At 37.0% G+C, this 500025-nt stretch overlaps 205 protein-coding genes across 205 annotated transcripts, besides 1 other annotated feature; 110 read left to right on the forward strand and 95 right to left on the reverse strand.

Moving 5' to 3' along the window:
* Nucleotides 1-289: 289 nt before the first annotated feature.
* RNJ42_00652 (uncharacterized protein) lies at nt 290-781 on the reverse strand (the record flags this gene model as incomplete). Its single annotated transcript, XM_071050822.1, has 1 exon — nt 290-781. One exon carries the CDS (start codon nt 779-781, stop codon nt 290-292), a length of 492 nt encoding a protein of 163 aa, XP_070908034.1.
* A 1046-nt stretch (nt 782-1827) lies between these two features.
* RNJ42_00653 (uncharacterized protein) lies at nt 1828-3954 on the forward strand (the record flags this gene model as incomplete). Its single annotated transcript, XM_071050823.1, has 1 exon — nt 1828-3954. One exon carries the CDS (start codon nt 1828-1830, stop codon nt 3952-3954), a length of 2127 nt encoding a protein of 708 aa, XP_070908035.1.
* Nucleotides 3955-7978: 4024 nt separating this feature from the next.
* GPP1 (glycerol-1-phosphatase GPP1) lies at nt 7979-8728 on the forward strand (the record flags this gene model as incomplete). Its single annotated transcript, XM_071050824.1, has 1 exon — nt 7979-8728. The coding sequence occupies one exon, from the start codon at nt 7979-7981 to the stop codon at nt 8726-8728; it is 750 nt and encodes a 249-aa protein (XP_070908036.1).
* A 2393-nt stretch (nt 8729-11121) lies between these two features.
* Nucleotides 11122-11553, reverse strand: MMF1 (isoleucine biosynthesis protein MMF1; the record flags this gene model as incomplete). Its single annotated transcript, XM_071050825.1, has 1 exon — nt 11122-11553. One exon carries the CDS (start codon nt 11551-11553, stop codon nt 11122-11124), a length of 432 nt encoding a protein of 143 aa, XP_070908037.1.
* Nucleotides 11554-12335: 782 nt separating this feature from the next.
* On the forward strand, nt 12336-13721 carry PCL7 (Pcl7p; the record flags this gene model as incomplete). The annotated part of the gene is made up of 1 exon (XM_071050826.1): nt 12336-13721. The coding sequence occupies one exon, from the start codon at nt 12336-12338 to the stop codon at nt 13719-13721; it is 1386 nt and encodes a 461-aa protein (XP_070908038.1).
* A 631-nt stretch (nt 13722-14352) lies between these two features.
* RNJ42_00657 (cytosine permease) lies at nt 14353-15957 on the forward strand (the record flags this gene model as incomplete). Its single annotated transcript, XM_071050827.1, has 1 exon — nt 14353-15957. The coding sequence occupies one exon, from the start codon at nt 14353-14355 to the stop codon at nt 15955-15957; it is 1605 nt and encodes a 534-aa protein (XP_070908039.1).
* A 651-nt stretch (nt 15958-16608) lies between these two features.
* On the forward strand, nt 16609-17355 carry DFG10 (putative polyprenol reductase; the record flags this gene model as incomplete). The annotated part of the gene is made up of 1 exon (XM_071050828.1): nt 16609-17355. One exon carries the CDS (start codon nt 16609-16611, stop codon nt 17353-17355), a length of 747 nt encoding a protein of 248 aa, XP_070908040.1.
* A 519-nt stretch (nt 17356-17874) lies between these two features.
* Nucleotides 17875-21294, forward strand: NEO1 (aminophospholipid-translocating P4-type ATPase NEO1; the record flags this gene model as incomplete). Its single annotated transcript, XM_071050829.1, has 1 exon — nt 17875-21294. One exon carries the CDS (start codon nt 17875-17877, stop codon nt 21292-21294), a length of 3420 nt encoding a protein of 1139 aa, XP_070908041.1.
* A 1035-nt stretch (nt 21295-22329) lies between these two features.
* On the forward strand, nt 22330-23700 carry ZRC1 (Zn(2+) transporter ZRC1; the record flags this gene model as incomplete). Its single annotated transcript, XM_071050830.1, has 1 exon — nt 22330-23700. One exon carries the CDS (start codon nt 22330-22332, stop codon nt 23698-23700), a length of 1371 nt encoding a protein of 456 aa, XP_070908042.1.
* Nucleotides 23701-25659: 1959 nt separating this feature from the next.
* Nucleotides 25660-26214, forward strand: RPL20A (60S ribosomal protein eL20; the record flags this gene model as incomplete). The annotated part of the gene is made up of 1 exon (XM_071050831.1): nt 25660-26214. One exon carries the CDS (start codon nt 25660-25662, stop codon nt 26212-26214), a length of 555 nt encoding a protein of 184 aa, XP_070908043.1.
* A 420-nt stretch (nt 26215-26634) lies between these two features.
* Nucleotides 26635-27564, reverse strand: YHM2 (Yhm2p; the record flags this gene model as incomplete). Its single annotated transcript, XM_071050832.1, has 1 exon — nt 26635-27564. The coding sequence occupies one exon, from the start codon at nt 27562-27564 to the stop codon at nt 26635-26637; it is 930 nt and encodes a 309-aa protein (XP_070908044.1).
* Nucleotides 27565-28426: 862 nt separating this feature from the next.
* CUS1 (U2 snRNP complex subunit CUS1) lies at nt 28427-29824 on the forward strand (the record flags this gene model as incomplete). Its single annotated transcript, XM_071050833.1, has 1 exon — nt 28427-29824. One exon carries the CDS (start codon nt 28427-28429, stop codon nt 29822-29824), a length of 1398 nt encoding a protein of 465 aa, XP_070908045.1.
* Nucleotides 29825-30223: 399 nt separating this feature from the next.
* On the forward strand, nt 30224-31561 carry RNT1 (ribonuclease III; the record flags this gene model as incomplete). The annotated part of the gene is made up of 1 exon (XM_071050834.1): nt 30224-31561. One exon carries the CDS (start codon nt 30224-30226, stop codon nt 31559-31561), a length of 1338 nt encoding a protein of 445 aa, XP_070908046.1.
* Nucleotides 31562-31665: 104 nt separating this feature from the next.
* On the reverse strand, nt 31666-35694 carry RNJ42_00665 (uncharacterized protein; the record flags this gene model as incomplete). The annotated part of the gene is made up of 1 exon (XM_071050835.1): nt 31666-35694. One exon carries the CDS (start codon nt 35692-35694, stop codon nt 31666-31668), a length of 4029 nt encoding a protein of 1342 aa, XP_070908047.1.
* An 809-nt stretch (nt 35695-36503) lies between these two features.
* DFG5 (putative mannan endo-1,6-alpha-mannosidase) lies at nt 36504-37850 on the reverse strand (the record flags this gene model as incomplete). Its single annotated transcript, XM_071050836.1, has 1 exon — nt 36504-37850. One exon carries the CDS (start codon nt 37848-37850, stop codon nt 36504-36506), a length of 1347 nt encoding a protein of 448 aa, XP_070908048.1.
* A 973-nt stretch (nt 37851-38823) lies between these two features.
* Nucleotides 38824-41019, reverse strand: BCH1 (exomer complex subunit; the record flags this gene model as incomplete). Its single annotated transcript, XM_071050837.1, has 1 exon — nt 38824-41019. One exon carries the CDS (start codon nt 41017-41019, stop codon nt 38824-38826), a length of 2196 nt encoding a protein of 731 aa, XP_070908049.1.
* Nucleotides 41020-41479: 460 nt separating this feature from the next.
* TAF9 (chromatin modification protein) lies at nt 41480-42025 on the reverse strand (the record flags this gene model as incomplete). The annotated part of the gene is made up of 1 exon (XM_071050838.1): nt 41480-42025. One exon carries the CDS (start codon nt 42023-42025, stop codon nt 41480-41482), a length of 546 nt encoding a protein of 181 aa, XP_070908050.1.
* Nucleotides 42026-42570: 545 nt separating this feature from the next.
* Nucleotides 42571-43026, forward strand: MBF1 (multiprotein-bridging factor 1; the record flags this gene model as incomplete). Its single annotated transcript, XM_071050839.1, has 1 exon — nt 42571-43026. One exon carries the CDS (start codon nt 42571-42573, stop codon nt 43024-43026), a length of 456 nt encoding a protein of 151 aa, XP_070908051.1.
* Nucleotides 43027-43443: 417 nt separating this feature from the next.
* Nucleotides 43444-44652, forward strand: RNA1 (GTPase-activating protein RNA1; the record flags this gene model as incomplete). The annotated part of the gene is made up of 1 exon (XM_071050840.1): nt 43444-44652. The coding sequence occupies one exon, from the start codon at nt 43444-43446 to the stop codon at nt 44650-44652; it is 1209 nt and encodes a 402-aa protein (XP_070908052.1).
* A 348-nt stretch (nt 44653-45000) lies between these two features.
* On the reverse strand, nt 45001-45723 carry TRI1 (Tri1p; the record flags this gene model as incomplete). The annotated part of the gene is made up of 1 exon (XM_071050841.1): nt 45001-45723. The coding sequence occupies one exon, from the start codon at nt 45721-45723 to the stop codon at nt 45001-45003; it is 723 nt and encodes a 240-aa protein (XP_070908053.1).
* A 945-nt stretch (nt 45724-46668) lies between these two features.
* On the reverse strand, nt 46669-48291 carry FUS2 (Fus2p; the record flags this gene model as incomplete). The annotated part of the gene is made up of 1 exon (XM_071050842.1): nt 46669-48291. The coding sequence occupies one exon, from the start codon at nt 48289-48291 to the stop codon at nt 46669-46671; it is 1623 nt and encodes a 540-aa protein (XP_070908054.1).
* A 340-nt stretch (nt 48292-48631) lies between these two features.
* On the reverse strand, nt 48632-51730 carry PEP5 (tethering complex subunit PEP5; the record flags this gene model as incomplete). Its single annotated transcript, XM_071050843.1, has 1 exon — nt 48632-51730. One exon carries the CDS (start codon nt 51728-51730, stop codon nt 48632-48634), a length of 3099 nt encoding a protein of 1032 aa, XP_070908055.1.
* Nucleotides 51731-52759: 1029 nt separating this feature from the next.
* On the reverse strand, nt 52760-53077 carry RNJ42_00674 (40S ribosomal protein eS10; the record flags this gene model as incomplete). The annotated part of the gene is made up of 1 exon (XM_071050844.1): nt 52760-53077. One exon carries the CDS (start codon nt 53075-53077, stop codon nt 52760-52762), a length of 318 nt encoding a protein of 105 aa, XP_070908056.1.
* A 2016-nt stretch (nt 53078-55093) lies between these two features.
* On the forward strand, nt 55094-60208 carry RRP5 (Rrp5p; the record flags this gene model as incomplete). The annotated part of the gene is made up of 1 exon (XM_071050845.1): nt 55094-60208. One exon carries the CDS (start codon nt 55094-55096, stop codon nt 60206-60208), a length of 5115 nt encoding a protein of 1704 aa, XP_070908057.1.
* Nucleotides 60209-62230: 2022 nt separating this feature from the next.
* Nucleotides 62231-67567, forward strand: SNF2 (SWI/SNF catalytic subunit SNF2; the record flags this gene model as incomplete). Its single annotated transcript, XM_071050846.1, has 1 exon — nt 62231-67567. The coding sequence occupies one exon, from the start codon at nt 62231-62233 to the stop codon at nt 67565-67567; it is 5337 nt and encodes a 1778-aa protein (XP_070908058.1).
* A 563-nt stretch (nt 67568-68130) lies between these two features.
* Nucleotides 68131-68832, reverse strand: RNJ42_00677 (uncharacterized protein; the record flags this gene model as incomplete). The annotated part of the gene is made up of 1 exon (XM_071050847.1): nt 68131-68832. The coding sequence occupies one exon, from the start codon at nt 68830-68832 to the stop codon at nt 68131-68133; it is 702 nt and encodes a 233-aa protein (XP_070908059.1).
* A 360-nt stretch (nt 68833-69192) lies between these two features.
* On the forward strand, nt 69193-70071 carry MPD1 (protein disulfide isomerase MPD1; the record flags this gene model as incomplete). Its single annotated transcript, XM_071050848.1, has 1 exon — nt 69193-70071. The coding sequence occupies one exon, from the start codon at nt 69193-69195 to the stop codon at nt 70069-70071; it is 879 nt and encodes a 292-aa protein (XP_070908060.1).
* Nucleotides 70072-70442: 371 nt separating this feature from the next.
* RRP36 (rRNA-processing protein RRP36) lies at nt 70443-71390 on the forward strand (the record flags this gene model as incomplete). Its single annotated transcript, XM_071050849.1, has 1 exon — nt 70443-71390. One exon carries the CDS (start codon nt 70443-70445, stop codon nt 71388-71390), a length of 948 nt encoding a protein of 315 aa, XP_070908061.1.
* A 254-nt stretch (nt 71391-71644) lies between these two features.
* RDL2 (thiosulfate sulfurtransferase RDL2) lies at nt 71645-72097 on the reverse strand (the record flags this gene model as incomplete). Its single annotated transcript, XM_071050850.1, has 1 exon — nt 71645-72097. One exon carries the CDS (start codon nt 72095-72097, stop codon nt 71645-71647), a length of 453 nt encoding a protein of 150 aa, XP_070908062.1.
* A 383-nt stretch (nt 72098-72480) lies between these two features.
* RDL1 (thiosulfate sulfurtransferase RDL1) lies at nt 72481-72897 on the reverse strand (the record flags this gene model as incomplete). The annotated part of the gene is made up of 1 exon (XM_071050851.1): nt 72481-72897. The coding sequence occupies one exon, from the start codon at nt 72895-72897 to the stop codon at nt 72481-72483; it is 417 nt and encodes a 138-aa protein (XP_070908063.1).
* Nucleotides 72898-73370: 473 nt separating this feature from the next.
* PEP3 (tethering complex subunit PEP3) lies at nt 73371-76223 on the reverse strand (the record flags this gene model as incomplete). The annotated part of the gene is made up of 1 exon (XM_071050852.1): nt 73371-76223. The coding sequence occupies one exon, from the start codon at nt 76221-76223 to the stop codon at nt 73371-73373; it is 2853 nt and encodes a 950-aa protein (XP_070908064.1).
* Nucleotides 76224-76496: 273 nt separating this feature from the next.
* SMD3 (mRNA splicing protein SMD3) lies at nt 76497-76796 on the forward strand (the record flags this gene model as incomplete). The annotated part of the gene is made up of 1 exon (XM_071050853.1): nt 76497-76796. The coding sequence occupies one exon, from the start codon at nt 76497-76499 to the stop codon at nt 76794-76796; it is 300 nt and encodes a 99-aa protein (XP_070908065.1).
* A 113-nt stretch (nt 76797-76909) lies between these two features.
* RNJ42_00684 (uncharacterized protein) lies at nt 76910-77170 on the reverse strand (the record flags this gene model as incomplete). Its single annotated transcript, XM_071050854.1, has 1 exon — nt 76910-77170. The coding sequence occupies one exon, from the start codon at nt 77168-77170 to the stop codon at nt 76910-76912; it is 261 nt and encodes an 86-aa protein (XP_070908066.1).
* Nucleotides 77171-77407: 237 nt separating this feature from the next.
* SPE4 (spermine synthase) lies at nt 77408-78304 on the forward strand (the record flags this gene model as incomplete). The annotated part of the gene is made up of 1 exon (XM_071050855.1): nt 77408-78304. The coding sequence occupies one exon, from the start codon at nt 77408-77410 to the stop codon at nt 78302-78304; it is 897 nt and encodes a 298-aa protein (XP_070908067.1).
* Nucleotides 78305-78889: 585 nt separating this feature from the next.
* RMP1 (Rmp1p) lies at nt 78890-79501 on the reverse strand (the record flags this gene model as incomplete). Its single annotated transcript, XM_071050856.1, has 1 exon — nt 78890-79501. The coding sequence occupies one exon, from the start codon at nt 79499-79501 to the stop codon at nt 78890-78892; it is 612 nt and encodes a 203-aa protein (XP_070908068.1).
* Nucleotides 79502-80008: 507 nt separating this feature from the next.
* ACF2 (endo-1,3(4)-beta-glucanase) lies at nt 80009-82321 on the forward strand (the record flags this gene model as incomplete). The annotated part of the gene is made up of 1 exon (XM_071050857.1): nt 80009-82321. The coding sequence occupies one exon, from the start codon at nt 80009-80011 to the stop codon at nt 82319-82321; it is 2313 nt and encodes a 770-aa protein (XP_070908069.1).
* Nucleotides 82322-82438: 117 nt separating this feature from the next.
* On the reverse strand, nt 82439-83818 carry RNJ42_00688 (uncharacterized protein; the record flags this gene model as incomplete). The annotated part of the gene is made up of 1 exon (XM_071050858.1): nt 82439-83818. The coding sequence occupies one exon, from the start codon at nt 83816-83818 to the stop codon at nt 82439-82441; it is 1380 nt and encodes a 459-aa protein (XP_070908070.1).
* Nucleotides 83819-84129: 311 nt separating this feature from the next.
* Nucleotides 84130-86226, reverse strand: DPH6 (diphthine--ammonia ligase; the record flags this gene model as incomplete). The annotated part of the gene is made up of 1 exon (XM_071050859.1): nt 84130-86226. The coding sequence occupies one exon, from the start codon at nt 86224-86226 to the stop codon at nt 84130-84132; it is 2097 nt and encodes a 698-aa protein (XP_070908071.1).
* A 586-nt stretch (nt 86227-86812) lies between these two features.
* PUT1 (proline dehydrogenase) lies at nt 86813-88243 on the reverse strand (the record flags this gene model as incomplete). The annotated part of the gene is made up of 1 exon (XM_071050860.1): nt 86813-88243. The coding sequence occupies one exon, from the start codon at nt 88241-88243 to the stop codon at nt 86813-86815; it is 1431 nt and encodes a 476-aa protein (XP_070908072.1).
* Nucleotides 88244-88954: 711 nt separating this feature from the next.
* On the reverse strand, nt 88955-90676 carry RRN5 (Rrn5p; the record flags this gene model as incomplete). Its single annotated transcript, XM_071050861.1, has 1 exon — nt 88955-90676. The coding sequence occupies one exon, from the start codon at nt 90674-90676 to the stop codon at nt 88955-88957; it is 1722 nt and encodes a 573-aa protein (XP_070908073.1).
* Nucleotides 90677-90987: 311 nt separating this feature from the next.
* SLS1 (Sls1p) lies at nt 90988-93054 on the forward strand (the record flags this gene model as incomplete). Its single annotated transcript, XM_071050862.1, has 1 exon — nt 90988-93054. The coding sequence occupies one exon, from the start codon at nt 90988-90990 to the stop codon at nt 93052-93054; it is 2067 nt and encodes a 688-aa protein (XP_070908074.1).
* Nucleotides 93055-93481: 427 nt separating this feature from the next.
* On the reverse strand, nt 93482-96295 carry NHA1 (Nha1p; the record flags this gene model as incomplete). The annotated part of the gene is made up of 1 exon (XM_071050863.1): nt 93482-96295. One exon carries the CDS (start codon nt 96293-96295, stop codon nt 93482-93484), a length of 2814 nt encoding a protein of 937 aa, XP_070908075.1.
* Nucleotides 96296-97098: 803 nt separating this feature from the next.
* RKM5 (S-adenosylmethionine-dependent methyltransferase) lies at nt 97099-98142 on the reverse strand (the record flags this gene model as incomplete). Its single annotated transcript, XM_071050864.1, has 1 exon — nt 97099-98142. One exon carries the CDS (start codon nt 98140-98142, stop codon nt 97099-97101), a length of 1044 nt encoding a protein of 347 aa, XP_070908076.1.
* A 332-nt stretch (nt 98143-98474) lies between these two features.
* On the reverse strand, nt 98475-100619 carry SLX4 (Slx4p; the record flags this gene model as incomplete). The annotated part of the gene is made up of 1 exon (XM_071050865.1): nt 98475-100619. The coding sequence occupies one exon, from the start codon at nt 100617-100619 to the stop codon at nt 98475-98477; it is 2145 nt and encodes a 714-aa protein (XP_070908077.1).
* A 359-nt stretch (nt 100620-100978) lies between these two features.
* Nucleotides 100979-102787, reverse strand: CKI1 (bifunctional choline kinase/ethanolamine kinase CKI1; the record flags this gene model as incomplete). Its single annotated transcript, XM_071050866.1, has 1 exon — nt 100979-102787. The coding sequence occupies one exon, from the start codon at nt 102785-102787 to the stop codon at nt 100979-100981; it is 1809 nt and encodes a 602-aa protein (XP_070908078.1).
* Nucleotides 102788-103181: 394 nt separating this feature from the next.
* USB1 (phosphoric diester hydrolase) lies at nt 103182-104021 on the forward strand (the record flags this gene model as incomplete). The annotated part of the gene is made up of 1 exon (XM_071050867.1): nt 103182-104021. One exon carries the CDS (start codon nt 103182-103184, stop codon nt 104019-104021), a length of 840 nt encoding a protein of 279 aa, XP_070908079.1.
* Nucleotides 104022-104864: 843 nt separating this feature from the next.
* ACE2 (DNA-binding transcription factor ACE2) lies at nt 104865-106958 on the forward strand (the record flags this gene model as incomplete). Its single annotated transcript, XM_071050868.1, has 1 exon — nt 104865-106958. The coding sequence occupies one exon, from the start codon at nt 104865-104867 to the stop codon at nt 106956-106958; it is 2094 nt and encodes a 697-aa protein (XP_070908080.1).
* Nucleotides 106959-107716: 758 nt separating this feature from the next.
* On the forward strand, nt 107717-108859 carry ZRT2 (low-affinity Zn(2+) transporter ZRT2; the record flags this gene model as incomplete). Its single annotated transcript, XM_071050869.1, has 1 exon — nt 107717-108859. One exon carries the CDS (start codon nt 107717-107719, stop codon nt 108857-108859), a length of 1143 nt encoding a protein of 380 aa, XP_070908081.1.
* A 414-nt stretch (nt 108860-109273) lies between these two features.
* DIP2 (snoRNA-binding rRNA-processing protein DIP2) lies at nt 109274-112102 on the reverse strand (the record flags this gene model as incomplete). The annotated part of the gene is made up of 1 exon (XM_071050870.1): nt 109274-112102. One exon carries the CDS (start codon nt 112100-112102, stop codon nt 109274-109276), a length of 2829 nt encoding a protein of 942 aa, XP_070908082.1.
* A 478-nt stretch (nt 112103-112580) lies between these two features.
* DCN1 (NEDD8 ligase DCN1) lies at nt 112581-113417 on the reverse strand (the record flags this gene model as incomplete). Its single annotated transcript, XM_071050871.1, has 1 exon — nt 112581-113417. The coding sequence occupies one exon, from the start codon at nt 113415-113417 to the stop codon at nt 112581-112583; it is 837 nt and encodes a 278-aa protein (XP_070908083.1).
* A 431-nt stretch (nt 113418-113848) lies between these two features.
* On the forward strand, nt 113849-116218 carry APC2 (anaphase promoting complex subunit 2; the record flags this gene model as incomplete). The annotated part of the gene is made up of 1 exon (XM_071050872.1): nt 113849-116218. The coding sequence occupies one exon, from the start codon at nt 113849-113851 to the stop codon at nt 116216-116218; it is 2370 nt and encodes a 789-aa protein (XP_070908084.1).
* Nucleotides 116219-116758: 540 nt separating this feature from the next.
* On the forward strand, nt 116759-117529 carry RNJ42_00703 (putative amidotransferase; the record flags this gene model as incomplete). Its single annotated transcript, XM_071050873.1, has 1 exon — nt 116759-117529. One exon carries the CDS (start codon nt 116759-116761, stop codon nt 117527-117529), a length of 771 nt encoding a protein of 256 aa, XP_070908085.1.
* Nucleotides 117530-118295: 766 nt separating this feature from the next.
* Nucleotides 118296-120053, forward strand: RNJ42_00704 (pepsin-like aspartic protease; the record flags this gene model as incomplete). Its single annotated transcript, XM_071050874.1, has 1 exon — nt 118296-120053. The coding sequence occupies one exon, from the start codon at nt 118296-118298 to the stop codon at nt 120051-120053; it is 1758 nt and encodes a 585-aa protein (XP_070908086.1).
* An 878-nt stretch (nt 120054-120931) lies between these two features.
* DNF3 (aminophospholipid-translocating P4-type ATPase DNF3) lies at nt 120932-125842 on the forward strand (the record flags this gene model as incomplete). Its single annotated transcript, XM_071050875.1, has 1 exon — nt 120932-125842. One exon carries the CDS (start codon nt 120932-120934, stop codon nt 125840-125842), a length of 4911 nt encoding a protein of 1636 aa, XP_070908087.1.
* An 860-nt stretch (nt 125843-126702) lies between these two features.
* HLJ1 (type I HSP40 co-chaperone HLJ1) lies at nt 126703-127428 on the reverse strand (the record flags this gene model as incomplete). Its single annotated transcript, XM_071050876.1, has 1 exon — nt 126703-127428. One exon carries the CDS (start codon nt 127426-127428, stop codon nt 126703-126705), a length of 726 nt encoding a protein of 241 aa, XP_070908088.1.
* A 1946-nt stretch (nt 127429-129374) lies between these two features.
* Nucleotides 129375-129770, forward strand: RPL32 (60S ribosomal protein eL32; the record flags this gene model as incomplete). Its single annotated transcript, XM_071050877.1, has 1 exon — nt 129375-129770. One exon carries the CDS (start codon nt 129375-129377, stop codon nt 129768-129770), a length of 396 nt encoding a protein of 131 aa, XP_070908089.1.
* A 324-nt stretch (nt 129771-130094) lies between these two features.
* On the reverse strand, nt 130095-130583 carry RNJ42_00708 (FFAT motif binding; the record flags this gene model as incomplete). The annotated part of the gene is made up of 1 exon (XM_071050878.1): nt 130095-130583. One exon carries the CDS (start codon nt 130581-130583, stop codon nt 130095-130097), a length of 489 nt encoding a protein of 162 aa, XP_070908090.1.
* Nucleotides 130584-130997: 414 nt separating this feature from the next.
* Nucleotides 130998-131453, forward strand: MRP21 (mitochondrial 37S ribosomal protein bS21m; the record flags this gene model as incomplete). Its single annotated transcript, XM_071050879.1, has 1 exon — nt 130998-131453. The coding sequence occupies one exon, from the start codon at nt 130998-131000 to the stop codon at nt 131451-131453; it is 456 nt and encodes a 151-aa protein (XP_070908091.1).
* A 242-nt stretch (nt 131454-131695) lies between these two features.
* On the forward strand, nt 131696-133033 carry AVT5 (amino acid transporter; the record flags this gene model as incomplete). The annotated part of the gene is made up of 1 exon (XM_071050880.1): nt 131696-133033. The coding sequence occupies one exon, from the start codon at nt 131696-131698 to the stop codon at nt 133031-133033; it is 1338 nt and encodes a 445-aa protein (XP_070908092.1).
* A 350-nt stretch (nt 133034-133383) lies between these two features.
* On the reverse strand, nt 133384-141711 carry TEL1 (DNA-binding protein kinase TEL1; the record flags this gene model as incomplete). Its single annotated transcript, XM_071050881.1, has 1 exon — nt 133384-141711. The coding sequence occupies one exon, from the start codon at nt 141709-141711 to the stop codon at nt 133384-133386; it is 8328 nt and encodes a 2775-aa protein (XP_070908093.1).
* Nucleotides 141712-142143: 432 nt separating this feature from the next.
* Nucleotides 142144-143628, reverse strand: RNJ42_00712 (uncharacterized protein; the record flags this gene model as incomplete). Its single annotated transcript, XM_071050882.1, has 1 exon — nt 142144-143628. The coding sequence occupies one exon, from the start codon at nt 143626-143628 to the stop codon at nt 142144-142146; it is 1485 nt and encodes a 494-aa protein (XP_070908094.1).
* Nucleotides 143629-144296: 668 nt separating this feature from the next.
* BOI1 (Boi1p) lies at nt 144297-147092 on the forward strand (the record flags this gene model as incomplete). The annotated part of the gene is made up of 1 exon (XM_071050883.1): nt 144297-147092. One exon carries the CDS (start codon nt 144297-144299, stop codon nt 147090-147092), a length of 2796 nt encoding a protein of 931 aa, XP_070908095.1.
* Nucleotides 147093-147257: 165 nt separating this feature from the next.
* CDC27 (anaphase promoting complex subunit CDC27) lies at nt 147258-149564 on the reverse strand (the record flags this gene model as incomplete). Its single annotated transcript, XM_071050884.1, has 1 exon — nt 147258-149564. One exon carries the CDS (start codon nt 149562-149564, stop codon nt 147258-147260), a length of 2307 nt encoding a protein of 768 aa, XP_070908096.1.
* An 899-nt stretch (nt 149565-150463) lies between these two features.
* On the reverse strand, nt 150464-151639 carry RAI1 (decapping nuclease; the record flags this gene model as incomplete). Its single annotated transcript, XM_071050885.1, has 1 exon — nt 150464-151639. One exon carries the CDS (start codon nt 151637-151639, stop codon nt 150464-150466), a length of 1176 nt encoding a protein of 391 aa, XP_070908097.1.
* A 233-nt stretch (nt 151640-151872) lies between these two features.
* On the forward strand, nt 151873-153993 carry GUS1 (glutamate--tRNA ligase GUS1; the record flags this gene model as incomplete). Its single annotated transcript, XM_071050886.1, has 1 exon — nt 151873-153993. One exon carries the CDS (start codon nt 151873-151875, stop codon nt 153991-153993), a length of 2121 nt encoding a protein of 706 aa, XP_070908098.1.
* Nucleotides 153994-154124: 131 nt separating this feature from the next.
* Nucleotides 154125-155933, reverse strand: RMD8 (Rmd8p; the record flags this gene model as incomplete). The annotated part of the gene is made up of 1 exon (XM_071050887.1): nt 154125-155933. One exon carries the CDS (start codon nt 155931-155933, stop codon nt 154125-154127), a length of 1809 nt encoding a protein of 602 aa, XP_070908099.1.
* Nucleotides 155934-156153: 220 nt separating this feature from the next.
* CNN1 (centromere-binding protein CNN1) lies at nt 156154-157131 on the forward strand (the record flags this gene model as incomplete). Its single annotated transcript, XM_071050888.1, has 1 exon — nt 156154-157131. The coding sequence occupies one exon, from the start codon at nt 156154-156156 to the stop codon at nt 157129-157131; it is 978 nt and encodes a 325-aa protein (XP_070908100.1).
* Nucleotides 157132-157281: 150 nt separating this feature from the next.
* MRX20 (Mrx20p) lies at nt 157282-158289 on the reverse strand (the record flags this gene model as incomplete). Its single annotated transcript, XM_071050889.1, has 1 exon — nt 157282-158289. The coding sequence occupies one exon, from the start codon at nt 158287-158289 to the stop codon at nt 157282-157284; it is 1008 nt and encodes a 335-aa protein (XP_070908101.1).
* Nucleotides 158290-158722: 433 nt separating this feature from the next.
* Nucleotides 158723-159079, reverse strand: VMA7 (H(+)-transporting V1 sector ATPase subunit F; the record flags this gene model as incomplete). Its single annotated transcript, XM_071050890.1, has 1 exon — nt 158723-159079. The coding sequence occupies one exon, from the start codon at nt 159077-159079 to the stop codon at nt 158723-158725; it is 357 nt and encodes a 118-aa protein (XP_070908102.1).
* Nucleotides 159080-159349: 270 nt separating this feature from the next.
* DPC29 (post-initiation translation factor DPC29) lies at nt 159350-160198 on the forward strand (the record flags this gene model as incomplete). Its single annotated transcript, XM_071050891.1, has 1 exon — nt 159350-160198. The coding sequence occupies one exon, from the start codon at nt 159350-159352 to the stop codon at nt 160196-160198; it is 849 nt and encodes a 282-aa protein (XP_070908103.1).
* A 543-nt stretch (nt 160199-160741) lies between these two features.
* Nucleotides 160742-161494, forward strand: RNJ42_00722 (HAD family hydrolase; the record flags this gene model as incomplete). Its single annotated transcript, XM_071050892.1, has 1 exon — nt 160742-161494. One exon carries the CDS (start codon nt 160742-160744, stop codon nt 161492-161494), a length of 753 nt encoding a protein of 250 aa, XP_070908104.1.
* A 484-nt stretch (nt 161495-161978) lies between these two features.
* NCP1 (NADPH--hemoprotein reductase) lies at nt 161979-164042 on the reverse strand (the record flags this gene model as incomplete). The annotated part of the gene is made up of 1 exon (XM_071050893.1): nt 161979-164042. One exon carries the CDS (start codon nt 164040-164042, stop codon nt 161979-161981), a length of 2064 nt encoding a protein of 687 aa, XP_070908105.1.
* A 726-nt stretch (nt 164043-164768) lies between these two features.
* On the forward strand, nt 164769-165482 carry SRB2 (Srb2p; the record flags this gene model as incomplete). Its single annotated transcript, XM_071050894.1, has 2 exons — nt 164769-164776; nt 164852-165482. 2 exons carry the CDS (start codon nt 164769-164771, stop codon nt 165480-165482), a joined length of 639 nt encoding a protein of 212 aa, XP_070908106.1.
* Nucleotides 165483-165539: 57 nt separating this feature from the next.
* Nucleotides 165540-166652, reverse strand: BCD1 (Bcd1p; the record flags this gene model as incomplete). Its single annotated transcript, XM_071050895.1, has 1 exon — nt 165540-166652. One exon carries the CDS (start codon nt 166650-166652, stop codon nt 165540-165542), a length of 1113 nt encoding a protein of 370 aa, XP_070908107.1.
* Nucleotides 166653-166854: 202 nt separating this feature from the next.
* VMA10 (H(+)-transporting V1 sector ATPase subunit G) lies at nt 166855-167404 on the forward strand (the record flags this gene model as incomplete). The annotated part of the gene is made up of 2 exons (XM_071050896.1): nt 166855-166857; nt 167063-167404. 2 exons carry the CDS (start codon nt 166855-166857, stop codon nt 167402-167404), a joined length of 345 nt encoding a protein of 114 aa, XP_070908108.1.
* Nucleotides 167405-167725: 321 nt separating this feature from the next.
* MSC7 (meiotic recombination directing protein) lies at nt 167726-169633 on the forward strand (the record flags this gene model as incomplete). The annotated part of the gene is made up of 1 exon (XM_071050897.1): nt 167726-169633. One exon carries the CDS (start codon nt 167726-167728, stop codon nt 169631-169633), a length of 1908 nt encoding a protein of 635 aa, XP_070908109.1.
* A 175-nt stretch (nt 169634-169808) lies between these two features.
* Nucleotides 169809-170501, reverse strand: RRF1 (Rrf1p; the record flags this gene model as incomplete). Its single annotated transcript, XM_071050898.1, has 1 exon — nt 169809-170501. The coding sequence occupies one exon, from the start codon at nt 170499-170501 to the stop codon at nt 169809-169811; it is 693 nt and encodes a 230-aa protein (XP_070908110.1).
* Nucleotides 170502-171142: 641 nt separating this feature from the next.
* On the reverse strand, nt 171143-172840 carry RNJ42_00729 (alpha-keto acid decarboxylase family protein; the record flags this gene model as incomplete). Its single annotated transcript, XM_071050899.1, has 1 exon — nt 171143-172840. The coding sequence occupies one exon, from the start codon at nt 172838-172840 to the stop codon at nt 171143-171145; it is 1698 nt and encodes a 565-aa protein (XP_070908111.1).
* Nucleotides 172841-173705: 865 nt separating this feature from the next.
* RNJ42_00730 (uncharacterized protein) lies at nt 173706-174287 on the reverse strand (the record flags this gene model as incomplete). Its single annotated transcript, XM_071050900.1, has 1 exon — nt 173706-174287. The coding sequence occupies one exon, from the start codon at nt 174285-174287 to the stop codon at nt 173706-173708; it is 582 nt and encodes a 193-aa protein (XP_070908112.1).
* Nucleotides 174288-174515: 228 nt separating this feature from the next.
* Nucleotides 174516-175556, forward strand: EAT1 (putative hydrolase; the record flags this gene model as incomplete). The annotated part of the gene is made up of 1 exon (XM_071050901.1): nt 174516-175556. The coding sequence occupies one exon, from the start codon at nt 174516-174518 to the stop codon at nt 175554-175556; it is 1041 nt and encodes a 346-aa protein (XP_070908113.1).
* Nucleotides 175557-175867: 311 nt separating this feature from the next.
* MSB2 (Msb2p) lies at nt 175868-178720 on the reverse strand (the record flags this gene model as incomplete). The annotated part of the gene is made up of 1 exon (XM_071050902.1): nt 175868-178720. One exon carries the CDS (start codon nt 178718-178720, stop codon nt 175868-175870), a length of 2853 nt encoding a protein of 950 aa, XP_070908114.1.
* A 410-nt stretch (nt 178721-179130) lies between these two features.
* Nucleotides 179131-180714, reverse strand: SNU71 (Snu71p; the record flags this gene model as incomplete). The annotated part of the gene is made up of 1 exon (XM_071050903.1): nt 179131-180714. One exon carries the CDS (start codon nt 180712-180714, stop codon nt 179131-179133), a length of 1584 nt encoding a protein of 527 aa, XP_070908115.1.
* Nucleotides 180715-180937: 223 nt separating this feature from the next.
* Nucleotides 180938-182095, reverse strand: MCY1 (putative cysteine synthase; the record flags this gene model as incomplete). Its single annotated transcript, XM_071050904.1, has 1 exon — nt 180938-182095. The coding sequence occupies one exon, from the start codon at nt 182093-182095 to the stop codon at nt 180938-180940; it is 1158 nt and encodes a 385-aa protein (XP_070908116.1).
* An 823-nt stretch (nt 182096-182918) lies between these two features.
* On the forward strand, nt 182919-183179 carry STF2 (ATPase-stabilizing factor family protein; the record flags this gene model as incomplete). The annotated part of the gene is made up of 1 exon (XM_071050905.1): nt 182919-183179. The coding sequence occupies one exon, from the start codon at nt 182919-182921 to the stop codon at nt 183177-183179; it is 261 nt and encodes an 86-aa protein (XP_070908117.1).
* A 142-nt stretch (nt 183180-183321) lies between these two features.
* On the reverse strand, nt 183322-184281 carry ECT1 (ethanolamine-phosphate cytidylyltransferase; the record flags this gene model as incomplete). Its single annotated transcript, XM_071050906.1, has 1 exon — nt 183322-184281. The coding sequence occupies one exon, from the start codon at nt 184279-184281 to the stop codon at nt 183322-183324; it is 960 nt and encodes a 319-aa protein (XP_070908118.1).
* Nucleotides 184282-184965: 684 nt separating this feature from the next.
* PRP18 (mRNA splicing protein PRP18) lies at nt 184966-185523 on the reverse strand (the record flags this gene model as incomplete). Its single annotated transcript, XM_071050907.1, has 1 exon — nt 184966-185523. The coding sequence occupies one exon, from the start codon at nt 185521-185523 to the stop codon at nt 184966-184968; it is 558 nt and encodes a 185-aa protein (XP_070908119.1).
* A 310-nt stretch (nt 185524-185833) lies between these two features.
* Nucleotides 185834-187015, forward strand: TFG2 (transcription factor IIF subunit TFG2; the record flags this gene model as incomplete). Its single annotated transcript, XM_071050908.1, has 1 exon — nt 185834-187015. The coding sequence occupies one exon, from the start codon at nt 185834-185836 to the stop codon at nt 187013-187015; it is 1182 nt and encodes a 393-aa protein (XP_070908120.1).
* Nucleotides 187016-187223: 208 nt separating this feature from the next.
* Nucleotides 187224-188723, reverse strand: PEX31 (peroxisome biogenesis protein; the record flags this gene model as incomplete). Its single annotated transcript, XM_071050909.1, has 1 exon — nt 187224-188723. One exon carries the CDS (start codon nt 188721-188723, stop codon nt 187224-187226), a length of 1500 nt encoding a protein of 499 aa, XP_070908121.1.
* Nucleotides 188724-189180: 457 nt separating this feature from the next.
* Nucleotides 189181-191442, reverse strand: CUL3 (cullin CUL3; the record flags this gene model as incomplete). The annotated part of the gene is made up of 1 exon (XM_071050910.1): nt 189181-191442. The coding sequence occupies one exon, from the start codon at nt 191440-191442 to the stop codon at nt 189181-189183; it is 2262 nt and encodes a 753-aa protein (XP_070908122.1).
* A 386-nt stretch (nt 191443-191828) lies between these two features.
* Nucleotides 191829-193358, forward strand: SWC4 (Swc4p; the record flags this gene model as incomplete). Its single annotated transcript, XM_071050911.1, has 1 exon — nt 191829-193358. The coding sequence occupies one exon, from the start codon at nt 191829-191831 to the stop codon at nt 193356-193358; it is 1530 nt and encodes a 509-aa protein (XP_070908123.1).
* Nucleotides 193359-193480: 122 nt separating this feature from the next.
* NKP2 (Nkp2p) lies at nt 193481-193996 on the reverse strand (the record flags this gene model as incomplete). The annotated part of the gene is made up of 1 exon (XM_071050912.1): nt 193481-193996. One exon carries the CDS (start codon nt 193994-193996, stop codon nt 193481-193483), a length of 516 nt encoding a protein of 171 aa, XP_070908124.1.
* A 460-nt stretch (nt 193997-194456) lies between these two features.
* On the reverse strand, nt 194457-195758 carry SFH1 (Sfh1p; the record flags this gene model as incomplete). The annotated part of the gene is made up of 1 exon (XM_071050913.1): nt 194457-195758. One exon carries the CDS (start codon nt 195756-195758, stop codon nt 194457-194459), a length of 1302 nt encoding a protein of 433 aa, XP_070908125.1.
* Nucleotides 195759-196225: 467 nt separating this feature from the next.
* EFB1 (translation elongation factor 1 subunit beta) lies at nt 196226-197270 on the forward strand (the record flags this gene model as incomplete). Its single annotated transcript, XM_071050914.1, has 2 exons — nt 196226-196305; nt 196724-197270. The coding sequence occupies 2 exons, from the start codon at nt 196226-196228 to the stop codon at nt 197268-197270; spliced, it is 627 nt and encodes a 208-aa protein (XP_070908126.1).
* Nucleotides 197271-197999: 729 nt separating this feature from the next.
* On the forward strand, nt 198000-198758 carry EFM5 (protein-lysine N-methyltransferase; the record flags this gene model as incomplete). The annotated part of the gene is made up of 1 exon (XM_071050915.1): nt 198000-198758. The coding sequence occupies one exon, from the start codon at nt 198000-198002 to the stop codon at nt 198756-198758; it is 759 nt and encodes a 252-aa protein (XP_070908127.1).
* A 1529-nt stretch (nt 198759-200287) lies between these two features.
* ERG26 (sterol-4-alpha-carboxylate 3-dehydrogenase (decarboxylating)) lies at nt 200288-201337 on the forward strand (the record flags this gene model as incomplete). The annotated part of the gene is made up of 1 exon (XM_071050916.1): nt 200288-201337. The coding sequence occupies one exon, from the start codon at nt 200288-200290 to the stop codon at nt 201335-201337; it is 1050 nt and encodes a 349-aa protein (XP_070908128.1).
* Nucleotides 201338-202104: 767 nt separating this feature from the next.
* On the forward strand, nt 202105-203727 carry NUP60 (FG-nucleoporin NUP60; the record flags this gene model as incomplete). Its single annotated transcript, XM_071050917.1, has 1 exon — nt 202105-203727. The coding sequence occupies one exon, from the start codon at nt 202105-202107 to the stop codon at nt 203725-203727; it is 1623 nt and encodes a 540-aa protein (XP_070908129.1).
* A 316-nt stretch (nt 203728-204043) lies between these two features.
* ERP1 (Erp1p) lies at nt 204044-204694 on the reverse strand (the record flags this gene model as incomplete). Its single annotated transcript, XM_071050918.1, has 1 exon — nt 204044-204694. One exon carries the CDS (start codon nt 204692-204694, stop codon nt 204044-204046), a length of 651 nt encoding a protein of 216 aa, XP_070908130.1.
* A 379-nt stretch (nt 204695-205073) lies between these two features.
* Nucleotides 205074-206402, forward strand: SWD1 (COMPASS subunit protein SWD1; the record flags this gene model as incomplete). Its single annotated transcript, XM_071050919.1, has 1 exon — nt 205074-206402. One exon carries the CDS (start codon nt 205074-205076, stop codon nt 206400-206402), a length of 1329 nt encoding a protein of 442 aa, XP_070908131.1.
* A 289-nt stretch (nt 206403-206691) lies between these two features.
* RFA1 (replication factor A subunit protein RFA1) lies at nt 206692-208572 on the reverse strand (the record flags this gene model as incomplete). The annotated part of the gene is made up of 1 exon (XM_071050920.1): nt 206692-208572. The coding sequence occupies one exon, from the start codon at nt 208570-208572 to the stop codon at nt 206692-206694; it is 1881 nt and encodes a 626-aa protein (XP_070908132.1).
* A 784-nt stretch (nt 208573-209356) lies between these two features.
* Nucleotides 209357-210229, forward strand: SEN34 (tRNA splicing endonuclease subunit SEN34; the record flags this gene model as incomplete). Its single annotated transcript, XM_071050921.1, has 1 exon — nt 209357-210229. The coding sequence occupies one exon, from the start codon at nt 209357-209359 to the stop codon at nt 210227-210229; it is 873 nt and encodes a 290-aa protein (XP_070908133.1).
* Nucleotides 210230-212328: 2099 nt separating this feature from the next.
* Nucleotides 212329-212502, forward strand: RNJ42_00752 (uncharacterized protein; the record flags this gene model as incomplete). The annotated part of the gene is made up of 1 exon (XM_071050922.1): nt 212329-212502. The coding sequence occupies one exon, from the start codon at nt 212329-212331 to the stop codon at nt 212500-212502; it is 174 nt and encodes a 57-aa protein (XP_070908134.1).
* A 41-nt stretch (nt 212503-212543) lies between these two features.
* RNJ42_00753 (Plasma membrane) lies at nt 212544-212801 on the forward strand (the record flags this gene model as incomplete). Its single annotated transcript, XM_071050923.1, has 1 exon — nt 212544-212801. The coding sequence occupies one exon, from the start codon at nt 212544-212546 to the stop codon at nt 212799-212801; it is 258 nt and encodes an 85-aa protein (XP_070908135.1).
* Nucleotides 212802-213697: 896 nt separating this feature from the next.
* On the forward strand, nt 213698-214562 carry REC102 (Rec102p; the record flags this gene model as incomplete). Its single annotated transcript, XM_071050924.1, has 2 exons — nt 213698-213735; nt 214043-214562. 2 exons carry the CDS (start codon nt 213698-213700, stop codon nt 214560-214562), a joined length of 558 nt encoding a protein of 185 aa, XP_070908136.1.
* A 413-nt stretch (nt 214563-214975) lies between these two features.
* CHS5 (Chs5p) lies at nt 214976-216769 on the forward strand (the record flags this gene model as incomplete). The annotated part of the gene is made up of 1 exon (XM_071050925.1): nt 214976-216769. One exon carries the CDS (start codon nt 214976-214978, stop codon nt 216767-216769), a length of 1794 nt encoding a protein of 597 aa, XP_070908137.1.
* Nucleotides 216770-217465: 696 nt separating this feature from the next.
* Nucleotides 217466-218521, forward strand: MID2 (Mid2p; the record flags this gene model as incomplete). The annotated part of the gene is made up of 1 exon (XM_071050926.1): nt 217466-218521. One exon carries the CDS (start codon nt 217466-217468, stop codon nt 218519-218521), a length of 1056 nt encoding a protein of 351 aa, XP_070908138.1.
* Nucleotides 218522-220730: 2209 nt separating this feature from the next.
* On the forward strand, nt 220731-222902 carry NUP2 (nucleoporin NUP2; the record flags this gene model as incomplete). Its single annotated transcript, XM_071050927.1, has 1 exon — nt 220731-222902. One exon carries the CDS (start codon nt 220731-220733, stop codon nt 222900-222902), a length of 2172 nt encoding a protein of 723 aa, XP_070908139.1.
* A 135-nt stretch (nt 222903-223037) lies between these two features.
* On the reverse strand, nt 223038-226907 carry SGD1 (Sgd1p; the record flags this gene model as incomplete). The annotated part of the gene is made up of 1 exon (XM_071050928.1): nt 223038-226907. The coding sequence occupies one exon, from the start codon at nt 226905-226907 to the stop codon at nt 223038-223040; it is 3870 nt and encodes a 1289-aa protein (XP_070908140.1).
* A 616-nt stretch (nt 226908-227523) lies between these two features.
* RNJ42_00759 (uncharacterized protein) lies at nt 227524-227697 on the forward strand (the record flags this gene model as incomplete). The annotated part of the gene is made up of 1 exon (XM_071050929.1): nt 227524-227697. The coding sequence occupies one exon, from the start codon at nt 227524-227526 to the stop codon at nt 227695-227697; it is 174 nt and encodes a 57-aa protein (XP_070908141.1).
* A 196-nt stretch (nt 227698-227893) lies between these two features.
* On the forward strand, nt 227894-228298 carry RNJ42_00760 (Mitochondrial FAD-linked sulfhydryl oxidase ERV1; the record flags this gene model as incomplete). The annotated part of the gene is made up of 1 exon (XM_071050930.1): nt 227894-228298. One exon carries the CDS (start codon nt 227894-227896, stop codon nt 228296-228298), a length of 405 nt encoding a protein of 134 aa, XP_070908142.1.
* Nucleotides 228299-228585: 287 nt separating this feature from the next.
* Nucleotides 228586-230970, reverse strand: VRP1 (Vrp1p; the record flags this gene model as incomplete). The annotated part of the gene is made up of 1 exon (XM_071050931.1): nt 228586-230970. The coding sequence occupies one exon, from the start codon at nt 230968-230970 to the stop codon at nt 228586-228588; it is 2385 nt and encodes a 794-aa protein (XP_070908143.1).
* Nucleotides 230971-231804: 834 nt separating this feature from the next.
* RPP0 (60S ribosomal protein uL10) lies at nt 231805-232746 on the forward strand (the record flags this gene model as incomplete). Its single annotated transcript, XM_071050932.1, has 1 exon — nt 231805-232746. The coding sequence occupies one exon, from the start codon at nt 231805-231807 to the stop codon at nt 232744-232746; it is 942 nt and encodes a 313-aa protein (XP_070908144.1).
* A 496-nt stretch (nt 232747-233242) lies between these two features.
* On the forward strand, nt 233243-234616 carry SPO77 (Spo77p; the record flags this gene model as incomplete). The annotated part of the gene is made up of 1 exon (XM_071050933.1): nt 233243-234616. The coding sequence occupies one exon, from the start codon at nt 233243-233245 to the stop codon at nt 234614-234616; it is 1374 nt and encodes a 457-aa protein (XP_070908145.1).
* A 1853-nt stretch (nt 234617-236469) lies between these two features.
* FKS1 (1,3-beta-D-glucan synthase) lies at nt 236470-242046 on the forward strand (the record flags this gene model as incomplete). The annotated part of the gene is made up of 1 exon (XM_071050934.1): nt 236470-242046. The coding sequence occupies one exon, from the start codon at nt 236470-236472 to the stop codon at nt 242044-242046; it is 5577 nt and encodes a 1858-aa protein (XP_070908146.1).
* Nucleotides 242047-242553: 507 nt separating this feature from the next.
* On the forward strand, nt 242554-244215 carry GAS2 (1,3-beta-glucanosyltransferase; the record flags this gene model as incomplete). Its single annotated transcript, XM_071050935.1, has 1 exon — nt 242554-244215. One exon carries the CDS (start codon nt 242554-242556, stop codon nt 244213-244215), a length of 1662 nt encoding a protein of 553 aa, XP_070908147.1.
* Nucleotides 244216-244946: 731 nt separating this feature from the next.
* On the forward strand, nt 244947-246064 carry RPL26A (60S ribosomal protein uL24; the record flags this gene model as incomplete). The annotated part of the gene is made up of 2 exons (XM_071050936.1): nt 244947-244965; nt 245700-246064. The coding sequence occupies 2 exons, from the start codon at nt 244947-244949 to the stop codon at nt 246062-246064; spliced, it is 384 nt and encodes a 127-aa protein (XP_070908148.1).
* Nucleotides 246065-246601: 537 nt separating this feature from the next.
* Nucleotides 246602-248209, forward strand: RNJ42_00767 (bifunctional fructose-2,6-bisphosphate 2-phosphatase/6-phosphofructo-2-kinase; the record flags this gene model as incomplete). The annotated part of the gene is made up of 1 exon (XM_071050937.1): nt 246602-248209. One exon carries the CDS (start codon nt 246602-246604, stop codon nt 248207-248209), a length of 1608 nt encoding a protein of 535 aa, XP_070908149.1.
* A 496-nt stretch (nt 248210-248705) lies between these two features.
* On the reverse strand, nt 248706-249065 carry RNJ42_00768 (uncharacterized protein; the record flags this gene model as incomplete). The annotated part of the gene is made up of 1 exon (XM_071050938.1): nt 248706-249065. One exon carries the CDS (start codon nt 249063-249065, stop codon nt 248706-248708), a length of 360 nt encoding a protein of 119 aa, XP_070908150.1.
* A 1460-nt stretch (nt 249066-250525) lies between these two features.
* On the reverse strand, nt 250526-253111 carry KAP95 (karyopherin beta; the record flags this gene model as incomplete). Its single annotated transcript, XM_071050939.1, has 1 exon — nt 250526-253111. The coding sequence occupies one exon, from the start codon at nt 253109-253111 to the stop codon at nt 250526-250528; it is 2586 nt and encodes an 861-aa protein (XP_070908151.1).
* A 946-nt stretch (nt 253112-254057) lies between these two features.
* On the reverse strand, nt 254058-254948 carry DIC1 (Dic1p; the record flags this gene model as incomplete). Its single annotated transcript, XM_071050940.1, has 1 exon — nt 254058-254948. One exon carries the CDS (start codon nt 254946-254948, stop codon nt 254058-254060), a length of 891 nt encoding a protein of 296 aa, XP_070908152.1.
* A 565-nt stretch (nt 254949-255513) lies between these two features.
* Nucleotides 255514-256209, forward strand: ORM2 (sphingolipid homeostasis protein ORM2; the record flags this gene model as incomplete). Its single annotated transcript, XM_071050941.1, has 1 exon — nt 255514-256209. One exon carries the CDS (start codon nt 255514-255516, stop codon nt 256207-256209), a length of 696 nt encoding a protein of 231 aa, XP_070908153.1.
* Nucleotides 256210-256827: 618 nt separating this feature from the next.
* Nucleotides 256828-257691, reverse strand: NIT3 (putative hydrolase; the record flags this gene model as incomplete). Its single annotated transcript, XM_071050942.1, has 1 exon — nt 256828-257691. The coding sequence occupies one exon, from the start codon at nt 257689-257691 to the stop codon at nt 256828-256830; it is 864 nt and encodes a 287-aa protein (XP_070908154.1).
* Nucleotides 257692-258801: 1110 nt separating this feature from the next.
* LUG1 (Lug1p) lies at nt 258802-261402 on the forward strand (the record flags this gene model as incomplete). The annotated part of the gene is made up of 1 exon (XM_071050943.1): nt 258802-261402. The coding sequence occupies one exon, from the start codon at nt 258802-258804 to the stop codon at nt 261400-261402; it is 2601 nt and encodes an 866-aa protein (XP_070908155.1).
* Nucleotides 261403-262408: 1006 nt separating this feature from the next.
* On the forward strand, nt 262409-264946 carry BUD8 (Bud8p; the record flags this gene model as incomplete). The annotated part of the gene is made up of 1 exon (XM_071050944.1): nt 262409-264946. The coding sequence occupies one exon, from the start codon at nt 262409-262411 to the stop codon at nt 264944-264946; it is 2538 nt and encodes an 845-aa protein (XP_070908156.1).
* Nucleotides 264947-265540: 594 nt separating this feature from the next.
* On the reverse strand, nt 265541-266545 carry TAL1 (sedoheptulose-7-phosphate:D-glyceraldehyde-3-phosphate transaldolase TAL1; the record flags this gene model as incomplete). The annotated part of the gene is made up of 1 exon (XM_071050945.1): nt 265541-266545. One exon carries the CDS (start codon nt 266543-266545, stop codon nt 265541-265543), a length of 1005 nt encoding a protein of 334 aa, XP_070908157.1.
* Nucleotides 266546-267846: 1301 nt separating this feature from the next.
* Nucleotides 267847-269031, reverse strand: ILV5 (ketol-acid reductoisomerase; the record flags this gene model as incomplete). Its single annotated transcript, XM_071050946.1, has 1 exon — nt 267847-269031. The coding sequence occupies one exon, from the start codon at nt 269029-269031 to the stop codon at nt 267847-267849; it is 1185 nt and encodes a 394-aa protein (XP_070908158.1).
* Nucleotides 269032-269992: 961 nt separating this feature from the next.
* Nucleotides 269993-271921, forward strand: KEL3 (Kel3p; the record flags this gene model as incomplete). Its single annotated transcript, XM_071050947.1, has 1 exon — nt 269993-271921. One exon carries the CDS (start codon nt 269993-269995, stop codon nt 271919-271921), a length of 1929 nt encoding a protein of 642 aa, XP_070908159.1.
* A 321-nt stretch (nt 271922-272242) lies between these two features.
* PBI1 (Pbi1p) lies at nt 272243-273838 on the reverse strand (the record flags this gene model as incomplete). Its single annotated transcript, XM_071050948.1, has 1 exon — nt 272243-273838. One exon carries the CDS (start codon nt 273836-273838, stop codon nt 272243-272245), a length of 1596 nt encoding a protein of 531 aa, XP_070908160.1.
* A 976-nt stretch (nt 273839-274814) lies between these two features.
* Nucleotides 274815-275024, forward strand: ATP15 (F1F0 ATP synthase subunit epsilon; the record flags this gene model as incomplete). Its single annotated transcript, XM_071050949.1, has 1 exon — nt 274815-275024. The coding sequence occupies one exon, from the start codon at nt 274815-274817 to the stop codon at nt 275022-275024; it is 210 nt and encodes a 69-aa protein (XP_070908161.1).
* A 426-nt stretch (nt 275025-275450) lies between these two features.
* Nucleotides 275451-277910, forward strand: MDL2 (ATP-binding cassette permease MDL2; the record flags this gene model as incomplete). The annotated part of the gene is made up of 1 exon (XM_071050950.1): nt 275451-277910. The coding sequence occupies one exon, from the start codon at nt 275451-275453 to the stop codon at nt 277908-277910; it is 2460 nt and encodes an 819-aa protein (XP_070908162.1).
* Nucleotides 277911-278312: 402 nt separating this feature from the next.
* On the forward strand, nt 278313-280142 carry KAR9 (Kar9p; the record flags this gene model as incomplete). The annotated part of the gene is made up of 1 exon (XM_071050951.1): nt 278313-280142. One exon carries the CDS (start codon nt 278313-278315, stop codon nt 280140-280142), a length of 1830 nt encoding a protein of 609 aa, XP_070908163.1.
* Nucleotides 280143-280789: 647 nt separating this feature from the next.
* PLC1 (phosphatidylinositol phospholipase C) lies at nt 280790-283387 on the forward strand (the record flags this gene model as incomplete). Its single annotated transcript, XM_071050952.1, has 1 exon — nt 280790-283387. The coding sequence occupies one exon, from the start codon at nt 280790-280792 to the stop codon at nt 283385-283387; it is 2598 nt and encodes an 865-aa protein (XP_070908164.1).
* A 234-nt stretch (nt 283388-283621) lies between these two features.
* On the forward strand, nt 283622-283894 carry ACM1 (Acm1p; the record flags this gene model as incomplete). The annotated part of the gene is made up of 1 exon (XM_071050953.1): nt 283622-283894. The coding sequence occupies one exon, from the start codon at nt 283622-283624 to the stop codon at nt 283892-283894; it is 273 nt and encodes a 90-aa protein (XP_070908165.1).
* A 1082-nt stretch (nt 283895-284976) lies between these two features.
* On the forward strand, nt 284977-286695 carry DIP5 (dicarboxylic amino acid permease; the record flags this gene model as incomplete). Its single annotated transcript, XM_071050954.1, has 1 exon — nt 284977-286695. The coding sequence occupies one exon, from the start codon at nt 284977-284979 to the stop codon at nt 286693-286695; it is 1719 nt and encodes a 572-aa protein (XP_070908166.1).
* Nucleotides 286696-289562: 2867 nt separating this feature from the next.
* On the forward strand, nt 289563-290456 carry RNJ42_00785 (aquaporin family protein; the record flags this gene model as incomplete). Its single annotated transcript, XM_071050955.1, has 1 exon — nt 289563-290456. The coding sequence occupies one exon, from the start codon at nt 289563-289565 to the stop codon at nt 290454-290456; it is 894 nt and encodes a 297-aa protein (XP_070908167.1).
* Nucleotides 290457-291018: 562 nt separating this feature from the next.
* On the reverse strand, nt 291019-292647 carry GIT1 (Git1p; the record flags this gene model as incomplete). Its single annotated transcript, XM_071050956.1, has 1 exon — nt 291019-292647. The coding sequence occupies one exon, from the start codon at nt 292645-292647 to the stop codon at nt 291019-291021; it is 1629 nt and encodes a 542-aa protein (XP_070908168.1).
* A 5404-nt stretch (nt 292648-298051) lies between these two features.
* On the forward strand, nt 298052-305485 carry RNJ42_00787 (uncharacterized protein; the record flags this gene model as incomplete). The annotated part of the gene is made up of 1 exon (XM_071050957.1): nt 298052-305485. One exon carries the CDS (start codon nt 298052-298054, stop codon nt 305483-305485), a length of 7434 nt encoding a protein of 2477 aa, XP_070908169.1.
* An 810-nt stretch (nt 305486-306295) lies between these two features.
* PGD1 (Pgd1p) lies at nt 306296-307678 on the forward strand (the record flags this gene model as incomplete). The annotated part of the gene is made up of 1 exon (XM_071050958.1): nt 306296-307678. One exon carries the CDS (start codon nt 306296-306298, stop codon nt 307676-307678), a length of 1383 nt encoding a protein of 460 aa, XP_070908170.1.
* A 621-nt stretch (nt 307679-308299) lies between these two features.
* On the forward strand, nt 308300-310432 carry TRP5 (tryptophan synthase TRP5; the record flags this gene model as incomplete). The annotated part of the gene is made up of 1 exon (XM_071050959.1): nt 308300-310432. The coding sequence occupies one exon, from the start codon at nt 308300-308302 to the stop codon at nt 310430-310432; it is 2133 nt and encodes a 710-aa protein (XP_070908171.1).
* A 708-nt stretch (nt 310433-311140) lies between these two features.
* On the forward strand, nt 311141-313606 carry CWH41 (mannosyl-oligosaccharide glucosidase; the record flags this gene model as incomplete). The annotated part of the gene is made up of 1 exon (XM_071050960.1): nt 311141-313606. The coding sequence occupies one exon, from the start codon at nt 311141-311143 to the stop codon at nt 313604-313606; it is 2466 nt and encodes an 821-aa protein (XP_070908172.1).
* An 863-nt stretch (nt 313607-314469) lies between these two features.
* On the forward strand, nt 314470-316119 carry SCW11 (putative glucan endo-1,3-beta-D-glucosidase; the record flags this gene model as incomplete). The annotated part of the gene is made up of 1 exon (XM_071050961.1): nt 314470-316119. The coding sequence occupies one exon, from the start codon at nt 314470-314472 to the stop codon at nt 316117-316119; it is 1650 nt and encodes a 549-aa protein (XP_070908173.1).
* Nucleotides 316120-317158: 1039 nt separating this feature from the next.
* RNJ42_00792 (alpha-mannosyltransferase) lies at nt 317159-319090 on the forward strand (the record flags this gene model as incomplete). The annotated part of the gene is made up of 1 exon (XM_071050962.1): nt 317159-319090. The coding sequence occupies one exon, from the start codon at nt 317159-317161 to the stop codon at nt 319088-319090; it is 1932 nt and encodes a 643-aa protein (XP_070908174.1).
* A 2796-nt stretch (nt 319091-321886) lies between these two features.
* RPL24A (60S ribosomal protein eL24) lies at nt 321887-322354 on the forward strand (the record flags this gene model as incomplete). The annotated part of the gene is made up of 1 exon (XM_071050963.1): nt 321887-322354. The coding sequence occupies one exon, from the start codon at nt 321887-321889 to the stop codon at nt 322352-322354; it is 468 nt and encodes a 155-aa protein (XP_070908175.1).
* Nucleotides 322355-323016: 662 nt separating this feature from the next.
* On the forward strand, nt 323017-323274 carry AGA2 (Aga2p; the record flags this gene model as incomplete). The annotated part of the gene is made up of 1 exon (XM_071050964.1): nt 323017-323274. One exon carries the CDS (start codon nt 323017-323019, stop codon nt 323272-323274), a length of 258 nt encoding a protein of 85 aa, XP_070908176.1.
* A 210-nt stretch (nt 323275-323484) lies between these two features.
* On the reverse strand, nt 323485-324147 carry HOP2 (Hop2p; the record flags this gene model as incomplete). Its single annotated transcript, XM_071050965.1, has 1 exon — nt 323485-324147. The coding sequence occupies one exon, from the start codon at nt 324145-324147 to the stop codon at nt 323485-323487; it is 663 nt and encodes a 220-aa protein (XP_070908177.1).
* A 1565-nt stretch (nt 324148-325712) lies between these two features.
* Nucleotides 325713-326987, forward strand: MIG1 (transcription factor MIG1; the record flags this gene model as incomplete). The annotated part of the gene is made up of 1 exon (XM_071050966.1): nt 325713-326987. The coding sequence occupies one exon, from the start codon at nt 325713-325715 to the stop codon at nt 326985-326987; it is 1275 nt and encodes a 424-aa protein (XP_070908178.1).
* Nucleotides 326988-328442: 1455 nt separating this feature from the next.
* Nucleotides 328443-328760, forward strand: RNJ42_00797 (uncharacterized protein; the record flags this gene model as incomplete). Its single annotated transcript, XM_071050967.1, has 1 exon — nt 328443-328760. The coding sequence occupies one exon, from the start codon at nt 328443-328445 to the stop codon at nt 328758-328760; it is 318 nt and encodes a 105-aa protein (XP_070908179.1).
* A 705-nt stretch (nt 328761-329465) lies between these two features.
* RNJ42_00798 (uncharacterized protein) lies at nt 329466-331595 on the reverse strand (the record flags this gene model as incomplete). Its single annotated transcript, XM_071050968.1, has 1 exon — nt 329466-331595. One exon carries the CDS (start codon nt 331593-331595, stop codon nt 329466-329468), a length of 2130 nt encoding a protein of 709 aa, XP_070908180.1.
* Nucleotides 331596-332721: 1126 nt separating this feature from the next.
* Nucleotides 332722-334803, reverse strand: SEC9 (Sec9p; the record flags this gene model as incomplete). The annotated part of the gene is made up of 1 exon (XM_071050969.1): nt 332722-334803. The coding sequence occupies one exon, from the start codon at nt 334801-334803 to the stop codon at nt 332722-332724; it is 2082 nt and encodes a 693-aa protein (XP_070908181.1).
* A 437-nt stretch (nt 334804-335240) lies between these two features.
* Nucleotides 335241-336944, reverse strand: VIR1 (Vir1p; the record flags this gene model as incomplete). Its single annotated transcript, XM_071050970.1, has 1 exon — nt 335241-336944. The coding sequence occupies one exon, from the start codon at nt 336942-336944 to the stop codon at nt 335241-335243; it is 1704 nt and encodes a 567-aa protein (XP_070908182.1).
* Nucleotides 336945-337650: 706 nt separating this feature from the next.
* Nucleotides 337651-338286, forward strand: PNC1 (nicotinamidase; the record flags this gene model as incomplete). The annotated part of the gene is made up of 1 exon (XM_071050971.1): nt 337651-338286. The coding sequence occupies one exon, from the start codon at nt 337651-337653 to the stop codon at nt 338284-338286; it is 636 nt and encodes a 211-aa protein (XP_070908183.1).
* A 198-nt stretch (nt 338287-338484) lies between these two features.
* On the reverse strand, nt 338485-340287 carry MSR1 (arginine--tRNA ligase MSR1; the record flags this gene model as incomplete). Its single annotated transcript, XM_071050972.1, has 1 exon — nt 338485-340287. The coding sequence occupies one exon, from the start codon at nt 340285-340287 to the stop codon at nt 338485-338487; it is 1803 nt and encodes a 600-aa protein (XP_070908184.1).
* A 591-nt stretch (nt 340288-340878) lies between these two features.
* RNJ42_00803 (sugar porter family MFS transporter) lies at nt 340879-342573 on the reverse strand (the record flags this gene model as incomplete). The annotated part of the gene is made up of 1 exon (XM_071050973.1): nt 340879-342573. The coding sequence occupies one exon, from the start codon at nt 342571-342573 to the stop codon at nt 340879-340881; it is 1695 nt and encodes a 564-aa protein (XP_070908185.1).
* Nucleotides 342574-346555: 3982 nt separating this feature from the next.
* Nucleotides 346556-348244, reverse strand: RNJ42_00804 (sugar porter family MFS transporter; the record flags this gene model as incomplete). The annotated part of the gene is made up of 1 exon (XM_071050974.1): nt 346556-348244. One exon carries the CDS (start codon nt 348242-348244, stop codon nt 346556-346558), a length of 1689 nt encoding a protein of 562 aa, XP_070908186.1.
* A 1548-nt stretch (nt 348245-349792) lies between these two features.
* On the reverse strand, nt 349793-351553 carry RNJ42_00805 (sugar porter family MFS transporter; the record flags this gene model as incomplete). Its single annotated transcript, XM_071050975.1, has 1 exon — nt 349793-351553. One exon carries the CDS (start codon nt 351551-351553, stop codon nt 349793-349795), a length of 1761 nt encoding a protein of 586 aa, XP_070908187.1.
* A 1843-nt stretch (nt 351554-353396) lies between these two features.
* SFB3 (Sfb3p) lies at nt 353397-356210 on the reverse strand (the record flags this gene model as incomplete). The annotated part of the gene is made up of 1 exon (XM_071050976.1): nt 353397-356210. One exon carries the CDS (start codon nt 356208-356210, stop codon nt 353397-353399), a length of 2814 nt encoding a protein of 937 aa, XP_070908188.1.
* A 557-nt stretch (nt 356211-356767) lies between these two features.
* Nucleotides 356768-359029, reverse strand: RNJ42_00807 (uncharacterized protein; the record flags this gene model as incomplete). The annotated part of the gene is made up of 1 exon (XM_071050977.1): nt 356768-359029. One exon carries the CDS (start codon nt 359027-359029, stop codon nt 356768-356770), a length of 2262 nt encoding a protein of 753 aa, XP_070908189.1.
* Nucleotides 359030-360335: 1306 nt separating this feature from the next.
* Nucleotides 360336-371597, forward strand: TRA1 (histone acetyltransferase TRA1; the record flags this gene model as incomplete). The annotated part of the gene is made up of 1 exon (XM_071050978.1): nt 360336-371597. One exon carries the CDS (start codon nt 360336-360338, stop codon nt 371595-371597), a length of 11262 nt encoding a protein of 3753 aa, XP_070908190.1.
* Nucleotides 371598-372895: 1298 nt separating this feature from the next.
* Nucleotides 372896-374302, forward strand: GZF3 (Gzf3p; the record flags this gene model as incomplete). The annotated part of the gene is made up of 1 exon (XM_071050979.1): nt 372896-374302. One exon carries the CDS (start codon nt 372896-372898, stop codon nt 374300-374302), a length of 1407 nt encoding a protein of 468 aa, XP_070908191.1.
* An 8099-nt stretch (nt 374303-382401) lies between these two features.
* Nucleotides 382402-387933, reverse strand: RNJ42_00810 (beta strand repeat-containing protein; the record flags this gene model as incomplete). The annotated part of the gene is made up of 1 exon (XM_071050980.1): nt 382402-387933. One exon carries the CDS (start codon nt 387931-387933, stop codon nt 382402-382404), a length of 5532 nt encoding a protein of 1843 aa, XP_070908192.1.
* A 2613-nt stretch (nt 387934-390546) lies between these two features.
* On the reverse strand, nt 390547-392199 carry CCT7 (chaperonin-containing T-complex subunit CCT7; the record flags this gene model as incomplete). Its single annotated transcript, XM_071050981.1, has 1 exon — nt 390547-392199. One exon carries the CDS (start codon nt 392197-392199, stop codon nt 390547-390549), a length of 1653 nt encoding a protein of 550 aa, XP_070908193.1.
* A 330-nt stretch (nt 392200-392529) lies between these two features.
* MDV1 (Mdv1p) lies at nt 392530-394674 on the reverse strand (the record flags this gene model as incomplete). Its single annotated transcript, XM_071050982.1, has 1 exon — nt 392530-394674. One exon carries the CDS (start codon nt 394672-394674, stop codon nt 392530-392532), a length of 2145 nt encoding a protein of 714 aa, XP_070908194.1.
* A 262-nt stretch (nt 394675-394936) lies between these two features.
* Nucleotides 394937-395122, reverse strand: RNJ42_00813 (uncharacterized protein; the record flags this gene model as incomplete). The annotated part of the gene is made up of 1 exon (XM_071050983.1): nt 394937-395122. The coding sequence occupies one exon, from the start codon at nt 395120-395122 to the stop codon at nt 394937-394939; it is 186 nt and encodes a 61-aa protein (XP_070908195.1).
* A 595-nt stretch (nt 395123-395717) lies between these two features.
* Nucleotides 395718-397787, reverse strand: RNJ42_00814 (alpha-mannosyltransferase; the record flags this gene model as incomplete). The annotated part of the gene is made up of 1 exon (XM_071050984.1): nt 395718-397787. One exon carries the CDS (start codon nt 397785-397787, stop codon nt 395718-395720), a length of 2070 nt encoding a protein of 689 aa, XP_070908196.1.
* Nucleotides 397788-398300: 513 nt separating this feature from the next.
* Nucleotides 398301-402410, reverse strand: CFT1 (cleavage/polyadenylation factor CFT1; the record flags this gene model as incomplete). Its single annotated transcript, XM_071050985.1, has 1 exon — nt 398301-402410. One exon carries the CDS (start codon nt 402408-402410, stop codon nt 398301-398303), a length of 4110 nt encoding a protein of 1369 aa, XP_070908197.1.
* Nucleotides 402411-402795: 385 nt separating this feature from the next.
* On the forward strand, nt 402796-404076 carry PRO1 (glutamate 5-kinase; the record flags this gene model as incomplete). The annotated part of the gene is made up of 1 exon (XM_071050986.1): nt 402796-404076. The coding sequence occupies one exon, from the start codon at nt 402796-402798 to the stop codon at nt 404074-404076; it is 1281 nt and encodes a 426-aa protein (XP_070908198.1).
* A 291-nt stretch (nt 404077-404367) lies between these two features.
* Nucleotides 404368-405975, reverse strand: BFR2 (rRNA-processing protein BFR2; the record flags this gene model as incomplete). The annotated part of the gene is made up of 1 exon (XM_071050987.1): nt 404368-405975. One exon carries the CDS (start codon nt 405973-405975, stop codon nt 404368-404370), a length of 1608 nt encoding a protein of 535 aa, XP_070908199.1.
* Nucleotides 405976-406681: 706 nt separating this feature from the next.
* On the forward strand, nt 406682-407299 carry ATP5 (F1F0 ATP synthase subunit 5; the record flags this gene model as incomplete). The annotated part of the gene is made up of 1 exon (XM_071050988.1): nt 406682-407299. One exon carries the CDS (start codon nt 406682-406684, stop codon nt 407297-407299), a length of 618 nt encoding a protein of 205 aa, XP_070908200.1.
* Nucleotides 407300-408048: 749 nt separating this feature from the next.
* SUR2 (sphingosine hydroxylase) lies at nt 408049-409056 on the reverse strand (the record flags this gene model as incomplete). Its single annotated transcript, XM_071050989.1, has 1 exon — nt 408049-409056. One exon carries the CDS (start codon nt 409054-409056, stop codon nt 408049-408051), a length of 1008 nt encoding a protein of 335 aa, XP_070908201.1.
* Nucleotides 409057-410207: 1151 nt separating this feature from the next.
* Nucleotides 410208-410819, reverse strand: MHR1 (mitochondrial 54S ribosomal protein mL67; the record flags this gene model as incomplete). Its single annotated transcript, XM_071050990.1, has 1 exon — nt 410208-410819. One exon carries the CDS (start codon nt 410817-410819, stop codon nt 410208-410210), a length of 612 nt encoding a protein of 203 aa, XP_070908202.1.
* Nucleotides 410820-412015: 1196 nt separating this feature from the next.
* HDA2 (Hda2p) lies at nt 412016-414322 on the forward strand (the record flags this gene model as incomplete). The annotated part of the gene is made up of 1 exon (XM_071050991.1): nt 412016-414322. One exon carries the CDS (start codon nt 412016-412018, stop codon nt 414320-414322), a length of 2307 nt encoding a protein of 768 aa, XP_070908203.1.
* Nucleotides 414323-414835: 513 nt separating this feature from the next.
* On the forward strand, nt 414836-416524 carry DPL1 (sphinganine-1-phosphate aldolase DPL1; the record flags this gene model as incomplete). The annotated part of the gene is made up of 1 exon (XM_071050992.1): nt 414836-416524. One exon carries the CDS (start codon nt 414836-414838, stop codon nt 416522-416524), a length of 1689 nt encoding a protein of 562 aa, XP_070908204.1.
* Nucleotides 416525-417569: 1045 nt separating this feature from the next.
* On the forward strand, nt 417570-421439 carry SSD1 (mRNA-binding translational repressor SSD1; the record flags this gene model as incomplete). Its single annotated transcript, XM_071050993.1, has 1 exon — nt 417570-421439. One exon carries the CDS (start codon nt 417570-417572, stop codon nt 421437-421439), a length of 3870 nt encoding a protein of 1289 aa, XP_070908205.1.
* Nucleotides 421440-422254: 815 nt separating this feature from the next.
* On the forward strand, nt 422255-424054 carry SRP101 (signal recognition particle receptor subunit alpha; the record flags this gene model as incomplete). Its single annotated transcript, XM_071050994.1, has 1 exon — nt 422255-424054. One exon carries the CDS (start codon nt 422255-422257, stop codon nt 424052-424054), a length of 1800 nt encoding a protein of 599 aa, XP_070908206.1.
* Nucleotides 424055-424185: 131 nt separating this feature from the next.
* HRQ1 (ATP-dependent 3'-5' DNA helicase) lies at nt 424186-427479 on the reverse strand (the record flags this gene model as incomplete). The annotated part of the gene is made up of 1 exon (XM_071050995.1): nt 424186-427479. The coding sequence occupies one exon, from the start codon at nt 427477-427479 to the stop codon at nt 424186-424188; it is 3294 nt and encodes a 1097-aa protein (XP_070908207.1).
* Nucleotides 427480-427851: 372 nt separating this feature from the next.
* On the forward strand, nt 427852-429066 carry RTT103 (Rtt103p; the record flags this gene model as incomplete). The annotated part of the gene is made up of 1 exon (XM_071050996.1): nt 427852-429066. The coding sequence occupies one exon, from the start codon at nt 427852-427854 to the stop codon at nt 429064-429066; it is 1215 nt and encodes a 404-aa protein (XP_070908208.1).
* Nucleotides 429067-429430: 364 nt separating this feature from the next.
* Nucleotides 429431-434425, reverse strand: GCN2 (serine/threonine-protein kinase GCN2; the record flags this gene model as incomplete). The annotated part of the gene is made up of 1 exon (XM_071050997.1): nt 429431-434425. The coding sequence occupies one exon, from the start codon at nt 434423-434425 to the stop codon at nt 429431-429433; it is 4995 nt and encodes a 1664-aa protein (XP_070908209.1).
* Nucleotides 434426-435311: 886 nt separating this feature from the next.
* Nucleotides 435312-436202, reverse strand: DPP1 (bifunctional diacylglycerol diphosphate phosphatase/phosphatidate phosphatase; the record flags this gene model as incomplete). Its single annotated transcript, XM_071050998.1, has 1 exon — nt 435312-436202. The coding sequence occupies one exon, from the start codon at nt 436200-436202 to the stop codon at nt 435312-435314; it is 891 nt and encodes a 296-aa protein (XP_070908210.1).
* Nucleotides 436203-438575: 2373 nt separating this feature from the next.
* Nucleotides 438576-439835, forward strand: ZIP1 (Zip1p; the record flags this gene model as incomplete). Its single annotated transcript, XM_071050999.1, has 1 exon — nt 438576-439835. One exon carries the CDS (start codon nt 438576-438578, stop codon nt 439833-439835), a length of 1260 nt encoding a protein of 419 aa, XP_070908211.1.
* Nucleotides 439836-440017: 182 nt separating this feature from the next.
* Nucleotides 440018-440374, reverse strand: MGP12 (Mgp12p; the record flags this gene model as incomplete). Its single annotated transcript, XM_071051000.1, has 1 exon — nt 440018-440374. One exon carries the CDS (start codon nt 440372-440374, stop codon nt 440018-440020), a length of 357 nt encoding a protein of 118 aa, XP_070908212.1.
* Nucleotides 440375-440817: 443 nt separating this feature from the next.
* On the forward strand, nt 440818-441696 carry INM2 (inositol monophosphate 1-phosphatase INM2; the record flags this gene model as incomplete). The annotated part of the gene is made up of 1 exon (XM_071051001.1): nt 440818-441696. The coding sequence occupies one exon, from the start codon at nt 440818-440820 to the stop codon at nt 441694-441696; it is 879 nt and encodes a 292-aa protein (XP_070908213.1).
* Nucleotides 441697-442126: 430 nt separating this feature from the next.
* On the forward strand, nt 442127-443026 carry NSE3 (Smc5-Smc6 complex subunit NSE3; the record flags this gene model as incomplete). Its single annotated transcript, XM_071051002.1, has 1 exon — nt 442127-443026. The coding sequence occupies one exon, from the start codon at nt 442127-442129 to the stop codon at nt 443024-443026; it is 900 nt and encodes a 299-aa protein (XP_070908214.1).
* Nucleotides 443027-443308: 282 nt separating this feature from the next.
* MRX10 (Mrx10p) lies at nt 443309-444559 on the forward strand (the record flags this gene model as incomplete). Its single annotated transcript, XM_071051003.1, has 1 exon — nt 443309-444559. One exon carries the CDS (start codon nt 443309-443311, stop codon nt 444557-444559), a length of 1251 nt encoding a protein of 416 aa, XP_070908215.1.
* A 136-nt stretch (nt 444560-444695) lies between these two features.
* On the reverse strand, nt 444696-445724 carry RNH202 (Rnh202p; the record flags this gene model as incomplete). Its single annotated transcript, XM_071051004.1, has 1 exon — nt 444696-445724. One exon carries the CDS (start codon nt 445722-445724, stop codon nt 444696-444698), a length of 1029 nt encoding a protein of 342 aa, XP_070908216.1.
* A 379-nt stretch (nt 445725-446103) lies between these two features.
* Nucleotides 446104-448677, reverse strand: APE2 (metallo-aminopeptidase; the record flags this gene model as incomplete). Its single annotated transcript, XM_071051005.1, has 1 exon — nt 446104-448677. One exon carries the CDS (start codon nt 448675-448677, stop codon nt 446104-446106), a length of 2574 nt encoding a protein of 857 aa, XP_070908217.1.
* Nucleotides 448678-450032: 1355 nt separating this feature from the next.
* On the forward strand, nt 450033-450623 carry RCN1 (Rcn1p; the record flags this gene model as incomplete). Its single annotated transcript, XM_071051006.1, has 1 exon — nt 450033-450623. One exon carries the CDS (start codon nt 450033-450035, stop codon nt 450621-450623), a length of 591 nt encoding a protein of 196 aa, XP_070908218.1.
* A 451-nt stretch (nt 450624-451074) lies between these two features.
* ELF1 (Elf1p) lies at nt 451075-451506 on the reverse strand (the record flags this gene model as incomplete). The annotated part of the gene is made up of 1 exon (XM_071051007.1): nt 451075-451506. One exon carries the CDS (start codon nt 451504-451506, stop codon nt 451075-451077), a length of 432 nt encoding a protein of 143 aa, XP_070908219.1.
* A 5656-nt stretch (nt 451507-457162) lies between these two features.
* RNJ42_00838 (uncharacterized protein) lies at nt 457163-458401 on the forward strand (the record flags this gene model as incomplete). The annotated part of the gene is made up of 1 exon (XM_071051008.1): nt 457163-458401. One exon carries the CDS (start codon nt 457163-457165, stop codon nt 458399-458401), a length of 1239 nt encoding a protein of 412 aa, XP_070908220.1.
* A 314-nt stretch (nt 458402-458715) lies between these two features.
* Nucleotides 458716-460632, reverse strand: RSM22 (tRNA methyltransferase RSM22; the record flags this gene model as incomplete). Its single annotated transcript, XM_071051009.1, has 1 exon — nt 458716-460632. One exon carries the CDS (start codon nt 460630-460632, stop codon nt 458716-458718), a length of 1917 nt encoding a protein of 638 aa, XP_070908221.1.
* A 499-nt stretch (nt 460633-461131) lies between these two features.
* On the forward strand, nt 461132-461893 carry SRP102 (Signal recognition particle receptor subunit beta; the record flags this gene model as incomplete). The annotated part of the gene is made up of 1 exon (XM_071051010.1): nt 461132-461893. One exon carries the CDS (start codon nt 461132-461134, stop codon nt 461891-461893), a length of 762 nt encoding a protein of 253 aa, XP_070908222.1.
* A 282-nt stretch (nt 461894-462175) lies between these two features.
* Nucleotides 462176-462379, reverse strand: RNJ42_00841 (uncharacterized protein; the record flags this gene model as incomplete). The annotated part of the gene is made up of 1 exon (XM_071051011.1): nt 462176-462379. The coding sequence occupies one exon, from the start codon at nt 462377-462379 to the stop codon at nt 462176-462178; it is 204 nt and encodes a 67-aa protein (XP_070908223.1).
* Nucleotides 462380-462763: 384 nt separating this feature from the next.
* On the reverse strand, nt 462764-463507 carry GPM1 (phosphoglycerate mutase GPM1; the record flags this gene model as incomplete). Its single annotated transcript, XM_071051012.1, has 1 exon — nt 462764-463507. One exon carries the CDS (start codon nt 463505-463507, stop codon nt 462764-462766), a length of 744 nt encoding a protein of 247 aa, XP_070908224.1.
* Nucleotides 463508-464634: 1127 nt separating this feature from the next.
* NNR2 (NADHX dehydratase) lies at nt 464635-465624 on the reverse strand (the record flags this gene model as incomplete). Its single annotated transcript, XM_071051013.1, has 1 exon — nt 464635-465624. One exon carries the CDS (start codon nt 465622-465624, stop codon nt 464635-464637), a length of 990 nt encoding a protein of 329 aa, XP_070908225.1.
* A 1154-nt stretch (nt 465625-466778) lies between these two features.
* On the forward strand, nt 466779-467684 carry MCR1 (cytochrome-b5 reductase; the record flags this gene model as incomplete). The annotated part of the gene is made up of 1 exon (XM_071051014.1): nt 466779-467684. The coding sequence occupies one exon, from the start codon at nt 466779-466781 to the stop codon at nt 467682-467684; it is 906 nt and encodes a 301-aa protein (XP_070908226.1).
* Nucleotides 467685-467847: 163 nt separating this feature from the next.
* On the reverse strand, nt 467848-469041 carry DBR1 (RNA lariat debranching enzyme; the record flags this gene model as incomplete). The annotated part of the gene is made up of 1 exon (XM_071051015.1): nt 467848-469041. One exon carries the CDS (start codon nt 469039-469041, stop codon nt 467848-467850), a length of 1194 nt encoding a protein of 397 aa, XP_070908227.1.
* A 349-nt stretch (nt 469042-469390) lies between these two features.
* Nucleotides 469391-471451, forward strand: AVT3 (Avt3p; the record flags this gene model as incomplete). Its single annotated transcript, XM_071051016.1, has 1 exon — nt 469391-471451. The coding sequence occupies one exon, from the start codon at nt 469391-469393 to the stop codon at nt 471449-471451; it is 2061 nt and encodes a 686-aa protein (XP_070908228.1).
* Nucleotides 471452-472156: 705 nt separating this feature from the next.
* RPT1 (proteasome regulatory particle base subunit RPT1) lies at nt 472157-473566 on the forward strand (the record flags this gene model as incomplete). Its single annotated transcript, XM_071051017.1, has 1 exon — nt 472157-473566. One exon carries the CDS (start codon nt 472157-472159, stop codon nt 473564-473566), a length of 1410 nt encoding a protein of 469 aa, XP_070908229.1.
* A 662-nt stretch (nt 473567-474228) lies between these two features.
* MRP8 (Mrp8p) lies at nt 474229-474864 on the forward strand (the record flags this gene model as incomplete). The annotated part of the gene is made up of 1 exon (XM_071051018.1): nt 474229-474864. One exon carries the CDS (start codon nt 474229-474231, stop codon nt 474862-474864), a length of 636 nt encoding a protein of 211 aa, XP_070908230.1.
* Nucleotides 474865-475164: 300 nt separating this feature from the next.
* On the reverse strand, nt 475165-477129 carry NOP9 (RNA-binding RNA processing protein NOP9; the record flags this gene model as incomplete). The annotated part of the gene is made up of 1 exon (XM_071051019.1): nt 475165-477129. One exon carries the CDS (start codon nt 477127-477129, stop codon nt 475165-475167), a length of 1965 nt encoding a protein of 654 aa, XP_070908231.1.
* A 491-nt stretch (nt 477130-477620) lies between these two features.
* ISC1 (inositol phosphosphingolipid phospholipase) lies at nt 477621-478925 on the forward strand (the record flags this gene model as incomplete). Its single annotated transcript, XM_071051020.1, has 1 exon — nt 477621-478925. The coding sequence occupies one exon, from the start codon at nt 477621-477623 to the stop codon at nt 478923-478925; it is 1305 nt and encodes a 434-aa protein (XP_070908232.1).
* Nucleotides 478926-480229: 1304 nt separating this feature from the next.
* On the forward strand, nt 480230-482908 carry RNJ42_00851 (uncharacterized protein; the record flags this gene model as incomplete). Its single annotated transcript, XM_071051021.1, has 1 exon — nt 480230-482908. The coding sequence occupies one exon, from the start codon at nt 480230-480232 to the stop codon at nt 482906-482908; it is 2679 nt and encodes an 892-aa protein (XP_070908233.1).
* A 2172-nt stretch (nt 482909-485080) lies between these two features.
* Nucleotides 485081-487771, forward strand: RNJ42_00852 (uncharacterized protein; the record flags this gene model as incomplete). The annotated part of the gene is made up of 1 exon (XM_071051022.1): nt 485081-487771. The coding sequence occupies one exon, from the start codon at nt 485081-485083 to the stop codon at nt 487769-487771; it is 2691 nt and encodes an 896-aa protein (XP_070908234.1).
* A 2783-nt stretch (nt 487772-490554) lies between these two features.
* On the forward strand, nt 490555-490746 carry RNJ42_00853 (uncharacterized protein; the record flags this gene model as incomplete). The annotated part of the gene is made up of 1 exon (XM_071051023.1): nt 490555-490746. One exon carries the CDS (start codon nt 490555-490557, stop codon nt 490744-490746), a length of 192 nt encoding a protein of 63 aa, XP_070908235.1.
* An 11-nt stretch (nt 490747-490757) lies between these two features.
* On the forward strand, nt 490758-490910 carry RNJ42_00854 (uncharacterized protein; the record flags this gene model as incomplete). The annotated part of the gene is made up of 1 exon (XM_071051024.1): nt 490758-490910. The coding sequence occupies one exon, from the start codon at nt 490758-490760 to the stop codon at nt 490908-490910; it is 153 nt and encodes a 50-aa protein (XP_070908236.1).
* A 290-nt stretch (nt 490911-491200) lies between these two features.
* Nucleotides 491201-491437: a sequence feature (Protein overlapping with rRNA (RNJ42_00855, KAL3237868.1) was converted to a misc_feature.).
* A 1910-nt stretch (nt 491438-493347) lies between these two features.
* On the reverse strand, nt 493348-493692 carry RNJ42_00856 (uncharacterized protein; the record flags this gene model as incomplete). Its single annotated transcript, XM_071051025.1, has 1 exon — nt 493348-493692. The coding sequence occupies one exon, from the start codon at nt 493690-493692 to the stop codon at nt 493348-493350; it is 345 nt and encodes a 114-aa protein (XP_070908237.1).
* A 1744-nt stretch (nt 493693-495436) lies between these two features.
* RNJ42_00857 (uncharacterized protein) lies at nt 495437-498052 on the forward strand (the record flags this gene model as incomplete). Its single annotated transcript, XM_071051026.1, has 1 exon — nt 495437-498052. The coding sequence occupies one exon, from the start codon at nt 495437-495439 to the stop codon at nt 498050-498052; it is 2616 nt and encodes an 871-aa protein (XP_070908238.1).
* Nucleotides 498053-500025: the final 1973 nt, after the last annotated feature.

The raw sequence follows: 500025 nt of genomic DNA on the forward strand, positions 1-500025 counted from the left end.
GATGGTCTAGACGGCACCCTGTCCCGCAACACCGGAAGATTAGGACGTGCTTTCAACTCAGACATATTCTTTTGTATTGGTGTCTTGTTGTTATTAGTGGTCTCGTTAGAAGTAGTTGTTCTTACAAAATGTTATTTCTCTGCTTTCAAAAAAAAGTTGAACGATATAAAAAGAATCATCATTTTCATACAAAACATAAAAAAAGAGAGTAAAAACATATACATACGTATAATATATTGTAAAAGAATAAAAGCATAAAAAGGAAAAAAACAACAATTCATCAATTTAATCATAAGGCAGGTTCGGTGGACAGAGGTTGTGTTCTGTAGTCGACGTCTACGAGGGCCCCGTCGTGGGTACAGGTGACGTCGACGTCGATCTTGAACCGCTTGTCGTTGAGCTCAGACTCATCAGAGTAGTGCCACGTGATCTTCTCAAAGGACTCATCCTTTGATTTGGACTTGAACTTCAAGTTGGGGTCACCGAACAACTCGCGGATGTCCTTCAAGAGGTGTTTTTCTACGTGTTGGTGCAAGTGTCTCACGAACTTCTTGTTGTGAGAGTTCTCGGTGTCCTTGATCTTCTCTGGGTCATCGTGGCTCTGGTGCAGGACGAAAGGCGGGTAGTACCGTGCTTTACAATGGACGTGGTCGAACTCGTTGTCCTCGACTTCACCACGTAAGAAAGTCTCAAAGTCTCCCAACTCCTCGAACACCTTCAACGTTTCACCACTCTTTGTGGTCATCGTAGCAACCTTTGGTTTCTTCTCCTTCTTAGCCATACCGTGTTATATTAGTATATTGTTATACAATGTTGTGTATACAATGTGTATACAATGTGTATACAATTGCAGTGTTGCAATAACAAGAGAGAAAGATCGAACTAATCAACCTTTATTTATATAAGCAATGTTGGGGTATAAAACCCAAAAACCCCTAAATAGTACTAGACCCTACCCCGCCCTTCTTATGTGTATATATAGATTATATAAGAGAATGCGTCCAGAGGAGGGTATACCCTCCTCTGGAAAGCAACAAGTAAAAAACGTTGGCACTATGGCCGAGTGGTTAAGGCGACAGACTTGAAATCTGTTGGGCTCTGCCCGCGCTGGTTCAAATCCTGCTGGTGTCGTTTATTATTTTTTTTCCCTTTCCCTTCCCACCCCACTCTCTCTTTCATCACCACGTGAACAAAACAACACACCACGACATACTACCGGTACATTACTACGACACACCACGGCACACCACCGTACAACACAACAACACAGCATCCAACACGAAGAAAAAAGAAAGAAACGAAAGAAAGAAAAAAAAAATTGACTCAGCCTTGGTGGGTAGATGAGTAATAAAGAAAAGGGGCTAGAAGAGCGCGTAGAGGCAAAAAGGAATCCCAAAAAAAATAAAGAGAATCCCAAAATCCGGTTTTATCTTCCACCCCCCTTCGTTGTACAGCTGTTTTACAGTCACCGTACTGTACACCACTGCTCTAATAATATAACACACTACTACATTGCAATATTGCAATATAGTACTATACTATGCTATGCTACTATTACACTATTACAGTATTACAGTATTACACTGCTATGGCACTGCTATGGCAGTTAGCACATCACTGGCGATGCCATTCGATGAGGAAAAATTTTCTAATCATCTCTTTCTTTCTTTTTTCTTGATATTCCTATAACACTATGTTATATTATATTATATTATATTATATTATAATTTTATGGTTTAACTTGCTATACTAGTACTATACACTAAGATAGGGTAGATTAAGAGAGAGAGAGAGCTAAACTTTAACAAAGGAAAAAATAAGCTAGAAATGGCTCCTAATAAGCATTCTAAGAATGGGACAACTCATAAGATTCGGGAGCAACTGAACTTTATCGATGAGAAGAAGTGGAAACGGTTCAGCAGTAGGAGGCTTGAGCTGATTGACAAGTTTCAGCTCTCGCAGTTCAAGGCTAGTGAGCAGGACCTGAATATCAAGCAGATAGCCAATATCCTGAGGACAGAGTTCGGGTACCCTGTGACGTACTCTAGTGAGTTCGAGAAACTGGTGACGGCGGCGATCCAGTCCGTGAGGAGGAACAGGAAACGGTCTAAGAAGAAGAGTTTCATGGTGAACGGTACGGCTACAGGTACAGGGCCAGGTGGTAAGAGTTCGAACTATTCAACTAGTGACGAGGACTCCATCTCGAGAATGGCCTCTCCAGTAGGTGTACTCGTGCAGCCGTCCTCATCGTCGATGTCGATGTCGATGTCCGTATCACCTACATCTACTATGTCCCAACCTCATGGACAAATAGCGGTACCACCACACCTTCAAGCACAGGGACAAGGACAAGTACAAGCACAGGGACAACCACAGGCTCACCCAATGATGATACAGTCGAGTAATACGGGCGTGATACAGGTGCCTGTGCCAGTGTCACTACAACAACACTCTCAGCAACCCCCTCAACACCAACAACAGCTTCAGGACCCGATCATGTACCAACCGTCTCTCTCTTTGCCACAGCCGCACGAAATGAGGTTTGCGAGAGCAACTACACCGCTGCATGAAAACAAATTCCAAAGGATGATGAGCCCACTCTCAGCGACATCGCCTCCTTCGAGACCCTTGTCTAACCAAGTGCGTGTGCTCCCACTGCCAAACGTTAGCGCCGTGGCAGCAAACAATATGCCACCTCAGAAATATGATGACATTATAAAAGGTATAATAGGTGACCTTGTGCACAATACCATCCCTCTATCAGAGCAAGCATCGAAGGATAATAACGGGTTAGCAATGAGACTCTCGGAGTTCGGTCGTGTAGAGAACGACAACAAGTCTCAGGAATCCGGTCTGTCAGGTATTCCTTTCTTCCTAAGAGAAAAAATCATCTTGCAAATACAGAAGTCCAAGACCTGTGCAGAGCTGGCTAACACCCAGGGCTCTATTGAGCTTTATTCTAACCTGCTCACGCTCGGTGAAATGTCTATCAGAACTTCAATCGCCTTCCTAGTTGAAAGGTTCTTCTCCAACATGCTCTCTATCTCCATGGAATATATCTCCAAGAAATCTATGTCAGATGAGAATATGGCTAACCTCTGTCTAAAGTTATTTTCACCAGCTGTACGGACGAATCTGTCCAACCTCCCAATACACGAGGTACAGATTAAGACCCTGTGGCTCTTGGCAGGTGCGATAGTAAAGGATTTTGGTTTTGATCCATGTCTATACCCTCTAAGCGAAGCAATTCATCACTTAATAATGACTCAATACCCACTCACTAACCAAAATAACAACGGGGCATCTGAAATGTCAGAAGAATCAAAACCGATAATCAATCCAATACCTACAACTTCCTCTCAACGTACTACGCTCTTATCAGCCCTCCCATTGAAACCGGAACATGCTAATAGAGACATAAATAAGAAAGTCATAATCAAGTACAGAGACAATGAGCAAGTTTTCACTTTTCACCAGCTAAGTAACGGAACTCCTACTGTCATGGAAATTATGGAAAATAGCAAGAGCCTTTTTAACATAGTCAACTCCGACTTAGGTCTAGGACTATTTTATGAAGGGAATTTAGTTACTGATGACCTGTTGAATAAACTATTCAATGATTTCAGCACTAATGAAATCCGGTTGGAAATAATGCAAACTACACAACCGGTTCCAAAATTAACTGAGCCTCTTCAGTCTATCGGTAGTATTGTTCCTTCTATCCCTATTCCAAAGCGCCCACATAGCGTAAAAGCCCTGGATGATATCATTGGAAGAATTTCTCAATCTAGTTCCACCAGAAATGATGTTGTTTCGCCCCCACCACAAAGTGCCAGTGCTCCTATCACTAGTACTAACAACCAACCTCAACAAAATGAGTCCTCTAATACTAATGGTGTTACTTCATTCGTCAACAAGACACTTCCACAACCAGTATACCAACCAATACTTTAAATTGAAAGTAGTGGTTATATGAAAATCCCTGCTCTCGTTTATTTTCCCAATTATTGATATTTAATTTGATGAATAATTCAACGAAACGAATACACCATTTGCATTTTATCTTGAAAGTTATCCTGTTACTAAAGTTAACTAAAATTTCTAAAAAACAGTAAAAAAAAACAAACAAAAAAAAAAACAACTATAAATATAAATACAAGCATCTTTATTTTTCCAATCAGTTAAGCCAATGTCATTGCATAATCATCATATTTAAGTTATTCATTTTTAGCTCTCTTCCAATACCTGAGGAAAGCCTTTAAAAAGGATAGTTTAATTATATAAAATATATATAAAAAAAAATCATCAAGAAAACACTCACGTTGCATTTTTTATCAAAAATACTGACCTTATTTGTATTTCTATGTATAAACTTAATTATATTGAAATAAAACACTACCACATTCTCTATTAGCCGTTTTTTTGGGTAAAATGCCAAGACATTAAAAAAAATTACATCGGAGGTTAGAAAAAACCTATTGATGTTTTTAGCTGGTCTATACTTGTTTTTTTTGTATTGATTAGCAAGTTATCAATACATTATTAACTATGATGAAATTGGATTCAATATGCAATATAAAATGAATATAGTTAAAAAAAAAAAAAGATGTAAGAGAATGGAATATTATTAAATATTAAGGCGAAGAGGGGAAGTAAGAAAAATAGAAAATATAAATACAATCAATGCCTTTTCTCATCCTCTTCATATGGAGGAAGCTCACTTGCTTTTAGCTTATAGCCTAAAACGTACTCCTGAGATTGCAATGCCTTCAAACAGAGATCACATATTTCTTTATCGTGAAATCCGACAACAGCACAATATCTGATAGCTCTCACTTTATATTTACCGTGTTCAATATGGACATTTACCAATATATTGAACGTTCGATCGTGATTCTACTACATTGATAGTCATCTTCTCTTCATGGTCTTCATACACACCGACATAAAATTCTCTGGTGTTATTAACATTAGATACCAACACCCCATTACCTGTATCTACCACATTAGATTCACAAAGGGACAACAGCTTTGGACATTTAAGCTTTATGAAGTCCTTTAGGATGCTCCAACGCAGACGTCCATATTTCTCAACCCTGTTTTCTTCAATTGTTAAATCAACTTCTGCATCTTTGTCAATCTTTTCCAGCGTGTTAAGTTGAATAAATGGTGGAAAATTCTCCAACTTAAGCTGCCACATGCCTCTATTAGTCATTTGTCTTCTGAAACTAATTTCATTGAATATTTGTTTCAATTGCGAATTGTTGGAGGAAGAGTCTCCGTTTTCATCATGCAATAATTCCTTTGGCACCATGTTCAAATCTGTTGCCCTGTCCCTATTAAGGAGCGGTAATTTGTCTCTTTTTCCCTCACCTCTCAAATTCGTTCCATTATTGCTATGCTTATTATATTTATAATAATGATTATATTCTGAGTTGTAACCTCCCTGATTAATACCGTTCCCAGCGGTTCCACCATTAACAAGCAACCTTCCGTTGTTGGCGCCCATATGATGTCGTCTCTCATGGTATACAACTCTGTTTGGAGCCATGTATTCGAATTGAATCGCGGGAGGAATACCTGGAGGCACACCTGCAACAGTCCCTGGAGGTGGGGACATTATTCCGGACATGGGCGTTCCTGCTGGTGCCAAATGTGGTGACATAGGTGACGGCCCATAAAACCCACTTTGGAAATAATGGTTGGCTTGTTGCAACTGATTCTGTTGTTGCTGTTGCTGTTGCTGCTGTTGCTGTTGCTGTAGTTGGAAAATCGTAAAATCATTTTCATTGCTAAATTCCAATCCTGGAGTCGCTGGAGACATTGAGGTTCTGGAAGAAGTGTCGTTAACGTTATAATCCATTTTAGGTCTGTCAACTATAGGGACATCCATTGGATAAGGTATAATATAGGCATACAAGTCATAGTAATCCCATTGGTAGCTGTTCAAGCCAACCATCAACTTGTTCAATGTCACTTGATCTATGGTACCCTTGAGCACCACAATGCACCCTTTGATTAGTTGAAAAGGTGGTAACATTGATGACATAGGTGGTAACATTTTGACTTGTAAAATCCATGAATGATGTATTATAGACCCCACAAGGTGTTTGACCTGTCCCCACGACTTATCCGGCGGCAAGTTATCTATCCTAATTTGAACAGTCATGTATGTAATTTAATTTTTTTTTTCACTGTATTTATCTTCTTCTTTTTATTGTATTGAAGTAAAAAATTTTGTATTAGCTTTTTGTTTATTTTTTTGTATTTCCTTTTTATCTTTCCATATATTTGTTATACAGGTATTTATTATTGTTCTTTCTCTCTTAATTCTTATTCTTATAGTTATTATATTTTGATATTAGTTTTTGATTGAATGACCTATATATCTTTAATCCAAGATTAAAAAAGAAGAAGTAATATAAAAGTCTTTTTTTTGCAAATAAAAAACCCTTAAATAAAGAGCCCAGTTTTTTTTTTTTAATAATACTTTTTTTCTTTAATTTTGGTATAGTTCTAGGTTGCCATTTTACTTTCACTTTTACTTTTATTTGTTATTTTTAGAACATTGTATAGTTTATCAATATTAGTCTTTATTTCTTCTTCTTCTTCTTCTATTTTTTTTTTTCCTGTCAATTTTAGTCCTTTTTAAGGGTTCAGTTTAATCAACACTAAAATATTCTTAATATTCTAATTTATTATTGCATTGTATGTCGTACAAGACCCTGTATTAAATTAATTATAATAATAATAACAATTATAATAATAATAACAATTATAATAATTAAAATAATAATTAAATTAATATTATTACAAGAGAGAATGAGAGTTTAATGTATCCACAGAAACAGCCGTACCCGCATTCCCTTTTTCCATGTTAATTTATCCCTTCCACAATAAAAGAAGCTTTAGAAGGCCCTTGCCTACAAAACGTTGTATGGTACTACGGGCAATACTCTGTCAACGACACTAGCAAAAAAAGAAGGGCTCTCTTAAACACAGAACTGCCCGTACAAGAAATTTAAAAACAGACAAAACCAGCAAAGCGAGAAAAAAAAATATCTTTTAGAGACCACATATCACACTTTACACTCCGTTATCTGATGTCTCTAACAACTACCCGCACAAACTATCAACACCTTTAATAAAGCAAAATACAAAAAAAAAAAATTTTTTTCACGATAAGGAATTTTGTTCGTATGCGGAAACATTCCCGAAAAAAAAAAACCTCTGTAGTTGTATACGTTAATGTGTATGATCTATATCGTGGAGTGTGAGTAAACCCTTGCACCACATGCATGACTCGGACACCACAAAAAAAAATTATTTCATTTCTTTTTCTTGAGGGAAGACTCGGAAAAATACAGCAGAGTTTTTCCGTTGTATCTCTCTCTCACTCTCCGATATTTCTACAAATTGTTACCCTGTTAATACACATGTGACTATGATGGGTTAAAAGGTGTGTGTGTGTGTGTTGTTCATCCGCACTATGAAAAAAAACAAACTAACGTCACATGAAGATTTTTATTAGAAAAAAAAAGAAAGAAAGAAGAAACAAACGTGTCACACTATAAAAAAAAGAAGAAGAAGAAGAAATGACGTATATTTCTAACAATGGGCTGAAGAACGGAAAAATTACAATAATCAAAAAAAGATCTTGCGTTTCTTTCTTTTTTTTTATAACAAGGCAAAAGTGATGAAGAACCTTTGAAGTTTAAAGATGATCTTATTATATCTAATGATTGACAATATCTCTTAGAACAACAACAAGACTTTGAAAGTAGAAAAGAAATTTTTTTTGTAACAATTATAACTAAGACAAGAAAGAAAAAAAATTTTTTTTATTTACTTTAATACTTATATAAGGGTATTATTATTTCTTCTTTGTAGATAATTATACCTTATTATTTTCTTTCTTAATATAATTTCATAAAAAAAGAAGAAGAACAACAACAAACTATTACAATATATATAAATAATGTCTGTTTCTAAGCCAGTTTCTTTGAAGGTTAACGCCGCTTTGTTCGATGTCGATGGTACAATCATCATCTCTCAACCAGCTATTGCTGCTTTCTGGAGAGATTTCGGTAAGGACAAGCCATACTTCGACGCTGAACACGTTATCCACATCTCTCACGGTTGGAGAACTTACGATGCCATCGCTAAGTTCGCTCCAGACTTCGCTGACGAGGAATACGTTAACAAGCTAGAAGGTGAAATCCCAGAGAAGTACGGTGAACACTCCATCGAAGTCCCAGGTGCCGTCAAGCTATGTACTGACTTGAACAAGTTGCCAAAGGAGAAATGGGCTGTCGCTACCTCCGGTACCAGAGACATGGCCCAAAAGTGGTTCAAGATCTTGAACATCGAAAGACCAGAATACTTTATCACTGCTAACGATGTTAAGCAAGGTAAGCCATTCCCAGAGCCATACATCAAGGGTAGAGATGGTCTAGGTTTCCCAATCAACAAGGAAGAACCATCCAAGTCCAAGGTCGTCGTTTTCGAAGATGCCCCAGCTGGTATCGCTGCTGGTCAAGCTGCTGGCTGTAAGATCATCGGTATTGCTACCACTTTCGACGTCGACTTCCTAAAGGAGAAGGGTTGTGACATCATCGTCAAGAACCACGAATCCATCAGAGTCGGTGGTTACGATGCTGAAACCGATGAAGTTGAATTCATCTTCGATGACTACTTGTACGCCAAGGATGACTTGTTGAAGTGGTAATCAATTCGATTTCAATTCAAAAACAACAACAACAACAAAAACAACTAACAAATAAACATAGATAGAGAACTCAATACTCTAATTGTATTTTTTACTGATAGACAAGGAATATAATACAAAAACGAAGAAATATCAAACTTCTTTTTTTATTATTTTCTTTTATTATACAATTGGTATTTCTTATAAACTGAAAATAAACAATCTAATTAATGTTCTATATATACATATGATATAATATTATAATAATGACAAACTTTTAAATATCAACTTTTGAAAATTAAACCAACCTTTTTTTCTTCTTTTATTAACACCTTACTACGCAAGATGTATTTGCCCATATAGCGTATTTCATAGGATATATCTACTTCTATTATGATATATGACAATTATACTATTATAATATCATACATATCATAGACTAAACAGATGTAGTATAATACTACAATCAGTTATATATAACAGAAGTTTTTTAGATGCCGTATGTTACAGGAATTTAAAATTTCCACGTATTTTTTTTAAGTTCTTTATATGAAATACAAAAAAAAAGAGATGAGGTTATATATGATGTCTTTTTATTATTATATTAAGCTAGCATAGGAGAGGTGACTTATTTCTTGGCCTTCTTCTTTTGGTCCTTCTTTTCAGCCTTCTTAGCAGCTTCGGTTTGCTCCTTGACGACCTTCTTGACGATCTTTTGTTCTTCGATCAAGAAAGCTCTGACAATTCTTTCCTTGACACAGTTAGCACATCTGGAACCACCGTAGATTCTGGAGACGGTCTTGTGAGTCTTGGAGACAGTAGCGTACTCTCTTGGTCTCAAAGCGGCAATACCTGGCAAACAGATACCACAGTCACCACACTTTGGTCTGGTAGCCAACTTCTTGACGTGTTGGGCACGCAAGACACCACCTGGGGTCTTAACAACCTTGATCTTGTTGGAACGAGTGTTGTCTAATCAAATTTATTACATTTTCTTCTTTAATTATTATTCTTCTAACCAATTTCAGTTATAATTACTTTATTTTTTCTCTCATAGTACATTTTGGGGATTCTTTACACTTATCATGGCGAGGAGTTTATTATTCCCATTAAAAAGTTAACCACTACTCTTACAATATTCTATTATCTCCATTATTATCATTCCTTTAACCCACCCCCTTCTACATGATCAAAAAAATAAAACATAACTTCAAACTTCAATTAATTTGGTAGAAAAAAAACATCAATTCAGAAAAAACATTAATTGTTAGTAACTAGATTCGGTTTCGTCATTGTCTTTAATTGGATATTAGAGAAGAACTTTTACTAGATTACTGGGATAAGGTATAGTCTAATTCGGTAATATCAATATTTTACCCATTTCATTAATCTCAATGATTTTAATTTAGTTCATAATAAAATTCTCTAGCTCCTCCTATACAAGTCTCTTTCATTTTGAGCATAAGGACGAGCGTCTCTCTTTTTTTCAATAATAAATCCAATTTTTATTCTATATTTTTGTTCTCTATTTTTTCATAAGTTAACATACATGGATTTCTTCTTCTGAAGGTAACACGTTGAGCCATCTTTGGTTGTCTTTTAATGTCTTGAAATGCTGGGTTTAGGGCCTGCAAACACTACTTTTTTAAATAATTACTTTATAAACGATAATAAATTTTTGTATAATTTTTCAGTTTCACCAAGTTTGCGAAGAGCTGAGAGATTACAACAATCTCCGCAGAAAGGGTTACTTCCCTCACACTATGGGCTCAAACCTGTTGTGATGATTTGGAAAGTTTGGCCAAGAGAGCTTGTCGCCTCTCTCTCTCTCTCTCTCTCTCTCTGTCTGCATTAGCTACTGCCTATCCAGTACTAGTGAAACCGGCACTAGCGCGAGAGGGAGTGAGTTGACAGAAAGTGCTTAGAGCAAGACAGCCTAAGTTCCAGTCCCATTAGGCTCAGCTCTATCCAGCTATGATGTATTAGGCAGAAATGTTTGGAGGTGATCTCAGCAGAGACATTGGAGAGAAAACAGCTCACCAAAACCATTGGCACTCCTACGGTGAGGTAATAGTAAAAAATATTTAGTTTTTTTTTTACATGATTTCCATATTTAGTAGTAATGCATCAACTGTTAATGTTTAAAGAATTACAAAATTTTCTAAAACCTGTGGAGTTAAGGATGTTTTAAAAGTAGTCACAAAATCTTATTTTTTTTTCTGGGTTGAGCAGAAATGTTTTGCTGCATGCGGGTAACAGAGATGACTAAAGAAATTTACAGTTTTATACATTAATTTTTTTAAAGGGTATAGTTTTTAGTGTACGAATGTAATGATGTACTTTATATATTTCTATTCTTGTATATCTTTTATGTATCTTAAGCTAGTTTTATTTTTTTTGTATACTAGAGTTGATTAGTCCTTTTCGACAGCGATAACTTCCATCTCTAGATCGACACCCAATGGCAAGCCGTTGACAGCAACACAGGATCTAGCAGGCTTGTGGACACTGAAGTACTTAGCGTAGACCTTGTTGAACTCAGCAAAGTAGTCCATGTTGGCCAAGAAGACGTTGACCTTAACGATCTTGTCGATGTCGGAGTTACTCTCAACTAGGATGCTCTTGACATTTTGAATAACTTGCTCAGCCTTGTCTGCGATAGAGCCCTCGACTGGCTTGTTGTCTGGAGTGTATGGGGTTTGACCAGAGACGTAGATGAAGTTGTTAGCCTTCATAGCATGGGAGTACGAGGCAGCAGCTGGTGGTGCGTTCTTGGTGATAACTGGAGTAAGTTGGGTCATTGTTCTGGAAAATACTAAACTTCTTGCTGTTCTCAAACCAAACATCTAAAATTATATATATTATAAGATGTTATGTTTGTTACATACAAAAGAGTTAAAAGAAACAAAAGAAAAAACAAAACAATTGGGAATTCCCCCTCCCCTTCTCCTCCTTCGGCTCTCACCCTTTTATATGCTTAACCTTAGGAAATACATCTCCACCACCTCCTTCCGAAAGCTGGTCTTGCCCCAATGTTGTATTACGTAAACCACGTGATATATTTTTATAAATAAAGAAGAGTTGTGTTTTACAAGAATACAAATCAGAGAGACGAAAGTAGTGAATCTTGACCTGTACTCCCACCCATAAAGAAAAAAAACTTACTCACCCGGCACACAACATGCAGGACCCGTATACGCCGAATAACCGCCGTCGTGATACCCGAGTCCTCAGCTTCAGGTAATAAAAAAAAGAGAAGGTGAAAGAAGTAAAAAAACTAAACATCGCGGAGAAACCACCGTAGAAGCAATAAAATGTATTTATAAAAATTGCTTAATGCACAGAAAGAGAGGCAAGCACTATACTGAAGGGAAATGGCACTGGCAAAAAATGGCGATGGTAACTGGCAGTGGGACGAGGGAAAAGGGAAATGACAAATAAACAAATAAACAAGAAAGGTCATTTGGAAGGGGTGGGTGATAAGGTTGCTGAAGGTCTATATAGTAGTCTCTATAGATTATATATAAGAAATATCCTAACACAAAGAATAAAGATAGAAAGAGAGAGAGAGAGAAGCAAATAACAAACAACATACAAGCCAAAAAAAAAGAACAAGAAAAAACAACTTATGTCTTCTTATTCTGTACGTGGGGATGAGTCTTCTGCGCCGATTGGGATACCTATACCGAACACTAGGATAGGAGGAGAAGAGAGTAGGAGGGAGTCAGTAGATTCTATTTATCCTAGGCCGACACCTACTGGGAGTGGGTATCTGCCGATGGGGACGTCTGTTACCACTGAGGAGACGCTGGCGAGTTCTCAATCTTCTCATTCACCGTTTCGAGATAACACACTGCTACAGACCAACTCTATTGCATCTACGTCACATCTGGCCAATGGTGTTGAGGTGATACAGAGTCCGATTGACCATGCCGAGGAGAGCGCGATGCTGATGCGGGAGAGCCTTAGCGGGCCATCTATCAGACCGAAGTTTTGTGGTATTGATCGTGATAGCACGGTGATAGGTGGGCTTCCTGTGGCCTCGGATGCCGCTATTCACAATGATACCAGCAAGAACAGCACTGATAACAATAATGATAGTACTGGTCTTTGTAATAATACAACTAATGATAATGAGCATATTAATGAACACAATGTAAGGACTATAGAGACCAATGATGATGAGGAGGATATGGTTGAGCAAGACAATGACGATGATTATGATGATACAAAACGTTCTGCTGTACCAGTAGTTAAAGACGAGGAGCAATTGATGAGGAACCACGACGAACAGATAAGATACATAAGGGCTCATTATAACGTCAAACGGAACCAAGAGATAGATGATACCGATAGTAACGGCGATGCTGATGGTGAAGCCGCGGATACGACTTCTGATACTGTGGAAGAAGACCTTAACATCGCCGAGTTCCCGACGGATAAGCTTCTCGAGATGCTGACAGCCTTGCTGACGAAGATTATCAAGTCCAACGACGACATTGACCCGAAGGATGAGGTCGACATGATGACGCTACTGAACAGCGAACACTCACCAGAAAAGGAGAAGTATCTCAAGAGTATTATGAGCTTCAAGGGGAAACACGTCCCCCAGATAACACTGTACCAGTACTTCCAGAGAATACAGAAATACTGCCCCACCACAAATGATGTGTTCCTTTCCTTATTAGTCTACTTCGACCGTATATCCAAGAAATGCAACGCCGCGGATGACTCAACTCCGAGCGCCTCTCAACAGCAACTCTTCGTCATGGACTCCTACAACATACACAGACTAGTCATAGCAGGCGTAACCGTCTGCACGAAGTTCTTCAGCGACTTCTTCTACAGTAACAGCAGGTACGCCCGTGTCGGTGGCATCTCCCTACAAGAACTCAATCACCTAGAAATCCAGTTCCTGATCCTATGTGATTTCGAACTCCTTATCCCAGTAGATAAACTACAACGCTACGCTAATCTCCTACTACGGTTTTGGAACAATCAAGAAGATATATAAGTTCTCACCCTTTCCCTTTCCCTTTTCCACCCCCTCCCCACCCCATTATTTAGCATATAATATATAAAGCATTCCCTTTTACGTAATCAGCGATATCTTATCTTATCTCTCTCTCTCTCTACTCTCTCTCTCATTTTTCTACCATTGTGATTGACTCCACCCGCCTTTTTTTTTTTATATTACTTATAATTAATTAATTTTAGAGTTCTTTAAGATCCCAGTAAATCAAGAGAGAACCTCTAATTTATTACTTCTCTGCTTTCTACGCCGCTCTTACTAAGGAATTTCTTTTTTTTCAGTAGCAAGGGTGTCTATCTTTCCACAGAACCACCCGCACAGCGTTTTATTACCATCATCACTTTTTTTTTCAGTTAACTTTTATCTTTCGTAATCGCTAATCGCTTAGACACCGCGGTACACGATAAGAGAAAAAAGAAAGAAACTCTGAAAAAATTTTTTTTCCAAGTTATAAGCTCTTGATGACTGGTCCGATGAGTTCCTATATTAATTAATTTACAAAATATATAATAAGATCATTTATTTCTGGAATTGAGTTTCAAAAACATTTCTTTAAAGAATATAGAATAATAGCAAAAAGAATAATATCAATAACAAAATACAAAACTACTAAATGGAGTTGAACTATAGACTTCACGATGACCGTGACTCTGAAGGGAACTCTCACGACTATGAGTTGAACGATGTAGAGAAACCAATGACTGATGTCAAGACGACAAATGTGGACTCTGCTGAGTTCGACTACTACGAGGACGAGAGTGCTGAGGCCTCTCTAGAAGAGACAAAGCTAAGTTTTATCAGTCGTTTGGCACTGTCGTTGAACGCCGAGACTAAAGGTATAGAACCCGTCACCGAGGAGGAGAAAACGGATGATTCCGTGCTGAACGCCTCGTCGATGTGGTTCTCCGCTAACATGGTCATTGCCTCTTACGCGCTGGGTGCTCTGGGCCCCATCGTGTTCGGTCTAAACTTCGCCCAGAGTGTGCTGGTCATCTTCTTCTTTAACATCATGGGTCTGGTCTCCGTGGCTTTCTTCTCCGTGTTCGGTGCTGAGTTCGGTCTAAGACAGATGATCCTGTCCCGTTTCCTGCTCGGTAACGTCACCGCTAGAATTTTCGCCGTCATTAATATCGTTGCTTGTGTGGGTTGGGGTGTCGTGAACACAGTGGTCTCCGCTCAATTGTTGCATATGGTCAATAGAGGCCCACACGAACTGCCTTTGTGGGGTGGTTGTCTCGTTATCGTCGGTGCCACTGTCCTGGTCACTTTCTTCGGTTACAACATCATCCACGCCTACGAGAGATGGTCCTGGGTTCCTAACTTCGCTGTCTTCTTAGTCATTATCGCAAGACTACACAAGTCCGGTCAATTCAGTAACGGTCCTTGGACTAGTGGTGCAACTACCGCTGGTAGTGTCTTGTCCTTCGGTTCTGCCATCTACGGTTTTGCCGCTGGTTACACCACTTACGCAGCTGACTACACTGTATACATGCCAAAATCTGTTAACAAATACAAGATTTTCTTCAGTATATGTGCCGGTTTGGCCTTCCCATTGCTCTTCACTATGATCTTGGGTGCTGCCTCCGCTATGGGTGCCGTAAACAACCCAGAATGGATGGCTCTATACGAGTCTGACAACATGGGTGGTCTAACCTACGCCATCTTGGTTCCAAACTCTCTACATGGATTCGGTGAATTCTGTTGTGTTCTACTAGCCATGTCTACCGTGGCTAACAACATTCCAAATATGTATACCATCGCTTTATCCGTGCAAGCCCTATGGGCTCCATTGGCTAAGGTTCCAAGAGTTATCTGGACCCTATGTGGTAACGCCGCAGTTGTTGGTATCTCTATCCCCGCCAGTTACTACTTTGAAGGTTTCATGCAGAACTTTATGGATTCCATCGGTTACTACTTGGCTATCTACGTTGGTATCTCTGTTTCAGAACATTTCTTCTACAGAAGGGGTTTCAAGGGTTACAATATCGAGGACTGGGATAACCTGAAGAAGCTTCCAATTGGTATTGCTGGTTGTGCCGCTTTGTTTGTCGGTGCTGTTGGTGTTGCTCTAGGTATGTCTCAAACCTACTGGACTGGTGAAATTGGTAGAAAGATTGGTAAGTTTGGTGGTGATATTGGTTTTGAGCTAGGTTTAAGTTGGGCTTTCGTTGTATACAACATTGTTAGACCTTTTGAAATCAAGTACTTTGGTCGTTAAGAAGTGTTTTTGAAAATGTCTGCTCTTTTTAGCTAATCCCCTTATACTTTTGCCTTTTTTATTCCTATTCTTCTGCATATATTTATCATAGTTCTCCATTATTACTAAATGACAGTTGTATCTTTTTAATCAGATAAAATAACGATAATAATTAATAAAAAAAAAATTAAAAAAATATTTCTATTCCAAAATACATTCAAATTATTTTATATAAATGAGAGAACGCTTCTTTTTTAATCCTGCTTCATCATACTATAAATGATGTAAGCAAATGAACTAAAACATTACAATAATATCTCTACTTGATTCCCATTTAAACCTCTATGTTATTGATCAAAATTATGTGATAATAAACCGGATATTATTACTACTTAATCCAGTCGCAAGTATGGTCAACGATATTAATTAAACAGAAATAAGAGAAGGAATGTATCAACTACGTATAATATTTAACTATTTATGAAAATCAATAGAATTTTGTGAGATTATTTAATGTTGCCTGTAAATCAATATGTAGTAACGTTAAAAGTTGAGAGTGAAAAAAAAAAAAATCGCATATGAAAAACATTGGTGAAATAAAATAAAACGATGAGCTTGATCTATTGAGTAAGGAAGGTAGAAGAATGCTTGATTATTACATCTTTCTGTGATATGGTATTTAAAGTATTAGACATCCTTCTGGTTGGTATTCAGGTTACGCACATTGTTGGGCTATTGTCCTTATTTATTGCCAAATATTACTTACCTGAATTTTTGAAGTATGGAAAGACATTCACGGGGTATACCAAAGGGAAGAAGAGCTTGTGGAATAGAGTAAAGGAGTTTTCAGTGCCTAAGTCATATTTTGGACATTTCTACATATTATCATCAGTATTAGCCACGTCCACTGTACTTTCATACCCCAAAGCAACATTAGCATGGCAAGTATTGCTACATTCATTGCGTAGGCTGTATGAAACTTACTGCATTAATGTATACACTAAGGATTCTCGGATGAACTGGTCACACTATGCCGTTGGTATTTGGTTTTACACTCAACTCAATATTCTGGTATTATTAAGATTGAAAAAGGGTGATCCTGGTAATAATCATTTGTTTATGATGCTGATTATGATTTTGGCCTCCTGGGACCAGTTTAAGAGCCACAAAATCTTAGCAAAACTAGTCAAATATAGTTTACCTGAGGGACGTTTATTCAACACAGTCTGTTGCCCTCATTATTTCGATGAAATTGTGATATATGCATCTTACATTACGTATGGTTATGAATTCTTCTGGCCCTTGTTATGGGTAATCGCCAGTTTGAGTATTTCCGCCATAGAGACCAGACGCTATTACAGGCAAAAATTTAACGACCAAAGCGTACCAAAATACGCCATAATCCCATACTGTCTATAGACATTCCAATTACAATAACAGTGGGGAACTATATATATTTTATTAAATAATATACTATTTAACGAACACATCACATGATCTATATCTATCGATTAAGTGCTTTTTCAAGATTCTATACTAACGCAGTAGGCGTAGAACGTATGTTAAACAAGACAGATCTAAATTATAAAATAATAGTTTTAATAATTATGTTATGTAGAGCCGTTTGTATCGTATGTTTTGTACTACACAACGCACAAATAAACCACTTTTGAGGATTGGCAACGTTTGAACTTACAAAATACGACCGAACAATTCGAAAAACCTACTTAAAATAAGGCTGGTTTTGCTTTCCCCATATCCTCTAAAATTCAGATAATAAGCTAAACACTTTCAAGAGAAGCTTGCTAAATTACTTTCCTAAGTGGGAATTAATCAAAACACTAAATACATTAATACTACTGAAAGGTAAAGTGAATCTGATCAAACGAGTAAGAAAATCAAGCTACCTAAAGTACAAAAACCTATATATCGATACAGATGTCGACCCCCCAAAACTCAAGTTCGCGAAATAGCATAAGTTTGGATTCGTTTGATACAAGTTTTGACGCAGCATTAGATAATTTACAGATCAATCCCGTGCGAGAAAATAATAGAAGAAGTAGAGGAGGTAGTAGCCCTTCAGAGTTTGATATTGACGAAAGCTTCGAAATGAGAAGCGGGATTAATGAGATTAGAAGTAATAATGGGGACTCGCACCCTTTAATCCGTGATAGTACTGCTTCAGATGGATCTGGAAGCAACCATAGATATAACAAATATAATACAGGTAGAGCAACTAGCCCCTTTAACAATAGCTCCAGGCTAAGAGGAAACAGATTCTATTATTGGTTATTTACTGTGAAAACAGCAATTCTTGGCGGTTGGAAAGACTACAACTCCTCATTGTCGGATAATGAACTAACGGAGAGAGAAATTCATCCAGGTACAACCCAGGTCTTTGATAGAAATAGGTATCCAACAAATGAGGTGTCTAATGCAAAATATAATGCGGTGACATTTTTACCAACATTACTATATGAGCAATTTAAATTCTTCTTCAACTTATATTTTTTACTGGTTGCACTTTCGCAAGCTATTCCTGCTTTAAGGATCGGTTATTTATCATCTTATGTGGTACCGCTTGCATTTGTCCTTACCGTTACTATGGCAAAAGAAGCCGCTGATGATATACAAAGAAGAAGACGTGACAGGGAATCAAACATGGAATTATATGAAGTCTTGGCTCAACCGAGACCAGTAGAAAGTAAAAATCTAAAGGTAGGAGATCTGATAAGGATTCATAAAGGTGATAGAATACCTGCCGACTTGGTGTTGCTTCAATCTAGTGAACCATCGGGAGAAGCTTTTATTAAGACTGATCAGTTGGATGGTGAAACAGACTGGAAACTAAGAATCGCCTGTCCATTAACACAAAATGTGAGTGAAGACGATTTACTTGAGAAAATTTCAGTAACAGCTTCTGCACCAGAAAAATCAATCCATAGCTTTCTGGGAAAAGTCACTTACAAAGATTCTACTACTGCTGGGTTAACTGTGGATAATACACTCTGGGCAAATACAGTCTTAGCTTCAAGTGGATTTTGTGTAGGTTGCGTTGTTTATACTGGTAGAGACACTAGGCAAGCCATGAATACAACCACAGCCAAAGTTAAGACTGGGTTATTAGAGCTGGAAATAAATGATATCTCAAAAATTCTTTGCGCTTGTGTATTTATATTATCTATATTATTGGTGGTTTTCGCTGGATTTCATAATGATGATTGGTATGTTGATATCATGAGATATCTAATTCTATTTTCTACTATTATTCCGGTGTCCTTAAGAGTTAACCTTGATCTTGCAAAATCTGTTTATGCACACCAGATTGAACACGATCAAACTATACCCGAAACTGTGGTTAGAACAAGTACAATTCCCGAAGATCTAGGTAGAATTGAATATCTACTAAGTGATAAAACTGGTACGTTGACCCAAAATGATATGCAATTAAGAAAAATTCATCTCGGCACAGTTTCATATACATCTGAAACCGCTGATATAGTTTCCGATTATATCCAAAATATGGTTGAATCCAAATCTGATTCAGTTACCAATTTACAACCAAGAACAACTGCTAGAAGAGATGCGTCCGTTCATGTCATTGACCTAGTAACAACTTTGGCTATTTGTCATAATGTTACTCCAACTTTTGAGGAAGACGAATTAACTTATCAAGCTGCTTCACCGGATGAAATCGCCATTGTTAAATTTACAGAGTCAGTTGGTCTCTCTCTATTTAAAAGAGATCGTCACTCAATGTCTCTACTACACGAACATACCGGATCTTTGCTAAACTACGACATATTAAACATGTTTCCTTTCAACTCTGACTCAAAACGTATGGGTATCATTATCCATGATAGACAGAAGGATGAGTACTGGTTCTTACAGAAAGGTGCTGACACAGTAATGAATAGAATTGTCGAAGGAAATGATTGGTTGGAAGAAGAAACTGGAAATATGGCCCGTGAAGGTCTACGTACTTTAGTTATCGGTAGAAAAAAGTTAACCAAAAAAATCTACGAGCAATTTCAAAAGGACTTTGAGGAAGCCTCGTCTTCGATGAAAAACAGAGATCAAGAAATGGCGAACACTATCACTAAATATCTTGAACATGACTTAGAACTTCTAGGCTTGACCGGTGTAGAAGATAAATTGCAGAAGGACGTAAAGTCATCAATTGAGTTATTAAGAAATGCAGGCATTAAAATTTGGATGTTAACAGGTGATAAAGTAGAAACAGCTAGATGTGTCTCCATTAGTGCTAAATTGATATCTAGGGGTCAATATGTTCATGTTATTACTAAGTTATCCAAACCTGAAGGTGCATTTAACCAATTAGAGTATTTAAAAGTGAACAAAAACGCATGTTTATTAATTGACGGAGAATCACTTGGAATGTTTTTAAAGTACTATAAACAAGAATTTTTTGATGTTGTTGTTCATCTGCCAACTGTTATTGCTTGTCGTTGTACTCCACAACAAAAAGCTGACGTTGCACTCGTGATTAGGGAATTAACTGGTAAGAGGGTATGTTGTATTGGTGATGGTGGTAATGACGTTAGTATGATACAGTGTGCTGACGTAGGAGTAGGTATCGTAGGTAAGGAAGGTAAACAAGCATCTCTAGCTGCTGATTTTTCTGTTACTCAATTCTGTCATCTAACAGAACTTCTATTGTGGCACGGTAGAAACTCGTACAAAAGATCGGCTAAATTAGCACAATTTGTGATGCATAGAGGGCTTATTATTGCGGTGTGTCAAGCTGTATTTTCAGTCTGTTCTAAATTCGAACCCATTGCGCTTTATCAAGGTTGGCTAATGGTTGGTTACGCCACATGTTATACAATGGCCCCAGTGTTCTCTTTGACTTTAGACCACGATATTGACGAATCCCTGACAAAGATGTACCCTGAGCTCTACAAGGACCTAACAGAGGGTAAATCTCTGTCATACAAAACTTTCTTCGTTTGGGTAGCCTTGTCCTTCTATCAAGGTGGTGTCATCCAAGGGTTCTCACAAGGATTTACCAGTTTGGCAGAGATAGATTTCACCAAAATGGTCGCCATCGGGTTCACAGCTCTGATTTTCAACGAACTGATCATGGTCGGTTTAGAGATTTACACCTGGAACAAAGTGATGGCCTTAACGGAGATAGCTACTTTGGCAATATATGTGTTCTCTATCCCCTTCCTAGGCGAATACTTCGATCTAGACTACATGTCAAGCCTGAAGTTCCTAATAGAGCTGGTCTTCATACTCGTTGTGTCTATTTTCCCAGTATGGCTAACTAAGACCATCTACAGAAGATTGAACCTACCGAGCTACGCTAAGGTACAGGAATTCTCCTCCGTATAAATTACATAAGACACTATTTGAGTTAACAATAAATATCTTGCATTAGTTCTACAGTCTTATTATTTTCTTTGTCTCACTCTTTTGTTTAGTACATTTGTACTGGTGTATATAGCATACCACACATTCAACCATGTATGAATGAACCCTAGGGTAATCACGTAGTCACTCAACCCTAGGAAAATAGGGATAGACAATCCTATTAAAAAAAAGGAAGGACAATGTCGCTAGCCGGAGAAGAAACAAAAGCCCCAGAGACCACAGACCACAGACCAGAGAAGGACGAGTACGACGTTGAGCACATTAAGAATTGCCAGGCATAATGCTCAAGTTGTTGTACGTGTGTCCCCACCTCGTTGGGTAGAGTCCAGTATACGACAAAGGGAAGTGAAAAAGAAATAAGCAAGTGCACCCATAGACAGGTCGGACTGCGATTTGTAATAGTAATGGTAAGACCTAGTGAAAGCTGGGAAAGTGCAGGAGCAAGGGCAAGATCGAGACTATGTAGAAAGAGACATGGCGGGCCGCACTGTTCTAGGCATTTGCCGGTTTAATTATATAAAAGTACTCAAAACCCGGAAGGTGAATTCCGGTCTACATCTTAAATACAATATCCGGCGATAAAGCTTTCCTTGATATTAAATACATATTGAAACTTCTACATATACTATCTTTTTTTCTTTTCTTACTTCGTTGAGTAATAACGATTTCAAAAAGATAGACATTGAGCTGAAGGGATACAAAGTGACAAAAGTACATTCACGACTTTAACGGAAAACATCAAAGTCAACTGATTTCCCCTTCTTTTAAGATATTTGTTGTTGTAGTTTTTTTCTGCCTTTTTTACAGGATTTACATTACTGCATTTTCCAAAATCATTTGAGAAGAAGTTCTATAAAGGTCTCTGGTATTGATATAAATTAAACTGGAATTATTACTTCCCAGAAGTTGAAAATACCTTTTAGGATAGAGAGATTGACTCAGATAAGAAATACAGAATAAGCAATCAAATACCAAAAAAGAAATAAAATAATAAAGATGCTGTCTAGTAAAGAGATCAAGATTGGTGCTCTTTTGACACTAGATACTGTGTTTTTCTTTATAGAGATTATCATTGGGTATATGTCTCACTCTCTAGCTCTTATTGCTGACTCGTTTCACATGTTGAATGATATATTCTCATTGCTTGTTGCGCTATGGGCAGTTAGTGTTGCCAAAAATAGAGGTCCTGACGCCAGGTATACATACGGTTGGAAGAGGGCTGAAATATTGGGTGCCCTGGTCAATGCGGTTTTCCTAATTGCATTGTGTTTCTCTATCTTCATCGAGGCCCTACAGAGGTTAATTGAAGTGCAAGAAATTCAAAATCCACGTCTTGTCCTTTGGGTTGGTTTAGCAGGGTTGACATCCAACATTGTTGGTCTTTTCCTATTCCATGGTGATGATCATGGCCACGGTCACTCGCATGGTGGTTTGGGTGCTGATATTGAAGCCGCTGAACACTCTCATGAAGTGTCTCATCAACATGGCCACGGTCATGAACATAGTCATGCTCACCATGAGCCAGCCAATGCTGCTCTTGACACCAACTGTGCAGCACACAGATCAGACGAAGAAGCCGAAGAAGATGACGACGATGATGGATCCAATGGATTTTATAACAATAACATCGGCGATGTGTTGACTCAGAGTGTAGTAAATAGACTAGCTTCCGAAGACAGTGCTCTGCTGCAAGGACAAAGACCAGATGAGTCTGCTCAGCTAAGAAACAAGAAACAAGAAAAGGCTAAACACAGATCTCTAAACATGCATGGTGTCTTCTTACACGTACTTGGAGATGCATTGGGTAATGTTGGTGTCATCGCCGCTGCTCTTTTCATTTGGAAGACTGACTACTGGTGGAGACACTATTCTGATCCAGCTGTGTCTCTGCTAATTACAGCTATTATCTTCTCTTCTGCAGTGCCACTGTCTCGTAGATGCTCTAGAATCTTACTACAGGCGACTCCATCCACTATTTCTGCAGAAGAAGTTCAAAGACAAATTTTAGCAGTTTCTGGTGTTAAAGCTATTCATGACTTCCATATTTGGAACTTGACAGAATCCATATACATTGCATCTATCCACGTAGAAATCGACTGCTCGCCTGACAAGTTCGAGAGTTCTGCAAGAAAGATTAGAAAGATTTTCCGTCAACACGGCATTAACTCTGCTACTGTTCAACCAGAATTTATCAGAGAAGACGTCAGCGCTGACCAACGGAGAAGATTCTCTATGCTTGCCGGCGGCTCCGAGGAACTACCTCCTCTAGAACCAAAGGACAATCTAAAGTCTACAAATTACGGTACTTTATCGACGTCTAATATTTCAGAAGATGCCGTTGCCGATGGTTCATCAACCAACGCCTAAAACTTAAAAAAAAAAATTTCCACTATGTAATTACATTTTTTGCTTTTCCATCATCATAGGAGAAAGGTACGAAGTATTGTAAATTCTCACCAACTTCATCCGCTTCTACTGTGATTTGTTTTTATACCTCCAGTATTTCAGTTGTTATCGTTAGTTTTTCACCAATGTTCCATTATACCATTAAGTAAATAGACATTTATATAAGAAACCCAAAGTATATAAGAAACCCAAAGTATATAAGGATATACCTTTTTTTTTTTGCCCACAGATTGAATCATAAGTCATCTTTGTGCATCATAATATAAACCTCTAATTACCTAAATCAATTTAATGCGATGCCCAACTGTAGCGATGCCCAAACCATTACAGGCAATAATTTGCTTAGAGGCCCACGAAATTATATTTTACCACAGATACTCTCGCAGGGAATATCCAGAGAAAAATCCCGTAGACTTGTGGGATTACTCAAGGGTTACCCTGTTGTGATATTTGGTTTTTCAACCTCTTTTTTTAATTTTTGTTGTGACTACTCTTACATCAGTACACCCAAGTATTCTTGTACCTTCCTGTTACCTTTTTCCCCAATGAAAAATTCAGTAACTCAAATTTGTTTTCCTGATATGGTCAACTTGTAACTTTTTTTTCTTTATCAGATGAGTAGTACTTTGTCTTAGGGTGTAATCACTGCTAGTACTGCTCGTTCCCCGAGGCCTACCCTCGGCCTCTTTGTTCGCACGTTCTGGTAAAGTATCTTTAACTGTACGCACTCAGTGTACACACGTAGTGGGCCCGGGGAGTAACAAATGGCATTCACATCTTGTCTCAGTGCAATGATTGTAATTTCCATCTCTGCCTAGTCTAATGAGTCCTGCTCTCTCTTTGGGAACTGACAGAGTGCTTGTTGTCAGTGTAGGCAGAGAGAGAGATAGAGAGAGAGAGAGAGAGAGAGAGACAGGCAGAGGGGCTGGTTTCGAGGTTAGGGCCTGGGAGGCCCGGTTGGTGGACTCTCCGCTGGTAAGACCCTTTGGCCTTTGGCCTTTGCGAGGCCTTTGGAAGGCAGGGAAGGTTGGTAATGGGCTCAAACTCTCGCACAGGCCTGTCTCAGAGGTGAATCGTTTTGCTTCTTGCTTCAATATTGACAAAAGTGGTTGAAATTTAACAAAATTGCATAATATAGGAATATTAACGTAGGTATTTTAAAATAAGGTATACTTTGAGTTCTTGAACCTACCGCATCACAAAGGAAGCAGAACAGAGAAAAAAGTGAGTACTAGAATGAACTAGAAATTAGCAGAGCAGAGAAATTGTGTTTATTTTAATAGATTTCACCTCCCCAGATACTACTCCATAAAATAGAATATCTGAGATAGATTAACAACTATAGTATTCCGGACAAAATTACAAAAGAGAGCTTGTGGGTTTAAGAAAGCGTTTCTAAAGATTGAATTTGAAGCAGATTTTTTTGTTAACTATTCAGAAACAAAACATAGGGAATATAAACCAATATCAGACATTTTCATAAGAAATCAGGATTGATATATCTATTAAGAGTATGATATCGTATAAAATATGGGGGGAAACTACTTTGCTATATGAATTTTTTTAATGACATTGAATATTGTAATACTAACAATCAATTTTTTCAATCCTTTTATTATTTTTATTTTATTTTATTTTATTGATATATTATTCCTTGTTGGAGGGACAGGTTTTTGATGCTTTATAAACTACAATGTGTGCAATTAGGTTTTCCCATTCTATATGAAGCTTGAAAGAAATTGAAAATGAATATGATAATTCCATATTGAGGTTTAATTGTCGTAATTGAAGAACTGATGGTGATTTATTGAATCATATTGCTCTGCATTGAATTGTATTCTAGGTGGATAAATTGATATGGAGGATATCCACGACCTACCCCCCAAAAAGAATAATACTAGTTAATAGAATCAAAATTTTATGAGTATAAGAGGTTTAAAAATACCTATTGAATTAGTGGCTCACTTGAGAGAATACCAAGTTATTGGCCGTCGTTTGCCAACTGAATCCGTTCCTGAACCAAAGTTGTTCAGAATGAGAATTTTTGCTCCAAATGAAGTTGTTGCCAAGTCTCGTTACTGGTACTTCTTGCAAAAGTTGCACAAGGTCAAGAAGGCTTCTGGTGAAGTTGTTTCCATCAACCAAATCCACGAAGTTCACCCAAACACAGTCAAGAACTTCGGTGTCTGGGTTAGATACGACTCTAGATCCGGTACTCACAACATGTACAAGGAAATCAGAGATGTTTCCAGAGTTGCTGCTGTCGAAACCTTGTACCAAGACATGGCTGCCAGACACAGAGCTAGATTTAGATCTATCCACATCTTGAAGGTCGCTGAAATCGAAAAGACTGCCGACGTCAAGAGACAATACGTCAAGCAATTCTTGACCAAGGACTTGAAGTTCCCATTGCCACACAGAGTCCAAAAGACTACCAAGACTTTTGCTTACAAGAGACCAACTACCTTCTACTAAGCGGTTTTCAAATTGGGTACGTTTTAAAATTTTTCCACATTATTTTTTTAATCTCTGTATAGTCAAAAGATACGTAGATTTTGTTAAATTATAATCTAATCATATACACTATAAGAAAACTCATTCATTACACTATAAAAAAATCGAAATTTTAAATATCTTTAAAATATATTTACCTTATATACTAGCATAATGCTCTAATTATTATAACGAGTTGTTGTATATGCTCTAGTTGGATCAGTATAAATATGCTCTGGTTTTTCATTATATGTGAATCTTTATAGTGTACATGATGATCGAAGTTATTTATCTTTGACAATAAAAAAAAACATAACTTCGAAGTTAATATATGATTATTACTTAGGTTGTTGTTTGTAGTATAGTCCCGTTTTAACAGTTCTCTTTTACCTTCTATCATGTTTAATGCTTGGCAGTAGGAGCATCGCCGGTTAATTTGGCAACGAATTCCTTGGCCATGTCACCGAAACCGACCATGAACACGGTTTGCCAAATACCTAGACCAACTCTTGGTGTGACACCACGGTATAGACCCTTGATACCATTAGATTGGTAGATGTACTTGAAAGTCTTACCAACGGTCAAGTTCTTAGGTCTGTTTGGATCTTCCTTCTTCGATTGCATCTCAACTCTGATAACCTCGATTGGCTGGTTCCAGGCACTCAAACCACCACCAATGGCACTCGAGAAAATCTTCTCGAATGCACTCAATTTATCGTCCTTGCCGGTCTTACCAGTTAACTTCCTGATACCGTCCTCGACCAATCTGGAGAGACCGAAACGAGAACCCCAGTTAGTCATCTGTCTAATGGCGACAGCGTTGACACCCTTGTTTATACCTCTGATACCTTCTTTTTGGTAGATACCCTTAAACACCTGCCAGGAAGACTGTGGGATCACACCCGGAACATTAGCAGCCTTCTTTCTTGTAATCTCCACGGTCTTCATACAGGTACAGAAACCCATAGTCATGTATGCCTGCGTAACACCACCCATGATACCACCCATGATACCGGCACCGAAATTGTTCAAGCCCAACACTTTGAACCTGTACTCTGCCTCAGCAGAGACGAACAGAAGCACAGCACCTTTAGTAGAGGCCTCAATCCAGGCCCATGGAATCAAACCTTGGTAAAAACCAAAAATACCACCACGGGACCAGACATGCTTGATGGCACCTGGGAAGTTCAACTCTCTGTGAGCAGCCATGGTGGTCTTGACCACTTCCAAAGGTTGCCCCAGCGTGGTGACTTCAGACATATTAAGACCAGCACCTAGAAGGATGTTGGAGAACGATACAGGTTTCTTCTCAATAGTTTGAGGTTGACTCATTATAGTGATGTTTTTTGTTTAGTAAAGAATATTATATGACTATGATTTATATCGTTTCCGTCTACTGAATAGATAATTACTAAGCATTGCAAATAAAAGTAAGGAGTTTTATATAAGACAATGGAGTTTTATATACAAAACCTTATATGTTAAATAATTCGAGAAGACATAATCGATCGAATGAATTTGATAAAAATTACACCACACAGAGATAGACATAGAGGGAGGAATGATAGAGTGAGAGAGAGTAAAAGACAGTGAAAGAATATTTGGTACGTGACCCTAATAATTCACTACTAATTCACTAAGAAAGAGTAGTAACAGGTAAAGTCAAGGTTATCACCGAGATTACGATCAATTTTCCGTTGGAATTTTTGCAATTTAGGAACTTTTAACAGACAGACAGACAGAGAGGTTTTCATGGGAACTGGCAGTTACATCACATCACATCACATTACACATCAAAACAAACGTGACAAGAAAGCAAATACTACGTGATCTCTACTAGCATAAAACAAATTCCTCACGACGTAAAATATATCATATAATGAGAAAAATCAATATACATATGTACAGTACTATTTTTATAAACTGCATTACATTAACAGCCTATATATCAAGAATAGTTAATATTCATATGCACATATCTTATGATCATGTGATTTGTAAATCACGTGATGAATTACATACATTAAAAAAATGTTTAGAAATTGGGATTCTTGGTGAAGCATAACGAATAAAGTGACCTATTATTAATCTGTTAGCTTCTTCTTTCCAGACTAACCAAAATCCGTGAGGACATTTATATACTTTGGGTTTATTAAAGGTAATATTTACAAAAAAAAAATACTAGGGGATTGGTATGGCTAGGAAGAGTAAGAGGAAGAATGGTAGTTCGGTGGTAGATAAGGCTAGTATTATAGCCGCCTTGGAAGATCGAAGCAAGCAGGATTTGAAAAAGAAGCGTAAAGTGAATAAGAAAGAGCCGAAAATCAAGAGTAAGACGTTGAGTGCTGCGTTAGTAGACGTTAATCTAGTCAAACAGTATGAAGGTTTGTTCAAGAAGTTCAATGAATTAGAGGAAGATGAGCGAAAGAGCATGATGGAAAAGAGTAATCATCGAGGAACTAAGCGTACACTTGAGGAAGAAAGTCGTGAAGAGTCGAGGTCGAGGCCGGTTGACAAAGTAGGCGAAGATGATCAGGACAAAGAAGAAAAATTATCGAAGAAGAAGTTACGACTGATGAATAAACCTACCTTGGCAGAATTGAAAGGTTCTGTTGCGCTTCCGCAACTGATTGAAAAATACGATTGTGACGCAAAGGATCCTTATTTTCTTGCAGCCATAAAGACCTCCCTTAATGTGGTACAGGTACCGAGTCATTGGCAGGCCAAGAGAGATTACTTGTCGGGTAGATCGCTACTGAGTAAGAAACCGTTTGAATTACCTGACATTATACGGCAAACTGGGATTGAAAGTATGAGAAGCACTTTACCTGAGGAATCAGCTGACAGTGATGATCCAAAACTGAAGGAGAAAGCTAGAGCCACAGTACGACCAAAATTAGGTAAATTGGATCTGGATTATAAACGATTATACGACACCTTCTTCAAATTGGGTGCTAATTGGAAGCCAACTGTACTTTTACCATTTGGTGATATGTATTACGAGAATAGAAACCTATCAGGAGAAGCCAAGTGGAGGAAAATGATGCAAGAGAGAATACCAGGGAGACTATCAGAAGAATTAAGAAATGCTCTCGGGTTAAAGGATGGCCAACTTCCTCCTTGGTGTTTAAAGATGAAAGACAACGGAATGCCTCCGAGCTACCCAACTATGAAGGTAGCTGGTTTGAATTGGGATATCACTAATTTTAAAAATAACAAATACGGAAAACTCAGCAGAACAGAAAACTACAATTCAAAACAGGATCAACTGTTTGGATCCATTATTGTATTTGATGATAAGCAGGAAGAATCTGAAGAGTTTGAAGAAGAAAATAAAGACACAGTACAAGAAAAAATCGAATACAAAGACGAAAAGATCGATCATATTATATTTGAACCCGAAAAGACAGAGAATGAAGAAAATGTTGAACCAAAAGAGCTATATAAGGTTTTGGAAGAGTCTTCCGATGGAAAATCAAAGTACTACAAGATTAAGGACACCCCTGATGCAGTTAAAGAATCTTCTGCACCTACAGAATCTTCTGCAAATCCGATAAGTGATGAAGACAACATAGACGCCTACAAGTTTTGAAAATTCTAACACTTCGGGAAGCACTTAAGTCCGATAAAATTCATTATTCAGCATCCGCATTACTAAATCTTTTTTTATTTTAGCATCGTCATATATATCGATATGATATCACTACTTATGTTATTTATTTTTGAGTATTTCTATTGTCTCACAGAAATCCCTGTACATCTTGGTACAATGGCCTTTGTTTACCTCGAAGCATCGCATTTTTTTTGAATTTTTTTTTTCACCACGACAAGCTCATCGAATTTTTTTTTCATTTTTGGCTCTGATTGCTAATGGGCAACAAGATGTAGATGGAGAATTGAAGATAAAACTCCGATGATCACTAATATAATTGGTTAGGTTACAATCTCATATCAAGGATCAATAGGTTTACCTTCAAGTTAGATAGTAATAATGGCTGAAAAACCGGGGAAAGTTACCAAAAATCAGAAGAAGAAGTCTTCCTTATCTTCAGAAGGCGTTTTGGAGAAGGTCTTGGGTGATGACGATAGAGTATGTGGGACATACCAGTACTCCAATGCGATACAGATAGAACATGCCGTACATAAGCTGGTTGAGGCGCATCAACGTATACTAGAACTGTCTCCCAACCTTTCTCAATATTACGAAACTTTGGATTCTATCACGGATTTGAAGAAAGTCCCCCCACAACTAATATCATTGTTCACTAGATTTCCATTAAAATTGGCTGCTGAACTTAAAACACTTCATGAACTTAAAAGAAGTACGTTACTGGATGAAATATGCGAGTATGAATCTCATTTTGTTGCAACTGATAAAGAACCTATATTAAATGAAATAAATCAGTCTGATTTGGAACTCTTGAAATGCCATTCGGATGCTGGTGAAAGTTCTCTACTGGATATCGTTAATAAAGGTTCGAAAGAGGACTTTTCCGGTAAAAAGAAAGATGGTAAATGGCCACCGGAGATGCCACAAATTAATGACCCCGTTATCAGAGCTCGAGTATTCATGCATAAATCATTAGTTAATGACAAATTGTACTTGAATGAGAGTGATATGATTAAAGCAAATAATGAAAGGCTAGAGTTTCTAGGAGACTCTATATTAAACACTGTAATGACAATGATAATATATAATAAGTTCCCGTATCTGAATGAAGGTCACTTAACGGAACTCAGGAAGAAGCTTGTAAAAAATGAAACCCTTCGGGAATGGTCAGAACTTTATGATCTTCCAAAACAACTGAAGAGTAACCTCTCTCCAGATATTGATCTAAGCACATCTAAAACATCAGCCGATATATTTGAAGCCTATATCGGAGGCCTTATGGAGGATGACCCTAAGGTTAATCTTGCTAAAATAAGGAAATGGCTTAAAAAGCTAGCGAAACCTAAAATTGAAGAGTCTATGAAGACGAGTATTCAATTAGAACCAACTAATAAACTTGACATGAATGCAAAAAGGAAACTCTATTCGTTAATAGGTTATGCCGCACTAAAGCTGCACTATCATACAGTCAAAAGGCCAACAAATGATGATCCTGTAACTATCGTTCAATGTCGTACTGGTGACGGGACGGTACTTGGTGTTGGAAGGGCTAGAAATATCAAATTGGCTGGTGTTAAGGCAGCTGAAGACGTATTAAGCAAAAAAGATGTTATTGAAAAATATGCTAACCTACGTGCATCTATTCCTAGAGAGCAATCAGTCGCTAAGGGAGAGATATCCCCAACATTGAAAGAGGATCTTGAGATGGAAGATGACTAGATGAGTGAATCGTCCAATTTTAATAACAACGGATATTAAAAATGAATGGAAACAAAAAAATCTATTGGTCTCTATAAAATTATTTACTAAAATATGAGTATATATCATATTATATTTTCGTTTATATTCCCTGCATTAACCTTGATTTTAGCTTTGAATTTACCCTTTATTTTTCTTTTAGAATTCTTTTGGCTGTTGTCTACAAAGTTTGGTATATTTTGTGCACTCTTGTAAAGAATACTCAATTCATCTTGATGTGACTTGCCTTGTTTATTGAGTTCCCTTTGTATACGTTCACTTTCCTCTTGAAACCACTTTTCAAACTCTTGAGCTTCTAATTTCTCCTTAAAATCTGAAGCTGAAGTAGCAGTCCATGATGGTTCGTGATTATTTGGTAACGTTGATTCGATCTTACCAGTAGTTAGGTAGGGAGTGATTCCAGCATGATTCCCGCTACTTACGAACTCTACGGGTTGTTTGCTAGGGTATTTTCTTTGGTTCTTCTTCTTGGGTTTCAGATCCTCTTTACGTAATTGATCGTTTAAAGATGGTAATGAATTCACTTCAGAATTTCTACGTAAATTATTATTTGAATCTTTTTGTTCAGTAGCTTTCAGTTCCCAAGGTCCTTTTTTGTTCTTTTGTGACTGTTTGTTAGCATCTTCGTCTTTGATAGTTGTCTTTAAACGTTCCTTTTGAGTTGTTTTCTTAAATGAAATACTCTTTTTGGTTACGTTTTCATCTTTATTACTAGATTTTGAAGTGGATTTTAATTTACCATTAGATAAGAGAGATGGTAAAGAAGTTTCACTATTTTCAAGACTTTTGTGGATAACAACATCAGATACTGCAGTAGTAGTCTTTGTTGGTGTAGTAGTTGGTGGTGAGATAGAATTCGAAGGAGTTCTTTTCTTAGACCTTTTACCAACTTCTATAAAGTCACTCTCTTCCTTAAGGATGGAAGATGTTGGTTCTTGAGTTTCCCAAACATTTCTAAAAACAGTCGCTGAGTCAGTTTTATTGATAAATGCTGGTGTAGGTTCATCTAGAGCTATTTTCTGGTAAACAGATGACCGCCTTCTATTACTAGTTGAATTTTTACGCCTTGTATCATTAACTGTAGCAGGCTGGATATCGAAAACAGGTATAATAGGGCTGCTGACGTTAATGAATTCATTATTAAAGTTGGATATGTTCTTTACGAACAAAGAACGCCAGTCCTTTTTATTATTGTAATACCACTCAAACCTGAGATCTTGCTTCTTTTTCAAATTCTGTATGTTACTTTCGATCAACTCCCAGATTTGTTTATCAAAATATTTATCTATAATTTCTAGATTTTCACCAGCAAATAATACCCCCACATGAATACCGATAAATATTGAACACAAGGACAATAACATAGCAGAGTTTGTACGAGCAGCAAATACTAATATATGGACGACTGTGCTTCCAGAGATATACTTACTGAGAATTGCTTCAAGAGTAAATTTGAATGATTCCATGCAAAATGTGTCTGCAAGGATTAATGAGTCAATCAAAGTATCTATTAGGCTTATTTCAGTGTTGGTGATTAATTCTCTTATATCTGACTTTATGTCTGAACCATAAATATACCGAATAAGCATACTAATCTGACTTATAGTGTATTCGCTGAAATCGACAAGAAAGTTACCTGTGTGATCAGTTGACAAATATGCACTATGGTTGAAAAGGGAACTAAAATAGGGACAACGAGCGGCTAATACAAATGAATGGACTGGCATGGTACCATCTTGTAATAAAAGTATTGTATCGGTTGTTTCTCTGCCTTTTGTTTTTGATTGTGGAAGAAGCTCTTTAAATATATAAATAGAAGCATAGTAATTTAGGTAGGTATCAAGCCTAATAGAATGCAAACCGTCGTCAATGATTGACAAAAGAGTCATGTTTATTTGTTGGTTGGTAGGTTTACTACCAGTCAGGATTGAGTGTAAAAGATCCTTAGGCAGATTTTGGTATGTTTTAGTTACAGTCTTATCGTGGATTATAATCTTAAAAATACCATTGGTCATTCGATCACCAGTAAAGATTAAATCCTGTGATATAGTGTAGGAACCCTGTTCGATCAACTGATCTATAAATTTTTTACATCTAAGGAAAAGTAAAGCCATAAATGATTTGCATAATAAAGTACCATCCTCATCAAAGAATAAAGTATCATACAATGAGCTCTCGAACTGAGCTTTTGTTGGAGTAGCTAGTACGGTTTTTAGAAGATCAGCCTTAGCTGTAGTGTCATTAGATATTGCTGGGTCGTCATTTGCTAGCTTATAAGGATCATCTAAGCCCAATAAACCATACTCTAAGGTGTTTCCTAGGGGCTCATAATAAGGCGAGTACCTAAAAAAGTCATTGTAGAAAGAATCCTGTGGAAACTTAACAGGTATATCAATAAAGTCTTGTTTTAAGAAGGCGAAAGATCCGAAGGAAGAGTCTGAACATACAGAAACAACTCGACCAGTTATTAATTTACCACTATGAACCTTTTCGAATTTTCCTCCTTGAGTCATAAAGACCTCACCTCCGAAAGTACATAGTATTACATTACCAGTTTGGCATGCTGAAAAGTCCATACATTTATTCATCGGTAAGTTTGGAGTCCAAAGGGCAGAAATTGGTAATTCATTTGGAAGTTTTGACCATGATTCGACACCCTCGTTTTTTAATGCCAGCTTCCCAATTTTACCATCAGCATATTTAAAACAAATATGATTACCGAACGAATTGGAGCACTTCATATCGACAACTTGTGTAGGGATAGTTTTTGGTACATAATGCGAGAAAATATCTACTTTTTTCCTATGTTTGTTCTTCGGATGGGGGATTTTGAAAGCTCTGTTCGAAAAGTTACTCAATACTGTTAAATTATTTCCTGATGACCTTATAAAAGTAACAAACTCGGTACAGATTATTTGCTCAATATCCAAGTGTGATAGGTCCATTATTATCGGTGACATTACAACATAGCCATTTACATTGTTATATTGGGTATCAAATTCGATATGGGTAGATTTTGAGCTTCCTAGTTGACCGACATTTAGACCCCATAAGTATAGTTTATTGCTTTCAGTTAGAGCACATGAATGTATTTTTGAGCAAGCCACAAGCTTTATATTTTCATCTTCCAAAAAAGGAATTCTTTTAGGTGTACTTTTGTGTAGATTTCCAATACTTTCCTTATTTCTGTTGCCTGTACTATATCCAAGCTGGTGGTAAATATTCCATCCCCAGGAATAAACATTTCCATTGCCGTCTACTACAAGGTTATGATGATTACTGATGGAGATATCTTTCATGCCATCTTCGAGTTCAAATACTTTAGTATAGCTTGAGACTGTGGTATTAGTTTCGCCATTACCTAATCTTCCTCTATTACTATTCCCACAAGTATAAATCTCATTTTTAGAGTTTACCACAACAGAATGATATCTTGACATCAGAACCCTCTTTATATAGAGTGGTTTACTAAAAGGAGATATACCAGTGTCGTGAAACTTCTTAGCCTCTAACTGAAAGAAATTACTCCTATCATCCTTATTTCCGGTCCCTAATTGAGCATTAACATTAGATCCCAGCGACAATAAGTGCGATCCACCAATGTTCCGGATCTTTCTTGCATTATCATTATTTGTCGGTATCTCCATAAACGACGTCCTTCTACGCCAATCATCCTCACTACCGCCCGCCTTCTCCTCATTAATGTCATCATCCTCGTAAATAATTTCTGGATATATCATAGAATCCGTAACACTGTACTGAGTATACTTCGGTATACCTTTCAGAGACCTTTGAAACTCGATATTGTATAGTTCAATAGGTGTTAATCCTTCTCTATCCTTCTGGTTCAGTACATGAACACCCTGTTTATGTAAAGCCTGCTGTTCATCCTTCCAGGACTTGTATAGCAAGAAACTCTTCCGTAAGAAACCCTTTCGTAGCGTAACATGCAACGGCGTATAGCCACTCTCTAACTCGTATGAATATAAATCGATCTTCTGTAAATCCGATAGTGTCGGCAGACAACTAGTAATATATGACAAATCTCTACCTAAGACATCTCTTACCTTCCATACATCATGCTTATTAGACATTATATTTATTAAACCAAAATTTTTACCTCTTTCTGTCTATTCTTTCCCTCTATATTCGACTAGACTCTCTCTCTCTCTATCTCTCACTCACTCACTTCGCTACACCTAGCCACTTAGTGCTTTATATTATTGCTCAAATACTTCAACAGCTTACTTATGGCAGATAGAATAAACTATTTAATAAAATTAAGATTCAAGTTAAGCTATATATGTATATATGCACATGTCATTAAAATGACATATTAGCCACCCTAGATAATCCCGTAGTAAAAACAAAACCCTCTGAAGAAAAATTAATTTAAAAAAAAATTCGGTGGCGATCAATAAAACCACAACTCTTTTTACAGCTTTCAACAAATTAGTAAGCTCGCGTGGCGTAATGGCAACGCGTCTGACTTCTAATCAGAAGATTATGGGTTCGACCCCCATCGTGAGTGCTAATAATTTCCGTGATAGTTTAATGGTCAGAATGGGCGCTTGTCGCGTGCCAGATCGGGGTTCAATTCCCCGTCGCGGAGATATTTTATTTTTTTTCCCCATAGCTCTCTCTCTCTCTGTTGATCGTTCTATTTAAATTTATATTTAGGTGGTAGTACTTCTCTGCTGTTCATATTGATGAAAACCATCGATGGAATAATATTTTATTCGAATCAAAATATTTATTTTTAATAGTACATTCTTTTATATTTGAACTTATATGAAATATATTCTCTAGTATTGATTTATAATAAACGTTAATAATAATAATAATAGTAGGAATTTTTTAGAAAAGAAAAAAAATGCAATTACGTTATTTATTGATTACTGCTTCAGAAAAACATCCATGTAGCACCACCAACTAAAACACCCAATACAATGGTGGTAATGATGGCCGCACCAGCACGGTCACCACCGGTGATTTTCAGGTTGTTCTTTAACACATTGGTAGTCGAAGAATTTAGACCTGCAGAAGAGTCACCAACTGAGGAACCACCGTTGTCAGCTTTATAAGGTGCAGGTCTGTCGTGGATTAGCAAGTTCTGTATAATCTCAAGTGCGTTCATTTGCTCACCTAAACCATAGTATCCGTCATTTGTCTTTTTCTGCCAATCTAAACCACAAGTATGACCATCTCTACCACCATCACACGAATCTGCAGCAGCAAACGCACTAGTTTTGATTAATGGATCAATGGTATCAGCAGTGAAAGGTGCCAACACACTGGTCGCAGCTAACATTCTAGAGAAAATACTCTTGAAACATCTTTGATCGTTATTACAGGTGTTGTAGTCTTGACAAGCACTTTCGTACATGATACCGTCTTCAAAGAAGTAGTTAACAGCACCATTTAGAATTTGAGTCAATCTACTTTCCCATGTAGAAGTACCGTTAGTAGCATTGTACATATAAGCCATACCCCCTAACACAACACCATGATTATATGTCCATTCGATTTTCGTAATATCAGTGCAGTTATCCTCAACCTTGGCTCCATCGTACACATTACCAGAATCAGATAACACAACAAATCCCACACCTACAAGCCAATCAAAGACCTCTTCAGCGACGTCAAGGTAAGTGGTATTACCCGTATATCTACCCAATCTGGCTGCCATCTGGAATAAACATGCATTGGAAATCGTGTTCTTATAGTTATAACCACTGTTCCAGGTGAAAATTTGCCATCTCAGCCCACCACCACAATTAGCAGTGTCCCATCTAGAGTACATAGTGTTAAAAACAGCCTGACTCATCGCCAGCCATCCTGGTACACCTTCTGGAGGAGCAGAGAAATTACGTTCAACCGCATCCATAATAGTCAAACCCCAGACACCTTGATCATCATTACCTTCAACTGTAGTTTGATTTTGAGGAATATAGTCAAAATTTGGCCCAGTCTGAGCTACAAACGCATCCATAAGTAACTCCTTAAACGTATCATTCTCACATAAAAACCAGTTCTCCAACATACCACCAAACGCTACACCGGCCTGCCACCAGTAGTAAGGAGGTTGAAACATACCCACAGTACCACCATATCGCGTACCTTCGTAATAATCTAGCATACCATCTTGGATCAATGAAGTAGCATCACATATAGACGTCTTCGTGTCCTGTAAATCAATACCTTGCACATAACTGAGGCCCCATAACAGGACATATACCAGTTGCAGCATTACTTTATTTCTTTCTTATTAGTATTTTTTAAAAGTCTCTCTTTTCTGAAATAGCTAATTGAAAAACCTATGATATATCCAAGAGGTCTTTTGTATAAATATCCTCTGTTCAGATGTAATTAATTACCAAAAATAGCTAATATCAATTTTTTTTTTCTTTCTTGATATGTCCGAATCCCGTCAAAAGGATAATACCGTTCAAAGCCTCCAAAGCAATTATTCAACTTGACATCTATATTAGCCAATGTTATATTAAATTATATTCTTTTTGCTGATGGTTTGAAATTATCGCTGATTATCTGTTTCAATTGTATATCTTTTGTTTAGTTACAAGGTCTATTGTCAACTTGAAGCACTTGTTATTTATAACACTATTTTTAGAATCTTATCTCTTTGGAGACGTAGTATATAGTTCTACGTGTCTAAAAAAACACAGTTATAATAAACTATAATAGATAACTCTAACAAGAGTGTCTTGTGCTTGTGATGCCAAGTCAATATGTAACTCCACGACTCTTTCTTCGTTTGGTGAATAACGCTGTTTTACAAAATGCAAGTACTAATATAGCCAATTGCTTTCTATGTAAGCTATGTCTTAATACCCACGCTTCAGGGTTATATACGGTTTCATCAATAGGCACTTTATATCATATTGTGAATCAGTATTTATCCTCATAAAACACTTTATAGTGTGTATTCTGTATTGTCTATTGCTTATTATTGTTTTTTCCAGGTTACTGTCTGCAAATAATAGAACAGGGAGTTATTATTATATTGTTATGTACAGAAAAATACGATATAGTAATTGGTAAGAGATAAAAAGTAGTGTGTATATGTATTTTACAAATTAGTACTTTGCAGTAAGATAAATTAAATCGTCATCAAAAAAAAAAACAAAAAAAAACAACTACTAAACTTCAGTATATGCCATTCCGGTGAAATAATATGTAAATGATGGGGACAGACGAGTGAACTATGCATCAAAAAAACCATTTGTGTAGTTCTCTAAGAAATCGAGAAAGTTTTCTTTCATTACATTAACAACTGGATCGGAATAACGAGAGGCGATTTCATTTATTACTTTCATAATACCCATGTCCTGGACAGCAACACTTAGAGCATCGAGGAGTTGGATGGAAAACTCTATATACCAACGATGATTCCAGCAACATAGCTTCACACACAAGTCAATTATACGTGAATCCAAATCGTTGATATGTGCTATTATTTGTGAAGACGTTAAATCAGAGTTGGGCGACAACGATTGAATTCTTATGCGCAGATGTTCCTTTACGTAATAATCTAGCAACATTCTCGCACTCATTGGAGCGAATCTTTGAGTCAAACCCTTTTGGAATGCCTTTGCTGCCTCGGGTAGATGACCCAGTCTTCTTGCACATAGACCAAAAGCCTCCCATTCATATGTTAGCTTTTTGTATTTGCTATTCTGGGCTTCGAAATACAGTTGTTCCGTTTGCCATAAAGTATAGATCTTTAAGTCTTCATAAAGGAGCATGAAAAGATTATCTAACCATCTGTCACAGAGCCTTTTGGTGCGCATCGTATGTTCTCCTGATGGTGCCTCGTCAACTGATTGACTTTGGTTCGCAATAGAAACTTCATCGGTTGATATTTGATATTCATCTTCCATTACAAAAATCTTTGATCTGCATTTTAGTAAGTTTTCCCATCCTGTTATCTGGACAATTTCAGTCAATAATTTATAAGCCAATAAGTAAGTAGATTTAAGGTTTAAAGCTGCTGACTTAGTCAGAGAAGGATCCGAATTCAGTTGTTCTTTGTTGACATCACTAGGATTTAACTGTAGAACCTCATCGATACCAATATTTTCGGGTAGTGGTAGATGTAAGTTTTCTTCCGAACCAATTGGGACAGCTCTCTTCAAAACGTATCTTTCCTGAGTTTGCGCCATTGGACAAGAATTTAATGCTAATAACGCATTCTCAATATCGTTGAGTTTAATATATATCTTTGTCAATAAGAACCAGGGTATGAATTCACTAGGTGAAAATTTCACCGCGGATTGTGCGACATCAAGAGCTAGTTTGTACTCATTTTTCACATTCATCAAAAACTTTGCCTGTAAACATAACAACTCAGATCTGAAAATAGGGTTTAGAGCTTCATCCTCTTCACCATGAGGTAGTAGTTCTCTATTAATGATATCAATGGCATCAATTTCATAATCACAGGCTAGGAGAACTTGAGCTAAAACAATGACAGCATCAGGGAAGCTCTTTATCAATTCTTCCAGCATTTCCCTACACTGATCAACGGACTTAGTGAGCCTAACAACTTCCACAAGAGTCTCAATTAGATAGTTATTTGTTCTGGTTGGCACTAGGACATGACAGGGAGCCTCAGTGAACACACCCCTCTCGTAAACCAATGGGAACAACTTAATAAACGTGCTGGCCACGTCATCCAGCTTACCCGAGGTCAATGGATTCAAAATTAAGGTTTCCACTAAAGGCTGAGCTTCACCATCTTCTGCATTATCTTTCATAAACATTATAGAACGGATCACACCACTAATAAAGGTTTCAGCCCAGATCATATCCATGTCACTAGCCTGATCAATTGGGTTTGCACTCGTGGTAGACGCCACTGTAGGAGTTGTCTGGTTACCGTTCACGGCCATATGTTCACCATTAGAGTCCAAAACATACGTCTGCACAGCACCTGGAATATGGACAATGACGTTGACATCACACCTCCTGAATATGTTATATGTAGACAAGGAAATTCTGGCCACATGGAAATTCTTGAACTTACCAAACCATTTCTGTGGCTTCTCTGCAATTGCATCCGATATCTGTTTCAAAGAGATAGATATTGATGTCGGATCAGAAGTGTCAATACCCAAAGTGTAGAAAAACGTCCCTATGGCTCCTTTCAACTTATCATGTGAGTGAATCTCCGCAAGGACAGCAGCAGGATCAGCTGCAGTTGTAGCACTACTGTTACCATTGCTATTCGAGGTGGATTGAGGGTTAGTGTTGTTGGCAGAAGACGGAACATATTTGACCATCGTGATAAGGTCTGGTGGACCCAAATCTTGGCATTGAGGCAATATCGCCTTCCTCTCATTCAGGGCAAAGCCTATAACCTCTTCCCTCACTTCAGGAATGGAAGATTGTGTAATCATCAGAAAGTTAATATCTTTTCAGTATTATAAAAACCCTATCTTTTTAACAAAACCCTTTAAAAAACAAACAAAACACACAATCAATTATGGGTCTTTCTTCCTTCTTTAATACCTATTTTATATTAGGTTTTATATATAAGTTAATAAAGTAAAAAGGTAATTCTAAGCCACTAATATTGTAATATAATATATCAAAGGTGTTTAAATATATTCAATAAACATAGTATACATTTATAATTTTTTTTTTCATCAGTTTAATCCTGTTCATCTTCCCCTTCGACCAGGAGAGATAGCGGAAATACACATATACGACGATGTCACGTTTTCCATAAATATCAGATATATTTAAATACATACAGAACATTGAAACTACATTTGAACACATTGATTTTACATTGGTGCTTTTATCTTACATTGCTACCGTACATCTACTTATTGTTTTAGTTGATATCATTTCATTTCATTCCGTTGATTTGTCGTTGTCTAGTTCCCAGCTCTTTGCAGAGAGACAGTACTTCTCGGGCGGGAGTCTCACACCCCAGGAACCCATAATCTGTGGCAGTGGTTTCTTATTCCTCTCTGTGGCCAGCTGTAATAGCAATTCCTTTGGTGCAGTGGGCTTAAACATATACTGTGTCCTAGCTGCAATAGCCAACCGTATATCCTCCACAGCCAGGTTCTTCCCACCATTACTCGACATCCCACTACCAAGCGTGTTCGTAGCACCAACCTTGGCGTTCTTCCCCCCAGAACCAGAACCAGCACCACTGCTGGCCGTATTACCAGCCACACCGGCACCTACTGCACCACCGTTGTTCTCCACCGCATAGTCATTATACACCATCGCGTCCATTAACACACCACGCGTGTACCTATGTGCAAAATCCATCAGCTGCAACGGAACCTTATCCTCATACTGTTGTATAGACTGCGAAGCCAACAGAAGATGTAACAACCGCACATCCCTCGGCAGATCAGCCTGCGAGTCAACATCAACCTCACTCATTTTTATCGTATTATATATTGTGTATTATCCCCTCTTATCTCCACTTATCACTACCACTTACAACCCATTATAGACTATAATATCAATATCAATATATATAATGCATTAAGATTAAACAAAAAAAAAAGCAAAAGAGTTGCGAAACTTTTAACAAATAACCTCCCACACACAGAAATACCCGTACAAAACATAACACATCACAAATCACTCCACACAAAATCACATGATAAACACGTGATATGTTATATATAGTCACATGCATTTACGTATAATATAATATACCATGTGACTGTACGTATAGTATAACACATCAGGTGATATTACCGTATACTACGATCAATTTGGTGGCAACAAAAAAAAAATAGAACGGACGAGCGGAAGAAAATAAAGGCGAGGAGGGGGCCACATAACGTATTATAAAAAAATCGTTGAAGTGATAAGTATCTTATGCTTTATGTATTAACTTAACATTGTTATTGTTGGATCTGCATTCTCTAACTAACTAAAAATACAACAACAAACAAATATACAATAATAATACAATAATGTCTGATTGGGAATCTCATACTGTTATTGGTCAAAAGGCTAGAGCTGGTGGTTCTGGTCCAAGAGCCAATGTTGCTAGAACACAAGGGCAGGTCAATGCCGCTAGAAGACAAGGTCTAGTTCTTTCTGTTGATAAGAAGTACGGTTCTACTAATGTCAAGGGTGACTCTGAGGGTCAAAGATTGACCAAGATTGACCGTGAGACTGATATCATCAAGCCTAAGAAGTTGGATGCTTCTGTCGGTAAGACGATCTCCAGAGTGAGAACAGAGAAGAAATTGTCCCAGAAGGACCTGGCCACCAAGATCAACGAGAAGCCAACGGTGGTGAATGACTACGAGTCCGGTAGAGCTATACCTAACCAACAAGTGCTCGCCAAGATGGAAAGAGCTCTAGGTGTTAAGCTAAGAGGTAAGAATATCGGTGAACCATTGGGTGGTCCAAAGAAGAAATAGTTCCACTTTAAAACTTCAATATAAAAAAAAAACAAAAACAAAGAAGAAGAATTAGGTAGACCAGGTTATATACCAATAAAAAAAAAACTGTTATAAACGTTACATAAGTTTCTATCTCTACTCTCTCTCTCTATTTTTTTAATATTAATGATTGAAATGCATTTCTATTTTGTTACTAATGGTTTAAGCTCATTTTAAAAGTATTAGTTCTACTTGTTTATATATTTAATACATTTGATTATGTATTTATATACATTTGATTATATCATTAAAAACAGCTTTATATAAGCTCATCGCTCACATTGAAAAAAAAAATTGAAAAAAAAAAAAAAAGACTAAATAACAAACCTTCACCACTTATCAACGGTTTATTATCATCACGTATAGACTAGTTCTCGTAACTAAAAATACTATATCATGGCAACACTTCATTTCACACCAGTATACAAAGAAGACGAGGTCTTTTCCATTGCTGGGAAGGCCTTGAAATTGACTACAAAGGAAGATATTCAACCACACTTAGATGCTCTTGCTAAGCTCTCTCAATGTACCAAGATAGACCTTTCTGGTAATACCATTGGTACAGAAGCTTCTAAGGCCCTTGCTGAGTTCATTGAGTCCACAGACTCTGTTAGAAACAATGTACAAGAGATCAACTTTGCTGATCTGTACACCTCGAGACTTGTCGATGAGGTTGTTGACAGTTTAAAGGATCTGTTGCCTGCTTTACTTAAATGTGAGAAGCTGGTTATTCTAAACTTGTCTGACAATGCGTTTGGATTGAGAACTATTGACTATTTGGAACACTACATCTCCAACGCAGTTCATTTGAAGCATCTTATCTTGAGTAACAATGGTATGGGTCCTTTTGCCGGTGAAAGAATTGGTAAAGCCTTGTTCTACCTTGCTGGTAACAAGACCAAATGTAAGGAGACTCCTTTAGAGACTTTCATTTGTGGTAGAAACAGATTGGAGAACGGTTCAGCCCTATATTTGGCACTAGGTTTGAAGAGTCACGGAGATGGTTTGAAGGTTGTCAAGCTGTACCAGAACGGTATCAGACCAAAAGGTGTTTCAACATTGATACACTATGGTTTGAGATACAACACCAAGCTTGAAATTATAGACTTACAAGATAACACCTTCACAACCAGTGCATCACTTGTCCTGGCTAAGAACCTGCCAATATGGAAGTCCACATTAACTGAACTAAACCTAAACGATTGTTTGTTGAAAGGACCTGGTTCTGATGCAGTAATGCAAGTATTTGAAAAGGAAAAGTTTGAGAAGTTGATGACTTTGAAATTTGAATACAATGAAATGGAGCAAAAGACGTTAGAGAACGTTTTCCTACCTGCCATTGAGGACGAAAAGTTCCCAAATTTGAAACACTTGGAAATTAATGGTAACAGATTTGAAGAAGATTCTGATCCAGTCAATGCTTTGTTAGACCACTTTGATGATCTTGAACTAGACGACTTGGAAGAACCAGACAGTGATGAAGAAGAAGAAGAGGAGGAAGAGGAAGAAAAAATGGAGGAAATTGAAACTGAAACTTTGGAAAAGGAACTACTTGAACTACAAATTGATGATCTTGCTAATGATCTAGCTAAAACTAGTATTTAATCAGGTAAATAAAAATAGAAAAAAAAGATAATGTATTTTCATTTAGCAAGAAGTTTTGATAAAATTTAATTATTGATAAAACCAAGCCTTTATTATTAAAACACCCTCTTATTATTACAAAATTTTTACCGATAAATAAAATACTATAAAATAGCAATAATATATACATTTAATTATGCACATATATATTAAAATAACACAACTATGATCAAATAGTGATCATAAATATAGGATAAAAAAAGAAATATAGAACAACAGGACAACAAGTAAAGTAGCTAATTATTAAGTATTATAGTTCATTAGAGAGATAGTACTTTTATTACGGGTTTCCTTTTGCTTATCTTATGGTTAGAACAATGGCAACATCCCGTTCTCCTGCTTGAAATCATTCATGATATCAGCTTCTAGAGAGAGGCCTATAGGTGAAACCTCTACAGGATCAATTTTGTGTAAGTGCTGTGAGAGTACTTTATTTAGGCTGAACATGGTCACCTTGTCACCAAATATCGGCCTCATTCTGTCATCACAAATTATTTCTCTACGATCGCTCGGACTTTGTAGATCGTGTTTTTTGATGTAATCCCAAACTAGTTTCACCACTTGTGTTCTTGGCAGCTCAGTTTGTCCTAAGAAGTCGCTTAACTCATCAGATAACCGTAGTTTCAAGGAATTAATAGACTTAGAGCCAGGGTTCTCAGTTCTAGGTTTTGTGACAGCCTTGGTAGTCTTAGCTTTCTTTTTTTTCTTAACATCAACTTTTGTCTTGGCTTTAGCCTTTTCTTTCTGCTTCTTGATATGCGAATCTGAACTTAGCAAGGCATCATAATTATTCTGTATTTTTTTGAGGTTGCTAAACTCCTCACGACTCACAAGGATATGGGGGTCATTTTGTAACATCTGAAATCGACTTACTATGAGCTCATTGATTTCACGTTTCTGGGGTTCTAGAGACACAGAGAACAACTGCTCTAAAGCTCTCCGAATCTTTTTAGGACTAACCTTGTCAGGATCAGACACACTTATTATTGCATCAAGGATTGGCACATACGAATCTAATGGCACGTTACTCATTTCGCTTCTTTCAATCTTAAAAATAATAATTATAGAATAGTTCAATAATTGGGTTTGGCACAGGTGATAATTGTTTTTCTACTGGCTATTTTTAAATTTAAGTTTTCGTATCCCTTCTTTTATAAGATAAAAAATTAAATTACGTTCTATTACTTTATACTATTATAATAATACAGTATTTTTATATCTTTAATAGTTCGGAATTTTGGCGACTTAGGAATCTTTAAGGGAAAATAGTCACAGTATCCCAGACTTTTGGTATAAAAAAAAAAATGCTGCTTTAATTTAATTTAATTTAATTTAATTTTTTTTTTTAATATTTTTTTTTTTTTAATTTTTCAATATTTTTTTTTAATTTTTTAATTCTTCAAGAAGTACCCGTGAACATAGAAACCACTAGAGTCAGAGAACCGACAACATGCAATTAGTACTTTTCTTATTCTTAAGAAGTTCGGTGCAAAATGTTGTAATCTCTGAAGCAGATCCTCTATGCAGCTGGTTTCTTTTTTAACATGAAAAAACTGAAGCTGACAAATTCAAACATTTGCTGGCACAAAACCAAGCAGGGCTCATCCGGGTTCAAAGGGGAATTGCACAAACCAATTTCAACAAGAATCGGATGGACAACTTGAAAAAAAGACAACTACCCAGAAACACAGGACCTGCAGGGCAAAAACTAAAAACACACCAAATAACAACAAAATCAGGAAAAATGTTGACATGTCTTAGAGTGGAGCGCGTAATTCTGTTGCCATTTTCAGTTGTAAGAACTTCTGCTCCGAAGAACCAGCCCTACTGGCATTAGTATGTGTGCCTTCGTGACCCACACTCGTACTTAGTTCCAAGAATACATAATAGAAAAAAGAAAACAGAAGAGAAGTCACTTAATAAAGGCAATACATTAAATATTGCCCTGCTCCTATGAAAAAAAAATGCCACATTGTATTATATTTCAAACAATTCACGAACAACTTTGCTCTGCGAAGGTGGAAAATCATATTGCCAGTCATCCCTGATGAGCATTTTATAGTGTAATCTACCTTTATGGTAATCATCGGGGATGGAGTGATCACCATCTCTAGGAAAGTCAGATTTTACCATAATAGCAAATGAAGCCATAGATATTTCGATGTATTTGTACAATACCCGGTCAGTGAAATTAATAATATAGTAAATGAGTAACGGTACCTCTTGATAGAGTTTCTGATACAATCTTTCGTAGTGTAGACCTAGAATTTCTCTTTTAGAGTCATGAATTTTCATTTCTTTTTCTTTCCGATAAATTAAATAATCTGGTTTCAAAACTCGAAGGCTATCTAGTTTTTTGTTTGTAATACTGATGACATCACCAACCTGTTGCAATTTTAACTCAATGCTAATTGCCCATTTGACTTGTAATTGTTCTAATTCTCTCTTTTGTTCCTTTAATTGCTGAAGCTTGTTTTCAAGTTTCTGAGCTATAATTTCATTCTTTTGCTTTTCTAGAGGCTCAATTGTATACAAGCTAGTCAACTCATGTAATATCATTATAACCTTATTGACCAGATCAACGAAGCTGACTATTGGGGATATTTTTTTTAATATTTTTAGTTTTTTATCTATAGTTCGTAATATTTTAACCAATTGGCCAAGAGGTAAATTGTTTAACCTTGGTATAGCTGATTGGTCTGTGTCTTCTGCTGAGTAACAACTAGAGCTTATGCTATTTCTCATTACTGGTGTTTCTTTGGACTTTCCGTAAGATTTTGCGATTTCTAGGACATGAATGGCAGGCTCCATACCAACACTCCCAATTTTGTGGAATTGCTCATGCAATTCTTGATATTTCAATACCATATTTCCCTTGGCAATAGTTATTAGTTTAACCAGATCGTCACTCCATTTCCTTAACTTAGACAATGGTTGTTCGAGAATTGAACGAAGGGATTCTCCACATTCTAAATGACAATTATTTAGCCATTGAGATATATGTTTATTATTTGAGCTTTCCAGTAATGCAATATTGTCGAGCTGTCTATCAAATGAACATAGATAACTGGAATAAGGGCCTTTAGCCCGATCATGCAATGTCCTAAAATTTAGAAGGATAGCATTATGAATTGACTCAGGTGACTTAGATTCTCTAAGTAGTGCTTGAACTCTTTCTGTATTTTTAACATGTATCTCACTGATAGAGTATATTGTTTCTAGATTTCCAAAGATCAGAACTTCTGTCTTAGAGTTTTTCGGTATGATTCTCTTGAGTATTTTGCTTTCACGCATTGAATGAAGGTATACCTCTATAGCCGCTTTTATGCGTTCCATATAATTTATTTCATCAATAAGAAATTGAGAAATTAAGGACTGAAAATCATCCTGAAATATTGGTACACAACTTCCATTGGAGTTAGCATTGTCACTGATAGCAACTTCAAGGTTCCCTATAGGTTTCGTTATGGATTTAGGTAGCATTCCGTCATTGGCATGGAAATAGTCATTTTCATAATCCCTGATTGGTGTCATTGTGTTATATGATGTATTACTAAAAACTTCTAGTATATTGTCATAGTTCTGAGTTTTTAAGGACATTGCCCAGTTTTTATTTCTTAATATTATGTAAAAATAGATAAGTACTATTAGGTAGGCTAACTAAGAGGCTTGTATTAAATATTGCCTGAGACATCTTAAGATAATTTTGTTTTTAGATGACGGTATTTCCTAAAAATCATTGGTTACACATCCAATAGTATTTATATCTTTAACATGGTGTCAGAACTTATCATCACTGGTTTTATAATTGTTTCATGAATCACGTGAGCTATCCTAGACTTATCACATGACAGGAAAAGGTAGGTTTTGAATGAGAGCAGCACTATTTATATCAAAATAAATAGTGGTATATGACTATGTGGAAATATCACTCAGTTATCTATGGTATCGTGTATGCTGTATCGAGACCCCCTTTTCCTATAAACTCGGAGATCACTTTAAATCTGTCGGCGTTCGGTCCTATACTTTCAAAAGCCACATCTAATACCTCTCTCTTCATTGAGAGTTCTTTCTGTGACTCAAGCTTTCTGTTACTCGTCTCAATATCAATAATGCATTTTGGACATTTGAATAGTATTGTATCGGAAACCTTAGGATCCTGTTCACCATTCAGACATCTTTGATGATAAATATGGCCACATTTAAAGTACACAATAGATAGTTCTAAGGATGTTTGGCAGGAGTGACATTTAGCGTCCTTAATTTGTATATTTTCTTCATGATTAGGGTCTAGGAGTTCTTCTAATCTGTTCTGTTTAGTCTCTAACTCGCTTTGGTAAGATTCGATTAATTTATTGGCATGTTTGATGTCACGTTCCTCTTCTTCTATGTGGTCTAAAAGAAAATCTTTGATTACTCCATAACTTATAAAGTCACTAGAACTCATTAGTTTCAGTATATCTAGCAAATTCATTGTCCTATTTTCTATAATATTTTTCAACACCTTGGTCTTCAAAATCTCCTCACCGCCAATTGAGTTTAGGACCTCTTTACGTGATACAAAGTATTTCAAAGCGATAGGATATAGTTCTTTTTCCTTTTCAGCATTTGCCTCATAAAAACTGAAACAATCCAGCGCATCACCAGTTATTATTAATTCTCTGAATTGATCTATAATTGATGTATCGTACTTCTCAGAGCTACTCCCCTTTCCATTGTTCACACGTTCAGTAATTTTGACATTATTCATATGTGATATTAACATCATTAGAGAATTATCTACGTCACTCCTTAAGTCTTTAGACTCTTTAGAACGTCTTGCAAGCAAAGTATTACTTTCTTCATAAATCTGGTTGGCTTTCCTTTTCCACTCTGCTTTCCTTTCCTGGACATCTTCATTTGCTAAAGATAAGTATAGATCATACAAGGTTGTTAGTATTTCCTGCTTGTCGTTATCAAATCCTTCGAATTTGTTATAGCTATCCAAACATGCTTCTAAGAACACCACAAATTGAAATGGTTTTGAAAGAAAAGCATTGAAGACTAAAGAGGGTTTTGGAGGGTGGTATGTGGGCTGATCATTATTTTCCGTTACCTCATTACTTGTATTTCCAGATAAAATGCTGGCTCTATCTGATAATGGATTCATGTAGTTAAAAAATGTTTTATAACTGTAGAAAACAGGCTGCTTCTCATCTGGACTACTTTCTCTTTCACTGGTTATCGAATCTAAATCGGCATCGTATTTTATCGGTTTGTATTTACCAGTAAAAACATCGATTAATAACAAATTTGTCTCATTAGGAGCTACCGTCAGAAGTTTTTTCGCAAACTTGATTAAGATTCGCAGAATATCATCTATTGATAGACTTTTAATATAACGTAAAGTCATTTCAGTGTCATTTAGTGTAACTAGTAATATTTCAACAACAGGCTCTGCAGTCCTTGAGAATTTATTGGCTAGTAAGTATGCTAAACGATAATACTTCGAGTCAATTAACAAAGTTAAAATCAACTCCAGATCGAATAACTTCTTATCCTCGTAAAAATACTCATCATCTGTTAAATCAGTAAAGCTATCATCTTCAACATATTGACCATTTCTTCGAAAGTTATTAATAAAAGACAACATTTCCTCGGTATCCTGTAGTTTAATAAAAACCGTCAACAATAATGTAACACAATCCTCATTACAATCACCACGTTTAACTAAAGCCTGCAAAAAATCAGCCAGATCTCTTAATCCTTCCGTATTTGATATATCTTCCGATCCTATTTTAGATATCGTCTCACTAATATCTAATATATCAATACAATTTATATATTCTTTAGTGGCCTCTGATTTCATGTTCTTATTGAATAGGTAATCACCATACCTTTTATGAATTTCCTGGATGCTTTTGTCGTCCAAATGATTATCATGAGCTAGTTGTAATGCAAAAGGAAACAGCTCTTTATCTATCACGATCTCAATTTTCTCACTTAAGGATTTATTAGTCAGTCTTATAAGTAAACCATCAGATGTAAGAAGATATATTAAATTAGTTTCCTTATCTGTAATGTAAAAAATATCAATTATGTTACTAGTGGTATAATAAGAATATGACATAACACTATTTTCAAGATCCAAAATGGCAATCTTATTAACTATATTAGTTGAGCCAGAATCAAAATTTAGGGAGGTAGATTTTTCATGCTCTTCTTCATATACAATAAGTAGCTCTGTCCTACTTAATGCAATAACTTTCTTCACATTCTTGATATTGAGCGGCAAATTATGCTTCTCACCATTATCATGGTAGAATTCAATGACATTATCTAAACAACAAATAAATTCGTCACTAGTTCCACTATAGTAACCGCAATTTAAAGCCAGACCAGCTGAATTGTTTAAAATCAGATCAGGGTTCCCTCTATTCCTCTTAGTAATATTGAATAATAATATTTTTGAAGTGGTAGATGCAAAACAATAGGTATTATCAGCATTTAAAAACAAGGTAGTAAGTGGCTCCCTTGTGGGATCTTCATATAGTACTCGTTGTTGAGCGCCACGATCCCTAGATAAATCACCTTTTACTAAAATAATCTTACCATTGATAAATCCAACAACAATGTAATTCAAATCAGTAGAAATACATACAGTAGAAATCGGGAATGTGTTCTCTGAATTTTTAACTTCTACCATTGAATGGAAACTGAATTCATTATCTGGCAACTTCGCTATATCATATATCTTTATTTGAGAAGGACTGCCCACTTTCTCCCCAATAGCTACAAGAAATTTACTAGCAACTACTCGCATATATGATATTTGAAATCCATCTCCAAATGCCTTAAATTCGTGTACAATCTTCGCATTCTTGATTGATATATACCTTATGTATATTGCATTCACGGCAATAAACATCAAATCATCATTAATCACCGCAGCTGCTGATAATGTGGGATCAGAAAACAACAAAGTATCTCCTCCTGTAAGAGGATCCCTGATTGGTACATTATCATAAAACTGAAACTGCCTCCATGATTCTAATGACATTATTTATTTTATGTTCCCTATGTTGAAAATTATCAATAATAGTAACAGAATCAACGATTTAGCCCTCTAAACTAAATTAATATAAAACAAATCAAACTAATTGATTTATACGATACCAGTTTACCCTTGTCTTATGAGATAAAAGTCCAACTCCACCATCAAATGCTAACTATTAGCTCCTTCAAAATCGGCATCTAACTTTTAAAGTACCTTACATATTTCAGGTTAGAACATTACCCGGACTGTTATAATTAAAATCAATATATAAAATAGTAGTTGCTGAGTACTATATTTATATATCATAGTATTAATAATGGCCATAACCCCATATGTACATGACTTTAAGGTACAGATTAATATAATTATAATGAGACGGAATGATTATAGTTTTGTTTTTTTGATAGAACTGTTTCTATATTAGTTTTTTTTATTGATTAAATACAATATACAAAATGATATATCCACTTTTTTCTCTCTCTCCCATTGGATTTATTTCTATTGAAATGGTATTCCGTTTTTTAGATATCTCATCAATTACAATCACTGCATTGTAATTCATTAAGTTTCAAGTACCAAGGTAAAAATGCAAATTGAATTAATATTCAGGTTTTTTTTTTCATCAAAAAAATGAAAGACAACTACTTTCATTTTTTATCCTTTCCCTTAACATAAATGAACTTGAAGATAAAAAAAGAGCAATACCATATGCAACAAAAAACTCTAATATAGTACTAATTGATAGTATATCAAAGTAATATAAAAGAATTCGAAATAAAATTTGAAATAGGAGTGAAATAAAAAAACCATTTTTCTTAGAAACCAGACATATTTTTCATTTGTTTTTTTTTGTTATGATATTGATGGTGAACTGAAATAACTAAAAAAAAAAAATTAGGTTTTCCTTGTTATGTTATTTTATTTGTTTGTGTGTTAAAATTGGAAATGGTAGTAAAAAAGATATTAGAATAGGTAAAAAAATAGTAAAAAAGTTTTTTTTATATATAACTTTTCCTATCAACCTGATCTAACTTAGTATCTTCTTTGTGGTCTTTGAGCTTGTTGGTTGTTTTGAATGTAGGTACCTGGAACAATGTGTTCTGGCAAGTTCAAGTATTCTCTCAAGTACTCAACACCTTCTTCAGTCAAGGTGTAGTAGTAGTATTGCCAAGAGAATTGAGTCTTGACGTAACCCTTGGAGGTCAAGGATTGCAAAGCCTTGATAACGTACAAGTTCTTGGTGTCAATTTCATCGTGCTTTGGTTGGTTGAAGTCCTTCTTAGCGACAACAACACCTTCTTGGAACAAGTGTCTGTGGATCTTGGTTCTTTCTTCCTTTGGCATCAACATCTTGGGCTAGTTATCTATTGGTACTTTGATTCGGTTTCTCTCAATAACAGTGAAATGAAAAAAAGAACTCTTTTTTTTATTAATTGTAAGTATTTGAAAACAATTCTATTAATTGAGTATCAACAAGTGAAAAAAAATCTTTTTCAATAATAAGCAATGGATAAGAAAGTAACGAATGGATAATAACGAGAGACAAGTTAGAATGAAGAAAGTTTTTTTCCAGCAAAAATTGAAAAAAAAAAAATTTAACAAAAAAAATAAAAAAATTTTTAGGATTATTGCGAATATCCCAAAAAACTAAAAAAATGGACTACAAGCTAAGAAACAGACGTAGGAAGACAAGAAGACATTAGTAGAGACATTTGACAGTAACTGAAGTGGGATAGACCTCTTCTACGGTACTTTCTCAGCGAGACTAGTAGAATGTATGGGTATCCTACCCATATTCAGTGCTAAACCCTCCTCTCTCATCGATTATTCGAGAATTGTGGTTTTTTTGGCAATATGTTGGAATATCAATTTTTTGTGCGTCGCTTTTTTTTTTTCGAAAAAGTTATTTTTTTTTTATGATATATATATTTTTTTAATTTTTATAGGATTATTACTATATTAGGAATATCCATTACCCTGACTTGAACTGATTATTGCGATTTATAGTGCGTATTTACCCGCACATTAACAATACCACTGTAGTTGTGAGGTAAGGGTGTTAGTCAGAGTGACAAGTAGCATTAAAAAAGACAACAACATACGAAGATGTGTAAGACTAGTATTGTTGGGGGGGAGCAGTCACAAAATAATTTCATTCGCTGGAACATCAGAGGGTAACTTTATAAAAATTGAGAGATAGTTGTATCATGTGACTTCATAACAAAAAGACATATATTCATATTTTTAACGGTTACCCTTACTAAAAGAAAAGGAGAAAATGGATACCTTCGTATAAAAAAAATATGAAGGGCGGCTATAATATTGTTTAAATAAAATATCACTAATTGATTAATGATTTGCTATATTTTTTAACACTCTTATATCCTTATTTAACTGGTACTTAAAAAATTGAGTTGTATACCAGATTATATTGAAATTAGTTTCAAATGAGGATAGAATACAAAGTATTACTACTGATATCCTTTATAATCTTTTAAGTAGAGTACTATTTAAAGGCCATTTATTACTGTTCTACATAAGGAGATTACGATTCTAACCTCTTTGCCTACATTTCTTTTCTTTTGATTTTTTTAATATTTTAATGTTTTAGTATTCAATTAACGTCCAATCAAGGATGACAATTTCAAATAGGTGAAAAGATACCTATTTTGATTATAGCATTTTTAAATACGCAAATCACACAACTCCTTTCGAAATCTAGAAATATTCAGCATCTTATTCAGATTAATTAACCGGAAACTACTTAACATATTATAAGATGATCATGTGACCAGATAGATGAGTTGCTCTTTCCCAATATCAAAAATAGATCCTGCATATTGTTCTGAGCAGTTAATTATATATGGGAGTTGGAGATTGACTACTGGGATATTCTGAAGGAATTTGAATATTGGTACCTTTTCTTTTTTCTTCACTGAAAAAAAATTTTTTTTTTTTCAATGCTCATCGCAGAAAATTTTAAACCATAATAATTGAAAAAAAAAATGCGATGAGCTAATAATTCATATAGAATTAACTACTATTATTATCGATAGATATAAGGTCATAAACAATCAATCTATCATCATTTTTGTATATCTTGACTTATTTGAGTTTCTCTCTTTTGTTATCAGAATACTATTATAGAGAAAATATTTGGTTTTGTCTTAGAAAAAGGAAGAAGTGAAATTCATCTAAATATTTTGTTTTTTGTTTGAATTGGGGGATTCAATAGAAGCAAAAGTTAAAATAAAGATTACAATAAGTTTATCATTGAAACATTATAAAGAAAAAACTAATTAGAAAAAGTTCAGTAAGAATAAAGATAAAAGGTTAAACTTAGAACGCAATCAAGAATATATAGTGATGAGTTCAGATCAAAAGACAAAAGGTGACTTCCCATTGTCAAGAGAGGATGGTACAAGACAACCTGAGAAGTCTTCCTTAATGAGGAATACTGAGGAAGTTTCATTTCCAAGAGGTGGTAGTTCCGCATTGACTCCTTTGGAGTTAAAGAAAGTTGCTAATGAGGCTGCTGGTGATGTTCTTTTCGGTAACGAAAAAAGGACATTGACAGAAGAAGAAGATGCAAACAAACCAAAAAAGAAGAAGAAGAGGGTGTCTGGTGCTGTCTCTGAAGAGGCAAGTGCTGAAGATGAGGAGAAGAAGCAACTTATCGAACATATTAATTTCAGAAATGTTAGGGAAGGTACTTTATTGTTGGGGCAAATCGAAGAAGTTACAAGGAATGACCTAAAGGTTACCTTTACCGATGGTCTTTCTGGTTTTGTTAACCTAACGCACATTTCTGAACAAATAACAAAGATGCTAGAAGACATCGATGATGACATGGAATCTGACAAAGAGGAAAAGGAAGAAGAAGAATACGAATCCTCTGATGACGAAGAAGAAGATATAGCAAAGGAGCTGCCAAATTTAAACAAATTTTTTAAGAGAGGTCAATGGCTGAGATGTGCTGTAACCAAGAACTCTGCTCTTGAAACCAAAAATAAGAAAAACAATAAGAAGAGAATTGAATTGACTATAGAGCCATCTGTTGTTAATAACTTTGAAGTGGAGGATATTAACAAGAACACAGTTGTTCAATGTTCTGTCAGTAGTATCGAAGACCACGGTGCCATTCTTGACCTGGGTGTTCCAGAGCTAACTGGTTTTATCTCTAAGAAAGATAGCAAGAATTTCGACTCTCTTAAGGTTGGTTCTGTTTTCCTCGGATCTGTTGCTAAGAGAACCGATAGATCTGTCACAGTAAACCAAGAATTCTCTGAAAAGAGGAACAAGATGTCTTCAATCTCATCTATCGATTCTGTTCTTCCAGGTCAAGTTGTTGACTTTTTGTGTGAGCAAATCACTGACTCTGGTATTTCAGGAAAAGTATTCGGTTCAATCGATGCTTTCATTGGTAAACCACATCTGCAAATATTTGACGAAGCTGAAATAAAACACAAAATTTCTTTGGGAAGCACGATTCCTTGTAGAATTCTTGTTTCCATTCTAAATAAGGCCAGTGACAGAGTCTTGATTCTATCTACTCAACCACATATTCAATCACTGACACCTGAAATTAAGGCTATTGAAGGTCTAGAAGCTTTCCCAATTGGTTTCATCATTGAATCTTGTAACGTTAAGGCCCGTGATAACTCTTATCTCTATTTGTCTATTAGTGATAAATATATCGGTAGAGTTCATTCTTCGAATTTGGGTGATATCTTAAAGTCAGAAACTTTAGATGCAAGAGTTATTGGTTTTGATATTGTTGATAATATGTTTGACCTGACGACCAACCCAGAGCAATTGAAATTGAAATACATTCGCTCAAATGATATCCCTGTTGGTGAACTATTCACTAACTGTGAAATTCAAACCGTCAGTAATGCAGGTATCCAATTAAAATTGACTGGTACTGGCTTTACTGCATTTGTTCCACCACTACATATCTCTGATATTCGTCTAGTTTATCCTGAAAGAAAATTTAAAGTTGCATCCAAAACGAAATGTAGAGTTCTAAATGTAGACAAACATGGTCATATCATTGCCACATTAAAAAAATCTCTAGTTAATATGGAAGATGAAGAAGTTACCATGATCAAGAGTTTTGATGACGCTGAACTAATAAAGGAAAAGAATAGCAAAACAGTTGCAACTGTTCAAAATTTTAATCAAAGCGGGTGTGTTGTTACCTTCTTTGGTGGTGTAAATGGTTTCTTACCTAAATCTGAAATGTCAGAGGTTTTCGTTAAGAAACCTGAAGACCATGCTAGACTAGGTCAAACCTTGGTGGTGAAAATTCTGGAAGTAAAGAAGGATAGAAGAAGAATTATTGTGACCTGTAAGGTTTCCAATGAACAAGCTCAAGCTCAAAAGGATCTTATCGAAAATATGGAACTTGGAAGAACCATTATTGACGCTCTTGTTGTTGAAAAGACCAAAGAGTCTGTAATTGTCGAAATTCCAGAAAGTGGTCTACGTGGTGTGGTTTATGTTGGCCATCTACTAGATGGTAAAATTGAACAATGCAGAGCAGAAATCAAGAATATTCGTATCGGTAGTAAATTATCAGGTCTGGTCATCGACAAAGACCCAAGAACCCAGGTCTTCAATCTATCTTTGAAAAAATCTTTGATTAAGGATGCGAAAGCCGGAAAATTACCTCAATCTTTCACTGATATTGAAAAGCTGGACAAAACAACAGCTATACATGGTTATGTTAAATCAATTTCCAGCACTGGTGTATTTGTTGCATTCAATGGTAAATTCGTTGGTTTGGTATTACCAAGTTATGCAGTTGAGAGTAGACAAGTTGATATATCGAAGGCTTTTACTCTAAATCAGTCTGTAACGGCATATTTGCTCAAGACTGACGAAGAGAATGAAAGATTCTTGTTAACACTTAAGGAACCAAAGTCTACAGTCACATCTGAGAAGAAAGAATCGACTTCTTCTCTCGAACCAATTGATCAATCTATAAAAAGTATATCAGACTTTCAAATTGGTACAGTTATCGAAGCAAAGATCAGAGGTGTCAAGAAAAATCAACTAAATATGATTCTTGCCAATAATATTCACGGAAGAGTTGATGTTTCTGAAGTTTTCGACTCTTACGATGATATTGCGGACAAGAAACATCCTCTTTCTTCATTCAAGAGCAACGATATTGTAAAGGTCAAAATTATAGGTCAACATGACTTGAAGAGTCATAAATCTCTAGCTATCACTCACCAAATAACTAAGGGTACAGTTTTTGAATTAACTATGAGACCATCTCAACTAAAATCTGAGTCTACTACTGAAGTTAGTATTGAAGATATGAATGTCGGTGATCAAATTGTTGGATACGTCAACAATTACAAGAGCTCTTCTTTCTGGTTAACGGTTACTCCAACTATTAAAGCTAAGATTTCTGTGTTCGATTTGTCTGATGATACTTTAAAGGATGTCAAGGATATCGAAGAAGATTTCCCACTAGGCTCTGCTCTTCCAGTAAAAGTCACTTCTATCTTGGCATCAAAGAATATTGTCCATGTGTCACAAAGAGACTCAAGAATCAATAGTATTCAAGATGTTAAGGTTGGTGCTAATGTTCTTGGTCGTATCATAAAAGTAACTGCAAAGTACCTATTGATTGAACTTGAAAATAGAATTATTGGTATCGCTACTGCTCTAAATGCTCTCGATGATTTTAAGCAACCTTTAGAGAAGGTATTCGAAGGCAAAGAAAAGGAATTTATCAAAGCCACTGTCATTTCCGTCGATGAAGATGAGAAGAAGGTGCAATTAGAACTATCCTCTACCGATTCCCCAGTTCAAAGTCTTTCTTCCCACAGTCAACTACAACCTGGGCAAATTGTCAATGGTTTAATAAAGTCCGTAAACGATAAGGGTGTTTTCATTTTCCTAAGTAAGAACCTACAAGCTTTTGTCCCAGTTAGTAAACTATCCGACTCTTATCTAAAGGATTGGAAGAAGTTTTATAGGCCAATGCAAGCTGTTGTCGGTAAGATTGTTTCCTGTGCCGATGACAGTCATATTTTGGTTACATTGAGAGAGTCTGAGATTAACGGTGATCTAAAGATTCTGAAAACCTATGATGATATATCATCAGGTGATATCTTTGAAGGTACTGTTAGAAATGTCACTGATTTTGGTGTTTTCGTTAAATTAGATAACACTGTAAATGTTAGCGGTCTAGCTCATATTTCTGAAATTGCTGAGAATACCCCAGAAGATCTTGAGTCATTATTTGGTGTCGGTGATAGGGTGAAAGCTTACGTTCTAAAGACCAATCCACAAAAGAAACAAATTTCACTATCATTGAAGGCTTCTCATTTCAGGGCTTCCGAAGATAACATTGAAGAAAACGAACCAGAAGAAGAGGATGAAGTTATGGAAGATATACAATATGACTCCGATAATGACAATTCTGGCAATGAAAATGACAACGAAGTTGAGAATAACGTCCCAATTACCACAGATGGTTTGAGTCTAAGTACTGGTTTTGATTGGACTGCATCCATCTTAGACCAGGCTAACGAAACAAGCGAATCTGAGGAAGAGGATGAAGACTTCACTGAAGTTAAGAGATCCAGACATAAGAAGAGAAAGCACAATGCTATTGTGGATGATAAGACCATTGACATAAACACTCGCGCTCCAGAGTCCGTCGCAGACTTTGAGAGATTAATCATAGGTAACCAGAATTCATCTGTCATCTGGATGAACTACATGGCATTCCAACTTCAACTAAGTGAAATAGAAAAGGCTCGTGAACTCGCCGAACGTGCTCTAAAGACAATTAACTACAGAGAGGAAGCTGAAAAGCTGAACATTTGGATTGCTATGTTAAACTTGGAAAACACTTTTGGTAGTGAGGAAACTCTAGAGGAAGTATTCTCCAGAGCTTGCCAATACATGGACTCATTTACCATTCATAACAAGTTACTAGGTATTTACCAGATGAGCGAGAAGACACAAAAGGCCCGTGAACTATTCAAGAACACTGCAAAGAAGTTCGGTTCTGAGAAGGTTTCTATCTGGGTTGCTTGGGCTTCATTCCTTCTATCTCAAAACGAGCCCGAAGAAGTTGCACAAGTTTTATCCAATGCCCTGAAAGCCTTGCCAAAGCGTAGTCACATCGAATTGGTAAGGAGATTTGCTCAATTGGAATTCAGTGATGGTGAACCTGAACGTGGTAGATCATTGTTCGAAGGTCTACTGGCAGACGCTCCAAAACGTATAGATATCTGGAACGTCTACCTAGATCAAGAGATCAAGTTAAAGGAAAACAAACAACGTGTAGAAGATCTGTTCGAGCGTGTCATCACAAAGAAAATTACCAAGAAACAAGCCAAATTCTTCTTCAACAAATGGTTACAATTCGAAGAATCACAAAACGATGAAAAGAAGGCTGATTACGTCAAGGCTAAAGCTGCAGAATACGCAACAAAATTCAATAAAGAATAATTAAGTGGAAAAGTAAAAAATAAAATGTTACATCTCCCCCCATAAAATGTAATTTTTTTTATTTTTTTTTTTTTAATCTTCCCTCTTATTTTGTCATTATTATTATTCCTACTTTCCTTCCCTTACAATTTAACAATTTTTTTTTTTATATCATATTTAAAAAATTTTTCTTATATATCAAATGTACATTAGAATCCTCATTGGTACTCCTTTTCAAAGACATTCACTATATAAAAACCGATATTTAAAGAAAGAATGAATATTCTATAATATCTAATCTTTATTTCTTTCTTTTTTTTTCCGCATTTATCTTTTTTCTTTCTTTTTTTATCTTTAATCAGTCTTTTTCCCTTTTCCCTTATTTTTTTTTTAAAGTGGGTATCATCTATTGCAGCATATAAAGAAGATCCGTACGGCAAATCCTTGATTCTCTTCTTGAAAGCTGCAGTACTTTTATAGCAGCAATTAAAAGGGTAAAAAACTACACCGTTTTCTAAGTCTATCTTATAAGTTGCTTATGTGTCTCGCAAGAAAAAAATAGACACAAAAGTTTAGCACAGAAAGACTCGCAGATAATGAAATATTGTTGTGACAGATGGATTTTAGAGAGAGAGAGAGAGAAAGAGGTTTTGTACGTGCGTTTCTGTGGTTTTGTTTAATTAAACGATAATCGAACGGACGAATTTTAACTTCGGGGCCAAATTTATTTTCTTTCTTTAAATGAAAAAAATTCGAAAATTTTAACAAAAACTTTGACCAGAAAAAAAAAAAATCAAAACAAAAACAGAAAAGGAAGTTTTTATTTCAAATGAGGGGGTGGTAAGGGAAGTAATAGTAAGAGTAAGAGTAAGTAAGAGAGAAAGTGTGTGTAGGTGAGTTAAAAAAGGCATTAATATTGGATTCACACGATACACACCCCACAAATACCAAATTTGAAATAGATCTCAAAATTAACTGAAATTAGAAAATTAAATCTGTCTCCGTCGACCCCCCCCACTTCATTAAATAAGATTTAATTTTAATTATTATTAATAAAATAAAAATTAAAAAAAAAGGAAAAGCACTTGGTTCCTTTTTTGTTTCTTTTTTTTTAATACATTGATATTGTTAATTTATTGTGAATTGATTATAATAAATTTGTTTAATCATCCTCATAAGGTTCCTTTCCATATTAGTGATAAAAAATATATTGTTATTATTATATTTAATTTTACTAACAGGACAGAAAAAAATACAACAATAAAAAGAAACTACAATATCTTACCGTTGTTGATAAATAGGTATCAAAACTATCGAAGCTCTCTATACAGTAATACACCAAATTTCAGATAAGTTTTTAGAATACCATATCCTCAAGCTTGCTAGCAAATTTCTAATCACCTGATTAATAACTATTTACGGCAGTAACGTGACCGCCGCCAAATAACTTTTTTTCGAATTTTTCGAATTTTTCGAGTTTTTTTTTCGCGTGCTTGTCAAAGAAGGTAGGGTAACCAACTGCTTTGAAAAAAAAAAAAATTCATTCCAGGAAGGAAAAATATTCGTTCATTGACTTGACGAAAAAAAAACTAAACATAGAGTAAACAACAATATTGGGCTTAAAAATAGCTATTATTAAAAACAATTATTGTTATAACCTAATAAGTAAAGGGTGAAATTAAGATAACGGTTCTCTTTTTTTGGTCTTATTTTTTTTGTTTCAATTCTTGTCTTTTCATTTCTCGCCGGATTATTCTTTTTTAGTTATTGAATTAATAAGGGGAATAATCAAAAAGAAATTTATTAAAATATAATAAGCTTCTTTATTTCACAGTTAAAGACAACGAATTCAGAATAATAAAAGCAAAAAAAAAAAAATAAGATATTGTCCAGTCTTAATATTATTCGTTTTCTTTTTTTTCGTGATTTATTTTTTCCTAGGTATTTTCAAAAAAAAACAACTAATACAACAAAAATATCTACTAAACTCAATCAACAAATTGTATCATTATCATTAATTAACTAAACAACGAACACAACAACATGGAAGTCCCACTACCGCAGAGGCAGCTTACTAAAGAAGAGATAAACCGATGTTATTTGAAATGGCAACAACTCCGAAATCAACACGGTAAAAACGCTACTAATGTGCCAGAGTTTATACATCTTACGAAGATATTACATGTTGCTGCTAAGCAACAGCATGAACAACGCCAAAAGTTGCAACAACAACAACAACAGCACCAACAACAGCAACAACAGCAACAACAACAGCAACAGCAGCAACAGCAGAGTATACCAAATGGAAATAGTCCTCAAGTAGATAACATGGAAAATGTACGAAAACCATCACCATCCGTATCTGGACTCTCAATGTCACATCCTGGAGGTGCTGGAAGCCCTATGAATAATACTGGTAACCAAAGACAACCCTCAATGACTCCTGTAGATAGATCTAATACCAGTGCTAGTAATTCAAAATCTCCAAGTTATCAAATAAATGGTGTCCAGAATAATGCTTCGATGCAAGGAAACCCAGTTCAATTTTACAATAATAGCAATAACAAAAATAATAACAACAATAATAATTATAATAAAAATAATAATAACAATGATAATAATAACAGATTGTCATCATCTAGTGCACAAAGAGTACCGCCTCAACCGGGATCTTCAGAAACGTCTAATTCTCCGGCAACCTCTCCAAAATCACAGGTGGTGACCCAAAATATGCCTGCACATCATAATTTACAAAGGACCAATTCCAACCACTCTGTCCATCAGCTACAGCCACAAAGGCCCCAACACGGTTCGACACCACAGATGCAGGGATCAACCCCAGGATCTATACCAGCTCAACAAAGGCAACCTCATGGTGGAATATTTACACCCCAGCAATCCGAACTATTGCGTGCACAGATAGCGGCTCTTAAATGTCTTGTGAATAGTCAAGCAGTCCCACCTGAGTATCAAAAGGTTATTCAGAACTCCATCAACAACCCTCCTGATTTTAAAAGAATGTTAATCTCCCTAAGTGATTTTGTGAAAAAGAAGCAGATGCAACAAGGACAACAAGCTACACAAGGAACAAACCCATCACTGCAACCACCTAACCAAAATACCTCTACAACATCTCCTCAAGGAAAACCTTCAGTAACAACTAGCGGCCCAATTCAGAGTAATACAGCGAATGTTAACCCTTTTCCACCAGGTGCAAACAGACCTGGCCCAACGCCAGATTCTATACAGGGCAACCCACAGGGTTCGGTAAAGACAACTCCTGCTCCATTGCAAAATGTTACCCAACAGCAGATGCCACACCAAAACAAGTTGAATAATAATGCTAAGAGAGCTGTGAATCAAATAGAAAGAGAAGAGACACCATCTCCAAGAACAGTTCCAGACTACGCCAAAACTCAACAGGGTCAAACACCAGTGGAACAACTAAAAGAGGAGCAACCACCAATTGAAAATAAACCTAAGAGAGAGTCTCCTTACCAGATTCAAGCACCAGTACACAAAATCCCCGATAGACTTATTGATGGTGACACTTCACCAGCATATCAGCAAGCTCCAGTTCCATTACATATTTTCGCTCACCGTTATCCATATGTCAATAATGTAGTACAAGTTGAAGACCCTGATATAATGGTAGATACCGTGACTATTCCAAAGATTCCCGAAGTACCAGTAGATTATTATTCTTTATTTCCAAATACCGCAAATCCAAAATTAGTCATAGAACCTGGTGTGTTGCCCCCAGGTGTTGATATCCATACTGCAACCGATATTTACCAAACATTAATTGCTTTGAACATAGACACATCCGTTAATAGTTGTATTTCAGATATCCTTGAAGAGAGCAAAGATGAAAAAGTTAATTTAGACGCCTTATATGATTATTTCGCACTACAACTCTTACCTTTACAAAAAGCTGTGAGAGGTCACGTCCTACAGTATGAGTGGTACCAAAATACTCTTCTAACGAACGCACATCCAAATTTCTTATCAAAGATTAGGAATATTAACATGAAAGATGTTATGCTCACAATTGAATTATGTAGAAAACATGAAATACTAAGAAAAGAAGAAGAATCCAAAAGACATCAACAGAAACTGACCAAAATCAAAAACTCTATTGTTAACTCATTCAGTCACAAAGTGCATAGAAGAAATAAGCGTCTCAAATTTGGCCATAAACTAGTTGCGACACACGCTACCCTAGAAAAAGATGAACAAAAGAGAGCTGAAAGGAAAGCAAAAGAACGTTTACAGGCTTTGAAAGCTAACGATGAGGAAGCTTATATCAAGTTATTGGATCAAACGAAGGACACCAGAATCACACATTTGCTGAAGCAAACTAATGCTTTCTTGGATTCTTTAACTAAAGCCGTTAAAGATCAACAAAAGCATACCAAAATTATGCTAGATACCCATCTAAAGGAACAAAATGAAGACACTATCGAGGGAGCATATCATGAAGAACCTGCCCTCACTATGGAAATGAATTATGATGACGATGATGATGATACTGTTGATTATTATAATGTTGCGCACCGTGTCAAAGAGGTTATAACGCGTCAGCCATCCATATTAGTCGGTGGTACACTGAAGGAATATCAAATCAAAGGTTTACAATGGATGGTTTCTCTATTTAACAATCATTTGAATGGTATATTGGCAGATGAAATGGGTCTAGGTAAAACCATTCAAACCATCTCTCTGTTGACATATCTATACGAAACCAAAAATATCAAAGGCCCATTCTTAGTAATCGTTCCATTATCTACACTTCCAAATTGGAGTTCGGAGTTTGAAAAATGGGCTCCAAAGATGAGGGCCATATCTTATAAAGGTTCTCCTAATGAAAGAAAAATGAAACAAGCCACAATAAAATCTGGGGAGTTTGACGTTGTTTTAACCACATTTGAATATATCATTAAAGAGCGTGCACTTTTATCAAAAGTTAAATGGGTCCATATGATTATCGATGAAGGTCACAGAATGAAAAATGCACAATCTAAACTGTCTTTAACGCTAAACACTTTTTACCATTCTGATTATCGTTTAATTTTAACCGGTACGCCACTTCAAAATAATCTTCCTGAATTATGGGCATTACTTAACTTCGTCTTACCTAAGATCTTCAATTCTGCAAAATCGTTTGACGAATGGTTTAATACACCTTTTGCCAATACTGGTGGTCAAGATAAGATAGAATTAAGTGAAGAAGAAACTTTATTGATTATTAGAAGACTGCACAAAGTTTTAAGACCATTTTTACTGAGACGTCTAAAGAAAGACGTGGAGAAAGAACTTCCTGATAAGGTAGAGAAGGTTATTAAGTGTAAAATGAGCGCTCTGCAGCATGTTATGTATCAACAAATGCTAAAACACAAGCAGTTGTTCATTGGTGACCAGAATAAAAAGAAACTGGTCGGGTTGAGAGGTTTCAATAACCAGTTAATGCAATTGAAGAAAATCTGTAATCATCCATTTGTTTTTGAGGACGTAGAAGATAATATCAATCCAAGTAGAGAAACTAATATGAATATATGGAGAGTTGCAGGTAAATTTGAACTCCTAGAAAGAATTCTACCAAAACTAAAGGCCTCCGGACATAGAGTCTTGATCTTTTTCCAGATGACACAAATTATGGATATTATGGAGGATTTCTTAAGATATATTGATATTAAATATTTGAGATTAGATGGTCATACTAAATCTGATGAACGTGGTGAACTACTGAAACTGTTTAACGATCCTAATTCTGAATACTTCTGTTTTATTCTATCAACCAGAGCTGGTGGTTTAGGTTTGAACTTGCAAACTGCCGATACAGTCATCATTTTTGACACGGATTGGAACCCTCATCAAGATCTTCAAGCTCAAGATAGAGCGCATAGAATTGGTCAAAAGAATGAAGTTCGTATTATTAGATTAATTACAACCAATTCTGTCGAAGAAGTCATCTTGGAAAAGGCATACAAAAAATTAGATATTGATGGTAAAGTTATTCAAGCCGGTAAATTCGATAACAAGTCTACTGCAGAAGAACAGGAAGCTTTATTGAGATCATTATTGGAAGCAGAGGAAGAAAGAAGGAAAAGAAAGGAGGCTGGTATTGAAGAGGAAGATGAGCTGAAGGATAGTGAAATCAATGAAATTCTAGCTAGAAGTGAAGATGACATGGTTAAATTTGTTCAATTAGACGAAGAAAGAGAAGAAACAGACAAGGCAATGAATATAACCTCGAGATTGATGACATTAGAGGAACTTCCAGAACTATATCATAGAAATATAGAAGAGGAGTTACAGAAGGAGCAATCTGAAAGTGCTGTAACTTATGGCCGTGGTACCAGAGAAAGGAAACAGGCTTCATATTCAGACAATATGTCAGAAGAACAATGGTTGAAACAATTTGAGGTAAGTGATTCTGAAGATAAAGATGCTAACAAAGAGATAATAACATCAGAAAAGGAAGATACCGAGGATATAATTAAAACCGAACCTCCTATCCCCCTAAAGTCTGAATCTGACTCTCATATTGGTAGTCCATCTACCAATAACGAGGATTTATCAGATACGAATGACGAGTATATCGAAATGGATGACTCGAAGAAGAGGAAAGGAAACCCAGGAAGACCTCGTGGGCGTCCAAAAAAGATCAAAACAGATGATCCTGACAGAGAATCAACACAAGCTCCTTCACCTACTGCAGAGGGAACAGAGCACGAGATCGAAACGTCGCGTGCTGGGAAGACATCGATAAAATCTGCTCGAACATCTACAAGAGGTCGCGGTCGTGGGCGTGGTAGAGGGAAACCACGTGGTCGCGGCTCAGGTCGTGGGCGCGGAAGGCCTCCAAAATCGAAGAATGGGCAACCATATATTCGAATGCTGCCTGAAGAACCAGAATCAGAAGAAGAACGTAAAAAAATCGCCGAAAAGGCTAAAGAAATGTATGATTTTGCTCTTAATTACACAAACAGTGTCGAGAGGAAATTATCTGACATCTTTTTAGTTAAGCCCTCAAAGCAATTATACCCCGATTATTACTTGATTATTAAGTACCCCATTGCATTTGACAATATCGAAGAAACAATCGAAAATTTGCGCTATAATTCATTAAAAGAGGCAATGGAGGATTTTCACCTCATGTTCGCAAATGCCAGAGTTTATAACACAGAGGGTTCAGTAGTTTATGACGACGCTTTCGAGCTTGAAAATGCTGTATTCCAAAAGTACGCAGAAATAACTGGTGATAATTCACCAATTGATTATTCTGACTTTGATGAGAAATTTGGTACAAAACCGTTAATTGTTCAAGATGCTGAAAATCGTTTAGCTGGTGATGAACAAAATGAGAGTCCTAAATAGGTCTATAGTTTTTAATGATAAAATGATAGAAATGATCTACTTTAGCTTTATATACATATGCAATGCAATATCTTATTTTCGTAGCTCAGCAAATCATAGTTTCTGAAATTTGTTAAAGCTAATACTATTTTAGAATTTCATATATTACATGGGCACATGGCGCAGTTGGTAGCGCGCTTCCCTTGCAAGGAAGAGGTCATCGGTTCGATTCCGGTTGCGTCCAATATCATTTTTTTTAGACTTACTGAAAATAATTTTTATCAACCGCTGTCAATAATTTAAATTAGCATAAAGATGCAGCTAGTAATATATTTTTATATTTATTTATTGTATTAGTAATCTCTGTTTTATCTACTATATCAATAGGAAGAATTGGAATTTTATACGTCAATTATCTTAAGTTATATTTTAGAGTTTTTCATTTTAGTCAATCTCAAGTTTTAAGACTAAAAAGATATTCGTAGACCAGCTAAAGAACAAATTACTTATGAGATAATTTAAGTTTATCCACAACTAAAAGAATTAGGCAAAGAAAGAGTTTTTTTTTCCCAAATAGAGAACAACTACGCCTTGCTCTCTAGCATATCAAAAGATCTTTTAAATCCTTGATAATCAATGTCACTCTTCTTACCTTCATACTTGATAACTTCTATGAAATATTTGGAGTAGTTTTCCAATATCTCTTCGGCGCCATGATAACATCCAGCCTTTTGAATTAGATTCAAAAAGGTTGTCTTCTTATCCCATTTTTGTTCGACCATTACATCGGGCAGGAAAGTGGCACTACACACCTTACCTGAACGTGGATGCCTGAAAAGCAGTTCAATACCATTCTTACCAATTTCCCAGTTGTTAATATCGCCTCCAGTTTCACCATTTACATAAATTCTCTCAAAATGTCTTAATATATTACAGCTGCACTTCAAACTAGTTAACTCTTCATCCTTAATAGGAGGAAAGCGGCTATCTTCAAGTGCAGCAACCAACGAGTACCTCTGAATACCAGCTTCAATTGGCAATTTTGCAAATGTCCCGATACAACCTCTTAATGTATAACCATCGTCTTCTTCCTTTTCTAATTCAGAATCAGAACCCTTTCTCTTCCAGGTAATAAAAAGAGACGTGTCCTCTTTGATCACTTGTGATGTACCATAGAGGACCTCTGCTACAGTCCTTAAGTTGTAATTCCTATCAACATGTCCCAAATACCTATATAATTGAAGAAATGCATAGAATGCATATAAATCAGCCTTGTTTTCTGCCATTATTAGTTTCCTGTACCCTCGTAGCAATTATCGTTAAATTATTTCATAAGGAATAACAAGAATCGCTATATATAATCCAAACTTTTCTGATTGATTACTAATATATGAAAAGCAGTTAGGCACCTTAGCAACTTGACAGCTTAAAGAGGGATATCCCTTATTTCCTAGCATTCGATTGAAGTCATCGACACGAACTACGAATTCAGGCACAAGACTGATTGCGTCTGTTGTAACCAAGTATTAAACAGTTGATAACAGCAACGACACATTGATCTATAAATAATATACCTTTATAGATAAACAGAACTACTATATCATTGCAAGTTCATCTATTTTCAAGATAGTATAAATATATAAGAAATGCTTTTATATGTGTGGCTCTGTTGTGCGATCAGTTTAGTTTCCGGTCAATTGCAGAGCTTTTATGGCAGTGACCCTAATATAATAGAACTATCCACTGCTAACTTTGACCGTGTTGTTCATAACACAAATTATACCACTTTGGTCGAATTCTATGCTCCTTGGTGTGGCTACTGTAAACAATTAAAGAACACGATACACCAATTAGGTAAAGTAAGTGATGGTGTTTACCAAGTGGCAGCTGTAAACTGTGATCTAGAGAAGAACAAACAACTGTGCAGCCAATATGGCGTTCAGGGATTCCCAACTCTTATGGTATTTAAGCCACCTAAGAAGGGCTCTAATTTAAAGAAACACGCTCAAGAGACTTACCAGGGTGAGAGAAAGTTAGCGCCTCTAGCTGATTTCATTAAGTCTAGGGTGAAAAGATACGTTAAAAAGATTGTTAAACTAGATAATTTAAACAAGATGTTACAGCAATCCCCACAGTATTCAGTAGTCCTGTTCTCCAAGAAGGACGCAATTTCGCCCTTATACAAATCCATTGCGCTGGACTGGCTGGGACAATTGAAGCTGTTCATGTTCCCACTCTCCCAAGTTAACTTCGAAACTGCTACAAGCTTACAAAATGATTATCCTGGCATTCACAAGCAATTAAACGATGCTCTGTCAAAAGAGAAGAGTGTTCTTGTTGTGTTTGACTCAAAGAATGACGTGGCTCATATTCTAAGTGATAAGATCACCAAGGCTACTGCTGCTAAATTCATCATGGATTCGACATCAATAAAACCAAGGGAGGGTCCCTACAGTAAACGTGATGAGTACTTAAACAAACTGAAAAAGAAGAAGAAAACTACTGTACAGGATGACGAATTTTAGTGCTGTTTTCGTGCAACCTTCACAAAACCTAGAATTTATATATATAGAGAAAGAAGATAGATTCATTTAGTAGTAAAAAGTGTCACCTCAATCAAAGAACAGTCAAACCACTATATCAACACTTTAAATCCATAATCGCTGTTTATATATTATTAGATGTAAAACGTCTACAGGACGCACAGAAAGTACCGCAGAAGCTGGTAAAAACTGAAAAAATTTTGAAGAAAAACGAAAATTTGAAGCTCATCGCATCATTTTGGTATTTTAAGTGTTAATAGACATATGGAATTAAATATAATCATTTGGATTAGATTGATCGTATTCGATATATATTCATAAAGTTCGACAACAATTCTATTACAACTGAGCTGATGTCTTTTTACTTCAAGAAAATAAGGCCTACTTATGCGGATGATGACGAAGAAGATTCTGCAAGTGAAGACCTGGAGGCCATTCTCTCTAAGAGAACAAACAGAGACGACAAACAGAGTGGTAGTGATGAGGATGAAGAAATTAAAACCATATCATTTGGCTCGTTAAAGAAAGCTGATAAGCAGCTTGAGGAGGAAGAAAAGAAAGAACGTGTGCGTGATACCAAGAAGAAACCTAGAACTATCAAGCGTCAAGAACCCGAACAGGTCGCCAAATCGTACAAGGAGGAACAGTTTGAGTCTGATAGTGAATCCGAAAATGATTCTAGCAGTGATGAAGATGGTGGTGCCTTTTTCGAAGAAGATGAAGAGGAGGGCTACCGTAAGGGAGGTAATAAGTCTAAGAAGAGGAGGAAGCATGCCCCAACTGAGCAATCCTCTAAGAAACGTGTCTCGAAGATACGAGAGATTCCAGGACTGCAGGTTCAAAAACAGGTTAAATCAGGTATTTATCAGGATGTTAGGTTCACAAAGGCTACAGGTGAAGCCACAGATTTTAGCACTATAAGGAAAAGGTACCAATTTTTAGACGAGTACAGAGAGAAGGAGATTGCTGAGATGGAAAGACTTCTCAAGGACTCTAAATTTGTGAATAAAATTTCAGACTATGAGCGTGAGGAAATGGAGAATAGAGTGCGTAGTATGAAATCAAGACTTCAGTCAGTAAGAAATAGAGAAACCGAACAAAAGATTATTAAGGATTATGAAGCAGAGCTAAATACAGGTAATAAGAGTAGGTTCCACTTAAAGAAATCCGAGAAGCGTAAGGTTATTCAGAAGTGGAAGTTTGACCACATGAAAACCAAGCAACGTGAAAAGGTTATGGAAAGGAAGAGAAAGAAGAAGCTTGGTAAAGAATTCAAGCAATTTGAATTTCATAAACGTTAGAATATTATATACAGGAAATTATTTTCTCTCTTTTTAATTGCATATTAATTAAATATTATTGAATGGAATAGCATACATATTAAGGTAAGGTTTTTCTTCTTTTGACCTCCATTATTTGTTAAAAGCAGCTAAATAATCAAACAAAAATACCGTAGTAGAATATTGAATAGATAATCATTACGTGTCTTCATGTATTCGAGTTAGAAAATTTTCTCTTACAGGCTTTAAAAAATTTGTCCTACTAAAAAGTCGTTTTAAGGTTTAATGTTTGCACCACCCTTCTCTAACCATTCTTTAATCGAACCTTCCCAGACACCTGTGGATTCATAACCATACGACTTGGCAAGTTCTTCTGATGCCTTAGCTCTCATACCTAATTGACAGAAAAAGATCAACTCTTGATCCTTAGAAGGCTTCTGAAATTTAAATAGCTCTTCAAATTCCTCTTCCGGCAAACCGAGTGCACCAGGTGCACTTTTCAATGGAATATTGATAGAGTTTGGCAGTTTATAGTCCTTCAACTCATCAGGTTCTCTAACATCAACTAACAGCTTCTTCTCATCAGGATGCAGAACCAGCTTTTTCACTTGTTCAAAATCATAAAGCTTAGGGCCCTTGGTACTGAGCATTCTCATTAGCGTAGTTGATCTATGTAACCCGACAACCCTAACAGGAGAAATATGGGTACTTATCAAACTTCTGAACATTATAGGTTTAACGTATTTGGTATTTCTCGTTGCCACTGTTCTCCAGTTCCATTAATCTATTAATAATAAAATAACTAAATTTTTTTTTCTACCTGTCAATGCAGAAAAAAGGCTAAAATTCATAAAAAATTTGCCTTTTGCTATAAAAGCTGGTCAATAAGTCGATTAGTGACATCAATATATAAACTATCAAGTGCTATCAACAGTTATATTTGTAGCTTGTTCGTTATTATAGTATAATCATCAAATTGGGCATTTACTACAGCCAATTTTATGGTGTTTTGGTTGTTTTTTTTCATTAACTTCATATGAATTTTTATTTTAATATTTTTTAATTATATTAACTATATATTTTCGTTTTTTTTATAGTTGTTATTTCATTTCTACAACATTAGCTTATCACCACCATGAGCAACCCAGTCATTCACAGAACCTGGGTACTCGGACAAGTCAGTGTAACCAGCCTTAGCAGCAACTTCACGGGCCATAGTACCACGACGGCCAGAGGCACAGTAGAAAACAAGATGCTTGGTAATTGGAGGCTTCTGGACACCGAAGGTCTGGGAGAAAGTGGCTGGATCCAAGGTGAAACCTTCTGGATGACTTCTGTATGGAACATTAATTGAGCCCGGGATGTGCACAAGATCATACTCAGATGGCTCTCTGACATCAACCAGGACAACGTTTGGGTTCTTCTCTTGCGCAAACTTCTTCACATCCTCGAAATCATAGGTCTTCACACCAGGAGTAGCAGAGCTACCATCAGTACCGTTCCAAGCATCAATAATCTTCTTCCACATTTCTATATATACGTTTCTTTGTTGTCTTTTGTTGTTTGTTTGTTATACAATTATATATCTTTAGCACAAAACAAATTAGAACAGTTGTCTATTAAATAGGTCTTCCCCTTATATATATGACATCGAGGAAAAAGGCATTTGTAATGAAATTCAGCAGAGAGGGAAACAACCCTTAAAATTTGTCCAAATATTTAAAATTATACCATGACAAATTACAAATAGACATTTTTTTTCTTTCTGGTGCTGAATTGCTCAGAAATCAACGTACCATCTACCAAGGGTGAGAAATATCATTTGTAATAGACAATTTTGTACTGAAGGATAAAATTTGTGCGGGGACAAAAAGAAGGACAAATAAGGACAAAAATATTTGTATAGTGATGACTAAGTATCGTATATTATGATATACATAACGTAATGACAAAACGATATCATAATATATCATAATATATCGAATATATATATGTATTTTTTTAGAAGATTGACCATTGTTCACGTTCGGTGTCCATGATTGTCACGGGTTCGTCTATCTTGTTGATGGCGATGTCACTGCATAGGCAGCATTTTGTTGCCATCAATTTTTCGAGCTCGCGCGGGTTCACTGACTTGCGGTCCTTGTTGAGTCTTCTTTGGAAGTTTTCTATCTTGCTCTTGAGGTTGTAGTCGTTAGAGCTGAGAATGGCCTTGATGAGACAGTCTGTGTGGAAGTTGTGGCCGCATGGGAATACCAGGAACTTTCTGGTCTGTAGCATACGGTGACACTGGTCACAGGAGGAGCCCGCTTCCAATACTTGGTATCGCTCTTTGAACCTTTCTGTATCTTGAATAATATCTTTCTTCAACTGCAGCGAATTTTGGATGTCCTTGTGTATGTTTACTATCGATTGGTTGTGCGCTTCAAGACTTCTAATGAGCTCATCCTTCAAGTTTGCAACTGTAGTAAAAGCATTGAATAATGGAAGCAAGTCCTTGATCTCCACACAATTTTCTGACTCGGTGATAACAGCCCTAATTGTTTGTTTGATGTCGGGGTTTTCAGGTTCGTTTATGAACAGTTTCCTAGCTATCTTCAACCACAGCTTCTTTTTCTCAGTGATGTTATCGTTCAACGCTTCTGTGTTTGCTATCTCCTTAGCCATTGGAATCATGTCATTGTCTAATGCTAAATTTACTGCATCTTCGTACGATTCTAACAACTTCAAAATATACACGGCAACCTCGACCCTGTTGAACTTGAGACTTAGCCTTAGAATGAAATCGATATTACAGTTCCTTTCGTGATGTTCCATAAATTGCAGTATTTCTTTATTGTATTCATCGATACGTTCAGAATCCTCTTCAATTTGAGGCGTTGTAATCATCATATATAGTACTGTATTGTAGATAATCTTCTCTTCAGAATCAGTTTCTTTAATATACCACTGAAGATAACTCAATGCATAGTTTTCACTGGTCTTTCTTGAGCTCTGTACATCTCTTTTAAATTGTGTAAAGTACGTTAAGATAGCAGGTATTAGGTTTACTGGATTTAAAAATGTAGCCTTCATCCACATATGGGTGGTGGAATTAGGAGAATGAACCAGTAGTACATTCGAATATTTATAAAATATTTCTGGATCATCAATTTTTTGTAAAACTTTTAGAGATTCGTACCAATTTTCAGCTTTTATCCAATAAATGAGCAAATAATTATAGTCTCCAACCTTTTCAGCAAGATACAACAATTCAGACTTTCTATCATACCGCTCTAATAACTGATACACCGTGTCTCTATCGATGTTGTTTACATTTTCGTCAATGAAGTTCCTCAGCTGTAATGAAAAAGAATTCTTGTTTTTGCTCAAGGATTCAATGTTATCTCCTCTATTTTCCATGATAATACTTTCGTCACATTTATTCATTAGCTTCAGATAATTCCAGACAATCCAATCTGATAATAGTATGTACTGAATAGAGTTTTTTTCACCAACTTGCTGTAGTTTCGATTTCAAATAGCATTGTAAGGCTTCTATATCATCTATGTTCCCCTCCTTCTCACCAGCAGTCGGTCTCATCAATTTTAATGCTACTTTACATATACTCGCCGCTGAGGTCTCTCCGAAACTTTTAGATGCTTCCAACTTTCGCCCCTTGTCCAATAGGTCTACCGCTTTATAAAGATTAACAAGATCTCTATCGTATTTATTAAGATCAGGTAGTGCCAGCACTTCATCAAATCGTTTCAAATCACAGAGTAATCTCCATACTGACTGCGATTCGTTCTTAAGAATTACTTCATAAATATTAGAATTGGAATAACACCAATAAGTTGGCGGCGAATTGTTGTAGTCAGCTGTAATTCCAAGCATCTGTTCGTCTCCCGAACTCCATATAGACTCATTAAATGCAATTGTATTATCAATTTGGTTAACAACAGTTATACCAGATCCTCGAAGCAATAGAAGGTGATAGTTGGACAATGCCAGGTCACTTATTGGATACTTTGAGTTTGGCAGCTCCATATTTAAAATAACTTTTGAACCAGCCAGTATCTTCTCTCCAGATTTTTTCTGTTGTTCTACATCTGAAAATACGACACCTGAATCAGTTATCCAGGCATATGCGGTATTATGAGTCGCAAATTTATTGGTGTGATCAGTATGTACATGTTCAAACTCTTCCATTTCACTAGGTTGATTGGACTTATTTAAAGTAATAGTAGGATCAACTGCGCTACCTGTCTTATTTTTCCAGTAGATTATATCATTCTTTGAAGCTACAATACAATCTCCATTCCGATGATTCCAATAAATACCATCGATCGGGTTCTTTGACTGGTAAAGTGTGGTTACTTTGGGATCTACGCCAAACTTCCTAGACTCCACAAGGAATAACTGTCCCTTTATAGTACCACAGAGATATTTAATACCTTCATCCGAATGAGCTAGGGGATCAGCAATCCACGTAACGTTCCTCACGTCACAATTCTTCTTGCTCAATTGCTTCACAACCGTGATAGTATCTCTATTAATCGCCTGTCCATTGTTCTCCATAATAGAATGTATGTCACAAAGATAGTATTTAGCATAGTTCGTCTTCACCAAAATCGTAGTACCCTGAGGATTGAGCCATATCCGCAGCAACTTCTCACTGTTGCCAACATTATCCGTCACCACCAGAGGAATTCGGTACTGGATAACATTCGATGGGGTATCCAGATCAATCAGAAATATTATCCCTGACCTCAACCCAAAACACATTATATTAGACTGCACCTGCAAGGTGCAGATATTGTTACTGAGCTCCTTAATGAAACCAAGCTCCACATGTTCAATTTCAACCTCCATGCCTCCTCTTTTTATTATATATTGTTATCTACTCTCTTTGGTAATACCACAGACGTCGCTAGCTAAACAAGTGTGTATAAATAAACCAGTAACTTGTATTAATTTTAGGGTATCGACCTTTAATAGTGGCCTTTAATTTTTAAAGTACGGCAAATTTTAGAGCGAGCGAAGAGCTATCACAATATTTAAATTTATTGTACAGCTGATGCAAATGTTGAATCCCCTCTGAGGTAGTATTAAGTTTAATCGGGTGAAAGAACAAAGACGAGATAGATGAGTAATATACCTGTCAAACTATTGAGTGAGGCCCAAGGGCATGTGGTCACCGTGGAGTTGACTACTGGAGAGACGTACCATGGGAGACTTGTTGAGAGTGAGGATAATATGAACATACAGCTGCGAGATGTGACAGTGACAGGTACAGATTCGAAACTTACGAGGATGGACCATGTGTTTGTGCGTGGGTCGCATGTACGGTTCTTTGTAGTGCCCGATATGCTGAAGAATGCACCAATGTTCAAGAAACCACAATCAAGGGCACCACCACCTGTCAGAGGCCCTAGACGGAAATAGTTTGTTCCACCTTGTATTATATGTATAGTTTAATAGAGATATCAAAATAAAAAAAGAAATATTTATGAAAAGTTCTTTATGTTTTTCTACAAAGTGAATATTTAAAATAGAGTTTATTTATTTGGAGAGTTTCGTGGTGAGCGGTTCATTATATTTGTCGCCGTAGCATTCGCTATATTTGTCGTTACATTTGTCGTATCATTAGCATTGAGTAAACTGTTCTCATAAATATTGCAGAAATCATCGATGTCAATGCGGACCTGCCTATTGAGGTCACTTAGCTCAGCGAAAACAGAATTGATCTCAGCTTGTAGCTGAACAGACCGATCTATCAACTCCGTCTTTCTATTCTCCATTTGAGGACTCGTTCCCATTATAATGGGGTTCCTCTTGATAAATTAATTATATTGACTATTGACTATTTATATTGAAAATACGTCATTTTTCACTTCTCGAGAGCCTTTTGAAAAATTCTTAAAAAAAAAAATTAAAATTAACTTCAATTTAAATAGGTCTTTAATTACTGCAATTAATCTAATCAAGCATTTGAATCAATTGTTTTTCCAGTTGTAGCTTTGTTGGGATAATTATACAAATACTAAAAGAAAAAAATGACGTCAAAAGTTCATGATTGTATTAAGGACGGTTGGTTCTATGAAGTTAGCGATGAGCATTTCCCTGGGCAGGCATTGGCATTGAGGGTTGAGGAAGTTTTACACCATTCTAAGAGTGAGTTCCAAGACATTCTAGTGTTCCGCAGTACTAATCATGGTGTGGTTTTAGTTTTGGATGGAATCATACAGTGTTCTGAGAGGGACGAGTTTGCTTATCAGGAAATGATTGCTCATATTCCACTCTACTGTCACAAGAATCCAAAAAAAGTATTGGTTATCGGTGGTGGTGACGGTGGGGTTGTTAGAGAGGTTGTCAAACACGAAGGTGTCGAGTCTGTTACCATGGTGGAAATTGATAAAACGGTTATTGAGCTTGCTGAAAAATATTTGCCAGGGATGTCTTCAGCCATGAATCACCCTAAATTGACTCTCAAGCTGTGCGATGGGTTTAAGTTCTTGAAAGATGCTTCCCAATTGGAAGAAAACGAAAAGTTTGATGTCATTATTACTGATAGCTCTGATCCAGATGGTCCTGCCGAAGCATTCTTCCAAACCGAATACTTCCAGCTGTTACAAGATGCTCTGAAACCTGATGGTATAGTTATTGCACAAACTTCTGAAAATGTTTGGTTAGACATAAACTACTTAAAGAATCTGAGCCAAACTGCTAAATCGGTATTCAGAAATGCAAGAATATGTTATACCACCGTTCCAACATACACAAGTGGTCAACTTGGTTTGATAGTTTGCTGCAACTCACCAGAAACCGATTTAACTATTCCTCAGAGAGAGCCTACTAAGGAGGAATTAGAAAACTTAAAGTATTACAACAATCAAATCCACACTGCTTCCTTTGTTCTACCTAACTGGGCTGACAACCTTATCAACGGATAAAAATAACAGCAGCAATAGTGAAAAAAAGAAAAAGAAAGAACGGACAACACATGTTTATTATACCAATTTATGCCAACTGTACAAAAAGATCTCTCATTTTAACGATTTTGCATTTTATTTTATTCCAAATATTAATAGATTTTTTTTTCTTTAACATCCACGATAGTACCGATTTATGTCAGTCTTATCACTATACTGGATTATTGTTTGACTAGTTATATTTAATCCTTAATTTTTATTTGTTGTATTTTGTTTAGTTACAAGTGATAGAAAAGACTAATATGCTTTCTGATACTAACTTATTATATTGATATTAACTACCTTTATGTTTAGTTCATCTAATTTTCTAATGGCAGTCCTGTTTCCAATCGAATTCAATTTATTGCTACTTGGGAGACTTTCCTGGCAATAATAAATTTGTGAAATTAACTCTCGTACATATCTTGTAAATACAATCAAAAATCTGTATCTCAATCTGATAGTTATTATCGAAAAAAAAAAAAATATTATAGAATTTAGACTTTGTTTTTATTCTATTATATTTATGAATATTAATACTGTGCTATACGGAAAAAATAAATATTTCTATCCAAATAGATCGTCAATAGCTGAGGTCTTCTTCTTCTTCTTCTTCTTTTTCTTTTTGTCACCTTTTCCAGCATTATCATGCACAGTGTTAACTTCAGCTGTTTTTTTAATAGGTTTTGGAGTGTGTTCAATAACTTCTGACTCTTCAATCAGTTCTCCCAATTCCTCTGAATCCATTGGTTGGTAATCATCCACTTTTTCACTATATTGCGGTACTTTTATACATCCAATTTCCTGAAAGCGATTAGCGTGATTGTCAAATAACTCACGATATATAGTGTGTACACGAGCTAGTAATCCTACCAGCACTATTCCAACAGTCATAAACTGCCCAAGCTGGATAACCCCATTGAAGCTATAGTACAGCTTGTCCTCCATCTTAAAGAATTTGTGCAGTAACCTATACAGAATTCTCACATCCTGATCAATAGGCCCCTTCTTACTCCTACTAATCCGCTGAACCACCTCCACAACTCCAGCAACATTCCTTTTCATCATATTAAACCATTTCCACCATATCGCTACCCTGTGTTGATTCTTATTCCTATGGTTGAGTAGATATATAACCCGGTATTCCTGATGGAGCCGAAGATAACTATCAACAAGCATTGCTTTACTTCTCACTTTACCGTATTCAACTTCCCTCTATATATACACCAAACTAATTCAATAGAAAAATTTTTTTTTTCATTCCTTCTTAAATTGCGATGAGCTTCGATTTCTTTGATTTACGCTTTTTCTTATTCCATGCATAATTTAAAATGAATAATAGAATGAAAAAATCAAACTGTATCTATAGTTGGTACGAGGGTTTCTGTGCAATTTTAGATCACTTTAAGGGTCCAACACAATTTGACAGGCACAAAAGGAATGCATAGAAGGGGATCACAAAAGTAACCCATTTATTATTAAGAAAAGAACTATTATTAAATTGGATATCACTTCAAACTTTAATATAACCAAGTAATTACACAAATCGTATATCATATATTAAAAAAACAACAATAACTTAATAATAACAACTCAAACCAACAAAAAAACCTGTACAGACATTCGAATCCATAACGAAATAGTCTCTAATACTTGCAGAATAACATCATATAATAAAAAAAACAAATGTCATACAATAGGCCTCCAATGTCCTTACCGGGGTCTGATATGGATGGTGGTTATTTGAGACCCCCATTAGCTCCACCAATCCCACCCAGAATGGAGGACCCTGATTCTCTAATTTCTTCTTTGGTTCTAGAAAGTGGGACACCTGCTGCTGCTCCAGAGATGATTGAACAGTTAGCTGACCAGAATCTACCACAAATTGACCCTACTGAATTTGCCACAATTGAAGACCTGCCTATCAATACCAGTCCACCTTTAGATATGTTTTACAGAACTAGACATGAGGTGAATATCCCTACCGGTGTTGATAATGGGGGTAGACCAATTGCTACGAACAAATTCTATGGTAATTTTCTACTGGGTAGTCAGACGTGTGCAACTTGGACTCATCCATATTCTGTTTGGTTGTCCAAGTCCAACGACTTCCCCGGGCTTGCTGCTACTCAAATTAGGGCTTCTCAGAGAGTTTTCGGTGAAGGTAACCCAGCCAGATTTTTCTTCTCTCCTATTGGCATCAGATCTATTATATTTGGCGCCAATGAGTTCCCTAACTTCGAAAGTATATCATTGAAGTTTACTGATTTGCGGCATATGTCTATACAGGTTTGGTTCAAGAAATCTGATAATGAACATATGAGATTCCCAGTAGTGCAAGGTATGGGTTTCTTGTCAGCTGTATATACAAATATGACTCCAAAGATTAACAGCGCTGTAGGGTTTAGAAGACTTGTTAGCCTTGGAAACATAAGGGCCAATATCCAAAAATATCAAGTGGAGCTGGAAGATGGAGTTAAATGGAGCATTTATGCAACAACCGCCAGACCAGAGAATGATTTCAAGTTACTCCAAGTTAATGGGAATACTATCAGTTCTAATAGATCAGTAAATCAATGCACCATTCAAGTTGTTGCTGATGTCACCCCGGCGATCGATGACGCTGCCGGGTGTTATCCTGTCGATTGTACAGTTGTAAACGCAGTTAGTAATGGAAAGGGTTTATATAGGCTGAATTATCAAACTGAGGGCTCCTCAAACAAAGGAACGACGCTAATATATGGTTTGCGCCATCATATGGTTTCAATGACCATTGATACTGCGCTAAAAAATATCAATTCTGAACTAGACTCTACTGTTATGGGTACTATGAGAGGGTTTTTGACCAACACTTTGGAAATGCAAGTTGCCATACCTAATGAAATAGACTTCTTTCCATCTACGACTATACCTGGAAGATCTATGAAATACGAACATAATGTTTTAGAGAAGATCCGCCAAGCAGCAGCAAAAGAAGTCCACCATGATGTTCTCAACGAATCGAATCTAAACTCCATGTACTTTTCCGGTAAAATACTTGCCAAATTCGCTTGGATCCTATATTGTTGCCAATATATCGTAAAGGATCAGGGTTTGGTTAACATTCTGTTACCAAAATTAAAAGAAGCGTTTTCCAGATTCACTCAAAATAGACAACAACTACCTTTAAGATATGATACTACCTGGGGAGGAATCATCTCTTCCGGACAAAGTGGTGACGATTTTGGTAATTCTTATTATAACGATCATCATTTTCATTATTCTTATCACATAATTGCAGCAGCAATATTAACTAAAGTTGACAGGGATGTTGGAGATGGAAAATGGTATGGTCAGAATAGGACTTGGGTTGAAAATTTGATCAGGGATTATGCGAATCCATCAGAAAATGACCCTTTTTTCCCAATGTATCGTTCATTCGATTGGTTTAATGGACATTCTTGGGCAAAAGGCTTATTCGAAAGCGGTGATGGGAAAGATGAAGAGTCTAGCTCTGAAGATGTAAATTCCTGTTATGCACTCAAACTTTGGGGCATAGTTTCAGGAAACCGGGCATTGGTCAACAGATCTGATGTACAATTAGGTATTCTGAACACATCATTGAATCAATATTTTCTTTATGATGATCGGAATAAAACTGAACCTGCTCAGTTTATAAAGAATAAGGTGAGTGGTATTTTATTTGAAAACAAAATTGATCATACAACATATTTTGGCAACAACTTAGAATATATTCAAATGATACACGCAATACCAATCACACCAGTATCTTCATTTATAAGGCATCCTTCGTTTGTTGAACAAGAATGGCATCAGTTATTACAGCCTATCGTTAATAGTGTTAATGACGGTTGGAAAGGTATTCTTATGCTAAACAAGGCCCTTTTTGACCCACAATCGGCATATGATTTCTTTAGCCATGACAGTTTTAATGAATCACACCTTGATAATGGGCAAAGCTTAACTTGGTCTATAGCTTATGCAGGCGCATTCCTATGATAAATGAAAAATATATTTGCCCTCAGGTTCAAACTCAACATATAAATATATAAAAATTTTATATAGTTAATATATAATACTCATAAATATAAAAAATATAACGTTATAACGATCAGGTCAACTATCTTCGAGACTATATTTCTGGACAACATCATCAATCTTCTTCAAAGATTTTGGAATTTTGGTATTTTTTAACCTTCTATGATTGTTATGAAGTATACCCTCTCTATATCCTTTTTTTCTATTATATCCATTTGACTCATGGCCATATTTCCACTCCTTGTATAAAGTATTGACCTTTAGATTACCGCTTGGCAAAGCGCGATTGTTTTTGGCTCTCTCTTCAGATGAAGGAGCAGAAGCAGATACTGTTCCATCATTCTCTTTTAAATGATCCTGTAGACTCCTATTTTTTTCATAGCTACAATAACCTCCATCTATTTTAGCTGTGTGAGATAATGCCTCGTAATCTTTATCCACCCGATTTAAATTAGATGAAATATGAGTCATTTTCTGTTGTTGGCCTTGTATCACATTTTCTGTATTTAAGTTTCTTTCTCTACTAAGCAAACCCGATTTATGTGCTGTAGAAGATGCTTTGTCGATTAATTTAGTTTTATTGTTTAACTCAATATCGATACTACGGTCAAGATGGCATTCCCCTTTGTTAGGTTCCATGTCCTTGACAGCAACATGAGCTATGTCATTACTCAGAACACCATTCGAGTGTACATTATCAACCGTATCAATTCTTGAATGTTCTGAATATGCTTGGGTAGTTACATCATCACTCTTACAAATTGTGACTATATTTTCTGTTTCACTGTTATCTTCATTTTCCACGAATAATGATAACGGCTTGCTTTGTGATATTTCATGCTTCTTATCGGCCGCATCAACATCTTTTAAAGCCATACACAGACTAGAAGTGGAATTTTGGTTCTGATTTAACACCTTTCTATTATTTATCGACTCATTTTTCCATGTATTCCCTATATTTTGTTGAAAAGAGTCCAAACTTTTTGAGCTATTTTTTTCATCATTCATAGAAATCTCATTTTCAAGCATATCTCTTACTGTCTGTGTATTTTTTTCTATATTCTCAACCATTTCTCTCAACTTAGAAGACTTCTCCTCTAATATTTTACTTCTCTTTTTCGTATTGCTTGAGTCATCGCTAGATCTCCTTTTATTCAGTTTCTTAACTAGGTCATTTCTACTAATTCCAGAATCCTCCATCAACAAGCGCTTCCACCGATACCTTGCATGAAATGCTGCCATGTTTGGATAGTCTACCAAATATTTATAGAGATCTTCTTCATCTACTTCATGTAGATGATTTTTTTTTAGCGCATCTACCACTCTCATATGTCGCCTTGATTGTCGCCTTAATTGTCTTTCTATCTTGGCTCTTTCCGTTATATCGTCATCTGGTGCATTCTCTAAAGCTTTTGTGGCAAACTCAGAAAGTTTCAGAGCTATCGAGTCAAACTCCATTAAGGAAACAGTTTGTATTCAAATACTGCAAATTCTCTACTGCATCCACTGCTCTTCAACAAAAGTTATATTACCAATACGTTATTCAAAGAGAATTATCACCAGTATGTTATATATTACAATAAATTGCTGATATTTGAAATACATTTGTAATGCTCCAGGTTTTGCATAATTATATATAGGATGTTAATGTCATCATCTACTTAAGGTTACCGACATTAAATCAAAGCTCGTATCGTATAACATGATGAACTTGTCTGAGAATGATTTTTAGTTTATTCATTATGCAAATATATTCTATATATATATACCTAGATCTGTTCAGTGACTACTATATGGAGACCATAGTTGTATAATTTCCCTTCATAATCGTATACTGCTTCCACAGGTATACATTCAACACTACCGAAATCCTGGTTGTCAATTGTTTTAGAATGGAAAAGGGTGCTGTGAGCATTGTTACAATTTTTGATGAATTCGGTAATCTCATCTATAGTATTAGCAAATAATGTTCCAAAAGATTTATTTGACCTTTTCTTGTAATCAAGCACATTCCGGAAGTCACCCCTCTTTGTAACTACTAATTGATCATCATCATCATCATTATCAGGATCTTCAATTGTCATCTCGTCAACAGATATGCCTCCCCATTCACATAATGCGTTCCTTGGTAGCTTAGAGACTTTCACTATGATTAGGCAGTTTATTGGATCAGCATCCTTCATATTCCATGCTTCAAGTTCTGATTCATAAATCATGTCCTCGGCAAATTTAACCCATGTTGCAGAAATTATTGGAACCATACTATCATCACTAGTGAAACAAGTTAGAGCCAATTGTCTTTTTGAATTAATAGCATCTTTTACAGAATTCAAATGGCGCAAAGCTAAAACGCTTTGTAAATGGATAAGCTCACTAGAGCACATCTCCATAGAAGCTGGTTGTAATGCAATTTGACCGCTAAGATAAGTTATCCTATTGTGGTCAGAATTTAACCAAGTCGATTGGGAATATGGGCCAATGTTACAAGGTGCCCAATAAGATCTGCCTTGAACATGTAAGCCATTTTTGTCTGTATTGATTATCATTTTAATGTTTTCATTTTGAATATTTTTCGTTATAACTTCTTTAATATCTTTTGTGCTCTTATTAACCACGACAGATAACTGGATTTTTATGTTTCCACTCAGAAGGTTTGATTCAATACATGCCCTAGATGGAGGTAGGGGCCCTTGTTTCCAAATATTGAAAAATTTATTATATTCTTCATTTACTATAGCAAAATCCCCCATATCCTTCAATATCAAAGAGGCATACAGAACATTACATCTTGGTAAGGAATAATGTTGTAGTATGTCATTTAACTTTGCAAAAATATCCCGAGACTGCTCTTTAATTGAAAGAATATCTTGATTTGACTGCAAATTGGAAATATATAACTTATCTGCCAAATCATGTACGCTAACTTTAATCACTGGTTCGTTGACCCTAGCTAACTCAGCAGGTATATTATTAATAGGTTTGATGTCACTAATACTATCATACAGCTCCTTCCACATTGGATCTAAAGTATTAGGCACAGGTAGACGATCTAATTCTTTTAAGAAGGATTCTTCTGGTACTTCCCTTCCTTCAAATTGTACTACCAATTTAGCGTTAAACACTCCATCACTATTATTCGAGTCAGAAACATCTACAACTTCTAGCAACTTGAGAAACCCTTTTCTAAAAAATGGTGCATCAAGTACCATTGATTCGAATTCTCCACCTTCACCGCATATATGGACCTCATACATCTCATTAAGTTTTAACATTGTAGGAAACAACTGCGGTAGTGATTTACCGAGGCATTTAGCATCTAACCCCATTGCAGCAACTTTAATTATTCTTGCATCTAATTTGCAACAAGATGGATCACTTAATTCTTCCTCGGATTTTGACATCTGACACATTTCTGTCATGAGTTCCAGTTGGCTACGCTGCCATAAGTAACTTAGCACTGTCAACCCCAGTCTTCCACACACATCTTCTACTCTAGTCCTCTGATAGGATGACAAAATTGCACCTACACTGACAGCCTCCACATCAGGAATTTTGTGCTTGACTTCCTTTAGTAATTGATACAAATCCTCAATCTCATCATCCAGTGTTGGATAGTAATTCAGTTGTACATTTTTAGAACCTTGGGGACGAATTTCCTTTCTAAACAAGGGCAAGCCCGTGCATTTCTCATACAATGAAATAATATCATGACCCACCGTCTGAAACATAAAGCTATCTAGCTCTTGTTCATTCTTGTCCGCCGGATGTAAGTTCGCTAATGCGACTAATTCATGGTTCTGTTTCTGACAGTGTAAAATGTTATAACACGAGTCCTTGCCACCAGAAATAAGTGCAACAAATTTCATTTTATTTTATGTGTTTACGTAATAAATTCTATAAAAGAATAGTTACTACCATGTATACTCGATCAAGCTCATCGCATCGCATTTTTAAAAGTCAGTTATTTTCGAGGTTTAATTTTTCTTCAATTCATTTAAGACGATATATTGTATTTTTCATTAGTACATAATAATTATTAGATTTTAATATATATAATATTATATTATTTTATGATATATTTTAGAAGTTTTTTTTAAATAGTTTATAATTTTATAAACATTTGATTGAAAATAATTTCGACATTGACATAAGTAAAAGATAAAAAAGTAAAAAAAAAATTGTAAAAATAACAATGCATTAATTGAATATCAATAAGCTTTTTAAATCGAAGCTGATTGAGTTTTATAATAATTAATGCAGATGCAGAGACATTATCGTGTAAAAACAAAAGTGAGAAACAGGTGGTTGTGGTATGCTGTAAAAAGAAATGAAAGTTGGGAAATAAATAGTAATTTAATAAAACAATGTGGAAAAAAAAATATAGTAAAATTGGAAAATGGAAAATTAAAAATTAGGGTAGTTTTTTTGTTCATTTTTATTTTTATTTTAAAATCAAGCTCTTGAGAATAAGGTCTTGAAAACAGCTTTTACCAAAGGCCAACCGTTGTCAGACTTGACAGCGTCACCGTTTTCTTGTAATCTTCTTAACAAGTAGTCCTTGGTTTCCACTGGTGGGCCCCATGGGACGTACTTGATAATGTTCTTAGCACCGTGATTGGTAATCAGGTCGTGTGTAACATTGTCGGACATACCTAGCAATTGACCCAAAACTACATTAGCTTTGCCTGGAGAATATGGAGCATTGTTTAGAAGCTCTGTAGCTAACATCTGCGAACCGTAGTTATGAGAGGCAACGACCAAGTGACCGTAATAGGAGTTGGAACCGTTTTGCATCAAGTCGTTAATGACAGTAGACATAACATTGTCGTAATTTTCATCAGAACCCTCCTTAGTCTTATAGATGATGGAGTCACGCTTAGCCTCGGAGTGGATGTAAGCACCACGTACAAGCTTTAGTCCCAGTTTGTAACCTTCCTTTGCGGCTAGAGCATAATCCATGGCCAAGTGCTTAGCGGAGTCAACCAAGTACAATTGCCACGTTCCTATAACTGAGATCATTGGTGATTCCATCTTGTTAAACTTCTTGAACAGGATTCTCTGCAGATCGTAGACACCGTTGATTTGTAAATCGTATTTTTCAGCATCGATGGTGGTAACAAAGAAAGGAGCAGTTCTTTGAGGGTATTTCTTCAACAATTGTTGGTTCAAATCGTATACATTTTGGGCGATACGAGAGCAGTTGTCCACAAGCTTGTTGCGTTGTTCAACCCAGTATGGGTCAGTTGAGTTGAAGTTCATCAACACTTCATGAGGGTTAGCCACGAGAGCACTAGGTTTCAAAGCGATATAACCTGGAGCAATCTCGTTAATCTTTGTAGCATCGCCATGGCAACGTTCTAATTGAGAGACCATGTTAGGTTTCAAGATTTCGTGCACTGACTTGACGGTTTCTCCTACAATATAGTCGATATCAATGTTCTTAGTACCCTCGGAGTCCTCGATGGTCAAGGACAACATCATGTTAGAGATACCTCTCTTTTGCAATTTTTCACCAAATTGTTTAACCTGAGCGAAGTTGTCACCACCGCAGTACAACTTGGAGATGAAGACCTTGATCAAGGGCATTGGCACGTAAGGAAACAATTTGATGACCATGTTTAGGATAGGCTTGTTCAAAGTAGCCATACCGATCATCCCCAAAGACAGGATCTCCGGCTTAGACAAAGTCTTCAAGTAGCTAACCGTGGAGGGCGGAGTCAACTCCTGGTGGTGCTTGTTATTCTCATAGTTGTCTAAAGTAATAGCGGCGTTGCTAGTCTGCGGAGTAACCGAGACCAGTCTCTGTTGTGTACCAGACACAAATCTTCTAGAAGTAATAATGGCAGCTCTGTTAATACTAGAAATAGGACGAACTCTTAGCATTTAATTTATTGATATTTGTTTATTGATATTGTTTGTTGATACTCTTCAGTATTTTGGTAATAAATATCAAAGGATGGGAAAAGAACATTAGGGAATAGTCCCTCTCTTTATATATGGGTTTATTAGTCTCCTCATCGGGCATTAGATTAATCAAATCTCGGGAGTCCATCCCCGAATACGTTACCCTCCGATAACCGGCCTTCCATCCCCGAAACGCGCCATTTTTTTTTTTCCTTTTGTTTTTGTTCTTGTTGTCGGTATTTTACTTAGAATTAGGCGTAGTGGAATTGTTAGACAATGCCTAAGTGGAAAAGACGGGAATGGTCCTCCGTTCCTGATCGTCATCCCACAGAAAACGACGGACATGGGATTTAAAAAAGCGCTAATTTAAGCACTCGTGTGCGGGGGGGACTAAATTTTCTGTAAAGCAAAAAAAACAAACAAAGAGAGCAAATTTAAAATTAAACTCCGGGGGATACATCCCGATGTGCCGTATGATAGCACCTAGCAAGATAAGATAAGCGTGCATCTAAAAAAGACCCGGGAAGAGATCCCTCGTCTTGCAAATCAATGTCATCGCATACGTTGATAAGTTATCATAACACACAAACAAAAAAATATCTCGGGGCTCGAAACCCGTCGGAAGAAGAAAACGTTGGGGGGGAGGCTGTAATCCGTTACAGATAAAGAAAAAATAAAATCCCGATGGAATTATGTGCTGGTGGTCTGGAACCATTTCAGGAGATTCGATTGTAGACCCGTGGCAGTTGTGAATGTAGGGGTGCCATTGTTTGCTGCATCAGGGGGCGGAGACGTAGACGTAGACGTAAACGTAGACGTAGACGTAGACGTGGATGGGGATGTTGATTTAGACTTAGACTTAGACGATGGCGTGGATGCACTATCGTAACAATCGACAGAGCGGGCGCCCAGTCTAGTGAAGTGTCTCAGCACCATGTTCTCGTGCTGGCGGGACAGGGCCATGTCGTGGGCGTCGCAGAACTCTGCGTACTCCCTGTGCAGCTCGATGTCGACGGGGTTGTCGAGCGCCGAGTTCGCTAGCAGGAGCACGTCCTGTGCGCGGTGTTCTACGAACGTGGTGGTCTCGGTGAGTTCCTCCGGGGCCTTGTTCAGCATGAGCCGGTAGATCTTCCTGTAGTACTTGCGTTCCTTCTCGGAGACGTCGTCCGTGCGCGTGTGGTGTTCGTGTTCGTGGTAGTGATCGCGGTCGTGCTCGACGGTGCGCCTCGTAGTGGCTTGTCTCAGCAAGGTGTCGTGCTCGATCAGTTTAGGGAGCACGCTCTGCGTAGCGATCTCCTTGTTCTGGAACATCTTGCCCGCGTCGTGCTCGATCTCGTATTTCCTGAAGGTGTCCACTACTTGTTCGCCGAGGGTGAGGTAGCGCGGGTTCTCCTGCTTCATTGTGATCGCGGCGCGCGAGACGTCCTCTCGAGTCACCACGTGCGGGTAGACGCTGCCCTTGTGCTTCTTCTTCTTCCTGTACACAACAATATCGTCGTTATCTTCCTCGCCATGGCCTTCGCCAGGGCCTTCGCCATGGCTTTCTCCGTCGCCGACGTGTCGCAGTACTTTGCGCTTAGAGATGCTCTTGATCTCAAGGGTGGGAAGCAAGGAGTACCACAGCAGTTGGCGGGTGTACCGTTTTACTAGCTGTGTGAGGTACCGTTGTGCGTGTGGGTCGTACGGTAGTGGGTCTGTCGCTATGGGTGTTATCTCATCGATCTTTGTGTTCGCATACAACGGCTTCCACCGTTTATACCAATTGTCATACGCTATCAGTCCCTTTCCTTTCCTGTCCGGTTCTTCTCTATCTTCCTTTCGACTGATGTCATTGATCTGCTGGGCGAACGCTTCTTCCAGGCGTATGAATTCGGGACTCATTTCATATGCAATAGGGAACATTATCTGAGTTAACAGTTTGTTCTTCCTCCGTTGCGCAGATTGTAACCGGCGCAGGTTTGTCCGCAATACCTGGTAGTATACCAGGATTTCGTACTTGGTCTTGTTCGGCAGAATGAGGTGCCATTCATCTAACCTATGTATGCTATACCGTGACAAACAATAGAAAAACTTCTCTTTCTCCATCCGTGTCCACAAAGACCCCAACTCATAATCAATTGACTTCTCTTCACTCTCATCTTCATCTTCTTCTTCATCGTCATCATCGAGCTCATCATTCCCACTGTCATCACTGCTATCATACTCATTGCTTATCATCTGATCGACAAATTTCTCTTCTTCCAATGCATATACCTTCGAATCAACGTGTACTTTGGACTTAGCCATCTCTTCATCAACCCAGAAATCAGGCATAAGAAACCCTTCGGTTTCATCATTAAACAGATCAAAATAGTTCGCTACCACATCAGTAGTTACTCTGATCCTCCTCCGCTTTCGCACCGTGTTAGACATCTAACAATCGATATTTGTTTCTCAAACTGCACAATCAACGTTCTTGCTAAAAAGCTGTCTCTAGCTTCAAAAGTGCTTTTGTGGATTAGTGTAACTTGATTAATCTTCTAGTTGGTATGGTTTTGTTTTTTCTACAACCTCATCGCTTTTTTTTATTTTTTTATATTTTTTTATTATTTTTTCATTATTTAAAATTTCAGATGGAAAATGGACCTTTATATTTTGGAATAGGCCTATTTAGTAATGGATCATCCTTACTGTGATAAAAAGCAGATATAATTGCAAAATAGAATACAAAGTTAAAGGAAGTAATGTTAAGAGTACTCCGCTGTAGCGTTATACCCCGCGTTGCTGTACGATGGCAGAGTTATAGACTCTATTCAGAACCAGTGGCAGGATACACATCTACCCGTGGTAAGAAGAGAAGACCCGAGAAGCAGAAGATTGTAGTGTTAAAACCCAGTGATGTCATGCAACCACGACAGAAGCAGAACAATGAGCAACAGCGAAATAGACAATATAAAGAGAATGAGTCGCTGTCAATACTGGAAGGTGTTGATTTGGGATATTCCAATACTAGAACAGTGGATCCTGCTGATACCGAAGCTGATCTGTTAAATGAGCTCGATAAAAAGGGGAAGAATCTGCTGGTTTTCACTAGTTCAGTCTCTGAAGAACAGGCTGTTCGTTCAATAGATTCACAGAGACCAGTGAGAGCGGAGATGTCTAAAAAGAGACATGAACAACTTACAAACTTGTTAAAATCAGCTTATACAGTGACTCAATTACGAGCATACTGTAAGAAGGTGTTTAACCACGGTATGGTTAAGAAAACTAAGAAAACCATAATTCAATCCATAATTAACGACTACTGGGGATGTAAGATAGACGAAAATATGAAAGAAGAAGAAGATCTGATTATTGAGAAAACTATTGATATTAGTACAAGAGATATGTCCTTACTGCTATTGACAGACAATGGTAAAATATTGCACAACCTGGCCAGAATTGGTGCTGTTTTAGCCGTTGCACCCGAAGCAAATAAAATAATTATTAGAGCCTCCTTGAACGTCATCAAGTATGTTGAGATCTCATTAAGCAGAATTTTGAAAAATGTTTGCTCGGAAGATATTCCAATTTATGATCTTGTCAGTAACCACTCAGAGCACCTGAGTTCCAACGTTGATGAGATAAACCAGGTAATGGATTTAATACAAAGAGAAGCTGATGTTTTTATAGAAAAAAAGACTACTGATCCCACAGATAATAGATTATACACCATCTCTTCCTTTGGCAAAAAAAGAATTGAAACTGCCAAACTTTTGCTGGTATGGATAGGTAAATACCAACCCCAAAAAACAACATCGACAATAATGGCGCCCCTACCTATCAATTCTCTAAAATCTTACAATTACCCTTACACAAATATGGAAGCATTCGACTGGTTGGATAGAACTAAAAAATGGTACAGATTACAAAGTCCAGAAAAGAAAGTAGAAAACGCCCCAAAATGTATTCCTGCTGATATTCTGAATGTAGAATTGCTTCAAAGTTTGTATTCCTCACTCTTCAAAACTAAGTATCCATCAAAAATTGTGTCTGTGAATGCAGAAGAGAGATCTGTTTTCAGCATCACATTAGGTAGTATATTACAAACTTTTGACAAAAATAATACCATTTTCCAACCGAGAATTCCAATGATTAGGGACTATCTATTGAATTTACCGAACTATGATGAAGAGGCTGATGGTTATTCTATGGATCAATATGAGTACTTTGCACAGCTAAAATTCTGTCCCGATTTATCTTCCGTTTCAGCTAGTCAGAAACTACCACCACCGTTGGAAATGTGGCTTGAATTGGACGAGCGTGAGGTAGCAATAAAAAGCTCACTGAATCTTATTTTTCCAATGATGCAAAACCAAATCCTACTGCAAACCCCATTTGCTGACAATGACTACAAATTTGTTGTTGATTCGGTTGCCTCATTGATAGAACCCACAGAAAGTGATAATTTGGACTGGATAAAACTGCATACTGGTGTTTCTGAATTCATGGAAAAATCCACCTTTGATTTTAGGCCAAATAAGAAACTGTCATTATACAAGAATCTTGAGGTTGATGTACCTTTAAAAACTGAAAACGGTGATAAAGATTTGATGAGAGTGAAATATGATTTTGTGAACGCTAATGTCCATCGAATTCTAAGACTCAAATATTTAGAAAAGTATATGGTTCAATTCTCAGAGATTAATGGAGGTTCGAGAGGTGGATACTTTACTCAAGTTGATTTTATCGGGGAAGAACACCCATCTTTCGAAGAGTTCTCTGAATTTGTGAAGGACGTTATGAATTTTACCTCACAAACTAGTAAATAAATAAGAGGTCTCCTCATGAAAATATAAAGTACTGTAAATATATACATAGCATATTCATAATTTGAGAAGGCATAAATTTTACAAGTTAAATCAAAAACATGTGACATTATTTTATTCTATCTTTTATGATGATATTAGGTTTGAAAAGTCGCGGTATTATTAAAATATTAATATATAAGTTCAAATGTCATTCCCTAAGCAAGACTACATTATATTACCAATCCATAAGAAATGAAACTTCTTTACGCTTAGATATCAGTCTAAAACTGGATAACATAATATTATATTATCTTCGTTTCAGCTACTGTTATATCATACTGGTTCGGGACTTAGGAGTTGGTACTATTTGGCGGAGTATGTTAAAATCAATTATAATACTAATATTAATTAAGATATATATAACTTATCCAAAGTTAGTTTATATTATTTAGTGTTTATGCTCGTTACGGCTAGAAGATGTCTTTAAACCTAATGATTTTGATAATGTATCTTTAACTTTACTTCTAGTTTGATGCGGTGGACTATACATAATAGGCTCTTCTTCATCATCCTCGTCAGCAGGAACAGATATGTGTCCGAGAGCATTCAAACGGCGGTCTCTTTCAAATGGCGTTTCGGTAAAATTGTCAATATAAGTGTTATCATCACCACTCTCTTCATCTTCTTCCTCCCGGTTTTCAGATTCATAGCTCAGATCGTTATCATCAAAACCTTCGGATTCGTTATAATAAGAGTTACCTTCTCCGTAACCTTCTTCGGTTATTCTATCACTGGTTTGGTCGTACATTCGGCTAGGAATTGGTGTCAGAGTTAGAGGTTTTTCACCTTCTCTTTCATCAGTCACTTCCTCAGAAACTAAGCTGGTTTTCGACCCATTTCTGAAACCAACAACTGACAAAGCTCTGCTAACAACACTTGAGCTTCTTTCAGACCTGGTATGAGTTTGATGATCATTTTTAGCATTTGCTTTATCGTGTGTATTGATTTTGTAACGTCTAATAACTTCACCGTCTTTATCTTCAATGATTAACATGTCATCAATTTTATAAGCAGTGTATTTGGAACGGCTATGATCCATAATCGAATGAACCTTCTTAATCGAAGGTGGTGTGATGATTTTCTTTAAACTACTCATACTGCGTAAGCTAGGAGCAGATGATTGATTACTTTTGGTTTTCTTGAGAGGTTCAGCAAGTGATGACTGGGCCTCCTCATCAGACGGACTGCTTAGTTTCGCTTCATCAATAATTTCACCATGTCTGTTCTCAAAGATTAGCCTGTTACCTTCAGCATAAGCGATATGAGGTGTTTCTTCTTGCTTCCTAATTTCGTTGTACTTCCGTTCTTTTTCTATTCTCGAACTACTATCATCGGAATTCTTGGAATTGACCTTCTCTTCATCGTATTGATCTGAACCACTAATACTTGTGCCTCCAGCGCCATGACCAGCCGAGACTAATTCACTATTTTCATCAGGTATATTATTACGACCGAGCGCAAAAGTTCCTGCCGCAGCTTCTCTTTCAAGTTGCAATCTTTCTCTACCCAAGTCATTAAGCTCGTCATCGTAGCCCTTGTACATAGGATTTAGCTTTTCCGTCCGTCTCATTAGCTGTTTGGCACGTTTCTTACCCTTCTTCTTAAGCTTTTTCCTTCTACTCCTCATACCACCGACAGCTCTAGCTGGTATGCCGCTAGTGGTAAATCCATTTTCATCTTCTGTGCCTATATCTTCTGGATAGTCTTCGGATTCATCTTCTAGCTTCTGAGTTTCACTTGTTGCTTGTGTATCAACTCTGTGTAAAGAAAATGACCTTCCAGTTTTATCCAGAGAAGGTAATCTTTGCATCCAAGAAGATTTACCATTACCGTTGGTAGTATGAGTAGTGAATGTCTTTGTAAGTGTGACAGTGTTCAAATGACGACCTAAGGTGATCACAGCAACTGAAGAACCATGAATAATAATAGAGGTAACGATAAAAAAACAAGTCATTGGCCATATTATAGAAATGAGTTGCCAATGTTCTGTATCAGTCTCCGGTGGGACAACATTAAGCGGAGTGGGTTCCTCCATAAATTCATGTTCAAGTTCTCCTCTAGCTAAAATTGCAGCAAAAATTGCACCAACACCAATTGGACCAAAATGACCGACGAATAGCGCTTCTCGCCACGATTTGATATCCGGTATAACGGGTTTTAGTATCAAAACAGCTGGTATTCTACGTAAGAATATTACAATTATTGCAAGAACAATTAACCTCCATACATTTAAGCCAATAGCACCATTATTGAACTGAGCCCAGGGAACGATTGCTCCAAAGTAAATAAAATAAGCATAGTTAAGCAGTACGTCAATAACTGTGGAAACATTTGATTCTTCAGTTTTTTGAGCAAACCAACCATCCCAAGCAAATGCTGCACCTGCTGAAAATGACACTAGTAAATCATCAACTCCCAAAATGGAACCAAAACCGGTACAAATAAAGGTTAATACGACGTAAAATGCTAAAAATGATTCACGATCAATGATATTTTTCTCTTCTGCAAACTTAATTGCTTGCCTTCCACAATAACCAATAATTACACCAAGGATGCATCCAAAGAGACATTCGTAAAGCAGAGTGATACATATCCAATCCTTAATGATGAGACCAGCTCTTCCAGGATGTAAAACCAATAACAACGAAAGGTAGATGAACGGAAATGCCATACCATCATTACAGCCAGATTCTGCTGACAATAAATTTCTCAAATGGCCAGGCACTTTCTTGGCGAACTTACCAGACACAACAGATTGCGCTAAAATTGGATCTGTTGCTGTAATGCATGCTGAAACTAACAAAGCAGATGGGAAATTTATACGTGGAATGATAATCCACACAAATAATCCGATAATCAGCCACCCAGTGGTCATTACCGGTATAAGCAGCATGGTCACCGATAACCAATGCTTCTTCATGTATTTCCTTGGTAGCTCTACAGCTACTGCAAAAATCTGTAAACATAAGACTATCCTCGTAATCTCTAATGTTATAGTGTCCGAGTTACCCCATTTTAATGGATTAAACCAATCGAGACATACAGGCCCTACAATTAGACCAAATATACCGGCTACTGTAGACTCACCGATGTATAACTTCTCCTTAACAAATAGGGATACTAGCGAGAAAATTGACGAGAAAACACCCACACATGCATATGCAACGTGGGCCTTCGTCACTTCCAATTGTCCCCAAACCATCTTAATATTACCTGCTTTGCATTTACTTCAATAATAGTTTTTGTTTGTTTGTTTGTTTTTCGTTTAACACCCTTTATATCCTGAATTTTGTGATTTAATCAACCTTCTTTTATATATTAAGAAATTGAGAATCTCACCAAAGTATTATTATTAAATTAGAACAAAAAGTTAAGCTTCCTTGTATAATTATTTTAGAACCCAAAGAACAAAAAAATGCCAAAAAAAATAGTAGAAATTTATAATTTCTTAAAAAATAAAAATTTGTTTCTAGTTTACAATGCTAATGAATAAAAAAACAGTCTTGAATAAGTTCCAAATCCTATCACTTGAATAAAGTTTCTTTGCACAAATTTCAATCAAAGCCCCGCTTCTAATAATCTGTGTCTGAGTTTTTCTTTCTTTCTGTCCGCAACAAAATCAACTAATAATAATTTCTTAACTTCTCTATTAAGATGATATCCTTATAACAAAACCTTGTGCTTATAATGGATCTTGCTAGATCAAGTGCTAAATCCCTATGATACCCCTCATCAGACTTCGTTATCCTAATAAAAGATAAAAAAAATTTTTGTGGACCTCATCGCTACCAAATCCCCGTGACGACTCATCGCGTCAAAAAAAAAAAAATTGGCCCTTTGCCCGCAATCTAACATACTCGTAACAAGTGATTAATATAAAGTCAATGGTATATTGATTGGAACTATTTAATAATATTTAATAACATTTCGTAGTATTTAGACACTAGTCCTTGTATGCATGGCGAGAATATGACTGGTTTTATTGGCTTCTCAGGTTTTTTTACTTCAAAGTTTGATGTAGTATAAGTCGTACCTTGAGTTTTTCCATGTCTCTTCTTCGATGACGTATACTTGTAAGTCCATGTCAAGTGCTTTCTCTAGGAATTGCTGAACTATGTCGTCAGAACGTAGGTGAAAGCCTACCAGAGCATGTGCACTGTCGAGGTTCTGTAACAGGGTCTTGAGGGTTTCGAGAAATGGGTCAATCAGGTATTCATTGTAAATTACATCCATTGCTATTATGAATGAAGGATTTTCCAGTTTTAGAGTGGGATCGATGGCATTAGCTGATTTTGGAAATAATTCCCAATCCAAAGGTAATACTTCTAGCACGGTGTCCTGTTTCCTCTTCTCTTCTTCCATATCTTCGTCTCCTGCTGCTTCGTTATTGTCTTCTTTTTGCTTAGGCAGCAGGAGACTCCTAGATACAATATTTCTTCGGTTCACTTGGTTGAGGTTAGTCATTATGTTGGTCTTAAGTCCGTTCAAAATACCTCTCTGGTCGGTACAAATATACTTACTGACATGGTTGCAGCATATAATCGGGAGGATTGACGATATACCCGCGCCTAGCTCCAGGATATTTGCTTTATCATCTAATAAAGGTGGGAATCTAATTGTGTCGGTTACTTCACCATCACCTGTGATAACATCAACGTCCAAACGCTGTCTCATTGGTAACGAATTGTTATTGAATAGCAACCATCTAACAAAAAATGGAGTCAAGGACCATAAGACATACCCTGTAGTGGAATTTCCATTATCAACACTAGAATGTAAGCTTGTTAGTTGTTGGTTTATGTCAAATGTGTAAAAGGTTTCATTCTGATTGAGCTTTTTGCTCTTTTTCCTCTTACCGGACTTCGAAGCCTCTTGTGATGTACCAGACGTAAAATCAGCAGAAATTTCAACAGTTAAACTCTTATTTTTGGTATTCTCGATACCCAAATCCTGTCTTATATCATCAGCATTCGAATTCAGCGCAGTATATCTCTCAAAGACGTATTCATAAACGCTCTCAGCTTCTAACTTTAATAAGGTAAAATACATAAAACGGCTAATCGATATTCATTATGAATACGGTAAAAAAAAATATTATAGTATGAGAGTTTATAAATTAGTTTGTAGCCCAAAAATAACTACTTTACAATGATATGCACATTAGACTTAACCTTAAAGTGATAAATCCGAACTATCCGGTCGTTTCTATACAGAAAATTTTACAGAATACTAAATTAACGTCTGCTATGATGATTTTGAATTCAGGTTTACCGTTAGTCTATTAGTAGGTTCTTTATATGATACATTTACATTCATTATATGATAGCCTCTCATGTATATTATTTTGATCTTGAGTTCGCTATAGTCTCTGGACTTAAGATTCATGTGCTACTTCTAATGCAGATGCCTTGGAGGTCAGCCCATTCTTTGAGTGTGCTTTCATCTATGAAATCCACAAATGCGTCTTGTTCTTTTAGTTTAGAAATAAGTTCACTTATAGATATAGGCTGAAAGCAGTAAATTTTGGCCAATAGATCGCTATCTTGTTCTACAAGATTGGTAAGATGTAAAAAAGTTTCGTTTTTTGAAGATATGCCCATTTTTTCATTAACTGTCTTGATCTGAGAAGCAGCTTCTAAACTTGAAACAATATGAGATTTGAGGCGTGCTGGCTTTAATCCAATGTCGGTTAACTTTTGTCGGAGCTCAGTCAAATTTTGACTACTTAGTTCTGCAGTGCTATTGTTGGTTGGTGAACTCAACAATTCTAGGTTATCGGTAATAGCAACTTTTACTAAATAGGTTGATGCTTCTTCTGAGGAGTCTTCAGAGGAATAATTGGAAGTTTTGTGTTTTTCAAAAATATCAACTTTAGCATCATTTCTAATAGAGTTTTCATATTCATTGAGTACATGAGCTTTCAATTTAAACTGGTAGATATTGTTACTTTTGTCAACAGTTTCGTGAAGCAGTTTTGGGACTTGGTTTAGATTTAACATTTTTACCGGTTGCGATCTCTCCGTTGATATTATATTTTCATTGCTTTTTTGCTTGGTAGATTCAGCGTCTGTCTTCAGTGGAGATATTAAACTATTTACAGCATTGAACGAAGACTGTGATATATCAACTATGCTATCAATATGCTTACGTAAACTAGGCCTAGCATAGAATGCTTCATCTTCATTGTTACTACCTACCTTAAGGGGACTTTCTTGAGTATACAATTTTTTTAATTTGTCACTATTAAATGTGATGACGTTGTCGTACTCGTCGGAGCTATCTATTGTCATGATGATTTCGCTGTCATCAGCATTAGATTTCTGATATATGGTAAATATGTCAGACTGTGCTGGGAGTTCAAAATTATGATCGGTTTCCAACTGGTCATGATCAATAATATGATCATTCGATATTACAGTCTCTTCTGTTTCCTGTGTGTCTTGTGAGGTTTCTGTTTTGGATTGTATCGATACCTCATTTGAAACAGCCATTTTAGTATTAAGATCAATATCTTCATTGAAGTGTAGTGATTGAAGTTGATCGGTTTTATTTACGTCATTGTCAATGTCTGAATTTATCACTGGGTTGTCCAATACCTGAGATAAAGTCTGAAGTGATCCAATAGGGCCTGCATTAGTTACCAGTGATGTGTCAGCTTTCATTACAGCTTGAGATGTCGACCATAAATCTCCATCTTCATCCATTTCAAAAGATAACTCTTTAATAACATTTTCGAATTCTATGTCATCTTTGCTAAATTTTAGGTTAACATATTTTGTCCTTAAGATATCTTTAACTTGTTCCCATTCTTGTGAATTATAAGTTGATTGAGTTTCTTCTATATATTTCTCGTCATTGCTCCTCGCTTGTTTCTTATTTTTATTTTGATATCTGTTAATTATTGATTTCACTTTTGAGTTTTTACCGGATAGTAACTTTAATAAGGTCTCGGCACGTTTTACCTTACCATTAGAACTCTTAGTTGTTGATTTCTTTATAGCTGACGAAGAATTCTTTTTGTTGATGCCTGAGCTCTTCGTTTTAGTAATTATTGGCTCTGATTCTTCGCTAATATATTCAAAGTTAAATGACTTTAGGACATTATTTCCGTTCTGTTCTTTTTCGTGATCATCTAAACGACCTTGAATTTGAGTATTGATAAATACATTATCATTAACTTCTTCTTCATGAGTACTTTCATCAGCTATTTCTATAACTCCAACTACATCTGCATTATCAATTTTTCTTTCCTGAGTTACCACAATATCATCATCACTGATGACATCTTTAGTATTCAATTTTGCTTCGTAATTGCTACCATCCTTTTTGAGAGCACCCTCTGAGCCATCCATGTCTTCATTATCAGAGAAATTCAGGTCAGGAACTTGTGTGTCATTTAAGTCATTGTCAGAATTTTGACTACTCGGCCGTATTGGTGAGCTATCATGACTTCCATATTGATCCTCGTTACTTATAGCCCCCGATACAAAGTTCTCAAAATTCTTCTGTGCTCGATTGAAGTCCATATCATGATACTTGAGTATAAGCGATAGGGATTAAATGACTACTGTCCTACATGTCAAGTTTATAGTAAGTCTAACTTCATATTTGAGGTTTATATCTTGATTGTGTTTTTTGTAATAATATTTATACTTAGGCACGTGATTATCATATGTATTGCCTCAGATAATAGTGATAACGATAACTATTTAATGTTATTATTACAATAGCTGTGTATTAAGTACTTGTCGTTGAGTTTAAACCTTTAGGTCATTTGATCAGTTTTAATAATGCAGGTATTATATATTTTGCTATGATTCGTACAATATACAGGTTCTCGTCTACAAAATAACAGTGATATTAACAACAACTATGGGAGGAATTATTACAAGAGGGTGCTGTCTAATTGCTTGATTTTGTTTGAGTCACAGACTGATGCGTCAATTACTTCAAAACTTAGTGCATCGCCCCAGAAAACGGATATTTTATCACTACAGTAACCCATGTAATCAAAGGTGTCAATACTGACACCTTCTGGAGGAGCGATAACATCATTGGTATCATATTCTTCATTATGTTCATCAGAGATGGCCTCTTCGCTCTTAATTATATATTTTTCACCAGCGATACCGTCATCTTCGTTAGGTGCTTCGCTTTTAAATTGTATTTTACCACTCTGAATTAGAGCCCATAAACTCCAAAAAATCTGAACGGTACCTCTCCATCTGACAATTTCATTATATACAGTTCTTACCTCATCATCTATAGAAGTTTTAGAACTACCTCTTAAATGGGACACATACGAATAAACGAAATTTAGCATCTGCTCCTTATTTGGATATTGGTCTGCGTAACATTTGTGAGGTTCGTTGCTGCTGTAATTATACATCCATTCACTAAAATGATTTGCCAGATCATAAGCAGCTACATTGGCACCTGCGTACTCAAAATCAATGACAACTAATTTTGAGTCCTGACTTTGTTCTTGTTTGGTTGGATTGATAATATCAGCCAAAGAAACCTTTGAATCAGAGGGAAATAGAGAGGAGGTTGATGTGTTCGAGTTACTTATTCCAAGTTCTTCATTCTTAGATTTTTGTTCTTCTGGTTGCATAACAGGTGCACTAAACAATAGGTTACCATACTGAGCATCGTTGTGACAAAATACAAAGGAAGTATCTCCATGAGAAAATAGCCATTTCCTATATTTATCGATCGAATTCTTTAAGCTTTCCCAATTAGGTGCTCCAAACGCTTGTGCAACATTGTCATCATTTGAGATCCATTCGATGCCATTCTCCTCTATCTCGTTAATCCATTGGTCTATTTTGTTCCATGCCATGGAGCCACCTTCTCTTTCAGATTTAATCAATGGCACACCGCTGTGTAATTCTTTCATTCTTCTCGCAATTCTTTGAGATGTCTTCCAGTCTCTGATATCATCTTTGGTTAAAGTAGTAGCATTCTCTAAGAACTGTTCAAACCTACCGTTCAAGAAGCATCCGTATAGGGAAGGACCTATGTGTTGTATGGATAATCTAGCTAATACTTGTAACTCGTACTCTCTGTCGATGATCATGTCGTTGTTGGAACCATAAACTCTCAACAATAACGATGGTAAATGTGGGTATTCTACTTTAAAGATTGCATTTGTCATAGCACCAGCAATTTTCGTCAATTTTAGGGATTCCCTCTTCAAAGGAGACTCTATCATCCCTCTGGCATACCATCTGGGGATCTTGAGACTCTGAATCATATTGGCAACATCATTTTTAAAGTAGTCCTGTGGTAACGTGATATCTAGAGAGGCTTTTACAAAAGGCACAGCTATAGACTCATTGTGGTTCATATTTAACACACCAGTATTGGAACTGGATGGGGCAGACTTGTTGCTTCCAGCATGAGAAGCACTACTTGCAAGACTCAAGTTCGCAGTAGCGGAATCTAACTCCAAAACCCCGTCTTTATCAGTATCTTGTACATTCCCGCTACTAATTGTATCTTCGTCTTCAGCACTGTAGTAATCCTTCTCGATAGATTCTATACTAATGGTACGAATTAGCCTTTGAGCAGACCTGTTCCGCGTCAATGATGGCTTTCTGCCACTAGAACCAATACTGGAGTGCCTTCTGGGCCTCCTATACTGGTTTTTCTTACTTGATGGGCTATGTGGTTCAATTGAGCTTAGAGGCATATTAGTCTTCTTCGTGAACGTTTTTTAAAGGATTATTTTACTGTATATTAGCTTTTTTTTAATGTGGGGGGGGAGGAACGAAAGGAAGCCTTGAGTTGATAATAATATTGGTTATGGTTAAGTATATGTTGAAGTCCTTTTCCAAATATATAACAGTGATATTATTTATTATATATCCTTCTTCCTAGTTCTCTTCCTTTCTTTATGGTTTGTCATGTGAAAGTTTCGCCTTTTCTTAGTTGGGCTTAAAGAGTGTCCTACAAAGGCGAAATAATGCTGAAGAGCAGACACCATAACTGCCTTCGCGTTAGAGACTGGAGTCTAAAGTTGTTGGTCTAGTAAAAGAAATAAGCGCTGCTGTTAGCGATTTACTTCTAACTTATTTCGATTTTTTATGGATTTGTTGCAAGGTTACACCTCGGAATCAGATACGGAAGAGAGCGAGATCGAAACAGTTGATGAGTTACCACCTGTTCCCGATATAGTGAGTGATAAATATAGTATACCGCCTAATACGTTTAATTTTACGGAGGATATAGAGAGTATGCGGTTCACTTCACCGTTCAAGATTAAGGACTTCAAAGCTAACAAAGGGAAATGGTCATCTTTCCTTTTTATCGAATATAAACCGTCTCTGACTGAGCGCAAGATATTGACACAAGCTATTACTGATTTCAATAGCGTCAATTTATCACGCAACCCGAACCTACAGGGGTTTCAGCCCTTACACGTTAGTACAATGGGCATCGCTACACCGCTACACATATCGCTATCTCGCAATATCCTCTTCGACGACGCGAGTGAGCGGGACCAGTTTTACCATTCGCTCAGGCAGAAGCTGGCCCAGATGCCCCAGTTCCTTGTACAATTCGAGCAGAATCTCAAGGTACTTACTGCAAGGGAAAAATCTACGCTGTATCTCACCCTGGATCTTAAAGATTCGGTAAAGAAGCAGTATATTGTGCCCATTATGGATGCTATAGAGCAGTCACTGAGAGAAACAAGGATATCAGATCCCAAATCTTACATATTTGACCCAGAGTTCGCACATATGTCCATAGCAGATATTAAGTCAGCACAAGAACCCGCCATCGAAGAGTACCAACCAAAGCATTCACGGACGTCTCGTGTAACATCGTACATCTTCGATAATACACCCATATTCTACGCTTTAGCCATCAAGTACAACCGGAATAGACAGATCCTAACCATTCCTCTGAAAAAGACTCCATAATAATGGGGTGAAGGGCCATAGTCAAGGCAACAGTTTTGTCCAGCATCTTCTCTATATACATGACATATAGCAATGGCAAAATAAGATGCCGTAAGACGAAGGGAAAGCCGTTCGAAATAAAAAAATTAAATCATATTACCGTATAAGGAAGGATGTTGACTAATTTCCTGATAGGGTAAGATTTTTTTGACTGTTTTTTGTTTTCAATTATCCCAAATAGGAAACTTCAATGGGAACTGACAGGAATCCATAGTTTGCATAATATCCTTCACTTTTTAAATGCAAATAACATTATCAATAAAATCGGTGAAATACGAAGGAGATTGAGGTGGGGTGTTAATAACTGTGAGATTTCAATAGATTTGTTCGGTTGTTGTACTGAAATCAAGGGTTTGAGTGAATAAGTTAGAAGATCATCATTTGGTTTTTTTGACAATAACAAAAGAAAAAACAAAAATAAAACATTAGCTGTCCTTTTGTTCTATACCGAATGGGCTATTGTCGATCCTTTTTTTTTCCCTTCTGATTAGAAAAACAATATAATATATTGCTTTTAAAAAAAATTTTTAATTCTATAAGGATTACAAGAATATAAACCCAAACGAGGTTACGGTAAATATAACAAGGTTTAATACACCAATAACAATATAAACCAAGGTAGGATAATATTAGAAACTACGACTTGTAATACAAATAATTATCAAATAATAATAAGAAGGAGAAGGTGGGGGAGATAAAAACGTTGTATCTATTTTTGAAAATTTACTCCTTAGAGAAGAAATTAGAATAAGAAGAGAAAGAATAGAATTTTTATCTAAAATCAGTTAAGTTGACAAAGTGATAATGGAATCCTTACAGGAGCAGTGGGATACCATTGCTTGTGATCCAAATAAAGATGTTGCACCTGGCTATGGTGAGCAAAATCAAAACAATGAGCTCCTAGAAAACTTTTTTGACTTCAATTACAATGATGTAGATAATCTCCTCACGGAAGAGCTTAAAGATTTAGATATACCAATGGCACCATCGCCTAGGGATTTCAACAATAATGGCAATACTGAGGAATACTTCAATTGGACTGAAAATAGTAACTCAAGGTCAAAAAAGCCTTCAGTGTCGCACAAAAGAGGATTGAGTGGAACAGCGATCTTTGGATTCCGTAACCACAATAAAACACTAAGCATTGCAAGTATCAGTAAGAACATGCCTCAAGTCACAGAAAGTATCGAAAATTATGGGCGACAGGAGCCTCGAGAGAACGTTGTACTCAGCCAAGTGCTACTCAAACAACAAGAAGAACTGCGTATGGCTCTAGAAAGACAGAAGGAAGTTAACAGGAAACTAGAAGAACAGCTACGGGAAAACCGTATTCAACAAGAACATATACAAAAAGTTTTACTAAACCAAGAGGTAGCGACAAGCCAATTGGTTTCTCATAGTAATGACAGCTCTCCAAGTAAACAAAGGAGCCCTTTAAAACCATCTGACGATGCCATAATTGTAACAAAAAATTCAGATTCTGGAGGTTATGTGTTTCCACCTCCACATTCAAATTCAAAGAATATGGTTTCACCTCCGGTGTCTATGTCACCATATGATGATATAGGATCGCTATCATCCATAAATTTCAACTATTTAAATCCTAACGATATCTTACACAAAGACTACACCTCACAGAAAACACCGCAATCTTTCCATGAGAAGGAAAATAACACCCTACTGTCTGCTAAGGAATTGCTAAAACCAAATAGTAAATTTAATCCTTATGAAAATTCAACTTCTCCTAGGGCTTTGTATAGTTCTCCAAACAGTATGATATCACCTCATAGGAAAAAGGATTCCGTGTTGTCTACCGTATCTACAATACCACAGCCGCAGGATGAATATCAATCTACAACCTCGCATTCTAGAGGAATTAATGAGGTCGAGCCTGGTACAAAAAATGGAAACCATATGCTAAGACCACCGGTTGATATAATGCCCACCATCGCTGGATCTTCTCATAATACACCAGCAACTGTAGGTAAATCTGGATTATTACCTCAGAAACATATTTTTCAACATACTCCTGTTAAAGCAAACCCACAAAAGTATCAAGAACCATCCAACAGGTTGGATGATAGTTACTCCCATACTCCAAAACAAACAATTCGAAATGATAAAGCTGACCTCCAAAGTGCATATAACCCTCTTCAGGAATTCGATGATATCATTGCCATAAAAACACCCAAACCAAAATCTAACGCAGGCGAAGATATTGGCAGTGGAGAAAGATTGCAATTCTCGAATCTTGATTATAGTCCTTTGAAAGTACGTTCGAGGCCGACAACATTACCTCCTGGATATATCGACCAATATGTGAAGGTTCTTCCAGATAAAAATTTTGAATGTTTATATCCAAACTGTGGCAAGCTATTTAAGAGGCGATATAATATTAGATCTCACATACAAACCCATTTGGAAGATAAACCCTTCAAATGTGATTACGATGGGTGTAATAAGGCATTTGTAAGAAATCATGATTTAGTCAGGCACAAAAAGATCCATGAAAAGCAGTTTACATGCCTCTGTGGCAAGAAATTTAATAATGAAGATATTATGAACAGACACCGAAATAGAAACAATTGCACAGGGCCTTCTAAAGTGCAGGAGACAATGATGGTTAATAAATCACCCAAAAAGTTCTCGTCTCCGACAAAATTGCCCTCAAACATCATAAATAGTCCTATCAAACAGTCGTACTTAAAGGAAGGTGTTAATACTAATATAGTTCCATTTAAGATGGATGACGAGTTAAGGAACTCGCTTCGTGAAAATGGTTTACTTAAACCAGTAGAAAAACCTGCACAATCTTTAGTGACTCCTTCGCCAATCTCTGGTTTTAGTGATATGGAAACGCCTTTTCATGAATTCGAAGAGATAGACAATTTAAATTAGAAAACTTAGTTATTTAAAAAAATAATACCTGGACTTTTCAGTTGTTTTTTCCCTCCCCTATTCCCTACTGTTATCACCAATTATTGAAGGGATAATTGTAATATTTTGTTCTTTTAAAACTACTTTTTTTTTTTCTTCCCTATGTAATGAATCAGAAATAATTACTAAGAGATTTAATATTTAATATCGGACTTGTTTTCTTTGTTATTTGAGGAATAGATGATACTTTGTGATAGTTGAATTAAAATAATTATTCCACTCAATGAGTTACATGGCTAACATATATAATCATAAAGCACAAGTACTATTATAACTCATTTGATTTGGTTTTATCATAGAAATAGCGCAGCAATTGAACAATGGCTGACATTTCGAGGTTTTTTATGAAAATTTTTGAAAAAAAAAATAAATTCTTCTGAATTTCTTTTTTTTATGTCATATAAAGAACAATGGGGAGCATCGATAATATAAAATTCCTCATTAGCATTGCTAAAACACTTAATTTGTTGCTTATAAAGTGGATTAGATATATACAAAGCTTGGATAAAAAATTATTAGTTAATCATATCTCAAATAGAACTTACCAGGTACTCTAAATAGTGGATCAAAAAAGCATTTTGCTGTACAACCAATTGATATTCATGGTTCTTTAAGTAATAGAAGTACTTTCTGAAGGCAGTGAAATTTAGTAATAAAATATCTGCCCTACTACTCCGTAATAACAATAGGAGTGGGGCTATAATAATATTTACTCGAATATGGGGGAATTACTTACACGACAGTCTACTCCAGCGTGCGAAGTAAGCAACGATTATAACGGTGATAGTGGATTGCGTATATTGGCAGTGTTTATAATTCTAATTTCCTCTGGTCTTGGAGCATATTTTCCTATTCTGTCATCGAAATATTCTTTTATCCGGTTACCAGATTGGTGCTTTTTCATAGCAAAATTCTTTGGTTCTGGTGTTATCATTGCAACAGCATTCGTGCATTTGTTACAACCTGCTTCAGAAGCATTAACCAATGAATGTTTAGGTGGAACCTTTGAAGATTACCCATGGGCTTTTGGTATCTGTTTGATGTCCTTATTTATGCTCTTCCTATCAGAAATTATTGCTCATCATCTAGTTGACAAGAAATTTGGATCCCATCATCATGATGAAATTGTAGATGAATCAAACACAGAACCTATGAATCCAATACTATTAGAAACTAATTTACTCGACATGGAAATGACCGCCTGTGGAGATCATGTGATGGATATGTCTACCGGCAAGTCATTGTCTGACTTGGAAGGTATGAAGTCAAGTGCAACTGAAATTAGTTACAATAGGGAATCGACAGCTGAAACTTGGAACGATAATGTTCCTGCAGTGGATAAAAACGTTAAACAGTATGATAGTGATTACATTAGTAAGGTCTTCGTTTTATTTGTGTTGGAATTTGGTATCATATTCCACTCTGTGTTTGTCGGACTTTCCCTGTCTGTCGCAGGCGATGAATTTAGAGTTCTCTTTATTGTCATAACATTTCATCAAATGTTTGAGGGGTTAGGTCTAGGCACTCGTATTGCTGAAACTGATTGGCCCACATCCAAGTGGTATACGCCATGGATAATGGCTTTTGCGTTCACGATAACTTCTCCCATTGCTGTAGCTATTGGTATTGGAGTTAGACATACATGGGTTCCAGGATCTAGGAAAGCTCTCATAACTAATGGTGTGTTTGACTCAATATCATCCGGGATATTGATTTATACTGGTCTTATTGAATTAATGGCTCACGAATTTTTATTTTCGAACCAATTTAAGGACGACAATGGTTTTAGAAATATGATATATGCATACCTAGTAATGTGTTCTGGAGCTGCTTTAATGGCATTGCTAGGAAGATGGGCGTAATGCGTTAGCTGATTTCTATGATTTATGGATGCTAATTATTACGGAAATACTTCTATCTCTTTGTAAACTTTACAATTAATGATTTAATGACGCTTTAACTATATTATTATTACTTTTGGGGCACTTAACATGATGTATAATTGCTGGAGTTTCCTTGCCTACCAATTAATTAAAACTATCCGTTGATGTTTACATCATACACCTACATAGTTTAACTATTTATTCTGATTGAATTCTTTCAACATATTTTTAACTTTGCATAATTACTAGTATATCTAGCTATTATAACCGATCATCGATATAACAAATAGCAATATATCTTACTGTTATCTTTGAGAACGTTAGAGTTGTGAGAAAGCAGACCCGTATTAAATAAAATTTATAATTAAATATATAACGCTATTTATCGATATATCATGCCAAAGTACCGAAAACTCTCTTTGTTGCTGTCTTCTTTTCGAATTCTTGTTGTTCGTAGTCATCAGTAAACTCAAAATGATGGTTTAATTCCCATTGTTGCTTCACAAATTTCATACCTTCAATATTAAATCCCAATTCATCTACGTTACTTTTTAGAGTCGATCTTAGTTCATTCTTTACGCGGGTTATTTGTAATTTAAGGTCTACATTTTTTTGGGCTACTAATTCCTTGTAATTGGATTTTACAATGAAAAATAGGTTTCTGCAAATGAGCGGTAGATGCTTCTGAAGAAGACTTTTATTACTGGTAATAACATCGATGAATTTCAGGAATTTTAAAATATAGGAGAATGGCATAACAAGCAGAGCATCTTCTATCTGAGATGGTTTAATTTTTCCTAAGGTTTCAAGAATATAATTTTCTGGAGATTTTTTAAGAGCAATGAGTAAGGCATTACCTTGAGGTTTTTCTGGTTGCATTCCAGTTTTCTTCTTATTCCATTGCTTCATGTCTTCTTTGTATTGCTCCCTGGCTGTTATTTCAGTGATACCAATGTCAAGAGCTTCCATCAATTTTTCACCGGATTTTAATGACTCAACTGTTTGTTTATGAACGTCAGTCACTTCTTCAGACTCATCTTCAGCAGCTTTTTTCCTTCTTTGCATCATATCATCACCATTACCTTCTTCTAAGTTTGTTAATAGTGTTTCTTCGTATTGTTCTTCCATTTCTTTTTCTTTTTCTTCTTCTAAGAATACTTGGTCGTCAGTCTCCTCCCATACCCTGATACTGTGATCATGACCAGAAGAGATCACAAATTGACCATTATTCGAAACAGATATACTCCAAACTTCGCTTTGATGGGCAGCTAACTTCTGAATGCACTCAAACTTTTGACCGTCCCAGTACTTTACTAAACCATCTTTAGAACAACTGAAAAAGTTGTATGATTCTGGAAGGAATTTGACATTCATAATCGAGTCTTGGTGAGCAAATAATGATTTATGACAGTCACCAAAATCTAAACCCCAAATTTTGATATTCTTATCAGCGGATGAAGTAACGATCAGTTTAGAATCATAGGAAATATCCATAGATAAAACTGGTAGTTTATGACCGTATAAACTTAAGTAGAATTTCATAGAGTCTAGGAAAAATACCTTAACTGTATTATCTAGTAAAGACACGGCAAGGTATCTGTCATCAGGAGATATAACAACACTTAGGATATCGTCACTTAACTCTAGAGTAGTATCGTGGGCAAAATTTAATGTAGGTACATAACTGTCTTTTGTACCTGGGACCAATTTTTCTTCAACTTCGAAATTCCAAAACTTCACAGTCTTATCAGCAGACCCAGTTACTAGTTTTCTTCCGTCACTGGTCAACGCTAATGACCAAATGGCTGCATCATGTGCTTCTTCGTTGTTTTCCAGAAGAGTCGATGAGGCAATATCAAAAAGTTGCAGCTCACCTCCTCTTGTACCTACAACAATCAAGGCGCCACCTGGTAAAAACTTACAGGTTAGCGCGTAACCACATTCGAATGATCTGATACACATCTTTGTACGGATATTCCAAATTTTTAGAGAACCATTGGAGGCAGTAGCCAGTAATTTGTTATCATCGCTGATATCCGTCGAACGTATATCGTTTCTCTGACCCTGTAAATCTACGGTGTGAAGTTTTTGCGGAGCAGGAAGAGTTGGATCTCTTTTCTCGTATGGAATGGAGTAGTATTCTATTGAGTTACTAGCTGTAGTGATAATTAATTCAAGCTTTGAGTTGGTAGAAATAGTCCAGTGTACAGACTTTATCTTGTACGCTGAACGTATCACTTGGAATGAATGCATCATTAGCGACACAAAAGATCCACTAATTGTGTCGGCAATTTCTTCATCACTCATACCCTTCTCCTTAAATCTCTTCTCTCTCTTTTTGATTGCTCTTGAAATTTCGTCTTCCTTTCTCAATCTAAATACTTCGACGGTTTTGTCAGCATTTTGGATATAAAAAAACTTCACACCATCTGGAGATGTAGTGAAACCAATATCACACCCTCTTTGTTTACTTTGCTTTTCATAGTAACCTTTCTCAATCAACTTCGATCCAGGGTTTCCATTAAGATCTAGCTGCCAGATTTTAATTTGGCTGTCAGCACTAGTAGTAACTACAAAATCTTCTTTTATCCCTAATGCCCAACATTCACCTGTATGGGCCAGGTGTGTCTCGACACATTGTTGTGTTTTTAAATCCCATATTTTAATAAGACCGTCCTTAGAGGTACTAATCAACCAATTTTCGTCTTCACACCATAAGCCAGTAATGGCATCCTTGTGAGAACGTAATTTGTACAACCCGACTTCACCAACTAAGTCCCAAACGATGATATCAGAGTCCCTCGAGGCAGAAATTAGCCTTGTACCAGTTGAATCAAAATCCATTATTGTGATAGAGGATTTGTGTCCATTAAAAGATATAAGAACAGTTTTGGAAATCAAATCCCAAATTTTGATAACACCATCGGCATAACCGGCAGCTAGCAAATTAGTCTCCGGGTGGTATTTTAAATAAGTTGTCTCTGCTGGTTTGGATAGCTTCGCATCGGAGGCACCCGGTGGGAGACCATCAGTAAGTTGAGATATTTTCTCACCAGTCTTTATATCCCATACCAAAATATTCTCTAACCCAGCAACTACAACTTGACCTAAGTTACCTGATTTTTGCTGTTTCTGTTCGGGGGCAATCCAAACTGAGTTGGAGTTCGATGCAATCACACCAAATACACTTTCTTGCTCAAAACGCTGGTATGATTTTACCATTCTCTAATTTATTATTGTTATAGATTTAACTATTCTTATGGGCTTTTTCTTCTTTCTATTCTTATTTTCAATTATCGTAAATTATTTCTCACTAGTGGGATACCTTGAAATATACAGAATTGCCTAATCACAGTTTAATAAGCCCTCCTATAAAAGCACTTCTCAACTGGTTTCCTACATAGTAATATTCATTATACAGGCCCCATCTCTAAATTCTTGCGATGAGCTCATCGCAAAAAAAAAATTCGGATTTTTTCAGTTTTTCAAAAAAAAAAATAAAAAATAAAAAATTTTCTATAATTCGTCAATCATGATGTTCTCACGTGTATTATACTAATTTTAAAGTGAATTTAGTTAATAATCAATGTCCTATTTGTTTGATAAGATCAGTACCACTCGCTAATTCAAGGTTTTCTATCAATTTTATTAGTGTCTTAGTTAATTTTTTTTTTTGATTTTTTATAGTGTAGTGTGCATTTTATAGTATTCTGTTGTCCTCAAGATATTCGTAATATTCGTCAATTGTGTATGGCCAAGCGGCAGCCTCGTCGTAGTCTGTCTTTAACAACTCTATTGTAGGGTATTTTTTGAAGAAGAGTAGCAGCATCTGCCAGGTATCTTGATGGATAGCAGTTTTGTTTTCATCTTTCAGGAATTTGCTCCACAGGTCAAGTTGTTCTTGATTTACAAGAATTAGAGAGGATAACTTGTCTCTATTGTATTCAAAGAACAAATGCCAATACTCTATTGCAATGTCAGTCTCCATAACACCTTTACTCTGTTGGCTGTCGCTATTAATTTCAAAAGTGTAGTTGTATATGTTCGTAAAATACTTCCAATCACTTACCAGTTTTGCATCCAGGTCTTCAAGTTTGTGTTTCATTTGTTCTAGATTAGTACAACCTTCGTTATACCAAAAATACAAGAATTGTTTCTCTGTAATTGGATCCTCAAGAGATTTGCACTCCAGCAACTTCGCCAGACATATCGTGACTAGATCGTCTAGCTTGTAACCGAGATCCTGAATGTACTCAATCAACCCCTCAGCATCAATATTTAGAGACGGAACATTACCCTCGGTATTCTCTACTGCATATTTCTTGAACAACTCTACAAGCTCATCAGGATACTTGAAATTATAGTTATTGAAATGTTCCTCGGTAAAACCACCAACCTCCTTATCATAGTATTCATTCAACGCATAATTAATGTTCCAATTGTTACCAGCCATATACTTCTTCGCCTTCTTATCATCAGAACATGCCGTCAACGACTTAAACGTCTTCAGAAGTTCTAATTCATGTCTGCTTACCATTCTTTTCTAACAACAAAACTATTAAGAAATTTAGACCCTATTTTAGGAACATTTATTGTCCAATTATCAATTTTTTTTAAGAAAGAACAAAACAACAATAGAAAATAACTGCTACCTTCCGCTAAGTTTGATGATAAAGATCCTTTAGACCTTGTTTTGGCTTTTTGCGATTTAAATATTTGATTAATTATTTATTTAAGTTTTTTTTTTTTTGAGCTCTTGTGTAAAAACCCATTTTACTATATTAAAACTATTTTAATGATCACTAATTGGTATAGTTACTGTATTTCACTATCTTTAAACAAGATACTTTAACTAATATTGGAGTAGTAGAGAAGCTTATTCTACCGTATTCTGATTCCCCCAAGGATCAAAACAAGTGTGCTAGCAAACTCAACACAATATAGCGTTCATATTGTGTTTACTAGGTGATGGCAGTACATCAACATAGGAAGAATGAGTTATTACGAGAGGTTATAGTGCTTGGAACCTCTGAAAATACAGGTAAGGTAAGTACGACACAAGAATGGGTTACGTTATTGAGCTGGCTGGATCCTGCTGATAGCAAGAACAAAGAGGACAAACCGCCTAGTCTGCTAATTAAGAATTTAATAGAAAAGTTGATACAAGACACTGAAAATCCTCAACTATTGGAGAAACTCCGAGAGTTCTATTTGTGGCAATGCAGAGTGTATTTTTATCAACAATACGGGAAACTATCTACTTTTAATGATTTAAAGAGGATTGAGAAGCATATACTATTTCCACTGCGGTATGTTCCAATTTTCGATACGATGGAACTAGTCTTTAAAGAGATGAAAAGTTTTGGAGCCTTTGTCTTTAAGAGGAATGAACAATTTATGAAGAAGCTTACTGTAAAATTAAGGGACTTATTGATGGAAGATGATTTTGATATGGCCAAAATCATAGTGACTTGGTTTGAAGAGTGTGAGGTTAGCACTACTGACCTAGTTTTAGGTACAATGCTGGAAAAGATTGACAAATATTCAACGGAGCATTTCACTGCTCAATGGGAACATCGCTATTTGATAATAGAGACATTCAATTCCTTTATTGCACAGTACTGGTCTAATTTATCGGAACTCCTACTTTGTGAACAAGACAATCACTCTATTACTACCACGATATATTCGTACTTCAGGAAGAGATTTATCCTTATAAGGACACAAGAAATATTCGATATATGTATTAGTTCACCACAGCAGGTGAAACCTACACTATTAGAAATGCGAAGGGAATTGACAAAAGTTAACGATTTTAATACTGTTGTGGTTGAGTTACTATCAAAATTTAATAAGAGGGTAATAAACCCTAGTGTTACAACTTTGGATGCACTAATCCTTTATGTTAGAACTATTAAGACTTTTTGTATTTTAGATCCCTCTGGTAGGTATTTACAAACAATGTCTTCTTACATTAAGCCATATTTTAGACAAAGGAAAGATATGGTACATTACCTTTTATATGCTCTATTGGGACTAGAGAATGACGAAATCTCTGATATTAACAAGAGCAAACTTGATTCCAAAAAGATAAAAATGTTGACTGAGGAATTAAGGGATACTGAAGTAATGTATTGTGAGAACGAGGAAGATGACATGGTGGATCCTCTTATAGGAAATATGTCCAGAAATAATGACACTCTGATCATTGAACAAGTAATAAGGAAGTATAATCAGTGGGTTCCCGATATTCCTTCTGCACTTGTTACAAAAACCCCGCAAAATGACGAGAAAATTGATATATTTGATTTCTTACTAGAGCTATTTGAGTCGAAAGAATATCTCGTTATTGAATTCAAGGGCATACTTACGAAAAAATTGTTAAATTTGCGAAGATATCGATTAGATGATAAATGGAATAAATTTCTCAAACTCCTAAGGAAACGTTTTGTTAACAAGAACGGTGATGCTGAAACTGAGGATGACATTGGCAACATTAATACTATTGATATTATGTTACGGGACATTGAAATGAGTAAGGATATTTCCCATAAATTGCACGCAACTAGGGGTGGAACTGGGAAAATTATGTATCCCAAGATTATTTCATCATTATACTGGACGAATAATCCTATCAAGCATTCAGAAAAATTTAGTGGACTTGAATTTGATAGAAATTTGAATGGAATTGTTGATGAATGTTCTCAACTCTATTCTGATATTAAAGTTGGACAAAAACTGGAATTGCAGAAGGAGCATAGTAAAGTAACTCTTCAACTGTCCTTTTTGGATGGTAGAACTGTTGAAAGCCATGCGACAATACCACAGTATTTCATACTCACTCAGTTCAAAAACTCAAAGGAAGGATCAAACTTTCCCACTTCTGGTCTCAGTCTAGAAGAACTGTGTGAGCAGACGAAACTGGATTCAGGCACTGTGGCGCCGTTGTTGCAATTCTGGATAAATCAAGATGTTCTATACTACACTGACGGAAAATATCGTACTTTAGAGTTCCTTCGTTGGAAAGAGAATAGCAAAGAACCAACTATAGAGATGGCACCCACCGAGTCCGAGTTTACCTCTTCTAGTAATACGCAATCCCAACGGGAAGTGACAAAAGCATCCCTCTTTGACAGAATATTCCCCTACATAAAGGACATCCTTTTTAACCTTGGCACCCTTAGATCAGAAAAATTACATAACTTGCTGAAGACAGCTATACCAAAGGAATTGAGTTATGATCTCGTCACTAACAGACAATTAGAGGATTATTTAGATTCTCTAGTAGAAAACGGTACGCTCTCATCAACGAGCAATAGCTGCTACAAACTACCTTAAACAAAAGTGTGGTTTGTAAAAAAAAAATAAGTAAAGAATACAAACTGTGTGTAAGAGCATCTAAATAGCTTCCAACTATCTTAAAGTATTTAATATACAAAGAAATTAAGAATGAGTAATACTTATAATACAAAGCATAAAACTGTGTATGGCTGCCCAAAAAGTGGTGCACATAGAAAAAAAAAGAAATTTAAAGATCTTTCCTATTCGGGACACATACCTAGAAACATCCGTACAAACACGCGATGAGGATCGTTAGCAATCTCATTTTTTCTCACAGCATATTCTACTGACTAAGCAATTATCGTTATCTTTCGTTAAAACCAGGGAAAAACCGGACTTTACTTTTTTTTGGTATATATAGGGTGGTAATAAATTAATTCTGCTTCTTTATGGTAAAGCAACTAGCAGAAAGTTTTATATACTTAATATAAAATTTAGAATCAGCAATAACAACTTAAAAATATATACTTAATTGTAATCTTACAAGAAAGCAAAATAAAAAAAAGATAAGGGAAGAACTGTTCTTGTAATTTCATAATGACTGTTGCAGAGAAGAAAGTTGCAATTTTTTATACTGACCACCCAACTGATTGGACTGGTGCCGACAACACTTATGCCACTATGGCTGTTGACTTGCTTGAAACATCCAAGAAGTTCGAGTCTTATGTTGAAGCTGAGTTCAGCGTTGGCTACGAGATCTTCGATGTCTTCCACGGCGAAGTCCCCACTTTTGAGCAACTAAACTCGGGAGACTATATTGGTATATACATTACGGGCTCCCGTTATGACTCGTTTGATACTTCGACCGAGTGGATCAACAACTTGCGGGATCTGTTGCATCAGATAATGACCGAGAGTAACATTCCTGTCGTAGGCATCTGTTTCGGACATCAAATCATGGCCCATTCGTTAGGTGCATCCGTTGCACGTAACAAGAAGGGTTTTGAGGCTGGTGTCACACAGATCGCCCTCAACCCCTTGGGCCACGCCTTGTTCCAATCCCAATCTATATGCCTGAGTGAACTCCACTTCGACCACGTTGAAACAGTGCCAGAGGGCTACCAGTGCTGGGGTAGCAGCTCCAAGTCCCACGTACAGGGCCTCTACAGACCAAACAAAGCTCTGACATTCCAGGGCCACCCAGAATTTACCACCGCTATCTCTAAGAAGAGTATAGCTCACCAGTACAAGGCAAAAAAGATCGACGACGCCGAGTACCAAAGACTCATCGCCCAATGTGACTCCCTACAAAATGACGGCATCCCAGTATCTAGAAAGATATGGCAGTTGTACTACGGAAGAATATAGATTTACATATTTCTTGCTTATACATTTCTTTTTTAATTTAATTTGTTTCTTTTATTTTTTTTTTATTATTATTATGTCTTACTTTTCTCACTCCTATAATGATATAAGCCATCTTTATAGGTATATAATCATATAGAGCACTATACCCCGCCTTCTTTTAATCTGTTTCTGAGAATAATATCGCCGTTACCCATTTCAATATTTCAATATCTTTTCCTATTTCACAATAATAAATTGTTTATTTATAGTAAATGACGTCATTTTTTTTTGCTTCGAGAATTTTTTTTTTTTTGCTTCTTAATTAATTAATAAGGAACGCCAAAACGCGTAAAGAAGTACATCAAAAAATTCTATGGAAGTATCACGTGTATAGAAACCACCGTACAGATATAACAAAAATTAGAAAACGCGCGGTTTTTATAGAAGAAAAGCAAGGAACTAAGTTTTTTGGGTGTGCAGCGGTTTCTGAGAAGGGGCACCCCCTAAGGGGTCTAAGCAAAGATGGCCCTGTAGCAAAGAGCAATTTTTTTTTTCATTAAAAAATAAATTGCTCCAGAAGGTGACGTAGGTCTAGAAACTAAGCCATCAATAATAAATTATTATTGCTAAAATGAAAGGACAAGCCATTTAGTTGAAACTTATGATCATCTCTATATAAAAGGGCCTCTAAACCGATAACTGTAACGGAGTCAAGTTCTAAAACATATTTCTTTCCTCATAAATATATCAAAAACTAAATCAGAACCAACAAATAATAAAATAAAATATGAAACTTTCTTCTTTGTTATTTGGTATTAGCGGTGCAGCTGCTGTGAAGGAGGCTTCTGAGAAATATGTGAAGTTAGATTTTGATAAGTATTACGGTGTTACGTTTGCGGATGCTGAGAAAGGTAAGCGTGTTGCGGATGTGAGGTTGTTGAAGAGAGCTGATGGGTTTGAGGAGGTTCAAATAACTAATCAGAACAGTTTCTATTCGGTTACTCTTGAGGTTGGTACTCCAGCTCAGAAGATTGTAGTGCTTGTAGACACGGGTTCTTCTGATTTGTGGGTTACTGGGTCTGATAACCCTTACTGTGCTTCTTCTTCTTCTTTCTTGAGGAAGAGAGACGATGACGGAACCACTACTATAGCACCTTCTTCTATGAACAGCGAAGTACATAACGAGGGTCTTTGGGATTGGCTAACTGGTGGTGGTAGAGCTACCAGAACATCTACTAGGTCCACTCCTACGGCTACTGGCAGCGCTGGTGCTAGAGCCACTATTGACTGTTCTAAGTATGGTACGTTTGACACGTCCAAGTCTTCTACATGGTCTTCTAACCACACTGGCTTCCTGATTCAATATGGTGACACTACTTTTGCCTCTGGTACATGGGGTCAAGACCAACTGCACTTGTCTGACTTGAACGTGACTGGTCTATCCTTTGCTGTTGCTAACCAAACTAACTCCACTGTCGGTGTCTTGGGTATTGGTCTGCCAGCTTTGGAAGTTACCTATTCCGGTAAGAACTCGGCTTCCGGTACCAAGCCATACCAGTATGCTAACTTGCCTATGGTCCTAGTGAACAGTGGTGCTATTCACAAGAATGCTTACTCGCTATTTTTGAACAACGCTAGCGCTGAATACGGTAGCGTTCTATTTGGTGCTGTTGACCACTCCAAATACAGTGGTCCACTAGTCACCGTTCCAATGGTCAACACTTACGCTGCTAGTGGTTTCAAGAACCCTATTCAATTTGAGATTACTTTGAGTGGTCTAGGTATCACCATGGATGGTTCTAATACTACTATCACTACTACTAAGATTCCTGCCTTATTGGATTCTGGTACTACTCTTACTTATTTCCCAGAAGCTATTGTTGATTCTATCATGAATACAGTTGGTGCTACTTACTCTAGAAGTGTCGGCTACTATACGTTCGACTGTCCAGCTAATGTTAATGACTTTAACATTGTCTTCGACTTTAACGGGTTCCAAATCTCCGCCTCAATCTCAGATTTCGTTATTGGTACCAATGGTCAAAACTGTATTCTAGGTATCTTGCCCCAATCCACTGGTGGTGCAATTCTAGGTGACTCTTTCTTGAACTCTGCCTACGTTGTCTATGATTTGGAAAACTACCAGATTTCCTTGGGTCAAGCTGACTACTCCGGTGGTTCTGAAAACATTGAAGTTATCAGTGACTCTGTACCAAGCGCAGTCAGTGCCCCAGACTATTCTAACACCTGGAGCACCTTGGCTACCACATTTAACGCCGCAGGTGACATTTTTACTAACACTTTTGATTATACTTCTCAGACTGGTTCTGCTTCTGGTTCTAATTCTCAAGCTACTGCTACTTCTGGTTCTACAAGTGCTTCTCAGACAGGATCTGCATCTACCACTAGAAGATCAACTTCTGCCTCTGCTACTACTACATCCTCTACATCATCTCGTGGAGAAGATCAAAAGAAGAACGATGCCACCAAGATGGTTTCTTCAAGCATTTTCGTCTTGATATCTTTTGTGTTCTTCCTGGTTTAAAAGATATATTCTTTTTTTTCCCCTTATATATACCCATTTGACATGTACAATAGATGCCTTTAAAAACACAAGAGCACTCTTATAAACGACTTTATTCAAGCTAATGTTCTTTTTTTCACCATTATAACTTCTATTCCACAGTTATTTTTTAATTTATTTTTCCTACCCCTCCATTAATAATCAATTTAGATTACGGTTTTAATTCCTATAATTATTTTTATTTTATTTCTTTTCTTTATTATTACCTTAACGATAACAGTAAGTATGGTTTTACATTCAAGATCTACTTATTTACTGTCATTTTTAATATTATCCGTAAGCATTACTTTCTATTCCACTGATCGTTACTTTTCTATATACTCTTTTTCAATTTCAATTTTATATATAACTATAGGCATTCACTCACTAATTAATATCCCCTTTACAAGTAAAAAGAGTCTCTTACAATAGAGAGACTACATAGTTATTTATATTACTAATTTATTCATTTATTTAAGTATCCATGTTCTTTGATATATATCACGTTAGAACAGTATTTATACACGAGAATGAGACCCCCGCCCGAAATTTTTCCTGCCTTTGTTTTAAGCCACTTCCTATTTCGGGAAGAACAACGGTAGAAGTGCCCCATTGTTCCAAAAGACCTCTACCACAACCACTAATCTAAGACAATTGACTTCTTCAATCAAAACATTAATCATTACTTGTAACATTACTTCTTTGTTTAACGAAAACAGCATCCTTCCCCCGCGCATAGAGAGTATAGAAAAGTTTCTATTTAAGAAACTAAGAGACGTTTATTTGCTTTTATTCATTCCAATTCATTTTTCCCATAGACATATTATAAAACTTTAAAATATATGAAATAGAACACTACGATGGTCGAGTCAGATGCGAAAAGGAAGAGATCATGGTCTCTTCGAACGCAGATGTTCAATAAACACCTTTTTGAGAGTTATCACAGTGATAACGTCGAATTAGATGATATTGCTGAAAATGAGGAGGACAGTGGTAACTATGAGGATGATGAGGCACAATATGGTGCAGTCCGTCGAAGAATAAGAGTACCGAACCTGTTAACTAGAATCCTCGACAGCATTCTGGACCGAAGGAAGATGGTACATACGAAGGACGGGAGGCATATTCCTATATCCCTTTACCACAACAATCCAGAATATCAAAGCTTTACATCGGGTAAAAATGATATTTTGCTGGACGAACGATTTGGATATCCATACTGTAATAATTTGATCACTTCTTCGAGATACACATTGATTTCTTTTTTCCCGAGACAGTTGTATGCGCAGTTCTCCAAACTGGCGAACATTTATTTCTTCATTGTTGCAATTCTGCAAATGATACCAGGTTGGTCTACTACTGGTACTTACACAACTATAGTCCCACTCTGTGTGTTCATGGGTATTTCCATGGCTAGAGAGGCATACGATGATTATCGTAGACATAAACTGGATAAGGAGGAAAACAATAAGATCACGAAGGTTTTAAGGTTATCTGACGAAAAAAGGAGCGATTTTTACGGGTCTCAAGATGGAGATATTACCTCAACTGCTCATTTGGCTCCCAACAGTATGAATGCTGCCCAATACAGCCCCGAGTCTATTTCTGAATTATATTTCAATAACTTTGATTTACTGAAGTCAAGATACAATATAGATATTGTTGAGACTAAGTGGAAGGACGTTCGTGTGGGAGACTTCATCCTACTGCAACAAGACGATTGGATACCGGCTGATTTATTACTACTGACATCCGATGGAGACAATAATGAAGTATTTGTTGAAACTATGGCTTTAGATGGTGAAACAAATTTGAAGAGTAAAGTTCCCCATATGGAATTGAATAAATTGGCGAAGTCGGCGTCTGGTCTTGTAAATATTAATGCCCAGGTAACTGTTGAAGACCCTAATATAGATCTCTACAATTTTGAAGGTAACCTTGAATTAACGACACATTCAGGTTCATCAAAGAAACACTCATTAGGACCAGATAATGTGGTATATCGAGGAAGCATCATTCGTAATACTAAAAATACTGTAGGTATGGTTATTTTCACTGGTGAAGAAACTAAGATTCGTATGAATGCCTTGAAAAATCCACGAACAAAAGCTCCTAAGTTACAGAGGAAAATTAACATGATTGTTGTCTTCATGGTATTTGTTGTTGCTTGCATGTCACTATTTTCCTACTTAGGTCATATCATTCAAAATAGAAGGTATTTGAACGGTAATGAAGCATGGTATCTTCTGCAGGAAGATGCTGGTACAGCTCCTACTATCATGTCATTTATCATCATGTATAATACCATCATTCCACTATCTCTATATGTTACATTGGAACTAATTAAGGTTGCACAAAGTCGGATGATGGAATGGGATATTGATATGTACCATGCTGAGACTGATACCCCTTGTGAAGTACGTACTGCCACTATTCTAGAGGAATTAGGGCAGGTCTCTTATATCTTCAGTGATAAGACAGGTACTCTAACTGATAATAAAATGTTATTCAGGAAATTTTCATTTTGTGGTACTTCCTGGATACATACTGCGGATCAAGTGTCCAATAACCAGGAACGCCCACCACGTAACTCTGACGATATTGATGTTGTCTCGATCGATAACAAAGAATTCATCACTAAGCTTGGTTATACACCTACATCTCAAAGTTTACCAACGTTTGATATTAATGACTACCCTGATAGGAAAACTTCGGTTGAATATAAGGGTAATTCTACCGCCAAATACACAGGAAGACCAAGTATGAGATCATTGTATGTACCACGTAAAGACGAATCCGACGATTCCTCATCAAATGGCCATGACGACAATGTTGATCATTTAAAGAGCTCATTTGATTTGATACGGTATATTCAGCAATACCCTAAATCATTATTTGCAGAAAAGGCAAGGTTATTCATCCTCTCCTTAGCTATTTGTCATGTATGTATACCTAAAAGAGCTGACAATGATAAAGAGGGAGAAGATATCATAGAATACCAGTCATCTTCACCCGATGAATTAGCGCTAGTTACTGCCGCTAGGGATTTGGGATATGTTGTATTTAACAGAAACTCTGATGTTTTAACCTTAAAAACATTTCCTGATGGATTTGAAGAATTGCCAAGGTTTGAAAATTTCGAGATTCTAGAGGTAATAGATTTTAACTCTCAAAGAAAACGTATGTCTGTAATTGTTAGAATGCCAGAGGAACATAATAAGGTTTTATTAATTTGTAAGGGTGCTGATAATGTTATCCTTGAAAGATTACATAATAGAGAGGTTGCTTTGGAAAAAATGGATCAAGTTGAAAGCAGTACTAGATTCCGTAAAGATGCTGAAGCTGAATTAGTTATTCAACATAGAAAGTCGCTAGAAAGAGCAGTTAATGATGATCTACCACGTACATCATTAAGAAGTTCTTTCTCCAGAGGACCGAGGGAAAGCTTATCTTTACAGGCTGCTAGGAAGAGTTTATCTCGGAAAAGTAACAGGTACCAAGATCCTGAGATGCAACTAGGTACTATTGACCAATTTCTGCATAGTGTCAAGAAAACCGACAAAGAAATTGATGCTGTTGTAAGCCAGAGCAGGAGATCTCTAGCGAAACAAAAATTGGAGAAGTATGGTCCTCGACTTTCGATGGATTCGCCTGTAATTGACCAGAATAATGATATTAAGAACAATACTTCCACTGTTACTTATGACACAGATTTGTTAGAATACATCGGTAGTGATGCGTTGATTAGTAATGAAGAGTACGTCATTGAGAAAACTTTGGAGGATATAGAGAAATTCTCGACTGAAGGTCTAAGAACACTTCTTTTTGCTTCTAAATGGATTGAAAACAACGAATTTGAACAATGGAGGAATAGATACCATGAAGCTAAAACCTCGCTAATTGATCGGAAGCAAAAAATTGATGATGTTGGTGCAGAAATAGAAGATAAGCTACACCTTGTAGGCTCTACTGCAATTGAAGATAAGCTTCAAGAAGGTGTCTCAGAAGCTATAGAAAAAATTCGTAGAGCTGGTATAAAAATGTGGATGTTGACTGGTGATAAACGAGAAACTGCTATTAATATAGGTTACTCCTGTAAACTGATCCATGACTATTCTACCGTTGTCATATTAACTACTAGTGATGAAAACATTATTTCGAAAATGAATGCGATTTCTCAAGAGGTCGATTCCGGAAATGTTGCGCACTGTGTCATTGTTATTGATGGTGCAACTTTAGCAATGTTTGAAGAAAACCCGACACTAATGTCCGTTTTTATTGAACTTTGTACCAAGACAGACTCAGTAGTATGCTGTAGAGCTTCACCATCTCAGAAAGCTTTGATGGTTTCTAATATTAGAAACACGGATAAAAGTATAGTAACACTTGCTATTGGTGATGGTGCCAATGACATTGCTATGATTCAATCTGCAGATATTGGCGTCGGTATCGCTGGTAAAGAAGGTTTACAAGCTTCAAGATCGGCAGATTATTCTATAGGCCAATTTCGATTTATTTTGAAGCTTCTCTTGGTTCATGGGAGATATAATTACATCCGTACCGCCAAGTTCATTCTTTGTACGTTTTACAAAGAATTGACTTTCTATTTGACCCAGTTAATTTATCAAAGATATACTATGTTCTCAGGCACCTCGCTTTATGAACCTTGGTCTTTATCCATGTATAATACACTTTTCACGTCATTACCTGTGCTTTGTATTGGTATGTTCGAGAAGGATTTAAAGCCTGTAACTCTGTTAACAGTTCCAGAACTCTATTCCATGGGAAGATTGTCTCAAGCTTTTAATTGGAGAATATTTGCTGAATGGGTCTTCCTCAGCACAGCTAACGCATTAATTATCACATTCTTAAATGTCGTTGCATGGGGAAAATCCAGTTTATCCGACAATACTTTATATCCTCTAGGTCTTATCAATTTTTCTGCTACTGTTGCCTTGATTAATGTTAAGGCTCAATTCATTGAAATGAGGAATCGAAATTGGTTAGCATTTACATCTGTAGTCCTGTCCTGCGGTGGATGGCTCGTCTGGTGTTGTGCCTTACCTATTTTGAATAGAACAGATGGTATTTATGATGTCACATATGGGTTTTATAACCACTTTGGGAAAGATATCACTTTCTGGTGCACCAGTTTTGTACTAGCTATTCTCCCAGTTACAGTTGATGTTGTCTGTAAGACGTTTAAAGTAATGTTAGCTCCTAGTGACTCGGATATTTTTGCTGAATTAGAACAGAAAAGTGAAATTAGAAAGAAGCTTGAATTTGGTGCCTATAATGAAATGAAACAAGGCTGGACCTGGAATCAGGACCAGAGCACATTTGATAAATATAAAGAGATTGTGTTCAATCGCTCAAGAACGAACTCTGTGATGACAGATTCTAATCCAAATCCAAATGCTTCAGATCTCGGTATATTGGGTTCTGCTGCGTCACCAACCTCAAATGACGAATCACAGTCGATATACAGTAAAAACTCTGCCTCCTCTTATGGTAAAGGGATTGTAGGTAATGGTTTAAAAATGCTTTCAATGACGAGGCCTACGAGCTCTAACATTTCTGATGAATATGAGGTATTACCAAGTGGAAAGCTTATTAGAAGGAAGTCTCTAGAGTCTCAAAAGAGTGGCGGTGCTGCTAATGGTGATAATATTGCCTCCAAGTTAGGAAAGAAGTTGAGATTCAAGATGAAAGATGAAAACGACGAGGATATCGAGCGTATTATTCAAAATAGAATGAAGGATTTGGAATAGATTATATGATTATTTAGGTAAGTAATTGCACTTAAGTTTATATGCATTTTTTTTTTTGTAATGTAATTAGATAGTAATGAAATTTATTAATGACTTTAAACCTTTAATAGCATCATTTTATTTCTGTTCATAATTCACTCCCAAAACTTAAAATGTAAAAAAAATCAAAAAATAAGAAGTCAGATAACCCCATTAATGACTCAAAGAGTATTCATAAGCTCATCGATATTGTAGTCAAGATATATATTAGACAAAGTGTAGGACTTAGTTTTTGATGGCCACTGAGTAGCTAGGGTCGTAAAAAAAAAATGGGAAACATGTATATGCATTAGTAAAAAGGATTTACTCTATCAAATATTATTATACATAAAACCATCTAACATAAAAAAAAGAGTAACGTAAGTAAAAACAAATTAATGTTTGTTGTTTTATCTCAAAACGTAGTAGTATCTATATATCATTTTTGGACATCGAATTGTATCACCATCCTTCCATCATCAATATATAAAACAATTTATTGGAATGCTATATTTCTGTTAGTCCCAAGGCTAGGAACGAGAAAATCATCATGTTAATATCTATAACCGCTTGATTTTACCACATGTAAATGGTATGGTGATACAGCTTGTATTTGATTTATATGCACATTCAAAAGGTGAAGTTTGAAACAAACGGACAAAAAAGATGTTAAAAGGGTCATCAATAAAAAGGAAGTGAAAGTAAAATATGTGGTTTGTTTGTTTTTTAATATTCTTACATTTAGTTAATTGTTGTGGTGTTTTTTGTTCTTTTATCTCATTATAATTTAGATTTTTCAGTAGTATACTATACCCTGAAAAAAAGAAACCAAATAAACAAATTCAGCCAAAGATCATTCTTTCCAGCATCGGCAGTAGTAGTAGTAGTAAAAATGGCGCTAATATTCTAATCATGTCTCTAAATTCTGTCTGAGCCATCTCATTTTCCGTTCTTCCTCTATGATTGGCGGCACGGCGGCGACGGGCTTCCTGTGCAGCTGCCATTGGGTCTCTAAACCCACCTCTCCTACGGAACCCATTCTGATTTGTATATACACGGAACCCACCTGGCCCGCCAAACGAGAAACTAGCCTGAGGGCCAAATGGCGACCCGCCAAACGGCGATCCAAACGGCGACCCGCCACTGAACAAGAAATCAAATATATCCTCCTGTTGGAACGCGCCTTGTTGCTGTTGCTGGAAGAATTGCTGGAACGGATTAAACTCATCAAACCCTTGTCCACGGCCCATCCCCATCCCGGACCCCATCCCAGGCCCAGCAGCCGCCGCGGCAGCCCTGTCATCTGGATCACGCCCTATCTGGTCATACACATTTCTCTTTTGCGGGTCTCCAAGCACCTCAAACGCCCTATTAATCAGCTTAAACGCCTCGTGTGCCCGCGGGTAAGGGTTCTTATCTGGATGTAACTTAATCGCGAGTTTCCTATACGCCTTCTTGATCTCCACCTCCGATGACCCCTTCTCTATCCTCAGTATCTCATAGAACGCATGCTTATCATGCTCCAGCACTTCCAGCACCACTTTCTCTTGCTCCGCAGTATACGACATCGCTCTTAACTCGTCGGTTCTTTAATATCTTACCTATACAATAGAGCTCATCTCTCCCTCTCTCTCCATCTCTCTCTCTCTCTCTCTTTACTAATATATCGGGATACGCCTCTCTCTTCCAACCTTCAAAACCCTTCACAAGCCCATATTATACTAATAATTACCCGGATATTGTTGAACAAATCACGTGATACCACCTTAACCGTAACACCATCACAACACCATAACTATGCTATCACTATGCTATCACTATGCTACCAACATCAATATACATGTACATCAGTACCTAGCATATCCTTATGCATCATAATCAGTATCTTTTATATAGCCTATATATACGAGATTGCGCTATACCATAATACAATACTGTAATATTATACTATACTATAATAGTATAATACTGTAATGCCATAATAATACTATACTGTAATACTATAATAATGTAATACCATCATAATACAATACTGTAATACTATAATACTATAATACAATAATACAATAATACAATATTGTAATACTGTAATACAATAATCTATGCATCACACAGCACGTAAATACAGCCCTTATACTACAGACCCCACTCTCATTACATTGTAGCGATAACTGTAGCATCTGCTGTAACAGTATTATATTATACTGTACTATAATATTGTATTATACTATATTGTACTATACTATATTGTATATTGAGTATAAAGCAGGGTAATATTATAGTATGCAATATTATAATATACTATACTATACTATACTATACTATACTATAGTAATACAATACAATAATACAATACTATAATACATTCAGGGTAATATTATAACACCGTAGAGACAGTTGTTACAGTATATAGTAACACCATACAGTGCTGCAATAGTATAGTGTATTATGGTATAGTACAGTATATTGTCGTTGTACAGTATATTGTAGTATGATATACAATACAATGACAATACAGTTGGAGAACCGTTGTACAACCCAACACCACGCTGTTTAGTTAGCGGCGGCGGTGCGGGGTAATTTTTTATTTTGTTGAGTTTTGTGCACGTGTTTGTCAACCATGCTGGAGACCTTGTTTGTGACTGTGTGTACACCCTTACACCCTCTTATATTTATATTTATACTTTCACTTATATATATATATTTATATATATTTATATATACATATTTTTGTTGTTGTTACCTAATCCGGTTATGTCTGCCGTTATTTTTCGTCTTTTTCGGGTTTTTTTTCACCGTTTTTCGGGTGTGTGTCATCCGGGTTAGTTGCTCATGTGATTACGTGCGTGTTGTGTGATTGAAAATTTTTTTTTTTTTTTTGTTTCCTTTTACTTCGCCTTGTCTGTTTTGGCCTCTCTCACTCTCTCACTGTATTGTATCATTAACTATTATATTACTATTACTTTATATAAAAGAAGAGTTTTAGTAATTTATGCTTATCTTTGAAGACAGATATTAAAGAACACCGAGATAAACAATTTGTTAAAGGTATGTTTAGTGCTTACCCACCCCCCCCCTGTTTGATGGTATTTTATTGATGAGAATGGATAAGATTACGATTGAAGAGAGATGATAATTTGAATGAAAAGACTATATTATATTATTCTATATTAGAGAGAGAGAGAGGGCGATGGCCCTCTCTCTCTCTCTAATATAATTACAATGTTCAGGAATCCGAGGATATTATTATAATATAGATGAGATGATATGAGATGATATGAGTTGATATGAAATAATGTGATATGATATGATATGATATGATATGAAATGATATATTGATACTATAAACTAAAATGATGAAGGATACTAGAGATATTTCTTCATAAAATACCAAAAATACGATAAAATTGAAAGAAAGTTCTTTTTACTAACATTTTATTTATTATTTATTTTCTTTTCTGTTTTAATAAGAGAAAAAAAAAAAAAAAGAAGTAATAAGAAATTATAATTATAGATGGCCGCCTCTCTACCTCACCCAAAGATTGTCAAGAAGCACACCAAGAAGTTCAAGCGTCATCACTCTGACAGATACCACAGAGTCTCCGAGAACTGGAGAAAGCAAAAGGGTATTGACTCTGTCGTCAGAAGAAGATTCAGAGGTAACATCTCTGAACCAACCATCGGTTACGGTTCCAACAAGAAGACCAAGTTCATGTCTCCATCTGGTCACAAGGTCGTCTTGGTCTCCAACATCAAGGACCTAGATACTTTGACCATGCACACCAAGTCTTACGCTGCTGAAATCGCCCACAACGTCTCTTCCAAGAACAGAGTCGCTTTGTTGGCCAGAGCTAAGGCTTTGGGTGTCAAGGTTACCAACGCTAAGGGTCGTCTAGCTTTGGAAGCTTAAGTGAATTTTCCTAAAAAAATAAAAAAATAGTTTTATTATTATTTTTTTTTTTGTTTACTTATATCCCATTTTAAATCATAAAATAAAAACAAAAACTTTATTAAAAAACAATACTTTTTCTTATTTTTATTAATTAATTTATATTAATAAGAATTCTCACATCTAAATTATTTAATCAATTCTACATAATTTTTTAGCACCATTTTGATTTAATTTTTAATTAAACCAATCCACAAATATATGTTAAATACACACACACATATGATTTTTTTTGTTTGCTAAAAAATCCCATTCAAAAATCACAATTGCTTTTAGTTATCTATTTCATAAGACTCTACGTAGAATATATGCTATTATAAGCACCATCAAGCATAACATCATTACATATTTTCGAGTAGGTATATATTTCTTGGTGTTTGAGTCAGAGTGTACACTGTAAACTGGAATCTTCTTCGAAACAGCCCGCTGCTTATACTTCTCCACCACAGAATCCCATCTATCCTCTAACTCTTGTTTCTCAATAACCTGTTCACCAATTGGCACGCTGATTATCATAAACTTGTCACCACGCTGAATCCCAATGGCATCACTATGTGCACTCCCATCGGACCCTCGCCCCAAATACACAAACTCAACCTCTAGTGACTCCCCTCTCTTCACAGTATGCACATTGGGCCGCACACAATACACTTCCGGCGCAGTGGTCTTCACCTTGTATATCACATTCTCATCACTAGTGTTCCGCAACGTGACTCGCTCAACTCCTTGCACAGCATTAAACCTTAGTGTCTCAGGATCAATCTTCAAATACATTTCTAATGATTTCTACCCGAGTTCTAAATCCAGAACCAGAAAATATAGTCAAAAGACCTCCTTACCTAATACTAAAACACTTTTCAATAATATATTATCCTTAATAATATATATGTATGCCAAGCTTAAACATGGAACCCTTAAAAGGACTAAGATATTAAGGTGCCTGTATACGATTAACATGTGATTACCACGTATACGTGGATGAATCTCGTGATGTTCGTGCTGGTGTATCTTTCATGTGACTATATCGTGTGAAATGTTTTAAAGCGGGAAAAGGAGCCATTTCAAGATTATCAATAGGCTATAAGTGATGTTAACGGTAAGGTTCGATGACTACTTGATCCTTAGAGATGAGGCCGGTAGGAGGTATTTTGGTAGAACGATAGTGATTTTTCACCTCTAATTTAAGAAATGTTGAGGAGTTTGTTGTTTGTGAGGCCGTTTTCAGCGGGTCGGACGGTGCTGCAGAAGGCCAATCCGTTTGATAAGCTACGTGACAAGTCGAGTATCTTGTCGCCGACCATAAATCTCCGGATGCGTGGGAACATGATGAATAAAAGTGCACAGGTGAGTAGTGAGGACCTCCAATTGAGAGAAGAGGCGCTGGACAGTACTGCGACGGTACGTGGTGTGCAGGCCGGTAGGACCGTAGTGGTGCATAATGGTGATACCTCCACAGCACTGAGGAGACTGACTCGTAAACTTGTCTCGAATGGTGTCCCTATGGACAGGAGAAACCAGCGGTTCCATATGAAGCCTGGTAAAGTCGCTGAGTTGAAGCGTTCGCAGCGACACAGACGTGATTTCAAGAAGGGATTCAAGAGACTCATCGAGATAGTTAAGGACGCTAAACGTAAGGGGTATTGAATTGTTTCATATATGAACGCTAGTATATACTATAAACTAAAAACAAAAGAACCATGTACATAAATTTATTATTCGAATATCTATTCAAATAGCATAGAAAACGACTTGTTTATTGTTGTATGATACGATTAGAAAAGAGCTAGATATAAGTAATCAAGTCGATTCTAAGGGACTTTAAGCCCTTTATACTCTTCATTTAAAACACAAAGGTTAACAAAAAGAAGCTTGCTATTGATTGTATAATGTCTACAATACGGTCTGGTGTTGTCACGCTGCTACATACTGCGTGCGGTGCCGGTATCCTGGCGATACCGTACGCGTTCAGGCCGTTTGGGTTAGTGCCAGCTCTATTTATGCTATCATTCTGTGGTATGTGCTCTATGATGGGCTTGTTGTTGCAAGCTAGGATAGCCAAATATGGCCCTTTGAAAAAGGTCTCCTTCTTCACACTAGCACAGGTGGTTAACCCTGCATTGTCAGTGGTATTTGATGCAGCCATTGCTATAAAGTGCTTTGGTGTTGGTGTCTCTTATATGATTGTGGTTGGTGATCTGATGCCGAAGATATGGGCTAACCTGACAACCTCCTCTGTCCTACATAGTAGAGGTTTCAATATCACTATAATAATGGCATTTGTTGTGGGCCCGCTCTGTTTCATGCGGAGTTTGAATTCTCTACGGTATGCCTCGATGATTGCGATTGGTTCAGTGGCATATCTCTGTATTCTGGTTATAGTTCATTTCGTCCATGTTACACCAGAATTGGAAGAGCTTAAAGGTGAAGTAGCTCTGTGGTTGCCTCGAAACGAGCCCACACCACTAACTACTTTACCGATATTTGTATTTGCATACACTTGTCATCATAACATGTTCTCAGTGATTAATGAGCAGAAGAACTCTAACTTCACCCATGTGAAGTTCATCGCGATATTCGCCATTGTAGTAGCTTTTTTTTTGTATATAACCATTGGCACTGCAGGCTACCTAACATTTGGTGATAATATCACTGGTAATATTATTGCATTATATCCTAATACACTCTCAACTACCATCGGTCGAATAGCAATTGTTCTGCTGGTCATGCTAGCGTTCCCGTTGCAGTGCCATCCCGCTAGAGAATCTATCAACAATATGGTAAAATACTATCAGGAAAGGACATCGCCATCACAAGGTAATTATGAAATGACCGCTGTTGATCAGCATACTAGTGTCGAAGAAACGACCCATGATACCTCGTCTTTGAGTTCTCTGCCTACTGAAGAAAAGGAACAAATGGACAACAAGCGATTCCTATTGATAACAACAATAATACTGGTCTTCTCTTACCTATTGGCTATCTCGGTTTCTTCGCTAGCAAGAGTACTGGCTATTGTAGGTGCTACCGGATCTACTACTATCTCTTTTATTTTACCAGGATTTTTTGGTTGGAGACTCATCGGGACAGAATATGACACTTCAACTGGTGGTTTAAAGAGCACTACGAAATTATTTAAATACTTAGGTCTCGTCATGGCATTTTGGGGTGTGATTGTCATGATAACGTCATTAATTGCATCGATTTTTTTTGGTGCATCGCATTAACCATTTGAAGAACTCTATTAGACATGTATTGTCGTTTTTCTTGGTATTATATATTTTGACTTATATAGATACTATTGGCATTAATCATATCATTGTAACACTATTTAAACCACATACTAATTTTATTCTCATTATGAGAAGAATATATTTTCTCCTTTGTATTTTTTGAATTGTTTAACTTTGGTTCAAAAACATTAATTCCTATCACCTAAATGCTTGATAATATGAGAGTTAGATATTAACAATTAGTACCACTGAAAAAAAGTATCATACAAAATATGCACTAGTTTACTCTATAAATTAAATAATGTTTTTCTACTCATATAAAATCTAGAAGATGAAAGTTTGCCCTAAAAAAATGGGGACCAACCATTGAATATTAAAGCCAGTTTGGATTCGTCAGTAGCTTCATGGATAAGTGCTTCTACAGTAGCCTCGACGCTCAATCCATTGCGTCCCAACTTGTCCTTTACACCCTTAAGGGCTCTATAGGATTGTTGGTTTTCATCTTGCTCTTTCTTAAAATATTTCTTTTTCGACAAGTTTTTTAATTGGTCCGATAAGTTTTTACCAACATCACTAGGACCTTCTTCTAAAAGGTATTTATACTTTTTAAATGGTGAGACTACCCAAGAATATAGTGGATCCCATTTCAATATATTTAGGATACACATAACCTTTTCGGCGTCCCTACCTAATAATGCCAATACCTGCTCACACGTCTTTCTAAACAACCCTTCTACTCCAGTGATTCCAAACCCATCCACAATATCTCTGGTTAATCTGAAGGGAACTAGTTCAGGAATTCTCAGCATTTTACCTTGGTCGAATGCAATCCCCAAATCAATATGTACTGGCTCACCACATGTTGTATCAATAAGGATATTATTAAGATGTCTGTCACCGAGACCAAGTATATAGCCAACAATGGAACTAGTTGCAACACCTTTAGTGTATTTTTTTTTAGCAAGATACCAAGAATTAGGATCCATAAATGAGTTGAAAAAGAAATTTCTGAACTGTGGTAATATTTGAGACGTAATTTCCAAGTATTTCAGGATCCTATCATGGTCACTCTTAGATTGAACATCTTTCATTCCTCTTCTAGCTTGTAGCCAGGTATAAGTATCAGTCTTATGTAACTCTGTAAGTATATTATGGAGCGATAATGAGTTATTCACAAATTCTATTAATCCAGATTTAGGTCCTAGGGGTATAACATTGTAAGTCCTAATGTGAAGATGCTGTTTTCTCATCTCTTTATCCTTCCTTATGATCTTATTGACTTGTTGAAATACCTGTTCCATGATTGCGTCTTGACGTAAATCGTCATTCCCATATTTTATAACAACTTTATGAATTTTACCATTTGATAATGTGAAAGTTACAATTTTAGGTAGTGATAATCCTGTTGAAGTTACTTCAACTTTCTCCGAAACTTTAATAATGTAATCTCTACTAGAGCTGTACTGGTTAGAAGATTTGACTTCTACTGGAACTGTTGGTAACGGAAGTCTCTTTGATCTTATTGTCTCAATCCAATATCTTCCAATTTCTAAACAATCCAAATTAATTTTTGTACTCTTACCCTTAACCTTCATTTCTGCGAGTAATAAGGTCTGCTCACAAAATTCCATAATATCAGTAATTTTTTTCCCTGGTTCTTCTGTTACCTTACTTTCTCTGATCTGTTTTATGAGAAAGTTAGCAGCTGTGATTTTCTCTTCAATATTGGCTTCCAATCGATCATTGTACTTCTCATATAATTTCATATTTATTATCGCGTAACCAGAATCGTAGGGTAGTTTATACAAAATTCTTTTTAGCACAGCCCATAATTGCTTCTGAAATATACTTTTTTTAAGAGATAACTTTGAAGTCAACTGGTTAACCCAAGGTAGATATTTCCAGGTTGGAATTTGAGCTATTCGTTTGGATAAGATGCTATTTATATCATCATCTTCATCATTCTCGAACCACAACCCACAGAACCGATCCAATACGTCATCATCAAAACTAGTAGTTAGCAGTAATATCTGGATATAATACAATAGAGTCTGAATGATAAGTTTCCGCTTTACTGTCTTGAGACTTTCGATAGCTTCTCGATCATTTTCCATGTGCACTTTTAAGTTATGGTAATGCTTCTGACCCTCGACTATATCTTCGTTCGCTAATTCAGAGTTTTTGACCAGTTTCTCAATTCCTTGGAGCTCTTTTTTAGTTCTTAAAAACGACTTTTCCTTTTCCAAAAGCAAGTCATTTTCATTCAGTCTACTAATTTCACTATCCAGAAATATCGCGGTTTGATAAAGCACCTGTGCTGAAGTTTGATTGTACTTTATATCAACGTCCCAATTATCTATATATGATTCAAAGATTTGAATACCTGTCTTAACTTTGGATTCAAAACTCTGCCATATTAATCGCGACCGAATTTCGTCATTCGTAATGAAAGGCTCCAATTTGTTTTCTTTATTTTTTACTTCTACTGATAATAGGTCTGATAATATTGATATAGATGCTTTAGTTTCTTTTGATTCCCATAGTGCTAAGGCGGTAATATACTTCAAAGCCCTTTCACAATTTCCTTTTACTGATATATCATTATCCATAGTTGGAAGCAGTTTTTCAAGATGCATAATGCTAGATAGAGAGTCTTGTACAAACTTATTTTCAACTGTGAATTTTGCCTGATTGAGTAATTCAAAAATTGGTAGTAAAGTTTTATCATGGTTATTCAAATACGCCACAGGCTTCTCAGAAAACACTTTTGCAAATTGATATCTACATTGCAGGTTTATTCTATAAGCAGAGTATTCAGTGAAATTGAGGATTTCATGATCTTCCTTTATCAAATTAGAGTAAACACCAATATCTGTACCAGAATCCAACATTTTTGAATAAACATTTCTCAAAATTATATGTTCTCGAACAGCTTCAAACCATTGAATATTCTTATCAAAATATCGCTTGCATCTAACTGTACTTGATATAGAGTTCTCGATTAATGAAATTACGTCATTATCTGAATAAATGAGATCATTTAATAGATTATAGAATACCTTTTCTTTAGAATCTGGGGTTTTTGACTTAGGAAGTTTCCAAAGGCCCAATTGAAGATTCCATCCATATGCACTTTCGTTTAATTCTTCTCCAGCATTTGAACAGATAGCGTCGGCAATTCCATAAAAACCTCCATAAGTTAATGAATTTATCAAATTTGGTAATCCTCGATCATTAATTTCTTTATACTCTGCATCAAATAAGGCGCTGTTGATTTTCAAAGTTTTTGCAGAACAGGGTTCTATGCTATTTAAAGATTGAATAACACCTCCTAAGGTTTTTGGAGCAGGTAACCCAGCTAAAAAATTAATGTCATCAATACTCTCATAGATTCTTCTTAATTGGTGAATACTATAGTCTTTCGAGGACGACATTGAAACCTCCTCAAATATCAATAGAGCAAACTTGTTATCACCTATATATAACGCAGCGTTAACAATATCTTCTAACTCTAATTTGCTGTAGAATTTCTGATATATCTTGTAATTTTGACGGTCTCCCGTCCTAATCAACTTTATAAACAGCAATAGATGCCTGATTTTTTTACGCGCATCACTGGTATTACTCAATTCATTAATGTTATTCAAAACTTCTGTCCAATTGGGTATTAATCTTCTTGAGTCTACCTGCAGCGCTGAAAGAAACAACAACCTTGAAACATATTCTGAAAATTCAACAGATATATCACACAAAGGTGCCAAATGTAATACTTGAGGAATGTTCAACGATATCTGGAAGATAAGGTGATGATTTAGCTCTACAAGCCATTTTTCGTAGCTGTTTTTCTGTGAGAATATTATTTGCTGGATGTTTCCCACTCCACTTTTATCTGTATCATTAGTTTTTAGGTCCTTTAGCATGTTCTCATCAAAATTGGGTAGTAAATTACTTGTCAGAAACAGAACAGAATTATTTTGAAATAGTTCAGGATATCTGTCATAGCATTTTGAAGACATAAGATGAATATAAAAAACTTGTGATGTCCATATGAATTTGAAATCAGTTCCAGTCGTGGAACTAGCAAAAAAGGAAAATATCGATTTAAGTAATGTTCTATAATTATCGTCGTCAAAATCAAACACTAACTCTACATCATCAATATCACTTGATACCATCACCAAATCATCGACTTTGACCTCGATATCGTAAAGTACTTCAGGTTCTTTAGAGATGAAATATGCAAACCAGACTGAAAAGCTCGATGAATTAAAATATGACAAATCTTTACATTCATAAAAGTAAGAAGCAGCTTTTTTATTGGTATATAATTCATCAGTAATGGGATCAAATTTAGGAGCTTTAGATATTAACAAACCCAATATTTTCAGTTCAGATTCAAAATATCTACCTTCTTCAATAGTGGCTATTAATCCATAAACCTCTTTCGAAACTTCCCCAGTTATTAATACATCACCACAGAAGGAACAAACAGGTGACAAATTGAAATTTTTAATAACAGAATTATCAAGTACCGAGAAATTATATACAGAAATACCAGCTTTAGTAACGTAGGTCAAAACATTTAAGAAAAATGGTGTTAGGCTTTTACCCCCAGCTATTAGATCTGGAGTGAGCGCCACAAATAATCTTTTGATCAATTCGAAAACATATTCAGCAATCTCTTTGTTCTGTAAAAAATAAGAGAACCAATTCAAAAAGTCGGTAAAAAATGGTTTATGGAAAAACTCAGATGAAAAGTAGAGTAATATGAATTGTATTTCTCTGAGCAGTTTGATCTTTTCAATAAATGAGTTAGCAGATTGAAGATCAGATAAAACCCATAATGAAAGAATTTTCAAGTCTAGTAAAACAGACTTTCTTTTAGGAATATGCTTTTGAATTGTTAAAATTCCGATTTCAGGATTAATGCTTATTGGATATTTGTAATTTGGTATGTAAAAATCATTTTTGATGAAACCTTTTAAAATATCTCCACCAAGATTAACTCTCATCAAAGCATCTGCGACAAAGGAGAATGTACCAAGATCTATGAAATTAATTATAGACCTAAGAATCATCAAATATTTTCTATCCATCAAAGATTCAAAATCTCCTGTTAGATTTTGTCTTAAATATCGAAAAACACCTTCTTCTAATCCATTATTATAAAGTGATATAGGAACAAGGACATGAATCGAATCCATAATAAGCGATCTTTTATCTTTAATGGACGTAATTTGAAGCTTATCAATGATCTTATTTTTATCACCAGTAGAAAAAATCATGGCTGTAATATCTGGTAGAAATTTTTCTAGAAATGCACGTTTAGATTCCATCTGAAAAATATCAGAAATTATTCTTCTAAAGTAACTTTCATTCGAGGTAGTATCCTCACAATTTGATACGAACTGTACGAGGATACTATACTTACAGAGGTTAAAAAACGCATCAATACTGCCTTCAAAATTTTCTAATACCAAGAATTCAATTCCCCGTTTCACATACACATAAACATGTTCTGGCACAAAATATTTTGTCAAATCAGAAACCAGATATACAAGGTTCACAGAACTTCTACTAGCTAGTGACACCATTGAAAGACAATAAAAAGCTGAATTTTCAACACTCTGAGGTACAGGTTCAAAAAGATTTTTTAAATCAGAGATAACCGTAACTTGATTTTTATAGCTCTTTCCTTCCATATATATACTCAACTGTGGTAATAGGTTAATAATTTGTGAGACAGGAAGCCTTTTTAGGCATGATAGCAAAATGCCATATAGTTGTTGTTTATTGAACCTTATTAACACTCCTTCCATCTTAAACTTTTCGAGTAATGCAATAAAAAGTCTGGAACAGCATAACAAGCTGCAATGAGAACCAAAGTTTTCAGACCTTATGCTTTCGACTATCCAACATAAAATATCATTACAATCTGAGTTTAAAGCCTCATTTTGCGATTGTGTCCAAACGTTCACTGCAACTAATAAAAACCTGGACAAATATTCCATTGAAATATCTGAATATTGATAAGACGAGGATAATAAAAATGTAGCAAAAAATTGACTTAAGTCCTCTAAAACATAAGGAGGTATTAATCCTATTCTAGTTTCAAACTTAATCAAAATTATATCTACTACATCAAATATATCATCCTTTGACAGATTTACCAAAACTGTATTAGTTACGTGATGTAGTATTTTGATATCATCGAGTTCTAAATCTATTATAATATTCATCAGAATTTTTAAATCGGAGCAGAAATTTTCTCGCAACCTACTATCAATAGTAAATAGACTTAACATGTCAGTATCATTTCGAGTTTTTTTAGTTAAGTTGTTGGCGTATTCTTCAGTAAAGGCTGATACAATATTTTCTGCGTTTTTAGCAATTAATGATTCAGCTAATGGTTGTTGGCTATTTTCATGTCTAAATTTTGATAAGGCTATCAAAATTGGTTTATATTTTTTCCATTCAAAATTTGATAACAAACCAGAATCGAGTAATATATCATTGATAATATATTTTATATCCTCACAGATATTACCTTGATTCCTTTTTTCAACCACGGAGTTTATATTTAATAGGGCAACTAATAGCGCACAAGTTTGTTCATAAGTTTTGCTCAGGCTTCTTATTTTAGAAACTAAATCGATAATTAGAGAGTCATCAATAGGGAAGATCTCTTGGATTGCATTTGAAATCTTACTATTGTTGCTTTTCTCATAACTAGACATTTTATTCATTAAAAACATTCTTTCATAAGTATAAGATTTCCAAATAATAAAGTTAGTCTCTTTTACGTATTTAGAAGTAGAATATAATCCATTTTTGAAGCTATTGTTCAAAGATACAGCGGAATGATCATTCTTGGGTAATCCTAAAAACAAACTCAACTGCGAATATAGCGATATCCCTATAACACAATAATCAGTATCCCATATTTCCCATTTATTACATATCCAGTCTGTAACCGAGCGGCAAAAATCTGTGTAAGAATACTTTACGAACCCCTTTACAGCCTCGTATAGACTGTTCCAGAAGTAAATACTTTCCTTGGATAAGGTAGTTGGTCCGTTTATAGTAGGAAAGCTTAGTAAATTATTGATTGATGTCTCTATTTCTCGTTTGTTAAGAACTAAAGCTGGCGAAGTAAAAATTAGGGTAAGAACCCAGCATGCAAAGCGCGACGACGTTTTATTTTTGATGAACGGTAATAAAAGTATCACAAACTTGGTCTCACTCACACCATCAATACTTGGTAAATAGTGGGACAGGACACCAACTAAGCAAATTAGGACCCAATTAGTTAACGTTTCCTTGGCAATATTGCTCAGTAATTGCTGAATTTTTTCTGTAGTGACAATGACAGTGTGCAAATTACAGTAGAAGACATATAATTGGTAGCCAATAATCAAAAGTTTATTACCTTTGGATGTCGAGAGAAGATTATCAATAAAATTAACAAAACTTTGAGAATGAACTAGTTGATAAACTAATTCACTTTCATATTTTGGTTTTTTAAATAAGCCGAACTCATCTCTGTCTTGGTCTGTTTCATTAATATGAAAATATGCCTCACACAAATGGTAGAAAGAGTAAATACTTAACCAAGACATGCTCTCCTTATTAATGTAGAAAGTCTGGAAATCAAGAAAGTGAACGTTAGATTGATCCTTACCTTGTAATATATCACTAAGATCAACTGATTCAGGATCATACTCTCCGTACTTCTTAATTATGTAAGATTGCATCAAAGTTCTGATCTCATTTGAACTCTCCAGTTCATTTCTAATATTTTCTTGTCCAGGCATGTAAGGAACTGTTGAACAGAAAAGTTGACCACCAAACAGATCCAAGTAATAAAGCTCTTTTCGTATGCCCTCGTTGTTGGTCCCTCCAATTCTTAGATATAACGACCATGTTTCTTTAATGAGCAATTTACAGCCAAAAATGTCATCACAGCATCTTTTAGCTACAAGTGTTGTTACAATAGAAACCAATAATAGAGTTATCGGCGTTTCGCTCCTCTGTAATTTTACGCATTCGACTATAAGGTTTCTTAGATCACGACCAACATTTTTAATCTCATATTTTTCATGAACTAATAAATTGTACAACATGTCCAGAGAATCAACCAATGCACGGTTATTTACTTTGTCATTTATAAGTTTTGATATTATCTGCATGTCTAGCTTTACCATCTCCAGCCATATTGAAGGTGACAACCTCAATAAAAATACATCAGACTTAGTTATAGTCAGTAATATGTGCATCGAATCAATCAGAATAGGTTCGATGAGTTCCTTTCCATAGAACGAAGCATTCTGTATGGCTCCTAGCACAATCTTTATCTGAGAATATTTAAATTGAGATATTTTACAGCTGACTAACAACCTTATTGTGTAGCTAATAGCAGATACTCGATTAGCGATAATAGCTAACTTCTTATCTCCATCGCCGAAGCTATCTTCCAATAAGGAACAATACGCATCCAACTCCGCCTCTAAAACCTTAATTAAAACACTCAAAAGTGGCTTTATAGACTCCCGTGTTATAAGGTCTGCATTATCTTTCAGTATACTTTGAAGCTCCTGTAAACCTGCATTTCTATCCTTAAGTTTACTCGATGAGATTTGATCCAAAATCAACCACGTATTTTTCCCATCCATTTAGAAATGCCTCATATCCTTAATACTTAGTACGTATTGCCAATATTGGATAAAATAAGTGTAATGAGAGCTCAATAATAACTAGTACCAGAATACTAGATAGCTTTCTTTGCTCTTCTCTGCGTAGGGACGTTATTAGACTATTATAGTCTGGATAGCGTTTTGTCATTATCTCGGGAAAGGCTCATCACCGTAACGAAAAAGCATGGAGAAACAGTATATTGGCCATCGAAAACAAGCTATTACATAAAACACTCAAATGTATTATTAAAACTGTAAATTATTAGATAGAGATATAGAGAATATATGTATTTATTTAAAGAAGTTCATAAATAAACAATGAATTAGAACAGAAGATGAAAAAAAAAATAAAAAAAAAAAGAAAATAAAAACCCAAACCAGAATAAAGATAAATAATATCTTACAAATCAATCAAAACACTGGTTGTTTAATTGACCAGCTCTTGGAATCCTTCATACCGTCAATAATAAAGTTTTCAGGACTTTCATCTTTGGATATACTTTCTTTCTCTGTACGTAACTTTTCCCTTTGCGATGGCGACAAGTGGTTCCATTCTCTTTTCTTCTCCATAAACTCACGTTTATCCATGTTGCTGAAATCTTGCATAGAGTTCTGCATTTTCTTTTCACAAGTGTGTCCGTCCTTAACGTGGTAAGCAGATTTGTTTACAGCATCCTTTTTCTGGACGTTCTTATTGGAGTAGTATTCATCTTCAATTTCTTGTATCTTTAGAGCCTCAATATCGATGAGATTAACACCTTTCTCGTTTCTGGCCCAACCACTACCACCATGTAAGATATCGTCCACACACTCTCTAGGAGAGAACTCGCCAGGTCTTGGATCCCACGGTAGTTGGAAGGTCTTCTGGTATAAGGTGTCCACTAGGGGACTCATGGATGCAGAAATTGTATTCGTGATTCTAGATTTACCCCCACCTGACATGAAACTAGTACCATTACCGCTGTTACCTGAACCATTGTTCGAGAACAAACCGCTAGGATTTGGAGACCCCGAAGGAGACATATCATTACTGTCGAGCAAACCACTGAGTTCACCGCGGAAGTTCGTAGACAACTGTCCAGAGCTAAAGCCCTCTGGGATTTTGAAATCATGATAATTACCCCTGGTCATCCTCATTTTCAAAGTAACGTTTAGGATTGAGTTAACCTTAGAGTCACTCAAAAGAAATCTATTGGTAATGGGCGACTCATCCTCCCTGACATACTCCGCGACGTTAATCTTCACTGTACCTAGAAGGATCTTACCAGAAGCTTTCTGTGAGTACGAGGAGTTGATATTTATGTTGTTAGCCATAGATGTCAGACTTGGATGTAGCTTCAAACTCTGCACACTGGAGTCCAAACTAAACCTCCTCATGTCAAAAGTGTTATCCAACGCTTCCTTCATCGAGTGATGCTTGGTACTGCCATTCTCTCCATTAACACTCTCCTTCTTGTCACCTTCCGCCCCGCGGTGCATAGAACTTGTACTGCTATCACGGTTATGTTTAGAACCAGCCGAGTGCCCATTGCTTACCCCGTTACCCTTGCCATCCGGAAACTCAAAGTACACCTCCAGGTACAGAACTTTGGGTATAAACTTCCTGTGCTTGTCAACAATCAGTTTCAAGTGCATAGGCTTCTCGAGCTTATAATTCCACTGTGCCCTGTGTCTCTTAATGGCTACTTTATTTGTGGTACCCTTGTGCGCAGTAGAGACAGCCTTCGCCTTACCATCAGCACCCATAATCGTCTGGTCAGAAGTACCAGTACCATCCTTCAGATTCCACCGTATGTAACAGTACCCACTAGACTGTGGAATATTCACAAGCTCCTTCACTTGGAAGTCCAAAAGAAACTTCGGCTTCTTATCCTTCCCAACTTTACCAATATTCATATCAGAAAAAAGTCTTGTACTCTTAGCAACGTGAGTCTATATTTCTTAGATGGAGTAGTCTTCTTAGTTGAAGTAGTCTTAGAATATGAATGCATATAAAAAGTGATTTACATTTTACTTATATAAGATTTTTTGCTATCATCTTCATTAAAATTGCTATCCACCTCTAATTTCTATATTATTTACATATAAAAAAAAACCTTGCTTCTAAGGCTATTTCTAAGTTATAAAAGCGACATCTTAAGTTAAATAATTTTTTACCACAGAAACTCCCGCACAGAACACCGCTTCCGCAATCCTCCCCCCTTTTTTTTCTTAGTGCTTCGGATAACACTCTACGTAAAAGTCACATGTTTTATATTAATATACGAAAACCATGTGATGAACCGTATTCTGTTATATACCTGTGAACGGAATATCACATGACAATATACTAGAATACGAAAATATCACCTGACTTTATGTTTGTCTTTTCTTTTTTCCTTCTTTTTTTAATGAATTTTTTTGGTGTTATTTTGATATAAGCCAGATGTCAAATATTTACTATTTATTATTAGGATGAAGGTATTATATTTTTTTAATGTTATAGGAAGGGGGATTACTTATAAGAGCAATTAAGAGAGTGTAGATTAATTATACAATAAAGGTATTATCGCAAAACAGCATAGATGGGGTTTCCTCTTTACGTTTGTGTAAATGAGTACAGGAGGCGTATGGAGGATGAGATAGATCTGAAGCCCGGGGATAAAGTAGAGGTGTTGACTGATGACGGGGAGTATAATGATGGGTGGTACTATGGTAAGAATCTTAGGACGCAGAAGACCGGGCTGTACCCTGCTGTTTTCACTAGAATGGTGAGTGTGGATGGGCGGGTTGGTGCAAAGTCCGATAAACGTGTCCCCACGCCGAAACTCGAGCAACAGAACTCGTTCCCATCAGAGAGTAGTCGTACTGCCAGTACTGTGCATACCACACTGAATGAGATTGATCAGGCGTTGGAGGAGTTGCGGAAGGACTCATTGACGTTGTCGCAGCCGTCACTGGTTGTGTCCGAGAGGTCGGCTGGCTCTAGACACTCGAGTACTCATAGTCATAGCAGTCGCGGTTATAATTTGGTGAAGACACAATCCAGAACGCCGAGCAGGCAGGAGGTACTTTCGTGGTCTGCGCAGGAAGTCACGAATTATTTTCTGTCGCGAGGGTACGACGAGACGTTGGCGTCGAAGTTTCTGGCACACGGGATAACTGGTATTATACTGATAGAAATGTCGATAGAACACTTAAAAGAGATAGATATAAATTCGTTTGGAATACGATTCGAAGTCGATAAGGAAATAAGCCGGCTGCGGTCTATCGTGTACAGTAGTTCGGCAACCACGACGCCAAGATTGCATAGTAACAACTGGAATGATAGCAAGTCTAGTACTGTTACCGGAAACAGAGAAAGTGTGTTAATATCCCCACCATCGATCACGAATGCCAATGAAAGGCCTTACAAGTCATTGGATGACTTACCACCACCATCAGCAAGTACTGTAAACGGAATGACACCAGGCAGGAATCATTCAAACCCTCATCATCAATTAGGTATAGAGGAGTCGTTTCCCGTGTCAAGAGGTAATGTGTATCCAACCATTGCCTCTCCGGAATACGAGGTCCCAGCGGAGATATTAAAGAACAAAGATATATTCGAGTCACCTGGTAAAGCTCCTAAACCACCATCATATCCAAGCGCAGTACAGCCACCTCCATCACCCATGGCAAAACCTAGGACACAGTTCAATAAAGGCCAGAGCCCATATATGGTGAATCCACCTAAATTTGATAGTAGGGCAGGCTCAATTGCCTCAAGTGCATCCCGTATTAATTCAAGCAATTCTATCTTAACAAGCTCATCAGATTTGGTAGGGACGCCCACTAGATATAAATTCCCTGGCGGATTAAGTGATAGATTACCCAATCCGATAGAAACCAAAATCAATAACGGAACAAACTCTGTGATAACCTCTTCAACTGCTGATTCCATTATGAACTCTTCATCAGGTGCTTCCACTGATACCAATCCTACGTTCGCATTTCCAGATCAAGGAAAACAAAATATTGGTGGACTAAAGAGAAACTCCGTTGTATACAAAGGCCACAAGAAGACTGAATCTGGAGGATCATTTGTCGATTTGTTCAATAGAATATCAATGTTATCACCTGGTAAAGAAGATACCGGTGATATGACTTCGGTTGAAAATGGACACAGAAGAAGCAGCAGTGCTGCTACTTACCAACACCATCGTAGATCAAGTAGTTCTTCAACATTCCAAAATCACTCGAGGAAATCCTCACAAAACTTAGCACATGCAAGGCAACCATCGGTAGATGGGCAAAGGCATAGAAGGAATTCCTCCCGTTTATCATTCTTTGGTGGTAAAGGTGACAATTTCTTGCAGAACTTATCGCCCAATATTAAATCAACTTCTCATAGCCGGAAAAGCTCATTCATTTCAAGTCCTTTTAAACAACAGTTTACAGATGCAGTTTTGGCTGATGGTACCCCGACATCTCATAATAATCATTCGGAGAAAGGTTCAGCCATGAAATCACCACAGAGATCAAAATCACCACATAAGTTATCTTCCACTCCAAAGCTAAGGTCGGCCAGTGAAATGGAACCCAAGAAAGAATTGAAATCTAATCAAGATAGAATTAAGGATATCATGGAAAATGAAGAAGAAAAGAAGAGATCTGTTAGTGAAGATGTCATCAAAGATAAGGCTGCGAAATTGAGCAAGCCAGTTAAACCAGCATTGAGAAAACAGCAGACATCCGCTTTCCAAGAAGGTCTCAGGTCAATCACTGTACAAGAAGCTATGAAGACAGCTGACTGTTCTGGTTGGATGAGTAAAAAAGGTAGTGGTGCTATGGGTACATGGAAGGAACGGTTTTTCGTTCTCCAAGGGACTAGATTGTCTTATTTTGCAAGTTTAAACGATACAAGAGAGCGTGGTCTGATTGATATCACAGCTCATAGAGTTGTAGCAGCAAATGAAGACGACAAATTAGTTGCGCTTTATGCAGCATCTGTTGGGAAAGGTAGGTTCTGTATGAAACTACTACCTCCCCAACCTGGCTCCAAAAAAGGATTAACTTTCACACAACCCAAGATACATTATTTAGCAGTTAGTACTCGAGATGAAATGAGAGCTTGGCTTTCAGCTTTGATTAAAGCTACAATCGATTTCGATACTTCAGTACCAGTTATTAGTTCATACGCTACTTCGACTGTTTCACTCAAAAAAGCCAAGGAAATGTTGGTAGAAGCAAGGAAAGCTACGGAGGAACGTGACCATAGAACTGGTTTTGATGAAGCGGATGAAGATCAGCTTTATTGGGAAGAGCAGCTTAAACAAGAACAATCAGGATCAACGGAATTTTCTTCAACGAATATGCCGAAATCACCTGATTACTTCTGACTTAATAAGCAATATAAAATAAGCAGGACAATTCAGTTAATTTAGATATTCCAACAAACATCATTCTTTTTTCAAAATATAATCACGTAGTTCAATAATAATTAATAAATGCATGTTATATGATATGAGATGAAGTTACATATATATATAATTCATATTAAATCATTACTCCTGTCTGTGACATTTTTCGAGTGCGTCTAATATCAGTTGATTGCCTTTCGGATCTAAGTTCATTGCTACTGTAAATTCTCTAATTGCTTCATTTTTCCTGCCCATTATTTGATATAATTGTCCCAGAACAAAATGAACAGTAGGCTCCTCTGGTGTCAATTTAACTAGCTCTTCGAAATTCTGTAATGCTAAGTTGTATCGTCCCATTGAATAAAGAAGGTTAGCTCTCTTGAAGCGTGCCAGGTTTGAATTAGGTTGCAATGAGCAGGCTAACTCATAGTACTCAAGTGCCTTTTCTTGATAGTCCAATTTTTCTAAAGCTACTCCACAGCAGCAAATCAAAACAGCGTTAATAGGGTATATTTGTCTTGCTTTCTCAAAGTACAGCAACGCTTCATCACAGCGTCCTAACTTCATCGAATATATTCCCATACCATAATATGCATTGTAATGTTTCGGATCACATGACAGTGCCTTTCTAAAACATTTTTTAGCCGCATCGAATGAATCATTCGACGAATATTCATGACCTTGTAATGTATACGCATATGCAAAATTCGGATCTATTTTTGTGGCCTTTTCAAAAGCTTGTATTGCCTCTTCATGGTCTTTCTTTAGCGAGAGATAGTTACCAACGCAACACCAAGTTTCAGGCTTGTTCGGATAGTAAGTCATCAGATAATCAGCCAAGCTTGCTAGCTTCTTATGATCTTGTAGATGCCATAATAAGGTTGAGAATATCTCTGTGTCAGCCACTCTGAATTGCTGCTTATCACTCAAGCGCATGAAATAATCCGTCGCCATTTCATAGTTCACAATTTCATAATGTAACTTACCTAATTGAGCGAGGCACCAGGGCATGGTTTTCACTATATAGTCAGGGACATATGCATGAAAGAGTCTTATAGCCTTATAGGAGTCGTAATTGGAGCAGCATTTTGCTATCAAGGCAAATAGATAATTAATATCTGATAAGTTGAAGGTTTTAGGATCAGTTGATTCTAATTTTTGAATAATATCAAACTCTTCTACTCCACCATCTTCTGCTCCGAGCTGCTCATTCGTTTCTGTATTATTATTGTTTATAACATGAGGAGTCCTTTTAGTGTAAACTTCATTGTCAACAGATGAAAAAAGCTTTGATGGTGGTGTAGAAAACAATTTACCTCTATTACTATTCTTCGCCAGCGAATTTATAGTCGTTTGCTTTCCTGGAGGGGAATGGATATTAGCTGTATTAGAGAACAGAGCCCCTCCATGTGTTGAATTAGTTTTAGATGCTGAAGGTGGATTCTTCTGATGGTTAAATATCGAGTTATACATTTGTAACGATTTTCTACCTTGTAGAGTATGCGGGAAGGTCTCGGGAGTAGTACCAGAGACAAATGCAGACGATGTAGTATTAGTAACTTTAACAGTAGGAGGTGAATTAGTACCCTTGAAAGGCGTAAATACCAACGACGAATTTGATGAGTAAGGTCTTGTTTTCTTCACCCTCGCACTGCCTGATATCCCAGGTTTTGCTCGGCTCTTGCTACTATCGGTGGCTGCCATACTGATATTAGAGTTCTGGCTTGATCCAGCCGAGGAAGAGTTCCGATTCAATTCATCCTCAAGTATCTTAGATTTCCTAACTAAAAGCATATTGTGTTTCTTCAAGTCAATAGTGGCACCCATCTTGTTCAAAGCAGTCATAGATTCCCACAGATAAGGGTTGAAAGTTAATGCTTTAGAGTGGTGCATTGCGCTCTTGTCAGTCTTCCCTAGTTTGTAATACAGGTTCCCCAAGAGACAATGTATAGTAGCACTTGTGGGCCGATGAGGCATGTATATTAATTCTGGTTTAAATCTTGGATCAGCTGGTGGTAGGCTTAAATGAACTCCTATTATATTAGCTTCTTCATCAGTAACATCACATTCATCATTGATAAATCGAAGCAGAGAGGTAACTGCCTTGTCCATGTGTTTTGAGAGATGTAAAGCACATTTACCATACAAATAGCAGGCACCAAGGTTGTTATCGATGAAACGTTCAGCGGCCTTCAGTGTAATTAACGGTTTGCCATTCAAAAACAGCGCCAATAAGTAGTAGTATTCAAAGAACGGGAGGTAGTAATGCCTTTTATCCAACAACGAACACTCCGCATGCAACAGCTCACCATAAAACTCCGCAGTATCGTAACTCATCTGGTCAATAGCAACTCGTATTACATCCTGTAGCTGATATACACGATCTATATTAAATTTAGACGAGCCTAATAGGTTCGGTTTCTCCTCCATATGGCTATTCGAATCAAGCATTGTTTGTTTTTGTATGTTGTTGTTTTTTTATAGCTATTGTTGGCCTTATGTCCTACTTTCTTTCAAATTATCTGATCAACAAGGTCAGCTACTTTCAAATATCGCTTTTTTAGCTCTTATATCCTCTGAGACTCGTTAAGCCAGTCAAGTCCAATAGGTTGTTTTTGTAATTTTTACTTTTAAAGCAAGAAAAAGGCCTTATCCGAAAGGTGGAATTTGTGGTTTATAAAAGCTATAAAATCAAATATCCAAGTAAAACTTAAAATCAATTCAAAATATTCATTTTCTTTGTTTGATTATATAGAAGAAAAAGCTATTCTAAATACTATCTTGGTAAGGGTGCGCACCAGCTATTCAAAACCATTTATTTGGTGTTGAAAGGTTAATTACTAAAAAAAAAAAATAACGAAGCTAATGGTAGAAGAAACTATTATAGTCTGGATTGAGTGCTGCGATAACTAAGAAGAAACTAGACGACGACACATTCTGGTGCCCAGAAGTATCCTTTGACAATATAATTATCTTTCTTTTCCTGAGAGTTATCCTTTTGTGTAGCTTGAGCTGGTTCCATTTCTTATTGTGTGTATTTATATTTTCTATGATTATTATATTATTCTTGTATATAATTACAATATGGAAGGTGTTAAGAGCAGATATTCTTCTTTTACCCAAGCCCTTTTATATATGGTGATTTCCGTTCTCTCCATGACTTGATTGCATTTAATCTTGAAAGTTGTATTAGATAGGTTAGAATAATACCTCCAAATTTTTAGGAACTTTTGCAAATTATACAACCATGTAATTAACCTAAAAGGGTAAATTACAAGTGTATGAGATGATTTGATTGTGAGGTTGTATCTAACGTAATTAATGCTATTTTTTTACCTTTTGGTACAGAACTAGCTTGACTCAGCTTGATGCAAAGATTTCCTCCAGTCCCTGAACTCAGTGGACAGAATTGCATCTCCATTCACTAGCTGTTCGTACTCTGAGTGTGATTCCTCGATTTCGGCCAGCCTCAAGTGGTTATTCTCGAACACCAGGCTGAATGCCCTGATATTATCCACGTTTTCTTCATCACGGGGTATAATCTTGAGCAACCACTCTGCAAAGAGCCCATACCACTTGATGGAGTCCAGACATGCCTGGCCCAGTTGAGGGTTATTAGCCTTTAGGATCACGGGTACTTCCTCTGTTGAGAATTCCTCAATTGTCTTCAACATGTAACGATCATCTCTGAAACCATATATGATCCTGGGTACACCGACCAGGAAGCATTGAAGCCATGCCCTAAATAGTTTCTTCTCAAATCTAGCTACGTCAGCGGTAGTAGAAATTTGTTTGCTGCATTTCAGCTCAGTGTAATGTTTTAAGTTGTCCTTGCCTTCTTCTTTGAAGTCGTAGATACAGTCGACCTCAGCACCGAGGATCATCTTACAGTTAGAGACTCCGGTCCGCACTACTGTAATATACTCGTCACCGTTATTCAGTATCTTCTTTGGCCTCTTCTCCACCACTACCCGCTCCACAAATGGCAGTGGCTGTGATAGTGTAGAGACACCTTCAAATTTGTAACCAGAATACGTGTCAAGCTGCTGTCTATTCGTGTTCCCCGTGCTTGGCTTCTCACCGGTCTTCTTGTTATTGTTATCTGAGACATCCTTGATGAATAATTGGCCATCAAACGACACAATTCTGAGGTCTACATGATTGAACGTGGGTGGCTCCATTGAGGTCCTTATAAGCTTCGACATAATGCCTCTAAATGTTATGATATCGGCAACAGTCTTCTTATTCTTCTTCTTCTCAGCGTCCATAACAGACTCCAACAGCCCGCGAAGACTACACCGGTCCTGAAACCCAGCAGCAACATCACGGAACTTATTAACACCAGCAGAAAGATCAACTCCCTTATCAAGATCACTATCTGGAAGATAATAGTACCGCAGGTTCACATCATCGTTCAAAAGGTACTCCTCCTGCTGCGTTCTCGAGTAATACCCAACCTCCTTGGGCTGTTTCAACGCCGTAGTGCTCCCTTTCTGATTAACAAACAAATTAGCAGTAATACCCATCGTTTTCCCACCGTAGTATATGTCCTTATACTGCTTCCAAGTTGTGGCCTATTGCTCTGTGGTTAAACCTGTTAGCTCATCGATTTTTTTCACTTCAACGGTTTGAAGGCTTTTGAAAAAAAAAAATCGTATTGAAGAAAAAAATTTTCAATTGAAAGGTTAGTCTGTTGGTTAATTACTCTTGATACTCATATATAACTCCTGTTAAGAGACCAGACTAACGATATTTAACAATGGCTGTTACTCTATCTATCAATGGTAAGGCTCCTGTGGTTGCCTATGCCGAATTAATTGCCTCCCGTTTGGTGAACTCCGCCAAGCCGGACAGTATTGCTACCGTTTTTGTCGATGACAAGAAGGAGCCAGCTGCTGCTCTTGACGGTGAGACTGGTGATGTTCTAGCTAAGATTGTCCAAAAGTTCCCAGAACAATTTGGCTCTTCTGACCTTTCTACTGAACAGGCCTGGATCAAGTTGGCCAACGAGGAGCTTGTTATTAAGAACTTCCAAAAGCTTTCCCAATCTTTAGAGAAGCTAGATGCTCAATTGAACTTGAGAACCTTTATCCAAGGTGGTCTAAACTTCACTGTTGCCGACGTTGCTTGTTGGGGTGCTCTTAGATCCAACGGTATGGTTGGTTCTATCATCAAGAACAAGGTCTACGTCAATGTCTCTCGTTGGTACTTGCTTCTAGAGTTGAACCCAGCTTTCGGTCAGGTCCATGAATTCTTGACCAAGTCCTTGCAGGATTTGAAGAAAGCTGCTAATGCTGGTAAGAAGAAGGAGTCCCACAAGGCTAACTTTGAAATTGATTTGCAGGACGCTAAGATGGGTGAAGTTGTCACTCGTTTCCCACCTGAACCATCTGGATACTTGCACATCGGACACGCTAAGGCCGCTCTATTGAACCAGTACTTCGCTCAAGCTTACAAGGGTAAGTTGATTATCAGATTTGATGACACTAACCCATCCAAGGAGAAGACCGAGTTTCAGGACTCCATCTTGGAAGATTTGGAACTTTTGGGTATCAAGGGTGACAAGATTACTTACTCTTCTGACTACTTCCAAGAGATGTACGACCTATGTGTTCAATTGATCAAGGACGGTAAGGCTTACTGTGATGACACTCAAACTGAAAGAATGAGAGAAGAACGTATGGATGGTATTGCTTCCGCTAGAAGAGAACGTACTGTTGAAGAAAATTTGAAGATCTTCACTGAAGACATGAAGAACGGTACCGAAGAAGGTCTAAAGAACTGTGTCCGTGCTAAGATTGACTACCAGGCCTTGAACAAGACCCTAAGAGACCCAGTTATCTACAGATGTAACCTAACCCCTCACCACAGAACTGGTACTACCTGGAAGATGTACCCAACTTATGATTTCTGTGTTCCAGTTGTTGACTCTATTGAAGGTGTCACCCATGCTCTACGTACTATCGAATACAGAGACCGTAACGCTCAATACGACTGGTTCTTGGAGAACCTGCATTTGAGAAAGGTCCACATTTGGGATTTCGCAAGAGTTAACTTCGTTAGAACTTTGCTATCTAAGAGAAAGCTACAATGGATGGTCGACAAGGGTCTAGTCTCCAACTGGGACGATCCAAGATTCCCAACCGTTAGAGGTGTCAGAAGAAGAGGTATGACTGTCGAAGGTCTAAGAAACTTCGTTCTTTCTCAAGGTCCATCCAGAAACGTTATTAACTTGGAATGGAATATCATCTGGGCTTTCAACAAGAAGGTTATTGACCCAGTCGCTCCAAGACACACTGCTGTTGTTGATCCTGTCAAGATTCACATCGAAGGCGCTCCAGAAACTCCAAAGACTGAAATGAAACCTAAGCATAAGAAGAACCCTGATGTTGGTGAAAAGAAGGTTATCTTCTACCAAAATGTTGTCATTGACAAGGCTGATGCTGATGTCATTGAAGCCAATGAAGAAGTTACTTTAATGGACTGGGGTAACATCATCATTACCAAGAAGAATGCTGACGGCTCTATGGAGGCTAAGTTGCATTTGGAAGGTGATTTTAAGAAGACTAAGTACAAGTTGACCTGGTTGGCTGATACTGATGATGTTGTTAAGGTTGACTTGGTCGATTTCGACCACTTGATCAGCAAGGACAAGTTGGAAGAAGATGAAAGCTTCGAAGATTTCTTGACTCCTCAAACTGAATTCCACACCGACGCTATTGCTGACTTAAATGTCAAGGATATGAAGGTCGGTGACATCATTCAATTTGAGAGAAAGGGTTACTACAGATTGGATTCTGTTGCCAAGGATGGTAAGCCATACACTTTCTTCACTATTCCAGATGGTAAGTCTGTTAACAAATACGGTGCTAAGAAATAATAGATGTCATTTAATTATGTAACGTTTCAATAAATATTTAATTAACTTTTAGTTTCCTCTTTTTCAAGACAAAGAATTCATGATATTTTGCTGTTTTTTTTTGAATATGCGCTATATGATATGACATCGCATTACTGTTTCAGTCTTCGAATAATCAATGATCTAATAAAGATCTCTATCAGAGAGAATACTATACAGACTATAACCGCGACAAAGAACCACCAGGTCACTCTTACAATATTCCTTTCCGCAATGGAGTCAACACAAATGTCAAAAAATTCTAGGAAGACCATACAACGATCATTCAAGACCTGAACACGTTGGTCAATTTCAAGGTATTCCCTCATTGCTACATACAATGGATGTAATGATGGTTCAAATGACCAGAAAAATTCTGGTGTATCCAAAACACTTGAGGAAAGGTTAACATCAACTCTCAACTTAAACAATTTTCCTGATTTTTTAATTAGCTGTTCTCTCTTTAACCCTAGTGTACCATATAAAGCCAGCCTCTTTGGTAATCTTGTCACTGTAGTTAGGATTGGTGAGATTCTAGACTCAAATCTAGAGAGTTTCGATGACTGCGCAATAGCGTGAGCGAGAGTCAGCTTGATAATATGATCTCCAGACCTTAAAGTAATTATATCATTGAAAATTCTTGGTCTTTCAGTGTCCTTATCATATTCAAAATGGAATTGTTCAATTTCGATATCCTGTTCATCTAATGGTCGAACCACAAGATTCTTATAGTCAGAGAACGCGATATCACCCAGTATATTTTTCTCTTCCTCTTCTGTGAAATTCCAGAATACGACTACACCGTAGTGGAATACGAATATCTCGGCATGCTGATCCTCCTCATTTGGTACCATACTATGTCTCCTATTGCCTGCATCAATAGACATACGTTCACTACGTTCTCTTTGTTCCTGTTCAATAGGTGTCTCTTCAGCAAAGAATTGTGGCTCACTAGGATCAAAATTATCTTGGTTCGAACCATTATTGTTGTTATTCCCATTGTTATTATTTTCAGGGTCAGCAATCGCGGTGCTATCTAGTTCGTAGTTATTATTGGCATCTTCTAGCGTCTCCACACCGGAATAATATTCATAATGGTGATCTCTTTGCTCACTAGTATCAATCAGCTTCTCTATTAATGTCTTACCACCCACAACTTTCTTAGATATGTTAGATTTCAGTCGGAATCCATCCTTACCAGGTAATAACGGTAGGGTGTATGCAATGTAAAGACACTCATCGTATAGCCTTGGCTTTACTTCATGTGTAACTTTCAGAAATTTCGATAATAGTTTCAAGTTAAAGCCTTCAGCTAAGTTATAAGCTGTTATCCTTGAGAGTTTATGATCCCTAATGTTCTTAGGTATACGCTCCATCGGACTCTTCTTAACAATCGAAGGCTGCTCTCTACGCTCAAGCGGACCTCTAGTAGGCGGCACATTGCTATCCTCGGGGATTAAAACGAGCTTCTGAGAAGTCTTCGAGGTTCTAGTTGGCAACGCATTTATCATCTTTCTCATCGGTGCCCTCCTGAGCTTATCATACACATTCCTATCCCAACTTGACGTAGAACCTCGCTCCTCCCGCCTGCCAGACGGCACATCCGAACTTGCAGACAGTATATTGTCAATAGATATCTCACTAAACCTACCAGAAGACCTACGCTTTCCAGAGTTCCCAGAACCCATATCATGTTTATGATTAGTACCATATTGTGATAACGAAGACGCACCTCCACCAGAGGACGCAGCAGACCGCTTCTGCCCTTCACTATTTACAGCAACGGATGTGTTCCTAACACCAGCAGCATGCCCAGCAAACGGAGCACTACTCCTCTTCTTGCTTGACCTCGAATCTGTCACCAGGATCGACGGAGACCGCTTCGGCATGGCTCCTTCAGCCATCGGATCCTTATAACTCATCTCGCCTATTTTATATAAATGTCGTAAGTCGTACCTAACCTCCTCCTATCCCATTTACAACTATCACTATAGCCTTTAGACTTGAACCTTTAACCTTTAAATGGCCTTGTTTGATCCCTCGGGGCTAATCACGAAATTTTGGTATTAATAGGCAAAGCAACATTACGAAACACAGAAACCCAAATTAGAGAGCACCAACAAGGACGTATATCATACTGTGATGTCCACGCCAGACAGTAGCGATGTTGAGACACCTTTCAAGCAGCGTGAGGAGGCTAGGAAGCTGAAGGAGCAGCTGATATTAGAGACCACGCCGGGGTTGAAGAGGAGGAAGCTAGTGGATGTAGTGGGGACTATACGGAACTCTCCGAACGAGTCGAGGCAGTATCTGCAGGAACTGAATTCTGCTTTGTCTTCCCAGGGTACAAATTTGCGGGACAAGTTATTGGATGCTGAGGATGGTACAAATAGCATTGATGACATCAGCCCTGGCCATATGTCGCTGTCACAGACAGTATTCTCCCAGATAAAGGACCCTAAGGATGTATATGGCAGGGTTCGACAAGATCGTGATGAATCTCTGGTGATTCTCGATGATTACGAGCCTTTTTCTGACGATAGGTTCGCAGATCAACAGGATCACGAGCTACAACAAGATGATAATCTCGGAATACATCAATATGATGCAGAGCTTACAGATGATATGATGCCAGTCGACAATATAGGGAGCCCTGGACATCTAGGATCACCAGTTGGTGGAGATAAACACGAAACTCAAGTTGAACACTCCTTGCCATATCAGGATGATTCCAGTTTACATTACGTACCGAACAGCAATGATGATGGAATGGATGATGATGGAATGGACTCTCCACATGACGTGGTGGAAAGAAGGTTCGATAGTCCCGATTACCCAGATATTGTCGTCGATATACCTGATCTACAAGGTATAGAAATACCAGATAATCTCTGGGAAGTACTGGCTACGTTCTTGGCACAAATCTTTATAAATATTAAAGCCAGTTCAGGTGTTGAAGCATTAGTTGCCGATAGATCTAAAGTTGTTGAAATATTATCAAGCTATCATGAAATAGAACCAGCTATTGCTAAAACATTGCTGTTTGAGATTGCCTGCAAGTACTTGCCATTGGAAGAGTGTAATTCCCTAGAACTAGGGTTATTTACCGCTGTAACATAGCCATTACTATGTATATAGATTGATAGATGGATAGGCGCTATAGTCTAGTTGTAACATTATAAGTTTACGAATATATGCAAACTGAACTTCTTATTTTCGTGGTAGAATAATATCTATATACAAATATTTACAATTCTGGAGATTGATAACTCATTCCAGATGTCTTTTTTGCCTTGTCAGCATTATCAGGTTTTCTGTGTATTGATAAATACCAAATGATACACCGCCTGCCAATCCGACCTTCATTAATCTTGGCAACCAACCTTTCCAGAAGGCAGTTATACCTTCTTCCACGAATATCCTATATCCACAGTTTATACTATTTCTATAAAGTACCATAGAGTCCTTTGCTTGCATTCTTGTCTTGATGACATCCAGAGGTTGAGTTGCAGCTACAACTGCACCAGAAGATACTAGACCCAGAAGTGTTGCAAAATACTCGTTGTTTTGGTACTCTCTAGGAGCAAATTGTCGAAGTGTGGTGAACGTCGTGAATCTGACAACTGAATTTCCTACTTGTCTCATCATCGTAGGTACAGTACCTTGGAAATAGGCCCTAATCCCACGGTGTCTATACAGTTCCGATATCGTACTGAATATATTTGTTGGTAGCTTTTCTGGAAATAGCACCTCATAGGGAGACGTGGCTATTGGTTGTTTATGGAAGGTCTTCTTAGCAGGTTTACTAGCCTGTAATTCACCTTTCAGTTTATCGATGCTGCTAATACCACCGTTCTTAGCTCTTTCATCAGTGACTAAAGCGTTTTGTATCATAGCAACCTTAACATTTTCAAATGGAATAATACAAAGGGACTCCATGGTACCTGTTAGTACACCAGCCATCAACAATTGAGGCCCAGTAAGCTTAGCATCCCTTGGCAAATCGGGAGGCCTAACCCATTCGGAAGCCTTGTCAAAAGTCCAAAATCTTATAGATGTCTTCAATATGGCACCAATATTCACCGCAGAGCAACCAGTAAAGTAAGCTCTCACTTGATAGCCCAACGCCTCGAATGGCTGGACACCAGGTAAACTCCTGTGTAATTGCAACCCAGTTTTTAAGAACTCGAAGGGGTATGTTACCGTGGTCTCAAATACGGCAGCTGTACTACCAGCAGTAATAAGCGTGAAGTTATCGTTAGTCCTATTGGCAGTCATCGATACTTTTTTTTATGATATCGTTTTATGTAGTACTTTAGGAAGTTGTCCTTTGGCTTGGTATTGTACTTAGTATATAAGTCTATTATAGTTGTGATTCCACTTAATCACTTGCACATGTTTAGTGCAATCGTACGATGCCAATTAAAAGCATTAGCAATAACCATCAACTTCCTAGTTGGATTATAAATTAGTATATATCTGGTTAGATTTAGTAACCAGTACCTAATAATCATGTTATAGTATAGTCGTTGAGATGATGTCTAGTTTGTGTTGTTAACAAAAAGAAAAAAACAACAATTATAGGTTATATTTATTATATTATTAGTGTATGTAGAGAAATGCGTGTCCATTAATATAGTGATAATGAGCTTTCACAATTGTAATATACATCTTATTAGTCTCATTATTTCCCCTTTCATTTTGAGCTCTCTCACTCCCCAAATAGTTTCCTAACTCTTTTCAATACAGAGTCCTTCTCAGGATCATAAGGATGGTCCTTTGAAGGAATCTCTAGGATTGCAGGGAAAGGCTTTGTGTATGAGTCCACACGAGACCTTATGAGTTCTGCAATGTGCTGGTTAATCAGTAGAATAGCAATATCGTCTCTCTCCTCTGTAAACTTATCGAAAATCTCCGCAACCTCCTCCTTAGTGGTCTTACCTTCCTGGTAAACAAAGAAATTCTTCTCCTGCGTGTCAGGAGTAATCTGCCCTACACCAGCAAGCAATAGCCCTGTAGTGGTGTCCTCATCTGCAATCACTGCAAGTAACGTACGTTTATCAGCCATTTACCTCACAACAATAAAATATATAGAAAAGAAACCGTGTGCTGGTAGTTTCCCAATTCCTCAACAAGTACAACTGGTGTTTAATTCCAGGGTAGATCAGAAATGGATAACGTAACTGTAAAGTAATATTTCTTTATAAAGATAGCCTTCTCCCTGCTAAAAAATCCCCCTTCGGCTCTTTTGCTATATAAGTGAAAAAAGCAGCTAATGCTGCTTTCAAAGGTTTAAAATGGTAACAAGGTACAAACCTCCACAGATACTGTAGACTCGATGCTTACACGTTTACGGCCAGGGGTACGGTGGTTTAGCTTTACGAGAGGTGTGCTCTCGGGGCATAACAAGTGGTCAACCATCAAGCACGACAAGATGAAGAACGATGCTGAGAAGAACAAAGTGATTAACAAGTTTGCGAACCAGATCACGTTGGCGGTGAAGAGTGGTGGTAGTGGAGACCCCGGTATGAACATCAGGCTTGCTTCGGCTATAGAGTTGGCGAATAAGAACAATGTTCCGAAGAAAGTGGTTGAGAATGCGGTAAACCGTGGGCTTGGCGTAGGTAATGGCAAAGCAGCGTCTGAGTTCTGTACGTATGAGGGTATTGGTCCTGGTGGGGTTGCATTTGTGGTGGAGTCCCTTACAGACAACAAGAACAGGGCCATTGCCCTTGTCAGGTCGGCTTTCAACAAAATCGGTGGGTCTATGACACCAACGCTCTATTTCTTCGAGCGGAAGGGTTATCTTGTGGTAGAATCCGACCAATTGACTACAGAGGATGAAGTTCTGGAGAAAGTGCTCGAAGTAGACGGTGTAGAAGATATTAAGTTGGTTGAGGAGGAAGATAATGAACGAACAACCCCCGAACGGGCCATACCCGACAGTGCGAACACATCACCCAACAAATTCGACATAGTCACAGAAGTAACGATGAACAACAAGGTAGCTAACTCTTTTAAAGAATTAGGATTTAAGATACATGAAATGGGTCTTGAATATGTTCCAAACCCAGACACTATAGTAGAAGTCACTGATGAAGAAGTCCGTCAAAAGATTGAAAAACTTGTGAATACACTGGACGAGCTAGACGACGTCACTTCTGTATATACAAACTTAAAGGACTAATAGAAAAAAAAGCTGTAAATAAATATATTCTCTATTTTCTTAATTATATTGAAATCATTTATATAAATAAAGAAAGGAAAAAGCACTATAATCTAACAAACTAGTTAATTATCCTTTGAAGCCTACTGGCCTTGAAAATAGCATCTCAACTATCGCATTGCTGATTCAATTTGTGCTTACCAAATAAAAAAAATGTGTCACTGATTAGTTTTGCCCCTCCCCCGCAATTAATTTGAAGCCCTCGAGGCACTGAAAATATCCTGCAAATATTCCGGTTCTGCGGGTATTTCTGTGGTAGATGTGTAGAGTTTTTCCGAAATGGTAAATCATTTCTTTTTTTAAGGGTCTTCCTGTGAAACCCCCGCAGACCTTCATATTTCTTTCAGGGTCCTTGCAATTTAAGGCATTAAAAGTATTAAGTAAAAGGACTATATTATTAAAACACAACACACCTATATATATATATAATGTGTTGTGTGCAAATAGTTATTACTTTTATTGTTTGTCAATAGATATTAAATAAATAATAAGTAATAGTAAAGAATGACTGTGCAGAAAGATAATGTATTTGGTGTGGATGTGTGTCTCTTCGACATGGATGGCACCATAGTTAATACTACAGAGGCAGCTGAAGCTGTGTGGAAGAGGCTATGTGTGCAGGAGAATGTGGATCCAGAGGAACTTTTTAAACATTCGCATGGAGCTAAGGCCGGTGATATAATGGCGCAATATTTCCCGAATGTTGACAATACCGATGGGAAAAAAGTCCAGGCGATCGAAAAGGAGCTGGTTGATGATTTTGAAGACATCGTTAAGCTGGTTCCTGGGTCTAAGGAACTTCTGTTATCTCTGGATAAGGACTCAAGTACTGGAGCTCCACTAGCCGGTCGAAAGTGGGCAATTGTTACTTCTGCCACTCCCTACATTGCATTCCACTGGTTTACCTCTATCCTCAAAGAGGTCGGGAAGCCTGATGTTTTTATTACTGCATTAGATGTTAAAAACGGTAAACCAGACCCAGAAGGATATAGTAAGGCGTGTGATCTTCTTTGTAATAACTGTAATTTTGATAGAAGTATTGCTCGCTCTGTGGTATTTGAAGATGCACCAGTTGGTATCAAAGCTGGTAAAGCAATGGGCGCGGTAACTGTGGGTATTACTACATCTTATGACAAAGGTGTGTTATTCGATGCTGGTGCAGATTTTGTTGTGAATGATTTGACCCAAGTTAGGTTACTTAGAAATAACGACCAGGATGGGATTGTATTCGAAATAGTGAACCCACTAGTAAAATAACTCAAAAAACTTATATGTAATAACCTAACCAAAAAGTACTCAATGAACAAATGGCTTTTTTAATTATTATTTTTTAGGAATTGTAAATATTTCTTATTGATGAATGGAACATAACAATTATTTATTCTATACATTAAACTTATATATTCTATAAAAAAATCATCTGCAATGCAATGATGTAAGAGGTCTTCCTCTTGAAGTTTTGGTTGTTTTTTTTTGAAATTATCATCAAGTAATGCCGGATTCGATTTTCTAATCCATATCTTGTAATTTAATATGAATTAAGTGGCTGGATGATTTTTTTTTACTTTAGATTCATGACAACAGCTTTCGGATCATAAAAAACTGGTTTCGAATGATATCAGAGTATAACATGATTTTGATAAATAACCTGAGCTTACCCACATCATCAATCTCTTATTTTCAGAATGTTGATAGTTGCTTTGATTAGTATTTAGTCTTTTTTTTGTTTTATATTCGGTGATTACCAAACATCTTCTTGGAATCTACCGGTAGTCTTCAACATCTTAATCATCTCATTAGCTTCATCCTTAGAGATGTTCTTACCTTCAGCCAAAATGTCGACCAAAGTAGTGTTCACACTATGTGCCATGTTCTTGGCGTCACCACAAATGTACAAGAAGGCACCTTCGTGGATCAACTTCAAGACTTCTTCAGCGTACTCCTTTACCTTATGTTGGACGTAGACCTTTGGTTGGCCAGGCACTCTAGAGTGACAAACAACCATTTCGAAGGCAGAGCCCAACTTCTTAGAGTATTCAGGCCATTCTTCTTGGTACAAGAAGTCATCGGTGTTACGGGAACCATAGAATAGCAAGTGCTTACCTAGTTGGACATTGTCTTGTTGTTCGACCATCTTAGCTCTCTCTCTGATGAAACCACGGAATGGGGCAACACCAGTACCTGGACCGATCATAATAACAGGGGTGGATGGGTTAGTTGGAAGTCTGAAGGTAGAACGACGGACGTGGACAGGGATCTTGTAACCTTGGTACAAGTTACGTGGACCATTTAGATCGTAGTGGACAGGCATGGAGTCAGTTGATTCTTTGTTCTTGGCAAGACTGATGTTTCTTAGTAAGTTGGTAGCAACACCAACAACGTTTGGCAAGGATGAGTCGACAGGGTTTGGATTATTTTCAACAACGGAGGTAATGTGAATGGTTTGCTTTTCGGACAAAGAGGAAGAGGAGATAGAGTAGTAACGTGGTTGCATGTGGGCCATGGCTTCGATCAAGAATTCCCATGGGACGGTAGTCCAAGGTTGGCCGTTAGACAAGTAGTATAGAGCATCAGCGAAGTTATAGTATTTGGAGGTGATTTCCTTGGCGAACAAGTCCTTGTCCTTAGCCAAGACAGTCAGCTTCTTCTTGATTTCCTCGTTTGGAGCAAATTCGATCAAGGAGCCGAAAGTTTGTCTTGAGACAGGGCCAGTGATTTCCAAGTAGTTTCTAACAGCAGCACCTACGGTGGTAGGACATGGGAATGGGACCTTGATGGTAGAGTCAAGTGGTTTCAAGTCGAAGATCATATCAGCGTCCAAGTTGAACAACTTCAAGAATTGTTCAACCTTTTCGTCAGCGTTGGAAGGCCAGACACCCAAGTGGTCACCAGTGGAGTATTTAATGTTGGAGCCAGAGACGTCAATTTCAGAATGGATACAGTTACGGTCACCGCCCTTGAAAAGTTCGTGGGTTTTGGTGATTGGGGCAAGGAATGGTTGGGACAAGTCGAATGGGCCCAATTGGACACCTTCGGAGTTGTAGGACAGTTTGTTAGATGGTAAGTATTGCACGGATGGTTCACCTAGGGAGGTCTTCTCGGTAACGGATTCTAGTTTTTCTAGCTTGAATGCAGGCACGAATTTCTCCTTACGTTCATCTAGGTGCAATCTGCTCTTCAATTCTTCCAGGACGGCGTCCTTCCAGGACAAGTAGTCCTCGTCAGTGGCACCAGTACCGTCGTCACCTTCACCGGCCTCACCAATCTGCTTGGCACCGGCTTCGACAAGGTACTTGACAGCTTTACGGGAAGCCCCGTTGAAGAACTCGTAAGTGGAGTTACCTAGACCGAAACAGGTGAAACTCAAGTTCTCCAAGTCCGTGCTGGAGCAGTTGGACAAGAAGTTCTCGAAGTGCACAGCACCGTCCGGGAAGTCACCCTCACCATAGGTAGAGATGAAGAAAGACACAATACAGGAGTCAGGCAGGTTGTTCAAAGTCTCGAAGTCGTAGTACTCGACATCAGCACACATAACGTTCAGGGCAAACTTAGCGGTAAGCTCCTTGGCATACTTCTTGGCATAGTCCTCAGCAGTACCGGTCTGGGACGCATAGAAGACAACGTAGTTCTTACCATGCTCATTGACTACTTCAGCAATGTCACGTGATGTAGTAGACACGGTGGTAGCGCTATCTTCCTCGGCGAACAGCAGCTCGGAGACGAAGTCCTTGATAACCCGTCTCTTCATATACAGGAAGACCACAACGATCAGGCCTATCAGCACGATCAAGTCAGTCTTATCCATTTTTTTGTATTTTTTGTTTTTGTAGTGTTTTGTTAGTGTTTTTTGAATAGTTTTTTTAGTAGTATCTAGTGTTTTTTTTTTGTGTTTTAAGAAGAAAAAAGAATGTTGAGTGGGGGAAGTATTTTAACTTATAATAATATATAATATAAATATAATAAATTTTTCCTTATTAATACTAATCAATCGTTTGGTTTATAGCTCGTTTAAGATTTTAGTCAAGAGAAAATTTTTCTTTACCTTTATAACTACGGACTTTCTCTCCCACTGCAGTCTCTCCCACTGCAGTCTCTTCCCTTGTTGTCTTTCGTCTTTCGTCTTTCGTCTTTTCCCGAATCTTGACGGGCACGCTGCATTTGCGACTTTTTTTTCTTTGTTGCTTTGCTTTGTTTAACATCGCGTAAAGAGATCGCATCAAAGGGAGGTGCTCCTGCTGTTTCTGAAGGCTAACATGTGGTAATGCACCCACTTACAAGAAGATACCCGTGTGTGATGATTCCTTTTTTTTATCTGCTTTCTGGAAATGATGCGTCCTACGGGAGTTGAATGGAGCATGTGATTGTCGTTGAGTGTGCCCACTGGAAATTTCCTACTTTTCCTTTTAGCTGAATGGCCTTGGTAATACTTATACTAAAAAACTATAATCTTATATCTCTCCCTCTGAAGAGGGAGAGATATAAGATATTAGATATTTGATAAATAGCAACTAGATATTAGTATACACAAAAGATGTCTGCGTATGTATATTCATTGCTTTTTCTTTTTATTTCTTTTAGTTAAATCTTTTTTTTTTTACTAACAATTTTGTATAGTGTGATATTTATTGAGCGCGCTACTCCCGGTACTCTGACGGAGTTCAAAGACCTGCTGGCTAAACAGTTGCTAGAGGTTCGAGAACCGTGGTCTCTGGACGTGAGGACGTACAGGACGCAGGTCAAGGACGACCCCAACAGAGACCGCCTGCTCTACTCCCTCACGTTCTCCCATCACGACAGGAAAACTGTCCTGATGCGCGACGGCCACGGCATGGTCCTCGCTGGCGCTTCCAACGAGGTGGCGGCACCGGAGCTGCGGACCTGTAGCACGGGGTTCTCTGAGCCCATTGACCAGCTGCTGAGCTCGAAACTGTCCAATATGTGGACCCAGAGACAGGTGATACGCGGGGACGCGGGTGAGGCATTGCTGATTACTGGTGGGGTAACCGTGCGTATCGTCAACTTGTTCACCTCGACCGGATTCAAAGGCTTGCTCATCGAGCTCGATCAATCCGAAGATTTAGGTCGGGATGTGGGGAGCTCAAATGGTGTGGAACCTGTGGTGCAACTGCTTAAAGAGATGGGCGTAAAGGACTATAAAGTAGCTGGGCCACAGGATGACTCCAGATATGACGACCAACCCATCTATAAGCTTGCAGAATTGTACATTAAAGTTCTGGAGTATTAGAAAATACATGTGTGTACATATATATATATAATGCAATAATAAAGGATTAGAAAATCATCAACTCATTAGAAAATCAAGCGAGACACCAGGGTTGTATCCGTCCTCATCGTCGTCATCACTTGAATCAGATGCAGTAGAAGGCTTGATCGGGGGCTCTGCAGGTTTAGAACTCTGCTCCTCGGGCTCCGAATCAGAATCTGAATCTGACTCTGAGCTCGAGTCTGAGTCCGAGTCCGAATCAGAGTCCGGTACAGCCTTCTTTTTACCGTTCTTGACATCTTCATCAACCACGGTAAAACCATTCGGTAGATACTCCTCTTTTTTCGAGATATATATCGTTGGAAACTCGATCACCGTGCGGTCCTTCAACGTTTCACCTAGAGGTGTGTCGATTGCATCCACCTTTATGAGCTCCTTCGAGTCGCACATCGTCATAGTATCGCGCGGAAACCATTTGATATAGAATGACAGCTCGCTGTTCTTGATAATCTCGGTACGCTCCTCCTTCTTCTCCACTCCAGCACTTTCCTCGCTCGATAGGCCATAGAACTCACATATCTTATTGAACACGGCTTTACTCAGCCCATCTACTATTGTCTCGTTCTCCTTAGCACGATGTGTCAGGTGTGTAAACTTCTCATTATCAGCACCGCACACAATCCATTCTACTGTCCATGTAAACTGGTTCAAAGAGTTATCCCACTTCGACTTGTTCTGGCTAGACCTCTGCATACCACGCGGCAACATGAGACACGATACTCCACGCCTTATAAGCCTGGTCGGCTCCGGCACAGTATCAGCAGAATCCGCAACATTCAACCGCTGTCTCTTAGGATCATATGCCTCACGTAGTATCCTCCCATTCTTCCGCTTCCCATCTGTCAACTTCACCTCAACAGCCCGCCGCATCTGCACCAAGTAGTTATAGTCGCGCTGCACCAATACATTGCTCTCCTTCTTCTCACCATCTGCTCCCTTAATAACCTCACTAGGAATATACCCGGGATCATGCACCTGACCACTACAACCACTCTCTACCTTGTGTCTCTTGCTACAGTCAAGCGAACAGCTCCGCTTCCCACACCGTGGACACTTATACCGACTCTCTACCTGCTGACATACCTCACAAACAACCATCGTCTTGTCATCCCTCCTTCCTGCCAAAACCATTCAAGGCATCAAAGCTCATCGCTCATCACTTTAAATCATCTTGAAATATTTTTTTTTTTTTCAAGCTTTTCAATTTTTTTTCAATTTTTCCATTTTGAAGGGGTTTTGGCTAAATTAAGTATATAATGACACTTTAAAGCTCGATAAGCCCATTAAAGACCCATAAACCAGAGCTACTAATACTACAGAATAATATAAAAACATGGTATGTTAACTATAGTTTCTTCTCACCCCCGACCTCCCCCACCAACGCAGGCTTTTCTCTGCTTGAAATGTGGTATTTCTCTTCTAACTCCCTATCATTATTCAATTACATGATTTGAGCTCAACATAGAAACATTCATACTAACTACATTGACTGCTGCATTATGATTTTACATATACCAGCTTTTATCTGGAAATTTATTTAGTCACAGAAGAACGGTATTGCTACACTGCTGAAGGCAGAGAAAGAAGCACATGAGATAGTATCTCAGGCCAGGAAGTACAGACAGGATAAGATCAAGCAGGCACAGCTTGATGCTGCCAAGGAAATTGAGGGTTACAAGGCCAAGAAAGAGCAAGAACTAAAGGACTTCGAAAGTAGCAACGCAGGAGGTGTTCAGGAGCTGGAACGCAACGCTGAGGCTGGTGTCCAATCTGAGTTGGACGATATCAAGAAAACTGTGTCAGAAAAGAAGGATCACGTAGTCAAGTTGCTGCTAGAGGCAGTAACAAAGCCAACCACCGAAGTACACATCAATGCCAGTTGATCTGGCTCTTTCTTCTACTTCCTAGTTTTAAATGTATTTTGCGGAATCAGATAAGTCTATATAACCTATTGTTTTTATATAACTACAGTCAATCTATGATAAATAAAATTTTCAATTTGAATAGCCATCGTATAGCTTCCTTCTACTAACCCATTCGCTTCGTCCTTTTGCTTTTAACGAAATATCCAAGCACAGAGCAGCACAGGGCTACACTGGGCACAACTTTCGAAGAATAAGCTGAAAGAAGCTTTATATATATAGGCAAAAGTAACCATAAATCTTGGAACTTCTTGCTCTTCCTAGGTTCTAAGGCTTATAAGCATGCAGAGTGTGTATTTGAATTCAGACATGGTGCAGCGATTGAATAGTACCATCCAGGACTACGTTAAGGACATCCTAAACAACCATTACAATGATGGTGTAGTGATGAATCCTCGTATGGTGATGGGCACCACTTTGGTAGCCTCGCTATTTACCTTATACGTGGCTTACAAGCTATTTGCGTCTGCTGGCTGTGGTTATAAGGCTAGAAGGTTTAAGGCCTCTACACCGGAGGAAGTTATGCCCAATTGGAAGGGACGTAGGTTGGATCCACCACGTCTAGTCGATGATTCCAAGCCTAGATATATCCAGAGTTATTGTCCGGCCACCGGACAGTACTTGGGTGAGTTCAAGTCCATGACCACTGAGGAAATTGATAAATTGGTACGTAATGCTGAAGAAGCTCAGAGCAAATGGGCCAACTCTGCCATTAATAAGAGATTGGAAGTATTGGCAACATTGCAAAAGTTTATCCTTGAAAACCAGGACCTAATTGCTAGGGTTGCTTGTCGTGATTCTGGTAAGACCATGCTGGATGCCTCTATGGGTGAGATTTTGGTTACTTTGGAGAAGATTCAATGGACTTTGAAACATGGCCCACAGACTCTACAGCCCTCTAGACGTCCTGGTCCTACTAACTTCTTCATGAAGTTCTATAAAGGAGCTGAGATCCGTTACGAACCTTTAGGTGTGATCAGTTCCATTGTCTCTTGGAACTACCCATTCCATAACTTAATGGGTCCTATCATTGCTTCCATCTTTACCGGTAACGCCATCATCGTCAAATGTTCCGAACAAGTTGTCTGGTCGTCTGAATACTTTATTGAATTGGTACGTGAATGTTTAAAGACATGTGATGTTGATCCAAACATTGTTCAGCTATGTTACTGTTTGCCTCCAACTAAGGACGATGACGCTGCAAACCATTTCACTTCTCACCCTGGTATCAAGCACATTACTTTCATTGGTTCTCAATCTGTCGCAAAACACATTCTAAACTGCGCTGCTGAATCTCTGACTCCAGTTGTTGTTGAATTGGGTGGTAAAGATGCATTCATTGTTCTAGATTCCGTTAAAGATTTGAAAGCCTTATCTTCTATTATTTTAAGAGGTACTTTCCAATCATCTGGTCAAAATTGTATTGGTATTGAAAGAGTTATTGTCAGTGAAAGAAACTACCAGCCTTTGGTTGACATTTTAAAGGAACGTATGACCAAACAACCTCTACGTCAAGGTTCTGATATTGATCATTTAGAAGATGTTGACATGGGTGCTATGATCTCCGATAACAGATTTGGTCAACTAGAAGGACTCATTAAGGATGCTGTCTCCAAGGGTGCAAAGCTAATCTATGGAGGCTCTCGTTACAACCATCCAAAATTCCCTCTAGGTCATTATTTCCAGCCAACTTTACTAGTTGATGTTACTCCTGATATGGACATTGCCCAGAATGAAGTTTTTGGTCCAATCCTAGTTATGATGAAGGCCAGAAACACTCAACATTGTATTGAATTAGCTAATTCTGCGCCATTTGGTTTAGGTGGTTCCGTTTTCGGTCAAGATTATAATGAATGTAACATGGTGGCCAACAAGTTGAAGACTGGTAATGTTGCTATTAATGACTTCGCTACTTTCTACGTCTGTCAATTACCATTTGGTGGTATTAACGGTTCTGGTTATGGTAAGTTTGGTGGTGAAGAAGGTTTGCTCGGTTTGTGTAATGCAAAGAGTATTTGTTTCGACACCTTGCCTTTCATTTCTACACAAATTCCACCACCTCTTGACTATCCAATCAAGAGTAATAGAAAGGCTTGGGGTTTCGTGAAGAGTTTTATTACTGGCTCTTACGCTATGTCCACCTGGCAACGTATTAAAGCTCTACTTTCGCTTGCAAAGGACGCAAGCTGATTATTCAGAAAATAAATATTGCATCTTTTTATTTAGATGCCTAAATATATAGTTTTTTTATTAACATTTTTACGATACAATTTAAATCCTTAAAAGATTTTTATTTTAATTTAATTCTTAAATATTTACAGCATTAGAATATTCAGTTCATAGAAAAAATATTTGATGGCTAAGTTTAGCCCATTACATTTTTTTCAGCTTGTTTGAGTTGTTCAGTCATCTTATTCACATAGTCCTTATGAATCTTCTCGACATGCTGGATAATCTTCTTTATTGACTCGTCTTTCTTTTGGAGACTTTTGAGTTCTTTCATAACCTCAGTACGAATATGTCCCAGGGATGCCTTGGATTGTGATTGTTTGTACTTCTCAAAAACAGTCTTCAATTCCTTACACAATTGCTGCTTGGATTCAGTGGTTGGTGGGGGTAAAGGAACCTTTAACTGTTGATTATTTGTGGATACTCTCTCAGGGTTCAGATTTAAATCTGCAGCCAAGATGGCACTAACGATATTCTTCACCTCATTAGGATCAAATACGGTTATTAATAATGAGCCTTTGCCCTTCAAAGCTGTAGTTGCCATATCCTTAAATGACCTGCCATTCTTAAGGACTAACTTATCGAATATCTTAGAGTTGAAACTCCCCTGCCTCTTCTCATTCAGCTCCTTTTGATACAGTTCTATGGATTTATCAAATTTAGTAGTCAATTCCTTGACGTATATATTAGGATCAACAATCTCAGGCTCTTCCTCCACAGGAGCAGCTTTCCCCTTAGCAGCTTTCTTCTTCAATAGCAGAGAAGACGTTTGGAACTGACGAGTAAGTGTATTTCTAGTAAGGAAAAAAGAGGTCCTTAAGCTTAACATATTCAGAGTAGTTGGGTTTTACTTGTCACAGGTTTCAATTACTAAAATAACCTCTGAAATCAACAAAAAAAAAATTGACTATGTTATAAAAGCTGTTTTTATTTGAAGTATCCTAAAGTATTGCCTACTACGAAAGAGAAAAAAAAATGGCAACTAGAAGGAAACATAGAATATAGCTTTAAGCTATAATAAATGGACCATGATAATCTATTACTAATATGATTTTAATCTATTTCAGATAATAAGTTTGCAATGGCTCATATAGTACATATTTATTATAGCACTTAAAAACCTGCAACAACTTGTTTCTAAATCATTACTAGAATATCATCGATTTATTATGGTTGTTTGGCCGAGCGGTCTAAGGCGCCTGATTCAAGTTTAATTACTTACTGCATTACAATGTAGGAGCACTCAGGTATCGTAAGATGCAAGAGTTCGAATCTCTTAGCAACCATTATTTTTTTGTAATTTTTTATTTGTACACATGATCAATGTGATCTGATTGAAAGATTTATTAAATTTATTTAAAATTAAAGTAGTATAAATTATAATTCATATATTGTATTACTATATATTCGTTAATTTTTTTTTTTCGTTAATTTGACAATATTGTATAAGTTTTGATTTTTTTACTACCATTACATGTTCTTAGCATTAATGGATTCAGTTAATTTGGCTTGTTTCTTCAAGCTGTCTGGACCATCCATAACAGGTAAAATGATCTCCACAAGTCTGATCTTGTCGTTCTTGTTGAAAGCCTTGTCTTGAATTAGGTTGTTCCACTCTCCAACAGTCTTAACTCTAATGTTCTCGTAGTTCTTGGCACCAAATGCAGGTAGCAATAAGAAATGGTCCCAAGTTTGGACATCGTTATAACCAGCAGTTTCACCATGAATCATTCTTTCGATAGTGTAACCGTTGTTGTTTAGGACAAACATGTAAGGAGCTAGTCCCCATCTAACAGCCGTGGAGATTTCCTGCACAGTTAGTTGCAAAGAACCATCACCAATGAATAAAATAACCCTTTTCTTAGGATCAATTTCGGCAGCAGCAAATGTTGCACCAACACAAGCACCCAAAGTATAACCAATTGAACCCCAAAGAACTTGTGATATACCAATACAATTGTTAGGAAACTTTGACTCAACAATACCAAAGTTGGAGGTACCTGTCTCAGAAATAATGATATCACCTTCTTGGAAGAAGTCACCTACATGGTTCCACAGCCACTCTTGTCTCAAGTTTTCGTTGTCCTTGGCTGTAACAACCTTATCTTTAGCTGTTGGGATCTTTCTAGTGTCCTTTCTGTTTTCAACAATACTTGGGACGACCTTCAGCAACTTTTCCAAGACATATTTCATGTTAACGCCAGGATAGGTAGCCTTTCTAATTTTCATATGATCAGAGTGGAACTCAATAACATTCTTGGCGTGTAATTGGTATGAGAATGAACCAGTGTTGAAATCAGATAGCAAAGCACCCACAGATAGAACTAAGTCAGCGTCCTCGACAAATTCCTTAACTTCAGGATTACTTAGACTACCAACATAGACACCACCAAAGTTAGGCGTATTTTCGTCAATTGAACCCTTACCCAATGGAGTGGTGAATGCAGGGAACTTAGTCATTTCAATTAGTTTTTTGGTCTCACTTCTTACATCGTGTCTGGAGGTACAAGCATCGGCCAAGATGATTGGCTTTTTAGAAGCCTTAATCATAGAGGTTATTTGATCCAAGATCTCTTTTTCGGCGTCAGGATCATTTTCTGGGAATTTGAAGTTAATTGGAGTATCCAAGAGCTTAGCAGACACCTTATCGTCAAACATACTAGCTGGAATACCCAAGTATACAGGTCTCTGAGTCATATAACAGGTTCTGATACATCTATCAATTTCAGAGGCAGCTTGAGCAATATCAGTAACAATAGAGGTGGTTTCAGAAATATTGGCAGATATTCTATGGAAGACATCAAAGTCACCATTACCCAAGGTATGGTGTAGCAATTGCTTTTGAGCCTGAGAAGTGGCAGAAGGAACACCGACCACATGTAAAACACCAACATGTTCGGCATAAGAACCAGCAATACCATTGACAGCAGATAGTTCACCTACACCAAATGTGGTCAGTAAGCAGCCCATACCTTTAACACGAGCATAACCATCGGCAGCGTAGGCAGCATTCAATTCGTTTGCATTACCAGCCCATCTCAAACCTTCAACCTCATAGATTTTATCCAATAAGGCTAAGTTGAAATCACCTGGCAAACCAAAGATAGTATCAATATGGATTTGATGCAATCTCTCAAATAAATAACGACCTAAGGAAATTTGAGACATTTGAAGTTGTTGTTTGTTGTTGTTTTGAATAGTTTTTTTGAATAGTTTAGTATATCAGGAGATATAATATACTTGTACTGGTGTCTTTATTATCTGGAAAGATATTCTACAAGTTGTTATTTTGTTGAAGCTTTATATACTTTTACTTTTATGGTTAATTCAGATCATTCCTTATAATGTTTTTTGTTACTTGATAGTCCATTTTGAATATTAATATTTGATTTAGTATTTTATTTGTTTGCTTTGTTTCAGTTGAATCTTAACTGCATAGCTCCTAATATTTACAAAGTTATTCGCTTGAATTTTTATTGAATAATAAGAAACTCAACAAAGACTATCATTCATTTTTTGAATATTCGAGAATTAATATCTGCATATATCATGAACCAAATAAGGTAAAATAGAATATGACTGTACATCCCACTCCTCATGGCTCCTGTATTATGCATAGCTAAGTTAATAAAGACGCATAGTATGCATTTTGTTTTGCATGTCTCTCCCCCATTGTGCCCTCAGAATATGTCGTAGGGGATGCAAATAGGCACGCAGAATATGTCGTAGGAGCCAAAATCGTAAATCACTTTCTAGATAACCATTTCTTTCTTTCTTTTTTTTGTTGGACCCTGTCGTTGGACCCTGTCATTGGACATCATATTCATATTATGATTACATTTATTATGTAGATAATGTTGCCGTGTTGTAAATAAACGTTGATTATTGTATTTTTTTGCCGACTATCAACTTTTTTTTTATGTTCTGGGGGGTGTAAATATAATTTACCAAATTTGTTTTATTATTTTAATTAAACCTATTTCTGTTATATCGTAATCTCAAAGCATCTCATGATACTGCTTCTTTGTTTTTTTCATGCGTCCTTATACTTGTACTTTAAGTTTCTTAGTCTTCCTAGTTCCTCATCAGCCTCGTTTATCATTGATTTTACTGTGAGGACGACGATGAACAATAAAAGAGGGAGTTGAAGGAAAATTGCTAGTAATAACTTGCCATGGTAGTCGTTTACGGTAATCCATAGTATCAAAAGCAGTAGCATTGTGTTGAGTATGTCTATCTTCTTATTGTCTATAGTAAATTTAAGAGTATCTAGAATCTTGTAATCGTTGACCATCTGGTATCTAAGGGAGAAAAAAGAACATATAATCGAATTCAACCCAAGGGCTAGTGGGGCTGGTGATATATTTTTCTTTCTGGTGAGTAAAAGTAAGAACATTCCAGCACATATCAGATATGAGAGACTAAGCGTGTTGATATACCATCTGTTCTTAACTATTAAATTGACCTCAAACTTCTCTATAAGCTCATCTTGCTCATCAGAGTCAATTGGGCCATGCGGTATCACTATACCCCCATTCCTATCCTGGTCGATATCATCCATTAAATCAGTATCATAGCCCAGTATCTTACGATTAAACCTTCTGATCCGTGACATTATTTGTACTGTGGCGAAATGTTAGTTACTCAAAGAAATATTAATTATAATAGCATCTATACTTTCTTTATAGACAATTGGTTCTTCTTTATATTAATGAACTTATAGATGCTGAGCTTGTGAATGTGTTCAATATTGACCTTCTTCCTATTTTTCAATTTTTTTTCACTTTTTTCACTCATCTCTAAACCCTTAAAAAAACTTTGGTGATGGCCTTACATCAATACCATGAACCCTAAAGATACTAACATATCTGTTGCTAGCAACTGTTATAACAACGTTCTAACTAAAATGAAATCAGCTTCTTCTATGAAGGGATTAGAGGTCCGAGACATAGTGTCCTTGGCCTTCCATCATGTAAAACCGAGGATACATAGGGCACATCCACCGCCTTGGAAAGAAAAACCTGCGATCATTAACCTTCATGGTCTTTTTGGGTCTCATATTATGTACCATTCGCTTAACCGACTGATGGTTCAGAAGTTTGAGACTGATATTTACAGTTTAGACCTTAGGAATCATGGGAATTCTCCTAGGGCTGCTCCATATGACTACGTGACGCTTACCAATGATGTAATTCAATTTGTGCGCAACAATATATACAACGAAACACCTGGTAGACCGCTATATCTTACGGGTTTCTCTTTAGGCGGTCGTGTAGCCCTTCTTGCGACGTTATCGCGGCTATTGAATGTGCAAAAATGTATATCTATTGATCTTCCGCCTTATACAATCCCTGAACTAGACAAGCATTTCACTGGAAATTGTGATCTTGTCAACAGAATTGCTAACCGTGAAATCAAAATCGAGAGAGGGTCTGATAATTGGAAAGATAATGTCTTGGCCATGTTCAAAGAACTCCCGGTCAATGATTCTACTAGTGGCCAAAACTTGGCTCTATATTTCGCTAATGGGTTTCTATCTGTAAAGGCTAACCACGATAAATCGTTGTCTAGTAGAGATGATTATATAGACTACGCTACACCAGTACATTGGATGCCAGATTTAGCTGAAGAAGTTAAAAGATGGCCTGAAAGAAAGGAATTAAACCCAATGATGTATAGATATCAATCTGAGGTCCCCACGCTATTTATGAAAGGTCTGCAATCAGAGTTTATAAAAAGGGACTATTCTCTGTTAAAGGAACATTTCCCTAACTCAGAAGTAAAAGAATTCAATTGTGGGCACAATATCCTAATGGACTTCCCTAAGGAATCATTTGATACAATCATTGAATTCTTTTCAAGAAAACAGCATAAGCAGCACTAAATAGCATGTATATATTCTAATAATTTATTAAATTTTCTAAAAATAGATTTTCGATCTACCATTTATGTGAAAAAAACTCGATCTAAGGATAATAAAGATTTTTTTTTGTCAATTTCAAAGAAAACTTATAGCACAAATCCATTATGATTACGTATGGTTATATAAAGGGCCTTATAAAATTGAGAATGAGTATGAGATAAACCAAAACCTCGATCTTCTCTGGGGTATTATTACAATGTTACAGATAGATGAGCGGTTGTTGGCGCTTCTATCTATATGGTTTTGATATTTCTTTTTTCTGTTTATGAATTTTAAATGTCATTCCAGCCTAAGGAATTTTGAGAAGCTATAGGCATTGATATTTTTATTATTCTCTTGCCATTCTCATCCTTGGTTTGAGATTCTGGACCTAATGCGTCACCATAGTGACTCTTATTCATCCACTGGTTGATCTTCATTGATGGGGTTAAGGATTCTAAATCATCTGTATAGTTCTTTTCCTTAAAGTAGCCATCAACAGAGTCATCGGAACTCAAACTGGCCTTGTCAAAGTTGCTCTCAGCAATTCTCTTACGGATAATAGCATTTCTTCTTCTAATGGCCTGGTATCTGAATAAGATGAAGAGGATTACAATAACCGTGATTCCACCAACGACAGTACCAATAACTACAGGTATGATAGTTTCTTTAGCTTTAGAAACGTTACCGCTAGCAGATGTGGATTTGGAACTAGATGGAATATAATCCAGAGAACCGGAATCATTGTTGGTATAACTTGATTGACTATCAGAGGAAGAGCTGGAATCACTGTCACTGTCACTAGATCCCTTGTTTCTGCCACTAGAAGAACTGGATGTGCTAACAGAGGTTTCGATCAAACCGGTTAGAGGAACTCTCTGATCTATCAAGGCAACCAAAGCCTTAGGAATACCAGCATTATTTACTGAGTACAGTAGACTGTCACTATCTAAAATCATCTTCTGTAAAGCGGCTACCTGGTCTGATGGAAAGTATACCAAAGCCACAGTACTGATATAATCAACAGATTGGATCTGTAATGGCATTAGTTGCTGAGCAGTGATATTGTTATACACTCCCAAAAAGGCCGAATTTAGAGCGTTTGGTAGATAGTTAAAGATTTGAGCAGAGGATTTTGGCTGTGATACAACGAAAGGATAGTTTAGAGGTTTTTTGAACCCTATAGTAATAACTGTGTAACCGTCAGCTGGTTCCTGTGATGAGGTAGACCCATAGATAGCCTTTGGTAAACGGTCAGATGAACTTGTACTGTTATCAGTGGAAGCAGTAGCAGTACTGGTAGGTTCAGCAGACTCTGTGATCAAGTTTGTTGGGATCCACCAATTAGAATCAGATCTAGAACTAGAAGAAGATGTCTCGATTGATGAAGCTGAGGTTATAGTTGGGGTTATAGTGGTGCTGTTGGCAGTTGGAGCTGTATCGATAGTATTGTCGGTTTGTATGATCAATGACGCACCGCTGGTAGTTTGATTAGCGGTAGTCAATTGTTGAGATTGTACTGGAGTAGGTGTAGGGGTCGACACCTCAACTACAGAGGATGAGATTGTTCCATTGTTGTCAGCAATAGGTTCAGCAACGGATGTTGCTGGCTCTCTAATTACTGAGGATGAAGTTGTAGTAGGGGGCGCGATTGTTTCAGGTTCTGATACATTTGCAGTTTGTTGACTTATAGTATCAAGAACAGAGGTAGGCGTAATTGGTTCTTGTGAAGAAGTTATTGGTGCTACAGTTGCTTCGGAGACGGACTGTACAACTGTTGCATTGTTAGCTTCATCGACTACACTACTTGGTGTGTGTGGTGTGCTGCTACTTGTTGTCGTAATTTCAACTGGCTGCTCTACTGGGGCTGAAGTTATAGTATCGTTTAACTGTTGAGAAGTTTCAACAGAATGTACTTCCTCAGTTGGTTGCTCTATCTGGCTACTGACACTAATTGACGATATTGGAGTGGGTATTTCACTGGATTGAATATAGTTCTGGGTATCTGTAGGAACAGTGGATGTCGTGTCATTAGCAGGCAACACTGTAGTATCGTCAGTTGGTGGCGTAACATAAATAGAAGAGGCAATAGATGAAGGAATGCTAACATGTTCTGGCTCTGTGGTAGAAGCAGTATAGTATGGAGTCGATGAGATTATATCTGTAGGCAACTCAGTTGGTACATCGGTAGTGTTGGAATTTTCAGTAGCCACGGTATCCGAGACTGCTGGTGGTGCAATATAAGAAGATGTGAAGACAGAGCTCACAGGTTCTTCTGCTGGAACTTTTGAAGAAAAAGGCACCTCGGTAGTGTCATCTGTTGTAGTAGGAAGAGTGTTGTAATCTATGGTCGAAGTAAAACTAGATAGCGGTACTGTTGCATCGTCTATTGTGCTTACGTTATCAACAGCAGTGGTATTACCATTATTAGTGGTCACTTCAACGTAATTAGAAGTAGTATTGCTATCTTCTGGAGGGTAAGATGTGGTATCAACTGGATAAGATGTGGTATCAACTGGGTAAGATGTGGTATCGACGGGATAAGACGTGGTGTCAACTGGATAAGTGGTTGTCTCTTCTGGGGTATATGAAGGGGTATCTGTTTGTTCAGCATTGGAGACAGTGGAATCAGTCAATATAGCATCAGACGCTAGAGGTGTGGTAGATTCTGTCCATGAATTATAGATTATAGAGTTTTCAGCGCTACTACTCGGCGTAGAAGTATGGACAGCAGGGTCGGTATTAGTATTAGTATTGTTGTTATCATCGAACACTATCTGCGAGCTCGTTTCAGGGAATGTATTACTGTATTCGTCGTCCGAAGAAGTAGTTACAAACAACTCCGAAGCAATAGAACCTAAATATGACGTTATCTCATTAACATTAACCGTCGATTCTAGCGTAGATGAAGGTATTATAGACGTATATTCGTTAGGATTGATACTATTGCTCTCTCTATTGCTATTACTGTTGCTCTTGCTATTACTATTGCTATTACTATTGCTATTACTATTGCTATTACTATTACTATTAGTCCCATTCAGTTTAGCAAATAGATTACTCTGTTGCTTATAACTCTCTATATCATCATTGATAGTATCAGCAGCTGCCACAGCGACAAGCAACGATAGAATTAACTTCCTCATCTAGTTCTTACTTCGTCTCTGTTTTAATGAAAGTACAGGTTAGCTGTTTTTGTTTTTTTTTACCAATAGTTAGTCTATCGGATTCTTATAATACTTGTCTAATGTTCTTTTGTAGTTTTTGAAGATCTTTCAGGTCGATAATATTAAGAATCAAGATATTCAACTTGTTTATAAAGTAGCAAAAACGCCAATTTATTATATACCGGATTGGGTGATCGGATCTTTTATTTCTTTTTTTTTCCTCTTGCATCTCAATTGTGAAACACCTTACCCGATCTGGAATTTTTTACTCTGGCACCGATTTCGCGTTTGCCTTCAATGGGTATTTTTAGCACTACAGCCCGGTCTAAGTTTCTATATTTAACTTTATGTACCCCAGTTATTTTTATCAGTGTATATATAAAGGAGGGCTACATCTTGCTGAACAGCCGCGCAGAAAACTCGGCAGCCTCCTCGTCAAACAGATCTTCCAGCTCTTGGGCCAGCCGCCTCTGCTTCTCCTCGTCGCAGCTGTCCCCTTCGAGGATTTCATAAACAAACGCAACCACCTCGTCATCCACAACGCCCAGATACTCCCGCACAAGCTCCTCCACCACACGGTGCTCCCGCAGAGCACCGTACCGCTCCTCCACGGCCTCACTCTGCCCCTCCGTGGCCATCGCCTTCTTGAAGTTGATCTTGATGCTCTCCTTCTCTGCAGCCTTCGTCTTCTCCTTCTCTGCTCCTCTTCCTGTTCCTGTTCCTGCTGCTCCTTCTACGACAACTTCTGGGTGCATCTCCCGGTCCTCTGCGTCCCGGATCTCCTCTGCGTCCCTCGCTCTGCGGCCGTAGTACCCGTCCTGTCCCTGGCGTTGCAGGTTGCGGAGGTTCTCTGCGTGTCGCTCTGCCAAATCGCTCTCATACCGCCGCGCACCGTCCATCCGTCTGCCTAGCCGCTTCAACCGTGGGCCCAGTTCCTTCCAGACCCCGAGCATCTCTCGATATTCCTCTTCATCATGTCCTTCCTCTTCCTCATCGGCTACGTCATCATCTTCTTCTTCCTCATCTATATCGTCATCGTGCTTGGTCTTTAGTAACTTGTTGAACAGTTGAGCCATATGTTTACGTCTCCTCTCGTTATCTTCATACTGTTGCCGTACCTGTTTCTCCTTTTCGATGCTGATGACTTTTGTCCGGAACTCTATTATCTCTTTACTCAATTGGTCAAGGGCCTCTCTCGGTATGTCCATTAGCGTGTTGTAGTCTATCTGGTAATCCGTCTCTTCCACCATTGTCTCTGTCTTCTGTACACCGCCGACACACTCCTCCATTAACTTGCCATAATTCCTTGTGTCTACCTGTGTATCTTGAACCTGTATGGTATCTTGATCATTGATATACCGTTTGGTGTTCTCGTCGTAGTGTACTTCGAGGTTCTTAGCCTTGGAGAACTGTTTAACAACACTAACGAACTCAGATGTCTTGGCCGGGCAGAAACGCACGAATATGACGGTCTCATCGTGCTCACCTTTGCTCAACTCCGACACCGTCCAGCTCACCACCACTTCTTCATAACTAGGAATGGCTCGTCTCAAGAACTCTTCAATGATATTCGTCTTAGTAGCTTCATCCAGGTTTACACCTTTCAAAGCTTTACTCCTCGAAGGATTCATCTCTTCCTTCAACACAATGGTCACCATAAACAATTGGTCCTCTAGCGTAGAAGGTGTGAATTGCGTTACGGGACGATACTTCCTCTCTATCTTCTGTGTGGCACTACCACCTGCCCCTCCATCTCTATTATTCTCTACACCAGCACTTTCTTTAGCTACATCGATCTGACCACCCTGCTTAGTGAGGTTGTTTAGTTGCTCCGTCCTAAACCTCTCGAGATTCGCCTTGAGAATCGGTATGTATCCTACCTTAGGTTGTATACTGGTCCACCCACTGTCACTCTTCGAGACATGGCTAAGGTAGAGTCTCTCGGGTGAAACATATACCAACTTGTCATCCATTGTTAAAAACTTGTTTTGTTCTTGTTCAGTTTTTGCTTCATCTTATTCAAACTTTGTCTATTACTTTAATTTAGTCTAATTTCAAAATTATTTTTTTTTGGTAAAATTAAAGATTTTTCCGTTTTGGGAGCGATGAGTTTTAAAATATTGGAATTATTCGTGAATAAAAAAAAAATGCTTTAAACTATAACACAAATCTATAAAGAGATACAAAATGATTTTTTTAATGAGACGACAGGATGTCCTTGATAGTAACGTTATCTGGTACCTCTAATGCTTCTTTCCAAAACTTACTTAGATGTCTTGACCCACTATCACAAGCAATAATGACGATGTTAGAGTTATCCGGCAATACCGAGGGGTCATTTCTGTTAATCAGCTCTACTGCAGCAACAGCATTGATTGCTGTACTACTTCCAATAAACAGCCCGTCGTTGATGGACAAATACTTAGCCATTTGTAGTGCTTGTTTATCTGTCACTCTGATCGACTCATCTATATATTTCTCACCCTTTAGGAAGTTAAAGGTTAGTCTGTTTAACCCAATACCTTCAACAATGGTGTCCACTTGGTGTCTCCTTCTAGTGCCTTCTTTCTCGACATGATCATACATGACACCGTAATTGATTCTGTTGTAGAAGCCGGATCCCTGAGGGTCTGCTAGCACTACGTAAGGTGATATTCTTTCTTTCAAGTAGCGAGAAACACCGCTGATGGTACCACCTGTGCCACATCCCGAGATGAAACAGTCCACTTTACCGTTCAGTTGCTTATAAATCTCTGGGCCCGTAGTCTTGTAGTGAATCTCCCAGTTATGTTCGTTCTCGAACTGGTCACAGAATATGGCATATTTGGTCTTCCCACTGGCTAAGTACTCCTCGCACGCTTTCTTAGCAGCGTTCACGTATTGCTCTGGGTCGACGATAGAAGCCGGTTTCACAGGGTTGATGATGGCTCCGAGACTCTTCAGCAGGTTCAGTTTCTCTAAAGAGGTATCATCGGGCAGCGAGATGTGTGCTTTGTAACCCAGCGAGTTGCAGATCATGGCCAAGGAGATACCGGTAGACCCACTGGTCCCTTCGAACACCATCCCGGGCTCACCACGCTTCAACAGGCCTTGTTCCTCTGCGACCCGTATAATATTCAACGCGATCCTGTCCTTGGCACTGCCACCAGGGTTGTTCATCTCTAACTTCGCATACACATTAATGTTCCTGTCTCCGTCACACAACGACTTCAACCGAACCATCGGCGTGTGCCCAATCAGCTCCTCCATACCATCATACACGTTCCGCACTCTATTGCACCTGTAAGCCCGGTAAACCGCATACACTGCCCCACAGAGAGCGACCCCACAACCAATCCACTGTCTATCCTTCATTGAGCTTCTCTCTCTCTCGATATAGTATATATATAGCAGTGTGTGTGTGTGTGTGTGTGTGTGCTAAAGCACACACACATATACACACACAGCTCTTTATACATAAAGTAAACCAGTCACTCACAACGTACATCCATGTGATATATACAATCGTACGTATATCCATGTGACATCACATTTAACGTATTGAGGTTCCAGAACACCCCCCCTCTTCCGGATCAACGGAGCATCAAGATAGTAAAAACAATTTTTTTTGGGGGGGCGGGAGCGAGGGAATAACAATACTGTGTAAGGAATAACAAGTTCTTAGAATACAGTGCAGGGAATAGACGGCATAAACGTAGGTGCAAACAATGGGGGGAGTAATAAAAAAAAAGGGGCGGGGGGAGATGATAGAGATAGAGATAGAGATTGGAGAGAAGAGGAGAGGAGAGGCTGTATATACGGGTGTTACTGTGGAGAGATAAGGGAATCGATATCAAAGGGAAAGGGAAGGGGGTGAAGGGGGGTGAGATATCGGATTCTGTAGTAGAAAAGGGCGTAGGGAATAAATAAGGGGAGAAGGTGGGAATGGAGGGAAAAAGGAGGCTCGGCGGCAAATGTTTTAGAAACTGAGAAAGTGGGGTTTTTCCAGAGGAATCGAGATTTGGAATGAGGGGTGGTCCAAAGAGATGATATTATTTAAAAAAAAAAAGGTATATAAAGGGCAACTCAATTGGAAAGTTCGATAAGAGAGAGATCTTATATAACAATTTATAAAGCAATCAATTATAACAAACACAATAAACAAAACAAACTTAAATACAATAACAAACAACAAAATATGACTAGAACTAACAAATGGACTGTTCATGAATCTAAGGCTAACCCACGTTACTTTACACACAACGGGAACTATGGTGTTTCACCAAACGGGGTGAAGAGAGAAGGTTCCGGTAAGGGTAACTGGGGTAAGCCAGGTGATGAGATCAATGATTTGATAGATAGTGGTGAGATTCAACCTGTCTTTAACAAACAAAGACGTGGGTCCAACAACCAGCAGAACGAGAAGAAGTTCATCAACATTCAAAAGCATGAATTGTGAAGTTTCTCTTGCGACTAAGCCCCAAAAACAAAAACAAAAAAAAGTGCATATATATAAAAATATTTCTTTTTTTTTAAAACTCTATATAGCATTTCTATTTTAATGACACGTTTATGATAATGATAAAAAATGTTTATTTTTTTTATGTAAAGCCTTTACGTTTATTACGTATTATGTATTCGTCACGTTGACTAGTTATCCTATCGATGATCACTTGTTTCGTTAAATAGTCAAAGTCACCGGAGACGTCATCGATGTTTATCACAGTGTAGTCCCTGCCACTGTTCTGGGCTCTTGCAGCATCAAGCTCTATGATAATACCGTCTATGTATTTGCAACTCAAGATGCTGAGAGCCTTCTCCTTCAAGGTCATAATATCCTCGTGGTCATCTCTTATGTTGACGAGCAACTCGTAGTCCCCGTACTTGTCTCTCAAGGTTTTGATCTTCGAGATGTGGCCGATGTGGAATAGGTCAAAGTTGCCATCCACCACGACAACTTCCCGCTTCTTCGTGTTGCCTTTTACCAGCACGGTTTCTAGCGTGTTTTTGTACACATGGCATCCTGCGGAGTAACCGTCACGGGCAGTACTGTATCGCGTTAGTTCATCAAGGGTCACTATTTCGTCTGGCCTGGTATGGTGGTCACGAGAACCAGTCAATATACGTTGTATTATATCGCTTGTACTCACACCGGCGGTACGCTTTACACACTTGTATCTACCGCAATCTTTCATCCCTTGGTAACAGTCATTCCCATCTTTATCTAAAGTGATATCATCACCGTGTACCACATACATACAACCGTACTTGTTCATGACATCAGCCTGTGTCACGTAGGGAGCGTCCTCGACAACAACGTCGCACCAACGGTTACTTCTAGCGTGCTCGTATCTCTCACGCTCCTTCATCACAGGGAGACACCCTTTGTTAATCCGTATATCCTCATCATTATGTATACCGCAGATCAACATGTCGTTGCCACTCTTGACATCTGGACTAATAGTCCTACGGGCTTGGCAAAAGACACCAGCGTGACCATGATGAGTGAAATCAAAACATCCATCGATCCAAACTTTCTCTTCCCAAAGTGGTATTGTCATATTTGTACTTTTATTATAGTGTTTTGTTCTATTATAGTTTGTATTTTTTTTTTTTGATTGTTTATTATAGTTTTTTCCCTCTAATTCAAGTACCGATGCTCTAATTATTCAATTTTCCTCTTCTCGATTTATATATCTCCCTAAAAGGTCTTTTGTTTTTATTATGATGATGATTATAATGTTATTGCTTTTTTCAGTTGTTTTTTTTTTTTGTTTTTTCGTTTTCTGCCTAGGGATTTTATTATTATAAGTTTGTTTTTGTTGTGTTTTTTGTCATCTATCACCTAAGATTTGGTTGTTGTCTTGCTTTCCTGGTAGGCAAATGATCAACGCAGAAGATATCCAAAAATCGCCGTGCAACCCTTACTCCCTTCTTAGCACGGCACGCTTCGTTAATTCCTTTTTTTTTTCTTTTAATACGTAGACGTTAGCCCTCAAACCAAATATCCAATCTCTACCCTTTTCTAGAACTTGGACACAAATAAACACAGAGCCAAACGAAGAAAGAAGTATACCAATGTGCCCGTATCTCTTCTTATCTTCCGCACAGAACCCCCACTACACAGCTGTGAAAGCGCAATGTTTCTTGTGTAATCCTCTATGGTGAGTCACAGAAACAGCCGTACAGAAATCTTAGCACACAAAATAGAAGAAACACACAAAACTTCATACAGTTACCCGGATTCAAAGTCGTTTGTTAGTACTTTCCACGTGACTAATTATTCTCTTTATGCTGGTGATCCACATCCTGGTCTCTTCATCTGCCATTATATTAGCCGTCTGCTGTTGCTGTTGGTAGTTGATCTTACGCTCGTGGATTCCCACTTGGCTCACTCCGATGGGCCATGCGACGGAGCCCATGCTCAGGTGCATGTACGACTCCGTGCACCGCTGCAACTGTGCTTTGTCGCCGGTTCTCTGGTATTCTTGCAGGTAATGTAGTGTGGTCGACAGCGAGATCAAACTGTCACTCGCTAGCGTACCCTTCCGAAGTTTTACCAACAGCGGGTAAAGGCAGATCTTGGTCTGTTTCAGCAACTCATCCTCCTTCCCAATTGTCGGCCCCTTAGCAGCTACAGCACTATCATACCCCCACTGGCTCAATAACTCGTGTATATACATGTTGATGTTCAAACTCAACTCCTCAACCTTGCCGCTATCACCTATCATCCCCGGATCAATCCGCCCGCTTATCCCTTTCTCTTCGGCTATCTTCACAGCGACCCTCTCATCTCTAGACATCTTGGCTCCTATATAGTATATCTCCTTGATTTTATACAATGCACGGTGATTTCATTAACAGATAACCAGCTCTTGTTAAATAATTAACCTTCTGGCCTTGCAGATATCTCATATACCATCTTTCTTTTTTAAATATTAAGAGACCTTCTCTCAAAAGCGAGAGCTCTCTCTTAAAGGATTTTAAAAACGAGGGCCTTTCTGAAAAGGCAGATGTGAAAACTTTTTAAAGAGCAATCACCCTGGCGAGATACATACAGAAAGTTGATACTGTACATTTTCTATTGAGCAAATACCTATAGAGATTAGAAACATGTCTCAGAGAGCGACTCCCGTACCACCAGTTGCTGCAGCTGCCAACGATAACGATTCCGGTGATGATTACTTGTCTCAGGAGGAAGAAGTCTTTGATGGTAACGATATTGAGAATAATGAGACTAAGGTTTATGAGGAGTCCTTAGATTTGGATTTGGAGAAGAGTAAGAGGCAAGTTTGGCTAGTTAGGCTGCCTATGTTCCTTGCAGAGAAGTGGAGAGATAGAAACAATCTACACGGGCAGCAGCTCGGGAAGATTAGGATTAACCAGGATGGTTCTAAGATTCAGTTGATCCTGGATGAGAATGACAATGATTCTATTCCACATGAGTACGACTTAGAGCTTACGAAGAAGATTGTGGAGAATGAGTATGTCTTTACGGAGCAGAACTTGAAGAAATACCAGCAACGTGAAAGGGAGCTTGCTGCGGACCCCGAGAAGCAGAGACAGGCTTACTTAAAGAAACAGGAACGTGAGGAAGAGTTAAAGAAGAAACAACAGCAACAGAAGCGTAGAAACCAGAGGAAAAGGTTTAACCACAGAGTTATGACTGACAGAGATGGTAGAGACAGGTACATTCCATACGTGAAAACAATTCCAAAGAAGACCGCTATTGTCGGTACCGTGTGTCACGAATGTCAAGTTATGCCGTCTATGCATGACCCTAACTACCATAAGATTGTCGAGCAAAGGCGAAACATTGTTAAGAACTCGAACAAGGAGAGAATTACTACGCTGGACGAGACCGTTGGTGTTACCATGTCTCACACTGGTATGTCCATGAGATCTGACAACTCTAATTTCTTGAAAGTCGGTCGTGAGAAGGCAAAGAACAACGTCAAGTCCATTCGTATGCCAAAGAAGGAAATTCTGGATTACTTATTCAAGTTATTTGATGAATATGATTACTGGTCTCTAAAGGGTTTGAAGGAACGTACAAGACAACCAGAAGCTCATTTGAAAGAATGTTTGGATAAAGTTGCAACACTGGTGAAAAAAGGCCCTTATGCATTCAAGTATACTTTGAGACCAGAATATAAGAAGCTGAAGGAGGAAGAAAGAAAGGCCACTTTGGGTGAACTGGCCAGTGAAGATCAAAATGATGATGTTAGAGAAGTTAATGGTGAAACCAACGAAAATGAAGGTGAAGAAGAAATTGAGATGGAAGACATTGTTTAATAATATTACATTTTTTTTTTTTATGGTAAATGGATACTTAATGCTATAAAGACATACATATAAAAAAATAAAATTTATTAATAGTTTCTCTTATTTCCACTTCCTTATACAGAGGAGTAACAGTTATATATAATGCAATGCTAACCAAGACTAATAAACACTCTTAGTGTGTAATGCTTGTATTTGAAGATTTAGATTGTACTTCTATTTAATCATTCTTTTTGTTCGAGATCTCTAGTAGTTTCTCTCTATTTTTGTCCATCTCTGATACATCATTGATCTTAGAAGGTGAAACAGAATTATTTCGTATATTCTCCTTCTCGGTAAGGTCTTCGACTTCTTCATCATTTTCATTTATTATCCGAATTTTTCTTACATCACTAAAACTTACCTTTCTTCTCATGGTTGTAGATATGCTATCAGGAGTCGATAGATTTTCTGTTTTACCAACTCCAGTAGATTTAGTATCCTTCAACTCGTTAACTACCGTGACACTGTTAGAACGGCTGTTTATTCTCCCACCTATTAGCTCAGCGGTTCTTATCCATCTTCTTCTACGTGTATATTTAGAGAAAGAGTCTTCTGTTGTAGGTTTCTTCCACGTATTGTCGTAATATATGAAACCTTCATCAGCACTTGGTGAAGCACTAGTCTTCATTTTAGTTGAAGGTAATTGGATTGCACCATCATTTGTTAAATCAAGTCTCCATTCTTTATCAATCCATTTCCATTCTAGTCCCGAATCGCCTTCTGGTAGAGTAAACTCTTCAATTGGTGGAGCTGTGTTCAAGAACTCATCAGTCCAACTAGACCTTTCGTAACTTAACATACTGGCAGTCCAACCAATCCCAATCCAACGACGTTGATTCTCATATAGTACATAGGTAAATCTAATAGGCTCGTTACTTGCGTTAGTACCCTTCTTATTACCTGTGAGTTTCTTTATCTGGTCATTGACTGATGTGAATATAGTATAATGTTGATTGATCCCACCCATATCTAAACCTGTGACATAAAACATAAACAATCGGACAATTCTAAACTTCCACAGCGTACGTCTACATCTCTTAGACCATTTAGAATGATAAGTCAATGCATAAAAACCAGAAACAAGGAGTAATGATCTAGGACGTAGAAGTAGCTGTGTCAATAAAATATAGAGTGGTGACAAAAAGGCGCTGGTGAATAACAATCTCTGGATATCCTGGGAATTTAATATAGTCAATGGTGACAGCACTATATCGGCCTTTGTAGAGACCCGTACCATGATATGTACTATATCGTCCAAAGATGGACAAGACATCATGGTTTCTTCGACTGCATTGTCGAGTAATGAGTAGCACCATATAATTCCAACAAGTAGGAGATGTCCGAAATATTTTATCAAGAACTGGAAGTATAGGACAAAGCAAAAATAGGCAATAATGCACAGGAAATTTAAGTATATATTATCATTAGTCCATGTTACTACACTCAAAAACTTATCCGTGACAATAAGATATGGATACAACTTCACTAGAGCTTTGGAAACAGTTGGAGGTGTAGAGTTTAATAGTGGTGATGACACTATAGTATAATCCTCCTCTTCTTCTGAGTTATTATATACATTGGCCTTCCACTTTCCTCTTTTCTTCAGTACACTTTTAATGACTTTATTAGTTGCAATCCGCTCCTTCTCCTCTTCAGTCAGCGGTTTACTGTTCGACATTTGGATGAAAGTATATTTAACTTATTGTAGATTATCTTTATTAGATCGAATTGATGTCTTCCTCCTAAGATAGTTATCCTTCCAGTTGATAAATAATTAAGGATAAGATGTGTTTATTTGGTAGTATTCCCTTTATCCAAAAAATTATACCTTTTCTTATCCAAAAAAAATAATTAAATCCTAGTTACTATGTTACCTTATTGTAGTAAGTATACACCCTTGAGTCCCAATTATAGAATTGATCTTTCCATCATGTACTCATCATAATTGCTATTTCTCCGTTAAAATGTCAAAGTTTACTCTAGAACTAAAAATTTGGGATGGGATAATGCAAGGATTGCTGCGGTTCTACGGGGATTTCTAAGGAACTAATTAAAAAGGAAATGGTAGATAATACCAATATATTGATAAAAATTGTATATAGTTATCGGAATGTTTGTCTAGGTTGTCTACTTGATTATGTGATGTAGTGTAGGGTATCTTGGTCGTCTACGTCTCTTTGGATGTAGTCCTTTTCTATAAGTGTTTCTATGCTGTTTTTGAATGCTGCGATAGTCAATGTAAAACGGGTAGCAACCTCGACGGCGATTGCTTCTTGCAGTTCTCCGATTGCTAGCCTTCTCTCACGCTTCATAACTCTTACAATGGCAGCGTTTATTACCTCCATCCGTTCGCGATCCACGGTATCCATGAATTTAGTTCTTTCTGGTTTTCCTGCTGTGACTACACCTGTAATCATTTGCAATTTGACCTTCAATACCGGCGCAGTGAATTCATCGTTGATGCTAAACACGTCAGTTTCTGATATGGTCTTGGATGAAGGATTTTTCAAGAGGATTCTGGACCGGGGGGCGGTAGTCATTGAAAGAAGGATACGGTCTAGCTCCTTGTCCGGCAGACCGGTCATGTCTTGTATCATGTTTCTACTTAGGTTGTCGTGATCCTTGAATAGAAAGAAGATTGAAGCCGCATATATTGGTAAATGAATCTCGTGGTATGATTTAGCAAACTGGTGCCCAACCTCAATGGAACTCAGATGATGAGACCACTTCAGCACTCTTTGATTATATTTCTTTCCATAGAAGGATTGGAATTGATCTTGGACTTCCTGTAGAGCTGCAGGAAGTTTAAAGTTCGGATCAATCTTGTCAGGGTTTTGGAAAGGCCATGATGTTGGTGTTAATATTTGAGGTTTAAACATGAACTCTGATATATTTTCCTTATTGGACTTCTGGAATGTCTTGTAGAGCTCTGTGGAGGCACTGACATCTCTTAGCATACCTTCAAGCTTCGAAGTAAACAAGGACCCCATTTCATTTTTAATTTGCGTAATCAGCCACCTTTCTAGGTCAAGTGACGATTTTTGTTGCAAAAGTCTCTTTGAAAGTTGCTGCTGATAATATACAGAAAATATGTCCTTCTCCTGAAGTAATTTAAATATTTTAACAGCAGCTTCTAGATCACTTTTCACTTGTTTAAAGTTCTGTTTCTCAGCTGATAATTTTAAGCATGCATCCAAGTAAATAGTGATGAACTCTGAAGATCTTCTCCCACTTTGGTTAAGATAAGAAGTTAAAGTCTCGTTAACGATAACAGAGCTATTATAGGCTTTGGTTTCAGTTTCAGCAGCAACTTTTTCATTAGGAACCACGATACTACCAAAATTAATGTCGCTCAGGAATTTATGATAAGTTTTATATATTTCCAATACTCTGGACGTCCATTGTGAAGCAAATTGTATCCTTTTCTTAGGCTGTTCTTTAGGTTCTGTGTCATTACAGTAATTTAAAATATATTCTTTTATTGATCTGACAATGTTATACCTATAGTCATCAGATAATGAGACGGAATAAATCTGCTGTAGAAGATTTATATTGTTCTCTTTGAATGAGATACCGATCAGTTCTGGAATATGTTGGTTTAGTTTATTATTGTACAAAACTTGTTCAAGAATGTTGTTTATTTTAACAATGGTATCACTATTAAGGTATTCTTCAGCTAATTCGTTCTCAAATTTTTGTAGTTCTCTGATTCTGCTTAGACATTCAAGAGCTGTGCTTGACGACGGATCAAAAGAACTGGAGTAGAACATTTCAGTTTCATGAAGAAATTTTGGTTCAAAGTAGTTGAGATAGAATGTGTCCTTGGTGTCAACAATAGTTTCCATCATAGATACTAATGTTTTCCACATATATGTCTTTGTTTCGTCAACTTCTTCTTGTTTTCTTGACTCGTTTATATCTCTGACCAATCCATTAATTATTGGGTCTTGTAGTTTCATTAATATATGTTTCTTAAAGAGTTGTAGCCCCATTTCATGAATCTCTAGCACTCTATTGGGCTTTGAATAAACTTTATCCATGTAGATAGTGAGGTCACTAATAGTTTTGAATATAGCTGACTGCTGTTTCCAAACTTCACAAAGTTTTGTCAGCAAATGTGAGCGATCGCCAGTAACCTTAGGTTCGAGCTCTTCTTCCCTCAACTTTTCTAGCTTAAGTGAAATATAGTCCTCGAAAGCCTGATATAATTTCTGGCCATTCCTATTGAGTACTTGGGTATAGATTATTCGATACATCTCACCAAATGATAGTTTCTCAGTATCCTCAGCATAGATATGATCCAAAGCCTGAGCTAAAACTGCCCATGCCTGGTCAAATTCCTGCTTGGGAATACCTAATTTCGCAGGTATTCTAATACCTACACGTCTGTTTATCATTTCCTATGTCCTTTTCTACTTCTAACTCAACAATATTTAAAAGAAAGTAACCCATCTATCAGTATGATTCCAACCGTATAGACAAAAACTAAATAGCCAGTCTTTTGTGTAAGTGTTAATTTGCATCAAAACAATGTTAATAACCCGTTTGATTCAAATACCTTTAATAGTTCTTATAAGCCTTTTTTTATTTTTCATTAAATTAGAGCCCGAGCCTTTGGAATTTTAAACCTTAGAAAGTTTTTGATATGATACCAACTGATATACTAACCAGACTAGAATACTACGAAATCAGACTGTTTAATAGATTAAGATCCTTCTTACATTGAACATTGTCACAGAAAGTAACAAATCTTAAAGCATAGTGGTTACTCTATCTTGAATAAATGTCATCGTCTGATATATTTGATGTTTTGAATATAAAGCAGAAGTCGAGCAGTCCCACCTTGGGTACGCCGACTGCCTCAAAGGCTAATAAGCCGCAACTGACTGGTATGAAGAGGGAGCTGTACAATCTGCTGGGAGATAATGCTGCTCCAGTGGTCATACAAGGTAGTAATAAGTTTAAGGATAAGTTAGCTACCAATGTCAAGCCATCACCATGGACTTTGGCGGAGTTTCAAGCGAATGAATATGTTAGCCTGAAGCACTGGGTGAAAGGTTCTAAGGAACTTATAGGGTCAGAGCCTCATGATTCTCAGTTTCACAAATATGATGTGCATTTAAGCATACCTGAGTTTACTGAGACTGAATATCAAAGTTTCATGACTATCCCAGCTAAGGACCCAAAAGATGAGAATGGTTCAGAAGATAAGACTAAGTCTACTAGTAATGAAAATAGAACAAAACAAGAGGATGATTGGAATTTCGAAGAAATCGAATACCTCTTTAAGTTATGCAAAAGTTATGATCTAAGATGGTTTGTGATTTATGACAGATATGAATACAATGACACAAATAGGACATTGGAAGAACTAAAAGGTAAATTTTATGAAGTAACTAAGAATTATTTTAGGTGGAAGAAGCCAGATGACCCTATGTTACAAACGTTAAATTACTCTGCTCAAAAGGAGGCACAAAGGAAGATATATCTAGAAAGATTATTATCAAGATCCGCTGCTGAGATTGCTGAAGAAGAAGCACTGATTATCGAATCCAGAAAATTTGAGATGGCAGCCAAGAAGACTTTAATCGAGAGAGAGAACCTTTTAAGGTTACTTGACTCACCTCAATCCGATGTATCCGTTGCTCATTATCTAACTTCAAATGGTATGTCCCAACTTTATAACACATTATTGGCAGATAAGACCAGAAAACGTAAGATTGATAGTAATAATATTCCAGAAAATCCTTGGATGAAACAACAAAACCATTTTGCACAACAAAGACAGCAGATGCAACAGATGCAACAAAGGAAACAAGAAAAAGAGACTCAGGAAGCAGCCAATGTTGTAAAGTCCGGTCCTGCTACCACTGTTACTGCCACTTCTTCATCATCAACAGTTCCAACATCAGAAGTATCTAATTCATCAACAGCAGTTTCATCACCAAAGAAGACAAAGAAGCAAAAACTTGAAATGCAAACTGCCCTAAAGAGAAAAAGTGAAAGTGAGTATGCTGAGCATCTGCTTCAAAACTTTAATAAAGAAGAAAGGAAAGCACTGGGTGTAGTAGCTCATGGTGAAAAGCTTACACCTGGTGTTTTTCTACGTTCTACTAAAGTTTCAACTTTTAAACCTGCTTTGCAAAATAAGGTTAGCTCAACATTACAAGAACTAGAAATTCCCGCTAGACCTGTAATGCCTACTTTGGAGGTAATGCAAGAATATGATTCTTTGGTTAAGAAAATTGTGACATTATTGGATATTAAGAAACAGCTTGATAAATTAGAAGCTGCTAAGCAAATTACACACTAATAACTACGAACTGGGTCAAAGGTGGTCTATACGATAAAGGAAAATCATTATTTTCAACAAATGACGTAAAGTATGTAATGATATTGATATTACCAGCATATATATATTATTAATAAAAGAGATCACATAGGATTTTCTTGTTGAAGATCCATTTTTTCTTTGGCCATCTTCCTATATTTTTCAATTAACTGAAGAGAGTTTGTAATTGAGTAAAGTATGGAATCTTCATTACCATTGGTTGATTTGTTTAATAGATTATTGAAGTCATTTATTTGTTCTGTTCGAGTTTCAATTTCCTTATTTCTCATTTCCAACTTTTCGTTGAAGAATTCATCCAATTTATATAGAGCTGAGATGATTTCTTCTACATTAAAGGATTCGAGTATTTGTTCCTTCTCTAAATCTTTTAACTCTGTCTTACGTAAAGTAGTTAAGAAAACCTGGAGTTTTTCTTTGTCCTCCGCTATCTTTCTTTCTTCAGCTCGTAGATATGCTTTATACCATAGATCAATTAACTGATCAGTTGGTACAGGATTGATATTTGCATTTCGGAGTGTTGCTTCAAATTCTTCCTTGGTTATTAGATGGCTGAAACTGGTATCAGCAATATAAGATAGGATCAAATCACTGGAGGACATTGATTATGGGGTGTTACTTTCAATATTGTTTTTATTGTTATAAGTACAGTTATCATTTGTTTTGAGTTATTGTACGTGTGAGGGCCGCGTCTCTAAAATTGATTATTATAATATGCAATTTCTCGTGCCTAAATATAAAAAATACATAACTATTTTATTTTTACATTATTTGAAAGCTCTTGATAGAGTTATATAGATTTTACCAAGCATTTATATTATCATATGAGTTATGGTTCCAACGTAGCTTATCAACTTGACGTTGTATTACCAATAATGCCCAATGTATGAATCTATTAATTACAACATAGACTAAGCTATTCAGAGACTTTATATAGTTTTTAAATGATAAATTGTTTTCATACCTATCTATCCAACCGAATGCTAAATGAAGAAGGGCAGAGCATATCTTATACCCATATAAGGAATGTTATAGGGTTAAAATTCGAAAATATTTAGTAAGTTATATTCTCATCGTTAGTTCCAAGTCATCCAACCGACGACGACCTCTTCTAACACCTCCCATTCTTTCAGACTCTCTCTTCAGCCTTCTTAGATTTCTCTCCTTTTCTATCTCTCTCTTTTGAATTTCTTCCTGTGTCAGGAGTTGAACTCTAGGACACCAGTTTGCCCCTAGGTCATCAATATTCAATCTAATACCTGTTAGGTACCCGAAAGCTGCCTCATTTGGTACATGGTCCTGTGTTAGATTGCCTTCAGCCCATTCCTTTTTCATTTTTAACAAGTATTCATGAAGTGAATGCGCTATTCCTGGAATGAACTGCCTAGACAATCCTAGGTCTTGAACCACTATATGTGCAAATTTTTCTGGTGTCAGGCTTTTATCATTCAGATTCCACTGGAAAAAGTCTTCATAAAATCTTCCTTGAATATTACAAGTGAGGTTAACTATTACTTCTAGTTCTGGCACTACCATGGCAGCAATGTTCTCGAATTCTCGTACTTGGTCATTGATTGCAGAAACAATCTGATTGTAGAAAGAAGTGTTTCCATATATTCCTAAATCATGACAATATGTAGTTACAAAGTCCTCAACAGTAATAGAATTGTCATTTACATTCCACATGAAGCTGTCCTGTATCGTATTGTTACCGTGTTCCAAGTTTAGGGATATTGGTATCAGAATTGACTCGTGTTGTTCAGCCGACATCTCAGCTGGAACATGTAATCTATACGGTACGGCTATTTTTCCATGCTGGAAACTCTCCCTAACTCTCTGATACCTCAGGACATTCAGTGAGTCCTTTTGATCATAAATATCAGGCAGCCCATTCTTATATGTTTTCTCTAATTCCGCGTTAGTAGCTGACCTACCACTATTCTTACCACCATCTTGTCCCACAGTTGTCGAGCCACCTCCTGTGGCTGTATTATTATTTATCGTATTATTGTTGGACGCTGAGGTATTGCTCGTCATGCCAGAACCTGCACCAGTAACTGAGGGCACATCCACACTGTCAGCCCTACCCGAATCACCATCCGCTTGGTTAGCAACATCATCTACCTCCATAGTGTTGGAGGATCCCTCACGATCATCATTTTCATCACTATCAATATCAAATGTAGGGAAGTTAGAGAAATCCTCAAGTAGATCATTATCAAACTCGGCATAGTTGACGTTCCTATTCCCACGCTTATGCCCACGAGAGGGCTGCGCAGTACTCAAAACAGTTAACCCATCATTCCTTATCCTAAACTGTAAATTTGTCAAGTATCCTTGCGGAACCGCCCTATGACTTGACATGTTCTTGTTTGTATATAACTGCTACTTTTCTATGTGTTGAAAACAGTTCTTTTCACCCCCGCTACTATCCGCAGTAATGTCTCAGTAAACACAATAAACCTTGCTATACCTGAACAGCCAATATCTACATGGCAATATAATCACTAAAGGTGTAACCTATGCCAGAGAGAGCACTTTTATGACCTATATCTCACAAACAATATATGATCACCACACACTAAATCACGAGACACACGTCCACAATGATTTTGATGAAAATTTTTTTTTTTGGTGAAAATTTTTTTTTTCAGCTGCGAAGAATCGATGTTGAAAGTATATAAATACAAATGGATTTTAAAAAGAGAGAGTTCTTACAAGATAATTTGCTTATTTCATTGTTGTATTATTCAATTTTCTTATCTACATCTTCTTTATTTTTGTTTTTGGAAAGTTCAGTGATACTCAATCCACATATATATAATAACACAATGGCTTTCACTGATTTCTCCAAGATTGACACTGTCAAGGAATTGAACACCGTTTTGGCTGAAAAGTCTTACGTTGAAGGGTATGATAACTTTTAATTTCTATTAATTAACCATTCTTTTTTAATAATAAAAAAGCAAAAAAATATCGGTTCCCATAAGATAAAGAAATTAATTTGAAGATATTATGAAATATTTTAACTAAATGATGAACCTATTCTTTGGTCCGTGTTTATGACGGGAAGTAAGACCCCCGGTATGAGTGACAAAAGAGATGTGATTGATTTCACGAGATCTGATTATAATAATAAAAGTTAAAGATATTTCATTTTTTTCTTTAATTAAAAATTTCTACCCAATTGGGAATAGGTTTTACAAAAAAGGTTATAATTAAGCAAAAAATAATAAATTATTGAAACAATTTTACTAACATTAAACTAATTAATTGGAAAAAAAAGAAAAATTTTTTTTGCACCAATTATTTTAACCCTATGTTTATAGTACTTCTGCTACTCAAGCTGATGTTGCTGCTTTCAAGGCTTTCAGAACCGCTTACCCAAACTTCTCTAGATGGTTCAACCACTTGGCTGCTAAGGTCGAAGAATTCGACTCTTTCCCAGCTGCTTCTGGTGCTTCTGCCGCCGCTGAAGAAGAAGACGACGATGAAGTTGACTTGTTCGGCTCTGACGACGACGAGGTCGATGAGGCTGCTGAAAAGTTGAAGGCTGAAAGATTGGCTGAATACGAAAAGAGAAAGGCTGCTAAGGGTCCAAAGCCAGCTGCTAAGTCTATTGTCACTCTAGATGTTAAGCCATGGGATGACGAAACCGATTTGGAGCAAATGACCGCCAACGTTAAGGCCATCGAAATGGACGGTTTGAGTTGGGGTGCCCACCAATTGATCCCAATTGGTTTCGGTATCAAGAAGTTGCAAGTCAACTGTGTTGTTGAAGACGCCAAGGTCTCCTTGGACGACTTGCAACAAGCTATCGAAGACGACGAAGACCACGTCCAATCTACCGATATCGCTGCTATGCAAAAGTTGTAAGCTTACTTTTCAGCATGTATGTTCATAAGTTTAAGTAAAATAAAACACATTTAAGTAATAAATCCTTTATAACCCCCCCTCCTGTTCAATTTTAATGATATATTGATAAATAAAAAATGAATCTAAAACCAAGAAAGAAAGCAAACTACACCAGTAATCCAATGTTTTCTTTCTTTACATTTATTATAATATACGTCATTTGATATTAATACGTCATCTGGCAAATAAAATTGCATTTCCCAACCACCGGGCTACTTCTGATCTGCATAATTGTCTCCTTTACCTATTAAGGCTTATTTTTTTTTTTTTTTTTTCAGTAACTCATCGCCCATTTACACACTATAGCGAAAAAAAATTTTTTTTTTTCATATTTAAATAGTAGTTCAAAAATAGTAAATAGTATATTAAAACAATTGTCCTTTCTACTTTGTATACAATCACTGAAAGCATTGCAATTAAATTAAAATAACTCTAATACTTAACTTGAAAGAATTATGGTTGATTCTGACTCTGACGTTGAACTGTATGTTTAATAACATTTCTTCCTCACTCTCAGACTTGAAAAGTCTTGTTTGAATAAAGTGGTTAAAATATGAAATGCTAGAAACACTTATACTAACGTAATAACACTTACTAAATGAAAGCTCTCTACCTTACTTTCCCACTCTTCGTTTTTTACTTATTTCTGGCATAACATATCATGTAATATCAAGAAAAGAAATAATTGTTATGGGACAAGTAGGGTATGTCATTCACTTAAAAGAGATTAAAATTAGATCGCTGTCTGCTAACGCACTATTAGCTCTTCAAGAATTCGCTCAAGAAGAACAAAAACGTCAAGAAGAATTCCGGAAACTCTATGAAGAAACAGATGCTGAATATCAAAAGAAAAAGAAACAAGAAGGTATGAACCTCTTCAAAGAAGACTGGCAACTTTCACAGTTCTGGTATAATGACGAGACTGCGGATAAACTAGCTGACGCTTTGTTAGAAGGTGCAGATGAGGATACAATTATAGCAATTGTTAGTGCGCCTTCAGTATTCGCCGCTATCCAGAAAAAAGATGAATCAGAAATCCCAACTAAACACATTTATCTGTTTGAATATGACACCAGATTTGAATTACTTGCAGGTAAGGACCATTTCTTCTTCTACGATTACAACAAACCACTGGAATTCACCCAGAGATTGAGACATAGAGTCGATAGAATATTGATTGACCCACCATTTCTAAATGAAGATTGTCAAACAAAGACTGCAACAACGGCGAAATTTCTATTGGCTCCAAATGATAAATCAAAGACAAAATCTGGTGCCTTTAAGCACCGTTTTATCAGTTGTACAGGTGAAAGAATGGCTTCAGTAATCAAAAATGCTTATCCAGATTCTCATATAACCGATTTTTATCCAGAGCACGCAAATGGTCTAAGTAATGAATTCAGATGTTACTCAGATTTTGAATGGTCAGGATGGAAATTTGCAAATTAAACAAAATAGTTATGTAAAATTTATATTATTGTGCATTATTTATTTATCACGCAATATTTGTCAATCTGTAGTTACTAGCTTCTAGTCCTGACACAAATCCCATAAATGCGACGTTACCAGCGAAACATGGGTATTCCTCTACTGGAGTAATATGGGTGAATAGCGTGCAGAGCCTCAATATGACAATTAGGGCGGGGGATCATCAGTGGTAACCGTATTCCCAATTCTTGAGCAACTTACTGAGCCCAGCTCTAACAGCAAAACAAAAGACACCGACGAATAGACCTCCCACCAGATCTAGTACCCTGTGCATACCACAGTAGATCCTACGAGGATTCAGTAGTAAAATATTACAACATCAAATAGTGCACATTTAGCCATTGGCGAATAATTAAGGTTAACTACGAGCGCGGTTAAGATCAGAAGACTCACTCCTGTAGCGTTTACATCATGTGGAGAAGGTGCCCCATACCCCTTAGTAGTGAACTCACTTAGTGTGATCCTATCCTATGTGAAGAAGGGGAAGTAGATGTTGGTCGACAGTACTATGATGGGAGAACTAATAATAACCTCTAAAGTAACAAGTATCTTTTTAAATAGGCTTGTTGAGTCTGGAAATGCCTTAAATATGATTAACCCTACAAAGGGCTGCCCTTATTTGTTTGGTATAGAACTTATTTAGAGATGAAACATTTATATATCTTTGCGAACTGTTTATATTGAATTGAAGTTTTACATTGATATCATAGATATAATATAGTAGGAATTTCCAGTAATTTTTATGAAATTTAAGATTTTTATCAAAGTAAATTACCAAAACTAAAAGTTTTAGATATATACCAGACTATAAAAATATAAAGAAAATGAGAATAATAATGGGAAGTGTTGGAGGAAACAAATATTCATCTATATATCTTAAATATATTAAGCTATCAGCAAATAATCGAACAGAATAAAAGCATAAGTAATTTTTAATAGCTTTTATGTCATGTGATAACAAATTCTATTAAACAATTATTTGAAAATATGATTTTATAATTATATATTTAAGATAGTTATAATTATAGAACGCTGGGTATAGTTTCCGAACGATAAATACTGTTATCATAACGCGAAAATAGTTTTTCCATTTTGGAGCATATTTCACTTATTTTAAAATTGGGGGAGCTAAATAAAAAGATATTCTAACATGTACCTATAACATTTGTTAGCTACTCATTAAGAGAATAGCACTTTAGCTTAATTGAGAAGCCCACGATATTAAGTACTTTTTGCTTTGTATTATGGTAATTTTTTTCCCTTTACGAAGGTTGAATTTGTCGTATATATTTTCTATCATGAGAAAATTTCTTGAACCCGAAAAATAATTATGTCTAACATGATTTCTACTCAGATTTTAGGAATTGAGTATTCCTTAATAACTATAACTATTACTCAATTGGAATAGCTAAATATCATACCTAGACAAGAATCTACTTAATACAATAATTAGTATTATTTGACTATCTAATTATTTAGAATCGTAAATTATGTCTGAGATTAAATCTGTATTGTTAATTGGTGGTGCTGGCTTTTTGGGTCTGCATTTAATCCAACAGTTTTACGACGTTACTCCAAGACCAGATATTCATATTTTCGATATTAGACCATTGCCGGAAAAGCTTTCTAAACAGTTCACCTTTAGTACGGATGAAATCAAGTTCCATAAAGGTGACTTAACTTCTCCAGAGGATATTGAAAGGGCTATCAAGGCCAGTGGCTGTAATGTTGTTGTGCATTCTGCATCCCCAGTCCATGGTGGTGCTGCTGAGATCTATCATAAGGTTAATGTAACTGGTACTAAAAATATCATAGATGTGTGCAAAAAGTGTAATATCAAGGCCCTTGTTTATACATCTTCTGCTGGTGTTATTTTCAATGGACAAGATGTTCACAATGCTGATGAATCCTGGCCAATTCCTGAAGTTCCAATGGATGCTTATAATGAGACGAAAGCTATCGCTGAAGACATGGTTTTAAAAGCTAACGATCCTGCTAATGGTTTCCTAACAATTGCTTTGAGACCTGCTGGTATTTTTGGTCCAGGTGATAGACAATTGGTCCCTGGTTTGAGAACCGTTGCTAAATTAGGTCAATCAAAATTCCAAATTGGTGATAATAACAACCTATTTGATTGGACATACGCTGGTAATGTTGCGGATTCCCATGTTTTAGCTGCTCAAAAATTACTTGATCCTAGTACTGCTGATAAAGTTTCTGGTGAGACATTTTTTATTACTAACGATACTCCAGCTTATTTCTGGGCTTTGGCTCGTACAGTATGGAAAGCCGATGGGCATGTCGACAATAAGGTCATTGTATTAAAGAGACCTTTGGCTATTGTTGCTGGTTATTTATCAGAATGGTTTTCTAAAATGGTAGGAAAGGAGCCCGGTCTTACTCCATTTAGAGTTAAGATTGTCTGTGCATACCGTTATCACAACATTTCAAAGGCTAAAGAATTGTTAGGTTACTATCCAAGGGTTGGTATTGAAGAAGGTATTAAGAAAACCTTAGCCTGGATGGATGAAGGCTTATAGATGTCACGTATAGTTACGAATTATTTTATTTTTTTCCTCTATATAAAATTTATTTTTTTTAGGCCCATATGTTAAATGAAATAAACATATTGATTTTAATAGAAATAGTCTCCCGGTATATATATTTAATCTCTTGAAGAAAGACCTCTCTTTTCTGAATCTTCCAGACTCTTATTGTACGATGTGTCTACTAGGAGTTAGATAAACTTCAAATAATATTCAAATATATGTAGCCTAAGTTAATTTCAAACAGTAATAAAAGAGTGAAAAATAAAAGAATGAGTCAATTAATGACTGTATGAAAGGTCCAATCTGATTATATTTATTATTGAAATCAATGTAACGCATAGGATACATAGAATGGTAATGTGACTGTCATACAATATTTAACCTACATCAAATTGTTAGGGCGTGTGGTCTAGTGGTATGATTCTCGCTTTGGGCGAATTCGGAGAAAATCTGAATACAAATCACAAGCATGCGAGAGGCCCTGGGTTCAATTCCCAGCTCGCCCCAATTTAATTTTTTTGCTGTTAGATGCTTTCTTATCATAACTTACGTAACATCACCAATTTTTTTTCCCAATTCTTTAATATGCAAGGGAAGTACATCGTGATGGTTCATGTATATTATGGAATATTAAAATAATAACAACTATTCCTAGAATATCGTCTGTTTATGTTAAAAGCCTAAAAATACTAAAAATATTCTTCATCTAAAGATATAACTTAGTTGACCCCTTGTTGCTGCAGTAGTGGAAAGGTAGTATGTCATTCAGTCGCCAGGATAACACAAAGCGTGCTATAGCTCCATATAGAAGACCTGAAGAGAACTCTAATAGAGTTTCAAAGCAAAATAATAAACAGAATAAGGGCTTTATTGGAAAATTGAAAAAACTGGTATCATTTAATTGGAATGAGAATCATAATAGAGGTGATGCTAGTTCAACAACTGTCAGGACGCATGAACAGCAACTTTTAGCTAAGGGTGGATATTCTGCAGTACCAGGTGGGTTTTTCAACTCATCTCAAAGCTCTCAAATGCTGCAGGAAAGGAGTAGAGTTATGAATGAGTCTTCACGAATTGCAGACGATGCAGATACATCGAATGCCAAGTTAGCAGACTTCTTTGCCAAGAAGGGCAATGAACCCCTGTCAGAGATTGAAATGGAAGGTGTCATGGCTCTGATACATAAATCAAGGACCAGAACTGATGATTCTTCAATCTTAGGTAGCTCATCCAAGCTATTAGAAGACATTTCTAGCATGAATAATTCTCATATGCTGAGGTCTGGTAAAGCTCCTTCTATGTCTGATATGAAAATTCCCTCATTTGAACCAAATTATGAGAATGAAACTAGGGATAAATCAATTATTGCTGAGAGTAGTACTACGAATAATACACCACTGAAGAGAAAAAATTATGATTACTCTTCAATACGTTCTCCATACCGTACTGTGATCTATAGATTTGATGATCACAACAAGAAGAGATTGACCTCTTATTTGCGTGAAAATGATGGTCAAGTATTGTCCGATGAAATTGAAACATCTGTAAAGGACAAGCCCTTAAGCACCACGGCTACAGCTTTGGTTTCGCTCTTGGAAGGCAATACGGAGAGTAAAAGCTCCATTGAGAGCCTGGCCAATCCGTTCTCATCACACTCCTCTATATTAAGGGAAAATAAAAAGAAAATATCCCAACCTGTATGCTCAGCTTTCGAAGATAAGATAAATGTACCTAAGAAACCCCATAGAGAGATAAGCGGAGATATCTCTGAACCAAAAGCAGAGAAAAAGGTAACAAATGAGAAAACATTGGAAGGTAATAATGTAAATTCTGAACAAAAGGCTCTCTCCACTGATATCCAGGGCTCTTTTTCAAAATACAAGCCCACCAGATCGTCTTCATTAAGAGCAAGCGTATCAACACCATATGAACCAAAAACTGATGAATTGGAAAAGGGATCTAACAAGAAAATAGCTGAGGGGAAAGAAGCTATACCAGAAAAAGAACCAGTGTCCCAGTCAACTTCCGAAGATATTCAACAAAAGAAGCCTTTCTCCTTCTCATCTGGACCAAATAATAAGGTCGATTCATTGAAGAGCTCAATGGCAATTCAACAGAAGGAAGTCGCGCCAGCAACAACTCCCGCCGCATCCATATTCAATCAACCTAAACCTACTCCTGTAGCAGATACACCTGTAACTCTCGTACCAAAGTCCTCCCCTACCTTTAATTTTGGAGCTCAAAATGATGCTAAAAAAGAAGAAACTCTGACGAAGGTATCCTACGATTTTGAATTCCCACAACCCCCATTGTCAGATTTTGTAGGCCAAAATATAGATGATTCCTTGGTCACTAATTATAAATCACAATATATTTTCTAATTGTGATAAATTGTTGTTATACATATTAATATTACATAGTAATCTAATAATTGATTTTGCATATTTTTTCAAACACGTTATAACCTATATTGTGTTCATTTTAAAACAAATTATGTTCAATTCATAGTAACATTTATTGTATAGGGTATTGCGAATAAGATTTGGATGCATTTCCTTAATATATTTAGTAGCTACCTCTCTGTAAAATTTAATATTAAAAAAAGGGCTAAGCTATTTTTCATTTCACTGCTATTCACATAATATTTAGCGGTAATTTTATATAAAATTGTAGTCTCTATATTTAGTCGTTTTAAAATCACAAAACCTTCTGCTTAACGAAGAAGCTACCTAAGTGCTTCATTTGCCAGGCACCAGTTATACAAAGGACAATCACAGTAATCATAGCCCACCAAGTAGCACGAGAGTTAACAATTTCAGATAAGTCTCTGAAGGCGGCTTCACGATCTCTCATCAACCTTTGTTCTCTTCTAATGGATTCGACATGCGCAACCAGTTGGTTAACCTTTTGATGTAGAACTTTGACTTTACTTGAAGACTTAGAATCTAAATCAGACTCGTAGCCAACCTCAAAGTTAATGTCAACCTTCACAGAAGGTTTGCTACTCCAACTTTTGACTTGGGTTTGCAAACAGATGTTGTGCTCACCTGAATCCAAGGCAATAAAAGTAAATTCGGATTGTGGGGCACCCTTTTGATGAACCACTCTATGATTGTCATCAAATATCTCAACAACATCAATCATAACAGTAATATCATTGGCATTTGGCTTATAATAGGACTTCGTCTTTTCATCATAAAATTCGACGTTGTAAACACCTTTTAACAACGTCCCCTTACTCAATTCCTTCTGGAAACACTTCTTCTCACCAGTGGTGGAATAATAGTAAAAGGCATCAGCACCATATACCAGAAAAAGCAGGAACTGTAACAATTGTATAGCCTTCATGTTCTTATCGCCTCAGTTATGTATCGTTTTAGCTCTAGAAAGTCTTAAATAAAGAGAAAACCAAATATCTCGCTGCTAATTTTCGGATTCCAGCTTCACAAGACTCTTTTTATCCTCTTAACTTCACTGGATCAAGCTCTGGATATATACTTTTCCCATTTATTTCAATAGAAATATATTCAATGTTTTTGTTAAACTCTGGTGTTTACCTTCGTTTCCAAGGGACGGGTTCCTCGAGGTTGAAAAAATATTGAAATTTGAAAAAAAAAATATAAAAATTCGATGACGTAGTAATTTAGAAGATAGTCAATTACCATTGAAGCATGGTTTAGCGGGGCATACGTTGAAGAAATAGAGTAATAAAACAATTAGGTGAAGTATGAACTTGCTGCTGCAGGATCCATTCTCGGTGCTGAAGGATTATCCCGAGAAGCTGGTTTCTACTCTTGAGAATCCATTGAACACAGAGTGTTTGCAGTTTAGTCCCGGCGGGGACTACTTAGCGCTAGGATGTTCTAATGGTGCTGTTATAGTGTATGATATGGACACGAACAGACCAATAAATATGCTGGGGAGTCGATCTGGGTCGCATGTACAGGCAGTCAATTCTATTGCATGGTCACCTTGTGGACGGTATTTGATTAGCACATCGAGGGACTGGTATATAAAACTGTGGGATTTAGCGATGCCTGAAGAACCGTTTCGTGAAGTTGTGATGGATTCCTCTGTTTGGAACTGTTCATGGTTGGATGGCCGGAGATTTTTAGCTGTAGCAACAGTTCTTGAGGAGAAGGATGCATTTTTAGTGGACTTTAACGTCGGTAATTTGGAAGACGAAGTAAAGGTACTTCCAATTATACCTCATAAAGCTGAGGAAGAAAATAATAAGGGATACATATTGGTGGCAACGGCGTATCCAAAACAGAGTGATATAATTGTGACTGGATCATCAAAGGGTTGGTTAACATTTTACAAAATAGAGGAAGAAGCAGGTAACTTTGATTTCCTGATATTAAGCACTGAAAGAATTGGAGCTACCAATATAAAACACATTATCATTTCTCAAAGTGGTGATAGGCTGGCGATTAACTGCTCTGATAGGACTATTAGACAATTTTCACTAAATCTAAATAATTACCCAGAGGATTCCAAGGGCACTATAGTTGAACTGGAGCAAGAACATAAGTATCAGGATGTGATTAATAAACTTCAGTGGAATTTTATATTCTTCAGTAATAACTCTGCTGAATACCTAGTCGCTTCCACGCATGGTTCTTCAGCACATGAGCTTTATATCTGGGAAACTAGTACCGGAACATTAGTGAGGGTCCTGGAAGGTGCTGAGGAAGAATTGATGGATATTACCTGGAATTTCTATAACATGAGTATCGCCAGTAATGGCTTTGAAACGGGGAGTATATACATATGGTCTATTGTCATACCTCCCAAGTGGAATGCATTAGCTCCGGATTTTGAGGAAGTCGAAGAAAATGTAATATATGATGAAAAAGAAGACGAATTCGATCAAGTTGATATCAATGAACAACAGCAAGAAATAACGGAGGCTGAAGAAGTTCCTATTGATTTAGAAACGCGTGAGCAGTTTGATGTACGCTGTAATGATTTATCCCAAAAATATTTTACGATCCCAATGGACTACCAACACATTATGTTTCTCCAATCTACAAAGATGATGGATGGTGCTTAGAATAATGTTGTATTATTTAACAATCCATAGACTTAAACCTTGCATTTTAACTCCATCTGCTTTAATTTATAGTTAATATCTGTACCTTATTAATGAAATATTCTTATAAATTTAGTTATTGCTTCTAAATTTCGTCCACTCTTTTGTGATGTTTACAACCAGATGTTCTCAATTGGCATACTAAACATAAAATATTCGTAAATATTCATCTTAGATATTCCTAGAAACTTAAAATGTTAAGAATAATTTACAGTTAATATTAAATGGTACGTCATTATATATTGTTTATTTAATTTAACAAAGCTTTGGTCAATTCTTCTGCTAAATAATCAGCCTCCGCCTTGAAATTTAGTTTATGTAGGTTAGCGACAGTGTATCTAATTCTAGTTTGATCATTGTAGTTATCCTCACGGGCTCTAATTCTGAAATCATATTGATTCATCTGTACACTTTGGGTAGTTCTTGTAAACTCATCTGGGTCATTTTCTTTTAGGGACATTAGAGTGTTTGCGTCAACCCCTAGAAGTTGCTTAGCTTGATCGTCAAATAATGTTAACCATAGGTTATCAGTTTCATCGATAATAGAAATGGTCAATATATATCTCCATCTTGGTGATGGGTTATTAATATCACATTTCTCACATCTCCACGTCCCATCTGGTTGTTCTATCACCTTTTTGTTACAGTTCTCGTTAGAACAAGCAGGATAAGCGAAGTTATCTACCTTCATGAAACTGATAGCAGCCTTTACACTGAAGAAGTCACCTCTCTCGCTCTTACCAAGATTTTCAGCCTCAGCTCTAGCAATTGTAATACGTTGACCGATAAACTTAGCAAGGTTTCCGGCTGAAGGACCAGCACCAGGATCCTGCTTCAATGAAGTAAAATCTTGATCTTTACCTTGTTGATCGTACCAGCCTTTTAACGTGTAAGCCTCCGGTATTTCAGGATTAGCAATTAAGGTGCTGTTAAAACCCATAGATAGGGATTTACCACCAAAATCTGAGACACGTACACCCTTAATTGCGATAACAGAACCTTCCGGTAGATTGAAGTCCAGAGCCTGTTGGTTCCAAAGACCAACTGAGATGGAGAAACCAGAATCATCGACAATCTGAATATCACGACGATCAAATTTCTTACCAGCTCTAGAAGTCAATTCAAAGTGAGGGTTAACTGTCTGGATAACACCCAAGACGTCGACGTTAGAGTTATTCTCTTGAGCCTGTATATTATTGAGTTTAATAAAGTTAAAATGGGTCTTAGGAACATTATTTTCATCGAAGGATTCTTCAATGACAGTTTCTCTGTCCAGACTCAGTTCGTATGGGTGGGACAGGTTGGTAAATTGAGGTTTAGCAGGTTGCAATCTTGCCTTTGAGACGTAGTAAACCTTACCCTCTTGCAAAATTTCATTGAATGCAGTTGCGTTATCATTGAACGCAGTTGCTCTTATTTCACCAGAAGTATCCAAGAAGTTCACATTTAACAGCTTACCCTCACCCCTTTGATTGTGCCAGGTCTTGATATCACCCTTATAGGAAACTCTGGCCTTAATTGTCCAAACGTTTTGGTATGGAGATAGTTGTTCAATTGCAAAAATAGGTCTCGATTTCTGAGACGATGATTCATTAAATCTTTGAGCATTACTAGAATTAGTTGAGGCAGCTGCTATGGCAGCAGCAGATGAAGGAGCACCCAAGGTAGAGTTGTTGTTATTGTTATTGTTACTATTGTCAGTAGGTAATTGTGGGTGTGGTGAGTTAGGATCCTTTCTTGCAGCAATAACCTCATTTAATCTGTTAGCCAATGCGGTATCTAAGAATTGAGTATTCGTATCGACAACCTCAGCGCCTGACTTCACCATCTCAAAGTCTTCTATAACTAAAACCAGTTTCTTCTCCTTAATCAACAATGGCTCCACTCTTAATGTCTTGATAACATCTCCACGGTCAATATTAAGGTTATGCAGCTTTGGAATAGCATCTCCTTTGAACAGCGCCTTCATGTGATAAACACCATCAGATATCATAATCAAAAACTTCTTGTTAGGCTTGTTAGGATCAGCCTTTCTAATGTTAATTACCTGGTATACACCACCAGATGGGTCCTGATACCTCTGCTGGTCGGTAAAAATAGCGACAAAATCGCCTTTTGTCAAATCAGTCATTTTCTATACTTTAAATTGATGCTCTTGCTTTTGATATTTTATGCTACTGAATAGGATAACTAGCAAACTACTACTGCTTTGCCACTTGGCTTCATGACTTATATATATCTTTATAAATGAAATGAGACGCGTGAATAGAGACTATCGAAAGCGATGACATCCCATAAAAAAATAAAAATGGCATAACGCGAACCGATCGTGCCGGGTAAATTTTGGTCGAGCCATATATCACTAACAACGATCATGTGATCCAAAAGGTCGTTAAAAGATAAGGTAGTTAGTTAGTTCTGGTCGCTCAGGTACCTTGAAATACAATACTGTGCATATTGTTTTCTGTGTGTGGGTTCGATAAACATCAAACTCTTACCCCTTACAAACGGGGCTAGCGGCAGCCCCGTTTGTAAGGGTAGATAGAACTCAAGAGTCAGAATGGTTCGTATGAACACCTAAGATTGACTTCATTGAGTTAAAACTTGAACAAGAATGTCCAATATTTATATATTGAATACCATACGTAGTACAAAGGCGGTTTAATACGGGTTCTTTCCCTCATTTATCTCACCGCCATTTTTAGGATACTTTATATCAAATGCCTTTTGCTGCTAATTTTTTTTTTTCTTTAAAAAGCATAGGCGATGAGCTCAAAATGCTTGAAATAATGTAGCTTGAGTTAGCTGGATTCGTCTCCTAGGGCGGAACCCCAGAGCTTTTTTATATATCTGTTAGTATTTAGTTTTGGGTTCCTGGTTTGGGAAATGTTTATATCGTAAAGAAGAAAGGTAATATGAGTAAGAAAGTAAAGATCAATCTATATAAGGGCACGGATGGGCAATATAATAGTGCGTTAGTATTTGATCTGGATGATGTAAGTCGGTTACGTAACCTTGGTATTTGTGGTGTCTTATCTGGTACACTACCAAGTGCTACACAACAGAACCTGTTTCTCACAGTTCCGTTACGATTAATGTTTGAAGAGGTTATATGGTTATACATTAATGGACACGCTAATATAAATGTCTATGCCGATGGAGGACAGAAGGCGATAGCAGATGCTGTGCGAAACAAGTATAAGGACTTAGCAGAGGCATATAAGAGCCAGTTAGAGAAATCTTTTCAATTCCAGAGAGAGTATAAGAAAGAACAACATAGAAAGAAACTTGAACAACTTGGCGTAGTGGAGAAAGCTAGAACAAGCGAAGATAGGAATGAAGATAAACTTATACATGATTCATTGTTTGTAGAGACCACAAATGATTCGGTAATAATAAAAGGTCCATCAATGGAGGACCTAAATGCATTCTTTGATAAAATAATCCCGGAGTTATTTAAGAATATAGATTCCTATATTCTTTACCAGTCTCTAAGAAACCAAGGCTATTTTCTATCACCAGGTGCCAGATTCGGAGGTAAATATATTGCTTATCCTGGGGATCCACTGAGATACCACTCTCATTTGACTATTCAGGATGCTATTGACTATTATGACGAATCTATAAATCTGCTCCTTCTCTTAAGCGGAGCTAGGCTAGGTACCACAGTAAAAAAATTATGGGTTTTTGGTGGTAGTAAGAGGAAAGCGAATAAAATAGACGAGTTAAAAGATGTAAATAACGATGACATTTCGTTTTATTCTGTAGAGTGGGCTGGTTTTGGTTAATCCTATGTTTAATCCAAAAAGAAAAAGAAAAATATTATATAAACAATTTATGCATCTAATAATCATTAAAATATATCATCAATACGACTTTTTACGCACATGTGTGATAAAAATAATAGGTAAATTTGTTACTACATATACTTGAAATTTGATCAAAATAAAAAGTATTTGTAGGTCCATATGGAGATTCATGATATCAACAAAATTTAAACTAATTATCTGGGCACATGGCGCAGTTGGTAGCGCGCTTCCCTTGCAAGGAAGAGGTCATCGGTTCGATTCCGGTTGCGTCCATTTACTTTTTACCTAGTAAGTTACTAAAACTCGTTCATAGCGATTGGAGGCTATTTTTGTTTATAATTTTGGACATACCGTAAAAATTTAGTTATAATTTACTGTAAACCCAGGTAATTCATAGAAAGTAAGGAATCAATGAATAAAATAATATTCAATAAGATATTGCTTATCTATATTAGTTTGTACTCCTTTTGATATTATATCGTATCTAGGGGAAAGCTTCAAATTTACTATAAAAATGTTACAAATCAAATAATAACATTTCTTATAGTTAGCTTTCTTGTTGTAAGAAATCTTAAATTAAGAACATAGCACTGTAAAGTTATTAATTTATAGGTCACCTGAATTAACCAAGGGGACATTGTTAATGATATGAAGATTGGGACAGTTTTACTTTTGCCACAGTTCGGATTGCTACATATAAATAATAATTTGTTATTGAATAAAATAAAAAATAGTATATATCTAAGGAGTCAAGTTACCAAAATTTTTAGAAGTTTTAAATTTTTAGCTTTATGAATTTATATATTGTTTTTAATCGTTGGTCTTCTACAACATTAAAAATTAAATAGTAACACTTTTGGATCCTATTGTTTGCAATATCTGGTTACTAACTAGAAAATATGAACAACATTCTTAGGACTCTGAAAACTCGATTTATTCTTTTAAACAATATGAAGAAATAAATGTTAAAGAAACCGGTGATTATAGTAGAGAACCAAATGATGTTATGGATAGTTTGATTGGAGGGATTTGTTTAGAATCTGCTAGCAATAATGGCGGTATTCCTATCCTTACTCCATCTCATTCTTACATGTCCTGCTTACATTTTTGTTACGGGTCTCAAAATGGGTTTGACTAATGATGACGTCTAAATAGAAGAAAGAGATCTATGCACCAGTTCTGAGGAATCTGTTTCTCAGATCAAGAAATTTTAGGTTCTTTATCGGTCCTGTTCAATATGTTATGGAATTAGCTACAATTTTGGCTGTTGGACTGGGGGACTAGGTCGATACTCATACAGCTGTTGATGATAACTGTACTTTTGATTTTCCCTAGAGTAGCAAGATAGTTCAGTGAATGAACAACTGAATAAAGGCTATTTCTAATATTGCTGTTGTTGTTGGATAGTGAAAGCTACAATATTGCCGCTACTGAGGTTGTTCCTGGAAACATTGTTGAAATAGAAGATGGATCTGTGATCCTTGCTGAGGAACGTTTGATAGTTAATAATGCAACTTTAAAAATTGACCAATCTTCAATCACTGGAGAGACATTGGCTGCTCAAAAAAGATATTGTGACGAGGTTTATTCTACCTCTATGGTAAAAACTGGTAGCGCTATGATGGTAATTACTGCTATAGGTGGCAATACCACTTCTTTAGTTTCTCAGGCTTGATAAAGCTCTGGCCATGTTACTGATGTTTTAAATTGAAAAACACTGTTAGTGCCTCGGCAGAACGACCCAGAATTTAAGACGGGTTTGGATAACTGCAAAGTTCCGGAATTCCACCCTTTTGAGAAAGTAAAGTCAGTCGTATTATCCCCAGAAGGGAAGAAAATAACTTGTACCAAAGGGTATTTGTTTTAAGAACAGTACAACATCAGCCAATATATCTACTATGAATTTGAGGCAAAAGTTGCCTATTTAGCAGAAAGTGGAGTTCATACCATAGATTATGCAAGAAAAGTGGAAGAAATGTCTTAGGAAGTACTAGCTATTATGCCGTTAATGGATCCCTCCAAGAGATGATACTATTGACACCATCATTAATGCCAAACTATTGCGTCTCCATACCATAATGTTAAGCGGTTATGCCAACAGCCTTACTAAGGACACAAGTAGGCAGTTGGGTCTCGGTACAAGTATTTATAATACCGAAAACTTAGAAGTAGGTAGTTCAATTGATATGCTAGGTTCTGAATTAGCTGATTTCGTAGAAAATGCAAACGGCTTTGCTGAAGTATTCCCTTAACACAATCACAGAGCGGTGAAATTAGAGGTTACTTGGTTGCCATGACAGGAGATTGTGTTAATGATACCCCTCCTTTGAAAAAGGCAGGTACTGGCATTGCAGTTCAAGGCTCAAATGATGCCACTGGTTGTACTGCTGATTATATTACTAGCCCAGGGTTATCGGCTGTTATTGATGACTTAAAACATCCAAAACAAATATTTCCACAGAATTTCTTCATATGCCACTTACCGTATGCTTTGTCCATCCACCTAGTAATTTTAAGGTCACTTGGATTATTATTCAACATACCAAATTAGTTGTAATAATTGAGATTTTCACTGATATTGCAACAATGGCAATAGCGAATGATAATGCTCGATATTCTCAGCTTCCAGTAAATGGAATATACCAAGATTATAGAGACTCTCTATTTCTATAGGTGCCTTAATTTGTATTGATACTTCGATTAACTTAACTACCGTGTATGTTCAAAATGGTGGAATTATCCATACAGATCAATAGATGGGGTATTATTCTTACAAATTGAATTAACTGAAGGTTGATTGATTTTATGAGAAGAACTGTCGGTCCGTTCTGGTCTTCCCTTCCAACTGTGAGCTGCTATCTTATCGTTGATATTATAGCGAAGTGTTTTAAAGGATATATTTGTCCCAAAACTGATATTATAACAGTTATTACAGTATATTTGGTCATTTGGTGGTTTCTGTGTGGTTGGAGGTTGCTACTATTTAAAACCTTATTCTCTATCTTTTGACACAATTATGCATGGTAAATCCTTAAAAAGCAATCCAAGAACGTTCGAAGATTTCTTATCTGCCATGCAAAAAGTGTCATATCAAAATAAAATATTCAGTCTGATAATTCCTCTATCTATCCTTTTTTCATGTTATAGCTGTATTCTGGCTTCGTTTCTTCGTCTCGATTTGTTTCAATTATTAAGAATACGTATTGTTACAAATCAAGTTAATAATAAAATTAGAAGTTACTATAATTATATATATATATATGTGTGTTTTGTATCTATATCTTTTTATTTATCTATTTAGTACTACAAACTGGATGATCAACCTACATACGGTCTTATTTTTATTTAGCGCGCTTAAATCAGTGAAACTCTTGTATAAGATCTCAAATTTAGTTTAATTGAGGTTAACAAGGAACAGATAAGTTAATTTAGTTTTATACAGATCCAATGAATTTTAAAGAAGAAATCACGCAATTACAGCCAATGTATCTATCTTCCATTGACAAGAATTTTAGACTTTTATCAGAATGGAATACTTTTTTATACACATCTACTCTCGACAGTAAAACTGATACTAGCAAAATAAACTATATAACTCTTCCAGCCTATGGAAATGAACCGATATTAGTATGTGACCATTTTAAAAACATATATTTTACCATGAACTAAGACAAAAGTTACTAACAGATTTATATGTATAAAAAACAACAAAATAATCAAAATAAAATAGGTTACATTTGAATTTAACATTAAGAATCGTAATACGATACTAGCAATTGATCATCTAAACAGTTTTTTTGACTTAACAATATGGAATCAACTTTCCTATGATGTTTCCGTCCTTACAAATGAAATCGATTGTTCTATCCAGTTCCAGCTCATATGTAAGATTTGGACAGAGAATAAAGTTACCAATTTACTAATTAAACCTACCGATTTTAGAAAACATGATGCCAATCAGCCTCATATTAAATTATTCAAACAAATTAAATGCTATGCAAGTATTGTTACCGATATCACCAACGAAAAAGAACTCGCAAAGAACATCAGATCACATTGTAACGAGTTTTTTGCATCAGTATTAGTATCACAGCTTGAATTTAGATACCCATTTGTATTTTCAATGGTTGCAAGACAACGTTTTCAACAACAAGAGCACTCTATCGGACCATTGTCTTACGCCTTAAATGGAAGTTCAGGATTAATGCCTTCTCTAATTTCGTTAATTGAGAAGGAACCCACTAATACTGTAGCATATCAAATAGTCAATTATAAAAGGGCTAAATGGTCTTATAATTTAAACATCATGTGAGATGAATAAATATAATTGGTTCAATGACTTTGTGAGTGCCCTTGACGGTGAAGAGTGTTAAAATCACGTTTTTCGTTAAATGTAATAAAAGGGAAATGGTGCAAGGAATGGTATTTTTACCCAAAGGGAAGGGACCTCGAAAACTGTAAAATAGGAAATAGTGAAAATCAGGTTAACGGGCATAGTGTGAATTCAAAAAAAAAACAGCTAGATAATTCCTGAACTTACTAAGATTGTTAAGAGGAAAGATTTATAAAGGTCTCATTACACTTATAACATTAACTAGTTTACTTAACAATCTTTGCACTAGGGGTCTTATATATTTTGAAAACTAGTTGAGACCAGATCACTAATAAGCCCTGATACAGTAAATTTAGTTTACCGCGGAATAGGTTCACAGAAGGAGAGAAAAGATGTCGTCCATTGAAGTATTGCTCACAGTCGGGAAAATGGATGCCTCCTTGGCACTACTGACCACCAAGGACCATCATGTAATTGAGCTACCCACTATGCTCCTACCTGAGAATGTTAGAGCAGGTTCCATAGTCAAAATGCAAGTAGCACAGAATACTGATGAGGAGCAAAAAGAAAAAACCAAGTTTAAGTCTATTCAAGAAACAATATTACAAAAATACGGTACAGACAGACCCAAAACCCCAGTTCTTAATGTAATAAATGTCACCCAAACTAGTTGTATTCTTTCATGGAATAAGCTGGAACTAGGTTCTGCTAGATTAAAGTCTCTCGTGTTATATAGGCAAGGTGTGAGATCAATGGTTATACCAAATCCTTTCAAAGTGACGACAACGAAGATATCAGGTCTTTCAATCGATACTGCTTATGAATTTCAATTAAAACTTACGACAACTTCTGGTCAGTTCTGGTCTGAGAAGGTTAAGATACACACACACAAAATGACGGACATGTCCGGTATAACAGTATGTCTAGGACCATTGGATCCATTACAGAATGTAACCCCAAGACAAGTTGACCATTGTTTGAAATCAATTGGTGCTAGATCCATGCAACATGCCGTTGCAATTGATACCACACACTTTGTGTGCAACGACCTCGAAAATGATGATGATCCAGAACTATTAAAGGCAAAAAGCAGTAATATTCCAATAGTTAGACCGGAATGGGTCAGAGCATGTCAAGTTGAGAAGAGAATTGTCGGTGTACGTGGATTCTATCTAGATGCAGACCCATCTATTCTAGCCAACTATGGATTTCCCGAGTTAGAAAATGAAGTGAATAAAGAAAAGGATTTACCACAAGAACCTAATGCAACTAATAACGAAGTCACCACCGAAGATCCAGCAATTGAAGATCCAGCAATTGAGGATCCAGCAACTGAGGAACCAGCAACTGAGGAACCAGTCGCAGAGGAAGCGGTTACTGAGGAACCAGTCACTGAAGAACCAGTCGCAGAGGAAGCGGTTACTGAAGAACCAGTCGCAGAGGGAGCGATTACTGAAGAACCAGTTACTGAAGAACCAGTTACTGAAGAACCAGTTACTGAAGAACCAGTTGCAGAGGAACCAGTCACCGAAGAACCAGTCACCGAAGAACCAGTTGCAGAAGAACCAGTTACTGAAGAACCAGTTAGTGAAGAACCAGTCACTGAAGAAGCAGCAACTGAAGAACCAGTCACTGAAGAAGCAGCAACTGAAGAAGCAGCAACTGAAGAAGCAGCAACTGAAGAACCAGTCACTGAAGAACCTGTTACTGAAGAACCAGTTGCTGAAGAACCAGTTGCTGAAGAACCAGTTGCTGAAGAACCAGTTGCTGAAGAACCAGTTGCTGAAGAACCAGTAACTGAAGAACCAGTTGCTGAAGAACCAGTTGCTGAAGAACCAGTTGCTGAAGAACCAGTTACTGAAGAACCAGTTGCTGAAGAACCAGTTACTGAAGAACCAGTTGCTGAAGAACCAGTTACTGAAGAACCAGTAACTGAAGAACCAGTTACTGAAGAACCAGTAACTGAAGAACCAGTTACTGAAGAACCAGTAACTGAAGAACCAACCGCCGAAGAACCATCTACTGAACTAGCTACTGAAGAACCTAAAGAATCATCTACAGAAGTGTCATCCGAAAGACAATCTACTGAGCTAGATATACAAGTTCCTGAGATACAGGTTGAAGGCACGCGAGAACCTTCCCAAAAGAAAAAGAACAAGAAGAAGAAGAAGAAGGGCAAGAAGTAATTTTCTGTATTTTTTGATAATTAAATATAAATAAATAATAAAAAAAAAAATCTATCCCAACATCTAATATGTAATAAAGAAGCTAAATCATCAGATACGTACAAAATCACGCCCCCAGACGCGAAACGCCAAATGCATTGATGAACAGTTTCCTCCCCCCTGCTGCGCCTCTCTCTGCAGGATTTGCCTCAGCCCATACAATTTTTTTTGTTTGCCCACAGAAAACCGCACACAGAGCGCCCGGAGAACTGTCAATCTGATAAAAAACAACATAGAGATATAGCCTCTCTGCGGTAATCTCTAAGCTTTTTTTCTCAATTGCCAGTTCTTCGAGGGTCTTTTTTTAGTTTCCATGAAAATCTCTCAGAAACACCCGCAGAGACACAAATGGAAATATTTATTTATAAACAATGATGAAATAAGATGGGTTGGTGCGGGTGGTTCTGTGGCAATGTACAGAGTAGGCCCGATGAGGGCGAAGCATTCGTCACACATAATAGTATTACTATTTTTAACAGCTAAATTAATAATAAGTTTTAAAAATAAAATATAAAAAATTTTTTATTTTTTTTTATTTTTTATTATTATTTTTATTGATCTTTGCATTATATTAAATCAAGTAAAAATTGGTTACTTATTTGAAAGAGAATAAATTATAGAAGAAGATATATAGAAAATACACAAAACAATAACGCAATGATCTGGATATATATGCTTGCGGTTGCGGCTGCACAGATTACGCCCGATTTAAGGAACAGCTCATATACACCATCTAGCCGGTCGTCAATTTCCTCAGATATATCTTCATTATCGTCGCTGGCTTCGTCGCTGGCTTCGTCTTCAGTGTCATCGTCGGTATCATCGGTATCGTCATCGGTATCGTCGTCGGTATCATCTGTGTCGTCAGTATCATCTTCTCCCACATCAAGTACCGGGACACCCCTCATAATCTCCTTAAATACGTCGTCGACGAGCTCTCGACTGTCATCTACATCATCTCGTGTGAATAGTACATCTTCAACTAGATCTTCGTCGTCATCTAGTTCAAGTTCAAGTTCAAGTTCTATTTCTAGTTCTATTTCTAGTTCTATTTCTAGTGCTTCTTCCACGACCTCTTCTACTTCTTCTCCATCTACCATTACTTCTGAGCCTTCTTCGTCATCACAGGAGCATTCGACGATTACAAGTGTTATAGAAGGTAGAACTGTTCTTTCAGATCAGTACACTACGGTGACATTGATGCCAACATCAACTTACACACCACAGACTACATCGAAGAACACAAACCATGGGCTGTCCTCCAAGAATAAACGTATTGTTATCGGTGTAGTTGTGGGTATCGGTGTTCCACTGATTTTAATAGCACTGTTCATATTCTACATGTTGTGTGTACGAGCTCCAAAGACTGATTTCATTAACTCCGACGGTAAGGTTGTCACTGCCTACCGTCCAAATAAATTGACCAAATGGTGGAACGCCTTAATGGGAAGAGAGATAACCGAAGAGTACGATTCCAAATCTCCTTTGGGTGGCGTAGCCTCAGATTTTGAGGACTCAGATATGGTCTTCGATGAGGAAATTGACGATAATGCTCAAAGCCTGTCATTCGGAGACAGTCTGCCGAGTCATGAAGTGAATAGAAATGGAACTGTTCATACTGCTGGAAGGCCGACAAGATCGAATAACCTCATCATGGATGAAGATAGATTTTATGATGAACATGGAAATGAATTGACTACTACCAATTATTAAAAAAACAACAACAACAATACATTAAACACAAAACTATAAAAAAATCCAATGGTTTACTCTAAATTTTCCATTTCTTATTTGTTCTTTCAAACTATTCTAATTTATTAATTTTTTTTTTTTTTTCAACTCAGCCTTAACCAATGCATTTTTTCTTTTGGGATACCACTATATGTATCTGTTTAAGATAATTTTAAGGCTACTTTGCATCTCTATTTATCACACCGACCATATGGCGCTCAAAAAATTTCATTAGCTTGTCCAATTTGGAAAATATGTCAACATGCTATTCATATTCAAAAATCAATGCTTAAAAACTAACATCTTTCCTCTACCTCACCATTTAATGATCCTAGACAGGAATTAGTTCTAGTACTTTTTTAACTTTTTTTTTTTTTTTTTTAGTTTAATTCTTAAATATTGATTTTTTTTACGTTTAACTCAGCATATATTAGAAATAAAATAACTTCGATATCTTACATTAATAATAATGAAATGAATTTCATTACTGTTCACTTACGTGATTTCCTACAGTTCATTTTTTTTTGTTGTATTTACTAAGATAGTATATAGAAAAATTAAAGTTGTATCAGAAATTGAGCTTTTGGTAAATTGGTTATCTTCCTGTAATTTTGGTTCAGAAGCAGAACTGAAAGTTATAGTTTTTCATCATAATAAACTTTAATTTTTTATTTTTATAATTTAAGGAGTAAATAAAAAAAATTAAGAAAATAAAACGTAATCATTGATAATAAATTGTATTGGAAAAATACGTATCAGATGGTGATGCATGATTTTATCCTGGCACATATTCCGAAGAATCATCGCCGGATATTTTAAAAGACGGATTGTCTATTCATCATTTACATTATTTTTATTGTCATAAAAAAATACATTAATTATCAATGATTTATTGTGAACTCACAATAACTTATTTTCTCTCTCTCTTTTTTTCTTTCTTCAATTCTCTAGTATTTAAGAACTTTTAAAACTTTTGCCTATTATAATTCTTTTCAAGAAAAACTCATTCTTTTTAAGATCATAAACGAAGAATTCCTATATAACAATTTGTCCTGCATGTACATCCTCAGTAAAAGCAGACTCGAAAGTCTATAATGTTTTTATAATCATGTTAAAAAGAAAAAAAAAAATTTCTCTAAGAAAAAAACTAATATTGGCAGTTTTTTTTAGTTCTTATATCTAGTAGAAAAACCTAATCACTTGGATAATGCTAACTAGCATAATATTTTTAATTATCCAAGATTCTTAGGAATTCATTGGTTGGGAAACTCCTTTCTTCTAATATAAATAAAAAAGGAAAGAATTCACTTTAATATCTATTTACAAAAAAACAATAAATCAATATATAAATTGAGTAGCTAGTGAGAAGTGTTAATTAAATAAAAAATTAATTAATATTGAGTTTATATACTTTCAAAATTTTTTTTGCAATGTTGGGCCAACTGAAAAAATTTTTTTTTTCACTTCGCCCATGAACGAAAAAGTTAGTGTTCTACGACATTTTCTGTGAGAAAATAGCCTAGCCGAATGTGGGATTAAAGATTAATAACTAAAAACTAGTCGTTAGGGTTTTGAGAAATTGAAAGTTCCTTCAAATAGAACGATACAAATTGCAACAGGATAAACTAACAAGTATTTTCAGAGAGTAATAACCCTTCTATAACAATAGGAAGACTGATACAAATACAAATGGTCTTCTAACGCACTATGAGAGAGCACCTGAGCATAAACTTTCCCCCCGTATCAAAACCTTATCAATTTCAATACTTTTCATCCAAATTACTATTCCGATATAGTGTAACGGCTATCACATCACGCTTTCACCGTGGAGACCGGGGTTCGACTCCCCGTATCGGAGTAAACACCATTAATTTTTAAAATCATTTCCACACTGAATATCATACTTGACGATTTCTACTAAAACAAAAAAAAAAATGTTTGGCAGGCTCTCTCTTAGTCTTATTGAAGAAAAAAAAATTTTTGAAATAGCAATTGTACCTTTACATATACAACACTTCACTTGAATCAGCAGTAAAGCATTGAAAGTTGTTAGCTTGAAAGTATAAGATATTACGGCACCCTTCCCCCCTTTTTTCCCGGTAAAATTTTTATCACTAGAGAAGTAAAACTAGAGACGTTGAAAAAATAGAGGTTTTTTTTTAGACTTTGGATTTAGAAGGTTATATTTAAGATGGCTAAAAGATTTGCTGATGAGCAATTGACTAGAGAGAATCCTAGGGATTCGGATAGTGACGAAGACCAGCCTAGTGGTATTGCGTTAGCGTCAAAAGATGTTATGAGTCGTCGTAAGATTGCTATGCCTAAGCGTAAGATGGCCTTTCCAACTACTTTGAGAGGTAACAATGATGAGAGTAAAGTGGCGAACGCATTTTCATTTACACAGAAAGCGCCAGAAGGACCAAAGGATGAGAAAAAAAATGATAAGGCAGCTAAACTGAAGGCTTTAAACCTGCAATTCAAGGATAAAATCTCTGAATTTATAAACAAGGATGCGTGTTGTGACCTTCGCTCCACTTTCATCAAATATGGGAAATACTTGGATGAGATAAATGCCGATTCATCAGTCACCGCAGCTCCATCGACGAAACCCTTTACCTTCACTCCACAAAACACAACTGAAAATGTTGTGCCTGGTTTCGGCAAAGTGAATAATAACATTCAACCATCTGTACAAACTCCTAAGCAGACCACCTTCAATTTCACACCTCAAGCACCTACCGCTGAAAAGAAGACATCCGAACCAATTGTGGAGAAAACTTCAGAAAATGCTCCAGCTCAGAAAAACGAGAGCGATAGTGAAAGTGATAGTGATGAAGAAATTAAAGTAGAGGGTCCAAAGTTTACTCTTTCTGGAAACACAAAACCAATCACTTCTGATAAAACTTTCTCCTTTGGAGTTACTAAGCAACAAAAGAAAAAAGAAGATGACAGCGACAGTGACAGCGATATAGAGATCAAGGGCCCTCAATTCACATTTACTGGTACTGTTAAAAGTGATGTTTTCAAATTGAAGAAATCTGATGGCAATTCTTCCTCTGAAACCAAGGCAGCAGAGAATATACCCGAGTCTAAGGATGAGGCAAAAGAAGAGAAGAAACCTATGCCTAAATTCTCTTTCGGCTCGACATCTAACCCATTCAGTTCAACTTCTACAAGTGCTACTGCACCTTCAAGCGAAGACCAAAAGAATGACACTGCATCGAAACCAGCATTCTCTTTTGGTTCTATTAGTAGCACAACTGGTGACAAAAAAGAAGAAACTACTACTAAACCACTGCAGTTCTCTTTCTCAAGTGAAACAGCTAAGAAGACTGATACCCCACTAAATAAAGACACAGAGGAGAATACTAAACCATCATTTTCCTTTGGTGCTACTAAACCTAATCCTTTTACTTCTGCTGGTGGATTTTTTTTTGGTAAAACTGACAATACCCCATCCTCATCAACTGAAGAAAACAACAAACCTTCCTTCTCATTTGGCGCCACAAAACCCGCCGAAGAACCAACTGACAGCAAACCATCATTCTCCTTTATGGCTCCCGCTACTAAGAACGATGATGCTGCTAAAGATGATGAAACTGCAAGTCCAGAATCAAAAGAAAATAAAAAACCATCTCTAAGCTTTAATTTCAGTAGCTCATCCGAGGCTCCAAAATCTGCTTTCTCATTTGGAAACAATTTGAAACAGAATTCTACAGGTAATGACACCACTAAACCAAGTGGAGGATTCACTTTCGGACAATCAAAGGCTCCAGCATTTGCATTTGGTAAACCCTCATCTGAAACAGAGGAAAAGGCTTCTTCCACAAATAACCCTCCATCGGCTGGTTTTAAGTTTTCGTTACCATTCAACAACAGTAGTTCCAATAACGAAGAAAAGAAGAGTACCGAAAACACACAGGTGGCTGCCAACACCGAGGATACGAATGCCACAGAAACTCCTATTGATGACGCCGCATCAAAGCAAATGTCTTTGCAGAATGGTGAAGAGGATGAGTTACCTCTATTCACCCAAAGATCTAAATTAATGACAGTAAATACAGAAACAAATGGGTACGACTCTCGTGGTGTAGGAGAACTAAAACTTCTTCAAAGAAAGGATGATAAATCAAAGATTAGGCTACTATGTAGATCTGATGGTATGGGTAACATCCTTTTAAATACTGCATTGGTAAAATCTTTCAAATATGTTCCTTTGACGGCTGATAATGAAAACCTAGTAAAGATACCTACTATTGACGAAAGTGGAAAGCTAGTCACATATGTTGCTAGGTTCAAACAAAAAGCTGACGGGAGACTATTTGTCAAATCAATTGAAGATGCACAAAAAGATATAAATTAATAAATACGTTTGATTTTAATTCAAACAAGTATAGTATAAAGTAATGAATAAACACAACAATAATGTAATTCTATAAGAGGCTAATATTATTATTTATAGTCACATTAGTAAGGTGAAAAGTATTAGTTTAATCCTTTAAATATCCGTACTTTCCAACTCAGCGGCAATAAGTTCCTGAATATTTTTGATTGCCCATTCAATTCTTCTGCAATCCTTTATATATTGCTTATCCCCTCTTTTTCCAGCTAGATAATCACTATACTTCAATTTTTTCCCAATAAACCATTTCAATCCTTTAAGGATGAATGATTTATTCTCTAGTTTGATACCATTGATTAATATACTATTCAACAGTGATGTGGTATAGGTGACTTCTTTATTACCTGATTTATTCTTACTCTTGGTTTCTGACTTCTTGGCTATATTCAATAACAGTTGAAAAAGTAGGACTTCAATGAATAGATAACCATTCTTCGTTAGACCTCCCATTAAGGGAACATGTTTGAAAACATCAAGTTTTAGAATACCTTCTGCCATCAGAGAACCAAAAAACTTACCTTGGCTTAATATTTTTCTGATTGATTTATCTTCATCCATTTCCTCCTCGGTTTCCTCCTCCTCGGCTTCCGAGTCATAATTAGATTTATCTTCAAATTTCTTCAATATGTCCCAGAATACAAATTGGAAAGACTTAGTTAAAGTTGAGTTTAATTCATATAGCTTACTAGCAACTAGAGCATAGTAGGGGTTATAACCATTATTAGCACCTTCAGCCAATAAACAATGTATAATAACTTTAGGAATTTCTAAAGCCTGCTTATTTTTTAGACCCAACTTTTCAATTTTAGTCGATGCCTCAATATAATCTTGAGCAGACATAATACTAATAAATATTGCACGTCTTACTTCAGTATTCATACGTTGCTCACGGGCAATCTTAGACCAATCAGGGATATCGTCTAGCAAATCATCGTTAATTCTGACATTCTCTTTAGATGGTTTGTTGTCGGTGGTGTTTACTTCTTCAAAAGCACTGCTCATGTTCCCTTTCCATGAAGCACCAACCAACCACCATTTACCCTTCTCATCAACATTTTCTATATCAGACAATGAAACTTGTAATGGCTCTTCAGTCCCACCACTTCTGACAGAATTTAGTACTATCTTCTTAATATTTCTGTGATCCGCCGCTAGTATCGAAGGTTTTAATCTGTTGTTTTTCAAATCTGCCATTACATCTAGCAGAAATTGCAGCCTTGGAGAGGTCTTCACTGTTTTCATATTGGCTAGAAGTTCTGATAATATTTCCTTAAGAGCCGAAGGATCATCACCTCTAATTAAAGGACCAGAGATTGCTACAATTCGTAATAACAGTTCTGTTGAAAATTCATTAGGATTGGCAATTAATTTCTTAATAATATCAAAAATCAATCGAGATGACATCAACCCAAAATTGTAACAATACGAGATCAATGAAATTATATTTGAGCACTTCTTGTTTGTGATCAAAGCGGCACTGGAAGAAGCATCTATCTGGCTGGTTCCATTTTTTAACTCGTTCAAAAATTCCTCCACTAGTGCCTGCAAAAAAGAAGCTCCTGCTTCAGTTCCTCTCAATTTCCATATAGCATATACTACAGCAGAATAATTCATAACGAAACTGTCAAGAAGCTTATTGTTTTGCGAAATAAGCTTCAGAATTTCAGATATTATAGTATCTGTTACATATTGCCTGGCATAGGCGTCATACAGTTCATTCAGTGAAGTAAGAATAACTAGAAGGTTAGTATCAGACAATTTATTTAGCAGAGATTTGACCTTCTTACGGATTTCTGAAATAGTAGCATTATCAGAATCTGCAGATTCAAGCTTTTTTCGCATAGAAGGCGGAACATAAGCGCCTGATACAGATTCTGAAGGAGCAACATATGGGTTTTCTCTGTGTTTGGTCTTCTTCTTAGAGCTTTTGGAATCAGATTCATCATCATTTTCATCATCGGAGTCTTCTAATTCTCTTAGCTGTTCCCACTCTTCTTCATCTAAATCATTTTCATCAAATTCATCAAAATCTCCAGACGACAGTTCATCGTCTGAAGAAAATGGTTTATCAATATCTCTTTGATCAGATTCAGATTCAGATTCTGCTCCTGAATTTTCATCTTCAACTTCATCTTCTGAAATTAAATCAGATTCCTCTTCACTTTCAGAAAGGTCATCAAAATTCTCGAAAAAATCTAATCCTTCCAAAAGACCACCAACAGCATCGAATTCATCCTTTGCTCTAATCTTTCTTTTATCACCTTTTAGTCCTAATTTCTTAGCATAATAGTTCATATCCCACTCGTCCTTTTGAATCGCGACCCTTTCACTTTGAGTCAAGGGAAAGTTGATAACTTCCTCTTCACCTTTGGTATTTCTTATCTTTTTTCCATCTGATGATTTAATAGACTTTTGCTTATCTTGTTTCGCTTTTTTAAGGGCCTCCATTGTTTCCTCGACTGTCATCTGAGATTCTTCTTCTGAAAAGTCATCATCAATTGAACTGGATCGTTCTTCTTCGGATACATGGTCGGGTAGATCAAATTTAACAGATTTCAGACTTTTACTCTCGCCACTATTAGTTATCTTATTGGTCTTTTGTTCTTTCAATGCTTTCAATTTGGCCATGGTTTCTTCAACAGTCATTTCTGACTCGTCGTCTTCATCATCAAATTCTTCATCCATCTCCGATTCATCAGTACCATCGTAATTGTCAGATTGATCGCTGCCACTAGATATATCGTTGTCATTCATTACAACTTTACCACTCTTCTTCTGCTCCTTCAATGCTTTCAATTTGGCCATGGTTTCCTCAACAGTCATTTCTGACTCGTCGTCTTCATCATCAAATTCTTCATCCATCTCCGATTCATCAGTACCATCGTAATTGTCAGATTGATCGCTGCCACTAGATATATCGTTGTCATTCATTACAACTTTACCACTCTTCTTCTGCTCCTTCAATGCTTTCAATTTGGCCATGGTTTCCTCAACAGTCATTTCTGACTCGTCGTCTTCATCATCAAATTCTTCATCCATCTCCGATTCATCAGTACCATCGTAATTGTCAGATTGATCGCTGCCACTAGATATATCGTTGTCATTCATTACAACTTTACCACTCTTCTTCTGCTCCTTCAATGCTTTCAATTTGGCCATGGTTTCTTCAACAGTCATTTCTAACTCGTCATCTTCATCTTCATCTTCATCGTCTATTTCTGACTCGTCGGTACCATCGAAATCATCAGAAACGTCATCATCAATTATCTCTTCTGAATTATTTAAAGTGGAGTCATTTGTTTTATTATCTTGTTTCTTTAATTTTGCATTCTTTAATGCCTTCAGTTTTGCCATAGTCTGTTCAGCAGTTAGTTCTTCTTCTTCTTCCGTGAAACTTTCATCGTCATCATCTATTCCTTCTGCATCACTAACGTCCTCCTCAGAAGAACTCTTTGACTCACCTACAGGCTCTTTCCCAGTATTCTTCACAGATTTGTTTTTGCGAGATTGCTTTTCCTCCACTGATGATTCAGAGGATTCTTCCTCACTATCACTTTCACTATCGCCTTCTTCAAGTTCTTTAAGTTGTTGCCATTCCTCTTCATCCAAATCACCTTCCTCAAACTCATCAAAATCACCAGAAGATAACTCATCGTCTGAAGAAAACGGAAGCTTTTCATCTCCATTTCCATTCTTTTTATTGTTGGGTCTCTGTACATGGACCTGCGGTTTTTTCACCTGCGGTTTCCGCTTACTTTTCAAAACATCTTCGACAACTATCTCTTTCTTACCTCTATTCTTCTTTTCGGCACGCTGTAACTTCCTCCTATCCTTCCTGCTCAGTTGATGTGCAGCTCTTTTCTTCCCCTTCTTAACTAGGAACCTCTCATCGTTTGAATAGTCACGGCCCTTCAGCTCATCCAGGATAACACCCGGAATATTTATACCACTGTTTCTACTACCCATCTAATATTAAATCTTTGACGTTTTATTCCTACGAAGACCATAAACTCAATATACTCTACTACTTGCAATAGTATAAATGATAAAAGCTCATCGCATTTTTTTTTATTTTGAAAAATTTCTGAGCTCATCGCAATTTTTCAATTTTTCCAGTTTTTTCCACGTTCTGTCTGCAGCATAGAAACACTCGCACAAAAAAACGTAAATCATAGGCACCAATATATTCATATTAATATATATATTTTGGTTATTATCGATCGTTAAATGCAAAGTAGTGGTCTGTTATAGGTATCCCATTTTCAATTCCTTTATTTATATGAGTAATATGAGAATTGGTACACATAATGTATGCGAGTGAATTGGTTTTCTGAAGAGCAGGCAGTTTGTCATAGTAATTTGCTGTGGAATAGTCAGTCAGAAGATACGAAATGGACAAAGTAATTGCATCTGAGCATCCCAGTATTTCATTAATTGTCGTTTACATACTTTTTTATGTTAACTATGGTTATATTATCTCTTTTTTTTTTTGCGATCGATTTTCTAGTAACATAAGTCAATTCTCTTGTACGGTTTTAGGATCGTGTCTGCGATGAGCTTAACTAATTTTATATAAAAAGTGATGATCCACATTTATCTTAATGATGTAGAAATTTATGGGACAGAGGTAGATTACAATAGCTATCTAAACGGACATTACCGTACTTATTTGATGAAGCCAGAAGAAGGGCTGACTGGTAGGAAAATTATCTACGACGAGGACGGTAAACCGTATGTTCTTTCTTCTTCCGAATAACATGTTGAGTCATTTATTTTATCAATAGTTGTGTATACTAACATTTTGACTTTGATTAACATTTTGTTGAGATGAATTCCTATTCTCTGTATCTATTGTAATATCTTTTGTTACATCTAGGTGTCGATCCTGCAATACATTACTTGATTTTAAATTTGCCACTGGTAAAATAAGCAAAGGAGCTGCGGTCGCATCAATGAGTACAGCGAATACAAATAAATTACCTGAGGATAGCTCTAACGATCTAATCCCGGGATCAAAGACTTATAAGAAGGTAGATCCACCAGATGTTCAGCAGCTTGGTGCCAACTCGTGGTCGTTATTACATACCGTGGCAGCTTCGTACCCTAAAAAACCCTCGGTTACACAAAAGGATGAAATGAAACAATTTCTCAATATATTCTCCCATATTTATCCATGCAATTGGTGTGCAGCTGATTTCGAAAAATATATTAGGGAAAATGCACCTAAGGTAGAGTCTAGGGAAGAGCTGGGCAGATGGATGTGTGATGCTCATAATAAAGTTAACGTAAAACTAGGGAAACCCAAGTTTAACTGTGATTTTTGGGAACAGAGATGGAGAAGCGGTTGGGATGATTAATTCTGACTTATTCTCTTAAAGTACGTATAAAAATTGGGTACTATCTTGTATATAATAAAAAAAAATAGAGAACAATAAATAAGGAATAATTGATTGACGACATTTACCGAAGAATTCTATTTAGAAAAGAGGAAAATCAATGAATATAATTATGCAGTGCTAAAGATACAGTATGAAAATATATATCGTATGATAGTTTTACTAATAGATAGTTAAGGACAATAATATATATCAAGCCAGACACATACTGTCCTTGTTAGTATTGCAAGTAACGTCACATTTTGTCATTAAGCATAATTGCTGAGGTCCAAAGGCACACTACTACCCTTACCGCTTGGGTACAGTTTCGTCTTACCTTGGAAAGGTCTAGGTCTAGGTAATTGATTAGCATTGACCCATTTAAATCTTGAATCATCTATAGTTATTTTGCCAGCGTTTAATGTAGCGCCAACGGTGCCGCTACTTCCATTTATTGTAACGGCTCCTACATCAACTTCTGGAGCTTTAGTATATTCGTTCATCTTACGTTCAGCAGTTCCACTTGAAAATAATCTTTGTTTTAAATTACCAGATGTATCTGTCGAGTGGGCCCTTGAGGCTGAGTTTGACGACGTCGGAGTGCTCGTGGCAGCAGATGATGGTGCAGCAGGTGGAGCAGGAGCAGCAGGTGGAGCAGGAGCAGCAGGTGGAGCAGGAGCAGGAGGTGGAGCAGGAGCAGGAGGTGGAGCAGGAGCAGCAGGTGGAGCTGGCGGAGCTGGAGGAGCCCCAGAAGAAGGCATAGCCGGAGGTGCAGGCGGAGCAGGAGCAGATGGTGGAGCAGGAGCATCTGAAGTCTCTGTATGATTTCTATTTCTTCCTGCTAAAGAAGCAGCTATCTCAGACATAAAAGAGTTTCCACCATGTGAGGCACTATCTGATGTAGATGGTGGCGAGGGAGCTGTAGGGAGCGGTGGGGCAGTCGCGTTTGGGACTGATGGTGCATTAGGTATTGGAGGTGCTGTAGCACTAGGGATAGCTGGTGCTGAGCTTGGTACATGAGGTGCTCCGGAAGAGGATCCCCTATTGAACTTGGACTCGATTTCGCTCATAAAAGACATACCACCACCAGAAGAAGAAGGTGGTGGTGGAGGAGCAACAGAAGCATCAGAGGCAGCTACATCCTGTTGATCTGTTTTAGTTGAGTATGCTGTATCACCACCAACAACGAACCTATCATCACGCTTCTTTTGAATTTCCGCTAAAAATGGTAATGGACCAGCAGATACTGGAGGAGCTGAGGCACTACTGGTGTTATTTGAGCCACCCATATTAACGGGTGGAGCAGGTGGCGCGGGAGGAGCTGGAGGAGCCCCAGAAGAAGGCATAGCTGGAGGTGCAGGTGGTGCAGGTGGTGCAGGTGGTGCAGGTGGTGCAGGTGGTGCAGGTGGTGTTGGAGGTGCAGGAGGTGCCCCAGATGAAGGCATAGCTGGAGGTACAGGAGGTGCAGGAGGTGCAGGTGGAGCTGGCGGAGCAGGAGGTGCAGGAGGTGCCCCAGAAGAAGGCATGGTAGGAGGTGCAGGAGAAGAAGACGGTGTAGATTTTCTAATAGCTTCAACTTTTGTATCATCTATAACATCTTTTTCTGATCTCCTTGCATTAATCTCTGCTAGAAATGGTAAACCGCCAGGTATCGAAGGCGGTGGACTTGATATTTTATTCGTTTCATTCGTAGATATACCTTGTAATGGAGGGGCTACCGGTGGAGCTGGCGGAGCTCCCATTGTAGGAGGAGCTGGTGGAGCTGGTGGAGCTGGTGGAGCTGGTGGAGCTGGTGGAGCACCCATGGTAGGAGGAGCTGGAGCGGGTGGAGCGGCCCCAGAAGAAGGCATTGGAGGTGGTGCTGGTGGTGCAGCCGAAAAGGGCATAGCAGGTGGAGCAGGTGGAGCGGGTGGAGCAGATGGAGCAGGTGGAGCAGATGGGGCACCAGTCGGTATTGGAGGTGCTGGGGCAGATGGCACACTGTTACTAGGCACTGCACTCTTTTTAGGTGGTCTCATCGTGGGTATAGAAGGTGCTGATGGCGGTATTGCTGGCGGTGCCCCAGGGATAGGTGGTGCTGATGTGCTCATAATAGACGAAATGGAGTCCTTTTTCTGATGGCTCCTATTAGCTGGTCTTCCAGTTGGCATATGAGGTCTTCCAGTAGGCATTTTAGGTGCTGATCCAGGGATAGGAGGAGGTGGTGCTCCTCCTGGTATAGCTGGTGCACTAGGAACGGCACTTGGTGGAGCACTTGGTGGAGCAGCAGGTGGAGCTCCCGGTATAGGAGGTGCACTAGGAGGTGGAGGTGCGTTATGATTAGTTGTCCCACTGACAGATCTCAGTTTCGGTATACCACCTGCCAATATATCACCCAATTGAGGTGCTCCCATCGGAATTGCAGGAGCTCCACTAGATGGAGGCATAGGCGCCGACCCGAGGCCAGAACCAGAAGAAGGAGCTCCAGAACCACTACCACTTATAATTGGAGCACTTCTATCGTTAGTTACTGCTTTTTTAAGTTTGGCACCTTTCCTAATATCACCGAGAAGTGCATCTCTTCCAGCCATAACATTAACAGGTGGAGCTTGTGCCGCTTGTGTTGGAGGACCACCTAAAGGAGGTGGAGGTGGAGGAGGTGGTGGAGCAGCCATTGTCTTTTTTTTTCTCTATGATTTTACTTAGTTTTTGCTGTTTTCTTTTCTTGCTTTGATATGTCCCCTTAAAATGTACACGATGATCTTGCGGGGGGGTTTTCGATCCTCTATGGTTACTCTTTTTTTCTTATATTAAAATAGTTTCCTTCAATACGGTAGCAGGGTTAATTCAATTCAGTTCTAAATGATTATAGTATCAAGATATTATTTATATATGATAATCAAGTATAGTATTAAAACCCAGCTCTCTATGCTGAAATATCAAAGAAAGGGCAAAAGGTCCGTGATTGAAGACAAAAAGGGAAAATATTTAAAAAAAACCAATTTATATCGTACCTCAAGACACATCACGTGCTATTATTATATACGTTATCGCATGTGATAGTACGTATTATATGATTTCAAAATAATTTTGGAGTTTGTGACTGTGTACACCCGTACACCATTAGAGGCGCTTCTCAAATCAAGACAAAAACTTTTTTTTTTTACAACTCTGCAGTATATTACCGAAAGCAGTTGGGAAATGGGTGGGAAGCCAGGGGAGTAAGACATCATCTAAATACAACAATTGGGTTTACCCGGTGTGGGGTCACATGAGAGGACGCAAAGACAATTCGTAAAAGAAGACTTGTACTTGTATTTTTTTTTCAAAACTTTTTCGGTTATTCCTGTTTTTCGACTGATGGGCTTGTATAGTCTTGTTTCTGATAAAAAAAAGTTGATACTTAACGATTGGAAAGGGTTTTCTATTATACTCTTATTATTACCTTTCAATAATAAAGAAGATCGAGTACCTTTAAACATCCTGCACTTATAATTAAAATAGTTGAAATGGGAGGAATTCGTGAAAAGAAAGCTGAATACTTCTCCAAGTTGAGAGAATACTTGGAAGAATACAAGTCCATCTTCGTTGTTGGTGTTGACAATGTTTCTTCCCAACAAATGCACCAAGTCAGAAAGGCTTTGAGAGGCAGAGGTGTTGTCTTGATGGGTAAGAACACCATGGTCAGAAGAGCTATCAGAGACTTCGTCGCTGACTTGCCAGAATACGAGAAGTTGTTGCCTTTCGTCAAGGGTAACGTCGGTTTCGTTTTCACCAACGAGTCCTTGAAGGACATCAAGGAGGTTATTGTCTCCAACAAGGTTGCTGCCCCAGCTAGAGCTGGTGCCGTTGCCCCAGAAGACATCTGGGTTAGAGCTGTCAACACCGGTATGGAACCAGGTAAGACCTCTTTCTTCCAAGCTTTGGGTGTCCCAACCAAGATTGCCAGAGGTACCATTGAAATTGTCTCTGACGTTAAGGTCGTTGAAGCTGGTAACAGAGTCGGTCCATCTGAAGCCTCCTTGTTGAACTTGTTGGAAATTTCTCCATTCACCTTCGGTTTGACTGTTGTTCAAGTCTACGACCAAGGTCAAGTCTTCCCATCTTCTATCTTGGATATCACCGATGATGAATTGGTTTCCCACTTCGTCTCCGCTGTTACCACCGTTGCCGCTGTTTCCTTGGCTGCTGGTTACCCAACCTTGCCATCTGTTGGCCACACCTTGATCAACAACTACAAGAAGTTGTTGGCTGTTGCCATCGCTTCCTCTTACCACTACCCAGAAATTGAGGAATTGATCGACAGAATCGAGAACCCAGACAAGTACGCTTCCGCTGCTCCAGCTGCTGCTGCTTCTGGTTCCGCCGACTCCGGTGCTGCCGAAACTGCTGCTGCCGAAGAAGACGAAGAATCTGAAGACGATGACATGGGTTTCGGTTTGTTCGACTAAGGAAATTAGTTTATTAAAATGAAATATTATACTTTTTAATTAACGCTAGTGTTTTTTTTTTTATTTAAAAAATTAAATTATTAATCTTTCCTAAATCACCAACAAATTTGAAGGTGTATTCTTTATCTTCTATGCATATTTTATATATATATTTAGATTATATGTGCATTGTAAATGTTAATAATTCATTCTTCACATTGCTAAACAACTTGAATAACTCCATTTGTGAGCTGATAATGCAGACATAATGAACGTCATCCTAATATTTTTACATTACTTTTTTAATATTTAGTTCATGTCAATCACATCTTTACCTATCTCGAAACCGTTTTGTGTCAATATAAAAAAGAGAAAGAAGAAGAAACTATTTACAATAACAATCAGAATAATTAGTATGGTCCTAATGATGAACAATTTTGATAAATGAATATATATATATAAATTTTATACTATTATAATCTTTCTATTTGCTAGGGACCCAGTCTTTTGAAGAGACATGTCTGTTCTATCGGTACGAAAAGAAAATATAGTCCAAGCTAGTAACAAAAGACAAAATGGGAAAAGCAGCAGCGGGAGATTTACAGAAACGTTACTTCTTTCACCTCATAACAATAGTGTCATCAACTTCTCTCTTCGAGATTATTCTTGTGAGTCACGATGTATAAGTAGCGGTAATAAAAATAAAAATGAATTGTCTACGAAATCTAAATTAAATATCGAGAAAGTGATTGAAAAGTTAGAAAGTCTTCTACTCAACATAAATCAAGAAAGAAAACACCATAGAGATAAATCTGTAAAGCTAAGATTCGTTGCTTTCTGCATAGTACCTGCAACCGTGCATATTACACAGATTTTAGATGCAGTTGAATTGCAAGACATGGAACATCAACGTTTCATTAGAAGCAAGCTGTTATTCCTATTTGACTTACTTGTAGAATTTATCTGGGCAGACACTATTAGAAAACTTTGTAATCAATTAGTACTTAAATCATATCTTAAAAAAATAGACTATCAAGTCAAATATTTACCATACAATAAAGAGCTCGGAGATGCGCTTCAAGTTGAAATTATCAATGAATGGAAGAAGATGAACCATTTCTCCCCTGCACTACTGGCTAGTCTTAAATTTATAGTGATAGGTAACACAAGAGAAGAAAATGAATTAGCATACCAGACCGAACTAACTAAGATAGTATTGGGCACGTTACTGATTGAGGTTAAACACTGCTATATAAAGTTCCTGAGATTGTTAAGCAAGAGCAGTCAATTGAATAAACAGTTTGACCGTGGCTCCTTCTTTCTAATATTGGAATGGTTGGTCAAGGGAACGGTACAATGTAATGCCGGTGAGAGTATTGTCGGGTTAAGCCCAGTAATCCTAGACTGGATAGAATGTTGTGAACGTGACATTTGTGGGGAATCTTTGAAGAGTAAAATACACTCATGGGCGACTAAATTGTCATCGATTCTGCTAGAATGCAAGGTCAAGGATGATATTAGAGCAAAACAAGTCTATTCCACGGATCAAGATGGATTACAAACGGATTTAATGTTTAACAAATACGAGATAGCACATCTGTTTCTGGATCAGCTCATCCAATATACGGCCTCAAATACAAGTAGACATACAATTAGCAAAGAGGCAACTGGGATACCTGACGAAAGGAAAGAGACACCTGGATGGATGAGTATATTTAGAGACGGATACCAATCAGTTGATTGCATTACGGAAGACGGTATTTCGTCCCTTACAGCCCCATCAGAAATTGCCGAGCAAGGAAAGCGTGTCAGATTCCGAAAATGGATAAATCGGCACAAGATCAAAATTTATCAAAAACTTAAAGAAGCATTCAGCATTCTCAGAAAGTAGCGTAGATTATGTAAGAATTTTTTTCAACCAAAAAGATCTATTACCTTTACTATAACTCCTGCGCTATAGTACCTTTTCCTTTTATTTCTTCTTTCTTTCTTTACATAATGATGACACGTTAAATACAACAAGACCCTGGATTTCCAAACATTGTTGTTTTTGACAGCTGAGATCTATGACGGAACCGCTACAGTTTTTTTATTACAACCCAAAAAATTCCTGCAGACACATATGGTGATGAATATATAGAAAAGGAGAAGGGAACTAACAAGGACATTTCGCGTCGCGTTAGTTTGGTTTCGCGATTGAAAACGCGAACAAATGATTAACGTCGTTATGTGTGAGATGACTTTTTTCCTGCTATTTTATTTTATTTTTTTTTAAAATAACGCGACACGTGAAAAGGGCTACCTTTTTTTTTACTGTTTCTATGTTATTTTATTTTATTTTATTTTATTTTATTCTTAATAATTATAGTACAGTTATCGACCCGACCTTATAACACTACGTACAATTCATAAACACTGGAATCTTTAATAGAAAAAGCCCAGCCATTTTGATTTCCTCCCACCCTCGAGGCTCATTTCACTGAAAAAAATTTTTTATTCTTTGTTTTGTAGTCGGTTCGTACAATTACACATAGATGTTTATAATTTACTACCCACGTTTCTTACTATATTTCTTTCTTTTATTTTTATTTCTTTCACGTCTCTACTTTTTTCAAGAGTGGCAAGAGAAATCCCGAAGGAAGGTGAGGAGATCCCCCACCTTCCTAAAATAGAAGTCTTTTATAATGGTAAAAAACTTATTTTTTTTTACAGTTCACTGTGTTACACCCGTACCCACGAAAGAGAACATTTGTACACACATAGAGAAGAGGAGGCCTAGAAGAGGAGAGGAGGGGCGGCACAGACAATGGGCCTTAGGAAGCTAGGCAACAATTAAAAGCCGCAGAAGGGATCTGGCAGTTTTTGTTATGTATGTCAATAATACAGAAGGAAAAAAAAGAAAGAAATACAGAAATCGAGAGAGGATCAATGGGAGACCCCCCTCTCAATTTCTTTCTTTTTTTTCTTCGTCTTCCTCATTATACATTGTGTTGTCTCCTAGGAGTGTGGCGAAATAAAGCATTGACGCGTAAAAAAAAAATTAATTAATTTAGTTATTCAAAAATTCTTCTACTGGGTCGTGTCGCCCCCTCCTTAAAGAAAAAGTTTCTTTTTTTTCTATTATACAGTGAAATCTAAGCTTCTTATTATTTCTCGAGGGCTCCCTCCTCACCACCTTTCTATACATTGTTAATATTTTTTTAAATAGATTCTTTTTTTTTTTTTGATTTGATTCTTTTATTTGGCTAAGGATAATGATATGATGGTTAATTTTTTTATTAGATTGATCCGAAAAAAGTTGGTATATAGAATTTATAAAAACTAAAAAAAAATAAAATACACAACTTGTTTTTGAATAAAAGAAAGTCCTTTCTTTAATTGTAAATTTTTTTCTTTCCACTCTTTTATAAAAAGGAAAAAAAATTCTTATTCTCTTTCTTTAAAAGAACCCAATAGCTTTTGAAAGGAATAAATTAGACCATAAACTATTTGGACTAGTCTTTATTTAAACTACAAAAAAAAAATCAAAAAAAAAACTGTATTAAAGAAGATATTCTTTTGATTGCTATTATAATTTTTTTTTTAGAATTGGAATTTAAACCCAAATTCTACTTTATTTCTTTCAAAAAAAACCCAATAATATAACGAAAAAATAAAATTATAAAAAAAAAACTACTAGACGGTTCTTTTAAAAGGATAACGATTAAAAGAGAAACCGATTAACTATTTATTAACATTCGCTTAATGTCTTATAATAACGGACAAAATATGGCTGATCAAAACTACTATTATAACAATCAGAGTTTTGATCAGCAAGAAGACCAACAACAAGGTCAGTACGCTAACGATGGGTACTATGATCCTAACGCTGGTATGGACTATTACAACCAACCACCACCAAACATGGTAGGCCAAGATATGGAGAACTTCTCTGATTTCAGCAGCTACGGTCCTCCAGGTGTACAAGGTTACGATAGTTATCCTAACATGAACCCAGCTGGTCAATACACTCCTTCTCAAATGAGTTATAACGGTGACCCAAACTCTGGTTCTTCAACTCCAATTTACGGTAACAGCATGTCTGCGTATGACCCTAACGCTATCGCTATGGCTTTGCCAAACGACCCATACCCAGCCTGGACCGCTGACAGTCAATCTCCTGTTCCAATCGAGCAGATTGAAGATGTCTTCATTGACTTGACTAACAAGTTCGGTTTCCAAAGAGATTCCATGAGAAACATGTTCGACCATTTCATGACTCTTTTAGATTCTAGAACTTCGAGAATGGCCCCAGAACAAGCTTTGTTATCTCTACATTCGGATTACATCGGTGGTGACTCTGCTAACTATAAGAAGTGGTACTTCGCTGCCCAACTAGATATGGATGACGAAGTTGGTTTCAGAAATATGAACCTTGGTAAGCTTTCCAGAAAGGCTAGAAAGGCCAAGAAGAAGAATAAGAAGGCCATGGAAGAGGCTAACCCAGAAGACACTGAGGACATCTTGAACAAGCTAGAAGGTGACAACTCTTTAGAAGCCGCTGATTTCAGGTGGAAGACAAAGATGCACTCTCTTACCCCAATTGAAAGAGTTCGTCAAATTGCTCTGTATCTATTGATTTGGGGTGAAGCTAACCAAGTCAGATTCACTGCTGAATGTCTGTGTTTCTTGTACAAGTGTGCTACTGATTACCTAAATTCTCCTCTATGTCAACAAAGATCAGAACCAATGCCTGAAGGTGATTATTTGAATAGAGTCATTACTCCTATCTACAAATTTATCAGAAACCAAGTTTACGAAATTGTAGACGGTCGTTACGTTAAGCGTGAAAGAGACCATCACAAGGTTATCGGTTACGATGATGTTAACCAACTTTTCTGGTATCCTGAAGGTATTGCAAAGATCGTTCTAGAAGATGGTAGCAAGCTGATCGATGTTCCAGCTGAAGAACGTTACTTGAGATTAGGTGAAGTTGTATGGGACGATGTCTTCTTTAAGACATACAAGGAAAGTCGTTCCTGGTTCCACATGGTCACCAATTTCAACCGTATCTGGATTATGCATATCACTATCTTCTGGATGTATGTTGCATACAACTCTCCAACTTTTTACACACATAACTACCAACAACTAGTCAATAACCAACCTCCACCTGCTTATAGATGGGCCAGTGCTGCTCTTGGTGGTACTGTTGCCAGTTTTATCCAACTATTAGCTACTATCTGTGAATGGCATTTTGTTCCTAGAAAATGGGCTGGTGCTCAACATTTGTCACGTAGATTCTGGTTCTTATGTATAATCTTCGCTGTCAACTTGGGTCCAGTCATCTTCGTCTTTGCTTATGAAAAGGATACTGAAGCTTCCAATGCCGGTCATGCCGTGGCAGCTGTTATGTTCTTTGTCGCTGTTGGTACTTTGTTATTCTTCTCTGTCATGCCATTGGGTGGTTTATTCACATCCTACATGAAGAAGTCTACAAGACGTTATGTTGCATCCCAAACATTCACTGCTTCTTTTGCTCCATTGCACGGTCTAGACAGATGGTTGTCTTACCTGGTCTGGGTCACCGTTTTTGCTGCTAAGTATGCTGAATCTTACTACTTTTTGATTCTTTCCTTGAGAGATCCAATCAGAATCTTGTCTACCACTACAATGAGATGTACTGGTGAATACTGGTGGGGTTCCAAATTGTGTAGACATCAACCAAAGATTGTTTTGGGTTTGATGATTGCTACCGATTTCATTCTGTTCTTCTTGGATACTTACTTGTGGTACATTGTTGTCAACACTGTCTTCTCTGTTGGTAAATCTTTCTACTTGGGTATTTCTATTTTGACTCCATGGAGAAATATTTTCACCAGATTGCCAAAGAGAATCTACTCTAAAATCTTGGCCACCACTGATATGGAAATTAAGTACAAGCCAAAGGTTTTGATTTCTCAGGTTTGGAACGCTATCATTATCTCTATGTACAGAGAACATTTGTTGGCTATTGACCACGTCCAAAAGTTACTATACCACCAAGTCCCATCTGAGATTGAAGGTAAGAGAACTTTGAGAGCTCCAACATTCTTTGTTTCTCAAGATGATAACAATTTTGAAACTGAGTTCTTCCCAAGAAACTCCGAAGCTGAACGTCGTATTTCTTTCTTTGCTCAATCCTTAGCCACTCCAATGGCTGAACCTCTACCAGTTGACAACATGCCAACATTCACTGTCTTGACTCCTCACTACGCTGAAAGAATTTTACTATCCTTGAGAGAAATTATCCGTGAAGATGACCAATTCTCTAGAGTTACCTTGTTAGAATATTTGAAGCAACTTCATCCTGTCGAATGGGAATGTTTTGTTAAGGACACTAAGATTTTGGCCGAAGAAACTGCTGCTTATGAAGGTATGGACGAACAGGATGGTGAGAAGGAGGATGCTTTGAAAACGCAAATCGATGACTTGCCTTTCTACTGTATTGGTTTCAAATCTGCTGCTCCTGAATACACTTTACGTACACGTATCTGGGCCTCTTTGAGATCACAAACCTTGTATCGTACTGTTTCTGGTTTCATGAACTACTCTAGAGCTATTAAATTATTGTATCGTGTCGAAAACCCTGAAATTGTTCAAATGTTCGGTGGTAACGCTGAGGGTTTGGAAAGAGAATTGGAAAAGATGGCCAGAAGAAAGTTCAAGTTCTTGGTTTCTATGCAAAGATTGGCTAAGTTCAAGCCTCACGAATTGGAAAATGCTGAATTTTTGTTGAGAGCTTACCCAGATCTACAAATTGCTTACTTGGATGAAGAACCACCTTTGAATGAGGGTGAAGAACCAAGAATCTACTCCGCTCTAATCGATGGTCACTGTGAAATTCTTGAAAATGGTCGTAGACGTCCTAAGTTTAGAGTTCAATTGTCTGGTAATCCAATTCTTGGTGATGGTAAGTCTGATAACCAAAATCATGCTTTGATTTTCTACAGAGGTGAATATATTCAGTTGATTGATGCTAACCAAGATAACTATCTAGAAGAATGTTTGAAGATTAGATCTGTCTTGGCGGAATTTGAAGAACTGAATGCTGAACAAGTTTATCCATACACTCCAGGTGTTAAGTACGAAGATCAGAACGCAAACCATCCTGTTGCCATTGTTGGTGCCAGAGAATACATTTTCTCTGAAAATTCTGGTGTTCTTGGTGATGTCGCTGCCGGTAAGGAACAAACATTTGGTACTCTTTTTGCTCGTACATTGGCTCAAATTGGTGGTAAACTGCATTATGGTCATCCGGATTTCATTAATGCTACATTCATGACTACTAGAGGTGGTATCTCTAAGGCTCAAAAGGGTTTACATTTGAACGAAGATATTTATGCTGGTATGAACGCCTTACTAAGAGGTGGTCGTATCAAGCACTGTGAATACTATCAATGTGGTAAGGGTAGAGATTTAGGTTTCGGTACTATTTTGAATTTCACTACTAAGATTGGTGCTGGTATGGGTGAACAAATGTTATCCCGTGAATACTACTATCTAGGTACTCAACTTCCAATTGACCGTTTCTTGACTTTCTACTATGCGCACCCTGGTTTCCACTTGAATAACTTGTTTATCCAATTGTCTCTGCAAATGTTCATGTTGACTTTGGTTAACTTGCATGCTTTAGCTCACGAGTCCATTCTATGTATCTACGATAAGAATAAGCCTAAGACCGATGTCTTATATCCAATTGGTTGTTACAACTTCTCTCCAGCTATTGATTGGGTCAGACGTTACACGCTATCTATTTTCATTGTTTTCTGGATTGCTTTCGTTCCTATTGTTGTCCAAGAATTAATTGAACGTGGTGTATGGAAGGCTACTCAAAGATTCTTCCGTCATATCTTATCTTTGTCTCCAATGTTTGAAGTGTTCGCTGGTCAAATCTACTCATCTGCTTTATTGAGTGATTTGACTGTGGGTGGTGCTCGTTACATCTCCACTGGTAGAGGCTTTGCTACTTCTCGTATTCCATTCTCAATCTTGTATTCAAGATTTGCTGGTTCCGCTATTTATATGGGTGCTAGATCAATGCTGATGTTGTTGTTTGGTACTGTAGCACACTGGCAAGCTCCATTACTGTGGTTCTGGGCTTCTTTGTCTGCTTTACTGTTCTCTCCTTTCATTTTCAACCCACATCAATTCTCTTGGGAAGATTTCTTCTTGGATTACAGAGATTTCATTAGATGGTTATCAAGAGGTAACAGTAAGTACCACAGAAACTCCTGGATTGGTTATGTCAGAATGGCAAGATCCCGTATCACTGGTTTCAAGCGTAAGTTGGTTGGTGACGAATCTGAGAAGGCTGCTGGTGATGCTAGTAGAGCTCACAGAACTAATTTAATTTTGGCTGAAATCATTCCAAATGCTATCTATGCTGCTGGTTGTTTTGTCGGCTTTACCTTTATTAACGCCCAAACTGGTGTTAAGACTACTGATGATGATAGAGTGAATTCCGTTCTACGTATCATCATCTGTACCCTAGCTCCAATTGTTATTGATATCGGTGTTCTATTCCTATGTCTAGGTATGTCTTGTTGTTCAGGTCCTCTGTTCGGTATGTGTTGTAAGAAGACAGGTTCAGTTATGGCCGGTTTTGCTCACGGTGTTGCTGTGATTGTCCACATCGGTTTCTTCATTGTTATGTGGGTTCTAGAAGGTTTCAACTTTACCAGAATGTTATTGGGTGTTGTTACTATGATTCAATGTCAAAGATTTATCTTCCAATGTATGACCGTTTTGATGTTGACCAGAGAATTCAAGAATGACCATGCTAACACTGCTTTCTGGACCGGTAAGTGGTATGGTGCTGGTCTAGGTTACATGGCTTGGACTCAGCCAACCAGAGAATTGACCGCCAAGGTTATTGAACTTTCCGAATTTGCTGCTGACTTTGTTCTAGGTCACGTCATCTTATTTGCTCAATTCCCAATTCTTTGTATCCCAGCAATTGACAAGTTCCACTCTATTATGTTGTTCTGGTTGAAACCATCTCGTCAAATCCGTCCACCTATTTACTCCTTGAAGCAGACTCGTTTGAGAAAGCGTATGGTCAAGAGATATTTGTCATTGTACATTGTCGTATTCTTGGTCTTCGCTGGTTGCATCGTAGGCCCAGCTGTCGCTTCCTCTCATGTCGCTAAGGATCTAGGTCACCAATTGACTGGTACTTTCCGTAATTTGGTTCAACCAAGAAATGTCAGTAACAATGACACTGGTTTCCAAATCTCTACTTACCAAAGTCATTACTACACTCACACACCTTCTCTAAAGACCTGGTCTACCATCAAATAATCGAATTAAATTTCCATGTTTCTATTGTTTATTCTTACTTCATTTCAATCATTTGATTTTTAACACTCAAGATAATAGATTTGTTTTATTACAGTTTTATCTGTTTTTATTTGCCAAAGTTTAGGTACGATACAATTTTACTGGGATTATTTCTCATAGAATTTTACGAACATCGTTACTTTGAACTGTAACATACTGGTATGTATTTTAGTTATATAATTTTATAAGGGGTTTCTTATCTTATATATTTTAAAGAGACTATTTTTCGTGATTATATTTTCATAATCTATTTTCATACTCAGGTTCTTATAAACTCATCTAGACGTAATATCACGTACAAGGTATAGCGGCAAGTCACAAAAATGGTCTTTAACAGATAGAAATTACGAATATGTACCAAGAATATTATCTAATAAAATATTGTAGAATTAAATAAATGTAATTATCATCATAATATATATATATATTCAATAAAGATATCTCAAATATATAATTTTTCATAGAAGTATGAGAATACGGAAAACTATCTTATTAGCACAGATCATTAGCTTGAACTTTACTCATGGCAACACCACTGACGAGTGGAAATATGATAGGTGGTCATCTCATCTACCTACAATCGAAATAAAAGGCAATAAGTTTTATTCCACCTCTACTAATGAGCAATTTTTTATGAAAGGAATTGCTTACCAACAACAAGTTAATGTTAGTAATGACGGTTCCGAGCGGTTTAAAGACCCCTTATCGGATGTCGAAAGTTGTTTACGTGACATTCCATATCTCACGGAACTGGGTGTAAATACAATTAGAGTTTATCATATAGATACACACTCCTCTCATGATATTTGTATGAAGGCGCTTTCTGAGGCCGGGATATACGTATTGGTTGATTTGGCTGAGCCTGGTGTGTCGATAAATAGAGATAGACCAGCCTGGGATGTAGAGATTTGGCAAAGATATCGAGATGTTATAGATTCTTTACATTTCTATAGCAATATACTTGGTTTTTTTGCAGGCAATGAAGTTACCAATAGTGAATCAAATACCGATGCCTCACCCTTTGTAAAAGCGGCTATAAGAGATACAAAAAATTATATTAATTTAAAAGGGTATCGAAATATCCCTGTAGGTTACTCTACCAATGATGATATAAATACACGGTTAAATCTTGCCAATTACTTTGTCTGTAGTGACACTAAAGCTGATTTCTATGGAGTTAATATTTATGAATGGTGTGGATATTCCTCATATGGAACCAGCGGCTATAAGGAAAGGACAGAGGAATTTACCAATTATCCAATACCTGTCTTCTTCTCTGAATTTGGATGTAATTTAGTCAGACCTAGACCATTTACAGAGGTCAATGCATTGTTTGGTCGGAAGATGGCTTCGGTTTGGTCCGGCGGAATAGTTTACATGTATTTCGAAGAAGAAAATGGATATGGAGTAGTTAATATTACTGCAAATAATAGTGTTAAGAAACTACCTGATTTTTATAACCTTAAAATGGCTTACACAAAGTCGATACCTTCTAATATTTACGATCCAGACTGGATCAAACCATTGAAACGAGAAGTTCACAAGTCTCTATTAGAATGTCCAGAGCGTAGCCGTGCCAACAACTGGTATGCTTCTGACATATTGCCGCCAACCCCAGATGACGAGAAGTGTGAATGCCTTGAAAACATCTTGCCTTGTCATATAGAACCTTTAAGGAATGAACAATATAAAAATGACTATATAGCTATGTTTGATTATATTTGCGGCGAGATCGATTGCAGCGAAATAAGCAGTAATGGATCAACAGGTAAGTATGGTGACTATTCAGACTGCGAAACTAATCAAAAACTCTCGTTAATGTTTAGTATATTAGAGTTTAGTAAAGGTAATGAGACGCTGAACTGTCCAAACAAGAATGACTATGCCTGGTTTAACAAAGACATACAAATTACATCACCTCGTTGTAGGGAAATATTGCAACATATAAAATCCACTAGTATAAAGGAAGATAGGACAAAAGATGACAAGAAAACAGAAGAAACACTAGATAAAACTCAAAGTATTATTTTAGACCTGGATCCAAGGCCTAACATAGCTAGTATTTCAACCAGTGGTTACAATATATTCATTGGAATGTTAATTATAATTGGAATATCTAGCATAATATAGAATTTGTGTCAATAAATGCCCATGTTATATATTATTGCATTGTGTATTAAATATACTACGAATGTTCATGATGAAATGTCTAGTTCTGAGCAACGAAATTGAGAGTGTTTAGGATATATTCTGTTTGACTGTTCGCTCCACCCGTACACCATGTATGCCTTGTTAATTGTCTTTTCTAGTTTAATTTTTATTGTGGTAATAATTGCCATATTAGGAAATAACTAATAGGCGCGCTGAGGAATGGCACGGATGAAAAAAAACCTCTTTAGGGAGGAGTATCCGAAAAATCTAAGGGAGTCTTACTCTAGCTAGACAGGAAATTCAAGAACCAAACTCCTTGGAGGTAGAGAGTACCACCTCTACACGACCAGGGTGGGAGATGAGGCCAGTACTGCAGGGAAGGTCATTCTGTTCCCTTCTGCCTACAGAGACTTTCTCGGTACTGGGAGAATTTGCTTCAGGCCCAGCAGAGTTTGTCTTTCCCCAAAAAGTTTCACTGGCATTGCAAGAAATGCCCTGGGCTCAATGCGGTCTACTGGATTTGCGGCTTCGTGTGCGTGTGCAGGCTTCACAGTTAGGCATTAGTGTGCTCTATACCATATTAATGATTCTGAAGTAGTGAGAGGATTTGGTCCTTTCAGGTGATATATATGTTTTAATAGCGTCTAAAAGTTTGTATTTCTTGCGATATTAGCCTTAAGAAACCGATACCAAAATACAGTAACACAAAAATGGCTAAGCAATCTTTGGGTATGTGCAGAAAATGAGTGAATTAATGAAATAGTGATGCTAGAGGAGATATCAAGAAGAAGAGGGAATCGATGAGGGAAAATATGACCGAAATATGGTCTAGAAGCAGGGGAAACAATAGAATATCAATGAACAGTTACCAAACCAAGGGATAATATTTGTTATAAACATGATATAGGCAAGGTTTTACTTAACTTAGTATGTCCATGTGAGAAAGAAATAGAACAAATTGAGAAATATACGAGCAATAATAACAGCGTATTGAAAAAAATGTAATATTACTTGAAGAGAACAATACCAAAATGTTGATCTTTTACTTCTTTGAAATGATATTGGAAAGCAGACTATAATATTGAAAAAAAAAAAATTGTTTTCAAGTTTACTAACAGTCGATTAAAATTTTAAATTATTCTGATTTTAAAATTCTATTTTTTTGATTTTGAATTTTGTTTTCCAAAACCCCATACATGGTTGATATTGTAGTATTTATTATTAGAGAAGCAAATAGCAATTATAAGTGGAACGAGAAGTATCAGTAGGGAGATATTAAGAAATATAAAATATGGTATATGAATTATTCTGATGTTGATAATAGCATAGAATAGAAATGCTAATTGCTAATAGAGAACAACCAATGTACGGTCAAGGAATTACAACTGAAAAAGAACAAACAAAAAAATTAAAGAATATTAAGTTAGAATTGATCTTTAAAAATTTTTCAAATTAATATTTAGACGTTTCATCCGACAGAAGAAAGGCTAGAAAGGCTCACTTCTCCGCTTCCTCCTCTGAACGTCGTGTTCTATTGTCTGCTCCTCTATCCAAGGAATTGAGAGCTCAATACGGTATCAAGGCTTTGCCAATCAGAAGAGAAGACGAAATCTTGGTCACCCGTGGTTCCAAGAAGGGTCAAGAAGGTAAGGTTTCTTCCGTCTACAGATTGAAGTTCTCCATCCTAGTCGACAAGGTCACCAAGGAAAAGTCCAACGGTGCCTCCGTCCCAATTGCTTTGCACCCATCTAAGGTCGTCATCACCAAGTTGCACTTGGACAAGGACAGAAAGGACTTGATCCAAAGAAGAGGTGGTAAGCTAGAGTAAATATTTTAATTAATAAAATAACAAAAAATTTTTACACATTTTATTTACCCTTATAAAAAAATAACTCATAAAAAAATTCGTTTTCATCTACATCTTTTTGTTACTTTTATTATATAAATAATAATTCAATTATCACAAACTAATATGTATATGGCATTGAGGTAATTGTGCTTATTATACCTTTTGAAATAATATCAATGCATACGAGTCACATGAAATATAATGTTTAACGAACCTGCAGAGGATTTTATGGTCTCCCCCCCCCCTTTTTTACGATTATGCGTAAGTTTCTAAGTGGAAAGACCCTGTACGGCACATTCTGTGAACTCGAAGTTTTATTCGATGTCTGAGTCCGGGTGACTAGTGCCATAGCTGTCTCTGTTCTCTTTCCCTCTGTTTCCTACGGGTGTTTCAGTGGGAAGTAAACAATAATACGCAAGAAAAGGGGAATTCTGTGTGACGAACCGCATGTGAGTATTTGAGTTCGTTTTGGGAGGAGGGATTCCCGCTGGGGGATTTACGGATTATAAAGACTAGATGTATATTGTTACTACATGTAATAAGGACCAAGAGTTGGGGGACAAGCGAGTAAAGAGTGATAGAGTGATGTCGAATATATTGTCTGATGAGGAGGAGTTGGCGAATGGTCTTGGGAGCGAGATCCTGTTGCCTGGGAATCACATGGCTAGGGTTACTAAGAGATGGGGTTCTGGTATAATTGATGCTATTGCCGGTAAGAAGCGGTCTGGTGACGCTGTGCATATGTGTGCTGACACTGACGATGAGTACACTTCTCCTGGGCAGTTGTACTCTACTGATTCTGGGCGGTTGTTCCACGCCGGTAAGATCCTTGTTGTGCTTGTGGGTTTGCCGGCTACGTCTAAGACGTTGCTTTCTGTTGCGATTACGCGGTATACGAAGTGGCTGGGCGTGCGTACCAAGTCATTCCATCTCTCGCAGTACAGGAAGGCGAGTGGGTTTTTGCCCATCGATTTTTTGTCGGCGGTTCCTAGTACCGATGAGGGTAAGGAGTTTCGGAAGATATTGCTGGAGGAGATATACACGGATATGTACAAGTTCTTCACGGAGACGAAGGGGCAGCTCGCGGTTTATGATGCGCTGAACATAAGGGTATACGACCGTAAGTTCATTTACGAGAAATTCTCTGAGATTGGTGTCAAGGTGCTGTTCATCGAGTCCATTATGACCGATAGAAGGTTAGTTAACCACAATATCGACATAGCATTACAGTCATTCGATTACCAAGGTTTCACTAAAGAGGAAGCCGCCACGGATTATATGAAGAGATATATGATCAATGAAACACTATACGAAACTATGACGCTAAGCGAAGGGTTAAGCTATGTGCAGTACATCAACCTCGGTGAGCGTATAACGGTCCACAACAACGAGTACGGTTACTTGATACACAAGATCGTGTTTTTCTTGATGAACATGAAGGAAAAGACAGGATGTGTATATTTCGCTAGGTGCGGTAGAAGTGATAAGGACAAATACGCTGATGACGAGGAACTAAATGAAGAAGGTGTTAAATATTCGAAGAAGCTAACAAACTTGATTTTGCAGCGCATAATCAAAGTTAGGAAAGCTAGGGAACGTGATGAAGACGTACATTCCATATCACATGAAGAGTACGAGGACTCTACGCCAGAGCCATACGTACTAAATAGTCTCAAAAAGGACCTGCTAGTCTGGACTGCGCCAAGAAAGAGAACGTACGATACCGCCAAGGTTTTCCAGGAGCTGGGTTTTGAAGTAAGACAAAGATCACAATTGAAGCAACTAAATCCTGGTGTCGTAGCAGATATGTCAGACTCTGATATTGCCGAAAAGTATCCTGAAGAATATAAAGAATACGTTAAGGACAGATACCACTTTAGATTCCCAAGAGCTGAGTCATACCATGACCTGGCAGTCAGAATGGAACCACTCTTGCTAGAAATGGAACACACGAGTCATGATATAGTGGTCATTGCACACGAAAGCACACTAAGAATCCTCTATGGATATTTCATGGCCTTGTCCTGTATCGAATTACCACAGCTGCAGTTCACCAGAGATGAGTTAATCGAAGTCTCTTTCAGCCCGTTCTGTAACCAAGTTAAGCATATTCCTATTCATTAGTACATTTTCTCTTTATTATTTGCTTCTTTATCCAAAGAAACAGAAAAAAATACATAACCTTTAACAAATTTATTCTCTTATTATTATTTTTTTTATCTTATTACTCAAGTATACAAATGGATTGAATAAATATTTTCATTTCTTTATGATTTTTTTTTATCTATTATTTTATTTATTTTTTTTAATATTTTTATAAAGAATTTTTCTTATCTATGAATGTGAAATAATTAATATATTATATTTAGAAGAATGTAGCGAATGCGTAAAGTTTTCCATTTTTTTTTATTTAACACCTGTTTTAAAGTAGTCATAATGCTTACAATTTTGAAATCCTAAGAAGAAAAAAAACTAGAAAAAAGATCATTAATGCAGAGTTTGAAATCAAAAAGTATTTTATTTAAAAGCGCATAATACGTTCAATTAGGGCCTTAAAATAATGTTTTTTATATTAGAAGAATATATTATTTTATTGTATTTTGATGTTTTTTTTTATGATTTATTCCGATGTCTCCGACGACGACTTCCTCCTCTGCTGTCTTCTCTTCTTCTTTTCCTGTCTCTCGCGCTCTTTGCGCTCAGCAGCATCAATCAGGTCGTAGCGCGTGATAACAGTCGTGTTACCACTCCCGGCCCCGAGAGCAGGAGAGTAGAACTGTTTTATATGTGGTGTAGTGGAGTTCTCCCCCTGTGTGGCGGGGGTCTCCGGGTGACTTACACCGATCATGTAGTATAGAGATTTCACGGGCGACAGGACCCACGAGGAGACTATCACCACGCTCTTGAAGCTGTTGTATCCTGTTAAACTTATGGTGTTTACTGTACCGTTGTATATATCGTTAAGTATATGTGTGCTCATTGTATTTTGTTTAGTTGATGTATTTTTTTTATCCTGCTGTGCAAGAAGTTTTGATTAAGATGAAAAACTATAACAAATGATTAATAACCTCCTTATATATACTTTGTTGATATCTTGCATCTTAACGAACCCTTACTTTTTTTTTTGTCTTCCAGTGTTTGTATTTGTATTTTAGTTGACATTAGAAATCTATTAAATTATGAAATGTTTATTTGGTAATCGATAGGCTCTCTACGACATATTCTACTAAACCGTAAATCCTTTCTTTTTTTTTTTGTGTACATTATAAAGGAACTTTAGTAAGGGTCGTTCCCTCGTCTTACAAAACCCGAGTTGAGATTGGACTTTCGTCCGTGGTACGGAGCAGTTCAATCGCATGGAATTTTTGATACGAAAAGGAATGGAGGCGTAAGAACTGCTCGTAGAGGGTAAAAGGGGCAGCTTGTCGGAACAAACGCAGAGGGGCACAGAGAAGATCAGAGAGTACACTGGAAAGGAACGGCTTCACCCTGGAAGAGACAGTACAAAATAAAAATAAAAATAAAAAAGGGATATTACCACGGATTGGGTGTAGCTTAACGGACGATCAACGGATTAAAGTGTACGGATAGAATAAAAATCTCCACGGAACCGATATAAAAAAACTAATAGTGGGAAGAGAAAAAAACAGATTTTTGATAGCTTCGTTTTTTTTAGCGGCATTTTCTGTGTAAGCATAAAAGCATGGGAAACGGATACGGCGTCATTAAAACGCAAAATAAACTTCCTCATCCGGGGAAATGCACTATTCCCCGGGTTATGCATTTTTTTTTCACTAAATAGACATCAAGAAAAAGTAGCTGAAAAAAAAAAACTTCCATTCAGACGCAAAAAAAAGAAAGAAATTGCTTCGTAAAATAAGACCCTATAACACCGTCTTTCGGAGTTATGATGCTAGTTAATTAGAAAATGAATATTAATATTATACAAAAATGCATATTAGTAAGAGTGTGACGATTAAGTGCATAAAAAAATTCATCAGAAAGGGTATTGGAGAGAAGTACTAAGCAACAAAGTACAACAAGTAATGGACTTTATAGTAAAATAATTAGAACATGTAATGAGCTTTATGAAGAGAATTGAGTAAATAAGAGAAAACAAAACAAAACAAAAAAAAAAAAAATGAGATGAGAGTTTCTAAACAGAACAGAAAAGAAATAATTAAAAGAAATGTGAATAACAACTAAAAAAAAAAGTATCAATCAGAAGTTATATTGTAATGAATTAAAGAATGAGAGAAGTAGAGGTAAAATAGAGAGAAAAGAGAAGGAGAGAGAGAGAGAGAGAGAGAATTATAATAGATAGAAAATAATACGTTTAAAAGATATAAAAGAAATCTTATTAGACAAGGATCAAATGAAAATCGGTTAGTAAATAAATAAAAAAAAAAAATAAAAGCTGTTTTTTTTTTATTCTTTATTCTATAAAGATAATTGGTGTTTTTGTTGTTCTCTTGCCCATCTTGCTGTGTCCTTAGTACTTTGGCTAAATATTTGGTTCTTTCTTGTTCTCTTAATAAACTCAGTAACCCATTCTTGAGTGTAGAATTGTTTTATGGAACCGTCAGGATACATGGCAGCAATATCACCAATAATACCGACCGCTGATCTTGCAGTTGAATCTTCACCGTATAGTTGAGGGTCTTCGGCCACAATATTTATGAATTGGAATATAGTACCAATATAGTTGAATAATGCTTGAGGGTTGTTGTGCAGACCTGCAACGAAACCAACATACGCGTCCAAGACAGCTTCTAATACCTTCAAATTGTAGTCTAGAGCGTCTAAAGTACCATTTTCTGGCTTAGAGTTTTGTGCAGCCACACATAGACCCATAACCTCGTTTAGGTAAGGTTCAAAGTCGTTACCTATGTTTGATGCAATATCACCGAAGACACTTAGTACAGCAGGCTTTAGTTCCTTCTTAGTTTCTGGATTAGTGATTAACTGGCCCAATACATTCATAAATGCACCGGCATATTTTTTGAAATCATCTTCCAATGAATTTGAAATATCAGCGATGAAACCAACAGCTGTAATAGCAACTGTAGAATCAACCTGGTTCAATGCGGAGATCAGGAATGGTGAGAAGGTTTCCAAATATTTCTCAAAGCCCTTTCCTATGGATGATGCTAGGGCGGAAACAGCGTAGAAAACATCGTCTTCAATGAATGCAGAATTCTTTCTATTTAGCAGCTTCGTGAATAAATCCATAAGCATATCAGATACACTTAGTACAGAGTTTGGACTCTTTCTTATATAAGCAGCCAAAACTGTCAAAACATTGGATTGCAGCTCTTGTAAACTTTGAGCATCCTCCATGGATAATTGTTCTTCATCAACGGTCATAGTCTGCCCTAGTTTATCCATAACAAATGATGATATAGACGCAGATGTTTCACTTACACTATCAGTTGAGTACTCAACCATAGTAGTCAAAGCCGAAAACGCCGATGCCCTAGCATTGAATTCATTATCGGGTCTGTTAGCAGATTTAATTAGACCATCAACTAATGATGGATAGTAGTTGTATATTGGGGAAGGTTGCATATCAGCTAGTTGTTCGACCAAGTTTATTATAGTCCAGGCACAGTTAGTAGCGACCTTTGCATGATCTTGCAACCCTATTAAACATGCCTGTATAACTCCTGGTAGATGGTTTTGTGGATCAATAGCTTCGGCAACAAGATCGGCAATTCTACCAATACACCAGGCAGCTGTTTCTTTCACCTGTAATGATGGATCGTTTATGAGAGTTAGAATAGAAGGAAGAGCTTGTTGAACAAATCCTGCTCTTTGGGACTTATCTGGACCGTCCATAATCGAACCAAATGCCATAACAGCAGCCTCACGGTTTCTCCAATTTTCATGGCCAAAGTTTTGCTCAACGAAGGCAAGAACTGGTGGCAAGACATGGTTTCCACAACTCTGAGCAAATAATTGCAAACAAGCACCAGCAGACATAGACACATTCCAATCATCATCTTCAGGGTCCTCATTTTGCCTTGTCAATAAATTCAGAAGGTTAGGTAGAACGTCGTTAACTGATGATATGGCAAAATTGTAGCTCTGAAGCGGAGATTGTGGAAATTGAGTAAGTTCGTAAGCAATATCAATTTCTTCTTCACAAATTGTGGACCAGAATTCAACGGCCATAGAAGCAACCTTGTCATCCTCAGACTTCATAGTCTCAACAGTTAGAGCATATAAGGCTTGTTCCATGTATGGTTTCATGAAAGCATAGAACAAAGACATAATTTTACATAGACAACCGAAAGCAGCAGCCTGGATATCGGTATCATTAGTTTGGGTAGCTTCACACACAACTTGCATCAAATAGTTTCTCTCACCTTCCCTTTCCATATTGTTCTTGATAAATACCAATGAGTCGGCTAGGGCATTTAGTGCAGCGAGACGTACTAACTTCGATGGTTCTGAGGATTGGGCGCCTTGTACAATGGCGATTAGGATACTGTTAGAAGAAGCCATTAATGCTTGACTTTGTGGGTCGGCACTCTCGCAAATATAACCTAGAGCTAATAAAGAGGCTCTCTTGACATTCTCTGCTTGGTTTGTGTTGGTGTTGTTAACCATAATCTGCATTAAATCTGGCCACCCACCTCTTGGAAGTTCGATATCGGCAATTGCAGCAATAAGTTGAGCAGAAGCGTTAGCGATTCTTGGTTCTACATCCATCAAAGCTGTTAACGCGTTAGCTTTAATTTGTTGCCTGGAATCTGGGTCAATAACAGTCATCCAACGTTGTGCATATTGCTGGTTCTTTATACTATCCTTAGATAGAAGTTCGTTCTTCAAAGATAATGCAGCAAGGATACGTGCTTCCAACCTGGCTTCTGGTAAAATCAAAACCTGTGACAATAGACCGGCATATTGTAGGAAATTATCATTTGAAAGCTTTTTCAACTGTGTTTCACTGGACAAACGCACGTTTTGGTCTGGACTTAGAATGGTGTTCTCTAAAATAGTGGAAAACTCTTGTGCAGACATGTTTCTATAAATTTCTTTTAGTGGTGTTGGTTTGTTTTATTATCCTTTTATTAGGGAGCAAAAAAAATTTTTTTTTTTTTGGTATTGTTCTAGTTGGATATTCTATAATTCGTCAAATTCTTAGTTCAATTGCTCTCCAATTGATTCAACAACGGTTTGAGTATCAATTGCTTATAAATTGTATTATTATTCCTTTTCTATAAAAAGATATGGTTCTTTTGATGTAACGTGATAGCGAATTCAGAGCAAAAAAAAAAGGTAAAGATATATAGATCTCCTTTTGATATACCAGCTGCAAACACTATATATGAATGAATATATAAGCTATGAGAGAAGAAGGATACAATGTTGCCATCCACATTGAATATAAATGAACAGAAAATTTTGGGACCCTTGGACTTATTGAAGCCGCTTTCTGCGGGAAGTGCGAAATAAAAAAAAAAATTTATTTACTTAGACGTTTAAAGTGATATTAAATTTATTAATATATACTGGGTATTGTATATTATTAAATATATTGTTAATAAGTATTATTACATCTGTTCTTTGTATTTGGCTAAGTAGAAATAGCTTTATATTTGATATACACACACATAGGAGTTCTGCTTTAAAGGCAGAAGCCGTTATACTGACATACTATATATTCAATAATGGCTAGAATTAACTATAATTACAATATATTGTCTTTTTATAATAATTTATCAAAAAACTATAACAGATAAGAGTACAAAATAATAGGAAACAAAAAAAGATGCATAATAAATCACTTAAAAAGGCTTGGCCAAAAACAAAACGATAATAACAATAATAATAATAAATAATGACAGGATAATAGTTTTTTTTTTGATATTAGCCTTTTTTTAGTGGTAGAACAATATTGCTTATTATTTACATGGTCGAGAAAACCTCCAAACCCACCCGAATCGTTGTCAAATGTTTACTTTCTTTATACGGCCTTCTCTTCCTTTGGCATACCTACTCTATGTTTCTTTAATTGTTCCATTGCGAAGAAGATCAGCATGGTGAATGGTGCCAACCTAGTGAAACTTGGTACCCATCCTCTAAATATGAAGGAGATACCCTCTTGTTTTACTGCATCTCTCAGAATTTTGAATGCTGATTCGTTGGCATGAGCAGAGGTCTTGTGTGCATTCATGATAATAGTCTTCATGACATCGGCTGGAGAACACACAGTGGTGGCGACAAACCCTGCTAGTAACGATGAGGTCAAGTGTGTAGCATTTTTCTTAGGGTCCATACCATACGAGGTAACGAGGAAGTTCTTGAACAGATCATATGTGACCACTTGTGACGCAGTCATAAGGACACCACGCATCATGTTGGGCTTCCAACCAGTCAGGAACAGCGAGCGAGCACCCTCAGCCTTGTAAATTTTTATCATACCATCGATAGCGTTCTTGTAATTCCTTCGTTGCTCTAAGGGGAGCGCGGAGTCATTCTGCATACGAATATTGATCAAGTCCGCAAAATTCCCAGCAAGACCACCAAGGGCACCACTGAACATCGACGCTCCGAGCAAGTAAAACATATTATTCTGCTCACCAGGCGGAATCACATACTCCTTCAACGCGTCATAAACCCCGAACCGCACCGTGGTGTATGTACACTGCCTCAACAGAGAAGCACTCAACCCAGCATACAGTCCAGTAACACCATCCTGCTTCAGAATATTCCTTAACATCTGAACAATGGTAGGCTTCGGCCGAGCTGCAGCCTGCAACCGCACCTTGGTTAGGTCTAACGGATGTGTATTCATCACTGCAAATATACCGGCTGCTCCTCCATACCACCATGGGTACTTAACTGGCTTCTCCATTTTTAGTTGCGTTTCGTCTGTTTTTTTGTTATTCCCCTACTTTCTGTATGGCAAAGAATATCAATTGATACTTCCTGACACATTAATTGGTTTATATATACCCCAGTTTCCCATTCAATTCTTTTATATATAGCGTGTGACGTCATTTGAATATTACTTTCCTCGAGAAACCCCCGCCACTACGGCTCCTTCTAAGCTCGAGGACAACAAATTAATTGGATGACCCCCCACACGCAGAGCAGAACCAAGGTCACAGCCTTTTATGCAGCGGTACCGCTAGACTACGATCTGATAACAGATTTTTTTTTATATTATATATATATATTTATATACTACCTTAGCCTTATAGTATTTGGTTATATGGCGATTCATTCTCAGAATCCTAATTGTTTCATTCTTGTAAATGGTTGGCACCTTTGTTGTATTTGTATTGTATTAAATTTTCATGAAAAATTTCTTATTGAAAAAATTTAACTGACATATAAGGAGGTTATCGTAAATCATTAATTTAAGAATTCGTTAATACTATAAAGCTAAACAAAAATCGAACTAGTAAAAATAAGAAATGAATAGAGAACGTGGAAACTCTTTATCTGGGCCACCTCTCACTAAAACTATATCTCATACCAGTATGGTTGAGTCCTTGCTTGAAGAGGAAGGTGAGAACTCTCGTTCTGCCAGTAATGCCTCTTATGGTAGGTCTATGTCTCCTACCCGGGACCACAGGAGGAGGAGGTCTTCCAGTATCCTGTCGCATGTGGAGCCAGAGACCTTTGAGCAAGAGAACGACCAGCATATACTTACGAATATGAATGCTACATGGATGGACCAACCTGGTGCATGGATCATTCACGCCGTGATTATATTGCTACTGGCAGGGTCATTTAAAGTTGTTCCTGGGATGACAACCAAAAATGCATGGACATTGACAAACACTACCTATGTGATCGGGTCCTACGTGATGTACCACTGGATTAAAGGTACTCCCTTTGAATTTAATGGGGGTGCTTACGATAACTTAACAATGTGGGAACAGATCGATAGTGAGACCCTTTTCACGCCCACAAGGAAATACCTCATCTCTGTGCCCATTGTCTTGTTTCTGATTGTTACTCATTACTCTCGAGGTACTCATTTCCTAAGCAGAGACTTTTTGTGGAATTGTGCCATTACTTTCTTTGGTGCAATCCTACCTAAATTACCAATTACACATAGACTAAGACTTTCCCTTCCTGGATTAACGCCTGCCCAAATTAGTTGATACAAAAAAACAAACAAAAAAAAAGACCTTTATATGTTTTATTTTATTTCCGTTGCCCTATTCATTATTTTTGTTTCATTAAAATATTGTATTGATGAAAACATTACACTAAACGGTACCCCTTACGACTTAGGAAAAGAGAAATGATTATAATAGAAGAAAGATTACATGTCTACTGGGCTCTAGTTTCCTTTATTTTTATAATCCGTTTCTATTTCCAACCAATGCCATTTATTTCACTTTATCCTTGATAAATCAAAACTGTTACACAAGGAACTATCACGCTTTAACGCTTTCGATTATTTTATGAGCCATTTTTATCTTACTTCATTTAAGAGAATTGATTATCACCACTTATTGTTGTCGTTGTTTTTTTACACGCCAAGAATTATAATCACATATTTTTATTTATCTGTCACAACATGTTATCGTTTTTGTTATTTTATTCTGCTTCGAACTTCTTAATTACATCCATGTAAACAATACTTATAAAAAGTTGAATTAACAATACTAAAAGAAAAAAAAAGAAATAAAAACAAAACAATTTAGTATAGAATTTATATAGAACTTTCTTTTTTATGTATACAAATAGCAGAAATGATTATAGAGTTTATATTTTTATGCGCTAACATCGGGATAAGCATCAAATCTCCTTTGTGTTGTTACTGGAATACCTGCACGAGCCTTAGAGATGACTTCTGGATCCAACTCTACAAACAATGTCTCCTCACCAATGTCAACTTCGCCAAGCACATGGCCTGATGGATCAGAACATAAAGAATGGCCCCAGGCCTGGTAGGAACTGTTAGGGTCTCTTGCTGGAGAACATAAAAGAGTATATATCTGGTTATCAACAGACCGTGCTCTAGCCAATAATTGCCAATGTAATGGGCCTGTTACGGTATTGAAAGCACCAGGGTATATCATTGCAAAAGCTCCTTTTCTGGCAGCGATCATAGCTAATTCTGGAAACCTGAGATCGTAACAAATACCGACACCGATTTTACCGTACTTTGTATCAACCATAGTAACTTTGTCTCCACCAGTAAGTGTGACACTTTCTTTAAATGTGATCTGGTTTGGGATATCTATATCAAATAGGTGCAGTTTACGGTGCTTACCAATAACCTCACCTTGTTCATTGAATATCAAACATGTATTGTAGATCTTATCATTTGTAGGGTCTCTTTCCGGGATGGAACCACCGACTAAAGTTATGGAATGCTGCTTAGCAATTTCCTTCAATACATTCACAGATGGAGCTTCAGGGTCATCCAATACCTCGGAGTATTTAGCAAATTGTGCAACATCGTATGGTGAATTAAAGCATTCAGGTAGAACGACAATTTTAGTGTCTGGTTCTTTCTTCATGGCAGTATCTATTAATTTCCTGGCACGATTCAAGTTGGCGGACTTGTCTGCAGTTGATCCGATTAATTGGATCAGAGCTACTTTTATTTTTGACTTCAAAATAGTGGACATTTCTCTAATTTCTATGATCGTTTAGTTTTACCTTTTATTTTATCAAGAGTATTAACTAGTAATTGTGATATGTTCAGTACTATAACTTAACAAAAAAGGAATTACAGTATATATCAATAATTGATATCTCTATGTTTTCCTTTTTGGCTAACACACTTTTTTTCTAGATTTTTCTAATATTTCGCTGTTCTTCAGAACCGAGAGATAACTCAACTCATGTGACTCCCCATGACTAGCAATTGCATATTAGGATTATAGCGTAACTTCCACTCAAAACCATTCTTTTTCAGAAAACATAGTCTAATATCTTTACTAAAAAAATTTAAAAAAAAAAAGAGAGCTATTTATTACTACACAACATATATGATTTTTGTGTATAATATATTCTTCTACATATTTCTATATTCATAAGCAGTTAAATTGCATTATTAATTTCGGAAAAATTAACCCAAAAAGGAAATTCGGATTTACACTTTATATAATAAAGTTGTATTACAATAATCCATAGGCACGTAGAACGCATTCCTTGCATCACTCAATTAAAAACCACGTAGTCATCTATTTTATATTCAAAAAGTTACCCGGTAGCCGCTAGAAGTATGTTTAGGGCTCGATGGTAAAACTTTTTAGGGTTATTTTTTTTTTGGAAGAGAAAAATGTGCCAGTGATTCCGGTAGGGCAGCATATAATTAGGGTCGAGGGGTTTTAGGGGTTCAACTAGTTGTAGTTTGTCCTGATTATAGACAAATTCGTTCTTTTTTAAGATTTTTTGGACATTTACTTCTCGTTTTTCCATAATTCGCACCCATTGTTGCTGGCGTATTGTATATGGCACATTGTATAGGGCTCTATGTCCTTTACATGTATAAGAATTAATTAAGGCCTGTTCCTATTTTATATGCAACAAAAGAAAAGAAAACAGGAACATATTACCGTTATTATATTGTTTTCCTTTGCTTTGTAATACTTTTAACTTCCTTTAGAGCTCAGTATTACTAGGAGAAAGTGTTTGGAAAGGGAACTGAAACCGTATAGAAATAAAGCAAATCGGATCCTATAAGAATATTAGAAACCTGAATAAAAAAAAAAAACTAAAATACTGTATCTTAAATGGATAACAATAAGAGGACATGGAATTCCGTACCTCCAGAGATTATATACCAGATATTAACGTACCAGTTTAATGATTTTATGCGCAATGATCATCCTGGCTCAGCTGAAAAGTTTAATGAGAATCTAGCTACCTTTCTAAAGAGTAACCTGACGGTTAACAAGATGTTCTATCACATCTGTAGGGTGTTGGTATATAGGTACTGTAATCTAACCACTGCAAAGAGGTTTCATTCACTTTTAACCTCACTTAAGAGTAATGCTAGTTTGAGAAATGTTGTACAAGTGCTTGACTTCCAAGAACTAACCTCCATCGGACTGGGTCGTACTGGGGAGATGAATAAGATGATTAAGAATCTCACTAATGAGACGATTTTAGAATTTTTACACTTGACACGGCCTACTCTAAGAGAGTTCCTTGCAAATGAGAATATACAAGATGATCTAGACTCTAATATTATTAAGTACTTATTCAGCAACAGTAAGGTACTCAGTGTAATAGATTTCTGTGGGTGTTCAGGATCAATGTTCACCAGAAGTTTCATAGATGCTATACAATCACTACAGGTATCCGAAAGGAATAGCGCGGGATATTTTAACTATCAGATAACATGTCTAGGTTTAAATGACTGCACTGATCTACCAAGTTTTGTCTTGAAAGCTACTTTACAAATGTTACCTGAATTACAGAAACTAGATCTAGCACATACCACAATAGACGATGATACTTTAATGAACGGTGTTCCGCACTTGAAAAATCTTACGCATTTATCTTTAGCTATGTGTGTACAGTTGACACCGAGAGCTATTCTTGAGTTCTTCAGTCACCACCCAGCCGTAACGGATGAAAATAATTCGGCCACATTGGAGTGGTTAAACTTGAGTGTTCAATCTCATTCATCCTCTTGGACAGAAGTTCACACTATGTTTTTGCTTAAGAAACTTTGCAGGTATGGACACAATAAAACACTACAATATCTGAATATCGGTGGTTTACCCCTACATTTAGAAGATGTTGATACAATGAATACGTCTTTGAATTTAATTTTATCTCCCAATGAGAACCAAAGATCACAGATCAGGTTCACGAGAACCGGATATTATATCTCCACAAAAGATACTTTATTATTTATAAAGTTGAACTTCCCAAAATTAAAAAGTTTGAGCATTAGAGGGAATAGCATCCCTATTTCCAAATTAGTTGAATTTTTGACTCCAGACAAGAAGACCATGAGTGAAATTCACAAATCAGTAAGTACAGTTAATAACTCATCAATTTTCTCATCATATTTGGCAACACCTCCGGAGGAAGAAGAAAACTATCAAAAACTTAGGTTCTTAAATATTTCAGACAATCCTCATATAAACAAATGGACTATACATGAGCATAAAATATATACTAGTTGCCCCACATTAGTGGCACTTGAGGTTTCATTTGATGCATGGCAACAAATAGAAAAATCCAATAGGAGGCATGAGATTATTGCAATGAAGCCAATGTATGATATCGGCGAGCCCACTACTAGTATTATTGATATGGCTAAAATGGAACCTGTTAGATGGAAATGCTACATTGATTCTTCATATGGTCGGCGGTATTGGTTGTTTAAAACCGATCCTTATCTGAATAAAGGTAATCTAGAATCCATGACTAATTTCACCGAGTACGATTTACAAGGTAATAAGATTATCAAAATTATCAATCAACCAGACTTTTTAAAATTTGCCCAATGTAAGATCATGCTTGGGTGCGGCCTAGTACCACAAAGCGCTGTGAGGAGACAAAGGTGCTATCGTGACGTCAAGCCACCCATCTCACAATTTTTTACCAGAAACGGAGGTATTACGTTTGGTAATCGAGCAGCACCGATTGTAACTCCTAGGTTGCCTCCAGGTGGGTGGAGAAGGATTTACAGTAATCTTGAGGATGAGAATCTGATAGGCACATCAGAGAGCGACGATCCATTTAGCCCCAGTAATACAATTATTGAAGAAGATGAGAGTCGTGAAACACCAGAGTATTACAATCAATCTATACAGAACCGTCCTGTTTCGTCCTCTATAGAGAGCGGGCAGGGGATGGACCATTACATTCAAAGAAGAACCTCTTCTTCGAGTTCAATGAATGAAATTAGAGAAGGGTTGTACTGGGATAGATCCATTCAGGATTTACAAGCGTTAGAGAATAATACCACCGCTGGATATCCGCATGAGAGACTTTTAGGAAGTAGTAATGATATCAGCTCTTTAGCTGAAGATCATTTGGAGAATGATGAGGAGTATCTGAACAATCCAGAATTACAAAGAAGAAGGTCTCAATTAAGTTTATTCCTCCGTGCTTCTACGAGTAAGAATAGGAGACCTGGTCTCTCGATATTAGGAAATAACGGTGCCTCCCGATCTTCATCTTCGAAATCTTTAGTCACCACTATGCATAAACCAAAAAATTATTACTACGAGCATCCAGAAGAATTCATTTATGATCCAAATGATCAAATCACATCGGAAAGATATGTGACCCACTTCCATTTAGTCAGCGAATACACAGTATTTGGGTGTCTAGAGAGAGGCATGTATAGATACTACAGTCTAAAAGCATAAAAGAAAAAATAAATTTCAATTAGTGGGTTATATAATTCTAAAAGAAGACCCTTTTATTATTCTTGAAGGAAAGGAGTTACTAATTAATCACAGAAATACAAGAGGAAATAGTCGACTCCTATATTTCAGTAATCTAAATTTACTTTTTTCTTCATTTTCCCTAATGTTTGATTCTCCTCCTCCCCCCTCGATCTTTTCTTTTTTTGCATTAGTTATTTGATTATTAACTCTACATTAATGAAATTACCTTATATATTCAAGTAATAAGATACCCTATTAGGGAAACTTAAGTGGTTATGTTATTTATCTATCTATTTATAACTAAAACCGTACCACTTTCAGATAATGAGATAAATTAACTCCTAAAACATCTAATTACCTAGAGCTAATTTATATATTAAGTAATATTAATTAATACTAATTAATCTTTACCCTATAGGGGCTTCGAACTGCTGCCCTTTTTTAAAATCAACTTTCTTTCTTTTTTTCTTGATTTCTGGCTAAAAAACTAATGAAATTCTAAAAAAAGATTGGGTTACGGGATTTTCTGGGTGCTGTGCAAATCCGGACGGGAAAAGAAAATATAAACAAACCGTTTTCGAGATGTAAACAAACAATTTGAATGAGATGGAAAGAATTTTATGTTTCAACTATTAAATCTTCGAGATCACGTAAAGAAAACTATTGTTAGAGAACTAAATAACTAATAGGATAGTAAAAAACCTGAATTCATTGAAGAAGATAAAAAAATTTTCTCACACCATCAATTGAATTGGTGAAAAAAAAAAAGAAAATCATTTCCTAACACCATAATTGATAAGATTAAGTCCCTTTATTTTATACACAAATTCATATGATTGGTAATTGAAATTTGAATAGATTGAAGTAAATCAAAAGAAAAAACAAGCAAAATAAGAAGAAGAAGAATAAGAAGAAGAAGGGAAAAAGAAATACTAGAGAAGAGTAATAATTAAATTGTATTTTTTGATTCATAAAATATAAAAGGATGTCATCAGAATCTGGTGGTTCATTTGTCGGGGACACGTCCAGTTCGACTTATGAATCGATTGATACTATACTGCTAAACAGTACACAAATAGATCCTGAGCAGCCGCTGCGACAGTCTTTATTCATTGAAAATATTGAAGAAAATAAGCATAATATAAGTTCGAGACGCGATATAAGTAATTCTGATACTGCTAGTTCGGAACACATGAGAAAGAGAAGTATTCCTAACAAACTTTATGCGGCATACAACGACGATTCTAAACTATCCTCGACAAGTTCTCAGACCGACATGCAAACATCAACTCCATCACGTGACAAGTCTTCGGATGAACATTCGTCTTTAGAGAAGAGGGCAGGATATCAACCTGTAGCTGTTCATACAACCAGGCCCATTGATTTCCAGAACGAGGCTATTGATGAGCTTTGTGAAAATGTAAGTGAAACAAACACCAGATGCGGACCGTTACTAGATAGGACTGATGTATCTGATTCAGTCAGAAATAGCGAACAGTCAATATCATCCCGGATTAATCTGTCACAGTTCGACGGAACAGGCAGTCCATGTGTAAGTATAGACATTGTAAATCCAGCTTTGCCAGAGGAAGAAGTAATATCAAACATTGTAAGTAATAGACAGCAGACCTATGACAGGCTTAATACTGAAACAATCAATATTATAAGCACATCAAATCAACAAAGGGAGAGTATTAATTCAGTAGATACTGATCTAATATTATCACAATGTGATGAAAAAGATCAAAGCAGCAACAAAAGAGATAGTATTCACTCAGTGGAAACAAACCTTGTTCTGAATCAATGTGATGGTACCGATAATCAAGGTCCTACAAATAACTATAGAGAAAGTGTTAATTCGGCGGATACGAACCAGTATAGTGGAACAAGAATGCAAGGAGTATTTAGTGACAACAGAGTGAGTGCACAAACAGTTGATACAGATTTGGTTCTAGTCCAACGGAATGGGACGCGTAATACATCTGATAATTCAGTTATAAATCCTGCAATATCTGGATCTCATGAAATCCTAGGTTTAGCAAATAATGGAGCTCGAACTAGTGATCCGATTTCAGCTAGTCGACTTGATGTTGTATCACTTTCAGGAGATGATAGTAGCGATGAGAGAGACAGACAAATGGAAATTTTAGAGCAAGAGGTTAGCCCTAGATTATACCCTGTGGCAGGCCATAATACCTATCCACTCCAGAGAACAGCAAGTCAGGAACTTAGACTGTTTGCGGAAGAACACCGTGGTATTGCCCCACCGGAGAGTTTTAAGTTCGAATCAGAGTTTGTACCCCTAAGTTATAATCTCTCAAGGAAATCTTCATTTGTTTCAGCCCAAGAATCACCATCCAATACTCCTCAAAAATCAACATCTGCCAAGAAAGGGCCATTAACACAAAGTCCTTTCTTGATTGGGAAATTACTGGTTGCATCACCCGATAATAGCAGTGGTAGTGAGAGGCAGGATAGTAACGATAGTAATGAATCTTCAGGTGGAAAACCTTATTATGGATCAAGAGATAGGAAAAAAGGCTATGTGGCAATCCCTGTTCTAAAGGATGTCTCAGGGTCTAGTAGATGGAGAAATGGATCGACGTCTACTGTATCCTTACATATGAATACTCCTACTAGACCACACTTAGCAAAATATCAACAGAATTCCCCGGATTCATTAGTGCTTCCTGATATAGAACCAAAGGTGTCAGAATATGGTAAAGAAGATGAGGCAACTGTGAGCACAACCAAGGCAGATCATATTACTACTAAAAATTCAGCCAATGTAACATCTGGTAATATCAATAAAAGATTTTCTAATATAGGTGAGCAGCCCGCTGTTTCGAAAGCAGTAAGTATGGGGGGTGTGCCAAAATTATCTCAAACAAACAGAACTGTTTTGAAGGAGAAAATCGGACAGCCACAAAATGAAAGTGAGATTGTCCGAAACAGACCAAAATCTAGCTCTCTAGGATTAGATAACGAAAAAGAACTGCTTCCTCCTGAGGATGCGGCACAATCGTCATCTAGAGGGTCGAAACAATCGCGTTCCTATCCAAATCCTCATGCACAAAGTGTTGGGGAGTTGTATAACGATGATATGTTCAGTGATATGGAGGATGGTTTGGATATTGAGTATCTAGGGAACATGATAAGAGCCAGAAGAGATGACTCATACTCTATTCAAAGTATTAACTCCAACGATTTTGACTTTTTCGATCTATACAGTTCCAAACGTATTGCATTGCTGCTCACTCTTTGTCTTCTTTCCCCTCCAGTCTTTTTCATATTTGGTTTAAGTTTCGGTAGAAATCCTAATAAAGTGCATCTGGTTTCGGACTACAAGCTTATGAAATTACTGATGAACTCTAAGCACCGTTCTGGACTACTCAAAGGTTTCTTATGGGAGGTTGATATGTCATGGTTCCGTAAGATGTGTCTAATATTAGGCTTATTGGAGTTATGTGCAGCAATTGCAGGTATTGCTATCGGCTTAGGAGTGGGTTTGACAAGAAACTAATTTTTATTTTTTTTTTATTTTCATTTATTCCTCAAATTTTATCATACATGGGTCTTTTTTTTTTATGGTACGGTTATTATTCTACTACTATTGTATTAATACTTTATTTTTATTTCTCTCTTTAAAGAGATCATAATTGCATTCAACTTTTTTTTTCGATTTTATTTCTTCATGCTATTGAAGTGCCGAAAAAAGAGATTGACGTTTACTTCTTTCTATTGCATTATAATATCATATAATGATTAACTTATTGAAATTTTTTGGTTTCATTATTAATAACTTATAAAAAAAAGGCAATATAGTATTTTTGTAAGAAGCATATATTATATAACTTACATCAATTCAATGACAAATATTCTTTTTAAATTTTCTATATGGGTCGTTCATGGTATGGAATGGTATGGAATATACTATATATAATGGCATTTCTGGGGTTCAACTTTTTAGGTGAAATTTATGGGGGAGGGATATATATATATTATTCTTTTATAAAAAAGATATTTATATATAATACTCTAATATATCATAACAACGTACTTACAGTATTTGTAGAAAGAAAAAGAAAGCTAAGGTTGAATTTTAAATTTCCTGAATTTAAGCCTTGACCTTCTTTTCGATCATGTCGAACAAAGTAACGATATCAGCAGAGAACTTTCTGATACCATCGGACAACTTGTCGGTAGCCATTGGGTCTTCGTTCAAAGCGAATCTGAAGGCGGATTCGTCGTCGACGAAGGTAACCTTTTCACCGGCTTCGTTCTTAGCGGAAGCTGGGTCCAAGACCTTTGGAACGGAGTCCTCGGAGTTCAACAATTGTTCCAAAAGGTTTGGAGAGATGGTCAAGTAGTCGACACCAGCCAAGGCCTTGATTTCATCGATGTTTCTGAAGGAGGCACCCATGACGATGGTGTTGTAGCCGTACTTCTTGTAGTAGTTGTAGATAGATCTGACGGACTTGACACCTGGGTCGGTTTCACCAGTGTAAGTCTCACCGGTCTTAGCCTTGTAGTAGTCCATGATTCTACCGACGAATGGGGAGATCAAGGTGATACCGGCTTCGGCACAGGCGACGGCTTGGGCGAAGTTGAACAGAAGGGTCAAGTTACAGTGGATACCGTGCTTGGACTCTAGTTCACGGGCGGCTTGGATACCTTCCCAGGTGGAGGCGATCTTGATCAAGACTCTCTCCTTTGGAATACCGTTTTCTTCGTATAGCTTGATGATGTGTAGGGCCTTGTCGATGGTGGCTTGGGTGTCGAAGGACAGACGGGCGTCGACTTCGGTGGAGACACGACCAGGGACGATCTTCAAGATCTCTTGACCGAAGGCAACGAGCAGTCTGTCGACGGCAGCTTCGGTTTGTTCCTCTAGGGTCTTACCGTGCTTCTTACCGTACTCGACAGAGATGTCGATCAACTTAGCGTAAGCTGGTTGCTTAGCAGCAGCCAAGATCAAGGAAGGGTTAGTGGTAGAGTCTTGAGGTTGGAACTTAGCGATAGATTCGAAGTCACCGGTATCAGCAACAACAACAGTACCACTAGCCTTCAATTGGTCTAGAGAAGAGTTAGTCTTTTGTTTCTTTTGAACTGGCTCGGACATTTTATTTATTTATTTGTTATTGGTATATTAAGGGAAGGGGGTTGTTGATATGAGAATAGAGCTCTATATTAAAAATATATATGTTAAAAGACAAGGAGGAAAAATAAAAATTGTTCTTTTAAGTAAAAAGAGTTATTGTTTATATATTAAAATTTTTCATTGTATGAAGGGGAATTCCAATGAAACTTTTTTTTCTTTTGGGTTAATCCCTATTTTTATTGATCTTTTTACACAGATCAATAAGTTGTACATAAGCTTCATAAAGAGTTGTACAGAAGTACTATAGTTATTCACTTCACTAGAGTACACTAGTACTTCACTTAGTATCAATAGTGTCTCTTTTTTACATAAAGTCCCTTGATTTGATCTTGGGACGAGAGCAGGAGAGAAACGTTGAGAGAGTGTGTTAGAGTATAGTAGAGTATCATAGTAGAGAGATAGCATAGTAGAGAGGTAGCATAGTAGAGTGTAGTAGTGTACAGCATGGTACACAACCAGGCGGTGTTATGGCGATAGAGAACAGGGACAATAGAAAGAGATAGATGTTCTTGGAATTATCTAAGAAAGAGGTGAGCGTCGTGTAAATAAACGCATCAAGAAAACTGGTACGGCTGTTTCACTGGGCAAGAGACGACTCCTTTTTTTTCTATGAGGGAACTGGGAACTGGGAACTGGGAACTGGGAACGGGGGGGGCCTGGCCCTTTACCCTGCCCAACTCCTTTTTTTCCACCCCCAACGTGAAATTGATAAAAAACACACCAAAAATATCACACAGCGACGAAAAAAAAAAGTGGCGTTCAAATTCCCCTATTTTGTTGTGCCAACATATAATGACGCATCAAGAAAAAAAAAAAGAAGATGACGCAACTGGCCCTACGCCCAACGCCCAACGGCCAACTCCCAACGGCCAACGCCCAACGGCCATACCACGCTCACACTTCACGCTTCGCCCCCCTTTTTTTTTAACTTACGATATGCGTGTAGTATACGGTGATTTATATCGTGTCGGTATCTCGTGCTATGCCGTGATATAGTATATCGTTTTTATGCCGTGATATGCCGTGACACAGTATATAGCACACATGCTATATAGCACACTGCCGTGATATAGCACATAGCACACTGCCGTGAGATGATGTATCGATGTATGTTATGAAATTATTAATCAATTCTTATTGACATTTATGCAAAATTATATACTATACAGTTTCTTTTTTGTTATTTTTGTTGTTGGGGGGGAATGAAACAAACATAAAGTTTCCAGCACTCATTATGTCTATGTTTTTGTTTTTTGGAAAGCTTATTGGTTTTCTGGTCTCAACTTTCTGACTTCCTTACCGACTCTCCATATTTCCATGTCTCTGATGGTTTGTAGTTCCTTCTCCAACTTCTCTCTGTAGTCTGGTTGAGAGTTGAACTCTAGAGATCTCTTGGTTTCGCTACCGTTCTTGGTAGACTCGTACAAGTCCTGGAACACTGGCTTCAAGGCGTCCTTGAAGATTGGGTACCAGTCTAGAGCACCACGTCTGGCAGTGGTGGAACAAGCATCGTACATGTAGTCCATACCGTACTTACCGACCAATGGGTACAAGGATTGGGTGGCTTCTTCGACGGTCTCGTTGAAGGCTTCACTTGGGGAGTGACCGTTCTCTCTTAGAACTTCGTATTGGGCCAAGAACATACCGTGGATACCACCCATTAGACAACCTCTTTCACCGTACAAGTCACTGTTGACTTCCTTCTCAAAAGTGGTTTGGTAGACGTAACCGGAACCAATGGCAACGGCTAGGGCTTGGGCCTTCTCGTGAGCCTTACCGGAGACGTCGTTCCAGACAGCGTAAGAAGAGTTGATACCACGACCTTCCTTGAACAAAGATCTGACGGTTCTACCGGAACCCTTTGGAGCAACCAAGATGGTGTCGATGTCAGTTGGTGGCTCGACGTGGGTCAAGTCCTTGAAAACTGGGGAGAAACCGTGGGAGAAGTACAAGGTCTTTTCCTTGGTCAACAATGGCTTCAAAGCGTTCCAGGTCTCGGATTGAGCGGCGTCAGACAACAAGTTCATGACGTAAGTACCCTTCTTGACAGCTTCTTCGACTTCGAACAAGTTCTCACCTGGGACCCAACCGTCCTCAATGGCAGCCTTCCAAGAGGCACCGTCCTTACGGACACCAATGATGACGTTTAGACCGTTGTCTCTCAAGTTCAAACCTTGACCGTAACCTTGAGAACCGTAACCAATCAAAGCAAAAGTGTCGTTAGCGAAGTACTTCAATAATCTCTCTCTTGGCCAGTCAGCACGTTCGTAGACAGTCTCAACAGTACCACCGAAGTTAATCTGCTTTAGACCACGGGTAGCAACCAATGGCTTGGTGAAACGAGCAGCTGGTCTAGCAGAAACAGCACGGGCAGCAAGAGCAAAAGTTCTCTTGGAAGTGATAACACGAGAGTTACAGATCAATCTGGCAGCTTGAGCTCTAATCATTTTTTAATGGTATTAGTTTGTTTGTTTTTGTTATAACTGGTATAAAGTCTTATACTTTTGTTCTTAGTAATTTATTATATACTAAAAGAGAACAACTATGAAGAAATTAAAAGAATATTAATAAGAAAGATTAATAACTCCCCTTTTTATATTTAAAAAGAATTGAAGAAAGAAAAATTTTTCATTTCAACTCTCAATCGACAATTGAGAATTGATTGGGAATTGAGCTGTGAAAAAAAAAATTTTTTCCACTTGAAGAGTCACTTTTACTACAAAATAGGGTAGCCCAACTTCCAGTGAGTCAAAAAAAAAACGAAAAATATTATCACGAAGTCCTGCACACACTACCACATTAGCCCTCTCTCTGTCTCTCGCACTCTCTCTCGCACACTCTCTCGCACACTAATCAATAACAATCATTCTGCTCTAAATCGACTTTTGGAACACCGATATCGCTTTAGTTTTCCTCCCCGGTCATCGAGACTTGCTATGAGTAAATGTTATTGTAAGTGAGTTAAAGCTATTGTGTATATGCTATTGTGTAATTGTATGTGTATATGTGTATGTGTATATGTGTATGTGTATATGTGTATGTTGTTGTATAGTTGTGTAATACAATTGTGGTTCAATACACCGGTAACGGGACGGCCGGGCCGGTTTTTTGTAACAAAAAAAAAGAAAGAAGGAAGGAAAAAGCGGGAAGTTCCGCAAATCCCCATAACAGGAAAAGAAAGACAATAGGGTGCGTCGTGATATAGTATATCTTAGCTTGTGATTTATCGTATATTTGTATATCATTATTAACTAAAACGAGCATGTGATTTTTCACTTTTTGAAATAACTCTAAAAGGAAGCGATGAGCTTATCTGATATATTACTATATCGTTATTATAGTATAGTATTGTATTGTATTGTGTATATATACTATTATTTATCATAACGCAACGAAACAAGACTGACAATGGCTAAGAAGAAGAAGGATAAGGAGGCGAAGAAGGCCAGAGCTGAGCAGAAGATGAAGAAGAGCCAGGCCAAGGCTGAGAGTAAAGATAAGAAACGTGCTAAGAAACTTGGTGATGAGGACGATGAGGATATGGATATTGAGGAAGTGCTGGCTAATTTCAAGAAGGAGCAGGAACAGTTCGAGAAAATCTCCGTGGAGTCCGTGGAGAGGCTAACTAAGAGGGTCAACCCGTGTATGATTGCGAACCCATCTGCAAGCAGCAACAAGAAGGAACTGTTGTTCTTCGGTGGTGAGTACACTAACCCATCCACCTCCACTACTACTTTCTACAATGATCTGTACACTTTTACACCGGATAACAACCAGTGGAAACGATTTACCTCTCAGAACTCACCTATGCCTAGATCATCGGCTGCAATGGCTGCTCACTCGAGTGGTATTGCATTGCTACACGGTGGTGAGTTCTCCTCCCCAAAGCAGAATACTTTCTACCATTACTCAGATTCCTGGGTATTAGACTGTAACACCAAGGAGTGGTCCAAGATTGACTCGAAAGTGGGGCCTTCGGCGAGGTCGGGTCATCGTATCACCGTTTGGAAGAATTTCTTTATACTACACGGTGGTTTCAGAGATTTGGGTACCAGTACTACTTATCTTGGTGACTGTTGGTTGTTTGATATTACCACTTATAAATGGAAACAGGTCGAATTCCCACCGAACCACCCACTGCCAGATGCAAGGTCGGGTCACTCGTTGATCCCAACCGCCGATGGTGCTATTTTATGGGGTGGTTACTGTAAGATCAAGGCCAACAAAAAGGGTTACCAAAAGGGTAAGATTCTAAGTGATTGTTGGTACTTGAAGATGAAGAGTGATATCAGTGGCATTAGATGGGAACGTAGGAAGAAACAAGGTTTCCAACCTTCAGCAAGAGTTGGTTGTTCAATGGCATACCATAAAAACAGAGGTATACTGTTTGGTGGTGTGTATGATTACGAAGAAACCGAGGAGAGTCTGGAGTCAGAATTTTTTAACGATTTATTCTCATACCAGGTAGAAAGTAATAGATGGTATTCATTGTCTATAAAATCAAGAAAACATAATGCCAACAACGCTGTAAAGAAATCTGGTAAAACTTCGAAGGAACAAGAAAAAGAACTTAAGGATTTGCTTGACTCTATCTTACAAAAGGCTAATTTATTGGATAAGACAGATGATGACGAGGACGAAGAAGAGATCAGTAATGCTTTGGCCAAGGCTGATATCGAGGATGAAGAAGGAGATGAAGAATCGGCCATTGAGCACACCATTTTGACTCAACTTCCTCATCCAAGATTCAATGCCACAACGGCTGTTGTAGATGATTCGTTGTTTATCTACGGTGGTATATGGGAACAAGGCGATAAAGACTTTATGGTTGATTCTCTATACAGTATTGACTTAAATAAAATTGACGGTGTCACAATGTATTGGGAAGATATGAAAGATATTAATAAGGCTAAGGAACTTGGGATTCAAGATTCTGATGAAGAAGACGATGATGAAGACGATGATGAAGAAGACGATGATGACGAAGAAGAAGGTGATGATGATGATGACGAAGAAGAGGAAGAGGAGGAAGAGGAGGAAGAAATAGAGGAGGAATTAGAATACCCAGATCCAAGACCATGGCTACCACATCCTAAGGCATTTGAATCTTTAAGAGATTTCTATGTCCGGGAGGGTCCTGCCTTCTTAGAGTGGGCCATCTCTAACAATAGGGATGCCAGAGGTAAGCATCTAAAGAAGCATTCCTTCGATTTATGTCAAGACCGTTGGTGGGAAAGACGTGACCAACTACGTATTGAAGAGGATAAATTGGAAGAATTAGGTGCTGTTGGTGGTGTAGTTGAAAGGGACACTAGCAAAAGTAGTAAGAGAAGATAAGTTTGACTCTCATTTCACTTTATATTAAAAATTATTCTGAAATGATCATTTTATGTATATTATTGGTGATAACTAATTAATGATAATTTGCTATTTAGTTGTTATAGATGTTTTTTTAGACAATATATTTCAAAATCATGTATTTGCAGTATAAATAGTTCAAAATTTATTAAAGAGTAAGACAGATATAAACGTTGGTTTTATAAAAAGAACAAAAACTAAAATACATAGAATAGAAAAATCAAAGGGTCCAAAAGAATGTAAAATTTCATCAGTAAAACATAACAGAATAGATAATAAATATGAAAGAAAATTTCATATTTATTCTTCTTCAATAAAGGATTGGAAACAATCAACGAAAGTCTCCATATTGTAACCATCAGGATAATGTATACAAATATTGAGACCGTCTTCCTCACAGTGTGTATAAGATAGAGACATCAAACAGTTTGGTGACAGGCTAGTTGTAAAACCTGGGCTCTTGATGTGTGGGAATTTAACGCTGTTATCATCGAAGGAGATTTGGGAAACATCGTTGATTTTTATTAGTCTAGTGTTGCGAGACATTTTTTCGTCATAGTTGTCGAATTTCATTCTCTTCATATCACTATCATTGTACCCGTACTTCTTCCAGCTACTCATTCTCTGGTTGATGCTGTTGGTGACATGATTAGCAATTTCCTTGAATTGATGTTCAAGAAGTTTTTCATTGTATTCAGAGTTGTCCGCAGTGCTTGGAGCTGGGCCAAAAGCGCTGTCGTCAATTAACGACAATGGGCATTCGACTCTAATATCTTTGTAAACAAGACCAAATTCACTGGATCCTGAAATAGAGTCTCTTAGGTTCATTGGCATCGAGAAAATCAAAGTTCCATTGAAAGATTTGATCATTGGCTTCAAACATAGCATGGTAATGGCGGCGATAAAACTTCTTAGACAGATTTTCTCCTGTTGCACAACTGAGTTCAAGTAGTTAAATCTTTCATTTGGTACAGAACCGAAGATTGTGTTACCACAGTTGGAAGTGGCATTTGTTAGGATGTTGGTGTATCTGGTTCTAAAAAGTTTCAATTGGTTACCTTCTTGACTGATGAAGGTAGTGGCTTCACCTTCGTTGCTTCCGTTATGGTTAGTGATCGGTGATTGGATAAAATCTAAGGGTTTCTTGACTGCATTGAAGAAAAATGACTTGAAGAATGACTGTGTTTGTAAGTTCAACAACTCTGGCTTAGTGGCAGGGAAATGTAGCTTCAAGTTATCGTAGATTGACCTTGGTAAAGTGTAGTTCTTTGTAGTAGTGTTGTCCAACTTGAATAAGAACTCAAGAGGGTTTTCACACTCTTCCTCTTGGGAAGTGCTGATGAGCTCCTTTAGGAACAATTGGTGGAACTTGGCAGCGGAGAAGATATCAAACAATATGTCCTGAGAGTGAAATACCAACTGTGATTCATCGATCAGGTACAAGTCCCACAGAGGTCTGTTACTACCAGGTTGGAAGCCGCCGTTCTTCAAGATGTGGCGGATCAAGTAAGGTGGTGGCCCACCTGAGTGACAATTGATCTTCTCATCCTTTTCGTTATCGAAGGTGACAACTGATAGCACATCTGGCGTTCTGATGGACTTCAATGGTTCGAACTCCAGGCTGTTGCTCACAGTTGTGTACAGTTCAGGGTACTTTTGGATCAAATTCTTCAAAGTCCTGGTAACTAAGGGCAGAGTCAAAGACTTGGGTCCACGTTTGGAAAAAGCGGTGTTAGACCTAGTAGCAGCAAGAGTATCGCTATCATCAACCCACTCAGTGGTGGTAACGTTACCTTCATCAAATATATAGCTAGCTCCGAAAACGGTACCGTTCTTATTAGTCTCTAGTATTTGAGAGAGCAATTTCTTCTCATAACTAGACAAAGGTCTCGACATTGTAAGTTTCTGTATATAGGTGTTTTATATTGGGTGTTTAAAATTGTGTGATTAGCTAGTTTTTTACAAGCTGACAAGATGTGATTACGTGTGGAATATGTAATTTTAACACTGATCTTATATATCAATAGCAAAAGGTCTAATCGAAAGAGCAAAGCCCCTCCTTTCAACCAAAAAAAAGGGCTTATTGTTATGCATAATCGTTTAGATGGGAGGGTTGTAATTTGATCTTAGAATATTCTTATTGTTTAATTAATCTCAAGAGTTTAAAAACCCTCTTTGTTCACTAAGGACCCCCTCATTCGAATATCTACGGAAAAAACCCATTCTGTGCATCCATTGTTCTCGAGGACCCTTAGAAGTACCCCTACAAAAACCCGTAAATCATATTAAAAAAAGAATAAGAACGACGATACGTCATTTTGAGTTCATTTGCCTCGTTTAGTGGGGGTGTCTTGGGAAAGTAGGAGGGGAAAGCAGAGGGACAAAGAGGGAGGCAGTGATAATGAACCAGAAACGATACCCTCAAAACATCTATAAATTGAAAAAAAAAAAAATGAATGTGGAGGGCTCTATGGTGATTCCCATATGTGTGAAGAGGCTCATCTTTTTCGTATGGGAATGTGGGTATACGGCCTCGAGCTTTTAGAACACAGTGTAATAACTCGTATTCCGTCCTAAATAGAATGAGTTCACCAAACGTTGCTGATCTCTATCTATTCGTAGTCATAAGCCCTGGGCAGCCAATTAAAATCGAGTATCACACGTGATATCATTATTCACTAAACTCGCGTGATGGGGTGTTTTTTGTTGGCAGGGGGAAACTTGAAGCCCACTAGCATCATGGATTGAAGCCAGTAGCTTTTATATAAGTTAGAGTGATATCAGGTTATGGTTGGTAGTGTTTGGATGGCAAGTAGGAAGAGATATATATAGACTCAAGTTTGATTTTAATATTGGAAAAAAAAAAAAAAAGATGTCTGCTGTTGCCAATGCTACTACTGCTTGGAGAAAGGCTGGGTTGAGCTATAGTTCATACCTTGCTATTGCTGCCAGAACGGTACGTGATTCGTTGAAGAAAGAGGTACAGACTCCACAGGTTATGAACAGAGGTAAGACTGATGCTGCATTCACCAAGTATGAGAAGGGTAGTCCACAATCCGACCCTATTCCATTGCAAGAATGAGTTATAAGGAATTCTTAGCAACTCATTAAAAAAAAAAAAACTTCATATTCAATAAATACTAGTACCATTGTATATAAGAAACAAAACACACTATTCATTTTCTATTTAAGAAACACTCATATATAATCAATCAAAAAAAAATAAAATAAAATATCAAACTTTAGGAAATCAGAAAAATTAGAAAAATGACCCTTTGAACCATATGGCAAGTCATATTTTACATTCTTATAACGATACAATTTTTAATCTAACGGAAAATCGACAAGCCAGCAACACGTTTTTCTTTATTCACAGGGTGACTCTTTTGCTTTTAAAATCGTTCCTCTCTTGAAATATTAAGAACTAGTTGAGAGGTAGGGGGGGATACTGAGCTACTGAAAGAGATACTGAAAGAGATATACGTGGGATTGATTAATTAGATCAAAGATGCTGTACAATGTGAAGTTGATGAGCACAATGCAGTCCAATGTAAAGTTGATGAGCAAAGTGCCGATACGGGGACAAGTCCAGGCACGATTGATGGGATTTACACCCACAATGAGACCATTATCGGTAATTAGACTGACATCAGTAATAAGACCGTCATCGTTACTGAGACTGTCATTGTTATTAAGACCTTCTAGAGAATTGACAGTACCTCAGAATGTCCCTGTGCTGAGGAGAACATTTACTAGTACCTCAATTAGCCTTAATGCTAAGGCCAGTAGTCAGGATGCTTTCAAGAGGCAAGAAGATGTTAAGAATGAGGAGACTGATGAGGATAATGATGGCAAGTGCACTGGCAAGAAAAAGAAGAAAACTGTAGAGACAGAAAGTAAGAAAGCCTCGGAGTTTAAAGATATAATAAGGTTAATGATGCTAGTGAGGCGAGATTGGAAGTTACTGTTGACCGCGGTAGGTCTACTTACGATTTCATGTACAATTGGTATGACTATCCCAAAAGTAATTGGACTTATCCTGGACCAGCTGAAAAACGCAATGGCACTACATATGAATGATAACGAGCCGATAAGTATAGATGAATTACCCCCCATAGCGTTTGGACTATCACTTTATGAATTTTTAGGGGGATTTACAATTGCTCTTTTTGTTGGTGTTGCCGCAAACTATGGTAGAATCATATTACTAAGAATACTTAGTGAGAGGTTGGTGGCGAGACTGAGATCCACAGTCATCAAAAAGACAATACACCAGGACTCAGAGTTTTTTGACACCCATAAAGTAGGTGATCTGATATCTAGACTAGGTTCTGACGCATATGTGGTTTCTAGATCCATGACTCAGAAGGTTTCTGATGGGTTTAAAGCTTTAATCTGTGGTGGTGTCGGCGTAGGTATGATGGTAGCATTATCTCCTCAACTTTCATGTTTATTATTGGTTTTCACGCCTCCTGTCATATTAAGTGCAACTGTATTTGGTAAACAAATAAGTACCACGTCTAGAGAGCTTCAAGAGGCCACAGGTCAATTGACTAAGGTTGCAGAGGAACAGCTTTCAGGGATCAAAACTGTTCAATCATTCGTTGCAGAGCAAAGGGAAATAAATAGGTATAATTATGCCATTAGAGATATCTTCAAAACAGGTAAGAAGGCTGCCATCATCAATGCCAAGTTTTTCAGCTCTACATCAGCGATGGGAGATCTGAGTTTTTTGACCGTGTTAGCTTTTGGATCATACTTAGTTTTACAAAATACATTAACCATTGGTGATTTAACAGCATTTATGATGTATACTGAATACACAGGAAACTCCATTTTTGGTTTATCGACTTTCTACTCAGAAATTATGCAAGGTGCTGGTGCAGCATCAAGATTATTTGAACTTACGGACAGGATCCCGAGTATATCTCCAAATAAAGGTAGGAAATATCAACCAGGTAATGGTGAAATTGAGTTCAGAAATGTTTCCTTTGCATATCCAACTCGTCCTGACAACTTAATATTCAAGAACCTGAACTTCAAAATAGAAGCAGGTTCTAATGTTTGTATCGTTGGTCCCTCGGGTAGAGGTAAGTCAACCATTGCCCTTTTATTGGAGAAATACTACCAACCATCAACAGGTGATATTTTAATCGACAATCAAAATATTAGAGAACTGAACAGTAAATCTTTGAGGAGACATGTCGGTCTAGTCCAACAAGAGCCGATATTGATGTCAGGTACTATAAGAGATAATATCGTCTACGGTCTTACCGAAATGCCATCAAAAGATGAGATCAGAAAAGTTGCAAAACAGTGTTTCTGTCATAATTTTATCACACGGTTCCAATCCTCTTATGATACTATCATCGGACCACATGGTACCTTGTTGAGTGGTGGACAAAAGCAACGTATCGCGATTGCCAGAGCTTTGATTAAGAAGCCAAAGATCCTGATATTAGATGAAGCAACATCTGCCTTAGATGTAGAAAGTGAAGGTGCTATAAACTATACTTTTGGTCAACTAATGAAAAAGAAGGAAATGACCATTGTGAGTATTGCACATAGACTAAGTACTATCAGACGGTCAGAAAATGTCATTGTTTTGGGCCATGACGGTAGTGTTGTCGAAATGGGTAAGTTTAAAGAACTATGGAAGGACCCAACTAGTCAACTGTCACAACTCTTGAATGAAAAGTCAACACCTCATCAAACAACAAATATCTCTACTGCCCCTCCACCAACATCTATGACAGAGAAAGTCATTACTGAGCATATAGAGTCTGTCGTAAGTGAGCATCCTGAGGAAATGGAACCACGCCATATGTATATCAGCACAGATTCTGAGGTTGTCGCTGAAGGACATGAATTATTAAATGAACAAATAGAAGACACTATCGAAACAGTTCTAAAAGATGTAACAAGTGAAAGAAAACCTCTAAAACTACAAAAAGATGAAAATCTGTAATGCGTACTCTGTAAATTTATTTTTTTCCCCAAAAATTAGCATTTTAATCTACGGAAAGTAATATAGGCTACTTTCTAAAATTCATAACACACATATAAATATATATCCTTTAATCAATTGGTTTTAATAGTATTCTAAGAAGCAATATACTTTCGTCAATACATTCTTTATTATGGGCGATATATATTAAATTTCGTTAATCCTTTGTCCGCGCCGCAAAAGGTAAACAAACAAAAATATAACTGCTCATCGCAATTAAATTAGGCAATTAAAAGTGTCAGCTTGCGAACTAATAGTAAACAACTATTCTGTACAATATTTCAAGTACTTATAAGTAATAATTACAATATCAAAGAATACAAACCACTAATCTCCATACATTATTTCATTGGCACATAAATAATGAACAATAATGAGCTAGGGCTCCATGACGATCTACAGATGTTGTTGGAGACTCAATTGCCTGAGATACATGATACCATAGGGAAACTACGAGAAATTAAGCTTGATGATGAGGATATATTGAATATAGCAGATTTTAGAGATGTTCTACAGTGGATTACAGCACAATTAAAGAAAATTCTTGACATATTCCCACGTATATGTGACTCTAACGGTATTGAGGTTACAAACCTACTGGAGTATCTTGAGTGGTTACAGGAGAGGAAGGAACTATTATTTGAGCTTGTCAATGATATAAACAGTGTTGGTCCCTTTTTGTCAAAAACTTTGGAAATTATAGAGAGAAGTTTAGACCAGGATCCTGATAAATCAATAGCTGAAGATGAAATGGAAATAATTAACCTGATAGAAAAATGTTCAGTCTATCGAGATGAATTAGACCCTTGGTTAAATAGACTGAAAAAGCTTTTGGACACTACATTGGAGTTTAAGGAGATTTCAAATGATCACATGGACGGTCTCGAGAATGTAATATCTCAAAATATCCAAAAGAGCTTTGATTTACAGGAAGAGAGGTTTTCCTCGCCAGTAAGGCATGCTCCCACATTCACACTAGAACAAATCATAACCCTATTAACTAAGAACGGCGATTCTCCAGGTTATTCTATACCTACATTCAATAACCAAGAAAAGAAGATTTCAGATAAATATCAAGATTTAGAAAAAAGTTTACCAGCAATTGAAAAAAGTTTAACTGATATTTTACCAGAAAGAATCGATACCTTTGGAAAACGAGATGTTGCCAATATAGAATCATTGACCAAGGTTTTGAAAGAGAAATATGCGGGTCTAAAACAAAAATATGATTTTATGGCAACAGAAATATCAGAATTAAAAGTGGAACTTGTAGATAAACGATGGAATCTGCTTTTTGTTAATTTAAATCATGAAATTGGCGGTATTCTTGACGATTATGAAAGCATCAAGAAGAAGATGGTTGCATTGGACAACCTTGATATACAAAGCGATATTCAGGATAAATTAAAGAGGCAGATGGCTAGTAAAACGATTATATTAGAAAGAACATTCAAGATCATCTTCAAAGCTCAGGAGTTTTCTTTGTTAGATGCAGGCATTGCGGCAAAGACTAATCAACTTCATGAAAAATGGCTAAAAATCAAGATTTCTAATGTACAAGATGTTAGAAGCATGAGTAGTGGCATAACCTATGAATTAGGAAATATTACGAGAGATATGAATGGCTTGACGATTAAGGATAAATTAAAACAGAATGGGGCTGCTAGAAGGTCGGTGTCTGAAGGCAGTGTTTCAGGACATAAGCAGTTTGGAAATGCGTTACTGAAAAAGATGAAGATCAAACCAATAGTAAATGGTAATAAACCAAATTCTCTTGATGATCCTAACCCATTCTTTGATAAGCGCTCTAAAAATAATGGAAAGCTTGTCCTCAACACTGTTCCTGCTCTGCCTCATAAAGAGAATAAAGAAGTTAAAAAATCACCAGAAATCAAGAAGAAAGACGAACCAGATCATAATAAAGATAAATGTCAATCTCTCGAGAAACTGGAAAAAGAGCGAATTGAATATTACAGAAATAACGGTAATAGTAAGCTACCGTCCATTATCAGTAAAAAGGATAGATGGCAGTATCACTCTCATATTCAGGACTATATCCCATCGACCCCTCAAAAAACTCCAACGTCTAACTCCTCATGGATTCCCAGTTCGAAAAGAGGCCAATTTCTCAGACCTCCAACACCTTTATCTGTACTGATAACTCCGACTTCTTCCCGTAGAAGACCATTCTAAAAAATAGTGCATGTTTCAGTACGACGATTAGAAATAATTTTGTAATAATAAACTCAAGAAAATTTTCTTTGTTTTAATTCAAAACAAAACATTAATATGTATCTAATATTCTACAAGAAATTATAACCTGACGACTGGCATATCCAGTATATCTATATTATATAATCTGTATTTTTCGGTATCGAGGTAAAAGCACCAGTTTTATATAGTTATTACACCTATCTTATACATAAAGCATTCGGAAACTACTTGTCTGAATGTTAGTTAGAGGGTGAATAGGGAATAGCAAGAGTGTTATCAACTTGTTTATATGATATTAATATGTGATTAACCATTGTCCTATCGTATCCGTAGATGATGATGACATTTTTCCCTAATGACGTAAAAGTATTTAACTAAATAATAAGCCCTTATATACATTATCATTGTAGGACAGAGAGGAGAGCTTGAAGTGTGAGAAAACCCCCAGGCACTGTCATTATTATATTTATATATCAGTACTCAGTAGAGGTTGATTCAGCAGTTTAGAAACGATAAAATTTTCAATATTTTTCGAGAAATCAATAACAAAGATAAAGATAAGAAATCGATGAGCTCACATTCCTATGAAGTTCGAAGTTCAAGGGGTGTCTAAGGAGGGCTCAGTAATGCCATCTTCTGAAAGGCTGTCAAATGAGAGGTCAGCCAGTAACGACAGCTTCTTTTTCCTGAAGAGAAGCAACTCGACTAAATCCCTATTCGATGAGCTCTTGGGGACGTCATCATCGACCTCGATTGTGAAGAAGAACCTAAAGTCTATGATGAAGTTCCCGCCTGGACTTTTGAACGCCAAGGAACTTAGAGATAGTATTGGGCCAATAACGTACCCATACTCAATGGCACCGTTAGTTCCTAATTTGATAGAGTTTGATGGATCAGGTATAAAGTTAAATCAGGATTTGGAGAAAGTTATGTGTATAATGAAAGAAGGTTTAGTGCTACAGAAAGTCACTAGACGTAAGAAAAAAGATTATTTGTTCAAGCTGGAGAGAAATAAATATATAACGTGGAAGGATGGTCTGAAAAGGTTAGATTTGGATTCTATAAAGAGCATACGGCCAGGGGAGTTAGGAAGTAACTACCGGGAGGAGTACAATATTGATGCCAAATTCTCTAAATACTGGATCACAATAATTTACAAGTTCGCTAATAAATTGAAGGCTTTACATGTTATTGCGAAGGATGAGATGGATTATAATGTTTTTTGTTCAACTCTTTTCGGACTAGTCAGGACAAGAAGAGAACTTATGGAGAGCATGGCAGTCCCTGATCATGAGAAATTTGCAAATATACATTGGCGAAGAGAAGTTTCCAAGAATAAAGAGGATGAGATTAAAGATAAATTGAGCTTCGATGATGTAAGAAAACTATGTCACAAATTTCATATATACTGCTCTACCAAATATCTCCGACAGTTTTTTAATCAAGCTGACATAAATGGTAATGGGCTTCTAAATTTCGAAGAATTCCAAATCTTTGTTAAATTATTGAAATCACGTAGAGAAATAGATGAGATCTGGAATGAAATTGCCAAGAAAAGTAATAGCCTAACGTTTGAAGACTTTTATGAATTTTTACAGGAAAAGCAAGGTGAATCCGTAAGTATTACAGAAGCTCAAACATTATTTGAGAAATATCAAGATCCTGATAATAATATTATAGATAGAAAAGGGTTTTCAAGATATTTGAACTCGGTACCATATTTGAAATCTAATTCGGAAGATTTTTCGAAACCATTAAATCATTATTTTATTGCATCATCACATAACACTTACCTCACTGGTAAGCAAATTGGTGGGTCACCTTCTGTTGAAGGATATATACAAGCATTACAGCAAGGTTGTCGTTGCGTAGAGATTGATATATGGGATGGAGAGAATGGACCAGTTGTATGTCATGGTATACTAACTTCTGCTCTGCCCTTGCGTACAGTAACGGATACTGTACGTAAATACGCTTTTTTAGCATCACCGTTCCCTTTGATCATATCGATTGAGGTGAGATGTGACTCAAAGAATCAACGTATTGCGGCGTCTATATTTAAGGAGTGTTTCGGTGTATTACTCTACTTTGCTGATGACCGAAGACCTACATTGCCTTCCCCCTTAGAGTTACGACACAGAGTAGTGCTGAAGATCAAGAAGACTAAGAATTACGAGGATGGGGCGATGCTCACTAGTGTTACATCATCCTCATCTTCGTCTAGGAGTTCGTCTTATGAATCCGGCGATATGTATAATAAGAAGCGTGGATCCAGGATACGGCGGTTCAGTTTCAACAAGAGACAGTTACCAATAGTCGATGAATTCTATGAATTGACTGGCTTGCAAGGTCTAAAGTTTCGTAACTTTTCACTGTGTGAGTCAAAGGGCACAAATCACTGTTTTTCGCTGAATGAGAAGAAGATAGACCGTATGATCCGTGATCCCAACATGCGTGCCTCCATTAACAAGCACAACAGACGCTACATGATGCGTGTCTACCCTCACGCCCTACGCTACAACTCCACCAACTTTAACCCTATGCGCTACTGGAAATTGGGAGTCCAGATGGTAGCCACGAACTGGCAGACTAATGACCTCGGACACCAGCTGAACGTGGCGATGTTCCAACTGAACAGCAGAACACCGCAGGTCGGTTACCTGCTGAAACCCGCGAGCATCGCAAGCGTGGTGAATAAGACACGTGAATTAGATATCATAGCTAAACAGAACCAATCCCCTGAGCGATACAACATCCAGGTCATCTCTGCGCAGCTTCTGCCGAATGTGAGTTACACCATGGATGTGGACGGGGATCAAGGGTTGTTCAGGGAGGACAACATATGTACGCACGTTGAGTGCGAGATAATTAGCAGCGACGATGTTAGGGTGAGCTCACTGGCGAACGCGGCGGTTCAGGTTCAGCCCATGGCTCACAATGGCGCTACCCCGGAGTCAGGCTACGCTGTAGTCACTGGTCGCAGGTGTTACGAAAACGGGTTCAACCCAATATGGAACGTGAGTTTCACCGTGGAGCTAGCGAAATCAGACGTCCCATTTACATTTTTACGCGTCGTGGTTAAAGAACACAGCAGTACATTGGCCATGACGTGTGTCCCCTTGGATCGTGTCCGGATGGGGTATCGCCACATTCCACTATATAGTACAGAAGGCGAGCAGTATATCTTTTCTACGCTATTTGTCTCGTTACAACGCCAAATCTAAAGTAATTTTTAATTAATATTTGTTTTTTTTTAATATACCAATCGGGTAAAAAGAGCGATGTAGGGAAAAAAAAGGAAATACGCCAAAAAATAAAAATTAAGGCGAGAGGTGAAAGATTAATATATAAGAAGGTAATATCATTACATAGAAATAGCATATCATATCATAGCATAGCATAGCATAGCAAAGCATAGCATAGCATAGTACAATTTAGCATAATTTCAGCATACAATAATGCAATCTCCAAAGAGAATCACAAAGAAACGTACACCTACCTCTCCACTTCGGAGACGTGCTACGTTCGCACTATTCGAAGAGACCGCCGAGATGAGACAGAGGACACTCGAGCACCACACAGAGAAGATAGCCCCTACTGACAACAAGGAGAACCGTCCAACGAAGACACCAAAGACACTATCTCAGAGACCACCTCTAAGGTCCCTGGACTCCGATACACACAAGGGCTACTTGCACGACATACGACGTGACCTGCTCACACAGCTCTGAAGCCGTTTCCCCCTACCATCACTATATAAAAAAAATTTATTCCCCCCCCCCCCCAAAAAATTACGTACATTATAGCATAATAGATACCTTTTCACGACTATCTCCAATCAATAAAAATGTAAACAAAAGAGATAAGATAAAACGGAGATAGAAATCCGCATTTTTTTTTTACTCTCTCTGGCGAGACACCCTTCGATCACCCCGATTTATTTTTTTTGTTGTTCCCGTCCTACAGCTCTTTCTCTAGTGGAGTCAAAGTTTTGTTACTGTTTTTGTGGCCATGTCATGACCCGGGCTACCGGATAAGGTTTTTCGAGCCCTTATTATTTCGAAGTACTCCACTCGTCCCTTCGTACGCCATCTCCGCAGCGATCCAGATGAGACCCCGCTGCAACGGAGACGGCAAAATATTTTATTTATCTTTTCTTGAAGAGTCGCCCATTGTTTGTATCTTTCATAGAAAAATGTGTCTAAGGTGTGCGTGGTGTTCTGGGTACGTCCCTGTCTATTCTTCTGGACCGTGACCCAAAGCTCAAGTATTTAGCACAAACAGCTATACAAGCTATACAGCTACACAGCTATACAAGCTACACAACAGCGAAAGCAACGACGCAACGACAACACATTACAGTAGTACGAGACGTTGTTCATGACCGTACTTTCTACAGCAAGAAAACATCGGAATAAGGACTATAGATCGAAGTAAAAATGACGTTGACTTAAAGATGGATCGGTGATGTATTGCCGGTTTGATTGAATTGTAAAGGACAGGCGGGGGGGAAGCAAAGAGCTCAAGAGAGATTGTTGGAGGAAACTAATTTCAAAAGCCAAACTTAATTTTAAAGAACTTGAACTTCTAATCACTAAGAGATAAAAAAAGAAAAAAAAACTTGTAATTGATCAATAGAACGATTGAAGTCTATATAAATAGACTTCGATATTCTCCCTTTTTCATAGAATAGCATATAATATAAAGTAGAAAAAAACATAAAACATTAACTTCCCTTTCTCTGAAAAGAAACTTAAAAGAATATCTTGTAAAAGAGTAACAGAGAGAAAAGCTATTATTAAAATAACAAAAAATGTTTTCTGATAACAAGTTTAAGAAAGAGGAGGTTCTTGTCAACGATGACCTTGAGAACTTGTCTACTGTTTCTTCTCAACTTGAGGAAAAGCCAGAGTACCAGGACGATGGTAAAGACGAGTCTACTAGACTGAGAAAGGACTTGAAGGCTCGTCACATCTCGATGATCGCCATCGGTGGGTCCATTGGTACGGGTCTTCTGATCGGTACGGGTAACTCTCTGTACACCGCGGGGCCTATGTCGGTTTTCATCGCGTATTCGTTTGTCGGTCTGCTTGTCTTTTTCACGATGGCGGCTCTTGGAGAGATGGCGTCTTACATACCGTTGGACGGTTTCACCAGTTATGCTTCACGTTACTGTGACCCAGCGCTAGGGTTTGCTGTTGGTTATGCCTACCTGTGTAAGTACCTGATTCTGCCACCTAACCAACTGACTGCTGCGGCACTGGTTGTCCAGTACTGGATCGACCGTGAGCGTGTCAACCCTGGTGTGTGGATCACCGTGTTCTTCGTGGTTATCGTTGCAATGAATTTTATTGGTGTCAAGTTCTTCGGTGAATTCGAGTTCTGGTTGTCCACTTTCAAGGTTATCGTCATGATCGGTTTGATCATCTTGTTGTTTATCATCATGTTGGGTGGTGCTCCAGACCACCACAGACGTGGGTTTGAGTACTACAGACACCCAGGTGCTTTCAAGCCTTACTCTGAGAGAATCCCAGGTAGTAAAGGTAAGTTTGTCGCTTTCGTCGCCGTGTTGGTCTACGCTTTGTTCGCATACCTAGGTATCGAGTTGACTGGTATCGTTGCCGCAGAAGCTCACAACCCAAGAAAATCTATTCCAAAGGCCATCAAGTTGACCATGTACCGTATCATCGTCTTCTACTTGCTAACCATCTTCTTGTTAGGTATGTGTGTCGCTTATGACGACCCTCTATTGAAGAAGGCAAGAAGTGCTGGTACCGGTGCTGCTGCCTCCCCATATGTTGTTGCTATTATTAACTCCGGTATTAAGGCTCTACCACACATCTTCAACGCTTGTGTCTTGATGTTTGTGTTCAGTGCTTGTAACTCTGACTTGTATGTTGCCTCTAGAACATTGTACGGTCTGGCTATCGACAACAAAGCTCCTAAAATATTCGCTATCACTAACAGATGGGGTGTTCCTTATTACGCTTTGATCGCTTCTTCCCTTTTCTGTGGTTTAGCCTACATGAACGTTTCATCTGGTTCCGCTAAGATTTTTGGTTATTTCGTCAATGTCGTTTCTATTTTCGGATTGTTGAGTTGGATCAGTATTCTAATCACTTACTTGTGCTTCTTCAACGCTGTAAAGGCCCAAAATGTCGACAGATCGAAATTTGCCTACAGAGCTCCATTTCAACCATACGGATCTTACTTTGCTCTATCTTTCTGTATTCTAATTGCTTTCATTAAGAACTTCAGCGTTTTCCTATACCATGAATTCGACTACAAGAATTTTATTACCGGTTACATTGGTATTCCTGTCTTTGTTATCTCTTACTTTGGCTATAAATTGATCAAGAAGACTAGAATCTTAAAGTCCGCTGAAGTAGATTTATACACTTTCAAAGCAGCCATTGATGAGGAAGAAGAACAAGGTAAGATAGAAGACGCTGAAAAGAGAGAGAGAATGAAAAACAGTAAGAGCAGAGTCTTGTTCTGGCTATATGACAATATTATTAGTAACGTCTTTTAAGCTTTGACTGTATGATTGAGTACTTGATTTTATTCCTGTATTCTTTTCTGTTTCAAGTTATTCTTAATATAAAAGACAATCCGAGTGTGCTTGTGCAATATTGTACATATTCTTTCTCGGTGCAATGTGTTATTTGTTTTCCCTACCAATTTTATTTCAAGTTTTTCTTTTTCTTTTAACTGTGTTACATCATACAGATAGAACTTTACGACAGAATTTGAGATTCACCATTAATTATAATGACAAAAAATGTCATGTCCTAAAGATATCTCGATTACATTTCCTTTACCATTACATCCTCATTGCTATCGAATTGTTAGAGCGAACAACATATAGTGCATGTATCCCTAATATGTCACTCCCCCTAGCATTTTTTCCCTCCATAATTACTGCATTTTACTTTTTACGACTAATTAATATTCATGTTTGACTTTCCTTTCTTTCTTTTTTTCCTACTTATAATTCCGGAAGGAACTACACTCCTTTTTATAAATATTTTATACTACTTCTGTTTGTTTTATTTATTTATTTTTTTATTTAAGATTTAATGTGATTAATTTAATGTAATATCTTTACTTCTATTTCAAATAATCTAATTTTTAAGGAATTTAGTCATCTTATAACACTTGTGAATTTCATTTCATTTTAAATGCCAGTATCACCACTTTTCCCAGCAGCGATGAAAACAAGGGATAGACAGTCAGTCATCTACTATAAATAGATGCTAGGTCACAAGGTATTTTAGTTTAATAAATCTCTCACTTTAAAAAAGCACTTAATCCCAATCATGAGGCGAAATATTACATAAAGGGAAAAAGAAAGTATGAATTGTTCTAAGGACCTCTCACAAAGTTATTAACTTTAAATGAACTTATTCTCCCTTCTATCCGAGAGCACTATGAATGAGATGGAAAAATATTACTTTAATTCCGAAGAAAGGTGAGAAACCAAGGAGTTTGTATGATTGTGTGCCCAAGTATATATGCAAGCTACCTTAAGTATGAAGGTATATATCGCAAACTCTAAGAAGAACTTCGTATTGTTTTCGGTTTGCAAAATATGCATCACATTAGAAAAATCCCAGTTCGTTCCCTAAAAAATACATGCTAGCTTCATCAAACTATTAATATCACCACTTCTTTAACTAATAGGTTCCTAATAGGTATTAGATATGAATTGCTTTTTTATTTTCCTATTCGCATTATTTTTACCCAAATAGGGAACCGGTATGTCTGCCCTCCGGATTATTCAGCAAGGAATTTCCGGATTGCGTGATGGTAGCGAGCTTTATTTTTCCGACCCGTATTCTATACACTTTTTTTTTTTGGGAATTTAGTATCTACTAAAACAGCCGCACAAGTCATCCCACATTCCCCCACTTTCTATGCACGAATTACATGGAGCCCCGGCAAATCTGAGTTGTTGAAAAAAAGTTTCCCCCTCTTCGATTAACAAAATAGTTCTTGGGAAAGATACACTATGGGCTTTTCTAAGAGGAAGGCAACGAAAAGTCTTGAGCTTTCGCTTATAAACTTCCCCCCAGCGAACGATATCTGCATAGAAATCACTTTCTTTTATTTACTTTTTTTTACTTCCGTGCAGTCTATTCTATAGGCTACTGTAGAGGTGTTAGAAACAAACGTAGAGATTATTTGTCAGGGCACAAGCCCACGCTTTCCTCATCTTGCCATTGTTCGTTTACCATATCTTAGAAACCAGCGTAGACAAGACATAAAAAAATGCCTTTTCTGTACTGCAGTCTTTCACTGTGAAAGGATTTTCCTTTACTTAATTTTAATTACTTTTTTTTTTTCTATTTCTCATCTTGTCAATAAAGCCTATAGGAAATCTTTTCCGTGGGGTCTGGCATAGTGAATAACAGTGATCTCAAGCGATGTGGATTGGGAATAGTTATAGAAGGGTGGGAATTCTAGGTTGACATAAAGTATGATATATGGCAAAGTATTTGGTGCATAGATATGGGAAAGATTTTTTACTTTCTGAGCAGAAAGTGCTCAGCTTAGAAAATTGTACTTTTCCTTTTTCTATCACCAGGTGAAAAGATAGTGGGAATATTTTATCAATAGGGAGTTTCCGAGATGGCATAAGTTGACAAGGAGACACAATAGAACAAATAGCATATTCTATAATAAATAAGCTTTGCTAAACACTGCAGGTTTGTTACTGTTCTCGTTTTTTGTTATTGTTTTTCCTTAATTCTATGTTGTAATGTGGCCCTTTCTTTCCAGCGTTTTTCTTTTTTGTTCTTTGTTCATCTCAATTTTCACTATTAGCTGGCTTTGAATGCAAATACAGAGGGAGAAAAGAATATTTTTATGTAGCGACAGGGTTGTTCTTTTTTTATAAATCTTGTTCTTTTTTGTCTTATTATTAAACAAATGTAGGAAACAAATTCAAATGTTCCCTGAATATCTCGCACTGGATTTTAATCACAATTTTTCCGATTCGAGGAGTTATTATAACATCGAAAAAAAAAAAAAAGAATTTCAATTGCGATGAGAACACAGAATATATCCTATTAAAAGTTTTTTTAGGACAATTAAATTTTGCCATCAACTGATGATTTCCATTATTAACTGAACTGCTCTTCTGTAAGTGTAAAATTAACAGCTGTGAACTAATAGGAAAATCCTTTATGGCTTTTCGGTGGCTTTTATTCTATTGGATCCGCAGATATCATTATTCGAAATGAGATGGAAAAAAAAATGATAGTTTTCTCTCAGTATAAATACAGACCTGTTCTACAATATATAGCCTTGCAATTTCTATTTCTTTCTTTAGCTTCACTTAAAGAATAAAACATCGGAATACTTTTATACCCTGTAAAAAAACAATTATTATCATAAATGTCTGATTTAGAAAATCAAACTAAGGTGGATACAGCTCATCAAGAGAAAGGACATGATCTGGACATGAACGATGCTGACAGTTCTTGCCCTTCCCACAATAGCAGTAACTTGCTGCAATCAAGATTCCATCTCGGACCTGATACAATTAGAAATCACGTGATTGCATTTGTGGGTGAACTGTGTGGTACATTTATGTTTCTATGGTGTGCATATGTCATCGCAAACATTGCAAATCACGATGTTAGTTTGAAAGATAGTCCGCCTCACGGCTCTCACCCAGGGCAATTGATCATGATTGCTCTTGGTTTCGGGTTCTCCGTTATGTTCTCCATCTGGTGTTTTGTTGGTGTTTCCGGTGGTGCCTTAAACCCAGCTGTTTCTCTATCCCTATGTCTGGCTAGAGCTATTACCCCAACTAGATGTCTAGTTATGTGGATTGCTCAAATTCTTGGTGGTATGGCCGCTGGTGGTGCAGCATCCGGTATGACCCCAGGCCCTGTGAAGTTCGACAATGCCTTAGGTTTGGGTTGCTCAAGAACCAGAGGTTTGTTCTTGGAAATGTTCGGTACCGCTATCCTATGTTTAACAGTGTTGATGACTGCCGTTGAAAAAGGTGAATCTAACTTCATGTGCGCTCTACCTATCGGTATTTCTCTATTCATTGGACATCTTGCCCTAACCGCATACACTGGTACTGGTGTTAACCCGGCTAGATCCCTAGGTGCTGCTGTCGCTAAAAAATATTTCCCACACTACCATTGGATTTACTGGATTGGTCCACTATTAGGTGCCACTTTAGCCTGGTTCATCTGGCAATTGCTACAATGGTTGGATTATGCCAACTACGTTGCTAGAGAAAAGGAACTCGCAGAGAAGGCCAAGAACCAGTAATTCTTGAGTCATCGTACCTAGTATTTTTCTATTTTTCTATTTTCATTCTCATTTTCTATTCAATTCCCAAATTAATTATTTAGTCACTGCCCTTTTAATCATCCTAATATGAACATTTTTGATACTTTTAGTAATTTTTTTCATATCATCGCTTTTAGTTTATGCTTATATATTAAGTCTTTTGGAATTTTACAAAAGCTATGTGTATCACTTTACCCAGTATATATAAACGTCTACCATATTAAATGTTACATAAAAAAGAAATCAATTGAACCTATAGTTGGACTGTTCTTGTAGATAGACTATCTAGCCCAAGTAATTAACATTAAATGTGAATGGAAATGCAGCAAAAAAAAGTCAAAAAAGAAAAATACAATAACTGACTGTTTTCAGTCTATACTTTTTTCAATTGAATTTAGGATTTATAATAGTTTTTTAATTGTTGTTTTAGACAAGATTAGATTAAATTTATAAGAATATTTTTTGGAAGTAATTTTTACATTGTGTGCCCTCATGAGTTCAGGATTGATAAAAATAGAGAGGGATGGCCTCGATAAGTAGATTATTTTGCGAAACCTTTTTCGTCCACGTTTGTGATGGAAACAGATGAGACATCACTTTCTGGGGAATCATCTTTCATACCCATAGAGCTAACATCGTAACCAGTTGATATCAAGTACTCGATGAATTTGTCATCTTCTCTTTTCATGGCATCTTGATCTAAATCTGGCAGCAAAAAGAAGGCAAGCATGGCAGAGAAAATACACAAAGCGGACGCAACGTAATAAGGAGCACTTAGACCATGGTTCTTGATTAAAGATGGGAACACATAAGTCCCGACAAAGGCACCGACCTTACCAATCATTGCAGCGATACCGTACAAAGTACCTCTGACTGGAGTGGCATTCATCTTGGAGGCAATCACACCGATGTTATTACCTGCAGAGAATTCACCTAATGTAATAAAGACACCATATATAAACACGAAACCAACAATGTGCTTCTTTAAGTGATCTAATGCACCAGCAAGAGCAAAACCGATGGCAGACTGAACGACTAATCCAATTGATATGGTTAGACGTGGCCCCAGGTAATCTGATACAACAGCACCAACAATTGTGCCCGGCATGTAGAATAAGTTAAATACCACATTCCATCCAAAGTTCTTGTATAATGGGGCGTCTTTTGGTAGAACCATACCAATAATAATAGAGGAGTAAGTACCGAAAGCGTAGGCTGAAAAATCGTATAAGAACCAAATAGCGGAGATAATAAATACTCTAAACCAATAAAATTTGATTATTCTCCATACTGGGACATTTTTGTTAAACCTTGATTCACGGAATTTCTTACCTTCTCTGTAGTACAATCTCAGGATGAATAGAGAGCATGGTGGGATGGCACCTAACCCAATAGTCAGCCTCCAAACTGGGGTCAAGTGGTGAGAACCACAAATCCATAGAAGCACCAAGGGTACGAAGGCTCCCGCTACGAACCCAAAATCGATCATCGAGTTAGTGAACCAGATGAAGTACCGGTTACGTTTACCACGGGGCAGTAAGTTTGAGGCCTCTGCGGCAGCTGGAGAACTACTAGAGTACTCACTTCCGATGGCGATACCCAGGAAAAATCTGTACACAGTGAGAGCCGTGAACAAACCACCGGCGTGTGTTCCGGAGGTACCTTTCCCCCAAGCTCCGGAACAAAGAATAGTGAAAAGGATCAACATGCTGGTACCCAACAGCATAGCCGACTTACGAGAGAAATGGTCAGCCAAGTAACCAAAGATCAATTGACCAGCAACTGTACCAGCAAACACGATAGAAGAGATGTTTCTAAGCGCCCGGGACTCCGAGTACTCCTTCCCGTAGATGATCGACAAACACGTGGACACCGTACTGATAGAGTTGTTGATATACCCATCAGAGAACAAACCGGCACCAGTGGTGACAATGGGCCAGTACTTGGCAAACCCGGACTTCTTGCCACCATCACTGTCCTCGTCGTCGTCGTTAAATTCCGCGGAACCGGAACCGGAAGCGGACTTTCCCGAGTAGTCATCGGACGACTCAGGCGCTCTTTTCCAGATTGGGAAAACCTCATGTTTGTGCCTCTCAAACGCAATATAACGCCAATCAGCAGCAGTGGTGGGAATATCTCTCAAGAAAGGACTAGATATATGTTTATCCATATTGTATTTGTACTTATATCTGATGTTTCTCTACTCTACTGTTTTGTAAATATACAATTCTTTCTGAAAAAAATTGGAGGATTATTTATAAAGTTAGTCTTTTATATATTGAAAAAACAAAAAAGAATAGAAATTAATGTGAATAGTAAATTGCACATGTGGGTTTTATATTAACAAAAAACACGTTTGGGCTTACTAAAAAGAAAAAATAGAAAAAGAGCTATTCCAATTACGTATTTTAGTTATTAAGAGCTAATCCCGTATTTGGTAAATTAAAGTGAGTTGCTTGTAAGTCTGAATGTGATTTGTATGGTAATAATGGGAAAGTGCTCGGTGAAATGACTTTTGTTGTTTCTTAATGGATTACTTCTTTTTTTTTTTTTGTTGATTTTATTTTTGGTTTAACATACGTCTCCACACGTCTCTCTGACTGCACGTTACGTTAAACAACATATAATAATGTATTGAGAAAGGAAATAATGTATTGAAAAGGAAATAAAGCCCGAATACGTAGGAAATGGCAAAGACAGAAGGAAGGGAAAAAAAAAGGAGTTGGATGGAGTATCGGGTATAAGATAGTTGAAAGACGCTATCTTGAGTTTTTTATTTCTTTCTATCTTGTAGCACATGGACGCAAAAATTGACTGGGTTGCTTACGGACTTTCAGTTATTTAATCCAAAAAACGACTTCCTTTTTTCTATTTTCTTTCACATGGGGAGTCTTACCTTTTCTTTTCTTTTTCTTTCTCGAATATTCCGTGCGGTGCTTGTTAATGTTACGTATAGGAGGAAAAAGCATCATATTAGGAGAATTCAGGTACGTAAGAAACCACTGCATATTGTCTTCTTATCAAATTTTCCCCTCCACATCGTTGTATTTCACCTATCTATACTTCGTACAACGCAACTTTTTGTTTATTTGTTTTTCTCAAGGGTATTTATTGTTTTGTAGGTGAAACTGGCATTATGTGGTGTATATTAGTAGGAGCGCCCTACAATAACTACCACGTGAAAAGACATACCTCAAAAAAATACAGACGTACGTACACGTGTGACTATTTAATTTAATTTTTACTGTAAGTTTTATTGACTTAATAGAAATTTAACTGCATATATGCATGTACATAACTGCATATCTACGTATAATAACTGCTTGTCAATATTTTACTACTATGTTGTTCGTCAAGGTAATAATACTGCCGACTACAATTTAATTATCCGGGTAAATACATATTTGACTCATTCTCAGATCACAAGTAACGATGTCATATGATCATAAGTAACAATGTCAAATGTTACATAATATATAACGATATCAGATGACACATCATATATAACGTTATTCTTTAGATGTAACCCGGCTTTACCCCCCTAGTCTTGTTTTTTCCCGAGGGAGGGGTGTTAACAAAAAAAAAGCCCGATACCGCTGTTACAGCCCTATTTTTTTAGTCATGACATTAACTTTCATATATCCGAGGGTGTCCACGGCACTAAATCTGTAAAAAAACTACAGAGTGGATTATTATGACTCAAAAAGAGAGAATGGGGGGTTTGTTGAGTATCTGGGTTTCTAAATCTCCAGTCCACAGATACCGGGCTTTTTTTTTAATTAAGAGTTATCGAAATTTGTATCTTATTATTATGCTAATGAATAAGGTACGTCATTTTCCTATTTAATTGCCTTTTGCTCCTTTTCCTTTTCCTATCTATTTTTTTCTACATTTACTCCACAGATATACTGTAACCATATTTAGTTGTTTTCTTTGCTTTAAGTTGCATAAAAACACCTTTTCTTATTCCTATATAGAAAGATCAGTAAAATTATTTGTGGGTTTAGATATACAAGTACAAATACTGTACTTTCGGAGGGAGCAATGTAGTGCTATGGAAACCGGAGAAAAAACAATAAACTGTTCTGTCTCCTGATTTGATTGTACCTCCGGTTTTTTCCCTGTATTGTTTTGACTTTATAGTGTATACCACAGCTACAATTTTATATACTAAAAATAACAAAATAAAATTTGTCTAACTAAAGGTTATGCTCTCTCCTTGAATAGATTTGTCTAGTGCTTTTCTTTATTTCTTTATTTCACAAAATTTTTTTTACCTTTTAGACTTTAAACTCTCGAGAACTTAAAAATAATTGAGGGTTAACTATGGCAAGACATTGTTAAATAAAAAAAGAAAACAAAGCTTTTCTATGAAATGATTCTCCCATTGTACTCTTTTCTTAGTCTACAGGTACAATGAAATCTGTCGTATCAATAGATAATGTAAATGCTATATTTTCTGTTAAATAAGAGCAATCTTTTCATGGCTAAGATCGCTCTTGACGAACAACATTTTTTTTTCAATATATATTTTTTTTCTCTTACTGTGTGTAAATATGACGGTAAACTGACATTTGTCCACAATTTTTCAGTTTTTTTTGATCTGATATTAGTATCAGCATAATTGTATTCTAATTGTGTTATTGTGCAATTAACAAAAGCAATAGCATGAAATAAATTTGCCCTTTCTAATAATATAGACTAGCATTGTTGTTTTACTTAAAATGGTAATATTTGAATTGAATGTCTCCTTATTCTGCAATAGAGTTTTCTTTTTTTTATAGCACCTAACAATAAGAAAGCTATATTATTTGAATCATACCACCTCTAGTATAGTATCTTTATTAGTTCTAAGCCTCACTGCACATGTATAGCATTGCATTGCATTGCATACCATGACAAAGTTTAAAACTATGACATTTCTTTAGATTTACGCTCAATTAGACATTGACATATGACGGAAATACGGAGCTATGTTTAAATATTTGAAGCTTCCTTAGCAACCACACCTCATTGTTCACAAATTTGCGCAAAATAAACTCAGCAATTTTAGGTTTAGTTACAAATTCAAGGTTTTTTTGCTTACTTTTTTTCTCCATTAAATGCTTTTCCTCCTTAATTTACACACCATATCTCCAAACAGTACAAAGGCGATACCTATAAGGTTTTTAAAACCACAATCTAAGATTTTTTAGTCAATGGAATAGAGTATTAAGTGACAGCAAAAAAGAGACAATAAAAAAAACTCCCTTTAATGACTGCAATGCCGTATCGCCATATTGTGTCGATTATCCTAATCGGAAAAGAAGCATGGCATCATAAGATTTTTAAACTATTATGACTTCAACCCCGCCTCCTTTGTCCTTGTTATTATTACAAGCATTATGAATTGTGAGATCGATTATTATGTCTCAAAGACCTCCTATAGTCATTGTAATTGATGTCTTTGTTAATGCTTTGTTATTATATCAAAGGGAAATAAATGACGTAGTATAGTTTTAACAATACTACGCCATCCAATACTTGCCTGTCTCAGATTAAGGACAGGAACTAATAATATGCATCTTCCAGTACTAGCTTGAAATACCAATCACTTTCTATATCGATTGTAGTGTTTGTGCAGCTGGTTCTAAGTACAGGCACGCTGATTTCCCATCTCGACACCCCATCCTACCAGCTCCAGCACTTGCTACAATAGTTCTTCTCTACATTGCGTTGCACCATTTTCTGTGGCTTAAATGGAGAGTTTCCCGATCTGGTAGAGATGCATATCTGAGAATTTGTCTGCATCAGGGAGAAAAGAACTCGCTACATCGACAGATGTACGGAAATATCAGAAGAGGGTTACTGTCCGTCTGTGCGGTATATTCTCAGATTTCAAAATGGTACGATGGAAATTGATACCCGTTCATCCGCAGAACAATAGGCAGCTGCCCCCCTACTTGGATTTAACTATGTGTGTCATCAATTTTTCTAAATTAGAATTTTTTTATGTCCTTGCCCGGGGCGGAGTCATAAGCAAAGAACGTCGTGTGGGACTATACCCCTACGGAATATTCTGTGAGAGAGAGGGGTGAGTTCGAATAAGTTCCTTTGTGGGTGTATGTGGGTATCTGTGGGACTGTCACAATATATGCATAGAATCCCTCCAAGACAAAGGCACTGGAAAAGGCACCCCTTGCTGGCAGAGAAAATCTCGAGGAGAAATGAAGACGTCATTTTATTCTTTGTTTATTACTCTACTAGTGCTGAGTTTATGGTTGCTCCATAATGTGGGTGAAGTTCCACACTGTGCGGCCATGTAACAGCGAGACGACTAAAAATGGGATGATATTCCTGAAGGAAGTGAGAAAAACGTGAATCACTTCCTCGAAGCTTGGTTCCCATTGTAGAAGAAGAACTGTGATCTGGTCTTCGGTAATGTTCGTATCATTTCGTTCTAATTAAACTTTTTACTCTTAGAACAACAAATAAGGTTTTTTTCTTCTTTATAAGGCTTTTATTATTAGAATTAATCTAATTTATTTTATCAATATTTTTTTTTAACACAGTGGGAAAACTATACAACAATGGTTAGGGGTCCAAAATAACAGTTTTATTCCGATTTCTGTTCAATTATTTGCTTTTTTTCTTTTTTCAAGTCTATTTGCTTGAACAAGTCTATTAATCTAACCGGAGAGTGGCAGGATGTTTCCTAAATTAATAGTTGTTACTACATGGATACGATAATATATGCTACGTAGTCTAACTGTATTAACAATATGTTTAAATTTTGTGGGTTAAGAAACTATTGCTCAAGCAAACTAAAATGAGGTTTGTCCCAATTTTGTTATGGGAATAAAATACATGTGGGTTATTCTTTTGTTAAAAATCATCAAAGGAACCTTATGTGTTTATCGTATTATGTATCATTGTGCCTATATCTTATGATATCATGGATTGAAATGATAGTAAATTTGGGTTAACCAGGTTTTCTTTGTGGGGTTTCTCAATAACACTCTGTTATGTTTCAAGGAGTTTAAATTCTAACAAGCAATTAAACATTCATAAAATTTTAGACTCTAAAAGATATAAAAAGGGCTCATATTTTGTTGAATGAATTTAAAGTTGTTTCCTATCATCTTCTTTTTGTTAACCTCAAATAAGAACAATCAAGTAAAATTCGGTTTTTTAATAAAACAAAAAGTACTTGAAGATCTGAATAAACTAACTTTAATTTTTACTAAAAGGGCAACTAAAGTTTTATTTTGTTTGGCAATGACAAATATTCAAGATTGCTAAATATATCAGCATTATTTTTGCTGATTATCAATATTGCGGCATCCCTACCAGTCGACCATAGTGACGCTAGCGACGAATTTGTCAAGCGGCGGGCTGGTTTGGGTCGTGGAATATATCCAAATGGTTGCAAAGCTATAAATAGAAAGGTAGGTCTGCATTTGGAAGTTTATAGCTATCCTTATGCTCACCCTAAAAAACCAGAATCCGGAGTCAAAGCTCTCGGCAACTCTACTGAATCTGGATCTGAAAACTTGGAAAAACGTGCTGTTCCTACATGTTGGAATGATGCTTATATGGATGGGAACTTCCCTCGTAAGGCTTATAAGGAACAGGGTGATGGATTACTATTCCAAGGAGATGGAATTACTGGTATATTATCCTTTAAGAAAAATGAAATGCCTCATGGGTGCTACCCAGTTAATGATAAACTACCAGCTAATTATGGTGGACAAGATATCACTTTCTCAAATTTCACCATGCTTTTATCAGGTTACTTTAAACCAAAATATACAGGGTTACACAGATTTGAAATTAAGGCTGATGACTACATTTTAATTAATTTTGGTGCTGGTAATGCATTTGATTGCTGTAACAGAAAAAATACTATCGACAAATTTGGTGGTTTCTCTGCATCTGCGTTGTGGCCAAATACGGATAAGCAAACACTTGAAGCATACTTATACGAGGACATGTATTATCCCATCAGGTTATTCTACAATAACAGAGATTACTACTCCGAATTTACAATTAATTTCTACCAACCTGATGCATCTGGTAATATTATTGAAGAGAAGATCGAAGACTTCACTGATTACTTGTATATGCTTGCAGATGGAGAAAGCTGTAATCATGACATCTATTACAGTACAACCTGTGATACGGATGCCACCACACCAACTACTCTAAGTACGGAATATAACACACTTCCAGGTATTAGTGGTGAAGACGGACTAACTCAAACTATTTATCATATTGCAATCCAATGTGACGAAAATGAATGTGAAAAGAATGGAGGGTTCTGGTACCCGGCCTATGAGGTATGTTTAACTGAGGAAGACTGTTTAGAAGCTGAAGGTCATTGGGGAATGAATGGTGGTAAACCAATATGTTTCTTCTGCAATGATGATGAAGACTTCGATGAAGAAACAAACAATTGCGTAGATAAATGTAAAGCCCCACAAATCTATAACCCAGATACTGGTAAATGTGAGGATTGTAAAGCGCCAGAGGAGTACGTAAACGGTGAATGTGTTGACAAATGTACCGACGGGCATGTCGTTGGAGACGTCTGTATCAGATGTGAAGAACCTCTAGTATTTGAGGACGGCGAGTGTGTTGAGTGTATACCACCTGAGGAATATGAGGAAGGTGTATGTGTTGACAAATGTACCGACGGGCATGTCGTTGGAGACGTCTGTATCAGATGTGAAGAACCTCTAGTATTTGAGGACGGCGAGTGTGTTGAGTGTATACCACCTGAGGAATATGAGGAAGGTGTATGTGTTGACAAATGTACCGACGGGCATGTCGTTGGAGACGTCTGTATCAGATGTGAAGAACCTCTAGTATTTGAGGACGGCGAGTGTGTTGAGTGTATACCACCTGAGGAATATGAGGAAGGTGTATGTGTTGACAAATGTACCGACGGGCATGTCGTTGGAGACGTCTGTATCAGATGTGAAGAACCTCTAGTATTTGAGGACGGCGAGTGTGTTGAGTGTATACCACCTGAGGAATATGAGGAAGGTGTATGTGTTGACAAATGTACCGACGGGCATGTCGTTGGAGACGTCTGTATCAGATGTGAAGAACCTCTAGTATTTGAGGACGGCGAGTGTGTTGAGTGTATACCACCTGAGGAATATGAGGAAGGTGTATGTGTTGACAAATGTACCGACGGGCATGTCGTTGGAGACGTCTGTATCAGATGTGAAGAACCTCTAGTATTTGAGGACGGCGAGTGTGTTGAGTGTATACCACCTGAGGAATATGAGGAAGGTGTATGTGTTGACAAATGTACCGACGGGCATGTCGTTGGAGACGTCTGTATCAGATGTGAAGAACCTCTAGTATTTGAGGACGGCGAGTGTGTTGAGTGTATACCACCTGAGGAATATGAGGAAGGTGTATGTGTTGACAAATGTACCGACGGGCATGTCGTTGGAGACGTCTGTATCAGATGTGAAGAACCTCTAGTATTTGAGGACGGCGAGTGTGTTGAGTGTATACCACCTGAGGAATATGAGGAAGGTGTATGTGTTGACAAATGTACCGACGGGCATGTCGTTGGAGACGTCTGTATCAGATGTGAAGAACCTCTAGTATTTGAGGACGGCGAGTGTGTTGAGTGTATACCACCTGAGGAATATGAGGAAGGTGTATGTGTTGACAAATGTACCGACGGGCATGTCGTTGGAGACGTCTGTATCAGATGTGAAGAACCTCTAGTATTTGAGGACGGCGAGTGTGTTGAGTGTATACCACCTGAGGAATATGAGGAAGGTGTATGTGTTGACAAATGTACCGACGGGCATGTCGTTGGAGACGTCTGTATCAGATGTGAAGAACCTCTAGTATTTGAGGACGGCGAGTGTGTTGAGTGTATACCACCTGAGGAATATGAGGAAGGTGTATGTGTTGACAAATGTACCGACGGGCATGTCGTTGGAGACGTCTGTATCAGATGTGAAGAACCTCTAGTATTTGAGGACGGCGAGTGTGTTGAGTGTATACCACCTGAGGAATATGAGGAAGGTGTATGTGTTGACAAATGTACCGACGGGCATGTCGTTGGAGACGTCTGTATCAGATGTGAAGAACCTCTAGTATTTGAGGACGGCGAGTGTGTTGAGTGTATACCACCTGAGGAATATGAGGAAGGTGTATGTGTTGACAAATGTACCGACGGGCATGTCGTTGGAGACGTCTGTATCAGATGTGAAGAACCTCTAGTATTTGAGGACGGCGAGTGTGTTGAGTGTATACCACCTGAGGAATATGAGGAAGGTGTATGTGTTGACAAATGTACCGACGGGCATGTCGTTGGAGACGTCTGTATCAGATGTGAAGAACCTCTAGTATTTGAGGACGGCGAGTGTGTTGAGTGTATACCACCTGAGGAATATGAGGAAGGTGTATGTGTTGACAAATGTACCGACGGGCATGTCGTTGGAGACGTCTGTATCAGATGTGAAGAACCTCTAGTATTTGAGGACGGCGAGTGTGTTGAGTGTATACCACCTGAGGAATATGAGGAAGGTGTATGTGTTGACAAATGTACCGACGGGCATGTCGTTGGAGACGTCTGTATCAGATGTGAAGAACCTCTAGTATTTGAGGACGGCGAGTGTGTTGAGTGTATACCACCTGAGGAATATGAGGAAGGTGTATGTGTTGACAAATGTACCGACGGGCATGTCGTTGGAGACGTCTGTATCAGATGTGAAGAACCTCTAGTATTTGAGGACGGCGAGTGTGTTGAGTGTATACCACCTGAGGAATATGAGGAAGGTGTATGTGTTGACAAATGTACCGACGGGCATGTCGTTGGAGACGTCTGTATCAGATGTGAAGAACCTCTAGTATTTGAGGACGGCGAGTGTGTTGAGTGTATACCACCTGAGGAATATGAGGAAGGTGTATGTGTTGACAAATGTACCGACGGGCATGTCGTTGGAGACGTCTGTATCAGATGTGAAGAACCTCTAGTATTTGAGGACGGCGAGTGTGTTGAGTGTATACCACCTGAGGAATATGAGGAAGGTGTATGTGTTGACAAATGTACCGACGGGCATGTCGTTGGAGACGTCTGTATCAGATGTGAAGAACCTCTAGTATTTGAGGACGGCGAGTGTGTTGAGTGTATACCACCTGAGGAATATGAGGAAGGTGTATGTGTTGACAAATGTACCGACGGGCATGTCGTTGGAGACGTCTGTATCAGATGTGAAGAACCTCTAGTATTTGAGGACGGCGAGTGTGTTGAGTGTATACCACCTGAGGAATATGAGGAAGGTGTATGTGTTGACAAATGTACCGACGGGCATGTCGTTGGAGACGTCTGTATCAGATGTGAAGAACCTCTAGTATTTGAGGACGGCGAGTGTGTTGAGTGTATACCACCTGAGGAATATGAGGAAGGTGTATGTGTTGACAAATGTACCGACGGGCATGTCGTTGGAGACGTCTGTATCAGATGTGAAGAACCTCTAGTATTTGAGGACGGCGAGTGTGTTGAGTGTATACCACCTGAGGAATATGAGGAAGGTGTATGTGTTGACAAATGTACCGACGGGCATGTCGTTGGAGACGTCTGTATCAGATGTGAAGAACCTCTAGTATTTGAGGACGGCGAGTGTGTTGAGTGTATACCACCTGAGGAATATGAGGAAGGTGTATGTGTTGACAAATGTACCGACGGGCATGTCGTTGGAGACGTCTGTATCAGATGTGAAGAACCTCTAGTATTTGAGGACGGCGAGTGTGTTGAGTGTATACCACCTGAGGAATATGAGGAAGGTGTATGTGTTGACAAATGTACCGACGGGCATGTCGTTGGAGACGTCTGTATCAGATGTGAAGAACCTCTAGTATTTGAGGACGGCGAGTGTGTTGAGTGTATACCACCTGAGGAATATGAGGAAGGTGTATGTGTTGACAAATGTACCGACGGGCATGTCGTTGGAGACGTCTGTATCAGATGTGAAGAACCTCTAGTATTTGAGGACGGCGAGTGTGTTGAGTGTATACCACCTGAGGAATATGAGGAAGGTGTATGTGTTGACAAATGTACCGACGGGCATGTCGTTGGAGACGTCTGTATCAGATGTGAAGAACCTCTAGTATTTGAGGACGGCGAGTGTGTTGAGTGTATACCACCTGAGGAATATGAGGAAGGTGTATGTGTTGACAAATGTACCGACGGGCATGTCGTTGGAGACGTCTGTATCAGATGTGAAGAACCTCTAGTATTTGAGGACGGCGAGTGTGTTGAGTGTATACCACCTGAGGAATATGAGGAAGGTGTATGTGTTGACAAATGTACCGACGGGCATGTCGTTGGAGACGTCTGTATCAGATGTGAAGAACCTCTAGTATTTGAGGACGGCGAGTGTGTTGAGTGTATACCACCTGAGGAATATGAGGAAGGTGTATGTGTTGACAAATGTACCGACGGGCATGTCGTTGGAGACGTCTGTATCAGATGTGAAGAACCTGAAGTCTTTGAGAATGATGAATGTGTTGAATGTATATGGCCGGAGTATTACTCTGAAGGTGAATGTATCACCTGTGAACCTCCAACTGTATGGAATCCAAAAAATAATGAGTGTGAGGTCTGTCCACCACCTACCGAATATGACGAAGAAACCCAGACATGTGTAGGATGTGAAGAACCCGAGGGATTTGTCAACGGTAGCTGTCAATTGTGTGAATGGCCAATGCACCTCTCTGAGGATGAGTGTATCTACTGTCCTCCACCAACTGTGTGGGACGTAGACAACAACAGCTGTGAGGCCTGTCCACCACCTACTGTATATGACAAAGGTAATAGGACATGTGTACATTGTGAAGAACCCGAAGGATACTTCAACGGTAGTTGTCAATTGTGTGAATGGCCAATGCACCTCTCTGAGGGTGAGTGTATCTACTGTCCTCCACCAACTGTGTGGGACGTAGACAACAACAGCTGTGAGGCCTGTCCACCACCTACTGTGTATGGCGACGATACTCAGACATGTGTACATTGTGAAGAACCCGAGGGATACTTCAACGGTAGCTGTCAATTGTGTGAATGGCCAATGCACCTCTCTGAGGGTGAGTGTATCTACTGTCCTCCACCAACTGTGTGGGACGTAGACAACAACAGCTGTGAGGCCTGTCCACCACCTACTGTGTATGACGACGATACTCAGACATGTGTACATTGTGAAGAACCCGAAGGATACTTCAACGGTAGCTGTCAATTGTGTGAATGGCCAATGCACCTCTCTGAGGGTGAGTGTATCTACTGTCCTCCACCAACTGTGTGGGACGTAGACAACAACAGCTGTGAGGCCTGTCCACCACCTACTGTGTATGACGACGATACTCAGACATGTGTACATTGTACTCCTCCGGAAGTGTATAACAATGATACTGGTATGTGCGAATTAGAATTTTTAAGCTCTAGTATTACCGATTCCAGTACTACCCCTACCGATTCCAGTACTACCCCTACCGATTCCAATACTACCCCTACCGATTCCAATACTACCCCTACCGATTCCAATACTACCCCTACCGATTCCAATACTACCCCTACCGATTCCAATTCTATCCCTACCGATTCCAATACTACCCCTACTGATTCCAGTGAATCCACACCTAGTGTCATAACATCTGTAGTCACTGTAACTGAAACAGAGACAATTGATGGAATACCTACAACGTTTACCACAGTTAGTACTACGACAGCTACTATTACGAATGGTGGCGACGATGAAGATGATGAAGAAGAAGATGGTGATTGGATAGAAGAGGAAGAGGACGATGATGAAACCACTGGTTACACCACTATATATACTACCACTGTCACTGACGCAATAGGAGATGGATCCACTTCTGCCTATATTACGGTTGTTACTGAAACTGTTTCTCTAGGAACTCCAGGGCAACCAGAACAGCCAGGGCAACCAGAACAGCCAGGGCAACCAGAACAGCCAGGGCAACCTGAACAGCCAGGGCAACCTGAACAGCCAGGGCAACCTGAACAGCCAGGGCAACCTGAACAGCCAGGGCAACCTGGTGAGCTCGTAACTGTTACCGTTACAGAAATAGTTACTAATGGTGATGGGTCTCTTGAAACTATCGAATATCCTGGTGTTATCTTGCCACCTGATGGTAGTGGAGATGGGGATAGACGGACATCAATTTTGGGTGAGGGCCGTACACGTACAACAGGCGGAACTGTAGAGACTGCTGGCTCAGGCTCAGGCTCAGGCTCAGGCTCTGGTTCGTCAGGCTCAGGCTCAGGCTCAGGCTCTGGTTCGTCAGGCTCAGGCTCAGGCTCAGGCTCTGGTTCGTCAGGCTCAGGCTCAGGCTCAGGCTCTGGTTCGTCAGGCTCAGGCTCAGGCTCTGGTTCGTCAGGCTCAGGCTCTGGTTCGTCAGGCTCAGGCTCAAACTCTGGGTCGTCAGGCTCAGGCTCTGGTTCGTCAGGCTCAGGCTCAGGCTCTGGTTCGTCAGGCTCAGGCTCTGGTTCGTCAGGCTCAGGCTCAGGCTCTGGTTCGTCAGGCTCAGGCTCAGGCTCTGGCTCAGGGAATGAAGCAGGATCTAACGACTCTGGAGACAACAGAAGAACATCTATACTAGGAGAAGGACGTACTCGTACAAGGGCTGGCGAATCAGAAACCGTCCTACCGGGTTCAGGCTCTGGTTCGTTAGGCTCAAGCTCTAGTTCGTCAGGCTCAAGCTCTAGTTCGTCAGGCTCAGGCTCAAGCTCTGGTTCTTCCGGATCGGACTCTTCTGGATCGGGCTCTTCTGGATCTGGTTCTTCTGGATCGGGCTCTTCACAACCAAATGTAGTACATGCTGATGATGAAGCTCAACCTACCAGGAGAACTTCAATTCTTGCTGAAGGACGTACGCGTTCAGGAACATTAGAAACCTTTGAAGGTGTGGGATACAGAACATCCTACAACTACAAATACAACATCTTACTATTCCTAGTTGCTGGTCTTCTAAATGTTTAGTCTAGAAAAAATGACTTCATTTTAAGAGTGTTTTTTCTTATTTATATTTTGACATCTATTTTTAGGGTTTTATTTGCACCGGTTGCAAATAATGAATCCCTTTCATTTTAATGTTTGTTTTAGTATAGTTCGTTTTTATTTAGTATTATAAGTTATAAAGATTACGAATAGTCCAATATATACTAAATTATTACTTTTTATATTTTCAAGAAATCAAAATGTTCAATGGTCTTAATTATTTATATATCTCACACTACTACGCAAATCCAGGAATATATACTATGAAATTGCTAATTGATATATGTATGTTAGGTGCTATACCGAACAGAAGTACAAGTAATAATGTACGAACAACAAATTTAAGCACGATATAATCGTTTTGTACGTTTTTTGGTGCGCGAGAAGCTATCTGTCCACCGCAGACTACTTATTTCCTTTCCAGCTATTAATGCAATCATCAGAACTCTGCTAGTAGAGCAATAAACTTGTACTAGACAACATCACTGACATCTACTTACTACAGAACTGGAAATCTGACATATTCACTTTTTATTTCTCCAATTTACTTTGCACTGATATTTAATCTGGTTCGAACAAAGTTAAAACAACGAAAGAACACAATAAATTGATACAGAGGTCTACACTGCTATCAAATTAAGAACGGGATAACGGCTATTCTATATAGAGAAGTATTCGTGGCATCGAACCTAGGCAGGTATAATCAAAACAATACCTTTTTTATTACAAAACCGCTAGCTCATATCAAATATCTGGTGAGCAAACATATATCCCTTCAACATATTAAAAAAAATGTCTAATAATATAAATAACGATATCAATAAAGTGGAAAGCTTGGGTGAGATTCTATTACCTGGTATGAGGTTAGCCGACCTTGAAGTAAAATTATCAGAGGACGATAAAGACAGTTGCAAAAGTATTCTTCATTCGAGGATAAAAAGAGCAGAGGATGCTATACTTCCTCTTCGATTACAATTTAATGACTTCACCCAAATAATGGCCAGTTTGGATGAGGAAAAAATGTCCTCAATTAGTAACGAAGAGAAATTTCAAATGATAAGGTCGAAAGTGCTAGGTATAGCTGAGAGATTACAATCTTTATCAACAGAGTTCGAAGAATTGCAACCCCTTTTTGCAACCGTGAATGAATATTCAGAGAAGTACAACAACAAAAATTTCCAAGTTCTACAAATATTAAATGGATATAACCATATGGGAAAGGCTGGGACAATTAGTGGTGGCACCCCCGCTGCACTTTCATCGACACCTATAAATCCTAATCTTGGTAATACAGCTACATCAAGTAATGCTAAGAAAGTGACCAAAAATGCCCCCACTCCCGGGCCAAGCGTTACTACACCAAGCAGTTCCAACAATATTGCTACACCGGGATCAGCCACCACACCTGCAGCCCAGGGAAAGAAACCCAGAAAGCCTCGTCAAACCAAGAAGCAACAACAACAAGCTGCAGCTGCAGCTGCAGCTGCAGCTGCTCAAACACAAGGTCCAAATAATAGCCAAGGCAGGACTCCAAGTGTGGGTATGGGGTCAAATACTGGTACTCCGATCTTAACTAACCCAAATATGAAATCAGTTCAAACACCTGTGCCTCCAAGTATCACAAATCCTATTAGTATGCCTGGTAATGTTCCTCTGTCAAACCAGATCGCCTCACCTGGTAATATGACTAACAAGAATAAAGGAAATTCAAATTCAATGCTTTCCCCTCTAGCAGGTTCAGCTCACATGAACCAAATGTTCAACATACAAGGTCAAGGTAATCAATTTCAAAACCAACAACCGATGGGAAATAAGGGTGGATCACAATTTAACGATAATAGTAACATTAATAATAGCAATAATTCCAATGATCTGGGAATGGGAATGAATAACCCTGCAATGAACATGAACATGGGAATGGGAATGAATATGGGAATGAACATGAACCAGATAACACCTGCTAATATACTTAGTATGAATACATCGAAAGCTTCAAACGACAGTGTACAGCAATTGAATAGTGGTAACATGATGATGATGGACCAGAACAATAATTTAAATACTAATAACAACAACAATAATAACGGTGGTAATAATAATAACCCGAAAAACGCCTACGACCTTGTCGATTTGAACTCTCTAGATTTATCTAGTTTGAATATGGACTTTTTATGAATAAGCATCATTGTTTTACATTTCACTATCCCTCTTTCTCACTCTTTATATCAGTTTGCTCCCCACTCCCAATTGTTGATTTTAATACGTAAGCGTATTTAACCTGAAAAGATGTAATTAAAATGGAATACAAGCTAAGACAGTAGAAACAGATTATTATGCTACAATCTTTTTACATATTGCAGACAAGTTGGACAATAATAACTTTATTTGATTTACTAGTAATAAACTTCCAGTCATCAGGTCAGTATATTACACGTGTACTAATATATCTATTAACGACAAGTATTACTCATTTGTTTGTTATTTTTTTTGTTCCTTTTTAACAAAAGCCGTGAACAATTCACTATTTCTACGGTGATTTCTGAGGATAGCAATGAAAAAAAGAAAGAAAGATGATGAAATTTCTCTGCGAGTTTTTTCTTAATGCTCTATGAGTTTTATTATCATAGTTGTTTTTTTCAATATTTACATTCAGTTTTATTTTTTTCGACACTTGCACCATACAATATTACTCATCTGTCTTTATATAAGAGGACTTACTTATCTCGGTTGCTGAAGTCTTTGTTCGGGAATACAAAAGAACAAAAACAATAATAAAATAATAAAATACTTTGAAATATGTCTAATCATCTAAGACAAACATTTGCCAATGCGAAAAAAGAAGGTCGTAATGCTTTAGTTACCTTCATGACTGCCGGTTACCCAAGAGTCAGCGAGACTGTCCCTATCATGAAGGGTTTCCAAGAAGGTGGTGTCGATGTTATTGAATTGGGTATGCCATTCTCTGATCCAATTGCAGATGGTCCTACTATTCAAGTGGCAAACACAGTAGCTCTGAATAATGGTGTTACCTTGACTCAAACTTTGCAACTATTGAAGCAGGCTAGAGATGAGGGTGTCACTGTGCCAGTGATCCTGATGGGTTATTACAACCCTATTCTAACTTACGGTGAGGAAAAGTTTATTAAAGATGCAGCTGAAGCCGGTGCTAATGGTTTTATCATTGTTGATTTGCCTCCTGAAGAAGCTCTAAAGGTTAGAAATCTGGTTAAGAAATACGGTGTTAGTTTAATTCCATTGGTAGCTCCATCAACTACTGACTCTAGGCTTCAATTGCTAGCAAAAATAGCTGACTCTTTTGTTTATGTCGTGTCGAGAATGGGTACCACAGGTGCTCAATCTTCAGTTGCAAATGATCTAGGTGAATTAGTCAACAGAGTAAGAGTACACACGAAGGAAACGCCACTAGCTGTTGGTTTTGGTGTCTCAACAAGAGAACATTTCGAGTCTGTTGGTTCTTTATCTGATGGTGTTGTCATCGGGTCCAAGATTGTCACTCTATGTGGAGAGGCTCCTGAAGGTAAGTGCTACGAAGTAGCTAAGACCTATGTCGAAGGTATTCTAAATGGTGTCAAACACACTGTTCTAACCAAGGATGAATATAACTTAATGAAATCTGCAGTAGAGGATCTCGAATCTGATTCCGACCATCATGAATTTGAAGAAGACCATAAACATCCTATCAGATTCGGTGATTTCGGGGGCCAATATGTACCAGAAGCGCTTCACGCTTGTTTGAAGGAACTAGAACAAGGTTTCGAGGACGCTATCGCTGATCCTAAGTTCTGGGAAGAATTTAGATCTTTATACTCCTACATTGGCCGTCCATCTTCTCTACATAGAGCTGAAAGACTAACAGAACATTGCGGTGGAGCACAAATCTGGTTGAAGAGAGAAGACTTGAATCACACCGGTTCCCATAAAATTAACAATGCTTTAGCTCAAGTTCTCATAGCTAAAAGGTTGGGTAAGACCGAAATTATTGCAGAAACTGGGGCTGGTCAACATGGTGTTGCAACTGCCACCGCTTGTGCTAAGTTTGGTTTGGGATGCACCGTTTTCATGGGAGCCGAGGACGTACGTCGTCAAGCCCTAAATGTCTTTAGAATGAGAATATTGGGAGCCAAGGTGGTATCTGTTACTAACGGTACACAGACGCTAAGAGATGCAACCTCCGAGGCTTTCCGTTTCTGGGTTACAAATCTGACCACTACCCACTACGTTGTTGGTTCTGCAATTGGTCCACATCCTTACCCAACTCTGGTGCGCACTTTCCAAAGTGTTATTGGTAATGAAACTAAGGAACAGTTTGCTGCACTAAATGACGGTAAGCTACCAGATGCAGTAGTAGCATGTGTTGGTGGCGGTTCCAACTCTACTGGTATGTTCTCTCCATTTGAACATGATACTAGCGTAAAACTACTCGGTGTTGAAGCGGGCGGTGACGGTATCGATACAGATTACCATAGTGCTACACTAACAGCTGGTAGACCTGGTGTTTTCCACGGTGTAAAGACGTATGTTCTACAAGACAAGGACGGTCAAGTTCATGATACCCACTCCGTCTCTGCTGGTTTGGACTACCCAGGTGTTGGTCCAGAATTGGCCTTCTGGAAGGCCACTGGTCGTGCTGAATTTGTCGCCGCAACCGATGCCGAAGCCCTAGAAGGTTTCAAACTACTATCCCAACTAGAAGGTATCATCCCTGCACTAGAATCATCCCATGCTGTATACGGCGCTTGCAACCTAGCTAGATCGATGAGACCAGACCAACACCTTATCATCAACGTCTCTGGTAGAGGTGACAAGGATGTCCAAAGCGTTGCCGAAGTACTACCAAAACTAGGACCACAAATTGGTTGGGATCTAAGATTCGAAGCTGATCCCTCGGTTTCTTCAAATTCAAAATAAATGTACTATAAATATATCTCTACTTCTCGATAAAAACAATTAAATAAATATTACCTTCTTCACCTGTCAAATACACACATACACAAAACTCTGTATTAGAGCTTTTTACCTCTTTTTACAAGTAAAATGCCTATTTAATTTAGAAAAAGCTAGAAATTCAAGCAATAGACCGTTGGTTTATTGAATACTTAAAGAATTATCCTATATGTTATCAGTCAAACACATATACATGCTAAAAATAATTATCATATGTATTTCCTGTAGACCTGTAAAAAGTTCTCTACCAAAACCACACGTAATTAAGATGAAGAAAAAGGTGTCTCCAACATTCACCATGATTCTTTACGGCTATTATAAACCATTTATCATCAGACACCCATACTTACACTGTCCTTGATGAATACGCATATCTTGTGGATAACACCTACAACGTGAATAAATTAAGTTATCGGAAAAATCCACTGAAAAAAAGAAAAGTTGCTACATTGAAAAAAAATAAAAGTTACTAAGTTACACAGAAATCGTGCATAAGCCCTCTCAAGACGTCATTTGATGAAATACCTTCAGTGTGCTCAGCATTAGTATATAAAAGTGACAATAGCAGCATCTCTATCCAATTGGTACTTGCTGTTAGCATTTGAAGGTGATTTTGGTACGAATATAGTAATACTTACACTTTCAAGACCCTGCCCCATTGATTGACACCAAATGATGTTGATTAATTCAAGGTTTTTGGCATTGCTGTTGTGGATCACGCATTGTTCTGCTTCCATGACATTTGAGAAGTTTAAGGAACAATCTGACAGGTCACTTTTATGGGGGGCGTATAGACCTGCCACCTATTTCAGCATCAAGCCCAGGTATGTGAACGAGAGTCCCTTCGTTATGGGTTTAATGTGGTTCGACGCTTTATCTGAAACGAATATCGGTTCTATAAGACATTTTGTTGAAATGCATGACAAAGTTTCGCATTATGGTTGGAAAAGTTATGATCCGAGAATTGGTGGTGTAGAGGAGATTATAGATCCTGAGAACAATCTGAACTTAACTATTACATTTATGAAGAGTCGAGATGGGCTGAATTGGATTTCCAGAGTACACGGTAAGAAACTGGACCCCAAAAGGGATTCCACTGGTTCCATGGTTCTTTATCTAGATCAACAAATTAGTGACGCTAACAGCAAGTCTATGCTCAAGAGAATAACGGAAGAATCTTCGAATAATATAACGTATGATGGCTATTCAACTGAATTGGGGAAATATAAAGTTCAACTGAATGATGTGAAAGGTAGCTACTATGATAGCCAGACTGGTGATAGACCTTTCAAAAAAGGTGTTGATGCGTCGAAAACCTCTGAATTCTCTTTACTTATTCCTAATGACAATTACTGGAAAGCTGATCAATTACTAAAAAATCTTTATTCTGATACTGTAACAGGTATAATGCAGGCAATATATCGTGAAACTACAGAAGAAGGTAGAGCTAAATACGAAATAGATAGCGTCGACTTCCCAGACGTCCTACAAGTAAGAAATTTATATGACTTTGAAGCAGGAAATTTTCATTTGATTCAAAAAACTTTCGATCTTACTGGTTCAAAGAAAGAATTCGAATTTGACGTCATATACAATGCTGAAAACTCATCTGAGAAGATAACAAGTGAAACTGCTGAAGCCCTTATTACAGCAGGATTAAATGAGATCGACTCTAAATTCAATAGGAAGTTCAGCATGGGGAAAAAAGATAAAGATAAAACTCAGTTTGTTAAATCTACTCTTTCAGATCTTCTTGGTGGAATTGGTTATTTTTATGGTAACCAAATTGTTGATAGAGAAACTGTTCTAGATGAGCGTCATTTTGATGAAATTAAACTAGAACATCCTCAGGAAGAAGGTCCTTATGGTCTTTTTACCGCGGTTCCGTCCAGATCACAATTTCCAAGAGGCTTTTATTGGGATGAAGGTTTCCATCTTCTGCAAATCATGGAGTATGACTTTGATTTGGCATTTGATATCATCTCCAGTTGGTTTAATCTTATTGAAAAGAACAGTGGATGGATTGCGCGTGAAGTAATTCTAGGCGATGAAGCTAGAAGTAGGGTACCAGAAGAATTTACCACTCAGAATCCTAATATCGCAAACCCTCCTACTTTGTTACTTGCATTCGGTGAAATGTTGAAGAGGGCCATAGAAAATTTTGATATGGATTCAGACGAGATACCTCATGATTCAATTGAGAATAACAAAGAGTTTTTAATCAAATACAGTAAACAAATATACCCCAAACTAGTTAAGCATTACAAGTGGTTTTTGAATTCTCAAAATATTAATGCAGATGATGACTACGAAGAAATATTCGAAGATATTAATCTTGCAGGGAAGGTGCACACAAATAATCTATACGCTTGGGTTGGAAGAACATTTACTCATTGCTTACCGAGTGGATTGGATGATTACCCGAGGGCACAACCCCCAAGCACATCAGAGTTACATGTAGATGCTCTTTCATGGGTTGGTGTTATGGCTAGGTCGCTAAAACAGATTGCTTCAATTTTAGGAAGGGACAAAGATGCTTTGAAGTACGAAGAAACTGAGAAAAATGTCATCGACAACCTATTAAACCTTCATTGGAGTGAGAAGGATAAGTGCTTTTGTGACGTCACTGTCGATACTTATGGAGATAATCTGATTCATGTATGTCATGAAGGATACATTTCCTTACTGCCATTTGCATTGAAGTTAATTCCTGCAGATTCTGACAAACTCGATCATGTTTTGAAATTAATGTCAGATAAGAAAAAAATATTTTCACGCTATGGTTTACTGTCCTTGTCTAAAAAGGATAAATATTATGGAACAGATGAGAACTACTGGCGTGGACCAATTTGGATGAATATCAATTATCTTTGCCTAGATGCATTAAGATTTTACTTTCCGCAAACGTATTCAAAAAAGCCAACCTCAATCAAGATATCAAGACCGAAAAAAACTGTTAAAACGGCAGTAAATCTTTTCAACTCTTTAAAATCGAATCTCGTAACTAATGTCTTCAAAGAATGGAAAAATAAGGGCTACTGCTACGAAAACTATAACCCAGAAACAGGTGAAGGCTCAGGCGCAAGACAATTTACTGGATGGACTTCTTTAATTGTAAACATAATTGGGAAATTTTAAATGGTGTCATGGTAGCACAATCACCAATACGATCGCCTCATGTCATGAAATAGTAGAAACTGTATAATAATAATTGATAGAATTAACAAAATTGCTACATAGTATCCATAATGCAGAGTATTTTTCTTCTAATCTTGAAAATAAATATCAGCATTATGCTATAACACAGCTGGCTAAATGTAACAACTGGTCTGAGATAGCAAGCAACTTTCATGCTGGGCATTTAAAATTGTTACCCGGGACGCGCTTTTCTTTTTTTGAATGGTGCTAAAAGTTTGCTGGTTATCGTGTTACATGATAATAAGGTAAATCGCTCTATTGTATATTGGCAACCAAAGAATGCTGGGTATTGATCTGTTCAGCAATCTGTTACAAAGCCACATGTTTACATAACCAACAATATCCAATTAATTTGTTATCACAGTCAAGGATTCAAAGCTTTTGTTTTGTTTACATTATATTCTCAAGTCAAGTTTTTTATTTATTGTCTAAAATAAAGAAACAATGTATGGGGAATTTTTTAAGTAATTATACAATGATTTTAGCTGATTGTATATTTTTGGTATTATATTCTACCAGCACGAGTATTTACTTAATGTAAATATCCAAAATTTTGATTAATATATAAACAGGCATTGTTTATGATCAAGATCTTTGGATGAATTATCAATATTCCTCTCTCCTATTAAAAAATGATTATACCAGTATTGTATTACTTTCATTCTTCACACCAACTAAATTTCATTCATTATTATTGAAACAGAGCTGAACAAATAGCCACTCTCTGTTAATAGAAAATTATCCACTCATTCCTTAGAATTATCTTACACATTCCCTATTAAGACGACTCAAAAATAAGCTAAATGTTACTGCTAACTAATCTAATATTAAAATTGTCGCTCATAATCTCTCTAGTTCATGCTCTCCCTGTTTTTAGAAAGAGGGAGATTGTAACCAGAGTACATACGGCGAGTACTACTAATACTGTCACCGATTTTTATTCTACAACTACTGAGATTATTGTTGCTCCTACAGTTAAATTTATTATCAGCGGCAGTGTTACATTTACCACAACATTGACTCCAGACAATGCTAACCCAACTGCGATCCCATCAACAATGACTACTGTTGTGAAAAATATACAACCAACTGCGCTAAGTGAATCAAATGATAAAGCACTTAATGGCAACGACTATAACACTCAACAAAGTGAACAAAATTCAGCCGACCAAAACACTCAATCACAGGGCTACAACTCGATAAATTCCGTCCAACCAACTGATAACTCGGCCCAAACACAGAAATCGACAGCTATGGAAAATCCAGCCACTACTACGCAAAAGAATGTTGAACAGAGCACCAGTCAACTGTTTACAACTAAAAGTCTTGCACCAAACTCCGAAGTTAGCTCATCTGTAAAAGATGTCGAGAGTTCATCTTCTAGGCAAGCGTCTGACCGGACTACATTACAACCAACTACATCTTCATCATCCTCATCCAAAGGTGTCTCTTCCGATTCGACATCAACTACTACTATAACGATGACAGAGTTGGATACTATTTACACCACAACATATACAACATCCTCTGATACTCTAAGTCAAGAAACATTGACAATACCAACTAGTAGCAAGGCATCCACGAGCTCCCAATCGACACAATCCAGTTCTTCTAGCACCTCCTCTACACAAGCCAGCGCATCTTCCACTCTAATTCCAAATATTCCATACAGTTTGACTTATTCACCATATAACAACGACGGTACATGTAGAGCCGCAGAAGATGTCTACAATGACCTGACGGAAATAAAAGCTAAGGGTGTGGCCAATATACGTGTATATGGTACTGATTGTAACTCATTAAATACAGTACAACCAGCTGCCGCCAAATTAGGTATTAGAATCAACCAAGGTCTATATATCGACTCACAAGGTGTTGATTCAATAGATGAGGGCTTACAAGACCTGGTAAATTACGCTAAAACCTCGGGCTGGGATATCTTCGACTACATTACAGTTGGAAACGAAGCGGTTCAATCAAATTTCTGTACTGTCGATGAGCTAATATCAAAGATCGCTTCGGTAAAGCAAACACTGAAAGCTGCTGGTTACACCGGTCAAATAACCACCAGTGAGCCTCCTGTAGTTTTTGAAAATCACCCAGAACTGTGTACAAAGTCCGAGATTGATTTCGTGGGTATAAATGCTCATTCCTACTTCGACCCATACAGTAGTGCAGATACCGCAGGACAGTTTGTCAAGGGTCAAGTGCAGATAGTCCAAAATGCCTGCAATACTGCTAACGTCATCGTGACAGAAACGGGTTTCCCATCAGCAGGTATTCAAAATGGTGGCAACATTCCTTCCCCAGCAAACCAATATATCGCAATCAAAAGCATTCTGGACGTCATGAAACAGAGTGTTACTATCTTATCAGCTTACGATGACAAGTGGAAGGCAGTAGGACCTTACGGTATCGAACAGTCCTTCGGTATACTACAAATTCTAGCATAATTTACGACCACGTTATAAACGTTTATAAAAAATTCTTTCAAAGAATTTTTGCTTATTCCTACGAACTAGACAGAAGCATTACCTGTCCTAGTTCTATTTAATATTCAAATAACATAAAAATCACAATTTTTTCTTTTATAGATTACATATTTCCTTCATTCTCTCTAATTGTATATTATAATTACCAAAGGGACATTTCACGTAGTACCGTCTTGAGTCAAAATGCGGTAAGTTTTTTTTTCTCTCTGTGTGCAATTTAAGCCTGGACAGGAACGAAAGATTTACCTTCCCACTAAATTTTTTTGGTGCCTATGTTTCTGTGCTTTTGCGTAAAAAAGACATATCCATATCCCGCCTCTAAGTTGTACTGCAGGAAAATACAAAGGGACAGATTAACAACATTAAGCAAAGAACCCTAAGCAGAGGAACTGTGCAAGTAAAAGCAGAGAACTATGAGAGCAAAAGCAGAGAACTATGAAAGTAGAGATCTGAAAAAGCAAGGAAAACTGAGTGGAGAAACCAAGTACAAACCACGCTGTCCCTTTAAATTTCATTAACAATCAACGGTGTGCTTATCAGTTGTTATTATGGACCGAAATCTATAATCACCAGGTATTTTTATATAGTCGATTTGAAGATGAGATACGCGGCCCGTTAGGAAGGCTTGACGGGAAAAGAACAGGTAGAGCAATAGCTAAAGGTCCAGGTTCATGCACTTGTACGTTTGTTTCTTCGCATATCTTAATTTGAGAAGATAACAGGGTTTATTTATAATTTATAATTTATAATTAGGACATTACCGTCAGATGTATGTTATAATTTCGTCATTGGTTTAAAAAAATTGTGGATTGGCTTAAATGGTTGAAGAAACATGTATACTAGAAGCAAATTTCTTATATAAGTAAGGTATATATGGTAAATATTTTTGAGCTAAATAAAAATAATATAATGATAAATTAGAGCATGCTCCCCATCTCTCTCTGAAAGAGAACCATTTCTGCCCAAAATTACTAAACTTACATTAACTAGGGTGTTGCATATGGTGAGGGTTAACCCCCACCATAAGAAAATAATACCGTTGCTGCTGGCGGTGCTAGCTATTTCATCGCTTGTTATCATTAATATCCATAGCAATAATTTTATTAAACAGGCTACTGAGATAGAAATTTCCTCTTCAGAGGAATCGGAGGACATATATGACCTGCATGATGCAGAGAAGTACTTTGAGTACTTTAAACCCGCTGGGGAGCATTCTATATACGCTTATTTGAGTGACGGCATGAAAAGGAATCAATTCGGTAAGTATACATCATCTGAAGCGTACAAGCAATGGAAGAAAATGAATAAGAAGCAGGAGAAAATATTAAGCCATTGGGATTCTTCTTCACTTAATGACAGGTGTAAATTATTAGTTAAAGCCATGTATTTTGGTAAGGAAGATTGGCACTCCAAGAGGATAAGAGACCGATTCAATGACAAAGAGGACGGCCAAAAACACTTTCAAAATACTATAGAGAGGCTAAGGATCTACAATAAATGCTTTATTGAAGGAGGTGTGGGTTCCAATAAATTCTTCAGAGAGCTGAAAGAAGAATTTGGTGTAAATGTAACGGCAAGTGATGTTCAAGCAAGAATGTTCCCATTCCTTAAAACGGCCACGGAGGACTCAAAGGAATACATGTATCCAAACATAACGGACATGCGTACGAGGATGTCCATAAGCGAACCACATACTAAAGTTCCATTTGATGAGTTTAATAGTAATTTTCTCCATTTCTGGAGAAAGAACTCTAAAGGAAAGGGCATTATAACTACTTTAGGCAAACACCAGCTTTTTATGTTACGGAAACAGTTATATGTTTGGAAAGAATTGAACAATGACATCCCAATACAAATCACATATAAAGCAAACGAGCTAGGCGAGAAGGAAAGAGAAGAAATAGCCAAAGTTGCCACAGAAACAGGACAAGATGTTACCTTGATTAATCTCGATCCTATATTGGACAAAGAAGAGGCAACCCGAAAAATAAATCGTTTCGATAATAAGTATCTTGCTTTTCTATTTAACACTTTTGAAGAATTTATTTTTGTCGATGTTGACGTTGTTAGTTTTGTTCCTCCGATGACGTATTTTAACATGGAAAGTTATAAAAGTTCTGGTCTTAGATTCTGGAGGGACCGCCGTGGTATTAACAACTCTCATAACAAAAACTGCAACGGGATACTAATGGGGATTGAGCCATCTTTTGAGGAACATATCATGTTAGGCTCAAATATGAATTTGAAGCCTAGCGATCCACGAATCAAAAAGTCATCAAGTCGACAAGCAATGATATTGAGAGAATATTTTATTGATAATGTTCTCCATCATGTCGAAAGTGGTTTAGTTGTGGCTAATAAGGTTGATAAATTTATTTCATTTATTGCCGCATTCTACTTAAACATATATTCTGATTTTTCATGGTGTTCATATGGTGATAAGGAAACGTTATGGATGGGACCGCTAATAATGGGAATGGATTTCTTTGTCGATAAAAAAGGTGCAGCAGCTGTTGGTAAAATAAAAGATTCTAAAACAGGAAAGGGAGAGGATGTAAAGACAGTTTGTTCAACTCAAATGGCACATTTAGACGAAAATAGGAATATCCTTTGGGTGAATGGAGGTTTAAGGGTTTGTAAGTTTGATGATGGCGCCAGGGAAGATTTTAAGAATCACCCTGACTATTTCACTAGTAAAGTTGGCACTACCGAAAACCTCGATAAACTTTACAAGAGTCCTTTAGAAATTGATGGTTTTGTCATTCCGGAAATGGGGGATTTAGGTTGGAAGAAGGGTAATGAGTGCAAGTCTTATAGTTACTGTGCATCTGCCAGAGTAAATAGTACCGACAGCGAGTCTTATATTGGTATTCTAGATCCAGAAGCAAAAGCTAGAATCAATAATTATGTACAGGTATACCATGCGGCATGATAATGAAACGCTTATTTTATGTATTCCTCTTTTTTTCTTAGTTTAATTAGATAATATTTGATTATGTATAACTTTCATACAGGGTACGAAATAATTTTCTTGGATATAATTATTAGAGATGGAGCAGGAACAATCAGGTTGAGAGATAACAACAAGGAGTTGTGTTTGATAGCATCAGAGAAACATGCATCAGTTTAATATGCGGTTTTAGCTCAGTTGGGAGAGCGCCAGACTGAAGAATTAACTTCGGTCAAATTTGTTATCTGGAGGTCCTGTGTTCGATCCACAGAAATCGCATTACTTTTTTAAAGTTAAATGTTATTGTCATACTATTTCATCTAATATTAACCCATTATAATTATAATATTTATTTATACTATAATTATTTACACTATTAATAGTAATTAAGATAGAAAATTACTTAAATCACCAAATTGTAATAGGTATCTGTTTCGAGAATTCCAGTTTCATTTTCCTGCAATATTATGGTAGTATATTTTAAATATATCTTTTTTTATTTGATCTAAATAATTATAAAAGATTATATGCAAAAAAATAATGAAAGCACTAAGCTTATGATATATAAATTAGAACAGAAATACTTAAGATTACAGTAATTTAAATTCGGATTATATCAATTAAGCCAAAGCAGTCAAGATATCAGAGTCACCAGCGTCCAAAATGGAAACAACACCAACTCTGAACAACTTACCGACAGCGGTACCCAACTCGTTGTTACCACCTTGGAAGTAGTAGACCTTGGTCTTGGACAACATGGCGTAGTATTCCAACTCAGACTTTCTCAAGACTGGGGTGTTGGCAGCAATGATGACCAACTTGGACTTACCTTGTCTCAAAGACTTGATGGTGGACTTGTAACCAAGGGTGAACTTACCGGACTTGACAACCAAAGCCAACTTTTGGTTAATGGATTCTTGGGACTTAACTGGGGCCTATTAAGAATATTTATTTTCGTATTTTTTATTTGTTTTTTCACCAACGCATATGAATATTTTCAAGTAAGAGGAAATAAAAAATAGATAATTAGAGATTTGTTAGTAAATTTGTTTTTGTTTAAACCATAGAAAATAGAGAATATTAAATCATTAGAAATGTGTCGTCAACCATTTTATTTTTAGGCCATTGGAGAAGGCTTGTTCTTCTTAAAACGCATGACAACGAATCTAATAATGTACATGATAGGAATTATAATGATACTGACCATCTCTGCGTATTAGTATTTTAATATAATTTGATAGTATTATTAAACACTCCGGTCACTATTGGTTTCTCTTAAGCAGGAATTAGAAACTAATATAAAATACATAATACATCTGTATAACTTACTTATAAAATACCAATATACATATAATACTTGAAAGTTTATAAAGGACGACTGCAAGCCATCGCTTTGGAATTGGAAAAAAATTTTCTTCAGTTCAGTATTTTGTGACTGCTTTCACGCACCCGTACCTCACACATAATATCAGCAAAGGCTTTATACAATATATTTTTCTCCGTCACCAGTGAGTTATGTTTCCCAAAGGGGAAATATATGGGCCGTTTTGTGTGAGTTATTTTAAATTTTTTTTCTCCGCTAAGCAGACATACACTGTACACTGCTACTCGCACATCCCTCCTCCCTGTCCATCGGATTTTCGTTGCAGAGGTTTTAGGGAGGAGGATGCACAGCAGTAAGAACTGGTTTGGGTATAGCCTAAGCACTACGGTTTGGCTGGGTAGAATATGGGATTGGGACTCCTCGATTCGTAGTGTTCTGGTATGGGTTCCAAGTCCACTACCTGTACCCGTCACCTTTCTACTCCGTCTGTATGCTCGCTAAGCTTAACCTAAGTGATGCTGTTGCTCTGCCTAAACAGTTTCAGAATCCCGCCCCTCCTTCTGCGCTTAGGCAGGGGGACCGTGAAGCGTAGGCAGACCGATGTGATGGAAAGTATCTTGGTTCTGACTTTGGTGAGTGCCTAGGAACTTGGGAGGGCACTGATGGAGAGCGTCGGAGACACGCACAACGAGTAATGCAGGGCAAGAGAGTGTGTGAATAGGAACTAACGAGATTGTTGAAACTTTTGAGCTTTGTGGACAAAAGTGAAAAGATACGTATTTGACGGAGATATCCTTTATTATTTATTATACTTATTGAACAACAAGAAGGTCTCCAAGTCGGAAAAAGTATGTGAAATGATAAATATGAGCTTTCTGGGGTGGATAATGAAATAGCGTTGTTGGTCGTATTACGGAAAAGTAGGCAGAATCCTGAGTGAGGTTCTCCAAAATATGCCAAAAATGTGGATGAAAAATAACTGGAATATCACCGTGAATAAAATGGGTGTAGACTATAGTGGTATAAAAAAGACATTGTGGATTTAATATGATATTTTGGCCCTATTACGAAAATATTGGCGTTTGTTAAAGATATGATGAATTACCATGTAAACCGTTATAATAATGTATCACCACCACTAGAACCAGTAGAGAAAACAATAACAAAACAATTTACTAACAAATTATATTTTAAAATTATCTTATTCATTTTGATTGAACAATACGATTACTATAACTTCTTAACTCCTATTTTAACTCTCTGTGTGACTTTACTTGAAAGGAATTAAAACAATTAATTGGCATAGCCAAAGAAATTACCAAAAATATAACGATGTTTCTTCCGAACATGATAGATGAGCTGATATGTAGAGGTGGGAGGTTTAAGAGTAATACAATCGTTTCAATTGACAGAAAGAGAATATTTTTTAAAATTTGTACAGAGATAAAACAAAAATGAAGGTTGAAATCGACTCCTTTTCTGGTGCTAAGATCTACCCAGGCAGAGGTACTCTGTTTGTTCGTGGTGACTCCAAGATCTTCAGATTCCAAAACTCTAAGTCCGCTTCTTTGTTCCAACAAAGAAAGAACCCAAGAAGAATTGCTTGGACTGTCTTGTACAGAAGACACCACAAGAAGGGTATCACTGAGGAAATCGCCAAGAAGAGAACTAGAAAGACTGTCAAGGCTCAAAGAGCTATTGTCGGTGCCTCTTTGGAATTGATCAAGGAGAGAAGATCTTTGAAGCCAGAAATCAGAAAGGCTCAAAGAGAAGACAAGAAGAAGGCTGACAAGGAGAAGAAGAAGACTGACAAGGCTGCCAGAAAGGCTGAAAAGGCTAAGTTGGCTGGTTCCCAAGGTTCCAAGGTCTCTAAGCAACAAGCTAAGGGTGCTTTCCAAAAGGTTGCTGCTACTTCTCGTTAAAGAATGTCCAGTTTTATTTACCAAACTCATTTTTTAATTTTTTCTTTACTTCTATAATCATCACACAATAAAAAATAGGCAATACTAATTTATCCTTTTTTTTATCAACATATCTTAGATTATTTAACCTATATAGTAATTAAGATACATGAAATAAACTTAAAACAAGGCATCTATTTTTTTTTACCTTGTATCATCATACATGACACGGACATCTTTAACTTGTATGCTCACAAGCCGAAACGGCTAAACTATCAGAATCATATTATCTAATTATTGCTTTACATGGATTACTGGACCATTAAGTTTGTTATACATTGACATCCTAACAAGCTTGCTTTAACTGCACCACAAGAACTAATATCATGTAATTTTCCCATTTCGGAAATATACAAGGTTTTAAACAAAATAGAATGAAGGGTAGCTGAAATTAAATGATACGATGTAACATGTAATACACAGTTGAGGACGCTACCATTTAACTTCAGAATATCGGTTGTTCCTAATTCTAGTCCTTTCATACTGTTAATATTTAATAAAGCATTTTTATTGTAGTTAATCTATACAATAGATATTCATATATAATAAGAAGTTTATTGATCACATACAAAATATTCAAATTTCATCACATAAAATGACAACTGAAAGCTCTTAGAATAATCATGAAATGGTTTCTATTCTGTTATTGCATTCTTTTTGTTAGTTTTACCGTCGTTGCTCAAAGTACGCAGACTATTTGTGATATCACAATTCCTCCGAATACTTTAGAGTCGATTCCGTACTCAACAAAGGTTACTCCAATGGTAGCAAATGGAAAACATGTTATTGGTTACATTGAGTATTATCGTTCAATAGAGTATGTGCAGGATTGTGAAAATAAACCAAACGAAGTCATTAGTTCGACGATCCTGGTATTTTAGGATTTCATCGTGTCTCTTTGATTGTTAGCGGCGTTTATTTAATGTTAAGCAAATGTTCGTTTATGGATAAATATTTTTAAGTTAAAAGATTCGTATTTAGCTGTTTGTGTAGTAATAATTTCATATTCATATCGTTAGCGTTGAGACTACTTTTTTTGAATAATATTTTCATAACCAATTGATTCCTGGTTGATTTTGTTAGTAAAATATTCATTTTAGGAAATTCACGAAGTAATTAAAGAAACATACTAAAAATTCATCCATGCTGTCACCCTTTGGTACTACGTTGGCCTGTTTTATAACCGCTAGCAATGTTCCAATAATCTTGCTTCGCTTATTTATATCTTTATTCACCAGTAGTTGAAGGTTCTTTAATTCTTTAATTTTTTCCTCATTCTTTGGATCCCAGTTCTCTTTTAAATCACTTATACGTTTTTCTATAGTTTTTAATTCTGCTTTATGCATCTTTAGAACATCTAAGATCTCACTATTTTTTGGATAACTGTTCAATTGGTTTAGCTTGCCCAATAACTCACCTTTATCTTTCTGTAACAAGCGAAATTCTTCTCTAAGATTAGAAATCAGTTCATAACTGAACTGGTCAGGATCTATACCTTTAGGCAAAGCCAAGTCCTGCTCTTTACAACAGTATAAGGTGATCTTTCCGAAAACCTTTGAGATGATTTTACCCTTACTATCCAGAGCTTCCAGAGCTTTAATTGCATTAGTTTTAGAAATTTTGTGTTGCTTTTGTAAATTATTCACAATATCACTGACAGTAAAAGGTTTGTACTGTTCTTTGAGATAATTTTCTATAATCGTTTCAACACTATCCTCGACCTTGTTGGTACATTGCTTTTTCTTTGGCGGCATGCTTGAGGACTGATATAAGAAAGTTTGTCTACGATACGAATGCGGTCATATATTATTAGTACTATATTTGAAGGGAACTATTATCTAGGAGTATATTATCAGCTCTTTTTTTTAGTAGACCCATTTATTTATCTTTTCCTTTTTGCTTTTTTCCTATGAAGCCCGAGGTGGTGTATATCACGTATATATCGAGATATAAACGCTTATCGCTTAACAGATTTATATAATTAAGATAATACGAGAATCAAATATTAAATCCGCTAAGAAAACTATACTTTGTTAGTGAAAGTAAAATTATTTTACTACCTAGATGAATATTAATATTAGTTACAATCACTTCCTGCTTTATTTTCTGGTTGTTTTAAATAATATAGACGCTGATAATTTAAAAATCGATTTTTAACGGCTTTCACCCTTTACTGATTCAATATGACTTCTCTTTCAAATAATAAATATAGTGCGAGATTTAATAAGCTTAGGAAAAATCAACCCCACCATTCACTCGGAAAAACTTTTTACTTTTTTATTGATTTTATTTAATTATTCCGGGAAGCTCCATATCCCACTAAAAAACCCCACAGGGGGAAAATCTAAATCTGGGAAGTTTTTCCGAAAGCAACTTTTCTTTGCTGTTTACCAAGATCTACTAACAATTTCCCGTAGCAAAACCCGTCTTCTAGAAGCAATTTTTTTTCCCTCTCGATAAAAGTCTAATATATATTTTGGCCCTCCTCCTATGTCTGTTAGCTCCCCGCTAGTGTATTAAAAAAACATATTATATTTTTATAATGCTGCAGGGAAGCTGTCAGTAACAAGTTATATCTCTCTGTGCCCCTCCTTCTCCCCCCCCATGTTTTTCTTATATGAGCATAACAACAAGGCCCCGCAGGAATATCGAAACACTGAACTCTTAAAAGTGCAATATTTTTCCGTGCTGGTCCAGCTATCAAGGCCATTAGAAAAAGAATTGAGAGGCATGAAAAGACAACATTAAACAAACAAAAAAAGAAAGAAAGGCAGGAAGGGAAGCCATACATACAATTGTAAGGAAAGCATGATAAGTTCGGTCTTAAATACTGAAGAGATAAATTATTTACATTTCTAAGACTCAGAGTTGACGAAGTTTTAGGATATTTTGAAGAAAAAAATTTTATACTTACAGGGAAAAAAGAAAGGAGGGGTGTTAATAAAAAACCTTATGGAGATTAACTCGAGAGAAAGAAAAAAATTTATATATATATATTAAATAGAAAGTAAGAAAAATATAAACGAAATAGCATATAAGCTAAGCACATCATATCATTTCAATAATAAAATAAGAGCACATAAATTACGAAGATTAGTTTTAAGAGAAACTACTAAAGGAATAACTGTAATATATTTCAAAAAAATATAAAAAAAATAAAAAAAGTATAAAAATAATCAAGTTTTACAACATACTGTCAAAGTCGGTATTTTCGAGCAAACAAACAATACCTTTTTAAACATATTGTCATTTTTATTTTATTTGTTTTGTTTTAGAAAAAATTTTTTTACTTGTATTATAATAATAAACTTGATAGACAATGTCGGAAACTAGCATTCAAGAAGGACCACACTCGAAATCGAAGGCAGGAAAAGGTGAGGATGCCCCAAGACCACATGTCTGTCCTATTTGCCAAAGGGCATTTCATAGACTTGAGCATCAAACCAGACATATGAGAACACATACCGGTGAAAAGCCTCATGCTTGTGATTTTCCAGGTTGTGTGAAAAGGTTTAGCAGAAGTGATGAGTTGACAAGACACAGAAGAATACATACAAACCGTATGCCTAAAGGTAAAAGAGGGAGAAAGAAGAAGCCGGAGACTATCTTAGCTGAGCAGAGAGCACGTGAAGAGGCGGAGATGAATAAAAATAATCCAAACTACGTTCCACCATCAAAAGGAAGTCTCAGAAGAAAAGCTAAAAGCGGCACGACTTTTGAACTTGGTGATTCAAGCCAGCACTCATCAACAACTTCTCCCATACCTTCCTCTCCATTAACTTCGGTAGAACCATCTACTGTTACGACACCAGAGACCAATTTGGTTCAACCAGCTGTGCATTATAACCAGGTTCAAAGCATACCACAACCACCATCTCAACAGCATTTAAGAGTAGTTTCATCTCCAAACAGCTCGAAGTCGGTTTTTGGTCTTGGAAGCAACAATAGTAGTAACAACAATAGTAGGATACGACTGAACGCTCTATCCTCTCTACAGATGATGACACCACTTACTGACAGAAACAGTAGCTCCTCGATTAATCTTCAATCTACATTTATAGACGCCCCAGATTCTAGCATTAACCGGAGTGCCAATAATAATAATAGTGGGATAGTGCTCCCTAGACCTCAATCGCTAACTGATTTCGCATCGATGCAGCATCGTAGCAATATTGACGGAATCACTTCGCCTCATTTGGCCCCTACTGTGGTGAAGAGACCAAACTCGGTGTTGAGTCTCAATGAAATGATGACACAGAACGCTCTGGGCCACACTGGTGGTGATACAGGATATAACTCCTCCTACGACGACGACAATGACAGCATCCGGGACCCAGAGTTAGAGAACGAGCAGTTAAGAAAGAAATCCAAGACGGGTACCCCAACAACTGGTTTGAGCCGTTCTACAAGTGGCCTCAACTTGTTGTCACTGAATAGATCAACCCATTCTCTGACAAATCTACAAGACATGAATAAAGTAAACGAGAAATTACAATTGTTTCAACAACAGCAATCTCCTGTAATCTCCCCACAAGAACAAGAGAGCAAATTACCACCAATTCGGAGCTTACCTCTTCAATTCCCAACAGATTGAAAAATAAAAAAGGTGCAATATATTAATCGTTTAACGTATAGGGTATAGCCTTTCCAATCTCCTTTTTTTTTTTTAATTTTTTTTTTTTTTTTTTTAAGGGTATATACATCATAAGCTTATTCTAAATAGTATTTAGTACTTATCAAGAATATTCAACTTAACCTCGCTACAATTTCAATTACTTATCTACAGTTTCAGTTATCTACAAATTCATTTCTAAATTTTTTTCAGACATCTCGTACATGTGACGTCGTAAACCTCACGTAAATCATTTTTCACAGCTTTATAATCTTATTTTAGCTAGCTTTTTGTTGTTATATGGTCTTGTAAGCCCTCAACACAGAGTTTTTCCCTCTTGGGCTATCCCCACCCACTTTTTTTTTTTTTGCTTCGTTAGGGCAATTTTTTCTTATTCTCTTTTTGTGTTTTGGTGTCTATTCCTCTCCTTCCCACGGCATTTTTACTGTCTTTTCCGTAGTTTTTCCGCACTGTGAATTTCCGCGTTCTGTCTAATTTGGAGAGAGAGAGAGGGGGACCATATCCCACTTCTCCGGGAAGTGTTTATTTTCGTGCCCATGTGCAATTTCTAGTAACACTCATAGGGTATTTTCTGGCTCAGACTGTGTTTCTGGCTCTGTCTCTGTCAGTCTGTATCTGGCTCTGGCTCTGGCTCTGTCGCTGTTGATTGTCCCCCCACGGGTATAAGAACTTCTACAGGCTTCCACGGGCGAGGGCTACTGGGTTACAAGGGTTTGAGACGGGCCGTGGGCTGGGAAGGCTAGAACCAGGAATTGACAGCTAAGGTACAAGGCTTTTTCTAGGCTGGGCTGTGGGATTTGGTGAGAAAGAAAAAATCCCCCATTAACTTGAAAAGGGCACCCCATGGGAAATTTCTTTTTTTTATTAACTTATGAATCAAATTCGAAAAACGGGTGAGGTGTTATTTTATTATAGAGAGAGCAGCCATATGTACTGTGTAATATGTATGCGGGGATTTGTTTAGTGCTGATCTTTTTATTTCACCCCTCCTTTCATTAAAAATTAGACACAACCCAAAATATTGGGATATTGGGATATTTATAACATTATTCTAACATAGACATATATAATAACGACAATATTTTTTTTTTCAAATATTAATAAAAGATAAAACATTTTTTGATCTGTAATTTCTCTAGTCTCGTTTCAACAAAATAAAAGCAAATAAAACCTCACATGGACATAAATCTTTGAAAGAGATAAGATATAATAAAATAAAAATAAAACCAAAAAAATATTTTTTTGATAAAGAAAATTCATATATTAGTGAATTTATTACTATAAAACACTTTCTTTTCATCAAATAATATTAATTACGAATTTTTTTTTTTTCAATAATTTTTTTTTAATTTTTTAAAAAAAAATAAAACAACCAAATATCACGAACTACTATAAATCAAAACATATTCTTTTATTATGTCTTCTCCGGATGAGCAGGAACTTATCTTTGAAGATGACATTTCACAGGAAATTGAACTAATGACTACTAATGATATTGAGGTAAATCCTCTCCTACGATCACCACTTATGAACCCTGTTGATCACGTACAAGTGAATATACAGAGTATAGCCAGTGCTATGGCCAAGAGTGGTGATACTCCTCTGGAACGGATCCAGAAGGGCTACGACATTCCAAGGAGTTACAGTTACAGCGATTGCATGTATCCGTTCTCCAGTATCGTCGAGCATATGGCAGAGACTAACTACAAATTATGGTTGCATTCTAAAACTTAGCTTTGAAGAAAGAAAAAATAAACTACCAATTATTCATATATCTACTACAAATTTTCAAAGGATAGATTTTTATTTTATTATTTCACTATAACAAAAAACTATCTGAAAAAAAAAAATATTATCTAAATATAATGACATTAACGACGTAACTTCCAGCAAAAGTGCAGGTTTTCAAATTAACTTTTTTTTTTTTTAATACCAATATTTCTCATTAAATGCTAATTTTTTATTTGGTTTTTAGAGAAGTGACTAAATATCTCTTATAACTTATATATAAAAGTATTTGTATTTAAAAGATAGATTTTTAAAGGTTATTTCTTTCCAAAACATTAAAAAAAAATTAAGGTTAATGAGTGAAGAATATTTATTAATGGGAATAATATTTATTTTATTTTGGAGGTATAAATGGGAGAAGAGGATGTGAAAGTAGACACTGCATTTTCTACAATCTTCTAATCTCTTATCTCTGTCGATTATGACACTAGGTAGAGGTCTTTAAAAACTATAAAATCAAAACAAAAGAGGCAGCATGCAACAGCTTGCAAACTTTTTAAAATAATCAATTACTGTCCTTTAGTAAAATACCAATGGTCATTACAAACACTGTAAGGTAAATCGCCACCTCGAGATACAATTGATATGTGTTCATTATTACCTTTGTTGCAGAGAAACTACATGTTGTAAAGATGGTTACATGAAAAAGGGTTATACCTTAGGATACTTGGCACCGTATTTATAACAGTATGCTCGAGCATCAGTAAGATAACAGTCATGCCCCAAGTTGACTCGTTTATCAATCGAAGCTTTATTTGACCAATCTATATATTCATAGAGGTTTGGTTTCTGAAATGATTTGGTTATGTAGTTCATCACACCCTTTAAGACAAAAACATAGCTTTCAACATCCGCTTCGCTGACAGATATCTGCATATAGTCTTCATATTCATGAGTCTCATTGTTTTGGCCCACAACATCCCATGATATTATCGAGTTAGGGGATCGAACGTTGTAACCGTCTGCACTGTAATTGTCCTTCAAACTCCAACTGCGAACAGGCCTATCGAAGTCTAATGTTTCGGTAATTAAACTATAGTGGAAATTGCCATTGCTTTTTTCCAGCAAGGTTAGTGCCATTCTATAAAATCTAGATGATGCACCACAACTGTCTAAATGTGGTTTCACGAGACCAACCCATATGTCACGACCTCTCAAATCCGGAACTACCGGTGGCAGTTTCACATATGACGTACCTCCACGGATACTGGAATAAAATTTAGCTGACTTGTCAGCTTTATCTTTCACATCGAAAGTCTTCTCACACAAACCTGTATCTAAAGAGCAGTTTAAAATTATTAAAGGCGAGACAGTTGCTACTAACGTTATACTGCCTCTAGAGAAGTCTGACGCGCCATCGTCCTCAGAATAAATTGGTGACCAATTTTTCTGACTACCTGCCATATTTTCTGAAGCTAAGTAAAGTGGTATGGTTGACATATATCTTCGGTGTGGAAGTACAGCGTGCATAATTCGGCCATAGAGTTCATGTGCTCTATTGAAAAGTACAATAGGTTCTGTTCGGCCGTCTTTGTTCTTTCTTAAACTAATCTTTGGATCTTCAGGGCCTGACAGTCCAGAATTCTTGAAAAGTTTGAAAGGTACTTTAATTAGAGATGGGTAGATTCGATAATATTTGGATAACAGGTTGTGTTTGTCCTCTTCAATTTGCTCCATTTGGATTTTCAAGTCTTCGTTACATTTTGAAATCAAAGACTTATCTGGCAATTCTGAACAGTTGACGATGCTAGGAATTTGGTTTTCAATAGCTGCAATTTGCTCCGCTAGATTATCTGGTGTTGTAATATCCAAATATGGAATCTTCTTTCCTTTAATCTCATTCCAATTTTTATCAAATGCTTGTGAGACTATTAATGAAAAGAAGCCCAAATTTCTAACTTTTGTGGGTGCAATAACTAACCTACTGTAAACTAGATAGCATTGGTAATCCTCAATCCATTGTGAAGAAGAACCAAATCTATACAAATAATTTTTAGCTAGCTGCTTTAGATCAACGTTTTTATCCTTGGCAATTTCCTCGAAGTGTTCCTTTAACCATGGGTCCTCTTTCATTAGACGTTGAACTAACTCATAGATGTCCTCATTGATGTAATTTATCTTCGGTGAGAACTCTAAATTGCTTTCAAGAGTAATTGCGTCACATTGCTTCTGTTTACTGAAGCATCCTTCGATATTGGCATTACTTTGATAACTTTTGATACTAAAAGATTTAAATTCACGATCTTTGACAAAATTGTTAGTTGCCATCAATTCGTAGTTCTGCTTTTCAATTAGCTCTGTTGTATCATAGCTATTCATGTAGGACCTATCATTGGCAAGAGGCCGTGTTGTTTGCAGTTCTTTCTGTAGACTATTCCAACTATTTAGAGCCTCTGGAGACAAGTTACCGTATTCGTCGTAGGTTGCACTAGTTCCTGATAGGTTCTCTTCTATGCTGCTGTTCTCAATTTTGCTATTTTTAAATCCGATAGTAACTGACAAATCATCAGATTCAAACACTAGAAATGCGCCATAGAAAATTATTAGAGAGCATATCATTGCCGCATACAATTTTCTACGTAGTTTCTTGTTGGCATTTAACATTTTCATTGTATATACTACCGTTTGTTTAACATATGCTCTCATGGGGTAGAGGTATTGGACGTAGTATCTGTGGATGTCATCATGCTCACGGGCGCCTAGAGACTCTAAAGCAATATCAGAATCTGACTGCAGGATAGACTCAGACGAAGTAGAAAATTCACTATTAATCGTTTTCATTAGTTGGCTTTTTACACTATGTTCTTGTGAACAATATAAGATATATTATAGGTTTAATAGGAAATGTTACTGAAGTAGACATGATTATTATAGGTGTTGAAATAATAAGACATGAATTGATCTTTGATTTTGAGATATATTTGCGGGAGTATTTTCATTAGGTCGTTAATTGAGAAATGCCATTAGGCCACTTCAATATTAATACAGGGAATATTGAAATAAAATAATTCACCTACTTCGTTTTCTGTTTACAGATTTAGAGGGCTGTGAGCTTAGAAGATGAACTGTAGTTATCATTATGATCCCCACACAACCACCCACTTAAAAGGATACTACATTAACTAGGAAAGGTAACTTTCTGGTTAACATTTTAGAGGGAATACGTTCGATGAAGGACATTTCTGCGTCAATTACTTAAGAATACCAAGGAACTTCAAGAAAATCTATTTTATATAATTGCATACACATCATCCAGAGTCATAACACATCAATGGTACAAAGAGGTAGAACATATAGTAGGAAGAATACGCCCACAACTTGACATCAGTTGATCTGACAATTGATCTTCTCTCCAACGATTGTACAAGATCCTGGGGTTCACAGAGATCGGGCAGCTTTCTTTGGATTTTTCTTCTCTAAATCTGAACACAATTTCTTTTTGTAAGGTTAGATACGGTGTACATATGCGAAAAAATAACAAAATAATATATACACTAAATTATCTATACTAACTAAATTAAAAATATATGGTTGACGTTTAGGGAAAGTGGAAAACATTTCAAATAAACATTAACTGCTCTGGACAACTGGCCTGTCTGTCGACATGAAAAAGCTCAAATGAAAATAGATACAGTAAATCCATATTAGGTAGCCTACTAATTAATATCAATCTCTTCATTACTTTGATGCTGTAGACATAAACATAGAAAATTTTGGAAAACTTTTTATCTTCATTGCAATTAAGATGTATGCCTTTCATCTTTGCTTTTATATCAATAAATTAAAGACATGTAGACATTGGTAGTAAAAGGTAGCAGCCATAAAACACAATAAAAGGATTAAAACTAACGACAGAAGAAAGAAAAATAGTTATTTTAATGTTAGTCGTGTATAATTCTATATATTATTACTTGATATCAGCTAATCTTGTTGTATTTAAATGAACTCTAATGTCCATTTCGTCGGTATTTTCTTCGATGTCTTGTACACGTCTCTGTTGAGAATCTAATTCATCACCAGTAGCTACAGCCAACTTCCTCAGTCTACCACTAATCTGCTGGATCTTTTCTAGGTTTCTGTCAATCTCTAGTTCCATCTCGTCATCCTCCTCATCATTTTCAAACTGGAACTTCTTGGAAGCAGCAAGGACCTTTTCACGTTGATATTTTTCTCGTACAGAGCTCATTTGACTATTATCTCCATTAAGTGCACCTTCAATTCTCTGGGTTGACTGGTGTAGCTCTTTTGACATATGTTCGGCCCTTAGTTTATCCTCCATTTTACGATTTTTTATCATATCTTCACGTTCACGCCTTCTTCTCTTAGAATTGAAAGGATTCGATACGTGAACAGCAAGCAGGTTACGGTTTAATTTTTTAAGCTCAGCAACCTTCTCATCAGCAGCTGTGTTTTGGATTTTAATCAAGTCCAAGTTTCTTTCAACGTTGTTTAGTTTTTCACTCTGGTTACCCAACATACCGAGTGTATTCATACCTGCCATCTCAGCCTCCTGTGCCATTTTTAGGGTATTTCTGGTAGATGCAACAGAACTTTGTTTGGTAAAACGGATTTGCTCCTTTATCTCATCAACTGCTTGATCTTCTTCCTCTTGTTGGCGTTGCTCCTCTTCTCTTTGAATTTCATCAAAGGTCTTGTAACCCCTTTGCATTTCTCCTAGCTGATCGTATGCTTCTTCTTCCCTCTGCCATTCCGGTATTTCCTGTTGCTGATACATGTCATATCCAGTAGCATTAAGATCATCACCACGCTCGTTAATAGTAGCATTCAAATCCAACTCATCTAATGCAGCTTCATTCTCAGTATATTTTGAGGTCTTACCCATGTATTTATCTTCAAATACAAACTCGTTTGCATCTTCTGGTGCATCATTCAAATCTAAGTCATCAGTTTGTCTATTAGCTTCTTCAGCTAATGCAACATTATTAGAATCAGGATTCGCGTAGTTATTCTGGTTGGGTTCAACAAATTTCCGCCTACTGTAAGGGTTAGTGTTTGTTCTAGAAACGTTACCTGATCTTGAACCAGTCAAATAGGTATCGCCACCAATTGCAGTATAAGGGTTTGAGCCTGCAGTCGTACCATTTTGGGTGCTTGTACGGACACCTGGAACATCATTATTAATTGCACTTCCGTAAGCACTAGCACCATATGGATTGGGAGAAGCAGACTTAGTCATCCCATATGTGTTAGCGGAATTATCAAACGGACTGGAATTCAAATTGTTACTGGATTGCGATTGTTGAGGGATAGGAGCAGAACCACCTTTATATCCTGAACTCATGTCACTATATGGGTTAGACCGTCCCCCATAAGGATTTGAAGCTACACTATTATAAGGGTTGGAACCTGATGCATCACCGTAACTAGGTGTACCTCTATATGAATTGGATCCAGAATTATCTCTATAACCTCCAGCAGCTTGCTCATAAGGATTAGAGGTGAATGTAGGTTTAGCTCTGTTTACAGGCTTCATAGGTTTACCAGGGGTATTATAAGAATTTAGGTCATTAGAACCGTAGGAGTTAAACTCGTCATAACCACTGCGGCTTCCATTAGAGTCTTCAGCTGCGGCAGAACCATATGGATCATAGTTATATTTATATGACTTCTCTGTTCTAGCATAGGGATCTTTGACGGCAGCCGGTTCATCTTCTTGTTGGTGTTTCTTCTTCTTTTTCTTATCCTTTTTCTTATCCTTCTCATCTAATTCAGACTTATTTAAGTCGTCCTCATCATCCTTCTTGTCATCCTCTTCTTCCTTAGGTCTTGCAAAATCCTCGTAACCAGGTGGTGCGTATATTTTACTAGTAGCTCTATCCTTGGCAAACTGTCCATATGCAGCAAACTTATTTTGAGGTTGTCTTGTAGTGCTCTTAGTGGTAATACCAAGTTCCATAAGCTTCTCACGGTTCTCTTCCGGAGTTGCCTCCTTAGGAGGCTTTATTTTAAAAAACTTTTTGATACCCATCACAAATAAAATTGGCAGATGCAATAGTAACCGATCCTGTATCGTCCAATAAACATTCAATACAAGAAATGAAGACCAGCTATATTACGTAAATCCTCTATCAAGGTAGTGTAATATATTAATATCGATTATTTGGGATCAGACCCGAAGACTGCGATATCAGACTTATAGTGTTTTACGAAAAGGCATGTGAAATAATATAAAGTTAGCGAGTCGATAGTTAATTGTAACTAATATAAAAATATTTTAGTAGTTTTCAATGATCAAGACTATTAATGAGTATGTAATAAATAATTAAACTCACATTGTCTTATAAGAAGTATTATGTTCTGCAGAGCCGTTATAAATAATCCAACATGAAACTAATGACTTTTAGAAATCAACCACGTTTGTGAGCAAACATTTAACTTTTTATTCCTCCAGTTTTCGTATAAGCTCTAATCAGTACCCGATATTTCAAGTCTCATATTGTTAGGCAATATATCTAAATATTCAGCAAGAATGGTTTTCTTCTTCTCTATACTGGGCTGTTTGGAGTTTAGTATTTTGCTATAAATATCAGTGTATGTATCAGATCCATCATTCCATAAGTGAACATAGGATTTCATTGCAGAACGGCACAAATCTTTTTGTTTGCACCAATTCCGGAACTTAGGCTGGCCTGAATGGAAGAGAATATCATTCAATAAGGTAATTGATATCCTCTGTAAAAGCAAATCATCAATTGAAACTCTTGAAATAAAACGCAACAACTGGTAGAGTGCAACATTCTCATTCAATGATAGAACACTCATAATATATTGTTTCGTACAAGCATGTATTAGATTTGCAAAGATCAGTAAATACTTTGTATCTACTAACAATCCAGTGTTAAACGACCTTAGTTGTTCTGCTAATAAGAGAGTTGAAAATGCAGGTATAAATACTAGCTGATGAGCATATTTCATGAGTTGAAATTTGGAGTGTTTTAGGTTAATTTCATCTGCAGAATCAATCTCAAAGGGATTTATTCCCATTATCTTATATTGGTTTAAAATTCTCGTTGTGAGGTTAATAGAATAGAACAAACAGAGTAATACTCTTTCAAAAGTAGTGTGAAAGCTACTAATAATCATTTTCTCTGCTTTCTCAAATATGAATGTTGATTTTGGAATTGGAGGTAAAGAAATATGCATCGTTTTATCAAACCAGTGTGGTAATTGATATTCAAAGCTCCTAAAAGTCTTTAATACTGTTTTTACGGCATTAGTCTCCATTACATCCATTCCTCTATCCGATATCGATAAGACCTTACATATATTGGCAATTCTAAGCAAGAAATTTGCAAGATGGTACAGTAAATATGAAAACAAAGCAACCAAGGAGTGAGTCGTTCCTAGTTCATTTAATACACTATGAAGTTCTGTTATGTCCATAGATTTATGTTCTGATAGGAAAATTAAGTTGATCAGTAGCACAGATATCAATCTAGATTGATTGAAAAAATTAAGATCTGGCTGATCCACAACTTCCATGACAACTCTAAGTGCCAAGGATACGGAGGGAAGGGGCAATAATTCGTTTACAGAATTTTCCACCAGTAATAGTTGATATGAGCGGTCAAATATCTTTTCAGAAACAATCTCTGGGTACAACATAGCTCGATTATAGATCTCTATTAACTGGTCTTTACCCACCATATTGTCCAAATCGCTATTCATCACTTTACAGATATACAGATCCATGCAGACCTTGTTGTTGACGTTCCAAGCAAGATTTTCTACCTGTAATGCACAGTATACCAGGTATCCCAATGGCAAGTCCATATCTTTCATTATTATCTGCGTCTCTATGCCCTTGATCCTGTGTAATTGTATAACGTCTAGTATTCCAACATCAATATGGCCCCGAGACTCGTTACTCAGTGTGAGACCCTCGCATTTAACTCTATGTGGGGACCAAACAAGCACGTAACAAAGGACCAAATAACACAGAGAGCGCCCTAACTCATCTCCAGGACACTTCACAACAACGGGGTCTAAGTTAAGTTTACCACGCAACTCACAAAGGTCAATAACTCTCAATGCTTCTAACAACTTAATGGCAATCTCGTCTTCCCACTTCTCCCTAAGACACTTGATCCCTCTCTCAATATCTTCCATAATATATTTTTCTGGTACTTTTATTGTTTTAAATAGATAAATTCTTTTACTTAGAGTGCCCTGTATTAAGTTTAATTAAGACTTGCTTCTTTCTTGAGATGGGGTGTTTGGTTACAACCCAATATTCTTGTAATATGCCTAATAAAGCTGATTAACCGCCGACCTGGTCTTATGGACAGTTTCTAGTGAACAATAATGTTACCCGGAATATCAGTGAATCTTGTTACCCTGACTATCACGTTTGTATTCGTTGATTATTATATGCCGTGTTCTATGATGTCCAGGAACTCACTTTTCTTTTTTCCTGTTTTCCTCTCGGTGCAGGACAATGCTAATGATGTAATATAGGGCCAAGGTCAGAGTACAGAGAGAGTATTGGGAAAGAGGGCCAAGTACTATCTCTCTATTCAAGGGATTATTAGTTGGGCAAAATGATTTTTAATTTGGGGATGATATGGGATGAGTTGATACGGTCTGGAACTTCAATGGGATTTTAAGGACTCAAGGGGGGGGGGGCATAAGGGAGTGTTGTCTCCTTACATCCCTATGGTTACGGCTTATTATGTATAATATTTATATGTAAATTAATTATATAAGAGCATAACTTATTCTGCATAGCTCATATTTCACATTTGAGACATTGTTTTAGTTTGATACCAGGGGTAGAGAAACGTTAACGTATTGGAAAAGTAAAAGAAATCACAAAATGAAGACGCTACTAGTTATTGATATGCAGAATGATTTTGCTAAGCCCAATGGCTCATTATATGTTCCTGAGGGTGAAAAAGTTATTGAGCCAATTGTGGAGTTGATGAAGGACCCACAATGGCACCGTGTGGTTGTTACTAGGGACTGGCATCCTCCGAACCATGTTTCCTTTGCCAGGACACATGGTAAACCTGATTTCTCTGAGATTGAGTACCAGTGTCCAAAGCCTGGAGATGACTCTCATCAAACAGGTGTGTTATGGCCTGTACACTGTGTTCAGAACAGTACGGGGGCACAATTGGCCCCAGAGATTTTGGAGACTGTGCAAGAGAAACACATCAAGATTGTGGATAAGGGGTACCTGCCGGATCGTGAGTACTATAGTGCATTCAACGACATCTGGGACTGGCACCACACTGAGCTTGACGAATATTTGAAGAAGCACCATACAACTGAGGTCTACGTGGTTGGTCTTGCTCTTGATTACTGTGTTATGAATACGGCTATCAGTGCTGCCAATTTGGGTTATGACACCACAATCTTAAAGAGTTATACGAAGGCCATCTATACAGATGACGAACACAAAAAACAGTTGCATGAGAAATTGGAGAAGAACAATGTTAAGTTACAGTAAATAGGCACTGAGAACACGCAACTATGTTTCGTATCGTTTATAAAAAGCAAAAGCACTCTATAACCACTCTATAGATTTAATGATTCAATGAGTAATATGACTGATAACAAATACTTCTCAAAAATTATTAGCATTAATCCTGTTATATCTTGTATGCATTGTTATTATTTACAGTATTGATTATTTCAAAGAGACTATTTACATTCTATCAACTGGTGTGATACCCAATATTGTCATACCATTATGTAACACTTGTCGGGAGGCAGCATATAATGCTAGTCTTGCCATAGCTGTATCTTCATCCTGACCAGAAACCCATAACTTACGATAACACGTAGAAACTTGATGGGCAACCTTGAATAAGTAAGTTACTACAGTAGACGGTTCGTGTGTTTCTATACATTTCTTCAACACTTCTGGATACCTTGATAGTAATCGCATTAATGTGATCGCCTCAGGTTCCTTAATCAGCGAAAAGTTTATGGCAGATAAATCAGTTATATTGATATTACTGTTTTTATCTTCGATAGATTTGAGTCGAGAATGAGCATATTGCAAATATGGACCGGTATCACCTTCAAATGATAATATCCTCTCCCAATTAAATGAATAGTTATTAATTCTCTTTCCCTGCATATCCTGTATCATAACTGCAGAAATACCAATTAAATCAGCGACATATTCTGGGTTCTCAATCTGAGCGAATTTATGGTCGCTTTTGGACATAACAGTAAGCATTTGGTTTTTGGCTTCCTCTAATATATTGTCTAGAAACACTACAGTACCTTTCCTCGTGGACATACCTTGTACCATGCCAAAATTAACATGCACGAGTGAATCAGTCCATTCATAATCTAGCAGTCTTAGAATTTCGAACAGCTGCTTTAAGTGTAAATCTTGTTGAGAAGCAACCACATAAATCATTCTGTCGAAATGATAAGTTTCTTTCCTCTCTATTGCTGCAGCAACATCTCTTGTGATATAAAGGCTAGTACCATCAGACTTCTTGATGACAACCTTCCCCAAAGCCTTTTCACTCTCTGTCAAATCTATTATCTGTGCTCCGTTTGAGTCCTGTATCAAAGATTTATTAATCAAATTTAAGTGCACCTTTTCTATAGCATCTTTTGCAACCTGAGATTCTCCTGAGTACACATCATAATAGATATTCAATCTTTTGTAAGTCTCTGTGTATTTTTCTATGGATAAGTTCCGAAATTTGGTCCATAATTCTATGGCATCTTTCTGGCCATCTTCTAAATCCCGAAAGAACTTTTTGGCCCTCTTATCCAACTCACTTTCACCAAAATCTCGTTTCTCATTTTCTATGTCTTTGTTTATTCGTACGTATATCTCAAATAAATGATTGATAGGATTCTTAAGAAGCTTATTCTCGTCGCCATACTTCTGATAACCAACGGCGAGAATCCCAAATTGTTTCCCCCAATCTCCTAGATAATTCATTCGAACAACATTCCATCCAAATTTCTGGTATAGATTCGAAAGGAAGCCACCTATAATGGTAGACCTTAAATGACCTGCATGAAAAGGCTTGGCAATATTTGGTGAAGAGAATTCAATCAGTGCAGTTTTATCGTTACCTAAGGGAAGGGAGCCATAGTTTCCTCCTAATGATAAAATATTTGGAACAAGCTCCTGGAATAGAAACTTTGGATTTATTTCAAATTGAATAAAAGGACCACTAGCAGTCACGTTGGATATATAGTCATCTCGCTTGATGTTTTCACACCATTCTTTGGCTGTGGCTTTCAAATCACATTTCTTATCTTTGAGTATTTTTGGTAACGGTATTATTAGATCACCCTTATCTAAATTATTTGTTAAATCAATGCTCTTTGTAATTTCATTAGGTTCTATATCACAAAATTTACTTACCTTATCCGCAATACGTTCTTTAATCAAATCAATACCATTAAGCCTTGGAAAAGATGCTGAAGAGATACATCTCTTGCAAATTAGTCTGATGTTTAGTTTGATCATATCATTGATCTGTCTTTATCTATTTAACTTTGTATAATGAACTCCTTCTCTTTAAAAGCTTTCTCAGTGCTTAAATCACTTAGCCTTCTAAATAAGGATGACAGTCGTGCCTTTTGACAAAAGTATTTTGATAATGATCCAGTAAATACTTAATATATATGAATTATTGGATATAAACTCTATATATATATATATATAATCGGAGGAGAAACTGTTGTTAGTTAAAAATAAATGATATCTTTTTATGGTTAAAAAAGTGTTATTAGTATATATCAGTTTTTTTATTATTTATAGATCAAGGTCAATACAGAGAGTAAAATAAAATAAAGATTATTGTAGCCTTCTTGTAATGTATTAATTAGTTCGTATTCATGAAAAATCGTTAAAATGTTGGAACATTGACAAAAACAGGAATAATAAAAAAAATAAACTTCTTAAAATGACAGGCACTCGGAAACTCGAGTTTAGATTAGGTTAAAAAAAAATATTGTCAATTTTAAAAGAAAGTTGTCAAAATTAAATGAGGAATTTGAATTAGTATTAGTTTTGAATTAAATTAAGCGAAAACATCTCATAGATTTAAGAGTTAACTTAGTAGAATCTCTTGTACCATGGCTTGTCATCGTGCATCAAAGCATCAGCATCGTAAGTAGCATCTCTTCTGGATGGTGGAACCCAGCTTCTGGACTTCCATGGCAAGACACCTTCTTCCCACATGGTGTTGACTTCTTCCAAACTCAAACCCTTGGTTTCTGGGACAACGAAGAAAACGTAGAAGTAAGAGAAACATAGACAGCCCATGAAGACGTAACCGTAGTAGAAGTTAATGGCATTGGTAATAAATGGAGTGAAGAAAGCAATCAAGAAACCCCAGATCCAGTTACAACCTTGGGAGATAGACATACACTTGGCTCTGACTCTCAATGGGAAAGATTCGGAGTTAACGACGAAGACTAGAGGAGCCCAGGTAGTAGCGAAACAGAAAATGTAGAAACAGGTGAAGACAATCATACAGTTACCAGCACCCTTGGAGGAACCGTTACCTTGACCATGAGGCCATAGTCTAGTGACACCGACAGAAGCGAAGACAACCATACAAGCAGTCATACTGGCAGCACCCCACAATAGACAAGTACGACGACCGAATCTACCGACAATGTAAATACCAATGAAAGTGGAGAAGAAGTTAACAACACCGATAACAATAGATGTTTGGAAAGAATCTTCCAAACCGACAGACTTGAAAACGATGGTACCGTAGTAGAAGAAGTAGTTGTTACCTGTCAATTGTTGCAAAGTTTGTAACATCATACCCATAATCAAACGTTGGAAAACCTTAGTCTTAGTGGAGAACAATTCACCCCAAGAAGCGTTACCAGCCAATCTTTCAGCTTCAGCAGCACTTTCTAGAGCTTCGACTTCAACCATAACAGCTGGATCTTCAATGGAAACCTTGTTAGAAGAAGCAATAGATCTCTTAGCATCTTCAACTCTACCCTTTTCAATCAAAAATCTTGGAGATTCTGGAACGAAAGTCATACCACCGATCATGAAGATAGCCCAAGCGAAACATAGACCCAATGGAACTCTCCATTGGACAGAGTTAGAGTAGTTCTTAGTACCGTAGTTAGTACAGTAACCCAAGAAAATACCACAGGTAATCATAAGTTGGTAACAAGAAACCAAAGAACCTCTTAGATGCTTTGGAGAGACTTCGGAAATCAACATAGGAGAGTAAATGGCAATACCACCGACACCCAAACCGGAGATAATTCTACCGATGAAGTATTGGTACCATTTGTTGATAGTAGCGATTTGAATGACAATACCGACGACGTAAACACAGACGACCATAATCAAACTCAATTTACGACCGTAGATATCACCAATCTTAGAGAAAGCAACACCACCGATAGCACAACCGATGTTGAAAATAGCGACAACCAAACCAGTTCTAACCTTGGACAAGTATGGCTTACCTTCACCACTGATTTGACCAATTCTTCTAATGAAATCCTTTTGAGCGACGAAACCAGAAATGGTACCAGTATCCCAACCGAAAACGAAACCACCGAAAGCAATCATCAGACACATGATACAGACGGTAACGTAAGCGGAAGCTGGCTTCTTTGGAATGTCAATGACTGGGGAGTGTTCCTCAGGTTCATCAGACAACTTGTTGATGTCGTTCTCGTATGGAGAAGCAGTGGACATTTGGTTGGAGCCGGAACGAGAAATCTCCAAGTCTGGAGTTTCTTCCTGCTTTTTAGATAGAGGGAAATGCATATCTAAATGAGTTAATATTAAGCTTTTGATTTGATATGATTAGTATTAATCAAATTGATTGATGTTCTTTTATGTATAAAATAGAATTAGAATAAAATATAAATTGGAAACATTCTGAAATGATTTTAATTGAAGTAAAACGTCCTCTATTTATATATTTTTTTTTTGTGAAATATTCCATCAAATTCAAATTCAAATTATAAAAAAAATTTTTTTAACCTGGAGAGAAGTTGTTGTCAACACATATGTTTTGATTATTAGTTTTTTCTTATTCTTGCTGCTTAACTTAGCCTTGTTAGGGCCTATTCTAACCAAATGCTTTTTTTTTTTCAAATTTTTTCAAGGTAGTTTTTCCGTTCTTTCTTTATTACCATTTTACTTCGACCCTGGAACATTTCTTTTCCTTTTCAACTGAGAATAACACGTACAAAATACCCATATTTTCTTTATTATGAACCAGCGCCCCCTCCTTCTCCCTCGCCCCCGGAAAAATTATTAAATAATGATTTTCCTTCAAATACGGAAAAATCTAACAAAGGAGTAAAGAATATGGAGAAAATCCGAGAAAGCGAGTAGCAAGATGAAAAAATTTATTTTTTTTTTGTTGAATAAATCCGGTGTGAGACCTCTTTGTACGTATATTTCTTCGTGGAAAAATAGTTTTTCCTCTGTTAAATATCTTTCGGTTGTTCTTCACCCCCCTTCTCTAATGATTTATGGATAAGGTTGAGAGAGAACGTAAGAAAAAAATATAATTTATTCCGGATAACAATGAGCGTAGGGACACTTCCCTGATTTTCTAAATTAGAAACCCGTAAAAAAAAGTGGGGGTGTGTAAAAGAGGGGGGAAAAAATTTTTTCATGGACAAAAAGAAAAGTAACCGTACCCATGGATTTGTTTTTTTTTCCCGATTTGGAATTTACAGAGATTGGTTGTACATCGGAAATATTAGTAGGGTTTTAAAGAAAAAAAAATCTAAGAAAACGTATTTTGGAGTTCCCTAGATATTACAGTAGAGCATGGAGACAACGGAAAAACTACAGACTGTTGCTTTCTGCGTTGTCCATTTTTTTTGCCCCCCCGCCCCCCGTTAAGCTAAAATTAGGAAAAATAATTAACAATACATTATAAATACTGAATGGATGAAAACTTTTTCAGCGTTGTACGTCGTGTTCTTTGGGTTTGGGTTACTTTTCTTTTGATAATGAGGCGAAAGATAACTCCCTATTAGAGAGTAGCGTAGGGATTGGAGGAGGTAATCAGGCTCAACGGAGCAGACTCGGAAAAATTACGGGGGGAAAAGAGAGAGCAAGCAGAACAAAGGGGGGTCCAACTGGTAAGTGATGAAGGGAGTCTAGAGAAATGGGGAGAGTCAGAAGTGACTGCAGGAAGATGGTCTGACGCATTGAATTTCACTTTTTTTTTTAATTTTTGGTATCAGAAATGGAAAAACAATAACAAGACACCCATAAGACTTTGTCCGTGCTTTATTCTGTGTGGGGCAGTGAATAGCTAGAAAACCATAAGTTAAAGAAAAAAGTAAGGAATAGTAAAATTGCCCATTACTGTTTCATGACGAGCAAAAAAAAAAAAGAAGAAGAAGAAGTGGCTATTGTTCCATATTTAGAACCGAAACCCTTACCCCCGCCATATTTGAAAGAACTTCAATAAAACAATTTTTTTTGGCGTAGAGAGGCCCCTCCTCTAACCGAGGAACTAGCCAATAGGGGGCTAAATTATCTAATAATGATGAAAGGTAAGAAGAAACTAAGAGAGCTATTGTGTACAACATATCCGGAACAATTCCAGGAAAAAAAATATTTTCTTTGAACTTTTACGTGTTAGATCTATAGCATACTGTCGTCAACAGGCTTCTAAGTAATTAAAAAGAAATTACGATGAAAATAAAATAGAAATAAAAAAAAAACCGGGGGTGTGAACAAAGGAACATTGATTTTTTATTTTGCCTAACCCTACTTTTTTCTTTATTTTTACATAAACCGCGTTCAACCGATGCAGGGCCAGCGGATCCGAGCAAAACAAGGGACTAAAAGCAATAAGATAAAATAAAATAAGAAAGAAAATAAAGAAACGGATTCAAGAGCAAAAACCGATCCAGTGTATATAGAAACAAATCTACGTAACTCTTAAGTGTTCAAAATAAAAATAAAAAAAAAAATAAAAAAGCTACTAAATAATCCATTTCCCCACGTCTATTTTTTTTCTATTATTCCGAGCATATCTATGAGAAAAATGAAGTAAAAAAAGGAAAGTAAGGAGACTTACCCCATGGGGTTTGATTTCATTGTCACATCTTTGTTGCAACAAGGATATTTCATTCTCCTCAGAGCTTTGGTGTCTGATTGTGGTTTTTTTTATGATAGTTTTTTGTCATTTCTAAAATGTCATAGAAGTAAAATTGAATCAAAAAAAATTTTTGTATTTTTGTTCTTTTTGTTTTGAGACAGCTTGTTATCTTTGATTTGAATTTTAATGATAGTATTATTTTGTATTTTTATCTTCAAAGCTCGGATAAAAGTAACTAACAAAATATTTGATATAGACAAAGTAAACTATCTATCATAAAACTGGCGCTAAAAAAAGAATAGTGAATAGAACCTGGGGAAGCACGGTTGTATTTCTTTTTTTTATGTTCTCTTTTCTAAAATATTTTTGTTGATTCTTAATTTTTTACTTGTAATCTGCTTTTTACATCTATCGCAAATTGTTCCTCCAGACCTATGAGTTGTATGCAACGGAAAATTACGTGAGGGACTTTTTTGCCTAAATACAGCATATGACATAATCTAAGAAAAAAATTAAAGCATAAGAAACGTAAAAGATACTCGTAGTTTCTTAGATCCTTACCAGAAATAAACATTCGAGGAATTATTCCGTGTACCCCATATTTTTTCCGTGTTGCCCCCATATTTTTTTCCGTGTTGCCCCCATATTTTTTTCCGTGTTGACCCCACCCCTTTCATCAGGAGATAGTTTTTCCATGCTTATGTCGCGTACCCCTCCTTTCCCCGGAACAATTAAATTTTTTATTAGTAATTATATTTTTTTTTAGAAATATTTTTGATTTCTATTTCTTTTTTTTATTTTTGTTTCTTTGCATATTAAAGATAATGTTCCCTCGGAAAAACTAAGAGTGACACGACTACTTTCCTTTTTCTTGATTCTTATTTCATAATAATTTACAAAAGTTTGTAATCTTGCAGAAGAACTAATGAACAACTGGATATCAAGGGGTAGCGAGGGGTATGAATTCATGTAAATATGGTGGGGTCTACGATAACAACCGAAAAGAAGTAACAAAAATTACGTCAAAATGTTAATATTTGATAAGGCATCATAAAAAAAATTAATGGCGGGGGAACAGCAACAACGTAACGATATCTGCTTTAGATCGCACGGCGCACCTATGTTATTTATTGTTTAGAGCAAAACCATCTTCTCCCTCACTTCTGAGGGAATTAGTTCTATCTTGAACATCACCCAACCAAATATAACTTAAGATGAAAAAAGTATAGTAAAGATGAGAAAAAATCATTTATTTATCGTCAAAAATGTAATTATAAAATAGTATATAGCATTAGAAAACATAGAATATGTTAGAAACAAAAAAATAAAAGTGAAAATGGCGCAAAATTTTATTTGTCCTTTAAAATTGGCTGTTGTATATGAGAAGGCCAAGTTTTTTATAAGCTTATGAAAAATTTTGGGAATTTTATCAATAAAATGAATTAGTCAGGAATGATGGTAATTTGTTGAAAAACATTTATAAAAACACCATTAGCACACCTTGCATAGGTTCATTTTATTTCAGTGTTGTGAAATCGTTGTCGCATTGAACAAAAAAATGGATTGAGCTGCTTTATTGTTCCCTTTGCATGACGTCAGGTCTTCAAAGATAGCATTAATAATAGAAGTTAGAAAAATATTCTTGATGGGGAGTAATCTATGAATCAAAAATGTTTAACCTCTACCAACAACTCTCTTGTACCATGGAGTGTCATCATGCATCAAAGCGTCAGCATCATAATCAGCACCTCTCTTGGCAGCTGGGACCCAGCTAGAAGACTTCCATGGTAAAACACCTTCAGCATACATCTCATTGACTTCTTCCAAGGTCAAACCCTTAGTTTCAGAAACAAAGAAGAACACATAGAAGTATGCGAAGACCATACATCCCATAAAGACATAACCATAGTAGAAGTTAATAGCGCCAGTGATAAATGGAGTGAAGAAAGCAATCAAGAAACCCCACATCCAGTTAGCAGCAGTAGCAATAGACATACACTTAGCCTTAACTCTCAATGGGAAAGACTCGGAGATAATAACATAAGCGATTGGGGCCCAGGTAGTAGCGAAACAGAAGATGTAGAAACAGGAGAAGACAATCATACAGTTACCAGCACCCTTGGAGGAACCGTTACCTTGACCATTTGGCCACAATCTAGTAACACCGACAGATGCATAGACAACGTAACAGCAAACCATACCGACAGCACCCCACAATAGACAGTTACGACGACCGAAACGATCAACGGTTAATAGAGAGCAACAAGTGGAGAAGAAGTTAACAACACCAAAAACAATAGATGTTTCGAATGAGTCTTCCAAACCGACGGCCTTGAAGACAATGGTACCGTAGTAGAAGAAGTAGTTGTCACCAGTCAATTGTTGTAGAGATTGAATCATAATACCCATTAGAGTACGTCTAAACATAGCAGGCTTACCAGTAACCAATTCACCCCAAGAGGCTGAACCAGCAGATCTGGCTTCTTCAACACTGGCTTGAATCAAGTCCAATTCTTGTTGAACATAAGGATGATCAGGTGGACACTTGTTGATTCTTGAAAGAGAACCTCTGGCCTCTTCGATTTGACCCGATTCAACCAAGTAACGTGGAGATTCTGGAACGAAAGTCATACCACCGATCATGAATAAAGCCCAAGCGAAACATAGACCCAATGGAACTCTCCATTGAACTGAGTTGTCATAGTTCTTAGTACCGAAATTGGTACAGTAACCCAAGAAGATACCTAGGGTGATCATCAGTTGGTAGCAAGACACTAAGGAACCTCTTAGCTCACTTGGAGCAACTTCGGAAATCAACATAGGGGATAAGACAGAAATACCACCAACACCCAAACCGGAGATAATTCTACCGATGAAGTATTGGTACCACTTGTTGATGGAGGCAATTTGGATAATAATACCGACAATGTAGATAATAACGACGGTCACTAGACCGGCTTTACGACCTTTAGTATCACCCAACTTAGATAGAACAATACCACCGATTGCACAACCAACATTAAAGATAGCAACAATTAAACCTGTTCTGGCTTTAGATAAATATGGCTTACCTTCACCACTGATTTGACCAAATCTTCTTAGAAAATCTGTTTGAGCGACGAAACCAGAAATAGTACCAGTATCCCAACCAAAAACGAAACCACCGAAAGCGACACAGAAACAACTGATAACAACACCAACATATGCACCCTTACCATTTGGAGCCTCGATTAATTCAGACTGTACAAACTCTTCAGCAAGATCTTGTTTGCCTACTTGGTTTAGGTATTTAGATTCGTTAGATTCGACTTCATTAGAAGACGACGATTTTTGTGGACTTATCAGATCCGGTTGTGAATTCATGTTTGACTTTGATGTATTAAAGTTATTTGAATTTTCTGGGGAATGTATCAAAATTTATGGGGATTAATCAAACCCCATTAAAAATTATTAAAATGGAGAGAGAAAAATTCAACTGGGGGAAAACTAACTGGTTTATATACTCCAGGAAAAATATTTTCCATCAAGTCTTCGAGATTTTTTATTATGATAAGACATTACAAATAGCCTCGGCTCGGTAGGAAGTGTCTTACCACCTCAACTTGTGATCCGTTTACAATTGAAGTTTCTGCGCAATGTTAGAGTGTAAACGCGTTATTTACATCCACCATCAACAAGAAGTATTGTTATAGGCATCAATTAAAATGAAGAAATAAAAAAAAAAAAGGAGATAAGTGCACTATAAGAGATATTACTATAAAACATAGGCACCTCTATATGCTCTTTGTATGTTTCCATGTTAAAGTGATGTTGAGTTTTTCCGAGCTTTGTACGCCATTTTTCTGAGTTTTTCCGAAAAATATCCGGATCTCGATCAAAAAAATTTCTTTCTTTTTTTTGAAAAACTTTTCCCATAAAAACGCCCTTGCGCGTTTTTTGCGGAGTTCCCACGGAATATCTTACTGGGTTTTTCCGCGATTGTGCGAGATTTTAAGTTCCATTTTGACCCAATGACGTACAAGTCCATTTTACGTCATCGGAAAAACTTGTGTGAGCAATAACATTTAAAGTATACGGTATTCACTAAGTTATTTAACAACTTGTCCATAAGAGAGGGACTATTTTCCTATTTGTCTTCTCGTGATGTTCACAACTTCTGCTTACCCAAGTAAAGATATTCTTTGCTGTGATGAACAATGTATGTTTGTGTGTGTGGGTATCGATGTGTGTGTTCATTTGGGTGTCAAAGTTACTATTGAAGAGGTAAGAACTAATAATTCAATATTCTTCGAAATTAATCTACCCAGTGTGATTTGCACAAGGAAAAAATATGTATGATATAGAATCACTTAAGATGGAGAGATGGGGCAAACTCTACTCTATCTAATTCATTATGGATCTCATTTGATTGCCAGAGTGTTTGTCTCAACTGATCCCCATATTCCTGTCTAGCCATCCTTCGCTAAGCTATAAGGATTTGAGACAAGGAGAAGAATTCAGGGGAGATAACCTCCTTTTTAGCGCTAATAAATAAAACCTAAAGTGATAGGACCTCCTGTTGTCTGGTTGGGACATTGTTTAGGATTAACTCCTATATACCAGTTGGTACCAATAATGAGTTAACAATTTTCTGCTTTTCTGCTACATTGAAAGACATGAGTTGATTGTTAGAAATTAATGTTATTATTATATTAATGAAAATAAAATGTAGTAAACTATTAAAAATAGAAATTAAACACTAAGAGAAATAATTAAATGATACTAATGAGAGATATTATTAAAAAAAAAAAAAAGGTGTGTATTTCTGACGTTTATTAGATTTTGAGATCTTTAATTGTGGAATTTCAAAAACAAATGCGATGCATTAATTGAAAGGAGTTGGAATTAGTTCAAAATGAAAGCATGTCAAATCTAATTCCTTGAATATATTCTTTTGTACCATGGTTTGTCATCATGTGCAAAAGCATCAAGGTCGTAGTCGACGCCTCTCCTCTCAGGGGGGACCCAATTAGAGGACTTCCATGGTAAAACACCCTCATCATACATTTGGTTGACTTCTTCCAAGGTTAGGCCCTTAGTCTCTGGAACAAAGAAGAACACATAGAAGTATGCGAAGACCATACAACCCATGAAAACGTATCCGTAGTAGAAATTAATTGCTGAAGTAATAAATGGAGTGAAAAAGGCAATTAAGAAACCCCATATCCAGTTACAAGCATTTGCAATTGAAATGGCCTTACCACGAACTCTCAATGGGTACGACTCAGACACAATAACGTAGGCGATTGGTGCCCAGGTTGTAGCGAAGCAGAAAATATAGAAGCAAGCGAAGACAATCATACAGTTACCAGCACCCTTGGAGGAACCGTTACCTTCTCCGTTTGGCCATAGTCTAGTTACACCAACAGATGCGTAGACAACGTAACAGCAAACCATACCGACACAACCCCACATCAAACATTTACGACGACCGAAGTGATCGACCGTATATAATGCAAAGAATGTAGAAACAAAATTAACCACACCAAGGACAATAGATGTCTCGAAAGAATCATCCAAACCGACAGCCTTGAAAATGGTGGTACCATAGTAGAAGAAGTAATTGTCACCTGTTAGCTGCTGCAGAGATTGAATCATCATACCCATTATTGTACGTCTAAACATGGCTGGCTTACCAGTTACCAGCTCGGTCCAATTTGCGGAGCCTGCTAAACGTTCTGCCTCCACTGCTGCTTGATATTTATCCAACTCAACCAACACTAATGGAGCATCTACAGTTGTCTTGTTCGCTCTAGCTAGTGAGCGCTTAGCCTCTTCAATCTTTCCGACCTCAACCAAGTATCTTGGGGACTCGGGCACTGACATAACACCGACAATCATAAAGATGGCCCAGGCGAAACACAAACCCAATGGAACTCTCCATTGGACAGAATTAGAGTAGTTCTTAGTACCGAAGTTAGTACAGTAACCCAAGAAGATACCTCCTGTAATCATCAATTGATAAACAGACACTAAAGTACCTCTTAATTGTTTTGGGGCAACCTCACTAATAAGCATAGGAGAAAGCACTGCAATTCCTCCTACACCCAAACCAGAAATAATTCTACCAATAAAATATTGGTACCACTTATCAATAGATGCGATTTGAATAACAATACCAACAGCGTAAATGACAACAACTGTAACCAAGCCTAATCTTCTCCCCCACAAGTCACCTAGTTTAGATAGAGTTATACCACCAATAGCACATCCAATGTTAAAAATAGCAACTAGTAGACCAGTCCTCACATTTGAGAGGTAATATGTCCCATTAGCTCTTTGTTGACCGAATCTACGAATATAATCTGTCTGATTAACAAAACCAGAAATCGTACCAGTATCCCAGCCAAACACAAAACCACCAAAAGCCACCATGATACAACATAAAGAAACAAAAATCAAATCAGATTTGCTCTTGTTTTCCATCTGTATTGCGGCTTCTCTGTTAAGCTCGTCCAACTCTTCCTTGTGGGCAGTACTGGCCATGCTGTCAGTTCTGACATGCTTCATACCTGAAGCTTCATAACCAGAGTCAGTTCCCGATTTAGATAAATCATCGGACCCTGCAGTATATTGCGCACCTGCAGTATATTGCGCTGCATTCCTATTTTGTTCAGGATCGATATAAGACATTTTTGTTATGTGCTTATAAAATTTAATTTGTTGTAAATATTAAATCTCTTAATTTAAGTTTTAATATATGACGTTAGTTTCCTATAAAAATTTTAATTACTATCACTGTAAATGTACAATCATGTTTGGAAGTAAGCAAGTGAAAGATAGAGAGTTATGTGAATATCCTCCTTTTATATGGATAGAGAATACATATTTTACTCCACATATCTGCGCCCCCATAAAAGCTAATAAAAGATAGTTTACATTACTATAGAGTAGAAAATTCGTAGCTGGTATATTGGTAAATTAAGAGGAGAGGTGCTTTGCTTAAGAATGGCGGCTGTATATAGCCACGAACATTTTATTAATGACGACAAATGTATCCTTAAATTAAAAATAAAAAATATACAACTTCTTCCCCATTTTACTGTATGTATTCGAAAGTTTACCTTTATTGACGTATTCCACGGTTACACGGAGTAAAATATTAATTAAAATAGAGATTGCCATTCTATGCTATTTAAAAAACTCCGCTATTATACTTTTAAAAAAATAAAGGGTCGCTAATGGTAAATGGTACATGTTATCTACTTAAAGGGAATAAGGCACAAAAATACATGAGATTAGTTTCTAGAACACCATGCTAAGATATTCATTGGTGATATAATTGAAAGGCTGAAATCACTATAGAAACGAACTTTTAGAAAAAAGAACAAGTACCATTAAGATTTATAGCCTTTTCACAATGGCACTGTAACACTACATTTCACTCATATGATAATTTTTTCTAATCCATCATCTTTCCTAGTAGTTTCTTTTTCTTTTTATTATTGAACTGAAATTAAGATGAAGAGGGTAGGGGTCAAGACAAATGGCAAGTAGTAAGGGTCAAGGACAGCCAATTTAAGGGTCAAACAAAGATACATATAGTCCCCATTTTTTATTTCGATTACTAGCCGACCTGCATGGGCCGTTAGCTGTAAATGATATGTGGTACGTGTATAGAGCACTATCTTTACACCAAGGATGTGATGCGTATGCCAATAGTACCTATGTATATCTCATAACCTCTACCTTATACGAGTTATCGAACTTCCCCTAACCATGTTTGGTTATTCTATGTTATCTATTCAGACGGATTTAAGGGCCCGACAGATGAAAAAAAGAAAGAAAGTGAAAAGTTTATCTCTTATAAGGACCTGCATTGCTGTCCCGGGTTAGAAACCTTTGTACAACGGAAGAAAAAATCGTTTAATTAAGTGATGGAAAATAATTTTTCCGGGAACCTCCTTCATTTTGTATTTCCAAAATTTTTCTCAGAGATTGCCGCAGAGAAACGTACGAAATAACAAAATACTCAGGGCACTTTTTTTTGGTGCGGGTTATAATGGGGAAAAAAGCAATAAAAACAACGTCACGCGACGTCCAGGAAAATATAAAAGAGCAAAATAACAACTATAACTGAGAATTTCCCGTAGATATATGTCACTAGCTCTTAGAAAACTGTGTAGAGCACTCCGTAAAAAACGGCAAAAATTGCGGACGGGAAGGAAAGGATTTTTAGTTACCCGGCTTGTTATTTCTTATTTGTTTTACTGGTACTTAAATTAATGTTTAGGTAGTTCTACCGTGATATACAGTATTAGGCACATGTATATGTAAATTAAACTCTGACAAATATTGAAAGATGTAGGACGATACACTAGGCACGGAGTAAAAATTAAGTTGAGCATTAATATTGTCTAATTTTTTTATTTTTTATTTTAATTACAAATAAATATATATTTTTCACATTTAATGCGTAGAAAAAAAAAAAAGAATTACAACTATTTTATTTAAGTGACAAATCGTATCAATGACTTCAAAATTGTACAAACTTTTGGTGGATGTCATCGTTTTGGCTCTTGTTTGAGATTTTAATGTAATCTTCTTTCTTAATCTTTTCTTGAATTTGCCTGTGCAGACTCAAGATGTAGTTATCCCCGCTCTCGACCATGTTGATGGACTTGTCTTCACATAAGATGTGACCCATTACGTAACTGTAGTACTGGTCAATGTTAGGCCTTAGTGGTATAACTGGCAGAGTAGTCTTGTTGACCATTTGCCCCCAGTACTTGATGAGGTTCAACACTTTGCCGTTTATTTCGGTGCTGGTCTCTGGCAAGACACCGCCGAACAAAGTGATCTGGTTGATTGGGAAGTCAGGGTCAATACCCAAAAGATCTTGGATTAGTAGTCTATTCGTGTGAGGGTTGAACCATAAGAAAATGCGATCACCGTTAAAAATCAAATAACAACCACCGTCTGTAAAATTAGCATGCATATTCCTAACGGATACCTCTTCCAATGAACTTTTCTCAACTTGAAGTAGTTTATCATTGGCGTCGTAAAATGATAAATCCTGCTCCTCCAACAATACATGCAGTGGAACGATCTGTGGATACAACTTGTACAGCAATTCAGCAGGGCTCATACTTTGGTACCTTATCAGATCATACATTCTGTCATTACCTCTGGTACTTTGTTGATTTGGTACCATCAAGTCTTGCTTTTGGAAACTTAGCATATAAGATGGTAGAGTTTTTAGAGACTCAGGTAACACCAATTGTGAGGAGCTATTACCACTGACTAGGCCTCTATATTGTGTTAATATATCCACCAATTTATTATCAATGGACTTTCTGATTTTAGGGAAGTCACAATCACCTAAGGTTCTGATGACATCCTTGATCATTATTCTTAGTACACTATTTTGATTCACACGCTTGAAAATCTCGCGAACGTTACTAGAAACTAGGGCACTGGAGTTCAATGAGCGCACTTTTCTAACACCATGAACGTCGGTATATAATAAAGCCGCTTGGAAACTCATACTTGTCCCTGATTTCAACTTTTCTTGATACTTTAATAAAACATCAATGGTAGTGTCTTTTGTAAGAATTGGCAAAGTTACATCTCTATCACTGTAACCAGTAGCCTCGTTATAATACATATCAACAGCTAACCCAGTAGAACAACGTAATTTTAGAATACCTTGATAACCAACAGTATTAGCGATCGTAGAGACCATATCATTAACCAATTTAAATTCATCATTTTGTTGGACGAAATGTGGATAATATTTTAAGGATCCATGAGTGGCCAAAGTTGGGTGACCAACATTAGCCATATCAACAAACCCACCGCTAGTAACAAAGAGATCAATTGCAATATATTTAGTCATCAAATCGCTCGTCAATTTCTTGTAGAAATCGTTATCACATTTTATATGATGTAAGTGGGCATTGTCCTTTCTTAAATACAAGTTACCATTACCAACTGTTGGGAGGGAGTTTAGAGAGCAAATGATTTTACCACCCTCACCTTCAGTGAAAGTCTCCAATGCAAGTTCAGCAGCCTGCACAGCAGAACCGAAACAAACTTGTGGGACATGGTAATATTTGTCATTTGTAATAAAAGAAGAGAGTCTATTTAAAGTGTCATCGATGACATGCTTTGATTCACTTGGGTTAACAAACAGTCCCTGGTAAAATGGTAAAAAGACATCATCCAATTCATTGACATCATACTCCTGAGCGGTTTCCAACTCTGGCTTTAAGTTGAAAAACTTCAGTTTGTTGTCATAAGCTATAATAGCGACTTTACATTTAGGTTGATTCTCAATGATGTAGTCAATAGAGCTCCTGATACCATCGACAACTGCTAAAGAGCTCCCATTTTCATTAGCCAGAGTAGAGACGTCAATCAAAAACACGTAGTGTAATGGGCGCGTTGCCTTCTCAGGCAAGCGGTTGTAAGTCATAGGAACAATGAAGTCAACAGCACCTCTAGATAGTTCTGGTCTTATCTCCGCGTCAGTTCTCTGTCCGTTGGGTCCTATAGCACTGGAGTAATCGTATGGAGCTTGTTGTTTAATTTGACAGATGTTACAAACAGCCTTAGAGTCGTAAGTAAACTGAAATTTCGGGTTTATGTAGCAACGACACCTCTTACATCTCATTGGGCCTTCAGCGCTGCCCTGAACCTGTTGCTCCCCACCATTAATCTCACCAGAGGAAGGTACCTCATTTGGAATAGTTGTGGCAAAAGGCTGAATTGTAACACCGAGAGGAAGTTTCGTCGCAGATCTGATGTGCTGATCACTGGGGATCATGTTCATCGACAACTGCATTAGTCTTGGATCACATATACCGTTATCGCTAGCGTAGTACTGTGTGGTAGGAAGCGGTGGGACTACATCCCTCACAGCATCGTACGCCTTTGTCAAAAATAGATTCTGCTCTTCCCACCTGTGGCTAGGGATTATATAAGAAGAAGTACTGTCAGGCGCCGCATTAGGATTACCGTAATCCGCACCATAAAGCCTAGGGGAACCGACTGGTGCTGGAGACATAGGCATACCAAATGGACCAGGCGATGCCATAGGTGCAGGCGACGCCAGTTTCGAACCATTGAAATTCTTAGGAGTAAACACACCGGCATTGTCATTCATCTTAGGGGTCTGATAGTTCGCCTGGAAAGCATACATATTGGTGGTTGGCGAGGCCTGCGCAGCATTGCCCGCAAAAGAATGAAACGCCCTCGTAGGCCTCTTGCTCTTCGCACTCCTCCTCACCTCAGGCTCAGCATTGTCCAACGACAAGTCAGAAACAGAAGCCACAATATCCTGAGACATTATCAAATATATTTTTAACTCCTTTCAGCTTTCTTGCAGTCAACAAACAGATACCAAGTCCCAATTGCCTCTCAACTTTGTGAAGCCCTCGACCAAAAGGTACTAATTGCAAATCACTATATTCTAACCATGAACACGTATTTCTTATAACTTTCAAAATGATCGTCATCGAATGCTCGTTCCGGCTTTTTTTTCCAGCAGGGACACCTGTCACGTTTAACACGTCAAAGATGATACATATTTCCAATTTATATATTATCATCACGATATATTATCAATATATTACCAAAATGCATTAATATATTATCAACATATATCAATATACATCAATATTGATTGAAGGTATATGATATGGGCCAATATGTTGCCACGAAATATGTTTGATCCAATTATAGGAAGTATAGAAGAATATAGGACATTATAAAAACGAACTTATCTAGATATAGCTCAATAGAAAACAACAGCTAGGAATCTAGAAGACATAAAAGAACCTGGTGAGAATTTTTATTCACTCTCTTTTTAGTGTTATTGTTATTTGATAAACGTTTATTATTTTTTTAGCATGAGCTGATATTCCAAGTAGTGTTGGTGATGTTCACCAAGCATGAGGCAGTTGGCCTTCTTCTGGTTATGTTATAGCGGGAGCCGTTTAAACAGGACCCATTGTTTAAGGAGAATATCTCAAGTTGGGAGCTGTTGCAAATCTTCCCGTCAAAAGCGCCAGAGAAGTCTAGAGCTTGGAAAAGGTTGAGAACTGGTCTTCTGTTGACTCTGTACCCAGACACAATGAAACCCAGTCCAGAATTGTCCGAGGTAGAGCCTAAAACGTCCAAGTCTCTTAATGGGTCGCTTAGTGAGATATTCGACCATGTGGCACCTTGATCTAGTGAATACAAAATTTGGTTAACAGTTCCATTCGATGAAGTATTACCTTCAGCTACAATGATGTTACCGAAGTTACCAAGGGCAACATGGGCATCGTAACCTAACAACAATCTCCAACTATAACCTGCATCATGAGAAATGAAAATTGCCTCGTCATCTTCGAAATCATCGTCATCATCGTCATCATCGTCATCATCGTCATCATCATCATTATTGTTATTATTATTATTATTATTGTTATTGTTATTGTTATTGTTATTGTTATTGTTATTGTTGTCATTGTTGTCGTTATCATCATCATCATCATCGTCATCATTATTGTGATCATTCTTGTCATCTTTACCTTCTTTTTTATCATCTCTTTTAGCTAGATCATCGTTCTTCTCATCATCATCAGTTGAGCTGACATTTCCAAAGTAACCCTTAGCAACGACGATACCGGTTTTACTGTGCGATAATATATCGGTAATGTACAATTTACACTTACCGTTCTTAACATCACAGGTGTAGTTACTGGCGTGGTCAGAATCATTCAACTTCACATCATTCCAGGTTTTGGCGTTATCTGTAGAGATTCTGGTAATGTGATTAGGAGAATCCTCCTCAGAAGAAGCAATGATGGTACCGTTAATGTCATCAAATGTAAACAACTTTACTCCATAAGATCTCTTGTCACTGACCTTAACAATTGAGAAGTTCAAGCCCTTGGAATCTGACATGAAAAACACAGTACTGTTAGTTAGGTTCCTGTTGTTTGTTAAAGAAGTATCAATAGGGATAACAAGCCTCTTATCGAATACCTCCTTGATTTCTTCGAAGCCATAGAGTTTCGAAGGAGTCGTGGCAGCTTCAAAGTTTACACCATCAGTTGAGATATATAAGAAAATGTTTGGTGCATTATCACCATACAATAAACCAAAACCTTCATAATCGTCATCTTCATCGTCATCATCCTCGTTGTCATTGTCATTATCATTGTCGTTGTCATTATCATTATCGTTATCATCTCTCTTGAATAGTTTTCTGTACTTCTCAACTGTGCCGTTGTTGTCATCGCCGTCTTCAGGACCAATACCGAAATCAAAACTAGAGATATTCAGAGCCCTGATAGCCACGTATGACTCCGTAGTGAAAGTATCAAAAATAAAACCACTTGTTGAGATATTGACCCTCTTCAGCGTCTTACCTAGGTCATTTGAGTAGAAAACAGTAGTGTTCTGACGTTCATCGATAGGCAACAAGTAACATGTAATATTCTGCGTGTCGTTGACAAACGATGACCTCTTATTCACCGCCAGGAAGTTACAGGTCAAATCATAACCCGCGGACAAGTTAACATTCTTGCCACCAAAACTGCTGTTGGTAACTTTAATCTCATTAAACGTAGAACCATTGTCCTTAGAGATGAACTGTCTACCGAAATAGATGCCATCATCATTCACCTCTGAGAACTTGGCAAGCACTAGACTCATATTGAACGGGTTCGAACCTATACGACTCAACGCTGCAGACGAGGACAACTCACTTATCTTAGTGGCAGTCCAGTTCAAACCACTATTGTTCGTAGTGTACAGCGTATTGTTAGTAGAGTAGAAGGCCCTCTTACTCTCGTAGTTATAATCAATAAAAACATTAATATCATCGTTATCGTCATCGTTAAAGTCGTTATCATAATCCCTGGTCTTGTTCCTGTTATTGGTAGTATTGTATAGCACCTTCCAGTCCTTACCGAAGTCACTAGAGAACGACAACGCCCGATTCAACAGCAACAGATTAGATGTGTTCCCAAAGAACGCAACTTCAGAGTCTAACGTACTGTTAAACTTAGTAACATTGGGCTCAAACCCATACGCAGCAGCAACCAAAAACAAGCTAAACAACATCTCAGTCTTGTTCCGATGTCCTACTATCTTCAGAGATGAGTAGATGTTCATATTAGTCCTCTTCCTATTAAGTCCTTTTTATATTAATATGAACTCGATGAGCCCACAAATGCTCATCGATATTATTGGTACCCTCAGAAACACCCGCAATACACAATGAATCTCACAATTAAAAAAAAGGGTTTCTTAGAACTACCCGCACCAATTTTAGGGGTTCTTGCTAAATAAAGGACGCAAAAGCCGTGCGTCCAATTCACTGCGCCGCTTTCTGAGCGATCGTATGCATTTATAGTTACTGTTAAGCCCAAAGCAATGCTGAATGAAGATGGCTTAGGGCCTTTGTGGTTGTGGTTGTGGTGCTCAACGTAACGGTGTAATGGTATAGGAGGTGAGTTGTAACAGTCATTTGTCTATAACTATAATTGCTTGAATATTTATCGTTCCAAAACATACTTCTGCCCTAAGACTATAACATGTAGAGTCAGAGCTAGAAGAAAATCGCATGTAGGAAAACTATGAAGATTTATTGAATCTTGTTCGGTTGGTTATTTAATCACTGGAGCATTAATCCCAAATGCAAACACACTCTATCATACGTTGACACACACAGTGGAGAGTAATCTATTGGGTTTTTTACAAGAAACAACAACAACTTCAATATTGTCCTTTTTGTATCGCTGAAAGAACACAACTTCACGTACTGAGCATTGCACAATTCCCGAGAATCATCAAATGTTTATTGCCTCTTCATAGCTACTTACACTTCAACACATATTCAGGAAGCCTAAAAATATATTGCCTACCTATCATCTCACCCTATATTCCTAACGACTTTTATAGTCATATTTATATCGTCAAACAACTTTCGTATAGTCATATGTATATCATCAAGCAACACGATGCTTATAACATAAGTATCACATAAATAACCATGTATATCCCTTCTCCAACAACCGATCTTATCACAATAAAATAACCTCTCCATGTGTACCTCATTGGCATCAAAACTGCCATAATACGCCATTTTTTTTAAAGATTTTTCCTATTTAGGAAGGTGGTCACGTGACTATACCTTTTTCCAGGTCAAATCGGTTTTTTCTTTGGCATTTGGAATAAATAAAAAAAAAAAATTTCCAATTTTTCGAAGACTTAGCCATATAGCAGGTATACAGTATATATAGACGCCCAGATACAGTTATACAGACGCCGAGATACATTTATACAGACCACCGGCTGGAAAGACGGTAATCCCTTAAAATCTATATATTTGAGTCAGCTTTATCTCTCAATTGTTTGATACTAATAAGACACTGAGGCCTAAGATATCAATTATAAAATATACTTTTTCATACGGAGGATGACGTTAGCTGAGCAGATTAGCGAGTATGCTGAGAAGTTGCAGGATGACCAGCAGACAGTGGCTCAGAGGTATTCTACTGTGTCTGAGCTGTACGATTTGATGCAGCTGCTGAACACTACGGAAGAGTTCCAATTATTCTTGAGTTCTCTGGTTCCGATGGTGTTGGAGCAATTGGGGCGCGTAGAGGTGAGTTTTGAGTCTACGAGCTATGAACAGAAGCTGAGACACTCCCTACTCGAGATTCTGAATAAATGTATTATCAACCAGAGTTTTGAGCCATATGCGCTTGACGTGGCTGGCAGGCTGTTAGAGATGCTGCCACGGGAGAATGAGGAGAACGGTGTGATCATTACCAAAATTCTCACAATTCTGTTCAAATCGTTCAAGAACATTCTCAATGATAAGGTTAACGCATTCATCGAAATCATAATACAGTTTTACAAGAATACACCGGAGTTGGTCGAGGCAACTTTCTACTCCGCGGACAGCAATAGCGTTATCGAGAACGGTAGTAGCAATGAGGATGAAGAAGACGACACTACTAGCAACATATCGAACGCAGAGGAGCCTAGAGTTGATAGCACAAGTGAACATGGTAATATATTGGACATAAACCCAAAGAGTTCGTCCGTGGACGGCGAGGTAACCGATACAGGTAATAAAGAAAAGAGATTGAGACCATCTCTAAAATCTTTCAAGATACTATCAGAGTGCCCTATAACGATGGTTACACTTTATTCCTCGTACAAGCACCTCACCACATCGTCCCTACCAGAGTTTGCACCTTACGTCATGAACCTGTTGAAAATTGAAGTCAAACCTCAGGGAGCAGCTAACACGGATGCTGATAAGAATGAAACGGGGTTCACTACCTCAACACCAAATGTGAAGGACAATGCAGCCCTGAATGACTTTATTCTGGCACAAATTAAAGCCACCTCATTTCTGGCATACGTATTCATTAGAGGATACGCTGCTAACTCATTACAAAATTATATATCCTTGGTTCCTGATCTGATCATCCGCTTATTACAAGATTGTCCACCAGAATTACCATCCGCAAGAAAAGAGCTGTTACACGCAACAAGACACATTTTATCTACAAACTATAAGAAGCTATTTTTACCAAAACTAGACTATCTCTTCAATAAAGAGGTTCTAATTGGCAATGGTTTTACAATGCATGAAACACTAAGGCCTCTGGCTTATAGTACAGTCGCAGACTTTATCCATAACATCAGATCAGAATTGAAGCTTAATGACATAGAAAAGACAATAAAGATGTACACGGATTATCTTATGGATGAATCGTTAGCTCTTACAGTACAGATTATGAGTGCAAAACTTCTTCTGAATCTAGTCGAAAGAATACTAAAATTGGGTAAAGAAAACCCTCAAGAAGCACCAAGAGCAAAAAAGCTGCTAATGATTATTGTAGATGCTTATGTGAATAGATTCAAAAAGCTCAATAGACAGTATAATACAATCATGAAGGAACATAAAGAATTCGAAATGAAAAAAGCGGACAAAAAAAAGAATAGAAAGAATCCTATTCCTGATATTTCTGATGATACCAAGGAGTTTATGAAGGATATTTTAGATGAAGATTCCTTAGAAGAGAAAACTGAGCTTGAGAAAGTTAATGACGGAAAAGAGAAAGAGGTGGAAACACAAGATGAATCAATGGATGTTGATGTAATGGAGAGTAGCATAGAGATATTTGAGCTCCATGATTATCTACCGATCAGAATTTCACAGAAGAATCACAATGATCCCGTTAAGGATGCCTTTTATCTATATAGAACTCTCATGTCATTTTTGAAAACTGTCGTTTATGATTTAAAGATATTCAATCCTCCAGCTGGAGAATACACGTTGGCTCATCCAAAACTTTGGTCTTCCGTGTCCCGAGTATTCTCATATGAAGAAGTGATAGTACTAAAAGAATTATTCCACGAATGCATTATAGGTTTAAAATTCTTCGCAATTGACTCTACACCGAACAAAGAATTAGTCTCTAAGAAAAAACACTTTGATATCACAATGCCTAGTTTACCAGTTTCTGCAACAAAGGATAGCAGAGAACTTATGGACTATCTTGCTTTTACTTTTATGCAAATTGATAGTACTACTTTTAATGAAATCATTAATAGCGAAATGAACTTCCTTTACGAACAAATGTTAGAAGACTCGGCACTTTTACATATTGCTCAATCGTTCTTAACAAGTGAGTTAACTTCTCCTAACTTCGCTGGTATTCTATTACGATTTTTGAAGAAAAAGCTCCCTGATTTAGGTAACACTGACTTCAACACATCAAATATTTTAATCAGACTATTCAAATTATCATTTATGTCAGTTAATCTGTTTCCAAATATCAACGAAATAGTACTCCTTCCACACCTTAATGATATGATCTTAAATTCATTAGAATACTCAAAACTGGCTGAAGAACCATTGGTTTATTTCTATTTAATTAGAACTCTGTTCAGAAGTATCGGGGGTGGACGATTTGAAAATCTGTACAGGTCAATAAAACCGATATTACAGGTCTTGTTACAATCATTGAATGAAAAAATAATAAGTGCCCGTCTTCCCTATGAACGAGAATTGTACGTGGAGCTTTGTATTACTGTACCTGTAAGACTAAGTGTGTTGGCACCTTACTTACCTTACCTTATGGAACCACTGGTATATGCACTACAAGAATATCCTGATTTGGTTTCTCAAGGGTTGAGGACCTTAGAGTTGTGTATCGATAATCTAACCGCAGAATACTTCGATCCTATTATCGAACCTGTCATCGACCAAGTGTCAAAAGCTTTATTCAAACTTCTGCAACCCCAGCCTTACAATCATACTATCAGTCACAATGTAGTAAGAATTTTGGGAAAGCTAGGAGGCAGAAACAGGCAGTTTTTGAAGCCACCATCAAATCTGAAAATATCCGATGAACTTGATATTGAACTACTAAGTAATGTAAAAATAAATGGTATAAATGAACCAGTTAGTCTTTCTGTCACGCCTGGTGTTGAAGCTGCTATTGAAATAATAGCAAATCACAAATCAAGCGTTGAGAAAAAAGCAAGTGCATACAAATATTTGAAATCTATCCTATTATTGATGGTTAAATCTTCTTTAGATTTACCTGACGGTTATGAAAATATCCTAAGTAAAGCAATTGCACTTCTAAAACAGGAGAATGTTGAGCTTAAAGAAGATTTCAAGGCTGATACCAAAATCCATAGGAAAGATTTCTTTGATCAAGAGAAGTTGTTTATAAAGTTATTTGAATCGATTTTCTTTACAACTTCTGTTCCAGAACTAAAAGATGAGGCTTTCGAGTTATTAAATCAATTAACAGACCATTTTTGTTTATTGCAAGTGGATAGAGCCGTGCATCAAAAAAGATCTCAGTCAGACATGTTTGATATTGATATCAAACATCCTGGCCCAATGTTCTCCACGAATATAATCATTAAGGCCGTATGTTTTTCACTATCGTCATATATTAGTGAAGTGAGAGATGTTGGTATTCAGGTTATCAAAAGGGCATATGAAAGAAGTTTATTGATTTTCGGCTCCGAGTTGATTTACCAATACTCAATAATTCCTGACATGATGAAAGATTTTATACACTTATGTTTCGACGAAACTTTTTACAATAAACGTGCTGGTGTTCTAGGTATTCAAGCGTTGATGAATAATATAAATGAAGACGATAAATACCTAAAAAAGTTGCAATTTGAGCTTGTTGATGGTCTTTTATTTGTTTTAAAGGACAGTCCTAACGATGCTCCTGTTGTAATAACTAAAAATGCCGAAAAGTTGTTTAAAGAAATTCTAAAATTCACTTGCAAAGATTTGACGGAAGAGGACCTATCCTCAAAAAGCTTACAAAATACCCTTACAGATATTGTTTGCGAACTAAGCAATGCTAATCCAACTGTTAGAGTAGCTTGTCAAAAAGCTTTAGAAATAGTTTCAGAAACGACTAAGATTCCTATCGTCAAATTAATGGACCATTCTAAACACTTTCTCCTTTCGCCTATTTTTGCGAAGCCTTTACGTGCTCTCCCATTTACCATGCAAATAGGTAATCTTGATGCTGTGACATATTGTTTAAGTCTGCCTGATACCTTTTTGCAGTTTAATGAAGAGTTGTTTAGGTTACTCCAGGAAGCAATCGTTCTAGCCGATGCCGAAGATGAATCTCTATCTACTGCTCAAAGAGCTGCCGAATATAAGACATCGCAGCAACTGACTCAACTACGTGTTTCCTGTATTAAACTTCTTGCACTTGCTCTAAAAAATGAGGATTTCGCTAACGCTCAGCAGGGTAATATTAGGATTCGTATTTTAGCCGTATTTTTTAAGACCATGCTTAAAACATCTCCAGTTATTATTGAAACAACTTATAATGCATTGAAGGATGCTCTGTCAGAGAATTCTAGATTACCTAAAGAACTATTGCAAAATGGATTAAAACCGCTATTGATGAACTTGTCTGATCACCAAAAACTTACTGTTCCAGGACTCGACGCTCTTTCTAAACTGCTTGAACTACTAAATGCTTATTTCAAGGTCGAGATCGGTAAGAAACTTCTGGATCATCTAAATGCCTGGTGCCGTGTTGAAGTTCTTGATACTCTTTTTGGACAGGATATCCACGAGCAGACACCAACGAAAATCATAGTTAGTATTATTAACATTTTCCACTTACTACCACCTCAAGCAGATATGTTTTTGAATGATCTGTTATTGAAAGTTATGCTTCTAGAGAGGAAACTAAGAATACAGCTTGATTCCCCATTCAGAGTACCGTTGGCCAAATACATGAACAGATTTAATACATCTGTCACTGAATACTTCAAAAAAAATATGGCTCTTAGACAACTAGTGATTTTTATGTGCAGCATCATCCAAAAAGATGAAGCCAAAGATCTGGCCAGCAATTTTGAGAAAGAGCTGCCAAATTTTTATGACTTTTACATGAATGCAATACCATCGAATCAAGTTAGAGTAGTTAGTTTCTTGACCAATATGATCGACATCTTTACTACTTTATGGAAGATTAACGGCCATGCATGGTTAAAGGAACAAAAGGAATTTGTAATGAAATTGAAAAATATGGTTACAGTAACTCTAAAAACAATTTCTGAGAATAAATTTTATATTGACCACCTTCAATTATCACAGTCTATTGAGAATTTCCAGAAAATTTACACTGCACTTTTATCCTACTATCCAGACGAACCTAATTTATTCTATGAATTGATAGAGTTCTTACATTTGCACAACATTAAAATCAGTGATTTATTCGAAGATTATATATTCGAGACTATCATCTCGTTAAAAGATAAAGAATCTCAGAATAAGCTTCTAAAACAGTCCATTGAATATTCATTGAAAACCAAATCGTTAAATGTAAGTGTATTTGTTTTCAAAAAAATAATAAATCCTTCTCTGTCGTTTGAGGTAGCAGCCAATGGAAATCTCGAAAGTTATGGCGATACTATTCCAGATTGGCTTGACTTAATAGATAGCAAAATTTGGAAAACCAACAATAACCTACTACTAAACACTACAGCCACTTGTCATGATAAATTCAGGTTCGAACTTCTACAGTTGACAACTATTCTCATAAAATACGCCCCAAAGCTCATCGAAAACGTTAAACGTGATATTATCAAGTTTAGTTGGCATTTTATTAAATTGGACGATATCATATTGAAACAGGCGGCTTATTTAACCACTTGTCTCTACATCGCTGAGTTTGACTTTCCTATTAAGGTCGCTACGCAAGTATTTGTATCGCTTTTGAGATGTAGTCCGACAGAAGGCAGATATCTGGTTAAACAGTCACTTGATATTATAGCCCCAATAATTGATGAGCGTCTTAAGTCCACTGAAACTCCTGATATCTGGATCAACTGGGTTAAAAGAGTAATGTTCGAAAATACATCAAGTCAGAATATTGTTCTTTATCAGTTTATTATCGATCATCCAGATCTATTCTTCAAATCCAGAAATCTATTTGTTTCTAATATCATTCATCAAATGAACAAAATGTCTTTCATGTTAAATTCTAACCCCGAAAGTCATGTATTAGCTATAGATTTAGCCTCCTTAATTCTGCGCTGGGAAAATAAAGCAACAGAAATCACTAACCAGCAGATTTTTGATCAAGAAGGTGACATTAAAATGGATGAAGGTGAAGAGAATGGGGCTTTAGATAAAGATCCAAATACCTCATTAGAGCCTATACCTATGAACCTAAGAGAAACTTGTATTGCGTTCTTAATCAGGTACATTTGCGCTAGTAATAATCGCGCCGCCGATTCGGAGCTAGGTTCTAGAACCTTACAAATCTTATCTGAATTTCTTTCTGAGCAAAGATGGGCCAATGTAAATGTTAAATTAGACTATTTTGAAAAATTCTTACTCTCACCCGACTTAGAAACGGAAAATATCCTCTATTACTGCATCAATGCTTTGGATGTTTTATATATATGTTTCAAAAACAAGCCATCAAAGTGGATCTATGAAAATCTAGCTAACATTGAAAATCTATTATCAAAATGTATCAAAGTACATCACCACGATATTCAGGAAGCATTACAGAAGGTTCTCACATTGATATTACGCGCAATTAAAGAAGAGGAAAAGCCAAACGGTACTGAAGAAGAACAGCCAGGCATGGCCTTCGTTAGTATGTTAACGACAACGGTCGAGCAGAAACTACAGGAAACAGCATCAGTGGCAGCAGGTGTAACTATCGCCTGGACTGTTTTTATGGTATTTCAAGAGAGTATTGAACCTCTTATAATGCAACTAATGAAAACATTTAGTAAGCTTTGTAAGGATCAGTTGAGTATTAACCAACCTAAAGATGCTGTTACAATGGAAGAAGCTCAATTAACTACCAAACTGCTAGAAAAGGTACTCTTTATCCTCTCTTTGAGAATAAGTTCTTTGGGTGATTCAAGGAGACCTTTTTTGTCCACCGTTGCTCTGCTAATAGATCACTCCACGGATCAAAAGTTTTTGAGGGAAATTATTTGTATTACGAGGTATTGGATATTTAATGGGGAAGTTTTCCCAACTGTGAAGGAAAAAGCTGCAATTCTAACTAAGATGTTAGCATTCGAAATTAAGGGTGAGCCCAGGCTATCCAAATTGTTTTATGACACAATATTAAAGCTATTCGAAAAAGTTAATCCCGGAACAACAGAAATAACATCACGTATGGAACAACCCTTCTTAGTAGGTACATGTACGCAACATACTGATATTAGGAAAAAATTCATGAAAATCCTTAATAATAGTATAAAGGATGACATTAGAGAGCGTATATACTACATTATCTGTGACCTAAATTGGGAATTTATTGCAGATTTCCTATGGCTAAACCAAGCTCTGCAACTTTTGTATGGTGCTATACCTTCTAATCAAGAATTTGAATTAACAAATGCATACAAGCTTTCTACTCCTGTATTACTGGAGCAGTTTGTTTCAAGTGGAAGAAACGAGAATACTGAAGAACATATATCTGAGGAATTCTCGGCATTTTTAAAACTACACAACTCTCACATATCAGAATTATGTTCAATTAAATGTTCTGATATATTTGATCATCTGGTTGAATTATTCTACGAAAGTCCTGAAGCAGTACACAAAGCTTGGATAAACTTATTCCCAGAAGCATATAAAAGTATTCCAAAGGATGAGAAATACGGATTTATCCGCTCTGTGATAACCTTACTAGCAAAACCCTACCATACAAGACAAAACGGTCATAAGGTAAATGTTATAAATATTTTATTAGACTCATTTGGAAGAAATAAGGATTTTGAATTACCCCCACATTTGTTGAAATACTTGGCTATTTCATATAATTCTTGGTATCAGTCTATTAATATTTTGGAATCTATGCAAAGTAATCCTCAAATCGAAAATAATGTTATAATCGAGACAAGCGAGGATGCTTTATTGGAGCTTTACATGAATTTACAAGAGGAAGAGATGTTTTACGGTCTTTGGAGAAGGAAGGCCAAGTACACAGAAACTACAATGGCTCTTTCTTATGAACAAGTTGGTTTATGGGAAAAAGCTCAACAATTATATGAAGTTGCGATGACTAAGGCAAGAAGTGGTGCTTTACCTTACTCTGAGTCTGAATATGCACTGTGGGAAGACAACTGGATCATATGCGCTCAGAAACTACAGCAATGGGATGTGCTTACTGAATTAGCAAAACATGAAGGATTTACAGATCTATTATTGGAATGTGGCTGGCGTGTTGCTGACTGGAACACTGACAGGGAAGCCCTTGAACAATCGGTAAAGAGCGTTATGGACGTACCAACGCCTCGTAGACATATCTTTAAGACATTCTTGGCATTACAAAACTTTGCTGATACAAGAAAAGGTGACCAAGACGTCAGAAAGTTATGCGGTGAGGGTATCCAATTATGTCTACAAAAATGGATTTCTTTACCAGAAAGATATACCCCTTCCCATCAATGGTTACTACATGGATTCCAACAGTATATAGAATTCATGGAGGCCACTCAGATATACGCTAATCTTCATACCACAACCGTGCAAAATCTTGACGCTAAGGCTCAAGAAATTAAAAGAGTTTTACAAGCTTGGAGAGATCGTTTACCTAATATTTGGGATGACGTAAATATGTGGAATGACCTAGTAACTTGGAGACAACACGTATTCCAGGTCATTAACAATTCTTATTTACCCTTGATTCCTGCTCTACAACAAGCTAACAGTAATGGTAATGTCAACACTCATGCATATAGAGGTTATCATGAAATCGCATGGGTAATTAATAGGTTTGCACATGTTGCTCGTAAACATTATATGCCTGACGTTTGTATTAATCAATTGGCAAGAATATATACTTTACCAAATATTGAAATTCAGGAAGCTTTCTTGAAATTAAGAGAACAAGCAAAGTGCCATTACCAAAATATGAATGAGTTAACTACAGGTTTGGATGTTATCAGTAATACCAACTTAGTCTACTTTGGAACTGTTCAAAAGGCGGAGTTCTTCACTTTAAAAGGTATGTTCCTCTCAAAATTGCGGGCATATGACGAAGCTAATCAAGCATTCGCAACTGCTGTTCAAATTGACTTGAACTTGGCGAAAGCTTGGGCTCAATGGGGATTCTTTAATGATAGAAGACTCGCTGAAGAACCTAACAATGTCGGATTTGCTAGTAATGCTATTAGTTGTTATCTACAAGCCGCTGGGCTCTATAAAAACTCAAAGATTCATGAGCTATTATGTAGGATATTATGGCTCATTAGCATGGATGACTCTTCTGGTTCAATTGCCAATGCCTTTGAATCCTTTAGAGGCGAGGTTCCAGTATGGTACTGGATCACGTTCATACCACAACTATTGACCTCATTATCTCATAAGGAAGCTAATATGGTTCGTCAAATACTGATTAGAATAGCAAAGAGTTATCCACAAGCTCTTCATTTCCAACTGAGAACTACGAAGGAGGATTTTGCCGTTATACAAAGACAAACTATGGCAGTTGCAAATGAAAAGAAGGATAAACAACAAGATAAATCTAATAGCGGCAATTCTGATCATAGACAACCTTGGGAATATCTTCAGGAGCTAAATAACATTTTGAAGACAGCATATCCTTTACTTGCCTTATCTCTCGAGTCCCTAGTTGCGCAAATAAACGAAAGATTTAAGACTAGTACCGATGAAGATTTGTTTAGACTCATTAATGTGTTGTTGATCGATGGTACCTTTAATTACAATAGACTTCCATTCCCTCGAGGAAAACCAAAGCTACCTACAGCTACTGAAAGTAACTTGATGAAATTTGCTAATACCTTATTAGCTCCTTATATTAGACCTAAGTTCAATGCCGACTTCATAGAAAGCAAGCCAGATTTTGAAACCTATATCAAAAGATTAAGGTATTGGAGAAAAAGATTAGAAAGTAAATTAGATAGGGCTCCTGCAGTTGAGAATTTAGAGAGAATATGCCCACACCTAAGTAATTTCCATCATCAAAAATTCGAAGATATTGAAATACCAGGTCAATACCTCTTGAATAAAGACAACAATCTTCATTTCATTAAAATTGCCAGGTTTTTGTCTAGTGTCGACTTTGTCCATGGCACTCACTTTTCATACAGACGTATTACTATCCGTGGCCACGATGGTAGTCTTCACCCATTTGCTGTCCAATACCCAGCAGTCCGTCACTCGCGAAGAGAGGAAAGGATGTTCCAACTCTACAGACTTCTCAATAAATCTCTATCCAGGAATGTGGAAACTAGACGAAGAAATATTGAATTCCAGCTTCCAGTCGCTGTTCCATTATCTCCTCAAGTCCGTATAATGAATGATAGTTCCTCATTTGTCACCATGCAACAAATTTATGATGAGTATTGTGAGAAATCGAACATTGACCCATATATGGTTCAAGATTTTATTTCTGAGAAACTGAATACCGCTTATGATAAGGCATTACCACCCCCAGACGCTACAGTACTCAAGGTTGAAATATACAACTCAATCCAATCACTATATGTTCCAACAACCGTTCTAAAAGACTACTTTTCAGGACTTTTCTCATCATTTGAAGATTTTTGGTTATTCCGTAAACAATTCTCATCACAATACGCAGCATTTGTGTTCATGTCTTTTATGATGATGATTAACGGAAGAACCCCGCACAAGATCCATATAGACCAAAAATCGGGTAATGTATTCACGCTAGAAATGTTACCATCAAGGTACCCATATGAAAGAGTTAAACCACTTTTGAAAAATCTGGAATTCAGCTTGCCGCAAGACACACCGATTTTCCACAACAATGAGCCAGTCCCATTCAGACTGACATCGAATGTTCAGAAACTGATTGGTGACTCTGCTCTGGAAGGTATATTTTCTGTGCACCTATTCTCCATTGCTCGAGCATTAATAGAACCTGAGAACGAGCTACAAACATTTCTGGCTCTCTTTATCAGGGACGAGATTATTTCTTGGTACAGCAACCTACATAGACCGATCATCGAAAACCCTCAATTACGGGACATGGTCCAAACGAATGTGGACCTGATCGTGAGACGTGTAACCCAGATGGGCCACGTCAGCTCTACACCATCTGTCACCACACAATTTGTGCTCGATTGCATCAGTGCCTCTGTTAACCCTAGAAACCTAGCTAAGGCTGATGTGAGCTTCATGCCATGGTTCTAAGGAGTTAACGATCACAAAATAAGGATATAATAATAATAAAAAAAAAAGGAAATAGTTGAACAAATCGGAATTATGACATTAGTTTGACTCCATAGATACAATGTAAATATATATACGTAATAATAAATTGTACGATATTAATTAATGGTGTTATACATTAAGTTGGTATTATAAATAGCACCATCTTTTTTGTTATTTTTCTAATGATAAGAAAAAAACGATAATGTACTACTAAGCCTTTCAACTAAAAAACATTAATGAATGATAAAAATAGTAGTTTACAACGCATAAAAAGACTACTAATACTAGATAATAACAGTTCTACATATAGTCTTAATTTCTTGGCTATCTACTTAAGGTAAAAATTTTGAATAGGTATCGTCATAGCTCTGAAAAAAATAACATTGCTACCAGGGAAACTACACTGTTGGTCTAGTATACTCATATAGTAATAATATAGTTATGATGTACCAATACTGTTCTGATATTATTAACGCCATAGAATGGTTAACGCTTGCTTCTGAGCAAATATAGCAACAATATTGATATATAAGTACGGAAGGATATCACGTGAACATCGCTAATGGCTGCCGTTTTTATGTTTGTCGTCCCAGCGTCTCTCGGAGGAGACAGTCTTTAGTCACGGGAATGCTGGGTGAGACTGACTAACTCACAGCAGTTGTGTGAGCGTGTGAGTATGTGAGCGGTGTGTTACCGGGACATCACGAACATATCGCCTAATACTGCCATTAAGAGAAGAATTAGAAAGAAAATAAAAAAGAATATAAGACAAAAGGGTAACAGTTAGTGTTATCGGCCTGCTGAACATAGTAAGCCGATAACCGCTAGTTCTTTCCTCCAGGGTGCTTTATACCCCACAGTCTGTGGTTGTCCCCCCCTAATTTGTTCCACCGTTAACGGAAAGTAAACCTTTTCTCTTGGTTTGAGAGGATTGTCCGTTAACGGAAGGTATAAGCTACAGAAAAAATCGAATTTTGGAATTTTTAGTGCTCGTATATTATGACAGACACCCATAAAAAAAAAAAATCGAAAATTCGCACGCTGTAGGATTAAGCTTTTTAGTTATCTAGAAAGCTTATAAAATTAAAGTATTTTATAATAATCAAATATCGAGTTCTTAGTTGGTGAAATTTTGATACAGTAGAACCAAATAAAATACGAATTTGATACGTGATATTACAGATAACGCTGAAGAAAAAAAGAACCGAAAATTGAAAAAAAAAAAAATCACGCATTTGAATTTTAGTGCCATTTCAAAATAATACAAAAATAATTGTATGGAAGTGAAGAGCCAGATGATCAAGGATGATGTGGAGAAGTGTGTTGACAACAGTGCGAGTATGAGCGCGATGAGTAGTAATGCAAGTGTGAAGGCTGGACCCAATTCGAGTACGAATACAGGTGTAAGCAATGGTAATGACGGGAGTACTGTGAGTGGTGGTGCGGAGGCAGAGGAATACGATCCGAGTGCTGCACCTGTGTGTAAAAATTGTCTGACATCAACTACACCTCTGTGGAGGCGAGATGAGCATGGGGCGGTCCTGTGTAATGCGTGTGGTCTATTCCTCAAGCTACATGGCAAACCTCGTCCGATAAGCTTGAAGACTGATGTTATCAAATCACGGAGTCGGAAGGGGAGTCACATGGGCGAGATGGCCCACGAAAGGTATAAGCAGAGCTTTACGAACTTCATTCCGACTAGTTACGAAGCTTATCGCGATAAAAAAGACCACCAATTGGCTACCACCTCCAACATGGACAAGAAGAGAAGTCTGACAGAAATTCCACCAAAAATTGCAGAAACTGAAAGGAAACCTTCCTTGACTAGATCTGAATCAGATCAATCGAAAAGGTCTAAAAAAATAAGGAAAGAAGATACGAATTCTGGAGACCAGGATAGCAGTTCCGGCATACCCACAGAAAGAACTTTTCAAGAAGGCCTTCAAAGTGGTACCGACAGAAATAATCCAAAAAGAACAGCCGGTGTCAATAACAATGAAATGAGGCCTGAAGGAATCACACCCATGAGCCCACAAGCTCATAGTGCAAGCATCACACCTTTACCAAGGCTGTCTACTGTTCTAGGTGAAATAAATTCTGAAGGTAAACAAAAGAACAGCCGAAATTATGAACCTACGAATGAAAATTTGGTTAATAATAAAAAAATAAGAAGCTCCCCTTTGAACCAACATAATGAATTTAATTCCCTCGAGAACTCCTTAAATGAAGGGAAAAGAAACACAACACCTAGGAAAGGTAGTCAAGGATCTCCTGGTGCTAATATCCCGATACGGGATTCTAGGAATTCCAATACATATTCATCGAAAGACAAATATGTTCAGCCACAACCCTTGGATACATCACATTTGTCCCACATCCCGCCTAACCCACATATTTTATCAAAGGGAAAATTATCTCCGACTGACCCACTGTCTGGACGTCGGGTTAGTAATTCAGAAATCAATCATCTCAAAGGAATGGATATGCCTGATTATCCAGCCTCTTCAACTTCTGATCATAATATCCCGATTAGTGTTCAATTACATAATGAAGAAGAGGTCATTCGTCTACGTACCAGGATAAATGAACTCGAATTGGTCACTGATCTGTATAAACGACACATTTATGAACTAGATGAGCGCTGCAAAAAGTTAGAGATGGAACTTAAAAAAATAAAAAGATAACCGGATAAACCGGATAAACCGGATAAATTATAGACTACGCATTAGTTCTGTTTTTTATTAGTATTTGTTCGTTTTTTTTTTCGTTTTTTCGTTTTTTTATTTTATTTTATTTTTTTTTTTTTAAAAGAGTTTTCTAAAGATCGTCTTTCATGTACATACCATTATATTAATATCATATTCATTAGCTACGATATTTCTCAGAAAAACCCAGTCAAATATAAATAATCTACTCCTACACAACATATAGATACAATTCTCCTAAATAATAAATTTATAAAGCTCGGTATTGGATATTATATATATTAACATAAATACACATACAATAACTTTTATTTTTATACAATGGTCGTTGATGCGGATTCCCTTTGAATGGATTATATTACCAAACCACTTGCGTTTAAATGGTTACGTTCTTTAACTTTTATTGCCTATACTGTCTAGCTCATTATTTTTCATTATTCATATACTGATAATAGTGAGAATTTTTGCATGTGTCTATAAAAAGTTGAATGATCTAGCAAGGATATGATGAACTAGAAGAAATATAAAATTTTGTCCGCCTTCTTTAGGCAAGGGAATATATTATAAACTTGCGTCATACCTAGAATCATTAATAATTGAAAAAGGGAAAAAGCAAAGATTATTAAAATTCTTAGCAATAATCACCAATTAGTGCATTATTTGCTTTGTCCTTTAAGGAATATTCTGCTATGACATATTTGCCGTGATGTATTGGCGAGCTCTGAAGAAATGGCAGAAGAGATGAAATTAAAGATACTTCAAGCTTCAATAATAAAAGTGAATAAAAATATCCATCTGGTACCTGGTAGTTCAGATATTCTCGATGACGGCTAGAACATTTTATTTATTTCTTTGAAATGAGCCATTAAACTTATGCTGTATTTACTTATAAGAGCGTAAATGGAGATGTACTTGAATTCTTCAGAAGTATTTGTGCTAGAAACGATTTTATTTCTAAACTCACTTGCATTACATTTAATCGATTAGGATTATCCTAGTTTGGATTTGTTCAAAATTTTGTTTCAATTGTAAGAATTGAATACTGTATTGCAAAAAAAATTAACATACAATTCATCTACAGTACCTTAAACATATCTTGATGAAGATCAGGTTTGAGAATATCAGGAATGAAGCAGCACAATAAGTAACAAGCCCACAATACCATATTCAAAATACATATATAATCACGGAGTATTGATGTCGATGTTACTTTCATTTTTTTAGTGTAACTTTTGCGGCAGAAAGGTATTGAATTACTAAACTATCTAGTCTTTATTCATTACCATAAGGCAACCACTTTCTACTGTGCGCAGTTGAGTCGTGAGTTGTTAAACTATAAGAAATGTAGCATAAAGATATGTTCAGTGTAATGATGTAGTATATTCGGTTTTATTCGTATTATAGATTTCTTTTTTCATATTAACATTTTCATCAACAAAACTATCGTGTTTATGAACTGTGATATATTATTTTATGATCTATCTTGCCACTAATCAAGTTACAACTGTTTTGAATCAATAAAATATGATGCAATATATTACATATTATGGAAAATAGATTTTTATATTCGAAATCGATTCTTAACAGGTCGTTCATATATGAGTATGCCGCATTTTCCATAGACCTATTGGTGAAAACACCAGAATTGGTTGGTACGTGTATTATTTATGTTGAGCCTTTTACAACTTTAATACGAACGAAGAGCTATCGTATACAATTTGTGTCATTTTAATTAAATAAGGAAGTGGCATAAGAGCAGAAACTAATTTCTTTTCAAGTTGTCAGATAAGTCACTAAATTCTTTCAAATGTTTGTTGTTATTCTTATGTTTATCAAATTCAATGAGATAATAGAGATTGGATAGTGTTGGCACATTAAAAAAGATTTAAAACCTACAAATAGTGAGTATAGTAATGTATAGTACGCGAAAGAAAAAATTTTGCGGAATTAATAGATTTGAGAAAAGGAAAGTGAAAGCAGTACTAATGTGTGGTTGTGTTCAATCAAATTTTTAGCATGATAAAATAGTATTCAAAGAAAGTAGAGCTCGAATTCAAATGTCAACAACCCTGAATTAAATTACAGGCGGTTTCAAAACTAAAATTGTAGCATAGTTGGTACTAACAGTCGAACAAGAATGGGGTTAGACCTGTAACTCGAAGCATCAAATTTGAACCCTGTAACAATGTTGAAAGCAGAATTCATAGTATTAAATATTATTCCTGTTTTTACCACTACTACAGTCTTCAAGTTGTTTTGGAACCATTTTCTAATATAAATATATAGAGCTACTGCATGCCTCATCTTCAGCGCGTTGGGAAGAACGGGATAATTCACTAGGTGCTTCTCCTGGTATTAGGAGTAGTGGTTTCAGATGGTTTTGAGTTATTTTCGTTACACAGTATGTTGTATATCCTTGAGATGGTTTTTTCAATACAAGCTTTATTACTGGGATATTATTCTTATTCCTGGGGGATCCTTCTTTCCTGTAGAATCGAAGCAAATGATTCTTTATAGAATAGGGCCAACGTTCGAATTGTATGTCCTCATGAAATAATACGTTTATGTGGTGGTCACCGAACATTTATGAAATTATTAAAGACACTTGGTGGTACACAAATCAATCATTATTATTACTTGAGTTGAGGTTCCTTAGTATGTAGTCGGATATAAAAAATATCCATTAGTTTTTTTAACTATCAGCTAAGATGAATAAACAGAGTTTCAAGAGTATATGGAATGATTTTCTTAGATTTAACTTTTGAATGGATTGTAAACTACTTCTGGCAGCTTTGATACATCGCTCGTAAAGCTCTTTCTGTTGTATTAATCACGAAGATGTTCCGTTCAATGACAGATTTAAACTGGTTTAATAGTGTTTCAAGTTTCTCGTTGAATCAATTTCTACCATTGCTTTCTCCAGCTCTGGATTATTTGTGTCTGTAAATATTCTCCTTCGACTTAGATGGCTGAGTATTCAGCAAAAAGTGAACAACTCTTGCTGATCTTTGTTTCCTAGACTTAACAACCTGAAATGTACCTGCTCCTGTCATAGTTGAAGATTCCTTGGGGGGAGTTTAACCAGTCAAACTTCCTTTCAAGAGTGATGGCCGTTCTTATTTCATGAGACACAGTAGCGTTGTGTTTATCTACTAGTGTACTACCGTCCAAGATAATTTACATCCATAGTATATCAATACCTATTCACTAAGTAGTATGCGATATCACAATTAAACGTTAAAATTTATATTCTCATTGAACTCAAGATTTTTTTGTTTTGATAAACATTGAAATAATATAAAATACAGTGCTGTTAAGATCATTCATGTCATCATCCTGCAACAAAATTTTATTTTTCAAAACAAAAAAAAGGATAATATATTATCAAATCAACTCCACATTACCACATAAAAAGCGAATAATTGTTTTTAGTACGTACATCATAATATCAAAATAATAATTACCACCATCATTTAATTGTCATTATTTAACCATAATATCGTAATATCATAACATTAACACATTATCTCGATTGATGTTCTGTTAGCTATTATTTGAGGCATAAACTTTATAATCTTTATGCTTGCGAGGAATCGGATTCAGAAAACAATCAGTTTTCTATTCTTCAAGATGGCATCGTTTGCTAGAAACTGTAAAAAAAAATTTTCACTAATGAAAAAATGCATTAAAACAGAATGGTTTTAAAAAGAAAGCAAAAAGTTTTCTTTTTTTTATTTTTTTTTTTTGAAACCATACTAAAGTTTCTGTCAAATTTTGTTCACTTAGAATCTAGCAAGGGATATATTATCGTTAATTTAATGCTTCTTAATTCTTACATAAGAATGATATTACGGTTAATATTTTCTTCTCCTAATATTTTACACACTTATTTTTGTCTTTTTTTTTTTGTGTGTTGTTTATTTGCTAGTTTCAATTATTCTTTACAGTTTCTATTAGTAGCATGGAAGTATCACATTTCAAATCATTTATTACTATTTTTTTGTCTTGGATAAAACAAAGAAATGGCGATAGTTGTCGCTGCACTTCCCTATGGGTTTTATTCATTATATTCTATTGTCCTATTTTCTTGGACAACGATAAGAACGGGAATTTTATTGGAACTATAATAATACAATAAGACACTAAGTTTGCATCACACTTCTATTAATATCAGATATAATATAAGTTAATAGAAAAATTTTTATAGTATGTAAATAATAGTAATACTAGTAAAAATAATAATAATATAAAATTGTCTACCATAAATGGAAATAAGATTCTATGTATCTTTCAAAATTAAAAATTTCAAGGCAAATTAGAAAATTTGAAACAGTTGGAGGTTTCAATGCTATTTCATGTTGCTTTTTCTTATTTCTTTATGATGGAAATTTCATTTCATTTTTATTATTTTACGATATTAAATGGTAAAAGCCAATAGCTTCGAGGAGGAAGTACAGTCATTTTTAATACAATAAATTTGATTTTCTAATTTTATTCTTATTTACAAATATTTTGATTTTGATTTACTGCAGTTCAATGACTGTATATGGAAATTCCCCATTGGGATCAGAACTGCTAATAATAGTATAATAATTTTGCTTGACATAAAAGTATTGCGAATTGCTCCTTATCTATAACGTATTATTGAAAGGAAAAATATGGAGTTAATCAAAAGAAGAACTCTTTCAAATTAAACTCATTTCTTCAGCATATTGTAGTTTTTTGATAAAAAAAATAAAATATAATGAAATATATTTTATCTGCACATGGTCCTTCAAAAATAAAAATTTCAAGAATCTAATTTTTGCTTCAATTTGGGGGAATTGCATTACTAAAAATAGTTCTACATACAGAAAAGTTCGAAGCTCTGAATTGAAACGACTGCAGATTTTTATTGAACTTTCAGTCACCTATTCATAGGATAATATTTATACGTAGAATACCAAATAGATTAACTAATTTACTATTCTCTATCTTGTATTTTCTTTTTACTAAATAATATATAGCATTCATTATAGATAAAAATATCCATTATATTAATATTATACATTCCCCGCCAGAAAAACATCTAAACTTAGTGCTGTAGTTTTATATGGCGTTCCGCGTCATTAATTATTGATCTAGTCAAAGAACAAAATAAAGTAAATGTAAAGAATTATTTTGCGATTTACAAAGTCTATGAAATTGAATAAAAATAGTAATATTAACTTGTGTTACCTACAATGCACTAAAGTACAAGGGGTTTGAAATGAGAAAAAACAGGTGAGGATAACAAATTGTGAAATGAACAACCATTTAAAATAATTTGTTGTAAAATACGGAAGTCAGGAATTAAACTTGTGGTTTTTTTCTGCTTTTTTGCCATTAGTAATTTTCTCTTCTGATAATTATGTTTTCATAGGTCGTGGTAGATAAAACAAAAAAAAAAGAAAATAATAGTAATAAAAATGAGCCTCACAGAAACCCATATGTTAAAATTTAGTAAATTATCGTAATAGGGGTAGGGGTACTTAGGCATCAGGTTAAAATGCACGGATATAACTTGATTACTGTCATGCGTTGAAAGCAGTAAGACATGCTCTTCGGAAATGTAGTTAAAAGAATATTTTAGTCCTAAATGTATTAACCTTGTTTATTTGCTATTTTTGATTACTAAGCTATTCTATTTAATTATTAAAGTCTATGAATATTAAAAGGCAATTGTTAGAACAGACCTTAGCGTTATTACGTACGGCAAGGGTGATACCTGAAAACGGTTTTGTACGCTACTTTCTGACTACGTTTTTCATGTTTATTTTAGTAAGGATTCATTTTTTTAAGGTAATTGTCCGTATGTTTGATGTCTAGAACATACTCATTAATAAATCGCATTTATCGTTACGTAAACAGAAAGGGAATGTAATAGTAAATAAAATACTTTCTTATTATTGCCTTCATTGGGAAAGGACAGTTTTAGTAGGAAGGATATAAATCGTAGCCATAATATCAAACTCAGATAAGCATGTACTATTTTTAATTCTCCTTCGACAATAGTTTGGGCCAAATATCTGGCGCGATAAAAATTATAGAAACAACTACTGAAAAAGCAAATCCTCCCTATAGGCAAATCCTCCCTATAGGCAAATCCCCCCTATAGGCAAATCCCCCCTATAGGCAAATCCCCCCACCTCCCCAAAAAAAAGAAAAAAAATTGCAAAAAGATTTCCGCGTTTCGCCCCCCCCCCCCCCAAATAGAAGAGTAGCTAATTAAAATAGAAACTAATGCGTTTGTAGAAAACAAATGGCACTGTACTCAAATATATTCAAACATTTAGAGATAGGATAAATTCATTAATTGGATATTGCCAAATTTGTATATGGAAAATTTTTGCGATTCCATATTATACCGTTTTAGATAAAAAAATAAAAGACAAATCTTAGCAAAAATTTTTCTTGTCATTATTACAATCAAACTCAAAAGCCAAAAGGTGGAGTGAATAATAGAAGTGATAAGGGCAAGATATCCCAGTAAATCTAATCATCTCTAACTCAAAATATATATGTTTCCGTTACTGTAACCGTACCTAATGTACTCGTAAATTAAGACATAGTATCCTATATAACTAGGGTATATCAATAACAGTGACATGAAATATTATTAGTTTTTTCTAATCTAGGGATATACCATTGTTATATATTTGCTGACATGAATTCTAGAGATATTCATAGAAATTGCTTCAGGCTGGACCGGAGGTCAATGATGACAACGACAACGTTAGATTTTACCAATAAACCGCTACGATGAATGAATGTTTGGATTGCTGAGATCCTTTGCAAATAGTTTCATTGGTTAATGCACCAATAAAGAAAGGAAATTTAAGTTTTCCTTATGTTTAATCCAGATATGTAAAATACAAAAATAGTGTCCGAAACTAGAGCGAGTCCGTATATTTTACAGCTACTTGCCACATACATTTCTTCAACCAAATGTATGAAAGATACCCACATAGCTGGTTTATCTCCTAAGCAGTTCTTCGTGAACTGATACTATTGTTGTCAAATGACTCTTAGTAGATATTCTGTGTATATAACTCTCTGGTTAATTTTTTGGTTATTGTAATTTCTTGTGACATTATATTAAGTGAGAACGTACTGTAAAATAATTAGCTACATAAAATCTTGATATGATATCATGACGGCATAATTTTCGTCATTTCTTCGGATAGGTCAATTATGTAGTTAAAGGAAATACTAGAGCTGCAATTCAATCTCTATGGTTTAAGGAGCTACCAGTTTCTAATTTTGTTTTGACTCCTAATTTGTAAGCTTTGCCACTAACTTCTTTCAATCATGTTTAGGTTTTGTTTGCCAATATAGCATATAGATTAAGTAAACAACACTACTCTACTTTAAGTTTTTGGTATGTTGACGCTATTTATATTGATATTAGATTGCCAACAATTCAATAAAACCACTAAATTATATGCTAACGATTCTATGTTCTGTGTTGCCTTCGAGAAAAGATTACATGCTGAATAGGTTGAAAACTGAGTTGAGTAAAAGGAAAGTATATGTATGAGGAGCATATATTTTGTACAATATCGTTATCCTTACAATGCCAACGGAATATGTCATATATACATGCACAAAATCATTATAATGCAGTGTGATGTTCTGCATGATACAGTATGTGTATAAAAGTACCATATAGGTATCAGTTAAGGTCCACATTACATGCTTGTATATAAAATATAGTATTATATTTCATGATGCTTTATAAAAATGCTATTTGGTAGAATGTGTATATTGTTTTTTAGCTGTTCTATTATGTTATAACTGTGCGTTCTTCTACAAATGCATTCTTTATCATTTATTAATTTAAATACGTACTAATCTTTCATTTTATTTTTTAGTCTTACAATAATACCGGCATAATATCGTTCGATTATCTAAATAAGAGCCAATATTTGGTAATAGACAATATATAAACATGATTATAAAATTACTTTAAAATCAATATAAAAAATTAGAACGAACAAAATAGTGTAGATTAGTATTATATAATTGTACAATTGATGTATATCAATTACATGTTGGCATCAAATCATTTGAAGTAATAGTACAAAGGCAGTAGCCCAAACGTTTTTGAAGACAGTAGAGGCACCAGCGCGATACTGGATTGTATTCACAGAATTACCTGAATGTGAAGCTACAGAAGCAGATGGTTGAAAACTCAATTGGGTTCCTTGCACTAGACCAGAACCTAAACCTAAACCTGAGTTACCAGCGTTAGAACCTGATGAACTAGAACCAGAATTGGAACCTGAGTTGGAATCGGTATAAGAATTAAAGCCTAATGGTCCTGAACCAGAGTAGGAGACAGTGTTGGAACCAGAGTTGGAACTAGAGTTAGAATCAGAATTCGGTCCAGTATTTGATACAAAAATTGATCTTGTAACAGTTGACATTCTAGAAGCTGTACCAGTAACTGAAACTATATTGCTAACAGAATCCAAGGAGTAGGTGGTGGAACCGGTGTGTGTCTTGCCGTCAGAGCCCACCGTTGGGAAGAACGAGATCACGTCCGTCTCGGTGGTGCTGTCCTTGGTGATGAAGGCTGTTGATTCAGATGGCTGCGAGTAGGTGTCGGAGTCGACCAGGGTGTAGGTGGTGGAACCGGTGTGTGTCTTGCCGTCAGAGCCCACCGTTGGGAAGAACGAGATCACGTCCGTCTCGGTGGTGCTGTCCTTGGTGATGAAGGCTGTTGATTCAGATGGCTGCGAGTAGGTGTCGGAGTCGACCAGGGTGTAGGTGGTGGAACCGGTGTGTGTCTTGCCGTCAGAGCCCACCGTTGGGAAGAACGAGATCACGTCCGTCTCGGTGGTGCTGTCCTTGGTGATGAAGGCTGTTGATTCAGATGGCTGCGAGTAGGTGTCGGAGTCGACCAGGGTGTAGGTGGTGGAACCGGTGTGTGTCTTGCCGTCAGAGCCCACCGTTGGGAAGAACGAGATCACGTCCGTCTCGGTGGTGCTGTCCTTGGTGATGAAGGCTGTTGATTCAGATGGCTGCGAGTAGGTGTCGGAGTCGACCAGGGTGTAGGTGGTGGAACCGGTGTGTGTCTTGCCGTCAGAGCCCACCGTTGGGAAGAACGAGATCACGTCCGTCTCGGTGGTGCTGTCCTTGGTGATGAAGGCTGTTGATTCAGATGGCTGCGAGTAGGTGTCGGAGTCGACCAGGGTGTAGGTGGTGGAACCGGTGTGTGTCTTGCCGTCAGAGCCCACCGTTGGGAAGAACGAGATCACGTCCGTCTCGGTGGTGCTGTCCTTGGTGATGAAGGCTGTTGATTCAGATGGCTGCGAGTAGGTGTCGGAGTCGACCAGGGTGTAGGTGGTGGAACCGGTGTGTGTCTTGCCGTCAGAGCCCACCGTTGGGAAGAACGAGATCACGTCCGTCTCGGTGGTGCTGTCCTTGGTGATGAAGGCTGTTGATTCAGATGGCTGCGAGTAGGTGTCGGAGTCGACCAGGGTGTAGGTGGTGGAACCGGTGTGTGTCTTGCCGTCAGAGCCCACCGTTGGGAAGAACGAGATCACGTCCGTCTCGGTGGTGCTGTCCTTGGTGATGAAGGCTGTTGATTCAGATGGCTGCGAGTAGGTGTCGGAGTCGACCAGGGTGTAGGTGGTGGAACCGGTGTGTGTCTTGCCGTCAGAGCCCACCGTTGGGAAGAACGAGATCACGTCCGTCTCGGTGGTGCTGTCCTTGGTGATGAAGGCTGTTGATTCAGATGGCTGCGAGTAGGTGTCGGAGTCGACCAGGGTGTAGGTGGTGGAACCGGTGTGTGTCTTGCCGTCAGAGCCCACCGTTGGGAAGAACGAGATCACGTCCGTCTCGGTGGTGCTGTCCTTGGTGATGAAGGCTGTTGATTCAGATGGCTGCGAGTAGGTGTCGGAGTCGACCAGGGTGTAGGTGGTGGAACCGGTGTGTGTCTTGCCGTCAGAGCCCACCGTTGGGAAGAACGAGATCACGTCCGTCTCGGTGGTGCTGTCCTTGGTGATGAAGGCTGTTGATTCAGATGGCTGCGAGTAGGTGTCGGAGTCGACCAGGGTGTAGGTGGTGGAACCGGTGTGTGTCTTGCCGTCAGAGCCCACCGTTGGGAAGAACGAGATCACGTCCGTCTCGGTGGTGCTGTCCTTGGTGATGAAGGCTGTTGATTCAGATGGCTGCGAGTAGGTGTCGGAGTCGACCAGGGTGTAGGTGGTGGAACCGGTGTGTGTCTTGCCGTCAGAGCCCACCGTTGGGAAGAACGAGATCACGTCCGTCTCGGTGGTGCTGTCCTTGGTGATGAAGGCTGTTGATTCAGATGGCTGCGAGTAGGTGTCGGAGTCGACCAGGGTGTAGGTGGTGGAACCGGTGTGTGTCTTGCCGTCAGAGCCCACCGTTGGGAAGAACGAGATCACGTCCGTCTCGGTGGTGCTGTCCTTGGTGATGAAGGCTGTTGATTCAGATGGCTGCGAGTAGGTGTCGGAGTCGACCAGGGTGTAGGTGGTGGAACCGGTGTGTGTCTTGCCGTCAGAGCCCACCGTTGGGAAGAACGAGATCACGTCCGTCTCGGTGGTGCTGTCCTTGGTGATGAAGGCTGTTGATTCAGATGGCTGCGAGTAGGTGTCGGAGTCGACCAGGGTGTAGGTGGTGGAACCGGTGTGTGTCTTGCCGTCAGAGCCCACCGTTGGGAAGAACGAGATCACGTCCGTCTCGGTGGTGCTGTCCTTGGTGATGAAGGCTGTTGATTCAGATGGCTGCGAGTAGGTGTCGGAGTCGACCAGGGTGTAGGTGGTGGAACCGGTGTGTGTCTTGCCGTCAGAGCCCACCGTTGGGAAGAACGAGATCACGTCCGTCTCGGTGGTGCTGTCCTTGGTGATGAAGGCTGTTGATACAGATGGCTGCGAGTAGGTGTCGGAGTCGACCAGGGTGTAGGTGGTGGAACCGGTGTGTGTCTTGCCGTCAGAGCCCACCGTTGGGAAGAACGAGATCACGTCCGTCTCGGTGGTGCTGTCCTTGGTGATGAAGGCTGTTGATTCAGATGGCTGCGAGTAGGTGTCGGAGTCGACCAGGGTGTAGGTGGTGGAACCGGTGTGTGTCTTGCCGTCAGAGCCCACCGTTGGGAAGAACGAGATCACGTCCGTCTCGGTGGTGCTGTCCTTGGTGATGAAGGCTGTTGATTCAGATGGCTGCGAGTAGGTGTCGGAGTCGACCAGGGTGTAGGTGGTGGAACCGGTGTGTGTCTTGCCGTCAGAGCCCACCGTTGGGAAGAACGAGATCACGTCCGTCTCGGTGGTGCTGTCCTTGGTGATGAAGGCTGTTGATTCAGATGGCTGCGAGTAGGTGTCGGAGTCGACCAGGGTGTAGGTGGTGGAACCGGTGTGTGTCTTGCCGTCAGAGCCCACCGTTGGGAAGAACGAGATCACGTCCGTCTCGGTGGTGCTGTCCTTGGTGATGAAGGCTGTTGATTCAGATGGCTGCGAGTAGGTGTCGGAGTCGACCAGGGTGTAGGTGGTGGAACCGGTGTGTGTCTTGCCGTCAGAGCCCACCGTTGGGAAGAACGAGATCACGTCCGTCTCGGTGGTGCTGTCCTTGGTGATGAAGGCTGTTGATTCAGATGGCTGCGAGTAGGTGTCGGAGTCGACCAGGGTGTAGGTGGTGGAACCGGTGTGTGTCTTGCCGTCAGAGCCCACCGTTGGGAAGAACGAGATCACGTCCGTCTCGGTGGTGCTGTCCTTGGTGATGAAGGCTGTTGATTCAGATGGCTGCGAGTAGGTGTCGGAGTCGACCAGGGTGTAGGTGGTGGAACCGGTGTGTGTCTTGCCGTCAGAGCCCACCGTTGGGAAGAACGAGATCACGTCCGTCTCGGTGGTGCTGTCCTTGGTGATGAAGGCTGTTGATTCAGATGGCTGCGAGTAGGTGTCGGAGTCGACCAGGGTGTAGGTGGTGGAACCGGTGTGTGTCTTGCCGTCAGAGCCCACCGTTGGGAAGAACGAGATCACGTCCGTCTCGGTGGTGCTGTCCTTGGTGATGAAGGCTGTTGATTCAGATGGCTGCGAGTAGGTGTCGGAGTCGACCAGGGTGTAGGTGGTGGAACCGGTGTGTGTCTTGCCGTCAGAGCCCACCGTTGGGAAGAACGAGATCACGTCCGTCTCGGTGGTGCTGTCCTTGGTGATGAAGGCTGTTGATTCAGATGGCTGCGAGTAGGTGTCGGAGTCGACCAGGGTGTAGGTGGTGGAACCGGTGTGTGTCTTGCCGTCAGAGCCCACCGTTGGGAAGAACGAGATCACGTCCGTCTCGGTGGTGCTGTCCTTGGTGATGAAGGCTGTTGATTCAGATGGCTGCGAGTAGGTGTCGGAGTTAATGTAAAGATACATGCTAGATGCTGTGTGATCTATGCAGTCACTACCAAGGGTTGGAAAGTAGGACACGATATAAGTTTCGATAGTATTGTTTTTGTTTTGAACAATAGTACTAGGCGCTAGTTGAGTATAATTTAAACTAGGAATAATGTATGAGTTTTGTACTTTCGTTAATGTAATTCCGTCGCTCTGGACAGTAGGTAAGTAATTCGTTACAATGCAATACGTGCCTAAAAGTGTGTAAGTGTAAGTAGCTGGTGGACGTTGGACGTAAAAATAGTTGTATTTCAAAGCATAAACTGGGACAGTAGTTCCATTTTTGTTTAACTCTAGGGTTTCCACAACGAAATTTGAACTGTTATAAATAAGATTTTGGTTAAGATGAAGTTTAAAAACACCATTAGCTGTTGTAACTTCTAAATAGTCGTTGTTATAACCCTCCAGAATTTTCCAATCAAACGATTCTATTTTAGAAGTGAATGCAATAAAATTATTACTATTCGGTAGCTCAAAATCGTTAACATCAAAATCTTTTATTTGGTCAGGGATAGTGTTATCAATTACGAATACGTTCCGTGAAGTAGAATCGCTGTCTTCAAATCGCAAGTAGAAATACCCAGAATAGGTTTTGGTACTTAGTTTTCCATCCAACCAAATTGTACCGTTGGATACTCCTGCCGAAGGAATAGTTTGGAGATAATCTCCCTCGACATATATTGTTGAATTTTGGGCATAAAGGTTACCAGCAGTCACAAAGGTACGTTTCGAAAATGTTACATCCACATTGTAAAACCGGTTATCCTGTGAACTGAAGCTGTTAAAATCATAGTATGCACTACTGTTGGTACCAGCCGTTGCCTTTATTTCGAATGTATTTTCAGGGGTAGTGAATGAATCACCAGTCATTATTATTCTCAGTGGACCCATTCCGTCTGTATTATCAATCAGCATACTGCCTCCCAAGTAAATTTCACCTCCATGATATGTGAAATCCAACTTGCTGACCCCAGTTTTTACCGCCAAAATCAAATACTGAGTAAGATTGATGTTACCATTAAGCTCAACACTTGTAGTATTAGGGTGGATTTCTAGACCCCATGAAATACCAGGCCCCGTTTCATCGGTGATATTACCATTGTGCACGTAGTTTTCATAGATGGCAGCACCATATCTCTGTTGGGCGGTAACTATACTAAAAAAGCTTAAGAAAAGTAAAGGACACAATATTTTCATTACTATATTTTCTACTTATCTGCTTTAATATAATGTGTTCGTGAGGTTAGTAAAACAGGATTTGAGAATTACTAAATAAATCAAAAATAATGCGTCCATATTTATATACTTGATAGTTTCTCACCATTATAAAAATGCATCTTACTCTAGGGTCTTACTGAAATACCTCTGCCTTTTCATTTAACATATTTGTATTCTATGGGCAGAAACAGAATTTACATAGGGTGCTTAAGAACTAAACAATGGTATTCAGCAGACGCTATTTCCACTAGGATGATCAACTCATAATCATTATCTGTGTAGATCATATTTTAGTAAAATTATCAGATTACCATATTTCCGTTTGGAAACTATGCATCATAAGAGATTTTATTTTGAAACAATACTAAGTTCTTGTTGATATTCTCATTCAAATGTTACAAAAAGATTATGAAGGGGAAGTAGTTTTCCTTTTTGTGCATTTGGTAAATCCTCTTTTGATATAGCTTTCATAAAGACACGAAACAAATACAAGAAAAAGCAAATTATATCGATAGCTTTCCTTTTTTCCTTTTCTAGACTCTAGTCAAATTACAGGTATTACAAGAATTATGTTTTTTAGTAAATTATATTTGAAGAATTAAAATATATTTATCTGATATTATTTAATTAGTTAAGCACTAGCAGCAATATCTTATTTTCTCAAATTAATTTGATTAAAAATAGATGCTATTAATAGATTTATCTATTTTCAAAGAAGTAAAATTACTAGAATACATTTCTTAAAAACTTCACCACTAATCCAAACTATATGCGAAGTAAGTGAAGAAAAATCTTCATCGCCAATTATTTCTTTTTTCTCTTCTTAGGAATATAATTAATTAATTAATGAATATATTTGTAGGAGGATTGGGCTTTCTATTAATAATGTGGAATCGAAATTTTTAGAAATATTTAGTAATAAATATTTATATTCTAGATAAAAAAAAAAGAAACCTGCTTATGTCTTGTGTAATCGAGGTAATGATTGAAATTAAAAGTTAGATCCAAAATATAAGAGAGGTCATTATTTAGACATTTCTTTTTTCTTTTATTTTTCCACTCGGTCGTTCTCTTGAAGTATAATATTATTTTTATTCTGCTGTTATTTTTTTTGTTTGTTTTTTGGAAAAAATATTAATTAAATGTATTGCTTAGTTCTGTCATTGAATAGTAGAACACAAAGTAGCTAGGTGGTAAATTAGTAAAGTAAAATACCTATTCTTTATATTGTTTCTATTTTTGGTGTACATATAGACATTCAGAAAATTAAGGTATAACAATTGTTGTAGTTGAAAGTTGACATTTTTATTATACTGAGGCTCAAGAAACTAGTAATTAATTCTAAGGTTGTTGTTTTTATTTTAAAATTGGCTAAAGACAACTACGCGTAGTTCTCCCTTGTGAAGTGGACTCAAAAAATAAAACTGGTATCCGAAAACAGGATTTACATTTTCCTTATCAGGAAGCAAATAAAAAACTCGTTAAGATTTTTTAGCACAATGATAAAGCTTTCTACTTCAAGTAGTTATTGTAACAAATTTCCTACAATTGTTTATAAATCCTACTTTGTTAGAGGATGAGATGACAATGGTACCTCTTATTCCTTAGCTGTTGCCTTCAGTAGAAAACTGGCTACCGAGAAATGCACGTACCCTTCCCATCTATTTACACCCATTTAGTCCTGATGGCCATACGCAAAAAAATGCGCATAGAATAAAAATGCAACCATCCTTCTTCAATTCGCGTTTAAAAGCAAAAATAGAACTACGTTCCTTTTCTGACTGACGCCTTTGATTTCCGAGAAAAGGAGACGATTGTTTTTTATAATGGGATAAGGTAAATCCCGAAATAGACATTTCTTTTTCGATTTTCTGTTTTTTGGTAGATAGTTATTTCATCTTAAATAAGACTCTCATTTCTTCTTTCGGCTGCAACGGAAGTTAATAATTAATAATTTGGGTATTAATATGATATTTTCTATTTTAAAAAGCCGGAAAGGGTAGCTAATTAATTTAAAATTATATTTCGGGATAGTGAGGTTACAAATCGGTTGCAAATCCACAGTTGATTTCCCATAAGGTAAGGTACCTAACGGGGACTATAATTTCGTGACATGTTGAAATTCCAGGCCTGTAAAAAAAGCAATTATAATGTGGAAAAGCAATTATAATGTGTCTTACATCAAATTGAGAAACTTTCTTAAAAAAAAAAACAAAAGTAAATAACTTCTTGACAAACTTCCTTCCCAAAAAGGATTACAATTTGCTTAGATATGTCTCTGAGTTTCTGAAAGCTGCAATGTGTTTCATCCATTATATTACATAGAAAAAATGTCGCTTTGTATACATTCAACTATACTAAGTTGTTCTTGATGCGGTATTAATTAGGATATGGAATACAAGAGAGGTTTTTTGTTTCAACCCTTATTCCAAACTAGATATGGTAGTATATAAAAAAGATTATTTACTATTATAATTATCCTCTATCTAAAAATATTACACTAGGCTATGTGCAGCATATGAAGTAACTGCATCAACATTACTTTGTATATCTTTATATCGACTAGTTGGAAAACAGTCAAGAGTAGTACTTCTACATACCCATAGGCATACCTCTACCTCTACCAGCAGGAGCTGGCATACCGGCATTGGCACCTTGACTTTCTTTATTCGTAATAGTTTCGTCGACGGATAGAATTAGATTAGTGGCTTCAGTTGCACTGCTTAAGGCGTTGATTTTGACCAAAGCTGGTTCCCATACAAATTTAGCAAAGTTGTCACCAACATTTTCACTTTCAAAATCAATACCAAACCATTTTTCTCCCTTACTGTGTGCTAACCTTAGTTTGTTCAGTAGTTCTACAGCGTCAAAACCAGCATTTTCACATAGTTGTCTGGGAATAACTTCTAGGGACTTAGCAAACGCATTGATAATAAGTTGTTGTTTACCTGCAATAGTCTTTGAATAATCCCTTAAGTATTTAGAAACCTCCATTTCGATAGCACCACCACCAGCCACAACTAATTTGTTTTGGAGGGCTCTCTTTACGATCATGATAGCATCATGTAGAGATCTTTCCACTTCAGCAATAACTTGCTCAGCACCACCTCTAAGTAGCAATGTACATGTCTTGGCATTTGGACAGCCCTTGAAAAGATTGTAACGTTCTGAACCAATCTGCATTTCTTCAAAAACTTCACAGGTACCTAGATGTTCATCTCCAATATTGTTTGTAGTTGATTGGATTGCACCACCGACAGCTTGTATAACACGGTTCATATCATCTCCACTTACTCTACCAGCACAGAAGATATTCCTGTCGGCAAAGTATTGTGTAGCTAAGTCACCAATAGGAAGCTTTGAAAGCACAATATTGGCACCAGTTTCTTCTATCTGCTGTAATTTGTCTAAAATCAATTGCCATTCGGCATCGACAATAGCTTGGTAATCTTCTACGTGTTCCACACGAACCTCAGCGTTGTCCTTTTCTGCCTTTAATTCAAGCTCCACATTCAAACTCAAAATCTTTGGATTCGTGAACCTCTTTGGTTGTTGTTCAAAACCTGCATAGGAGAATGTCTTCTTAAAGGCTACACCGTCTACAAACAGCGATTCTTCCATAGCACCACCAGCAATCTTTTTAATTCCGATAAGTTTATCGTTCAATTCCTCTCTATCTAATGACAACACTGCATCGACAACCATCTTCACAAAGAAATCGGCGTTTTTGTAGATAAGCTTAGAAGTCATAGCTGTCTTAGCACAACGTTCTAGAAGCTCCCTACTAGTCTCTCCATCACCACTGATATCTACCGCAAGTTCTTTAATTTTTTCTACTGCCAACTTTACCGCAGTTCTGTAGCCTTTCATTATCAGATGTGTTGAAATACCTTCCTCTAGAAATGGCTTAGCCTCCTTCATCAATTCACCAGCCAGAATGGTTACACTAGTAGTACCATCACCAACCTCTGCATCTTGTGCCCTAGAAATATCCACAAGGGTCTTGGCAGCTGGATGAACGACATCCAGCAACTTTAAGATGGTAGCACCATCATTAGAGATGGTAGTCTTCTGGTTAGAAGACACAATTAATATATCCGAACCCAGTGGACCTAAGGTTGGCTTTAGTGCATCCTGAATGGCAGCACATGCATTAATATTTGAGATGATCTGACCTCTACCTTGAGAAGAATCAGTACCTTCTTTCAGAACCACTATCGTAGGAGTCTGATTACCAAAATTCATCGCGTCTAATTACTATCTCAGATCTATATTCAGCGTGTTACAGTAATCCTAAAGCCTAAAAATTGATCCTCTCTATACTTCTTATACGCTCATTACCTATATCCAATATCTAGTATACCAAATTAATTTTTTTTTAATTTTCTTTTGAAAAAAAATCGCAGCGCGATGAGCACCGGTTCTTCGCCACACACGTGAAGTTTACGTTTAAGATTATAAAAATAACCGAATAATGATATGTAATGAATATTTATAAAGTAAATTTTAGTTATTTAATATAAAATAAGAGTTTTTTTCCCACAATCCTTTTGAATATTTATTTTATTTTTTCTGTTAGACGATCCAGACGTTCACGTCCCCGTTAGACCTGCCCTCTAGCAGGTAGCGCTCTTTGTATTTAAGGTACACTGAGGTTGACGAAGTTTCTGCACCTGAGGCGTCCTCTAGCTGCCATTGCTCGCGGGGCTTTCTGTCATAAATATGTACGTTGTGATCATTTGATGCTATTGTTATGTGTTCGGGGTCCAGGTCGAGCGCGATCACCGGATTGCTTAGTGACAGTATGTCAGCGATGCCATCGGTCCTGAGGTCCCAAATGCGCACAGTACCGTCTAGAGAACCACTGACTATGTTGGTAGCGTCGAATTTCAAACTGGTGATCGCGTCAGAGTGTCCCTCTAAGATACGTACCACTTCGCCACTTCTCATGTCCCAGAGCCTTACCAGACCGTCTTTGGTACCTGTGGCTAATGCAGCATCGAAGCTTTGTATAGCTCCAATTATAGGTGTAGTGGTAGTTCTTAATGCTAGATTGTTTTCCAAATTGGTACTTGGTCGGTTAGGTTTGTATGCAGTCAGAGTAGGGAAATTGATGTCGAACACCTGAACACACTTTCCAGAATATAAATCCCACCTCCGAATAGTTTTATCCTGTGATGCAGTAAGTAAATTATCAGAGTCTATATACAATGAAGAAATTTCATCTAGATGGGCATCAAACGTATGAATCTCATGAGCTGCCTGGTCGTTGTCAAAATGCTTTATTACACGATTAGTATCCCAAAGCTTTACTGTGGCATCTTTGCTACCTGTCGCGACAAGACTGTATCTCTTGTCCATCTGCATACAGCTCACTGTAGCCACATGACCCTCCATTGAACCAATCTGTCTCCTTTTGGTGTAATCCCATAGTTTGACTACATGATCTAATTCCCCAGCTGTGCACAACAGATTAAATTGGGGATCAAAGTCTAAACAAGTAATAGACTCTGGATGTGCCATAGTAATTGTGGACATCTTTTTACCAGAAGCATAATATTTTTGAACAGTAGAAGAGGCTTTTCTTGCCCTTCTATTCTTAGTATTTTCAAAGAAGGTATCCAGTTCTGACTTTTCGTTCACGGTATCCTTGACAGTATCTGCACCGAATTGTCTTATCTCATTCAAAGAACTTTCTACAATATTTATGGAGTCTTTTCTTTCCAATGCACTGGGACGTGTCGCATTTATAACCGATTCAGTATTTTGGAGGTTCGATAAATTCATATCTGCATCACTATTCGAATCAAACTCTGCGATACGGTTATTTATCTCTCTGACAGTATCCTCAAGGAAAAGTTCATTCTCCTCAATGGCAGCAATTTTTTTAATTAGTAGGTTTTGTCTGACTTGCAGTTTCTCAATTTTATCTTTAATACTGTCAATTTCCTCAGCAGAAAGCTTTTTCCTGATCTCCAACATTTCCAAATTATTATTAGCTAATTCGTTAATACGGTAAAGTTGGTTTTTAGATTGAATACTTGCAATCTTTTCAGGACTAAAATCCATGGATATATACACATCTTCCTTTGATTCTAGCAGATCTTCCCAAGGCCCACTTTTTATCTTCGATCGTGGTCCAGACTTGGTTAATACTTGGTTCTCAGTACCATTCTCAAGTAAATTCTGACCCAACTCTATGCTTTTATTCACAGTAGGTAAAGAGGCCTCAAATCCTTGATATAGAGATACCGTTCTGCCTTTTGGCTCGTCTTCTGAAGACATACCCAACAACTTCACGCTGCCCTTCATGCGTTTCTCGTTATCTTCATCTTCATTATTCTCACCAACAGTAATTTCAGCAGTATCAGAATTCGGGATCTCCCGTAATAGATCGTCACTAATGTGACTTAAAACCTTGAAGGTCGTCTTCTTATCCGAGACTTGGTTGCGAAAGTACGCCCTTCGACTCTCCTCCGAGAACAAACCTTCCCTTTCACCACCAACCAGCCTCCTCGACCCCTTCAACTTCTCAAAGGTCTCTGAATTCATGAAGTCAGCAGCGGCAAGACTCTCTTGAAGTGATTTCCGGTAAGGGTTCCTGGTAGAACTGAACAAGTTCTGCTCCACATTCTTCTCGAGATCCTGGGAACCGATAAGTACCGATGCAGCGGTCGTGAGCGTTCTTCCAAGATGTGTAATCTGATCATTCACCGACATCTCCCATGAAAAATACGACAATTGAAAACCTAAAACTCCTGGGGGTAGTGAAGAATCTATTTTTTCAAGAACCCTTAAAATTTTATCTTTTCAAGTATTAATTCTAAAGAGAAAGCGAATTATATATGTTTCTCAAAGGCTTCCCCGATGTACAGGTCAGTATTTGATAAGCAGTTTTGTGATATCATCTAAAGACTGTCATAGTGCCAAAGGGATCAAACTAATTAAAAAAAAAAAAATAAAATTAAAAAAAATGTTTAAATTATTGAATAAAAAGAAAAGATATCAGGGAAAAAGGGCAAAAAGAGAAATCTCCGCGACGGGGAATTGAACCCCGATCTGGCACGCGACAAGCGCCCATTCTGACCATTAAACTATCACGGATCTGTAATTTCATGGAAGGTATATTAGAAAGAGCAGCTTTGTCAAATAATGATAAGAAAGACATTATAGTCTCCTACAAAAGTTATATTCCAGGAAAATCATAAGATATTTTAGTCATATTTCAGTTTTAACTACAATTCCCTAAATAGCATGATTACGCCTTTTAGGTGAAATAGTATAATAGAGCTCTTATAGTTTTAGGAGAAACAGTATAATAGATCTCTTACAGTTAACGTTTTAGACTGTTTGAATTTTCGTGTTGAATATAATGTGGGTATGCAGAGGTAATTGTTAGAACTAGAAGGAAACTAATTTTGAAATCTTCAACAAATTCAATTAGCTTCTATGGCCAAGTTGGTAAGGCGCCACACTAGTAATGTGGAGATCATCGGTTCAAATCCGATTGGAAGCAATTTTCTTTTTACTTTTAGAAAAAATCTTTTTGTGTTTTATTTATTTTTATGATTTGGAGTTAGATGTAACATCAATTTGCTAACTTTTTATAATATCTGTAGAATAACAATATTTTAATAATAAATAGATGTGAAATATTTTTTTAATTAATACATAGTTGTTTATTGGAAAGATAAATTATTAAGTACATAGTCCAAACATTAGGAATGTGTTATTATTAATATTAAAATTAGTGGTAGGGTTTATTAAGCAGAGGCAGCTTCATTATACAATTGGACCAAGTGGTTAATGGTTGTTCTTTCTTCAGGCTCGAAGGCATCCATGTAGACGTTATGTGCCACGTCGCCAGGTACAGCCAAGGCACAATGGACGTACCCTTTACATTCATTAGCTGGTTGCCATGGAATATCTTCTCCGTCTGGAATAATGAAACCATCAACCTCCAATCTGCTACGGTACATTTTGTCTAACTCCTCTTCCGAACCGAACTTAGTAGAGAAATACTCTTTCTTTTTTTCATAATCATATTTAGCACCATCGTCAAATTTACAGTTTCTTAAGCCACCATTGGTCCAGACGAGCCTCATATCGTCGTCGACGTGAGCCAGTTGCGTCGAACAAATAGCTTTAGCATTTTCACCTTTTGGTGTCTGCATGTCCACTATCTTACCAAGTGCAGCAGCGCCAGCCTTGTCTAGATAGAAGTCCATACCCATTACTAGAGGTCCGACCCAGAAGGCCTCCTTGTCACCATAAGAACAGGAGTTGTAACCCCAATGCTTGTTGAGGAATAGTGCTGCAACAAGACCTGCTAGCTTATCACTCTTCCTCACGACAAATAAACCACTCTCTGCGTGGTGCAATAGGTTTCTATCAAAATATTCTCTGAAAAGAAGGGCTTTAGGATCACTCGAAGTCTTCACCTCAGGATCAGTTGGCAATAAATCCCAGTTGGAACCGATGAAGAGATGCTCCTCAAAACTAGGAACAATATCAATTAGTATATCGTTACAATAGTCATCGTGACCTAGGTGATTCATATGACGGTCCCTCCACATTCTCATACCACTTCTCTTAAAACTTCTCATTTCAAAGTATTCTATTGGGTTAACAAAACTAACTGCATCTGCATCAATAAAAATGAACTCCTCAAAAGTGTTGAAAATGGTAGCGAGGAATTTATTCGTAAAACCATGCAGTTTGTGCTTAGACTCATAATCGTCTAAGACAGTTTGCATATTAACCAGGTACACTTCCTGATCAGTGTCTCTTGCGATGCTTTCGATCTCTGCTTTGTGTTTGTCATCCAATTCTTTATTCTTGTAAGTGATCTGGATTGGAAGTGTGTTATTCAACTCCTTCCAGATACGGAACTGTTGCCTCAGCAGTGGAATTTGGTGTGGAGCCATGGTGGTAACGATACCTCTACCCTTGGCCATCTGTCTCCAGTGCTGGAAGAAATTGGTGTTAAACTCATAAGGCGTAACATTTTCGATGCCCTCTGCCAAAGTATCGTCCATAAGACCCGTTCTCATGTTAACAACACGCGGTATCATGTGCTCAGTGGTCTCAACTGGCATCTTTCTGAGGAAGGGGAACATTCTGGCTTGGAAATCCTCTGCTGTGATCAACATGTTGAATTCGGTACGGAGGTCTTCAAAGAACTCTTCGCTACCTACTTCACCATTGATGAAGCACTGGTTGTAAATCCTGAGTCTCTCTATAGCTTTGATTAATGAAGGGTTAGAGTCTCCACGTTCGCCAAACTCCTCGGTCAGCGATGTATGATTCCACATGGGATCCTTCTTGTACATGGCTGTCACCAACACTTTACAACGGTCACTCAGCGTAGAGCTCTCCCAGTTGTTCACGATATATTCCTGCTTGCGGTGAGCCTGGCTCCAGGACTTGTACGACTCAGCAGAGGATGCCTGTCCCATCTGAGTACGTAACAGGGACTCACGGATATACGCGAAGACAGAGGTGTCCGCTGCCATCTTGTACTCGTCGTAATACCTCTCAGGGTCAAGATCTGCACTGAACAGAGCCATAGAGATACCAGAGTCAACCTTGTTAGGATCATAATTTTTAACATCCTCTTCACTACCCACAGCCACAGCTTCAGAAGAAGAAGAAGCGCCAGTGACACCACGATACTCTCCAGATCCTTTATTTTCAATCAAACTCTGCCTAGAAGGAGATCTCCCTACACCCTTGGCAGGAACAGGCCTCACATACCGATGTTGCTGGTGCACCAGCAACCCAATAGTTAGCAGCGCAGCAACCACCACCACTGTCACCCTCTTAGTATTCATCACTAACATAATACGAGATTCTACTTTTTTCTGCAATTTCTTTGAAGTTCTTATGTATTGGGTCTATGTAAGTACATGCCTTATCTGCTAAATCTAAGTTTATTTTTATAATCAAGCTGTCACGAGAGGTCCAACAGGTGATTTCCACGGGCTACCTATTTACTTTCGCCTGTCTCGATCTTGCGCCGTGCAGCCAAGGAGCTCTGACTACGCGGAGACTTCACAGGACCCCATAGAGAAAATCTCCCAGAGCAGTGCCAAAACTCAGAGAAAAACACGTAGAGCCTTATATAAAAAATGCCGTACCCAGACCCCGCCCGCTCAAACTCGAAAAAAAAGAATTTAAAATTTTTCAGATCGCCGAGGACGGGCATGCACCAGATATCTCATCATATGGTGTCGGGGTATGCGATCACATGACGTGGCTTGATGTTTTTTTTTTCTTTCTTTTTGACGTGTTGATGGTTTTTCACGCGTTACCACGTACAATATGACATTCGTTATTGGGCAGGGTTATTGGGCAGAGGCAGGGGACAAGGCGCGGAGGGAGTAGTCGATGTTGATGAGGTCGCGCCACAGCTCGATGTTGGCCTGGCGGCCGAGTTTGCGGTGGATCTGTGCGCGGCGTTCAGTGGAGAGGTCTGTGTAGCGGCGGACGGTGTTCATGTCGAGCATCGGGCGCAGCGCGTGACCGAGGTGGAAGAAGTCGTTCTGCTGGCGCTCCATCCGCGGGTTGAGCCCCGCGAGGTGCTGTTCGTGGTCGACGATGTGCTGCTGTAGGAAGTAGAGGCGGCGGTATGCGTCCTCGTCGAGCGGCACTATCTTCGAGAGGGAGCCGTCGGTGTGGGATGCGAGGGTCTGGAAGTAGCGCGGGGCAGTGGTGGTGCTGGTGGATCTCGGGAACTCGAGGTTCCGTGGGACGAGCAGAGTGGCGGTGTTGTGGGAGAGGAGGTTGAAGCTCGAGCAGTGGACGAGGCGCTGGCCCGAGAGGGAGTTTGGTTCGTCGGGCGCGTAGCGGAGGACGTGGAGGATGCGGTTGCGGTCTGTGACGGCGAAGCAGACGTCGCCGCCGTTGACGAGGAACTCCACGGAGACGACCTCGAACTTCGTGACGCTCGTGGCCAGCGTGAGCATACGGTACGGCTCGGCGTCGAAGCCGACGAACTGGACGCCCTGCATGGCGTCCCCGACGACGACGAGGTTGCCGAAGCTCTTGATCGCGGTGACGAAGACCGGCACGTCGAGGAACGCGACGGGGATCACGGAGTTGTCCTCCTGCACATCACGGACCATGACCTTCTGGCTCTGGCTGATGAGGAACCGCCCGCTGATGCCGTTGACGGCGCTCACGATGCCGCGCACCTCTTCTTTGAAGATCTCGCTCAGCTTGAAGTTAGTGTTCGGTTTGCCGGGCTCAGGGACAACCTCAGTGATGTCGTAGATGTGGAACTCCCCGGTGGGCGGCACGTCCTCTACTGTGACAAACCCGAGACCCACCACCACGTACTCCCGCTTACGCTTCGTGCGGGTGTCAATCTGGATAGGGATGGACTTCACGTCATTTACGAGCGAGTTGTCTCCGAACTCCCGCTGGTCGATGATCTCCCAGCTCCGAGGGTTGATAAGGAGGATACCGCTTTTGTACGCGCGGGCATTGGTCTTCTCCGCATCATATCCGACTAACGGCTCTCCATCCTCCGCCAACGCCACGTAATCAGTTTCCTTGCAGTATGAAACAAGATATAATTGTGTCCTCTCATGATATACAACATTCGTCAAGGTTTTGTAGTCCTGCAGCATCGTGCTAACATTGATCTTACGAATAGGAAGTTTGTTTCCGTAGTAGAAATCCTGTTGCTTTAATGAATACACCCGCGCATTCTTGATGTCATCCACACACATCACAGACTTCTCTCCCCATCTCGTCATGGAAACAAGAGAGATATCACCAAACCTGAATATCTTTGGTGAGGAGTCATCCTCACTGATGATAATGTATGGGACACTACCCGTGACAAAGATTACCGAGTACCCATTGAAGTTTGGAATATAATGCATGATCCTCTCAATGGTGCTCACACCCTTGGCATAGGCGTTGTCAGGTGCACCTGTGATCGGATGGTCGTTTCTGTTTATGTTCCGGTAGAACCTGCTGTTTCTATTCCGGGATTTCTTGTACTGATAAATTTCACCACCGAATGTCAGAATCGTCAAGTATTCATCTTTGGACTTATTACCTAGTTTATTTATCATGACCTGCTTAATAGATGGATCTGGTACGACTTCATCGGGAAGTTGGTATGTACTGATGTACAACGAGTCCTGGAGTTGGTTTACACCATTCAACTGGAAAATACGATCATTGTGATCCTTTGTGAAAAAGATTATCTGATTATCTGCTGTAACAAAAGTAAATAACATCTGCTCTACGGTTGACTTACCAATACCTGTTAAGAATTCATTGCACATATTACTTTTCAAGATCAAACCTGAGGTAATAACCATCTCAGATAAGATCTCCGGTAGTTCAACCTTGAAAAGTTTCTTTTTATTCCTTGGTTCAAGCTCGAACACTTTTATGTCACCTCTAGATAGTGTGATAAGAACATAAGGATCCATGACGGACACATGAACGACTTCATAGTCAAACTTAATTGTTGAAAACCTTCTGAAGGTTAAGTCATATAGATAAAGATGATTAGTAGTGACTTGTACTATCCTTTTACCATCACCAAATGTGGCTATATGAATTGTTGTAGCATCTTTACGGAGTCTACCTTGCTTATGCAAGGCGAAATTATTGTCAATTTCGTATATGTTACTCTGCGATTTTGTAGAGTCTGTAGTAATCAGAAACTTATCTTTACCTTTGATGTGTATATTCCATATCTTTGTAATACTAATGAACTTCAATGCCTTTTCTACTTCTGGTTGTACAGCGGTCAGTACGGCATTTAAATGAGATCCAGTCCCGTTCCCCGAAGTGCATACAACAGAAAATTCATCCTTATTGGGATTTGGCAGGCCCTTTACATTGTTTTCAATAGATGATACTTTACCAGTACAGAGAGAAGTGATAGGCCCAATATTCCTTAAATTACTTAGTTGTTCAACAGTGAAAGGCTCATCGGATTTAGTTTCCTCGTTATTACTTACATCCTTAGTACTGTCATTGTTAACCTTTTCCTCGTCAGAATACAGATCAATGTCATCGTCATCGTCGTCATCTTCATCCATCGCCATCGATATATCCTGCTTTTCTTCTTCGGTCGGTTGCTCAAGTGTTTCTTGAATTTCAATTGCAGATTTTAAATGATTTAGTCGAAGGACCACAGAATCACCTGAATTGAATCCAATGAATAATGAAATGGAGTCATTCTTGCTGTCAGAAGTAATAGTGGTAATACATGTCGGCGATGAAGCATCCTTAAGTATATCTTCTCCGAAGGGGAGTTTAGTAATGTTGAATTTTGTCAAAAGACGACCCTCTGACTTAAGGATAACGTTATAAACAAAGCCGTTTTCATCTAATAGCAAAACGCTCTCTTCTTTATTATTGGATGTTGAATCGGTTTGGACATACATGTTTACCGTATTTTCTAAGAAATATATCTCATTAGTTGATTGGTCCTGAAATTTTACTTTCGGCAGATTTTTCTCGGAATAGCCATTTAACAGCAATATTGTCTGTAATACACCAGTATTGTCTATATAAGCTAACTCATTAACACCAACTATCAGGGAACCCGACACTGTTGGTACTAACGTATGCCAATTAGAAGGTAAATCTGATATCTGCGTTATTGTGGTGGGCTTGAACTCCGTATCTTGTTGATTTGACGCCAACTCAAGACTTACTATAGAAAACTCTGTTGGATAAGGTTTCAGTGGTTTAGTACCGTACCATGATAACTGGGGCTGGTATATTATAGCCAATGTTGGCTTCGTGAAACTATGCAAGAACTGTATGTCCACCACATTTTTTATGTTCTGGCCTAGCTCGCTACAATTGATAACGAGAGAAGGTCCAGTGATCTTCTGGTTAGCTGGATTCTTGCTTTTTTTCCTCTTAAACAGGCTTTTCTTACCACTAGGTGTGTCATTGCTCTCTTCGTCCTCTTCATCTTCATTCTGGTTAAATAGAAAGGGCAATATCGCCACAACGTCATTGTTAAACACAAGCGCGCACTGATTATTTGGATCCACACGTAACCGCGACTCACGAGCCAGCTCGATAAGCGTGGACTCCCTGAACTGGTCCTCATAGTAATGCAAACTCCGGGTCTCAAGCGAGCACGTGACTGGATTATACAGCAGCACTGATAACTTGGCCACAGCTGTGCTCAGGAGCAAATAGTTCAAGGAACTAGAGCCCTGGGGGTTGTTTCCCTGGCTTACCCCCTGGTGGTGATTATGTGTCTGTGCAACTAATGCAATATCGGTGATCCTACCGTCAAACCTAAACTCGTCTACCAGGTACAACTTGCCGGATCGTATGGGCTTGTACAGCGAGATAATATTCGTTCTCACCACTAACAGCTCCAGATACTCTGTTGTGGTGAAATGACCCGTAACAGAATGTGAGACAACACTGGGGTCCAGCACATTGTCAAAGATATTCATAATTTCTTTATATTTTGTCTTTTTGTAATCCCTATTGACCAAGAGGAAAAAAGAAAATGCCTCAATTCAGTCCCTATAATGCCTGGCTTAGATATTAAATGATAATTGATGGTATGAATCACTGTTAGAGGCCAAATTGTGCTCTTTGATGTTCTTAATATAGCTATCCATTGCCTTTTTCCTGCTATTATAACAATGGCCTAAATGAAAAAAAAATGGAAAATTCAAAAAAATAAAAAAGTAAAAAAAAAGCTTGAAAAATTTCGATGAGCTGGTGGGTTAAGTATATTGAAAGGTTAGGATAAGGTACTTTCAGCATCGAAGTATATAATACATTAAACAGCTTTCAAGCAATTGGTATATAAAAAACGACATTTTGATTGAGATGACGGAAGCAGCTGGTATTAAGCCGTATACGATTGTGATTAAGTTGGGTACGTCTTCTCTTGTGGATGAGAAGACTAGGGAGCCACGTTTGGCTATTATGTCTCTGATTGTTGAGACCGTTGTCAAGTTGCGGAGGTTAGGTCACAATGTGGTGATTGTGTCGAGTGGGAGTATAGGTGTTGGGCTGCATATTCTCGGGATGGATAAAAGGCCAAAACATCTCTCTGAGGTACAGGCAATTGCTGCTATCGGACAAGGTAAGTTGATTGGCCGTTGGGACTCACTGTTTGCACATTTCGGGCAGTCTATTGCGCAGATATTACTGACCAGAAACGACATCTCTGACTGGTCTCAGTACCGTAACGCACAGAACACGGTAAGCGAGTTGTTGAAGATGGGGGTGGTTCCAATTATTAATGAAAACGATACTCTATCTGTCACAGAGATCAAATTCGGTGATAATGACACATTATCTGCCATTGTCTCTGGTATGGTACATGCCGACTATTTATTCCTGCTAACTGATGTTGACTGTCTATATACTGCCAATCCTAGAACTGATCCTGAGGCTAAGCCAATCCTTGTGGTGCCTGATTTGTCGAAGGGCTTACCAGGTGTGGATACTTCAGCAGGTTCTGGATCAGACGTTGGTACCGGTGGTATGCAGACGAAATTGATCGCAGCAGAGCTCGCAACTAATGCCGGTGTGCATACTATTATTATGAAGAGTGATACCCCATCAAATATTTACAGAATTGTCAAATATATTCAAGCTCTAGATGGTACAGACAGTGAGGTATCCAAATTTAATGATGACCTTATGGCTCTTCAGAAAGAAGAACTTGCGAAGTTAAAGAGAATGGGGGTCCCATTACACACTAAGTTCCTTGCCAACAATATATCCAATCATTTAAGAAATAAAGAATTCTGGATTTTACATGGCCTAATTACTAAGGGTTCTGTCATAATTGACCAAGGTGCGTTTAAGGCTCTAACAAGAAAGAACAAGGCTGGTTTATTACCAGCAGGTATTATTGATGTCGAAGGAAACTTCCACGAAATGGAATGTGTTGATCTGAAGGTTGGTAAAAGACTACCAAATGGTGAGGTGGACCCAGAGTCTTCATTTGAAATAGTGGGGAGAGCTAGATGTAATTACACTTCCACAGAAATTAGCAAAATCAAAGGGTTACAAAGTGATGAAATTGAAGAAATATTGGGATACATGGATACTGAGTACATCGCACAAAGAGAAAATCTGGCCTTCCCACCCCACTAAAATTGAAATTATGAAATCATCGGAATAGAGAGACTGCCCAATTTATAGACTTGCAGTCGAAAGTTTTTGTTTTACGAAGAGATAACGATTATTATACATTCTCTATTAACCAAGAGCAAAACTGAGTTATTTTCTTATTTATATTTTGTTTTCTATATAAAATTTAATGTATAAATTTGATATAATAAAATATTTTATAAATGTTCTTAGGATATATTTATTCAGTTATTTATTATAGATGCAGTAATACAATGGTCTGGTCTAGTTATTCTCCAAATAACTTCTTTCAAACTACCCAAATATTTGGATGTCGTCTTTCTTAATAGCCTCAGTAGCCTCATCTACATCACCTTCTTCCTCTTCAGAATTTTCGTTGAAGTTGATTCTTTGTCCTAATAGACCAGCAAAGAACTCATCAATCTGCTCATCAGACCACTTATAACCAGAACTAATGGCAGCTTCATAGTTAGCAATTGGTTCTTGGACCGAGAAATTTAGTTTTCTACCCTTAGATGCTTTTGTATCAACGTTCTTTTTTAGCTTAAAGTTAGATTTAGAAATAACCACAGCACTACCGTTGGAAGCACCACCTACACCAAGATTAGCACTAGAGGTCTTTTTATCTATCAGGTCATTTAATAGTACTCTGTAAAAATCACCATCGTCGAAAATATATGGATTTTCTGAAGTATCAATGGCATTGTTATCCTTTCTTCTGGGATCGTAGTTCTTTGGAATATCCACATCATCATCCGCATCTTCTCCATCTTGTTGCTTTTCAACGTCTTCAAATTCTTTCAGCTTACCTTGCTTCATGTCTTCATTGAAATTAATTGGAATAACATTTCTTCTGTTTAAGCATGTCCTTTTAATAAGCCTCGAAGAGTCAGCAAGTTGATTTTCCACTTGTACATCAGCGGTTTGGTTAATTGATTTGAACTTAGAAGAAGATAAAGCAGAGGATCCAGAGGCATTAGATATCTTAGTTGACCATTTATGTAGAACAGCAGTCCTGTATTTCTTCAAATCTTTATCTAGGGTAGCAGTATCCTTCTGTACGTCGCTAATAGATCTCTTCTTAGATTTTGATACCTTAGATTCCTCTGAAATATGATCATTGGTTTGAAATTCAGCTCTGAATTCAATCAATTGATTTAACAGATCGTCCAACAAACCTAAATTTTCTTGCAACAATTTTTTGTTCTCCTTGGACTCCTTCAATTTAGTTTTCCAACTCTCTCCAGTAACTGGTAATACGTTTGCCGCATTCATAGCTTTCTGCAGCTTAATTCTAGTATCCAAAATATTCTCAAAGAACTTGTTCTGCGACAAGATGGCATAACCCTTTGTGGCATCACGCCTTGTTATGTCAGACATCCTGTTCATCACTTGACGTGTCTCCTGTTGAACTAATCTGTTTAATCTTTCACGTTTGTCCTCGTCACCATGTGAATCATCATCATCACTGTTGTGTGAATCCTCCTCCTCCCCCTCATCATGCGATTCCTCACTAGTTTCAACACTATTGGCATCACCTTCATCACTAATCTCATCTCCAGTGCTCTGATCAGCTTCCTCTTCATCATCTTCGCTCTCAGAGATCAGCTCATCAGACTCGTCAGCATATAAGTCCTTCCTGGAACCAACAGACCCTTTATACTTAGCCTCGAGCTCACCGACCTGTCTTTTCGAATCCAGCTCTTTCCGTAATCTAGACTTGCCCACATCGGCATAATGCGCTTTCTTCAACTCTTCCTCCTCCTCATCGTCAATACCAGCATCGTCCAATTCAGAATCACTGCCAGACTCCCTGTGTTCGAAGACATCCTCAATATCGACGTCTGCAACTTGTGGCTTCGTAGCCATCTCTCCAATCTTCTCAGCCAATGTTTTACCCATATTTTAATAGTTCAGACACACACTTGAGTTTATTTGCCTTTTCAAAGCATCCAAATATACACTCTAGTAAAATTAATTACTCGAGCAAAAAATATATACACTTTTTGTAGATAACCTCATCGCAAAATAAATATGCGATGAGCTAGAAACAAAATTTTTTTAATTTTTTTCAGTCAAGAAAAAAAAAAGAAAGAAAGAAAACGAACATCTTATATAATGTAATACGAATATATCACATCAAAAATACGTACATATGTATATTGTAATATACGAAACTTGCACATTTATTTACGTACATAGTTATACCACTTTGCATATATCACGTGTTATCAATTACGTAAAGTGTTATATATATAGAATTCGTACAAAAATGCATACGAATAGCCCTAAACCTATATAACGTGATCTCCAACCAATAGGCGTAGAGAAAGCTGTCGCTTGAGACGAGAGCAAGAAACAATACAAAAGAAAAAAATTGAAAATATCTGCCGGGTAACGAGAAGGATTCAGCTGTGTTGTGTACACGGACTGGGGGCATTTGTCGTAGGAAATCGTCCTGCCTTATTGGTTTATGCACTCTCTCTAACAAAACCAATCTTCATATTGAGGGATAGATGTTAGTTATAATTAATTCTTTGATATCTGTTTTGGACTGAGACATAGTGGTTGGAATAAAAAAACAAAAGCACTGCAAAATATAAAAAAAATGTTCTCTAGAGTATTTGTCCGTGGAGTTGCTGGAGCTGCGAAGGCGAAGCCTCCTGTGAAGTTGTTCGGTGTTGAAGGTACCTATGCTAGTGCGTTATACAGTGCAGCTGCTAAGGAGAGCAGTGTGGAGGGTGCTTACAGCTCTCTAGGGAAGCTAGGGTCGTTGATTCAACAGGATGGCAAGTTGAAGCACATCTTGGCTAACCCAGCTTTGTCTAACGATGACAGAGCTGTTGTTGTTAGCACATTAGTGAAGGCTGAACCTGGTCTTGACAAGCCTGTGGTGAACATGTTGAAGGTGTTGGCTGAGAACAACAAATTGAGTCTTTTGGAGAAGATCACTTCTGAGTTCTCTGTGCTGAACGATGCTCACAAGGGTCTAGTGAGAGGGTCTGTGACCACCGCGCAACCATTGGACAACAAGAGCTTCAAGAGATTGGAGAAGGCTCTACAAAGTAGCTCTTTGGTCGGTAACCAAAAGACATTGAAGCTTGAGAACGTTGTCAAGTCCGATATTAAAGGTGGGTTGATCGTAGAAGTTGGTGGGCAAACAATTGATCTAAGTGTTTCCTCCAAGATTCAAAAGTTGAACAAAGTTTTAGAAGAAACCATCTAAGAACACTCCAAAGAAACACCGCAATGAAATCTACGGAAATGACTATACATACAACTGCACATATTATTATTTTTATATTCCTATAAAAAAACAAAACACCAATCAGAAAATAAGAACATAAAAAAAAAAGAGCCTGAAATTAAGTATTCCCTTTACTTTTCATCTTTTAAATTTATTCTAAGTAAAAATTAAAAATCAGAATATTTAAATCTAATATCAAATTATAAATTCTGGAATGCCCTTAGAAGTAAAATAGGCCAAGTATAACGATTGTATTTATTTGATATCGGTAACTACTACACGACACAAATAACACGACAAGAGAAAAAATCATAAATCAAGATAACTTTTTGTAGTTTTTAGTAGCTTTTAAGTAAAATATCTATCATCAAATATAATATTGGAAATATGAAAAAGGTATATAAAAAGTAAACAATAAAAAAATTGCAAAGTTATAATTTTTTTGGGTTTTTCTAGTAAAATGGTAAAATAAAAGAGAATATTAAACGAAAAACTATCAAGTTTTGGCTGTACAATATTTCAAAGGCGCCGAGCGTTTCGATAGCAAAATAATAAATAATATTTTCTTCTTTTTTATAATTTTTTTTAGTTTGATTTCATTAAAAGTTTTAGAAAGGCATTTCATTTCGTATAAATATAGTCATTGCTTAAAAGAGAGCGCAATTAAAACAAAAAAAAAACAAAAAGGAACTAATACAGTAAAAATATCAAAAGTTACTGTAAATACATCATTTCTCCTTCTTGGAGAAGTTCTTGATCTTTTCGGCTCTTTCAGTTTCTCTCTTGGCCAAGAACTCCTTGTATTTGTCGATGGTGACTCTTCTTTGTTTCTTTTGGTACTCTTCGAAGCCCTTGAAGTTGGTGCCAAGAACGTTATCCCAGAAGGTGAAGAATGGCTGGGCAAAGTTAGTCTTTAGGCCGAACTGTTGGTGGTGGATATCGTGGTAGACAGCATTGTTAGGGAAGACGATCTGGAATGGGTCGAAAGGTAGAGCGTAACCACAGTGGTCATCGATGGTCTTCATAGTAGCGAAGGTGAATAGGATAGCCTCCTCTCTGTGGGTTAGACCGCACAAGACCATTGCCAAAGCAGTTCCCAAAGTGTCTAGGATGAAACCTTCAACTGGGTTGTTGAAAAGAGCACCGAAAGCATATGGAACGTAAAGCTCGTGGTGGATGGAGTGGAAGTACTTGTACATGAATGGGAACATGTGCATGATTCTGTGCCAGAAGTATTGCCACGTGTCGATGAACAAGAAACCGAAGAACAACTTAATACAGGAGACACCGTACATGTATGCGTAGTAGATAGCGACATCGGGGACGAAACCAGGGGCTTGTTGTCTCCAGTGCCACATCTCGTTCTGTTCGAAACCGGTCATAGGTTCAGCCTCAAACTTCATGAACACCAAACCAACCACTGTCTGCATGATGTGCTGGAAGATAACCTCACGCAGCACTTGCAGTCTCGTGGCTCTGTTACGTCTGGCGATCTCCTCGGCCGGATGGATTCTGTACTTCTCAGCAAGCTCGAAGGTGTCGATGATGTGGAAAAACCCCGACTGCAGCCAGTAGACAACAACAGGAGCAGCTAGCGCCAGCGTAGCATCAGTCATAGATGGCAACAGACTGGCACGTGGAACAAGATTCACAGCTGGCTCACTAACACTGTGCATATACCCATAGCCACCCTTCAAGTCAAATGACTTCTCAAAAAAGTCAGCAGTACCGTTCATTTTTTATTTTTTAGTTTAAAACCTCTTTGTTAATACTTTTCTTAATGTTTTAAATTAATAATCTAAATAGAAAAGAAGTACTTTTCAAAACACTTTTGAAACCCGATGTTGTTTAAATATGTTTTTTTTTCCTGCTTTCTTAAATTATAGCAATTTTTTTTCGTATTTACACTATAACTCTTACTTTCTTACTCTTGCCCACAGCTGCTTCTAAGTCCTCTCTTGATTTCTTTTTTTTTTTTCGAGTCTTCTTAATTATTAATTTTTTATTTTAATAACAAAAATTGGTGGATCCGTCCGCACGAAACAATAAACGCGGTTTTTTCCCACCGCACATCCATTTTTTTTTGTATATTGCTTTTTTTGTTCTACAAAGCGTTCTTCAACTCTCTACTATATTAAGCTATGTCAACAACTACCCTCTCTCTGCGAGTGTACCTGAGTGTCTATGTGTGCGTGTCTCTGCGTCTGCGTCTGTGTGAGTATGTCTCTCTCACCCCCAGGTTTGCAATCCCTTTCCCTCCTTTTTATTTCCCTTTCACGTACTCTCTCTTCCCATTGTATTAGTAATCCACTATATATCCCGTAGCACTGACCTTGCAGTACAAAAAAAAATGATTCCCTCGTTTATTGTTTCTCCCATTGTTTGGCACGTCCCACGCAAATCGTTTGGCCAATGTGCTCATTTCTTTTTCTATCCCTCCTCGTTTATTTTCTTATCGTATATTACCCGTTCTTTCCAAATCGGGAAATCGTAGACATTACAAAGCCAAAAAAAAAAGGCGCGCCCTAAACTGCCCTTTTTGGTCACTCCAAAATGCAGGACAGCCACACACGGTACAGCATATTAAAACGTCTGTAGAGTACAAAAAGACACACATGAAGAACAATACCCTGTCACAGACACCCATGCACGAAGATACTGCGTTCTTTTTTTTTTTTTTTTTTATTTCCCCCTCCTGACATTTGGTACATCTCGATAAGCTTTTTACTCCACTTCTCCCATCGGCACCCTCCGTTTCTTCTCATCTTTAACATGTGATGGCCCGTGAATCAGTATATTTCATGTGATGTATTCGTTTGGTATGTTATGGATGATATATCTGTTTATATATTGCTATGATATGTACAAGGCGGTTTTTTTATTTATTTTATTTATCCATGTTGGCTTCGAGGGCGAGCTGTTTCAGCATGGCGTGCTCGTCGCGGATGACGTTGCCCATCTTTGGGATCGCGGTGTGCTTTACGTTGAACGGAAGGGTTTCCCAGTGCGATTTGTCTCCCATACGCCACAGGTCCTCCCATACAAGTTTCACCGGGCCTGCTGTGCCAGAGTGTAGCAACGACTCGCGCACATCTGCCACGGCTTCCTGAATGTAAGTGGGTCTAAATTGACCGCTGAACCATACTTGTCCCTCATCATTCAACTTACGGTGCTTGCGGGCCTCATCTTTGTAAAGCACATCTCTCATGTACCGCAGCCGACATAAGTTCTGGTACACCTGGACACTGTCCGTGTGTGTAGGCATCTGCACAACACACATGATCCTCCACACATCACGACGCATCTCAGGGAACTTGTTCTCCCAATTAGGCCTCTTGAATTGCGTCTTCAAGTTCCGCATCCCATACTCCGGTAACTGCGAGTACATCACTTGCCCCAACGCTAGGTTACGGTACAGGTACACCCAGGGCGAGTACCCAGCTTTTTCCAACCACGCCGCAGTCCTAAACCTACTAGTAGCCTTGTTTATGGCAGACATTTATTGATTATTGACAGAAATAACGTATTTTTGTGTTAGCTTTTTAACCTACAAGCTCCCCTCAGTCACTGCAATATAGCTCTTGAATTTTGATATATCTATAAACATCGTACTATAGGGCGTCCCCTCGCTCTCCCTCAAAGAAGCCCGCCAGCCAAAATTTTTCTATCAGTCGGGCATTGAGCATGATGTAATTTTCGTAATTTATGATATAGAATCAGATAGCATTAGCGTTAGCATAGCATTAGCGTTAGCATAGCATTAGCATTAGCAAAGCACTATTGGCTATCACCCTAAAGAAGTTGTCCATTGTTATTGACAGCACTATTCTGTGGGTGTGCTTGGTCCTTACCGGTTACTATCATGATTCTTTCTCGTTTTGCTAGAGTGGCTCTGAAACATAGTTTCATATACTTACAATTTGAGGCCAACAACACATAGGACAACATATTAATGTAACCTTTTTGAATGAAAGAACAATATTTCAATGTAAATTAAAGTACCACTATAGTAATTTAAGTTGTTGTATTTTGGTAATATGAAATTAATATATCATACTACCTATATTAAATTACGTTTTATCAATTTTCATAGTAGCTATAGTAATTTTTTCAATTACTCATTATATCAATTAATAAACTAATAAAATTACAATATATTAAATATTAATATATTACACTAGTATATTCATAATTATTATTGCTTGCTTTAAGATAATTGCTTTAATAAAATTTACTTTATAAAATTCCTTTAATAAAATTTACTTTATAAAATTGCATTAATAAAATTGCATTAATAAATTACGCTATCATTAATTCATTTCAATTTATGTATTACAATTGAATATATTTAATAATTATTGCTTTAAAAGGTCTCTTATTAATTTTTTATTGCGATAATATCGTGATGACGTAATTTTTCCCAAAGCTTTCCTTTCTTTTTTTTATATATATATTTTTAATTTTTCAGTTTTTAATTTTCCATTGCCTGATGGTTATATAAAATCGTTAATTGACATAGACATTGGGTGTTGTGATTCCCTTTTTGATGTGGTAGTATATATACGTCAGTGAAGAAGAGAGGTCTCAAAGATTGTAAATTTGAACGTGCAAAGGGGCAGACTTACGTTAAAACTAAAGAGTGAGAGCAACGGAGAGAGTAAGAGATAGAGTGTGTTGGAGAGATAGAGAGAAAGAATGACTGACGGGATATACTACCTGCCTATCGGACTGACGACTTCTCAGATAGATCTGATAGAGGTATTATTATCTATACATGCACACTCGTTGCAGCTGGAGTGTGAAAAACGGTATTTGGGTGTGAAGGAGGAGAGTAATAATGATGCTATCAAGGTTGATGATGCTTCTAAAACCAGCATAAATGGAGGCAAATATCCAATTATTCCCCAGAAGAGGATGACATATATGTTAGATGCAAATGTCAGAGCTATTGCAAACCATCCTTCCTTGTTGGTTGACCATTACATCCCAAGACAATTTCTTCGAATGGAGCCCACAGAGATATCCATAAACTCTAGTGACAAATTTCAAAAACTGAATACGATATTATCACTGTTAATTCAAAGAGACAGAAAGCAGTTCCCAAGACCTTTAAAAGTTTGCCTCATCTCTCATTCCATCAAGGAACTGGACTTAATAGAGGGACTAGTCCTAGGAAAATACTTCAAAATTAAACGGTTCTCTGGGACACCTCTTTATGATGAGAAATACACTTTACCAGTAGAATCTTATGAGGACCAAATGGGCTCTTTAACTCCTACAAGCTCGACATCATCGACTTCTTCCTCTACAACATCTTTGTATGGCAGAGGAAGTAGGTCTTCTAACAGGCTGAATGATACTATGAGCGGTATGTTGACGTCAACGGCAAATTCAAGAGGGTCACAAATTTCCTCTGTGATTAACAATGCAACGACTAACATCACTACCACTTCGACTACGTCTAACACTTCCAATAATATTAGTAATAATACTAGTAATAATAGTAATAGTAACAGTACTAATAGTACGAACGCAAGTGGTTCACCTAACGACTCAGATAATAAAACTAACGCAACTGATAATACATCTACTTACACGGGTTATTCGAAAGATACATATCATTATTCAAGGAAAACGAAAAAATCCCTGTATCCAGACGTATTTATAGATGATTGGCTGTTCCTAACCACTACAAGACATCTTACACATGACCCCAACTTACTAGATAATATCAATGTTGATCTCATCATATGTTTTGACCCCCTCTTGGATACAAATCTACCAGGTGTAAAGTCGATCAGAAATAGATCCTTAGAAGGTAATGTAGTGCCGCTGATAAAATTGGTGGTTTGTAACTCACCTGATCATTATATGTTAGAAAAAACTCTTTTGAAGAACCCAGAGCTCAATGCCAAAAACAAAGTACGCGACGATAAACTGAATGAAGAAGAATTAGAATATGTGAACACAGTAGATGCTTTACTTCATTTCTTATTGTCAAGACACAAACACTATAAATCAGGAGACACGTCACAAATAAAATCAGATATCGATTACAAATTATTATTAACAAATCTGCTGAATGGTAGGTCATGTGGTGACGATATTCCTGCTATACCGATAGAGACACACGATTTCGCGAATGAATTCCATATAAATAAAGAAATATTTGAACCAAGGTTATCAAAATTGAACCATGCCAACTCGGAACTTAAAATCTGCAACCAAGTCTTTGATATTAAGAGTTATCAATCCACCTTAATGAAAAGAACTGTTGATAGGTTGCAGGATCTTGAATATGAAAAAGAAGAAAATTCACAGATGTTGTCGAAAAAGAGGCTCCATAGCACTGAAGTACAAAATGAATTAGATTTCCTAAAAAATGAGATAGGTCAAGTTTTTAAAAGATTTAAAGATGATGAAAAAATTATGATTGATTCTGAAAAGAGACTTGAGCGTGCTAATACAGAAACCTCTAAACTGAAACAAAGAGTACAACTGCTGGAGAAGAATCAGAAACAGCTACGGGATATCCTAGACCTTACATCAGAAGATGCCATTGAAGAACAAATCAAACTAGTGACGGAAGATATTAGAGTAACTCAGGATAATGCTTCACAGTTAAGAGAACGTAATAAGAAGAGCTACGATGAGAACGAAGGCCTACGGTCACAGTATCAGCTAGATAGTACTGCCGCAGCTGAGAGTGCCCGTGTATTGGAAGCTCTGAAAAAGGAACTTGAAGAAGCACAGAAGTTGCTCAATGGCCCCGCTCCTAAACTGAAACCCCACGCCCTAGAGGTAGAAGATATGCGTTTAGAGCGACAATTGACTAAAATACGTGAGAAAAACAAATATTTGAAGCAATATATTGAACTTATGGAGAGTCAGTATTCTTTGAAGACAAACGGTGCCGTTCCTGGTTCTACAACTGGTGGCCGTACTTCCAACAATAGCACAAGACATAGGAGTACCAGATCAGCCACACCGTCATACACATAAGCATAACAGTAGAAAAAAAAAAAACTACCAGCAGATTAGTACCTCTGTTCCAGATTAAAGTCTTCACTTCCTAACGATCTTAATTTTTTTTTTTTTTTTTTATAAATTAAACTATATCATTTTGCATATATTTATATACTCATTGTAACAATAATTTCTATACCAAAGAAGTGGAAGCAGTTACTATTGAACGCCAGTCAACTAGACCTATACATTTTGTTAGAATTAAATTTGGTTTATTGTGATATACATGTCTCCGTCCCTCTCATTCTCACTCCCTCTACGTCATTGTTCGCGATAATCCCGCAGGAGGGAAAAAACGTCGATCCCCTTTACATATCGAACATACCTTACAATGGGATATAAATTATATTGTTCAGCTTAACTGTTGAGACATTGCCGCTTTGATAGATTGTGATAATAAAAACAGAAGCAATTCGGTATTTCTCATTCCATTACTTAGGACTTGAATAGGCAAATAGAGAAGAGCACGACACTCGATATAAGGAAAAAATGGATGAGTTTATTGAACAGGCTAAGTTGCTGGGAGAGCAATTGGTCTTAGAGGCCCAGGTATATTTTCAGACTACGCCGTGGTACAATATTATAAAGGATTACCTCTTTGTTTTATTTTTCTACAAGCTCTTAAACAGGATTTACGTCCATTTAAGGGGCCATGGGCTCTTTGGGTCCATTGCTAAGCTATACAATGATGTCTCAAGCTGGACATTTCAGCAGCTATTAGGTTCCTTCCTGATGCGGGGAACTGTGGAGAGAGAGGTCAATAAGGCATTATCTGGCTTGGAAGCTGAGTTGATCAAGAATGATGACAAGATTATGGATTTTGGAGAATTACCTGAGCAAGGGTTGAGTTCTCAGAAGATTAACGATGAATTGGATAAGCTGAAAGAAGTGTTACCACATACATCTTGGGAGGAAGGTAAAGTTTCTGGTGCTGTGTATCATGGTGGTACTGACTTGATCAAGTTACAGAGCCAAGCCTTTGAGAAGTTCTGTGTAGCCAACCAGTTACACCCGGATGTTTTCCCTGCTGTACGTAAGATGGAAGCCGAAGTTGTTGCCATGACATTAAAGGCTTTCAATGCCCCCACTGATACTGGTTGTGGTACTACAACCTCAGGGGGAACTGAGTCTCTGCTATTGGCCTGTCTAAGTGCTAAGATGTATGCATACCATCATCGCGGTATTACTAAACCGGAGATGGTTATTCCTGTCACTGCTCATGCTGGTTTTGATAAAGCTGGTTACTATTTTGGTATCAAGATTCATCACGTTGACCTGGACCCAGTAACCTACAAAGTTGATTTGAAAAAATTGGAAAGATTGATCAACAAGAACACTGTTCTAATTGCTGGTTCTGCTCCAAATTTCCCACACGGTATTGCTGATGATATTGAAGGTCTCGGAAAGATTGCCACCAAGCATAAAATTCCATTACATGTAGACTGTTGTCTAGGTTCATTCATCGTGGCCTTCATGTCTAAGGCTGGTTTCGAGATGCCCTCGTTCGATTTCAGAGTTCCTGGTGTCACTTCTATATCCTGTGATACACACAAATATGGGTTTGCTCCAAAAGGTTCTTCAGTGATTATGTATCGTAACAGCGATCTAAGAATGCACCAATATTACGTTGATTCTAAATGGACGGGTGGTCTCTACGGTTCTCCAACTTTGGCTGGCTCTAGACCAGGTGCTCTGGTTGTAGGTTGTTGGGCAACTATGATTCATATGGGTGAATCAGGCTACACTGACTCCTGTAAGCAAATAGTTGGCACTGCCCGTAAACTGAAGGCCCATATCAGGGAAAAGATACCAGAGTTGGAAATTCTCGGTGACCCACAATTATCTGTCCTATCGTTCAGATCAGATAAGTTCAACATTTATGATCTAGCTGACAAGCTTTCAAAGAAAGGCTGGCATTTGAATGCCTTGCAAAAACCTGCTGCATTACACTTGGCTATTACTACACTTAGTGTCCCCACCATTGATACGTTTATTGAGGTGCTAACGGAGACAGTTCATGAGATGGCCAACAACCCTGCTTCCCAAGCAAAGAGTGCAGAGAGTACTAGTGCGTTATATGGTGTTGCCGGTTCGATCAAGACTTCTGGTGTTGCTGATAAACTAATTGTGGGGTTCTTAGACACTTTGTATAAGTTAAAGCCAAGAAACAAAGAATAGAAAATAATCAATAAAGTATCGAAAGTATCTTCTGTAGTAATATATTTGTGTAAATAAAGTAAAAAAAAAATAAAAAAGGTTATAATCCTAAGAAATGAGATACTCGAGTTATATTTCACAACTTGAAAATATAAAAGCATTTCTGATCTAATTGTAGAACAAAATAAAATCAACAGAGTAAGGATAAACTGCTTTATATGTAATATTTAAGTATATTATAAAATTATCTAAAAATAGAAATAAACTAATGCACAATAAAAGGCCTACTCTCTAGTGTCGATTTCGTATGTTCACTACATGACACTAATACACTAATAGATATCAGTTAAAAACTAGAATAATATTCTAGTATATTATTATTATTATTATTATCATTATCATTATTATTATTAATTTATTTAATATAATATTTTTACTTCATTATATTATTCATATGACAGAACCATCTGCAGAATAAGACCTCGGTAAGACGGTAACAAATTATAGTATCATAGTAATCTCGTCAAGTAGCAACTTAATAATTCAAAGCTAAAAATATAGCTACTTATAATAAATAAAATTAATTAGTCGTAATTTAAATATTATTAAATATGAAATCACCCTTAACGACATAAGGAGGCATTTTTCGATTTTTTTTTTTTTTTTTTTTTTTGCTTGGAAGGGGCGATTTTTCATTTTAGGTGGTCTTTAATACCACAGGGGTTGGTGTTTAAGCATAGGGATTGGACCATTCTAAGGGCTTCTATTGTATATAAAGCTAGGGGAACTAGAGGCCGATTGAGTATAGACAGCGATTCAGTAAAAAACGAGGCCGCTCTATATCTTTTCTTCCTATCTCTTCAAGAATTATAACCAATTGTGTGGGGGGCATTAAGACACAGCGATAAGCCAGGATATATCGAAAGTATAAGGGACAACGTCTTTTATTGTGCTCAATATCACTACAAAAGGAACATTAACAATATCCTTGTTCTAATTGATTAATTTATAAGAAACAGAAAAAAAATATAAACCATTCCAAAACTAAAAAAAAAAAATAAGACACATGTCTAAAAATAGCTACGATGGAAATTCGCGTCAGGATAATGGCGGCAACTATGTTGCTACTACTGGAGGTGGTAAGAATGTGCCCAAGCAGATTCATGTAGCGCATAGAAGGTCTCAGAGTGAGCTGACCAGCTTGATGATCGAGCAGTTTACATTGCAAAAACAGCTTGAGGCAGTTCAGGCGCAACAGCAGCAACTATTGCAACAACAACAGCAATTAGCGCAACAGACTGGACAATTGTTTGCACAACAGAATCCTGTTGGTCAGGATACGTTAATTGAGGGTGTATCTACAGGTGTGGGTACAGGAAGTGTTGCTCCAGGTCTGCAAAATGCTGCTACCACCAGTGCTGGAAACTTCCTTCCACAGCCTCCTAACCCACACTACAACTCAACTAATATGTCTTCAAATGCAAGCTCAAATCTAGCATCACCAAACAATATGACGATGGGCGGTAATAGAAGTAGATCTCATTCCAGAAACAACTCGGGCTACTATTACTCCAATACATTCGATGGGGCCTCTGCCACTACACCTTCAGGCCCAAACGCTCATAGGAGAACCGGTTCTCAATCTAGTGTATATGGTCACTCAAGAAGACACTCTTTGGGTCTAAACGAGGCAAAGAAAGCTGCTGCAGAGGAACAAGCTAAGAGAGTCGCCGGTATTAACGACTCAGTTAGTGGTGTTAATGTCAAAATAGAGGCAGTATCACCAGACTTGGGCTCGCAAGAACAATCAGGTTTTGAATTCCCGCAAAAAACTCATCGTAGAACTAACTCAAACTTGTCACCATCTGCATTTAAATTTCCTGCAACGGCTACTACTCCAGTGGGATCTTCTGCAAACAATGATGACGACTTCACTCCAACTTCGTCTGTTAATCGTAGATCGAGAAATAGAAACTCCGAATATAACATAAACACGAATTGGAGGGTTCAATCTCAACAACAGCAACAACAACAGCAAGGTCAGGGTAATCAACAAAACCAATACCAGAACAACCAGAGATCACCTTTCCGTCACAGACCATCGAACAGCAGAGATTTCAATTCATTTTCTACTCTTGAACCACCAGCTGTATTCCAACAAGGACACAAACACCGTAATTCGAACTCTTCTGTACACAGTTTTTCATCTAACAGTGGTGGCAATAATCAGAATACTAGAAAGTCGTTATTTGCTCCATACTTACCTCAGGCGAACATTCCACAACTTATAGAAGAAGGTAGACTAGTAGCAGGTATACTAAGAGTCAATAAGAAAAATAGATCTGACGCCTGGGTCTCAACGGATGGATCATTGGATGCTGATATATACATTTGTGGCTCAAAAGATCGTAACAGAGCTCTAGAGGGTGATTTGGTGGCCGTTGAATTGTTAGTTGTAGACGATGTTTGGGAATCTAAAAAAGAAAAAGAAGAGAAAAAGAGGAGAAAAGATGCTTTACAACAAGATATCATTCCACTTAATAGTAGCGACGATTACCACAATGATGCCTCTGCCACTCCTAACGCAAGTGCTCAACCTTATAATTCAGATGATGTAATATTATCTATGAAATCTGACGGACATGACAGCTCACCAACTAAATCTGGCGTTAAGAGAAAGGGCTCTTTAAAACAACGTCCAACACAAAAGAAAAATGATGATGTAGAGGTGGAAGGTCAATCCTTATTATTGGTAGAGGAGGAAGAAATCAACGATAAATTCAAGCCACTTTATGCTGGTCACGTGGTTGCTGTTCTAGATCGTATTCCTGGTCAACTGTTCAGCGGTACATTAGGCTTACTGAGACCTTCCCAACAAGCTAATAATGATAATTCCAGACCTCAACAAGCTCCAAAGATTGCTTGGTTTAAGCCAACAGATAAAAAAGTGCCATTAATTGCTATTCCAACTGAACTGGCTCCTAAAGATTTTGTTGAAAATGCTGATAAGTATGCGGACCGCTTATTCGTCGCCTCAATAAAGCGTTGGCCTATTACTTCTCTTCATCCATTTGGTATTCTGGTATCAGAACTCGGTGAAATCAACAATCCAAACACCGAGATTGATTCCATTTTGAGAGATAATAACTTTTTGTCCAATGAATATTCCGATCCGAAAAACCCATCAAAGGAAAAGACTACTTTCCAGCCTGTTGAAATATCAGAAAGTGCTGTTGCTAGCAGGAAGCAATTTGACCAGTCTCATGGGTATTCCGTTCTGGCTATAGTTGAAAATGGTACAATCTCAGAATTTGCTACTCACCTCAAGAGGGATAACGATGGTAACCTAGAACTGGGTTGCCATGTTGTGGACGTTACTTCTTATATTGATGAGGGATCTTCATTAGATAGGAGAGCCAGAAAGAGATCTTCTGGTGTATTCATGCCGCAGAAAGTAGTCAACCTACTACCAGAAACTATGAATAATGCATTAAGTTTGAAACCTAACAAGAATACTCTTACCTTATCTGTTGTCTACACATTAGAACCTACAACGTTGAAAATAAAGGATACTTGGGTAGGAACAAGTAACGTCATTCCTTCTGCAACTATGTCTATTACTGAATTAGACAAGAGATATAGTTCAGGTAGTGCTGACCCAGTTTGTTCGGCTTTAAAGGATATTGCAACCAAGTTTTATGCTGATCGTATCAATATGCCAGAAGCTACCCTAAATACCACACTTTCATTGTTAGATAGCTTGGATGACGAGAAAGTTAAAGTCGACTTGAATATCTTCTCTGCGAATATGGGTTTCACTGTCATCAATGAATTACACAGAAAAGTTAACTCTACTGTTGCTGAAAAATTGTATACAAAGTTAGGTGACCTAGCGTTCTTGAGAAGACAAACACCACCAATCGCTACTAAGTTAACCTCTTTCATCAAAAAGGTTGAACATTATGGCTACAAAATCGACACCTTCTCAGCTGATACTATAATAAGATCACTGATGTCTATTAATGACCCAGATATTAGAATGGGAGTTGAGATTCTTTTATACAAGACAATGTCGAGAGCCAGGTACTTTATTGCTGGGAAGCTTGATCCAGATCAATATGGCCATTATGTTCTAAACTTACCGATATATACGCATTTTACGGCTCCTATGAGAAGGTATGCTGACCATGTTGTTCACAGACAGTTGAAATCTGTTATATACGACGTACCATACACCGAGAACATGGACGCATTAAAGATTACATCAGAGTACTGTAATTTCAAGAAGGATTGTGCCGTTCAAGCTCAAGAACAAGCTATCCATTTGCTGTTATGTAAGACAATTAACGATATGGGTAATACAACTGGTCAACTACTAACCATGGCAACAGTTTTACAAGTATATGAATCATCTTTTGATGTGTTTATCCCTGAATTTGGTATTGAAAAGAGAGTTCATGGTGATCAGCTACCACTTTCAAAGGCCGAATTTGATCCTATCAACAGAGTTCTTGAACTTCATTGGCAGCCAGGTGTCGATAGTGCCACTTTTGTTCCTCCTGATGAAAAAAATCCCAAATCTTACAGAAACTCTATCAAGAATAAATTCAGATCTACCACAGCAGAAATTGCTGACAGTGAATTTTCAAGTTCTAATGACAACTCTTCGTTGATAAGTGATGATCTAAGTAAAGAACTAGCCAAGCTAAGCTTAACTGTACCTCAATTAAGACTACCGGAGAGAACTGATAAAAATAATGCCTTAAACAATTTTCTGTCTACCATTAACACCAAAACCGAAAATGAGAACCACATCCAAGAAGTTTATGAGTTACAGAAGATCCCAATCTTATTAAGAGCAGAGATTGGTATGGCGCTGCCATGTCTCTCAGTGCGTACTTTAAATCCATTCATGAGAACCGAGGCCAAACGCTAAAAATGTTTTACATCAATTATTTTTATTTTTTATTTTTCCATTACTTTATTTTTTTATCTTTTTTATTCTATCTTTCCTTTATTTGAGAACACATAGTATATTTTTTTTCCCACGTCTTTTTTTCTTTCTATAATACTTTCAAAAATTTTTGTTATTATTCTTTTTGTTTTTTTGCATCAACTTAACGGCAAAGCAACATCATAAAAAATTGTTAATGGTCCCTTTTTAACTTTCAGTTCCTCACATCAGTCGCCCCAACTAGTACTTTTATTTTATTATTCTCACAAGTCAGTCTTGACAGATGCTCCCATAATCACTTAATTGTTGTTGTTTTTAGAGCTAGTCTTTAAAACCAAGGATACCGAGTGTTTTTTCCATCATTGCCTTTGTTGTTATCTTTCCTTTAATTTTGTTTTGTTTTTAGATGGCCCTCTTTATTAATATCACCAAAAAGCAACAAACCAACAACGCAATACGATAAGAACTACCTAATATTTTTATACAGAATAAAACAAATATGAACAATATATATACTTTAAAGCATTATCTTACTATAAAATCGTTTGAATCAATATAATTTTCGTAAATATATTAATTTATAGCCCTTGAACGAATCGCCTCTTTAAAAATTAGAAATTGCTCCATAATTAAAAAAAAAATGAAAAAAAAAATAAATACATTACATTAATTAAAAAGTGAAAATGTCAATAAAGTAGCAATTATTTGTTTAGTAATCTAGCATCACGGGCTTAACAAAGAAGATATTTATTGTTTTGATTTGGTTTTAACCTGTACTGAAAAGTTTCAACGAAAATATGTTTGAACAATTTACAGTTTTCACACCGCAGGGAAATGTTCTCTACCATTATAACTGCTTAGACAGGAAGTTTGCCGAGGCCCAGGTTAATGCATTCATCTCACATATAATCTCTTCGCCAATTTCAAGAAACCATGGGTCTAGTAAGTATGGTCTAACTACTATTTCTTCTGGAAATTTCAAGCCTTTTACTGTGATGTCTCATGTATCGAAGCAACCGGAGCTATATTTTATTGTCACATATGCTGAGCCTGAGATGGAGTTGAATAATGAGGCTGAGAAGTTGTTGGATGTGGCAATTGCATTATGGGGCTCTCTTAGTGTAAATGTCGCTGTGATGAAGCAAATTAAGAACTCCGGGGAGAAGAACAGCCATAACTCGTTTGATCTTAGAAGTGAAATCAGTGAGGAGATAGAAAAGTTTGATAGCTACCTAAGAGTTAAGTACGAGGAGTCTATCAAGTTTGAACAAGGACAAGACATCGAGAAGGTGAACGTAACGAAGAAAAAGCTGAACAACAAAAGCAACAAACCGAAAAAGAATACTATTACTGGTAATAGTAGAAAATGGGGCCACGATGGCTCATTACAAGAGATTAACGCCGACTCAAATGCTCTCGACTTCTCTGATCCTAATGCGGTTGTAGGTTCTGGAAATATGGATGCAACAATTGACAAGGATTCCTTTGGAACCAAGACAAGGTCTGGTGAATTTTTAATTAAGGAAATTGACGACATTTTAGCACAGCAACAACAAAACAACGCCTCTACAGGATCATCTAACGATAAAGGCTATACTAAAGGTGCTTTCAGCTTTTTACAAAAACATCTGCTTGGTAACAAGACTATTACCGAAGCCGATTTGAAACAAATATTGGATAAATTTAAACAAAAACTGATCACTAAGAATGTTTCTCCAGAGGCTGCCGATTACCTTCTAGAGCAAGTCTCTAGAGATATAGTTGGTTCGAAGACAGAGAACTGGACAAGTGTTGAGAATACAGCAAGAGATGCATTATCCAAATCCTTGACAGAGATCTTGACCCCTGGCGTTTCTGTTGATTTATTACACGAAATTCAGAAAAAGACAAGTCGTAGAGACAACCAAGGTAACAAGACTCCATATGTCTTCTCTGTAGTTGGTGTTAATGGTGTTGGGAAGTCAACGAATTTATCGAAATTAGCTTTCTGGTTACTACAAAATAACTTTAGAATTTTAATTGTAGCTTGTGACACATTTAGATCAGGTGCCGTCGAACAACTCCGAGTACACGTTGAAAATTTGGCCCAACTAATGGATGAAAAACATATTCGTGGTTCAAAAAACTCTAGAGGAAAGAGTGGTAACGATTATGTGGAATTATTTGAAGCTGGTTATGGTGGTTCTGATTTGGTTACAAAAATCGCCAAACAGGCTATAAAGTATGCTTCTGTACAGGATTTCGATATAGTTTTGATGGATACGGCAGGTAGAAGACATAACGACCCTACTTTAATGTCACCCTTAAAGAACTTTGCTGAACAAGCCAACCCAGATAAAATAATTATGGTTGGTGAAGCTCTTGTCGGTACGGATTCTGTTCAACAAGCAAGAAATTTTAATAATGCATTCGGTAAAAACAGAAATTTAGATTTTTTCATAATCTCAAAGTGTGATACCGTAGGTGAAATGCTTGGTACTATGGTGAACATGGTATATGCTACCGGAATACCTATTTTGTTTGTCGGTGTTGGACAAACTTATACAGACTTGAGAACTCTAAGTGTCAATTGGGCAGTGAATACCTTAATGTCATGATTTTGTATTATAGAATTAGTATAAAAAAAAAATTAATTATTTTTCTTAATGATTATTAACTTAACTAATATTGTCTTTTCTTGATTAACGTATCAAACTAGTAGATTTCAGTAATATGTCAGAGTAAATCACTACAAAGAAATTTGATCCTCAGATTTTACACTAACTCCAGGGCCATGACTGTGTACTGAAAATGAACTCATACCTTGTCCTGAATCCTTTTTGATTTTCGCTAGGTCCAGTACTTCAAAATCAGGAGCAAAATTGACATGTGCCTTAACGGGTTCAACTGTTTCAACTTTCATTTCAGGCATATTCGGTTCAGGCCCATCTTTAATTTGGTCAATAAAATCTTCCTCATTATGTCCTAAAATGCAATGTAGAATCACTAGAGAGCCGGGTTTCGATAACACTAAACTATTCTCTTTACAATAAGAAGCAGCTACGCATTCTGGGCAACCATCTTCACAAAGACATTCTTGAATCCTTTCTAATGCCCCAATTAGAATATCATCAATATGCTCAAAAGCCTTGCTAGATAATCCAGAACCATATATACCACCATGTGAATCGTAGAATACCAATCTAGCTGGTCTTTTTCTTTTAGTTTGCCTCTCAGCAAACTCCTTCTCTGGAGCCTTACATTCGGTTTGAATCTCATCAGAACCAGCAACAATAAATCTTGGCAATAATCCCATAATTCCATGCTGCGCAGCGTGAATTGCAGCAGCAGGGTTGAGTTGTTTCCTCTCCAGTATATCAAGAGCATTTTTGGGAATATCAATCCAGAATCCCTTGGAGTCTAGAATTACAGGTGGGTTGTGAACTTCTACTGCATCTATGATTCTTTTAAATTTATCCATTTTAAAAAAGCCAAATACTATAATGGTTATTTTAATTTTACCAAAATAAACCGGGATATCTGTTCCTTCCATGGATCTTACATATTCAATTTCTTGTGGATCAATGTCTGTAAAATCTCTTTGATTGGTAACCCAATCAACATCGACCCTCTGGACTGTTGCATATCTTTCATCAGGATTAAATTCTTTAACTAAATAAGGACAACCTTGATGAATAAAAATCCCTCCGTCATACAAAGTAAAACTGGTTCTCGAAGCTTCAACCTCTTCAATAACTTTATTCCTCCCATTTGTTATATCTACGACAGCAAATTGATCTTCTTCTGCACCCCTAAGTGACACATTTTTTGAAGGCCAGGGTAAAAACCTGATATTTGTATGAAAACCATTTTTATCTTGTTTTAATCTTTCATGACATATGGTAGTAAGTAGTTTCTCGTCAAAATATATCTTATCGCGTTCTATATTTATGGGAAGTTCAAAAGCAGCACATTGTACATGTCCTTCAACAATCAACATATTTGTAAAATCAAGTACTAAATCCTGGAAAGAATTAGAATCATTGGAGTTCGTTAGTAGCTCAGGATGTGCAACATAATGTTGATCCACTGGCGAGTCACTAGCAACTACAACGGTCATTGAATCCTTGCTTCTTCTACCTGCTCTACCACTCTGTTGATGGAAATTTGCTAAAGATAATGGAAAACCACACATAAGAACAGCATCTAAACCACCAATATCAATACCCAATTCCAGCGCATTAGTAGATATAACAGCCTTTAAATTTCCATGAAACATTTCTCTCTCTATCTTACGACGATCTGACGCCGAATAACCCCCTCTATATGACATGACATCTGTTATTAGGTCTTCTCTACCCATTTCCTCAAATATTACTCTAACTTCTTTCATTAGTAGCTCACATACACGTCTGACGTAACAGAACGCTATTGTACGAACATTAGATAAAATCAATTGAACTAGGATTTTTGCAGACTCACCAATAAAGTTTTCTCTCTTCCGTTCATGTTGGCTCAGAACTGGTGGATTCCAAACTATGAGATGTTTCGCACCTCGAGGCGAGCCATCATTTTCAATTAGACGCACTTCTTCAATACCAAAAATGTCACGCATGTGTTGAACGGGATTCTTTAATGTTGCTGAACAAGAGATAAATCTAATTTCAGAGTTTTCATAATAGTCCTTACATAATCGGAGTAACCTTCTCATAACCAATGCCACATGAGAACCAAATAGACCCTTATAAATATGTAGTTCATCAATAACCACCAAATTTAAGTTATATAAAAATCTTCTCCAGTTTACATGATTAGGTAGTATACTAGCATGTATCATGTCAGGATTAGTAAAAATCACTCTTGCGTGATTCCTAATAAATGCTCGTTTTTCTTTTTCTGTATCACCATCATAAGTGTCTACAAGCACATCTTTCAGTGATGGTAACTTGGAGAGGATTGCTTGGAATGCTCTCTTTTGATCCTGCGCCAGCGCTTTAGTAGGAAAAATATACATGAATGTTGAGTTAGGATTCTTCATCATTAGATCCAATGCACACATTTGATAAATTAACGATTTACCGGAGGATGTGGATGTTGTGATAATAACATTTTCTCCTTTATGTATTGCATTTATAGCATCTGCTTGATGGGTATAAAAGTTAGAGTATCCAATTGCATCAATAATTTCATCAGAGAATTCAATATCTAATTTCCCATACTCTGCCTCTCTTGCTGGTATTATAATATGATCCTTAATCTGGCCAGAATATAAATCAGTTTTTTTCAGCTTAGCAACCATTTCTGTCATCATTGGTCTACTCTCACCAGTGACCTCATCGACGACTTCCTTTTGTTTTGCTTCTTTGGCTTTCATCATAGAAGTAATAGGGTCTTCATAATCCCTTGGCTTAGGAATATAAGATTGTGCTTGCAAATTGAGTTCATCTATAGGTACCAAACCCTTTACCTGACATGATTTTACGAAGGAATCCAGCCGTTCGTTAAAAAATGTCTCTCTCTTCTTTATCATCTTCTTCATTTCTTCTGGTGTATAAGTAGGCATAAAAACTTGTTTATTTGGGTTATCTGACGCATCTTTATTCCATGTCCTCTTCATGGTCCCATCGACAAACTCGAAGACCAATATTTGCGTTGGTTTACCTTCGTCTTCGTACTTCTTTTCGATGTCTTCCAGCTCGAAGATATCAACGTCCCGTTGCTGATAACCACCGCGCTTGAAGTCAAACAACTTTCTTTCGGGGACCATCTGGTTCTCGTCGATATACTTGAACACACAGCCTCTAGGAAGCAGCGCAACAATCCGTGCAAAATCCATCACTTCAACTTCACGCTTTAAACCGGCGGATAGCGGCTTCGCCAGCGTCTCAAAAGACGGCACAACATGCTTCCTACACAGCAGAAACGTATACAAAGTGTTCAACCTGAAGAAAAACCGCTTCATGTCCCTGAACGCATCACCATCATCGCTGCTCTCCTCAGCCTTCAGCTTCTTCTTCCTTACCGTGCCATCGCTATCCTCCATCGCTACCAATTTTCTAGTACCAGCATAAAGTGGTTATTTTTTGCCAACCATCTAAAGATATCAAGTTTATTTATTTAGCCCAGCTCAAGTCTCACTAGCATTACTTTATATCAATACTGAAATATTTCCGGGGCGATGCCCGAATCCAATTTTAAAAGCTTGCTTCAAAAATTTGCCCTTGAAAACAAATTTCACTTTATAAGAACACAACAAGGTGTGTATTGAAACCCCAGGACAGTCCATTTAACTCTGTTAATTACGCTTTGAGAGGTAACTCTAGTCGTTGATAAAGGTCAATTCGGGTTCCTTGTATTTTATAATACTATTTTGTTGGATTACCTAAAAGAGGCACAGAAATTAAGCTTTTTGATAATGTCCTTCTCTGCTAGTCAGTTTATTGGTAAGTTGAATACGTTAGAGGATTCTCAGGAGTCTATTAGCAGTGCTTCCAAGTGGTTGCTTTCCCAGTATAGGGAAGCTGACAGAGTTGCTGAGACGTGGAGAGACTATATGATAAAGAAATCATCCACTGTGAGGCGGAAACTGCTAGGAATTTATCTCTTGAACCATGTGGTGCAGCAGGCCAAGAGCCAGAAGATGGACCACTTCCATAAGGCATTTAGCAAAGTTGTCCCCATGGTCCTAAGTGAAACTTACAAAGACTTCCCGCTAGACTTGCAGAAGAAAGTCAAGAGAGTCACGGACATATGGTACGACCGTGGGATCTTCCACAAGTCTATCTTGCTAGAGATCAGAGCTATTATTAAGAAGGTGAACGAATCTGGAGTACATGGTGAGAGTATAAAGGGGTCGAGCAAAAGTAGTAGTAAGATTTCTTCCTCTCACAAGTCTTCTCGTGGATCGGCTGCTGCTGGTGCTGTTGCTGCCACTAGTATCACAGATTTACCATCAGATATCCAGAAGTATCTGACCTTAATAAAAGAGACACGGAAACTCTCACAGAGCTCCAAATCCTTGAAAGAAAGGTTCGAAAAATCCGCTGCAGAATTGGACGTTTCGAGCCACGTTTATGCGGAAAATTATAACACAGTGGTAAAGATAGCACAATTGGCAACTGATTCAACAAATGAGGTAATAACAAAAAGAAAACAGGCAATTGAACTTCTGGAAGAATTACTGAATTCCGAAAAAAAACTATTGGAACAGAGCCAAACAGAACTAACAGAGATAGATTTCACGTTATTGTCAAAGGACCCTGCTAAGGTCCTTAATGTCAACACAGACAACGATGCCTTGCCAACGTACACTGCTGATGAGAATGACAATGATAGCGATAGTGATGATGAACGCAATAGTAGTAGCAGCAGTAGTAGCGATGATAATGACTCAGACTCCAATGGAAAAGATAATGATCTAAGCACAAAAATGAAGAGAGCATCAGAAGATATCGAATCTGATGACCCACAAAAGAAGCTTAAATCAGACAATAGCCAAAGTAATGACGAAAACGCTGAATATGATCCTTTCACAAGTCATATAGATAACAATAAATCGGAGGATGATAATGAATCTTCGGAACCAATAACATCCAATATCCAAGATCTTCTAAGTAAATTAGCTAATTAAATAGGAAATATAATATAATAATAATAGTAAATAGTATTTATACTTAATATTATAATATTACTGTTTCAATACTAAAAGTAGAACTTAGAGTTGCACATTTTTTTTATCCAATAATTTATTTACCGGGTTGTGAGTTAGTAGTCAATAGATGAGGTAAGGAGTGCTTGATACATTACTTTTTGTGTAAATACGACTATCTATTCGAGACACCTTACAAATCAAATAGCATTACAAAATAGAAACAAGCATAATAAATAAAGTAATAAAATATTATAAATGCCAATACAAATGTTAACTCTGAAATAATATAAAAATCTATTGTTATTAATAATCATGAAAAAAGAAAATGCAATCAATGATAGACTCAACGTTGCAAATCAACAACACAGGATTTTCCATTTTTATGACAGTACAAAATCGCCCATTTGTTTCCTTTCGAAGCCTCTTTCGATAAACTATTATATATACTAGTTGCAAAACTTCTTGGTGTCGAATTATTTCCGGAACCGAAAACTTTCCGGAACCATTCATCTTTTTGTGCTAGGGATGTGATAGCAATGATGTCCATTGCCTCATCTCTTAGTGCGTCTACAGCAATAATTGGGGCGTTGGACAAGCTATTTATGATAGATTGAGAGGAATGGCGGGCACCATCTTCATATACCCATTTTTCACGCTTACTAGCTTTTTTTGACCTTGTAGCCATATTTGGAACATATACAACTTTTTGATTAGAGTTGGTGGTAATAGTATCTTCCATATCTTCTTCCTGACTACTACCCGCACTACTCCCATCATCCCATTTCTTAAAGTCATCATGTCTATCATTAGATAAAATATTATCATTACCATATCTGATCCCTGTTTCTTGTTTATATAAAGAGAGGAATTCTTCAAGGTCTAAATCAACATCAACATCACTACCCAGTTTTTTAACTTTTAAAGGTTTATACTTTCTTTTATGACCAGTCAATGGATATGTTTGCTGCTTGATTAAAATTATCCAATCAACACCGTCTCGTTGAGCTCCGCTAACAACATCATCGACTGTATAGCAATTCCGTAGAAAATCAGCCTTTATTCCGTGTTTCCAAAGTTGGTTCAAAATATTAACACCAATTGTATCAAAAATACTATTTGAGAAGCTGGAAACCAAAACATCACATCTGCTTGGTTTCCAGTCAAGAGCCGTGTCTTTCAGAAACTCCTTTCTCTTTTTGGTTCTACTCTTTGAAGCTAGTTTAAAGTAGCTTTGAGCAATACCAAATATTGTCTCCCATGCAAGATTGAACCCGACAGCTCTGAAAGCATTAGCAGATTTCCTTCCCGAAGGCCTAGCAAAGTAGGAAATCAAGTTATCATATCTCCCACCAGCAGCAATAAGATTTCTCGATGAGCCATCATCATAAATAGCTTGGAACATAATCCCACCTTTATAAAAAGCACTATTATAATTAGCTAGAGGAGAGAGTACAACATTTCTAGTTACATCAAGAGGTTTTAGATAATTTAACACCTTCGATATATGAGCTAAGGCATCTTCTAATCTCTTCAAATAAGGACTATCTACCATTAGTTTTTGCAATCTCTTTTTTGCAGCTTCAAAGTCTAGCTTGAAGTCAAACATTTCCAAGTCATTCAGTGATGTTGAGGAGATATTAAGTTGGGCCTTTAATTCAGCTTTTATTTCTCTAAAGGATTTGGCAAAACCTATTTGGGATAATAATCTGGAAACTAGTGGCCTCTGAGCCTTATCAATATTAGTGAAATTAAAAACATTCTCTAATATATCAGCATGATTAATAACAAAAAGCGTATTAGTTTTCTCATATACAGGAAACACGGTCAAAATTTCATCTATAATTTTAATGCTTTCAGCGTCATAAAAAGGCGAATCAGAAGATGAAGTGGAAATGATATCAAAATCAATCTCACCGAATCTCCGTGGTTCTAAGCTAGACTTCGAATGTTCAGGTGGTCGATAAACATATTGCATTCTATACTGTTTGTTGATAGTACTTGTAGTTTTCGACAGATATCTAGCCATGGGATAAGTAAGGTCATATTGTAACTGCAATACTGTACCCCCCATGTCTAGAACTTCATAAACATTTTGAGTACTATAGATCGGGGCCTTTGGAAATATTCTAGGAGGGCCATTATTTTCCACACCACCATGTTTGCGAAAAATTCGAACAACTTGTTCAGTCATTTCAGCTCTTAAAATTTGGGCAAATTTAGTAGTGGTTTGTTTATTGTTATCATAAAGGATATCATTTGTAAGACTATATGGCTGGTCAAATAGTGTTTCACGAACTTGTTGTTGCCATGGAGAAGAGGGATTAGACAAGCTCTTTAATGCTTCTTTGATTACTTCATCAGCGTGCTTAGCAGGCAACCATCCACTATTCAATAAAGTCTTGGCACCAGGTCTTTTATTAGGATCATGGTCCAATAATAATGTAATAATCTTCTTCTCAACCTTCATCCTATTTGAGTCAAAGTCGGCAGGAAACTGAATAGCTCTAGATCTAAGTTCCTTTAAGATATTAACACGCTCCATACCAGTACTAAAAGGATAAACCATTTCAAAAAAGATAATTCCTAGGGAATACATATCTATTTTCTCATTATAATTACCTTTACCAGTCAGAACTTCTGTTGCTACATACATAGCCGTACCAATAGCTGAAGTTAAATCGTCGACGCTGCCAGTTGACATCTGTGAATCGAGTTTTAGGACATCAATAGATTTATGGACGTTTTTAGCCAAACCAAAGTCTCCAATTTTAACATTTCTTGATTCATCGATAAAGATATTCATGGGCTTCAGATCTCTGTGGATAATTCCTTGAGAATGAATATAACTTAACGCTTCTAAAATTTGCCTAAATAACCTCCAGTATTCATCTCTTTCTTTATTTAGTCCTTCATTATGAATTAAATCATAAAGTGTTTTATTCTCGCAATATTCCATCTGGATGAATAGAGTACTCTTCTTTTTTGACTGTCTGAGATTACCTTTCAACATTCCTTCATCCGATTCTAGGTCTGAATCAGAATCGTCAGCCTCGGATACAATGTCCGAATTTTGAGAGAGAGTATTAACATCATGTTTATTTTTACTGGAGCTATTCTCAAAAACAATATCTATATCTTCTTCATTCTTATTATTAGTAGAACTATTTTCAAATACAATATCTGGATAACCAGAATTTGAAATAAAATCCCAATTACTATTCTCAAGGTCTTTAGTATTACTTCTTCTAAACAAACTGTCTGATTTAATCAAGTCATCATCACTAAGATAAGAACTGTCTTCTGATTCTTCATCGGTTGACTCAAAAACATCTTCCAACTCAACATTCTCTTCTTCCAACCAAGCTGCGTAATATCTCACAACATACTGATGATTTAGACTTGCCAGCAACATCACCTCACTCAGAATTGTAGATAATTTTTCCTCTGAATGTCGTATTTTTTTGATAGCATAATAACGACTATCCAGAGCATTTCGAGCCTTAACTACTTGACCGAAAGCTCCTTTACCCAAGATAGCAACTTCTTCGAAATCTGTAGCATAACGCGATTTGGTAGTTGGATTCATAGATGAAAATCTAGACCCTACATTAAATGATCTTCTTCTTAAACTACTCTGGGACATTGTACGATTTTTCGAACCTTCAGACTCAGTGGAATTCATCATAGGTATATTTACAAGTGATTTCTCTGTTGTTAGGAAAATCTTATTTGCGGCAATATCAATATTAGTTCGAAAAAATTTCATCGGAAGCAATTCAAGAGTTCCTAATCTTTTCTTGGGATCATCTTCTAGCATTTTCGTTAAAGTATCATGAAGACTTTCATCCATTGCAAATGATTCCAAAAACTCAGACGGCCTAGAGTAATCAACGGTAGTCTCAACACCATTAATTATTTGAAGAAACACAACACCTAGTTGCCATATATCTGTCATTCTTTGCGGTTTCATATTCTGATTTTTTTCAAGCTCAGGAGCTGGCCATGAGGAGCTCGGTACATCAATAACCATCCCATTTCTGTTTGGATAATGCGCTAGCATATTGAGAATAATATAAGCATATGACGGGTGAATTAGTTTGGGAATAGTATTTCCAAAGTCAGAGTCTTTTAGTAGCCAAATAGTTTCTAGAGATATGCATCTATGAGGAATGCCTGCTCTATGTAATGATTCTAGACCTTCCAAAAGCCTAATCATCCATACACGGGCAGTAGCTAAATTCACAAAGCCGACAGACTGAACGATATCTCCCAACGTAGTAGCGTGCGAGTACTCCGTTAGTATTCTAATCTTCCATACAAAAGTTGAGTTAGACTTACCCATCCTCTCAACAGAATACATGTACATTCTGGATACATTGTTATGTTGAACTTTCAATAATGATTCCAATTCCTTTTCAAGGTTAGAAATCTCCTTTTTACCATTGCTTGTGTTGAAGTATGAATTGTCGAGTAATATCTCAGTTAGAAGAAAATAAAAATTTTCCATCATTTCTGATGACATGAGTGTGTCCGCTAAGGGTGAATCAGGTGGTACATAGGGTTTCACAAGGTATTGATTGGCAAAAGAAAGTAAGTCATTCTGTAGTTTAATAGGTTTAGGCGCGACCACAGCTCTAAATTTGAATTGTGTGTTGTTAGGGAGTTTAGCCTTCATAACCTTAGGAAAAAGTATAGCTTCACCAGAAGTGATCCAATCCTGAGGCGGCATTAAATCAACTTGGTTAGCTTTCCCAAAAATCCTTTCATCGTCTGCATCATCCTGTCTCTTGGCCATTTCCTTCTTTACAATCTCATCAATCAGTTTCTGTTCATTTATCCTTTTCTGTTCAATCTGTTGTTGTTTCTCTTTCTCCTCCTTCTCTAGTTTCTCTTCTTCTTCTTTGATCCTTTGTAAACGTTCGTCCTCCAATGAATTAGTAGTCACTTTGTTCTGAAACTCATCCAGTTTTTCTTGAATATAAGTCGTAAGTTCAAATATCATTTCTTGACCCTTCAGATCTTTAGATATCTCTTTTAGCTTTTGTTCAATCGACTTTACTTGCAAATCTGTCACATTATACCTTTCACCGAACGATATCTCAGGCGCAGTATGCGGATACATAGGCGTCATAGCGTATCGTACCGTCAACAATAGCTCTTCGGGTTCTTTGTCTATGGATCGTAGAGTAATCTCGAACTGGATCTGCGGTTGTTTGTCCCATTTCGATTTCTGCCGCGTACAGTCCTTGAAATCCTCCATGTATATAGACTGAATTGCCTCCAGCTCATTGCACTGTATCTCATAATACTCATTCAGAGATAAATGACTTCTAGACATTTTTTGTTCAATTAGTATCCCCCTCCTTTTATTCTTACAATCTTGTTTTATTTGAGCAAAATTTATGGTTCCGTTTAAGTGATAAAATTCAATTCTAGCAGCAACGAAAAATGAGCTGAAGAAAATTTCTTATCTTCTAGTGTGCTTTTATAATTTGAATGTTCTAATTGCCTTTCTATTACTAGAGACTATAAAAATATCCCGACTGATAATTAAAATGAGCCTCCTAGCAATGCAAATTCCACAGCAATATGATGATATTTATATAAATTCAACGGCAATATAATAAAATAGTTTTAAGATACGATGTGTATAGTTATTAAAGAAGAATAATTAGAAAGAAGATCTTAGAGATGACACATTCTCTATATTATTTTTTAAATCTGGCTTCCTTAATTTTTTTTATTTAGTTTTTTAGTTTTTTTTTAGCTTTTTCCGTACCTTTAGGCACCTTAAAAAGGCTTTATCTAAACTACGCTTATCAGCACTCAATTAATCAATTGGTGCCAACAATTGCCTCTGTCTGCTGATGAGATCATTAACATCTCTTTCTCAAATACTACTAGAGACACCATTCTATTATAGTTATTATAATTATAGTTGAACTTGATGAAAAGATACAGAAAATTTAAAAAATAATTTAAATTAAAAAAGATTTACAAATACATAATTGAAATGAAGGTAAAATAATAATAGGTATTGGTCTTTCAATCTTCTTCTGGAAGTTTCCATAATACCTTTACAATTAATAAACAACATAATGATAAATAAAAAAATGGAAGACAAACCTCTAATGCAATGAAAGCCAAAATTAATAAAATTATAAAAAAAAAAAAGAAAAACAAATCAAAGCAAAGAGAAAGAAATACATTAATCAGTTAAAATATTAAACCTGAGGAGTCGTTGGGATATCTTCTTGCACTGTCGAGTAAATATTCAAGCCAACTTCTGAATCATCAGAGAGTGGCTTGAAAGGTACTTCTGCAGAGATGGATGGGAAGTATCTACGATAAATGAAATGTGCGAAGAGCATACCAAGAACGGAACCTATCACGACATCGACAAAATGGTGCCTATAGTCCTGTGTACGGGACAATGCAATCAATGATGCTATTAATAGTGGGGCAAAAGCAATGGTTTTTCTCCAAAGGCCTGTGGATTTCACTTCCGTGAGAAGTTGCCCACATATCCAGTAGTATAAGTAGCCCAAGCCAGCAAAACTTTCACTAGCGTGACCAGATGGTGTGGTTCTGAAACCGTCGAGTAGAGTGTAGTAATCCTCGGTTGTACATACCTCATCTATTGTATAGTAACGATCTTCTGGAATATCCACCCTAGGTTGGCATCTAGCCAAGAAATCCGGTCTCAATCTCCCAACCCAGTTCTTGATGTAATTCGTAAATAAGCTGCAGCTGAACCATGAGAATACCAGACCTAGCATTGATATATATAGCAGGTGGTATCTATGTCTGGGGTCGGCGAAGAGAACCCAAATAACCAATATCACCATCACCGGTATCACAAAACTGTAGATAAAAAGCATGATATCGTTAACACTTTCCTTCTGTGCATGCGGATGCGATATAGTTACGTCATCCAGTCTAAACTCCCTTTGGAATGGCTCCTGGTAATATACTGGGTAATTGATAATAAGGATGATAACAAGGAGACATATATCACTAATTCTCCACTTAGAAGACGTCGTAATACCAAATCCTGAAAACCTACCGCTTCGCTCCCCACGAGACAACCCTAGAGTTAACCTATCCACATTCATAATTATTTTATATCTTTAATATTTTTATTTGCTTTGATTTGAATAAAAAAATGGGTACTCAACAATGTAGTTATCTTAACGATAGTCTTTAATCCACTAAGCCTTTTTGCATGTTGTTAAGTTTGAAATATTACAAAAAACTAAAGAACAGGTTAATATATAAAAACTTTACACTCCATTGATATTTATATTAAAGAAAAATAACAGAAACAACACAAACGCCTGACTCCCCATATCCAATAAAAGAAAAAAAGAAAAAGTAAAAAAAAGAGGTATAAAAAAAAAAAAAAAGTAACTCTTAGAAATCCCCGTAGCAACGAGATCAATAATTAACTATTTTTATATTTTTTTAAAAAAATGAGTTTCTTGGGTGCACGTGCAGAACATAAGACCAGTCACGTGGACAATATAAGGCATGTGAAAGGGTCAAATATAAGCATCAGAAGTACTGCTCATTTATGAAAGCTAGTAAAATGCACGAACATACAATCATCAAAGGAGACACTTTCGGATACTATATTTATAGCAATAAACGTCTTAATATAATATATGCACGTAGAATAATCACAGTGAGATCGTTTGTTTACACATGTCAACGATACTTACCCGGGATAAGTAGGTTGGGCGGCTAATTTTTGGTCTCTGTGCTGGCGGCTATCAGCTCTTCGGCGGCTATCAGCATGTGTATCCTCATTTTTTGTTCTCTATTAATAGATACTACGCGGTTTTTACAGGAAGATATCTCGGCGGCTAAAATAAGGGGTACCAATTAGCCGCCAACCGTTTTTTTTCTTTCTCTATAAAGAAAAAGGGGTGCGGAGATCTAGGTTGGGGGAGAAAAAAAAAAGGTATAAATAGCGAGGACATTTTCTCTTTTCTATCTTTCTTCCTTTTCCTTACAAGTGGTTATTTTATTATTTTTTTTTTTAACTTATCAGAGAGGACAAAAAGAACTTAATATAAAATAAAGCTGGAATAATGTCAGGATTCTTTAAAGAGAATAATAGTTTAGCATTTAAAAATAGGTCTAATATTTTTGCTGCGAAATTACGACCCTTGGTTTCAAATGATGAATTAGAAGCAGGTCTCTTTGAAGGAATATATGAAAATAAAAACAATAGTGATGATTTAGAAATTACCGAAGTAAGACTGCTAGATGGGGAAAACACAGTTGTCGCTGAAAAATCACTAGAAGGTATAGATAATACAGACACGATACAACCACCACCACCACCACCAATAACAACAACAGTACAAGCAATAGCGCCCATGAAGAAATCAGGAACAGAACCTGGCAATACAGCAAAACCCTTAAAATATAAAATTGGCACACCTTTAGACTCTGTATTGCAACAAGAAAATTCTAATGATGTCTTGTTAGCAGCATTCACCAATACACAGAGAATATGTTCGAGTCTAAAATCCCAACTATCTGACCAAGAGAAAGAAAACTCCAAACTGAAATCAGAGATCACGGAATATGAAAGTAAATTCAATAATATCAACGAGAAACTAGTTAATTACAAAACAATGCTTAGCAGTTTGAAACAAAATCTCAATGAAGCTACATTATGGAAAAAATCACACGAAAGAACAATACAAGAATACAAAACAATGCAGGAAACTATCAATAGAAAACTTAAAATACTTCAGGATGAACTAGAAGAGATAAGACCTAAATTGAGTAAAACAAATGAAACCATTAAAGATTATGAAAATGATATGTATAAGAAAAATGGTGAAATTGAATATCTAAAGAGAGAGTTAGATGAAACATCCGGTTTATTAAGCGAAGAAAAGATTAAAAATAACAAAATATTTACACTTTTTAAGGAAGAAAAAGAAAATTTAATGTGGTGTTGGAACAACAACTTAGGTAATCTTCAAGCGTATATTGGTATCTTATTCCAACACATGCTGACTGAACTATCAGTAAATCTTCTGGAAAAGGACCAAAGGAGACATAATAAAACAGTACAGGAACTAGAGAATCTAGTTGAACTTCAAATATCAAGATCAAATACAAGGTATGTTTAAGACAAAAAAAAAAAAATAACTTTATTTCATAACAGGTGTGATAGAAAATCACCTTATTCAAAACGCAAACGCTGACTCAAAAATACTAACAAATTTTCTTAAAAGACAGATTATACATTATCTCATTTGATCCTTAATCTTTCTCTTTTTATTTTTATTTTTTGTGTGTTTTTCTTTTAACAACAAAATCTAAACAGTCAAACATCTAACTTCAAGCTTAATTTGGAAGATAATACAGCCAATATTCTGAGTGAGATTACCACAATCAGTCAAACACTGGAAAATTCAATAACAGGAGTTTTGTTAACAGCCGAAGCAAAGATCAATAATAATATAATGTCAGTTGTGGGTGAGAAATTGAATGGCATTTGGAAATTATCATCTGATACAAAAGATCATCTAGAGAGTCGACTAGAAGAAGAAGGTAAATGTACAACTAATATGATAAAAGAAGTCTTATCCGAGATTATAAGTTGTAAAAATGAATTGCAATCTAGTAAAATCACTAAGGAAGAAATTAATACCCTGAGAAATAAGATAACAGATCTAGAATCTCAAAAGGTCATGAACTTGTCAGCTATAGGTCAAAAGGATGCCCAATATGAGGAGTTGTTGAATCAGTATAATACCATAAAATCAAACTTTGAGGACAATAATAAAATAATAGAGAGTTTAACGTCAACAAATACAGCTTCAAAGAAGGAAATAGAAGCCAATATCCACAAAATAACTGGTTTGGAGGAAAACTTCAAGTTCCAAGAGGCATCCTACAAAAATAAACTTCAATCTCAAGCTGAGCTGATCAGCACAATAAATACTGAAAAAGGTGAACTTCAGACAAGAATTCAAAAATTGGAAGAAGAGAGAAGAGCTTTTGAACAAAATCTTTACAGTAAAGTAGACAAAATCGAGGAATTGAATAACCAAGTCCAAAATATGAATGTTGAAATGGTACAATTGAAGGCACAAAAGCTAGAGTTGGTAGAGGAAAATAACAGTATCAAACTAAATGTGAAATCAGATCAAGAGCATCAACTAGAAGCTGAAAATGAATTAAAACTACAGAAGCAGAAGATAATTCTATTAACAGCGAAGACACAAGATCTTTTAACAGAGAAATTAGAGTTGCAGGATCAGATAGAAAATCTGAACTCCATTTTAAAGAAGGCTCCAGTGAAAAAGAATAATACCCCTCACATAAATAAACATGATGAAACAGTGAAGCTAAAGAAAGATAATGTAATATCCTCTGATAAATCTAAGATTAACGGTTTATCTATAGGTAATGCCAACGTAAAATCAACCACAAGCTCTAGAATAAAGATGGAAACTAACAAGGGAAATTCTTTAAAGACGTTAATAGACCAGAAAATTAACGATATTTTTGATCTCTCATCTTCGAACTCTGAGCCAGACCTTGATAATACCAGCTCCTCATTTCTAACAAATAAGTTGACCACTGCTAACGTGAAAGGTAATAATTTCAAAAGCAAAGAACATCCAAATATGAAGAAAAAACTGATTGAGGATGATGATTATCCTGCCACAAAGATGGTTAAGAAGAAAAAAAAGATAAATCGAGTATCTTATGGGTAGTGAATTTTAAAAGTATACATTTTGAAAATCAAAAAAAAAAAAAAAAAAAAAAAAAAACAACAACAAAAAAACATGCAGTTATTTTTCTAAAAACCAATTAGTTACAGTAAAATCTTAACGATTTGATAAGCATGACGATCTTTTGCCAGAATCCTACAATTTTAATAATTTAATTTATGACTTTACTTTAGATAGGTCTTTAATTTTTCCTCTAATACATCCTCTTCGATTCTATGAAATATTTTGAACAAACTTGTCGGATCACCAATTTTCTCCACGTGAAGTACTGGGATGTCAAAGCAATAAAGCTCCCACCACTTCTTATTGTTTAGTTGGTTTATGTTAACGATTTCCATTGATACTTTATCCTCTTTGAAGTCCTGCTCCTCTAGAACATCATCAATTATTTCTTTAGCTTGTTCGCATAAACCACATTGAGGTTTTGAGAAGAATGTCAACTTCACTCTAGGTGTTGAATAGAAGTAGTTTGAAGAGGAAAAACCTCTTTTAAGGACACTCCTGGATAGCATAGTTGTCATTTGTCCTTCTTTGTAACACTACTTCAGCAACATTTAATATCTCAGACAGTTTTGTTCTTTTTTATTCTAGTGCCATTGCTAGTCGAATTGAAAATGTTTTGCTGTAATTTTTGTTATTATTCTTTTTTTTTTATTTTATTTTTTAGGGAAAATGACGAAAGTTTCTTCAGAGATCCATCCCCGCCTAGCACCTTTTCTTTTCTAAGCTGAAAAGGGAGGGCTTTGCTGGTGTATGACTAGACCTAAACATACCCCCCCTTCCCTAAGGCGCTCATCAATAGTAGAAGACTACTTTATTTTTTGTCGATATTAGTAAATTTGCAGTTTAAAGTAAAATCAGAGAAGATTAGGTCAATAATACTTTTGAAAGATTCAAGACAATCAATTAAGAAACTTTTACGTTGTTACTTAGTTGTTTTTACACAGGTTAATCTAATTGCATCATGTTAACGAATAGAGAACTGAAGGACATAGAGAAATCAATTGTTTCATTTCTTTACGAGGAAATTGGACCAATTGTTAAAAACTACTCAGGTACCAAATTCGAGTCTTATGGGGATAAAATGAATGAAGTTGACCTTGTAACTAAGATTGACAAAGAGGTTGAAAAATTGATTAAGGCTTTTGTACAAGAAAAATATCCAGATTTTGGATTTATTGGCGAGGAGAGTTACATCCATAATGTAACCGAATTCAATGATAAACCTACATTTGTTGTAGATCCAATTGATGGCACTACTAATTTCATCCATGGCTTTCCCTTTAGTTGCACCTCAATTGGAGTAACAGAAGGTGGAAAACCAGTAGTTGGTTGTGTTTATAATCCCCATTTGGATCAGCTCTTTCATGCTTCTGCTGGCAATGGTGCATACTTGAATGACGAGCCTATTAAAGTTAAATCTAGACCATTATCCTTACAAAAGTCGATAGTTGGATTAGAGGGCGGCAGTGAACGCAAAGATGGCCCAGAAGACAATTTCTCCAAGAAAATGGATATATATAAGTCACTACTGAGTGAAAATGGAGCTTTTGTTCATGGATTCCGCAGTATGGGTAGTGCTGCTATGAACTTATGTTATGTTGCAATGGGTTATATGGATTCCTATTGGGAGGGTGGCTGTTGGGCATGGGACGTTTGTGCTGGTTGGTGCATTTTAGCGGAAGTTGGAGGTACTGTTGTAGGGGGAAGTCCTGGAGAATGGGATATTCCCATAAATAATCGATGTTATCTGGCTGTGAGAGGTGGGTACACTTCGCAAGATGGGCTAACTGATTATATAAATGAATTTTGGAGTTACATCACAACACCGCTGGAGTATTAGCATCAAAATATTCTTCTTGTTCTTATATAGCTAACACATATATCACTGTATCGCGTTCGTTCTTCAGCTCTAGTTAATGGGCTGATATTATGTCATTAGCATCCTGTAGCATCAGATATAATTGTAAACTGTAAGTAATGTTATGAAAGACTTTCGATCAGAAAATTAGTTGCAGCCTCAAAATTTGATGTATAACTGAAGAAGCAAACAAATTCCGTTGGTACCTGAAATGGCTATTGATCAAAAAAAAAATTTCGTTCAAGATCACTTCATCGCGAATTCAAAATATATGTAACTTTGTCTTTAATTTTCAATAGACCCATGGGTATATTGCCTGCTATAAGTAACCTGACGCTACTAATGCAACAGTATACATTAGCAAGTTGTTGTTGATATTGTATATAAAAAAAAAGAAATAAAATATAAAAGAATGGACGATTCTCCAGAGCCAAGCCAATCGCCGGAGGTTAGTGGAAAACTTTACAATGTTGCCTGTCGAACTGTTGGTTATATCTTATCCATCTCAGAACAAAATAGCTCTGTGATAAGTCGAGGAAAACTACAAAAAGCTGTTAAAACTTTTGCTACTGCAGAAAACTTGCCAAGGTGTCCGCTGGCGGACCTTTTGGTTGTTGTCAATGAACAACTGGACAGCGTTTTTGGATATGAGCTAGTTGGTATAAGTGACACTAAAGTCAATACCATCAGCACTAAACTAGAGATACAAACTAGACCCGTTAAAGAAAATGCTGTCAAATCGAAAGACATAAATTATTTTGCCCTACTCAACAAGTTGAAACCAATGGAGGTTTTAGAGACATTTAAAATGCAACAAGCTACTTATGAATATATGAAGCATATAGTAGAGCCCTATGAAACTGGAGATAGTGACGAAGGAGATGGTGATGATATGGCTATAAACAACACTATTAATAGTCAATTTGAAACTCAAGAAAACTTAATGATGAAAGGAATACTCTCCGTAGTGCTCTGTATCATTTTATTTTCGAGGAATAATGTACTTGAGACAGACCTTTATGCACAGCTTAAGAAATTTGGCATATCAGAAAACGGGGCAGTGCCAAACCTGGATCTAATTCTCGATGACATTTTGAAAATATTTATAAGCCAGCAGTATATAGAGAAAGTAGAGCAAAGCGCAGAGACTGGCGGAGTTCTAGTAACCTACCATATCGGAAGACGGACCAGATATGAATTCGATTTTGATTCACTGCTCAATCTCATTAAACACATAATGGATTTGGATGCTTCCAAAGATGAACGTTTGACACGTGATATCAAAAGAGCTCTAGCTGACAGTTATAAATGAAAAAAGAGGAATTGCACCAATCGTTTCTGCTTAGCATTAAATATTCATATAATATGCATTAAATATAACACATACCTTTTTAGTCATTTAATTTTAGAGAAGATCATAAAATTATAATTCAATTATTTTGATTTTTTATACCAGTTATCTAATAATATTGTTCAAATCGCTGTGTCTTCAGTTAAGAAGAGTGGAAGTAATTGAAATATCCATTCAGAAGTAGAGGATACTTATGTTTCCAAGATCTGATAGTGAATTGATAGCAAAAGCTCGATTGCAAAGATGTTATTGATTAGGAATCATTTGCTTTTGAGCCGCATTAATATGTGGGGTCTATACACACAGTTGGGAAAATCGATGAGCATTCGAACATTAAGTCTTCGCTCTACCAATAGCTCATACAAGGAATTTGAAACAGATACTAAGCAAGTAGAAAGCTCTAGAAAGAATACTGAAAACTATGGAGTCAAAACGACAAGATTTACTAAAGGTAAGGCCAATCCTGCGAGGTATCTTAGAAGGAGTTTTGTACCAAAGAATGTTCCTGGTGATGATTCCTTAAACGCCGTGTCACGAACTTATAATTTTGATAATGAGATCATGAGGGTGTTGCCTATTAGGCAGTGTACTACTTTGACAACGTGTGAAAGATATGATTTAAAGAAATGTTTGGCACTCTTGAACTACAATGGAATGAAACCCAGTAACCTGATTTCTGGTGAGATTGTGGCCTTCAAATACAGAAGTCATGGCACTGAGGGCGAAATTATGGTCTTGGGACAAACTGGTACCATAGTCAGTTGGGGCTTTGAAGAAAAAATAGTGGTAGAAAAGATAGTGCCATTAATTCAAAATGCTAGCATTAACCCGCTCACTGTTGAAGAGTATGAAAGCGAAGATATGGATTATGCTGAGCTAACAACGCTGGAAGAACAAGAAACAATAAGAAGAAATCTGAATATATCATCTGATTTCAATGCTGATAGTCTATTGGTAGGGGACATTATATTAATTAACGCTATTAACCCAACCTTAGGAATTTTGGATAAAGCTGCGTTTTCCAGTGGACTTTCTAGAAGTACCTCGTTGGCAATACTGGAAAATGAAATGGAAAAGCATATTGCCAATACAAGGATAGTGACTGAAAAAATATCTAGAGGTTTGAAATTGAAAGTTAAAGAGTCTGATGCCTTGAAATCCATTGGTAAATTATTCTTAATTAGAGGTAGGTTGAATTTATATTCTGAACTTATAGAAACTCCAGACCTTTATTGGAGTGAGCCCAAATTGGAGGTTATCTACAAAAATGTCTCACGTTATCTGGATATTAGTCCACGTATTAATGTACTCAATAGCAAGCTGGATTATTCAACTGACGAATGTAGAGCAATAATTTCATTGTTGAATGAACGGAACAGTTCATTCCTGGAATGGATTATTATATATTTGATCACTTTTGAAGTGTGTTTTGAATTATTCCATTTCTACAGAGATTACCAAAAAGATCAACAGAAATCTATTAATTATTCATAATTATTCATGTAAATATTTATAGTAAATTAACAATCTTTTAAGATGAATATCAATGACAACCAGGATAGGAACCAAATTCAGGAAAATTAGGTTGGTATACAATAGATATTGATAAATGTTAATTTGTTAATGCTACTTATTTCTTTTTAAAAAAACCGTCTATTGCACCTCTACCAAAAGCTACTTTAGGCTTCTTCGCCGTAGTTTTTGGTTTGGCTTTTTTGAAGTTCTTCACTGGTTCCTCCCCACCAAGTCCGACGGTTGTAGCAGATTCGAGTAATAAAGCTTCCTCAGCTTTGGAATTGTACATCTGCTCGGTAAAGGTTTGATAACCTTCGAATGCAGTTTCAATGGAGATACCAAGCCCCTCCAACTCCTGTTCATATGATCGAAGTTTTTGATATACAAATTTAGGTATCAAGGAAATCAGTATATTCACGCTCATAAATATTTTAAAGCATAACTGCATTCTATCATCAAGCCCACTAGGTGTCTTAAGACTGTTAGGAAAATTCTGCACTAGATTTATTACTTTACCCGATAGATATTTTAAGACTGATTCAATTGTTATCTTATAATAAGTGTCACCAGCCTCTTCTATTGTTTCCGATATTTTACTTAGTGATGTAGCCAAAATGTCCATAGGAACATGTTCCCAATTCTTATCGCAGGTATCAACAAGGTAATCGGCATAGTCCCGTAATGTTAGGTATTTATTATCATCTTTTACAAGAGCATTATTGCCAGAGTCCTTCACATATTCTTTCTCATTGATAGCTTGGCTCTCTTTAAACTTGTAGGATATTAAGTTATAACCTAGGTCGTATTTCGTCAATAATTTTAAGGTAGAAGTGGGTAAAACTTCATATTTCGTCTTATCATCTTCCTGAACCATAATAGCTGACCTCAATGGCTTCCCTTGCTCATCGTAATGATACCTATCATTGATCTCATCTTTGGTGCGTTCGTATTTTCTTCCTTGTCCAAATTTGTAGTTACTAACTTGATATATCTCCTTTGACTCGATTAAAAGAGTTACTCGACCTTTAGATTTTATATTAGATGGATTTTGTAGACTGAAGAGTTGAGAATCACCAAATAGTTGAACGCCATTGGGTAAGAAATAGATCCCATCCGGGGTTTCTTCCTCTTTTATACTAGACATAATATCACCAAGCGCAGATATAGAGGTTCGGTTCTTTGGATTGTTCCACTAATTTACTGGTTTGTATCATTAATTAATAGTTTTGGCTAAAGTTCCAATGGCATCTTTGGTGATATATTTATTGCCTAGAGTTGGATTCGCCTTATCTTACGCGTGATGCGAGTAACTGGTTATTCAACCAACAAAACGGTGTACACAAGGTCTCGAGATAAGTATTTATATAGAGACGTATGAATTAAAGTAGAAGCATACCAATTATAGAATATTTTGAATATAGTATTGTATCTAGATACTGTATAAATCGATTCAAGCCAGTCTTCCGACGGTTTTTTTTATAGCTCTAAAAACTCATTGAGGAGTTCTTGATCAGGTGGTAAATTCAGAAGTAGCCGTTGTCTTTCAAGTATTTGACAACAGCTTCTCTGTCTCTGTTGACCCATTGTGCCTTAGAGGTAATAGTGTCAAGGGATTGAGCTAAGCTCTGGTCAAAACCCTTTGTGGACTTTGTGGAGAAGAATCTCTTAATCTCCTCAACATCCTTCAGGGAGGAGAATCCAGAGGTAGCGATCACTACAACAGAACCAAGCATCGAAAGGCCAGGTGGTAATCTCTTGGCAATTTCATCCCAGTTTTGCTGAACCCATGCCCATAGTGCTTCAATACCTTCCTTGTGGGCTCTCATACCTTGCATTGGTATATAGATATCTTGATTCAACACAGTTCCATCAAATAAGTAACCCAGAGTCCTTTCTAGAAGATGAGGTTCCTTGAATCTACCTAGGGTTCTTAGAGCAGCCAATTTTTCATCTGTAGAGACCGGGTTCTGGTATATCTTGAAAATCTTTTCATAATTTTCCTCACCACCTTCTCTTGCAACAGCATTAAAAATAGATGGCTTAATCAAAGCTGGAATGGCCTTCTTATCGCCATCAATATACTTGGCAAACATATCCAAGGCAGCCTTTTCAACAACAGGATCCCTGGCAGCACAAGCTGCTCCGAACAAAGCCACCTTCAAACGTTGGGTAGCAAAAGAATCGGAGTTCTTGAACTCCCAGCCAAGAGAGTGCGTTTTTTCTGATACCAATTCTCTGGTAAAGCTATTCAAGGCATCTCTCACCTCCTTTGGTTCAAAGGCCCAAGCAGCCTTCATTGAAGCAAGACTGATAATTATTTGGTCCCATACCACAAAGGATTTTTCTGTATTCCACTTAGAAATCAGTCTGAAGAAATTCGTAGTGTTGATATAACCTGATGCAGATAATGTCTTCGCATCTGCAACTAAACCGGTACGATCTTCAACTGAGAGTAAGTCTGCTTGATCAGCGAACTTTGCCCATCTTTCTTCAGAATAAGCGGAAATATAGATACCAGACTGGTCAGCATTGACCTTGAAGAACGATGGATCTTCTAAGGAAATCTTCTTACTTCTTTCCGATAGGACAAGAGAATTATCGACGCCAGAATTAGTCTTTAAAGCCAAGAAAACGGGATATAGAGTTTCATCTTCTTCAGGTTTGACATCTCCAGTCGATAGATAACGGTTTTGGACAAATTCGACTTCAGATCCATTTTCTTTCACTGTCACAACTGGGAAACCAACCTTCTTAGTCCAGATGTCCATGACCTTACGAACATCCTTTCCGGAAGCATCGGACAAAGCATCCCATAGATCTTCCGTTTTAGCATTTCCGTACTTAAATTTACTTAAGTATTGGGAAACACCCTTAATGAAAACATCCTCGCCTAACCACTTTGAAATCATACGCAGTAGAGAAGAACCCTTCGAGTAGGAAATGGCATCAAAAATTTGATTAATTTCGTCAGCCTTCTTGACAGGAACTTCAATAGGATGAGAGGATCTCAAAGAATCTAAAGATAGAGCATGTTGCAAAGTATCGGTGACATATTGTTGCCAGACATTCCAATCAGGTTGGAATTCGTTACAGGAGTACCATGACATCCATGTAGCAAAACCTTCGTTTAACCACAAACCTTCCCACCAATCCATGGTAACAAGATTACCAAACCATTGATGGGCTAACTCATGCTGGACAACTTCTGCAACTCTTTGAATACGATCTAAAGAAGAGTTATCCTTATCTAACAATAAATCCACAACACGGTAAGTAACCAAACCCCAATTCTCCATGGCACCTGCAGAAAATTCATGTACAGCAACATTATCCATTTTTGGTAAAGGATACTGAATGCCGAAAGTCTTCTCAAAGAAGGCTAGTGTCTTTGCTGTCAAATCAGCAGCGTATTGACCAAGGTGTTCATCACCTGGTGTAGCATAAACTCTGACAGGAATACGGAAATCCTTATTTTCTACATATTTCAACTCAGCCACAATGAAGGCCACCAAGTATGTAGACATCTTAGGTGTGGCATTAAACACAGTGATCTTTTTATCGCCACTAACCTTTTCGGATTTAACATCCATGTTCGATAAATGGGTCAGGGCTGGGTCGGAAATCAAGGTTATTCCAAACGTAGCCTTTAGGTTTGGTTCATCGAAACATGGAAAGGCTCTTCTAGCATCTGTTGGCTCCATTTGAGTAGTAGCCATATATTTAGTCTCCCCTGTTTTCTTGTCCTGGTATTTGGCTCTGTAGAAGCCCGCCATGTTGTCATTTAATATACCTGTGAAATCAAGTTTTAGCACCGGATCGGACTCCTTGGACAGTGTACCTTCTGGGAACACGAATTGAACGGTCTGCTTGTCGGTGTCAAACTTAGTCTCAAGAGCCTTTGTTTTACCGAATTCAGCAGAGTGAATATCAATCTCCAAACTGTTCAATGTAATGGTATCGTCACTTTCGTCATTGACCTTCAATTGTATCTTCTGGATTCCGTGAAACTTGAAAGTCTCAAAGTTTGGCTCCAGTGACAAATCATAATGAACTGGTGACACATTCGTAGGTAAAACTTCTCTGCTGGCACTGTTCATAATTCGAATTTGATTTGGTAGTTTAATTTTATTTTTAACTTAAATTAAATGCACACTTCTCTAGGTCAATTGATAGTAGCGTTCTCACCAATTGATATCAAATGGCTTTAAAATTGAATTGACTGTAGTAAGTAGAGTTGAGTACCTTAACGAAGAGTAATAAAATATAATACGGTTTCGAATGTCTTGTTAGTAAAAATAAGTCTTTTGTTAAAAATCAAGGGATTGTAGTCTCCCAAGTAATAGGCGTGCATTTGGAGATGGATAGTGTAGCAGGCCCTTGTTGAGCCATACAATCTCAATGCCCCCTACGCCATTGCTGTGGGAATAGGACAACACTTACCAGTTCCACTGCCATTGCCATTTGCCTCATCATCCCCACCTTTCCACCCAAATCCCTTTAGAATATCATAGGTCACATGACACCATACGTATGGACTAAATTAATGATACACCACTCAATACACCAATTTGCATAGTATTTTGCATAATAAGTGATGGGTACCAAGTATTAATAAACTTGTAGAGGTAAGCAATTGTCGGGAATATATGTGCTTTTGCAATAGGAACATAGAAGTGGGAAAAAAATAATAGAATTTATATAATAACATACTCTAGTTGTGCTCTAATTTTCTGGCCTTGGCTGCTGCATTTCCCACATGTGTGTTTTGTGGCTGTGATCAGCGTTCTTGTATATGTTTTTGTCATTGTCTTTACCGGTGGTGATGCCATCGCCATCGCTGGTGCGAAGTGTCTTATAGGCAGTTTGCCAAAGGCCAATGACCTTGTAAGTCTCCCGAACATATTAATTTTGTACAGGCAGGAGAAGTTTCAGGAATATGTAATTCAATAGCTTTTTTAGGGGCCAAATAAAGATATTTACAGTTTATCCCCAGTGTCTGACTATAGTCTGTTTCTCAATCTCTTTGAGGTATAATAGTGTAGGCCTTTACGAATGATTCCGCTAGGGCGAGTTAGAATGGTTTATCAGGAAACTATAGAAAACAAATTGAACGCCTAAGGTATCTCTGTTCTTGTAGACAATAGTCAAGTCAACACTAATGGCTTACCAGTATTTTATTTTTGGTGACATTGTTCAAGCTTGAATCGCCTTCGGGTGCCTTAACGCGGGGCCTTCGGTTTTTACATATAATGTGCCAATATTTGAATATACCAACTAACTGTACTGTCTGTCTAATAGAAGGAAAGAGTTATATCCAGTTCTGATCAATAACTTACATACTCATAAACACATTTGTGACAAGGGATCTTATCGGGAATTTGGTCATTTAACCTGTTAGACTTAGAATATAGACAGAGAGATAGAAAAATTAATAGAGACTTAAATACATAAAATGGATTCACTGGTGACTGATACGATTATAGTTACTTCAAATAAAGTTAATATTACAGATTCTAGTACGCTTCCGTTGTTTAATGAGTGGTTTCTGAAGCACATACTGCTACGGTTCAGGGTAGAGGAGAGCAATCCGATAAAATTGATCATATTGCGGAATTTTAAGAGGTGTTTAATTGTATGTCCCGATCACATCATCTCTGAGGCAGTGATGAGCACAATGAAGGAGACTCCACCATGTGAGGATCTTATCTTTAACTACTCGTTGACAGACTCACTGGGAAATGCCACACTCGAAAAGGATTATCTGAAGGTGCCAGAACATGAAAAGTTGTACTTGATCTCTCCACCGTGCTCGCCACCACCAGAATTTGATTACTCCAAGTGCGAGGATAGACCGAGCATGAAGACACATGCCCATGAGATACTAAGACCACTTCATAAGGCAACATCTTTTGTTGCAGTTGAGTCATCAGTGGGTAAAATTACAGTCGATACATGTGATGACATTGATAACAGCGGTCCAACCTTAGAAGGAGTACGGACTGCTTTACCACCAAAATCGATTTTTGATGATATAGAAGATTAGTTTTCACACCAATTGTAAATAGCTAATAACAATAAAAATTTACAAGAATACCGATGACGATTCTTGTTATATTTCTATGTCTTTTTTGATGTTACCATAAGTTGGCGCAGTTTTATAAAAGTAGTTGGGTGATAATACACTGTTAAAAATAGTATTAGGAATTGTTATTTATGGGATACTAAAGATTGATTTAGCTCTATATAGCTTACGACAAACACTCAAATATTGTTATAATCGTGTGGCTAATGCGAAACTTTAGTGGATAGACCGGAAAAAACATGAAGCCCTTTAAAATTGCCCAATTATCAAATCTCTATGGAAAATAGGTATTATAAAATACTATATGCATAATTTTAATGACTTTATTCTCATTTTTATCTATTTTGATTGTCCTCCTTTTCATATTGCATAGTGACACTATAAAAAAAAGTAACTCCGTTTAATATTCATATCACTCATCATCACTGTCTACAAGAGCACCTCTTCCCCTCTTCGCAGCACCGATTCTTTCGTCCTCATCAGACTCTAATTCCTGTTCATCAGAATCCTGGCCGGCAGGGGCAGCATCTGAATCACTCTCATAATCACTGTCCGAATTCTCATCGTCTTTATCGTTCTCGGAATCACTACCTCTACCAGAATTGACCTCTTCAACAGCATCAAACCAATCGCTGTATACATCAACAGGTTGTGATAACGAATTTATTCTGGTTTGGAATGATTGGCCACAGATTTTGCATGACAAATGACCTATAGAATTCTTCTTATCCAGCGTACATGTCACAGAATGCTCGTGATTACAAAACAAACAGTTAAACTTAGTATCAAGTTTCTGGACAACCCTTTTAACTGGACCTCTACTAGACTTCTTTCTCTTACCCATGTTGTGTATGTATTAAATAAAAGTTTTAAAGAACCTTATTCTGATGTTATTATTTTATAATAAATACCTTGTTTTATTCTGAATTACAATTCTCCACAGATAAATGTATAAAATATAAGTGCAAGATCTACTCTAGCAAATCTTCCTCCGCTAATGGTCATCTGGATGGGCTCCAGTTACTTCCCAATCCATCCGAATCGCAATTCCTTAGCTCACTCTTGGACATCATTGAGTTTCAATGCTCATACGCCATCTGAAAATCGCTGTCTGCAAAAGAAAAACCCGCACAGACAAGATAAAGTGTTTTTAAAGAAAAAAAATTTCACCTACAGTACGTATTAGATGATGTAGCAAGTTACATAATATATATTTTAATATTCATTTAAACATTAAATACTAGTAGTTTAGGCTTTGGTGCATTTTCTAAACAAGTTGCCTTTACAATCTAGATATATTTACCGTAAAAGTTAATATATTGACTTACGTTAAACCATCCATCGACGGTTCATTGCAATGGATAGTATATATTACATATTCATTTGTTATCGATTTCATGATTTCATTAGATCGAGGCTTGGCTTCGTCATATTAAATCTAGAATTTGGTTATTATAACGTCAACAGTTTAGGTATAGTGAGAAATCTAGAACAGAGATATCGCAATATAACTAGAATTGTGTTATCATACCAAGTTTTGGATTTTTCTTGCAATGGTGCCCTCAAGATTCTCTTACCAACTAAGGATTTGCGTTATTTGAGAGTCTGGTTTTATAGCCTGCAAAGTAATAATAAGCTTAGTGTGTATAAAGAGGTACCTCTATTAATAAGATATTATTAAAAGAGTTTTAATGTTGGTTTACTAACAATTTGATAAAATAAAAAAAATACGATCAAGTGCAATCATTTCGATTATAATAATATATTATGTTTTATTTCTAAGTGTTCAGAGACTTGTTGAATAAAACCGGAATTGTGAATAGAATGCTAATAGACTATAGTGAAAAGGACCTCTTTCGAATGAAAAGACAAATAGGAAAACATAGAGATAGACTTTAGAAGAGGACATGTACAGAATTCCACGTCGGTGGTTAAATGAATAAGCAAGATTACTCTCCCCCGTCACTTCCATTGTTGGTTGAAACAATGGAAGTGGACATATAATAATAAAAAAGTCCATATAAAAAGAAAAAGAAAAATAGTTTGTTCAATCAAGTTCATTGTTCTTAGGACAAACAATGGAAGGCATTCATAGTCTGTATAGCATTGGAGGACCACATATTTTTTGTTCATCTGCTTTCAATACATTCCAAACAATGGCTCTTCTCTCTGTTGTCTTCCTTTTGTTACGTAGCGTTTTTGTCGCTTAATGTAATGGTCTTCGTCAATCTTATTATGTCTTACCGTAGCCATTTTTTTTGTCTTTTTCTTTATCTTCTTTTTTTTCCTTTAGATTTTAGTCGCTCAGCCTCAAGAAACTCCCGTAGAACGTTTTTTTTATCAAATACTCACATAAGTGCTGACTAATATATAATACTGATAACTAAGGATTAAAATAACAAGATGTATTTTTTTATATTTTTTTGGTTGATATTATGCAATGGCTCGGAGAGTATGTAATAGTCACATCTTGTAAAAAGAACATGTTTCTGTAAGATTACTAAAGTTGGCGTAATGTTAGCCTGTTTCTCTTTCTTCTCTCTCTCCCTCTTATCTCTTTTTTTGCATTCTATCACCGCCCCACCATAAGAAAGTTAGTGCAAAAAAATCTAAATTATAGTCTTGTCTACATGTTGCTTTTATCCATTATTGTATTGTTCTTCTTTTAACAATATATGAAACTCAGGCGGCAACGTCTTTTGTAAAAAAATAATCTATTGTAGTTATCACATCTCTTATATAACGTATATATCTTATAATAATCACTTGTACCTGAATATCAAAATTCTTGGTTTACGCTTGGTGGCCATCACGTGTTTGAGTTTTAAAACTTAATTGCATGATAACAAAGCTTTTTGGCTTTTGCTAACCTGCAAGCATTTTTTTTAAACTAACAGCAAGGGTCCTTATTCAATTTTTTCAAGTTTTTTATTATATCTTATTTTTATGGACCGCAAGAGAAACCTCGAACAGAGGAAAAAAAGCTTTTTTTGAAGCTATTTGTAGATCTCATGGATCTGCGGTATTTCTCGGTAGATTATTCCTTCTATAACTTTTTTTCCCATCTTCTCCGTTCGTTTCTGTAGGCTCGTTTTTTGTTGTATTTTTTGCCGTAAGCTGATCGCGGTAAACTTTTTTAGCTTCCACGTGTGATAAACACCCAGTCGGACGGCAAGAGAAAGAACTTAAGACAGAAAATAGGTAGAGTAAGAAAGTACTTTGTACTTGCATTTCTTCGGAAGCTTATTTATTTTCGTTATCCTTCACATGTATCTGGCTCAGTTGTTCCCACAATTACCATATGAGGGAATCTGGTTCTTTATTTTTCGTCTCTCCCTATAAATAATGCAGGACTAGAACGGATCCGTCCGTCGGCAGATCTGGTTATTTCATCGAGACATGAGGACAAATTGACAAAAAGTAGAAAGAATAGTAGCATTGTTCCCCAAGTTTCTGCTATACTATAAATCCATTATTGAACATCAGTGTCACATACTGATTTATTGCCTTCAACTAAAATAGGAGATTAGGCTAAGACATGGTAGAAAAAAATACTCTTCTATGAAATCTGAAACAACAACAACAAAAACATGTAGAACATTGCATATTGAATAGTACAAGAGAAGCGCGTAGATTACATAACATTATTGAATGGCCGAGTACAGCAGTATAGAGGAGGTATTTTTTTTTTCTTTAACTAGGCAATGTAAGAGGTTGTTCTATAAGTGGTTGTAAATTGTTTATTACTAACGAAAGAAATAAAAATAAAGTAGAAATAAAGAAAGAAAAAAAGGGGACACCCTCGGATATTAATCTCCAGTATTTCCTAAAAATATCAGGTACAACCATATTGACTAACATGGTTTTGACTTCTATTCGCTTGTTCTTTCTATATATTCAGAAAAGCATAACAACTGCTATTCATAATCGTAAATATAATCACAGAAATGGGTGGAGAAAAGAGGATAAATACGAAAAATAGGCAGATGTCCTTACAAACATCACGCATTGAATATCAGAAAAAAAAACTCGAAATAAAATAAAACGTTAATTCAAATCGATCTCCCTTAGCTCCGAGCTCGGGAGGTCTTGTCGTTAATTTTCTTCTCAAATAAAGCAAGAGAAATCATTTTCTTCGCATTATTAGTTTTTCTTTTTTTTTTATCAATTGCTAAAAGGAATGAATTTTGTACCTGTTACCTACCACACATATTGTAGAGTACAACACTCGTAAATTGAAATTTCTTTTTTTTTATTAACTTTTTTCTTTTTCATCATTGTTATGGTTGTATTCTTCATTGAATATTTATTTTAATAACAAAGCAGAACCTGTACAACGGTCTTATTGCTAGTTATTTTACTAGAACAAATAAAAAAAAAAGGTGAGCACACGTGGTTGGTCGAATCTAACGTTTAGCATTAAGAAGCTTTTTTTGGCATTCTTCGAAGAGTCCCTTCATATAGACAAATATATGTTCTAGAACTGTTTGCATAATCAGGATGTTATTGAAGTCCAGGGGGGGGGGGGATCATTAAATTATCACGTTATGGCAATTTTTTTACGATCTTGTGAATCAGGGGAAATCTATACCACCACGCTATGGCAAAGTTTATAACTCATGATGTTAAAATTGTATTATCATTGTATAGTGGTGTTTTTTTCATCTGAAAAACGATAGTTGATGTATCAATAGATATGGTGTAGTTTGTGATCTTTCCAACCCGGTGTAGAGAAACCAGTAGTACGACCGTGGTCCGAAACATTCTCAAAGAGTGCGGGTATTAATAGTTATGTCACTTTCAAATAAAACGTGGTAAGAATAAACTAATGCTATTTCTAAGGTTTCTGCAATATGCTTTGCTAAGCCTTACTGTGCTGTCTGCATCATGTTCTTTACTGTCTTTTGAATGTTATTGAGTGATATTACGTTTTGATAAGCTGATGAAGGGCGTCTGATCCTTATAAGAAACGGAATTGACGGAATTGTAAACCGAAGATTCGGTTATTTGTCCCAAAATGTCGCAGGCCACATGTTCTTTAATACAGAAAGCGAAGGAGAAAGAGAAAAAAAAAATAAAAAAAAGAAGCCACTTTTTGAATATCTCTCTCTCTTCGTACGTCCCATTCTTAAAAAAAAAAAAACGAAGTTCAAACTTGTGTTGCCTGTAAAGACATATGCAAGTCTGTTTCGCCGTACAGCATTTTCTAACATGACCTGAAAAAGAATAGAAAAATATTTAATGGAAGGATTATAAAAAAAAATAATAGAAGACAGCTTCATTTTCCCACAGAACTCTTCAGAGAAGAGCTCATAGAAAAATGAAGTAAAAGAAAAAGAAAAAAGAAACAAGGGAAAAAAGCATGGAAAGTACAAAAAAAAAAGCATGGATAGGACAAAAACTGAGGAAGACAAAAACTGGTCCCACCACATTTTTTAGATCTGCCCGCCCTGCAGATCTCAGGGTCCACTGCTGGTCATTCTACGATCGTTTGCCAAATGCTTCCAAACAACTCCCCATTTTTACTCAGAAAACATTGTAGCTATGATTATTTTATCGGAATAACTGATTTACGCTGTGTAGAAGATTCGATATATTTTCTCGAGCAGCTATTAAATAAAAAAGAAAGCCGAGAACTTTTATTTAAATGCGGAACATCTGCGGGATTTGTTAGAGTGAGATGAAAATTTCTTTCTTTTTTTTAGAAGGCCAACCAATATGAAAAAGATCACTGACAGTTCGATTTCTTTTATTATAATTTTTTTTTGTTATGTTTTTTATGGACTATAATGTAAATTCCTTTATATTAGACAAAATTTATGGTTATAAAACTAAGAAAAGTATTTTGTTTTTGGCCGTAGTAGTCATTAACATATAATCTAGTGGCTCTTTTATGCTAGATAACTGTATGGCTTAAGGAGGAAACCTAATATATAAAAAAAAAAATTATAAAAAAAGAAAAAGAAAAAGTTAGGATAAGGTATCTGAAAAGTTTTTTTTTATTTTAGCTTGGTTTGGTATATTTTATTGCTGCTGTTTGTAATACATTATATAAGTGTAATCGGCAAAGAAGGTAGCTATAGTATCATTTTTATTTTATTTTCTTTTGGGACCGGCTGATAACTTTTAAATTAAACAAAAAAAAACTAAAAAAAAAAAAAGAAGATAAATTATATTCGAAAGATTATTTTACTATAAGAAACCAATTATTATTTACTTGATAAGAAGAAGAATATCATTGCATCCCCAGGTTATCTTTTCGATAGGACTAAATAATTTATTTTTTTTTTTTTTATCGTTAGATACAATATTTCAGAAAACACAGCCTTAAATTGATAGATAGGGATATACAACGCTCATTAAACATTATTGGAAGAATTGAAGAATACTGAAATAAAGTATAACAAAGTAAAGTACCTACTTCATTAAAGAATAATTTTTTCAAAAAAAAAGAAAGAACGGTAAAAAGGCATAAATAATTGGAACCGTGTGAGAGTGATATGATTCCGCTGCTTTTCAATTCAGATGACTCTGATAAGAAGCCTAGATGTCTAGATGACTCCTCTAGAATTATGGTAATAGGAGACCCTAAGGTAGGGAAGACTTCGATGATCATTAAATGGCTCACTGACTCCTATGAGAATATAGATGAAGATTCATATTCTGATGATATATATAGAAAGAGGATACAATACTATTCTGCTAAGGATTTAAGTGATAATGGTGTCATAAATGAACGAGATGTTGTAGATTTTAATATGGATAAAGCACATCGGTTTCAATATACTAAAAAAGATCATATAAATGTTGAAATTCTTGATGCCAATATTAATGACATCTCAGAGCATTATTCGGACGAATTGAGGACTCTGCAAGTAAGGCAATCAGATGCTGTTGTTATCTGCTTCGATGGTAAATGGCATGTATCCTTCGATAATTTGAGAGAGTACTATACACTAATAAAGGACTCCCTGCAAGGAGAAGAGAATATTCCAATTGTATTTTGTAATACTAAGATAGATTATTACATGGAAGATAAAGTAGAATTCAGTGAAATCTCAAACTTCTTGACTGAACTTGGGCTCAATTACGAACAAGATTACTTTGAAACGTCGTCCAAGCATAATATAAATGTCAAAGAATTAATATTCTCACTACTTTATAGGATAGAAAAAAATAAGGAAAGGATTAGAAGGAAATATGAAAGTGAAATTAACTCTAAATTAGTTGATAAGCATTTAAGTGGAAAGCATTTTGATACAGTTTCAAACGATACCAAGATAGATGAACTGGCTGAATCCGAATTCAGTGAAGACAACAAGTCAAAAACACGCTTTCCTACTTCTTTGAATGAAAATATCTCGCCAATGAAAGCCAGTAATGGTGAAGATTATCTTGATTTAGATGATCTCAATATACCATCGAAATTTATTGATAAGACAAAACAAAGCACAAATATACCCGAAAAGGGTAGACACACATCAGAAACATCCTCCATCGCCACTCCCTCAGAAATACAAGATGGTGCATCAGTTGATAAATCTTCATCTTTCAACCCAAGGTTCAAGACATTCTCCAAATTAATATCATCAGGACCGCCTAAACCAATTATCCAACAAAAGAATCAAAAGATTGATCCCTCTGCTCTAAAAGCTAACATTAAGCAAAAAAAACAAAAAAGTAAGAAAGATAAAAAATTAACGCCACCTTTTGATTCTTCAAATTGCATTATTTCTTAAATGAGATTTTTTAATGACTTCGCATATCCTCATACTTACATTTTGTTTAATACACAGAAAACACTAATATTGAAATACGGCAAATGAGTTTGTTTTTTGACTTCATACTATTATCCAATGTGTAATTGCATTTTTTTTCATTATTCATCTATAGCTACTTACAATAAGTACTAATTCGTAATAGATTTAATTCAGTATAGAATATTTTAGTATCTATCAATTATTTTAACACAATAATTATATATACATGATTTGAAGGCATTTCGATTTTATTTACATAGTTTAATTTCTATTGAGGTACCCCTGCATCAAATTTATTTCTTTTTTTTATCAAAATAATAACCATATGCCTTCGCTAATTTCTTCATATTGTCAATAGTTTCGGAACCATCGGACTGTTGCAGTTGTTCAACTTGTTCTAAAGTCATGTTATTTATTTCGTTAAGGCTAATGGATATATCTCTTTCATCATGTTTCTTCTCTCTACGTGATTCAATTATCATTTTCCTTTCTAGTTCCTTAAATTTCTCCACATTCAATGAAGCCATACCAAGAACTTTAGTTTTAGCACCAAACGGCCATAGATCGCCCTTTTCAGCTTTTCTGGCATCATGGTAAATTTCCTTAGAAAATGATTTTGGAATTGTCCATTTTTCAATTTTACCTGATGGCGCCATTAAGTGAAGAATGACATGACCCTTTCTTTTGATAGGCTCCTTTATTATTCTTGGCCAAGTTAATGAAGTTCCATCACCTTGAAAGGCAACTATATTTTGTTCGTTTTCCATTTGTCTTTTCCGTTCGCTTTCAATTTTCTCAATGGAATTTTCATCACACTTGGACCTCTCCATTATAAGGTAGCAATAGTTTATAATTTCATAATCGTTACTATTTCTTCTTCCAGATCCTCGTAAATCAAGAAAACGTTTATTCTCTCTTTCCCACGAAGCTGACAACAATTTCCCTCGTTTTAGTTCAATACTAAATTTTGGCCTTTTAACCATTTTTTGGAAGTTAATAAATTTCAATGCTTTTCCATCCTTAAATTCATAGTATATAGGCTTTCCAGTTTGAAGTACATCTTTTGCATGATGGGGATATGGTGCAATTTCTGTTAGGTAATAATTAGGTTTAAATTCACCGGATTTACTAACATTGTATTCATTACTATTTTCTCTGAACATATTGCTTAGCGCTCCTTTCATCCAAGGCCTTGGGATTTTACCAACTTCATTTGAAAAGTTTTCTGGACGTAGTATAATTTGTCTTGCTTTAGCCACAGTTTCGTACCCAATCGGATTCCCTCTCTCTATAATTACAATATGACCGCCAGGCGCTAGAACGTTTAAAAAGTGAGTGATATTTTCATCGATCTGGGTGTTAAATTTCTCTTTGGATTTTAGAAGCTGATGAGTTATAATGATTAAATCATATTGCTGAGCACTTGGTGATGAACTTCTCAAATTAGTCATAATCTTAATTTTTTTTGTAGTGATGGGGCCCACAACATCATCTTTAATGGGTATTTCATCTATATTTTGATCTTCGCTATATATATTTTGTTCTGCATCGGGAATTTCGTTAAATTGTCTGCTCAGAATTATTTTTGCCCTTTTCTGCATTTCTAAATTACCTATTATGACAGCATCCTTCAAATCAGGTTTATAATCAGGTCCCATTACGTCGTTGAAGGCCACTATTCCAGTTGCTGGACCATAACCTACGTCTAAAATCTTCCTGGGTCTAAAATCAGGCACTCTTTTCTTCAGTTCCGATAGTGATTGATATATCGCGGCATAGTTTTGTAGGAATACGGAAGCCAAATGACTGTCAACCTCCATAGGAGTTTTGCATGGTCTATGTAAGCTATTTTTCTCCTGAAGCTCATTAAAATAGTTCATCGCCACTCTTCTCACATTGTTGGGTATATGCTGTGAAAGTATATGATCGTTTATCACACTCGCCACATCCTTATTCAGTTCAATCACTGAACGATTTGCTCTGCCTTCCAATGTCTCTGGCTGTAAGCGAGCTTCTCTTGCATTAGTACCATGTCGAAGCTCCCCGTTAGCTTTCCTATAAATGGAAACATTCTCATCCACATCAAATCCTTGTAAAACTTCCTTGGAAAAAGTAGAGTTCCACCTCTGTAGACTTAGAGCACCATACGCTGTAGACAATGGCAGTCGACCCTTCTGTAGACATGACCGTATAAGACTTCTACCAACCATTTCAAAAAATAAGAGCTATCGTCCCCAGTTTGCTATACTCTATAACTGATTTACGGCTGAAGTGCAGACCAATTCAAACTAGGCTCGTTATCACTAAGTATAATTTCTATGTGACGGTTTAGCTAAATTTAAAACTACGTCGCTCGATTAGATCCTCTAAATCAAACAGCTGCGTGATGGCATATGATTCCTTCAAAGGTTAGGCTTTGTTCTTGATTTTACAACCCACTCGAAGTATGAAGGAAAATGAAAAAAGTCAAATTCAAGAAAATTTCAAAAAATTTTGGAAATTTTGGAAATTAATACATTAATTAATTAATCTTTGAATACCATGAGATCAGTTAGAAACTTTTCAAACACTATTCAAAAGTAACCAATTGACTATTCATCTACTGGAACGTGACAGCAATAGAGGAAGAAACACGCTAACCCATTGAGTAGGGATAAGAAATATATTACGGAGAGCAGTAGGACAAAAATAACTTATAATAAATATAATATGATACCTGTTGGTGTTTTAGCTGCCTGTTTGGTGGTGATTTTAACTACAGTTGTATTGGTAGTGCTTCGGTCTAGGAGGAGCCTCGTCTCTTCCTCCAGTAGTAGAAAAGGTGCGTTGAAGCAACGTGCGCCTACGGTTATAATTGCAGGACCCACTAACAGTGGTAAGACAGCTTTATTCAATGCATTGACTACTGAGCAGACAACCAATGAACTTACTGTTATGTCACAGGAGCCATCTTATGTATTGAGATATGACAGAACTTCTACGACCTTAATAGAGTTCCCTGGGCATATAAAACTAGCATATAAATTGTTGGATCATCTGAAAGAGCTAGGTGGTAATTTGAAGGGCCTTGTGTTTGTTGTTGATGCTACTAAGGACCCAAAGGATATTACGGATACTGCTGAATTTTTAACGAACATATTATTGGCCATTGAGAGAACCAGAGAGCCTGTTGATATTCTGATTGCCTGCAATAAAAGTGAATCATTCACCGCTAGGCAACCAGCCAAGATAAAACAGGCATTAGAAGCCGAGATAACCAAAGTGTTAGAGAGAAGAAAGAAATCGCTGATTAACGTTGAAAACAGTATGTTGGACGAAAATGACGAAAATGAGGCCTTGAATTTAAATTTTGATATCTCAAAGGGCTTCAAATTTGAGCATCTAGAAGGTGAATTAGATATTCAGGCTGGTAGTGTTCTAAAAGGAAACACAGATTCATGGTATGAATGGATCAAAGAACATCTGGTTTAAAGAAAAATGAAAGCGATTTTATATAATGTATTATGTATATATGTTTTCCGTTGTAACGAATTTTAACTAATAAAAGATAAGCACATTATTGTTAAATTGAGGCTGCCTATCATAGATTGTATAAACAACGAGATACTGAACATCCAATTGAATAAAGGAATCTCTCATTTAAAATAAATCTAAAGAAGAAAATTGTGAAAAAATATGCCTTATTTACATAACAAAATGGTTCGATGTTGTCATCTTTCTAAATATAATATACATACCAAACGTATAAAGTAATCATTTACCTTTCAAAAGTATATAGGAAAGATAAGTACCCACAATAGTGAAACCTACCAGAAGTAGAAAGATGGGCAAGTATATCGCATACTGACTCGGCAGTGGGAAAAGCCATGGCCATTGACCTTCTAGTTCCAGCAGAGGTAGAAGGAGCCACGCAATGTAGTAAACAAAGAGAGCCACATCCGCTGCTAAACGCTTCATTTAAAGCCCACGGTTCCTATTGATTGATATCATCAAAAGTGGCTCAGAAATTTCTTGTGAAGCTTCCTTTTTGAAGTGCAACGCTTTTTATTTTGTTTAGATATTGTGATTAAGCTTAATTAAAAACGTACAGTATTACTAAATAGAAATTAAATTCTATTCTTTCTAATTAGTGCTCTTCATGGTTCTATTCTATTAAAAAACAATTAAAAAAAAAAGATGTTGTCGTATTCTATTGAATGTGTATCTTTATATAGTTCATTAACGTATAAAAGTTTCCTCTAAAGTGTAAGCTAATTATAAGTATAAATTATTGTATTGAATAAAAAAAATGATAAAAGGAATATAAATCCTTATTTGTTTCGTTCTTTCAATAATTTAAGCTTATTTCTTACCTTGGTTAGCGACAGCAGCGGCACCGGCAGCGGCGGCTTCTGGGTCCAAGTAGTAAGATGGCTTGGTTGGCTTCAAGTTTTCGTCCAATTCGAAGACCAATGGGATACCAGTTGGGATGTTCAAACCGGCGATGTCAGCATCGGAGATACCTTCCAAGTGCTTGACCAAACCTCTCAAGGAGTTACCGTGGGCGGCGATCATAACAGTCTTACCGGCCAACAAGTCCTTGGCGATAACATCTTGCCAGTATGGCAACAATCTGTCAATGACTAGAGCCAAAGATTCAGTAGCTGGCAAGACAGATGGGTCAACGTCTCTGTATCTCTCGTCGTTCTTTTGGGAGTATGGAGAGTCGTCAGCGATAACTGGAGGTGGGACATCGAAGGATCTTCTGTAGATGTTGAACTTCTCTTCACCGAACTTTTCCAAAGTTTCGGCCTTGTCCTTACCTTGCAAGTCACCGTAGTGTCTTTCGTTCAATCTCCAGGATCTCTTGACTGGGATCCACAATCTGTCAGCTTCAGACAAAGCAATGTTAGCGGTTTGGATAGCTCTGGATAGCTTGGAAGTGTACAAGACATCTGGGTGGACGCTCTTCTCCTTCAAAAGTTCACCAGCTCTCTTGGCTTCTTGTTCACCCTTGGCGGACAATCTAACATCAACCCAACCGGTGAACAAGTTCTTCTCGTTCCATTCGGATTGACCGTGTCTAACTAAAACTAACTTTGGCATTGCTGATTTATTTAATGTGTGTGTGGTTTGGAGTTATTAAAGAAGAAACAAAGTTTAAAAAAAAACAAATGAAAACTAATAAAACAAGAAACTACAATAGAATAGAATTCCTTTTCAATTGAAAAACATTTCGCTAGCCACCAGCAACATTGTGGCCTCTTATATATATATAATTGTCTTTCTATTGTAGTGCGGAAAAAGAAAACAGAAAGAACAGTTTTCCCAATTAATTGCTTTTTGGATCACAGTTCTTCTTCAAGGTACTACAATATACTATATGGTACTGCATAGTACTTCAAGGTACTACAAAGTACTATAAGATACTACAAGGTATTATAAGATACTACAAGGTTTATGGAGTTGGCAGACAATGTCCAGGTTTTTTTACCACACTAAAAGAGTGAGAAGAGTGAGAGACCTATTCTAGTTTATAACTCTTAGTAGGTAATATCAAAGCTAGCTTTAGTCTGTAGTTCACTCTACCTGTAGAGAGCAGTATAGCGTCTGGTTCAAACATCACAAGGCCATCAAAATTTAAATAACGATTTTCTTTTCATCACACAATGGCAGAGAGAGAGAGAGAGAGAGAGAGAAGGCCCTTTTTAATGTTGGTATTATGATGTTTCTTTTCCTGCATGTGGACCATAGGCAGTGGCTGCCCACACAGCGCGCTATTTTTGTTTTGTGTTGGTGCCAGCGAGCACGACTAGTGGAATCTCAATCGGATCACAAATCCTTTTGGCATTCCTGTTTTCTGTTGTCTTTTGTTTATTTCATTTCTTTTTTTTTCTTATAATTAGTGGAAGCCGGTTTACCCGGTATTTGTTTCTTTAAGATTGAACCTTGGAACTGGAAGTTGTGGTCATGTGACATTATAGTATATTACCCGGACCAAATTGTCTCGTGTATTTGGTAATTTTTCTATGCGATCAGAAAGGAATGGTGTACTAAACATTAAATTAACTCCGGAGGGTTGGTATTAACAACTGGGCTTAGTATATAGTGATAGTTGTCATCGACTGTTTGTCTCTTGTAAAAGTCTACGTTATATATTGTAAAGTTTACTTTATATATTTTGTAAAGCTACATAAATATATATACATTTCATTATGACATAGTTTAATCATTTAGTCGAACATCTCTGCATATACTTCACCGACACGATCGTTAAGGTCTGTAGTTTGCATAGCGCGACCGCGGGCTTTAAAAGCAAGACGGGCACATTCCCTGGTGACGCTGCATCCAATATAACAGCTGAGCATTGCGTAGTCTGTCCATTCTTTTACTAGGGTGGAGGGGTCCTTGGGTTTCCATATCTTGTAGTCGTGTATGGCACGACTATATGCCAGCATACAAGCAATGGTACCTGAGAGGGTGTCTCCTTGGCCACCAACACGTTTATTACTTCCTTCTTGTTCGCATTTCAGAACCTTATCCTTGTCGTTACAGAAAATCTGGTCTGTTTGTCCCTTCTCCACTAGGATGCAGTTTAGTTCACGGACAATGTCTTGTTCATCGGAACACGATGAACTTAGTGAGTCACGGATACGCTTCATCTCAACTACATTCGGTGTTAAGATGACTCTACCCTTTGGGAACCGTTTAATTATATCCTGAGCCTCCTTGTCCTGGCTCACCAAATATAAACCATCAGCGTCTATAACAATTGGCAATTTACCGTCCAGCTCCTCGAGATCATAACGTATGATCTCTTTTACAGCGTCCAACATATCGGAGTCTCTTCCAAGACCCGGCCCAATTACTATCACATGCATCCGTTCTAGTAATTGTTTCACCTTAGACATCTCTGACTTAATAACATCACCATTGGGTAGATGGCTGTTACTCATTCGAAGATATGGATGCACCATCAGGTTTGGAGTATAAGACTTAATCACAGTAGCAGCATTGTACTCACAAATCACGTGGGTCAAATCACAACCCATTAGTGCAGCAGCATTGGCGCTGAAGTACGGTGCACCTGTGTAGTCTTCGCACCCACCAATTACACAAACACGTCCTCCAGCCTGGCCTTTATGGAATGACGACAGCAACGGAGGTATACACTCTCTATGGGCCAACTTAATCAGCTCTCTATGTGATAGTTTTGACAGCATGGTTGTACCTTTACAATTGAGGGAGGGATTGAAGTGAGTGAAACTGACACATGTAAACTAGAATACCGGATATCTGTCCATATAATTAGATATATATATATATATATATATCATCGCTAATATTAATACTAAATACGGAGATGATCCCTTAAAATTAATTAGGTACTAATATACGAATAACCACATGAAAGATAAAATTTAACGATAAGTCAGGTGAGACATAATCACCCTAATTGTTACCACCTTCCCCTTTACCCTTAAAATATTAAGGGTACACCTTTAGGACTTAGACGACTTGTCTTAGATAACGACGTACAAAATTTTCTTTTACCATTCAGAATCGTGCCGACAACTCGCTACGCAGCACGCGGAAGAGTTGCGGGCCGGGCTGCAGCTCTTGGTCGGGTGCGCTAGCCCTGTTTTCTTTTAGTAGTTTCTATTTTCTACGGCTGTTTGATAGGAGGTTAATGGTTTTCTATTTAGAGGGGCCTTTTTACTGCTATGACGTAATTTATGTTTGTATGTATGTAGTAGTTTGTTAATAGTGCTCTGAGTATTTGCAAGTACTCTCTCGAGGGTGGATGACAGTATCGACTCAATGTTTGGGAGCCAATCAGCTCAATGATTCAAGGTTTGGGTTGAGACACACACACTTAGTATGAGACAGTAGTTGAAGGGCTAGAAGGAGAGGTAGTAATAGCCAGGGTTGAGCAAGATGAGCAAAAAGTATCAAAGCATTAGCTAGCGAGGAGCTACTCCTGATATCTATCTATATCTAAAATGTTGGTAATTTTGACCTCCAACTATCAACTTTCTCTCGACCCTAAGAAAGGGTAGTTGGTCTTTTTTTATAGTCCCAAATTTGGCCAACTGTGAACTGTGTAAGATACTTTGTATGTTTCCGGCTGAATTCCATGGATTTACAGGTCATCTTGTCCCCGTAGTTTATTCTCTCATATTTCTATTATGCATATAGGGTTGTACACAGAGGAAAAGAAATAACTATGTTTCCTTAGATTATATATAGTCACTGTATTTCTGGATCCTAACTTTTTCTTCAGTTGTTTAAATACATTTGAAGTAGTTTTCATATATTTTGGTAAATAGAATAAAAATATATTGATACAAACACAATATAAACAATACAAAACACTATGTCTTTTGCTAGATTCGCTCGCCCAACTCAAAGGATTCTTCCATACGCCATTGGTGCCATCGCTGTTGGTGTTGGTGCTACCTATTTGAGTTCCTCATGGAATGCTTCCACGGTTAGAAATGAAAACCCAAAGGTCTTCATTGGTGACAAGAAGTGGATCGACTTGGAGCTAGAGAAGGTTTACGACGAGTCTCCAGACACCAAGAGATTCTTCTTCAAGTTGCCATCCGACGATGCTGTCAGTGGTCTAACATTAGCCTCTGCCTTGTTGACTAAGTTCATGACCCCAAAGGGTTCTCCAGTTATTAGACCATACACTCCAGTCAATGACCTAGAAGACAAGGGTTACTTGGAATTGGTGGTTAAGCATTACGAAGGTGGTAAAATGACTGACCACTTGTTCCAATTGAAACCAAAGGACACCTTGTCCTTCCAAGGTCCTATCCCAAAGTGGCAATGGAAGGCTAACTCATACGACACATTGACTTTGATTGGTGGTGGTTCTGGTATAACCCCATTGTATCAATTGCTTCATCACATCGCTAAGAACCCTGAAGATAAAACAAAGGTTAACCTATATTACGGTAGCAGAACTCCTAATGACATCTTATTGAAGAAAGAACTAGACGAAATCCAAAAGAAGCACCCAGACCAAGTAAAGATTACCTACTTTGTTGACAAGGACCCATCTGGTAAGTTCGATGGTAACGTTGGCTATATCACTAAGGACTTCTTAGCTAAGAATGCTGCTGGCCCAAAGGAAAAGACAGTCGTCTTTGTATGCGGTCCACCACCTTTGATGGATATCTTATCTGGTCAAAAGAAGTCTCCAATGGAACAAGGTGAATTGACTGGTGCTTTGAAGGAACTTGGATTCTCTCCAGAACAAGTTTTCAAGTTCTAAGGGACATGGCATATTAAGTACACAAAAAGTGTAACAATAAAAATTCATAAACGAATCACTTAAATAAAACTTCTATTATATTCATTATTATTGTAAATAGGGCAATAAATATTATATCCTTGAAACGATAAGTACTTTGATCTACATTATGGAAAAAATTTAACTATTCTGACTTCTCGAAAAATTTGGCTTTGAATTGACTTGTTTGTTCTGATTCTTGGCGCTGAATACCCGGTGAATATTCTTGTATTCGATAGTATATATTCGGATGCGGAGCATCTACCATGTGGTATTTGGACCAATCTATAGTATTAAAATTAGTTTTTCTAAGGTATTTTTGATTCTCATTAATTTTCCGAAGTGCATAAATATATTCTGGATCCCAATAGAAATTATCATCGGAAATTTCACTATTAGAGGTTTCAATTTCGAGAACTTCTAACCATTGTCGGCGCGGCATACATTTATCTAGCGACATGAAGAAAGTCTCTCTAGGATCATCCGGTACTGAATCTTTAATATTAGATTCATCAGAATCAGATTCCAAATCTAAATCAATCTCATCTTCATTCTTCTTTTGCCTTTTATTCTGTGCATCTGATATTAGCCCTCTTTTACCATGGTTAATTAACGCGGTATACTTTACATGTAGATGAGCACTAAACCAGTATTTTGGTTGTAATTTTCGTAGTAGTTCCCAAGTCAATGGGTTCCCCAATTCACCATTATTTATATCTCTTTCAAAAAAAGGTTTACTTCTTAACAATTCAGCAACATTTCCGTATTGGGCTGCACCTGATGGCCAGTCATGACTAATGCAGATATCAATGGGCTTGTTTATCATGAATAATGGCATAATATCGGCCTTTCTAACATGATACAGCTCTCGTACTCTTTTGTTCCAATTGTTATTTACTTCTAACTCTTGTATGGTAGGTCTTTCTTTATCGAAGTCCCAATGCTTCCAAATACCGCTCAGTCCTGCAATACGCAAACCCTTGAACCACACAACACTAGAGTAGCCTAAATAAAACATGTTATTGGCAATGTATCCACCATACGGTAGCTCCATTAAATGTCTCATAGATTCATGGTTACCTCCGATGATTATAGTGAAAACCGGCGCTCTAAAGCTATCATTCTGATAGTACTGATGAAAATCGCCCATCTTCTGGTACTTCTGCGGAATACTGATAGATTTCAAGTCCTCGGGAGAACGTAAACTCTGGAAATCACCAAGTATGATCAGCAAGTCGATCGGATTCTGTCTGTGCATCCTGTCCACAGCAGCAAACACCTTATTCAGCTCCCCGTGACAACATCCCTGCACAGCAACACGCAGTTTCTTCCCAGCCATACTCAATCACGCCTTATAGAACGACCCATAACGCTACAATGCATCATTCAAATCATGATAATTAATTATATAAACTCTATTATATTAGGCTTCTAATCAGAATATCGTGTAAATAATTTCTCGAGCACAGAAACACCCGCACGGGACAACCTTATCCATACAAAAAAAAGAATGATCACAGGGTCCCAGGAATTTTTATAGATATCATCAGTATTAGAATCAATGATTTTAATATTGTAGGCTTTAAATGTGTACTAGAAAACCTGTGTGACTATACATTTACACGTTTAGCATTTTGATTACAAGGCGTTTGAGGATATAGACGGAGATAGGAAACAGAGATCAGGGTATGGTTAATACGATAGATATCAGAAGGAGGCAGAGTGGGTCTTCAACGGGAGGACGGAAGGCAAGGAAAGATTCGGAAACGATGGCTAAATCTCCTAGTGTAGAGAGTTCTGGGGCGAGGAGTGGTACTTATGAAAGTAGGAGGCCCAGTACTACGGCAGCGTTGCTAAAGGATCCAACATCCACTTCTCCAATATTGAAGAACCAGCCAGTGAATATCGATATCGACATCAAGAACCCCAAACCACATGTGGTGGATGCAGTAACAAGACATTTGTCCAGTACTCCTAACCACTTGCAGATGCAAGGAGCTGACATGACTAGAGACCTATACAAATGGGCTAAGGAGCACCCCGGCACTTCACCTCCGAGCCAGGGCATTCCAACTGCCGGCAGTAGCCAGCTACAGAATAATAATATTACCCCTAACGAAGTATTGAACTCAACTACTTCCAAAAGAAAGAGATCAATGAGTTTTTCTGCCATATCAACACATTCGTCCACTATGAATAGTATTATGAATTATGGTTCCAGTAATAACAATGCACACCCTCAAAATAATGCGAATACTTTGGAATATGGTAGAAATGGTCCAGAGCTACCGGATGTTATGATGACACATGAAGAAATACGGGCTCCTGGTGGATTTCGTAGATCATATTTAATCGCAAAACACAGAGAAGAAAATGGAGAGGACCCAGTTCCAAACTTTTTTACCAGGAATTTCATTGAATTTTTAACACTTTATGGCCATTTTGCAGGTGAAGATCTTTCCGAATACGAAGATGAGAGTGAAGAAGAATATGACGAAGAAGCTCTGGAGACCGAATCAACCAGCTTAATCAGGCCAAGGAGACACCGCCCTGCTAGCCAGGGTCATAAATCTTCTACAACTAAGGCCGTTCTCTTACTTTTGAAATCTTTTGTTGGTACTGGTGTTTTGTTTCTTCCAAAAGCTTTCCATAATGGTGGTTGGGGATTCAGTTCCATAGTTCTGTTGTGCTGTGCCTTAATTTCATATTGGTGCTTTGTATTACTGATCGATACTAAAAATCAGGTGAAATTAGATGGTTATGGTGATATGGGTAACAAACTATACGGCTCAAAAATGAAACTAGCGATTTTATGGTCAATAGCATTATCGCAAATTGGATTTGCTTCTGCTTACACAGTGTTCACAGCTACTAACTTCCAAGTCTTTACGAAAAACGTTTTTAACGCCGACTTAGGCATTGGTGTTTTCATTTTACTGCAAGTTGTAATATTCCTGCCGTTAGCACTTACAAGAAATATTGCAAAATTAAGTGGAACTGCTTTGATTGCAGATTTGTTCATTTTATTGGGTCTGATTTATGTTTATTGGTTTTCTATTAGTCAAGTGTCACATAATGGTGTGGCATCAGAAACAATGCTTGTATTCAACAGAGTTGACTGGTCCTTATTTATTGGTACAGCTATATTTACATTTGAGGGTATTGGTCTATTAATTCCAATCCAAGAATCAATGAAAAACCCTGAACATTTTCACGGTTCATTATCTGCAGTTATGGTAATTGTAACTGTTATTTTCATCTCTTGCGGGTTAATATGCTATTGTGCTTTTGGTTCGAGCGTGGAAACAGTCGTTTTATTGAATTTCCCCCAAGACAGTGCTTATACCAAGACCGTACAATTGTTATATGCGCTGGCAATCTTGTTGTCGACACCATTACAATTGTTCCCAGCTATAAAGATATTAGAAAATTGGACTTTCTCTCCACATTCATCCGGTAAATATAATCCAAGGATTAAATGGTTGAAAAATTATTTCAGAGCTGGTGTGGTTTGCTTTTCAGCAGCAATTGCATGGATCGGTGCCAACGACTTGGACAAATTTGTTTCTCTTGTTGGTTCTTTCGCTTGTGTGCCATTGATCTACATATATCCACCTATGTTACATTATAAGGCGTTTAAAGGGATAGTCAAGCCATTCCATCTCTGGTTAGATATATTACTCTTGTCAATCGGAATTATTGTGATGTTGTATACCACGGCACAGACCATTATAATGTGGCTGATATAAAATTTACTTCTCTGAAGAAAACAATAACATAAAGACTTATTGATTACTTTGTTACTACAGTACTTGCATTATATTAGGGACTCCATCGTTTCACCTCACATATCCAGACGGCTTTTCTTCGCATACATTTTCTCTTTATCAAAACTATCTTGTTATTAAATATTTTACAACATCTACCCCTCAGTAAATACTACCACTTACCGATATATTCAAACAGATTACTCAGATATTAGAACAATCAAATATAGGTTACTTAATAATATCAAATAGTTCTACATAATTAAGTATCTAACACGTGATAGATAATTATATACTAAAACATTGGTTTTGCCACCAGAAGTAAAAATATGGCCAGAAAGCCCGCCACAGCACAGAATCGTCCGTAGGACCAACTCTTTTTTACTTCTCAGGGTAACTCTAAGAAATATATAAGCACCGACTAGTTGGGTTCTTCCTAAACTTTGAAGGATAGGGAATGGCAAAAGGGTATTAGTCCAGGGTGGTGGTTTTGATTTGATTAGAGCTGTAAAGGATAACCATTTATAAGCTACAAAACACCTGAAGTCTAATACAGCTATAACGACTTTTAACACCGGAAAGGACGCTTGCTAGGTTAAGAAGAAAGAAACTTTTTACTTAGGTAATTGATATTGCTCTTAGAAGGAAGCAGTAACTGGAAATAAATATTATAAAAAACGAAGAATAATGGCTCCAAAGGAAGATTGGGATAAATATAAGGCACCAATTGAGGATGAAAGCACGAAGGCGGAGGATGACAAGGCAGTTCCACTTACTGAAGGTGATATTCAGGTCTTGAAGACTTATGGTGCAGCTCCATATGCTGCCAAGCTGAAGGAAACAGAGAAGGATCTTAAAGACATTGAGCAGCGTATTAAAGAGAAGTCTGGTATTAAGGAGAGTGATACCGGTCTAGCGCCCTCGCATTTGTGGGATATTATGGGTGACAGACAGAGGCTAAGTGAAGAGCATCCGCTTCAAGTTGCCCGTTGCACAAAGATTATTAAAAGCAGTGCTGAGAATGGTGATGAAAACGATGGCACTAGTGCCACTGCTGCTGGCGCTTCTGGTTCTGCTGACAATGCCGATGTAGACCCAGAGGCAGAGGATGACGAAGATGCCAAGTACGTCATTAACTTGAAGCAAATTGCTAAATTTGTCGTTGGCCTGGGTGAACGTGTATCACCTACAGATATCGAAGAAGGTATGAGAGTTGGTGTTGATAGATCTAAATACCACATTGAATTGCCACTGCCACCTAGGATTGATCCATCTGTTACTATGATGACTGTGGAAGAAAAACCAGATGTAACATACAGTGATGTTGGTGGTTGTAAAGAACAAATCGAGAAACTACGAGAAGTGGTGGAACTACCTCTCCTATCACCGGAAAGATTTGCAACATTAGGTATTGATCCACCAAAGGGTATATTATTATACGGTCCTCCAGGTACTGGTAAAACACTTTGTGCGAGAGCAGTAGCAAATAGAACAGATGCCACGTTTATTAGAGTTATCGGTTCAGAATTAGTTCAGAAGTATGTTGGTGAAGGTGCAAGAATGGTTAGGGAGCTATTTGAAATGGCTAGAACGAAGAAGGCATGTATTATATTTTTCGATGAAATCGATGCAATTGGCGGTGCTCGTTTTGATGATGGTGCTGGTGGTGATAACGAAGTTCAGAGAACAATGTTAGAACTGATTACACAATTAGATGGTTTCGATCCTCGTGGTAATATCAAGGTGATGTTCGCCACTAACAGACCTAACACTCTAGATCCTGCCCTACTGAGACCCGGTAGAATTGACCGTAAAGTGGAATTTTCTCTACCAGATCTTGAAGGTCGTGCCAATATTTTCCGTATCCACTCTAAGTCTATGAGTGTAGAGCGTAACATTAGATGGGAGCTAATATCTAGACTATGTCCAAACTCAACTGGTGCAGAACTAAGGTCAGTGTGTACCGAAGCTGGTATGTTTGCCATCAGAGCTAGAAGAAAGGTAGCCACTGAGAAGGACTTCTTAAAGGCTGTTGAAAAGGTTATCAATGGTTACAAGAAGTTTAGCTCCACCTCTCGTTACATGCAATATAACTGAAGGAAACATGAATATAATAACAAACAGAAAACGAAACAAACTTATATAACCCTAAAAAGAATAAATACCGTTATTCATTCTATTTCCCATTAATATATATTAGTATTATCATATATATGACCTTTTATTAATGTCCACCGCAAAAAAATAATTACAATAACCAATTTAATACTTCAAATAAGGAAACTTCTAGTGTACTGGGTCATTAAAACGCTAACAGAGAATACTTAATCTATAGACAGAATTCAACAACACAATCCACTAGACCCATGTCCTGGAGAAGAAAAGAATATAGTATTTGGTTGTATTAGCTACATCGATTCGATTCCTGCCAGGTGCATTAAAAATGTGTTTTTAGGGAGGTAAACAGAGGGAAAAGCGGGTTTGGGGGCAACGGAACAAAAAAGGGAGCAAAATAGGCACCAAAAGGAAGATTAGCCTGAATAAATAGACACAAAGAGGGGCGGTGGGTTATTACCTTTAATTGAGGGGAAGGGGCAAGTCGTATACGAACCCATATCTGGATTGACTTATATATTCAACAAATATAATAATACTGTAAAGGCTGGTACTTAAAGTTTCTGAATATCTGATCGTTATTGATAAAGAAAGCAACAAGAAGCTGTAAAAAGATAAAAACAACAACAACAACGAACAAAACCATGAGTGAACTAGAGAATTTGAAGAAGCAAGTTGCTGATTTGCAAGCATTGGTCCAGAAGCAGAACCTATTGATCTCGAAGACTGGTAAGAATGTCTTGGAGTTGCAGATTGCTAGACAGAAAGTAGACGTTGACAACTTTGGTGCTGCCAAGGCCCAGGTCAATGCCCAGTTTGACTCTACTGATTTTGCAACTAATGAGGATTTGGTCCAATTGGTTGCTGAACTACAAGGTGAGTTGAATGTCATGGAAGAAAGATCAATAAGACGTTTGGTCAATTCTACAAAAACTGACCCTGATGCAACTTTGGCTCCTATCCCTAACGCCGATGGTGAGGTTCCATCTCTGACTGATAACATGTTCCCACACAGTTTTAAGGAATTTGAAAATATAGATGATAAGGGTCTTTTCCGTTTGGCTAGGTTTTACGAGAAACTGCCTATGACCTTGAAGGAACAAGAAGATTTCGATAAGGTCCTGGAAGGCAAAATTGAAGAACTTCACATAAGTAAAGTCTCTGACGAAGATATTGAAAAAGAATTAAAGAAAATGTCTAAGGAGGAGCTTAACGATGCTTTCAACGAAGTTGCAAGATATCTAGGTCTAAAGTGTAGAAGAGGTACTAATATCTGGTAATTGTTTCTAGCTTTCGAAAATATAATATAGAGGAGAGTAGGTAGAATAAACCTAACCTCTTCTACAAATTAAAGTATAGAATATGTTATCTTAACAACAATTATTATTATCTCTATTTTTTTCTTTTCTATTTTATTTAATATACTTTTCTACATATAAAGACATATGTATTTTTTATTATAAAATTGAGGATAAGATCAATTCTTTGCTATACGAAGAAATAATAGAAAGTTCTTTGATTCTATAAACATATCATATTGAATACATATAGGAACCTTATTTCAAAAATGCTTACGGTAGTTATTTTCTAGCACGTTTTTCAGCTGGTTTTTGTTCCATTTTCCTCTTTTGATCGTGCTCTTGAGCAGGTTTTGGTTGTAGTACTGTACTATTTGGGAAAATTTCCATGTCATTCTCCTTTATAATCTTTTTCCATTCCCATCTCTTTCTATTGTATTTTTCTAGTTGCCAATTCTTCCATACTTGTCTACCATACACACTGTTCTTTACCATTTCAGTATTTTCAACAAGGGCTGCAGCAATCCTTTCCTTATATAGAGTTAGCTTGGCTGAAAACTCCCATAATTTGTCGACTATGTGAGATCCGTATGCGTTACATGACATTTTTACTACATCGTTAACCAACACGTTTAATAGAAGCTTTCTCTTTATGGTTTCAACTCTCTGCACTTGTAATACATGCTCTACTACATGAGAGAAAACACCATGATAACACATCTGTAGAAGCCTGCTTTCTGGTAGAGCTAGCATACTATCTATTGTGATGTTCAAGAACTTATCGTCAAAATCGATCAACTCTTCCAGAAATAGAGATCTTCTTCTCTCCTCAGCTGTTGGCCAGTCATCTCTTGTATTACCTAAAGTAGAAGATGCTAATAATAAACATGATTCTAAGATATTTTTATCTTCTGATTTCTCTGGATAATATTTCTTAACTAGTTGATCAATAACTTCTTCTCTTTTGTAATTATTTTGCTTAGTACACGCATTAATTATTGTGGTACCAAAATCCATATTGGAGTTTAACAGCATGCTCAAATCAGGAATAATAAAATCAAGAATTTCTTTGACCTCCCTATCTTTCATATTCTTCAAAAGTGCCTGAATAACGAATGAACCAGTAGTATCTCTCTTAGCAAGTTTTACTACCTTATCTTTAATATATATACGGTATAGTCTCTCAATAAATCTTGGCTTGGCAAATCCTATGACGTTTTCAAGGAAATGGGAACCTACCGCATCTGATAACAAATATTCCATAAAGGATTCTTCTTTTGAATCCTTTTCATCATTAGTATTAAATGCCAACCTCCAGAAAGATCTGTCTCTATCAAAAATACCTTCAACTTGAATAATTAGTTGAATCACAGGTGATGCAACTTTGTCAACACAGAGCTCTCTGAATTTCGTAATAGCGGTTGGACTGATTTCAGATTTTGATTTAGCACCACCAGATAATTCTTCATACAAACCTGTTAAAAGCGATTTTAGTTCGACTTTGAAAGATTCGGGAGTTTGGTAGACTTTATTGAAATCCTCATTGTCCTTTAGATTAATCATCTTACGAGCAACTTTAGATTTTTTAGAACGTAAAGTTGAATTGTTTTGTGTGGTGCTTGGTAATGTCTTTGAAGATATGATTAGTATCACAAGTCTTAACACGTGCGATGCATATTGGTGATTTAGCATACTTTTTAAATGTGGTTTCATCTCGTTAAGCATATACAAGAAAAGAGTTTCAATTGGAGCGAAGACTTCATCATCGTTACCAGCTTCGTCAAAATGTGGTGTAAGCAATTCCTTTTCAACCAACGATGCACTTCTTACCAGTAATGTTTCAACGACATGGGATGCATATTTATGGCACGATATATTGTAGAAGTTCCCGTTAAATGCTTGGAAGATTTTCTTCAACTCTAAGTCGTCACAATTCAAGATCAATCTTTCCATTAATTTGGAACAAATCTGAGATGTAACCAATTTTAGCTCTTTACCAGTGGCTTCTTGAATAACATTGGTAACAAACTGGGCCTTCTCTTCCTCCGACTCAAATGTATCTAATCCCAACGTCGCCTCAGCTTGTTTGAAATACTCTAGTTCTTCTCTATCTAAGACACCAAAGAACATCTGAGGATTAACGCCCTCTTTGAAACTTTCAGTTGCTTCATCGTAGACTTCCAGCTCTGGATGAAACTCTTCATCCATCTGCTTCTTCTCTAGATTTCTTCCTCTTGGCTTACCCATCTCTTACTCTGATAATATACCAAATTGCTTTTGCCCTTTTGTTTTTTGCCCTTTACCTGTAGTCTAGAAACTGTATATTAATGCTCAAAACTAATAATAGCTCGTAAATCAATGATGATCCAAGTTTAATACTATCATGATAATTTGCGATGAGCTAGCTCATCGCTTTAAAATTTTTCATATTTTTTTTTTCAGAATCCTTGAGCGAAAAAAGAAAAGCTAAAGAATGCGCGAGTTTAGTTAATTAGCAGTTTCTATTCGCAAATGGCAGTTGGCATCCTTCGAAGTCTGCTCTTGTGCAATGCATAGTGCATCCAATATGATTCATTCTTACAATTGTAAATTTTATAAACTTAGCTGAGCATCAAGTACCTAGATGAAGAGCATTCTAGATCTATATATATCAGTATAAACCTAGTTAATTTGCTTATTAACCGATAAGAAATAGAAGAAGAAATATAAGGTAGAATTAGAACAGCACTTTAATAAACATGTCTTCACAGAGGCTTAAGTTGCTCACTTTTAATACTTGGGGTCTGAAATATGTGTCAAAGCATCGAAGGGAGCGTTTGAAGGCACTCGCTGACAAACTGGCTGGCGAGGTTGATCCTAGAGTGAAAAGGCTTCCAGATAGTGATGAATTGTACCCCGAGGATTATAACGAGGATTATGATGTAGTTGCTCTTCAAGAGATCTGGTGTAAAGAGGATTGGGAGTACATCGTTGAAAGGTGTTCAGAGAAATACCCATACCATAGGTGGTTTTTCTCTGGTATTTTAACAGGACCAGGGTTAGCAATCCTTTCTAAGATACCCATCGAATCTACCTTTTTGTACAGGTATCCTATAAATGGTAGACCGAGTGCCGTACATAGAGGAGATTGGTATGTCGGCAAGTCCATTGCCATTACTACATTACGCAACCGGAAATTCCCCGATACACCTATAGTAATTATGAACAGTCATATGCATGCACCATATTCACTGACTGGCGATGCTGCATATATGTGTCACAGGTCATGTCAAGCGTGGGATTTTTCAAAGATGGCCAAGCTATATAGAGATTCTGGGCATGCAGTAATTATTGTTGGTGATTTAAACTCTAGACCAGGATCTCTTCCTCACCATCTACTAACTACGGAAACTGGATTAGTTGATTCATGGGAACAGTTACATGGAAAGCAAGATCTAGAAAAAATAAAAGTAATGAATGCAATGGATCAAATTGTATACTCCTGTACTACATGTGATTCTACTTTAAATACTTGGAGAGCAACAAGAAGGCCAGACGAAGCTTGTAGATTAGATTATGCCCTAGTTGATCCTACGAGATTAAGAACTATTGAAACTGGCGTTAGGTTTACTGAATTAATCGATGATATTGGTAGTTTCTCAGATCATTTCGCGTATACATGTACCTTGGAAGTTAGTTGTCCAGAGGAGAATAAAAAAGCTGATCAGAAGCTTATGGATAGAATACGTATCCACGAAGAGCTTGAATCGTGCATCCAAGAATACCTCAACACTGCAAAAAAGCAAAAACTTCTTAGGGGGTTGCACTTTTGGGTTTCAGTGATTTTAATGATCGGGACTGCGGTAGTTACAACTTTTACTAGTAATAAGGCTAGTTGGTCATCAATATTTTGGGTTTTGTTTGGAATAACTCTAGCTGTTACTGGTGTGATAGATGGTCTTATTTCATTTCTATTTGGTCGCTCAGAGATTAGAGCTCTTTGGGAAGTTGAAAATGAAGTGGTCGATTCAAGAAGATATCTAGAAGAGTTGATCCATGAATGAAGAAAAACATTAAAAAATTTACTATGTTTTCCAAGCTAAAACCATTAGCTGAATCGAGGTATATGCTTATTAATGCAATACCATTGTGAATTATAGAGCGGATAGTAGCTATTAACTTATATTATACCTTACATAATTACAAAACTTTACTTAAACCAAATTAGGATCAAAAAAATTGCTACAAGAACATAGAGTATGTTTTAAGTTTTAAGTAATATTACTATATAATAATTAAGCACATTTAGATTTGAAAGAGGTGTATGGATAATGTTGGGGGTCAAAGCTCAGTTGTATATGAATATACGTCAAACGAATCTTTATTTGAAAATTCTGTGTCAATATATTAGTAACCAAATTTGAGCATATCTAGAGGTTAGCAGATACAAATACAAAGCAAATACTAGGTGCTTAGTCAGTAAATATTGTTCCCTTAGTGTTCATATAAACTAGCTTATTTTATGAAAAGAAACCTCCTCCACATTCTAAATATCGCAATCGTCTGTTAGAAAACACGCTGCGTCATATTTTCTTGGAGTTTTTCGTATAGTAACTATTAATTTAGTTTAGATCTGAAGCAAGTTTGTGGAGTTCGCTTGCTGCTTAATATTTTGTGCTCTGCAAAAAGAAGAAACTGGCGTTTTGACATTGTAATATTTCGTACTTAATACTGCATTTTTTTACATTTTTTTTTTTGTACTGTGCCTAGTATTTTTTTCTTTTTACAGTTTTTGGCGATGCATTACCTAAAACGAACGAACTATCGTTTAGACTGTTCTGTAAATAAACAAAAAGAATATAGGAAGTTTCTTTCAGTTCATCACAGATGACATTAGTTAAAGTAGCGACCGTCCACTTTCGTTAAGCTGACGTGTCGTAGCTGCAAATCAAGTCTTTATTAAGAAATAAGAATGGTTTTCGACAGATTATATAGACTATGTTGTAGTTCAAGCATAATTTGGGCTAATTAATTCGATTTTATAGAATTATTATTCTAGTTACTTTGACTTCCTTTAGAAAACAAAATGATTTTAGTTCGTAAAAGTGAAAGATTGATTAGGTAGCGGTTTGATATATCTCTTTTGTTCTTTTAATGACATTATACTCTCGATATAGTTCCTGTATCTTAACGATGTAATAACATCTTTCTAGCTTAGGAGCTCATGAGTTGCAAATAACTAAAAATTACATATATCTGAGGTATAAATAATAGGGTTACTTTAGAATCATTCCTCTAAAGTATAAATAAACTTATGTCTTTCCAGCATGTGTTTTATTGACAGCTTGTATCTATCTAAAGCCCAAATATGATCTACAATAAAGTATTTTTTACAATTCTAGGGCTAATTGTGAAGTTCTCTTGTGCTACTACTATTGAGCATAACACATATTATAGTGGAGCTTTACCAACAGATGGCTTTGTAGTTAACTCCAATAATTTTCTAGCTCTACTGGATAGTGATACATACAATTTTCAGGGACCACTTACAATCAATAGCAATGCAGGTGTTTTTATTGGATCTAGAGACAATGATAATAATGGATTAAGTTCTTCCTTCACTGTACCAGGAGACCTTAACAATAATGGGATTTTAGTTTTTAGCAATCATAATAAGACCGCTGGTGGGAACCTAAAATGGACTTTTGGTAGCATTAATAACTACGGAACAATGTATTTTGATGGGAGCTCAACAGCTTCGAAAAATGCTTTTGATGTCGATGCAACTACTCAGATTATTAATAAGGGTTTAATTCATTTCTCCCAACAGCCTACGAACTGGGACAGTTATGGGAATTTAAACGCCCCTTCATTTATTAATGATGGGACAATATGTTTGAATAATATCAAAAGTCAAACACTAAGTTCTGTAGATGGTACCGGATGTATTGTTGTTAGTGATGATTCAGCATATATCATGCAGTCCATATCACATGGAGTTGTTGGTCCTCAAACAATCTTTTTATCTGGGCAAGGATCAGAACTATATTGTGAAAGTGATTCAAAAACAGATAATATCCTTGTAGCTGGTTTTGGAGATGGAAACTTCATCACATTTAGGACATCAATAGATCCATTTAGAGGCAAATGGAGCTATGATACAGATACTGGAGTGCTAACAGTTAAGGTTTGGCCAACGATGACTCATATATTCAACATTGGTAAAGGTTACGATTCTGGAAAATTTAAATGGAAGCAAGTCAACAATCACGTTGCTCCAACTTTAGTGAACAACGCCATATATTATGATGGACCTATCCCAGATGCTGCCAATAAAGGTGATAATTGTTTACCTTGTAAAAATAACATACCATGGATTCCAAAAATTGAAACATCTAGCCATTTCTTTCCATATTCAGGTGATGTAACGACAACATATTCTACAAGTATACAAACACTTACTGGAGATGATGGTACTGTAACTGAGAAATATGACTATTACATAAATACACCGATTATTGTAGAAATAAGCACCTTTTTGACTTCGGGGAGTAATTCTTATACTACCACAAAATCAACACAGCAAAAAACTATTATAGGTGACGACGGGAAAGAGACCGTAAGAACAGTGTATTATGTGGAGACTCCTATCGTTAAAACTGTACCATCAACTGAGAAAACTTCATTAATGTCCTCTTATGTTAAGCCAAGCACTAGTACAAATGATTTATCGACCACTATAATTTCCTTCTCTAGCATACCAGCTTCTAAGACAACTTCAAGAACAACTTTCATCTCAAACAGCCCGGATTCTGATAATACTACCAGTCAAAAATCAAATAATAACATAAACATTTCAACTACTGTTAGTCCAGATCCAATTATATCCTCTATCAGTATTATAAAATCAACAACTACATTACATTTTAGTTCTAGTGGCTGGGATGTAGAAGAAATCATTTCATATTTTCCTAAAACAGAAAATTTAGGACAAGTAGTACAGGGCATGGGGACGGAATATTTTAAAGATAGGGTAGATGCCCAGCCGCTATACTTATCTTCTCAGACAAATTCGTCCTCAGAAGTTCTAACTAAATCTGATAACCAGATCACTTCATCGAGTAATATCTACGGAAACGTAACACAAACAACACAAAATTCACCCATAATAACATCAGAACCAACATCATCAACTATGTTTAGTAATTCAGATAATAGAACAAATTCTCAAATAAATTCAGAAAATACACGCATAACATTGTCTACCTCGTTAAAGAATCCTACTTCTACTGAGTTAAACAACTCAGTCCCAAGCATATTGTCTAAATCAGATTCCAACCTTTTCCTGAACGTAACTATTTCGAAGTTCTTGTATTCTACCACGCTCACTACTGTAACAAACTGTCATGATGAAATATGTACTTATACTACACCATTTTCTCGTAACAAATCATTTGCTAGTAGAGATCATCCATCGTTATCCACAAATGTCAAAGCACAATCAACGATATCTGCTAGTATACTTAACAAAAGTATGGTTTTGGATGATTCTAAATTAAAACTGCACGACCTTTATAATAAATCGGCTCCATCAACAACGACAACTATAACTACAACGACCACACAAGACCTAATACAAACAACACAAAAGTTGATAGTTACTAATTCATTTATAGCTTCCACGAAAACAGTAACTTTCAAGAATACTGTAACAGCATCACCAAATAACAGTGAAAATAATTATAATATATCACCCGTTATTTCAACTAAAACGGTAACTGCAGAAGAAATTGGACAGGTTCTTAATAAAACAAATACAGTTCTTGTCAGAACTACTTTGGATACACAGGGCTCAGTAAATGGGGAGTCAGAATCAGAGACAACACCAATTACCAAACCAATTTCCCAAAGTACTGCGACGACAAATCGTTATCCTAATATTGTTGAAATTCAAACCATCCAACATAATAATCAAGCAGTGAAGAGAATTTCTAGTATTAGAGTTCTCGTATCATTTATAGCTTTGTCTGCATTTTTAATTTTTTAGAAATTTTATATTGATAATTCCATAATAATCAAGTTCTTAATCTATAACCAAATCATAAAAAAAAAAAAATCCTAGGATCAGAAAATACTTTTGCCATTATAATAGTAAAAGGATTCCCTTAATAACACAGCAATAATTATTATTTATCATAAATTTCTAGAAAGAACATATCGGAATACGGTATACTAAAACCGTACAGATGGTCCAGAACTACTAATTGAGATTATCTTCACCAATAGAAAAAATGCACCCTGACATCAAACTGTTCGAATAAAGTTGTTAACAATAACAGAGTTACAAAGATATGAATATTTTCATTCTCCTTGACTCCTCTTATGAATTTATAGGATATCGTCATCGAAATATTTGGTATTTTTTACAGGTCGCTTTTTAAGTCAAAAAAAAAAAAAAAATTCAAAATAGTAAAAAAGAAATAAAAGCATCAAAGCCTCTTTTATAGAACTATTATAGCCCTGTATTGCATTATACTAATGCTGATCTATCGGTGCAGCATATAATCGGAAATATTAGCGCTAATGTAGTAACATCAATGGCGAAAAGAAACAAAACCTGGGAAAGTATATACACAAACATAAATCAACTTAAGAGTGTTTTATTTATTTTATTGTTAAGTTCTTGATTGTTTGTAGTGTAGCTTATGGTGATCTAAACAGTGAGGCAAAAAAAAAAAGATTAAGATAGTGAAACGATACTCAAAATAGAAAGATGCACGTATATTCGGAGAACTATTTTAACTATTAACGAAGGGCCAATCAATTCAAAAAAAAAAAAATCGGATACTTTCTTACTAAGTAAATGCACAACCAAAGAACTTTTGTGACAAAAAGAAGCAACTTATATCGGAATACTGTAAAACCGGTGTTGTATTCGGAATTTATTTAGTGCGTTTTTTTTTATTCCTTCTGTTTTAGTTTTTTGGTAAATGAATGTCTTTTCTTTTGTATAACAATTGCGATACACAAATGAGAAAAGATGTAGCTGTAAGTGCAGATACATGCTTGTGAAGTCACTTCTCCGCTTCTATACAGTTAATATTTAAGTATGTACAGTTTAATTCTCCCACAGTCTTTCTTTTGCTACGTCATTTCTAGATGCCAAGCTGAATGTGTTCTTCGTCAATGACAAGCATAGGTAACTATGGAAAAGCAATGAATATTGGCTTCTATTCGAAAGGAAAAAGGAAGCAAAAAGGAAAAAAATAGAAGAAGGTATCAAGCTTTCTAAACAAGTGCGTTTACTCTTATTTCTTTTTTTTTTTTTTTTTTTGCCGAACTGAAGAAAATTTTTTTTTTCATGCATGTGAATAAAAATAAAATAGAGAGACTGTTCACTCTCCGATATTTATGGCTACTTACTAAGATGAGTAAACCTAGTACTTTAAAACTGTTTTCTTATTTCCTCTTTGCTAATTTTTCTTTTTTTGCAGATTTTGTACTGATTGAAAACCCCGCACATATAAAGGAGTCCAAGCCTTTACATTAAGATTATCTTAATTAGTAGGAATACCTCTTACCTACTTGGCTTCCCACTCGAAAATCTCTTCACCGAATTAGCCGAAAGACAATATCAATGTTCTATTTTGTATTTAGACTTCCCCTTGAGGTATTTTTTCATGTTTTTACTGTTTATTTATCTTTATTCTTGTTTTCATCGAATTTTAATTGGTTTTTAATGTTCTGCAAATTTCAAAATCGTTCACTATTGATTTCTTTCTGGTTCTATACCTCCGCTAGCTAATTTTAAAACTGCTCCACCGATCACTTTCAAAAATGTATATATCAACACTTGGAAATCGAAATCCACTGCATTCTTCCTTTTAGTTCACATCATTGATTTCAATCATTTCTTTTTCTTTTCTCTTTGAATTTCTAGGCAGTTACACACCAAAAATATCCCTATTCAAAAATAAAAGCCCTTACTTTATACTAGTCCCAGTTTGATACACACGAAGCCACATGAACATTTGCTGTCCTACTATCTTACTTCATGATCCCCAATGGACGGAGAAATTCTTTTTGGGACAGATCAAAAAAGTTTTCGATTCGAAGTATTTCATATAAATACTACAAAGTTAATAATGTCTATCCTCAATGTGTCATCGTCGAACTATCATTTGATTTACAATATACAAGCAGAAAAATATTAATATAAATGACATGGCTACAATTATTATTTGTGTACTACAAATTGATACCTTTCTTCGTACAATATTCTAATTCACTGAATATTTGCGCTGTGAACAATGTTGATAAAGATGAAAATACTTCCAATAATCTTAACTCCAATTCACAGAATCATTTCCCTTTAGGATGTGCCCCAAAAAGGAATGCTATTAAAGAAGGACTATCAATGGAGCTATATAAATATGATTACAGATATTATCAGGTTCCCTGTGCAGATGCACCTTACGAATTGTGCTGGATAGATAAGCAGGATGGACCATGCTATGATTCAAGTTACCTTAATTTTAACTACGCGAGGTATGGTTATCAACACCACCAAAAAATTGGAGAGGCCGAGGGCGTTACAGGTGTACTTGATTTTCGGTTTTGCCCTATGACTTGGTGTTACGTTCAATATGGGACTCTACCACCTGCTTATAATTACCCCACGCCAATCACAATTTCGAATTTCACATTAATAATGTATGGATATTTTAAACCGACAATCTCTGGGATATATACTTTTTATATCGAAGGAGATGATCTTTTATATCTAAATTTCGGTGCTGGTAACGCTTTTGATTGTTGTAAGCTCAATACAACTTATGATAAGTTTGGGAATTACCAGGCATATGCTATATGGGGTTCAGATCATGTTAAAAACCAATTGAAGGTTAATTTAGATGCTGATTATTATTACCCTATCAGGATGTTTTACAACAATCGTGATTATGTTGCGGCATTATCTATCTCATTCAGTATTGATAATGATCCTGAAAAAATAAATGATTTCACAGGATACTTATACTCTGTCAATGATGAAGAATTGGGCTGTTCAAACAATATTGTTTTTAATAGCACTTGCGATAACGTTCTCTCCCCCAAGACATATAGCACCCAGATAATAGATAAGTGCAATTCTTTAGAAATACTAACGGATGAAATTACTGTCTATCATATTAAAATACCCTGTTCGACAACTGCTACCTCAGTCGAATGTATCAATGGTTTCTATGATCCTCTACATAACACTTGCGTTCCTGCTAGTATAGTTTACAAATCTACTTTTGCAACAAATACTACACCTGTACCAATCAATACAGAAACTACTTTATCTAGTAAAACAAATAACTATAAGTCAATAACGACAAACCTACCAAATGTCATAACTATTACACCACGTGCTGCTCCGATGGTGACTACGAGTTTCGAGCCTGGCACGCGAGTTGGGACGGAGACAGTGACTACGATCAGCACGTACACTGTTGGGACGGACAACGTGACGACTCCCGAGACGATCGTGGTGGTGAAGACGAGAACGCCGCCTGCTCCGGTGGTGACTACGAGTTTCGAGCCTGGCACGCGAGTTGGGACGGAGACAGTGACTACGATCAGCACGTACACTGTTGGGACGGACAACGTGACGACTCCCGAGACGATCGTGGTGGTGAAGACGAGAACGCCGCCTGCTCCGGTGGTGACTACGAGTTTCGAGCCTGGCACGCGAGTTGGGACGGAGACAGTGACTACGATCAGCACGTACACTGTTGGGACAGACAACGTGACGACTCCCGAGACGATCGTGGTGGTGAAGACGAGAACGCCGCCTGCTCCGGTGGTGACTACGAGTTTCGAGCCTGGCACGCGAGTTGGGACGGAGACAGTGACTACGATCAGCACGTACACTGTTGGGACGGACAACGTGACGACTCCCGAGACGATCGTGGTGGTGAAGACGAGAACGCCGCCTGCTCCGGTGGTGACTACGAGTTTCGAGCCTGGCACGCGAGTTGGGACGGAGACAGTGACTACGATCAGCACGTACACTGTTGGTACTGATAACATCACTACGCCTGAGACCATCGTCGTTATTGAGTCATTTACTTCATTTACCGGATCTAGTTTGAAAATCAGCGAAACTAGTCCCCGCAGTTCTTCTTTGAAGTATAGTTCTACATTTTCATCTAGCTATACTAAGTATGTGAATTCCACTCGGTCTTCTCTAACTAAAAGTTCTTCTATTGTCAGCTCAATGAAATTATCAAGTATTTCACAAGAATCTATTTCAAAGATTAAAAGTTATGCTTCTCTAATAACATCTGATAGTAGTGTGAATTATAGACAAACAACAACAGATAGCTTTACGTCTTCAACTAGTACTTCTGTCGGAAAATTCTCTACCCCAGGTGAAGAGTTAATAACGACTGCTTCCGCTAATAGTAAAATAGGTGAGAAAATAAGCTCAAAATCGTCTGGTCCATTATCGAATGGTAATTGGGCCACTATTAATTTTGATACTCAAATCTCAATCTCAAGCGACTTCCAGCAGTCTCATCGCTCAACTAAAGATGGTGTTTATAAGACCCCATCGCCCACATTTTCATCGGCAGTAGGCAACAACCATCGCCCTTCTGAAAGTTTATCAACTAATCAGGAAGTAGTTGCTCAAGCAAGTGCTAGTAACGTAAACATCAATGACAATATTTCTTCAGTTAAAAATTCGATTTCTAAAGAATCTGATTCCTCATCTAGTTTAATTTCGATTCCAGAATACTTCAGTACTACATCTTCTCCTGTTCGGTCTGAAATCCTTACATTATTCGATGGCTCCTCTTCCATAAAGAATAGCAGCTGGTTAGCTACATTCATAATTTCACTATTAACATTTATGGTAGTGTAATCGAAAATTATCAATCTTAATTTAATTTTTTTAATTAGAATTTTTATAAATCTATATTAATATTATACATGTTTTAGTTCATTCGTTATTTATAATAATTTTGCTTTAACGTATAGATTTTTTTAGCTTCTATCACTGATATGCGCTTAATATTAAATATTCACTTTAAAAACATGAAAATCTTGCTTGTAGTCGTCATTCAATCGGGAGATTTGAATTCTTCTATATGAAAGAAGTTCTGTTATCCGATAAATATAATGGAAATTTTCAACAATGCTGTTCTTATAGATGAATTGTAACATGCAACTCTTCTTTATCCCAAGTTCAGTTGATAAATTCGTACTAGTCTTTTAGATATCAGCGTGGAATAGACAAAATTAATAGCTTATTAATAGCAAGAATATTCTTACTCAATAAAATTTTAGTTCATTCGTACTTCAAGGTACTAACTAAAGGGATATGACATTACATCGCTAATATAATGATGATATCATCAGTTACTAGATTAAAGAAGTCAGATTGAGAAGCTACGAACATCTACACTGTAGACCTAAAAAAGCTATTTGACTGTAATATACCGGGGCAAATATATTAACAACATCCACTACAACTAAGAAACCAATTAAAAAACATCTATGATGATATGGTTTGTTTTTTATATCAGTCTAAGTAACTGATATAATGTAGAACTAAAAACTTCTGAGAAAACTAGTTTACTTCTTAAAAATTCAGAGAATTTGACTTTTAGTATTAACAATGTCTAGATTTGTAGAGAATTTAACTAGCATTTGGAAAGCTAGTGTTAAAAATATATTGCATTCAATTTTGAATAAAAAATCAAGAAAATTTTGCCCCCCACTAATAGAATGGTTGGAAACTATAATCTCCAGTTTAAACTTCCCAACAAAATGGATAAGTTCAAAATATAGACTTTGAAATGTTAACTGGTGCAAACTATATTGATAAATGAAGATAATCTTAATATATGTGAAATGCAATACCGTATATGTAATTGCGATGAATTATTTTTCGATTATTTTAAAACTTCCACATTTAAAATTTACTGCTAGTTAGTTATAGCCGAACTTGATACCTTGTATAAATAACTGTGATAGAAAGTAAAAATATTATTTAACCTTACAGTCAAATCAATATAAATATTAACAAAATTAGATACGATAGTGCAAAAGGACCGAATTTAATTAAAATTCAATATAAAACCTACTCTTGTTGTTCAGAACAAAATAGTTCAGTCTTTAGTTTTACTTCGTCTTATATCTCTAGATATTGAATTGTAGTGTGTAAATCTTATCTGGTAACCGTAATCAAAAATAGCTATTCAACAAAGTATCTGAACATTCTGAACAATTTTATCATGAGTTTTGTTTTCAATAGACCTCGTGTAGCTGTTCTATTGTTAAACCTGCTATAGCCGATGTTTTAGCACTCTATTCACCACAGAGAACTCACTCAAGATCACTAAAATTGTTGGATTAAACCACATTTATACAAAGCAGAATGGTTTGATTACAAATACCCAAGAAAGTTACAGCCTTTAAAATTATATGCAATAGTATAAACTAGCAGAACTAACATCCCTACAATCAAATAATTTTAATACATTAATAGGGATATACCATAATTGAAAAATCCAAAATTAGTTAATCCGAGTCTAAACAGTCACTGCACATAATCGTAAGCAGAACTACATCAACAATAATACATAATAAGGTAGCTTTCTAGAATTTCAAATGTTACTGTTTAATGTTTAATACAGTATAGGAGTTACGAACAGGTATTGTTCGCCCAGAGGTTTCCAACAACTATAGCATAACAAGAATAATAGCTAAGATTATAAATAAGCTAGTCTTGTAGTATATAATTATATAAAACGAATAGATATTGTTGGTTTTTATTTCTTTATCTAATGACATGTATAGATAGTATATTGGTTTGACATGTAGAGATAGTATAATGGTTTGAATAAAAACATTAATATTTTATGGTCTTAAAAAGTGATATACTGTGTTTTTCCTATGCTTAGTTTGACATTAGTTGACTGTTAATATTTTTTTCGTAGTTTTAATGATTTGTAAAAAATTCTATCACTAGCTTACTTTTATTCTAGTTATTTATCTGAGATTGTCTATGTATGCCGACTGACAGAAAATATGAAGTAAAAATAATACACTCAATTATTGACGTCCTTCAAAGATATTAGCTAATTCAAAAATAAAGCACCTTAGCACTTATCATCTGAGATAACAGAGTTATAATTATTAGGTTTTATAGTTATGCATATAAGATTAATAGATTTGCATATTCTTTTTTTGTACTCAGTTCATAGGTTTGGCATATTCATTTGCATATTCAAACATTAAAAATCATCTTCTGTAAGGAATCCTTTTGTTCCCACTCCGAGAACCCCTAATCGACTTTATTAAAATATTTTGTTTTCATTTTCTGAATCTGCCATATATTGACTGGGGGCGGAAAGTATAAAAAAAGGGATAAATCTTCTACGACTAACTTCAACAGGTTTGGAAGACATATACCCGATGACGCATAACACGATGACACAAGGGTTTATAGTCAATTCACGAAAGTGCATAATATTTACTAATGATGCAAATGCTCACAAATAAATAAATATAAAATGGGAGTAATTGCATCTGTAGATTCAAATACAGTTTCTTTATCTTCTCTATATCAAAAGATATCATAACCAATTAGTATTTTCTTGAGATTCATATCAACAAAACAAATAAAGTACAAATACGATAATGTCTAAGGTTATTTCAGTAAAAGGTGTTTCTAGATGTATTGTTAAGTCTATTGTTAATACGCTTTTTTCTCTAAACAACGATGTTGTCATCTATGGTATTGCAAGATTCGAAGCCCCACTGAAGAAGTGGAAGGAAACTTACGGTGACAGGATCTTCGACTCTGTTGGATCACTAAAGAGGCCCCTTTGAAGAATTACGTTATGTCTGCAGTGGAAGGTCATGTTAAGATTGATTCTGTTGTGGCCAACGCTGGTTTCTTGGACCCAGTCCAAAACGTCAACGAAATTGATGTCAATGGCTGGAAGAATAAGTTCAAATCAATTTCTTCAGTAATGACTCTTTGGTTAGCTTAGCTTTGCCATACATGGAGAAGACTAACGGTAACGCTGTATTTGTCAGTTCCGATGCCAGTAATACTTACTTCAGTAGTTGGTCAGTAGTTGGTGCCTTAGTTCAATATTATTTTATTTTTAGAAATCTCCAAGGCGAGATCTAAGAATTTTGGGACCCATCAGAGTCATGTGATATATTCCGCTTGACGTTTGGCAGATGTCGAACTCATTTAATCACAGCACACGTAACACTCACGCGACCAACGGCTAGAGCTATATCTTGCTTTTTTCATCGCTCCCCTACTTAACCTATGCTCTCGGAATTTTTTTTAAAAAAAGAGATTGCAGCACCTGAGTTTCGCGTATGGTCACCCACTACACTACTCGGTCAGGCTCTCACAAGCTTAACTACAGTTGATCGGACGGGAAACGGTGCTTTCTTGTGGATATGGCCGCAACCGAAAAGGTATGAATATCCAAATCATATATCGACCTTAACAAGTGGGGGTGGGGGGTTTGAGGTCAGATTGGAGGGGATGTTTGTATGACAGCGTGTGGATGTTAAATAATGTTCTGGGGCAACAAATATCGAAGAATTTAATGGCGATGTTTTTGAATATGTGGAGGGGCTGTAGAGGGGTTGTATGGGTGGATTTGTGGTTGCCACTGGTGGTTTAGGTGGGTTCACGATCCCAATTAGATGACCATGCGATAAAGAGCACTGTATTGAGGCAAATTACTGCATTAGGGTTTAGTCAAAGGTGGGCTTAGATACATATTAATATTATGCCGTTGTAAAGTTTGTTGTATAAAATATATAAATCGGAATATACTCTATACTTTAATTACTGTTAAACTATTAATCTTGTGAGCTCAAGAACGATTATAGGTTTCTTGCGAGACAAACATTTTTGATCAGGTAATAATACAGTACAAAAAAACTTGATTTAAGTGATCTGTCTACTTTGAGTTATATTGTTAATAACAATGATTTCAAGTCCATAATATCCGTTTTTACTTCTCCAAAGGAAATAGGCATAATCATACAGATATGCCAACAAACTTCGAAAAGGATAAATAATCTGGTTGGGGTGCGAGTTACTTTAGTTTACTCAAGGTAATTAATTGGTCTTTTTACTAAATCATTAGAGATATTCGCATGGATACGAGCATTTTAAATGACTATATATATATATATATATATACTAGTATTATATACTAAAAAAGTTGAGACAATCTAAATATAGAAACAATTGCAACCGAACGAACGAACGAGCAACAATAATATAGAAAGGAAGTTCTTAACAAAAAGAAAAACCATAGGCAAAACATTTATTCCTTTACAACAAAAAATTCGAAATATCTCAAATAAATGATAATAATAACATCACTACGGCTACCCATACTTTGTTCATGATGATTGAACCCCTTGCATAATATTGGATGGTGTTCACGGTCAGATGAGTGGAGAATGATAAGAGCGTCGCAGAGCCACTTAATCGAGTACCTTGAACACCGTAAGCAAATCTGGTTCCTGATATACCAGAGTTCGTACCAATATTAAAACTACAGTTAGATCCAGAGTTTGATGCAGTGTTAGAACCAGCGGCTGGACCAGAGTGTGATGCAGTGTTAGGACCGCCGTTGGATGCAGTGTTAGAACCAGAGTTTGAACCAGAGTTGAAACTAGTAACTGGTTTACTATTAGAAGCTGCACTAGCTTCGGACAATATGTTCCATACCGTACTAAAGATTTAGGTGGTGGAACCGGTGTGGGTCTTGCCGTCAGCACCCACGGTTGGGAAGAACGAGATCACATCTGTCTCGGAACTGCTGCCGTTGCTGACTGTGGTGGTGATCTCAGAAGGCTGGGAGTAAACCTCAGTAACATTTCGAAATCTAATACCGTACACCTTTTTCCATTTCTATCAACTATGAAAGATTGATAGGAAATTTTGGTTTGAATATAAGTCTGGATTGTTCTTATTATTGATGGTAAAGTTGAAGTCACCATTAGCTGTTGATACTGTCAATATTCCCACATTACGAGCAGTAACTGAATCAGAGGGCGAATAAAAGATTTTATTACGGATGGAAAAGCCATGTAACTATTTTGTACACTGTCAAAGTTGTACAGTGTATATGCTCTCTCTTGTTTAGGTAATAACAAAGACATTGGGTTTGTCGAAGGGTTCTAAAAACCTCATGGCAACAAAAGATTGAACAGGAGACGAAATAAGTCCGTTAAACTATATGACACTGTTTTGCGTTCAGGAACAAAATTGTCAACCCATTTTTTGACATTTGGCTCTATTTCAGTTATTAAAGTGGGATCATAGTGTCCCAATTGTTCATAACCTCCCTCAAAATAAATATTAGAATTGGATCCAAGATATTTGTAACCGCTAACATCACTCTGAAAAGTAATATACTTTACGTTATGGAACAAACTATTATATCATAGATACTCGTTATAGCCAAAGTATGCAGTGCTCTCTGTTCCTTCCGTACCGTAAACAGCGCTGAAATAACCGTTACTCTGAACATTAAATACTCCACCAGTCATGATCAATTGTAGCGGACCCATAGAAAGAGAGTTATCGACTAAGAAATAGCTTGTTAATCCAAAGTCGTCAGTGCCTCCTAGGCCGTGGAATGTTATATCCAATTTCTCAGTACGTTCCGTAGACTTGATAAAAACAAAAGAACGTTGATCTGCGCCAATAATATCCACCGTTTCTACGTTATTTTCAATTGTTAGCAACTTAGAGTGAAATATATCTGAAATGCATGTGCTTACCATACATAATGAGGGACATTAACATATATATTAGCCACTAAGTCATCATTATCACTTTTTGCCAGACCAAGTAGGCCGAACAGAAGTAATGTTTTCAAATAGTTAACCATTTTCTCTTTTGCTTTCGATTTGCTGTGATATTTTGAGAATCAAGTGACAGCTTGAAAGAAAACAAAATAACAGAAGTTGTTTTTATATTCTCTCCTATGTTGTTGCCTTTATATAATTTTAGATTACAACATTTCAGAGGATAAATATATTATGGAGCCAAAGAATAAAAACATAATTTAGTAGACCAAGTTAAACGTACTTCTTATGGAATGTAATCAAAATGAATATAAAAAAAAATGCTGGTCAAACCTTTGTCGAAAATTGAGAGAACAAAACTTTAGTACACAAAAGAACACTGAAATTTAATAACTAAAACAAAAAGAATTAATAAAATATGAGCAACGAGTACAGCTCTCACTTCATTTGCTTTTGTTAACGGTATTGCGTAGACAAAGTACCATACTTACCATGACATAAACATAGGTAGTGAGTTTTGTAGTCAGTTAATACTATGGTTATACTCAAACTTATGTGGATCTCAGGTAAGTATTTAGATTATATAAATGCTGGTTTAGCTATCTTGTGATGCACAAGATAGAAAGAAAATCTTTAAATAATGCTTGTATGAATCTTTTTAATAAAAAGAAAGAGTGATTTTTGTTTCCCGAGAAATGTCAAAGGGAAATCGGAGAACAATCAATTAAAAGATGACAAAAAATTCTAGTTCTACAGCCAAAAATACAACAAAATAAAAATCACCCATACTTCTCGTAATAGAACTCTTTACCATAAGTTGATGATTTTTTCTATACAGATAAAAACATTCTTACCTTTTGCCCTATGAGCGGGATTTTTACAAGTTTTACTTAGGTAACTCCATGGTGGAATTCAAGGGGGGATTAATTAATCAACTGATGTAAGGTAACATTCAGTTTTTCTATTTCTTCCTTAAATAAGAAAGAATTCCAGATTTTCCCATTCATGCAGAACACAAATAAGGATAGATGTATTTGTAGAAAACATATGGAGAAAATCATGCACCTAACATCGTTTATGCTTCATGTAAGTGATTTAGATGTTGCCCCTTGATGCAAATCCTGTTGTCATGTGAGCTGTATCATCCTTTTTTCATTGGTGCGGGACCCTTGAAAGAAGCTTAGGAAAATCCTTTTTGTGATTTTCCCGGTTGACAGAAAAAAAAAGTTTTGCCGACGTTGGACAAAAAAAAGGCCGAGCCTACAAATTAGGAAATTAAAATACCCAAGATTAATGTAGTGTGAATCTAACGAGCAGGTTATCCAAGAAAAAGAAAAATAACTTCACTAGACTAATAATATCCCACCTATATTGTATCGGGATTATTGCATTGGTGACTGAAAATAAAAATCGGCGACTACTTGAACTTTTTTACATCCCATCTAAAATGTTATTGCCTGATGCAGTTATGATTTCTTTTTTTTCCTTCTAGTACTTAGTTTTCCCTTGCCTAAGACTGATGAACTTACTCATTTGTTTTGATTAGAAGTTATAAGTTGTTCTAGCCGAACTGCAAAATACACCCAATAATTTTCTATTCAATTGCTTATTATATAAAAGAGTCTTGCTTCCTCAAAAGATGTTTCCCACACACGTCCTTTCCATACGTTTGGTATTTGAATTCAGAAAGTAAACGTATTTATTTTTGCGTCTATAATTTATGAATTTAATAAGTTTCCACAATTTGTTAGTGGTTTTAGAATTGACCTTAGCACTAGGTCAGAATATTTTAAGTGATGGGACACTAACTAGTGACCAAATATTTACTGACAAGAAAAACGATAATAGTGATATTATTCTTGGAGATAATGGTGCTGAAGAATTGATGGAAAAGAGTTCGAATATCGATAGCCTAGTCCCATCGCCAACTACAGTAAGGATTGATCATGGCAATAACGTGACAGAATATGAAGTGATCAGCTATTGGCTCACAAACAAAGAAAATGGAGATGAATACACAGCAAGCAGCAGTAGCGTGTACAGTCCTCCCGCCATTACAACCTCGACCTTAACCAACAAAAAGGAGTACTATGTTGAAAAAGATGTGATTTCCTATTTCATAACCACAAATGAGCAAAGGGAGATTATCACTGACAGAACCGTGGTGAAGAGCTCTCAAGTCGCAACCATACATAGCACATTAACATATCCGCAGTCGGACATGACTGTGTATGCGGTGATGATCTTCTCGAGAGAAACGATAACGGGTATAGACTCTACACATGTAGATTGGAACGCAGGCTATATTTCTTATATTGTTACCCCAGCCTTGAGGACTTTCACAACAACCAACGAGAAGGGATATACCGAGATAGATGTACAATCGTACTATGTAACCTATGAGCAATTTCACGTATACGTCACAAATACGACGTACCAGCACTATACAGAAATGATAAATGAACAGAGCAGCGACTACACCACCGTTGTGACACACACCGACGGCAGTGTTGAGACGGACTCTGTGCACTACGTGAACACCACCGACAGCAACGGCACGACCACTGTTGTTCCAATCACTTCCAAGATCGAGGGGCCAGGCGAGCACTACAGCGACTACACCACTGTTGTGACACACACGGACGGCAGTGTTGAGACGGACTCTGTGCACTACGTGAACACCACCGACAGCAACGGCGCGACCACTGTTGTTCCAATCACATCCAAGATCGAGGGGCCAGGCGAGCACTACAGCGACTACACCACTGTTGTGACACACACGGACGGCAGTGTTGAGACGGACTCTGTGCACTACGTGAACACCACCGACAGCAACGGCGCGACCACTGTTGTTCCAATCACATCCAAGATCGAGGGGCCAGGCGAGCACTACAGCGACTACACCACTGTTGTGACACACACGGACGGCAGTGTTGAGACGGACTCTGTGCACTACGTGAACACCACCGACAGCAACGGCATATCTACTGTTGTTCCAATCACATCCAAGATCGAGGGGCCAGGCGAGCACTACAGCGACTACACCACTGTTGTGACACACACGGACGGCAGTGTTGAGACGGACTCTGTGCACTACGTGAACACCACCGACAGCAACGGCATATCTACTGTTGTTCCAATCACTTCCAAGATCGAGGGGCCAGGCGAGCACTACAGCGACTACACCACTGTTGTGACACACACGGACGGCAGTGTTGAGACGGACTCTGTGCACTACGTGAACACCACCGACAGCAACGGCATATCTACTGTTGTTCCAATCACTTCCAAGATCGAGGGGCCAGGCGAGCACTACAGCGACTACACCACTGTTGTGACACACACGGACGGCAGTGTTGAGACGGACTCTGTGCACTACGTGAACACCACCGACAGCAACGGCGCGACCACTGTTGTTCCAATCACATCCAAGATCGAGGGGCCAGGCGAGCACTACAGCGACTACACCACCGTTGTGACACACACGGACGGCAGTGTTGAGACGGACTCTGTGCACTTCGTTACTACAATTGATAGTGCTGGTAAGCCAGTTGTGTTTACCAGTACGTTTCAAATTGGTTGTAGTAATGATGGTGACAACAATGGTGGCAACCCTTCCTTTAGTAGCAGCTCCATTGACAGAGGTAAGGACAACTACACTACCAGTATGATCCATTCCGACGGTAGTATTGATACTGAGGTTGCCCAGCACGTCACTACCAGGAACACTGCTGATAATATCATCATGACTGCGGTAACCGAATTACCTGCTTCAACTATTGAAAATACTGGATATGTGTCTAACGGTGAGACAATTCACAAAGAAATAATCATATCTCTATATACAGACAGTGATGGCCATATTGCCACATTCACATGGACTAAACTATATAAGACGTTAGCAAGTGCTAATTCAGTGTCTTTATCATCAGAGCAGCAATCTTCCACAAGACTGTCAACTACTTCCTCTACTAACAGTCTGAAATCAGTCACACCTGCTAATATTCCAAGCTCCTCAGGTACTGCTATTAACAACTTCAATGACCAATTAACTGTTATAACAACAAACGGGCAAGAATTAACAGCTGTTGTATCTGATGTTACAACTACAGATGATAATGGTAACCCAATAACGCCTACTAAAATTGTTCCAACAACCCTAGCCTCATCTGGTCCCATCTCTGTTACATCTGTCACATATGGATCACACCCAACGTCTCAAAGTATTATTTCGCCAGATATTGGTTCTCAACAATTACACAACGCAGCCATTTCTGTGGACACAGTACCATTACACTTTTACCTGTTTTCTTTAGTTGCCTTATTATTAATTTAGTTATTTTTGATCTACTTTGTTGAATTAAGAACTCTTTCATCAAACAAAACACATAGTATTTGTATCGAATATTATGATACCTCTTTCCCAGTATTAAGACTTTAATAATTGCATGCAATCCGTTCGTTTAATATATATAATTACAGTTTAATAATTTCGACGTTTTAAAATTTATAATTCTTTTATTAAAATTAAACTGGGCTCTTAAAAATCTAACTTCAATTTTTGAATTTTTGTCAGCGTTTATAATAGATTTAATACCATATGTATTCTTTAGAAGTATTTTTATATACTGTCAGCTACAAACTACGTTAATGATTTCCAAGATCATAAAGCACCAAAACATTAAATATTTTCTCATGATCATTTTTTTCAAGCTAACTAAAAAAAAAATTCTTTAAAAGTGCATTACCCTGCAAATTGATAGAAATGTTGAAAATATACAGTATTGTAGTAAGAAAGTGAATGACAATATTAGATATTAGCTTATGAATAATATGCATAAAAAAACATTTTTACCAATGATAAAAGTATGAGCATATTTACATGTTATAATATCATTACAAAAAATAGATTGTTATATCACGATCAGAATAATTTAAGAGTATTTATGAACTATCATAATTGTCGTTATGAACCAAAATAAACTATGAATTAATTAAAAACTTTCATTATCACCTACACAATTATTAACAGCAAAAAGAATAATGTTAAATTAGAACGTAAAACAACAAAATATAAAAATATCTATAAACCATAACATGAAGTAAAAATACCAATTAGAATAAAGTCAACATTTATAATAGGGTTATTAGGCAATAAATCAAAATATAATACCAAATGAAAGCAATATGACTAACCAAAAAAAAAAAAATACAAAAACTAAAATAACGAGGAAAACTAACAAATACTGAGTCTGGGTGGTGAGTAGTCTGGGTGGTGAGTAGTAGTCTGGGTGGTGAATAGTAGTCTGGGTGGTGAATAGTAGTCTGGGTGGTGAATAGTAGTATGGGGTGCTGTGGGGTATCAAAGCTGTTATCGGATTACACTAAATAAATATAATTTACTTAAAATAGAATCCTCTATGCTTGTATGTGCACGCGTGCATAAAAAAAATTATACCATGATATGTTAAAGAAGTTAGTAATACTAAAATTCTTATCCAAAACATAAAAAATTTTTTATAAAATTTTGAACGTATAAAATTACAAAAATATAACTACGGGTAACCCTTAATCAAATAACGAAAAAATAATATCATTTATATGGAATTTATCTCAATCCTGTAAAATATATCTGTCGTGTAAGATTCGTATATATATTATAATAAAGAAGAAGAAATGCTATAAATAAATACATTAAAAAATCGACATATGTAGATAAAAATTAGTATTAAGAAGATTGATGATGAAGTAAATACAACTAAAAAATATAAAAATGATAATTTTAAATAACAATTGTGTAGTCTGATTGCTGTGTAGTGTCGGTGGTGAATAGTAGTGTGGGTGCTATGGGGTCTGTGGGGTCTGGGTGCTGTGGGGTCTGGGTGCTGTGGGGTCTGGGTGCTGTGGGGTCTGGGTGCTGTGGGGTCTGGGTGCTGTGGGGTCTGGGTGCTGTGGGGTCTGGGTGCTGTGGGGTCTGGGTGCTGTGGGGTCTGGGTGCTGTGGGGTCTGGGTGCTGTGGGGTCTGGGTGCTGTGGGGTCTGGGTGCTGTGGGGTCTGGGTGCTGTGGGGTCTGGGTGCTGTGGGGTCTGGGTGCTGTGGGGTCTGGGTGCTGTGGGGTCTGGGTGCTGTGGGGTCTGGGTGCTGTGGGGTCTGGGTGCTGTGGGGTCTGGGTGCTGTGGGGTCTGGGTGCTGTGGGGTCTGGGTGCTGTGGGGTCTGGGTGCTGTGGGGTCTGGGTGCTGTGGGGTCTGGGTGCTGTGGGGTCTGGGTGCTGTGGGGTCTGGGTGCTGTGGGGTCTGGGTGCTGTGGGG

The sequence above is a fragment of the Nakaseomyces bracarensis genome (genome assembly GCF_045282275.1).
Source record: "Nakaseomyces bracarensis strain CBM3 chromosome Unknown Scaff4_1, whole genome shotgun sequence".
NCBI classification, from domain to species: domain Eukaryota; kingdom Fungi; phylum Ascomycota; class Saccharomycetes; order Saccharomycetales; family Saccharomycetaceae; genus Nakaseomyces; species Nakaseomyces bracarensis.